At 43.2% G+C, this 450694-nt stretch overlaps 2 protein-coding genes across 2 annotated transcripts; one reads left to right on the top strand and one right to left on the bottom strand.

Annotated features, from left to right (window-relative positions):
• Window positions 1-274: 274 nt before the first annotated feature.
• Tmem178b (transmembrane protein 178B) lies at window positions 275-371851 on the bottom strand. Its single transcript, XM_042677240.1, has 4 exons — window positions 371470-371851; window positions 241040-241153; window positions 27577-27714; window positions 275-525 (listed from the first exon to the last, which is right to left on the bottom strand). The coding sequence occupies exons 1-4, from the start codon at window positions 371849-371851 to the stop codon at window positions 275-277; spliced, it is 885 nt and encodes a 294-aa protein (XP_042533174.1).
• Window positions 371852-399357: 27506 nt separating this feature from the next.
• Mrps33 (mitochondrial ribosomal protein S33) lies at window positions 399358-412623 on the top strand. Its single transcript, XM_042677168.1, has 3 exons — window positions 399358-399450; window positions 404298-404538; window positions 412215-412623. The coding sequence occupies exons 2-3, from the start codon at window positions 404324-404326 to the stop codon at window positions 412318-412320; spliced, it is 321 nt and encodes a 106-aa protein (XP_042533102.1). The 5' UTR covers window positions 399358-399450; window positions 404298-404323; the 3' UTR covers window positions 412321-412623.
• The last annotated feature ends 38071 nt before the right edge of the window (window positions 412624-450694 follow it).

The raw sequence follows: 450694 nt of genomic DNA, 5'->3' as shown, positions 1-450694 counted from the left end.
GAAACCATGAAGCCAAAGAGTCAAGGATTGATGGAAGAGCCACAAGATGGGGGTACATTCCCCATCTTGGCGATGAGGCGACACAAAGTCCAGCGAGATGCGGGCGCCTGAGCCAACTTGACGCTACCTTGGCACTGGCATCATCTTGATTGAGTTTCATTGTATATATGTATATTATATATATATTTATATATGTGTGTGTGTGTGTGTGTGTGTGTGTGTGTGTGCGTGTGTATGTGTGTGGTTTGTTTGTTTTTTGTGATTTTTTTTTTTTTTAGCACACGGTCCCGTTCTCGGGTCTGGATTTAGGGCAGTTGGTCCTCGGGACAGGTTGGACAGAGGGGGCCAAGGTACAGAAGAATCCCGAGATCAGCGTGAGGCCCAGGCCCCCCCATGCACAGAACATGGACCATCCATAGCCATGACTGATGTCATCTGGGAGTCCATACAGGTAGCGAGGGTAGCGGGACAGCTCAAAGTTGATCCCGGCCACACAGGTACACAGTGAAATAATGCAGAAGGTTCCTGGAGAAGAGGGAGAAAAGACGGGATGGGGAAATGGAGAGGGGAAGGGGTAGAGGAATGGGAGAGAGAGAGAGAGAGAGAAAGAAGTTAGGATTACACTTTCAATTTCTTGGCCCAAAGAAATGAGGGGATCCGAACAAGAGCAGGCCATTACCAAGGCGATCATTTAGAAATACTCATGGTGTCAGGAGGAGTATTAAAGAATCACCCATTCCTTACTCTCCAATAATTGCCCACTCTTGGACAAATACCAGAAATCTCTTCCTGGGAAAAAACACTCTAAATACGTATCATATTAGTGTTTTATGTAGAACAGAGGGGCACAGAACATTCAGTTGATTTTTCAAAAAGCAATTACAACCTGTTGTCTTTCTTGGGAAATAGTGAAAGCATCCCATTGGGTATTTCTTATTTTGGGGGGGGGGTCTAGTCATGGGGCCTGAACTCTGGGCCTGGGCACTGTCCCTCAACTCTTCAGCTCAAGGCTAGTGCTCTACCACTTGAGCCACAGTGCTACTTCCGGCTTTTTTCTTTTTGCGTATGTAGTGCTGAGGAATCGAACCCAGGGCCTCTGGGTTCTTCTTTAATGATAAAAATATTCTCCCCCCGCCGGGCGCTGGTGGCTCACGCCTGTAATCCTAACTACTCAGGAGGCTGAGATCTGAGGATCGCGGTTCAAAGCCAGCCCGGGCAGGAGAGACCGTGAGACTCTTATCTCCAATAAACCACCAGAAAACCGGAAGTGGCGCTGTAGCTCAAGTGGTAGAGCGCTCACCTTGAGCTGAAGAGCTGAGGGACAGCACCCAGGCCCAGAGTTCAAGCCCCACGACCGACAAAAAAAAAAAAAAAAAAAAAAATTCTCCCCCCCCAACTACATACATAAAATATTTTATAACATTAGGCCTTTCTTCAATCAATCCACAAACAACTCTACCCACTAGAAAAACAAATGCCCTCCTAGTTTAGTGTCTTTACTTTCCAACTCCTAGAAAATCGTTTCCCAATTTCAATAGGATGATATTTCCCCAAAGGTTCTCCAAGGAGTACTAATTCTCTGAGGCACACTGTTACCAGGTAGGGGATAAAGTCAAAAACATTTGGAATCCTGCACATGCCTTTTTTCCTTTGTAATCCATGTATGTGTATGTGAATGTGTCAAATCGACTTCTGTAATAAGCTTATTTGATCAAGGGACCTCCCATTAAAAAATATTACTCATATTAGCCTCCAGTGAAAAGATCATTTGAAGAGGCAGAAGGGGATAAAATGATTTAGAGTTATAATCCTATTTTTAACCAGTGCAAATATTTGATCTACCTTGAATGAATTGAAGAGCCTTGTCAGCATTTTCTCTCCTTTTCCTCAGATGACCACTGGTACTGTGCACAGTGGACTAGGCTGGATTAATGAAAGGGCAAAGAGTGGCATATTTGCTAAGGGAAAGGAGTATAATTAGTATGACGTGCACTTTTCCATTTATTATAAAAATTCTTGCTTCATGACAGCAAAGTTTCTTTAAGATAGAGTCTTATGTCTAGCAGAAGTCTCCAACAAGGGAAATGCGTGGAGTAATGAGAGTCAAGAGTTTGTGATCATTAAAAGTCATAGTTACTATATTCCTACTAAAGTGGTATGTGCTGGGTTCTATGCTAAGTACTTAACATACATGGACTGTTTCATTCTTAGGACAGCTCTGTGAGGCATATTGCATTATTATCTTCATTTTTCTCCATGAAGGTATTGGACCCAGAGAGGTTAAGATCACACATCCAGGAACTAGAAAAGCCAGGCTGCAGTCTTTGGCAGTTGTATCCACAATGCTACGTAAGACTCGCATTAGGCTGGTGGTCCCTTCATGAGCCCCTCAACCTCCCATTGTGCTTTTCTATGTCAGTCATTCTGGGTTAGGTTGTTCATAGTGGTGGAAGATTTGTGGAAGCAGATGACTGGGACCCGTTCCAGTTCCAATTTGTGGTTCACAGGTCTTGGGGCTTCACACATTGTTGGTGATGTTGATGCAGCTGGCCGGGAACCACCCTCAGAAACTGCTGGATGTGCACAAAAGTTTTATCGAAGAAAGAGGAAATTTAATCGGCCAAAGTCCAGATCACAGGAAAAACTACTAATAAATACTGACATGAAAAGTACTCAACTTTACTCATAATCCAAGAACAGAAAATTAAGGCATGGTTGACAAAGCATAATCTGACCAATTAGCAAACTTTTAATTTGCTTTATTCGTCTTGCCATTAAAAAAATGATTATCTCTTTAAAGAATTCCTCTGTCAATATCCCCATAGGTAGAAAACCTTTTATGGCTTTCTCATTTAAGACAGTGTGTGTGTGTGTGTGTGTGTGTGTGTGTGTGTGTGTGTGTGTGTGTGTGTGTGTGAGAACCTGGAGTTTAAAACCAGGGTGACACACTTGCTAGGCGGGCCCACTATTGCTTGAGCCATGCCTCCAGTCCTTTTTGCTCTGATTTTTTTTTTTTGAGATAGGGTAGACCACAATCCTCCTATTTATGCTTCTTTCAGTAGCTAGCATGCCAGGCATGAGCCACTATGCTCAACAATTGGTTGAGATTGGGGTCTCATGAACTTTTTTTGCCTAAGAAAGAAGCAGGTCTCCGTTGACAATAGGATATTGTAAGCAATAAGCAGAAGGGAGTCCCACTAGAGAGTGCCCTATTGTCTTAGAGCTCCATGCCCGAGATAAGATGACATCTACAGACCCATTATTGCATTTACCAGTTGTGAGACACTTCCTTGCGGCCAGAAGCAAGCTTCCATCACTTACAGAACTTCCAACATCCGTTGGAACACGAACCACTGTAACAGATCATTGGTGTCCTGCCTTCTCTTCTCGCTCCATATTAGCTACTGAGATTTAAAAAAAATTATCCAGATTATGATTCTAGTCTGTTTAAAACCCTCTGATAGCTTCCAATAATAGCATCCAAACTTCTACATCCTCTTGGCCTTCCCTGAGAATATTCTGCTTATTGAACTAAATTTCTTAACATTGACTCCCATGGTTCCTATGCTCTAGCCACACTAGAGACTAGAATGTTTTACAAACTAGCACACGTTGCAGAGCCTTTGCCCTTGCTGTTCCCTTGACTAGAATAGCCTTGTCATTCCTCTCAGATCCCAAATCCAATGCTGTCCTTGGAGGGACCCTCCCTGGCTTTTTCTGAAATAGCACCTGCCCCAGTAGTTTTTCAATCAAGAAGATGTCATAACAAACGCCATTGGGAAAGGAGGACGGAAGGGAGAGAGTCCCAGCTGTCTCTCTTCTCTTTGAGCAGAATTGACTTGATTTGATCTATTTCCAGGGGAAATTTCATTGGATTCTTACAACGTCAACATCTTTGAAAAACACTTGCCTTGCCCCTTTGCAGAGAAAAATTAAGGTCTGTCATTGCAGAAACTACCCTTTGGGCCACAAAGTCCAGGGTGTCTGTTCTAGTAGGGAACAGTCCATGCCTTTGGCAGAAGACTGAGACAACTCATCCATGCTGGTCCTGCAAGGGGCTTCAGACTCCTCAGCCCAGTCCTCCAGGCAGACAGCCACAGCCAGTCGGTCGCAGCTGGATGGAATGAGAAATAAAAACTAATTTCCCTCCCTGTGTCAGGACTCTTGCTGGCTCAGGCTCAGATATCTTAAGTCCAGTTAGAAGCAGATAAGGAACCACCTAAGTAGCTGCAGGCTGAGAACTTTCACTAAGAAGACCTGTTGGCATACAAGCAGTGGTACTTTGTAGCAGACTCTTCAATACCTGGTGTCGCTGTTGTAAACACCTGTTGGCAGAAAGCCATGGCTCATGGGTACAATGAGCTATATGTTAAGTGTTGCCTTCTCATAGGTCAAATGCAGCGTCTGCCTCCTTTGATGACCATCTAACCTGCAGCTTTTTCACGACTCACCGAGTGATGTCACCTAGCACCCTGAGCTGGGCACTCTTGTCCCTGGGTCGTCTGGTTGGAAGAGGGGAGGGATTCTCTAGAGGTCCAGGATCGTTGTTCCCCTCCAGCTCCCTCTAGAGTGTGAGAGGAAACTCTCCATGCCCAGACTCCCAACTCCTGTTCCAACTCCAAAGACAGCTTCCTCCACCTCCTTCACTCTGCTGCCATCTCTAATTAATGTTCCTCCGGATGCCAAATACTAGAATGGAGTTTCTCACTAGTGTTAGTTTCTTGGCTGTTGGACAGCCTCCTCCTGCTTAGATATCTCCTTGGTTTCCAAGTCACCCTGAAATCAGGCTTCATGACATCTCCTTGGCTGTTTCCTCTTCTCAGCTGCCATTTGTCATTTCAGACTAGCAGGTCTCTGGCTGTCCTAACATGCTGTGTCAGGTCACACACTCTCTGGTAATGGCCCAAGTATCACCAGCACATGATTGATACATGAGAGCAATTCCTTCTTTTCAAACCCCAGTCCAGGCATAAGGCATGTCCAAATGTTCCCCACTACCCCACGCTACAATTTGCATGCGCTGTCCAAAAGTTCACATGCTGAAACCATAATCCCAAGATTCCTATGGGAGTGTATTTGAAGGTGGTCCATGGGAGGGTAATTAGGTAATTAGTAGATGAGGTCCTGAGGATGAGGTGCCCACGCTGGCATTAGTGGTTTTGTAAGATGAGGAAGAGAAGTCTGAGCCAGACCCTTTCTCTAACTATCTGAGCAAGTACCACTGCTCTTACGACATCTCAACCTCCAGAGCCATGAGGCAAATAAACGCCTATACTTTCTAAGTTACCCAGCCTTGGGTGCTGCCGCATGTCTGTATCCACTCCGAGGTGTATTATTATGAATTTCTGTTATTCTGCAAACATCATAAAATTGTACGATACTCCTCCAGAGACAGTAATCTTCCACCTAAGTAATGATTTTTCTGGCTTCATTATATATACGGCCTGCCATTGACCAAAAAAAAAGTCATTATGAAAAAACATGACTATATTTTTATAGCAATAGAAAATGGACTAAGATACTCCACTGGCCAAAAACAATTCTTTAACTTCCTGACTTCTTTTGCTTCTTCTAAGCCTCACTTCCATGGTGGGGAGCTCAACCATCCTGATAGGCTGGGATTGGGGGCGGGTAAGTATCTAGAATTGGGACTTTCAGTCCTAGCCTGGGGAAGTCCTGGTTTCCCCCAGGCGGGCTGTGCATTGTGGGACCCACCTTACACTGGGCATGCTTGCTAGACAGGACAGCAGGGAGTGCGTGGAGGGGGCTCTGTTGTGAGCAGGAGAAATGATCATACTTTAGCTAGTGGAAACACAGGAACTTGGGTCCACGAAATAGTTTACTGATGTTAAAAAATACCAGCCTAGGATAGCATTGTTTGGGGGAAGCTTTTGTCATCTTGAAATGTCACCAGGGAGCACTTCATCAATATCCCAAGAAGACCTCAACCTCGTACCACCTTAAAGGTTAATATCCAGGAAACTTCTATTTTCTTTTCCTTTTCTTCTTCCTCCCTCCCTCCTTCCTTCCCTCCCTCTCTCTCTTCCTTCCTTCCTTCCTTTCCTCCTTCCTTTATATGCATGTCAGTACTAGGGCTTGAACTCAAGGCCTCTTACTCTTGTTAAGTTTTATTTTTTTTGTTCAAGGCAGGTACTCTACCACTTAAGCCATAGCTCTACTTCTGGCTTTTTGCTGGTTAACTGCAGATAAGAGTCTCTTGGATTTTTCTGCCCTGATTGGCTTCACATTGAGATCCTCAGGTCTCACCTCCTGCGACCTGAAGATCTCAGAGCTAGAACTGCAGGCATGAGCCACAGCACCCAGTGACTAGGACATTTTTAAGCTGATATTCAGAGTTATAATATTAACGTCTTGCTCAACCTACTTCTAAGTACTAATTGCAGGTGCCTAAGACAGACAAGATGGTACCTCCTGTGTGGTTGTTGCCAGATTAGCCTACACAACCCGGGGAGGGTAGAACATGTGTTTCCACACCCCTTAGGGATCCTCAGAGAAGCGATGGCAGTAATGCCAAGCAATGGACCCCGTGGAGAAATAGCATCCAAATGTAGGCCTCAGGCTAGGTGACAGAATGCTCTTACTAATTCAAGAAGCCATCTCCTAGGAAACCAAGGCCCTTGCGAGGGTTCTCGCGAGGAACCAGAGCAGTTACATATTATGTGCACAACCATTTCCCCAAATATCTATTCTTTATGTGACCAAGATGCGCCCACAACTTTTCACTGGTGTATAATTTCTCCAGCTTTCTAGAGCTAGAAATCCATCTGCGTGACATTTTCTGCTCTCAGGAATGAGACATGACGTCTATGTGGTCCCAACCTTGGGCCTGTTCCCTTGTCACCACGTGAAGACAGGGTCTCTTTTCTAACCGGTGGCCCCACACGTGGTTGCCGAGATGGACGTGCAGAAATGTCCACGTCGACAAGCACGCCAAGGATGTCTGAGAAGCAGCTAAGTTCTCGCTCAGCTTCTCCCCCCTTCAGACCTGAGCCAGCCATTCAAACCAGAAAGCAGCAAATCAGCACACAGAAAAGGAATCCCTTCTTCTTCCACAGTGCTGCATTCATCTTGGAAGCTGATGCACACTAAATCCTTTCTTTGCTTAGATTAAATGCCCCAGCAGCATTCAGCTCTTGAGAGCACTTTATAGTTATGTTCAGGCCTGCATGGAATATAAATTACTGTTGATTATACACCATTGCATCATCAGCTGTCAACAGGCAGGTCACGGGGCTTTATATCAAAGGTGCCGTCGGGACCTCACTGAGAGGAGGCAGGGGATGGTGGGGATGCTGGGGAAGAGAATGCACTCCAAGCACTGGGGGCTGGGAGGAGGGTAGAATCACCCAGCATTCTGCAAACTATGCAAATGCTCTAGGCTGAGACTCTGCCAGGAGCAGAACACAGAGGCCCCACATCCAAAGGCAGGAGAAATTTTGTGCTTTCCAGACAACATCTTTACCCCACAACGCTGTTCTATACCCCAGCAAGTTTATGCCACAGTCATGCAACAGCCTCAAATGAAGACGCTGAAAGGACTGGTCTGTACAGGTTGGCATTGATTCTAAAAAGAACACAGCTATCAGTCTATCAATGTAAGTATTTTGGTTATGATATTATACTACTGTTTTTTCCAAATGCTACCTTTGTGGCAAGTGGTAAAAGTATTTTAGGGATATGCTTGTATTATTTCTTTAGACTATCTGTAAATATAATATAATTTAAACCTAAAAAGAGAGAATACAGTTGGCCTTTTGCATCTGTGAGTTACACACACACACACACACACACACACACACACACACACACAGAGATTTAACCAAGCCTGAATCAAAATCTTTTTGTTGTATGAGCCTGTCTGAGCCAGAGTTGAGTCCAGCAGTGCCCTGTCCAGGTCTGAAGTGGTCAGTCTACTTAGACACCAAATTTGGCTTCAAGATCAGCTTCTATATGGATGCTATTATGCAAAGACTAAAACTAAAACACTTCCATGTTAACTTGATTCTTTAAAAGAATATACTCTGTCCTCTGCTCCCTTCTAAAAGAACTGATCAATTTTCATCAATAAAAATATTTTTACTTAAAGAAAGAGATCTGGTCTGTACTGAACATGTTCATAGTTCCCCCCTGTGAGCATTTACTAAAGAATATAGCACAACATTTATTTATATAACATTTAGGTTGTATCAAATACTACAAATAATAGAGATGATTTAAAGTAGGTGAAATGATGTGCATTTTATACAAGAGACCTGAACACTGGCAGATTTCGGTACACATGAATCACCAATCCAATCCCCTTAGATACCAAGTTAGAACGACGTATCCAGGTTCCTGTCCTAAAATCTGTAGTCTTAAACCTGTGCCCCTGAGAAATTCAGATGTTGAATCTCTGTCCTTAGGACTTTCAACTGTGACTGTATTTGGAGAGCAGGGCCTTTGAAGAAGTACTTAAGTGAACATAAGACCATTAGGGTAGACCCCTAAAACCCAACCTGACTAGTGTCCTTGTAAGAGGAGATTAGGACATCACAAGAGACTCCAAGAGTCTGCACACACAAGGACAGCCAGGTGATGAAGTATGGGAGGGAGGCCATCTGTGAGTGAAGGAAAGTGGCTTTTGAGAAAACCACACTACTGGCACCTTAATCTAGAACATACAGGCTCCACAACAATTAGAAACTCAATTTTACCCAGTCTGTGGTTATTTTGTTACAGTAGTTTTGGAAAACTAATACAACAGGTGAGGGCATAATAATTTGCTTAACAATGTTACTTGACAACACATAATAAAATATCTCTTTCCAGACTTGACCTGGCACCTAGAAAACGCAACTAAGCATAACCCAGTAGCTTGTTCTTTCTATCTATCTATCTGTCTGTCTGTCTGTCTGTCTGTCTGTCTGTCTGTCTGTCTGTCTGTCTGTCTGTCTGTGTCTGTCTGTCTTTTTTTGTGCCAGTCCTGGGGCTTGAACTCTGGCCCAGCGTGCTATTCCTGAGCTTTTGTGTCCATGGCTTGTACTCTACCACTTGAGTTACAGCTCCACTTTTGACTTTGTTTTTTGGTGTTTAATTGGAGATAAATCTCATGGACTTGCCTGCCTGGGCTGGCTTCCAAGTGTTATCTTCAGCTTTCAGCCTCCTGAGTAGCTAGGATTATAAGTCTGAGCCACTGGCACCTGACTGCTATATTTATTTAATATGGCTAGCTATGTTTAGATGCCTCTCTTACAAGCTTCTAGGTGGTGGTGTTTCCTTTTGTATTAACAAGAGCAATGAGTCGTTACATCTATATCATTTGAAGAAATAAGATTTCTAGGTTATGGGGCTGTTAGGTGAAATATGGCCTTTAAATCAAGAAGGAAATGAAGCAGGTAGTAGGCCTAGTCTCTGCCATTCTCCTGTTCTTATAAATTGTAATGCAGTGGCTGAAGTGTTTGTGAACCTGTGGTTGTGTGTGTGTGCGTGCGCGCACGCGCATGGGTGTGTACATATGCACACTCCCACACCCTGCCTGTATGCCCTCACTTTATGTTTCAATGGGTGCCTTGGATTTCAGGAAGCCTTTTTAGTTTCACAGAAATTCGGCATCTGAATAGTACCCTCCCTCCAGGATTATTTTGAAGAGCGATAATGATACATATGAAAAGGCTGCAAGAAGTTAAAATTGATTTCTATATGTAAAGGTATAATATTAGAAATGGAAAGCTTTAAGTGAGGTTGAAGACAAATTGTTCTTTAAAGACAAGAAGAAAATGTGGCTGCAGTTTCCGCACCCAGCAGCCAGTCCATTCTCCCTGGCCTCATCCCAGGGCAAATGCCACCGAGGGAACGGAGGCTCTAGAACAAGTACTCCCTTGGAATCCTTCCTTCTTTGGACTTGATTGGAGCCAAAACTGTGCAACTTGGAGGGAATCTCAGAATCCACTTGAGAGACAGATCCTTCTTGGAAATGAACCTGTGTTGGAGCTCTGAGAGCCTCCAATGGTGTCCCATGGTACCACGTGGTTTGTGAAGCCATTTACCATGGCTGGGGCTCCACCAGGAAGGGTCCTAAGAGGTAGCTGGGGAATCACTACACAATGTGAGTTGAAGGGCTGTTCAAAGAATCGCATTGTCTTACTTTTGATTTATTCTAATTTTTGACTTTCTTACTTTTCCCACATATCAAAAGTAACTGGGGAAAAAGTGTCAATTTAAGGATGTATATAAGGCTTGGTCATATGCTAACATTGTCCTTATTCCATGCTCCTACCCCTTCCAACCAAGACAGCTACCACTAACAGTCATACTGTTTCTCGTGTGTGTGTGTGTGTGTGTGTGTGTGTGTTTGTGTTTAATAGGGGTTTTCTCCTACAAAATCATACTAGCTGTTCTGCACCATGCTTTGATCACAAATTTGGCTTTTGAAAACAACGCTGTCCATATATAAAATCCTAATAATAAAGCATATGGCATGAGTCTATGTGCCAAACTTACTATACCTACATTGAGTATCTATATTACTCCAGCTTTTCAGGATTATAAAGAATTGAGCAATGGACAGCAAAGTTAGGGGCTTTTAGAAGTGTGTCTGCAAAAGAGCTCACTATGGTTCCTGGATAGTTACCCTGCACTTATTTATTCAATGACTGTGAAAGGTGCATGTTCATTATTTTAACCAACAAAGGATACTCTCCTTTTTCTTTTTTTGAGTATAACATCATTACTAGTCATTCTCAAGTATTAATAATTAATTCAAGAATAGCCACTAAAGTCAAGCCTCAATTTCTGTGTCTTCTGTGTCTCTTGGAGATGTGATAACACACACAGAATTGAAATTATAGCTTGATATAGGTATAATAGTATATAGATATATGTACAAGCATATACATTTATAGATGCCGCAAATAATCATAAAATTCAAAAACCAATCTCAGGTTAAATACTTTGCTGATCGTCTCACAGCATTTGACAGCAAAGATTTGATTTTGCTGTAACTGATTTTGCCTGAAATTATTTGAGTGCAGAAACATCTGAGAGGTATCCATTCTACTTTCTTCCAGATTCATTACTAAAAAAGAAAGAAAGGAAAGGAAAGGAAGAAAGGAAGAATGAAGAAAGAGAGAGAAAGAAAGAATGAATGAGAGAGAGAGTGAGAGAGAGAGAGAGAGAGCACAGAAAGAAATCTCCAGGGGAAGCAGCCATTGGAAACACTGGCCCACTTCTGTCTGCCCACCTGACTCTAGACACTTCATGCTGTGTAGAGGAAGAAGATCTGCTGGGAACTTTTCCCACAGAGTGGGGAGGAGAGTTTTGGAAAGGATGCAAATTAAGAGTGTAGCACCACATGTTTTTCACTGTGAATTTTTGCAGCTTCTTATCCATCTGGGCCTTGGTTCAGAGCTGAGAGTCAGTGGGATCCAACTGGCTTCTTAACTAAACTGAGAGTGGCATCTACAGCTGTGCAGAAAGGAACATTCTCAAACTGTGATTAGTGAGCTTCCAAGAGTAAAGCCACTCTGAGCATGCCATCTTCCTGCCCCAGGTTCTTTTCTCTTCTTGCTTGACGACAGAGACAGTCGAAGAACCTCAAGGGCAGAGGGCAATCTTGTCTCAGTCTCTTGCTGGGGAGCGATGCTGGAAACAATACAGTCTCCTGCAGAACTTTCCTGGCACTGCTTCTTCCTAGGTACCACTCAAGGTTTTGGCCAAGTCACATGACCTCCCCTCACCCCCCAGGGCTAGCATGAAGCTCCCTCTGTACAAACAGATCTGTCATTACATGTGCATCCTGTCTTGGTGATTATAAGCCCCAGAGGTCCACTGTCAGCCTACACCAGCTTCCTGGATGGAAGGACAGCTATAACATGGAGGGATTTGGTTTAGTGGAGAGCAGAGGAGAGGGAAAAACCACTTCCTCTCTCAGGGGCATGGTCCCTTTGACCATAAAACACAAGAGTAGCACCAGATCTCTCAGTTCCTTCCTTTCCATCTAAGTGACTTGGAAACTCCAGGTACTCGGGTCCAAAAGTACTGTCTCTGATTCACACAAGGACTGGATTCCACTAACTTTGTCTAACAGGAACGATCCGGGGGAAAGGCACCGCCTCCTATGCCCTTTGACATGCACAGAAGGAGAAGTGGATGAGATCACTGGATACCATCACTCTACACCAATGTGCACATGAGGCTCCGCTCCAAATTGCCTTGATTTTAAACGTGGAGGGATGGGGGGCCCAGCTGTTTAAGTGTCTGGCAGAAATTGGCTCCTAAAAGCAATCTTCCTGGCTTCTGCCCTATCTGATCTAAGCCAATGCCATGTTAATTAGAAGAGGAAGAAGCTGGGGTGGTAGCCAGGAGAGCAGGCCAGCTTGCAGCCTGGTTTGGTTTATGTTTCCATCTGCTTGGCCTTGGCCTTTCTTTGGGAAGAAAATCTATACTCCAGTGATTTCAATGAGGTGACTCCTCATTGCTGGGTCGCTGAGCACATATATAGCTCTGATATAGACAAAACTTTCCTATGTACTTTTTTATGACAGGCAGGGCTCTAAGTGCTTTGCAAATAGCTCTTCTGATTCTCCACACAACTGTACAGAGGTTTAGAGGAGGCCTTGAGGCACAGAGAGATTCAGTTAACTGCCCGGAGTCACACAGATGAAAGAATTAGGACTCAAACACATAGTTCAGCTCTTTGTTATGCTGTCTCGTGTGATAGATATTTCACGGGCAGTGTACTGCCTCTCCAGTTAGACTGAAGCCCATGTCAGAAGGGAAGAACTCTTTTTCCCCCCAAATAAGACCCTACATGCAGTGATGTGTAAGGAAGATTTATTGGCTAGCTGGTGAGATAGGAAAAGAGGCCCTAACATTATCAGGCGCCCTTTAGACTCGTGACCTATTAATAACATCTCACTGGCAACTTCTTCACTGAACCCGGGACTCTTAACACAACTGTCCCTAACTTCACTCACTGGGGGAGGAGTGACTCCTCTGCAGGGACCTGAAGTTCCCACAAGGAGTAGCATGCAGAAGTCAAAGAAAGGGAATCAAGGGCAGGATAACACATCTTTCTGAGTGAGAATCTTTGTTGCTTCCCAATAGGCTAGACACTAAATCCAGTAGGCAGAATTGACAGGTAGGCAGAAGAAAACCTAGAAGAGCTGGAGGTCACTCCCTCAAAGGTAAACCCTTGTCACAGGGTCTCCCCCTTTCAGCCACCCAACTCCTAGATTTGCTACCAGCCATTCTAGATCCACCTTCCCTTTGGGGATCTGAGGAATGATACATGGTCACTCTTCTGCCCCACCCACTTCTGAATTCACACTCTAATAAGAAAAGCTCCAGAAGAGCGGCAGTCTGGGAGCCAAATGGGCGTGGCATCTGTGGTTCATTCCTGGGAGGGTCTATGTGGCATCTGTAGTTTATTTCTGGTGGGGCTGGTGTGGCATCTGTGGATCTTCTCAGGCTTCTATTTTCGGAGGATTTGCGTGAGAGAACATTGGGGGCTGTGGAGGACTACTCTCACTTGGAGCTATCACCTCATACTAGAGGGCCAGAAAAGGAAAATTAGCCTCCTGAAGCCGGCCTGGGTCTTAGGCCTGGACTCCAGGCTGCTGACCACACTGAGGAGTGAGCAGGAGGAGAAGGCCTGTGTGGTGCCAGACCCCACCAACTCAGTTTCTCCCAAGCGCAGCAGTCAGAAAAGGAAGTCACTTCTCCCTTGGGAAGGAGGGCCTTAGAAGTAGCTAGTTCGTACCCTTTAAGGAGACAGAAAGAAAAGGAGGGCCTTAATTTGAGCACAGAGATGAGAGCTCAGCTGACTCCAGTCTGAGCCACTCTAGCCCAGGAGCCAAAAAGAGGCTGTGACCCAGAGGCTTCTGGGAACTGTGATTAGCTGACCATGTTAAGAGCACTGAACCACAGAGTGCATTTCAATAAATTAACTTATATTTTTAAGCCAAATGTAGCTGGGAGAAATGCCTAGGTTTTGTTAGCACAGCCATGGGAGGACACGGCTATTGGCATTGTTTCCTGCCCAGAATCCACATGGGGGGTCAAATATCCTCCTAGATTTACAGCTTAACTTCATATAAAGCTGATTAAGCATTTTTTGGGATAAAAGGGAATTTTTGCTTCCTTCACCACAGAGTTTAGTTACACCAATATAGATATGTATGTGTGTGTGTATATATATATATATACACACATACATATCTATATATACAAAAATGGAAATGTATTAATGACACATGAAACCTTAAACTAGACTGAACAAATAAAGACTTGGCATATTGCTTCTGAAAGTTGTCAGCTCCAGGACCAGGAACAGTTTCACTTAATAGACGGACATTAAAAGTCCTTTGTGAGACAGTGATAAGAACAGGAAGAAGTTCCTCAGATTTTTCTCCTTCAGCCTCTATCTTTTGGACTCCTGTGAGGCTGTCTCTGACTCTTTTAAGGTCTTCTTAAGGTCCTCCTAGCATTGCTACAGCCCTAGACACCTGCCACTCTCCTGATCTGAGCGCCTCTCTGCCTGTACCCTTGCCTGGATGGCCCTTAAGGACAGGGACCATATATGTTTTCAGCTATGTGTCCTCAGGACTAGCAGCACAATGCTTAGCACAGAGTAGGTGCCCAATGAATACTTACTGGGTTGAATTTACATGGCAAATTAGATAATTAAGAAATAAAATAGAGTTGTGCCCAAATATCCAGAAGAGTGTTAGAAGAAGTCACTGAGTTTCATTTTTTTTCACTTTAGCACAAAGAACCCACAATCAGGCCAAAGCTACCAGAAATCATATCAGAGTATAAAACAAAGATGACAAAAATCACAACTGGAGTAGCCAAAAAGAAGAGGACACCTTGCTACCACAGAGGTTTGGACAACAAAGGAAAGAAAGGAAATGACAAGGGATATTCTCTCCGAGATGCGCACTATGAGCTGATTGCCATGAAAATGGTACAAAGGTTGAGTTCAGAGGAAGCATCTGGATTTAGTGAAGATGGGTCAAAAATGTTTCTGGGAGATGCTGACTGTAAGTTGAGTCTTGAGGAAAGCTCGGGTGAAACGCAGAAAAAGGTAATAAGGAGCAGGTAGTAAGGAGATGGCTGTGGAGGTCTGGGATGTGTGCTGAAGCACACAACACCGGATTGTAGCTGACGTGGAACTGCAGGCAGAGAATGTTAGAATTTTACTCTATAAACATCAGGAAGCCACAGAATTTTTTTTCATCAAGTAATGACATGGTAATTAGTATATTTGAGAAAAGCAGTATGTTCTCAAGGATGAATTTAGGGAAAAGTAGGGAAATGAACATTTATGAAATTCTTGTTCCTGGCTAAATGCTTTTGCTACATATTATCTCATTTCAGCCGCACACAACCCTACAGGGCAGACATCACTATCTCAATTTTACAGATGAGAAAATGCAGGCTCAGATCTTGGCAACCAACTGGCAGGACAGAGATTTCCACCAAAGGCTAAATGGCTCCCAAGATACCACGGTAGTAATCAGGGTCCAGATGGAGCTCAAGGAATGGAAGCAAATGAATGGGCCACTAGGAACATTACAAAGGAAACATTGACAGATGTTGACAACGGATGCAAAGGTGGTGGTGAAGATGAGGAGGTGAAAGCAACTCAAAGGACAGGCCTGTCTTCAACAAAAGAAGCGTGAGTTTCCTTAAGGGCAGGGACATGATAGGAGCTGGCATTAACTGGGTGCCTTTAAAGGGTCTGACATGTAGCATGTGTTTGATGAGGGCAAAGCCTATGTGGTAATATGTGTAGACAAGACCAGCTGAAGGCATGTTTGAAATTCCAGAGATAAGAGATGTCCAGGAAGCAATTAAAAACACGAGGCCACAACTACTCAAAGATTTAAAAAAAAAAAAAAGCATTAGAAATAAATAAAAATAGAAATAGAACGCTGGAGCTCAGAACAGACTATTCTATTCACATGTTCTCACTGAGATAACTGTCACTCTGAGGTGGGCTATTATTGATAAGGGAGCATGTTTATAGAACAAAAGAAAAAAAGAAGCAAAAGCTCAAATTTAAAGGTACAGCGAAGAACAAAGAAAACAGAAAACACAGAGAAATGCAGCGGAGGCAGGGTGGGGGAGGGGGGAGGAGGAGGAACCTAACTGTATTGTCAGGAGACAAGAGTTTCAAGGAAGACAGCTATAGGTAAACTCTAGGAAGGTCAAGAAGGAAAGGCTCATGGGAAGATGACCGGTAGAGCAGTCAGAAGTAAGCACATCTTCAAAGAAAGTAGTTTTACTGACACGGTGAGAACACAAAACAGCCTCCAAGAGGTGAAGTGAGTTGCTAGTTGAACTACAAAAGTAATAAGTAAGGATTATCCATGAGCCCGAGCTTTGCCTTTTGTCTTCCAACATATGAAAAGATAAGGCTCTCAGCCAAAGAGACTCATTTTTTCTACTTCTCTAAGACATCTCCCATGAGCAGAATTAGCTTCCATCTTTCTGCCACCCCCTAAAACAACACCCTTTGTTTTCCATGATGAGGTGGTCTGTATGGGGTCATTGCTACTACTCTATCGTGTCAGCTGTTTGGATGTCAAGAAGCTAATGGACTAGCTGGGGATTAGTGCTGCATGCAAATGAGAAACATAGATATCAACATGAAGTAGATCTGAGTTTGAATTGAATACTAAGAAACTAACTGTGCTTTGGGGCAGAACATTTGAACTCTGTTATCAAGTAGCAGGAACTGCAAAGAAGGGAAACTCATTGACCAACTAAGCACTTCCATAAAAGTGTATGAAGGTCCCACTATGACTAACTTAGTTTCCTACCTACAAAGGGAGTGTGGCACTACTGATCTTGTCTGGCTGATTTTGCCTATATCCCACCACCTGACCTTAACCTCTTTATCTCATCCAGACCTCCATCATTCCTCCGCCCCCCCCCCCCCCCGCCCCCATTTCTACCTCAGGAGAAAGGAAATCCCTCTTCACTGAAACCCATTCTAATCTCTTTGGTGTTTCCTGAGAGAAGCTTTCCACTGTAATGAGAAGGGTCTCTGTTTACTTCAGAAACCCAGCACTTTTCTTTGATTTATGACTTCTTTCAGGGGCCAGAGTTGGCCCAAGAAGTTCTCTTTCTCTAAGACTTGCACATCTCTGTAAGAACTTCCCAGCAGAGCCATGGGAGGGAGGCTTTTAAAGTTGCTTAAGAAATTGCCAGAGTTTCCATGGTAACCAGTCCCTGTGGAGTCGCCATCATATTCTGGGACTTTCTGTTTCCACTGAAGGGTGGTAAAGCAACCTGTTCTTTTTCAACAAACACCCAGCAGTGGATGTCTTTCAGCTACCCTTTCCTCCTTCCCTGCCTGCCATTCTCCATCCACCCTTGGCTATGGAGGGTCCATTGTGGGAAAATAAGGAACCCCAATTCGACGCAGGCCCAGGAAACACAGAGGCTTGCTAGTGCTGAGAGAGGGAACTCAAGATAGCTAGGAGCCCAATCTATAACATCTTTACTCAGTCATTCAGACTGTGTTGGTATAGGCTGGCTGGTCAGGAGAACACCAGCCAGGAAGAAATCCTCTGTCCCATACAATAGAGAACCAAACTCATGCCTACACCTCACCAACTACAGGAACATGACTTTGCTATTTCACATTGAGGACCATCTGGACCAAGACAATTGTTTGATTATTCACTTTGGGAACTTCCCAAAGATTCATCCATTGAGCCAGCAAAAATATCCACTGATAGTGTCCATCCTACAGTCCTTTGAATCCTTCACCTTTACATCCTCACCTAGCTGTTACTATCCACCCTGACCATACCCGGTCATCCTTATCCAACTCTGACATCATTATTCTCACATAGCCTTAACCAAGTACTCATTCTGAAATGATGGCCTTAAACCAGACTTCCAATTCTCCATACATTCTAGTCTTACCTCTTTGCCTGCTGACATCCGAGCAAACATTTTCAAGGTGGTACTTTCCCTGTCACACAGGCAATAAATTGTGTCTTTCTCATCTTGAGGATTTGTGTTCATGACATCTGGGGATCAGGTTTGACCATAAAGAAAGGGGCTAACAAGTTGTTTTTTTTTTGTTTTTTTTTTTTACAATTATTGATTCATCAGGACAATAGAGTTAAGTTAGGTAGAAGGGGAACTTCAAGCAGAACAGAGAACTGATCTCATTTCTCAAGGTCTTCTGGAGGCCCTGGAGTGAAAGACTGCAGGGTTCTGAGGTCGGGCTGTTTGAGTGCATCGAGCAATGCTGGAAGCTGCACTGGTTTTCAGAACCTACAGCCTACGCAACTGCCTCCTTCTACAATGTTCTCCCAGTGTGATCTTCAAGTTCTTAATTGAACAGGAGACACTGGATTTTCAGTTTATACTGGCTCATCAAATTATGTAGCTGATCTTGGAAGAGTACAAAGCACTGGAAAACCATCTGGGGTATATCATAGCACCCTAAACCTGACCTGACTATCCTATGCATGGATTCTATGTCCTATACCAGTGGCCCCAGAAATGGTAGCCTGTAGAGGCTCCAAGAGTGCCACCCTCCAGAAGGTAACTAGGGACATTGAAAAAGTGACACAATACTGAATGTCACCCAGTGGACAGCCCCATGTATTTTGGAATACACGAAGGGGAGTGACAACACTTCAGTCAAACCTCTGACCACAGTCACCAAGATCTTTATGATCTAGACACCACTTTGGAATCACCTCCATCTCATTCTGACCCTATCACAAGCTCTTGCTTGACTTCTCCAGACCAAAGAGATTCATTGTCATCCTAAGTCCTTGCACATCCCTTCCTCCTCCTCCTCCTCCTCCTCCTCCTCCTCCTCCTCCTCCTCCTCCTCCTCCTCCTCTTCCTCCTCCTCCTCCTCCTTCTCCTTCTTCTTTTTCTCTGAGACTTTATCCTATGACCCACCATATCCCAAGTAAATAGTGAATCATCATTGAATGAATGAGGCACTGACTGAATGAGGAAATAGGGCAGTGATTAGCCAGAGACACATTTATTTTTGTGAGGATTTCTTAGGCCTCTGGCAGGCCTACAGGGAGCCTGCATCGAGTGAGTCTGCTCAGACTCACAGTGGAGTGTTACTGAAGGCAGATATTTTTTTAAAAGCTATAAATGATATAATAATATCTAAAATATACAAAGACCAATGCTAGACATTGTTGTACATTATTCACATGACTTAACCCTGTCATTCTCACAGCTGTGCTTCAGCCGAATACCATCATTAGCCCTTTTTAATGGATAAGTAAATTGGAGAAAAGCATGAGAGGCAGATAAAGAACTTTCCAATGTCATGTGGCTACTCCAAGGCCCCCTGATCCTGGATTAGATCTCTACAGTAGAAGCATAAATTCCTTTTTTTTTAACTGGGCGATTCTTCCTGAATAAACACCCTCACCCCCAGTTAGGCAGCAGGAACGGGAACGGGAGGATGCTTATGGGCTCACTTTCTACTCAGGCACCAACCACCCTCCTTTCGATCTCCTTCCTGGGTCTGTTCTTTCTCAGTATTTTATCTGGGAAGTCAAGGACAAATATCTTCCTGCCCAGGTGAATATGTGGCACTGTGGCTTTGTGGACAGGTCAGAGGCCATGCGGACCTGGCCTTCACTGACTAGATTTGAGTTTGCAGGGCCAAGGCTGATCACTGCTTGCTTCTGAAGACTACATCTCTCCCAGGGGTGATCCCATTGGTGATGAGGGTGTAACCCCTTTATGGCATTTCCAAGTGAAGATAAAGCCCCATTGCGTGAATTGCCCTGGTCTTGGCTCGATGTTAGTCAACTTGGATTTTATTTCCTACTGCTCTCAATGATGGTACCAAGGCTTGAACTCGGCCTCACAGTCTCATTCAGCTTTTTTCCCTCTGCTTTTTTGCTCACCGCTGGTAATCTATTGCATGAGCCACACCTCTACTTCTGCTGATTAATTGGGAATAAGAGTCACATAGGTTTCTCTGCCTAGGCAGACTCTACACCTTGATTCTCAGATCTCTGCCTCAGTAGCTAAGATTGTAGGTGTCTAGCTCCAAATGACTTTTACCATCATGAGTTACCTGCCCAGGATTTGTTTTGAATATAATTAGCAAATGCTAATAAATGTTCAAATATTCAGCTTTCAAGGGACAAGGCATGATTCAGTGTATAAAGTACTTTGTATATCTCTGTTTAAGATTTTGCAAGACTGCAGGATAAAAAGTTTAGGGAAGAATTGTGATGCTCTAGTAAAGTCTTACATTGATCTATAAAAACAGATAAGCAGGATAGATGGCCTGTATGTCAGAGTCACCCTTGACTGGATGTAATAGATTATGGAAGCTTCTCTGAGCATGAGAAAAGGCTTTATTTGAGGTATACATATTTCTGATAAGCTTTGTATCTCAGCAAGTCATTGGTTTATTAAATTTAGTCTCCCTTCCCCAAATTAGCTAATTTACACGGTTCTCTGTGCTGATGTCTCCCTCTCTGACTCATGAGTCATGAAATCAGGACCTGAAGGTATGCAATGAGAGGCTGAGTAGAAACTTGGTCATGTTTTTAAGTAGGGTGCCAAAAAATGGGGGAGGGAGGGGATATGCTAAGTCTAAGGTTGAAAAGACAACGGTTTCAGAGAAGATGGAGAAAGTGAGCCATAAAGAGGTGTAAAAGAAGAGGCTGGAGGACGAGTGATAAGTAGAACTGGCACATGCGTGTGAACAGCAGTGGGGAGAGGCGAGGAAGAGCAGGTGAGGATGAAACCATCATTCTATAAACATTCTTAACTCAAGGCAAGACACCCACGGCCTGGGACTTCACCCGTTTAGGCTTACAGGTTTTCAAAGTGTCTGGATCTTCATCAAGGTCTCTCTCTCTCTCTGACAAAAGAAGGATATTAATGGCAAGTGTCTTGAGGTTCTTTTTTTTTTTTGTCAGTCGTGGGGCTTGAACTCTGGGCCTGCGTGCTGTCCCTCAGCTCTTTAGCTAAAGGTGAGTGCTCGACCTCTTGAGCCACAGCACCACTTCTGGTCTTCTGGTGGTTAATTGGAGATAAAAGTCTCGGGCTGGCTTTGAACTGTGATATTGAGGCTCATTTTAAAGCTAGCTGGCTTTGGACTGTGATCTTGAGGTTCATTTTAAAGCTAGCTACAGATGCCAGGCATTTGGCATCATTGATTTGTCTGTCATGGCGACTGCTCAAACCTAACAGCCTGAGCTTCCTTAGGGTTTCATTTTTATTTCTCCTGACTGGCTGAGAAAGTAGAGAAGGTCACACTGATCACAGGTGGTAGGAAAAGAACCTTTAGGCTTCCCTCTTCCCATGACAATGTATTCCCTCAAATCTGGCCAGCATCTCTTCTATAGGTCTCTTAGTGCCTTTGGGAGGGAGGGAATGGAAGAGGAAATATGGTGGTAGAGATTACCAAGGGCACAGACAGGAGTTGTGAGAATGCTAGATCTGCTGAGAAGCACAGAACTGGAGCCAGGACAGTGTGAGAGGTGTGTGGTTAAGGAGAGGCCCTGAGTTCAGTCTTCAGCTCTTCAAGGAGGAAGAGGAGAAAGAAGAGGAAGAGGAGGAGGAGGAAGAGGAGGAGGAGAGGGGTAACAAGGTGGGGCACAAGGATCTTCAACACAAGATGTTGAGAGCAGAAACAGCAAAGTGGGCTGTAACAATCCAGGCTGGGTTCATGGGCCAGGCCCTGGCTTCCATTCTTCCAGCTACTAACAACTAGGTGGTCAAGGACAGCCACGTGATACAACTACTCTTATCTAAAACACCAGAAGGTCTAACTGGACGGTGTCTAAAATCCTTTCCATTTCTAAAATTCTATGAGTCCAGTAAAATCAGAAGCTCCTCTACAAACTCTACGTACAAGTCATACTTCCAAAGAAATGAGACATTTTATATCAGAAGCAGACAAACCCTAGGTCTATTCAAATAAAGGTAGAAGGTGGAAACAGAATCTAGCACACTAGGGCAGGCAAGGTTCTGAAGCTGTCAGAGTTTACATCTTGGTGTGTGGGGAGGGACAATGAACAAATACAGGGTGTGAAAAATACTTCAGACACCTCTAGTCTCCAGAGCTTGGTTTCTAATACCATTCTCCAACATCAATATTGATGATAAAAGAAACAAAGATCCTCAAGTCTCCTACTGGAATAGGAAATATAGAAGACAAGTTAGAGCACACAAACAAGAAGCAATGAAAGAGAAAAATCCACATTCATGGGGATATGTCAAAGGAGGGTAAGAGCTAATTGAAATCAAAAGCTGGAACAGCAACAAAATAAAAAGTAGCATTGGATTATAACCCAAAGTGTAAAATAAATGCTCATGAGCCTACACTGATACAAATAAGCAAATGACTGACTAGTTTAATAAGTAGCGACAAATCTCCCGGGAGGAAGAATTCTAAATAATTTATATGCATATGTCACTCCCAAAGGAATTTTCTCCATGCCAGTGCTCTATCTTAGCTCTCCACTCCTCATACAAGGCCATAGATAGGGACCTTCTTCTAAAGAATATGGTATGGGGAGGGGGATGGTTTAAAGATTCACAACAAACTCTACAGGTACTAAGGACAACATCCATCATTATAAATGATATTGAAATGATGTGATAAAAATGGCGCTCTCTCTGTGGCCTTTCCCCCCAAAGTCATAACCTAGACTAATCATGAGAAGACTATCAGACAAATCTCAATAGAGAGGCATCCTACAATATGCTTCCACCAGCTCTTTATAACTGCCAAAGTCATGGAAAACAAGGAAGGTCTGAGAAACTACTACAGCCAAGAGGAGTCTAAGATGACATGAGAATTAAAGGCAATGTGGCATCCTGGATGGGATCCAGGAACAGAAAAATACTTCAAGTAACACGAAAGGCATCTGAAGTCACTGTGGACTTCAGGTAATCATAAAGTACCAGTATTAATTAATTATAACAAATGTGCCACTTTAAAGTAAACATGTTAATAAAGAGTAGAGTGCTCAATGGAGGGCTCAATGTGTGTGTGTGTGTGTGTGTGTGTGTGTGTGTGTGTGTGTGTGTGTGTGTGTGTGTAATGGATCTTTGAGGGAAAGTGCTATAAGCCAAGGTGTCAACTGGCTCCAGAACCCTGAAGTCACACTTTGGGTGTTCTGGGATAGACAGGCAGTCAGTGTGAGCCAAGTGACGTGGATACAAGGCTGTGTCCAGAGGACATGAGTTAGGCAAGATCAGCTAGACTACAGATGGGTTCTAAAGAAGAATGAGGAGTTAGGGTTGTAAGTTCATCTAGAAATCACTGGACCATTAATAGTAGATAATTAGTAGTAAGGGAGTGGTATCTGACTGGCAGTTAAAAATTAGGTTAGCTGTGCTGTTAGCCCAAGTGGAGATGGGTCAGTCAGGTAGGAGGATCCAGTATTAGTCTTGAGAAGAGATGGTGGAGTCTTAAGAACCAGCTGATGTAGGGAGAATGGATGGCTTCCAGTGAGGGTGAGGGAATTGTGGGAGGAGTCTTGGAAGGGTGGGACATGGACTGGGTGTTCTACTTCATTTTGTAGACGTCTCCTAACAAGGTGTTCTCTGGGAGGGAGACACAGGTGACCACAGTAGTCCATGCTCCCTTGCCAGGCAATCTGTCCCTGTGTCATCCTGTTCCTGAGCCTCTGAACAGCACGGATGATTCATCAGGGCAACTGCTGGCATCCAAAGGCTGTTGTACCAGGCTGAGCTAGAATCTCCCTGGAGCCACTGCCAAAAGGGAAGCCGACTCCCACCCGCCTTCCCTCCCCTCCTGGCCAGACAACATTGCCCTGCTTAATTAATTGCCTCCTTTGGGTTGGGCATCAATTAAACAATTGGTTGTGTTATTTCACAGCACAGGGTGCAAGATGCCCTCTCTTTAACTCAGAAATAGTTACGTCTGGAACACAGAAGTACCCAGTGCAGGCTGAGTCACAAAGAGGAAGAATTGAGGCAGCAAAGGGGAAGACTCCGTGCACAAAGAGGGTGTGAATAGAGCCTCTGTGTGTTTATTTTGTCCCTGGACAGCTTCGCCTAAAGTCACCTCCAATTCCATCTTTGGAATCATGACACCAAATGTATCTTTCTCATTCTTGTTGTCCTGTTCTTTTCCTACCTGCTCACCACCTCCATGCTAGTCAGCCCAAGATGCTCTTGGTCCCCCTTGGTTAGCTTTTACTTGCAGCTGAACCAAACTCTGGCTAGGTGTTGGTGTTCAGTAACAAATCTAGAGGAAAGCTAAGCTACGTGAAGTTTTTTGTCCCACTCTTGTAAAAAAATATCTACATGGTTTGAGTGAGAGATGGTTTAACTATATCCAACAGGTGGCTGTCACGCCAACTTCTTCAACAGGGTCACCATCAGAGATTCACCCCTAGAGATCAGGTGCTGGCGAGGTTCTGAGAAGCATCGACACTGACATGTCTCTTCGACACAGGGTTCTACAGGTCAAGGTGTATTGACACAGAACAGACTCTTGCTGCACAAGGCTTAGAGAAGGAGTCATAAAAGATCAAGGTTAAAAAACAAAAGCATGCAAGGCCTTGGACAATGAGTCACGTCTAGTTTGGTGCCCAGCCTCTCAGTAGAGCTTTCGCAGCTGAGCAGAGCCTGGAAGTATGCAGCCTCTAAACCTGGTTTGTTCTCCATAATAGTGCCCACTTCCTAACTAAATCAAGCTCCTGGATCAGCACATGGGGGCTGCCCTGGGCTTCTGGGATCCCAGGGCTAGGTCTCAGCTCACTGCAAAGGATGCTAGTTTGAGGAGGGTAGAGTCTCTCCCATTCCCCAGATTTTACTTTACCTTCCAGAAAAGGCCACCATTCAAAGGCTCAGCAGCTAGTGGCTTTGGTCATTAGTCCTTTCTGTTGGTCCATGGCCTATTAGTACCCAAAAGTATGAGGCTACCATTTCCCACCCAGGCTTTCAGGAGGATATCACTTTACCTAGGAACACAGATGGCAAAGCTCCAGGATGGCAGAGAAGCCTGCATGACCTGTGGATGAGATGGATTCGCTCCAGTCTCGGGTGGCACCCGTTAACAAGAAATAGCTCTTGGCATAGCAGCTTCCTCAAAGCCTGTCATCACACCAATACTTTATCAGAAAACGTGGTTATGTGGTTTAGAAAATATAACGCATGTCCAAGAGAAGAAAATCTATCTGGGCCTTTCATAATCAGGGCTGAGGCCCTCCCTGTAATATCTGAGGCCTGTGAGCACTGAATTCTTTTACTGTGTAACGCTTGGAGAAACAGTCATAAAAGGCCAAGATTAAATCATGAGAAGTCTTGGACAATGAGTTTGTCTCTCCTATCATAAGATATTAGAGCTAGGAAGAGCTCTAAGGCTCCTCTGTCCCACTGGCTCTTGAGGCTGCAGGTGAAGAGCACCTCAGAAGCTCTGCTTGGTATGCGTGGGGCCTAGCATCTGTGTCTGTAGAAGTTCCTCGGGGATCTCCCATATGCAGTTGGGTGGGGCCAACCACAACATGAACAAGAGGACAAGGCTCCTAACTCTGCCACCCTGTAAGGAGTGGCCTCCGTTTTTAATCCAATCCAGATGTTGCCCAGAGCCCCCAGGCTTCTGGTTGGTATCTCAGCAATGGAAGAGTTCCAGGCCCCCTTCTTGTCCTCACTGTCTGCCTCAGTCGACCCCTTTGGGAGGGTCTCAGGTGAGGGGGAGGGACAGGATCCAGTGAGAGTCATAGCTATTGGCCTCACCACTATCTCTCCATCCTGGCCAGCTTATTGTCTGGCCTACAATGTGTGACCTGATCAGAAAACAAAACAAAACAAAAAAACAAAAACAACCAATCACCTTCTTGTTGTTTGTTTACAAGCTGACTGAAGCAGTCAAGAAGGAAGTTCTTGAAGAGTTGAAAGGTCTCAGGCTTGGCACCTGGCAGGAGCTGAATCTGTGTGTGTGTCTGAGGAGAGGAGACAGTAGAGAATGTGCCTAGGACCTGAAACACCGGGAAAGAGGTGGAGATGAAAGCCAGCCAGCCCCTAGGGCTCACTGGATTCCTGCTCTGCCTGAGGCCTGTTTGCTCAGCTTTTCTCAGATTCCTGGGAGACCTCTCTAGAGCCGCAGGAAAGCCCTGTTTTAGTGGAGCGTGCTTTGTGTATTGAAAAGAGCCTCAGTGCTAGGCCTCACTACAAACAGAACTGCCTCACTTTTAACTTCTTACATTCCGGGGTCCGTGTAAAAGTTGGATTGAGAAAAGGCAACAAAAGGGACTCCACGGTAAAATACAGTGTGGGAAGCATGAGCTGGCTTGATTCCTTATTTCACTGAAGAGGAGAGAGACCTAGAGAAAGTAAGGGAGGCTCTTTTGTGAGCCTTTCCCTGTAGCAGACCTGGAGGGTACCCAACCCATGATCACAGAGTCCCCATGTTCCTATCTCTCCCCGTCTCTGCCACAACCACAGATGAGGGAGCAGCTCTGCCACATCCTCATTCTAATGGCAGAGAGTTGAGGCCCACATGGCAGCTCCTTGGAAGGCCTTGCTGGTCTAGGGCACAGAAGAGAGTGATTCAAGGAAAAGGTAAGCATCCAGGTCCCGTTGTATGATGCTCTCTGGGCCCTAGAGATCTTTCTGTGCAGTGAGAGAGACAAGTTCTCCTTTCCCTCCAACTAACCTGTAGGGGACGAGCCTTGGTGTCCCCATTCCTCTGCTCAGAAACTGGTTGACTACACAGGGGACCCGAGTTGGATGGTTGCATGGTACCTGAAGCGAATCAACATTTTTGTCTTCCTGTGGACTCACTGTCCCTTATATCCACAAATATTTCTGATTCCCTCTGTCCAGTCCCATACCTTTTCTACCAAGCCCCATATAATTCACCCTTCTGCCTCCTCTGAGCAGTCTAAAACTTCAGCTCTGGACTGAGACTCCAGCCTGGAAACAAAAAGGTGCACTCTAGCTCTGAAAGGAAGGAGGAGGCACAGGCAGATGGTAGATGAACTTCTACTTCATGTGATACCACATTATCATATAGCTGTAGTTCTCCTTCTATACAATCCTTGTTAGAAGACACTGGATTGGCTCAGTCTCAAGGGAGACTGACAGGGGAGGGTTGAGCCTTGCCCCTCACCATTGCTTTATTTTAAACAGCAGGGAAGGAGGTCATGTAGGAGGGAGGTTAGGGCCCAAGGGTGAACATGGGCCTTTGGAGAGGAAGTACCTCCTCCTTTCCTCCCACACCAAAGCAAAGGGCCCAGGTGTATTACGGGCCTCAGTACATTCTGGGCTCATGCATACTCTAGATTTCCATTTGTCGTAACCCAAATCTCCAAAGCCACAGTGACAGGGCAGTCAGATCCCAGGTCCCCTAGAGAGTGAAGACCATGTCTGATTTTTCTTTGGCATCATTAACAGCTGGTGTACTGGCATGTGGGAACTGGGAGACCTTTGGATGAGCCAATGAACGAGTGAATGAGGAAAGCCCCAGTCAAGTCATGGTTCATCTGTCATACCCTCTTGCCATTCTCCCACAACTCCAGGAACCAGGATCTTTCCCATCCCCATCCCCTCCTAGGCCAGCAGCCTTACCTCCCATGAGGAAGAGAAGCCCTGCCACATACTGCATAAGGCCTCGGTCCCAGCAGCAGCCGAGCACTCCGATGATCCAGCCGAAGAGGATGATGGCCACCGCCATGCCCATGAAGCCAGCTGTCATTCTGCGCAGGTCTGTGGGGAAAGCAAGTGGGCAGCCGTCAATATCAGAAGCTGGGACGCAGAGCAGGGGCGCCCTTGCCCAGCAGTAGGACAGAGAGGTTAGACGCTGCTGGAACAAGACAACAACCTTCCCTTTTCAAACAGGCTCCTACAACAGAACTTCCTTTGTGGAGGAAAGCGTCCTCCTCTCCTCTCTCTTCCCTGTCTCCTTCTAAAGCAAAGAAGAGCTCATCATGCTAAACCCACCATTGCTTGCATACATCATTCATGCCGGAAACTGCTGCTCTTCTCATGCATCTATTTCATCCTTCAGAGATGGAGTTGCTTTTCTCCCTGTCTACAAAAAAGGAGCCACTTGCTAAAATGCAAGCAGCTCATAAGTTGTAGCACAAGGATCTGAACCCAGATAAATGTGGCTAACGGCAGTATTAGTCAGCCTCTCAGAGAGACAAGAACCCTGGAGGTGCATTGTTGGAGCTGAAAAGGATCTCAGTTGTGTGTGGCTGCTCCATCCAGCTCATGGGGTTTTGTGCTCCATTCCCTCTGCTCCATGCTGGCTCTCAAAGCTTCAGCTTGCCTGTATGTGGGGCTAGAATGCCAGCCATACTCCTTGCCCTCATCTCAGCCCCTTTCTTGTGCTTGACTCCAGTCCTCCACCCTTAGGTCAAGCCCTGTGTTCAGAGTCAGCACCTTTTTTTGTTCCACTCCTTGTGACCCATCAGAAAAAGCCAGGAATGGCTTAGGGAGGAAAAGAATGCCTGGAGGCACTGTATTTTTAGCAGAAAGGAGAGGGCCGGTCTCCCTCCCTCCCTCCCTCCCTCCCTCCCTCCCTCCCTTCCTTCCCCCCTAACACACACACTCTCTCTCTCCCTCCTCTCTCTCTTCTCATCTCTCTTTCTCTCTCATGTCTCAGCAGGCTTCTTAGTGCCTTCCTTAGCTTAGGCTTTTTCCCTAGCCCTGCCCTACTGTGTCTAGAGGTGGCTAGCGCTGTTACCACACAGACACAGACACACACACACACACAAAGACACACAGATACACACACACAGACACAGACACACACACACACACACACACCCCTCAACATACCATTTTTGCAGACATAAACTTTGGTCTCTCCACTCTTTTTTTTCCCCCATGAACTGATCATCCTAATGAGCATCTTTCCCCAGCCCCTGTCAGGCAAGCCATACCTTCCACCTGCCCTGTCTCCACCTGCAGCTGCCTCTTGCTCTCCCCGACATGTGGGCCTACCCACCAGCTCCAGCCTGCCAGCAGGCCTCCAAATGGAAGCAAAGCCATTTGTCCAGCTCCGACTCCCCTGGGGCATTGCAGAGCAGCCTGAAGGACCCGGAGACATTCATCTCTCAAAGAGAGAGGAGGAATCAAGCGTGAGCGTGTGCCTGCCTAGAAACACTTGTTGCCCCAACAATATCATCTCACCCCAGAGACAAATGCCTCAGGGCCTTGGTGGAGAACATTTTGCTGTCTTCAGATCTCACAAGGGGGCATCTCCTCCATTCTTCTCTCATATTCTAGCCAGGGCTAGCATGCAGAACAAATCAAAGAACCGTGGCTCTGTTTGGCTTGATATTCTTCTGGAGGAGGGATCTGATCTCCTTGTCCTGACATGGCAAATCAGACACTGACAACCCTAGCTGGGGAATGGGAAAGGGCATAGGAGGAAAACCATGGGTGATCCTTCCTCTCTAAAGAGGCAGGAGCTGTAGAAGAAGGCAGTCAGAGCCCTAGCCCCCGGAGGCAGAGATCCTTCAGTTGTGCCCAGTTCTTGGCCTTCCCCTGCCAACCTGGCACCCTGCCCTTGCCAGGTAAAAGTAACACTCGCATCGTCACTTCTGAGAGCTGCCAAGGATGCCTCATTATCACGCAGCACTGTACGGATTGCTCATGTTGCTAAATGAGTCAGATGAAGCTTTGGTGAAAGTGTGGTTCGATTACAATATGAACACGTGAGCCAAACTTTCTGCACAGCCAGCCACTGGCAGCCTGAAATAAGGGAAGGAAGAAGAACATTCCCACCTGTCATACTTCTTATTAAACTACCCAGGACTGTCCTGTCTCTTCCGTCTCCCCAGATGCCCTCAGTGTTGTGTTGTCTGACTTGAGTCCCATCCTTCTTCACCACAGAGACTCGGCCAAGAAGGCCTGAGCTGCCTCCTGAGGGGCGGGGGAGGGGGGGCGGGGGAGGGAAGGTCCCCATTGGACACGTAGGCCATCGGAATTGATTCCTGGAAATGGGATACTGCCTAATCGATGCTTCTTTACACTCCACTCTTTTCAAGGACAAGGAAAGATGAGAAGGGGGGAGAGGCCAGATGGCTGTCATCGCAAAGAAGGTTTGGACCTCCTCTCCCCCCTGAAACTTCCCTTCAGGAGGTTTAACCCCTTAAGAGGAAGTCTAAAAGTTTGGCATGTCCACCTTTCCCTTTTTGGTGCAGGATGGTTCCAAGGACTTAGGGATCTTGTTCCCTCTATCCTCACTGGAGACAAATGAGCCCACAGACCCTTCTCTGCTGCAGATCTGAGTCTCAGTTGGCCTTGCAAAGGAGAAATGCAAAATCAGAAAAGGGAGAAAGTGGTAGATACTGGAGGATTACTAAAGTGTTTTACCTCAAAGAAAATGGCGGTCATGGAAAGAGAGAGCAGACAGCAAAATGAAGAGAATAATGCTCTTCCAAAACTTCTGGGCAGACACCAGTCATTTGGCTCCCAGGTCAGGATGAAGCTGTTACCAGCTCTCTCCCTGGGATTCAAATCATTTCCCTGTCAGCTCTTGGGCTTTGTTAGCAGAAGTGGAAGGTGGTATTAAGTGGCTGGTGTGGAAACCAGGATGAAAAGCAAAAGTCTTTCCTGCCTCTGTGCTGTCACTGGCCCAGGAGGATTTTCATGCCACACTGTGAGTGTGTTTCTGCCTAAGCTGTGCATGAACGGATGCTTGTTCTGTTCTCGGAGAGTCACTCAAGTTATCCGCACAATAACTCAGGCAAACTGAAACAACTCATAAGAGAGGTAAGACAAGATACATTCCTCTTTTGCAGAGGAGAAAGCAAGATCCAGAGATGTTAAATCATTTATCGACAGTCTCCAATCCAATGAACTGCAAGAAGAGTTAATACCTATACTAGTGAGTTATCCGAGGAAATGAAGAATGGAATTGAAGGCCTACTGTGTTGTAATGATTGACTGAACTAATGGTATCTAGCATTTCTTCCTCCAAAATCAAGCCAGAACTACACTTAAAAGATTTTTTTTGAAGACAGATGTCCACAGCTTTGGAAAAGCAGGACAGATGATGTCCACAAGCAGACTTGGGGAGGTAGAATTGATACACTGATTGTGTAACGACCTGGGTATCAGAGCTAAATTTACAGCCAGCATCAGGAGGCTGAAAGCCAGCCCAAAGATTTCCCCAAAGGCCTGTGGGCAGGCACCTCTCAGTCTCCCCAGATCATTAAGCAGAGTGGAAGGAGAGCAAACTTGGTGGAAGTTATTTTGGGAAGGAAGTGAACTCCCCAATTCCCCCCAATCTTCACCGTTACTCCATATCACTGAGGAGCTCTCTTCTCACCCCAAAGGCATAAAACGGAGCTCTCGGGAATGGTAGTCTCCAGTCAGGTAAGAATGGGCCAACACCTGTGCAGCTCGGAGTGTTGTGCTAAAGTTCCCAACTGCCCTCTGATAAGGATGTGAAATCTCACCACTGTGACGCGGACCTCTTCTACTCTCACCAGCTTTTCATCCTTCACTCTGAAGGCTGACTGTATTTTCTTGCCCTTTGAGCAGCACCTTAATGAGCCCCCCAAGTTAGCTTGGGGTTCCCTCACAGATTCAGTGCTCTCAGGAAGCTCTTTCATACCCCCACTTTTAAACAGAAGCCAGCAACCAAGTATCTTCAGATATCTGAGCAAAGTCTACAACTGTAGGGACCACAAGGTGGGGAGACTGGACCAGAGAAAAGCAAAACCTAATTTAAAATTATTAACATCTCCAGACAGACAAGAGCCAAAAGTTATTGACTCCATGAAATAAAAATAAAACTCCATTAAAAACAACCAGCTGGAGAACAAAAACAAGATCTCAAAATAAAATAACAAAATCAACATCTATGAAATTTATATTATAAATTCAATTCTAATTACTGTATGAATGGCCTGTGGTGCTTGCTCCAAAAAAAAAAAAATTTAAAAGACTGGAGGAAGCTTACAAAATGTACACAGTAGTAGAACAGAAAATGACGACACGAAGGAGAGAGAAAAGAAGGCTCAAAAGATGATGCCGGATTGACCCAAACGATCACAAACAAGGCCACACTAAAGCAACCAGCACAACTATGTTTATCGCAGCATTATTCACCATACCTAAGATATGGAACCAACCCAGATGCCCCTCAGTAGATGAATGGATTAAGGAAATGTGATACACACACACACACACACACACACACACACACACACACACACACACACACACACACACCCCACACAATGGAATTCTATGCCTCCATCAGAAAGAATATCACTGCCCCATTTGTTAGGAAATGGAAAGACTTGGAAAAAATTATATTAAGTGAAGTAAGCCAGGCCCAAAGAAACATAGGTTTCCCTTATCTTCAATAACTAGTGTATGTGTAAGACAAGCAGAAAAGGTCAAAGCTATGGATATATGACCATATAAGATGATGTTAAGTGAAATGTATCCCAAGATAGGGACACAAGAGGTTTTATTTTTGTTGCTGTTGTTTTTAATGTACTTATGATGTACTGTGTGATTTCCTTTGTTTCTTTCATATGTTCTTCCCCCATGGTATAACCCCTGTTTTCACTGTATTTGATTCCAGTGCCCTGCATCTTGTATATACATTTTTCTAATTTGGGGAGGGGAAGGGAAATAACAAAATGCTGAAATGAGGATACAGGTTGACCCATTGTAACAATGAGAGGTACAAGACACTATGTTGCAAATGAACTTTACAACTTGAGGGGGGGGGAAGGGAGGAATTGGGGAGGTGTGGAGAGAGGGGATGATAGGGAGGGAGTAACAATGCTCAATAGGAAATGTACGCATTACCTTACTCATGTAACTGTAACCTCTCTGTATAGTATCTTTACAATAAAATATATATATTAAAAAAAGATGATGCTGGGTCACACATTCACACATCAAACTTGGTCCCCAAGGGTCTGAAGAATGTGACCACATTGTATCATTTGAACTTGTTGGCATTCTCTTGTATTATTTCTATTAAGTTTTCTGATACTTTGTGTTTGCATTTGTTTTCGTTCCACCTATCCTCTAGCAGTGGAGAAGTGACACGCAGATACCAGGATTCTTACCTTCCTTAACTTATGGCGTCCAGTCCATCTTCCCTCTTCAGGAGTAAGAAAAAGATTGCTGGCTAATTTTTAGATTCCTCACTATGCACACAGCTATGGTTCATACTCAGGACTTTACATCGCCTATATTTCCTTCACTATTTCTTTCTGACATTTTTTTAAGAAAATAAAAAGAGGAGAAACCCTAACTCACCTAACTCTGTGGCCTTGGAAAAATATTACATAAATATTAAAAATATTACATTGGCCTAAAAATACTCCTTTTGGAAAGAACCTTGAATAATAAATTTGACTCTGCAGGCAAAGCCCAGGATGAAATATCTTCCCCCAAACTGGGTTGCATTTTAATCTATTATCTATATTCCATGACATTAACATTTAACATTCTAATTTTTCAAACGAGAAAGATGCATCTTAAGACTCTTTTGAAGTTGGTTCAGTGTGGTAGACAAGAGTGGACAGAGCAAGGCTGCTAATGTGGAAGGCAGAGGAGGAAAGGTAAGAGGATCCATTAAATAGAGACAGGAAAAGTAGTTCTCCCCCATGGAAAAAAATGCTGCTATTAAAGCGTATATTCCTATTACCATGTAAATGCAAAGATATTGCTTGCAACTCTACATAGGAAACTAGGATATCTGCATTTAAATAAACACTACTCAGAGAAGGAAATTTTATATTGGGTGCTGAATGTCTTTCTATTTGCTCTTTAAAGACCTTACACAAAAAAGGATGTTGATTGGAGTTTTTTTTCCTCCTCAGAAATATGAAGAAGGCAAGCAGGTGCTAGACCTGGCCTCCAGATACAGTCTGAATCTAGAAAGCACATTGTAATAATAGAGCTAGGAGTAAGAATTTAGAGTGCGGACCACCAAGACCATGATCCGGGGCTGGACACATGGCCAGTGCAGGCAAACCCCATTTGCTGGATGCTCTTGCTTCTACTTGACAGGGCACATAGCCTTGGATACAAGGGAAGTAGAGGGCAGGCAGCTGTTGGAAATCACAAGTGATTCAAGGGCACAGGCATCAAAGGGCAGAGCAAAGTGGTGAGGATAAAGTTTAAGTGTTTTCATCCCTAAAGAGTCCATAATGAGACACAAGATTGACTCATGGCAGAGTGATTCAAAGGATAGGGGATAATCAGGGACAGTCTCTGCACAGTCATTATCTTTGAAGGAAGTGGGGTTTTGCCCCTGGTAGATAGAGATATAACAGATAGGCATGGATGGCCAGGTTCTGGGAATCAGCTTCCATTCGCATTTTGGCTCTTCCACCCTCTGGATTTCAGTTTCCACATCTGTGAGTAGAAGCTACAACAATATTTACTCCAAACTCATTAAGAGGATTAAATAAGTTAATGTGAGTAGCCCATGCTAGAGGTCTAGACGTGTAAATAAAAATGCCTGTCATCTCAATTAAAACAATTCTCCCTTTATGCTCCCCTGCCCTACAAACATCCCACATTTTTGCCATGCCATGCATGGGCACAGAAAGACCTGAATAGCATGTTACAGTGTGTCCTTCATTAGAGACCGGTACCCAGGGGGAACAGGCTTCTGGAAGCTGTATTTTTTTGCATTTCAAGTACCTGGAGATGCCAAGGTGAAGGCTTTATTTTTTATTTATGATGATAGAGATGTACCCACTCTGTGTGTTATTGCTACCTGTCCTCCAGGGACCCAAACAGCTGGGGGCTACAGTGGCTAATGGTGGGGGGAAAAGGGGTGTCCTTGTGGCAAATGGAGGCTTGCTGAGCCCCAGACTCTGGCAGTGAACATTACACGGATCTCCAGGCCAGAGACATGGGGCAGGACTGTACCTCTGTTGGAAGGACTTCCATGATTTAATTAAGAAAAACAAACAGCCAAGTGCCTAGCAGGAGATCTAGCCCATGGGCATTCTTGACTGGCTAGGTTGGGTCAACATTACATTGTAGTTGTTTTTAAGGAATTAGTGTCATCTGAGAATAAATTGTTCTTAGGTGGATATAAAAGGATATTGAAGGGATAGATCCCCAAAGGGACCTTCAGAATTGCCCTCTGCCTCCCCCTGCCTCCCCTTTTATTCCAAGCCCCCTTCAGTCTCCAGTGATACAAACTGCAGTATCTTCCTTCTCTCCTGTGCTCGCTGACATCATGGCTCTCTGAGTTCTTGCTCTACCAAGATTCTCTAAAGATTTCCCCCAAAGGGAAAGTCTCTGGGTGGATTTCATGGCGCTTTAACAGACCCTTGCATCCAACTCCTGGAGCTCCCTCCACACTTGGCTAATCTCTCTCAAATTACCTGTTTACCTCTCCCCCCCCTCTCTCCCCCCCCCCTCCCTCCAATGAATCTGCGCTGCTTCAAAGTTGCATTTGTGTCTGGTTTATTCTGACTTCCAATCCCTAGCTCTTTGCCTGGCATGAGCAGGTGCTCAACAAATATTTGCTAAATGAGATCACCATCCAACCCTATAGCAATTACCAAAGCCCTGTGCCTGTGGAATAGGTAGGGAGAAAAGAGCTCTCCCTCACCATCCGGCCTGCTTCCGTGACTCAAATGGCACCGCGATTTGAAGCCAACATTTTTCTCTTCTCCAATAAGAAGCTAGCATTAACTATTGCTTCACAGTTAATACAGTTCCTATTGCATGCAAAGGAAACATCAGCATGCATTCCGATTGCAGAGGACAGCGCCATGAAGCTAATGAGCACATGCAATGCCCCACAGATTATGAATGCCATCGACCTTTCTGCACCAAGTTGGGAAGAGACCATGGAATGAGGCAGTTGCTGTAGAAACAAGAAGTGGTTTCTGGGTCAGAAGACAGACTTGAAGCAACCTCCTCCTCAGTCCTACCTCCGGATTAGAGACCTGCCATAAATAGGGATATTATGTGATGCTGCCATATACAAATCACATCCATTGTCAAAACAATGGAAGGCAAATTACAAGATTTGTACTCTCCCGATAAAAGCTGGGTCAGTAGCTAGAACAAGTGCAGGAAGAGAAGGAGAGGGAAAAAAAAGAAAAACAGAACCAAGCGGCAGTCTTCTAAACCCAAAATAAATAAAATCAAAACAAAACAACAATTATCCCAAGAATGCTCCCCCCCCCCCACACACACACCTTCACAGCTATACCAGAATGGAATGACGGGAAGGAAAGTGCAGTTCAGCCACCTACACACACCTGGGCGGGACCCATGCAATATGCTGCTCCACCTGAGGGAAGCTCCCATTACCATTCCCTGTCGCTCACGGCTGCCCAGAGGCAAAGGACAGAAATCTGGGGTTGCTTGAAAGAATGTGAACCCAGAGAGTCATTATAAAGCAATCAGAAGATGGGGGCTTTGAAGTACACAGGCGCCTCACGAGGTACTGGGTCATCCACAGAATGCTGTAGGTATCTAGGAACTGGTTGATGGCAAAGAATGTGACAGAGCCAATAAACAGGTATTAACCTTAACTGTCCATCCACCACGTGCAGGCGTAGGATGGATATTCTGCCTAGGATGTGGCATTTCTTCCTCTGAATGCTTCTATAAAAACATATGCTATTTTGTTTTTTTTCACTGGGGACGTTAAGGGAAGGAGATTTTATTTGATTTTATTTTTACTATGAAGGTGAGGGACAGAGGGGTTACTGTTCCATAGGTCAAGTAATGAGTACGTTAAAAAAACAAAACAGTGTCATCTCTTCTCCTGTTTTCCCCCAGTGTTTCCCCTCCCCAGCCCCTCTCCCTCACAAGCTGTACGGTTCATTTTCAACATAGTGCCTACTGAGCAACACCGCTGCTTTAGCTCACTCTTCATGTCACTATTTCTGTGTTTCCCCTTTCCCTCCCCCACAGATGAACTCACATACAAGACAAAAAGTACAGCAATCAAAAACAGCAACAAAGGGGGGAAAAACAAAAAGTAAAATAACAGAAAAGCCTTTTGTTTCCATTTCTTGGAGTTTGTTTGGATAAACATCATTTTATATGATCATATGTACATCGCTCGTGAGCTTGGTGATCCCTTCCCAAGAATATGGAGGAGGGGATTTTCGTTTACCAAGTTACATAGCCAACAGTGTCACTCTGCTCATGACCTTTATATTCCTTGGTGCTTTTCAGAGTTCACACCATTTCAAACCCACCAGTTCACACCATTTGATAGCTGAATACTATTCTGTCATCAAAATTATCCTGTTGAGGAATGTTGATGATATAAGAAGTCCATGGCAGAATATGAAATGAAGAGCAACAAACAAGCCTTAATATTCTCTCTGACCCATATACGACAGGCATGCAACGTGTACCCGCGGCTAGGCATCCATGTGGGAGAAGTGACGGAGCAGACCAAATGTTAACTGGGAGCTTTTCTGGGTTGTGATGTATTTTGGGTTTGGTTTGTTCTTTTGTACACTGACAATGTGTTACTTTAAGAATCAAGTTTTTTGAGTTCTTGGGGAAATGTGAGCTTTTTATACATTGTTTTTTTTAAACAATTCTAAGTACAAACAATGAGACAACCTGCCCTAATGGGAACAAAGACAGAAACATAGTGGTCTCCGGCCTTCAGATTCCTTCCCAGAAGTACGGCTTTGAAAAAGATCAATCTTCCTTATCTGCAATTTTATTTGCCATAGTTTTGAGGGGAAGTTAGGAGGTTTTCCTAGCTAGGTAGTTAGGAATAGATGGCAGCTGAGACCCCCGCTCCCGCAGGCATGGTGGGCAGGAGGAGGATGTAGTAATACACATGTGCCCTTTGCAGCCTTGGCCAACTGTGTATTTCCCCAGCCTCCACCCTATCAGGAGCCCCTTATGTAACCATGGGCAGAGGTGGGGGAATCTGTGCTCTGAAGTAGTAGAACCAATCAGAAGACTCCTTGCAGCACATGTCCACCCCTCAGCCAATCAAGAGACTCTCCGAAGCACATGTTCACTCCTGAACCAATCAGATCTGGAGCACACCTTTAGGGAGGCATATAAGTGTGAAACAACCTGAATTCTGAATTTCAGATGACAAGAGCAGAATTTAAGTCCTGGTTTTGCACATATTGGTTGGAATTTATTGGACAGTTCTGAGACCTCAAAGCTGAGGATGATAAATGGCAAACCCCCTCTGCTTTTGCAATCTACCGCTGTGCTGTCAAGTACGGAAGCCCCTGGCTGTGTGTCGGTGTTAAGCTCTTGAAATGATTACTACACACTCAAATTGAGACTTTCTATACATGTAAAATTTTCACCAGATCTGAAACTCTGAAGGATTGTCTTTGAAATGTCTCTTAACAATTATTTATATCGATTATCATTGACACAATTTTACTTGCTTCTTTTTATGCCTCTCTAATGTGACTAACAGAACATTTTAACTTACATATGTGGTTTACATTATGCTTCTGTGGGATTTCACTTTTCTAAAGAGAGGTGCACGATCTTGTGCAGACTTTACTCCTAAGTGCCCAAGCTAGTTCTGAAACTTGTAGTGCACCCTGGACTTCAGTTTACCTGGGGCAAAAGACTAAGAGGTTAGGGAAGGGGGCTAGGTTTCACAGAAGAGAGTCATCAGGAAGCTGTATTTCCCTTTTCTCTTGGTTTGGGCTTCCCTACTCCTGTCTACCTCGAGGTCAAGCTGAGGGGAAATCCCCTGAGAGAACCACTTGGGGAAGTTCACTAGGGCACTCTTGAGTTTAGAGGACATGATATGGCACCTTTCTGGGGCCTGAAAAGAAAAACGGAACTAGAAGCTGGTAGGAACTTCCTAAGATGGAGCTGTGTATCTGGAGCTGGGGAAATATACTTTACTCTTGAAAGTTAGCATGCCTCCATCATAGAGCTTTGCCCACTATAGTGAGATGGAGGTCTCCATAAGGGGTAGCACCAAAAATGGGGTGGTGGAACAAGGTCACTTGAGGAGTGGAACAAGGTCACCTTGACAGTGCCTCGTCCATATCAGGTGATTTGTGGCACTGTCACTTCCTACAAAACTTTCCCAAAGGAATTATAACATTTCCCTACAAGAAACAGAGCCAAGATTTGGGCCCTGCAATGTGGAATGCAGCCATACAGAGATCAAGGATGGCAGGCACATTAGAATCTTTTTACCTGTTCTCCTTTTCCCAAACCTAATCCTGGGGGAACCAGAAGTTGGTGGACAATTAGGGAACAAATGAAATACTCAGAATAAAGAAAGTGAAAAAAAAAATCTCTTTTCTTACTACAGGATTTCACAAACGAGTCCAGGCCAAACTGGAGAAGAGAGAAGATTTAATGTAGATACAAAACTGAAGTTCTAATATTAAATCAGACTCAAATTTTGTTTGCTACAAATGACAGCTTATTAATCCATAATAAGTTACTAAAAATCTAGAGTATCTTCCATACATATCATCTAGGAATGATATCTAGGGATATCAGACTGAATGGTAGTAAGGCAAAACAAAGCCATATAGTATTTTTCATAAATTAGCTACAGATAACCATATACAAGTCATACTTGAAACAAGAATGGTAGACAATGGTAATAATAAAGTTAGCATTTTTTTATGTGCTAAGCACTTTCAATACATTATCCCATTTGATTTTAAACCCCCACCTTCAAATAAACTTTCTATCACTTACCTTTTATGGATGAGATAATAAGGAACCTGACCTGAGTCCACAGCTTGGAAGCAGTAGAATAAGGCAGGGCATTCTGGTTTGACTCTAAGGCTCTTGCTTTTAATCACTGAGCCATAGATCAACTAAGATCTGTGAAAACGCTTTGTAAACTGTAAAGTGTTGCTACAAATGCCAATAATGTTCACAACAAGGCTACGAGAGGGAGGAACCAGAACAGTGGACCCAGTGGCTATTATCAGTATCATCCAATGTATACTTAGCAGCCCCAGGGTGTACTGCTCTTTACAAACAACACATGAAATACAACAATAGTAACTTCTTTGTTTTATCTTTAAAAACAAAAACCTTCAAGTTCTGTTTTTCTATTTAGAAATACGATAGTGAAAGGGCCTAAAAGAATGCATGCCCACCTCCATCCACATGTAAGCAAAAATGTTTTCCAAAGCAAGAGTGGTCAGTGTGACAGGAAAAAGGACATTTTTATATGTTTTTTATTGTATAGATACTGTACAGAGGGGTTACAGTTACATGAGTAGGGCAATGAGTACATTGTTACCTCCTCGAAAAAGGACATTTTTAAAATAGAAAGAACAGTGGAAACTTGAGGGGGGTTCCCCAGAGAACTGGGGTGCTTCCACCCCCTAAGGATGCCACACAATTCCATGTGTCTGCTTTGTGAACTGGTAATCACAATACCTGGAGATCTGGGGGTAGACCAATTGGTTCTGTTCCAGTAGTTGTAATTTTCAACACCAGTTGTATAGTAGATAGCTTGACTTTCTCTCAAGAGAAAGAGCACAATGTGAAAAATAAAGAACATGTCATTAAAACACTAACATCATGGAGCCATTTTCTAAGAATGCTGAAGAATCATACATCAAGTTGATAATAGGGTCTAGACCTCCCACAAAGCTAAGGATAATCAGGCAAGATATAGATCAGCCTTCTTGTAGTCTCTCAAACACCACACTTCCATTTCCCCTTTCTGTTTCCTTTTGGCAGTAGCCAGTTCTTCTCCTTTTCTATTCCTTTCTTTGTGGCTTTACTTACTGAGTTATTTTTGAAGGCTCTCTGACTTACTTTTGTAGGCTAACTACTTGCTTCATTAGCAGATAGTGCATTCAATAAAGACATTGCCCCAAAAGAAACTTCTGTAGAAAAAAACTCACAAAGTTTATATCATGCCCCCTGCTTAGAAAAGTATTCCATCAATAGAATTTCCTTCTTTGGGGGCATCCAATTCATTTGTTTATTCAGTGCATGATTATCAAAGCAGCTATTACGTGTGAGAGATATAGCAGTAGGCAAAATGGAGACCCTGGCTCATGAAACGCACCTTCCAGGGAGAGAGGACAACCACACACATAGGTGCATGCACAGATATGTCTGTGTGTCAGGTGGGGATAAATGCAGTGGAGAGAAATAAAGTAGGTCAGTGGATATGTAATGAGATGGCAGTGGGGATGTTGCTAGTTTACATAGATAGCTCAGAAAGCTGTGTTAACTGACAACTGAGCAGACACATCAGAAAGGGAGGGAATCGGCACAGAGATAAATGGAGGAAAGCATTCCAGGCAGAGGGAAGAGTAAGCACAGAGGCACTGATTGCAAGATCCTACTTATCCTATTGGAAGAATGGTAGGCGCCCACATGTCCTGTGTCTTCCTGTACCAGGCTTTCACTTACTAATTATTATGTATGCTGACTTAAAGCCACACAATTGATCTTACTTGTGTGTTAAAAACAGATAAATACTTTCCATAAGCAGCTAGGTACACTTTCAGGGAATTTGAATGGATACATGTACCCATTTCCTACCATGATGACTAGGAAGAAAAGACGGAAACTTGTTCCATGTAACTGCCTCTGATGAGAAATACACTTGGTCAACATTCCCAGGAACTTCATATGCCATACTCGGAGTTAAGAGTTTATCCAGCGGCAAATGGGATTGCATAAAATTGCAGAGCTTCTGCATGGCATAGGACAGAGCTAGCAAGATCAACAGAAAGCCCACGGATTGGACTTTGGAAAGTAGTATGGAGGTTCCTCAAAAAACTCCACATAGAGCTCCCCTATGACCCAGCAGTCCCACTTTTGGGCATTTACCCAAATGTTTACAAGCCTTTTTTTTTTTTGGGTTCCAGTCGTGGGGCCTGAACTCTGGGCCTGGGCGCTGTCCCTCAGCTCTGCAGCTCAAGGCTAACGCTCTACCACTTGAGCCACAGCGCCACTTCTGGCTTTTTTCTTTATGTGGTGCTGAGGAATCGAACCCAGGGCCTCAGGCATGCAAGGCAAGCGCTCTGCCACTGAGCCACCTTCCCAGCCCCTACCCAAATGTTTACAAACAAGACCACACTAAGGCTACCAGCACAACTGTGTTTATTGCAGCATTATTTACCATAGCTAAGATCTGGAACCAACCCAGATGCCCCTCAGTAGATGAATGGATCAAGAAAATGTGGTATATATATACAATGGAATTCTATGCCTCCGTCAGAAAGAATGACATTGCCCCATTTGTTAGGAAATGGAAAGACTTGGAAAAAATTATATTAAGTGAAGTAAGCCAAGCCCAAAGAAACATAGGTCCCATGATTTCCCTTATTTGCAATATCTAGTATATGTATGAGTCAAGCAGAAAAGGTCAGATAAGGTGATGTTAGGGAAATGAACCTTAAGATATGTATTTTAAATGTTTTTTTTTCTTTCATGCATTTGTTTCTAACGCAATTATAAGATTATTTCTTCGTTGCTTTGTATGTCCCTCCCCCACAGTATAACCCCTGCTTTCACTGTATTTGATGTCGATATAATTTGTGGAAGGGAAGGGGAAAAACAAGTCATTTAAATAAGGATACAGGTAGACCTGTTGCAACAATGAGAAGTACAAGTTGTCATGTCAAAAACGAACTTTACAACTTGGGGGGGGGGATTGGGGGGGAAGGAGAATGGGAAGGGATGGGAAGGATAAACAAAGGAGGAGGCTACAATGCTTGATAAGAAATGTACTCACTATCTTGCCCATGTAATTGTAACCCCTCTGTACAGTATTTTCACAATAAAAAAAAATAAAAATTAAAAAAGAAAGCCCACGGATTGGGAGAAGATCTTCACTAGCCATACAACGGACAAGGGTCTCATATCTAAAACATACCTGGAACTCAAAAAATTAAATCCCCCAACAACAAATCCTCAAAGAAACAACTGCCCAATAAATAAGTGGGCTAAAGACTTAAAGAGAAACTTCTCTGAAGAGGAAAGAAGGATGGCCAATAGACACATGAAGAAATGCTGAACCTCTCTAGCCATAAAAGAAATGCAAATCAAAACAACATTGAGATACCACCTCATCCCAGTTAGAATGGCTAGAATCAAGAACTCTAATAACAACAGATGCTGGAGGGCATGTGGACAGAAGGGAACCCTACTGCATTGTTGGTGGGAGTGTAAACTTGTTCAACCATTTTGGAAAGTAGTATGGAGGTTCCTCACAAGACTCCACATAGAGCTCCCTTATGACCCAGCAATCCCACTTTTGGGCACTTACTCAAATGATCACAAACAAGACCATACTAGAGCTATCAGCACAGCTATGTTTATTGCAGCATTATTTACTATAGCTAAGATCTGGAACCAACCCAGACGCCCCTCAGTAGATGAATGGATCAAGAAAATGTGGTATATATACACAATGGAATTCTATGCCTCCATCAGAAAGAAGGACATTGCTCCATTTGTTAGGAAATGGAAAGACTTGGAAAAAATTATATTAAGTGAAGTAGGCCAGGCCCAAAGAAACATAGGTCCCATGGTTTCCCTTATTTGCAATAACTAGTATATGTCTGAGTCAAGCAGAAATGGTCAGATAAATTGATGTTAGGCGAAATGAACTCCAAGATAAAGACTCAAATGTTTTTTTCTTTCTTGTGATTGTTTCTAACATATTTATAAGATGATTTCTTTGTTGCTTTGTTTGTCCCTCCCCCATGGTGTAACTCCTGTTTTCACTGTATCTGATATTGGTATAATTTGTGGAGGGGAAGGGAAAAAACAAATTGTTTAAAGAGGGATACAGGTGGACCCATTGCAACAATGAGATGTACAGGATGTTAGGTCGAGGGGTGGGGAAGATGGGAAGGGATGGGAAGGGGAAACAAAGGAGGAGGCAACAATGCTTGGTAAGAAATGTACTCATTACCTTGCCCATGTAATTATAACCCCTCTGTATGGCATTTTCACAATTTAAAAAAAAGTGTTTATCCAGCGGGGCCTTGGTAAGCCAGGGAAGGTTTCTAATCAAGGAAGAACTGTTTGTGATGGTGCTGTATGGGCCTAGGATGTGGGGATGGATTAGTATCTGAGATTCTAATTTGATGAGCGTGTAGCTCAAGTGCCGGCTTTCCCAGAGATGCTACATAAAAGTGAGAAGAAAGAAAGATTAATGATAGAATTTGGAAAACAAAATTTAAGAGATGAGAAGGAAGAGAAGAATGAGAATGGACAGCTAAAAAGGGAAGGGCAACAGCCAGTGTGAGGGGCATTGTGGGAGCAAAAAAGGGAAGGTTTCACTGATGGCTAAGTGGCTGAAATCAAGTAAGATTTAACTCCAACAAGGATTTTCTCTACACACATTTTGTGCCAGGTGTCATGTTAGCCATAGGGAACCCTGTTTCTATTTTGGTATGGTATCTGGACACATGCAGCTTACTAGATTTACAATACAGGTCTCACATGCTCATGGCAAGGGTTCTTTAAGTGGAAGTCAACTTCAATGGATTACTAAGAATGAATGGCAGGTAAGGAAGTGAAAGTTGCTCCTAAATACTATGATTTCAAGTAAATATGGCTGGAAAGAAAAGGAGGAGAATGGACAGAGAGGAAGGACATGAAGGAAGGATGGACTATTTTTTCAAATAGGCTTGAGCTTATTTCTATGCAGGAAGAAAAAAAGTTAGCAGAGAGAGTGAAGCTGATGATACCAAGGCTTACATTTTCACAAGCTCCAAATCTTATCCAGATCAACAGAGAGGACCACATATATCTCATGGAAGCCCTCTCCAGTTCTTCCATCTGATAAAGTAAGTAGCGGAGCTTGGTTAGTGATGAAGGAAACTGAGTCCAGGGTCAGACCATGTGGGTTCCAGCTCCAGAGGTGCCTCTTTCTAGCCATAAGATCTTAACATCCCTGTGACTCAGTTTCTTTGTACATGTCATAGGATATGGTGAGAATGGCTTGTGTAGCTGGCACAGAGCCAGTGGCTGTGTACATGGTCATAAAATAAGACTTAGAGCCCGAGACAGGATATACAATTATAACCACACATGCCATGCACACCCTGTGGAAAGAACTGGTTGTGAGAGGAACAAGAAGGGACAAAGCTTGGTAAATGGGAGGGAGGGAGGAGGAGGAAGAAAGATGGTGAATACATTTACAGATGAGAGATGCTACTCTTCTGTCTAAGAGACTCGGGCTCAGGGTCCCCCTCCCTTCCACAGCCTTTGTTACAGACTCAGAATCACCTGTTCTGGAGGAAGGTCTGATTATGGAGCATCATGGTAGGCTGGATCTTCACTGAAGGTGTTGAGGAGGGAGAGACCCCAGCACTTCCCATGAGAAGGTTGCTGGTTAGAGTTCTCTTGTCCTGCCCTCCTACCATTCTTTCCTATCTTCTTGGGAACCAAGGCTGCATTTTCTTTCTCATTCTCGCACAGCATCTAACATAACGCAGAAGCTCTACTTCTCCATGGAAAGGAAGCATATGCCTCCTCCATTCAGTAGGAACATGAATGAGTAGGAACATGCAGTCTCCTAGCTGATCCATTCACAAGGGAGAAAGGAGCCGACATCTCTTTGCTACTTACGATGTGCCAGGCACTGTTGACAGTGCACAGTACACAGATCACTTGGAGGTAGGCGAGGAGAAAGCCTTTTCTATTTGTTTTGTTGGAAAGTGATGCCTAATGGCTTCGCTTTTATGTTTTCAAATGTTTGCCGTTTTCTACGGCTTGCTTTCTGTACTTGAAGTGTCTCACATGACTGGAAACATTTTTCATGCTTCACATGTAGTAGTCAGTCACTTTTGAATTTTGCTGGTGTTTTTTTTTTTTCCCCGTTGGGTCTTTTGTTAATAAACACTTGTTATGTGTTTCCTGTCTGGCTCTACAAGAGACAAACATGCCTATCCCTTTGGCATAGTGTGTGCTAGCCTTTCCCTCGGCCCTCTGTGTTGTGTTTGTTCTGTGGTAGTTTATGGAAGCCCTTTCTAGCAGGATGCTCACTAATGAGGCCAAGGTCATTGGCAGATGTGTGAAAACCCAGAACAAAATGGGAAACATTTCATCCAAATACTTTTTTTTTTCATTTCTTCCAAAAGAATTAATTTTTGATTCATCAAATCAGAAAACCCCAACTGGATCATTGATACATGTAAAACATGATAGACAAAATATTTAAGGTAAGATGTTTCTATACTGATATCTGTCTTTTCTACCCCCAGATGATTTCTAAAGGAACAAAAAAGGCAAGTTATTCATCTGAATGTAACTCACCAAGTCTTCACACTGCCTGCGCCTTCACATGTGGAAGCACAGAACCATTAGTGAGTTCAAATTCCATTTCCTTCTCTTGAAGGTACTATCCTTGTTAGCGGAGAAGAAGAAAGTGGAAGGGGCTCTTTAGACGCTGGACTGGAATGAACTCATTGGGTTATCTAGATATTCCCAAGGAATTTAAAACTGGGAGCTCATTGCCCTGCCAGCTAGGAAGGCTCGGAGCCAGACTACAGGTTTAGAAACTGGAAGGAAATTGCAATTTGACTGCTTCTGGCAGTGGGATTTCATGACCTACCAAAGAATCTATCTTCCTTATTAGAGTTTAAGAGCCAAAAGTATCAAGTACATGTCTGTAAGCCTAGATATTCAGGAGATAGAGACAGGAGGATCATGGTTGGACACAAATGGTAGTGAAAACTATTTCAAAAAAAAGCCAAGGCTGAGATAAGACACACCTATAATCCCAGATATGTGGGAGGCAGAGGTAGGAAGAATGGGGTCCAAGTTCAGCCCTGGAGAAAGGTAAGCTTGAGAGCATATCTGAAAAACAGAACTAAATGCAAAAGGTAAGCCAAGCAGTAGTGGCTCATACCTGTAATCCTAGCTATACAGGAGGCTGAGATTTGAGAGTCAAGCCTCAAAGCCAGCACAAGCAGGAAATCCTTGGGACTTTTTTTTTTTTTTTTGCTTTGTTGCTGTTGTTTTTAATGTAATATGTGATTTTTTTTGTATGTTCTTCCCCCATGGTATAACTCCTGTTGTCAACTATATTTGATTCCAGTGCCCTGCATCTTGTATATACATTTCTAATTTGGGGAGGGAAAAGTAAATAACAAAATGATGAGGGACTCATCTCCAATTAAACACTAAAACACCAGAAGTAAAGCTATGGCCCAGGTGGTAGAGTGCTAGCTCTGAGCACAAAAGTTATGGACAGCACTTAGGGCCTGAGTTCAAGCCTCAGGACTGGCACACACACACACACACACACACACACACACACACACACACACACACACACACACACACACACACAAGCTGCATGTACTCATAAACAGACATGTTAAGTTAAAATCCCTTTGCTCAACTACTTACAGATAATAAAGAATAAATAAAATTTTAAAAGGAGATGCTATTCCTAGCTATATGAATTTAGGGTTTATGGATAAGTAGGTATAGATAGAGTACATGATAAAAAAGATAGAATGAGAGAAAAGCTAGATACTAGCTTTCTATATACAAATCTCCATCTTTCTATATAGTAAATTCATTTGAGAAATAAATGTCTTTTGTAGATATTCTCTGGAGAGGAACTAATGTTCAAATGTCATAGGTTGACCAGCTATTTCCTTTGATGTGAGAAGCAATTTCAGGCAATAGAATCCCTATTGCAAAAGCTGAAAACAACCCAAACTATTTCAACAATTAAGACACTGTTAAATCAATGATGGCACACTCACATTATGGGCTATTATGTGGCCATAAAGCTGATGTTTTTGGAAAAATTAAATGACGTTGAAAAAAACATGCAAAATTGGGCATTATATCTACTCCTGGATATATAATTATAATGATTATAAACACAAACAGTCACAATAAACAAAGAAAAAGACCAAAAGAAAATATACCAAAAAAAAGTTAATAGTGAGAGGAGAGGATTGTGGGTAATTTCTATATAGCTTTTTTCCTTTATCTGTGATTTCCAAAGTCCCTACAATAATAAGTTATGTGTTGCTCTATCAAAGAGATTACTCAAAAAGTTATCTAAAAGCCAATATAGAATCATTTAAACCTCCTCGGGCTTCGATAAGGAATACGGTGATAGAGTGAGTTCAGTAGCTCTTTTCAGCCTTGTCTAAGCAGAAGTTGTTTCTTCTTGGAGGCTTTTGGTTTCCACAAAGCAAGTTACTTCCTCAGTAGTGGGCAAATGTGGTCATAATATTTAATGTACATATGTGAACATGGAACTAGGTAAGCTGAGGTGCTAGGCTGGGTTGGGAGAGAGGGGAGAATGACGGAAGGGGTGACACTGACCAAGACGCGTTGTACTCACAAATTGATTGCTATATGGAAATCCATTTGCACAATTATGGAAGCAGAATTTTTAAAAGTAAACAAAATAAACAAGATTTTTTACAAATAAAATAAAAAGACCACAATGCTTTGGTGTTACAGGCAGTCTCTCTCTTTCAAGGATTGGAAAATACAAGGGAAGCTGAAAGATGAGAGGACATTTCTATAGAAGAGTAGAAAGAACAAATACACGGGGCCAGAACAACACAGCCTCTCTAAACTCCTGTCAGAGAGAGGATGGAACCAGCATAAAATGGCTGTGAATACAGTACACTGACTTTTTCAAGACAGATTCTTGGCTGGTACCTTCCGTAACATGAAATATCAGAACGACACTGCCACAAAGCAATCAGGGGTGCTTCTTGGGACAATATGAATCTGAGCGTTCTTCCAAATAGCTAAAGAAGAACCAGATTTCACCAACTATAGTGATACTTGCTGTATGTACACGTGCGTGCCGTGCATGTGCCCCAGTTCTGGGGCTGCAGCTCAGAGCCTGGGCACTGTCCATGAGCTTCTTTGCTCCAACCTAGCACTCTACCACTTGAGACACAGTTTTACCTTCCAATTTTTGCATGCTTCATTGGAGATAAGAGTCTCACAGACTTTCCTGGCCAGACTGGCGTTGAAGCACTGGAACAGTGATCTTCAGATCTCAACCTACTGAGTAGCTAGTGTAATCAGATGTGAGCCCCAGTGCCTGGCTTTAGTAATGCTTTTAAATTATAGCCTGACACCGAGAAGGGTCTTAATGTAGATCTCTGGGTTGGAGCAAGGGCTTTTGTCTGTCATGTGACATCTCTAGACTTCAAGTGTCTCTACCTGTAAAGTGGCCTTCATTATGGTATCTCACTCAGAATGTGAGGGTTTGAGAATACTATTTTTTTTCAAAATTTTTATTGTGATTAAGTGGTTACATAATTTCCCAAATTTCACAGTACTGTGGGATAGTGATGCTCAGTTAAAGTCACAAACACATTCTAACTTTCCTGGAGCAAATTGTCTATCACGGTCTATAACATTTGTGAGTTCTATGAGCTTTGCAATAGAGTTATTTCTTCCACAATGGGTGATATGTACATTTCTTTTGTTTTATATAGCATCAGCTATTCCCTCTTTCCCACTTGTTCCCTCCCTCCCATCGCTGCCATTGAGTTGCTTAGTTCATTTTGGTCAATGTCCAGTGTAGTTGATGGGTCCCACAGCTGTATGTTTTTCCCTGATTCCCTCTAGTTCTGTGTCATCTTCCAGGTTCCCCTCTGGTGTACACATATATACCATACATATGATCAGCACAATGGGGTTATTTAGTAGTGATTCAACCAGATGAGTGGCAGTCCTTTGTTTCTTAAGTCCTGTTAGTTTTGTCGTATCACCTAACATTTTGGATTTAACATCCACTTATCAGAGAGACCATGTACTGTTTGTCTTTTTGCTCTTGGTTTACCTCGCTCAACATGATTTCTTCTAGCTCCATCCATTTCCCTGCAAATGCCATTATTTTGTCATTTCTAATGGCTGCATAATATTCCATTGTGTATAGATACCACAATTTTTGGATCCATTCATCTGTGGTGGGGCATCTAGGTTGTTTCCATATCCTAGCTATTGCGAACAGTGTTGCAATAAACATGGAGGTGCACGTGTCCTTGTATATTAGTTCCTGTTGTTCAGGGTAGATGCCTAGAAGTGGTATGACTGGGTCGTAAGGGAGGTCAATCTTTAGCTTTCTGAGGACCCTCCAGACTGCTTTCCAAAGTGGTTGTATAAGTGTACATTCCCACCAGCAGTAGGGTTCCTTTCTCCGCATCCCCTCCAGCATTTGTCGTTGGCTGATTTGTGGATGTGGGACATTCTGACTGGGGTAAGGTGGTATCTCAGGGTTGTCTTTATTTGCATTTCCTTCACAACCAGGGATGGTGAACATTTCCTCATGTGTTTCTTTGCCATTTTTATCTCTTCATCTGAGAAGTCTCTCTTTAGTTCCTTTGCCCATTTAGTAATTGGTTTGTTAGGTTTGGAAGGGATTGGTTTCTTGAGTTCCCTGTATATACTGGACATTAACCCCTTGTCTGATATATTGCTGGTAAATATTTTTTCCCAATTAGTTGGTTGTCTTTCTAGCTTGGTTGCTATAGCTTTAGCTATAGTCCCATTTGTCGAGTCTCTCCAATTCATTGCGACCCTGGGACTCTGTTCAGGAAGTTCCTTCCTGTGTTGAGAATACTATTGCCTGATGTTGTCCCCCCAAAGTCTCTATGCCTCATGTGGAGGCTTGGCCCTCAGTGTGGAAGTGTTTGGGGTGGGGAGCTTCTAAGAGGTGGGCCTGGTGGAAGATGTTTAGGTGGTTGCTTTCCAGCAGGATTAAAGCTGTTCTCACAGAGTAGATTAGCTCTGGCAAGAATGGGATGTGGTAAGGCAAGCTGGGCTGCCTTGGATCTTTCTCTTTTGTTTCCTCCAAGCTATGTGATCTGTTTGGCTTCAGCCATTAGTGTGCTGCTCATCACAGGGACCTTGCCCCAGCCAAACAGATGTTGGCGCCATGCTCCTGAATCTACACAACTGTGAGCGAAATGACCTTCTTAGTTTAAAGAAAAAGTATCGTGCCTCTGGCACTTTGATATAGCAACACAACTAAAGGAAGGCAGAGGAATCCCCGTGGGAAAGGAGCCTCACTTCCTCTGCGGACCACGGAACATGCCACATTGCAGGCAGAGCCAGAGTGTTTTCAAACTTCCATCAGAATCTACCCAAATGCTCTTTAGCAAATGGCTCAGATCAAATAGAACCCGGAGTGATGCAGGGCTGACAAACGTGCTTTTAGCTTTGTTGTTGTTGTGAGTAAACAGCAGGAATTGCGCTTGGGTGGTCCACCAATTCTCTTGGCCTCACACGTCACAGTCCAAAATATAAAAGATGATCATACCACTACTGGATTTGCCTCAGTTCCAGAGCACACGGAGCGGCTGCGGGAGGATGGGTATTTCAGCGAGTCGTACACAGAATGCAGAAGTGTGGTCCCTTTCACTTCTCCATTCTCATCATAACACGTGACATTGCCTGGCTTCCTAACAATGAGAACATTCATTCAAGCTCAGACCATATGCCGAACAGAGATGAGTCTGAGGCTTCACACTTAGTTCACTTAACCATTCTAACAACTAAGCTTTGGAACAATTTGGAGAAACATCCTCATTGGAGGGTGACTCAAGTTGATTCAATCCCATGGTATTGGGGATAGAGGTCTGTGATGAATGCTAGAAGGAGCAGGTCAGACGAGCCCAGGCTGAACCCCAGCTCCAGCCTTGGGAACCCTGGCACCTGGGGACATGCATCACTGAGAACATAGCTTCCTCCATAGATCATCCCCTGACACCTTTGCATTTCAAGTCCATCACTAAAGTCCACCTAGACCTGTCTCCTCCCTAACACAGAACTTGTCCACCAAACCCACAAGAATCAAGAGATGCACGAGTCCTCAAGATCAGCAGCTTGTTACAATTTGTAAGAAATAAAAGAAAAAAGAAGTCGACCTTTTAAAAATTCAAATCAATGAGTATATCAGAAGCAACTGCTTGATTCATCGCAGGATACTGCTTTCCAAACAGCACCATTAGTGTGCCGAACGAAGCGGGCTAGTCATCTGAGCTATGCTTTTAAATGTAATGTACCAAGCATGACGAGTTTAAGAATAGCCCAGGTTACACATGAACTATCTTAACCTACTCGGGCTAAGCAAACGATTTTTTTTTAATTTAATTTTATTTGTGAACATACTGTACAGAGGGGTTACAATTACATGGGCAGGATAATGCGTACATTTCTTACCAAGCATTGCAGCCTCCTCCTTTGGTTTACCCTTCACATCCCTTCCCAGCCTCCCCCCTCCCCCCAATAAGCAAACGATTTTAAGTCAATAAGAAAGGACTTTCAAAACGTAATTTCAATGGTTTTGTACTTCCCCTAATTTTTCACTTTGTGCTTTAATTTTTTTTTCATGATGGCTTCTCTCCTTCCCTGTAAACTGGACTTATAGGTAATATCCAACTAACCATTTTAACCATTCTAAACTGTGGAAGTCAGTGGCATTAGGTCTATTCACTGCTTCCATCCTTCTCTAGAACTTAGAACCTTCTGACTATAGCTGTCACGATTACATGCTCACTCTCCCTACCCCAGCCCTGACCATCACCTCCTTTCCGTGTCTATGAATTTCTCCTCTCAGGTTCCTCACATGCCATCACGCAGTATGGGTCAAGCTTACTGGTCTTATTTTCAAGGTTCTTGTACGTTGCAGCATGCGTGAGAATTTCATGTCTCTTTTATTAAATTGTGGCAAAATATACATACAGAATTTATCATCTTAGTCTTTTTGTGTACTGTTGTTCCTTCTGTGTGTGTGTATGTCTCTCTTGGTGTGTGTGTGTGTGTGTGTGTGTGTGTGTGTGTGTGTGTGTGTGTGTGTGTGTGTGTGTATGTGTGTGTGTGTTAGTTACTGAGGCCTGAACTCAGGCCCTTGAATTCTAGTTCAGCTGGCACTTAAACTATACCTCCAGTTACAGGTTATTGTTTTGTTGGTGTGATCAATTGGAAATAGGAGTCTCACAGACTTGTCTAACCAGCTGGCTCTGAGCTGTGATCCTCAGATCTCAGCCTCCTGGGTAGTTAGAGTGAACAGGTATGATCCACCAGCGCTTTTTCATGTTTGAGTTTACTTTAATGTCTGCACTGATTCACTTTTAAGGTAACAGTCTTGGCAATGACAACCACAAACTGCACAGCATCAATGTCGCTACCCCAGAAAAGGCTAGGAGGTGGGGCTAGGGTGACTTTACAAGTCACTTCACTTACCTTTCTGACTGCTATTGTTAGGTCTCTTAGTGATGAGGTACCAGGCTGGGGTTAGGGGGCGATGGTTAAGACGAAGAAAAAGAGTCAACCAGGTGTTATGGGTCCTACCTGCAATCCTAGCTATTCAGCAGAGGCTGATTTGTGAGGATCATAGTTCAAAGCTAGCCAAGCTAGCCCGGGTGAAAGTCAGTGAGACACTTAGCTCTAATTAACCACCAAAAAGCTGGAAGTGGAACTGTGGCTCAAGTGGTAGAGCACCAGCCTTGAGTGAAAAAGCTAAGGGATGGCACCTACACACACACACACACACACACACACACACACACACACACACACACACACACAGAACAAACACCCAAGGATGCATTATCAAGGGAAGTAGCAAAAGTGGTAACAAAAGACAGAGCCTGCCGCCTGACTTGAGAGTGCATTTGGAGTAGCGTTTTTTCATCTGAATGGTCCGGGGATGCAGAAGGTCCCCACTGCACCATCCCAGCTACCCCAGCCAAGTCCACAAGGCAAAGCACTCAGAATAGAAATGCATGTCCCTGATCACATAGGGAAGAAGCCAGGAAACCTTCCAGAAAGTGATGGGATGTCAGAGGCAGGAAGGAGCTGGGTAAGGAGGCGCTAGGGGCGATGGGCAGGCACGTGGCTCATGTCCTTGTAGCTGCTGAGCCCAGGATGGGGCAAGGACAAAGGGACAGTGGGCGGCACACTTGTCCCCAGGGGTTCAGAAGACAGGACAGGCCACAGCGCAAACCCCAAGTGAGAACCAGTGAGTCTGGAAGGAGTGGAGAGCTGGAATCCTACATTGTGTTAATTAACAGAACTGTGATTTGCCAATGAATGCCCAGCAGGGATGATCATCTCCTTGATAGAGGGACCAGCTTTCCTGATGGAATCTTAAGTGCATGAGCCATGAAATTACTTCTATGCAAAAAAAGAAAGAGATAAAGACAGTCAAAGAGGACAAGCACTTGTATTTGTATACAGGAGGGCTCTCCGCTCTCTTGCTGTTCACTTTCTCCAAGAAAACAGGCTAATTACAGAGACCCGAGATGAAACGGAAATAGTCAACCGTATCATCTCTCCTGGGAAAGCAGAGGGTGGAACCCTTAAAATATCCTTGGCGGCATTTTCCTTACACACTCCCTTATAAGCCTCGCAACAAGCCACTACCATCCTCATTTCACGGATGAGGAAACAGCAGCACAGAAAGGCAAAGTAATTTTCCCAAGGTCACACAGCAAAGTGCAATCAGCACAAACAGTCTGTCTTCTGTCTGGAGGCACTCCGGCACTGTCTTAATGAATTGTTGTTGTTGTTTTTAATGGCCTAAAATGAGGTTAGCAAAGGTCCTAAGTAAAAAGCAACTGTTTTCCCCTCGTCCTGGCTACTCACCTGGGGTGCCGTGGGCATTTGTTTCGTAGGCCCCAGTCCTCTTTGTGGCTTCCGATCATCTGCACCTCCAGGCATCTTTCTCCAAAGCACATCTGATGTTGTCATTCCACGCTTTCTGGTCCTTCAGTGGCGCCTTTGGAGTGAACCCCGGCTCCTTGGAGGTGTTTTGGGATGTGATTGCTTTCCGGTGCTCTGATTTCCTCTCTTGCTGCTCCCTGCCTCCCTCACCCATAGTTACATCTCACCAATCGCATCCATCCATGGGGAATTCCCAAGTCTTCCGGCCTTACAGCGTTTTTGTTTTGTTTTGTGTGTGGTGGCTGCTCTTTTCACATAAACCCAGCTCTTGTAGCTGGGATCCAGTGGCTCACACTTAGCTACTCAGGAGGCTGAGATCTGAGGAGCACAGTTCCAAGAACCAGCCTGGACAGAAAAGTGTGAGACTCATCTCCAATTATGCAGCAAAAAGCTGAATGTGTAAGTGTGGCTCAAATGGTAGAGTACCAGCCTGGAGCAAAAATACGTAGGCAGGAATGGAAGGTCCTGAGTTCAAGCCCTGGTATCGGCACAAACCTCTAACAATAATGGAAACAAAACAGCTCTACTTTCTGCTTGACCACACAGGATCCACTTTCTCTGCAAGGCCCATTTGCACCCAATTGGATGTCTATTGTCTGCTTCGCACATTGCTATGGTTTGATCGCATTCCCAAAATTCTTGTGTTAGAAGCTTATTTCCCATTACAACAGTATGAAGGCATTAAGAGGGGATTGGGTTGTCAGTGCTCGGACCTCAGGAATGGATTCCTGTGGTTACTGCAAAAGTGGGTTCATTCTCAAGAGTGGGTTTGCTCTTCAAGTGTGTTCAGACCTCTCTTGGCCTCTCTAACCTATGTGATGTCATGTGTCATGCTATAAAACAGCAAAAGGCCTCAATTTTGGACTTCCCAGCCTCCAAAATTGTGAGCCAGAGAGCTTCCGTTCACTGTAAATTGCCATACTGTAGTGATCTCTTTACTCAGCCCCTTAGATTCATCCATCTAACAATCTGTCCATCCATCCATCCATCCATCCGTCTATCTCTCCCCCCATCTGCTCCCTCCCTCCATCGAGGGCAGGAACTACAAACACCCCATATTAGATTAGATCTTCTGTATGCATCTAGTGGCTCTAAGTGTACATTCAGGCATCAGCATGACTACCCTGGGAAATTGTTCGGAATTCAACCTCAAGATCTACCCAGGCCCTGATGAATGAGAACTTTTAGGGGAAGGTTAAGGGCAAGAGGCCTGATCATGACTCCCTGGGCTCTCTGTGTATGCATGTCTTTGGTCCTCTGTTTCTCTTCTGAAGAAGAAAATCTGCTGCATCTGTTAGATTGGTAATGCTCCCCAAAGTCACATGTACTGAAGGCTTGGTTCCCATCTTGACTGTATTAGAAAGTAGTAACACCTTTAAGAGGCAAGGCTTAATGAGAAGTATTCATGTTATTAGGGACAGGTTAAAGGAGACTGTGGGTATTTTATCTACCATTTTCACTACATGTCTAATAGGTAAGCAATTTTGCTCTACCACACACTCCCACAATGGTGTACCCCACAGGCTTAAAAGCAAAGGACCAACCAATCATAGGCCAAACCCTTTAAAATGAAGAGCCAAAAATACACGCTTTTTTCTTCCTAAGTTAATAGTCTCAAATATGCATAACAGTAACAGAACACTGACTAACACATCTGCTCTCTCAGAGGCTTGACCTGCATATCAAATACACAGAGCCACGTGAACATCAGTGTTCACTGACAAAATGAGACATGCTATGCTAAGGACACTCAAGCATTTCAGCTCTAAATTGCGCTGGTTCTGAGAAACCCAGATAAACTCAATTTTAACAAACACCGTCAAACTCTTTCCCTCACAGATTGAGAGTAGACTCGTGACGCAGGTGCAGGGATGAGGTTGGGTTCTAAACAATTCTTTTTTTTTTTTTCTGTCAGTTGTGGAGCTTGAACTCTGGGCCTGGGCACTGTCCCTCAGCTCTTCAGCTCAAGGTGAGCTCTCTGCCTGCCACTTGGGCCACAGAGCCACTTCTGGCTTTCTGATAGTTAATTGGAGATAAGAGTCTCATGGACTCTCCTGCCCAGGCTGGCTTTGAACTGAATCCTCAGATCTCAGCCTCCTGAGTAGCTAGGATTACATTACAGAGATGACATGGCAGTAAATTATCTGCAAGAAATAATCTTAACCAATGTAATCTCATATGTGATACTTATATATACTTTTGTTGTACAGACTATAAGGAACTTTTCCTTCCTTCTTTCCTTCCTTCCTTCCTTTCTTTCCTTCTTTCTTTCTTCCTTTTGGTTCAGACATCAAGTCAATCAACTTTTAAAACTTTAAACGTATCATACCCAAAAGTTTATCTGTGAGTGTTAAACAGCAAAAATGTCTAAGAACTAACTCAGAGCAGGGGTCAGCAGCTCTTGTCTGAAGAAGTTCCAAATAGGGCCTGAGAGTGAATATTTCAGGTCTTACTTACTTACTCTGTTATTCAACTCTGCTGCCATAGCAAAAAATCACAATAGGTCATTTGTAAAGTAATATATGTGCCTGTATTTGGCCTACATATAACTGGTGTTCAGTGGTCTCTAGTTTAGAGTATCAAGAAACTAGATATAATAGAACCCTGACCTTGTTTTCTGTAGTCTCATTCAAAATTCATTATAAAGAAATTGGCTATAAAAAATGGCTATCAAGGCTGGGGATGTAGCTAAGTGGTACAAGCCCTGAGTTTAATCCTTAGCACTGAAAAAAATGCTATCAACTCTACCTATTATAGATATGTATATTATATAATTCATATGAAACACATAATATACTCATATTATATCCCAATAGAAATAGATATAGATATATCCTGAGGTACATAAATTATAATTCAGCAATTCACATACCTACATATTATAGTTGATATAACATATATAGAGAGAGGTATATAAATTATAATACAACTCCCCTTCAGCTTCAGAATTTGAGCAATATAGTATTCACTATAGGACTTCTCTCCTAACAAATGTCAATTGAAGGTCTAGCACCAGAGAATAAAGTTAGTCCCATGTCTGCCTGTTCAAAACTGCTCAGCCTAGTTAGAATATAGTGTGTTTTATTAAGTGAAAATGTAAGCATAATATATATATATATATATATATACACATAATAATCTCTGTCTTTCTGGGAGTCAAACTTATGGGAATATGGTCCTTTTGACCCAATATAAATGTACAGGAAAATCATAAGAGTATCACTAGCCTGATAAATAATCTGAACAAACTTAGACACTGCTCTCCACCCAAGTAATGTGGGTTGAATTAGTAGTTGTTTTGTTCAGAGTCTTTAGGCTTCCTCAGTGACAGATGGAGTTCCCATTTTTACACCCAACTCCAGAACAATCTGGAAGAGAGACTTAAGAGGCTTGGTCAAGTGTAGTGTCCGGAAAGAACACAGGGAAGAAAGTAGTAAGTGGAAAGAAGTAGGAACTCGATGATTCCACTGGGTTGTAGCTGCGTGGAGCTCAAGGTGGTGAAGAGACCAGCATGTAGGTGAAGGGAGCCAGGGATAGGGAGGAGAGACAGACAACCCATTGCTAGGCTGCCAGGCAAATCAGCTTTCAGAGGTACTACTCAGGGTGCCTGACACTCTGGTAATGTAGCATTTAACATACACTGTGCAGTGAACAGATGTGAGCTGGAAAATGACAGGGTGGAGAGAGGTGGGTGGCAATTTTATCTGCCATTTGAACCTGAACAGCCCAGTTTTAGGAAAACAGATTTTAAAAAAATAAAACAACAACAATAAATAATGTAGCACACTTCCTCCATACCCGGTGGCAATGGGCTTCCATTTTAATGAGGATTGAATGCAACATGGATTTTGACGCCCTTACACATCCATTAAAATAAAAATCTATCTGTAGAGCCTGTCACGGGGCTTCCCAACACCAGGCAGCCTCATCTTCCTTCCAAAGGGACCCGGGGTTTCTATGGCAGAGCAGCCATCCTCGTGGCACAGGCCTCCTCCAGTAGGCTAGACCCTCTCCCCTCTGAACCGTGGGGGTGGAGCCCTTTCCTGTAGGAGAGGGGCAGGTGGATAGGCTGATGAGACAATTGTTTCTCAGGAGACTGGGCTGAGTTTAGTGGGGAGATTAATGTACTCACTTATGTTGATGTGTTTCAGTCATTGGAATCTCATGGGCTGGGAGACAGATGGGAACTATGTTGTTCTCATTCTGAAGACAGGAAAACAGCCTCGTGGTCAAAGTCTGGTAGAGTCAAGGCCAACATCGAGCTGACAATTTTGTCTCTGGACTTCAAGAAAAGGCTTCTATGTTGGTGTTTCTTCCATCATGTGGCCTAGTCTTTGGCATGGACTTGCGTGGCCATCTATTACTATTGGGGTGAACGGGTGCTTAACACACCCATTGGCTCAACCAGAATCTGTTGTTCAGAGGAGCTTCAACGCACATGTCCAGGCTCCCCTGACTTGATTAAGACTTGATGCTCATAGATCTGGCTGAGGCTCAAGTGTCCCAGTGAACACTTTGGAAAAGGCCCAAAGCAGAAATACTTACACATACCTGTCATAAGGGAGGGTGAAGAAGGGAACTTCACCAACCTTGAGCTTGACCTGAGAATGCTAGATGACAGTCACAGGCCGTATAATCTGCAAGCCTGGCTCCTGTCCTGGCCACATACAAGACCGTCATACAACCTCAGAGCAGGTAGGAACCCCGTCTCAGCTCCCAATACGTAACCTGAATATGTGGGCTGAACTATGTGCCTCAAAGAGGGATGTCCAAATCCTAACCCTTGCTATCTGTGAATGCGATTTTATTTGGAAATAGGATCTGTGCTGATACAATGGAGCGCAGACCCAACTAAGTGGGGGTGTCAAAAGAAAACCACCTGCGCCCGGTGCCAGTGGCTCATGCTTGTAATCCTAGCTACCCAGGAGGCTGAGATCTGAGGAGCCTGGTTCAAAGCCAGCCCAGGCAGAAAAGTGCATGCAATTCTTATCCCCAACTAATCACCAGAAACCCAGAAATAGAGCTGTGGCTCAACGTGGTAGAGCAACTAGCCTTGAGTGGGAAAAAAAAAGACCATCTGTATTTATGAACAGCCCTGAAATCCAATAACCTGTCCACTTAGGAAAAAGGAAAAGAAAATGTGAGACCCAGAGGTCCAGTGAAGAAGATCATGTCAAGAGTGAGACGGAGGGCTGGGAAGGTGGCTCAGTGGTAGAGCTCTTGCCTTGCATGCGTAAGGCCCTGGGTTCGATTCCTCAGCACCACATAAGCAAAAAAGAAAAAAACCGGAAGTGGTGCTATGGCTCAAGTAGTAGAGCACTACTTGAGCTGAAGAGCTGAGGGACAGTGCCCAGGCCCAGAGTTCAGGCCCCACGATCGGACCAAAAAAAAAAAAAAAAAAAAAAGAGTGAGACGGAGACTGGTATGGTAGAGCTACAAGCCCATAAGTGCTGAAGCCATCAGATGCTGGACATGGCAGGAAAAAGCCACCCAGAGAGCCTTTGAAGAGAACGTGACATGGCTGATACTAACTTGAGCTTCTGTTCCCTAGAATCATGGGGGGAAAAATTTCAGCTGCTTAAAGCCACCCAAGTTGTGGTAAATTTTTACAGCCATCCTAAGAAACGAAAACAATGGGATAAAGACCTTCTCTTGATAGGCTTCTTGGGAGACCATTAGCTTGAATGGAGTATTACAAATGAACATCCCTCATAAATGGAAAGGGACAGAGTAATGAAAGGATCCATTTTCTTGGAGATAGTGTGCTCTTTCTGAAGAAACTCCTATCTATGGTAGCTGTTCATGGCTGGTCCCTTCCTCAGGGGTTAGGGGGTATCACCACCAAGAACTGAAGCAATGGTCAAGCTAATAGTGATTGAAGGTGGACTTCACTCCAGGTGTGAAGCTAAGTGTTGGATGTAAAGTACATCTTCTCCAGCAGCACTTTCTCCAAAAGACAGATTTCATTAGTATTCCCATTCTATAAATAAGAGAAGGGAAAAAAATGACTCCCTTGCCCAAGATCAAGGTTAGCAAGTGATGGAGGGAAGATCCCAACCAGGAGAGCCTGAGCTCTTCCCATCATGGGGTGGTGGATTCTTACCAGGCACTCTCGCTAAAAAGCTGAGCCCCCAAGACTAGGGCAGCGGGAAGATCTGATACTGAATTCTACTGTGAGCCTTGGTTCTAGAAAAGCCACACCCGTCGTGATCAGCCCCCATGTGGCCCTTTGCAGAAAAGAAACTTCAGTGAAAATAAAATCAAGAATTGTATAGTACACCCCAGCTCTCTTGCCTTTCACACCAAATCCTTGCTCTTTGGTTTACAGATCAGATGGTTCCATGTAAACCACAGTCCGGCCCATTTCTGGGAGCCTTTCTGGGAGATCACGGGCAGAATACTGCATCCTGCTGTCTTGCTTTGGCCTTAACAGCCACACACCTCAATTTCTGGGGTCTCTGTAACCCCAAAGTCAATCTTTTGAATGCCACAAATTTAGGGCAAACGAATGACAGCATCTCCATGTCTGGTTTGGAGCTAACTTGCTTATGATGACAGGAAACAGCTCTGGAAAGGGAAGTGAACTCCTTCCTCCTTCTAGGGGCTAAATGAAAAACAAAGGAAAAGTAAGCTTCCCCAGTTCTTGGGTTGACTCCTGCTTCTAAGCCAGAGTCTTCTGCAGATTTGCAGATGTTGTCAGCACACGAGCCTTGGAGAGCTTCCCTGCCACGGCTCACCTTGGCGGGGCTAAGTGACTGTAATAACAGGCTGATTGGAGCTCAGATAATTACAGGTCCAACTCGCCAAGGTTGTGACATTTGTCTCCTGAAGTCTGTCAGTCTAGCTCCCTCTACCTCTGTCCACCTGTCTGTAAGCAACTGTTCAGGCACAGAACCCCCACCCCATACCCCTTCATCTCTCCTCCTCTCACTCATTTTTGCCTTTTCAGCATGCACTGATTGGTTTGATTGAAGGGGGCTGGCAGCGTGACACTCAGAGGCCCACCCCTTACATCCCACAGAGGACAACATTCAATCACTGCCCAAAAGCAGGTCCCAAGAGGATCAGCAAGGGAGGAAAGGATCACAGAAGAACTCCGATTCCCTTCTCTGCAGAACTTGCAAAGAAGGGAGCCTCCACCTCTGCAGGCAGACAGGCAGACACCCACACCTCAGACAAGGGGAGAACGAGGTTACCTAAACCCACAGGCATTAAGGAGCTTCCTCAAGAAGCCTTCGTTCTTCTACGCCACAATGGAATTTTCTCCTCCAGAACTTGAATGATATCTATTGTCTGTGTATCCCTCCTTGTAACTCTTCCTTGGAGTGCCAGTTCAGCACTGAGGACAGCTCCTGAAGGGGAGGGCTGTGCCTGACTCTTCCTTGTGGATCCAGGTTCAGTGAGCCCCGTGGGTTGAGATGCTCAGTAAATGTTTGCTGTTGTTACCAATGAGGGAGAAATCTCTCAGAACTTCTTTATAAGAGTTGGAAAATAACATCGTACAAGAGTTGGAAACAAAGCATGGGTACTATTATAGGTCTTTTTTTTTTTTTTAAACTATTTTACCATTGTGGTAAGTGTTGGCCTAAGGGGCCGAAGCCTAGCTTGAATGGTAGAGTATCAGCTGTGAGCAAAAAAGATAAGCAAGAGCCGGAGGCCCTGAGTTCAAGTTCTGGTACTAGTACACACACACACACACACACACACACACACACACACACGCACACACACACGCACACACACAGAGTCAGATTTTTTTTTTTGGGTCCGGTCATGGGGCCTGAACTCTGGGCCTGGGCACTGTCCCTCAGCTCTTCAGCTCAAGGCTAGCGCTCTACCACTTGAGCCACAGCACTTCCGGCTTTTTTCTTTTTGCTTATGTGGTGCTGAGGAATCGAACCCAGGGCCTCATGCATGCAACACAAGCGCTCTACCATTGAGCCACTTTCCCAGCCCCCAGAGTCAGATTTTAAAACAAAATGAATGCCAGGAGCCAGGTGCTGGTGGCTTATGCCTATAATCCTAACTACTCAGGAAGCTGAGATCTGAGGATCGAGGTTTGAAGCCAGCTTGGGCAAGAAAAGTCCATAAGAATTTAGTCTCTAATTAAACCACCAGAAAACCAGACGTGGCTCAAGTGGTAGAGTGTGAGCCTTGAGCAATAAAGCTCAGAGAGAGCACCCTGGCCCTGAGATCACACCCAGGATCCGCACAAAACCAAAAACAAAACCAAGTGACTACCAGGAATCTGAAATACATTTTGTTTGAGAAGGTAGGGCTCGGGAGGGGGGCAGACAAGTGGAGAGAAGAATAGTAGGCAAATACAGTCCTAATACTTACATATGTGAAGAGGAGTAGGCTTGGGATAGATGGGGAGAGAATGATGGAAGGAGTGACATTAATCAAGATACATTGTACTCATAAATTGACATGTTGTATTGCAACCCCTTTGTACCACCACTTAAAGATAATAGCAATAGAAAGAAGTGTTTGCTTCCAAGACTTACCTGATTCTTGTAGGACCTGTGTCTTGGTTTGATTTGCTGTTTATTATTGAGTAGGATATTTACAATTTATCGGGATAGATGTTAACTTTTAGGACTCTCATAGCAAAGTAAATGACGCTGCCTAATTGCCAAGCAAATGAATACAATCCTATAGAGACCCAGCAATTTCTATCTCATGGAAAAGAACTCAGTGCTTATGGCCCTGTGGTACAGGGCATCTTACCTAGCTCTCTTTTCTTCTATGTTAAATGCCTGTCCCTATGGAATATATAAAATCCATGTGCTAATGGTCTCTCCATCTATTTTACCATCTTATTAATTAGTGAGTTGAATAAAGTTAAGAACATCTATTTTTCTTATGAGAATCATGCTTTGAACTGTTAAATTAGAGGACAACTCTCAGTCTATTGCGACTCTAGGAACTCGTTTACCCCATTTGAGACTTAGATCCTAATGGCTCATATAGTCTCTATATATTCTCTATGTATTAGTTCCAATATATAGAAAAGTTCCATAGTCTATTGGAGTAGGAGCTTCCTTGGGCCTTTAGATTAGGCTTCAAAGAGTAAAAGAAGAAAAAGTAGAATATCCAGGGAGCTGGTACAGCTGAGCTGAGGGCAGAGAGGACAGCCAGAGGCCGACAGGACACGTTACGTTCTTGCATCCTCTGCTTGTGATAGGCCCTTCCTTTGATTCCCTATGCTTAGAATGTGTTCCTGCTCGCCACTCACTCCTCCAGCCCAGCTCAAAGGCTACTTTCTCCTGTCGCCCTCCTTGGCCACCTTCTCCCCCAGGAAGAGTAGGCTGGCTTCCTCCTGTAGAGGCTATTGCATTGTAAGAAAACTTAAACATCATTTCTCAAAATTACACGAAAGACTTGACTGGAAAGGTGGGGCTGCCGGCTGCCTTAAACAAGAATACGGGTAGCAGATACTATTCTGGAAATAGGTGTGTGGATCCCAGCGCCCCCCTCCCCTCATAGACACACACACACACACACACACACACACACACACACACACACACACACACACACAGAAGAGAGAAGGTTCTAAGAAAGATGTAACCTTTTTGGAGGAGAACAAGATTGAACCAAGCTAAGGGAACAAGCTTATCCCAAGATGTAGGAAGCAACAAGAGGTTTGTCTGCAAGAATAAGCTGGGCACAAGAACCTCTTAAAGGTTAGAGAAGGGTGACATAAAGAGAGGACTGATAGAGGAGGCAGAAACAGCTCTGCATTTCTAAACTTCACTCTTAGTTTATTTGGCTAGATCATTGTCCTTGTTGTCTAGCTATTAGATGTAGGAAAATAAAAAAAGCAACCTTGGTCTGATGCATTAGAACTCTTCACATATTGTTGACCTGCTAGTAGAATTCTTGTTCGGGAGTGAATAGTGATCCACAGTACCTATAAAGTCACATTACAATAGTCTGCATCTATGCTAATTGCTTCCACTTGGCCCTGGACTCCCTTAAGGTCACATACCAGCTTAGCTTCATGGTTGTATTCCTGGTACCCAACAGAGAATGTCAGAGATGGATAGTTTATAAGAGGTCCTATATATATTGTTGCCCACAAAGATTTGTTTTCAAGTAGAGAATACTAGCACTGAAATAATAGAACACAAACAATGGCAAAAAAAATCACAGAATGCTGGGGTATTGTATTTTTAGATGTAATAAGGGGAAAAAAGGAGCAATGAAAATCCCAAGGACCAAAGTTATAGGTAATATTCAAAGGAAAGGAAAGCCAGGAACCGGTGGCTCATGCCTATAATCCCAGTTACTTAGAAGACTGAGATCTGAGGATCTCAGTTCAAAGCTAGCTTGGGCAAAAAAAAAAAAAAAAAAGAAAAAGAAAAAGAAAGAAAAGAAAAAAAAACCAAACAAAAAAACTGTGACACGCTTATCTTCAATTAACCAGCAAAAAGCCAAAGGTGGAGCTGTAGCTCAAGTATAGAGTGCCAGACTTGAGATAACTTAAGTGAGAGCACTAGGTACTGAGTTCAAGCTCAGTATCATCAGATACACACACACACACACACACACACACACAGAGTAAAACATGCCCCAGGGGTCCACAGAAGGAAGAAAACAATCCACAAAAGCATAGCTATGCCCCAATGACTTTGCAGTCTGACTCTCCCTTTAATGTAGTTCAAAGGCAAACGAATCAACATGGATTTAAAATAGCCTAAGAAATAGTGGATATATACCTAAACAAGAAGATCAAACTAGTCACTGGGCAGAAACGTCTAGCAAACTTGGTGTACCTTTTAGAGCATTTGTGAGTATAGAAGACATTTCATAACAATAAACAACAATGAACTGGCACAACTCTTCACCTGAGCTGGAATGTTCGGGGAACGGCCCAGGGCTGGGTCAGACTCAGACGGCTGAATCCTTGTTGTGATTCTGCTCTAGTTACCAGCTAGAATATTCAATGTGTTCCTCACTACCTCTCCCGACGGGCTTGTGATGGCCATTGAATGCAGTGATGCCCAATCAGGGACAGACTGAGGTCCGGGGATCCTGCCAGATGGCTGCTACCAGAATGTAAGAGGATGGAGAAGAGCCTGTGATGACTTTGGTACAGAGGCAAGGTTAGAGCAGGGATGCATGGTAGACACTCAAAGGCAGGAGACGGGAGAGAGGGTGAGAAGTCAGACGGAGCAGATAAATCTGGTTGGGATTTGCATGGATGAGAAAGCTTTCCAAAATTAAAAAGAACAGCAAAGGCGGCAAGCAGGTGCACACTGGGTGCTGTCCGCGTATTCCGGGCGCACTGATTGCGGCTGGATGTGTTCTAATTCGAGAGGAAGGTGTGCCTTCCTCCTGATGAGGATGCCCTTTGCTTCACCCCTCCTCTGGAAAGGAGCCTCAGCAGTGACAAGTCGTGGCCTCGCTGTCCTGCCTCTGTCACCCCCTACCACAGAGATCTCAGGGAAAATGGCTCACCTTCCTGGGTCTCACATTCCTCCTTGTTAAGCTGAGAAGGTTGGGCAGCAGCCATCTGCTTTCCCAGCCAGGCCTGGAAGCTCCTACAGCTTCGAACACAGCTCATAGGAGTCTCTATAGCACCACCTGTGGTTACCAGAAAACCGGGGGTGGGGAGGAGTTCTCTATCAAACCATTCCAGCATACCTTATTTTCTGCTCCCTGCCAAGAAGCCTAATTTGCCTCCTATGTGATCTTACTGATGGTCCGGAGAAAGGACCACACTGGGATCTGAGGCTCTAAGCACCAGGGACAAAAGAAACCTCCTGGGGTGGGGAACAGACAGGGAGAGAAACAGAGACAAGAGGACAGATAGACATGGGGGCAGGCTGCTCACCACTGGCCTGTTGCAAGGCAGAGTTAGCGTCCCAGCTGCCAGTGAGCTAGAAAACCAGGATGGCTTCCTCCACAATGTATCTGGATGGCACGGGTTTCTCAGAAGTGTTTCCTTTCCCATGTGAGCATCCTTAGCCCTAGCAGAACCCTTACTGAGGCTCAACATGTCAGAAGATCGTTCTGGACTCGATGTGGCATCCCCTCCCCACCCTGCCTCCCCCACCTCCAATCTCCCAACCCTGGAAATGACCCTGACTTTGATCCTCACATAGCCAGTTGGGGCCCCTAGCCATTTCCCCTACCAGAGGCAACTATTATGGCTCCCAGGCCTCCACAGTTGGTGAAGCCATGCCCAGGGGCTAGGAAGAGACAGCATGGGTCAGGGACTCACTTCTACCACCACCCCCCCAGTGGGAGGGGAGAGAGGCACTCCAGCATCGCTCATTAGAAACTGAATATAACTTCCCCTAGAACCACTTGTAATGTTCATTAAACTCAATTTCACTCAGTAGAGACAAATGCTAAGTCTTTAGGTGGGAAAATCAGAGGCAAACACTAAATGACTCCATCCTAGTCATGTAGGCAGCTAATGACAGGGCTGAAAGGAGAGTCTCTGAAACCAGAACTCCCCGCTTGGTTACAGATGGATTAAATAGGCTGTTCATTACTGGCTGGGGGCCTCCCTACTATTTATAGCATGGCTCCTATCAGAACATGTGGTCTGAGTTCCAGATCGCCTTATTACAGGGAAGATTTGGCACATGGTTCATTCTAGTTGGAGACCAACAGGTTGTTGCTGGTTGTTTTGTTTTGTTTTTGGTTGGTTATGGGGCTTGAACTCAGGGCCTGGACACTGTCTCTGAGCTGTTTTGCTCTCAGCTAGTGATCTATCACTTTGAGCCACAGCTCCACTTCCAGTTTTTAGGTAGTTCATTGGAGATAAGAGCCTCAAAGACTTTCCTGCCTGGGCCAGCTTTGAACCACAATCCTCAGATCTCAGACTCCTGAGTAGCTAGGATTACAGGCATGAGCCACCGCTATAGGTCTATAGGTCTGTCTGTCTGAGGATTTCCTGGAAGGGGAAATGGTGTAATACTTGGAGCCATGCATCGACCAGGGGATAGTCACCAAGACTCTGATGTTAAAGGAACCATGTTGATGTTAAAGGAGAGGAACCATTTCTATTCCCCATGGCTACGACTAGTTACATTCATTTTTCTCCCTGTACCATTCTAGGGAGGGGAAAAAAAGCAAATATAAGAATTAATCACTTAATTTTAGGAGAGAAAATTCTTTACTCTCATTACTTCAAGCCTCAGTTCAAGTTCATCTTCTGCCTGATCTTCAACCTCTAATGGAAGAAGGTGGCATCAGGGTGCTCACGGGGGGGTGGTGTGGTAACCATGGTAACACTCTTTGGATGTTTCTTTCCTCTACTCAGCATGACCGTGGGACAGAGAAGTAAGTTCAGCTTGCTGGCATTTCATCGTCCTAGCTCTCACTCCCTCTCTCTCTCTCCTGAATGACAAGCACCATCACTGTCTTCAGAGACTTGCTGTCCCCTCCTGAAGTGAAAGGAGATTGCAACAACACCTAATTGCCACGGCGACTGTTCCATCACCAATTCATCTTCACTGTATCAGTGACCTTCTTTATGATCTGTCTCTTGGTATCACATAGACTTCTAATAGACTGCTAAGTGGTCATTGTGTCGACTCTATCTTAAAAAATATTTTGTCCTCTGAACCTTCTCCCATTTTTCTCTTTCCACTGGAGTGGCCTCTTGCCTGCCTGCACAGTGTCTATTAGAAGAGGAGGGGGAGGGCTGTGTGCGGGTGAGAGTTGGCTAAACCTTTTCTTGTTCTGGTTTTTGGTCACTTCATCTTTCTGAGACTCTGCTTTCTTTCTGCTGCACCAGAGGCCTGAACTAGTTGAGACTGAAGGTCCAGGCCTTGAAGGCTCTGCAGGCAGCAGGAACTAAGACTCCTAGAGAGGAGAGTGGCTGAGGAATAAGGGATGTATTTGGGAAAAGGGCTAGGTAGAAGTGGGTGTCAGCAACAGCAAAGTAGTAGGGTCTTTGTTTTTTAGGTTTTTTTCTTTCCAGTCACGGGACTTGAATACAGGCCCCGGACACTGTCTCTCAGTTCTTCTGCTTTAGTCTAGTGCTCTACCACTTTGAGTCACAGATCCACTTCTGGTTTTCTGGTGGCTAACTGGAGATAAAAAAAAAAAATCCTACAGCCCTTCCTACCTGGGAGGGCTTCAAACCATGATCCTCAGACCTCAGCCCCCTGAGAAGCTAGGATTACAGGTGTGAGCTATCAAAGCCCACTGGATCTTTACTTATTTTTATTTTTATTTTACTTTTTGGCTTTGGAAATCGATTCTTTCTCCTCCTCTGTAGGGGTGTGAACAACAGGAAGGGGAGGTGCCCAAGAAGACTAGAACAACTTATGATAAAGGGTGAGGCAGTGTGGCTCCTTTCCTGGGATAAGGGCATGCCCCTGCTCCACCAGAGTCCCTGCTTTGCTCTTCAGCCCTCGCTCTCCAGGAGGTACAAAGTCCCCCCCCCCACACCTCTACCCCCAGTAAGCCTCTTATGCCCTCCTGTCTCAGGGCATGGCTAGCCACACAGCCAGGAGAATCCCTGTATCTCTACCATGATCAGAATAGTGAAGATAATTCTATTACCAGTAATAGTATGTTGTAACTATTTCATCTCCACTGTTAATTAGTGCCGCCCCCTCCCCTTTCCTCCTGTATATGAAGCAATGCTGTGTAATCATGGCATTTTTTTTTGAGAGTGGTGCTGTTTATTCCATGTGGTATTTCAGTGGTTTGTGTGGGAGAAAGGATTAATTATAGCTCTTTGGTTCCAACCCATGCCCAACCCCCAGTCCCTTCTCTCTCCCGTTCTGCTCTCTGTGCAGAAACAAGCAGAGTAAAGATGCTGCGTTGATTTGTGCAGGTCAGGAGATCCTGGAGGAGTGGGTGCCAAGCTTGTGTGGACCAAGGTCTGGCACCACCATGACCCAGCAGAGAGACCTTAAGGAGACTGAATACCACAGAGGCTTTTATGTCCTAAGAAAGGAATCACAAGGCAGGCCTGTTCTTGCAAAGAGCTAGTTCGGAGGCCCAAACCCATAGTGATCGGGGAAGCTACAATGCTGTAGACCAAGAGCTCAGAATAAAAGGCCAAAGGCACCATGGGTAGGGTGTACATATTTAAAACAGGGAACAACAACTTTAAAATGGGGCAGACCCTAGAAGAAATTCAGAGAAGGAACGCAAAGGAGAGAATTTAGGGTGAGATGGGGCTGAGGAGAAAAATCTGCAGGTATATAAAAAGAACTGCTTATGTCATTCCTTTCCTCTATATCTTAGTAGATTCTGAAAATATGCAAACTAACCAAGGCATCAATGCAAAATGAAAATACCATTGATGTACAGCAACACTGATATAGGTGGGAAATAATACAGCCATCGGGGATTGTACCTGTGGGTTGGAGGCCGCATATAGTTTATTGTTCTACTCATAAGCCATGATTTGGCTCGTGTTATCATCCACAAGGGAGGGCTAGAAATTTTATGATACAATTTATAAGCCCCTAAACAATCCTTGAGATTTAGATAGTATTACCTCAATGCTATTCATTAGGAAATGGCGGCTCAGAAAAATATGGATTTCTTGACTACAGTCACACAGCTAATCAAGTGGCAGCACTGGGCTTCAAGCCCATATTGACTCCTGAGTCAAATATGACCTGCCCTACAGCATTGGAACTAAACTCTTCCAGACCCAAGTCTACATTTGGAACATCATGTCATATTTCTGTGCTCAATGTGGAAACTAGCAAAGAAACATACCTAGGCCAATGAGCCAGCTGTGGCCCGGCCCTTCCCCCAGTTGCTGGTCTTCACAGAGGTCCATGAAAGGGTGTTAACTGCAAGACTTAGGAGGAAAACCTTGGCCTCAATTGTAAGGGATCATTCTTAAAGCAGTTCAATTCCCCCCAAACTAACTATGAGTCCAGAGGAGACCAAACAACAGAGGCTGCCAATGATTTACTGAGACAAAAACCGTTTACCTTCAGTCTGTCCAGACATTTGAAAGGAAACAGATCAGACATTCACACAATAGAGGATCCAATGTTTTGAAAAGCTTCTTTCAAGTTTGAAGAAGAAAATGAAAAATTCAGGGTTAATAAATTCTTCCTACATTGTGGTGAAAGTCCCGTCATTGTATGAAGTCCCCAAAATGGGATGTTTTAAAGCAGAAATCAGATCCATCCTGAACACAGATCCCTGAGAGAAACTGGGTGTGTGGCCCCATGATGGTACAAGCCACTGAGAGGAGTGAACTTGAGATTTTTTTTTTCAAGAAAAGTATCTTTTCGGGAGAGAGCAGACATTTTTGTCTCAGGGACCTTGCTCTTTGAGGAGACTGCAGCCGGTATGTTCATTAAGAGGAGCATTTCCCTGAAGAGCATTGAGAGGCTCTGACCCTACAAGACTCAGGGGATGGAATTCTTTGCCTTCTCCTGACCTTTATCGCTCTACCACAATCCTTCAAGAACCTTTAGCCTCCATCTTTTCATGAAAGTCTTCTGGCTCCTTCTTTGTCCTCTGGTCTCACCCTTCACCAAGCATCTGTTGTTATCTTGTGCAGGCTTAGTTGAGAGCATTGCTTCTATAATTATTGTGCTTTTATTAGTTCTCTTTCTCATGTTTTTGAGTGCTTTTTATTTCCTTTGACTTCTCCATGCTGAGCACATAGTTGTCACTTGGTAAATACGCAGCTGATTCAGTCACAGATTAAGGAAGGAAGCTAACGAACGAGTTGCCCTAAGGGAGAACACCCCATTCAAGCACCCCTGGAATGGCGTCTTTCCTGGGAACTTGCTTGCTTTACGAGCAGGGCAGAAGCACCAGACTGGAGAAAATGAGTTATCATACACATTGTGAACTCCCATCATCTAAGGTACCACGAAGGAAAGCGCAGGCTAAAATTACTGCAACTGAACCATTCTTTATCTTAGATAACAAGACTTGAAGTTGGTGGTGACAGAGAATTCCTGGTTGCTTGGTAATGACTCACTATTCATCTTTCAGACATGGTGAAGGTTTGGCAGAAGCAATGGGCTGTGTGAAAGTCCTGTTAGGATCTGGACCTGCTTTGCCTTGGAAGAATTCACCCTCTGCTCTCGTTCTTAAATCCATTCTCAATAGTTAGATGCTGTCTCTAAGATAAAGGTTGGCAAAACATTATAGTTCCCATTGCCAAAATTCGGGTTAGGTCTTATTTCTCCCTGCTCAGAACTCCTAGTGATTCCCTTTTATCTGCTGAACACAATCAAAATCTGGATATGTGTCAGGCTGGGTTATGAGATTCTCTCTCTCTCTCTCTTTTTTTTTTTTGCTGGTCATGGGGCTTGAACTCAAGGCCTGAGCACTGAGCTTCTTTGGTTCAAAGCTAGAGCTCTACCAACTTGAGCCACAGTATCACTTCCAGCTTTTTCTGTTTATGTGATACTGAGGAATTGATCATGCATGCTAGGCAAGCACTCTACCACTAAGCCACATTTCCAACTTCACATTATGAGATTCTTGACTGGAGAAATAAATCACTAATGACATTGGGAGGGGGCAGTACTGCAGGCCTTTGAATAAAGGGTACTAGGAAATTACTGTTAGTTGGATGTTATCATGGCAATAGGCACATGCAGACACATTGTGTATTTAAGATGGATGATGATGATGTTTGTAACTTACATTTCATTCATTCACAGAAAAAGCCAAAAAATCTTTTTATAGAGAAAAAAGATAAGCTAAATGTGGCACGTCATTAACATTTCTTAGGTTCGGATACAGTTGATCCCTGCTCCCTCTGAGATGAGGATGGGTAAATTCCCTTCAAGTAACTAAGTAGGAGAATCTTGTGTATGCTATGGGGTTGAGGGCTGAAGATGATTGGAAATTATGACTTTTGTTTCTCAATATCAAACTATATGCACATGGCATTCATAGGGCTGTACAGTTTGGCTCAAAACAAATAATTTTGGATGTGAATAATGAGTACAGTGGTGTTTTTGCACTTCTCTTTTAATTTTGTAAATATCTAAAAGTTTCCGTTAAAAAAAAGTAGGGTAGTGTCTCAGGAAGTTAATCCTAGAATTACATTCTGAAGGATATATGTCTCAAAGAAGTGAAAGCAATGGCTCCAACAGGTATTTACATTCTGATGCGACAGCAGCATTATTCACAATAAACAAAAGATGAAAGCAGCTTATGTGTCTATTGGTGGACAAGTAGATAAACAAATTGGTGTGTATGCATGTGTAATACGAGATATTACTATATTATTGCAATATGCTATATGATATAATAACATGTTGTATAAAATATATAATAGAATATTATTTATTTTGTTATCCTTAAGTAGTTGTACAAAGGACTTGTACACTTAACAAAGCAGCTTATGAGTACAGCTCACCTTGATCAAGGTAGAATATTATTTAGACTTGCAACGCAGAAAGCTTTGAGGTATGCTATAATCTTGCAAATACTCTTTTAAATGTAATAAGCCAATCACAAAAGGGCAGATTCTATATTTATATGTAGTAGCTAGGATAGTCAAAATGACAGGCATAAAGTAGCATGATGGTTACCATGGTCTGGGGAAGGAGCATAGGAAATCAGTTTTTGGTGAGATCAATTTTTCTGTTTGGCAAGATGAACAAGTTCAAGCGATGGAGGCAGAGACAGCCACACAGAGGCAGGAATGTCTTTAATGTCACACCTAAAAATGGTCAAAATGGTCACTTGTATGTAATTAAAGAGTTGAAAAAAGAAACTAAGCATATAAACAAAAGGCCTTGGCCTGATCTTCAGGACCATCTTGGCTTTCCTGAGGCTCCTGCCTAAGCTCTTACCGCGTACACATCCTTTTTCTTACTGGCCTGCCTCCTAAATCTCTCCCCTCCCCCCCTCTCCTATTTTCTACTTATAAAATATCATTCTGTTTTCCAGTCAAACTTCAATATCATTATTCTCCCAACCAGATTCTTTTTTCTCTCTTGCCTCCTCCATATTGTCCATAGTCTCTGCAAATGCTTACTTGCTGTTCAAAACAAAACTAGTGTTCAGACTGAGCACGCTGTGTACAGAGATCATCTGAGATTCCCTTCAGACACAGAGTAGCATAAATTATCTTTTGAGGAAATGTGAACATTGGAAAGGTTATGGGTCACATGGGATTGAGAGCTAAAGGTCAGAACCAGAAAATTACATTCCTCCCTTCAACCCTAAACTACACACACACACACACACACACACACACACACACACACTGCATCATTAAGACCCCACTAGGATATCAGCCAGGCCTATTAGGCTAGAGATGAGGTCAACTATCTCTGGAGAGGGAGAAGATCTCACAGTAAGAAAAAAAAGAATCACTTGGTTCTATGTAGGAGTGGACCCCCCCTAAAACCACAGTACTGGTGTTTTTCTGTGTGTGAAGAAGACATAGTTCAAGAAAACATAAACCACCAGAAAATTTGTCACAAGACAGAGGTATGAATCAAGCAGTAGAGTATCTGCATAGCCAGCGTGAGACCCTGAGTTCAAACCTCACTATTGCTTTGTCTCACCCCCCCCCCAAAAGCCTTGTCAGTTAGGGACCGAAGCCATCAAAATATGTACCTAATGCTCACAGCCCACAGTGCATGTGAAAAAGAGCATGCCCCAAACTAAAAAGAGAGCCCAGGAAGGGCTCAAAGAGCCCAAAGAAAGGCTAGTTGGGCACAGAGGGAGAAATGATGATTTACTGTTTAACATAATTTTGCCTTGCTTTCTCTCTTTTACTCCTTTAAAGCCTAAATGATCCTTCTTCTCTCTCTCTCTCAACTACCCTCCCTTCCTCTTTCCCTTTTTCTCTGGATTTCAGTGTTTGATGGCCCCTTAGTAGTAATTGCTTGGGCTAGAACAAGACGTTCCCAGCATGCACTGGTCTACCTTCCATCACATACTGCTCACTTCCGAAAGCAGCTGTTAGTGTTCAAAGAAAGAAGATAGTCTCTCTTTAGCGCCCAGGCAGATCTGTCAGGTGCTCATGCCCTCTTCTGAAAGACTGAGGCCAATGGAAGTATTCTCCCCTCCCCAAAGCCAGAGCCTCTGAATAATTCCCTGTTCATCTCTAAAGCTTTTCCTTGTAAAGCATCTCTGCCTAGATTCATTTAAACATCTCCCAACGATTAATGCTTTTGACACTGATCAAGGACAATTTTGAAAGTAGAGAGGATTGTCACTCCATTGATGACTTTGACAGCATGGTGCTGCCTAGTGACAGCTGGTATAATTGGTGCGCTAGTGTGTTATTATTGGCTAATCAGAGATTTTAAGATCAGAGGAACATCAGGGCCTCCCACACCCATCAATCTTCCCATGTTCTAAGTGGTAAATACATCACAGCTATCACTGCTGGGTTTTTTACTATACTATATTAAGTTGTGTTCAGATGTACTCCTATTTTTTTCCATTAAGCTATATTAATGGAAGTCTGGTCCTGGATATAACCCAGCTCCCAAACAATTTACTAGTAAGACCACTCTTAAGGTCTAGAAGGCACTCTCAGAAGAGCGAATATGCCTCATTCTTGGTGGCAAGCAGGTAATACAGAAACGGATCATCTTATCATTTGAAGTCACATGTTACCCCCACATAATTGACAGAGGAGAGCCCAGAGTAGTAGCACATTTTTCTTTTACTATGAATCGAATGTGAACACGGTGGTGTCAGGATAAATTGAGAAACTTGCCGGTAGGTTCCTGCTGGCTAGAGTCTAGGCTAATGAGTTTCTTCTTCCTTCCAGTTTAAGGTAACACAGTTAGACTCCCCGCTCCTAGGCCCTGTTGACCCCAACGGTAGTGATACTATGTGAACACTGCTGAACCTTGGAACTTCTGAAATCTTATGCTGCCAAGAACAAGGGATAAGTTAGCCTTTGGGCTGGCCTAGAACACACAAGTTTACAAAAGGGCTGTTATGTAACATCTGCAATTCTTTATGAAATCTCAGAAAGCTCAAGGTGTCCAATTTGAGTATCTGTTAATTCATGTAGATCACAGGAAAGAAAGATAAGTCTTCCTGACCAGTCCTGAAATCAGCCACAAATGGGTTGTAACATTTCCAGCATGGGGAAACAGCAGCAATGAGGTTGGGGCACAGAATGATGAATGCTCACCACCCATCAAATAGCTGGCAGGAAACATTAATGCCCGCTTGAAGTGGCTGTCCTTCTAGTCCCTTTCTAAGAAACTCTTCTACCACTTTGAGGATGCCATAGTGTGAGGCCAATGGAAGTGTCTTCTTTTTTTAAGTTTTTTATTTTCTTGTGAAGATGCCGTGCAGAAGGATTACGGCTGCAGGAGTAAGGTCATGAGTACATCTCTAACTGTTGCCCCTCCTTTGCGGTTCTCCCACGATCCCTTCCCTCTCCCACCTGCCTCCCTCCTCCCGTAGAAGTGTCTTCTGACTAGCAGGAGAGCGCACAGCGAGGGGAGTAAAGTAACCTCAGGTAGAAGAAACAATTCATTCCCCTCCATGTTGTTTAAGAGATCAGGCTGAATCAATTGAAATGAGAAAAGTAGATCAATTTCCAGTGAGTTCATGGCAGAAACATGGACATACTGAGTGATGATATTTTTATAGCAGAAAGTTTATGTTTATATAAAATATATAAATAAAATTTATCTCAGGCAAACATCTCAAGTGGAAGCCTGGCCATTCTAGATAAGTCCTCATGGAGTTCGCAGTCTGACCTGGCTTGTTCTGGGTCTAGAGGAACCTTCAAGTTACCCAATAGCACACTTGAGCCAGACCAAGTATACCTGGTGAAGACTGCAACTTCCCGGAAGCTGCCCCATTTGGTCATTTAGTACACCTCAGTGGACACAGTCCTCTACCCGAGTCGGCTGGTGGATAGATAGCTACAAGAGAGCGTTGCTTGGTGGCAGGAGCAAGCTGCCCTGCGGTAGGGGAAGACGGCAGGTTGTGACAGCAGACGAGCAGGAGATGAGAGAGCGGGCTTCCTGCAGAAAGCAGGCCTGGCCAGCGAGGACCAAGGGGGGAGGGGGGGAGGGAGAACCCGCGTGCGTTTTGGGTTATGCGACAGAAGAACAGAGCAAGAGTGGGTGGCTGGGAGGACCAGAAACAGAACCGTTGTGGGTGCAGCATGTGGTGACAGAAGGCAAGTGTGGGGCCTCGGAGCCGCAGCAGGCGGTGGGTGGCGGGCAGAGGGGGCCACACACTGGGCGACAGAAATGGGGGCTCGCAGACACTGAAGGTGGAGTGGCTTCCCTTTATTAAGAGGAGCCTGCTAAATCTAGCTTCTCGGCATGAGACCCTCCTCAAAGTCCTTCACTGTGGGAGACAAGGTGGGCTTTGGTGGTTGCGGGGGGGGGGGGGGGGGGGGGGGCAATCCGTCTGCCCTGACATACCTTGTAGAGGGGACATAGTGACATTCTGGAATTTACCTCTGACCTATTTTGATGAAATAACAGTAAAAGTGGGATCCCCGTGAACTTGGAAGCAAGAGGAGACTTTCTTCCCGATTCCAAACTCTCAAAATCTTCATTTCCTCAGTGATAAAAAATAACAACACACGCCTCTCTTATGGGTTGCTGTGAACATGAGCTCAGAGTGCACATAGTAGGTGTTCTTTATTGCAATAGAATTATTATCTACATTTCTGTCCATTGTAACATTCCAGGGTTTATGAATTCTGCCAAACTTCATAGTTTTATCTTTCTCCAAAGCAAGATGCCCTGGCATGGCATGTCAAATCCATGGGTGCCAAGCCTGCCCAGGTCATCACTAGAGTGGTGTCATGTTACACAAATTGAGCCCTAAAGAGCAACACACCCTCCCAGAAGAACTGATAGATTCCTACTCAGGCTAAGACCTTCACTTCTTTCCACTGGGATTTTGGAATTGGGGAAGATATGAACAATGGAGACGAGCACTTGAACACGAGTCCAGGAGAGGACACCTGTATCCCAGTGCCTCAGGGACAGTCCTGGTTCCTGCCCTGCACTTACCTGAAGGAGGGCTTCAGCATCCTCTTGTTTGCATGATTAGCCTGAGCTGACTTTCCCCCATGCAAACAAAGGACAGGCCAATGATGACAGGTGCAGACGCATAATCACATTCTTTGGAAAGAAGCTCCACAGCTTGGGTGAAGGTGTCTGAGTATTCAGGAATTTCCCACTGAATGGTTAAAACCCAAGAATTCAAAACTTCATGTAGTGAGGTCAAGGAGAGGGAGCTCCACAGAGAACCAAAGCAGCACTTCATCTGATCCCAGGCAGGGCAGAGCGCAAAGTACTAGAATGCCGCCGATAAGCACATAAGATTTTTAATCGAGTCATTACCCAGGAGGGAAGGAACTGAAGGAGGAAATGGGGAGCACTAATTAAATCCATGACATTCCAGAGCCCCAGAGACTAAGGGCAACTTCTGCTCCTCAAAAATCTCTATATGCTTATGGGACTCAAGGTTTCTGGTCTTCTAACTCTGATGAGTGGATACTGAGAGTTGATGAAAGGTAGAAGGATGCTAGAGGCTCACAGAAAATCTACTTGTCAGATAATGTAATGAGTTCAAAGGAAATTGCGGGGGGGAATCCTTTTTGTCATACAACTAAACTCAGGTAGGGTCAAATGAGAAGTTGGAATCATTTTTAAAAATAGGATGGTATTCCATTTTTGCCCATTTTTTTAAAAAATCAAAGCTCTTTTTTTAAAAAGGAAAATTATTTTTGAAACAGAGTATCACTATGTAGGCTGGAACTCATCATCTTTTGGCATCTGCCTCCTGAGTTCTGGGATTACAGGGATGCATGCCGAGTTGTTCTTCTTACAGCAAGAGAGTGAAGCTGATTCTCTAATAATAGCTGAGCTAGAGAGCCCAGGCTAGGGCTGATTAAGACCAACCTCTGGCCAAGGATAACAGGAAAAGTTCTAAGAGTGTACATAGTATCTATGGCTTACAACCTGGCTGAGAATAAGGAAGAGGGGAAAGACATGGTTGACCTGGTAACAGAAAAGACTATTCAAAACCGTCTGCTTACAGTTACTTGAGCACTAATGGTATATCTTGGGGGCCTAGAAGTTTTAGAGGTTTTTTTTCATTACTTGTTTAAGGTATGAATTACTTGTAGAGTATAAGTTTATATATAGGGCTGGGAAGGTGTCTCAGTGGTAGAGTGCTTGCCTTGTATGCATGAGGCCCTGAGTTCGATTCCTCAGCACTATATAAACAGAAAAAAAGCCAGAAGTGGAGCTGCAGCTCAAGTGGTAGAGTGCTAGCCTTGAGCTGAAGAGCTGAGGGACAGCGCCCAGGTCCAGAGTTCAGGCCCCACGACCCACCCCCCCAAAAAAAGATTATATATAATGTCTTATAAATTTTTAAAGAAGGTGTATATATTTATAAAAAGTTCAAATGGCTGAGTTTTGTGAAGGCTCTCTGCAAATCTTGATTGTGCTTAAAGAAACAAAGTCAGTCCACTACTAGAATCCATTTTTATAGCTGGACCATAATGATGTATGTACAGCATCTCCAACTTTAAGGGCTAGTGATATAATATTTTATTTCAGTAATGGACACATTGGATATGCTAAAGCTCTGATATAATTAAAAATCCTGAAACAAAATAGTCATACATTTTATCTGAAAAGTATGAAAAGTAAGAGAAAGATAGTCTTTTGGTGGAAAAGAATTAGAATATCTTTGTAATACACACATACACACACACATATACTTAGGATGGTTACTTGGAACAAAAGATATATCTTGGACTTAATTTTAAATTCAGGGACTCATACCAAACTTGAAAAGAAATTTTAGGTTATCTGGGAACACAGAAATGTGGAAAATAGCAATACAAGGAATTAGCATGCTCCAGAAGATAAAGAAGAGAAATGATGTGTGGTGGATTTTCATGCTACATCAATTATGAAAATACGAAAGCAGAACTTGCAGAACTGGAATCTCTGAAAACATTTCATAACGTCAGAGACCTAAAGGGGTGGGGTGTGGCCAAGGGGGAGACGTAGACAAATGAAGAGAAGTCAGAGAGAATGCAGTCAGGAATTAGCAAGAGTGAGAATGGTGAAGGGGCTGGCATTGATCAAGGCGTATTAATAAACTGCTTTGTTAAGTGGCAACCCCTGTTATAAAAAAGATTATAAAGATAAATTAAAAAATATAGAGTAATCCTAGCTGCTTAGGAGGCTGAGATCTAAGGACCATGGTTTCAAATCTGTGAGACTCTTCCCTCCAATAAAAAGTACTCAGTAGAAGCCAGAAGTGGCACTGTGGTTCAAGTGGTAGAGCACTAGCCTTGAGTGCAAAGAAGTTCAGGAACAGTACCCAGGCCCTGAGTTCAAGCCCCAGGACTGGGTGTGGGAGGGTGGGAGACAGAGAGAGATGGGCATCTGTGCTGGCCAACAGTCTCTTCCGCATGTTAAAAGAGAAGTCATTCTAGAGCAATGATTCAATGCCAGTGTGAACTCAAGGAAGAGAGGGCACTGGCAGCCACTAAGGAAATAAAGGTTGGACTGAGGCCTCCTGTCTTGACACTAGTGTCTGGACAGCTCAGGGTTTGTTGATGGGAGGGGCAGGAGGGCGGGCCAATGATGGGGAAGATTCCTCCTGTAGGTTCACAGGGGTAGACAATGCTGTGACGTTGACAAGACCCTCCAACAACACAAAGGAACTCAGCACTCTGCTGAGACCAAGTCTTAAGCAGTGAGCACCAGGAGCTTTCTTTTGAAATTGAATCACTTATCTAGTGAGAAAGGCTAGGCCTCCTCTGGAAGGCCCCACTCAGTGGATTAGTTGTTTTCCTCTTCGTTGTTACATGTGTTTCACTACTCATAAAGTGACTCTTTTTCAAAATACTCTTTTCTTTAATGGCCGATGAAAGAAAACCAATGGTTAAGGGTGGGAATAGATGCAAAGATTTAGAAAGTGGCATTTTATATGCAGTAAAAAGAATGTTGCACCTGGCAGCAGACATGTGAAATGAGCAAGCTCATGTCCTTAGACTAGGGAAATTAAGAATTATATGCAGGAGTGTTCCAGCAAATGTAAAAACTGGAATTTAGGGGAGGGCCTTAATAATACAGCGATAGTCCCACATTGATGAATTATTGAAGTTCTTGGGACCTGTGCTTTAGGAACCACACCAGATTCTCAGACCCATTAGGGCAGACTTTGCCTGGTACTTTATAGAATTCCTATGTCTAGAAGGAAGCCTGGTATATAGGAGGTTGAAGACAGCCCACTGCCAAGAAGCATTGTGTAATAGGAAGCCTCTAGACAATTGTATGTAGAGGATTGACATGATTTCAGTCTTAAAAGGCCTATCTGCCCTATGGAGAGAAGAAGGCAGGAGGGGCATGGGCAGAGAAAGTAGACAGGTCTTACTTTGAAGAACATTCCTACAATTTGTCATGTCATGTGAGAGAACAAAGTGGTCCAAATTTGTGGTTATCAATTGGCTTAGGATTAATTGGAGATTGGAGCCAAGGAGACAAATTGAGGAGAGAGGTCCAGCATAATTTTGACAACAGGATTGCCATTTATTGAGAATGAGGAGAAAGGATTTGGTTCATTTAGGACATGTGAAGTTTGAGGAAATAGCAGACCTGGTGGAAATGGCTTAGACACCCAGGAAATTTAATAGAGTGTCTGCATCTGGAAGTCAAGCAGGTGTGAAGAGCTAGATATTTAAGTCTAGGCCAGAAAACAAAATAAACAAAAGCCCAAATGTCTGAAGGTAAAAGCATTCAGTTCTCTTTAGTTAAAGGAGTTAAAATGTATTTTACTTGCTGACAAAAAAGGGGAATCTGAATTGTTATTGTCCTGACATGGAACCCCCTTCCTTTGACCCTAATTACACAAAACCTCAAAGACATATTTAAGAGGTTTTTACTGTTATTTTTTAATGTAGAAAATGCTGGCTACTTTGTTCACTTAAATATAGTCATCTGTCCTAATCAGATAAGGTTGAAGGATATCTGAAAAAGAAGGAAAACAAACTTTTAAGCAGGAATTGCTCAAACAAACATTCGAAGTTCGGCAAAGAAAAGGGAAGGAAATAAAAAATGGAAGTTGCTTTTTCTGAGGAAGAAAAATTCCATGCAACACTTCGCTCTGACTAACCAGGTGTGGTGTGGGGAAATCAAATTGAAATTACTTCTTCTTCACTACTACTACAAGGAAAGAGCCTACATCTTTATTTAAAACAGTAGGCTGGAACTGTCACTAACTTGGCCTGAAAATCTAGAAGAACTTATATTCGATGACAATTCCTTTATACAATTACCTAATTAATAATAAAAACAACAACAACAATAATAATAAGTGAACAAGGCCATAAAGAAAGTCAGGAGAAGCCATTGCTAACTTAACTACAAGATTCAAATAGGGAAGGGAGGGCCCCATCACCAGCTACAGATAAAAGTTCTCAGTCACACTGATGGTCTATGACCCCTGACCTCTGGAAATGACTTGTCCTGGCTTCTGTCCTCTCTGGAATATTGTAGGAGAGTGAGCAAGCACACCAAAGAAGTACACTGTGTGCCACCATAAGATGTAGGTTGTGTTGTGTTTCTGGGGAGGGAGTGGGAAAGGACAGGGGAGGAGCAGCGGTCTCTAGTACCTAACACTCAGAAGCCACAATAGTAGCCACTGTAATCCACACTTGCATGTTTGCTTTCTTCTAGATAGATGTTGGAATCTGAAATTTCCTGATAGAGTGGAAGGTATACATTTCTTTTCAGCAATGATACCTTGTCTCTAAAATGCAAGGAGAGTAATACAATGAGACAATCTCACTTACCACACCATGATCAGCTGAACAGGCTCTAACAGAGCTGAGAAGGATGATGGCCTGTGTGAATGACTGTCTTACAGACCATGATGATGATTAATACATTCAATTAATATTTGACCCAGTTACACACAACAGTGGCAGTGAGAAACAGAACAAACAGATGGATTTCACTGTTTGAAAGGTGAAGACTACCCTTTATCACATCCTTTACTTTTCTTTTTTTCAGTTTAACCAAAACTCTGGGACTGAATATGGCACAAAATAATTTCAAAAGTACCTAATACATTCTAGCTGAGTAAGATTGTTAAAATATGTATTCTAGTTAGAAGGAGGGGGGAAGCTAATAATGTAAAAAAAAAAAATGGTACAAATCTCATCCAAATTAGGCAGAACAAAGCAGGAGTTTGAAATATTATTCAAAAGTACAGAAAAGTTCCTATAATTGATCATGAGCAAGATGGAATCTTCTACTCAATTTTCTTTGGAAAGTCTTTGCCAAAAGGGTGGAATATGATTCCAAGATTTAGTTGTTCTGAATGTCTGTTACCAATCGACAACATTTCAATATTTCACATATTTCAATTCTTGCACGTAGTCAAGTATTGACAGTATTCAATTTCTTGCTGCCCACTCTCCACTAATCGCTGCAGAACAATAGTCATTTCTAAGCTACTGAAGTGCTCAGAACAAATGTCTGGAGATTTTAATCGAGTATTGGCCAAAATACACAGTTGGCCCTAAACATTTTGCTACTGAAATATGCATTCTTCACATTCAACTAAATTTGTCTCTTCCTTCCTCCTGGTTCACTGTCTCCAGTCCCAGGGAAAGCTGCAAGGAAATCAGAATCACTTTCACAACGGACGACTGTTGCTCTTATAAAGGAAACTTAGGGTATTTTTTTTTTAATATGGAAAGGGGACTCTCCAGGTTGGACAGCGGGATGAAGAAGCAGATACTAAGGGAGCTAGGTGTTCTGTTTGTTCTACTCACTCATACCAACTCCACCAATGCCATGAAGACATATGTTACAAAGACACACAGTGCATTGATACATCATCAGTGATCCTTTGTGTGGTTACCAGATTAGAGTGAGAATAATCTCTTCCTTATGTTGATGATTTAGCTAGGTTTTTCTCTTGAGATCAAAAATGTAGTGGGTGTAATTTTGGTAAAGACTATCTTTTCCCTCTATAGCTACATATCTAGGGATTTTTCATGACAGTAATACATGCCTGAATTGACATTAGAGTTGGTGAACACCTCTATAATTCTTTCTATTATTGTTAGGTGGCTTTCTTTTATAAATACATTCCCTAATCAACTGAGGCTATTTAGTTGTCCTTAAATACAGTTTCTTCCAGAAAAGACAAAAGAATCACTGGCTGAGAGATTTTTGAGTAAATGTTAAAGGAAATAAATGCTGAGGGTATTACTACTATAAAATACAGACTTGTTGGGGCTCACAAAGATTAAATTTGGTGCCCACAGGACTGTACAGCTCCAGGGTCACCTTGCCTTAGTCCCTGAGCTGGTCCTGTCTGAAATCTTCCAGGCTTAAGGCCAAAAGAGCTCCTCTCTGTGCTGCTCTTCCAGGACCTGCCCCCTCCATCTCTATTCTATGGCTATGAATCTGGCCTCTTCCCTAAGAAAGGGCTTTTTCTTTAAACGAGCCTCCCTAAGTTCTAATTAATACAGATGAGCACTGAATTCTTAAAGAATCATAACATGACCATTTCTAAATACACCACTAGAACATGTTCCCCTCTAAGTATACGGTAATAACCACAGTCTCCAGTAATCAGAAATGTTTAGAGTAACACAGGGGCTCATTTCCTGTGGCTTTCTTAACAAAAATGGGTAGAGGAACCCCTGGAGTCAAATTAGTTCCCCTGGAGCCCATCATCTACTATAATAAGAAATAGGATGTAACCCTGTGTAGTTCTAACACACACGTTCGTCCTGTCTGCTAAAATCAGCATCATGAAAGGTTTTTTTTTTTTTTACTATATTTTTAACTCCTTGTCTTTTTCGGTTAAAAAGACAAGGTCTCACTTTGACAACCTCTATGCAGGTGCAGTCAAGATGGATGTAATGGAAGAATTTACCTTTTGCAATTCATGTGGCATGTCAGAATGACCCTGAAATGATGGGGCCAGGATTTGAAGGCTGCAAGTAGTTTCAAAGATGGGCCCCACTGAAATTTTCCCATTGTGTCTGAACCTATCAAAAGCATAAAATTAGAGGCATGATTTACTCCTGTTCATTATTAAAATCACAGGGACCCTCCCCCATGGTATAGCCCTTGCTTTCACTGTATTTGATGTTGGTATGATTTGTGGAGGGGAAGAGAAAAAACCCTTTGCAACAATGGACCCATTGCAACAATGAGATGTACAAGTCGTTACATGGAAAATGAACTTTACAACTTTGGTGGGGAGGGGGGGAGGATTGGGGGGGCGGGGGAAGGATGGGAAGGGATGGGAAGGGGAAACAAAGGAGGAGGCTACAATGCTTGATAAGAAATGTACTCATTATCTTGCCCATGTAATTGTAACTCCTCTGTACAGTATTTTCACAATAAAAATAAAATCAAATAAAATCACAGGGAGATGGAACAATATTGAAGTGATTTTAAAGAACAAAGAGGCTGGATGCTGGTGGCTCACGCCTGTAATCCTAGCTACTCAGGAGACTGAGATCTGAGGAGCATGGTTTGAAGTCAGCCCAGGCAGGAAAGTCCATGGCATGACTCCTCTTGCCAATTAACCACTAGAAACTGGAAGTGGAGATGTGACTTAGTGTAAGTACATCACCCACTTTGAGTTTAAAAAAAAAAAAAGCTCAGGGACAGTGCCTAGGGCCCAAGTTACTAGCACAAAATTTTTTTTTAAATGAACAAATGAGCCGGGCACCAGTGGCTCACTCTTGTAATCCTAGCTACTCCTGAGGCTGAGATCTGAGGATCACAGTTCAAAAGCCTAGGCAGGAAAGTCTATGAGACTCATTTCCAACGAACCACCAGAAAACCAGAAGTGACGCTGTGGCTCAAGTGGTAGAGCACTCACCTTGAGCTGAAGAGCTGAGGGACAGCGCCCAGGCTCAGAGTTCAAGCCCCACGACCAACAAAAATGAAAGCAAATAATCATGCTCAACATCTAGTACATAAAGTAAGAGACCAATCTGTCCATCATGTCAGAAAGATCTTAAAGGGAAAGTATCTGTCAGTATCCAATGGCACATTAAATTATGAACAAAGAAACAGCATGGAAATTTGAAGACAGACTCTCAAATCCAAGCCATGAGATCTGGGGACTCAGATCTTAAGACAAATACAAAGTGCATACTGAATAGGATTTGGGCCCTGGGATTCTGCACCTGTAGCTGGTGCACCGCCACTGTGAGGAATCTATGGAAAGTGTCTACTAATGAGCTAATCTATCAGATAGAATGTTTACAGATTTAGTTCAAATATCAGAGATTAATCTGGAGTCCCAGTGAGAAATTTGCCTACAAAAAGTAAACACCGGCGTAAAATAGAGTGACAAGCTGTCTGGTAAAGAAAGTTCCGTGGGTGCCTAAGTAATTGTCACACAGGGTGGTACGTGTGGACAACTTGGGAAGACACAATTGCATAAGCGGGAGGGGCTCTGACACTTCCCACATTAAGGGTTTCTTTCTGTGTATGTGTGTTCGTACCATGACTTCAACTCAGAGCTCAGTCTCATTGGGCTTGCTGGCTGGCAGGCTCTCTACCACTTGAGCCATGCTTCCACATTAAGGCTTTCTAATCTACGCCACTGAGCTCTCCCTCCATATCCTCCTCATGGCCCACTCTCTTCCATTCGTTCTCACTCGCTTCCCTGTGCTTCTCTCCAGTGAATGCTTATGGAAAGAAGAGGTAAGAAAGTGGTTTGGAACCATAGCTATGGACTGCCAGTCTGGGTGGGTGAGCCTACCCATCATGTTTTTAGAGTACTTAGCCTTTGAGGTTCCTAGCACCCAGAAGTACCAAGAAATCATCTGACAGATGCCACACATCTACCCTAAAAACCACAGGCTACAGATGGAATCCCATGCTAATGCAGATTTTAAATTAAGAACCCATATTGCACAGTACCTTAACACCAAGGGATTATGAAGGAGGTACGGATCCTGCACATTTATAATCTTGGGCTTCACACCAAAAATACCGGAAAGGATTTATGCACACTTTGGTGACTGAGCTCAGGGCTTTCCTTCTCAGCTATAAAACAGCTCTGGACTTTCTCTCCATAGCTATTTTTTAGGCACAAAATGGGAGGAGAGAGTCCTTTAAATATCACAGCCATTGTATTATTGTATTATTTGGTCACAGAAAAAAGAATGGAATCCTGTCCTTTGCAACAAAAATGGATGGAATGGGAGATCATTATGTTCAGGCCCAGGCCCAGAAAGATAAGCACCACACATTCTCATTCATTTGTGGAAGCTAAATAAACTCATCTCATAGAAGTCAAGAGCAGTGGTTATCAGAGACCAGGCAGGAGAGTCAGTGGAGAAAGGGGTGGATGGGGAGAGGCTAGTTAATGAGTACAAAAGCTCTAATAAATAGGGAAGATCTGTTCTATAAGTTCTATAGTACAATATGATGATGATAGCTAAACAATAATTTGTTACTTATTTCAAAACAGCTGGAAGAAAGGGTTCTGAATGTTTCCAATACAAAGAAATGATCAACATTTCAGGGAATAGGTGAGCTAATTATCCTGAATTGATAACTACGTATTGCATCTGTGCATCAAAAGGCTACATTGTACCCCATAAGTATGTACAGTTATTATGCCTCTATTAAACTTTTTCTTAAAAATTATACTTGTTTCTATTAAAGCCCATCCCACAGAGATGGGTTTAATGTCGAACTAAGTATTTGTCCACATAAGCAAGTTAGTTGAAGTAGCTCTTTTCAGAAGAACTACCCACGTTTTATGGCACCTCGGAGGACAGCCCTGGAGGTGGTGATGCAACTGTATGCATGGACTGAGGTCATGGATGCAATCTGTCCTTCCCTGCCTTATTCTCTTATTCCTGGCAAGTGTTGTTCCCAGGTGGTCTCTCGCATGCAAATCTAAGAATCTCGGTCTATTTCCCAGGGAAACCTGGCCAATAGCAAGCACCCCCTACCAACCATGGCTCCATAGTCACAAGGATTTGTGATGGTTTATTTGGGCCTGAGGAGCATAGACATGGCTTCATCTACAACCTTATTTTTGCCATCTGCTCTGGGCAATGCCTGTTCTCAGAGCCTGGAAGACCGCAGGAACCCCAGAGCTTACATACATTTACAAAGCACTCCCAATAGGCTGGAAGCTGCCAGAAGCAGTTCACGTGCCGAATCTCATTTAATCATTGAAGTCCTGAGGGAAAGGCACAATTAATTCTATTTCTTAAGAAGAATAACCAAGTCTCAGAGATAGCAACTAAGTTGCCCAAGGTCACACAGCTACTTGATGGCTGAGCTAGGAGTAGACTCTTGGCATTCTTGACTTTAAAACCAATGTTCTGCACTACCGCACCATTTCCTTCCGCTTTTGCCAGTGCCTCTTTAATAGTCCCTTGGTTTTATAACCCCTTCGCCCCATTTCTCATCGCTGCAGTCCTGGATCGCTCACTTGTCTAGACATCATTTAATCATTTGAACACCAAGTCTGGCGCTCACACCGTATCAAATCACAAAGTTCTCACCTTTCCTTAGTCATATCACACACAGAGCTACACAGAAACACAACTTCAGAGCAGTCCTCGGAGATTTCATTCATAATTTTAAAATAGTTTAAACCTACATGCTACATGCTAACATTTCTAGCACCTTTGCAAGGGTCACTTGCACAGCTCCTCCAGAGAGAAAAGGAGGTTTTGCAAATAGGCCTCTGTGAACTCATAATGTTCCTTTTTTTTTTTTTGCCAGTCCTGGGGCTTGAACTCAGGGCCTGGGCACTGTCCCTGAGCTTCTTTTGCTCAAGGATAACAACGCTCTACCACTTGAGCCACAGTGCCACCACTTCCAGCTTTTTCTGTGTATGTGGTACTGAGGAATCAAACCCAGGGCTTCATGCATGCTAAGCAAGCACTCTACCACTAAGCCATACCCCCAGCCCCATAAAGTACCTTTTTAAATTTGTTTTATTTTTATTGTTATTGTTACTGTAGAGTTGATATACAGAGGGATTATAGTTACATGAATCAGGTAATGAGTAATGTGTATAATTCTTTTTGAACTATGTCTCCCCGTCCGTCACTTTCTCCTGGATTTTCTCTCCTGTGCCCACCCACAAGATACCAGTTCATTTTCCACATAGTGTCTTGTGAGTATCACTGCTGTATTTGTTTGCCCTTGTTCCACCTTTCTGGGCCCTCCCTAACCCTCCCAAATTAATGTAACTACTGCAGGGATGGAAAAAGTGCCCTTCTGAAAAAACAACAGTTGAGCCAAAACTGCAGGAGCTAAGGGAGGGACCCAGGGACTCTGCAGGGAAAGAATGTTTCTGGGATGGTTCTCTACGTAGCAAGAGCATGCCTGGCCTCCATAAGGCCCAAGTGCAAAGCCAGTGTGTTTAGAGCGAGTGAAAGGAGAGCAGCAGATGCTGAGAAATGGAGCCAGGGCTCACGGATGAAGGGAATGATCCACGCAGTCCAGTGAGCTAGCTCCCCATAAGGAGGGTGGAGGACTGACTTCTGGATTGGCAACACAGGAGCAGATTTTGTGAGAAAGGAAGAGGGAGAGATGAATACCAAACTAAGGTGACTTTAAGAGGAAAAGTTAGAAGGAAAAACAACCCAGTTGTTGTATAGTTTTGCTGCAAAATGGAGAAAAGATGTGGGGGTTAGCTAACGGAACTAGGCTCAAGAGGAGATTGTGTTGGTTGGTTAGTTAGTTGGTTTTTGCTGTTCCTGGGGTTTGAACTCAGGGCCTGGACACTGTCCCTGAACTTTTGTCTCAAGACTAGCCTTCAACCAACTTTGACCCACAATTCCACTGTCGCTTTTTTTGTGATTAATTGGAGATAAGAATCTTTTCTGCCTGGTCTGGCTTTGAACTGAGATCCTTATATCTCAGCCTCCTGAGTAGCTAGCATTACAGGTATGAGCCACTAGCTCCTAGCTTCAAAAAAAAGACTTTTTTTTTTAAGATTAGAAAAAAGATAAGATACTTGGATGCTCATGAAACTAATCCAATGGAAAGAAATAGAAAATGAAGACCAAAAAAGTAGAGAACTGGTATGCTAAATATATGAACAAGTCAGAGGAGGTAGGACTAGAAAGGTGGGAAAAGTTGGAATAGAAGGCAAGCTATATAGACGGGGCAGGGCAAACAGAGGTAGCCTGGGCCCAAGGGCAACTGGTATTCTGTCCTCTGGCCCCATAGTAAGTCTAGCTTTAATGGGGAGATGTATATTAGGAGCTGTGGACTTCAGACCTTTACTATTTTGATATCTTGCATGGGGGTCTTGGTGAAGAGACCAGACACATTGTTAAGATGAAGATATCCAGTTTGTTTAGGCTTAGCAGCATTTGTCTCTTTTCTATGATCCTATTTCTTCCATATCCACACTGTTGCTTCTATTCTTTCTAACTTAATTCTACTTACAGATCTACCAACATGGAGAAAAAAGAAGCACTGGTCACATGAGCTACGGAGCTTTCCCTCTGATTCTTTATCTGTCAGTGTGGGAGCCCAGGGCCAGAGCAGCTCTGTGTCTCTACATTAGTCCTCTGAACCTAGTGTCCATGCATCTTCTCAGGAAGGACAGATCCACGCTCAGAATGCTGACAACACCATCACTTTTGAGTCCCACAACTGAGCACTGAATCAAAAGATCAAGTAACAGATGTCCTTGATAAGGTGGAGACGACAGATCATCCTTGGTGTCAGTGCTAGCAGAGAGAAGCTTTTTTCCCCCCCACATGTACAGACAATTTGCTCACTTTGAAGGGAATAGTCCAGCAAAACATACCCTACTGGATATTGTCAGATGCCAGAGAGTCCGAAGCCAAACTGCCTTGCCGTTGGTGTCTCGATCTCACTCTGCTCCAAGGCCTACATGAATCCCTTTTCTCCCCAGAAAACCCTCTCCCCAAGTCCAGCCTCTGCTAGATTCTCCTTGTTCTGGGTTCTAATGCAGCGCCCTGCCACAGTCTACATGGGGACACCCAGCACACGTCATTTTGCACGCTCACCTGTGGATGTGGCAGCCTCCTTGGCTGCACTGAACAAGTGCTGATGGCAGATGCTATTCCCTGCACATTTTGCTCATGTTTCCTGAACTCAGCCATGCTCCAGAATTGGTTTTAGCCATGTCCACTTGTCCAGGCCCTTCCAGCTGCCAAAATGCAGGGTCAGACACACGCCCTTCCCTCTCTGGCATTACTTCCAACACTGCTTGGCAAAGAGAAACCTGAATCCTCCCTCTCTTCTTAGATCTCTTGACCATCACTCTTTTGTTAAAATATTTTGTATTGTAAAGATACTGTACAGAGGGGTTACAGTTACATGAGCAAGGAAATGAGTCCATTTCCTATGGAGCATTGTTACCTCCTCCTCTGTTTTTCCCTTACCATTCCTTCCCTTCCCCCCTAACTCCTCCCTCCCCCAAAGTTGTAAAGCTCGTTTTCAACGTAGTGTCTTATGCATCTCGTTGTTACAATGGGTCAACCTGTATTCTTTTTTTTTTTGGTCAGTCTTAGGGCTTGAACTCTGAGCCTGGGCACTGTCCCTGCACTCTTCAGCTCAAGGCGAGCGCTCTACCGATTGAGCCACTGCGCCACTTCTGGTTTTCTAGTGGTTTTTATTGGAGATAAGAGTCTCATGGTCTTTCCTGCCTAGGCTGGCTTTGAACTGTGATCCTCAGATCTCAGCCTCCTGAGTAGCTAGGATAATAGGCATGAGCCACCAGCGCCTGGCTTATCAACCTGTATTCTTGTTTCAGCATTTTGTTATTTCCCTTCCCCTCCCCAAATTAGAAAAATAGAAGGTCAAAAGCTATGTACATATGACCATATAAAACGATGCTAAGCGAAATAAACCCCAAGATAGGAACATGGAGGTTTTTTCTTTGTCGCTGTTGTTGTACTATGTGATTTTTGTTTGTTTGTTTGTTTCTTTGGTATGTTCTTCCCCCATGGTATAACCCCTGTTGGCCATCATTCCTGATATACTAAGATTGGGTCTCCTCTGGTAATGAATCTCTCCATAACTCTCCTTTCCTCTCTGCCATTGCTTGAGTTCCAGCTCCCTCCATGTCTGTCTGTCTGTCTATCTGTCTTTCTCCAAGCTATATGACCTTGTTAGCATTTTCCACTATTAGCCCTTTTAACCCATAGGAGATTTTCCACTTGCCAGGCATGCTTTCATTTTATGGTTTATTTAAAACTCGTTGTGAAGATGAAGTAGGAAGTAATCCTGGCTCCAGGGGACAGATGGAATGACCCACTGGGATTGTGCCATGTCTGTCCTCAAGAGGAAAGTGGCAGAATGTATTTGTCTGAAGTGAATTTCTGTCAACCTGGGCTCACAGCCAGTGTGCAGAGAGCAAGCTTTCTCCATTAGTAACGTGCAGTGGAAGTGCTTCCCTGCTCAGCATTCTTGCTCAGGGAAACAGCAAAATACCTTCCTTTGAATTTTCCACTTTACTCAGACATACAAACAAGGAAGTAAATAGGAGGCCAGCCATTTAAACAGCTGGAGGAGTCCAGAACCCTGTTCATTCCTGCTGCTTTGAGAGTAAGGCAGAGCTGGTGAAATCAACAGAATTTGGCCTCCTCTATAGTGAGACTTGTTTTCTCTCTTCCTTATGACATACACACTCACATACACATGCAAAGAGAGAAAGAGAAACAGAGCTAGAGACACACAGACAGACAGACACAGAGAGATGGTAAGGGCACAAAAAAAATTAGCAGAAATTCTTTGAGAGTATCAAACTGAGTCTCTCCTAACAAACACTGAATACCTTCCCTTTATAGAGAAGGGGTGTGTCCACTGGGGAAAGAAACAGTAGAGGAAAGCAAGTTACATCAGAAGGAATATTTATCTCTTTCTTCAGCTAAAAGCCTCTACAGTGACAAGTCTGTTGGGGAGAACAAGCAGAAGCCCAGACTTTCTTGGTGGAGCCAGTCCATCAGCAAGAGGGCTTTCAGCCCACAAGTCAGTCTTTCCTGCCACAGCTAACACTCGCTGATGGCCCTTTGCTTGAGAATGTTTTTTGTTCAGACTCGGATGCATGGATCTAAGTAGGAGTAGCATGGTCCTTTACTAGAAAATTAGGAAGAGGAAAGCACTGGACAAGAGATCTGGGAATATGGTCATACCACTGGATACCCTGGAATAAACATCCCTATCCACTTCTGCAACCTGGCAATTCACATCCAGAGTCTCAAACCCATCCGTGCTGGACCTCTAGGATTACTTTGACAACCAAGGCAAGGACCAACAGTGACACAATAATGTATCCATTTGTCTCTGTGGCCTGCTACAACAGGGACAAATAAAAGCAAAAGAAATGCACACAGAGAGGAATGGGAAGCTGAAGAGGCATCTGTGGTACCTCTTCTATCCATAAATATCATCTTACTGAAGTACTTTTAACAGTGCAAAATGGTTTCAATACGATGTTACTTAAAAAAAAACAAAAAAAAAAAAAAACAGGACTACAAGTGTATAAGCAGAATCTTTTCAGGAAAAATCCAGTGAGATGAACACTTAAAGATAAATGCTCTTTAAGCATTTTGCTGCATGTGTATCTCAGAAGAGTTCAACACATGTAAATATAGTATGAGACCAATTCTGAAGAGTAGGTACATAGTGTTTCACACAATTATTTCCTCTTCATGTTTTTTTCTAACAGTTCCTTGCTTTTTCAGAATAAACCTGTCCTCTGTCTGCCCTTCTCTTGGGTCTTGGCCTTGCAGCTCCTGTCCCTTATTGCTAGAATGCTTCAGCCCTGCAGATCTTCATGTGTCCCAAGGTATCTTCCTCTGTATCTGTGGTTCCACTGCCAGAAATCCTGTCCTCTTCTGCTTTCCCTTGACTGAATTCTTTCTTTGTACATTTTTTATTGTAAAAATGTTGTACAGAGGGGTTACAGTTACATGAGCAAGGTAATGAGGACATTTCCTATTGAGCATTGTTGCCTCCTCCTTTGTTCCACCCCTACCATCCCTTCCCTTCTATCTCTCAGCTCTTTTTCTTTCTGAAACTCAGCTCAATATCACTACCTCTCAGAATCCTTCAGGGATCTCCTGCTTCATGAGAGGAGGTCAGGTATCATCACAGCCTGTAATTACAGGTTGATTTGGTAATTATCTATCTATTGACCACTAAGATCTTCTGGTTTTAAGATAATGCTTTACCTATCGTGATGCTCCCAGCACTCAATATAATGCCAGGTCATTAGTGAGATCTCAAAAAGCAACTGAGAGAGGTTCTTCCCATTCTGTTGTCAGATGGTCAGCTTGTAAAACGTCAGGCAGTGTCTTTCCCCTTTCCCTTTCCCAGTGCAGAGAGGTAGTGCTGTGTCATCTGGGTGACAGGGAAGGCAGCCTTCCCTCTGTCCTCTGCTGCCATGTGGAATACAGACTCAGAATCTTAGCAGTACAAATCAACCAACAAGCAATAAAGCCACATAAATAAGCAACTGTCCATAAAGGAGCATTTCTGCCACTCAAACCCTTTGGATTCAATTTAGTATAGGCAATCTCCTTTAGGGGGCAAGGAGATTGAATAGTTTTAAGGTCCATAAAACAGATTATAAACTGCCACAGAAGAGTGGCAGAGTATATTGTGGGCTGGATGGCCTGCCTGTGAGGGCCTTAGTATAAAAATAAAGCAGAAGTAATCCCAAGATTTCAACCAAATCCTTATTAAGAAAAAGATGTGAGTAGGAGAAGGGGAAGGACACTTGTGCTCTTTCAAGAGAGCAGAAGTGCAAAGGAAGAAGGAAAATGTGGGAGGAATATGCAAAAGCAAGAGAGAGTTAAAGAAGGAAGCAATGGAAACACAAACAAAATGGTGGCATACAGAGACCAAAGGGAAAATCAAGGGGTAATGGGAGCATGGACAGACAGGAAGGGACTGAGCTAGCAAGAAACCTGAGCCCTCCTCCCTTTCCTCAAACAAGTACTCTCTGAGTGAAGTGTTTAAACCTTTAGAAATAAATCCTTCTGGGTAATAGGTATGGATTTGAAAGTGAGATACCTTGAGACTAATTTGCCATAGTCCTTGTGGGCTATTTATTCTCTTTGGGAGGGAAAACAGTACAGTGGTGTTCTGCTCAGGCCAGAACTCATGAATATGCTTTCAGTGCAGGAAGCAATGGGGGGCATTAGGGGCGGTGGGATCAGCAGAAGTAAAAACAGGAAGAATATCCAAGGATTCCATCAGCAGGCTCCTGGGCCTCCAGGGATCCAGCCAACAGGTTATTAATAATACATACTACAAGCTTTTATTTTTATGATAGCTCCAGAGGAAGACACACACTCAACAATCATCATCTCTGACCTTATCACATCCCCTCCAGGGTGAGAACAAACCACCGCACGGCTATAAAGAACTCTGTGCTGTTTAGAAGGGTTCCCCAGCATTAGTGTATTTGATCAGCCAAACAGCTGGGTGATATGGACAAAAGACAGATGTGACATTCTCATAGTTAAATGCCTTGCCTGAGGTTACTGCTACGGGTTGAACAGTGGCCCTTAAGAAGATGAGCTGATGTTCTGATCCCTGCAACCCACAAATGTAATCTGACTTGGAAATAAGGTCTTTGCTGACCTAAATGAAATGTGGGATAAGGCAAGAGCAAACTGGTGGAAGGTGGGCCTTTACTCCAATATGACTAGTGCCTTGCAAGAGGAGAAGAGACACAGAGACAGGCACACTCAGAAGCCTGTTCTGTAAAGAGGGGGCAGAGATTGGAACTATGTAGCTCAAGCCAAGGAACGTGGTAGATTGTCCAGAAACCATGTAAAGCCAGAAGAAAGAGCCTGGCTCTGCCAATACGTTGCTGGTGGACTTCTTGCCTCCACAACTCCGAGCTAATCAATCTGTTACTTTAAGCCGAACACTTTGTGGGACTTCGTTCAGCAGCTGTGGGAAACTAACAGAGTCACATGGGCAGGAGCTGTAGGGTGAGACTTAAGTTTTGGTTCCCTCTCTTCATACCCAGAGATGTCCTAATGGCTCTGATAGTGGGCCTCACCTTGTCACTCAGCTGTCCGTCTGCCCACTTGCCCTGCTGGAGCAAAGTCTTTTCTCCGAGGCCCCCAGTCACCTCTCTGCTTACCAAAGTCCCTTCGTGTAGGGCTGGAGTCCCCCACACCCCAGCACCAAGCGTTGCCACTCTGACCCCTGCAACCTTCATTACTTTCCATGTCTCTGCACGACGGCTCCAATAGTGAGTGAGGAAAAGCTCTAATATCTCAACAAAACTTTGTTACAGAAACTTAGAGCTGATATTAATTTAGCATTGTGTTAAGATATATGTATAATATTGTATATAAATACATATATGAGAATTGTATTTTTTTCCTCTCTAATCCTTAGGCTCCTTAGAATATCCTTACAAAGTGCACTGGAGATCATCCCATCTCCATTTAATACATAGGGAAACTGAGGCTCAAATGAGTTTAAAAAAATATGCTTCAGTTTGTCTAGGAACAAAGGAGTAGCACGTGAATCAAAAGGCTTTACCCAAAAGTCCATGATGACGTTTGGGGGCATACAGCAAGATCATTAGGTCAGCAGCATATAGTGTGTGTGTCGGGGGAGGGGTGTTCTCTGAACTTCACTGGCGGTGTGACAGATGAAGACATTTTGCCCTTGAACTTTTTCACTTGAGTCTCCCACTCACCTTGTGTGGGCCAACTTGAACCCAGAATGCCTCTAAGAAGGACTGAAGATGGCAATCTGGTTCAAAGAGAGTTTTTGAAGTTGCATTTTACCTAATATTTTATACAAGACTGAGCAATAGGTGTCCTGATGAGAGACGGGACAGAGATTCTGAATCTATAGGCGCCCCACACCATTCTTGCTACTGTGACTGGGACTCAGATCTGTTCTGTAGTTCATAACTTAAAGACTTACTGAAGTTCTGTAGTTCAAACTAATGACTTACTGCAGCAAAAAGTCAAGAGACAATGCCTTTAAACCTTGATTTTCAGCTTTTATGGGAAAACTGGATCTGGTAACATTAAGCCAATTCTTTCACAGCATCATAGCTGAAGCTGAGCACTGACACAAGTTACCCCTGGCCCCCACCCCTTCCTATCATACCACACAGGAGCTGTGAGCTGCGTGACAGTGGCTTGATATCCTTCCCACAGGGTTGCTTTTCTTATATCGGACTCATTTCACTCTTTTGAGTTACCTGCCTGGCCTGTAATCTTTGTTTCTGAGATAAGGTCTTGTTACCTAGCTACTTCCAGGCTGTTTGGGAGCTGGCTATGTATTCCAAATTGACCTAAAACTTGAGATCTTCATGATTCTTCCTCCTCAATGATAGGATAACAGGCATGAATCACCATACCTGACTAGAGTAAATGTTTTCATATGTGATCAGTGGCCCAACATTTTATATGTTCCTAATGCTTAGGAACAAATATTTATAAGAAGTGTTTACTTTGAAAGCCCAGAAACATAGCACAAACAGAGGTATTTTTTTTTCTCACTGTATTAAGATGGAACCGATTATGAAGTTACTTTAGGGCAAGAGAAGAGGATTAAACCAGATATGGTTTTGCATACTTATAATCTCAGTAGACAGAAGACAGAGGTAGGGAGTAGAAGTTCAATAGGACCCTATCTCAATAAACCAAAAAGAAGAAGTAAGAGATGGAGAAGGAAGGAGAGGAGGAGGAAGAAAAACAGGAGGGAGAGGAAGAGGGAGTGTTCATCTTGTGAAGTAGGATTTGAAGGAGTTGCTTTTAAGACGAATCAGTCATATTTACTGCATTCAGAAAACATGTAAATCGGGGAGGCTGGGAAGGGAGGTGAAGGGTAAACAAAGGAGGAGGCTGCAATGCTTGGTAAGAAATGTACGCATTATCCTGCCCATGTAATTGTAACCCCTCTGTACAGTATGTTCTCAAATAAAATAAAATAAAATTAAAAAAAAAAGAAAACATGTAAATCCTTGACTTCCAGAAGAAAGACTACTATAACTAGACCCAAAGTTGGTGTGTGTGTGTGTGTGTGTGTGTGTGTGTGTGTGTGTATTCATGGATGAAAACTATATAAGCCGTTATCAGGAGAGAGGTTAGCTAATTCATAGTCTTGTACATAGCCTTGGGGTGACCACCCATCATATTTTCTCCCTATTTTAGGCTTAACTAAGTTCAAAACAGTACCTTGTTTCAAATGATCCGCTATGAGGGACCTCACTTCCACAGAAGCCTTCCACTACTTCTCATGAAAGAGACATATGGGAAGGGCTAATTCTTAGAGACACCGAACGCTTGTTATGAGAAAGCACTCAGACTCATACCACAGAAACATGACCCTTTAGCGCCAGAGGAGTGAGTGCAAGTCCTGGTTTATCACTTTCCTGATCTTCACTTTCCTCCACTTGAAAATTCAAATATTCCTGCCAGGCACTGGTGGTTCATGCCTATACACCTCACTACTCAGGAAGCTGAGATCTAAGGATGTGGTTCAAACCCAGACCAGGTAGAAAACTCCATGAACTCTTATCTTCAATTTACCAATAAAAAGCCTGGAAGTAGGAGTATAGATCAAGTAGTAGAGTGCTAAGCCTTGGCAAAAATGCCAAGGGAAAGTGCAAGGCTCTGAAAGCTCAAAGTCCAGTACTGATGCCCAGTATTCACATACACACACACAGAGGAAAGAAAAAGGAAGGAAGGAAGGAAGGAGGAGGGAGGGAGGGAGGGAAGGAGAGGAGGAGGGATGGAGGGAGGGAGAGAGAGAAGGAAGGAGGGAGGGAGGGAGGGAAGGAGAGAGGGAGGGAGGGAGGAAGGAAGGAAGGAAGGAGGAGGGAGGGAGGGAAGGTAGGGAGGGAAGGAGAGAAGGAGGAGGGATGGAGGGAGGGAGAGAGGGAAGGAGGGAGAGAGGGAGGGAGGGAAGGAAGGAAGGAAGGAAGGAAGGAAGGAAGGAAGGAAGGAAGGAAGGAAGGAAGGAAGAAGGGAGGGAGGGGGAGGGAAGGAGGGAGGGAGGTAGGGAGGGAGGGAGGGAAGGAAGGGAGAGAGGGAGGGAGAAAGGAAGGAAAGAAGGAAGGAAGGAAGGAAAAAATCCAAATATTCCCTTATTAACACCAAAGGATGATTTGGAAGATGCTGTCTTACATAGATGCCAGGTGAACTCTTATGGTAAATGACCAGCTAGAAGATACAGTCAATAGACCTTAGGAAGAAAGCGATGTGTAATGCATTTTGCTCAAAGTAATTCGCCTCTTGATATAAGATCCTAAAGGACTTCCTAATTGTTTACCAACCCAGCCAAGACAACTCCCCAAGGTTTCATGCCAGCCCTGTTCATGAGTCACAATATTCTGACTCACATTAAGAGTCTCTCACTCTTATTTTTTTTTTCAATGCATTAATGAGCTACTCTGTCTTAGGCCTTTGGGACCTAAATGATGATTTTGTCCCTCTAAATTTTCTGCTCTGCCAATTCTCCAAAGGCCACTGGCATGGAAGTACTTGGCCTGTTTTGTTCCCGTAAGATAGATTTCTGCTTGCATTCCCAGTATTGGCCATACCTGCTCAAACAATTTCCTTCTGTGTCTGCTATGCTTCTGTCCATATCTGATTTCATCAGGGTCTTTCCAGATGGTTAGGAAGATAGACACTGGTGTGGATGGAACCAATTGCCCTCTGAGCCTCTGTCTGGGTGGTTTCCCTGTCACCTCTTCTATATCTTGCAAACACTGAGTGCATCTCTGCCCAGCCCCACTGAGTGAGCCCTTCCCACCCCCACTCCCATCCCCAGAACCAATAGCCCATGACCAGAAGTCTTGATGCTTTCTTTAATTTAACACTTCGATCATAAAATTATCTAGGCCTCCTTGTTCCACAAAGCTCTTTTTCTTTTAGTGGACAAATTAACAGTCTGGCTAATTAACAGGTCCTTTAAAAAAATGTACACGTGTTGAGCTTTCACACTTAGGAGAGAATTGAAGAGGAAAGCTGCAGTTTTATAGGCACTATGGGAATAGCATTTTAGTCTGAAGCATGAGAACCGATCAGGCTGTAGGCAACATGTCTGTACACTTCAAAAAAAAAGGAAAAAAGTCTCCTTTGTCAAGACTACAGTGCCATATACTTATTTTCTTGCAGGAAAATTTTGTGACTTTTGTCTCAGCCAATGGTCCTGGTAAAGGCCCAGTGGCCAGTAGAAAGCAAAGGTCCCTAGAACTGCCTCAGTGCTGGGCAGAGATGACCTGTCATGTCTTAATCTGTGGGACCTACTGAAAAGCATGAAATGTGATCACCAGATAGTGAGGTCCCTCCCGTGAATCAGTGCACTAATTAGCAGTGGCATTTGTCAGACTGGCTCTTGCAGCAAAGGGGCTGGAAAGCCGAATTAATTTAGCCATGCACTAAAGATGCTTGGCTTGTAAAAATAATCAACCTTCTCACCTTCTCTCTTCTAAGAAGATAAATTTCTGTTTGTGGTCTGTACTAGAGTTATACATGGGTTCGCAAATTCTCAGGCCTACAGGTGCTGGTAGGCAGCTAATTTTAATGACTAAATGAGCCCAGTGTCAGAAACACAGCCCACTCTATCTACTCTTCCCTTTTCCCACACTTGGAGGAGACAGTTTCTGTTATGAGAAAAACAACAGTACAAAAGTGATGATAAACCCACAGCGAGCCTTGCTGTTGTGGAGACAATACAGACCGGGTAAAGGGTCAAACTACAGAGCGTACTTCAAGCCAAACCAGGACAAGAGTCGAACCAAGTGCTGTGCAGAAATGCAGGTCATCTGGCCAAAATGGCTGACTTTCTAAGACAGACCACAAATATGGAGACTCATATCAAATCTCCAGATTTTTCAATGTTGGTAATGAATTTTCAAAATGCATAAAGGATTTGCATTGAAGAGCACATGTCTTACCACATGAGATGTGTAGAATTATCTTACAAGCTCTGTTCGTGCTAGCCCTTCTCCTCCAACAGCACCATAGATATATAGAGGAATTGAACATTTTCACATTTCAATTGGTTTCTTTTGGATTGGTTTTCTAGGGCTTCCTCCAAGGTACAGCCACTCTAGTTGGGTTGTTCACTCACTTCTTACTTTCTCTCTGCAAATCTAGAAGGGATGGAGAAGATAAATAGCCCTATGGAGCACCCAGGCATAGGAATATAAAGATCAGGGAAGTCACTGGGCCTCAGTATCAGATGGTAGCTGGTCAGTCTCAGACCAAGGACAGAATTCAAGACCTCACATCAGCTTGACTCCCTTGTAATGTTTCTTTCTTCTGGAAGAGAGCCCACAAGAGGCACCATGCCTTCTTCAGCTTAATACCTTTTGACCTTTTCATCTCCTCTTCTCTCTGCCTACTCCTTGATCATTTCTCTTCTCTGAGTCCTTCTCTGGCTGAATTGCCCAGGGTGACTGATGTTCTTTCCACTGGCTGTACTAAAAGGATCACTAAGGCACCTTCCATGTTTTTCTTCTACCAAAGACAATTCAATGATATTTTGGTCCCCAAAGGTCCTCTGAAATGTTTCTTACTTAACATAACATCTAAAGACCAGAGCCTAGGACTTGATTCTTAACTAAATAGAAAAAAAAAAAACAGTCAAAACATTGTATTTTAAGCCCATGTCATTTAAGAATGTGTTTGGATGCAAGTATTAGAAATCTGACTCCATGAGAAGTTGTTTATTTATCTCACACAGCACTAAGTCTGCAAGGGGACATTAAAGAGTTGTAGGGACTCAAGAATGTCAGGAGGATCTGTCCTCACTCTGTGTTTCTCTAGATCATCTCATCTTGCTTCTAAGTCAGCTGGCACAGCTCCAGACAACATACCTATATACTAACAAGCTGAGCAGGAAGAGATGAATAGAAGAAAAAAAAAAGGATTTCCACTCATGACAATCTAGCCTTTTATTTAGAATCAAAATTCTCTCCAGAAGCTTCCAGAAAATAACTCCTTTCCTCTTACTGGCTGTAATAGTCCCAAGGATGGTTGAGTTTTGTGGGAGGCTGGAAAGGGAATTGCTGTGGCTAGCTCATATCAATAATAACATACTCTGATATTGTCAAAAGAGATGACCTTCTCTACCTTCACATTCCTATCCTTACCTGGGCAGAATCACAGCCTGGAAAATGGCTGATGGAACCTAGATATGAGCCACAGCAAGTTGAGATTTATTAGTAATCCTTGGAAGAATAGGTTGCCATCATGAATGTTTACAATCATGTAAACATAGGGTCGGCTAACAATCGAGTTAGGGAGAAGAGGTCTATTAGGAGAGACTGGAGTATTGGTGTGGATAGAGTGAATCTGAGAGGCTGAATGAGCGCCTGGCAGCTACTATATGGCAATGACAAAGAGAAATTCAACACAAAACTTTAATAATAGCATCAGGGACATTAATTATGCAAAGCTCAGTATAAGGAGAGCACCAAGTTAGTATGCTATACCCTGGGGCAGAGCTGATAAGCACTTTTTCACAGAGGCCAAGTTTGCTAGGCAGAGGGGGAAGATCATCAAGATAGTCCATTACCAAGAAATACTGGAAAGCCATTGATTTTTAGATACTTGTGCAAAACTCCTGGGTTTTGTAGAAAAGGGTCATTCCACTCAAATATTTTCTGTTAGAGAATAGGCAAAGAGTGATTGTAGAATATAGAGAAGAAGTTGACAGCTGAATCACAAGATTTAAGACTCCAACTGGGTATGGTGGCTCAGGTCTGTAATCTCAGTACTCAGGAGGCTGAGGCAAAAGAATCATGAGTTGGAGGCCATCCTGGAATGCATAGGAAGTTCCAGGACAGTCTTAACTACATAGAAAAAAAACTTGTCTCAAAAAAACTAAGAAATAAATAAAAGATTCCAAGCTCTGGGACAGAAACTTTGAGAATCAGATCAGTAACGGAAAGGGAATCTGTCAGCACCTTGGACAGCTCTACCATGGCCGGAATGCTTATTTCCTGGGCTCTAAAACACTTTATGTTGAATGCCCACCTGTTTAGGCTTACCTGGCTCCTCCTGGTTCTTCCTGTCCATCACAGACCTACCTCCTATCATTCAAGAATTAAGAGGCCTTGACATTGTTACTATAGCTTCCTCCCCTCTTTAAGAAAAAGCAGTGATCTTCCTCTGTCCTGAATCTCTCGCCATTCATGTCAGCTGAATGACGGATAAAGGGGTTGTTGGATGTCCTTAGGGGCCTCCAAGTTGCTCCAAGGCTCCAGAGCAGGGAGGGAAGCCTGTTTGGCTATGGTGCTAGTTTTTTCTCTTTAGATTTTTCATCATTTTAACTCCTTTTATTTCCTGACTTAGTCACCAGGTCTGAATGGCAGCCAAAGCCCTGACAATATTAGCAAGAACATTTGATTTCTTTCAATAAAGTTGGAGACAGTCCTGAAAAATGATCAGTATTCACCCTAGATCTCTCTCTCTCTCTCTCTCTCTCTCTCTCTTCCCAAAGAACAGTCCTTCATCCCTTCCATGTCTTTTATCACAGCCGCAAGCAGCCTGCTTGAGCAAACAGTTTACTTCACTCTAGCTGCCTTTGGTGATATTTTTTTTTTTCATTAACATGAATAATTTTGTTTCTTCCACAGAAAACAAAGAAGAAATTTTTTTTAAAAAACTCAAAAGAGGAAATTTTTAATCTTAAACAGAGAGCAGCTAGAATCTCTTAAACCCATAAAGGTATTCAAAATCAGTTCACAGAAAATGCGGAGAAAGCAGAAGACCCAGAGTCCTAAAGAGATAAAAGACAGGGAAACCAAAGCAATGTCTCAGGAGGAGGTGATGCGAGCGGTGATGGCTGAGGAATAAAGGATGTAGAAATGGAACTGAATGGGCAATGCAAATAAGAACCACAGAACACACCACAAAGGAATGGAAAGAGTGGACAGAGAGTTAGGCGCTACAGTTAGTTGCTAAAGCTTTAAAAGGTTTGACCTTAGAAGTTAATGATGGAGAGATATAAGGAAAAAGGTAAGAAAAGGGCAAGGGTAGTAATGAATTTTTTCAATGAAATTTTTTATCTCATAAGCGGACACATGCTTGTGCACCTACATGCTCAATGAACTTCTCGTTTTCCTGGAGTTACAGGTTGCCTTCATTACTTTGTCAAGACTGAGTTGCATGTTCTAAAGTTGTGGTATGAAAGAGAACCCATTGGGCACAGAAGAACCACCATAACACCAGAAATATTTCTACAGAATGCAATGTATTTCCCTGATACCATAAATTCTTTAGCATTTTTGAGGCTAACATATTCTCAGGAAAAGTATGAATATTTTTAGGATTATATTAAAAGCAAAGCAAGCTATTTGCTAGCACTCAGATTCTGTAAGGTGCTGCTGTCCCCAGGAGAGCACAGAACCATGGGAGATGACCACCTAGGTATGCAAGGAGTTATGGAGAAGAGTTCACAGACTCCCCCAGTGCTGCTACAGGGATGTGGCCTGGTTCCTAGCTTTGCTTAGCAAATTATTTGATGCTCACATTTCTTTCTCTCATTTTATCCTCTATGAGGTAGAACTGGTAAGTTTATTCTTATTTGGCTAATGAGGAAACTGAGACTACCAGAGGTAAAGAGACTTCCTCAAGGTCAAATGGCTATTAAGGGGCAAAGCAGCATATTCTGGCATCGAATCCAATGATCATTATGTGATACTTTTCTGCCTGCCCATCAGTGTAGCAAAAGTGAACATGTATCTCCCTCTTCTTTCTGGTTCAATTTCATCCATTCAATTAATATTTATTAAGTGCTAGTCGCTTGAGAAAGGATGAAAAGACAGGGTTACTCTCTTAAATGAGGTTCCAGAAATTGCACAAATCAGAAAGGAGACAATGGTAATAGAGAATCACCTACTGGGAAAGAAGCAATGGAGCTCACACTTGAAATAGAAATGGAAGTCTGAAGTCATCTGAGACAGCAAGAATAACTGTCTCAGGTTCATCAATGGCATCTAAATATTGTAGGCATCTTTTTGAGAATAACCTGCCCTCAACGAAAGTTACAGTCTTTAGGCGGACAAGTGGGAGATGGATTATTCTTGCCACAGAGAACCAGTGTGTATAAGGCAAAATATCTGAGCAGTACTGGCAGCTTCAAGTAACTATCAATAGTTGTTTTCTTCAAAATAAAATGTGAGATGAGCCTGGAGAGATGGTGAGGTGAGAAAATGCCAACTCAATGAGGCTGTGCATCGCCTGAGGGATTTCTTTTTTTACTGTGCATCTGTAGGTTCAGGGGTTCTATGGAGAAATGCTCTCAGAGGAATGACATGATCAGGGTCTGTGTGTTAGATATTCTGGCAACATCATAGACTTAGCCAATAGCTTGACAAAGAAGGAGGGGCTGAGATGAGGGACCCATGAGAAGGTTGCATTGTAGCCATGGCAACGGATGAAGAGGACTAAATACTGAGTGGGTGGTGGAAGGGATGCATTCAAGGAGACATTTAGAAACCAAATCCATCGGGTTTTGTGATTGAAGGTAGAAATGAGGGAGAGAAAGCTACCCAAAGCAACACTAAAGGATCTGAAAAGAGGGAATACCTCCAAAAACAGAGGTTGCATGGTGTTTACTTTTGGTCTCTCTTTTCTCAAGCCAGACAGACTTGGACTACTTCTTCATTTCATCTACAAGAGTCCATCCAAAGTGGGACGTATCACCTGGTGTTTCTTACCCCTGTGCACACTTGCTTTGAGAATCTCAAGTAGGAGGTGTTCAAAACAAAAAATTGGGGGAAATTTTCCAAGTTTTCAAAATCCGATGGAAGAAGGAAATAGACACACAGATGGAAGTACAAAGGGGAAGGGATGCCAGTCTTTGTGCAGATTCCTTATAAACATGGCCACATACATTCGACTTTCTCCTTGTAGTTACATTCCCTCATGGAGGACTTTGAAGCGTTTCCTAACTAGGGACAGTCTTATTTCCCTACCACTTTGGTCTGGGCTCACCTTGTGACTTGCTTTGAACAATGAAATTCGGCAATACTGACCTTGTACTTGTACAATTGTGCTGTATACAATGCATCCTGCCCAACAAGCTGTATCAGCATGTCCGGGTTGGCCTGGCTGAGACCAAATCGTGCCAGCCAGCCAGCCTAGAGCCCACTTCTTCTGACTCAGTTGTAAGAGTGAGCTCCTGGGAATTAAAAGCTTCCCAGCTGAGCTCAACTCGCAATGTCAGCTCAGAAACTTAGGTGGCTAAATAAATGTTGCTTTAATGCACTAAAGTTTGGAGTTGTTAAAAAAACTAAAGATAAGGATATTTATATTGTTCAACTATGTGTTAGTTGTTGGAAGGGGATATGCCATGAGAATCCACCCCTGCATCCAGTCAGTCTAATCATGTATGCATACATGTGGCCCTATAGGTGTTTTCATATAGGTTTATATTTTAGGTCTAATTTCCACAAATGAGAGAAAACATAAGCCCTTTGTCTCTCTGAGTCTCTTGTCTGAGGTGGGTGTGGTTTAAGGGGAAGGGGTGGATAAATGGAGAGCGGGACCATGAGCTAGTATGATGTAATACTCAAAGTGCATACGTGAAAATAGAACTAGGACATGACGGAATGGGTGGGGTTGGAATTGATGGAGGGAACAATGGAAGGGCTGACACTTACCAAGATGCATTGTATTCATAAACTGACATGTTGAGTTGAATCCCCTTTGTACAACCAAAAACTAATATAAATAAATAAATGTCACAGGGGAGAGAAAAACTAAAAATAAATTATGTTTGTAAAAGGAACATGTAAGCCACTCTTCCTTGGCACTTTTCTTTATTGGTGCTAGGGATTGAACCCAAGCTTCACAGATGCAGAGTAAGAAAACCCTGTACCCCTAAGCTACACACAGCCCACCCTCCCTACTTTGAATGAAACTGGTGCTGCTGACAGGAAGTATTGATTTTCACACAGACAACACCATTTCCTGCTGTATACACATGTATCTGTCATTCAAATAGTGAGAACACCTGCTCCAAAGGATGTCAGAAGGTGAGCAAGTCATATGTGGCCTAGGGACCTGGGACTGGCTCCACCCCTGCTGGAGAGGAGGAGCATGGGGAAGGACAAGATCTCCACAGGCTTTATGTGTCCCAGAACTGCCTGCTACTAAGCAAATGCTATTTCAAGCCCTGGGACTCAAGTAGTCTAAACCTCCAAGGAAAAGTGTGTGTGTGTGTGTGTGTGTGTGTGTGTGTGTGTGTGTGTGTGTGTGTGTGTGAGAGAGAGAGAGAGAGAGAGAGAGAGAGAGAGAGAGAGAAATAGAAATAGAAATAGAAAAAATTCATTTAAAAGTGTATGTGGATGTTTTATAAATTGCTCTGTTTGCTGGGATATTTTAGAATTTAAAATTAAATTTTTAACCTGGTTAAAGAAAGTTTTTTTTTTCTTGCTGTAATAACATTACTTTCCTCTTCACTTTTCTGACTGTCTCCAGGGGATCCTATGTTAATATTGCTTTTTCTGCTCACTACTATATAAGGAGATACAAGGTCAGCAGCACCATATTTAATAGATTCTTGTTTGGCAGCACTTCATTTCATTCAACAAATCTTATTAAGCATCTTCTATGAAGCAGGTATCGTTTCGGACAACAAGGATGTAGCAATGATCAGAACACTGACCCTTCTCACAGAGCGTACATTCCAGTGGTGGAGAATAAAATGTAAATAACAATGGTGAGAAAGATGCATACTATAAAATAAAACAGATCCTTGTCAGGGATTAGCAGGACATTGAGAGGGCTCTTCTGCACAGGAAGATCAAAGAAGGAAATCTAGGACTGTGCCTGGATGAGGGAGCTCTATGGGTAGAGTGCTATAGTGCGATCACTGGTTTTCTTGGCTATGTATCTTTCCCCACTGTGACATCTTGGAGATAGGGACCACGTCTTCTTCTCTGCACCTGCAGACCCAGCATTTAGAGGAGACTCTCATTGTTAGTGGATGAACAGAGGCATAGACAAATGGAGCTCGATAGATGAGTAGATGGACAAATGGGATGGATAGATAGATGGACGGACAGATGGATGGATGGATGGACGGATGGATGGAATGGATGGATGAGGGGTAGGTGGGAAGGTGATGGATGTTTGTGTGTGGAGATGAGTGAACAGATGGATGTGTGTGTGTGTGTGTGTGTGTGTGTGTGTGTGTGTGTGTGTATACAGATGGATGGATGGAGATGGTTGGGTGTAGATAGATAAAGATGGATGGATGGATCCTCTTCACAGCTTAGCATCTAGTAAGAATCAGTCAACATTGTAGGAGATGCCATAATAGTGACGATATTCAAAATCATATTCTGCTCTACCCCCAAATCCTTTTTTTCTGATAAATCTCTCCTTTATTCCAAAGTAATTATCTGCCATATCAGATTGTTGACCAACCTGTTTTTTTTTTATTCATTGTTTATCTGTCTCTGTCACCAGAATGGAAGCTTCTGGAGGACAGTGGCTTCAGATGTTTTTCTAGTTGTGGTAACCCAAGCACACAGGAAGTCCAGAAGCTGATGCGAAGGAGCCACGTGTCTGTAAGGGACTCTGCCCACCTTAGTTTTCCTAAAGCCTAGATTGTGTCTAGATTGCTTTGCTGACTGTATTCTGTCTGCTTTGGGGATGAGCCATCCGTCATCTGTTCCCTGCAAAGGTTGGAGGTTACTCTCTTGAGTAACTGACATTTAAAAGCACATTGTATTTTGGGCAATCTAAAAATTCAAGCCAGCTTGATACAGAGAGAACACAGAAGCCAGAAATAGAATACTTCAAAAATAGAGAGCAATTCTGGTTTGTAAATAAACATTAAGTTGCTTCTATATTACTTAATAACAATGTTAATTAATCCCTCAATAAAGCACCGAAAAAATCTGGTAGAACATATATTGACATTGTTCTTTGCCAGTGTTTTTTTTGCTGTGTGTCAGTCACTGTGGGTACATTTCCTGTACTGTCAGTCATCCATACCCACCACCAGTACCTGTCACGAACTCTGTCTCTCTCTCAACAGCTTCCTGATAGGCAGTGCTGCTCACTAATGCTCCGGTTTCTTTGTAACCTAGTTAAGGTTTCATTAGCTTAACTAGGGTAGGGATATTCTTTTTCAGACAAATATCAGCCTTCTACCCAGGGTAATACACATTAGCTTAAATGGCTCTTTTTCTTTACAGGTCCATTGGAAGCTCATATTCTGATTTCTCTGTAACCTAGTTAAGGTTTCATTAACTTAACTAGGCTGGTGATATTCTTGTCAGTTGAAATTCTCTTTCTGCCTGAAATTATCCACTCTCTTCTGGAAATGGCTACATTTTCTTCAGTCTAAATTAGATTAACTCATTTCAGACTATTCTCCTCCTCCACTGCAATTTGCCAAGATGGCCCAGAGATGGTCTCTTTCTTCCAGAATCCGGCCTTTCTTTCACCACTTGTTCCCAGTCAGCATGCCATGCCTCCGCTCCCCACAGACCTCATGCACACTGCCCATCTGAACTGCGGGTCAAACCCCACAGAGCACAGAATTTCTTCAGCCAGTAGTTTAGCCATAAAAAAAATCATACAATTTAGGCTTAATTGCAGAAGAGACTTTGATTCATTGATTTTGTAATCTTATTTTTTAGAAGAGCAAAATCAATTTTTTTAAATGAAAACAACCCACAATGGCCCAAACCAAGTTGTTGTTGTTGTTTAAGATAAAACAAAAACAAAACAACAAAAAATAAAATGACCCCGCCAATAAAAATCTCAAAAGGAAGCAACGCATATTTAACTATGTTGCCAAATATGATTAGATTTATTTAAATCCTGTTCTTCCCCATCTCATAACTATTATTTTTAAAGGCTCTGTAGTCATAGATGCAGACCTCTGGAAATTAAGTTTTGAAAGGTTTTATGACAGAAGTTATTTGTGCAATCATCTTTCTTAAATAACCAGTGAGACACAGCAAGATTACCTCAGTGGTTTGTCCAGGGGGTGCATTCGTTACATACATTTTCCACTTGAGTGAATTTCACAATTGGCAGGAACAGGGAGGAAAAAATAGGGCAGACAGGAAGGAGTGTGAAAGGGAGGCAGGAAGGGGAGGGAGAGAGAAGGCAGAGGGCAGAAGGAAGGGTAGTGAGTAACAGAAAGAAGAGCAGGGTTTGGGCCAGTGCTTGTACAGAGACTTAATTCCTTATGGGGCAGAGGGAAGGAGCTCAAAGGAAGCCATGAACCTGCTGGCCCAGGAAGTATTCCCAGTTACCATGGATCTCTCCACTAAGAGCATCTTGCTACACCAGTGTGTGGTACCGGGGCTTAAAGACCAACTTCTGCACACTGTGGTGGCTATGGTCCAAATAGGGTTTGTCCCCTCTCCTCTGAAACTAATATTGACATTTAATCCTCATCATCAGACACTTGGGGAAAGGACCTTTAAAAGAAGATTATAGCTCTGTTCCACAGAACACGTTATTCATGTGACTAAAGGGTTAATGGTTATCTGGAGAGTGGATCTGGTACAAAAGCCAGCTTGGCTAGGTCTCTCTCTCTCTCCTCTCTCTATCTCTCTCTCTCCTTAGCCCTTGCCAAGCAATGCCCTGAGCTGCTTCATCATTCTGCCAACAAGAAAACCATCACCAGATGCAGCTCCTCAACCTTGGACCAGAAGCATGAGCCAAAATAAACCTCTTGTCTTTATAACTTACCCAGTCTGTGGTTCTACTCACGAATGCAACAGAAAATAGACCAAGACATTGGCTTCTAAACATAAGCCACATATTTCATCTGATGTTCAGCTGGCTGAACAGTGGCCTTCCTTCACTGCAGGAGAACCAGGCCTGCAAGGGGTCCTTAGAAACTGACACCAGCAGCGCAGACTCAAGAGATTTTCATCTTCCACCCTAACTTATGAATCTACCCACAATAGCATGACTATTCTCCTCACCATATTTAAATGTCACAAAACCTAGCTAGAACCTTGTCTTCCTGACAGGACTCTGGTTCCTTATGGGGCAAGAAATATCTTGTCTTTCATTATGGATACTCACTTTGCAATCGAATGTACTTTTTAATGTTAAAGGGGTTATTTCTCTTAGCGTGTATATATTTTTACACACTATTATTATCTATGTGCCTTGTAGCTTGCTTGCTTGCTTTTCCTTTCTTCTATGTGGAATAGAAGCATAAGGGACTCCATTAAAGATAATAATGAATCGTGTGTATGTGTGTGTGTGTGTGTGTGTGTGTGTGTGTACACACATCTCTATACCCTAGATCTAACATGGCTAAAGTAAGAAAAGGGAAGAAATATAGACAATGTTTTCTACTCATAATGGGCTAATATGCCATGCATAAAACTGGTCATGAGTTAAGTACTAAAGGTGGATAATGTCTTAAAAGGGATTTTTTTTTTCAGGTAACATTTTACATAAATACTAAAGTTGATAATAACTTCCAAGACTTGTGGGAAATGGTCTCAAATTGTATCTAGGTCTTTTTATTCTAAGACTTGATTATTTAAAAACATGTTTCCCTTTTCTATATTTCTCTGTTTTGGTAAAGAGTTCCTATGCTCAGTATAGTAATTAAGTAAATACAGATAGGTAAGATCTGACCACATAAAACACAGTGAGTTTTCCACCTTCCACCACCTAGTGACTTCATGCCCAAAGGGCAGGTCTCAATTAATTATCAACTGTCTTAAAGTTTAAAGGTTAAAAATGTCAGTCTAGGCCAGGCGCTGGTGGATCATGCCTACTGTAATCCTGAGTAGCTAGTAAGCCCAGGCAAAAACGTCCATCAGACTCTTGAGACCCAAAAAAGAAGGAAGGAAGGAAAGAAGGAAGGAGGGAAGGAAAAACAATGTTAGTCTAAGGTTATAAGTCATGGTTAATATAAAATAATCAAGAAGGATCTTTTAAATGAACATTTGTAAGTTGAGTTAGTAATTAAGCTCTTTATCTTTTTTCATTATGACATAAATATCAATGTACTGGTCTTCTTCTGAATTTTCTATGAAATATCAACTATCTGAACCAAACTTGTTACTTAATGAGGATAATGACCTAATACTTGAATAGAAGAAAAAGGATAGCATGACCCTCACCAATATATCACAACTTATCTGGTGATAACAGTACCATTGCTGTGACAATGTCATCTTTACTGTGGCATGGTCAGAGAAGAGAACCAGCCCTACAATGAGGACAGAAAATAAAACCAGGGTAGAAAGAGACATTTTACTTTTCTAGATTGTCTAAAAATCTAGTCTCCCAAGATGGGCAGTTGTGTATATAAAGACTTGATCATGGACTCAACTCTCTCATTAATTTTACTTGTAAACTTGGGATATTTAGATACATAATTTTAGAGATTTAGATACATAATCTATTACTGATTTAGGTAGTGCAGATAATAAATATGTACCAATTTGTCCAGGGTTGGACAAATTGACTGTCTCTGACCTATAGATGTAAATAAAAGGGAAAGGATCCTAAACAAACCAGTAATGTAAATGAGAGCACATGGGTGCATTTGTAACTTCTTACTAACTTTAGGACACAATTTCTTTCCCAGCATTCTTTCATGTCACATTTGTATGTTACCACTAGCTGTAAGGTGTTTGTAAAAGCAGAACTCATTTCTTCCCTATTTTTTTTTTTTTGTTAGCCATTAGTTCAAGTTCATTACTCAACTAATGGGTCATCACCAGAGATGTGACAGGGCCTTGTTTATCTCTTTAACTTTATGACAAGAGACCACTGAGGCCTGGAAAGTTGGCTGACTTGTCTCCAGTACACATCTAGCTGGTGACAGAACTATAGCTAATAGCTGGGTCTTCTGACTCCCATTCTTGACTCTCTTCAATGACTTTCAAATAAATCTTTGAATCTCTAAGGTCCTGAGTTGCAAGTATAGGGCCTTCTGTGTCTATCTTTATTGTTCTATATCTTAAATCTTTCTTACTAAGGATCTTTTCAGTAAAAGATAATCATTAATGAAATCCAGGGCTCTGCAAGGTCATAAAAATCACATTTTAAAAACATTCCAAAGTGAAAAAATGACTAAATATATATTGTGGAAAGTTACCACAACTCTTTATTGTAGAGGGGAATTTGATTGAAGCTGTATATTTTCAATGTCATTTGATGATACAGTAACTAAAGGACTATAGATCTGGAGATTGAATTTTCAGTCAAAGACTGAGACCAACACTTCCAGCTCAGCATCCCGATGTATAAAGTGGGACACAGACAACCACACAACATCAAAGGTTGAATTAGATGATCCATGTTTATGACTGCCGAGACTGATACTGTCTTTCTTAGACAATGTCACCTTTCTATTGATGCCCGAGAAGGGAAGTTTAGGGGCCAATGTTCTCTATTTTCAGACTTAACACAATTCAATATGCCCTTCCCTCTATAGTATAGACAGTGTGATTTTACTCCCAAGAAGTTTGAGAATCACAGGCTACATCAGAAGACCAGGGACTGAAACAGCCAGCCACACAACTGTCTCTAAAAGAACAAGCCACAGGAAGCCCAGGGGCCTCAAAAAGTGTTCCCACCCCAGCTGTGGCCTGTGACAGGCCTGATTCTAGGCTGCGCAGCTGTGAGGAGGTCAGCCTCCTGGACACTAGTCTGGCCTTATGCTTCAAGGTTGCAAAGGAGGTCAACCATAGGCCATGGAATTGAAGAGTGCCAACTCACAAACCTGTCTGGGGATGTGGGAAAGGCCATTTAGCTTCAGGAAAACTCCAAGGCAGAATGCCAGGATCCGTCTGGGGGCACAGATGTATCTTGTTGCCTTTGCCCGCTTCAGCATAAGACAAAATTACCATGCATGGCTTTGGATAGGCAAGGCTAGGGCTCGTGGTACAGGGATGAAGGCAGGTCTACAAGGTCTACTTATATGAATGAAGTGGGGGGCAACAGTTCTTCAAGTGCGGTCCCTGGACTGGCAGCACAGAGCCTCACCCAGGAGCTTGTTAAAAGTATACATTCTTGGGCCTCAGCCCAGATCTACCGAGTCAGAAAACCTGGAAAAGGGCTCCAGCATCTGGGCTTCAACAGCTCCTCCAAGGCTGTCCCACTGAGATGAGATTGGCAAACCAGTGGTCTAAGGTATGTTTAGACAGAGCAGCTAGACACGTGCAATGGAAAGCAAAATAATGACAGGAAGTTGGCATTCCGTCAGAATAGAGATCATGAGAACTCCACAGCGTGAAGTACCAGCCAGCGGTGGGTAGAGAAGTCGATCAAGCTGAGAGAAACTGAAGACTGATGCGCCGTAAGATAGGTCAGAGAATCTCACACCTCACTGATCGCAGAAACTCAAATTGGAAAAAAACAAAACCAAAAACAGAAACAACAAAAAACACAAAAAACCAGGAGTGATTGAGTCACGGGGATGTGAGAAGAGTTTGGTTAAAGTGGATACTGAGCTTGCTTCTTCACTGTGTCTAAGGAAGGACATTATGCTTCAACTTGCCCCCAAAAAGATTCCTTGTTAATCAAGGGGCCAAACTTCCTTTAACCTCAATTAGTGTAAAGCATCAACTGAGAGCTCTGACCTTCTGGAAGGTCATCCAAACGACCCCAGCTACAAGAAGGAATTAAAGATAAAATAAGCATTTGTAGCCAGGCACCAGTGGCTCACCCTTGTAATCCTTAGCTGCTCAGGAGGGCTTATTCCATAGGCCTATCCCAAGATAGTGTCCACTTAGAGGATCTAAGAAATTGCTCCATATATATAATTGTGTATGTGTGAGCTCACTCTCATTCTGGGGCTTGAACTCAAGGCCTCTGCAGTCTCATTCAGCTTTCTTGCAAACAGCCGCTGTTCTGTCACTTGAGCTATGTCTGCAACAGAGCATTTTGCTGGTTCAATCTCACAGATTTTTCTGTCTAAGATGGCTTTGAACTTTGATTATCAAGGCCTCAGCCTCCTGAGTGGTTAGAATTATGGGTGTGAGTCCTTGGTGCCCAGTTGATTTTTTTTTTTAAGTTATGCGTTGGTGGGGGTGGGAGGTGAGGGGTGGTACTGGGACTTGAACTTGGGGCTCTGCACTCTAACTTGGCTTTTTTTGTTCAAGGCTAGTGCTCTGCAACTTGAGTTATATCAGCTGTTTGGTGGTTAATTGGAAATAAGAGTCTTAAGGATTTCTCTGCCCAGGCTGGCCTCAAACAGTGATCCTCATATCTCAGCTTCCTAAGTAGCTAGGATTACAGGTTTGAGTCACCAGTCCCTGCCCCAACTGTGCATTTTTTATGTACTATAATATGTAACTTTTTTGTTTATTAATTTTTATTGTGAAAATACCATACAGAGGGCTTAAATTACATGAACAAGGTAACGAGTACATTTCTTATCAAGCATTGTTGCCTCCTCCTTTGTTTCCCCTTACCATCCCTGCCCTCCCATTCTCTCCCTGCAAAGTTGTAAAGTTTGTTTTCAACATAGCATTTTGCACATTTCATTGTTGCAATGGGTCCAACCTGTATCCCTATTTAAACAATTGTTTTTTTCCCTTCCCCTCCCCAAATTATACCAACATCAAATACAGTGAAAACAGGGATTATACCGTGGGGGAGGGACATACAAAGCAACAAAAAAAAAATCACCTTATAAATATGTCAGAAGCAATAGCAAGAAAGAAAAACCATTTGAGTCCTTATCTTGGGGTTCATTTCACCTAATATCAACTATCTGACCTTTTCTGCTTGTCTCAGACATATACTAGTTATTGCAAATAAGGGAAACCATGGGACCTATGTTTCTTTGGGCCTGGCTTACTTCACTTAATATAATTTTTTCCAAGTCTTTCCATTTCCTAACAAATGGGGCAATGTCATTCTTTCTGATGGAGGCATAGAATTCCATTGTGTATATACCAGTGGTTGTGGGCCTGAACTCTGGGCTGGGCGCTGTCCCTCAGCTCTTCAGCTCAAGGCTAGTCTCTACCACTTGAGCCACAATGTCACTTCTGTTTTCTTCTGCTTATGTGGTGCTGAGGAATCAAACCCAGGGCCTCATGCATGAGAGGCAAGAATTCTACCACTGAACCACCTTCCAGGCCTCAACTGTGCATTTTTAATACAGGATTTCACCTTTCCTGGTTTGGATGGTTACATTTGAGAAATATGTTAGTGATTCACAAAACAGAAAGATTACACAAAACAGGAGGAGGGCCGGGTGCCAGTGGCTCAGCCCTGTAACCCTAGCTACTCAGGAGGCTGAGATGAGATCTCAGGATCACGGTTCAAAGCCAACCGGGGCAGGAAAGTCCATGTGACTCTTATCTCCAATTAGCCACCAGAAAACCAGAAGTGACGCTGTGGCTCAAGCAGTAGAATGCTTGCCTTGAGCTGAAGAGCATAGGGTCAGCACCCATGCCCAGAGTTCAAGCCCCACAACCGACAAATAAAAATAAAAATAAAACCAGAGGTTAAAAACAATGATACCAAAATAACTATATTCTTCATTTTACTTCACTCTTGTTTAAGTTATACATTTGATGTAACTTGTCATTTTCTACCAGAAGACACTTGAGGAGGCCAGGACCAATTTCTCAAGTGGAAAAAAAAAATCACTGGAATTGGAAAAACAGGAAATGTCTAAGGTCAAGGTCTAACGGGGCTGAGGAAGAGCTGTAGAAGCTTCCTGGACTTTTCAAGCCAAGCTCCTTGCCATCATTTTCTTTTTTGAGTTATAAAGGAATGCATGTGAAATTCTTACACGCAGTCCTGTTTCCAAGTGAAGTGCTAGAAATGATGGGTCATGTAAAAGCAGAAACCCCAGGGGTCACCCTGGCTACCTCAAGCAGCCCTTCCTTGTCCCTGAGAGATTGAAGCCATCCAATCAGAAGACAGGCGTTTGCTGGTGAATGAGAGAGTTCTGTAGTGAGCACACTTCCCCTCAGAGAGAAATAGAGATGGCTATGCTACCTTCAGATTAGAGCGTAGATTCTTCATTTTTTTTAAGAAGAAAGGTGCTGGGCACAAATGGCTCATGCATGTAATCCTAGCTATTTGTGAGGTGGACATCAGGAGGACTGAGGTTCAAAGCCAGCCTAGGCAAAGAGTTTGTAAGACATCATAACTCAGCCAACAACAGGGTGTAGTGGTACACTCCAGGTATTCCAGCTACACAGGATACTGAGGCTGGGAAAAATCAAATATCCTGGCCACTCTGAGCCCAAAATAGGAAAACCCCAATCTTAATAGAAACAAAACCCCAATCTTAATAGAAAACATGGGCATGATAGCATATACCTACCACCCCAGCTACAGCAGGAATGAGTTGTCCAGGCTGTTCCAGCCAACAAAGTGAGACCTGACCCCAAAATAATGAGAGCTAAAACAGTTGGAAGCGTGGTTTAGGTGGTAGAGCCTGTGCCCAGCAAGTGTAAAGCCCTGAGTTCAAACCCCAATATCCCCACACACAAGAAAATGAGCAGTGATTAAAATTCAGAGAAAATTCTTGGGTTAGTCAGATAAAACAGGTAACAGAAGGCAAAAACCTTGTCTTTTCTCTTCTTACAATCCCCGTCCCCACACTTTACAGGCTTAGAACTACTGAGTTTACCAAGTTGCAATGGTACAGTGAAGAGAAAAGAAAGAGAAACTCATTTTGTTTTGTTTTGTTTTTGTTTCATCCTTGGATGTCATCTTATTCCTTCATTTTTGTGGCCTTTTGTCTCTGCCAGTTTCCATGGCAACAACAACCAGCAAGCAGTTTGCCTCCAACTCTCCAGCATGTGCACAGAGAACTCCAAATGGGGTCAAAAACAGTATTGGATTGAGGAAGAATGTAGAAAATTTCTTTCTTTTCATCTGTGTATATGCATGGGTGTGTTGTGATGGGTCATGTATGTTCCTGTGCATTGATCCCACTTAATAGTTTGTCTGCAAGTGATACACAGATATAGATAGGAGATAGATACTTAGAGCACCCTCTAAGTATATACTATATCTATATACTACATATACATATATATGTATATTTCTATATGGAGACAGAGAGATGTAGGTAGACAGGTATATAGATAGATAAATGATAGATAGATAGATAGATAGATAGATAGATAGATAGATAGATAGATAGATAGATAGATAGATCAATCATGTCTTTGTTTCTGATCTTGGAGAAGGAAGTTGTGATTTTCATACTTAGTGACATAGTTTATTATAATATTGAAAAATTTAGGATCAGCAAATGATCTCACAGAAATAAAAACACGGTATTCCATCTGTATTTGGGAAGGAGGGAGACTATTTTCTGAGAGTGTTATAGGTGCTCGGAATATTTATAAAACCTATCAGTGACCCACCAAACTATGAAACACAATTTCATGTTGAGACATGATATTTGTTTTTACTTTTCAACAAGTGAAAACATGCCACCTGAGTGTTCTTTCTGTTGCAGTTCTCTCCGTTTGCTTTGTGCTTGCCTTCCACATTTTATTCTCCTAAAAGAAGACTGTGTTGGAACAGGTAGTGGTGTGGCTACAATTGGCTTCATCTGAGAAGCACACACCATCTGTTGACATGGATGTTTTGGCTAAGACTAAAATAAGCATGATTTTATTCCTGTACAAGACATTAATCCTTAGTTAAGTACAATGTTGCCAATGTTATACAAACCAAAGTATAATTCTAGGTGGGATTTCTAGACCCTATTAAAGGGAAATAAGTATCTAGAAGAAATTTTCTATTGCTGCTTTAAAATAAAATGTCATAAATCTAGCAGCTAAATAGACCACTTTGAGTTTCACTAGGCTGGGCTCCCCACCGAGTCTGTAGAGGAAAATCTGAGTATGCCTTGCTTCATCTTCATCTTGGATTCCCCACTTCCTCTTCAAATCCAACAGTATAGCATCTTCAACTCTCCCTTAAACACATCTGTGATTTTATCTGCAGTTCCATAAGGTAATGTGTCCATGGGCTATGGACATGCTATGGGTGGGAGCCATTATTTTGCCTACCACAGGGCCTCTTTGATCAAATCATGTCTAACAATAATCATCTTTTAACTTGATATTGATCTTACTCTAAGACTTTAACAAAATGACCTTTCCCAACTCACCCTAAATCCTATTGTACAGTCAAATGTCCTGCTATTTGGCTTCAAGCCAAGGTAAAGGCAATTGTTTGATAGTGTGCCCGTGAGCGCATCTTCCCAAGAACAGTCTGTGGCCGTGGCAGATCCTGCATCCTCTTCTCCTTGTACCAATGCTTGCTGGCCCCCATCCCAGACAGGTGCTTCCCCATCCGGTTCTGCACCTATAGCATGCAGGGCCAGCTTCCACCAGGTAGGTGACAAAACCTTGAAATGAAATGAGGAGTTGCTTTAACATTCAAGCTTTCTTTCATGAAGCATGAGTATCTCACTTTTGTATCTGATTATGCTCTGTGCCTTCAATTATGTGAACTCCACATTTTAAAATATCTATTGGTTGGGTTGGGAAGGTGGCTCAGTGGTAAAATATCTATTGGTTTATTTATTGTTGGTTCTAGTTGTGTTTTTTATAACTGAAGGTCTTTTACTCGCTAAGTAGGCACTTTTCCATTTGAGCTGCACCCTCATATAGCTTAGGATTACAGCCCTCCTACTTAGCACCTACTACATAGACGAGATGTTAAGTATAGTACCCAGTTTGCTGGTTGAGATGAGATCTTGCTAACCCCACCCCTGGCTAGTCTCCAACCATGATCCTCCTGATTTCTGCCTCCCAAGTTGCTGGGAATACAGACATGAGCCACTGTGCACCCAGCTCAATGTTGTTTGCTAGTTTCAGTCTTTTGGGGTCAGTTGTATGAAGTGTAGACTCCTGACTTTTGAAACCTCTACTTACTCAAGTCACTTCTACTGCTGTTTCATAAATTCTACCACCTTCTTCTTGGATGCTGTGCACTGATGTGCTGACCTGCCCTACTGATTCCCACCAGGCTACTACCTTACCCATCCTGGCCTGTGAGCTGTCCACTGCTTAAACAAACCAACACTGGCTTCAGACCCCTACGGCCAACGAGAAATGGCAGCTGGAAGGCCATTGTGATAGGCATCACTAATCAGGGTATGAAGACATTGCCCTGCTCAGGGGTTCACAATGCACACATACTACATGTTAAAGCCAAAATCACATTTGAACACATGTGCACATGTGCACATGCACACGCACGCGCACGCGCGCACACACACACACACACACACACAAACACAAATCTTCTCTCCCAACACCTGCCACAGACGTCCCCATATGGTTGTTGAAATAACTATTTACATTTTAATTGGTAGCTCCAGCCTCTGGGTCAGAGGTAACTCCCCACAGCACAATTATTTGTGATGGCTAAGAAATGCACCCAGAGCAAACATCCTTCAAAGGCCCTGTTTCCTAAAATATAAATCAATGTGACTTTATGCACAGATGTCACCTCTGCCACTCCAGCCTGCAGTGGCTCAGACAGCTGTGAGAGGTGAATGATGCAGTCAGCCCTCATCATCCACTGGACACCCCATCTCCTACCCAGCTGCATGGGCCTGTTGCTGGCCAGAGGGAGAATTCAGCTTCTGCTCTCCTCCGTACTATGTCAAACATCATGAACTCACTCACCAATCCAAGCGGTCCAGATCTGACAGGCAATGTGGCACTGATACCTGAAATCACTGAGCCAAGAGTTTTCTTTTGCCTTCATTCTAAACAAGGGAAAATATATCACTCCTGCCTCCCTTCCACCACTGTCAAGTAGAAGACAGGTGCGCTAGAGTTCTAGGTGTTTCCACTACTAACCACCTTAGTGAGATGTTTCCGGCCAGAATAAGTGTGTTCTCCAACTTCAACACCTAAAGTTGCTTGTAAGTGGTTGGTTTTCAAGGAAGAAAACAAAGTTAAGAGTGAATACAAGGAGAGGAGGAGAAGAAAGAAGGGTTATATAATTAACTAATCAACAGCATTTCTCCACTGATTATAATAACATTTAAACAAAGTGCACTTATTATTGATGGTTTTAATTGAATTATGGCCAAAATTTCACTGTCCTTCCCTATCTTACACCTGCACTGCTCTAATTAATTTCTGTCATAGAAGTTCAAAAATAACATTATTTTAAAAAAAACAGTATCTTCTGGTACCTGCTGGATCTCTCCTAAATATTTTCTTCTTCTTTTTTATTGTGAAAATACTATACAGAGGGGTTACAATTACATGGGCAAGATAATGAGTACATTTCTTATCAAGCATTGTAGCCTCCTCCTTTGTTTCCCCTTCCCATCCCTTCCCATCCTCCCCCGCCACCTCCTCACCCAATCCTCCTCCCCACCCCCCACCCAAGCTGTAAAGTTCGTTTTCGACATAACAACTTGTACATCTAATTGTTGCAATGGGTCCACTTGTATCCCTATTTAAACAATTTGTTTTTTCCCTTCCCCTCCACAAATTACACCAACATCAAATACAGTGAAAGCAGAAGATATACTGTGGGGGAGGGACATACAAAGCAACAAAGAAATCATCTTATAAATGTGTTAGAAACAATCACATGAAAGAAAAAAAAACATTTGAATACATATCTGAAGGTTCATTTCCCTAACATCACCTTATCTGACCTTTTCTGCTTGACTCAGACATATACTAGTTATTGCAAATAAGGGAAACCATGGGACTTATGTTTCTTTGGGCCTGGCTTACTTCACTTAATATAATTTTTTCCAAGTCTTTCCATTTCCTAACAAATGGGGCAATGTCATTCTTTCTGATGGAGGCATAGAATTCCATTGTGTGTATATACCACATTTTCTTGATCCATTCGTCTACTGAGGGGCATCTGGGTTGGTTCCATATCTTAGCTATGGTAAATAAGGCTGCAATAAACATAGTCGTGCTGGTAGCTTTAGTGTGGTCTTGTTTGTGAACATTTGGGTAAATGCTCAAAAGTTGGATTGCTGGGTCATAGGGGAACTCTATGTCTCTCCTAAATATTTTCTACCTTTGTTGTTTTCAATGTTTTTGCTTAAAAGTCTCCGTGACCTCCTCACTGTCAAAATGATGAAGTATGTCCTGACTTAAATAGAAACGCTTGGTACACAGGCATCTGGTTAGAAAAGCACACACACAAAGAACCTGAAAGCTATGGCCAAATGGATATGGAAGACGATCCTTTGCCATTGTCTAGCTCTGTAATCATGCACAGACAAGTGAGTATTTGAGACTTGCATTTGTCATCTATGAAACAAAGCTATTTATATCAAAAATTGAAGCTGGGCACCAGTGGCTCACACCTGTAATCCTAGCTACTCAGGAGATCTGAGGATCACAGTTCAAAGCCAGCCCCGGCAGAAAAGTATGTGGGAATCTTATCTCCAATAAATCACTCAGAAATCCAGAAGTGGCGCTGTGGCTCAAATGTTTAGAGCGTTAGCCTTGAGCTGAAGAGCTGAGGGACAGCATGCAGGCCCAGAGTTCAAGCCCCACGACCGACCAAAAAAAAAAAATAATAAAGCTGATAACATTTGAAGATTTCATAGTGGTTTTTGTGAGAATTAAGTGAGTAAATACATGTAAAACATTTGTAACAGTGCTTGGCAAATAAGTCCAACCAGAATTTCTTGTTATTGTTTATACGATGGCGATGGTGGGAGCAGGTAGTGATGGTGGTGGCAAAAATGATGGTTTTTGGTGATGACAGTGGTGATGGTGGTGCTAATGATGGTTGTAGTGGGGGGTGGATAGCAGTAGTGGTAATAACTGATGGTAATATTGATGTTGTGGTGACCTCCATGGTGGTAGTGTTGATGATGATGGTGGTGGTAACAATGGTAATAACAGATGGTGGAGATGCTGGTGGTAGGGATGATGTCACAAGTAATGATAGAGTCATAGAATAAGTAGTTCAAGTTCACCGGGCAAGCGAATCAGTAGTAAAACTGTTCATGGGTTATAATACACATGATTCTTGAAATACTCAGTCCCATGATGATCAAACAACTTACTTGAGCCAGTCCTTGTGTTAGGGATTTGACAACATCAGCTCTAGAAATCACAGCCACCCAGATAGAGAGGCATTACCTGACTCATTTTACAAATGGGGAGACAGGCCTGAACTGGGAAAGGAGGAAGCGCCACGGCACAGTGGCCCAGCATTCCGTCCGTCAGCAGACATTCTCTTCCCTGCCAGTCTCACTCCTAAGCTCAGCATGGCCCATGGTCTGGTTCTGCAGGCAGGCAGAGAGTCACACTCCCAGCTTGCAACAGATGAGAAAAATGTAGGCAGACCAGCTGGATCTGGGGGAAAGACTGGAATGCAAATTGTGTGAGGATGGGGATCAGGAGATGGGGAGCTGAGAACAGCCCCTGAGGTGGGTAAGAACCAATAAAGATGAGGAAGAGCCACCAATGAAGTCCCTCTGCTCACCCCTGAGGACCAGGGCGGAGCCAGCCAGATTCTTCCAGTGGACTCTGCTCAGTAACAGCACCTCTCTGAGTCTGCTTATGGCAAGTGATGATTACTCTTTTTCAGTTGAAAAGACTGTCAAACATTTTAAATTACAATTGTCAGTGGTGAGATGGTGTTTCATCATGTGAAATGATCTAAAGCTGCAAAGCATAAAGCTTTCTTTAAACAGCCAGGAATGGCTCCCTGCAGAGAACTAAACCTCAAGCACAGAGCTGGCTCTCTTCTCCCAGAGATAGTAGGAGGAAAATTAGCAAGTTCCCCTGGTTTTTGGAGGGGGGAGAAGGGGAATACCATGGCTTTGGAAAAGCTAGGACACATGCCCACCACAGTGGCAGCCTTCTATAACATTCTCCAAGCTGCTCACCTGAATCACCAAGCGTTCCTAACAGAAACGTCCATTAGTCTACTACAAATGTATCAGGAACGCCGACCCGGTCCTGTCCTGTGGTGCTTATGGGGAAAGAGGTGAGGCCATGAGATGTTGAAAGAGAAGCAAAAATAGCAATCCCAAGCCGCATGCTGTATTACCACCGAGTTCACCGGCTCCCCTCCCCAGGCACAACTTACTAATGAGCAGCAACGTTGTCTATTTGTGGGCTCTTTTCTTTTGTTCTTCCATAACCACGGAAGGTACAAATGAGCCACAGGTCTGTAATGGACCAAGCAGTTGGAAAAGAGTGAGGGGAAGGCAGGGATCTGCTTCAGTCCCTGCCAGATCCTGAGTCATGCTGAGACCACTGGAGTCCAGACTAAAGAGGAGGGGCCTAGGGGAGCAGAGGCACCAGGCACATGGGGCCAGAGACCAGATAGAGAGAAGAAAGATCAGCTGGGGGTGTCATTTATGGGGCCCCAGGGGTGCTTCTGGACCATCTGTCCCTTTGCTTGGGGATGTTCCTTCTGTCCCAAAGCCCAGCGGCCAAGAGTTTCCAAATGACAGGAGGCACACGGATGCCAGGTCCCAAGCACAACCCCCGCCCTCAAATTGAAGGCCTCAGCAGACAGGTGCACAGGGTTGGTTGCCTGAAGGTTTCTAGCACTGAGAATCATCTTAGAATAACTGAACACAAAGGAAGGCAGAGTCTCTTGTTCATTCAACAAATATTTACAGAACATGTGCACGGTGCCAGGAAGTGTTCAGAGAACCAGGAATACTGCAATAAACAAGACTGAGAGGAAGAAAGGGCATGAACAGAAAAGCTCAGCCAGCAGCAGGTGCAAGAACTGCAGGCATTCAGGTAGCCCCTTAGCTGTCACCAGAGGCTCTGCTGGAAGATGCCTCACCAGTACACCAGAACTAAAATCAAGTGTGATCCAGGAACCCCATGCTCGGCCATTCATCCACAAGATTACAAGTCAGGACATAGTGAAGACACTTGCACACCCATGCTCATTGCTGCACTACCCAAAGTGACACTACTGGCAAGTTATGGAAACAGCCCACATGCCTTCAGTGGATGAACAAGAAAATATAAGCTCTCTCTCTCTCTCTCTCTCTCTCTCTCTCTCTCTCTCTATATATATATATATATATATATATATATATATATATAATTTTACTCATCCATCCAGAAGAATGATATTATGTCCATTTGCAAGGAAATAGCTAGGGAAAAAATCATATCAAGAGAAGCCAGGCTCAAAGAGACAAAGCATGGGTGTTTTCTCTCTTGTATGTAGAAGTTATGTCTAACTTACATTTGTGTGTGTGTGTGTGTGTGTGTGTGTGTGTGTGTGTGTGTGTAAACATGCCCAGGGTCATATACGTATATTCTATACACAAACATATTCACTAAAGTATGGTATATGCAGGGGAGGATTGCAATGGTGTAACTCCTTTGAACAACTAACTTACACCTTAACAAAGTGAATGTCAGGAAGTTGGAACGTGTGTTGGGTGGTGGGCGGGGGCTGGGGTCAAAGGAAGTAGCTTAGAGGAATGGAGAGAAGAAGGGTAGGCAAATGCAGTCATGTATTTCTCATATTCGTGTGATAATGGAACTAGTTAAATGAAGGAGATGGGGAGGGTTAGGAGAGATGAGGGAGGGTGAAAGGGGTGACACTGATCAAGATGCGGTGTACCCATAAACTGACACGAGGAACCGAACCTCTTTCGTACAACGCCTAAAGAATAATAATAAAATTAATAAAATAATCATGTGTCACCTGACCTCACTTCCCATTTCCATTCTCAAGACCCAACTGACTACACCATTTATAGAGAATCATGGAGGGCCAAGCCCCAGCACAGGTAGGGGATGGGAGCTGGTGGAGGCAGATGCTGACCTCAGTGCCCAGGTCAGGAGCTCTTGGGGCTGAGGCCAAGCTGAGGGTCAGGGTAGCACCATCCCTTTCACCCACCCTTAATGGAAGAGACACGTCTAGCTGGGCCTGACTTGGTTCCCTTGACCTCAATTTCCCTTCCCTTATGTAAGACTCCATCCAGGCTGCCCTTCCCTGCCTCCCTTCCCCCACCCCCAGCCAAGTATCTTGTTGATGCACTTGGATTGGAATCAGGGAGGATACACGGACCAAGCAGCACTGTCATTGTCTGCTATTGATTGGGTGGCCCTGAAGGAAACTGCAGGCACCTCACAGGCAAAGACGAAGGAGAGACAGAAGATGCTGCAGATGGTTTTGTTTCCCGCCCCTCTTAGGACCTGCCCTGGCCTGAGAACCATTTTCCAAATCTTTACCAGCTGCCTGGCAGCCTGCCACAGATCAATAAGTCTTCTTCAGAGCTCCAACTTGCAAAAATATTTACTGTACATAATTTAATAGAAGCCTCTCCTGGATAAGGAGCTGACACTTTTAATTACCTGCATCAAGTGCTCTCCTCCTACAGGACACGAATGCCAACTGCATGCATTTCTCAGGCTTTTCACAACTGATTTGTAAAGATGAGGAAGAAGAGGAAGAGGAGGAGGAAGAGGAGGGTTAGTGAGCTACAGATCTCTAAGTGCAGACCAATCAGGTAAGGAGAGCAAGAGATCCAACTTGTGACCCTTTTCTAATGAAGACTTCCAAACACTGGCCTTTCCCCCCACCATTCTCTTCTTCTACCCAGTCCAAGATCTTCACACAACAAGATCCACATTTCTCCCTCTCTTATTCCCAAGGAATTTGGGTGCGTGTCTTCTTTGGGACTGTGGCTAAGGTCACAGCCCCCTGGCCTTCATCTTCTTCAGGTCCTTAAGGCCACATGACTGAACCTAGAGACTCAAAAGGAACAGTGAGAGGGACCTCATTTGCTGAGAGTCAGATGTCTCAATAGTCTCCATTTCTAAGCTGCAAAATACGCAGCCTATATGGGGGTGCATTGACATCCAATTTCCATCTAAGATGACTGAAGCCCCAAGATGTCATATGACCTATGGATTGCTGAGCCAGGTCTCGAGCACACCACAGCCCGGCTGCATCCAGGCCCAGCCAGAGGAAGCCCCACATACTGGCAGAGAATCACCAGGAATTCCTTCCTACATTGTAGCCAAGGTTGTGTCCATGGAGATGGAATAAATGCTGGACAGTTGCCAAGGCTCTTCGGGCCACCTCCCTAGAGCTTGGCTCCTCCTCCTCCTTCAACCCTCCTCGTTTTATTTTTCCGGGGGAGCTACTAAGAAGACACCCCCTAACATAATGACAGAGTCTGAGCCCAGCCCTCATTCAATTTGGCCTATTCTGCTAGTGTGAAGCCTCTTTCCCAGCAGTCAGGTCATTCGCTAATGCAAGCATTTCTCTCAAATGCTCATTAACTTCCTTTGGCATCTTAGACAAAAGCAATCCCCTGGCAATCGCGTTCTGAATAGCACCTAAAACTTTGTGGGTGTACAATAAATATTCAGCTCCTAACAATTCCCACACATGCTAATGATTGTGTGGGAGCATTTGGTTTCCCAGGCAGAAAAGCCAAATAAGAGATTGCTGAAACCAGAAAGGGAATTAGAAACCCAAAGTAGTTGTGCTTGGCTGTGACAAAGAGCTGGGGGCTGGGGAAGCGGAGAGGGTGGAAAATGAAAACCTCGACACCTACATGAATCATGTGTAATCGCAGACTGGCAAGGCCCGTCAGCTGACATGTGATTGAGCCATAGGAATGTTTGTGTCTAATGCTGTTTTCAATACCATGCAATTTCACTGAGATGCTATTGGAACAGGGGAAAAGACTGTTAATTCTGGGCCACTGATAGGGATAGCCACTCCCTGATAGGGAAGAGGAGCTTAGATGTTTCCTACAGGTGGGAGACTCAAATGGGAGCAATTCTTCAGCTAAGTGCTCTTTTATGTGGGCAGAAAGAGAGTTTGCCATCTAGGAAAGCTGTAGCATCCAGCAAGTAAGGACCTGGGTGGCAAAGCACCAAAAGCCATCCAGGCTCAAAATGCTGCAACAAGCATTTGGGCTGATGAGTATGGGATTTTTGTTTGCAACCTACCCTCCAAGATGGAGGAAACACTAAGGAAACTGGATACATTGGCATGCTGCAGGGGAGATGGGCAATGGCTAAGTTCTTGTGCAGAAAGACAGAGCTGCAAGCAGAAAACAAACACATCTGCATTTCACGTCTATATCCTGGAGACAAAAATCAATTGTCGCCCTCCTGTGCACACACACTGTGATTTTCTATCATTTGAAAATAATGTTTCGAAAGAAATACTTGAGAGCCTTCGTGGACAGTCGTGTGGCAGTTGCACGTGTCTCTACACTGACAGCACCTCTGTAAACAAAGGGGGCTGGAGAGATCACAACTGAAGGGAGGAAGGAGAGGACAAAGGAACACGAAAGGATGGGTCACAAAGACACAGCTCCCATGGACCTGACTGGTCTGAATCTGGAACCCTATCCGAGATCTTTCTTTTCTTTTCTCTTCTATTTCTTTCCTTCCTTCCTTCCTTTCTTTCCTTCCTTCCTTCCTTTATTTCTTCCTTTCTTTCTTTCTTGTCGATTGTGGGGCTTGAACTCTGGGCCTGGGCGCTGTCCCTCAGCTCTTCAGCTCAAGGCTAGCACTCTACCACTTGAGCAACAGCACCATTTCTGGTTTTCTGGTGGTTAACTGCTGGTAAAAGTCTCACAGATTTTGCCTCCCAGGCTGGCTTTGAACCATGATCCTCAGATCTCAGCCTCCTGAGTAGCTAGGATGACAGGCATGAGCCACCAGTGCCTGGCTTCTTTTCTTCTTTTTCTTCCTTCTTCCCTTCCTTCCTTTCTTCCTTTTTTCTTGTTTAAGTATCTTCAATTGGTTGTACAAAAGGGTTTCAACTCAAGCTCTCCATCGGTAAATACATCTTGATCAATGTCACCCCTTGCATTGTTCTGCCCCATTTCTCCCACACCCCCCATTTCAATTTAACTAGTTTCATTGTCACGTATGTATTCAATGTTACAACTGCACCCCCATCCTTCCTCTCTCAATTCCTCTCTTTCCTCCTGTCCCCCAACACATGTTCCAGCTTCCTAGTATTCATCTTGTTAAGCCATAAGTTCATTGGAATGTGTTTTTTTTTTCATTTTGTTTATGAGTATATTCTAATTTAAAAATAATGTATCATCTGGGTACTTAGAATAGGAGCTTAAAATATTTATAAGATGCAATAACTAATTAGCACTTCAATTATGTATTAATGAACAAAACTGTACATGGAGACTTAGAAGTGGGTTCTGGACCCTGGGCACCAATGTAAAGCTATCCAGAACTATGAGTTAGGCTGACTTAGAATGATAAGATGTGACGGCCAGGGCTGCAGAGAAGGAGGGGACCTCGCCTGGAAGTTATCCTCTGCTCACTGGAAGGTCTCAGATAAATGACCTGAGAACATAGGGAAAGCCAGTGTGAAGGACACAGGTTTCTGAATTAGAAACCAAATGGGTTACACCAGTAAGCACATATAAGTAAGTACATCTATGGGGGGGTTACAAGCCAGGAGACCAAGAAAAACCCCAAGGCTGGTCACTGGTCCAGAAGTGGCAGTAACTAAAAAGAAAAACTCACCTTTTTCTGAGGCTGAACACTTGTATTATCCCTAACTGCTCCTTCTCCACAGCAACAACGCTGAACCTGCTCATCAAACACCAGCCGCTTCCTGGACCCACCTTCTACTTCCAACCACCCCTTCCTATTTCCCTCCCTTCTTTTGCAGTGGAATTCTTCCAAAACACTAGCTGTAGTCATTGGGCTCCCGTTTCTCATCTCCCAGTACAAGTCAAGTGCTGCTTCCTCTACTTCCCCAAACCAGTTGTGATGACGCTCACCATTGCATTTCGAGCTGCTAAACCCAATGGGGACTCATCCATCTGCTTTAAAAGAAAAATTTGCCCTATCAGCAGCATTTGTCACAGTCCATCATTTCTTCACCTGGAAATGCTTTACTCGTCTGCTTCCCAACCCCACACGGTGACATTTCCCTTCTAATTTACAGAGCACAGCTTTTTCCATCTGTGTTATTTTCTTCCTTCTTTCCTCGTTGGCATGTCCCAGGACTCAAACCAACACTCATCTTTTCCATTTCCATTTCCTCCCTTGGTGATATTGTCTAGTCTATGGCTTTAAAGGGCCATGTGGATGTCAGAGCCTTCCAAATTTATGTCTTTCGTCTGTACCTCCCATTGAACTCAACATGGAATCCTTTCGCCTACTAGATATCTCTGCCGGAATGTCTAATCAACATCCAACCCTTTCCCTATCAATGCAGCCTTTATGTTCTCACCTCAGAGAGAATAGGCCCAAAGCCTTGGAATCAGCTCCGGCTCTTTCATACCTTACATCTTGTCTGTGAGCAAATCCTACTGGCTAGACCTTCAAAATAGACAGAATTCAACTCCCTCCCACAGCCTCCATCCACTGTCATCCTGATCAAGCCTGCCATCCCTTTTTCTAGATGAGTATGATGGCTTCTCTCTGCTAATGCCCTCTTCAGACCCCAGTATGTACTCGACACAGGAGCCAGAGAGATACATTTAAACATAGCTGTCAGTCTTCTCAAAATTTTCCTGCGACCTCCCCCTGAAGTTTCCCTCAAAGCTTTCCATTTCCTTTCAGCTATCTTCAACTCCCTGTTCCTGGGTCAAGAACACCCCAACACCCCCCTCCGTCCCCACACTCCCCATGTTATTCTCCACCCAGCAGTCCGTGCAATCTTTCTGAGACATCTGATCAGCTCTCGGAAGAATCTTTGTGCCCTCAGAATGAAGTCTAAATACCTCAAGGTTCCCACAGGTTTCTTGAAGAGCTCATCCCATCTTCCTGAGCTGTTTAGCGATAGCCCCAGGGCATCTCTTGGGCTTGGGCTCAGGTGAGCTCCAGCTAGCACTGACTGTATGTGTACATTGTTTTAGTTAAGCTGTCACTAGAATACTTTCTGATGAATTGCTTCTTTGGGTGAGTTTGATCTCCCCAAACAGATTGTTTTTAGCTAGAATGATGCCTTCTCTTTTCAGTCCCTTTATAAGATTTGTGATTATATAAATATTCCCAGGTTGTGGAGAGGAACAGAATGTGTGTCTTGTCTAAAAGGATGCTGGGTAAATATTCCTGGACTATATTGACAGTGGCTATTGTAAAATGCGGTATAGAATCGTTGCCGTGCTAGGCCTTTGATACAACTGTTTGTTTGTTGTTGTTGTTGTTGCAGGTTCTCTAGGCAAAAACTCCAAAAACAAATGATTTTACCTGAACATATTCCAATGATATACAAGTTTTATCTCCTGGAATAAGAAAAAAATAGCTCTATTGACTTGATAAGCATCAGGACAAAAGGATAATGAGTTAATGTGGTCATTAGACAGCTGTCCACTAGCTTGCTGTAGAAGCTGTTGTGCAGTCATGGGAGAAAACTGATAATGAGGAGAAAAACCAAGATGGCCAGGACATCCTGGTCTCTCAAGGGAGAGTGCCTGAGATTCTGTCCACACACTGCTTCTCTTCTCTTCTCTCCCCACTTCCCCCAGGCCCCTCATTAGATTGGTTCAGAGAGTAATAGATATTGTCCCCCTTGGGGAAGATTGGAATATCCACTATGAGTGCTTCAAGTACTCTGCCTCATCATTCCAAAGCTCACTGGTTTGACAATAAATCTGAAGGCACCATAGATTTGGGAGGGAAATATTAACTTATAAAGACCAATCAGGTAAAAAAAAAAAACCCACCACATATTAAAATGATCTGTGAGTCATAAGGTTTGATTCTAACCACTAATACTCCAGAGTCACCTTGAGCTAAGCCCAGAAGCTCTCTGAGCCTGACCTGTGCACAGGACTTGGCAGGATAGCCGATCTCACACTAGCTGGCCTTTGAAGACCTTTGCAGGCCACCAGACTGAGGATTTGTCATAGGAAAGGAAAAGGAAAGGCATGCTTGACCTGGATCATTTAACTTGGGGATGGTAAATGACAGTGGCCAGGCACTTGGGCCCATGTCAAAGAAGATTCATGACAACTGCTTCAACCTCTCTTCCTGACCAGAATACAAACTTCTGCCCGGCGCTACAGCAGGACCAGCACAAGGGGAAAACATAGCAGTTTATACACCACTGTGAGGACTTAAAAAAAGCGTACGTATACTTCTCCTTCGTTGCTTCTTTTGATCAAAGAACTTGAGCTAGCCAGTCATGTTCTCAGAGTGTCTTCTCTCTTAGGCCAGAGCTCTTCTATATTTTCTTACAGACTAGGAAAAAACTACCTCAGCCTCTGGCTTCCCTGAGAGAGAACAAAAAGAAGTGACGTGTTTCTGTTTCTATTAGAGATACTGTGTCTTCCGGCCCCTTCTATGATCTTCCCATCAAAGAAAGGCACGAGACATGTGATACCATTTGAGTGAAGTTTGGAAAGAATTTCTTTCCTTTTCACCACTCAAGTCATGGTACCTGTACCTCCAGAAGGAAAAAAGAAATGAGCAGAAAGGAAAATATATACTGTGCATTTTCTGTCAGGAGTGACCTCCCACTTTCCCTCTTGAGGATCTTATACATTGTAACTATGAGGTACAATGAAGATGTGAAGTTGTCTTTTTGCTTTTTTATCTGACCATCCTTGAAGGATTCAATCTTCCACTTTCCAAGCTGGCTGAAGACAGACTCAGGGTCTCTACTTCAGAATGTATAAGGAAACCTGGAAAGGATATCTCTCCAAATTTGCTACTAACCTTCAGTTACAATTTGTGTGGAATTAGGCACAGTATACATTATGGGTACTAGTTTAGAAAATATTTCAGGGCTGGGAAGTTGGCTCAGTGGTAGAGCGCTTGCCTTGCATGCCTGAGGCCCTGGATTCGATTCCTCAGCACCACATAAACGAAAAAGAAAAAACTCGGAAGTGGCGCTGTGGCTCAAGTGGTAGAGCACTAGCCTTGAGCTAAAGAGCTGAGGGACAGCGCCCAGGCCCAGAGTTCAGCCCCCACGTCCAGACCCCCCCCCCCCCAAAAAAAGGAAGAAAATATTTCAATTGGACAACTTTAATAGAATACTTTCTATAAAAATACAACTGGGCCAGACTCCAGTGGCCGATGTGTATAATCTTGGCTATTCAGGAGGCTAAGATCTAAAAGATCTTGGTTTGAAACTAGCCCAGGGAGACAAATCCAAGAGACTCTTATCTCCAATGAACTGGCAAAAAAAAAAAGAGCTGGATCTGGTGTGATGGCTTAAGTGTGATAGAGTGCCAGCCATGAGAGAAAAAAACAGGAGGAGGTCTTGGGTTCTAGCACTAGTACCAGCATACACAGAAAAGTATACCTGTGTAGTTTAATAGGCTCCCATTTGGGCCCAATTATTAGATGTCAAAGCTTCATAAAAGCCTCATGATATAAATAATGGAAGTTAAGTTATCTCATTATTTTGATTATTATGCTATTATTTTACAGATCACCTCTTATATTTCCAATGAAAGTTTCATACCACCTATATTTCATTTTGGCTACAAATGCATTAAAGACACTAATAAATTGTCCAGATATCCAGTAGTGATAAAACAAAATTTAAGATTCTTCCTGAAAAGACTTGGAAAAAATTATATTAAGTGAAGTAAGCCAGGCCCAAAGAAACATAGGTCCCATGGTTTCCCTTATTTGCAATAACTAGTATATGCCTGAGTCAAGCAGAAAAGGTCAGATAAGTTGATGTTAGGGAAATGAACCCTAAGATATGTATTCAAATGTTTTTTTTTCTTTCATGTGATTGTTTCTAACACATTTATAAGATTATTTCTTTGTTGCTTTGTATGTCCCTCCCCGACGGTATAACCCCTGCTTTCACTGTATTTGATGTTGGTATAATTTGTGGAGGGGAAGGGAAAAAACAAATCGTTTAAATAGGGATATAGGTGGACCCATTGCAACAATGAGATGTACAAGTCGTTATGTTGAAAATGAACTTTACAACTTGGGTGGGGGATGGGGAGGAGGATTGGGTGAGGGGGCGGGGGAGGAGGGGAGGATGGGAAGGGATGGGAAGGGGAAACAAAGGAGGAGGCTACAATGCTTGATAAGAAATGTACTCATTATCTTGTCCATGTAATTGTAACCCCTCTGTACAGTATTTTCACAACTAAAAAAAAAAAAGAATTTAAACCAGTACAAAAAGTCAGGACACATTGACAGTCTCAGGCACTCAGGATGGACAATGAGTTTACAGAAGAAAAAAAAAGATTATTCCTGAAAGACACTGATATTCTTACAATGTCCTTCTAGTATGTGGCATTCAGTTAGATATTGGAGGGGACATATGGTATTAGATTATTACTAACCTCTGAAACTTCGAATTAAGTGTGACACACAATAATGACAATGTGCCTTATGAAGGTTAAAATGTGCGTGTGACTATCACTATCCCACAATACTGTGAAATTTGTGAAATTTATATAATCACTTCATCTCAATAAAAAATTACTAAAAAATTATAACATGTTGCCTAAAACTGGAACACAGGATAAAGCCACATATATGCATCTTGGCAAAGAGTAAGTTTTAATTCAACCTTGGAATATTCACAGAATAACTGAAAAAGGCCACATTCAAAAACAGGGCTCATGGAGCTTATGGTGTTGTTTAGGGTGAGTGTTATTTGAACATGAAATCCATCAGGAAATGAGAGCTCTGTGCGCTCCCACAAGAACAGTAAATATCCCCGGGAACATATGTCTTCCAAAGGTAGGACACACAGGCTGGCTGTCTCTGTTGCCGACATTGTTCTCTATTAGATCTATGGGATGTCTCCTGAAAGCCCTTGACATAAGTAGGAGAAACTCAGATTTCACCCTCTACAATCCTGAGAGCAAGTGGTAGAGTAAGTATGCCTGAGGTGGATGGAGCTCCTATCCACAGAGTTTTGCACACCCACCCTCAGCTTTCAGCAAATAAAAAGATTGTATTGAATTTTTTGGTCAATTGTGGGGCTTGTACTCTAGGCTTTAGCACTGTCCCGAAGCTCTTCAGCTCAAGGCTAGAGCTCTACCGCTTGAGCCACAGCGCCACTTCCAGTGTTCTGGTATTTTATTGGAGATAAGACTTTCCTGCCTGCCCTGACTCTGAACGGTGATCCTCAGATCTCAGCCTCCTGAGTAGCTAAGATTACGGGCATGAGCCACTGGCACCTGGTTTGTATTGAAATTTTAAAGCAAATATATGTTTTCTTCACTCCCTCTCTCTCCTTTCAGAACGGCCTCATAACACCAAGAATGAACTCAAAGGTAAATGGTGGACTTTGAGAGATAAATGTGCCAATGTAGGTTCATCTCTTTTAGCAAACGGAGGAGACTGGGCATGTGTTGGCACAGGAAGGGGGTATAAGGATCCCCTTCCTTCTGCTCAGTTTCACTGCAAACCATTTACTGCTCTAAAATACAAAGTTTATTAATTTTTGAAAGAAAGAAATTGACAACTTCCCACATTAGTCAGTATCTTCTTCTGAAAATTCTGACTCTCCCATGACATTTCTCAGATGAAAACTTCATAAAATCTGTACTTCATTAAAAAAGAAGAAGAAGGCTCAGTCTACTAGATTTAGGAATAGAGAAGACATATTTAAAAGAAAGGTATTCCAGTCAAACAGAGTCTAGAAAGAAGCCAGAGGCAGGTATCTATGTTGAAAGGACACAGAACATGGAAGCAGGAGAACAAATGAAAAGGATCTATGATATGATCTAAAGTGGCAATCACCACTACAGTAGTCGCTGGCCACAGGTGGGCTTTTTATATTCACTTGTGAATTAATTAAAATGCTAGCACCTCCATCCGACTAACTACACTTCAGGAATTCAGGGCATACATATGTCTAGTGGCTACCACATTGGGCAGCACAGATACAGAACATTTCTACTGAACAGAACTATTCCAGAATAGGAATTCAAAAAACTTTGCTTATAAAGGGCTCTGCCCACAGGCATGAAGCAATGCCATTATCCCCAGTAGGTTCTCCTAATAGGAGGACAAGTTCAGTCAATGTTTTAGGTTTTGAAGACTAGACCTGGTCAATGACTGCTTTTGTCATATCTAATTAGTCTCTGTTATTCTGGTGTGGAAATGGCCATTAATGATATATGGATATGGATCTGACTGTGTCCCAGATCTTCACAGAAGCAGATGGCAGTCTACAGGCCAACTTTGCCAAGCCCTGGTCAAGAGGCACTATTCCTAATCCAGGGACACTCAATTCACAGAGGCCTGAATTAGGGCAAGACATCCACCCAGAGACACCTACCTATAAGTAACATAAGTAATAATCAAAGACTGAAATAAGAGAGCTGAGGAAGTAGCTTAGTGGTAGAGTGCTTGCCCAGCACATGTGAATTCCTGGGTTCGATTCCTCAGTATCACATAAACTGAAAAAGCTGGAAGTTGAGCTGTCGCTTAAGTGGTAGAGTGCTAGCCTTGAACAAAAGAAGCTCAGGGACAGTGCCCAGGACCTGAGTTCAAGCCACAAGACTGGCAAAATTAAGAAAAAGACTGGATGAGAAACATGTCCAGCTGGGTACTGGTGGTCCACACCTGTAATCCAAGCTACTTAGAAGTCTGATTCAGAGAATCATGGTTCAAGTCCAGCCCAGTCAAAAAAGCCTATAAGAATCATTCCAAAATAACTGACCAAAAGCTAGGCTGAGGGCATGGCTCAAATAGTAGAGCACCAGCCTAGCAAGCAAGCTGATCAAGTGTGAAGGCCTAACTTCAAACCCCAGAAGCAGCAAAAAGAAACAAAATGTCTAGCAATTTCGCTATATTATCATCACTGATAAAATACAAATTCATTTTCAAATCATTACTGCTTTCCAAGGAGCATTTGTCATCGTGTATTGTTCTCAAGAAATGAACCATGAATTTTGTCTCCTTTATTATGCTTGTCTAATACAAATAATGAATGTTTGGTTTAGAAAAATGAAAAAGCAAGATAAAAATAAAAGAAAGGAAAAGGCAAACTACCTGAGTTTATACTCAGGAGATTTTTAACCAATGTTGTAATACGTAAATATAAATACATAGCTCCTTTGTTTACAGCCATACTCCTAGTACTTAGGACAGTATTGAATGTATCATAGACACAATAAGTACATATCAAATATTACACAAACAGGAGTATTCATGGATGAACTTCAAGAACTTCTGAAGACATTAGTAATGCTGGGTGCAGGTAAGCATTTCTGCAGTATTTCTGCTGATTTCTTCAGAGTATCAAAGATGTCTCAAGACATTTTTTTAAAAAAGTGAAGAAGTCCTTAGCCATCCCCAGGGCTGAATCTATAAGGCTTTTATGTTTCTGTACATCTACAACCCAGTTCCCTAGAGAGACAGACATTATTTTCCCAGGCAGTCTTCCATGACTAACCAAAGTCATCTATCTGTATCCAAACCATTCCAGGTGGAAAAGCTGTCTGGTTTGATGCTAATTCACTTGGGGGGTGGAGGTGGGGAATGGAGGAAGAAAGGAGTTTCTGATCTGCTTTTCTCCAAGTCTGAGGATAGTGATTCAGTATAATATGTATATATGTGAGTGTGTGTATATACGTATATACGTATGTGTGTACACACACACAGACATCCTTATGGGCTTCTCAAGAAGTCCAGATTGGTTTCACCTTCTTTTGGCCCTGTCAGTTCAGCAAGTTTGAGCATGATGCTAATGAAGTCCAGTCAGAAGCCCAATCTCTACAAGTCCCAACTGACACAGAAGGGTCACTGTTAGCAAGCAATAAAACAAAGGCCACTGTCCCACAGAAGATGGTAAACGAGCCAAGCCTGATCCACAGTACTGGCACATCCCCTGTTACATAGGCACCACCCAGATTATAGACAAAAGCATAGCATGGACATTTGTTCTTGTCTCAATGAAGAGTTAACACAGAAAGGGCTGGGAGTGTTTCTTCCTTAAGATGCTTTTATATTCTGGAGGGAAAATGACTTTGAGATTTATACAACCCATTTAGAGTTCTCTTAGGCATTTTACCTGCATCTGTTCCATAAGAATGCAAGTTTAGCTTTCTTTTCTCAGCCTTCATCATATAGCACACTCAAATCACAGTGTCATTAATTGCTAAGTGTAAAGGGCTTTCTGATGCCTAATGAAATCTTTAGGAAAGGCTCCTCAGAAGCAGTTCTATTTATAGATTCTACATTTTCCTGGCCTCCTTCTCTCAGTTCTGGGATAATGGCAAGAAGGCAGGGATTTTTTTTCTTCTTCTTTTGAGAAAATGACCATCTGCCCCTTGTACTTATTCTCCACCTGGCATCCTAATCCCAATTTTGACATCCTAATCATCTCCAAGAGCAACTACTATGCTGTCACAAAATGACGATTATGACTTCAATGGGTGAATGTAGCAACAAAAGGACCTGTTTTTATGCAAATGGACATTATTAAAAAGAATCGACAGAGATGGCCAACCAAAAATGTAATCTACAGTAAACAGATTTTTTGGCCAAAGCATGGCAGTTCTCTCGCTCTCTCTCTCTCTCTCTCTCTCTCTCTCTCTCACACACACACACACACGTATATATACAAGCAAGCAATTACAGAAAGAGCTGTTAGACTATTTAAAACTGTGATGAGGAAATCCCCTAAATCAAAGAGTTTCATTTCTCAAAACTGAGAGCCAACCTGTGCCTTAAATGAAACACAGCTGTAAAGAGAAATTGTTTTTGAAGTAATACAACATCTCTAATGTCATTAAGCCTGAAACTCAGCTTCTATAGCCTCTTTAGCTATGGTTTGAACATGGCTTGTTCCCGCCAAATTGATGCATAATTCCCACTGTGAGGGATGAAGGGAGTGAACCACTGTGGTGGTCTGGGGTGAGACCTTTGAAAAGTGATTACAAGTAGATCAGGTGATCAGGGATGAAGCTCCATGATTGAATATTAACATCTTTATGAGAGACAGAAGACACAAAACACATGCACACAAATGCATGCGTCCTTCTCTGTTGCTTACCCTGTAATGCCCAGAGCCATTTTGGGATTCTCCCAGCAAGATGATCATCTCAAGATGATCATCCTTTGTCCAGAACCATGGACAAAACAAAAGTTTTATCTATTGTAACCTACCAACTCCACTGTAGTGTGCTCTTACACCAGAAAACCCTTGAATCCTCCCATTGTCTCTTCTCCATTCTACATCCAATCTGCCAGCAAATCTCATTGGGTCCAAGTACATCCGAAGTCCTACCACTTTGTACCATCTCCCCTGCCATCACCCTTCACCCAAGCCATGACAATCTGCTACCTAGAATATCTAAATTATCTCCTGTCTTTGCCTCTGAATTTTCCATGTGATATAATTTGCCATGTGATATGGTTTGGATGTTAGGTATCCCCACAGGTCTAGTCTGGGAAGTTCTGGAATCTTTAGGAGATGGGACCTAGCTTAAGGAAGTAGAGCATTTGGAGTAGGTAGATCCTTGGGAGCTGTGTCATCCCTGGCCCATTCCTATCATGCATACTGCTTCCTAGCAGCCATGATGTGAAGTGCTCCCCTCCCCAGCCTGATGGATCAACACCTATATAACCATGAGCCAAAATAAATCTTTCCTCCCATAAGTTGGTTTTCTGTCAAGCATTTTGTTGCAGCAATGAGAAAAGTAATTAATATATCCTGCGTTCAGGCCTGATCTCATTAGAATATAACTCATATCATATTACTTCTGTGATCAAAACCTTCGTTGTTTCAAAGAATCAAGGGCCAGATGATCTACCCTACTTCTCTTAAATCATCAGCCCCAAATCTCTCCCTCACACACTCAACTCCAAGTTGCTGACCTCTAGGCATTGTCTTAAACATGCAACATCTCCATGTCTCGGTCTTGTGCAACTGCTGGTCCTTCTACCTGAAATTCTTACCTTCTGACATTTCTTTGTAGGTTTCCTCGTGTCTGTATCTAAAAATAGTCTCTTGTTGAGAACTTTCCAGACAGTCCCTCTCAAAATTCCAATTTCCACCCCACCTTAAATCTTTATTTTTATTTCCATGCTTTCTTTCCTATTTAGCACTTATTACTACCCAGCAGAATTTATCTATTACTTGTTTACCTTGTGCACTCTCTATGTCATGAGCTGCTTGGACTGAAAATTTTCATCTCTTGTTTATGAATAAATCATGATTATACCACTTAGCCAAGTCAGTGTATAGTACTCAATAAATGCTTATTAAATATCTGAATGCTGAGGGTAAGAAATGTCATCCCAATTGTTAATCACAAGTAAATAGCAAAAATAATTGGAAAAAATTAGAAACTTCTTAAAAGTCCATGTACCTGAAATTGGCTAGATAATTAATGATACACCCACTAAAAAAAAAGTGCTATGCAGCCCTTAAAATAATGATGTCAAATTTACTCAGTACTATGAAAAAATGATCACATACTGATGCAAATTAGAAGGCTGAAAAACAGCAAGACTATTAGCTCCGTGCAAAATGTTATATATTCAATATAGATGCATGCATTTCATATGTTCATTATAAAACTCTATTGCTTGTGTGTATTTGTGTAGATAGAGGATACCGAGACGGATGAGAAAGAGAGAGGAGAAAGACAGACAAATTGATCCATCTTGGTAGAAGAATCTAAAATGGTTCCTTCTCCATTGGATTTTCTACCATGGACAGCTTTTAAACAGAATTTCATAAAGAGCTTTCTCTTTAACAGTAACCAAGGGTTAGCTACCTGCAGAGAGCCTGACTAAACTTAACACCCCATAAAAAGCAGCATTCAAACCATTTCAGCCCAACCTTCCAGAAGCTATTTGACAGCTAGCTGCTCAGAATTCCAAAGGAAGATTTGCCTCCCTTCCCTTAACAACCAAGTGTCCTTTGTAAGGAAATGGAAAAATTCAGATAAGAATTTTAAAAATCAGGAGCAGAGAGAGCAAACTAAGAGCCATCAGTCTCGCTTGCTAATTAAAATTTCCTAACCAGAAAGTACAGTGGGATGGATGGGGAGTGGTACGTAGATGATAGAGAGGGAGAGAGACAATCTCAGAGTCAACAGCCTTCCTCAGTTACCCACTCTTACTCTACCCTCAACCTCTCCACTTTTCAAATTTAGATATCATGCATGCTAAGCAAGCACTGTAGCACTGAGCTGCACCCCAGCCCTTAACCTCTTGCTCTTATCTAGCCCCTGTTGCAGGCAAGATGACGAGACTGTCCTTGGCAAATACTCCATGCATATTGTCACCTCAAAGCCTTGAAGGTCCTATCATAGATTCACTAGAATCTCCTTCCAGACTGCCATGTTCTGCTCCCTCACAGCATCTTTATTACTGCATTCCTTGGCATTGTCCTTTGTCACTATCATTGTCACTGATAAAAGTAAAAATAATGGGCACCACTGACTAAGCTCCAATGAAATGGGATGAACAGACAGGCTGTCCCTACACCCTGGATCATTGCAGATCTGTAGTTACTCTTAAAGGCTCTAAGTTGATTTCTACCTCCCCCTTTCCTAGCACAAAACAGAACATTTCATCCTAATGAGGAGCTCCAAAGAAGACATGTTGCCATCAAAGAGAGTGGGCCCAGGCTGCTTTTCATTGGGGGGAAATGGCATCTGCTCTGTCTGAATCCAAACCTATTAGATCCCAAGAAGGGAACAAAGATTGAGTCCCAGAATGTGTTTTACCTTGCAGTAACTTGGCAGATACTTTTCTTCTTAATGCTTTATAAGTAGATCTGATAATGTCAGGACATTGATGCTTTTGTAAAATCTGATTTTAAAAGAGTTCCCATTGGCAGCCAGAGTCAAGAACCCTTGGTCTGGTCTCAAGGCCTTTTTTTGCCACAGGCAAGTAGGAGCTGTTCTGTTCTTCCTTTCATACTGTAGTTCAGGTCTGGTAGTATTGCCAGAAGAGGATCACAAGCAATGGGACCAATGCTGAGCCTTTAAAGCCACCTCCAGGACTTATGGCAGGGAGGGGAGCAAAGACAAGAACAGAAATCTAGCTACAGGATGAGTGTGCGTGTGCTCCCTTGGCACGGTCCCTTGGATGCTGTGACCAGCACTGCCAGCACAATATGAGGCATGCAGGCCACACAACAATGGCACTGGTCACAGAGCTCAGGGAGGCTCCACTGCGCCTTCATGCCCAGCAGGGGCAGACTGCTCATTCCCATCTTGGGAGCACCAGTCATATTTTACAGGCTGTCAAATCACCAAGAATGGCTGATGCCAGACTAGTTACCAATTGAGCTTCCCTGTAGCCTGGAGATCAGCAGGACTAGCATATTTGGTCTGGTCCACCTGCAGATGCTGAGTCCCATGCAAGCGCTGGCAGACTCTAAATATGGTCTGAATGCCCACAAACTCCTTGATAGAAAGGAGTTTTATTTGAGAGGACTACATTTTCTTAAGAAAATGTACACAGGTCACAGTTCCATCCATGACCTTGAAGGAGATATAGTTGCAACCATGTGCTCCCAGAGTAGACCTAGGTGAGCCTGGATGGGAAGCAAATTGGAAACCATCTTCATTTCTGAAAGGCTCCTCCACAGGAAGGGCCAGCCCTTTTCCAGACAACTCATAAACTAGGGGCCTTTAGCTTGAAGGTTGAGAACCAGAGTTGGCTGGAAAACCAAGGACCGAGTTTCAGATGACTTAATTATCTATGTGACCTAGAGCAAGTGATTGAACTTTTCTACGTCTCTGTTTCCTTTTCTGTGAAATGGGGTAGGGTGGGATGGAGGATTGTAGGAATGAGGATTGTATTGGGTTGCGGAAATCTGAGGGATCAAAGTAGGATGGCCCAGCCACTAGTGTCTATAGAAAGGCAGAGCTTTGAGATTCTGCCCTGTTCCTCCTCTTTCTAGTCATGTATGCTGTGTAAACTTTGCCAGCTCCACTATACATGGCAGATACAAGTCTATTGATCAGCAAAATGGACAATGTGTGATGAATACTATATGCCAAGTTGGAAAATACATCTAATCCTCACATCAACTCTCTCAGAATTATTAGCGCTTTTACAAAGGAGCAAACACCTAGGCACTGTGAGATTAGAAATGTGCCCAACATTATACTACAAGAAAGCAGAAATGCAGAAGTTCCAGCACAAGAGGCTCTTCAGCTCAAGTCCATTGTACTTCACTTTATGGTAAGAAGACAAATTCTCCCACCATAGCCAGAAACTCAATTCTGCAATCCCATCCTTCAGAAATTGGCCTGTAGGTTAGACATTTTTCATCGTAAAATATACCCACGTCTCTGCAGTGCTTACACAAATAAGTGTGTGAAATGAGGGTGCCAAAAGTCTAATCAAACAGTTGCACCACTTGTAACTATCTAGCTCTTCAGCCTTCGAAAGGCTAGAGGAACCACTGAGCTCAAGTTCAGAGCAGCAAGCATCCAGAAGCTCCCATAGTGAGGCTTTCCAGTCTATCTTCCTAGATAAAATCTAATGTGAACCACTGCTCTTTGGAACATACCCTCAAAAGCTAATTTTTTTCCACAGAGTGATTCTCCTTGTTCTAAATCCAGTGGCTTGCTAGGCTCATCAAATCTCCCAATTTTATGCTACTCCTAAATCTTCTGCTTTCCAATTTGATTTTCTAGAGATGAACTAGAATTGCATTTTACAGAGTTTGACAATTCTTACCAAGCAACACAGTTACTTTTTTTTTTTTTTGCAATTGCTTAAAACTTGGTAAAATTATTCATTTTGGCAGAAATAACTCCTATTTAAGCTTGGAGCCAAGGTAAGCATTTCTGGCCCATATGGTTAAAACAAAGATATCTTTAGCCAAATTAGGACAGCATAGGAAATACACATTCATTTAGCCCTTTTCCAAAAGTTAGTTTCTAGCAGCTTACCAAATATTGGACAGTATTATTCTTAGCATATATGGTAGAATTGTTGTAGCTCTCTATAAGGTAACATACAAACTAGATAAGCTACAAACTAGATAGATTAGGAAAGTTCTAGATGTCTAGTCAAGTATCTAGTTGGAAGGGAAGGTATGGAACTAGTTGTCAAATAACTGGGCAATATGGCATAGGTTTGAAAAAATTAAAATATTTTCATGCCACATACATCTCCAATTCTCATTGAGTGATAGGTAAGATCTGCCTTAAGTGTGAGTAAGAATTTTCCAAATTAAATAAATCCTGTATTCAAATAAATGAAGACAAAAGAAAAAGGTGAATGGGGGCTGGAAGGTGGCTCAGTGGTAGAGTGCTTGCCTCACACGCATGAGGCTCTGGTTTCAATTCCTCAGCACCACATAATCAGAAAAGCTGGAAGTGGTGCTGTTGTTCAAGTGGTAGAGTGCTAATCTTGTGCTGAAGAGCTCAGGGACAGAGCCCAAGCCCCATAACAAAGAAAGAAAGAAAGAGAGAGAGAGAGGAAGGAAGGAAGAAAAAAGGGAGGGAGGGAGGAAGAGAAGGGAAGGGAAGGGAAGGGAAGGAGAACATGAATGGGTCCGTGCATTTGGGATTTTCCTGCCTCTGAATGAATTCAAGTCAACTTGGATATTTGCACACCCAAGCTTTTTTTTTTTTAGTATTCAAATACCAATCATTGTTTGTTTTTTTCAAACCAATTCTCACCTTCAAAGTGAGCTGAAAGAAAAGATAGTTATCTGTCATATTTTATGTAAATAGAAACTCAAAATGTAAGTATACCTGTGTGTCACTTACACAGGGACTGTTATGCTGCACATTTAATGAATTGTTGTTGGCTAGAGGAACAGACAAGCAGGCTGGCAGATGAACAGACAGTCCTATATCCTAGCCTGGACTGGAATTACACCATAGTCAAAAACCTCAACATCTGAAAAAAGAAGGCTTCTCAGTAGGAGATGGTTTAGTTATATTTAAAGTAACTTATAATTCTCTACCAAATACCCAACTTATTTCTCAGAATTAAAATCTAATAAATCAATTTTAAAATAAACATTAGGTATAAGTGTTTGAGGCATTTTACATCTTGTCGGTGTTAATAAGAGTCACATTCTGCAGCTTTGACTAACTCTATTCAGTCCCCTCTGGTTTCTATTTTTAGTTGCTCAATATTAAGCGTGTGCAATCTGGTATTTTATTGTTAATTCAGCATTGTTAGAAGACCCAAACAAACTCTGTAAAATGTTCTTTTCTAACTTACTCTGAACCATATCTTGGGGATGAAACCACTCCCCAAACTGGAGTATGGCTCTGGAGTTTCCAATCAGTTGTGTGCCTAATGTCTGATTACAGCACATTTTCCCTTAACACGCTAAGGCTTTTTATCTTGGCATTGATCATTTCTGGGCAGACATGCTGGGAATCTCGGCTCCAAGACTAAAAGGTTATCTTGGCATTCAATGTGCTACCAACAGCTCCCCGGCACCAGGAGGGTTTTTCTCCCCATTTCCAGTGCCCTTGCCACCAGGTTTAAGTTGTTCACACTAATTACAGACTTAGCCTTAGTTTGTGCCTCTTGACTCCTCGCCAGCTAGGAGAGGTCTCCCATTTTACCATTCTCACTAATGCACCTGTGGCCGGGTGGCCAAAACAAAAGAGGTAAGATTATCTCCACGTAGGACCTTTCTCTGCTCCAGCATGAAAGTTGGTCATCTCTTTTTCACACTCATGAGAAGGTATCTCCAGCTTTCTTTTTAAGAATAAAGAAAATTTTCTCCCTCTGATAGCTGTAGTAATAGCTGTGTGACTAGGCAGTGCTTTCTAATATAACAAGACTTCTCAATGCTGCCTATGAAACAAGTGGATGGAAATGTCTGCCACGTGCCTCGGCCTCAATCTGCTTTAACAGGGGCTCCTCAAACCCTATTTGTGTAAGAGCTCCTTTCTTCTACCAGGCAACACAAGGCAGCACGGTTTACAAAAAAGATGGAAGACAAACTCACAATCACATTGCTTGTATCTCTTTAATTTAAAGGGAAAGAATGGACATTTTTAGATTGGAAAATTTGAAGGATCTTCTAATACACCTTTATACACCTCTAATCACCTACAATGAACAGCAGAAGCAGTGCCAAAGCCAGAGGATGAATGACAACAAATACCTGACCTGACCATAGGCCCTCCCCTAGTCCCAACATTGTCTCTCATGTACGAGTGTCGCCTAGAACTGGCAGAGACGGGAACATCACTTCCAACAAGAAGATGACATCAAATTGAGGATATCAGTCAGTACTATAAACACTTCATTTAAATAACTTTTCAGAGACAAAGGAAATGATCATCTGCAAGGAGTTAGAGGAAGTAAGTCTGATGAACAGAGATAAGTTAGGCAAAAAGAGTTGATGAATCAATTGACAAGTATTCACTCAGTGTTGTTCAAAAGTCAACTCCATGAACTCCATGAACTCCATGAAGCTGGACCAGGAGTGCCTAGGACCCAACACTTAGAAAAGTGTTCAATACATTCTTGCAAATGGTAGAGAGATGTGTGTGTGTTACACACAGTCAGAAGCAGACCTCCAGACTCTCCCAGAATGTGAATGACTTCCACAAGCCTATTGCTCTGATCCTCTCATGATCACCCCCAACTCTCTAATTTAGAATTATCTTGTCCACAAGCTGGATACTTTCCAAGTATCACCCTAGGAGGTAGATGCAAAACTATCAGTCCTCAAAATATATTAATTCATAGAATGGCTGCTTTAACAGCCAGTGTTTGTAGGTTTGGTGAATATCAAATTTTCCCTTCTGAAAAACGTGGCAAACCATTAAATCAAATTTCTGAAATTGTCAAGTTGACAAACAATGCCCAGCCTTGCTGGTCATCCAATCTCTCTTTGCTAGTCTATAATGTGAAAGCAGATTCTAGTTGAACCTGCATTAGGTTTAGTGGCTGCTTCATTTGATGTTACTGTGTCTTTGCTTCTCTGAAGTTCAAACGTGTAACAAGAAGCAAGACTCACAGGTTCATCAGGGAACAACTGACAACATGTCTTTAAAAACAAGGATCATATTAGTATGTCTCAGCTGTCAATCACCCATAATCAAGCTCACAAACAAACAGAACACTTTTTGATGAGCAAAATTTTATTTTTACACACTGATGGCAAGTTAGGAGGGTTAAATAGGTTAATAAATAATTTTGTACAGAAAAAAAACATTATTTTAAAAATAGAGTGCCTTGATTAACATAGAGTAGTTGTCCAAGGTAACCTTAAATCTCAGCATGCACTTCAGTGCCAATGAACTCCCACATGGCAAGTTCTATAACAGATAACGAGGGGCACAAGGAGGAAATGGACAGCTCATGTCTTCCAGAAATTTCTGATGTGTCAGGGTAGTAAAATATACAAATGAAAAGAAGGGAACTATGGATCCAAAGGTAAAATTAAAGTCTCAATTTTAAAAAATGAAACAAATACCAATGACAAAGAAGTATGTACCATACAGCTTATGATGTGGATGGGGATCCCTAAAGCGCAAATTATTTATGAAAAGCTTCGTGGGAAAAGTAGATCCTAATCCAGTCCCTCGAGAAGAGAATGATATTTCAACATGGGAAAAAGGAAGTCTACTGGAGTCTGTGGAAGAGGCAGAAATGCCCCGGGCATGTTCAAGCATGCCTGACATTCACTGACTGGAGGAGTAGATTCACATTGGCCTAAACTGGGAATTCTTTATTTTATTTTATTTTTTCATGCTGGTCCTGGAGCTTGAACTTAAGACTTGGATGCTATCTCTGAGCTTTTTTATTTTGTTTTTTTTACTTGTAGGCCATGGGGCTTGAACTCTGGAGCTGGGCACTGTCCCTTCACTCTTCAGCTCAAGGCTAGCACTCTACCACTTGAGCCATAGCACTACTTCTGGTTTTCTGGTGGTTCATTGGAGATAAGAGTCTCATGGACTTTCCTGCCCAGGCTGGCTTTGAATTGCGATCCTCAGATCTCAGCCTCTTGAGTAGCTAGGATTACGCTGTCCTTGAGCTTTTGTACTCAAAGCTACTGCTCTACCATTTGTAGCCACAGCTACACTTTTTGGTAGTTCACTGGAGATAAAGAGTTTTGCACAAGACTTTCCTGCCTGGATTGTTTTCCAACCACAGACCTCAGATCGCAGCCTCCTGAGTAGCTAGGATGACAAGTGTTTGCCACCCACAACAGACTGGACTGGGAATTCTTCAATGATAACACTGTAGGCTGTTGACATGGGGAAAGCATTTGTACAGAGAATATGATGAAGGAAAGATGGGTTTGCAAAAGATTGATCAGGCAAAGATACACAGAATCAGAAACTGGCAACAAGATTAGCGTGCGAGCAACTCTAATCGTCTGGACTGAGACAGGTAAAGAACCTGAGAATAGATTGCTGAGACATTAGGAGAAAAACAAAAACCACCTTCTGTCTTGGGCCACAGATGAGATATATGTTCCAAAACAGAACCAAGTAGCAAAAGACAGCCTTACATTTTAAGTTGAGGCACATTAGGAAGAAGTCATGGGTGCAGTTTGGGAATGATCTGATCAGTCTTGAACACAGCTGTCTCACTGAGATAACAATGTGACACCTGATAGATAGAGCCATCAGGCAGCCGGTCCATAGTCTTCTGGAACTTCATGACACAAGAGCACAGACTGGGAATATCTGAAGAAAACCCATAGCTGTTTATTAGGGTGATTAAGATCTCAGAGAAAGGACAGCCAGCACATCTAGGAAACAAGGAGAGACCAAAGAGCCATGCGTGGAGACAGAGAAAGAGCTGTCACTGAACTGGAACAAAAAGCAAGACCAGACAGTGATAGGATGAATGCAGGGATGGCACCAAACAAGGCTGAGCAGATATGGTTAACAAAGATGCCCAAGGAAAGCGACACAGGTCCTGAGCTATTTGGTTAGTCAGAAGGTGTCATCATAGAAGAGCAGAGAGACTGGGAAATACATCATCTATGGGTCTCTGGAAAGGTGGGAAAAGGGAAATGGGAGCACAGTGGAAGGAGCAGCAAATATGAACAACCACGTCACTGTCCACTTAGCCAACACGGCAGTGAATGCAAAAGAGTGGTATGAGTGTTCAATAGCCTGGCCAGTTAGTTAGAGATCCCATCTGTGCCCTATGGAAGGGAACACTTTCCAATCCCCAACAGCGTATAAACTTCCTGTAAGCAATCAGCCTGCCCCTACCCTTTCTTAGGAAGCCAGCTTCGGATCTTTCAGGGACATTTCCCCTGGCACTAACAAAATGGATGGTGAAAGTTGCCATTCTGAGAGCTGTGCCATATGGCTGCCCCTCCCCTCCCTGAAATGCTGGTTTCAGCTGGCAGGGGTCAAATGGTTCCAAGGAAGGGAGAGATGAGAAAAGGGAATCTCCTGAGTTTCCAGGCAGAGAAGCCAGGGCTGTCGCAGCTAAATAAAAGCGAGGTCAGGTGGTGGCAAAGCTTGGTGGAGGCGGAGGCTAGAATGACTGCACCACAGGCGGCCAAAAGTTTCTGTTTGGTTTGTTTTCACCTCATTGCTTGCAAGATCTCCCTGGCATCATTTAGGGGAAGCTCTATCTAGTTCCTGTCTGTTCCCTATCAAGAACTAGATTTAAATCAGTGGTTTCTGCACTTACAATGACTTTATCTCAACAGGGGATTCCTAAGCCAAGTATGCCTCTACACGTTTCTGAAATGAAACCCAAAGATACATCAATAAATGCAGAACATGCAAAGGGCAACGTCTTCCAAAGCATAAAAATATGTCCATAATGGCTGTTTGTCCACTGGAAATCACAGTTACCCTGTGATTTTCAGTGTCAACTTGCAGAATGAATTTGGCAATGTCGGCCTTCACTATGGAGGCCAGCACAGATAAAGTAACAAAGCATCGAGGCAAGGTCATGTACATTTGGAGCTCAAATCTCCTTTTGGGCAGAGAACTTCCTCTAGTAGTTGGGTGCAAATTAGTGCTCTGGGAGTCCACAGATCCATAAAGTTTCCTCGAAAGAAAATGCTTGCCATTTATGTTCACAAATTAGCGGGAGGCATAAGGGTATTAGCAGGAAACATTTAGATTAGAAGGCTGGAGAAGCTACCTCGTAGGCAGGATTCTACTCGATGAAATAAAAGGAGGCATAATTATTTGGGATGAGGAGAAGGCAGATGAGCTTAGCAGCTGCTGGAAATGGCAAGGTGAGGACTGGAAAGAGGAAATCACAGCAAAGTCTTTTATTATACGTCTCAGCAAGGAAAACATTCTTCCTACTCAGTGGGTGCTAGAATGAAAGATGATGCTGTTCACTTTTTTTCTGATGGTTTTAAAAAATAACTCCAATATCTGCAAATGGATAAAGAGCTTCTCCTGTAACAACTAGCCCAACCTAGTTAAAATTAACTTGGAGTTCTAAAGAGAACTAGCCTCATTCTAACCAACCGGTTGTTTCTTCCATTAATTAAAAAACAAGCAAATAAGGAAGTACCAATGTCTGCCCAATTGAGATGGATGGCTGAGAAGTTTCTCTTTAAAAGGCACCCACCTGCTTTAGAAATGCACTTGGCACCCTCCATGGACCTCCAGGAGAGGATCTGAATTCTACTGCTATGTTGTTACCCTAACGAGCTGCAGGTGCAGATCACATTCTTCCGAATGCGAATCATAGAAGCAAATTTAGAAACTGTTTTTGAAGATGTAAACTTTGGAGGTTGAAGTGCAAGCTGAAGCCCAGCAAGGTTATTTCAGCATTCTTCTCCAGGAGGAATCCTTAGAAACGTCTCCCAAATAAACTCTCTGGGCCAGTAAACTATCCAGGGCTTTACTTCCTTGCTCAAAGAACCCCATCTCCTATTGTAGCATCCTGGGGAGCCTATTCCAGCACTTCCTCATCCTCTAGCCATAGAACATCTTCATGTTTATTCAGTTTCTAACTGAGATCTGAATCCATTTATTTCCTCGAACCTTACAATGTCTCAAAGTGGAGCGCATATGTATATTGTTAGCAAATCCACTCGGAAGATAAGGAACTCTGAGAAAGGGAAAAGCTGGACTTAGTGGGACAAGAGGAGATGAATGTGAGAGGAAAGGTGCCATCATTAAGGAGTTGGATATGTTCCTGTCAATTCCAGAAGCTGGGTCCAGATTGAAGACACACACCAGGGCGGAGGTCCTCAGTATATAGAGGGTTACTGCGAGTGTAGAAATAAATAAACTCACCCAGGGAGTTTGTAGTGTAGAGAAGCAGAGGACACAAGACCCCACCTGGAGGCGAGGATGGCAGAAGAGCCAAGAATAAACCTCTCTCCCCCCCCCTCCCTTCCCCTCCTTCCACCCTCCCCTCCTTCCCTCCTGTGATCTTCAATTTTATTTCATCTATGCAAACTGTACAACCCTTGGGGACTCACCACTTGACCCAGAAAGTCTAGGTGTCCTGACTTTTTCTTCTACTGTCCCACTTTGAACAGATGATATATGAAAACACACTGCTAGCTGAACAAAACCAAACCACAAATATCATCCTGAGAAAATGTTTTTCAAGGCACAAAAACTTCTGGAAATTATTAAGAATCAACAGATTCGACTGCATAGTCTAAAGTAGGAAACAAAACTAAACCAAATGTAAAATAAAAACTTCATGATATAAGAGCAGAGACAAATATATTAAAGCAAATATTACAATGCTAACATCCTGAATTTATATGTTTAAAACTTTAAGAACTCAATTAAGAAACCAACAACAAAACAACTGAGAAATGGACAGTATTCAAAGTATTCAGATACAGAAAATAATAAAACATGAAAAATGAATCAATCTTTCCAGTAATCAAATAACTTAAAATCTATATATTTTGCTATTAAATTGAAAAGATTATTAAAGATAACACTCAGTTATACTAAGAAGTTAGAGTCACAGATATTTGCAAATACTTCTGGCATGGAATAACCCAAGAATTCAACTTCTTTGAATCAATCCCAAAGAAATAATCCGATAAGATCTGTGAGCAAAGAAAGTATGTGTAGTATTACTTATAATAGTGCAAATATATACCTAACTTAGATGTACTATAGTAGAATGGTTAAAAAATTACAGATTCATGAATTATATGCTCAGTATTTTCACATAAATGCAGGGAGAGGATACATATATCTTTAATCTCTGAAGAACATTGTAAATCAAAAAGAAATCTGCTAGAAATAACAGGATGTGGACAGGAAATACATAGATGAATAACAAATAATCAGTAACTTAGTTTACAGTTAATCATCAAGTAATGAAAGAAGATAAAATTAATGCCTAGCCCTAATCTATCATACTGGAAAACATGCAAGCATGCATAATATAATCATATTAACCATGTTTACCTATGAGTAGATGTAATAAAAGATTAGATGAACATTAGGGAACGTATTACCAATAATCACTTCAGAGTTCTGGGATTATTAAGTTACCTTTTTTTTTATTTTTTTATTTCCTTTCATTTTCTTTATTTTCTTATGCATGCTTTCCAAACTTCTATACTGAACACGGACTACCCTTGAAATGAGAGAGATGTACATGTCTATACTCCCAGCTACCAAGAGGAGGAATGAGGCCAAAGGCCTGACGTTGGTTATATATAGATATATAGATAGATAGATCGATAGATAGATAGATATATAAAATATATTATGTATTATCTTGTATTCCTGCTCTCCTGGCCTGAATCTGTATCTTCAGGCTGTGTGATTGACACAGCCACAAGAGCATACCCATCATCTCCTCCCACTAGTCACAGGGCAGCCCACCACCAAGACCCCTCCCACACACTTCTTTCAAAGGGCATAGATAATTGATGAATACGGATGAGCAAGTGAAAGAAGAATTTTGTCTCTGTCTCAGTTTGGCGTCTTCATGCTTCCTGATCTAATTGGGTTTACCCAGGCTTTCGACTAAATGGACTTAGCTACATGAATGACATTGACCACAAGGCAAAAAATTCTGGAATATGAATTCAACCCTATTCACTCCAGTTCAAGCATATCCAGCACCTACTGCCCATAAATGACTTGCTACATGTGACAAGGGGCTATGGATCAAGGAAAGCTAGCCCATATCCCTGAGATTTTTCAAGAAACTAGACAAAATAACACGACGACACACAGCTGGATTATAATCCTCACTGAGGATTGAAGATTACAAGGAGAAAGTATCAAAACCCGAAGCCTGGTGTCTCACATTTGTAATCCTAGCTGCTTTAGGAGGCTGAGATTTGAGGTTTGAAGTCTGAAGCCAGCGTGGGCAGGAAAGTTTGTAAACTCTTACCACCAACTGACCAGAAAAAAAAGGAGGAGGAGGAGCAGCAGCAGGAGCAGCTATGGCTGAAGTGGTAGAATGAAGGTAGAATGAAAGCCTTGAATGAAAAAGCTACGGAACAGCATCTAGACCCCAGGAAGAGGAAAAGGAGGAGGAAGAACCAGCGGCAATAGCAGCAGCCGCAGCAGCAGCAGCACAACCTAAAAGAACCCATTTAACAGCAGAACCTCAAAAGAAAACAGCAGAAGGAAAAGGCAACTATTAAAATTCCCATACAGGGTAAGATCTGGGTCTGGAGAGGCACAGAGGAAGAATTGTCTGGGACAGGAGCAAGAGTAGAAAAAAGAGAAGTTTAAGATATGACCTGTGATACACGTGTAGAAGAGGAAGTGGGAAGTGATACACTTGTAGAAGAGAGCCCAGTCACTGGGTGGGTATGAGGGTTAAGTAAGTTCATGTAGACAAAGCCCTTACAGCAATGCTCAGCCGAAGGGCATGTCCTGTGATCATAGCCACCACCTCTACTGCTGCTGCTTTCCTACCACAGTGCTGTGACCATCGTGGCCACCATTGCTCCTGCTGGTTTGGTGTAGTACAATGATGGCAGGACATGAGGATGGAAAGGTGATTAAGGACCATACTTTGAAAAGCCCCAAAATGTCCCACATCATAAAATATTACACTAAGATGTTGGTGCCACCCTTAGGGAACTGCCCAAAGGGGAGGTAGCTCTAAAGCTGTGGGGACTGGTGATACTGACAATCACCAAGATGGCCCTGGTCATGGTGCTGGCCATGGTGGCAGAAGCCAGTTGTGGGTGGAGTCTTGGAGAAGAGTGGACAACAGAAGAGGAGTCAGCTCAGAATAGGGCCTTGCTTTGAGAATATCCACACTGGTGCACAGAAGGAGAGTGAACCACAGAACCAGTGGAATGAGATCCCTGCCTTTGTCTCCCAAGAGTCTAGAACTGGCCCCGCAGAGCAGAATCCTGCCATCCTGTGTGACTATGCTTACTCATTCCTGCAACATGCACTCTCTGTTCTTCACCGCCGCCATCTTTAATTATTAACAGGTTATAGAGTATATAAAAGCCCTTAGGTAGGAAAATAAAGAGAAAAAAAAACATAGCATTGAAAAAAAACAATATACTACATGTTTTGGCTTAAAGGCAGTTACCTTTGACCCTAGATATTTAGCTCTTTAAATAAACCACAATCCTTGAATAGCTATGCACTGCTAAAAGATATGGAAACTCACATCCAAAAATCTGATTCAAATCTTGTTTTATGGTTTCCTGGCTATATGATCAGAGTGAGGTCACCAAATCTCTCATATCTCTCATCTGTAAAATGGAAACAATGCCCACATCCACAAGCTTATTCATAAAGATACAATGGAAGAATACAAGCGTGAGTTTAGCCCAGCACCTAACAGAAAATAGATAGTAGCTTTGTCTACTGTTAATATCAAAGGACACCTTGACAACAAAGATCCTGTGCTCCTTTACCATTTGTTTTAGAAATATCACATTTTTTTTTCACTTCTAGACCTTCAATGTCTTTGCTCCCCGAAGCAAAAGACAGGAGACATTGATCCTAAAGCTTTCTCTCCAACCAAAGGCTGGGGACACATCTTGTATGGCCAGGAGCAGCCTGTGATGACTGAGATGTTTATGGCAGGGCCCTGATGTGTTCGGAGCTCATGCGACGGCGGTAACCACTCCTGGGAGATCCTGCCTGGGATAGCGGAACACTGGCTGATGATCAGACCGAGCTGTCCCATCGGACATCTCACCAGGAAGCCTGCACAGGTTCTGAATCTCCTCTTAATTGAAGGATAATTGTTTGATCCTTACCCATCACAACTACTCGTGGAAGACATTGCAAACATGGTATTTGGCCTTGTATCTTCCGGGGGCTACAAGAATCCTGCTAACATAGACGATTTTTTCAGCTAGACACTTTTCCAATCCTACAGGAAAGCTACAAGGTCACATGACTGAAGAGAAGGTGATGTAGTGATCAGCGAAGACAAGCTAATATCCTCCCAACGAAAGAACAGTCTGGCTCCTGGCAGGAAGGAATGGCACTGAATAAAGATGCAATACCTCGAGGAAGAACCTACTTGCAAATTGGTTAGCCATTTAAATGACCAAATTACCCAAGACATAATTAGGACAGCATCTCTCCCCCCAGATTGCCTATATCTGAATTAATGGACCCTTCTCCATAAGCCAAGCTAACTCTAAATAGCAATCTCTTTCCCTCAGACCACTTAAATCATTAATCCTCTTTCCAAGCTGGCATGTGTGTGTGTGTGTGTGTGTGTGTGTCTCTTGTGCCCAGAGGTCAAGTCTCTATCAGGCTGCCTTTTGCTCTCTGGCATGCAGTAATGGTAGGCATCTGTCAGGACACAGAGTCTTTCCTGGTTCTTACATTCACTGCATTCCCAGGGACGTAGTTACCATTAATCACAAGAGCACTGGGCTGGAATAGGACTCAGCTTTGTTGGTACCTTGCAGCCTGTCAAGGTTTGGTTTTTGTTTTTGTTTGTTTTCCTATTGTGGTAAAATACAATGACATAAAATTTGCCATTTGGAACCATTTTAAGTGTACATAATGGTGGCATTAAAAATGTTCACATTAGGGGCTGGGAAGGTGGCTCAGTGGTAGAATGCTTGCCTTGAATGCATGAGGCCCTGGGTTCGATTCCTCAGCACCATATAAGCAAAAAGAAAAAAAAGCCGGAAGTGACGCTGTGACTCAAGTGGTAGAGTGCTAGCTTTGAGCTGAAGAGCTGAGGGACAGCGCCCAGGCCCAGAGTTCAAGCCCCATGACTGGACCCCCCCCCCGCCAAAAAAAAAAAAAATGTTCACATTATTACACAACCATCATCATCGACAGCACTTCTTCCTACACGGAAACTCTGTACCAATTAGACAAAAACCCTCCATCCTTCCCTTGCCACCTCCCTAATCCCTGGCAACCCCGCTTCTACTTGCTGTCTCTATGAACTTATCTACCCTAGGAAGCTCACGTGAATGGAATCACAGTGGTCCTTGCATGATTGGTTTCTTTCATTTGCCATGTGATTTCAGAGTCCATCCATGATAAAGCATGGATCAGAATCCCGTTTAAGGCTGAATAATGTCCCACTGTATGGATAGATGTATCGTATTTTATCAAGCCATTTCATAGAATTGCTGCCTTTTTAAATGAATGACTAGCAGTGATGAAACGATTTTCATTGTGATGAGGTATGGATAGCATTTAACCACTCGCTGGGGCCAGTTCAGTGTTGTTAAAGTGCATTCCTATTGCTGTGTCTCCATTACCCTCCCCGACCATCTCCAGAACCTTTGCACTGAAGCATGACACTCAACACGAACTTCCCCTCTCCTTCCTCCCTGGAGTCTACAGGGAGCCTGCAAGGACTGCACCCAACCCTAGCTTCTCCACTGGAAAAGTGGACTCAGCACTTTGGGCTGCATGTGGCAAGGGCTGATGAGGGCTTGTTGACTTCTCTTTCTGCATTGATGCTTCCAAGAAGTCTTGATGGCGGCTTCTTTGGCGGAATGTCTGGGAACACATGCAAGTCCCACACACGACAGGAAAGGGGGGCAATTCTTCCCATGTGAAAAGGAGTGGAGTGGCTCCTAACCTTTACACACACCTACAAAACACTGCTCTTGAGCTAATGAAACACGCTCCGCTGGAGGTTGGGAAATGAGACACAATGGGGACAATCTAAATATTAAGTTCCTATTTGTTGAGGGGTTTTTGGTGGTTGTCTTTTTATAACAACCTTACAGAACCATACCTTAAAAAAAGAAAAGAAAAAAGGAGGAGGAGAATGTGTTTTGATTACTCATTCGTGATCTCCTATGAGAAAAAAATATTTACAAATATCACCTACCCAGTGAATTTTTTTAAAAAAAATACAAAATTACCATCATCTTAAAGAGAAATAAAATAAGACTCTATTCAAAGTAAGAATCTCACTTTTGGCACCAGAGTCAAATGTAACTTTATATATTGTGTGTGTTTATTAGACCTTAACAAAGAAGAGACATTTCATGTAATTAGTCACTGGAGGAAACCCACACAACCCCATAAATGTAACAGTAGCATATTGACAGTGGTATAAAAGGGACCACTAATTAAATCCCAATTTCCTCTAAATACTGCCAGAATCTTTCAGGTATGGGCTCGCTTCCTGGGTTATGGAGCATTGTATCTAATGTGCTGAGATTTCGAGCTGGTACCATAGTAGAGTGAAGACAAGCATTCTGTGAGCAGGGCTGAGTGATTCCTCTCCTATTGGAACACACCCTGAACATGGAAAATGGAAGTCAAGGAAAAATGAAGGATGGGGATTAGTTAGGAGAGTAGGTAAGGTTGGATGAAGAGAGAGAGAGGAAGGGAAGGAAGGGAAGGAAGGAAGGAAGGAAAGAAGAGGTGTAAGACAAAGAATTGAGGGTTAGAAAGAAAATACAATATGAAGAAGGATGCATTCAGATGGACAGAGTGAAGTCTGATAAGGTTTGGAAGCACTGGGGCATGGAGGAGAGCGGGAAAGGCTGGAGCAGAACGCTAGCCCCATTTTGAGTTAAACGTGGGTGGGAAAGAAGGAACATGACTGGTGTGTGTTTCTAGGACCCCAGAGCACCCTTGTCCTACTGACATTGGTAGTGCGACATTGCCTGGGCTCCTGAGAGTCCATCATTATTAATGTATTCCATTGTCAAAGTGGATGTCAGGAGCAGGGCTGACAGGTTGAATAGCCTTGACTCCCCTATTAACAGCTGCATCACTTCACCTCTCAGCCTCTGTGCAGAATGGTCAGGGGACCTGCCACATGGGGTGCTTTGAGGACAAGATGCAACATGAAGCCCAGGTTCATGGCCCCAGCCACAGCAAAGGCTCCATCATGTTACTGACATTATGATAAGATCTGTGACCATGACTTCTCTTAACTTCAACCCCAGTGACACACTGCAGTGTCCAAGTAAATGGGGAAAAGGCAGTTAGACCTAAGAGCCATCATAGCAAGCTTCCCCCTTCCGGACCATGTTCTAAGCATGCATGTCCTCAAGGTAACAGGGACTCCTTGACTCATTCTATGTCTTTCTTTCCTGCCTGGAGAGATCCTGCCGCATGAAAAGGCCATGGTACTGAGAGGAAGAAGATGCACAAGGGAGAAAAGACAAGAATGGGAGACAGCACAAAGAAAATACAATCAAACACACTAAAAGGCTGGTAGATCATGCTAAAGCCACATACAATGGTGCCAGTGGGAAAACCTAAGTGAATTCTCTGTCTTTTCTTGGAACCTTGAGTGAATAAAAAAATAACCTCAGAAAAGTATATTTCCTTGATTGTTTGGCGGGACAGAGGTTTGAACTCAGGCCTTGTGCTCATTCTGCTTCCTTGCTCTTCAGATTGTGCTCTTCCACTTGAACCAAACCTCCAGTCCAACATTTTGCTGGTTAATTGGAGATAAAATCTCCTAGCTTTTCCTGCCCAGGCTGGCTTCAAACTGTGATCCTTCAGCCCCCTGAGCAGCTAGGATTATAAGAAATGTTTTTCAAAGATGTCTGCCAGAAGCTGAGGTCCCTAAGAGTCTATTAAAATGAATCTGTATGCCATCAGAAAGCTGCTGTCTTTCTTTACCCTACTCTGGTCCCTTGATTCCCAAAAGTAGGGACTATCTTGTCATCTGTCTCTCCAGCTTAGCATTGTGCCCAGCCACCACAGACTCATAAGAAATGTTGAATCAATACATAAAAGAATTCCTCCTCTATCCCAAGTCCCTCACCCCTACATACTAGTCAAAAATGTCCCTTTACCTTCAGCTGTAGCACAAACAGTGGGGGTTTGTTGCATTTGATTTTGTTCTGCGTCTTTGCAAACCTTGGCTAGAGGAGATGTGTGTGCTGCTGTCAGCTACAGAAACCAAGCCAGGAAAGGTTAACGGGAATGCAAAGCAGGCACCATTAGCATCAAGAGGTTAATGGTAACAGGGCTGCCGCTGGACCATCTTCAGATTTCTGGAAATGTGGGACAAAGGTTAGCCTCTTTTCTGAGCTTGTATTCCCTCTTTGCTCTTCCGCCTGGCCTCCAGTTTGGCAGCCAAAATACCCACTCTAATTTCATTCCCTGCTCTTGGCCATGTGCTTTGTTTATTATTGCCTCTCTTGACACAAGATAAAGTGAAGGAGCACAGGAATTGGCCCCCTGCAGAAACCAAAGACAAGGCCAAGTCTGTTTGCTAAGAAAACACTCCCTGCTCACCCACCACAGCTCCACAGGTAGCTGCCTCTCGGCCTCTTCTTAGTGTACTTCGATAATAACACTTGCATATCCAGGACCTGTCAGTCTCTGAGTTAACATCTCTGGGGAGATGAGAATGATCCTAACAGGCCAAGAAACAGTTAACTCCAGGAGAAGCAAAGTAAAGCAAATAATAGAGGGCAGGTGCTAGGTTAGAGCTCCTTGCCCTCTTTCCTGGTGTCTGTCCTGGGGGAGTCTGCCCTCCTCACCCTCGTACATTCCCAAGCCAATACCAACTTGAATGTCCCTAACTATGCTGGGGGGAACTGAGGTTCACCCCACAAAGGCACATGCTCTCCTTCAAAGCCCCCATTCTCCTTCAGACACTGTATTTAAACTTCTGGAATCTGGATGCCTTCTCTATGCACATGCAATACCTTCCACAGAAGAGCACAGCAAGGAAGCAGGTGTGGACAGCCATCACCTCTAAAGCAGCTTCCCAAGTGGTCAGCTCTCCAGACCACCAGACTCCACCATAGAGAAGGAATTGGAAGAGTGGGGCTTTCTACAGGAGATTTGTCACAATTGTCTGAATGATAGAACTGAGGGTTAAGTGAATAGCCTTCAGGATGAAATTTCTCCCATTCTTTTCTCTTCGTTCACTCAACAGAGGCTGATCTCAGTGGGAAAGGAATGCCACTTCTGTATGCCCAGGAGCTAAGCTGGTTTCTACTGGCTTAGCCAAGGAGCTCAGAGAACATCTGGGTCTTTGGGTCATAACAGCCTGACTCAACTCAGTGTCCCAACTTACCAAGATTTAATTAGAAGACTTTGTTTAGTTGACCTTTTTTTTTTTTTTTTTTTTTTTTTTTTTAGCTATAACAACTGAGCCATTGGGAATGCTGGTCATGAGCTTGACTTTGTCTCTTTGAGCTGTCTCTTTGTTTCTTTCTGTTAAAAAAATCCTTCCACACTACGACTCAGTCCATCAGACCTGTGAGCACCAGAGGTTGTCAAAGAGAGAGAGACGGAGATGGCTTTCTGTTGCTTCTTGCTTTGGATCTGACATCGTGGATCTCAAAATGAAAGGCACAATACCGTCAGAGGGCCATGCTATGCTGTCTTTTTTAGATCCAAGTCATTGACAACAGCAGGAGTGGGAGTACAACTGAGGGACCTAAAACCACTCCTTTTACTATACTGATCATCGTTGCAACTATTATTTGTAAACCAGTTTCCTCATTGCTCCCAGCTACATCCATTGCCTTTATCATTACAGCAGCCTGGAGAGTGGCAAGACCTTTCCCCACAGTATAGCAAGAGAAGCAAACTCACCCAGTGTCTCTCAACTACCAAGTGGCTGATGCACACCAAGGTTTCACTCCAAGACCTTCTGATCCAAATCCTTGATGACTCTCACTGACCACAGACCTCACGACATGGAAATGTCAAACGGAAGACGTATCAAATACAAAGGTCATGGAAGAAACATTACAATGTCACATCTTTTAGGGTTTCCTAAATCCAAAAAGCCCAATAGAGGAAGGCTCTGTCATCCATTCTATTCACGAGGACTTCCCATTGGCTTTCTTGCATGCCAGACCAGGTGCTACATAGAGGCACATACAGATATGTACCTGGACAAGCGAGGCAGATAAAACCCACCTGCTATGAACAAATAAGACTCCCTCTTTTGCTCTCCCAAGAATAAATCAGAGTGAAGCAAAGAGAACCTTGGTTGTCAAATGTACAAAACCACACCAAGCAATTCCTGACAAATGTTCTGCTAGAGACTGAGTCCAGTAAAGCCAGCGTATCTGTGTCTCCTACGGTCTCCACGGCCTGCATCACACTCTTGGCCACTGTCTCACTCCATCCTCATCTTCAGGGCACTGCAAGTGGATGTCATTGTTCTGCCTAAGCTCCTTGGTACTTCTACTGCCTTCCAAGGCTATTTTCTGACCATCAAAGTAAAACAAAACAATCATCACAGTCAACAAGGCACAGTCAGAGGTCTTAACAGCAAAGAAAATTGTTGTAAATGAAAGGGTTGCTAGAGACCAGACTCCCAGTGGATGTAGCCCGCCCCGCTCCCTCTGGGAGCAGGAGCAGGAGGTGAAAACAGTAAAGGAAGATGCTTTAGGTCTGGCCATACCTGTAAAAGGCTAAGCCCTCTTGGACTCAAATCGGGCCTGTTCAGTTTGAGATCACAAAAGACATTCAAGTTCGTCTCCTTCCCTAAGCTCCAGGAGAATCTGTCTTACCTAGTAAGAGTGAACTGGGCCCCTCCCCACATGCCTTGGCTCTAACACGAGACCAATTGCGGAGACTGAGGTTGACCTGCAAGTCTTGTAATATTTTTATTTGTCTAGATCCTTTTCGCATCACCTTGATACTAGCTGTGTCACTAGCTCCACCCTCCCCCAGAGTTGTGGCCAATAAATAAAGCCGACCTGGATGCAAACCTAGGGGCCAGCAGGGTAAAGATGAAATAATAGAGAAGATAGGGAGGATGTGGCTTCCCTGGTGGTGTGAGCACACAGACACACATCGGTGACTTTAAGGACACAGTCTGACTATCCACTAGGCAAGGCCAAGGGTGGGGGCTGCCGCACTCCTCCTTCTGCCCCGCTGGACGTACGGCACTTGGAAGAATGATTCTTTACAGTTTGGCTTATTCGGCAAGATAAAGGAATCCTAGATAAGATGAAAATGAAAAGATATTACTGAGAAATTAGAATAAAACCCAAGGTAAGAGGGGCTCCTGTGGAAGAACATGACACAGTAGGTCAAGACAAGGAGAAGAAATCCAGACACAGCAGCCCTGCATAAATATTCCGGATCATTCGATAAGAACAGCTCTCTGTGCACCACAGCACATCTAGGTGAACTCTTGCACAGGTGGAAAGAAACTCATTAGAGCCCCCAAGGGGGCTCAGGCACAGCATGGTGTTTTGGCTGATCCCTTCAAAGAGACACCGAGTAACTGTTTGTAACCTGACAAGGCAAGCAGAGAGTGGTGGGATTCTGGAAAGTGTATCCAATTTTAGAAATGAAAAGAACAAACAGGGCTTTGATAGTGGAGAAAAATATTGCTCCCCATGACAGAGACAAACTGGGGTCCAGGATCCCAGGGGAACACATTTAGGTTGAAGACCACAGGAAGCCACCAGCCAGTCAAACCAAACTACTGGCTGCCCTACCACGGATTGAGCAAAACTGGCTTGTGTTTTCATTGCAACAAGCGAGAAATTTCAGCCCCTCCAAACAGGAAGATGGGCCAAGAAGGCTTTACTGTCCCTACATCTCCCACTAGCTGAAAGAGAAACTCTTTGATGGTCATTACAATTCTGAGCACAAGGGTTGGTAACCACTGTTTCTGTAGCTGGGAGAATCATGAAGGAGCAAATAAAGTGTTCTTGCTTCTTTTATTACCGCCCCTTGGGGCAGGAATCGTGAGCCCTACATGTCAATTTTCTTCCTCATTCTGGACAGTGCGTGGTTTATTTCTCTCCACAGAGAAAGGAAGTCAGCAGGATTACTCAACAAAGAGAATTTTCAAAGGAAACTTGCAGCCATTGTGTGTGGTTCATCCCAGATTTCCTTCCACGAAAGGGGGCACGCATCTTTGTTTAACCTACTTAAGAATAACAGAGAAGAGGCGCCCATCCGTTAATTCCAGTTGCTTCTCACTAGAAAGAAAAAAGTCTGCCTCATGGTGATGTCAGAGGACCTGAGGACCATAAAAAGATTTCCCAGAGGGTCTCCTGAAATTCGAGAGAGACATCCAGAGTCTCTTTGGCTGAGGTAATCGAGTACAGAACACTCCTCCAGCTGTAAGAGATAAATAACATTTTCCCAATATAGATGGCAAAACGTTCTCCAAGCCCAGCCAGAGCTGTGATATCAAGAATCTGCTATCTCCTGGAGGCCCAATGCTATTACACTGAGAACATAATATAGGTCCCTTGCCCTGTCCTGCTGACAACTGTATCTCTCAAAAGGTAGAGAAAGCAATTAGGGAAGCTGCTATTCTTGACACAATTCTGACATCAAGGAAGAGGCAGTTGACAATGTCTAAGTGGCAGGAATTTTCTGAGTAAGTGACCATTTTATCTAAGAATAAAAGTGTAATCGCTTGGGAAGGGACGCTGCATACAGGTGGGCATGGCCATTCAGAGCCATTGGCTGTGGCTATGGCTCCTGCCTTCCACAGGCTGCCTGTCCTCCCCAGATGATAAATAAATAACTTCCAAAGGGTACAGAAAGGCAGAAGGGGCAAATATTAGTGAATACAAGGAGGAAGAACATTTTCTAGATGGGAGGAGATAAGAGAGAGGCACGCTACAGAAATTTGACTTGAGCTGACTTGTGGGAGATGGTGAGTGTGTGTGTGTGTGTGTGTGTGTGTGTGTGTGTGTGTGTGTGTGTGTGAAGGAAAAATGCACAATACTTCAAAAATTGAGAAGTCAATGTCCGTACAGGTTGGCCCAGTGGAGAACTCCTATAAGGATGCAGGAAGCATGAAGACAGCAGTTGACCATTGTCTAAAGTGTTCAATGAGCCCCATCTGTCCTATCAGAATCAGCTACTGAATCTATAGCTATTCTCAGTTACATGTGGATAAGCATGTGGCAAAAGCTAAGACAAACAGCTTATGCTTTCTCCTGGGAATTTAGAGTCTGGATCCTCCACTGGGCAGCTCCTCCAAAGGCATGGAAACTCAGGAACTCTAAGGAGACCAAGCTGCTCCCAAAAGCAGAAAGGAGCAGAAGGCGATCGACAGCAGACAAGGAGGAAAAGAGAACAGAGGTGAGCTCTCTAGACAGAAGTGATCAAATCAGTCCCTGCCTTGATCTATCCTGGTTCTGATCCTTTGGGATCAGAGCCCTGAGGCTTGGTGCATTCTCTTGTCACAAGAGCCAGGCTCCCTGGGTTCTGAGCTCAGCACAGGCACTGAGCTAAACACAGCTATCTCAACAGATCCAAGGCAGATACTGTGCACTCCACATAACCTGCTACATAAGCTCCTCAGGTGATTCAGGGTCACAAGTGGAAACCAGATCTTGGGCTTCAGAGCTGTGCCATTAACCCCATTGCTACTTTCTCCCATGCCTTGCAAATGACAGGTATTTTCCAACCAAAACTATGAGCAAAGACTTTGAGCTTAGTCTTTTATGTAACAGAAGTAATGTAATAGAAAATGTGCAAACAAGGCGTCAGTGTGTTCAAGAAAAGGATTATACATGGGAAGAAGGATCCTGGGGACCAAGTAGTTGGGAGAAGAATTTGCAGAGCTATCCACAGATGTATTGCTGAACTGGAAAAGAAGTATAAACAAAACTGGGAGGACAGCCAAAGCTGTGAGCACAGAGGGACAAGAACCGCCAGTGTGCTGAGGGAGGCTAGAAAGGTTGAATGATCAGCTAGGTCAGGAGCTGAAGAAGTAAAGGCACAGGAGCAGGCTACAAGGAGGAACGAGCCAATGCCAGACAGCACGTGGTAATAAAGGTCACTTTCATCCAATGCCTGAGACAGGCAAAGGGCAGCAATGTGGAAAAACAAGACCAGAACTCACGGCTTCAAAGACATCAGGAAGCCCAAAGTCAACCTGCAAAGAACCCACGGGGAAACCGGATGAGAACAAATGACAGAATGGCAGGACTGTCAAAGAATGCACATGTGAACCTGAAAGAACGAAGTATGACAATTCCAGCAGGGAATACACCTGTGCATGCAGAAGAAGACTTATTTTTTACCTTTTTCTTTCCTTTCATTTTAAAATCTCTTTCTTTTTCTTTCTGGATAGGAAAACCTCTGCTTATCTATGTAGGCAGCTTACCTAGGGAGCTGACAAGTATAACTAAAGCTACAGGAAGAATAAGTATGTGCTGGACATCAGTGGCTCATGTCTGTAATCCTAGCTACTCAGAAGGCTGAGATATGAGGATTGGTGTTCTAAGCTAGCCTGGGCAGGAAAAATCTATAAGGTTCTTATGTGCAATTAGCCAGCCCAAATCCAGAAATGGCTCAATTGGTAGAGTACTAGCCTTGAGCAAAAAAGCTCAGCGACCTTAGTACTAGGTCCTGAGCTCAAGTCCCAGGACCAACACCAAATAAATAAATAAAAGAATAAGCATAAGCAGGGAGTCAAGTACAAAAGAAGCCTGTACAAAACATAATTGGTGAGAAAAAAAGAGTCCAATCCCACCCCTACCTAGTTTTCCAGGTAAACCATTCATACAAGAAAGAGGTTGGAAGGGCAATTTTCATTGAAACAAGTCTAGAGAAGGAACAGAGTACAAGTGGCTAACAGAGGCCCCATGACCAGCCAGACAGCTGTCCCAGGAGCCACAGCACTGGGGTATCAGGGACAGTCATAGAGGAGGTGCACCAAGCACTTAGCTGAGCCCTGCAGCAGAGGCCTGGAGTGTTATCAGCAGGACCAAGGGCTCACAAAGTGGGAAACAACATTTCAACAAACCTCTGAGCTACGTTTGAAAGAGAAATAAGCAAGGAAAGATAAACTCACTGCTCAGGGGAGATAATTTAATGCTCACAGATGGCAATAAGAAGGCAAAATTCCTCCTTTGTTTGCCTTTTCTTAGGAAAATGATCTTGAGAGGCAGCAAGGTAAAGTAAACATCATCAAGAAGTAAGCGAAGCGCAAGAGAGTGGAAAGATAATAAGAACAGTTGGCTTTCTGAAATGAAACAACTACTCAAGTCTTGAGGTAGCACAGCCTCAGAACCGGAGGAGTGGCCCAGATGTGCACATCTGAGGACATTTCCAGAGATGCCGGTGGTCTGAAGAGGAGATACTGATGTCCCAATGGGGTGAAAGAAGGAGGAAAGCACACCCTCCAATTCTCCAACCCAGAGGATCCCCACCCAGCACATATCAGTCATTCATCTGAATGCTCATGAGTATCTAGAAAAGAATATGTTCATAAAAGTGACAGGGAGTCCAATTGTGTTTCATAACCCCACTTCTGTATTTCAAACACAAGAGGAAGAAGTAGAGTGTTATTTGTTCATCTATGTTCTGCCTTATTCCAAAAAGAATTGAAGGCTTGGTTAAAAGGACACCCAAAACTCAGCCAAACACTGCAAGTTACACATATGTGAAAAAAACAAAACAAAGGGTAGGAGACATATTGAAAAATGGAGCAATAAAGAGATAAATATTCAAATGCACAGCATAGTGTTCTACTTATTAGATTCCATTTGTTTGCTAAAGACAGATCACTAATTTGGTTCTAAGTGCTCAATCAGACAACAATAACTGATTGATTATTTCACACCATCTATAAAATTTAAAATAAGAGATAGAAAGAAAAAAAAGTGGGATCTAAAGGGGAAAGGACAGAAACAAAATTGCACAATTATTTCTGCGACTAGACCCAAAAGAATATTCTCCAGAGGCCCCTGAGAAAAAGTACCGTGTGTATTAGTCACCAACAAACACTTCAAGGACTCCTATAGAGTCTAATGTAACATAACCTCCAAGAATCTCTCTAACTCCATGTCAATGATTATTTGTAATTCAAATTTGAGTAAATTTCATTAAAAATCCCAGGACTGTCAAAGTATGCTCAGCCTCTAGTTTCAGCCTGATTATTTTATGTAATGCAGAACAAGTCCAGGACAAATCAAGTGTTTATACTATAAACTATAGAAACTCCAGAGGACTCTCTAGCTCCTTCACTTGAGTGGCACCTCAAGGTCACACATCCTTGATGCTGGTCAGTCTGGGACACTATTTGAGGAAGACTTGGGGTCCTCTCATCCACAGGGACCAGAGATATGCAGTGGGCAACCTCATGGGTTGGCCAGTGACTTATGGATTCTGGGAAGCTGGTATCATCATTTTCCAGCAATACTAAAACCAGACTACCTCTTCTACAGCGATGATGCTCTTCAAACGAGTCTTAAAAAGGTACTGGTCCAGCCAGGCACTGGTGGCTCATGCCTGTAATCCTGTAATCCTAGCTACTTAGGAGACTGAGATCGGACGATTGCAGTTGGGAGCCAGTTTGGTCAGCAAAGTCCATGAGACTGCTGTCTCCAATTAACCTCCAGTGGAGCTATGGCTCAAAGTGGTAGAGCTCTATTCTTGAACAAAAAGCTCAGGGACAGGGTACAGGCTCTGAGTTCAAGCTCCAGGACCAACAACAACAAAGAAGTTATTGGTCCAGCAATGAGGTCCATAAGAGTTCCAGTTATTGAGATGAAGGTATAATGTGCTTTAAAAAATTACAGTAGGAAAAAAAATGAGGTCCTGGCTCTACTTTTTTGTTTATGTCTACTCCTTTGTTGCTTTACTCTATTTTCAATAATAGTAATTTGTCCAAGCCATGTAATCTTTTTATGCCATCCTCCAAAAACAAAGGGGGGAAGAATTATCTTTAGATGACCATTAAATATCTTTTCTGTACTAATATTCAATAATCCAATATTACTAATAATTCAATAATAATTCAATAATATTCAAAATGTGTTTCCATATATCCCATAATTCTGAAACACAATATATTATTGGTTAATTTTAAGTGTTTTTATATAAACCATCTGATACAGAAATTGAACTTTCATGTAAGTTATTGGGCAGATACTGATCATGCTGGAGTGATTCTAAATGCATTGTGGTTAGGTGGGTTGGATCTCTTTTTTTTTTTTTTTTTGGTCACTCATGGAGCTTGACCTCAGGGCCTGGACACTGTCCCTGGTCTTTTTCACTCAAGGCTAGCAGTGTACCACTTTGTGCCACAGCACCACTTGCAGTTTTCTGGTGTTTATTGGAGATAGGAGTCTCATGGACTTTCCTGCCTGGGCTGGCTTTGAACCATGATCCTCAGATCTTAGCCTCAGCTAGGATCACAGGTGTGAGCCACTGGTACTCAGCCATGGGTTGGATCTTAGGACAGAAAAAAAGAATGCTAATGGGAAAATGTGATTCTCAAATGCAGCCTATGGATTCTTAAAAGTGCGGGGGAGGAGGTGGCATATGAACTGTTCCATCTGTCAGACTCTGAACTTCCCTGTCATAATCAGTCCCCTAAAAACAAGCTCCACAGTCTTTTCCTCTGATGTGATCCATCCATACTGACTGACCTTCGACTCTGCTCTCTGAACCATTCTCAACCCCCTTGGCTTCTACCTGAGTCTCTGCTTACTTGTGTCACCCTTTAATCATGGGGTCCCAATCACGTTCGATATCCTTGACATCATACCAGCCAGCCTCAGGCTTCATAACCAACTTTCTGCCTAAGTCATCTTTATACTCGACTTGCACTGAGTCAAAATGAGTGAGTGCTTGCTCCATGATAAGCCTATACCTTGCTTATGTCATCCTACAGTAAGATACTTCGCAACCGCACAATCCTTAGGCATTCTAGGATAAATGCCACTTTGATGCTTGGTTCTGTGTGAAAATAATGAGATCAGAAAGGTCTTCAGAAGGGCAGCTAAAGATCATCGCGAGATGGGAAGGGCTTCTTCCCAAAGATGAATGAAAGAAAGTAGGAGTCTGGAGGACAAATAACAATGTTGGGAGGAGACAATCGCGATGTTTCCAAAGAGTCCTAGAAAACAGTAACTTTGGAGACCAACTTCTAGAATACCCAATTTAGTATACCCAGTCTCTCTTGAGTTCTGGACAAATTTGAGGCAGTAGGGAAGAAATGACTAATAAAAACAAAACTGAAAAGTGATAAGAGGTAGTAATACTGAAAAATGTAAAAACAACTTTTGTCCCTATAGAGGGGCTAAATGCTGGGCTTCAAGCTCTTGCCTGGCATGCTACCACTTGACTACATCTCCACGTGTAGCTTTTGGCAGGTTAACTGGAGATAAAGAGACTCTTGGATTTGCCTGCCTGGGCTTTGAACCAAGATGCTAAGATCTCAGCCTCTTGACTAGCTAGGATTTATAAGCATAAGTAAGCCATTTGGCACCCAGTTAAAGATGTAATATGTTTTTGACAGGGTCTCACTATATAACCCAGGTTGGCCTTAAACTCAAGATCCTCCTTTCTCAACCTCCAGAGGGCTGGAACTAAAAGTCTGTGTGCTACCATGCCTGGCTTACAACTGTACATTGAAGGAGGTTTTGGATAAAGCCATGGTTAACTCTGTGTCAGAATGTTAAGAGAGAACTACCCATCTCCAGCTCCGGCATGCTGAGCTCCACCAACCGTAGGTTCTTAGTCCTTCTGATTTCCTTAAGCCTTTGTCTTATCCATTTGTGTGAGGATCCTCATGCTCAGTAAAGATCAGCAGCAGCCATGTTGCAGCCATGATGTCAGAATTTGGATGATGTCAAATCCAGCTCAATTCTTTTGCTGAGACATTATTCTGTCTTCAAGACATCGACAACCACCTTTTTTTTTTTTCAATAATCAGATGGTCCTCAGACATTTCACACAAGCCTTTCCACACTTAGGAAGAAATCTAACCCTCCTTAATTTCTAAGGCCAAGATCATTTGTATTCCAGAGTACATGTTTGGAGAAAGAATAGAAACATAGCAAACAGACAGCTGCCATGAGTGGGCATTTCTGCTTTGAACCCCAGTGTGAAAACCTGGGATAAAATTATCTTCATTGCTTCTGGTCATTCTCATGCTGAGTTACAATGCTGGGGAACTCCTAGGGTCAGGGACAAAAACAGCGACAAGAGGAAGAACTGGTTGTATTTTACAGCTCGGAACATGTGTGAGGTGTTTTGGACATTTGCTGACAAGTGAAAGGTCAATGCACTTAAGAAAGCCCTGAGGCTGGGCACCAGTGGCTCAAAGCCGTAATTCTAGCTGCTCAGGAGGCTGATATCTGAGAATTGCAGTTCAAAGCCAGCCTGGGCAGGAATGTCTGTGAGACTCTTATCTCCAATTAACTACTGAAAATCTGACAGCTGTACTGTGGATCAAGTGGTAGAGTACTAGCTAGTAATACTAGTACTAGCTCTGGGACAGGTCCTGAGTTCAAGCCCCAGGACTCACACAAGCAAGCAAACAAGCAAGGAGCTGAACCCAAGGCTGGCTCTTCTGACATGGCCAGGCCTGTCTATGCCCAGGGTCATAGCATCCTTTGAACCAGTTTCAGGCCTACATAGCCTGCAGGATCCTCCATGTCAAAATGGGGTTAACAGGCTCCTCCCTCACAAATTGTAGGTACGATTGCTCATGAACTATATCTAGCAAAATGTCTGACACCATCATCTAAGCATTCAGTAAGCTATGCCTAGTATTAAGAGTTCTTCATTCTTGCTTTTCCCCCTTTCTCATCTCCAGGCAACTGGGGAGGAAGAATGAGCCAGGAGAAGATGGTCAGAGTATCTGTTCTATGCCAGTCCTGCATTTTCAAATGTTCAGTTACTTAATAGTCTGTGCCTTGATTACAGTCCTATATGGGGCTGAATTTACATTCACAAGTATGTTTGAATTTCACTAGCTTTCCTCTCCAGGGACTCATGCTAAGTCAATACCTCTTATCCGATAAGGCTTAAATTGGTGTTGTAAACTACCATTTGGACTCAGTAACAAAATTGCTAATGGAGTGATAATTAACGAATATCCTAATTATTCCCCGCCATTCCAGATTTATCAGCCATTGTGACTTCAGAGTTGTCTTTCACCTTCAGGAATATGGCATGAGAATAATGAGCCAAGGGGATAAATAAGGAGAACCCCACAGATTATTGGCAGATGTATTAATTCTACAATTTCCTCTTCACAGCTGAGTGATGGTAGCTCAGCTCCTTCCTTTCCATCCTCTCATCCAACAAGCATGCAGATGTTTCTCCTGTGTCTATTGGATGGTAAATTGTTCATGTTAAGGTCAAGGTTATAGAGGCTTTATAGTTAATTGGCAAACACAAGAATACTTTCAGGCCTTCCAACCATTTCCTTCTTTAAATTGGCTCCTCCCTCCTTCTGTTTCTCTGGCCACTCTACCTGAGGCCCACCATGTCTCTTGTTTTCCTGTTCCTTCTGAACATCCCTTCTTTCCATCAGTTCTTCATTCTCAGTACCCCAGCCTTGTTCAAACTGCCCAGGCCATTGTCATTGTCATCAAACTGGTTTTCTGGTCAACTCCCAACATCCCACCAGTAAAGACTCATTTGAAGAAGAAAATCCACTGGTGGCTGTAATGCTTGCTACTAGAAGGTTGAAATCTAAGGATTTGGGATCAAAGCTAGCCCAAGCAGGAAGGTCCATGAGACTCTTATTTCCAACCAGCCAGCAAAAAGACAAAAATAGAGGTGCGGCTCAAGTGGTAGAGCACAACCACTTTTTTTTTTTTTTTTGTCCTTGGGCAAAAAAGCTCAAGGACAGTGCCCAGGCCCAGAGTACTAGCGTGTGTGTGTGTGTGTGTGTGTAAATCCAATCACTTGGCTCCCTTTTTTTTGTTGTTACTTTCAAAATAACAGCCAGACAATTCCATGTACACCTAAGTCCACTCGATTTGCAGCACCCCAGAATTTCCCATGGCTTTTCCAAGTGTTCCCTCATTCCACTTGCCTCTCTACGACACCATTCCCTTCCCTTTGTCCACATGCAATTCCCTTTGCCAGAAGTGCCTGCCACTGGGAAAATGGCATTAATTAGAGGCTCAGCTTTGGGGAGGCAGCAGGGGACTCAGCAGACGCCAGGGTGCATTTGCTCTTCCAGCTTTGCACAGAGAACTCGAGAGACCACAGCTTAACTGGACTTCGTGCAGCAAGCGTCACTCCTGTAGTCCTGGACCCAATGCAGGCGGACGACACCATCCTAGCTGCTCAATACTCAACCAGAGACTTTAAAATGACTCTGGAAGAAAGACAGTATTCCTTCTCCAAGATATTTTGACAGAAACCCCCGTGTCTGCTCACGTGAGCTGTGCTTTGCAAGGCTTTCAAGAGGAAAAAGAACGCTTGGGTCTGAGGGGTGGAGCAGAAGAAGCCTGTTCCTGAGGCGCTATTTAAATTCCACTCCATGATTTTCTTTTTAATTCATTTTTATTCCAGGTGCAGCCCTGAGCTATTTTAAACCTGAGACTTAAAATAAAGTAATACTAATAGCTGGAGTTATCACAGACTCCCGAAGTAACAGGACGCCTCGAATCCCCTCCTTTAAAAAGCCCTTCTCTGCGTTTTGACAATTCCCAGTATCTCTTCCCCAGAAGGATGGAACAGGAACAAAACGGACTCCATCATCAAAGGATTGTGCTTCGCTCTGCAAAAGCATTCACCCCTAGATGCCCTGAAATAGTTCACTTTGTACGTGTACCGTTCCTCTTCAAAAACGTGCAGAGTCTGAAGGAAAGACCAGAACACTGGACTGAACAGAAGAAAAAAAAAAAGAAAAAGAAAAAAACCCGCCAGGCGAGACATGCTTCCTGCCCTAGCAGCAGGCTGAGCACCTGTGCTGTCACCTGGGGCCCAGGCCCCGCCCCCAAGCGCCCCCTCCTCCTGGGAACCCCTACGGGGAGAAAAAAGTTCATTTAAATGCATGCTTTTGGAAAAGTGATTGCAGGCTCCAAATGCTGCCCCAGGAAATGGCGTTTCCTGAGCTGTACCCAGAGACACAGCCCTGCCCTGACCTGCTAATGTCAGCAAGAGTAGGCTGGTTGTTTCCAACTCATTAATGGAAGGGGAAAAAAAAGAAAACATGCTTTAATTACTGGTGTGAACCAGCAGGGAGCCCACTGGACAGATGCAGCCCAGACAGGGATCTTCCCAGAAACAAGGAAAGCTGGCAGTGATCTTCAGTCACATCAGCCTTCCTTGTTCTTGGAACAGCATTCCCACTATGGGACTTCCTAACTCCTGGCGCCCCACCTAAATACACAGCACAACAAGGGGAGGGCAGCCGCAGGTCTCCTCCACCGACCCTGGGTTGATTGTCCCTAGCCCCAGACAGCCCTAACTGAAAGACCAATCTAATTAAGGTGATTGTTTAAGGTGATAGGCAAGGTCCCAGCCCCTTCCTCCTTGGCCCACCCATGCCTTGGGAAGTGATGGAGTTTGTTCAAGTTGAGTTTCTACCTTGAACACCTAATGAGTCCTAGATGACCCGATTTCAAACGCAGCGCATTTGAGTATGATGACTTCCAAGATCCCAGAAGAGAAGTAGAGAAGAAAACCATAGAGATAGACAGTAGGAATCTTCTAATGGCTACAGAGAGGGCCATCCAAGAAGAGGTGCCAGGTTGTTGGTTCACAGCTGACTTCGCCAGGGGCATACGAGGTATTTTCAGGAAGTTGGTTGCTGCAGTCAGACTCCAGGCTCAGGCTTAGGCCTGGGGCAGCTTCTCCTTCAGGCTACCAGACACTGATGTGGTGGCTGGAGTCCTGAGAAGGAGGCAGGGGTAGCCATCTTTTCCTTCCTATGAATTTCCTCAGCATGTGCTTCTCCTACCAACCCACTTGGCTCTTATTTACAATCTGTGACAGCCTTGGAGCCAGAAAGATAATTGCACAGTGTTTCCCACGTTTTTTAATCTCACAGGCCTGCAAAATGTATTCCTCTGACAAGTAACATCGTTTTAAAAACCTAATTCATTAGCATCATCATGCTCTCAAAGAACATTCTCATACCAAATACAACTAAGAACCCCCTGAAAGATGCAAACTCAGGAGCTCTCCCGCTTATTCCATTTTATTTTTTCATTCTGGTTTGGATTCGGGGCAATTTTCTCACAGATCAGTCCCAGCCTATCAAGGACAACTGTAGTCATGACTGTGGACATTCTCTGGCCTGAGGACAATGAGTGTCTGTGCCACTTTAAGTGACAGCAGCAGCATCTTACCTTGGAAAGAGTTTTGGGGGTTACAAAGACTGAGATGGGGAGGAATGAGGAAAAGAGGTACCACTGATCATGATGCTTTGTACTCATAAACTAACATGTCGAATTGAAACCCCCTTTATAAACCTACTTAAAGACAACAAAAAAAATTTTTTTTTTTAAATAGGCTAACACATGCCAAAGTCTTCCCCTGGCTCAGTTTTAGCTTTCTCCTTATTTATCCTTATTCTTTCTATTTATTTCCATTACTATTTTGGCAGTATTAAGAATTGAACTTAATGTCTCACTTGCTTGGCAAAGGCTCTGCCACTTGAGCTATACACTCTCAGCCCTTTTTTTTTTATTTAGTTATTTTTCAGATAAGGTCTAGGGGAGTCAGGTGCAGGTGGCTCATGCCTATAATCCTAGCTACTCAGGAGGCTGAGATCTGAGGATCATGGGTTGATGCCAGCTGGGGCAGAAAAGTCCCTGCCTAAGTCTTATCTCCAATTTACCACTCAAAAACCGGAAGTGGCACTGTGGCTCAAGTGGTAGAGCGCTAGCCTTGAGCACAAAGAGGCTCAAGACAGAGTCCAGGCCCTGAGTTCAACCCCACAACTGATAAATAATAATAATAATAATAATAATAAGTTCTTGGAGGTTTTCAGATCCTTTTATCTATGTCTCCTGAGTAGCTCGGCTCACAGATATGCACCATCACACCCAATCTGAAATTCCTTTATATTAGACCCTGTTAGTGTGCTTGAGATATGGGTTCACGTGACCATCTGTGGTTAACATGCAACCGTCCATGAACACATCCATTATAAAAGGAGATGTCTCTAGGCCATCACAAATAATTGTTTCCAGAAACAATTCTGTTTCCACACACTATCTGATGGCCTTGAGGAACATTCTGTCAGTGATTGAGTGATAATAAACTCTATACAACAAATAACTACGCATATAGGAAGTGCTTTCCCTGGACTCTATAGAGTTACAGTTTTCCGCTAGATCTTACAATGGAGCTAAAGAAACCATAGTCTTCAATCTTGAAGGGACCTTGACTGAAGCTGCTCCCATTATGGACAAAAGGCTTCCAAGTCCAGATGCTCCTCTAATAAAGAGCTTGTGTCCTGACAATGCACTCTACCCTGAAAATATTCCAAGTGGAAAATGTATGTAACACATTTCATATGGCCAACACCACAAGCTTAGCCTAGGCCTACCTCAACCATGCTCAGAACACTTACATTAACCTACAGTTGAGAAAAAAACATCCCCAATAAAGCCTATTCTATAATAGTGTTGAATATCTCATGTCATTTATTGAATATGGTGCTGAAAGTAGAAAACAGAATGGGTTCCCTTCTGTGGGATCACAAACAAGACCACACTAAAGCTACCAGCACGACTATGTTTATTGCAGCCTTATTTACCATAGCTAAGATATGGAACCAACCCAGATGAATGGATCAAGAAAATGTGGTAAATATATATATACACAATGGAATTCTATGCCTCCATTAGAAAGAATGACATTGCCCCATTTGTTAGGAAATGGAAAGACTTGGAAAATATTATACTAAGTGAAGTAAGCCAGGCCCAAAGAAACATAGGTCCCATGGTTTCCCTTATTTGCAATAACTAGTATATGTCTGAGTCAAGCAGAAAAGGTCAGATAAGTTGATGTTAAGGGAATGAACCCCAAGATAAGCAAAATGTTTTTTGGGTTTTTTTCCTTTCATGCGATTGTTTCTACCATATTTATAAGATGATTTCTTTGTTGCTCTGTATGTCCCTCCCCCACCCATGCTTTCACTGTTTTTGATGTTGTTATAATTTGTGGAGGGGAAGGGGAAAAACAAATCGTTTAACTAGGGATACAGGTGGACCCATTACAACAATGAGATGTACAAGTCGTTATGTCAAAAAATGAACTTTACAACTTTGGTGGGGGGTGGGGGGAGGATCGGGTAAGGAAGGGGAGTATGGAATGGATGGGAAGGGGAAACAAAGAGGAGGCAACAATGCTTGATAAGAAATGTACTCGTTATCTTGCCCATGTAATTGTAACCCCTCTGTACGGTATTCTCACAATAAAAAAAAATAAAAAATAAAAAAACTAAGTAAATATCAACATTCTAAAAAAAAAAAAGGAAACAGAATGGGTTCATGGATACTTTCCAGGAGCTGGGAGGTGCTGGGGATTGAACTCAGAGCCTGGCACTGTCTCTTAGCTTTTTCATTCAAAGTTGGTATTCTATCATTTAAGCCATACCTCCATTATTTTAGGGGGGAAGGGGGTGGTGTTTAATTGGAATTAATCTCATAAACTTTTCTGTCCAAATTGGTTTTGTTCAGGTCTCGGTCTCTCTGGAGTAGCTTGGATTATAGATGTGAGCCACTGGTATCTGGATGAATATACTTTTAACTCATCATAAAGTCAAGAAACCTGTGTTGAACCATTGACAGTTAGGACCTATCTGTACTATTCAATTATATCGTTCATGAGCGCCCCCTGTGGATGCTGGAGGTGATACATTCCATCCTTCCTCTGCAGAATTCAAAAAGATTCTCCTTGGGTGCTGTTCCACCGCTGAAGTGGGACATCACCCTTCACCTGAGCTCCTGCCGACCATCACGGTGAGCCACCGTGACCCAGATGCTGCAGTGTATCTGTTAGTAAAACTTCAGCTGTAGGTACCTTCTCTGATCTCTTCCCTTTGAAGGGACATTGCATTTGGACAGAGGTTTCTCAGAATGCTTTGCAGTTCCTGGGACAATACTATGCGTAGGAAATGTGGGCAGACCTGTTTGCATGCCTATAATTGGAACTAATGAGGGGATGAAAACAAGTGCACACACTCTCTCTCTTTCTCCCTGCAGTTATAATTACAGCTCAATTTGCGGAAATAGTATGTGTTTAGATGGTTTATAATCACTGCTCTATTATTTGTAGAATTCTCTGCTTGGGTTTGGCTTTTCAATTATGTCTTAGGTCAGCCCTTATCTGTGACTTCATGTATCTTCAGACATCCCTCAGTTTCTCTCACTTGTTTATTTTATCTCCTGAACCTGAGTGTTTAAACAGGTTGTGTCAGTAGAATTACAGATTTTGTATATTTGGGGTATGAATTATAATGGTTAGATGAATGCTGTAACGGTGATCATAATGATCACATCCATCACCACCCGTACTGTACATCAGCTCCCTAGAACATACTCATCCTAAAATGGATGTCTGTGCTCTCTGATCAACATCTCTCACTTCTCCCAAACCAGCCCCTGGCAAACATCATTCTGCTGTTAACATGAGCATGCCTTTTTCAGATTCTGCGGGTGAAATGATACATACGTTCATCAGCTTTCCGTTACTGTGACAAAATACCTGAGTTATAAAGAAGCAAGTTTTACTTTGGCTTGTCATTTTAAGAGATTTCAGCCCACGGTCCCTTGGACACGGCAGCACAGTACAGACAGCAAGAATATGTGGCAGAGGAGGCCTGATCAATTTTGAGGTCCAGGAAGCAAAGTAAAAAACAGCAAGAGCGCAGGGTTCAGCGGCTTCCTCGGTAGCACACTCCCCCCCATTCCCCCATTAGGCCCCTCCTCTAAAGGTTCCACCAACAGTGCCACAGGCTGGTGACCATACCTGGACCTTTGAGAGACACTTGTGAACCATAGTAATAAAGTATTTTCCTGTCTGTGTCTGGCTTACTTGAGTTTTCATAATGCCTTCCACATTCATCTGTGTTGTCACAAATAGAGGCATTTTCTTCTTTTTATGGCTGAATAATATTCCCTGTTTTCTTTCCTCATTCATTCACTGGTAGAAACTGTTTGTTTACACATATCAACTATTGTGAATAATGCCACAATGAACATGTGCAGCTATCTCTTTGAGACATTGATTTCATTTTCTCTGGGCATATACCCAACAGTCACATATATACCCATATACCAGTAGCTGGATCATATATGCCTATTTTTTAGTCTTTAAGGAACCTTCATACTGTCTTCCATCATGGCTGAAATATAAGCTGCTGTTATCTAAATATATATTTTTAATTTAATTTTATTGTCAAGGCAATGTACAGAGGGTTTGCAGTTACATACGTGAATGAGTACATTTCTTGTCAAACACTGCTATCCCCTCCCTCATTTTTCTCCCAGTTTCCCTCCTCCCAACTCTCCCCAGTTGTAAAGTTCATTTCCAACGTGGTGTCTTGTAAATATGGCTGCTGCATTGGTTTTCCCTTTGTTCTTTGCCTCATCATTTTATTATTCCCCTTCCACCAAATCAGATAAATGTATATACAAAACGCAGGGTGCCAAAATCAAATACGGCAACAACAAGGGATAAACCAAAGGGGGGAAAATGAAAGAAAAAAGAAATAACTTCACACAGAACATTAAAAACAACCACAACAAAGAAAGGCCTCATTTCCATATCTTGAGTTCATTTCAATTAGCATCATCTTATATCGTCTTATGTACATGGCTATTGAGCTATTGTGGTTCTTTGCTAGGACTACTATATACTAATATACTATATACTATATACTATCACAGATACATATACTAAGTATCACAGATGAGGGAAGCCATGGACCCAAAGAAACCATGGAGGAGGGAAACCCAAAGCCAAAAAAAAAAAAAAAGTGCTCAGTGCCCAGTTCAAATCCTACTCTCTTCTATGGATTTCTTAAGCAAAAATGGGTTCCTCTAAGATGCCTTAAGAGCTTACATAGCTCAAGAAACTTATCATTTACTGCCAAGTCAGAGTTCAGTAACTAGTGTCTCTCCCCAGCCAGGTGGCACACTGTCAGGGTGCAGGTCTGATGCATTGGCAGTTCTGCAGTGGTTAGTATAGTCTATACACGGCTGACGCGCAAAGGATCCTGGTCAATGAAGCTTGAATACATGACTTTAAATCCAGGCTATTAGACACAAAGGGAGGAAAACATCTCACTGAAATGTGAGGCCATTTGAGGCCATGAAGACAAGGCAGAATGGGCGTTCTGCCTAATGGGAGAGTCAGTTTAAACCCTAATGCTTATAAGCTAGCTCTATAATCTTGGGCAAACTAATTGTTTGAGACTCCCTGGCCTCTATTTTCTCACTGTGAAAGTAAGATATTTAGCTTGCCACCAGGGGCTCATGCCTGTAATCCTAGCTACTCAGGAGGCTGAGAGCTGAGGATCTTGGCTCGAGGCCAAGCTGGGCAGAAAAGTCCCCATGAGACTCTTGTCTGCAATTAACCACTCAAAAACTGGAAGTAGCTCTGTGGCTGGAGTGGTAGAACACTAGCCTTGAGCACAAGGAGGCTCAGGGACAGTACCCAGGCCCTGACTTTAAGCCCTATGATAGACAAAAAAATAAAATAAATTAAGATATTAGAGGAATCTAACTGCAGGATTGTTATAAAATTAAAGGAGCTAATACAAGTGGGCAGGGGGTGAGGGAAGAATGGGGGAAAGTCTCTCAGTAAACACTATCGTTTTAGTTGCTGTCTCCTGCTGGGTGAGCAGAGGCAAGCATTGGGTTGAGCTCAGTGCTGGGGCCAAGGTCAATGACAGAGGGCCATGTTCTACAACAGGGACTTCTGCCAGCAAGAGGAAATGGGTCATAGAGCTTTACAGCGCCTGTCATGAAAACAAATCTAAGACATTGATATAGGAAAAGAGGTCAGGGTCAGCACCAGCAGACTCCTCCTAAGCACTGGAGCCCACCTCACGAAAATGGAGTCGATTCATCCTCACTCAGTACCCAAACCACTGGACCCTTGAGCCCAAATGTTTAAAGTGCAGTGTCTATGAAACTAGGAAAATTCAGGGGAAGGGTAGGGTTGGGAAAGATAGGGGAGAAAGATGAAGGTGATAGTAATCAAGATGCATTGTATAAAAATTATGTTAAGTGAAGTAAGCCAGGCCCCAAGAAACATAGGTCCCATAGTTTCCCTTATTTGCAATATCTAGTGTATGTCTGAGTCAAGCAGAAATGGTCAGATAAGGTGATGTTAGGGAAATGAACCCTAAGATATGTATTCAAATGTTTTTTTTCTTTCATGCAATTGTTTCTAACACATCTATAAGATGATTTCTTTGTTGCTTTGTATGTCCCTCCCCCACGGTATAACCCCTGCTTTCACCGTATTTGATGTCGGTATAATTTGTGAAGGGGAAGGGAAAAAAACAAATCGTTTAAATAGGGATACAGGTGGACCCATTGCAACAATGAGATGTACAAGTCGTTATGTTGAAAATGAACTTTACAACTTTGGTGCGGGGGGGAGGGGGGAAGATTGGGGGGGGAAGATGGGAAGGGATAGGAAGGGGAAACAAAGGAGGAGGCTACAATGCTTGATAAGAAATGTACTCATTATCTTGCCCATGTAATTGTAACCCCTCTGTACAGTATTTTCACAATAAATACATATATATTTTTTTTTAAAGACTCATTGTACCCACCAACTGGCCTGTGGAATGGTAACCCCTCTGGACAGCTACTTTAATGATAATAAAAAAGTATAACTCAATATAAAATAAAGAGCAATGTCAGAAGGAAACTATCCCAGGGAACCACTTGGACATAATACACGCCGATGCCTTCCCCTCTCTTATCCCACTTAGGAATCGAAACAGGACTGAGAGAAACCACTGGAAAGTGGAGGGGATTGAGGGCGGGGAGATTTTGAAGCAGAGCTCCTGCCACTAACTCTGGTCTCTTGACTAATATATAGGACTATGGGGTCAGCGATCGTGGGGTCCACACAAGCACCTCATCTCTCCTAGAAACCATTGCAGGAGACTGGAGGCAGCAGGTAACTGAGGAAGCACCCACTAACCTTTCACAAGGGAGGTTTCTAGGGCCTATTATAAAGGCTTAGAGCAGTTGGGAGTAAGGAAGCCAGGGCTGGGCTAGGATCCACCATGCTGACGGAGGGACCCAGGAAGCTCATGGGGGTGGAGAACTGGGGAAGGGGGCTGGTCCATAACCTCATTCCTCCACACCTGGCCTGTGCAAGGTGGCTGAGCCTCCTTTCTGAGACTAGAGATACAGCGTCACAGTTACAAGGAGATGGCAGCGCTAAGAAGCAAAGGCCCACCAGAACTATAGCTTTGGTTTCTAAAAGGGTCGTGACTAAAATTCCTCTTTCTTTGAGCCATTTTGGCTAAGCTTTAACTTGAATCATAAAGTATTTTTGAAAAAGTCTCTATTTTAATTAGAAGTGGTGTCTCAAACATGATTGGCAACAACTGCAACAACAATAAAAAACCTTGAAAGTAATGAAACAATTCTTAATACATTTGGTCCACAGGAATGAAGTTAATATATCTATTGCTGAACTGCACGAATCTCATGGAGAATACTGGGACTTAAACTCAGAGCCTGGGCACTGTGCTTGAACTATTTTGTCCAAGACTAGTACTTTACCATTTGAGCTACTTCTGGCTTTTTGGTGATTGATCCATGATAGGCGTTTTACACAATCTCCTGCCTGAGCTGGCTTGGGACCACAATCCTCAGAATTCAACTTCCTGAGTAGCTAGAATTACAGGTATGAGCCACCTGCACCTGCCAAAGCTGAATGAGTCTTTGGGAACCAAGGAAAGCCCACTTCAAAAAAAAATCCTTGCATATCAGTTTCTTGTTGTTTTGGGCATCCTCTTCCTAGACCTATACACTGATTGCCTGATCCTCCAGGGTTAAAACAGAAATACATTGATCTGTAGAAAGTCATCAGAGCATCAGGGCTGGCTGGGTGCTGACCAGAGCTGCAGACTGTCCCTACAACCGCAAAGGCAAAATCAGGGGCTTCCCCCAAAGGTCTACTCTGCTGCAGCTTCTATAGCCAATGGTGCTTATAGAACTTCACACCCCACTGCTCTATAATCAAGATATAAAGCCATTGGCAAGGGAAGGGAACAGAGTCTGGAGCCTCTCTGCTGTGAACACATAACCAGCCACTGTGTTCCCTGTTGTTGACAAGTGAGAAACAAGGACCACTGTAATTCTGCAGCTCTATCTAATCAGAGGCAGGGGGGAGGACGGTGCCAGAAATGGGACACCGTCTGCCTCCACTTCCTGATTGGAGCAATACTGGTTTTGAGGGTGAATTTGGAGAGTACTTACTGAACACCTAGAAAGGGTGGGTGCCAGCTAGGTCTAAGGGGAAAAGGTTATCAGCCTGGCATCTTCTTTCCCTCCAATTGAGGATAAGAGATAGCGAATCAGGCCAGTAAAGCCCGTAAGAGGCTCTTAGTCAAGGATAACACCATGAATTAAATATAAGGATATTCCAAATGCTGGAGTAGAAAAGCTGGCGAGGGCCAGAGACAAGCGTGGTAGTGCCAGCACAGAAGGGCTGCCCTGGGCTCTGCATCCGCTCCAGCCTGATGCTACATGTCAGTTACATTAACAGAAGGCACTCGCTTCCAGGCATGCCATGGAGGCCACTGGTTCAAAGCCAGGGCCAGCCTACCATGGAGGGTGACAGGAGCTGACAAGGTGGTAAGTGAGGGTCACCTTAAGTGGATTCTCCATCAGAGAGGCTTCCACACCCACCAGTGGCTGGTCCTTGGTTTGAGATACATTTCATCTTCTCTTTTCAGTACTCCTTTAAAAAGCCATGCCCATCCTCTTGGAATCACTCAATCCCTACTAGGTTCATGTGAATAAATTTAAAAAACAATTGTGTGTGTGTGTGTGTGTGTGTGTGTGTGTGTGTGTGTGTGTGTGTGTGCCCGTGCACATGCACATGCACGCATGCCAGTACTAAAGCTTGAACTCAGGGCCTAGGGCTCTTACTCTGCATTTTCTGCTCATAGCTGGTATTCTACCACTTGAGCCAGCCCTCCACTTCGGGCTTTTAGCAGTTAAACTGGAGATCAGCGTTTCGTGGATTTGTCTGCTGAACCTTGATTCTCAAATCTCAGCTCCTGAGTAACTAGAATTATAGGTATGAACCACCACTGCCTGGCTTAATAATTGGATAGCTTAATAATCACAACAATTTAATAAGCATTGAAATTAGAGATAAATAGAGGGACCAGAACCCAGACAAATAGGCCAATAAAAGTTAGCACATTTCCCGTCTAGAATGCTCTGCCCTGGGACAATGTGCTTTCAGCTTCAGATCAAATACCATGGGAGGAATGTTTTGTTCACAGCCTCCTCCTCTCGACTCAGGCAACGAGAAGGGAGAGATGGCATGTCTGTGGTCCTGCTGCTGTCACGCTGCCCAAGGACAAAGCCCCTGGAAGTGTGGCTTGGTTTCAGCAGCGAGAGAGGCCAGCAGCGACGGGGATTAGTAGACAGCATTCAGGAAGAGGAGCCTAGGCAAGCCACATCTGACAAAAGCCAACCGCAGTAACTTGCCCCTAACTCAGATCTGGGTGTCCTTTTCAACCCACTTATAGGCAAATAATCCCACTATAACTGACAACTTCTGCATTTTCAATTGAACAAAAACACACTATTTCTGAAAATGGACATCTAAACAATAAACACCTATTAGGGTCTTCACCCTATAGAATTTTCTTAACCTTGGGTCCCCCGGAGAGCAATGGCTGGTGCAGGAACCTTGTGCAAGCCTGCCTCAGTATCCTCAGCATCTCAGAGGCATCCATTGGCCCTCAGGGAGATTTGCAGAGTCTTCCTTAAGCCAAAGACCAGCAGGAAGTGCCCTTCGGGTGTTCCCCTAAGATACAAGCAGGAAGAGCTGAACTCACCAAGAATACGCTGTTTGTAGGTTGAAGGTTTCCACCAATAAATAGCTCCAACTGTACATTTGCTGAGAACACAATACTGCCAGAAGGATGAGCTATTAACAGAGAATCCATGAACAGCAGACACAATGCTCCTCTCTCTTTAGTCAATGTTCTGGGGTTACTTAGGGAGGAGGGGAGTTGGAGTCCACACTCAGATGCACCCCTGCCAGTGAGGAAAGCTATTTGCTCACCACAGCCCAGGCAGCCTCCCAAGGATGCTGGGAAGATCAATGGATCAATGTAATGATCCTCCCCACAGAGGGAAGCCTAAACGCGTTCTATCAGCGAGAAGGCTGCTCAGCACGAGAGCGCTCTTTGGGTTTCAAGTTTCAGTGCTTTTCTTCAGGAAAGGAGGAAAGTCTTTGGGAAACATTACTTCATCTGGCTTCTGAACACTTCTTGCTTTGCTGTCTGGAGAGGGACCAGGGCATGGAACAGAAGAGACACCTCAGAGGGATCACTGGTCACTCCAGGACAAATTCCCAGGGAACCCAAATCTCCAGCAGGTGCCACACATGGGATTGGTTCATGGATGTCGGCTTTAGTCCAACCAGCTGGGAGAAACCAGAGCTTGGGGGACAAGAAAACCTTTCCAAATAAATGAAACGCTACTGTCAGGAAGGAAGAACTATTGGCCATCATAGCCAGTTTTTAAAGTCAAGGGGTCAGGACCACACCATTACAAACCTCACCCACCGCCACCTGGGCAGTGCTAGAGAGAACACCAGATTTGGAGTCACTGGTTTTGGTCCTCTGTATTGGGTAGCCTTCAGCAAGTCATTTAACATCTGTGAATTTTAAGCTCCCATTTATTAACATAAAATGAACAGAGGAGCCCGGCGCTTGTGGCTCACCCCTGTAATCCTAGTTACCCAGGAGGCTGAGACTTGGGAATTTTGGTTTGAAGCCAGCCCAGACAGAAAAGTCCATAAGACTCTTATCTCCAAGTAACCAATAAAAAATAAAAAGATGAAGTAGAGCACTTAGCCTTGAGCAAAAAGAGCTCAGGGACAGCACCTAGGCTTTGAGTTCAAACTCCAGAACTGGCACACACACAAAAATAGTGAAGTTTAAAGGGGCTGGGAAGGTGGCTCAATGGTAGAGTGCTTGCCTCACATGCATGAGGCCCTGGGTTTGATTCCTCAACACTACATAAGCAGAAAAAGCCAGAAGTGGCGCTGTGGCTTAAGTGGTAGATTGCTAGCCTTGAGCTGAAGAGCTGAGGGACAGCACCCAGGCCCAGAGTTCAGGCCCCACCACTGACAAAATAAATAAATAACTCTAACTCTCAAAGAGGTAATAGGTATGAAAGGAACAATAAAGGGCCACAAAAAAAATGTCTAAATGTCCACTATCATCTTGCAAGGAGCTGGAAGTCTCTGGAAAACATACACAGTGGTAGAAAAATTGATTTTGCTTCTTCAGTCTCCATTCAATCCCATACCAGAAGAGGTGTGGCCACCTCAGAGCCAATTGAATCTGCTCACTCATTTACTCAATCGGGATTCATTAAACATGCACAGTGCCTTGTGCTGTGCTAGATACTGGAGCTAGAACAATTCACAAGACCCCTTTCGTGCCCTCAGGGAGCATAGGTCCAGAAAATTCCAACACTGCCTATTCCCACCTCATTTTTATATTATCACACTGCAAACCTTAGCCTTTCTCTCAAGCATAAATATAAACCTTCTCCTCCCTGGTGTAGAAGAGCCAGTCTCAGCGCGTAGTCCTACCTCACGAGGAGCTAGCAATCTGCCTGAGGTCAAGTCTGCACCAAAGCAAGAATCCAAAGGTTCAATTTCACCACCATATGCAACATGGAGACTTGCAATAAGGTAAGTATAGACATTGAAGTGTGAAAGACCTGGGTTTGAATTTTGGCTTTGTCTCCTGCAATCTAATTGTTGACTAACTATCAGCCTCAATTTTCCAACATAACAGAACTCAACTAGTAACACCTTCTCATTCATATATTTAAACATGATGGTGTTGATAAATAATTTAAGTGCTCCGCACTTGAAAGACCTCTATCAATGGTAGCCATTATTATTTAAAATTCTACTAGTCATTATCATTGGTATAATCAAAACACATAGCCCATTCCAAGGCTCCTGGAGATCTCCACCTCTTGTATGGTGTAAAGAGAAAACAAACATTATTTCTAACCTCACTCAGCTTGCCATTTTGGAAAAACTAGTTCTCATTCCTGAAAGTGTATACTTAATACTTGTTCTACGCTGCTCTTGAGGGACAAAATGAAAGAGCACAACACAGTTCTGAAATACTAAAATAGTGTTTCATTTGCTAACAAATGCATCGAGTTCCATGTCCTTCCCTCTACTCTACTCGTAGTCTTTCCGGATACTTCCTCACAGCACCTCCTTGCCCACTTCAGGATTTTTCTCCCTCCCCTCAGCGCCCTCATTTGTGGTTCTCTTACCTCCATCTCTCTTCTAACCAACTGTCTCAGACATACCCCGCCTTAGCTGAACATGTCAGCAGCTGGCATAGGAAGTCTCAAAGACGCAGGCAGTCAGAAAGAAGCTATGTAGTAAAGAATTAACCTTGCTCAAAAAAGACTGTGGTCTCTGCCCTGGCTTTCCAGGTCAACTAGAAGGACCTCTAGGCCACTAGAAGGAAATATCCATAGGAGTAGGGGCTTTTTGTTTATCTTCAGTTCCTACAGCATGGTAGTGTGCCTTTGACCTTTGCCAGATCAGCTCAACCTCTGAAGGGGTCCCCAGGGTGGAGCGATATCCCTCCAAGAAATGCTAGGATGCTCTGGTTGGTAATATTGTACACATATTTTCATACACTGGTTCCAAGACAGTATGGCTTTTCATGACTCCCAGGAAGGGAAAGAATTGGGTGCCCTACAAATGGATTCTGGCCCGTGCACTTCTTCCCTTGGCTGATTTTATTTCTATATTTTAGGAAACTGGAACCATGAGCTTTCAATCATTCTGTGAGCCCTTCAAGTAAGCTTGATCTTAGGACTGTAAATGTGTAATTGGCGCTAGAAGTGAAGACGGGTCTACAGGCTGTCCATCTGACATTGTAGAAGCCATTGGGGAAATCCCTGCAGTCAGCCGGGTTCCAATATGGACTAAGGAAGCCGCTAAGAAAGAGAACAGTCACATCCTTGGCCCATGTCATCATTATAATGTCAATCTCAAAGCTTAAAGTTGCTACTCTATAGCCACAATAAGTCCTTGTGGGGTCCTGATGACTGAAAGACTCAATTAAGGTACACAGATGGACCTCTCCCAACCGATCCTCTCTGTCCTCTGACTTCCAGTACAACCTGGCCTCTGAGTCACATGCTATTTCTAAATCTGGCAGGGTGAATGGGTGGTAGATTGAAAAGGGTTCCATATGGGAGACTCGTCCTTGGAAAGAGCCACCTATGTATCCATGAATCCCATCTACTGGGAAAATGTTACAGCCACCACGCCACAGAGCCTGGCCTTCAACCAAAGAGGACATTTTCCAGACAAAGGGAAGCCAGAGGGAAGGAAAAGGGTCATCTACAATAACATCCAGACCTCTCGGGACTCATGCTCCTGTAAGGACAGCTTTCCCCAGAAGGCTGGCTCCCTTCTCCTACGAAACAAAGCTCCTCTTCAACAGGGTACCACTATCTGCAGAAGTCCCTCGTCCAGATAAGTGGAAAGCAAGGAGATACATACTTAAGTCAAGACTCCTGGGGAAAATACAGGAAGAAGAAATGTCAGCATTTGAGCACCAATGGAAATGGGGGAAAAAAATCTCAAAAATAGCAAGAGAGAAAGAAACATACATTTGGGTAATAATGGGACTGAAGTGAGGCTGGCTGAATGTGCTATATTGGATCTGAACTAGCCACAATTATCTTCCTTTGTTAACCCTGAATTCCAGCCAACTGCCCCCCAAGAACGTGATGTATAAATTGAGGAAAAATCCTGGACCCCATATGTTCAAAATGAAAAGGTTTGAGGGCTGCATCAGTCACTTAAGGCTAATATTTGGATTTCCTTTAAATTGCATTGTCGTCAATGGCTGTTCAGGCTGAGTTGCTTAGACAGTAAATTCTGGTTCTAGCTGCCATTTCACATTATGCTAATGTATGTGAGAAGCTGTCTCCTTGGATACTGTAGCAAATTGCTAGCTGAATCACAGAAATGCTGTCAACTTTTTTTTCAAGTTTTCCATTTTTGCTTTACCATTGTGTATAGTCAAGAGAAACCAGAAAAGCAGGCAAGGATATACATAAATATATTTTTTTTCTTTTTTCCCCTCAATCTGCCATTGGATTGGGGAAGGAGGAGGAGGAGGAGGAGGAGGAGGAGGAGGAGGAGGAGGAGGTAGCTTTCTTCACTGTTTCTAAAGCAATCCACATGCATGCCTTCTTTTTATTTTAAGGTATGTCTTTACCCAAAAAGCTGTCCCTTTCAACCCTACTGCACTGTTGGTGGGAGTGTAAACTTGTTCAACCACTCTAGAAAGCAGTATGGAGGTTCCTCAAAACACTCCACATAGAGCTCCCCTATGACCCAGCAATCCCACTTTTGGGCATTTACCTGAATGATCACAAACAAGACCATACTAAAGCTACCAACAACAACTATGTTTGTCACAGCATTATTCACCATAGCTAAGATATGGAACCAATCCAGATGCCCCTCAGTAGATGAACGGATCAAGAATGTAGTGTGTGTGTGTGTGTGTGTGTGTGTGTGTGTGTGTGATATACACACACACACACACACACACAATGGAATTCTGTGCTTCCATCAGAAAGAATGACACAACCCCATTTGTTAGGAATTTAAAAGACTTGGAAAAAAATTATATTAAGTGAAGTAAGCCACACCCAAAGAAATATAGGTCCCATGGTTTCCCTCATTTTAATAATTAGTATATGTCTAGGATAATTTTATCAGATGAGCAGAAAAGCTCAAAAGCTACGTACATATGACCATATAAGATGATGTTAAGTGAAATGAAGCCCAAGATAGGAACACAACATTTTTTTTCTTGCTTGCAATTGTTTTTAACATCTTTAAAATGTATTATGTGAACTTTTTTGCTTCTTTTATATGTGCTTCTTCCACGGTATAACCCCTGTTTTCACTGTATTTATTGGTGCCCTGCATCTTGTATATACATTTTTCTAATTAGGGAAGGGGAAGGGAAATAACAAAAGGCTGAAATAAGGATACAGGTTGACCCATTGTAACAATGAGATGTATAAGACACTATGTTGTAAACCAACTTAACAACCTGGTGGGGAGGGAAGAGTTGGGGAGGTGGGGAGGGAAGGAGGAGGTAACAACACTTGATAGGAAATGTACTCATTACCTTACTCATGTAACTGCAACCCCTCTGTACACTATTTTTACAATAAAAACATCAAAAAAGAGAAAAAAGAGATCTTTCTTTGTGATTGTAGTTTTTAATGTACTATGTGATTTTTTTTTGTTCTTCTCCCAATGGCATATCCCCTGTTGTCACTGTACTTGATTGTGGTACCCTGAATCTTGTTTATACATTTGTCTAACTTGAGAAGGGGAAGGCGAATAACAAAACGCTGAAACAAGGACACAGGATGACCCATTGCAACAATGATACCCACAAGACACTATCTTGGAAATGAACGTTACAACTTCGGGGGGAGGAGAAGAATGAGGGAGGTGGGGAAGGGAAAGGACAGTGGGAAAACAACAAGGAAGGGAGTAACAATGCTCAACAAGAAATGTACTCATCAGGCAGAAAAGGTCAGATAAGGTGATGTTAGGGAAATGAACCCTAAGATATGTACTCAAATGGTTTTTTTTCTTTCATGCCATGTGTTTCCTAACACATTTATAAGATGATTTCTTTGTTGCTTTGTATGTCCCTCCCCCACAGTCTAACCCCTGCTTTTTACTGTATTTGATGTAGGTATAATTTGTGGAGGGGAAGGGAAAAAACAAATCGTTTAAATAGGGATACGGGTGGACCCATTGCAACAATGAGATGTACAAGTTGTTATGTCGAAAACGAACTTTACAACTTTGGTGCTGGGGGAGGAGCGGGTAGGATTGGGGGGGGCGGGGGGAGGAAGGGAAGGGATGGGAAGGGGAAACAAAGGAGGAGGCTACAATGCTTCATAAGAAATGTGCGCATTATCTTGCCCATGTAATTGTAACCCCTCTGTACAGTATTTTCACAATAAAAAAAAGAAATGTACTCACCAACTTACACATGTAACTGTAACCCTGCTGTACAGAAACTTTACAATAAAATAGTATTTTTAAAAAAAATCTGACCCTTTATAGGAATCAGCTATAAGTGCCAGCAGAGGGAGAAAGAGAGCAAGAAACCCTAATTTTTCTACAGACTCCACTTAAAACATGAGCCTGAACTAGCAGACATTTGCTGAACCCAAAGAGAATTTGGTAAATCAGATGCATTCACTGGGTAAGGTTGCTTTTTCTAAAGATGGCTCAGGACTTCTGGAGTGGTGCCAACTTGGCTTGCAAGCTGGTTAACATTTGGGCATTGTTATCCACTCATCAGACTACCTCTGAGCTGCATGACTTCTATCTACAATTACTTTTGTCTGTAAGTGGAAGAAAGACTTGGATGGCCTGTGAGCTCTCTGACATCCTCAGTCCCCAGGGCTTTGCTCTGGCCTTAGGTGACTACGGGGCTCAGAGGATAGTAACATCTTATTAGAGAATCAAAGGCTAGAGCTGAGAGCCTTGCCAGGTACTTTCCACGTTTAAGAGTTGAGATTCTGGGACTGGGAAAGTGGCTCAGTGGTAGAGCGCTTGCCTTGCATGCCTGAGGCCCTTGGTTCGATTCCCCAGCACCCCATAAGCAAAAAGAAAAAAGCTGGAAGTGGCGCTGTGGCTCAAGTGGTAGAGTGCTAGCCTTGAGCTGAAGAGCTGAGGGACAGCGCCCAGGCCCAGAGTTCAGGCCCCACGACTGGACTCAAAAAAAAAAAAAAAAAGAAGAAGAAAAAAAAAAAAAAAGAGTTGAGATTCTGTGAGATTTCAGGTGCACAATGGGTCGTTTCCCTTATGGCCCATGATGATAGAGACTAGTGCAGGTATGGATTGGAGACTGAGCTCCCTCTCACTCTCTCTTTTGACTCATCACTCCCTTGACTAGCACTGAGCTCACTTTACCATTACCTGACCTTTATTCTAGTTTATGATGAGACTGGAGCACCTGGCAGAGCCTGGGCAGAAGCTCAGCCTGTGGGAGTCATGAAGAGAATCAAAACTCTCACTCACAGACTTCGTGGCCTGACATATTAAACTACGATGAACAATCCCTGCACTGGGGATTATTTTGTACATCTACAATTCAGTTCCCTAGTCTACTTGTTTCCAAACATACCAAGTTCTATTCATGTCCCAATGGCCACTTTTCCTACAAAAATCCTAACTTCTATCCATTTCACCCTGGCCCACGCCATGAGTTCTAGCAGACCTAAGTTTGTTAGGATAATCAGGCTGAAGAAAGAAGCAGAGCTGTGGCTTAACAGAAGACAGAACACCCTCCCTTTACCTCATGAGCACTAAAATTGAATCTGTAGAAAACTTTGAATTTGATCCTAGAACCACAAAATAGAATTCAAACAAAAAATGTTGTGCCACAACCAAATGATTATGCAGAAATTAGGCCATACTTCATCAGTTCTTGCTACAAAAAAATCTCTTCATTAAATGTCAATTTCTTTTTAATTATACACAAGTGGTTTTTTCTTGCTTGCTATTGTTTCTAACGTATTTATAAGGTGGGTTTTTTTGTTGCTTTGTACATCCCTCCCCCATGGTATAACCCCTGTTTTCACTGTATTTGATGTTGGTATAATTTGGGGTAGGAAAAGAAAAAAACTAATTGTTTAAATAGGGATACAGGTGGACCCATTCCAACAATGAGATGTACAAGATGTCAAAAAACGAACTTTACAACTTGTGGGGACAGGGAGCGTAGTAGTGGAGATGGGAAGGCAGGGATGGTAGGGAAAAACAAAGGAGGAGACAACAATGCTTGATAAGAAATGTACTCATTACCTTACTCATGTAATTGTAACCCCTATATATGGTATTTTCACAATAAAAAACTTATTTAAAATATAACTGCCATTGATCAAGATGCATTGTACTCATTGTTGAACTGAAACACTTCTGTGCGAGTATTTAAAAATAATTTTTAATGTAAAGAATGTAACTCAATTGAGAATTTGTAATCCTTTTCAATAATTAATGCTTAACAAGGGTTAGCATTTATATGATTACAAAATGGTCTTGATTTTTAGCTTAATAAATCCTAATGTTTTCTTACTATAAAGTATAAGTGATCATTTTTCATTAACTTTGCTGTTGTCGTTGTTGTTATTTTGTATCAGGCCTAGAGTTTGAATTCAAGGCCTGAGAGTTGTCCCTGAGCTGCTTTTACTCAAGATAGCACTCTACCATTTGAAGCACAGCTCCTCTTTTGCTCAAGATAGCACTCTGCCATTTGAAGCACAGCTCCACTTCCAGCTTTTTTGATAGCTTATTGGAGATAAGAGTCTAATAGACATTCCTACCCAAATTGGCTTTGAATTGTGATCCTCAGATCTCAGCCTCCATTAGTAGCTAGGATTACAGGTGTGAGCCACCAGTGACTTTTATTAACTATTTAAACCTAATCTTTATAGCATTTTTATAATGTTTCAATGGACATTTTCTTTTGAGAATGAAGTTATACCTGTATAGTTATCCCAAATTGGTACCATTAGGCTTAAAATTTATCTGAAGTCTTTTTTTATAATTACACATATATTACATTAAATATTATACATGTACATTACATATCATACATACATTATGGAACATATACCAAAGTAAAATAATAATAATTTCTTCCTATTTAAGTAATTTGCTTGATTTTTTTTTCTGTCATGGGGTTTGAACTCAGGGCATGGGCACTTTTGCTCAAGACTAGCACTCTACCACTTTAAATCACAGCACCACTTCCAGAGTCTGTTTTTAATACGTTTATGATTGTCTTAAAGAAAGTATTTTTGTGAATTGTGTGTTCTTCTCAAGCACAACTGTGTTTTAGAGAAATTGAAAATATAATTAGTATAATTTGAGAATCATCACTTTTAAATGATTATTACCTACTTAACTCTTTGCTCCAAATATTACAGCAAAATAGACGTTTCTGGAAGATATACCATACTTAATCTGCCATGCTCCAGATAGAACCCAGGTTTCCTGTACTGCCTAAATGGGAAGATTTTGTTTTCTATTTCCTAAGAATGGAGAATGAATGTGGCATATAAAAGGAGAAAGGAGGGTAAAAAATAAAAGTTCTCATATTTATGCAATGACCAAAGATGCTGCAATTTGAAATACATTTATTCTAGAACTTCAGGGAACAGACAGGAATTAGCTTGGGAATTTACCAGTCCTACATCTAATTCCAAAGATATAGTAGTTCTATTGAAGTGAGAAAATAGGTGCAAATTACCAGCTTTGCTAACAGACGTGGCTGACTTTATTGAAAGTTGAGTGTTAAACACACACACACACACACACACACACAGATTCACTAAAGCAAACAATCCCCTGGGTGTTGTCATAAACATTGGTTAATCCTGGTGGCAAATAAAATGTCAAACAGATTGGGAGAATATCCTCACTAGCTATACAACAGACAAGGGTCTCATATCAAAAATATACCTAGAGCTCAAAAAATTAAACCCCTCCCCAATAACAAATTCCCAAAGAAACAACCTCCCCATTAATAAATGGACTAAAGAATTTAAAAGAGACTTCTCTGGAGAGGAAATAAGAATGGCCAATAGACACATGAAGAAATGTTCAACATCTCTGGCCATAAAAGAAATGTAAATCAAAACCACATTGAGATTCCATCTCACCTCGTTAAGAATGGCCATTATCGATGTACATCACTGAAATACAGAAAACAGTCCAAAAATTTATATGGAACAACAAAAGACCTAGAATAACCAAAACAATTCTAGGGGATAAAAAGACAATATGGGAGGGCTATCCATGCCGAACTTCAAACTCTACTACAGAGCTATAATAACAAAGACAGCATGGTACTGGCACAAAAACAGACCCGAAGACCAATGGAACAGAATAGAAGATCCAGATATAAATCCACAGGCCTACAGCCAGCTGATATTCGACAAAGGAGCCAAAGACATACAATGGAAGAAACACAGCCTCTTCAACCGCTGGTGCTGGGAAAACTGGGCAGCCACATGCAGAAAACTAAAAGTGGACCCCAGCCTATCACCATGCACCAACATCAACTCAAAATGGATTAAAGACCTTAACATTAAACCTGAATCTCTGAAACTACTGCAGGACAGAGTAGGAGAGACACTTGAACTAATAGGCACAGGAAGGAACTTCCTGAACAGAGTCCCAGGGTCACAACAAGTTGGAGAGAGACTCGACAAATGGGACTACCTTAAAATAAAAAGCTTCTGCACAGCTAAATCTATCGCAACTAAGCTAGAAAGACAACCAACTAATTGGGAAAAAATATTTACCAGCAATATATCAGACAAGGGGTTAACATCCTGTATATACAGGGAACTCAAGAAACTAATCCCTCCCAAACCTAACAAACCAATTACTAAATGGGCAAGGGAACTAAAGAGGGACTTCTCAAATGAAGAAATAAAAATGGCAAAGAAACACATGAGGAAATGTTCATCATCCCTGGTGGTGAAGGAAATGCAAATAAAGACAACCCTGAGATACCACCTTACCCCAGTCAGAATGTCCCACATCCACAAATCAGCCAACGACAAATGCTGGAGGGGATGTGGAGAAAGAGGAACCCTATTACACTGCTGGTGGGAATGTACACTTATACAACCACTTTGGAAAGCAGTCTGGAGGGTCCTTAGAAAGCTAAAGATTGACCTCCCTTATGACCCAGTCATACCACTTCTAGGCATCTACCCTGAACAACAGGAACCAATATACAAGGACACGTGCACCTCCATGTTTATTGCAGCACTGTTCACAATAGCTAGGATATGGAAACAACATAGATGCCCCACCACAGATGAATGGATCCAAAAATTGTGGTATCTATACACAATGGAATATTATGCAGCCATTAGAAATGACAAAATAATGGCATTTGCAGGGAAATGGATGGAGCTAGAAGGAATCATGTTGAGCGAGGTAAGCCAAGAACGAAGAGACAAACGGTACATGGTCTCCCTGATAAGTGGATGCTAAATCCAAAAGGTTAGGTGATACGACAAAACTAACAGGACTTAAGAAACAAAGAACTCCCGCTCATCTGGTTGAACCACTACTAAATATCCCCATGCTGCTGATCACAAATATGGTATATAACATGTGAACACTGTTATATATTACAGACTGTGGTAGACAATTTGCTCCAGGGAAGTTAGAATGAACTTGTGACTTTGAAATTATGTAATCATTTAATCACAATCAAAAAAAAAAAAAAGAACCTCGGGGAAGGGAGGGAGGGAGGGGATGGTAGGAGGAAAACAATGGAGGGGGTAACAATGTTCAAGAGGAAGTGTACTCAGTACCTCACTCATGTAACTGTAACCCTCTGTATAGTAGCTTTACAATAAAAAAAAAAAAGAAAGAAAATCATGAAAAAAAAAAAAAGAATGGCCATTATCAAGAAAAAATAATAATAACAGATGCTGGTGAGGATTTGGCCAAAAAGGAATACTACTACACTGTTGGTGGGAATGTAAGCTGGTTCAACCACTCTGGAAAGAAGTATGGAGGTTCCCCAAAAGACTAAACATAGAACTCCCCTATGATCCAGCAATCCCACTCCTGGGCATTTATCCAAATGATCACAAGCAAGGCCACACTAAAGCTACTAGCACAACTATGTTCATTGCAGCATTATTTACCAGAGCTAAGATATGGAACCAACCCAGATGCCCCTCAATCGATGAATGGATCAAGAAAATGTGATATATATATATATATATATATATATATATATATATATATATATATATATATATATATATATAAAATGGAGTTTTATGCCTGAATCAGAAAGGATGACATCACCTCTTTCATAAAGAAATGGAAAAACTTGGTAAAAATCATATTAAATGAAGCAAGCCAGACCCAAAGAAACATAGGCTCCATGTTTTCCCTCATTTGTAATAATTAATATATGTCTAGGATAGTCCTGGCAGAGAATCATAATAGCTCAATAGCTATGCACATATAACTATATAAAATGATGCTAACTGAAATAAACTCCAAGATATGGAGACAACAGGTCGTTTTTTGGGGGGGGTTGTTGACCTTGTTGTCATCAATGTACTGTATCTAGTTCTTTCTTCTTATTTTATTTCACTTTTCTTTTCCTATTGTTTATCTCTGGCAATCACTGTCTTTGATTCTAGTACCCTGTGTCTTGTATATACACTTATCTGATTTGGGGAAGGGAAGGGGAATAATGAAATGCTGAAACAAGAACAAAGAATGACCCATTAAAACAATGATATCCACAAGACACTATGTCGGAAATGAACTTTACAACTCCAGGGTGAGGGAAGGAGTGGGAAGGAAGGGATAGTGGGAGAAAAATGAAGGAGTGGGTAACAATGTTTGACAAGAAATGTATTCATTACCTTACTCATGTAACTGTAACCCCTCTGTACAGCATCCTTACAATAAAATAATAAATACAAAAATTATCCTAAGGTTAACCAGGAACACTTGCACAGACCTATAATTCCAGCTAGTTGGAATAAAAAGGCAATAAGATCTTACATTGGAAGATAACTTGAGCAAAGTTTATAAGACTCTATTGCAAAACCAAAGTAAAAATAAAAGTGCTAGGGGTATAAGCTCAAGTGAGAGAGTGCTTCTCTGGCAAACATAGAGCCTGGCCTTAGTCCCCAGTACTAGAAAAGAAAAAGGAGAAAGGGAAGGAAGAGAAGGAGGTGGAAGAGGAAGCAAGAGAAAAAATAAGAAAATGTGAAGACTGGCATAATAGAAATTATATGGTTGAAAAATCAAAACCAAACGTAAATGAAGAAATCCTCACACAAGTGGGATACCATCAAGCATACATGTAATGAAGTCCCAGAAGACAAAGAGTGAAAGAAATGGAATAAACATCTGAATAACTGAGGGACAACAGCTTCCTAAAATTAATGAAAATCATTAAACACCACATTCAAGAAGTTCAGTGAATTCTAAGCAGGATAACCACAGAATGTCCATACTTACACCAATTATAGTCTAAGCCTTGAATGTCAGAGATAAAGAGAAAATCATGAAATCAGCAAGAGAAAAATGACCCATCATAAACAAGGGAACAAATAAGCTCATTAACAGCTGACTTCTTATCTGAAACAATGGGGGCCAGAAGGCAGTGGGAAGATATAGTCAGAATGCTAACAGTGCTGGGAATGTGGCTTAGTGGTAGAGTGCTTGCCTAGCATGCATGAAGCCCTGGGTTTGATATCTCAGTATCACATAAACACAAAAAGCCAGAAGTGGCACTGTGCCTCAAGTGGTAGAGCACTAGCCTAGTGCTATTTTATTTATGCCAGTCCTGGGGCTTGAACTCAGGGCCTGGGCTAGTGCCCTGAGTTCAAGCCCCAGGACTGGCATAAATAAAATAATACACACACACATACATATAATGCAGAATGCTAAAAGTAAGGGACATATTAGAGAAGAATTCTATATTTATCCAAACTAACTTTCAATAACGAGGGCAAAAGAAAGGCATTCCCAAATAATTGAAGACTGCAAGATTCCATTGTATGGGCCTGCTTTCCAAGAAATAAGATAAATACTTCATGTATTTATCCTTTGCAAGTATGAAAACAGAAAAATGAAATTGTTTTAAAGAGTGGGAAAGGGATAGGGGACAATGACAGAGTGGAGAGGTTGATAGGGATATATTGCTTGCACATACAGAAACACAAAAATGAAACACTCTTTGGACAACTAATAAAGAAGTCCCCTAGGCTGAAAAAAAAACCTATTGAATATAACATGAATCCACATGAGGATAAAAAGAACACAGAAAGGTAAATACATATGTAAATAGAAATGTTCTCTCAGATTTTTCTCTTTTCTTCATTTCTTAGATTTAAAGGCCTAAGACTTATTAAATAATAACAGAAGACCCGATAGTTTATGAAATAGAAAGATGAAATATGTATGATCATAAGAGATGGAGGGAAAAGAAATGGTGTCAGAATAGTATCTACACTTTACCACAATTAAATTAATTTTAACATTATGACAAGTGCAAAATCCTAACATACTCTTTAGAAAAAACGCTAATAAAAATCACACAGTAAAATAAGTTAAAAAAAAAAAAAGAATTTTAAAAAAAGCCATAAAGGAGGAACAAAAAAATAAAAATGACAGGACATATATAGAAAAAATATCAAAATGACAAAACAAATCCAACTATATCGATGTTTCATAAAATGTGAATGGATAAAACATTCCAATAAAATGGTAGAGATGGCCAAGTTAAATTTAAAGGAAAAAGATACAACTAAATGCTGTCTATAAAAGACAATTTTTTTAGACTCAAAGACACAATGAGTTTGAAATTGAAAGTTTGCGGTCTTGGGTACCAGAGGTTCATGCTTAAAATCCTAGATACTCAAAGGCCAAGATCTAAGGATTAAGGTTCAAAGCCAGCCTGGGAAATAAAGTCCCTGAGACTATTACCTCCAACTGACTACCAAAAAGATGGAAGTAGAAATACGATTCAAATGGTATAACACCAGACTTAAGTGAAAAAGCTAATGAGCAGTACTCAGGCCCTGAGTTCAAGTCTCAGTATTGGCACAAAATAAAGTATGGGAAAGATGTAACCACCAGCAGGCTGCCCACACCTTGCACAGAATAAGAAATCCTAGAAGCCAGTATTCTTTATGCCTAGCCCCCTTCCTTACTCCTCCTTGTCTTCTGGACACACTGTTCCTATAGCACACATATCTGGAGCTGAGAGACTGACAAGGGGAAACTGAGGAAAGGCAGTTGTTATCAGAATAGGAACAACTAGAAAGCATTCTTGATTTAGAAGCTGGATTTGAAGGCTTCAACCATCATTCAACTGTTAAACTAAACTGTTGAACCCCAACATATTCCAAAAGACATTCCACACCTGCTGTAACTTGAACTTAACTTCAGAAACAGAACCTATAGATTTTTGGTTACCATCTTAGAATGACAGTAAGAGCTGTTGGGAGCATAGTAGGACTGCGTCTGAAGGTGGAGGCAGAGAAACAAGAAAGTGTGAGACAATTCCTCAGTCTCTGGGGAAACATAGGAGGCTGGTTTCCGTAGGCCTAGATTTTTGTTTTATGCGGCCTTTTGCTTGATTTGGAACAGCCACGTAGAAATATCTTGAAATATCTTTTCTTTTTTAAATATCTTCTTAGCTTACCTTCTGCATCTGGTATTTCTCTTACATACATCCCTGGACGTTCCTTCTTAGTCTCCTGTTTTGGATTATTCACACTTCTGGTATTCTGACTCCATGAATTGCTTCTCTGTGTCACCCGTTCCTCAGCGATCACTACCACTTCATGCTGATACACCCCTGAACCCCAAACTCACACACATTCATTATGGATGTAGAAAAGGACTCCTCTAGTAATGCGCCTCTCCAAAACAAACACCCCTTACCCCAATTCCACATCCAATGCTGCCAGCCACACCTTGAAAGTATTCCCTAAATCCATCTTCTCTATTTGGCATCTCCACTGGTACCTGGTTCAAACTACTTTCCACTCTAAGTATTCTCTTCCAGTAGGTGCCCTTCCTTCTGTGCCCCTCCCTTCAGAAAATTCTCCTCCAAGTGCCCGAAGCAATACCTTCAGGGACAGTTCTTAGGAGGTCACCTCACCAGGGAATCACCCCAGTGCTTTCCCTTCATAGTTGGAAAATAGCCAGAGGATTTTCAGCCACGCCAGTCTTCCTGGAGTTCCTGCATATTCCAAGTACCTCCTGCTCTAGGCCCTGCACTTACTTGCTCTTAGCTCTACCTTGAAAGCTCTCCCCCAAATACCCAATTGGGTTTCCCCCACAGGTTCTTCCTCACCTGATCTGTGTAGCTTTTCCCAATCTGTTTGAAATAAACTAAGCTTGGTTTATCTTTCTAGAACTCTATGATTCCTTTAATTTAACTATAAAGGTGTTTGTGGTCTTTTATTACCAGTGGAATTTATTTGAGCTAAGAATGTCTATTCAGTTCACAGCAAAATCCCCAGCAATATATTATTTTTTGTAAATCTACATCGTGATTTGTCAGCGACTGTTAAAATTAGGTCACCTTCGCTCAGAGTCTGGAACATAAAGACAATGCGTACAGAAGATCACTACGTGACTCAAACATTACTCTTTCTGATTTTGACTTGCAGTCAACAAGATTGAGAAAAACCAAAAGGTGTTGAGTTACCATTCCTGGGGAACCTTGAGGTAGCAGCAATGGGCAGCGGTGGCCACAGCCCTCTCAGTGACTGAGCTACCCAGGATCCTGCCAGCCTCACTGACATCACCTGCCTCTGAGAGACCCTCCTACATATTCCACACACAGACACCAATCAAACAAGCAAGGAACAGATTATATCCCACTTAAGAAACAAAGCAGATTTAAATGAAAGCCCTTCCTTTCCACTGAGAATGCTGAGTCCGATTAGGTCCACTTTTGAAATCTTTTTGAAAGTCAAAAATTCACAACAACAACAACATTGGAAGAGGTAAAATAAGCGAGGGAATGGACACAAAGGCATAATTTCTTCTACCAGCAAGGAGTTCTTATCACTTCTCAGCAACTTTTATCACGAGTGTACTTACAGATCTTGACTGGTTTCTCTTCAGGTCCTTGAGTTCAGAAATGCACATGGTTGCCTTGCAGCTTTTGAGGGAAGAAAGTTTGGGTCTGTTAGAAGATGTATCTTGGGTTCTAGACCCTCAGAGGCTGGGCATACAGAAGAGGGCAAAGACACCCAGCATGGTGGAGTCCAGGCCTACTCATGGTGGGAAGCCTCTACCATCCTATGATTCCTTGCATCCTTGCTATCAGTTGGACTGGGAATTTGACCTTGTGGTCAAGGGGCTTGCTCTGTGTGCCCTCTAGTGAAAGACCTCCGATGTGTTCCTTGTTTTCATACTTCTAATGGCTTCAGATTTATAGCTTTAAAAAGCTCTCTTGTTGTCTCAAAGCTATTTAGCAAAAGACACTAACAAGAAGTAGCATTTCAGATTTTTAAACCTGACGCAGAGATTCTACAGAAATTCCTTTCCCCTAAAAGGGAAAAAATATCAAGAGATAAGACAACTATAAAGCGAAATAAGATTTTATCGATATGACTTCCCTTGGGTCCAGGAACAGTAAAAGAAGCTCCTGCGCACATGAGTCACAGGATCCTGCTGAGGTCCTAGCAGTGTGGGGGGGAGGGGGTGGAAGGGGGTAAGCCACTGATCCACTGAGTCACAGGATCCTGCTGAGGTCCTAGCAGTGTGGGGGGAAGGGGGTGGGGAGGAGGGTAAGCCACTGATCCACTGAGTCACAGGATCCTGCTGAGGTCCTAGCAGTGTGGGGGGAAGGGGGTGGGGAGGAGGGTAAGCCACTGATCCACTGAGTCACAGGATCCTGCTGAGGTCCTAGCAGTGTGGGGGGGAGGGGGTGGAAGGGGGTAAGCCACTGATCCACTGAGTCACAGGATCCTGCTGAGGTCCTAGCAGTGTGGGGGGAAGGGGGTGGGGAGGAGGGTAAGCCACTGATCCACTGAGTCACAGGATCCTGCTGAGGTCCTAGCAGTGTGGGGGGGAGGGGGTGGAAGGGGGTAAGCCACTGATCCACTGAGTCACAGGATCCTGCTGAGGTCCTAGCAGTGTGGGGGGAGGGGGGTGGGGAGGGGGTAAGCCACTGATCCACTGAGTCACAGGATCCTGCTGAGGTCCTAGCAGTAGGGGGGGAGGGGGGAAGTGGGGGTAAGCCACTGATCCACTGAAGACAACATGTAGCTTTTTATGGGAGATTTTTATATATACACCAGTCCTGGGCCTTAAACTCAGGGCCTGAGTGCGGTCTAAATGAGGTTTTTCGTTTTGCTTTGTTTTGTTTTTTATGCTGAAGGCTAGCACTTCTACCACCTGAGCCACAGCTCACTTCCAGAATTTTGGTGGTTAGTTGAAAAGACAAATCTCATGGACTTTCTTGCCTGAGATAGCTTTGAACTGTGGTTCTTAGATCTCAGCTTCCTGAATAACTAGAATTATACAAGTGAGCTACCACTGCCCGACAGGAACATGTAATTTTACAGCAAAGCTATCAGCAAATGAAGAAATGATGGTGTGTTAACCTTAGACAGTGGGCTGTGCCACACTGAAACCGTTATATTAAAGTAGATCTGTGATAATAAAGTATACCTGTCTTTGTCCTCTTCTTCTGTGGGCCCAGCCTCTGACATTGAACCCAAGATACAGCTTCTATTTTTCTTCATAAATGGAGTTATGGAGCTATGACTGCCCTTATTTGACAATAATTCTGGCTTAATGTGTGAATAATTTTCACTTAGGCAGTAATCTTACAAGCTAAAATAGTTACTTAGGAATTCTCCATCAGGCACCTAGTAGGTCTTGGTAATAAATGGTAACTGTAATGTTTTCAGGACAGAATTTCAGCAACCATGAGAATGTCCTGGTCCTTCTTACCTTCTCATGCTCCTCAGCCTGTCTGGCAGTATCTTGCTTAGGCTCTGTCTGACCCATTCCCAGATGCACAGAGTGTATCTTTTCCTGCACATCTGTCCATAGGCACTGCCCAGGCCCTTCTACCCACTATTTTTAAATGCACCTTTTCCTGATTTTTGGTTGTTTACTTGTTTGTTTGTTTATTTTTCTCTGGGGTGGGGGTTTCTGGCAGAGATTGCATCCTCATTAGTTTGTGAAGGGCCTACCAGTTAGACTTCTGGAGATAAAGGCTTCTCTTACCCAACACAGTGTCCTCTGGTCCCCCAACGCACCTGCGGAAGGTGCTTCAGGAAGATGTGTTAGGCTACCGAGTCTTAGGTAAACCGGAGCCAGGCTGTGCCTTCAGAGGAAATCAAGGCTGTCTGAAAAATAAAGGGACCGACCACAAGCCTTCCTTTCCTCTAGCCTGGCATTCTGAGAATGCCCTCCTATCTGTTGCAAGGTGGGGAGAAAGCAGATTATGCTTTGTGATTTCGTGACTCCTGAAAGATGATGATGATACTGGATGCTTTTATTTGATCCTGTCTGATGCATTAAGGACTAAAGTAATGAGAAAGGAAAGACCACATCCATGTAAAGGAAAGACCACATCCATGTGTCCTGGAGAGGGGACCAGGGGAGAGCCCCGCCCGGCCAGGTGCTCAGCAGGAGCCTCTGGCTGAGAGAAGCTGATTGTGCTGAATGTCCCGGTGCCTTGGATTAAAGGAAGGCTGGCACGGGCTCCTGCTCTGCCCCAGGTATGCCAGACGCTCCACCTTTGTTCTTTCCCCAGAGCTTCAAAACTAAGTGGTTCTCCCACTCTAGGAGTAGGTTCTCCTACTCTAGGCTTTCTCTCCTTTAGCCATTCCCTTCTGGTCTTGGCCCTGTGACACACAAGAAGGCAGATAGTAGTGGAAATAGCTCTTGTTCTGCAGTGACATTGCTTCACTTTCAACCCTTCCTCTGTTCCTCACCAGCTGTGTGACTTTGAACAAGTTACATAACTTCTCTGTGCTTGAATTTTCTCATCAATAGGGTAGGATGCTAGTAGTAGTTTCTCTTCATGGGGTTTGTACGATAAGACAATAAGTGTGTGACTGTTATAAAAGTCAACTTGAGAGGGGGTTGGGAGAGCTGTGGGGGAGAATGGTGAAAAGCTGACCTTGATCAAGAGGCCTTTTTCTCATGAGCTGACATGTTCAAATGCTAGCCCAACTACTTAAAGAGAACAAAAATCTAATTTTAAAAGCGAAAGTGACTTAGGTTATATGCCCAGGAGACCTTGAAGCTCAGTTTCTACATTTGTACTATTTAGCTGTGTTAAACTAGGTAGTTGATAACAGGCTTCTTGAGAGGTGTTTGAGGGGATGATAGTAGTGAAGAAACTCAATATAAAATGTCAGGCATACAGAAATTGCTTAACCGCAGCAGCCATCATTACTACTGCTGCTTTAGTGCTGTTGTGGCGGTGGTGGCTGCTGCTGCTATGAACAATACTAATTGCAAGGACTTGGGCCAGGAAAGTCTTCCATGGGGGAGTTTTGATCATTTAAAACAAATCCCACAAGCACTGGTTCTCGCGATGGCTTGACTATGGTGTGTGCGCATGTGAACTTGTGTTGCACTTCCGTCCCCAGGGGTCCGAGTTGTGAGCTGGGGCCCAGGAGAGGTGCTTGGTCCAGGGGGTGGAGCTTCATGACCAAAAGCCTTTCCTCCAGCAGCAAGTTCTTGCTGTGCTTAGACCAGTTACTGTCGGATTGGGCTGTTCCAACGTGAGACCGTCCCTCCAGCCCACCCCTCATGGTTCGGCTCTGCTGCACCTGTCACTTTCTTCTGCTGTCTGCTATAACTTGTGCAGCTTGAGACCCTTGCCAGAAGTCGAGAAATGGCCAGCATTATGGTCTTTCTTGGATTTCCTAAACTCCAGAACCATGTTCCCATATAGCCTCTTTTTGTTTTCTTTATAAATTACCTAGTCTTCTGTATTCTGTTTTAACAGGAAAAAAAAAAAAAACTAAGACAATTCTGTAAGCTTAAAATGGGATTCCTTAAGGTTAGGCATACTTGTGTTGAATTAATCATCACCTACACTACAGTTGCTTCTGAATTAGCATAATGATATTAGATAGAGGTTAAGTCTCAGATTTAATATAGCCACATGCAATTTCTTTTTTTTTTTTAAATTCCAACTTTTCTGAAATGTATCTCCGGGGAAAGGATGAAATTGTATCTACCTCTGAAGGAAATGAACTTTTCTCATTTGGAGAAGAGAAAAGACTCCAAGTGGAAGCCACACAGCCCCACTCACGCCGGCCAGGACATCACGACGGGCTTCCCTCTTTGCTGCCCATGTGATCTCCCACAGAACAGAAGGCAGTGCTGGCATCCACCTGGGAACCCATGGCTCACCCACATAACCCCGGCTGAGATTGGAAGGCCTGCACTTGGAGTTCAGCCTGGGCACCAAGTGCGTGAATAGCTGGGTGTGGTGGCATGTGCCTGTCACCCCGCTATGTGGGCACTGGGGGAGGAGTGGTAAGATCAGCAGGATCTTTCCTATTGCGGAGGCAGAAAAGCCCATGGAAGAAGCTGGGCATGGTGGGGAACACTTGTCTTTCCAGCTACAGCAAGAACCCTAAAATAGGCAGATCCAGACACCAGCCTGGGCAGGAAGTGAAGCCTATGCCATTAATAACTAGTATAAACCTAGCAAGTGTGAGGACCTGGGTTCAAACCCCCCCAGTATCACAAGAACCACAGGAAGTAGAGGAGGAGGAAGAGGAGGAGAAGGAGGGGGAGGGGGGAGAGGGGAGGGGGAGGGGAGGGGGAGGCTGAAAGGGAAGAGGGAAGAACAAGAAGAAGAGGAGGAGGAAGAAGAAAAGAAGGCAGTGGAGGAGGAGGTGGAGGAGCAAAGGTAGGAAGGAAGGAAGGAAGGAAGGAAGGTAGGAAGGAAGGAAGGAAGGAAGGAAGGAAGGAAGGAAGGAAGGAAGGGAGGGAGGGAGGGAGGGAGGGAGGGAGGGAGGGAGGGAGGAAGGGAGGAAGGGAGGGAGGGAGGGAGGGAGGGAGGGAGGGAGGGAGGGAGGAAGGGAGGAAGGGAGGAAGGGAGGGAGGGAGGGAGGGAGGGAGGAAGGGAGGGAGGGAGGGAGGGAGGGAGGGAGGGAGGGAGGGAGGAGAAAGCCCCTCCTCAGGTGGCAGAGGAGGAAGAAGGTTTGGATCAGCACTGGAGGAAGCTGGATATAAACGCCGTGAGCAGGACAGGTGCTGTCAGGCTTGTTTCAGGGCCTCCCATGGGTCTGGGGTTGACAACAGGTGGTGTGGCAATGTAATGTGTCCTCCAAAGCTCATGGGTCGGAAACTTAATCCCCAATGCAAACATGTGGGGATTAGGTCATAAGGACTCTGACCTCACCAATGGATTAATGTTCTTCAGGAAATGGGCTCCCTGTGACAAGAATGTGTGTGATGAGTGAGTTCTGCCTCTGTGTGCTTACTCGTTCTCTTTCTCTCTATCCCTCTCCTCTCCCCTCCCCTCCCGTCTCTTGCCCTTCCAAACCTTCCATCACAGGGCATTGCAACATACAACCACACCTGACTACATGCACAGCCACCAGTGTCTTGATGTTGCACTTCCAGCCCCCACACTGATGAGCAACCAATTTTTTTTTTTTATAAAGGACCAAGTCTATTAAAGAGAAACTTCTCTGAAGAGGAAATAAGAATGGTCAATCGACACATGAAGAAATGCTCAACTTCTCTAGCCATAAAAGAAATGCAAATCAAAACAACATTGAGATTCCACCTCACCCAGTTAGAATGGCTATGATCAAGAAATCTAATAATAACGGATGCTGGAGGGGATGTTGGCCAAAAGGGAATCTTACTGCATTGCTGGTGGGAGTGTAAACTTGTTCAACCACTTTGGAAAGCAGTATGGAGGTTCCTCAAAAGACTCCACATAGAGCTCCCCTATGACCCAGCAATCCCACTTTTGGGCATTTACCTGAATGATCACAAACAAGACCATACTAAAGCTACCAGCACAACTATGTTTATGGCAGCATTATTTACTATAGCTAAGATATGGAACCAACCCAGATGCCCCTCAGTAGATGAATGGATCAAGAAAATGTCACACACACACACACACACACACACACACACACACAATGGAATTCTATGCCTCCATCAGAAAGAATATCACTGCCCCATTTTTAGGAAGTGGAATGACTTTGAAAAAATTATATTAAGTGAAATAAGCCAGGCCCAAAGAAATATAGGTCCCATGATTTCCCTTATTTGCAATAACTAGTCTAAGTCTAGGACAAGCAGAAAAGGCCAAAAGCTATGTACACATGACCATATAAGATGATGCTAAGTGAAATGAACTCCAGGATGGGGACACAGCTGTTTTTTTCTTTTTGCTATTTTTTTAACATCTTTATAATGTACTATGTGATTTTTTTTTGTTTCTTTGGTATGTTATAACCAAATCGTTATACCCATGGTGTAACCTCTGTTTTCACTGTATTTGATGTTGGTACCTTGCATCTTGTATATGCATTTTTCTAATTTGGGGAGGGGAAGGGAAATAACAAAATGCTGAAATGAGGATACAGGTTGACCCATTGTAACAATGAGATATATAAGACACTATGCTGTAAACCAAGTTTACAACTTGGGGGAGAAGGAGGAGTTTGGGAGTGGGGAGGGAAGGGATGGTAGGGGATAAACAAAGGAGGTGGTAACAATGTTTGATAGGAAATGTACTCATTACCTTTCTCATGTTATTGTAACCCCTCTATTTTTTACAACACTATTTTTTACAACACTATTTTTACAATTTAAAAAATAGAGGAAAAAAAGGACCAAGTCTGTGGCACTCTGTTACAGTAACACAAAATAAGACAGGATTACGTAACCATTGTATACCAAAAAGGAAAAAGATGGATATATTCCTAAGAGAGAACTAGACAACTGTTTTCCATTACTGTTTTATGGGGGGACTCAGACAGAATCCCCAACTTCATGGTGCCCACATTCTATCTGGGGAGATGATACATAAGAAGTACACAGATAGTACATATATATTTCAGAGAGCAATGAGCTCTATAAAGAAACTGTGTTTAGGACCGAAGAAAAGAGGTGAGCAGGACACTCCACGAGGCCCAGACTCTCCTGGAGCAGAACACTTCCCTAAGCCTGACCTTTGTGACATTCTGACCCCTGACGTCCGTTGGGTCATCTGATCTCAACCTTCATTTCTCTACAGTCCAATTCTCCACCTACCTCATACTTCCAGACCCCCTCCTCTGTGCCACAGTTATACAATTATCCATTTATATCCATCTCCTCCAATTTTAACCCTATGTCATCTACTCCGTGAGCCACCTCCTCCAGGAAGCCATCTCTGGTTCCTATATCACTTAACAATATTTAAATTCCTCTTAATTACTAGCTTTCAGGTTGGGTCAGGAAATGCCTTGTAGATTTAGTCAAATTTGTCTTTAAATCCTTTTATTTGAGTTACTCTCATTGGTTTTCATAGGTCCTAGCTCCAGGAGGATGGATAACACTGCAGATACTCTTCTCTACACTTGAAAACACTTCACATTGTGTCGGGCCTAGCACATAGTAACTGGACTCATGAACAAAAGATTGGTCACTTGCATTGCTGGAAATGGATCATTACCTTGTAAGGGTGTTTCAATTCCATTTTATTCAGGAAGTAATACATAGTTGAGAGAATGATTTCATTTCAGCAGAAAGAAGCATAGCCCTGTTGGGATGAGCTATCAACAAAAGTGAACAACATTTCTGCCATTCTACTGTAGACATGCAGGGCTTGAAAGAAAGACCCTGACTCTTATCCAGATGCATTCCCTCAGACACATAGCTGGATGACATCTCAGTTGTGCTGGGTCTGTGCTAAACAAGCTTTTCTCCTGAATCTACAGCAGATTTCAGATGTTGCAGGTTTAATCAGAGTTAAAAAATTAAGGACTCAAATGTTTTTTTCTTTCTTGTTATTGTATCTAACATATTTATAAGATATTTCTTTGTTGCTTTGTATGTCCCTCCTCCACGGCTTAACCCCTGTTCTCATTGTATTTGACGTTGGTATAATTTGTGGAGGGGAAGGGAAAAAACAAATTGTTTAAATAGGGATACAGGTGGACCCACTGCACCAATGAGATGTACAAGATCTTATGTCGAAAATGAACTTTACAACTTTGGTGCAGGGGGGGGAGGGGACGGCGGGGCAGGGGAGAAGGAGGGGCAAGTGGGGGGGGGGAATGGGAAGGGATGGGAAGGGAAAACAAAGGAGGAGGCAACAATGCTTGATAAGAAATGCACTCATTATCTTGCCCATGTAATTGTAACCCCTCTGTACAGTATTTTCACAATAAAAAAAATTAATAGCCTCTATTATTCTTCAAACTTCATAGCTCCCATCCCTACTCCAAGGCTCTTTTGTGGCCCAATGATGGCTCTCCAGAGAGGCCCAGATCACAGCTTTTATATAACAGAAGTCAGATTTACATTTGATTTCATGTAGAACATCTCTATCATAGGCCATAATGAAATGTACTAGACAATTCACACAATCAAAAAGAATAGGGACTTGGGAAAGTCCTGAAAGCAAATCTACTTGTAGTGTGCTAGTTTTTGTCTCTATTTCAGTTGAAAAATCAAAGTTTCTGTCATGGGAGCTGGCTCACATGTACAGCGTGGCTGTGCTTGAGTTTGCAGACAAGTGGAAACATATGAGCATTATTTGCAGAAACCAGAGTGTGCAGAAGAGTGTCCTCCAAAGGGCAGAGAAATGGTACTGAGACCTCGGTGATTTCTCTCCTGCGGTAAACTCAATTGGCTCTCAGAGTCTTTTGTGTGTGTTTCTACTTTGTAGATATTCTCAAAAGAAGACTCATCCTCGGTAGCAAAAGTTAAGCGTGGAGCCCCAGAGCTAAATTCCCTGCAAGTGCAAAACCAAGAGACCTCTATCCACCAATGTCCTCCTCTCTTCTAACCGAAACCTAGGCTCTTCTTGGGCCTCTCCAGGCTTCTTCTTTTCCTCTCTTAACCACCAATCCACGCTTCTTATTTTCCTTCTTACCCTCCAGTGTCTCCAGCCTCTTCTAGCAGGAACCTGGGCCTCTCCATGGTTCTGATCTTCCTTTAGTGGGAGTGGCACCAGGGAGCCTTCCCAAGGGAATGTTCTTTCCTCCTGCCTCTCCAGCCAATCCCCTTGTTCCCTTTCCCCATTTCTTCCCTGGAAGTACAACCTGCCTACACGTCCCACCATTCAGACCCACACTTTTTCATTTAGGACACTAATGCTTTTTTTAAATTTTTATTATATTGTAAAGATGTTGTACGGAGGGGTTACAGTGACAGGAGTAAGGCCATGAGTACATTACTTGTGGATCATTGTTACCCCTTCCCTTGTTGTTTTCCCACGGTTCCTTCCCTCCCCCACCTCCCACACTCCTCCCCACCCCATCCTCACTCCCACCCACCCCCGAAGTTGTAAAGTCCATTTCCAATATACTGCCCTGTGGGCCTCATTGTTGCAATGGGTCCTTGAGGAAATGAATTCTTATGACTTCATGATCATCTCTCTTCCTGACTGTCCTGTCTGTATTCCTCATTCAATTTTTCAGCCACTGGAGGACCACAGATAACTACTTGGATACACCACCATCACAGTCTCTACATTCCCCAAACTCACATCATTATCCCTTTTCCTCCTGCTTCTTGTAAGAACATCCAGGCTCAAACACTGAGTCACGCAGACATTCACTCATCCATAACTTACTCACATGATTTTTTTTATTTCCTGCATCTTTTCAAACCAAGTTTGAGTCTATATTATATCGACTCAAAATGGGACCTTCTCTCCTCTTTCTTTACTGTGATCATGACTATCTTTCAAGTTCCATTTTAGGTCTAACTCATCTCTCCCTTTCTTAACTGTCAACGGCATTTTTATCTACCATATCATCATTTGAGAAACAGCTTAATAAAGCACCACCTTATTTGTGGAAACGTACTAGATCTGAAAGTTATGTTCTATACACTGGCCTATATGCTTCTGAATTTTAGGGATTGCAGGGAATTTTTAGAACCCTACTGTTCTAGAATATAATGAATGAGCTAATCTGTTACAAACTGCTTGTCTAGGGACCTGGTAGAAAAAGATAACCAAAGCATATAAGCTTAGAGAAAACAATAAACCCTTAGAGAATGGGATAAGATTGAACCACATTTCAAAAGGCTCTCCCAAAATACCCATAGCCTCAACTTTGCCCTTCTACTAATTTTAGTAGAAGGTTAAGCGCACTGGATCATGATTGTCCCATGATTGTTTAAAATAGAAATACATGTGGGTATTTAATGGCAGGTGCATATGTGGGTCTTGGAAGATCAAGCCAAAAGAACTAAAGACTTCAACTCTTTGTTTAGTAAAAATGGAATCTGGAAGCATCTCCTTGACATGGCAGTCATTATGTAATGTCAGTGCTTGGCTCAAGCTCACTTCAGCTCTGTAACTGGTACCTGCCTGGCAATACACATGGCCAGAGACCCACACACAACAGGATTCAGTCATGAGGAAGAACACCCAGGGAGGAGAAGGAAGACTTGCCCGGTCACACTTCTCCTGCCCCAGCCACGCCTTCATATGTATCATGCTAACTGCCTCACCCAGCCCCACTGCCTCCTCCCTCAGCTTCATAAACAGCTCCCCTCCTGGGCTGAGATGTCCATCATGACTTGCTATGCAACCACCAGCCCACAGAGCAGAGGAAGTGGTGACTTTTATTCTCCCCTCCCAAGGACAAAAAGACTGAGAGGTCCCTGTCTCCTTTGAAATCTCCAAACAGAAGTTAATTGTTGGGTTCAGAGGACAAAACAAGTGACCATCCCAGCAGCCCTCAGCAATACCCCAGAGTCCCTGGCTGACCTCCATAGACTCAGGGGCAGCAAATGTTTTCTTCTTCATCAGCCAGCACAGGAAACCAATCCGTGTCACATGCATTTGCTTGTTTACCCTTGTTCAAATTTTATTTTAGACTGAGTGAAAAGTCTACACAGCCCCTTTCCTAATGATGGAGAAATTAAAGTTCCTTAGCATAAAAACAACAAATCTTTTCTGTAACGATTACAAAATACAGCCTTTGTTGCTAATTCATGAAGAAAGCCAGATGTGAAAAGAAAAGGGAAAAGAAGTAAAAGGACAGGAGAGTAAAGTGAAAAGCGATGTCAGAAAGGCAAGCAAGAGACTGGGCTCTGTGGCTCATCCCTCTAATCCAGGCCACACAGGAGGCTGAGATTGGGAAGATGATGGATGATTCAAGGCCAGTCTTGCGGGGGGGCGGGGGGGGGGGTTGATAAAACCTCATAACCTCATTTCAACTAACAAAATTGAGTGCAGCAGTGCACGCTTGTCATCCCATCGCTGTGAGGGAAAGAGGGAGGGAAGGAGGGAGGGAGGGAGGGAGGGAGGGAGGGAGAGAGGGAAGGAAGGAAGGAAGGAAGGAAGGAAGGGAGGGAGGGAGGGAGGGAGGGAGGGAGGGAGGGAGGGAGGGAGGAAGGAAGGAAGGAAGGAAGGAAGGAAGGAAGGAAGGAAGGAAGGAAGGAAGGAAGGAAGGAAGGGAAGGAGGGAGGGAGGGAGGGAGGGGGGCATCTCAACTGGTAACATGCCTGCCTGGCAAGTCTCAGGCAGGCAACATAATCAAGTGTAATAAAAGAAAAACAACAGTTACAATCTCAGATAAAAGGAAGTCTGTTTGTCTGTCACTTTCTCTGTTTTTGTCTCTATCTCTGTTTCCCTGTCTCTCTCCCTCCCTCTCCTTTCCTTCGCCCTCTCCCTCCTTCCCTCCCTCCCTCCCCCTTCTCTCTCTCTCTCTCTCTCTCTCTCTCTCACACACACACACACACACACACACACCTTGAAAACATCCAAATAAAGAAAGGTTTATGACAACTTATACAGGATTCTAAATTCACACACAATGAGACCCAAAGAGGATACTCTTAGGCGAGAAGCACAAAGGCGCAATGCCTAAGCGCCTCTTCATGTTTATATTATATTCATATTTATATTGTACGTTCTGAAACTCCAAGATATGGAAACCAAGGGTTCTAAGTCAGCAGTGATACTCCTAGACACTAGTTGAAAATGAACCATACAAGGTCGTGGGGGGAGGGGATCAAGAGGCAAAGAAAATGCAGAGGTGACACTGTTCCAAAAACAAATGTGCTCAATACCTGACTTACGTAACTGTAGCCCTCTGTACAGCACCTTTACAATAAATGTAATAAATATAAAATAAAGTTCAAAGTTAATTTAAAAAATTTTGAGATCTGTTTTTCGTTTTTGATGATTCTGTCTTCTTTACCTTATGTATCGTGCATTCACATGTACATCTTTGGAAGGGGTGGGGGAGGGCTGAGAGCTGGAGGGGAAAAGGGTGGAAAAGTACAGCAGTGCAACTCACTGGACACTGGGAAAGTGAACTGCACAACTCGTGGGTGGAGACGGGAGGGAGGGACTGAGAGAGAATAAGGGAACAGAAGACACTGTATGAAATGAAATGTACTCATTACCTGACTCATGTAGTTGTAATCCCTCTGTACATCACCTCTATAATAACAATAAAGTAAATTAATTTAAAAAAGAAATGCTGAGGGCAGAGCCCTATAAACGCCAGTCTGTTTATGCTGTGTTCTCTTCAATTCAACAGCACTTTAAAATATTCTAAAGAAGCCCAGGTGGCTATTGAGTAGTTGAATCATGTCTACTGTGATTGAGAGAGTCAATCTTTAAATTTTAATTAAACTTACATTTAAATTTGAAACTGAAAGCAGGCTAGAGTCTATTTCCACTAAGCATGACTTTATTTTGGCAGTACTACTTTTTAATCTACTTCAAAGTCAAACCAAGTCTAAAAGAGATAAAGCAGTTTTATTGATGTAGATGTGAATATTAAATGAAACTGGTTTCTTTTTTGATAGCCAATATAGTTATTGGAAATAAAACTTAAGTATGTTTAAAACATCTTGGCTATGAGAATCCACAATTCAACTGTAAATTTCATGAATTAAACACAGATCAACTATTTCTGATAAAAATTTAACAACCAAATCCAGATGCATTTTAAGTATAAAATACCAGATTTTGAAGACTCAGTACCAAATTACTATTTCTTAATAATGATTTGCATTGATTAGCTGTTGAACCAATAATATTTTGAATATACTGGGTTAAATAAAATACATAATTGAATTGAATATCATGTTTCTTTTTCACTTTTTTAATGTGACTATAGAAAAATATTAAACTAGTTCTGTGGCTCATGTGTTTCTGGCTGGAAACAAAGCAAATCTATTTGCTTTGACAGAGGTATCATGGTACACACCTGTAAATTTAGCTAGTCAGGAGGCAGAGAGCAGACAGATTTAAGCCTGAGACCTATCTGAAAGGGAAAAAAATAAATCACAGAACTCTATTTTAAAAATAACCTAAACGCAAAAAGGACTGGAGGTGTGGCTTAAATGGTAGAGCATCTACCCCGCAAGTATAAGGCGCTGAATTCAAACATCAGTATTGCCCATAAAAGCCGAGTAGAAAACTCCTATTATTAGATGCCTCCAAATCTTGCTGGAGACTCCTCAGGTACTGAAGAGCTAGATAAATTATAATTCAATCGACACCGACATGAGCCAGAAAAAAGCTCAAACCTTCTTTGGATCAAAAGGGGATGGCACATACAGGAGGGAGAATGATGGAGCAGTGGCATGGATCAAGATGCCCTGCCTGTCATCCCAGCTACTCAGGAGGCTGAGGTCTGAGGATCATAGTTCAAAGCCAGCCCTGGCAGGAAAGTCTGTGAGACTCTTGTTTCCAATAAACCACTCAGAAAACCGGAAGTGGTGCTGTGGCTCAAGTGGTAGAGTTCTAGCTTTGAGCTGAAGAGCTGAGGGACAGCGCCCGGGCCCAGGGTTCAAGCCCCATGACCGACAAACAAACAAACAAACAAAAAAAGATGCCCCGCACACACAAACTGGCATGGCAAATGAAACTTCTTTGCACAACTGCTTAAAGGTAATTAAAAGAATAATGATAACTATGCTTTATAAAAGGGGGATTCTCAAGGATGTGACACTGTTGTAGGTTCATGGGGTGGGCTTCAGTGGCCTTCAGCACTAGGCAAAACTTCTGCAGGCCTACCCTGACCAGCCCCCACTTTCCAGAGAACGGACCAAAGCCTACAAATACCTAATAACTTGGGGTGGGGGGATTAAAATGCAATTCAACTTGTGACAAACCTCCTATAGGTTCTCGGTTGTGATGCCTGCAACAGAGAAAGGAGGAAGTCCTGATACCCAGGTGCTAACTACCCACGCAGCTGATTAGCTCCCCTTCCTAGAGACTTTGTTGTGTTGCTAATAAGTCTAAGGATGCAAGCCTTGGCTATTCCCTCCCAAGGGGGCCAATTAGTGTCATTCTTTTCCTTGACTACAGACTACACCCCTAAGGCACTCCCACAGACACCCACTGCAAGGGGTCTGTGTAAGAGGATCACAGACTGACACAGTGACCTGGTCAGGTGAGGCTCAAGGCCTGTCTGTGTGTGGAAAGCGGGGGAGGAGGAGGGGAGCAGGTCCCCCCCCCCCCCCCCCCCCCCCGCTATAGCCTGCTGCATTTCACCCATCGCTCAGGGGAGTGACTGCTCTCCCAAAGATGCTCTTCTGGGCTCCTGATCTTCACTACGGAGTCCATTTGTTCTAAGTATGGAGAACCTTTGGATGCAGGGGGTACATAATCAAGATGCATATGGGTTTTTTTTTATAACAGGATAAATTGGACCAAGTGAACCCAGAAAATTGTCCCCCAGGGGTCCCCAATAGCCTCTTTTCTCAAGCCCTTGGGGTACCTGTTCTCACTCAGCCTAACACTGACCACCACTGAGCTGCCACCTTTGCAGTGAGGACTTAGATCTATTGCCTGGGCATCAGTTAAGACTTAACTCATGTCGGCACCTGTCCCATCCCCTGAGCTCCAAGCTTGGGGACAGTAACATGATCTGCTAATTCACATCCCCAGCATGAGCCTCTCCGAATCGCCCAGGCCCCAGCTCTGCTCTAGTTGTACCCTGTTTACTTCCTCCTGTCCTTAATTTTAAAATAAAGTATTGTTTTGCACTGATGTATCATGCAGGCTTATAGAAAGAAATACAAAAACAATCTCAAAAAGAAAGAAAGTGGGGCTGGGAAGGTGGCTCAGTGGTAGAGTGCTTGCCTTGCATGCATGAGGCCCTGGGTTCAATTCCTCAGCATCACATAAGCAGAAAAAGCTGGAAGTGGCACTGTGGCTCAAGTGGTAGAGCGTTAGCTTTGAGCTGAATAGCTGAGGGACAGCACCCAGGCCCAGAGTTCAGGGCCCACAACTGACAAAAAAAAAAAAAAAGAAAGAAAAAAGAGGGCTGGGAAGGTGGCTTAGTGGTAGAGTGCTGGCCTCCTATGCATGAGTCCCTGGGTTCGATTCCTCAGCACCACATAAACAGAAAAAGCTGGAAGTGGCGCTGTGCCTCAAGTGGTAGAGCACTAGCCTTGAGCAAAAGCAGCTCAGGGACAGTACCTAGGCCCTGAGTTCAAGCCCCAGGACCGGCACCAAAAAAATGAAAAAAGAAAGCCACTCATAATCACACCACCCAGTGATAATCAAGATAACATGTTGGTTAATTTTCATGCAGCTATCTTCCATGCATATGTATGTATACGTACATACATATGCATATATCTATATATACATAAAAGTGTGTATATATCACATTTCAGTTACAAGGACAATCTATGTCTTTATGATTGTGCATTCTTCCTTTTTCAATTAATATTCAATAAGTAGGCACTCCTTCATGCCTAAGAACTCAGCAAAAGCCTACCATTTAATGGCTACAGCATAACTCAACTCTATAACTGAACCCTAATTTGTTTAAGTATTACCCTCATTTTTCATCATTAAGATCATTACCAATTTTTATTGTTGAATAATTTGAATATCAAACTTTGTGTGTATTTCAGATTGTTTCCTTAGTATTCAAGCCTTTAAGTGAAATTATTTGCTCAATGGCTAGGGACAGTCTTGGACTTAATAAATATGATCAAACTGATTCAAGTCTTATTTAAATTTAACCTATTACCAATATACCAAAATGAGTGGATGTTCTCTAATTTTGCTAAGGAAAAAAGATACCTACTAATTTGTGTATTAGATTACTTGGCAAAATGGAATGCTTTTCCTGTCTGTTGGAAATGTCAATTCCTCTCTCTTTTCTGGGACTGGGGCTTGAACTCAGCTTTTTTTGCTCAAGGCCAGCGCCATGCCACCTGAGCATAGCTCCATTGCTAGCTTTCTGGTGATTAATTGGAAATAAGAATCTCACAGACTTTCCTGCCTGGGCTGGCTTTGAATTGCAATCCTCAGATTTCAGCCTCCTGAGTAGCTAGGACTACAAACATGAGCTTTAATTTCTCTTTGCAATCTGTGTGTGCTATTTAGCAATCAATTCGTTGGGCTTTATATCTATGTGCTTTCTCTTCTGCCATATTCAGAAAGTTTATATTTTTGTCTATCTTATTCATTTGACTTTTTAAAAATATTAACCTCCACAGTTTTTTTCTACTACGGTTTCCTACTGGTCTCTAACTCTCAAGTCCTTTTTCTTTATTCTTTTTTTCCCCCTTATAGTACTGGGAATTGAACCCAGGACCTCAAGCCATTACTTGAAATATAGCCCCCTCCAGCCCTTTTGATTTTATTTTGTTTTTTGTTCTAGAGATTGTGTCTCACTATCTTTGCCAGAGCTAGCCTTGAACTCAAGATTTTTCTACCTCTGTTTCCTGAGAAGCTGGGCTAACAGTCCTGTGCCACCATGCCATGAGAAGACATTTCTGATCAGCTTCTTTCTGAGTCTTTGTTGATTCTGAATTATTTTACCCCAGCTCCTTACCCATGACACAGCTGGTTCAGCTCGTGTAAGTAAGAGATGATGGGAACCACAGGCAATTGGCTGGTCTCTGGTCATCTTCTTCCATCACTGGGCCAATGGATAACAACCTGGTGCCCCTCAATCCCCAAGAATTTTATCTGGGCCATTCTCCAGGTTTCTGGGAATGCCTGCTACCTCCCCTCTCTTTCCCTTCCTCTCCCTCTTCTCTTCACTTGATCTCTGTGACATCTTTAATTTGAAAGTGGCTTAGTCAGTGATACAAGGTAGCCATCCTACTCCCCCTCCCACTTAATCTCAACCCTTCCTGAGACTGAGACCCCCTTCACCCTGTATCTCTCAATACACACAAGGAACTCTGGGCAGGGCTATTTTCTGAGTTCCATCTCAAGGTGGATTCCAGGATCACAATAGTAGGTCTGATCTGGTTCTCTTGCCTGTATCCCATATTGGTGATCGAGAAACCTAAGACCTAGAAACGAAAGAGTGTAAAAGAAGAAACTACATTCTTGTTTGCATGCATTGGGAAGTTCTCTAATAAGAACAGTGGACAAGCTTAAGGAATATTACACAGGAACATCTGGAAAGGCTGAGCTGGGTCCACCAAGAATGATCCAAAACCAGCAGAAAAGAGTTCTGAGCCTGGAGAGGACTCTATGCTAATCTCAGGGGAAAGGACCATGCCCATCTGCTCACTGTATCCCAGGGCCTGAAAACTGTCTAAACGTTTCTCAGAGCTCAGTCAATAATCGGTAAGGAATGGCTAAGAGCATACGACCTTCTAAAACAGGATAACTAAAATAAACAGAGAGAATTAACTGTTTTGGAATTAACAACAGGCAGCTTTGGGAGTTTTGTTGTTTTTGTAACTTTTTATACCCTTAGCCAGTGGATGCCTCCACAAAAATCCTTTTGTACTTTCTCTTCAAGTTCCTTCACATTCTCAGAGCCTCGTCGCTAAAATGATAAAGTTAGATTAGATTATCCCAAATGTCACTTCTAGCCATAAAATTCCTTGATTAAATTAGCAGCTTAAAGATGAATGCTTTTATTAATGGTTATAAAGGTTGTTCTGTCTACATATGGGTTTAGAGTACATGCCGTAATTTACATCTGACTGTACTTTCCTAGAAAATGAAGTTCAAAAGGCAACCACCTTTTCCTTGCCTACTGTGTCCAATGCAACACAACTTGGGAATCAAGCCTCCACCAAGCATTTTACACCAACCGTGACATTCTTACTGACGTAATCCCTTATTGCATACTGCAATAAATCAAAAGGCCTTTCTTCAATGATTCTGGAATCTGTAGCAGTTATTACCAGCTTTGTGAAAGTCAATGACTAAGATGTGCAGATGGAAGCCCGTTTGCTGGAAAAGCCACTCTTCATGTTAACCTTCTAGAACATTCCAAGTCATATTGAGTAATTAATATTAAAAATAAAACTCAATCATCGGAGCTTTTCCTTACCCAGCCTCAGAGTTGGGTGGCATGTGTTCAGAGTGCCAACTCATTTGAATATTTGCCTAATTAGGAAGGTAAATCTGCTGCTCCCGCTGCCAGCAATCACGTTGTATGTTTAAAGGCCAAATATGAATGCCTTCTGCGGCCCCCATTGAGTTAGATTCCTCACCTTCCACGGCAGCACAGACAATGTAGAACTGACCAAATTGTTTCCCCTCTTGGTCCTTCTTCGCTGTCCCCCAGAAGGCAGATGGTAAAGACTATTCTGAGGGCGTGGGGTATTGGAAACACCAGGGGAAAGGGAATTTGGTTAACGAAGTGTTAGGAAATGCGATGGCCACATTTTGGAGCCAGGTTCTGGATCAGAGGATGTGATGAGCTCTGATCCTGCTGGAAAATATCGCCTCACTGCCTTGGGGAAACAAAATCCTGTGGTGCCTAACTTGTATGATGCTCTGGACTTTTCTCCCATGGTAAAGCCTCCTGCCTCCTCTCTTGTGGCTACAGGGGACACCCCTCAGATCCTCTCCCCCTGACTCTCTACTCCTCCCTCCCCTGCACTCAGACAGCCCTCCAGCCCATCTCCATGCTTTTGCTCAAGCTGTAGCCTACGTGTTTGCTTTCTATAGAGGCCTAGGGATTGAGCGCCATTCTTTAAGACTCCCACAATTTGAATCATGCTCCCATCAAACCGTCCCCAGAGCATCCTCCCCTCAGTCAAGTGATCTCTGCTTCTCCCCATCTTTTATGGCCTTACCCCACAGCATCCTTTATTGAAGTACTTTATAAACAAATGTACACACTTTCAATTTGAAACAGCACAGGACAGAGTTAGAATTTATTCAGATTGCATACCCACCAATGCCCATCACAGTCTTGAAGCATAACCATAGAGAAGCAAGAAACAGACTGGAGAAAGAGAAAAGCTGCCTTCTCTTGCTCTCATCTGGACCAAACAACCTTAAGAAATATCACAGAGGATCATGGCTTCAAGAAGAAGTCGGGGGAAGATCAATATCTCATGCCCTGGGTCAGCAGTTATCCAACTTTAACTCACACACAGGTACTTGAACTTGTTAAAATGTGAATTAACTAGGTTTGCCCCAGATTTTGATTCTGTAGGTGCTCACAGATCAAGAATCTAGTTGTTTGTTCATTTGTTTGTTGCAAGCCAACATAAGTGGATTCCAAGCTGGTAGCCCTGGGACCTATAGAATATTTTTTATGAGAGAAGCAAGTGCACAATGAAGTCAAAAAGGTCGAGCTAGAAGTTAACAGTTTTGTACAAGGACAAGGTACCTCTTGGTAGGGGTGCCCAAAGCTCTTTCACATTGTGATGATTAGCAAAAGATTCAAATCAAATTCTCAGTGCTGCCCAACCATCTTGTCCCTAAAAGGGCTTGTGTTCCAGCCCCAAGATTCCTTCTTCCCTGACAGACTACACAGCTAAGTAGGATAAGGAAGGTAGAAGAGACCCACTCCAACCCTTAACATCTGCCTGTGCTAAGAAACACAGAAACCCTCAAGAAGGACCAGCCTGAAGTAGAGGAAGAATTATGGTAGCCTAGAACTTGGACAAAGGTTTCCAGGATAATATTTTTTTTTTTGGGTCTGGTCGTGGGGCCTGAACTCTGGGCCTGGGCACTGTCCCTCAGCCCTTCAGCTCAAGACTAGCATCCTATCACTTGAGTCACAGCACCACTTTCAGTTTTTTTTTTCTTTTTGCTTATGTGGCACTGAGGAATCGAACCCAGGGCCTTAGGCATGCAAGGCAAGCGCTCTACCACTGAGCCACCTTCCCAGCCCTTCAGGGTAATATTTTTTTTAAAAAATGGAGAAAATTTATCCTCCAAAAAAGATTTGCCCAGGTGACAGAAATATAAAATCTGCCTTCATTGAGTCCTTGGGTCATGCCCTGGTGCTCTGAGCTAATCTACACTTAACTCCACGCTCACAGTCTTCTAATGTGTTTATTCATTGTCTCCCTGCCTATTGTGTGCCAGCTATGTCCCTTGGCTTAGGACAGACACGAGCAGCAGCGATCAAAATGTAAACAGAAAGTGTGCTGAGAGTAATATCCACAAGAGAGGACCCCACAAACACCCTGGGAGAGGGGAGGATGAAAGATTGAGACCCAATCGTTCAGATTCCTTCACGATGACCCAATACAACTCAATCCACTGTCCCTCCATCTGTTCCAAGTCACAGAAGAATTTTTCCAGCTCAGGGAACTGACATCATCTATTCCCCTGGGGCTCTCAGGGCAGGCAGCTCACATCTGTGCTCAGATGGTCTCTTCCAAGCTTCCTCAGCCCAGCCGCGATGACTTCATTACTAGTCCCCAGCTCCCTGGGTCTGGAGCCTAACTGGCCGATCCCCAGGGGCCCTGTAGTCAGGACGGGGCCCCTGATGGTGGGGAATGGGCCTGCTGGATGTTCATGGCAGAATTACTGGAGGTCTGTGGATACACTACACAGCTAAGGAAAGCCTTCTGGCAGAGCAAAGAAGAATTTAAGCGATACATGGAGGAAGTAAGGGAGTTGAGCCCCTTGGTATATATGAATTAATTCATAGTTTCACTTCAGCTTTAACTAAGAGTTAAACTGTGTGGAAAAAGCAATGCTGCTAAAGCATTGCTAAAGCAGCAGATAGCCAGCCAGAGGAGTGAGGCCATGACACTGTAATGGCTGCACAGGGTAGCCATAGCTTCTCCCACTCCTGAAGCAGCCCACCCAACCTCTGGGGAGCAGGCCTGGCTTGCTGCGGATGCCACAGAGGAGAGGAGATACCCTGTCAAACAGAAAAGGCAAGTAGAGAAATGGCTAGTACTGGGTGTAGAATTATTTTACTAAGCAAGTGTTTGTTTTTCACCAGGCACCTGCAATTTTTCTTAAGGTTACATTCCGAATAACTGCAATCATTGATTACATGAATGGATTACCTCTGGAGAAGGAAGCTAATTATATTTTTGCACAAATTGCAAAATGTAGATTAATTTCTAACTTCTTTGGCAGCCCTGTCGTTCTTTCTTTGCACCCACCGATGGCATTCTGAGCCCCGAGACCCAATCATGGCCAAGAAAGGAAAACCTCAAAGAGCCTTTATTCATTCATTCAACAAAGAGGAGGCAAATTCCTTGCCTTCAGTAGGCACCAGCTCTGTGCTAGATGCAAACAAGACAAAATGTGATTCCTTCGGGAATGTTAAGCAACTTCAAAAGTCACAATAATTCAAAGCATTTCTGAAGCCATTTAACTCACTGTTTTCTGAACACCAGTTAGGGCCTAGTACCGCTAATTCAAGTATGGGAAAGAAAGAATGGGAAAAGGAGTAAATAAAAGAACTATAAGAAGGAGCTTCTAGCCAGGAGGCTCATCTACTAAAGCTTGGCTGAGGTACCCAGAGATGGCAAAAGTAAGTAGACAAGAAATGAAGAGGACAAAGGACAGGAGGTTCTCAGAAGTCTCAAGAGGAGAAATGCAAAGGATGATGACACTTCTTTAATCCACCCTTTCTCATGACCAAAGAAACCAAAACTACAGCTGAGTAACTATTCTTCATCCCTCAAATTAGCATCTATTGAAAAAAAACATTGAAAAAGAGTTTTTGATGTAGGTAAAACTGAATACGACTAAAAATTGGCTCCGCTTCTCTAGAAATTTGGCATTATCTATCATGAATCTTAAAAAATGTTTATATCTTTTGAGCCAATAGTTTCTATACTTGGCCTTTATCCTAAACAAATTATCAGAAATTTGATCAAAGATTTATTCCCAAGGATTATCACTATAACATTATTATAGTTGTTCAAAACTAGCGAATGTAAACATTTAGCTTTAGAGGAAAGGTTAAGTAAATCATGTACATCCATATGGTAGAACATCATGAAACCATTAAAATTATGTTTATGAATAGTTTCATTGACAGAGGGAAAATGTTGATTCTATGATAATAAAGAAAACTTAGGATACAAAATTACATATGAAATATTATATATAAATTATTTATACTACAGAAGAAAATGAAAAGGATACATTCCACAACTGTAATTTATTTACTGGGGGGTAACAAGTTAGGTGACTTTTTCCTATTTGTTTGGTTGGTTTTGTTAATTATCTTTAAATAATTGTGCAAAAGGGTATCAATTCAACACATCCATTTATGTGTACAATGCATCTTGATTAGAGTCACCCCTTCCATTATGTTACTCTGCTTCCCATCTATCCCAACCCCTCCCATCCACTCAAGTTTTCTAATTCCAGTTTCACATGTGTACATTGAGTATTAGGGCTGGATTCAGCCATGATTCCTCTCTCCATTCATCCAGCCCCCTCCCCTTAGCCTCCACGCCACCCCCCCCCCATGCCATCTTCCTGGGATTTATTTTACTAAACTGTTAATTAAGCAAAGTAGCTATACCACAGAAGTCCATCTGTGTGTATGCATACCATACTTCAGTCAGGTTGATCAGTTTTTCTATCATAATTATGTTTAATCTTGGTAATCAGGAGAAATAAGCTGATAGAAAAGAAGAGATACTAATGTAAGAGGAAGGGCAATGTTAAAACCAGAGGTGTTCCTCTGCTCCACAGACCTGACTTGAGGTCTAGAGTTACACAGAAAGACTGAAAGCAGAGAGTCGAAGGATTTCAATGATGGTCAAATGCGTGCTGCTCAGAGTTGGCCTTGAAGACGCTATCTATCCCAAATTTCCTCCCTTCTTTTCATAATTAATGGAATTTGCTCTTAGGATTTGATCTCCCTGCCAACTCTCAAGGTAACACAGCCTGAGTCTATGGAATTTTCAATTTTATTTGGCGATAGGAAATGGACTCATTACCTTGCTCATGTAACTGTAACCACCTCCGTACAGTATCTTTACAATAAAAAATATTTATTAAAAAAAAGAATTTATATGGACCAGTCAAAATAAACAAATAAATAAATTTTACTTGGCTCTACCATTTTTTGACTCCCAAGTTAAATTGTACCTGGCCTTAGAAACCTTATGCACTGGCCCAAGGAGAGGGAAATACTTCAAATGAACTATAGTATTTTTCAAAAAGGGTTTTCACAAAATCCCTAATAATACGATAAAATTTGATCTCCCCAAAACAAACAATCAGTACTGCCTGTAATCAATTGACCCTTTAGATTCTTTCTCTAGAGATTCTATCCTGCTCGAGAAGATGAATTAGATTGTCTTAGAAAGCTTCTAAAATGGGGACCCCATCTGTTTGGCACTTACCTTTCACTCAGAAACCATAAATACTTAATGATGAGGCCAACAATGATAATGATGACTGTGTTGATCAGAAGTAAGCATGGAGACTGCATTCCATTTCCAGGCTTGCCCCAGGGAGTAGAGGGGAACTACACACACAGAGGAGACCTTTACCGCTCCCTCACTCCTTTCATTCACCCATTGGTCACTCCTAGCCAATAGAAACTCAGGTTCTCAGAAGGGGCTGAGGTTACTAAGGGACAAGAGATGATGATGGAGATTCTGACAGCTGATATGGAGGATGCCTGCCATTTCCTCACCAGTACCCTTTTGCCCATGCAATTTTAATAAGCTCAACCTCAAGAAGGGAAACAGGAGCCTGGGCCCACACTGAATTATTCACAGCTCCAACCCAGGAAGGCAGAGGAATTCCTCTTCTGAAAGTAAAGGATAGCTAGCTGCTCATTGATTTTTTTCCCCCTCCTCATCACCCTTAAAGATGAGAATTCAGTTGTAAAGCACAAGAGAAGAAAAATCTCACTATCATTCTAAATCCAAGGTCATGAATAATTAGTGAATTAATGAATTGTGTTCGATTGGCTTTTTCACAAGAATAATTAGGATATTTGCACTTGACTGGAAAAGCAAAAAAAAATTTTTAAAAAGGTTGGTCACGGAATATCTACATCTATTTAAGTACAGCACATATTTGAAAACTAATTTTATGCACTAATGGCAAAAAATAGACTTGATTATTAACAAAATTAAAATGATGGTTATCTTAAGAATTATAGGCCAAAAAAGCTCATGTAGTTATCAGATGTCAGTCTTAGTCTTTTCTGTCAGTATGACAGAATGGGTGACACTGGATAATTTATAAAGAAAAGAGGTTGGGTTAGCCTATGATTCCAGCCAATTCGTGGCAAAAGAAAAAGAGAAAGCAGGGATATGCAGAGGAGAAAAAAGTGAGAGGAAGCCTCCGTTTTTGATAAGCCATTTTTGTTTGTTTGTTTGTTGACAGTACTGGGGTTTGAACTCAAGGCCTTAGGCTTGCTAGGCAACTACCTTACTTCTTGAACCATGCCTCCATCCCTCCTTGTTTTAAGTTATCTTTCAGACAGGGTCTCATGTTTTTGGCCTAGGCCAGCCTAGGACTTCAATCGTAACTGTCTCCCACAAAGCTAGGATGATAGATATGTACTACCAACTGGCTGATTCGTTCATATGGTGGTCTCACTCACTTTTGGCCCAGGCTAGCCTTGAGCTGCAACTCTCATTTTCTACCTCCCAAGTGGCTAGGATTATAGATGAGCACTCTTGGCCCTTGACTTTATTGTTTTTGTTATTGTTGGGGGAATTGTTTGTTTTTTAAGAGGAAGTCTTACAATGTTGCTCAGGCTGGCCTGAAATTCAGCCTCTTGGGTTGGAGAAATGTGCCACTATGCCCAGCTTTTGGTAGCTAATCAAGTTTAATAAGAAAAGCATTAGTCACTCTTAACAATTGTCTCTTAGGGGCCCTACCTCCCTAAACCATCATCCGATTTAAACATGAGGTTTAGAAGGGGGAAAAAACCATAACCAAGTATATACATTCGATTATCTTTTGAATGTAATTATAAATTTTTACCTCCAGGTATGAAAAGAGAAGAGTAAGCTCAACAATGTGTTCCTACACATTAAGGAAAGCCAGTTTTCCAGGAGTTTTCCCCTATTCCGTGCCCATAGTTACTATTGACAAGTTAAGAATAGATGCCGCAGAAGCTTGCTCAGACCTTGTCCATGCTCATCAGAATCTCGGTTCTCCACCCTCACCAAAAAAAACACTCACATAATAAACTCTCCCTCCTGTCCCCAACGCTACCCATGCCACAGACCATCTTAAACACAGGAATAGAGAAACAGCCTGGAGAGGCCATACCATTCCAGTTCTCAGAGGATGACCTCACCTCCTTACTCTACAGAGTCTTGCATATCCATGGCTGAGAATATAATAAGCCCTATTATCTTGTGCCCAGAAGACCAGAGAAAGCTCCTCACACTGCTCAAGCTCCACCCCTTTCACCCATCCCAACTTAGCTGACAGATGGATTTCCTAAATCATGGAGTGGTTGCTCTTCTATGACTCATTCAACCTCTGTCAGTATTCATTGCCTCATCCGTCAAACAGATACCACATGGACCTCACAGTACAATTGGGCTTGCATGGACTAATGCACATCCAGGATGTAGCAGCGTGGGTACACTCCCTGCATGGTAATATTAGACAAACATGCACGCTCCATGAGGGAAGAATGGTGCCTCTTCCACCCAATGCCTGGAATGCTAGGAAATCAATACATTCTACTTGAGTAAAGGGCTGAACGGCTTCAGTCAAATGCCAGTGCCATCCTTGCCAGCCTGTGATCCTGTTTTCTCCTCTGCAAGTTGTCAATCGCGTTTTGTTGGCCCACATCCTGTTGCACCAACCCCCAACATCTGGAATTTACATCACTGCTTTGTGTTCTCTTGGAGAACTTGCAGCTCATGAGTCTCTCTGACTCTTATCTCCAGTGCTACACACACACACAGAGGCCCTTGTAAACCCCAGATAACCATGTAACAGCTTGATGCTCTAGCAGTGAGGCCATGGAATGGGGTAATGCCTGGAGTAGAGACACTGACGTCAGTCAAATATGTCAACTCCATACTCATGTTTAGCAGCCACTCAGCTTCAGAAGTTGATCTGATTTGGTGCCAGTGCCCAAGCTGAGGGCCTCAGGAAATGTTACCCTGATGGACACCAGGTGCTGGTGGCTCACACCTATAAATCCTAGCTATTCGGGAGACTGAGATCATGGTTTGAAGCCAGTTGGGAGAGTCCCTGAGATTCTAATCTCCAGTGTTCTCCACCAAAAAAAAAAAAACCGGAAGTAGAGCTGTGGCTCAAAGAAGTAGAGCACTAGGCTTGAGTAAAAAGAACTCAGGGACAGTGGCCAGGCCCTGAGTTCAAGCCCCATAACTGACAAAACAACAACAACAACAAAGAACCCTGACAATCCTTCATAAGATTCTGGATTTTATCTGTCTATATAGGACCCATGAAGGGACATTTAGTAGTGTTGTACCAGCAGCTAGCTAGGTACTGAGACTAGGAAATGGGAAGGCAGCTTTCCTCACGGAAGCCTAGAGTGTCGACTTTGGGGAATCCAGCCTAGGAATGGCAGATGTGAGCAGGGGAGGGATAGCAAGTTCACTGAGAGGCAAAATTGCCTAGAAAGTAGAAAGATGCAAAGTCTCCTCCAGCTTTCTATTCTAAAACCTCATTTGTGAGTCACTTAGTTAGAATTCCAAACCCATTTTCAGAGAAGTCCTGTCTGTTATAAATGATGATTGGGGTTTCAGGCTAGTCCACAAAAGCCTATTTAACTCATAATGTTGATGAAATACTATACATTTGCAATGAAAAGCAATAGAAACAAAATCCTGTTGTGATACCAGTAATTAAATGAAAAAAAGAAAAACCAAGAAATGGAAAATAAATGGCTTTCTTTCATTTCTTTTGAGCATTACAACGCTTGGATGGAGGAGGTGGCAGCCTGGTCTCTCCTTTCTCATTTGCATCAGGTAACAGACTGGAAGGGAGCAGCGTGGTGGGGGAGGGGTAGAGAAGGGATGAGGAGATGCTTGTCCCAGAAGAAGAAACTCAAGGAGAAGAAAGAAGGTCTAAGCAGCATCCTGAAGCAAGGAAGAGGATGTGGTCACAGCAGGCTGGGCTCTGACTCTCCTGAGTCTTAGTTGCCCACTGGCCACCCCAGTGGATTGTCTGGGGCGCCATTCCACATGGTGGATGCCACAGTGCACAGCCCAGATTAGACCAGCAGAAAAGCAGGTAAAGCCCCCAGTTAGCTCTGGGATTAGGGCTACCGGGAGCCTCAGGGGCAGAATGACAAGCAAGGATCTGGAGGTCCCAAGAATCCCTTGAAAATGACCAGCTAGCCAGGTAATCTACAATGTACAGTGTTGTAAGTGTTAAGGTCTACACATTCAGAATTGAGAGTTTATCATTGAGAAGCAGATTCTACTGTAAGAAACAGGAGGAGGCCAGGCATGGCGGCTCACATTTGTAATCCTAGCTAGTCAGGAGGGGGAGATCAGGAAGATTATGGTTTAAGGCCAACTCAGACCAATTGTTCATGAGACCCCATTTCCACAAACAAGGCCAGCTATGAGGGAGGTATAATTAGGAGAATTATGATTCAGACCAGCTTAGATAAAAATAAACAAATAAAAATTAAGCCCGGTGCTGGTGGCTCACGCCTGTAATCCTCCAGGAGGAGGCTGAGATCTAAGGATCACAGTTCAAAGCCAGCCCAGGCAGGAAAGGCCATGAGACACTTATCTCTAATTAACCATCAGAAAACTGGAAGTGGTACTGTGGCTCAAGTGGTGGAGTGCTTGCGTTGAGCTGAAGAGCTGAGGGACAGTGCCCCGGCCCAGAGTTCAAGTCCCATGACCGATTAATTAATTAATTAATAATAAAATTAATAATAATAACTAAAACAAAAAAGGAACTGGCAGTGAGTCTCACACAGTAGAAAACCTGCCTAACAAGTATGAGGCCCTGAGTTCAAACCCCACTGCTGCCAAGAAAGAGAGGAAAAAAAAGATGCTTGCTGCGTCTGGTATGGTAGCCACTGGCCATATGTGACTCTTCAGATTTAAATTAATTCAAATCATATAAACTTGGAAAGTCAGTTTCTTGGTCAGATTTCAAGTATTCAATAACCACATGTGGCCAGTGGCTACTATGTTTGGCAGTGTAGATTAATAGAAAAATCTCTAGCCGGGTGCTGGTGGCTCACACCTGTAATCCTAGCTACTCAAGAGGCTGAGATCTGAGGATCATGGTTCAAAGCCAGCCCAGGCAGGAGAGGCCGTGAGACTCTTATCTCCAATAAAAACCACTAGAAAACCAAAGTGGCACTGTGGTTCACATGGTAGAGCCCTCACCTTGAGCTGAAGAGTGTAGGGACAGCGCTCAAGCCCAGAGTTCAAGCCCCAAAATGGACAGAAAAAAGGAAAAGAAGAAAATCTCCATCATCACAGTAAGTTCTGTTGGGCTATGCTAATTGGATTGTATTCTATTCCAACCTTCCATGAAGAGCTCCTCAGGTAGATACACATGGAGAATGAAGGACAGTCAGCTCCACGAAGACTCCAATGCCCTCCTCTCCCATGAACTCTAGGCTGAATTCTATCAGAACAGCTTCCAGAAAGCCAGAATGAGCCAGAACCATACAAGCTTCTTGACCTCTGACCTCTTACGTTTATGAGCTACGACTTCCAAGCTCAACTCTGAGTAAAACATCAAAGGAAAATAATAAAGAGGGAAATTGCAAAGAGCATCAGACCCAAAGCCAAAGTAAAGAAGAGGGCCATCTCTTAGCCTCAGCTGTAGAGGACCCTAATAAGTGTTTCAACCCTTTTGCTCCACTTGCCAACCCAACCACTAAGGCCAGCATTAATGTGTCCATAAACTAGTTAACTCTTGCAGCCTTTCTCCATTTTTTTTTTTTTTGCCAGTCCTGAGGCTTGAACTCAGGGCCTGGGCACTGTCTCTGAGCTTCTTTTACTCAAGGCTAGCACTCTACCACTTGAGCCACAGCACCACTTCCGGCTTTTTCTGTTCATGTGGTACTGAGGAATCGAACCCAGGCCTTCATGCATGCTAGGCAAGCACTCTACCAGTAAGCCACATTCCCAGCTTCTTGCAGCCCTTTCTTCTCTACCAGAACAGAGAAGTCAAGGTCCATCCTAGAGTCCAGCACTGCCGGTCACTGGCCAAGGTATGATGAGCTATGGCACCGCCGATGCCCTCAGCGGGTCAGGCCCCAGGCGCACTCATAGCTTTCACTTTGGTGCTGGGTCTGGCCTCTTCCCCATCGTGGATCTGTACATCAGATTCCCCCAGCTCCCCAGAAGCAGCACTTCCCTATGACCATGGCCACAGAACAATCCCAATAAGACTCCTGCCCACCCTGCCTCCCCAAGGGGCTCAGGCCAAGCCCAACAGCATCTTCCCTCTCCACCAGCCATCTGCAAGGCAATCCACCTCCCTGCCATTTTTGGCCCATCTTAGCAACACAATGTGTAGAGAACACAATGACCACAGCCAGCCCCAGCCCAAAGGCCCACCTTGGTGCGAGGTGAAGACAGGCAGCAGCCTGTCCCCTAGTGGAGTCATCTGGCCTCCACTGCCTCCCCATCCACCCCTTGGCAGCTGCTTTCCTCTACCTTCTAGGTCCCTCCTTTCCTTCAAATTGAACGAGGCTATTGGGGGCCACCACGTTCCTGGCAGGCGGGGTGGGCTACAACAGTTAGAGAAAATCTTTTGGTACTCCCCTTAGCGATTTCAATACAAATGCACTCACACTGCATCTGTCTCCGAAACGAAATGCTATTTTTTAGACACCGAGCACCTAAATCTTCTTTTTAGAGACTCATGTCATTGTCTCCTCCATATTCTTGTTGGATGCAACTAATTAGAGGGCTGATCTACTGCTGCTACCCCACTGAGGATCTTCAAGGCTGATGACTTCCTGCTTGGGAACTCCTTTCACACTATGCCAGACTGTCACCAGCAAATAACACCCTCCGCCCCTTCCTACTCCCACATCCTAAACACCTGGTGCAATCTCCCAACACACCTGTGCAGACAGCACACCCATAACACACCCTCCAGCCCACACAGCCATGCACAAGCCAAGATCACCCACACACTCTGCAGAGTGGAGCAGAAAACACCCTAAGTTAGTGATATGTCATTTCAGGGAGAGTGCCCCCACCCCAAATCCCACGGAGACCAGTGCCAGCTATAGCTCCCTGGATTCCAATATGAATAGCGTCAAATGTTGGTTGGCACCAGACTTTGCAGAGTCACCAAGATATTTTGAGTAACTCACTTTATTTGATTGAAACCTGATTAGAAGTCTCAAGGTAGGTATTCCCACCTCCGTTTTTCAGATGAGTGGACTGGGTTCAGAACACTTCAACAGTTTCCCAAGGTCACATGCCTACAAAGCAAGAGTTAGAACTGAATCCAATGACCTCTGTATTGTGTGCAACTGGAGGTCTGTCTCTTTCTTCATTTTATGTTATTATTTTGTATAGTACTGGAGCTTGAACACAGGCTCTCATGCTTGCCAGGCAGGTATGCTACCACTTGAGCCATACTCTAAGCCCTTATTGCTTTAAGTCTTTTTCCAGTGGGTTCTCTTGCTTTTGCCCAGGGCCAGCCTGGGACTGCCATCCTCCTACCTCTGTTTTCCATGTGGCTAGGATTACAGATATGAACCATGTTTCTGTATTTTTGAGATTTTTAGAGCTTTCAGGTTCTTTCCCCCAAGTGGACCTCAAATCATAATCCTTCAATCTCTGCCTCCCAAGAAACTGAGATCATAGATATGTACCAACATGCTTGGCTTTGAAGCCTCTTTCTGAGGAAACAGAAGATAGAGATTTGAGACTAGATATCTAAAATACATAATACAAGATATTTAAAATACATAATGCAAGATATTTAAAATACATGATACAAGAAAGGAATCACCTAGCTTTTCTACACTATTTAAAACAACCAACAACAAGACATATGGATGCAAATTCTCCCAAAGCCAGATCCAAATAGAAACCATCAACAAATGGCACACAAATAGAAGAGGAAGGTGTGGGAGGATGTACTCGCTGCAATATTGCATGTCCTGGTTCTCAGCCAAAGCCCACCCACTCTCTCCTGCCCTGAACTACCTCTGGTCACCACATCCCACATCAATGCCCTCCAGCCCAAGAGTTCTCAAATCTTAACAGATTAAGAACCCCACAGGTTCCTGGGCCTCACCCCCCACCACACACACACCTAGAGATTCTGATTCAGTACATCTGGGCAGGGGTCTGTGAATCTGTACCCTAACAAGTTTCCAAATCATACAGGCTGCTGGGCCATGGACCACATTTGGACAGTGCAGTCTTGACTCTGGTAAGACATTTACCATACACTGTAGACCTTGGCTACTCTTTTGGTTACACCATTCCAGTTCCTCCCGGCACTTCCCCTGCTACACTGCCGACAGTCTTGTGTGCATTCAGAATCCTCCTGCAAAACCCAGGACCCATCCTGGTTATAGTTTGGAACTCGGGTTCAGACTTGTTCTTGGCACAGCACTCCAGTTCTCATCCCTACGCTTCTCTGTTAAACACGGTTCTTTATTTATTATGCTATATCCTTAATACTTCAGATTTCTTCTTGAATGACCTTTGTCCAAAACTTCTTCATGAGGACTGAATTATAGTATTAAATCCTAAAGTAACACCCACCATTCTCAAGCCTATTGACCTTTATGCCAGGTGTCTGCCTGCCCAGACATCTATAGCATCTCACACAGATTCCCTCTTGCTGAGCTGTCCTGAAATGAACACTCAGCTCCTGGTCTTGTTCCTCTTCCTTCCTATGACTGCAGCTTTTTGGTTGTTTGAACTGCTGGAAAGAAGAAATGCCTGCCATCCTGAGCTTCCTCTTCAGCACTTAGGGCTTGGACAGCTCCTTTCAAGAGCCAAGATGGTAGACCCAACACAATTGTTTTTTTTTCCCTTGCTGGGGGCCGGGGACATGGGCCATGCCTCTGTGAAATAGTAGTTTTGGATTATATTTTGCTTCTATTTCTCCCTCTAATGAATCCTTGCTGATTTAAGTATGGAAGTTGGGACCCATGATGTGTACAAGTTGGCAGCATTAGCCTGTACTCTCTGGGTAGTCAATAAGCATTAAGCAACAAGCAGTTTGATCCCTTGCCTGGTTGTCACCTAAATATATCATCCAATTTGGAAAGTACCTCTTACTATCCCCTCCAGCGCCTAGCAAGGGGGTTGGTTCTCACAGAACGGGCACGCCATGAACACTGAATGACTAAATGAACAAAGGGATGAAAGAAGTCACTGGGGTTGTGCCTAGTTCTCCTTGGTGGGATCCAGATCAGTATGCTCAGCCAGAAGAAAACAACATCCAATCTGCAGAAGCTGAGAGAATGCCTCTAGGCCAGACTTCCTACAAATTCCCAGCACAAAATTGGACCTGCACGTTCAGATGAATTGTGGATGGAAGACTGCAATTGCAGCAGCATAGAAGTTCTCAGGATTTTTTTTTTAGTCCATGGATTGTTTTTAACACAAAAAGATTGTACTGAACTCTCCATCCTCTACTCCAGACCTTCTCGTCTCCCTGCCCCTGTGGCCATCCCCAAAATAAGTTCTCTCTTTTGTCTACTCCATTTCTATCATTGACCTCTCCACCCCCCCCCCCCCCCCGGGCCAGGCCAATGATCTAAATAGGTGAAATCAACAGCTGTGAGTGTGTGTATGAGTTCATAAAATCTCCATACTCTGCCTCTTACTCATTCCTTTGGGTGGGCCTCCTGGAAAATTAACAATGCTGTTCAGAGCAATTAATGTCACAAAACATTAACACATTAGCTCAAAAAGTCCATCAATGGGCTGGATGGATGGTTCAAGCAGTTGAGCACCTGTCCAGCAAGGATGAGTTCAAACAGTGTTACCATCCCCAAAAAAGTCATCAAAGCTGGGAATAGTGGTTCACGCTTGAATTTCCAGCACTTAGGAGGCTAAGTCAGGAAGATTGCGAGTTTGAGGCCAACCTGAACTTCATTGAGCAAGACCTTGTCTCAAAAAATAAACAATCCAGGAAATGAAAACATGGGTTATCTATGTTGTTGTTGGTAGTGGTGGTGGTGGTATTTATATATGGTTGGGACTGGGGGGGCATTTTTGTTCATTTAGGTTTTTTCTTTCTATTTTCTGCTTCTTAGCAGGAATAAAAGGAGAGTGAACAAATGCAATCATGCTATTCGATATACATTTTGTGGCAAATGAACTATGGGTAGGGACAAGAGGGAGAAACGGGGGAAGTGAAGGAAGGGGTGATATTGTTGAAAAGAGAAATATATGCATTGCCCGAATTGTGAACTGGTAACCCCTCTGTACAATACCTAATGATAACAATAAAATTATATTCTTTAAAGTAAATAACACTGATGAAATTAGGAGGCCTGTTCCCTAGTAGAAGACTAAATGCATGAACAAGAGGTACATTTTGGCAGGCAGATAAAAAGCTGTGTATGAAAGGAAATGGCCCTGCATAAGTTACTACTTCAAGGGCAGGTCTAGATACAATGTTGTGTTAAAGGGTTTGTGTTCTCTGCCTGCCTTGCTGCAGTAATAGCACATGAGATGTGGGAGGACAGTCAGGCTATCTGTGATTAGGCTGAAGTCTCTAGGTATCCCAAAAGATCTACAATGTTCCCTGCAGGAACTGGGGCGAAAAGCCATGCAATGCTGTGCAAATGGCAGAATTTCAGTTACTGGGCAACCAGTGGGCTGAGTTTCAATGCTACCAAGCTTTCCTAGTCTACAAATGGTTTCTTTGCAACTGATGACCCCATGGTTGCCAGTGTTGCTAGCAAGAAGCATCTCACAACAGATTGCACACATTAAGAGTCTCACACTGGCTAGGCTCCCATGCAGGAGCAAGAGAAGGAAAATGGCTGACGCTGCAGGGAAGCTAAGTGTCTAATGTCTGGAATGTTTACCTCATTAGCCTGTTTTACATAACCTCAGCCACACAAGAGAAAATAGAAGAGAGGAGGGGAGAGGGGAGGAGAGGGGAGGGGAGTGAAGGGAGGGGAGAGAGGGGAGGGGAGAGAGGAGTGGGGAGAGAGGGGAAGGGAGGGGAGAACAGAGGGGAGGGGAGGGAGAGGAGAAGGGAGGGATAGGAGAAGGGAGGGAGAGGAGAAGGGAGGGGAGAGCAGAGAGGAGGGGAGGGGCATAGAGGAGGGGAAGGGCATAGGGGAGGGGAGGGAGGAGAGGGGAGGGGAGGGAGGGAAGAGATGAGGACTGAAGTTCGTCTCAGATTCTGAGTCCTCATGTTCATGTCCCTCTGAGGCAAAGATGGGCTCTCTTGGCACCTCCTTCCTCCGGGACCTGGTTAACTACTTATAGTTTTATCCCAAGCCATTTGGTCTACAACATTCATTTTACTATAACCAGGGATGGCTTGGAAAGGGGAGACCAGGAAGTCAAGCTGCTCTGAGCTGAGTCGAAATGGAAAGCGGTGCAGGCTGCAGACAGAAAGCTGGCTTGCTAGGATCTGTTGGGACAGTCTATCGGGGAGGAAAGGGCAGAGGCCTTGGGACAGAACCGATGTAAGTCTGAGGCCAAAAGACCTATGCCAGGGGCTGGGAAGGTGGCTCAGTGGTAGAGTGCTTGCCTTGAATGCATGAGGCCCTGGGTTCGATTCCTCAGCACCACATAAGCAAAAAGAAAAAAGCCAGAAGTGGCGCTGTGCCTCAAGTGGTAGAGCACTAGCCTTGAGCTGAAGAGCTGAGGAACAGTGCCCAGGCCCAGAGTTCAGGCCCCACAACCGGACCCAAAAAAAACAAAACAAAACAAGCAAGACCCATGCCAAGGGGGAGGGACGATGTGCCACTGGAGGCCCCAGAAGTGGCGGGACCTGGGGGCAGCTGGAGGGGTCCAGACAGCACTGATGTTCAGGGGAGGGCCATCTCATTCTGGAAAGGCAAAAGGTGGGGGAAAAGGTAGGAGAGTTCAAATAAAGGGGGAGCCAGGCAGGGCTTGGCCGTGTGGAATGAGGAGTTCCGCACCACTGACCCACATTAGCGTGGCCAGACTCACTGGGCCTGGCAGGGGCTAGAAGCCCAAGAGCCATGACGAGCTTCAGAGAGCTGAGCTGCCATCCAGGATCTGCAGTGACAACCAGCTCTGCGCCTGCGACTTCCGGTCCCCTTAGTGGTGGATCTACTCCAAGAACGTTGCTTGTGTACCAAGTCTGGATCGCCATCTCTATCTCCCCTCTTCTCCTCTCCTCCTCCCTCCCTTCCTCCTTGAGCCAGGCTGGATCTCCTCTGCCTTCCCTTCACTCCGTATGAAGCAGGATGGATGTGGGTCACAAGTACTCTCACCTCCCTTGTAATATGGCCACTGCAGGGGGGCTGTGGTGGAAAACCCCCTTCATGCTGGAGGAGAGTGAAGAAGCCCTCCATGCTGGAGGCCCCGCCTGCTCTGCCGGGTACAGTGCCGCGTGGTTGGTGCACTGTGTGGCAGTATTGGGTGTGGATGAGGAGGGAGGGCCAGGGAAGCGGGGAGAGAAAAGCATCTCTTGGCCATTTCGTCAGCTGGAAATGCACCATGCACGCACACACACACACACACACACACACACACACACACACAAACCAACAACAACTCTCACTTCCCTGGCTCACAGCCTCTTGAAAGATACCAAAGATCTGATTGCAGGAAGTGGAGTCTCAGCTCCTTGATTCTCACTGCCGGAAGCAATCAGCTATAAGCTGAAACCTCCATCTTCCCCCACACCAAGCAGAATGAGATGTGAGTTCATACACACACACACACACACACACACAGAGTAACTTGGAGTCCTGGGGTGCTTAGTCACAGCTGCTCACTCAGCCCCACCAAGGAGATTAGGGACAAGAAAAGGCCAACCCCACACCTTCCAGCAGGTGTCTGTCTGGCCTCCCCAGACAGGCTTTCTCCTGGTGGCCCTGCCAATGCACCCCGATCCCTCGCCCCCACCCCAGTCTGCCAGACTGTGCAGCCAGGGCAGAACAGAGGATGCTATGGCGGCGGGAACCAAGGCAGAGCCAGTGGGATGCAAGGCCTCTGCGGCTCTTAGGGGCTGCTTGAGGACACAAGAACCTCCAAACCCGTGATTGTAGAGATGGGTTCCAGGGAGGAGGAAGTAGCACCACTGAAATGTCAGCACAGGGCGGACAGGGACCAGCCACTGGCAACCAGACTGTCATATTCAAAACATCCAACCGGACAACCCAGCTAAACGGTATCGCTTGTTACGTCTGATGCCGAGGCCGCCTCTCTCCTCCTCACTGGCCAATGACTCTGTCCTTTTTTGCTTCAGCCCTGGAAATGGAAGGAAGATTTGGGTGAAGAAAAGAAGGCACCCAGAGCCTGCCGAAGCACCGACCTCACCCCTGCCACCACCCTGCATTGCTGGGACTGGTTGGGGGAGCGGGGGGGGGGGGGGGGCAAGAATGAGGACACAGGTAGCAGCTAGGAGAGGATTTATTTCTACCTTTTCTGGGCTGGTGAGAGAACCAGGCACCCACAGAACGTTGCCTGCAATCCCCATCCAAGCACCGGCAAAATGTCACCAGCAATCTCCATCCAAGCTAGGGTTGGAACTTTGCCACAACTCCACCACATAACACAACATTTGAACCTCAGACCCATCCTTTGCTCCATCTCACACACACACACACACACACACACACACACACACGCGCGCGCACACAGAGGCTGGATCATCCATTTTTCCTCCCTATGGAGTAAACTCTGACACTTAGACCTGGAAGCCTAGTAGACTACAAGTATTTATTCTCTCGCCTGCTGTTCAGCTGATCGTGAGTCCAGCAATTAAGCTTCCCATTGGTGAGCTTGACTTTTCAAAACACATAACACAACTCAAATGATGCCCTTTCCCATTTGACAGCTTTTTTCTACCAGGGAGGATATCAGGCCACAGGAAAATTCCTGATGAAAAGTATATAGACAAATTTCAAATATCTGCAACACGTTGTTTCACAAAAAAATAAAAATAAAACCTACGCACAGGGGCTCATGTTTACAACCCCAGCTACTGGAAGGCAGGGACCGGGAACATCAAGGCCACCTTGAAACAAAATGTTAGCAAGGTCCCCATCTCAACCAACAAGGCTGTGGTGTTACATGTCTGTAATCCAGGCTAATCCAGGCAAAACATGCAAAACTCTAACCAAAAAATAACTGAAATAAAAAGGGCTGGGGGGATGGCTCGAGTGATAAAGCATTTCCCTAGTAACCACAGACCCCTGAGTTCAGAACCCCCCAAAAAAGTTCACAAAAGAAAGCAAAATGTTCTTTCCTTGGGTCAAATTAGCTGAGAAAACTTATAGAATGTAAAATATTATGATCACATTCTTAAATGGCAACCAATCTAGTACCAAGTGAATTTTCTCAATCCCAATCAGAATATTAAAGCATACAATACTCTCAAAATAATAAAAATCAAGTGAGGTAATGATAGCTCATGCCTATAATCCTAGCTACTTAGGAAGCTGAGATCTGAGGATTGTGGTTCAAAGCCAGCCCAAGCTGAGAAATTTGTGAGACTCTTCTTTGCAATTAACCAGCAAAAAGCTAGAAGTAGAGCTATCGCTCAAGAGGTGGAGCACCAGCCTTGACCTAAAAAGCCGAGCAAGAGCCAAGTAAGACCCAGTACCAGCACCAAGAAATAAAAAAAAAAAAAAAAAGACAGAAGAAAAGAGATGAGACAAGCATAAGATCTGTTTTCTTGGGTTTTCCAGTGCTGAGGATTAAACTCAGGGCCTGGTACATGTTGGTTAGACAAGAATACCACTGACTACATCCCCTAGTCCAAAATGTCAGCTGTCTTTTTTATTTCACTTTTAACATGTGATCACAGGAGTTTGCTCATCTCTAACTGCTTCTACTGTATTTCCAAGGTGACTTCTATGCCCATTTCCCACTAAACATCACCAGGGCCTGACCAATGAAAACCAACACAAAAACAATCCACACTTCTCCATCAAGACAGCATTCCCAGTTACACTAATACCAAATTCACTGGTGACAATTGCTCACCTGCCCTCCAGCAAAAAATAGCTGCCATCCAACCTCAGACCTGGCAAATGTTCTCTGCCCGCTTCATAGCCCATTAGGCAACTCTGTGAAAGAAGCAGATGAATCGTTCCCCCCAAAGGAAAGCATCAGCTTTGCCCAATACCTCGTGTGGAACAGGCGTTGCCAATGCTTTTATCTGTTAAAAATAGATCTGTTAACACCTCAGTTCACAGCAGAAGCAACACACCAGCTGTGTCAGAACCCACCAGCACTACGGTTAGACAATGGGAGACACACGGGCCTCAAAGAGGACCCACAAACCTCTCTGTCTCTGCTGAGGCCATGGGTTATGTTCCAATGGCCCATCAATGGGTGGCAGCTTCCCATTCTAGACATTTACAGTGCACTCAGCCATTAAGACTCTGAGCAAGTTCCCCTCCATGTGTCTCTTGTGCAATGTACACCGAAACATTTCTCCTTCTTGCTGAAATTCAAACTATTTGAGTTACAAGAGGCGATTGTATATTGTAATTATCGTACTGCCTTGTAACTATTTGTGTTGTGAATGTCTCCCTCCAACCCTGCCCTTCCCCACCTCTAGAACTGAGCTCCTTAAAAGAGCTTCCTGTAACCTTGAGTCCACTACTTGGTAACCAGAGCCAGATTGAGTTCGTTTAAACTGAATGAAACTGAAATGGCAATGTCTTTTTCCTCTTAGATCCTGAATCCTACTATGCACCTCGTAATATGTTAGATTTAATTCATCAGGATTTACAACTTGTGTATATGTGTGTATGTGTCTGTGTCTCTGTGTTTGTGGGTGTATACCAATGCCAGGGCTCGAACTCAGGGCCTCACACTCTTTCTTGGTTTCTTCACTAAAAGCAAGCACTCTACCACTTGAGTCATACCTCCACCTCTGGCTCTTTTGGTGGTTAACCAGCAATGAGTCTCTGACATTTTTGCTCAGGCTGGCTTCAAACCATGATCCTCAGATCTCAGTCACCAGAGTTGCTAGGATTACAGGCATGAGCTACAACACCAGACCATTTACCTTAAATATTCCTTTAGTTTCCGACTTATGGACTTTATTATACCAATAGATAGTGGGAAATAAGCAACTATTGTCAGAGATTTTAATATTTGGGTCCTTACATGTCTACCACCTACTCAAAAGAAACAAATTTTCCTGAGAATAGGGTCTCTAAGGCAAATGTCAGGCTGAAATTAAATAAGTATATCGTACATGGGAGCATATGGAGGTGCTGTTGGACTTGAGCTCTCTTTCCCCATGCACTGCTGAGTCTCTGGTAATGACTAAAGCTAAAAGGGGCCCCAGTCTCAGTAGGGCTGGTCCATCACCAGTATGTGCTCTCTCATTTCAAGAATACTGGACACCTACAATTTTTGCCTGAAACAAATGAATGATGCTTCTGTTTGCTTCATTGTCTCTCCCATCTCCCCACTTCAAGCTGTGGTTGGTTAATTCAAGTCAAACCAATAAATATGACTATACCTGGCAGGCCCCATGCACACAAAGAAAAGGAAGAAGATTCAGCCAAAAAAACAAATTCCAAGTTAATCAGCAAAGAGATCTTTAACATTAGGAAACAATAAAGGAATGCTTACTTGCACATAAATGTAAATTGAGTCTTACCCCTTGGATGTTAAGAGAAGAAAATGATGCGGCAGGACTATGTGACAAATACAAGCACATGGCACTCACGGGACAAATGGGTCACCGTGAAGAACTGGGCCAGCAAGAAGAAGAGCCCTCCTGCCACAGATAGACAGCAGATGCCCACGGGGCACCTGCATGAGAATAGTCAACCATCTCTGTTTGCTCATTAAGTCACCTGTGACTGTCATGTAAGTCCCTGAGGATCCCTGGCCAAGAATTTCCCTAGCCAATGATCACAGACATTTTCATCTTTGCTGCACAAGCACATGTGAGCCAGGGTTCCAAGTCCTGTCCCTCAAAGGTACATAGAAATATGGAAGTTGAGGCCAGGTACTACCCCTTAGTGATATCCCCTGGGGCAAACCTCCAAAGTAATGCAGCTGGTCTCACCTTTTACAAATGATGGCCCAGAGGATTCGTACATTGCCACCATAATACACCAAGCAACGTGGAGGGGTGCTCAAGTGACACCCAGGTAGATGAAATCTTAGATCTCGATCAGGATAGTAAATTAAGACCCTTGTCTTAACTGCTAGTAGTTTTCTTTTATTGTTGTTGATATTGTTTTGATTTTTTTTTCAGAAGCCAAAATACTCCAAATCTGTCATGTAATCAAAGCACCTGAGATACTTCTGACCTATACCTACTGGCACTTCAGGGACCCCCCTCCTCCCCACAATGCCCTAAGACTCCACGGATCTCAGAAGACGCACAAGGTGCCAGCCCTCCAGGTGACAGACCAGCAGAGTCACAGCCACAGAGACGCAGGTGTACTTACGCAGGGCATGCCACTCGTCCTGACGGATGGTCTTGGTGATATTGAACGTGAGGTTCCTGGGGATGGTTGCTGAGGAGTAGTGGTACTTGATGTATGTACATCGCTCAAGTTCTCCTGGAAAAGAGAGACCAGAAGCCAACTATTAATGAGGTAGTGACCATATCGGAAGCAGTTCAGTGATCCATTTCTCTGTCCTGGAAATAAAGACTTGTTTCATAGTGGGTCTGATGATGTCTACTGTGTATACAAGGCAAGAAAAAGGCAACAGAGGAAAACCACCATCAGATGGTAGATTGATTTAGATGGAAAAAATACATCTGTAGGATCATGCAATAGTGGGAGGAACCAATGTTTAGACTACTGGAAATAAGCTTAAAAGAAAATGGTAGCCATCTCTGTTTAATCTTTTTAAGAAAGTCAACTTTCAACTCAAAAGTGAAAGTTTGGCAATATATATCTATCTATATATATATAGATAGATAGATAGATAGATACACACACACACACACACGTATATATGTGTGTGCGTGTGTGTGTGTGTGTGTGTGTGCGCGTGCGCGCGCACGCGCATTCCATGGCTTCCAGGGGCCAGAGAGCAGGCCCCTTAAGGAGGTAATTTGGGCTTGGTAAACATAGTCTTCTGGAATAGAACGAGCAAGAGGAAGTAGGGGTTCTTCCCTTGTCTCTCTCCATCCTCCCCAATCTCTGACCAAATCAATCTGGGTCTTTTTAAACCAATCTCTTCTCTTCTTTCCAAGACAAAACTATAGACCAGTACCAAACTCAACACCTGGTCATAAGAACTTCACAATAAGTTACTTTACTCAAAGCATGCTCTTAGGGCAGAAATTCTTAAAGTGTGATCCCAGAACCAGTGTCATTAGAATCCCTCCTTAGGGATTTGCTAGAAATGCAGCATTTCAGGCCCACTCTCAAGTGTACTGATTCAGAAACTCCAAGCCCGATCCTGGGTGAATCTTAAGCCTTCCAAGTGATTCTGTTGCATGCTTACGTTTGAGAACTGCTGCTTGAGAGAACCTAACATATTGCCAGTGTATTAATTCAAGGATCCATCAAGTTTGCAAATTCCAAAAGGAAGGCCAGATTCCCTTTGGTCTCCTGCAGCCATTTCTATTGACACTTACTTATCTAAGGGGTATTAAAACTCAATGGCAGCGCATTGTGAAGAATCAGGAAAGGAATGATTTTTAAAGGTTAGAGGTTTTGAAATTTGGTTTTGCACCTGAATGGATTTTGATGGTAATCCATTTTGCACCCCACTGATTTTCAATTTATAACCGGTGGCACCTGATTGAATTGTTTGACCCCCCGGCCCACTGTCAGCAGGGAAGCTGGCAATTGGTGGAGTGCAATAATTTAGACAGTGCCTTGTGAAACTGATGCCTTATTGTAAATCATATCTGGACAACTTCCCAGTTGCCAGTGCCAGTTATCGCTGGGCATTTTTCTAATGGGACGGATTCTATCCAAATAGACAAAAGTTCTAGCAAGTGATATATACTCCTTTCTTGGCTGCTTCAGTTTTTCATGCTCCTATGCCCTCTGCACCCTCAACCCTCAAGCTTTCTGAGATCCCTCACATGACCCCAGCATTTCCCCCACTCCTTTCCCACCCAAAGCACGCCACCTCCTTAAACCTTCATGCCCAACCTCCCCTGATTTCTTAACCATCTGAAGACAGTATCTGCCAGATAGTCTACTTCCTCACTTCAAATCCTCACACCTCCTCTCGTTTCTACTCTCACTTTAGAGTTTCCGTTAAAAATATTGTTTCCTCTCTCGTCTACAGCATCATCCTCAATGTCTCCTCTTTCCTTATAAGGGCTCCTCCTTCCTAACATCAGCTGGTCACTTCTCCTGCAGAAATGTCCTGGGAGTCTAGTCTCTCTCCTCGGGCCCCATTTCCTCTACATTGTTCTAGTATAGTCTCACACAGCCTAACAATGTTTCCGTCAATGCCAGACCACACATGCGATGGTGGTCTCGGTCTCTTAAGATTAGTATAGCTGGGTGCCGGCAGCTCACGCCTGTAATCCTACCTACTCAGGAGGCTGAGATCTGAGGATCATGGTTCAAAGCCAGCCCGGGCAGGAAAGTTCATGAGACTCTTATTTCCAATAAACCACTAGAAAACCAGAAGTGGCGCTGTGGCTCAAGTGGTAGAGTGCTCGCCTTGAGCTGAAGAGAGCAGGGACTGCGTCCAAGCCCAGAGTTCAGGCCCCATGACCGACAAAAAAAAAAAAAGATTGGTATGTCACCTTCCAGGCTCAGTGGCTCACCTCTATAATCCTAGATACTTGGAAAGCAGAAATCTGGAGGATCATGGTTTGAGACCCATGCAAAAATATTCCCAGACTCCTATCTCAACCGATAGCTGGGCATGGTGGTACACAACTCTCATATCAGCTATGCAGGAGGCAAAAACGGGAGGGCTGCAATCCAGGCCCGCCCAGGAATAAATGTGAGACGCAACCCAAAAACTAACTAAAGCATACAGGGCTGGAGATGTGGCTCAAGTGGTAGAGCACCTGCTTAACAAGTGCAAGGCCTTCAGTTCAAATCCCAATACTATCCCAAAAGATATTTTTCTTCAAAGATGGCATCCCTTGGTGATGTAGCCATCTTTGTTTGTATAAGTCCACTCTATGATGTTCACACAATGACAAAAATCACCTCACGACAGAACACATCCTGATGATGGGTGACACATGACTACAATGACCAATCTCCACCAACAACCACCGTTATTGGGAAGAGCACGCTAGGTGGGAGAGAACTGCAAGTGATCTGTAGCCAAGTGGTTTCCAACTTCATGCAGGTCATAGTGCACACGGAGAAATGCTTCACAAGATACCCTGACATAAACAGGCCGTTGCTGCCCAGGCCCCTAAGAGCTGCAGAAACCAGCATTTCTAACACACCTAGAACCTATTCTGGGTTCTTTTCCCACCAGTGAGAAACTCCACTACAAATGTCTCATGTAATCCACTAACCATGAATTTCACCATGACATGACCAATGACATCTATGTTACCACTACCACATCATCTCTATTTTACAAGGAGAATGTGGGCTCAGACCAAACCAACAAGACAAGTGACGTGTCCAAGGAAGTGCCCTGCCAGGATTAGAACCCAGGGTTGTCTTCCCAGAGCCAACCTCTCCTAAGCCAACGTCCCAGTCAGAGCACACTCCACAAAGGCAATGCAGCTGTGTCATTTGCTCCAGAAGACACACTCAGAGGCCTCTGATGGCCTCTTTCCTGGCACAGGGGAAACTCCACAGGCCTCAGGGACAAAGTCCCAGCCCCCTCTCCAGCTCCCTTTGGCACACCTGAGGCTCCCGTGGGAAAATACTGACTACAAGGCTTCCCTTCACTAGGGCCCCTGTTCTCCTCTCTGCCTGCCTCCCCAGTGACATTGGTCCTAAGAAGGGCTCCCAGCAAAGCCTTCCTGGTCACCCAGGTAACTGTGCATGCCAGCAGCAGGCTCACCTGTGCAGCTACGCCCCCCCCCCCCAACCCTTCCATACAGTGTGCACAGCATTGGCTGTGATTTATGTGTTTACCAGGCTCACTTCTCCATGAGATTATGAGTTTCTCAAGGGCAGGGATGTTGTCTTATTCATTCTTTTTTATCTGCCCAGCCTCCAGAGCAAGGCAAGCACCAATACTGTGTGCTTTCAGGAGAGGGATGAATAATATCAGGCAACACTTGTAAGACCACAGCGAGCAAAGAATCCCATGCAAGGAGTTCAAATAATGGACACAAATTAGAATATTGCAGAACTCTATGAGATTGTAGCCTACACCTCTTCCCTGTTTGGACAACATAAGGAGAGTCTTAACAATCCCAGCCAGCTGGGGCACTGATCATGTCTCTCAGTACTTGGCATATGTAATCCAATGAACAACTAGGTCAATGACTTGGTGGAGGAGGAGGAATACTATAGAAAGGAAAGAGGAGAGAGAAAAGGAAGAGAATAGAAGGTTGGAACAAGGATATTGCTGACAACGACTTGGACAGGTACAGTTAGGCAGTCTTGGCCCCACACAAGGGCAGCCCCTAGAATCCTTGGGTGCTGAGATCCAGCAGCTACTCTGCTTGGCAAGCCTTACACACCAGCGGGATCTGGGGAGATTACCCTGGCTGTGTTTATCTAAGTTTCACAAAAGTACCATATGAACTGGCAGCAGCTGCACAGGCAATACTAACAAAAATCAAAACACTCCTCGGACCCAACCTTGGAGCACAAAACCCAATGCTACTGCTGGTGGGCAGATTGGTGCCTGTCACAGAAAAGCTCCTGATTGCTTAGCTGAGGTCAGGATCTCTCAGCCTTCAGTATTAACCCAACACACTGCTGCCAGTCCCAGGCAAGCGGAAGCCAGTTCCCTTAGTCTCTCCCACCATAGCCTACCCAGCCAATGCGGGAGGAGGCCACTTGACAGACAGCAAGAGCAAGTAAGCAAAGCATAGGATGCACAGGTGGCGGCCAAAGAGCCTGGGAGAGCAGGCAGAGCTGCCCTGCTGGAGGGCCCTCATTGTTTGCTTTGCCTCCGAGATGTAAGCATCCTGCTTTCGACAGCAATTAAATCTGAAAGATTCAAACATTGCCTAAGAAGGAAGGCAAAATATTTATCCATGTGTCTACAGGTCCTGTCAGTGTTCTGGGCTTTCATAAATACAGGCACCATCTGGGCACCCAGTACGGGTGCCCAGAACGTGGGCTTCCCAGTGCAAACAGGTTTCCTGCAGGAAGTGCTGCAGAGGGGCTACCTGGAAGGCAACGGGGAAGCCTAGGACCTTCCCAAGAAAGGAAGTCAAGTCCAGCTTCACAATGCCTGTACCCCAGCCAGTGCCTCTGCTCTCCACTGCCCCAGGGAACTATCACAGGAGGACACCTGGCTGTGGAGCTCAAGGCATGGACCCTACCTATGGCCTCAATCAAGCTCTGCCTTCTGGACCAAACACTCTCCTAGCTAACCTGCATGGCAGGGCCCAGAAAGATGTAGAAAGGACACCCAAACAGGGGACTAAGCAATAGCAAACAAACACATAAAACTGAGTTTCAAATGGTTAAAGGATTTAAACCAACATTTCTCCAAAGAAGGTATTTAAATGATCAGGGAAGTGAAAGTAACCCCCATAATGAGGTATCATCCTCCAACCTGTTAAGATGGCTACCATCAAAAAAGTAAATTTGAAAGGAAATGATAAAGTGCTGACAAGGAGATGGAGAAACTGAAACTCTCGTGCACTCTCAGTGGAAAAACAAATTGGTCCCACCACTATGGAAAACAGCATGGAGTGCCTTGAAACATTAAAGGCAAACCTACCATGTGATTCAGAAATGCTACTTCTAGAGATGTATGTCCAAAAGAAATGGCATCTCAAATCCAGAAATGCCACCTCTAAAGATAAAACCAAAAGAAACGAAGTCAGTATCTCAAAGACACATCTGCATTTTCACATTCACTCCAACATCATCTATAATGGCCAGTGTTTATCAGTGGATGAATGGATATGGAAAATGTTGTATATCCATACACGGAACTACTGTTCTGCCTTCTAAAATCAGATGCTGCCATCTATGACAACATGAGGATCCAAACATTGCATGATTGCACTTACATAAGGGATCTAAAATAATCCAGCACGCTGGGGCAGGGGAAAGGGAAGCGAGCTCAGAGCAGGTACAGAAGCTGGGAAGTGGCTGAGAGGGCCAGCCAGAGCTCGATCCTCTTCCTCTTTGTTCTCTTTCCCCACATCTCCCTAGTCCTCCCTCTTGCAAATGCATCCATCCATCCTCCTGTTAGCCAATACCAGCACTTTCTTCCTCCCTCACCCTCTGCCTGTCACATCCCACAATGGCAAAGGAGGCCCAAGAAACCAAGAATTGGGAGAGACTGCTCCATTCCTTGTTCTCCACTGCAAGTCCTTTAAGACACAAGATAGAGTAATTGAGGGGTTAAGATTGGAGTACATTGTAAACATGCATGGAAATATAACTATGAAATCTCCCTTTGTACAACTAACATAGGGTAATAAAAATAGAAAGAAGCTGGGCTCCCATGACTCACACCTATAACCCTAGTTGCTCAGGAGGCTGAGATTAGAGGATTGCAGTTTGAAGCCAGCCTGGACAAAAAAGTCCATGAGACTCTCATCTCCAATTAACCACCAAAAAGCCAAACTGGAGCTATGGCTCAAGTAGTAGTGCTCTATCCTTGGGCAAAAAAGCTCTGGAATGGTGCCCAGGCCCTGAGCTCAAGCTCCAAGACCAGCACCAAAAAAAAAAAAAAAAAAAAAAAGGAAGACCCAAGGCATGAGTGTGGAAACTCACATCCAGTTGTAAATGTGGTCCCTGCACATAAAGTATTTGAAATGTGACATGTCCATCAATATCTGCCCTGGGACTATTCTAAAAGCATAAAGACACTGAAAGTCATACATAATACTAGTGAAATGTTTACATGGTCCTACAGATGTAGACCTATGTCTATGGGTGCATGAATTTCTCATAGGCAGTGACCCTGGGAGACTCTGAAGCACAGTTAACTTGGAGATATAGAGATGAAGTAGAGGAGGGACCAAAATGTAGCATCAGTTACCAGCGGTGGGATGCAGAAGTAGAGGAACCAAGACATAACCATTAGCTATCGGTGGTGAGCAGTGCAAGCACTTAAAGGGCATCTTCCCCTTGAGGGCAGCATACATTGAGGGGAGCTTCTTGGGGAGACTGACTTTAGACGTAGCACTGGAACACACCTCCTCCCCATCTAAACCCATCCCACCTGACCAGTAGACACTGTCAAACTTCTCGTCCAGATTTATTGCTTGGGTGGGATTCAGTTGCCTTAGATGCTGATTTTTTTAAGCTCTTTTACACACTTATGAAGGACACAGGACTTATGAAGGCATAAGTCCTTATGCCTTCATAAGTCCTGTGTCACTGACTTCTATGTGTGAATGAGACCCTAAATCCTCTTCCTCCAGGCCAGAGGGACCCTTAGCTACAGAAGACCCCCAGAGAAAAGAGATGCTGAGAAGAGCATGAAGAATCTGAGGTGGCTCTGGAGCGTACAGACAAACCTATCACCTCCCAACGCCACCTGGCCACAACCCAAAGGGACCAAAAGAATGAGCTAGAACTGGAGCTGGTGCCCTCATACCCTCAGTCACCTGCAAATCGAGCTGTCTCAAGGCTGAAGTGGACGGGGCTCCTGCACAAGCTGGCAACACCCAACAAGTACCCTCCCTTTCTAGAGAGCCCAAACTAAGAGCAATGGAATCACAGAGAGGACAGCAGTGCACATGGCACATGGGTTTGAGAATCCCACGGGAGGTGATAAGTAAAAGGAACTGGGAGTTAGCATTACACCTGTAGCTGAGGTGACTTCTCTCTCTTGTCAGCTCCCCTGTGATTTTTATTCCTATGTCCTGCTGACCGGGAAAGGACCTGGGTGCCATTGCCAGGACTCTAGGTTTGCTGTGTTCTGACGATCTTCTGATTCTTTCCTGGCCCCTTCCAGCCAGTGTCAGGTGCCGTTGTGAGGTGACACACTTGCCCCTGCACCCCAGAGTCACCTCAGAGCCTTCATGCTCTTCTCAGCATCTCTTTTTTGGCCGTGTTTTCTCAAAGTTCCATTATTATTATTACTATTATTATTATATACTTTTATCTTTAAGTAGTTTGCAAAGGTTTCAATTTAATATGTCCATTTATGAGTATGATGCAGCTTGATCAATGGCATCCCTGTTACCACAGGGAATCTATTTCATGCCTAGCACATGTCTGACATTCACATGTTCTGAGATGTCAGCCCAAGGCATGATGGTACAGATAAAAGAGCAAAGAGGGAGTTTAGAAAAGGAACGCCTTCCCTGAAGCCACTCTGCAAGCCAACTGTGAGAAAGGTCAGGATGCAAACAGTGGCCTCTCCACCCAGGTCTTTTAGACACCACAGCCAAAATGATTCCCTGCTTGGTGGAAGATTCCTTGGAAATGCAAGGAAAATGCTACAGCATTGTACAGAAGAAACTAGATGCACCTATGATAAGAGAAGAAAGAGGAAGGGGGGGGGGAAGGGACAAATGGAAAGAGGAACGGAGGGAAGGGACAAGGGCCTGCTTTGTATGTTACTCCTTCCCAGACCACGTGGGCTCTCCAACTGCTATGCCAAGCCCTGACCAGCTACAAGGTCAGCCAGCGCCTCCCCTCATCCCCAGGTTCACCCAGTAGATTGATGATTCTGAGTCATATTTCTAGCCAATGCCCTGGCTGGACCTCTGCACTTAGTAAAGAGTAAACAGAAAGTAGAGAGAGCACTTATGGAAAAAATACATAAAAAGAACACTAACACTAACACCACCACCAACAACAAAAGATGAAACCAGTTTTAGAGTTTTAAGACCTGGACTTACTTTATCTCCTTTTTAAAGAGCATTTTCTAAACAACAACAACAAAAAAGTAAGTTACAACTTAGCAGAGAGCCAAAGAAAGGAGATATATTTTCTTTCAGCAGAACGAAGCCATTTTCAGGTGTAGGGGCATTCCGTAGAACTCTTTAGACACCTATAAGGGAGATGGGGTGAAGGAACACAGGTGATTAAAGGGTTAAAGGTTTGAGATCAGCGATGATGAAAGGGACAGGAAGTAAACTCCCCGTCCCCCAAGATGGGAGGAGGTATGCCAGGCTGCACTGCTGGCAAGATGCTCTCCTTATTTAAAAGGCATCTCTGCAACAGCTCATCACAAGAAATCTCCCCACCAACTCCCTCAAGTCTTCTCTTCGCGCCTTCTGCTCCTCCCAGATGTTCTGAGATGAAAGATTTGCAAGGCCTACACCTAGCTGCTGCAGGCCCAGCAAGAAAAGAATGTTTTTCTCGTCTTTATACTGAGGAAAAGTGTTAGCTTGTTTTTATTTTTAATGCCTTCAGATGTATCCCATTTTGTATGCTTTGGTTTTGGTGCTTGTGGTATCAGCGTGGCCTTTTAATGTTGTTTTGTATGCATCGCACAGACTGAAGCCTAAATATTTAATTCCTTTCCACCCTATGTTACATTAGTGTTGGTTATGAATAGTGGCCGGGCCTGTCTCATTACACATACAGAATTTCATTTTCAGTAAGTCTCATTGCTCCCATCCACCCTACCACCACATTTCTGACCCTTTGCTCCACCCCAAAGCGCCTTCTGCTAGCTACTATTGTAGCTCAGCTATTTGTATATCAATCATGTATTTCTAGCTATAGTAAAAGCATCAAGATAGAGGAGCTTATGGTATCCATCTTTGTATTTACTGGCCACAAATGGTATTTTAAGAATTTTAATAACAGCTGCTGTTTAATTCCTGCTTTCTATAGTGGGTGGCACACCATTTAATCCTGAAAGTTAGGTACTCTCACGTTCTTCATTTCACAGACGTGGACATAAAACAGTGTAGAGAGATTATCCTATCCAGAAACACAGGTGGAAAAGGTGGGATTTGAATCCACATTAAGGCAGTCACATAGGATGGCATATGGGAAAAGAAATGGGGAGGGGGGAGAGAATCAAGCTCTTCTGAAAGAAATGTCGCCTTTCATATGAAGCAAAACTCCCATTTGCAGATAATTTCCCCATGGACAGTTTCTGCTGTCCTTCTCAGAGTAAGACAAAACATTTGCTTCCATAGCTACCTGATGGGCTGGAGAGAAGCAAGCTTTATAGTTAACACCCAAGCGCAGAAGCAGAACAAGGCTAAATGCACGTTTGGTGTGGCCTAAAGCATGGCCACATGGCCATCTCCACTCCCAGGACAACAGGGGCTTTGGGGTGAGTTACTCAGCCTCTCAGGGCCTCCCTTCCTCCCCCCACCCCATTCCTTCATCTGTAAAATGCAGATAATAATGGCACTCAGCTCATAAGACTGATGAGGACTAAATGAGGTAACCCATGTAAAACCTGCTCTGCAGTGAGCATTCAATAAATGCTCACATTTATTAGTTATGCCTCTGGAGACATGCATCCTGTGCCCATCTAATAGGCTATAAATATTTAAAGGCAATTCTCATGCTCCTCTCCACCCCCGAAATCCCCTTTCCTTCTAGCTTCCACGTTCTCCCAACCACACAGTCCACAAAGACCGGTACTACTCCAGTCGTTCTCAAGATCAAGTCCAAGGCCAGCAATTTGCTAGTTGTCCTCAAGGTCAAGTCCATGGCGGGAATCCCTCCCAATGCCGTATGCAGGGCTGTATGTAGCCCTGGCCACAGCTGTTTCCAAGCATGATGGGACCTGTGCTGATCCACAGGACCATGGGCTCCCAGTCTGCATGGCATTAGGGGCATAGCTTAATTTCCTCCTCATTCCATGGACAGCCAAGTCACAGGACTGGTCACACAGAGGGGACCATGCCCAAGCGACTCCTTCATTGGAATTGGCAGCTGAGTCAATTCACCCTACCATGTATTCAGCTTCATCGGCAGGCCATCACCGGTCTCAACCAAGCCATCACAAAAATCCTCCGGCACTGTGATGCTGAAGGAGAACACTATGCAGGAGCACACGCACACAAACACACACACACACACACACACACACACACACACACACACACACACACACAAAATCCCCTTGTGATCTGAAATAGAACCATTAGAAGAGAGCTCTTGGAGCTCAATCGTTCAGCCTGCCTTGAGTCTGCCTCTGAGCCAGCTTCCCCAGGCTGGTGTCCCCCACATCATTCACCATGATGGATGGGTATCCAAAAAGGGAAATGAGTGGCCAGCCAGGGCTTGTTTTCCTCTCAGTATCACCACTTCTATGACAAGTGCTCCTACTATCTGCCCTCTGCACAGTTTTGAGGAGCTCCCTCCCTTCTCCATCTACCTATCTGTGTCCAAGGAATCTCCCTATAGTCCTCTCTGTCATAAAAGAAAAACTCTGAGCATATGTCACCCATCTCTAACCTAGAAACTCGTATTCTACACCTCCTTTGGTTACCCAGGCTTGCTGAGAAAACAGAAATGAGGAAACCAGCTCTCGTGCCTTTCCTCTGCTCTACCTGGAGGATCCCTACTCCAACTAAGAAATGGACCTGAGCACCCCAAGCCCCATGCCTGAAATCTGTGGTACACAGGAGGCAGAGATCTGAAGATCGTGGTTTGAAACCAGCCTAGGCAGAAATGTCTGTGAGACTCTTACCTCCAATCAACCAGCAAAGGGCTAGAAATGAAGCGATGGCTCAAGTGGTACAGCACCAGCTTTGAGCAGAAAAGACAAAGGGTCCAGGCCCTGAATTCAAGCCCCAAGATCAGCAAGAGAAATCATAAAGGAAGAAATGAAATGAAACTTCTCTCTGGGTGAGCATTCCCCACCCCTCTCATGACAACCAATTGTACCACAGAGCACCATTCCCAGCCTAGCAGCTTCTCTCTTTAGTGCTTCATCAAGAGACTCTTATTTTCATTGACTAAAGATGGCAGCATCTAACATTCTGTGACCTTCTGTGTTAAAGGTCCCCTCATCTTTAGTGGGAGCTATAACCTTTTAAATCCTAACTTTATCATTCCCAGTTACTATACCGCTTTTCCCCCTTCTCCGCGCCTTTTCATATGTTTTAAATAAGACATTTTTTAATGTCATTGCATAGTGGTTTTTCTCACAAAAGGAAATAAAGAAGGAGCTGTCACTATGACTGCACCACATCCCTGCTGGCTTCTGACTGCCTGGTCCCGTTTCGCTCATGTATTTTCCAGCTTGAAACAGAATTTCACGAGAAAGAATGAGAAGGTGAGGTATGGCTTTAAATTACCATTTGGGGGATAGTAAATAACCAGTTCCCTTATTCCCATCACCTCCCTAATAACCTTCCAGAAAGTTCAGAGCTGCAAGCTGTCATGGCGCTGACAGGCCCCCTCCCACCCTCTCCCCATTCAGCACACCAACACCCAGCGCAGGAGCCTGCCGGTCCTCCAGGTACAGTTTCTGCTGGCGGAAGGCTCATCCATCTCCAGGCTCTGACAGACAAACGAGGCGAGGAGGAGACCAGATCTGTTTTGGGTTGGTTTTTTTTTCTTTTTCATGGAAAACAATGAGCTCATGCTTTCTCCCCAGGGACCAGGAAGTGGAGATGGATCTGGAGATGGGAAGGCCGTGATAGAGGCAGGCAGGAGTGATGAAAGATGGGCCTTCAACAGGAGGGAGCTCAGCCTGGCACTTTCTTTAATGTCACTTTTGATAAGAATCCCCAGCTCTGGGCCAGAGGGAAACATCCATTTTCTTTAAATTAAGGATTTAGCATGAGAGAGATGTCCTCTAGAGAAGGGGCGGCGAGAAGATAAACAGAGCTAGAAATTCGTCATTCCTGTTTCTTCAGACCAGAGTGAAATGATGGTTCATGAGTCACCAGATGCCAGGACAGAGGTGGCTCCACTGTTCTCTGAAGATGCTCCCTCTCGGGGAGGGGTCAAGACTCTACCGTGAATGCTTGGATTAGCTTTATCCATAGTGGATCTGCCTTCCTCCAGGGAAGGCCCATAGGCAGAACCAGATAAGAGTTTGTGCAGGGTTGGGAGGATGGCTCAGTGGTAGAGCACTTGCCTTGCATGCAGCATGAGGCCCTGGGTTCGATTCCTCAGCACCACATAAACAGAAAAAGCTGGAAGTAGTGCTGTGGCTCAAGTGGTAGAGCACTAGCCTTGAGCTGAAGAGCTGAGGGACAGCACCCAGAAGAGCTGAGAACCCAGGCCCAGAGTTCAGGCCCCACGACTGACCAAAAAAAAAAGAGTTGTGCAGACAGCTGGCTAGGTGTTGTTGGTTTTTTTTTTGTTGTTTTTTAAGTACCTGAATGAATGTTTGGTTTCAGCTTGAGAGAAAGAATTCCAGATTATTGCTTTTTTTTTGCACTTTTCATTGGACAAAGTAATCATGGGATGCTGATTTTCCTTATTTATAGTTAATTCAGGGAGAAAGAAAACATGCACATGAGTGCACATGTGCATGTTTATGTGTTGGGGAAAGCTGGGCTGAATTTGAGACGCCAAACCCAGGTGACTGATTATTTTACTCCTCCATCTATTATGGGCCTCAGTCAAAAAGTGAATGGAAACTAAAGATCACAGAAAGAAAGCCAAATGATCAAACAGTTATGTTTACTTTTTCGTTTTCATCACTACTTGCAAAGTTAACCATTTTGTGGTTTAAGTTAAATGGTTACATGAGAAACACTCATTAAGATGTGAACTTACAGGGCTGGAAAGGTGGCTCGGTGGTAGAGCGCTTGCCTTGCATGCATGAGGCCCAGGGTTCGATTCCTCAGCACCACATAAGCAGAAAAAGCCGAAAGTAGTGCTGTGGCTCAAGTGGTAGAGCACTAGCCTTAGAGCTGAAGAGCTGAGGGACAATGCCCAGGCCCAGAGTTCAGGCCCCACGACCAACAACAACAAAAAAAAGACGTGAACTTATCCTGATTCACAAGTTACATTGGAAAACAGAAATGATCATTATAATGTTGAGAAATTTACTCTTCCCCAGCCATGTCCAGGAGTATGGTGCAAGGGTTGGAGCGTGATCCTGAGGCCAGCTTGCTTAGGGCCAAATCCTTGCCTTGAGACATTCTAGGCTGTGACCTTGGCCGAGTGAACGAAGACCTCTATTCCTAAACGTATTTACTTTAAAGGAAAGGAGTGTTGTTTACCCGCTTTCATGTGATGTAAAATTTAGTGAATTAATATAGATAACTCACTTTTTGTCCAGCACATGGTAAGCATTCTGTAATTATTATTGCTTATTACGCTACAGTGGCATGGCAGACACAGACCTACCATGTACATCAGACACCAGGAATGTCCTTCAAAACATGCAGCAAGCACATATGTGGCCCATTCTAACCAAACAGATGGATATACTAGGAGACAGGCTCCTATCCATCAGCCTGTCTTCTCCTTGACTCAGATGCTCAGTTCTTACCCATGTTTTCTACATCTTTCTCTAGTCCCAGTGCCATCTCAGAAGTACTTTTTCCATACCCCAACCTTGCTTACATTCTACCACCATCCACTCATGGCTTCAGATCAAGCCTTCTCCCCCACCTTTATGATTTTCAACCTCTCAAAGCTGTCTCCATCATCCATGAGCAAGACCCTTCCAGACACAAGAGCAGAATCATGGCTCCAGTTGCACAATATTGAATACTGTTTGACACTCACCAAAGTAAGGGGCTCAGCAGTGACTTGAAACAATGATACTTGTTAGTTGAACACGGGTTCCCCAAACCTCCAACGCCAGCTCTAACTTGATAAAACACCAATTCAGGCCAAGTTGGAAAATTCTATTTCCTAACTTTCTAGCATCCCACCTTCCAACGAAAACAACAAAAGTCTAACAAACTCAAGTAATGCCAAGGTATGATTAAAAAAAAAAAGGAGAGGGGAAACAAACTTTCAGATACTATAGCTGGTAGTATAATTATTATAAACACTGGAAAAAATCAGGTAGAAACATAGATATGCCCTTATGGCCCCAAATTACACATTCTAAACAAACTACTATATGTGTTCACATGGAAGTGGTATGCACAAGAATGTCCAAGATAGCATTCTTGGAAAAAAACAAAAAATAAAATACCCATTGATAAGAAAATAGAAAAATAAAACATTGTTATAGTCATACAGTAGATATTATACAATGGTTAAAATAAATGAACTAGAACTTACATATTAATATAGAGAGATAGATCTCAATATGCAAAAAAAAAAAACCAGAACTGAAGGTTAATAGTTTCTGTGTGTATACATTTGAAAAGGACAAAAACCAGCTCCATTATGAGCTCAAGGAGACATCACTATGTGATAAGCAAAAAACATGGGGGGATGCCCACAAAATTTGCCCCCAGAGAGAAAGTGGGAGCAACTAGAAGGCTTCCATTTCCTCTGCATATTCTCAAGTGACACTAAGAAACATTGGCTTTTGCTAATTCTACCTAGCAAATAAAACAGTAACTATTGCACTATTCTTGGTACTTTTCGGCATTTTACATTTCTCCCACAAAATGTGGCCCTCCAATAAGATAGAAGAAAAGTATTTCGCAAGAAGAAAAAAACAACAACATGCCTTTGATGAAATCAAAGCTTCATTCTTCAAGGTGAGGAAGAAAACATGATTGGGCCCCTGAATAGTGACCACTTTCACTAGTCTCCACCTTTCTCCAGTGTTCCCAGGGGCTCCTCCCCTCCTCCCCTCACCTGGCACATTATGCATTCAGTGCCTATTGAGGTGCAGGCCCTGAGGAAAATGGAGGGAGACAGGAAAGCTAAGGAAACCCAGGACAGAGTGAGGGCTTCATAGTGCCCACAGAGGTGGAAGGAGAAGGTGACTGGTGCTGCGGAGATCAGGAAAGGCTGATGCAACTTCAGCTAAGCAAAACAGAGGTAGGGGGAAATGGTACCCCAGGGCCTGCAAGAAATCTGCCCTTAACAAACACAGGGCTATTCTTGGGCTGGGAAGATGGCTCAGTGGTAGGGCGCTTGCCTTGCATGCATGAGACCCTGGGTTCGATTCCTCAGCACCACATAACAGAAAAAAAAAAGTCAAAAGTGGCGCTGTGGCTCAAACACAGGGCTATTCTTGAGGCTAAATCTTGACAGGATCCCAGAGAAAGCAGAAGGCAAGGGTAAAAGCACTGAGGCAGGGCCAGGGTGATGGTTGGATGCAGCTGAAGGTATAGGCAAGAAGAAGGCCTATAAGGAGCTTCCTGGGACTCTTGAACTTGACCTGCTCTTGGCAGGGCCAGGCCCATCTTCCATCTCCTATACACTGGACTGGCAGAGAGGTAAGAGGTTGCCAGGCAGACAGACTAAGAAAAGGAATAACTTATCCTACATGGAGTAACTACTCCCACTGTCCCTCCAAACAAGGTTCTTCAGCCCCCCCAGGCTGCTTAGCTTCTGCACCAGGGCCTCACTGGACTTAGCAGCCAGCACACCGAAGCAGATAGATAAGACAGACAGACAGCTGTCTCTTATCTCGCTCTGCAAAGCCTCGGGAGCCACTTCAGTCACTGCTACAAACAGAACTGGCACAGCAGGGCCTGGCGAGGGAGCTTCCTCCAGGGGACTAAGGCTCCAGGAAGCAGAGCCAAAAGCAAGAATGTGTCCACAGAGAGGCAAGGCTGGGCTGCAGAGTGAGCTGGAAGGAGTTGGAGAGCAGAGACCGTGGCATGGAGGGGTGATGAGATGGCGGTGGGCCTGGGCAACCAACACCAGAGAACGTTCTAGTATCTTACCATTTTCCCTGCTTACAAAGAACAGAATAGTTGAACATTTCTTTGGAAAAAAAAAAATATATATATTTCGAATAGTAAGATGTCACCCCTGAAGAGTTAGTACGCCAAAATGAGTATCACGGCAATGCTAATGGAACCGAGAAGCAGGTATGAATCCATTAAAGCAAGAGAAAGCTTATCTCCGGAGGTAGACCAATGTATAAACCTGGAAATAAAGACTCCTAAATAGAGAGCTCCTGTCTTTTCTATCTCCCATCCAATTTGCTATAACTCAGAGACAGCTCCCAGGATATCTGTATGCTTCCTCTTGCTACATGAGCCTCCTGTCCCCAAGTGGTTATCATCTAGATTTCCCTACCCAGGCCTCAACACCCCTTTTCCAACCTCCCTGCCTCTCAGCTGACCACATCCTGTTTGCCTGGAGCCCTGATTCTCCTCTCACTACCAGAGTTCTAACCTTCCCTGCTGCCTAAGACATGATGTATGGTAGAGCAAGAACTAGACCAGAATCTCCAGAACCCAGCTCAGCCAAAAGCACAAGAAATGTACTTTCTAGTAATAGTGCCATCGCAACTCAGTAGGGAAAAAGACGGTTTGATTTTCCAATAGATGGTATTCAGAAAACAGGGTAACCCTCTGGAGGGAAAAAAAGTAAAATTTGAAAACACATTTTGCAAGTCAAACCAGAACAATTTCCAAAAGGGTCAAATATTTAGTTGAAAAACAAGCCAAGCCATGTACCTATTGCACTATTCTTTGTACTTTTCTGTATTTTACATTTCTCCCACAAAATGTGGCCCTCCAATAAGATAGAAGGCAAGTATTTCTCAAGAAGAACAAAAAACATAAAGAGAAAATCTTTATGATTCAAAGTCCATAAAAGAAAATATTGATAAATTTGGCTACATGGGAATAGAAAACTCCACATAGTAAAACCCACCATAAGCTAAATCAAAAGACAAAATAAGGGAAATGTTTGCAACTTGTATCACCAACAAGAAAAACATTCCCTAAACATAAAAAGTACCTACAAATCAATACAGAAAACAGGAACCAATCCAAAATGAACAAAAGAAATAAAGGGTTAGCTCATGTAAATATAAATGTCTCATATATACAGGAGGAGAAGTTCAAAAAACACTCAATATAGGAAATTACAAATTAAATCTGCACTGGGATGTCACTTGCAATTATCATTTTGACCAAAGACCAGAAGTTTGATAGCATACTGAATGATTGGAATAGGGGAGGAAAAAAAGGAAAAAGAACCACACTATCTTGGGTTGCTGTTGGAGTATAAATTTTGTAAATTTGTTCAACCTCTCTAGAGAGCAATTCATCAACATCTCTCAAAATTACAAAGGCTCAACTTGACCCAGAAATTTCACTTCTCATAATTTATCTAAGACATGCAATCTCACAGGTGTGAATGACATACATACAAGGTTATTCATTGCCATTTTGCCTAAAAAAGTAACCTAAATTTCTATCAATAGGAGATTGATTAGGTTATGGAATATCCACCCAATGAAGGCAATATAACCAATTTTTAAAAGATGAAACTCTTTACAAATGGAATAGAAAACCTTACACATAAATCAAGTGACCACAATCAAGGTGGCAAAATCATGTAACATTTATTACAGTCATGGAGTAAAAGAGCAAACAATGGTGGATATGGTAGAAACAGATGTAAATTTCTGCACGTTCAGAAAACATCTCTGCCTGGAAACTGGTAATATTATTTGTTAATGGTTAGAGAATTGAGAGGAGAGAAAACTCAAGAAACAATTCTCATAAAGCCTTGTATACTTATAAAATAGTACATGTATTGTCTATATTTTTAAAAGGTTAATTATAATAGGAATACAAGACAAATTAAAGATTATTTTTCAAAAGACTGGATCTGCCCTGGTGCAGGTGATGGAAGATTCTGCACCCTGCCTTCCCAGCTTCTTGCCAGCAGGGCCTCAGTGTCTCAGTGGCTCTTGGTAGAGTGCTTTCTATCTTTAAAGAACTCAGAATCCCCGTCCCCATAGCCCAAGCCCCTACTCATAGAAACCCAAGAGCCAGGCTTTAGAAAGGCTACCCATATTCAAGTGCAGGCAGAGGTGAAGCCAGCATACCACACTAACTGCATTGACCCAGAACTGTGTTCTGCATTCCAGTCCTGGTCAATGGACCTCTGCCTCCTTCTCCCATGACCATGGTGAGTGATGGTCACAGAAGCCTCCACTTCATCCAAGCAGAAGATTCCATCTTCCCAGAGGCCACCAAGGATGGGCAGATTTCTGACTCAGGATGAACCTTCGATGATATGGCTGCTGGCTGCCACTCTAGAGCCCGGATCTAGCAGTAAACAGGCTGCCCAAGGTTCTCCTGTTTTCCCTGTCTGCTGTGCACTTACCAGGATGGCCCTGCAGGCCAAGGTGGGGAAGCCCATGTATTTGGTCGGCTCCACTCCTCCTGCTACCGACCACCCCTTGAGCTCACGCCCCATGAGCTGCTGCTTGGCAGAGTTCTACCTTCGCCCATTGGAGCTTTGCTCTGGGAAGGATCATTCAAGTTCTACCCTCTGGCAACGTGCTAGTACATGGTAGTGAGGGATTCTCTATCATTTGATGTGCATTCCAGTTACATTAAAACAGCCTCAGAAAACTCTTATGTCCTCAGCAAGCTCAGGTCCCACAGCTGCCAGGAAGATGAAACACAGCTTCTGTGTAGACCTTCAGAGCTATGCTGGCTTCACAGACTCTGCTATTTCCAAAAGACACAGTATTCTTTGTCAACTAAATTCACATCAGGTCCTGTGGCCCCGGACCTTCCACAGGCAGCAGACCTACTACAGGCAGCTCCATACTACCCACAAGAAACTGGCTGTCGGTAGGTTTCCTGGGTTTGGGCAAATACGTGACCTTGATTTTCTCCAGGCTTATCTTCAATCCACAGTGCATTCCAGACTTTGCAAAGCAGCCTGTAATTTCTGTGCATCCTCTTGTGTGAGTATTTCAAGGTCACAATCACCAGCACTGAGCAATCAGCTCTCAAATGACTGTCTTAATGGATGTTGTTTGCAGCTTATCCCAACCAGAATGTAAGCTTATTTCTGTTTTATCTCCTCGTAACACCTAGGGAAGAACAATGCTCTGCATACGGATGTATGATGTAGGGGACGAAGTCTCTGGATTAGAAGTCAGGAGGCCTAGGCCTTAGTCTCCCACCTATTTACCATCAAGCCTCTCAACTGCTCTCTGACTTAGTTTCCTCATATGCAGATAGAGAGCAATAATATTTGATTATTGTGAAGATCTAGTGAGTGGGGGAATAGGAAGATGTAGATTTGGCCATGACATGTAGACTTAAAGCTGGATTCATCTACTGGAAAGTTATTTCTCTAAGCATCATCTCAGAGAAGCTTCTTTAGGAGATACCAGCTCAGTATCAGCCACAAAGTCTTGCAGTTCTCTGCTGAGGTCAAGTCACTCCTGAAGTTGCTGCAGGGGCTAGAGCCCTGATGGGAAGGAAGGGCAATCTGCATGGCTCGCAGTCCCTGACGAAGCTATTCAATGATGGGAAAAACAAAGAGAAGCAACTTCACAACAGGTCTAGCTCCTAGAGACCAGGTGGAACACAGCTGAGCCACTCCTGACCTAAGTCTCAATACAGCACGATGAACTTAGCAAATCAAACCCTCCCACCGACATTACCAACATGCCGTAAGATTAAGCAGGTACCAAGGAAACCAGTCAAAGTAAGGAAGATACAAGTACAGGTTATAAGGGAGACAGGCAGGGAGGGTTGCAGGGTGAGCGGATGAGGAGGAAGGCAAGACCCAACCTGCCACACTCCTTCCATCCCCAGTTCACAGTCCTGACAGATCCACCCTTTCTGTAACCCTGGGAACTTGATGGATTTTTTAGACGTTTCCTGATTCCAAGTCAACCAAGCCTCAAAAGGCTCCATAGCCTGAAAATGCTTGTGTCCAGTTTCTAAAATTGAGCTCCCTCTCTGGCAGACTACAGCTACTTCACCAACCTCTCAGTTCTTGGCATCTACCACAGACCCTAACTCTGGTTTCTTACCCATGACCTTGACTATGACTAGAACATCGGCCATGAGGATGAGCTCTCTGCCAGCACTCACATTCCCCTACCCAAACTCTACTGTCCTCTTGCTATATATTGAATTCCAGTGGATGGGGGAAGAAGACCAGCTGTTAAGAAACTAAAAGATTTCAAAGCCAGGCACCCGTGGCTCATGCCTGTAATCCTAGCTACTCAGGAGGCTGAGATTCAAAGCCAGTCCGGGCAGGAAAAGCTGTGAACCTCTTATCTCCAATAAACCACCAGAAAACTGGAAGTAGCACTGTGGCTCAAGTGGTAGAGCGCTAACCTTGAGCTGAAGAGCTGAGGGATAGTGCTCAGGCCCAGAGTTCAAGCCTCATTACTGACAAAAAAAAAAAAAAAAAAAATTTTTCAAGAAACTAATATGTGAAAGGGAAAAAAATTCTCTGGAGAAGTGGACCAAAGACTAAAGTCAATGTTAATATCATAATTATCATCTTTGGAGCCCTGGCCTATGCAGACATCTGCATGAGGTACTAACTATTGGCTCCCTGATGCAAAGAAGGCAGCATCTGAGCCGCTAAGCCAGGACTGCCTGGGGCTCAAACATGTCTGGACACGTCCGGAGGTCAGTAGGGCAGCGAGAGTTCGCATCTGCAGCTGTGCTGATTGGGATTCAGAATATCTTTGTTCTGATTCCAGGATTACCTGTCTTTGTCTCCTCTCTGGGCTCCAGAAAGTTGTGAGAGAGCCCTAGGGAAGAGAGGTTAAATAAAATAAACTAACAAGCCAACTGCCAAAAGTGCCTGGGAGATGATGTCACATTTCCTAAATGACCATGAAAATAACTTACACTGAAAGCACCCACCTTTCCCCCTGACAGCTGTATTTTAGACCTGTCCGTGCTGCCGACCCTCCTGAATCTTCTCTCATCCCCTTCCCCCTGAACATACTTTGCAGGTTTGGGAGAAGAGGGTGAACACAGAGGCTATTGAGACCTTGGAGCTCTCTCACCACCCCCCCACCTTTCCATCTGCCCCACCTGACTTCACTTTTTCTGCCTAATATTTTAAGGGAGGGGAAGGTGAACAATTTCCCCTTCCTCCAGGCTGAGGGAGACTTGGTTGCCCTTCCCAGGCCTTCCACTCGCCCCCCCCCCCCACCCCCACTCCCCGCCCCAAACCTGGTACACTGTTGAGTTCATCCTTTCTGTAAGGTCCGCTCCTGGATGGCAAGCAGACTCCACCCTCCTCGCAGCAAAGTCTCCACCCAGTACCTGCGTTACCTAGGCAACTGAGACACCTGGAAGAGGTCACATCTGAATTTGATGTGGCCACACCTTTCCCCGCCCATACCCTACATAAGGCCTAGCCCAGGCCCAGACTCTCTCTTTCTCTCTCTGTTCATTTTCCAGCTCTTGCTCTTGCTCTTGCTCTTCTTTTCTAGCTCTCTCTGCTCTCTCTCTGCTCTAGCTCTTTCCTCTCTCTTTCCCAGCCACGTGGAATGCCAACCTTGCCTGGTCCCAGCAGGTCTACTGAATAAACCTACCCCTTACCTGAATACCACGTGAGTGCTACTGTTCTCATCCCTCTCTCTGCTCTTTTCTAGCTCTTTCCTCTCTTTCCCAGCTCTCTCTCATTCCCAGGCCTTTCTCAGCCACGTGGAGTGCCAACCTTGCCTGGTCCCAGCAGGTCTACTGAATAAACCTACCCCTTACCTGAATACCACGTGCGTGCTGGTGCAGTTTTTACTCGGTTATCTCTTTTTAAAAACCTAACATAAATGGTTCCCGGCAGTTCTTACTCGGCCACCTCTTTTTAAAAAACCTAACATAAATGGTGCCGTGACTCGGATAAAGGCTTATAGTCAGGAAAGCTGGGATTTCTCTGTTTTTTTCCTCTTTTTTCTTTTTTTTGTTCTTCCCTTTTTGCTCTGAGGAATACCCGCAGTTCTGACGGCCTTTTGCGAACCAGTCTGTCTGCGGCAGAATCAACGCATCGATACCATTGTTGCCTTCACATCCACGTCCACACCACTTCTCTACTCTGGTGAGTGAAACTACTCTACGGCTCTCTGTCACTCAGTCTCTGTCCAGACGTGGCGCCACGCCAGAGAGCTCCTACGGCCTTTAGCTGAAAGGCCGGTCACCTATGCAGCCGAGGACGCTTGGCCTTGGGGGCTTGGCCATTTCTCTCTAGAGGGCTCTGGGGGAAGTCGGGACGCCGCTTCTGCCTGGTCAGCTCTCCTTCACTCACCAGACTGAGTCTCCTACTCATTTAATGGGGTGCTATGAATCACGCCTGAGCCGTGAAACCCCTTTGAAATGTCTCCTGCACTCCCTGGAAAGCCAGAGAGCCTCATTTTTATGCCATTCTCAGAAGTACAGTTTTTGCTACTGCAATGGTAAATGATCAGAAGTCTGTTTACTTTCGGGCTCTCTTTGCTCTCTCTCTGCCATTCATGTCCAACTTTCCCTATCTCTCCCTTTCTCTTTTCTACATTTTGGCTTGTGCCCTGAAGAGTGCGACGCAGGCTGGGTCCCAGGGACCCCCCTCTAGGTTCCCTCTCAAAGGCTAGCCAATGTAGGCTTGATCTATTTGTTCAGGCTTTCTTTGCATTTTTTCAGAAATTCGCCATCTTGAATTCGCCATCTTGGCCACATGGTAGGTTAAGGGTTTGGCTCCATCTGACCCTTAACCTTCCACTAAGTTTACTACTCCATCTATTCTAAGGTGCCTTGCTAACAAGTTGCTCTTTTCACAGGCCCTGGTAACGGAGGCCCAACCATCTGATATGCTTTGTTAGCAAAGATGTCTAAATGTTGTCGAAATTTTAGGTTTTGAGTTTTGCCTTTTTTGTTTTGTGTTGTATATTCTACTACTGACTACATGGTTCTAAAATACTGGGCATATCTATGCTAAAATTCTCATCACATCTAATGAGTTTTGTTATTTCAGAATATTTGTTGGTCAATTCTTGATAAGAACCAGGTAAGCTCTACTTATTCTACTTGATCTCCTTGTTGCTTTAATTGGAAATAATAAAGGGCTTTTGTGGCAAAGATTTCGGTTCAAAGCCAGTCCAGGCTGAAAAATCCCTAAGACTCCATCTCCCAACTAACCTGCAAAGAGCCAGGCTGGAAGCATGGCTCAAGACTCTTATCTCTAACCAGCCAAATACTGGAAGTGCTATTGTAACTCAATATGGTAGAGCACTAGCCTTGAGCAGAAGTGCTCAGGGACAGTGCCCAGGCCTTGAGTTCAAACCTCCTTGAATATTAGTGGTACTGTAACTCAAAGTGGTTCAGTGCTAGCCTTGAGCGGAAGTGCTCAGGGACAGTGCCCAGGCCTTGAGTTCAAATCTTGAATACCAACTGGGACAAGCCATCCCAGCAACGAGCACCTAGACTCAGCCAGTCTGGGGAACAAGGGAACATGGAGAGGAGTAAGAGGAGATGTCACATCAGCTACTTTGTGCCTGCCCTTTCAAAATTAACCAGAGCCGGGAGGTCAGTGGAAGTAAGAAGCCTACCCAGCTAATGTCTATACCTGTGTAGCTATTAACTGAACAGGAATTTGTATTCTTGCCTTTGTCACCTGACTTCTCTACCTAGTAGCCAGATGTCAGAAGTAGCTAGGGACATTTCTAACAACATTTTCAGCCCAAGTCCTTCCTCTTGCCATTTATTTGCTCTCTAGTATTTTTTTCCAGCCCCTCAATGCTCATGAGACTTCTCCAGACTTCACCTAAGGACTCACGCCACCAAGGGACAGCTGCTGCTCACTGCCTTCTCAGGGAGGGGACCAAACTCCAGCCTTTTACCCCTATTGTCGACGCCCCTTGTCAGCAGGAAGTAGCCAGAGAGAATCCTCGCCCTATTTCATGATTATTAAAAGGCTGGAATGTAAGGTCCGCTCCTGGATGGCAAGCAGACTCCACCCTCCTCGCAGCAAAGTCTCCACCCAGTACCTGCGTTACCTAGGCAACTGAGACACCTGGAAGAGGTCACATCTGAATTTGATGTGGCCACACCTTTCCCCGCCCATACCCTACATAAGGCCTAGCCCAGGCCCAGACTCTCTCTTTCTCTCTCTGTTCGTTTCTAGCTCTCTTGCTCTTGCTCTTCTAGCTCTCTTGCTCTTGCTCTTCTAGCTCTCTTGCTCTTCTTTTCTAGCTCTCTTGCTCTTGCTCTTCTTTTCTAGCTCTCTCTGCTCTCTCTCTGCTCTAGCTCTTTCCTCTCTCTTTCCCAGCCACGTGGAGTGCCAACCTTGCCTGGTCCCAGCAGGTCTACTGAATAAACCTACCCCTTACCTGAATACCACGTGCGTGCTGGTGCAGTTTTTACTCGGTTATCTCTTTTTAAAAACCTAACACTTTCTACTCTTTTTCTTGTCTTGCAAATGATGCTTCTCTAGTGAATTGAGCACTAGGAACCAAGAACCTGGAGCCTGAAGGCCAGAATGCAACAGCAAGTCTGGAAACAAGCTTAAGTCTGGAACAGCTAGCAGAGTAGCAGCTCTCCTGCATCAGATGAGGTTACACCAGGACAACCTCCAAGTGGACCAAAGAGGCCACAGGGCAGAGAGAACAGGGTTCTCTGAAGAGAAGACATCAGAACCTTCAAGACAAGAGTATCTGGAAATTATTCCTGAGACACTCATAGGCACCCCATGCAAGGAACTCTAAAGTCACTAAGAAAGGAAGGCAATGGAAGTAAGGACAGCCAAAACCATGCTTAAGCCTGACCCAAGTGCAGGTCTGACATTCAGGCTGGCCAGGTGGTGTTTGATCAGCAAGCCCTGACCACCGTGCTGATTCACAGTGGAGGGTATGGCAGGCACTTGGAAACTGCTTTTGCTAAAAAGCAACGACTCCTTCCCTGAAAGCAGCATTAGAAGCTTGGCCTCCCTGCCTCCATTTCACCTGTCTTTGCTGTGAGTGATTCTCTCCTGAAGCCATCTTGGAGCCATCTTGTATTCCGGGAAGGACTGAACTGATGGATAAACAAGACAGGAATCTAAGCTACCGCCTAGGCAATGGTGACTTCCTTTTCGTGACCAGGCCTGGCCTGACTGAGCCACAGAACCACACCTCTTGACCATCAGTGGCTAATAATTATATATGACTCTCACTCCCAGCCCCTCTATTTGAATCTGAAGCTCATGTCTGTACCCCCAAAATGCTGAAGTACTCACTTTACCTCTTCCCTTGGTAGATGATGCTGCATAGTAAAACTTTCTCTGCCCTTCACCATTCATCATCTCTTTATTTAGTATATTAGAGTGAGTGGACAGATCTAACATGTTAAAACAGCTAGAGTTGAGCCTCAGGCCTAGAACTCTGGAGAAATGACCTCCATACTCTCACCATACAATCTAGTTCCCCTGGTTTACTCAAACTTTATAAGCAATTGTGGGGGTTGAGAAGGTAGCTCAGTGGTAGAGTGCTTGTCTTGCATACATGAGGCCCTGGTTTGATTCCTCAGCACCACATAAGCAGAAAAAGCCAGGAGTAGTGCTCAAGTGGTAGAGCGCTATCCTTGAGCTGAAGAGCTGAGGGACAGCACCCAGGTCCAGAGTTCATTCAGGCCCCACAACTGACAAAATAAAAAAAAATAAAAAAACAATTGTGTTGTGGTTCTCCTGGGTAATGGCTATGAGTCTGTAATTCTGCAGCAGACCCCATGAGAGACAGGAAACCTCCGAGATATGCACAGAACCAATCATGCTTTCTTTGGAAAAGCCCTCCAGGGAAAGGAAGGGTTTCCAGGAAGCCCAGCTAGGAGCCTGCTGGCTGGAACTGACTTCAGAAAGGTCAAGTTTCATGGCTGAAGGTGGCGTGGCTGTGCCATGGCCAAATCTGGCTGTTCTACACACCAAGAGGGTCAGTGTGGGGAGAGGTTGACTCAGACATAGTCATCAACCTAGGACCCCGTGTAGGATCTGCCACTTCCAGAAAATACTATTGTTGATCCAATATCCTAACCCTGTATATGTTGATCCAGTAAGTACCAGGCACGTGATGAGATGCTGAAGGGAGAAAAATTTACAAAACATAGTCTCAGCCTGTTCAGTTTATGGTGTATAGTCACGCACCATATAACATAAGGTCAAGGAAAGACTGACTGCATCTCTGATGGTTAGACCCAGGAGGGAGATCACAACCAAGTACACTCTGATATTCACATGGCAATCACCTATCTACCAGTGCCTCTCTGAGAACATGTCCTCCCCGCAAGCAATGTGGGACTGCCATTCATTTTGCAGGAAATAGAAAGAAGGCAGAAAAGAAAGAGGAAGAAGAAAACCAAATCTAAGGAAATCTTGCTTTAATAAATATGAAGGATTATTTGATGACTCACACATCAATGCTTGGGAAATAAATCTGTGCTTCCAAATTGTTTGACATCAGAAAATGATACTTAGCTTCTAATATGCGCAACTATTTTTTTCCTAGATAACACAAGAAAAAATCCTATTTCTGGGCCTCTCTGAAGGATGAAGAGGTCTGACTTAACAGAGCACTAATTTTTGCCATTTATCAAGTTAATTGCTCGTGCATTTTCAGCAATTAAGGGCAAAGCAAAGGACCTGGAATTTGAGAGCGAACACTCTGTTGAGAGGGTGAGCTAGGGAAGAACCAAAGGGTAAGAGCTACGCCCGCCCACCCTCTGTCTACTTCACACCAGGGCCCTGCAAGATTTCTGCCTGACAAGCAGTCATCAAGGACACAGGTTGTATGTCGGGCTCCCTGCCTAGCTATTATGACTTATAGTCAACATTGTATTTATCATCAGTAGTTTTAGCCAGTTAGGATCCTACTCAGCTTTATTGATTCAAGCACATGCAATTTTATGGTAAATAGCTCAAAGACAAAATTCTGACCTTTGCCAGGCACCAGTGTTTCATACCTGTAATCCTAGCTACACAGGAGGCTGATATCTGAGGATCATGGTTCAAAGCCAGCCCAGGCAGACAATTTTAAGAGACTCTTATCTGTAATTAACCAGCAAAAAGCCAGACGTGGAGGTGTACCTCAAGTGATAGAGCACACACCTGAGCAAAAAGCCAAACAAAAATGTAAGGCCCTGCATCCAAAACCTTAGTACCAGTGTATGCACACATGTGCACACGTGCGCGCACGAACACACACGCGCACACACACACACACACACACACACACACACACACACACACAAACACAAGTTAAGCCTTTGATCCTTGATATCCAGACCTACTGTTTCACTAACTTATTCCAATGCCTTACTGGATACCATTTCAGCATGTTGACAATTCAACGTCAATATCCACATCACTTTTCTGTTTCCCTCACTGACCTTTTTGAGCCAAATGATCTCTTCTTTTACTTGTATGATTACCAATGGGCCATGCCCTAGAACTGAACCTGAACCCAGTAAGAAGAATTGGACTAGTTTCTTGACTGCACATGGCATGTCCTCAGTGGAACAGGTATTTCAAAAGTGGTATCCTAAAGGCACTACCCAGAAAGCAGGCCTGAGTCTCTCCAAGTGTCCCAATACTTGCCTGGATCTAGAAAACTCCTACCTCCTAACTCTTTCTCTATGTTAGATCTTGTAGGTCAGGCTTCAAGTCATGAAGACTTTTAGAAGCTAATAGGGAAGGATGTACAACTGGGAAGAAGCAGACTCGTTGTCTAGAAAGACTACCCGACTCAAGATCTAGCTTGAATGAGAGGATGACCACAGTCATTGCCTTCTGTAAGGTCAACTAGATAGGTATAGTCAAGAGAGCTGAGCTGGAGGGTGGTCTCCAGCACAGGACTCTCTACAGTGTGATGAGCCTCCTCATTGGGCCACTGGTAGCACCACAGTTCTACAGAAGGGACTAGTAGATTATGCACAAAATCAGTGCCTCGGGTAGAAGACTTCCAAGAGTTACTGGGAAACAAGAATGCAGTTTAGCAAGAGACTTAAGCCCCATGATAGAAGAGGAATGCATATGGCTGCTGTTTTGAGGGTTCCAGATACTCGCTGAGCCCTGTGGCTCACACTTGTAATCCTAGCTACTTATGAGGCTGATAGTGGGAGGATTGAAGTTCAAGGTCAGCTGGAACAAAAAGTTCATGAGACCCAGGTACCAGTGGCTATAAGCCTAGCTGCTCAGGAAGCTAAGATCTGAGGATCACAGCTCAAAGTCAGCCGGGGCAGGAAAGTCTGTGAGACTTATCTCCAATTAACCATCAGAAAACTGGAAGTGGTGCTGTGGCTCAAGTGGTAGTGCTCTAGCCTTGAGCAAACAAAGCTCGGGAATAGCACCCAGGCCCTGAGTTCAAGCCCCATGACTAACCAAAAAAAAAAAAAAAAGTTCATGAGACTCCACGTCAACCAATAAAAACCTAGGTATGGGGGGAGGGGATGGGAGGGTGGAGGGAGATTGAGAGGGCAGGGGAAGCTGGGAAGAGATATGAAGGGTAAACAAAGGAGGAGGCTGCAATGCTTGATAAGAAATGTACTCATGGGGCTGGGAGGGTGGCTCAGTGGTAGAGCGCTTGCCTTGCATGCTCAAGGCCCTGGGTTTGATTCCTCAGCACCACATAAGCAAAAAGAAAAAAGCCGGAAGTGGAGCTGTGGCTCAAGTAGTAGAGCGCTAGCCTTGAGCTGAAGAGCTGAGGGACAGCACCCAGGCCCAGAGTTCAGGCCCCACGACCGGACCCAAAAAAAAAAAGAAATGTGCTCATTATCTTGCCCATGTAATTGTAACCCCTCTGTACAGTATGTTCACAAAAAATTAAAATTAAAATTAAAAAAAAAAACCTAGGTATAACTGCTGTGTAACAGGATGTTAAACAGGATGTTACACAGCTACATAGGAAGCATTTATAAGAGGATTACAGTCCAGACCTGAGTAGGCAAAAAGTGACATCCTGATCAACAAATAACAAACGTAGAATGGGCTTAAATGGGAGGTGTGACTTAAAATGGTAGATCACCTGCCTAGCAAGCATGAGGCCCTGGATTCAAGTTCCAGTAATACTCCCTCCCACAAAAAAAGAATAATTACAGATTGGAAGTGATAAAAGTACATTCTTTTGCAAAGAAAAGCAATGCTAACCAGGATTAGCCTTCTAGAACTAGAGCACAGGATAGAACTTCCTACCACACTCATCTCAAACATGTCTGGGAAGCCAGTCTCCACTGAGCCCTTCCTCAGCCAGCAAGTCTGCATCCACCTCTCCCTAGCCACAGTCTACATTGGCCATCTATACTATATAGTCCCACCATCGGTACTCAAGTTTCAACAAACATGTATGAAGAATTTACTGAGCTTCAACTCAGAAATAAATTCACACTGCTACAGCCATTTGACTCTCAAGAAAGGGCCCAAACACATACATTGGAAAAGTAAAAAAACAAAAAACAGTGCTGGGAAAACTAGCTGTCTATATGCACAAGACTGAGACTAGATCCTTACCTCTAGCTCTGCACACACACACACACACACACACACACACACACACACACACACACACACACACACACACACAGCATCTCCAAATGAATCAAAGACATCAATGTAAGACCTGCAACTTTGAAATTGCTAGACGAAAGCACAGGAAACACTTCAAGATCTAGCACAGGTGATGGCTTTCTTAGTAGGACACCAATAGCCTAAGAAATACTACCAAGAATTGACAAATGGGATTGCATGGAGCTCAAAAGGTTCATTTCATAGCAAAAGAAAGAATCAATAATGGTCATGGGTGGTGGCCACACCTGTGAACCCCAGCTATTTGTGAGGCAGAGACAAAAGAATAACAGTTCAAGGTCAACCTGGAAAAAAGACCCTATCCGACAATCAAACTAAAAGCAAAAGGAGTAGGGGCTATGGCTCAACTGGTAGAGTGCTTACCTAAGAAGCCCAAGGCCCGAGTTCAATCCCTAGTATAGGAAGAAAAGAAAGGAGGAAAGTAGAAGAAAAGAGAAGAAGCCAGAGAAGAGAGGAACAATCATCAGAGAGAATTTTTAAATTTAGGATTTAAAATGACCTTTGAAAGAGACAGCATACAGGATAGGAGAAACATTTTACCAACTATTCATCCAACAAAAGATTAATAATCAGAATATATAAAGCACTCAAAAAATTAAACATTAAAAGAGCAAATAACCCAATCTATAACTGGGCAAATGAACCAAATAAGCATTTTTTGAGAGGAAATACAAAAGCTGATAAATACATGAAAAAATGTTTGCCATCTTTTAGCCGCCAATGAAATATAAATCAAAACTACACTGAGATTCCATCTTATTCCAGTCAGAATGACCATCATTACAAAGACAAAACCCAAATGTTGGAGAGCATGTCATGTAGAATACAAGGTATCCATCAACAGATAACCATGTAAAGAAAATATGGTACACATACCGCGCGCCTGTGTGTGTGTGTGTGTGTGTGTGTGTGTGTGTGTGTGTGTGTGTGTGTGTGTGTGTGTGTGTGTGTGTACACCACATTTTCAAATGGAACCCACCATAGCAATTTGGACATCCCAAGGTAAAATAACTGCCAAAATATGGCCACATCTCGTACAAGCTGTTTGGCTCAGGAAATCTATAAGTAGAATATTAACTTTGTTTCTATAAAGGGCTAAAGGAAGGAAGACATGGTGGGACCATGGTGGAAACAGAGTAGAGGGTCATGCTGGAATGAAAGGCATGCTTTTGGGTCTATGTGGGTTTTTTTTTTACTCTATTTAGATCCATACTTTATAAAACTCCACCTATTCCACCCTTCCACCATTTTGGCATATTGGTGTAAGTCCAATAGATAAAGAGCTTACCTCTCTATATACTGTTCCAAAGACTTTACTCCATGGAGATTTAAAGACCATGTGCTGTTTACACTTAGTTCATTTAATCAGGTTGTCTTCCTCTTAAAAATGGGCCAAGAAGAGAGAGGTGACAGAGGTGGGTGGGAGCAAGGAGCACTGGAGCGTGAGAGCGTGGGAGGAGAGGACCGTGGGGGTTCGGGCAAACCAGAGTGGCAAAGAGAGAGAGAATAAAGTCAATAAAAGGGGTACATCAGACTCCATCTCCTTTGTAACTTGACCAAGGGTCAGCTGGCCCGGCCACTCCTGTGGTCATGTGGGCGGAGGACATTGGTTCAGGCCAGCCTTCCCTGTCACTGGCTTAAGAAAGTCACTCCCTTCCACCTCACCCCTTCCCACTCGCTCTGTTCCCAACCACTTAAATCCCACTCCCTGCAGCCCTTTTTCTTTCACAGGGCATTTTGAATTCTAAATATTGTCAAATAGAACCTGAACTGCACCTGTTCCTCTATACCTAATCTTCTGCTGTCAGCAAGTTCAGAGGGAAAAAAAATAATAGAAGGATTAGCTGTGAGTGGCACTGTGTATTATGGCGGCTGTGCGTGGCAGCCAGGCCGAAGGACTGGCCAGCTGCCTGGTATTATGCAACCATTTCAAATGATGGTTCCTACAACAAAGCTGCTCCTCACCTCTGTTCCTCAGAAGGAAAAGAAAAAAATTTAATGTAATTCCCCCCCCCAAAAAAAAATGCTTTCTCCATTTTTTCCATTTGGCAAATTCTGTCACCTATAACCTAACACTGTCAACCCTTGAACCGGAATTAACCTTTACAATTTTTCTGATATAAACATAACCCTTTGTCCAAGAAGCTAAATTCTTAACTTAGTGAGAGCTCAGCTGGGTCTAGACAGTGTCTCAATCCTCAGCACTGCAATCTAGAGTCTTATTGTCTAGACTAATGGTTTCCAACTTAACCAGGAGTGCACATATATATATATATATATATATATATATATATAATAGATCCTATCAGCACAGTTAAACCTCAATTATCTGAAGGTAACTTACAAATCCTCTTCATCTAAGCAAAAGCAACCAAAAACACAAGAGAAATCAGCCTTCAGAGCAAAGTTCTTGTGGACTTCCAGAAAAAGTACACATTCTTCTTTCTCATGGAAGCCCCTCTACCAGCATTTACACTAAACTCTAGCCAAACATTACTATGCAATTTTGGAGCTCATAGGGAATTACCAACAGGAAATTACAAACAAAATTGTATACTACTCAAAGCTGGCAAGATGACAGCTTCCAGGAAGTTGTCAGTTACATGAATGAACTCCATATAAAAAGACCTAACACCTTAAGCAGGAGAGCAACCTGGGATGATAGAGTTCAAGGCCATGCAGCTCAGTCCCCATTCAGGACACTTGTACTACAGTAAAACACAACATCTGACTTTACCATGAGGATAATGGGTCACCAACAACAACTTAAAGAATGCCTGGAATGAGCTATTTAAGAGGAAGAAGACTTACACTCCTTGTACTAGCAAGTCCTCTAACCCTGGAGCCACCCTTTTTCCTTTAGTTATCTTTTTTTGATAGAGTCACACTTTTTGTCCATGACTGACCTCCAGTTGCTATCCTACTATGTATGCCTTTCAGGTATCTTGGTGTATACTACCATACCAACCTTATTTGTTAAGATATGAGTCCTGTTAACTTTTTTGTCTAGGATGGCCTTGAACTGCAGTTTTCCTGATCTTCACCTCCTGAGTAGCTGGGATTATAGATACAAACCACAAACTTTATGTAGGTATTTTACCACAAAGGTTAAGTAATCTGGAAATTTAATACATCAATACATCAGTAATTCTGGAGGAAATGACTAAACATTGTTACACTGAAGTAGATAGCACTTAAAACTAGGTACGGGCAGCTCATGCCTATAATCCTAGCTGCTGGGAAGGCTGAGACCTGAAAATCAAGGTTCAGAACAGCCAAACAGACAAATCCACCAAACTCTTATCTCCAAATTTGAAAAAAAAAAAAGTCACAAGTAGTGGTGTGCCTTCAAATGGTAAAGTTAGAGTTTAAAAAAGAAGAAAGGAAGGAAGGAAGGAAGGAAGGAAGGAAGGAAGGAAGGAAGGAAGGAAAGAGGCAGGGAGGGAGGGAGGGAAGGAGGGAGGGAGGGATGGAGGGAGAGAGGGAAGAAAAGGGAGGGAGGGGAATGGAAAGGAAGGGAAGGAAGAGAAGAAAGAAAGAGAAGAAAAGAAAAAGCAAAGAGATGTAAGGCTCTGAGTCCAAGCTCCATTACTGATAGACACAAAAAAGTGAATCATGCTTAACTGTTTTTGGCTCTATGTTTTACCAGGTGCACGATTTTTCTCCTATAGAGAATGTATCTCCACTAGCATTTGCTCAGAACCTCTTCTGTCCATTCAGCATGATGAAAATGCTTTGGGGTAGGGAACTCAGTGCCAAACACCCTGCCAGGCCGTAGCCAGGAGTCTGTTTGCCCTTGCATCATGTAGATAGGATGATCACTATTATTGTCAACTTGATTGGAATGAGAGATGCCTAGGCGATCAGTAGTGTGTGTGTGTGTGTGTGTGTGTGTGTGTGTGTAGACATTTCCCAAGCTAACTGTTCTATAAGATAGCAACTAAGGGAGGATGGTCCACATGGAACAAAATGGGGGGGAGGAGGAAGCCAAAAGCACAGGCTCTCTCTACCTCTGCTTCTCAGCCACCATCAAGTGAGCGGCCTTCACACTGCCACATCCTCATACTCTGTGTTGCTTTAGCCCAAGATGGCAGAGCCAGCCACCCCCACAGCAAAATTTCTGAAACCAGAAGCCAAAGCAAACCTTTCTTCCTTTGTTTTCTCAGGTATTGCACAGCAGTGAAAAGTGACGTCTCAGTGGAACTGAGGCAAATGAAAGGAGTCAGGATTAGGTCTAAGAGCCCAGAGAATAGCTGATGCGTGACACAAATGCTACCACTGTGGGAATTCCACCGCTGTGGGATTGAGCCAATCAATCCAGCAAAGTGTATGACTTTAGAATCTTCCCTCACCACCATTTCAGGCAACCATTATGATTGATTGACATTGACATTCAGAAGGAAATGATCCCAGGCCTAAGTCATTATTAAGTGGTCTCAAATTAGATTTATGGGTTGTCAGAACTGCAAGTTTTTCATAGCAGACAAGTTATTTCTTTGGCATCCATGTCCTCAATCATGAACACAGACAAATCTTTAAGAACTGACTCAAATACCCCTCTTCAATGAAGCCTTCAACAAACATCTTATAGGAGAGGATTGGAAACAGGGTGAGCAGGAAGCAAGTGATAGATTCCTTTTGTTCCACAACCCATTGCACATTCATTCAACTCAATCATGAAACAATCATTGAATACCTGACTTATGTCAAGCATGGTACTAGGTACTAAAGAGAGATTACACCTAACAGTGGTTCTTGCCTTCAAGGAGCCGTGTAAGTCCACCCTTACAGTGTCATCTGTCTGTCTGCCTGTGACACTGGACATTGAATTCATGGTCACCAATTTATGTAGAAGAGCTCACTATCACTTTACTTCTGGTTTAATTTTCTTAAGGGAAATGGCTGTGTTGTACATATATGTCTGGATTCTCAGAGTCAAGTGAAATGTGTCTTTTGAAAACTTAGATGGTCCCCTACTCCAAGATTCCAAAGGTCTTCTTGAGACCTCAATGATCATATTAATTGTATAAGCACACACACACACACACACACACACACACACACACACACACACGTGCAGATATCTCCTATAACAGCACCACAAGGAATAAATTAACTAGGATTTAATGAGGAGAACAAAAGGATTAATTGAGAATGACTGGTTTTGCTTGGGGATGGAACTAACACATAATTACATCCAGCAAACTAAGCAATACTGCGCCTTACTGCACCATCAACATCTCATCCCCATTAATTCCCTCCACCCCCAGATGATGTGACATGTCAAAGGCCACCTGCATGCGCATGTCCCTGATCTCCTGCCAGGTATCGTCCCCAGCTGCTCCTCTGTGGCATCCTACATGGCCAGTTGGTAACTGAGCTCCTCAACAGTGACTTCTAAAGAGACTCTTGGACCAACCTTGTTCTTCTGCTAAGTACTGAGGGTGCAGAGCCCTGAAATTCACTCTTGTTTCTGTTCCAGGGGTCCCTGCTCAGCCTTGTGTCCATCTGGTATTGATGGTGGAGATGGCAGCCTTTTAATTAACAGTCTGAAACATAACTTCCAGCTTAAATTCAAACTGAACAAAAACCCTGACACTCCCCATCATGGCTGGAGACATGGAGTCTGGTGCATTCTACGTGACATTATCAATATCCTGTCTAGTGACAGCAAATCACTCTTCACAGTGCTGAACACTGCGACTGGCCCCTAGGGGCCCTCCAAACTCATTTAGGAATGAACAGATGAATGAAATCACAAGAGAAACTACTTTAGACTCACTGTCCTGTTCACTGACATCTTGCTTCCGGTGACTTACAACTTTGAGGAAAGCCTATGTCTCACACTGAACAGCCTAATTACATGGGAGGCTGAGATCAAGAAGATCACAGTCCCAGGCCAATCTGGATAGAAAAGTTCATGAGACCCCTTTTCAACCTGTAGCAGAGCACACTAGTATATGCCTGTCATCCAAAGCTATATGGGAGGCTAAGATTGGGAGGATCATAGTTCTAGACCAGCCTGAGCAGCAAGACTCCATCACATACCTGTGTGATACCAACAACGACAGGAAGCCCACAGTAAGCAGATGGTGGTTCTGGAACATACCCAGGTAGGAAGCAAAACCCTATCCTAAAAATATCCAGGGAAAAAACAGGACTGGAGGCATGTCTCAACTGTATCATGCCAGCCTAGCAAGCATGAGGCCCTGAGCTCAAACTCAGTACAGCCAGAGAGAGGTGAGAGAAAGGGAGGCAGAGAGAAATCCTTAGAGAAGATTTTTAATCTCTCTAAGCCTCAGTTTCTCCGCACATAAAAAAAAAAAAACAGTATGTTAATATATGGCATGGATTGGGGCTTGCCACAAAATAAGCACAGGGGTTAGCAGGAAGGAGGTCGCAGAATGAATGAAATACTCGGTGCAACAACACCCAATGCACATACGTGACTTTAAAAAAGCAAGTGGGAAATGTGACGTGTGTCTGGGGGGAGAGAACAGATGGATGAAAGAAGAATAGTGGTAAGGGTGAGTCTGATCAAGAAGCACCAGACACTTAGATGGACAAGGACAACCCTTTAAAGTTCAGAAAAATATAAAAATAAAATGTTTGCATCAAAGATCTAAGTGTAAATTCAGGATTAAAAAGTAGGCATTATGCTTCAAGCATGGATTTTAGGTGTGTGTGCTCACATGTATGTGTAGACATGTACGCATGTGTATGGGTATCCTGGATCTATAATAACCACTGGTCCAATCTCCAGTTGTCCATCAACCACTCAGAGAGTGAACTAGGAAAACCTATGATGCTGTATCCTTTGGGGCGTAGCATGTTTGGGACCCAGCACAGAACCCATGATTATGTGGCTAATAAAGGATCTATAGTTGGATCCCAAGAACTGGTCTGGGATTAGCTCTGTCTTCGACATTTCCAGACCTTTCCCTGTTCACCACTGCCTGCTCCCCTAGCCATTCTCCACCATTGCAGAGTCCCTGTCAGCTGGCAATAGTCCTTCTGGGGAGGTCATTCAGAGCAGATAAAGTGAGACTTGAGAGGCAATCAATTACACCATCCGAGACTACTCGCTTTTGTGTCATTTACAGAGCAAATCCATAAGTCCTATTGTTATCCTCCTAACAAATCAGAAACAAGTGATAATCCCCATCTCCAGATGACCTATGAGATGCACACTCAGGCTAAGTCACTTATCCTTGATCTCATTCCTGGTCACCTGACCACTGAGAAAGAATTGAGAAGAACTATAATGAAAGAAACAAGGCTCAATCAGCCATGTGTCTGTTACTGCCAGGAGCTGAGAATTACTCGTTACAGATGGACCCGATCCATGGACAATTCAGGCCATGAGAAGTAAAGCACACTCTGTCAGTGACAATAAATCAATACAACCATTTCATGAAAATGCTCAGTCTTTGACCTCGTAATCCCAAATGAGGGACTATACTATCATGAAATAATGTAAAAGAATTTTTAAGTTTTACATGGAAAAAAAAGCATTTACTGCATCTGGATAACAGCAAACATTTGTGGAAAGTTAAGTTTCTAATAGTAAAGGAAGAATCAAAGAACATGGAACACATATTTGATTGTATCAGAGTAGCAAAAGGAAAAGACGCCTGTAAATTATTGAAGAAAATGGTAATTAATGTGAAATTTTATATTCATGTGGACACAAAGAAGAAGAGAAATGGATTACTGAAAATAGCTGAATTGGCAAGAAAGGGATTGTGGGTGGATTTCTTTCTTTCTTTAATTCCAACTTGTGCAAATATTGCTAAATATGATTGGCATAGCAAAAGGAAAACCTACTGCATTGTTGGTGGGAGTGTAACCTTGTTCAACCACTCTAGAAAGCAGTATGGGGGTTCCTCAAAAGACTCCACATAGAGCTCCCTTATGACCCAGCAAGCCCACTTTGGGCATTTACCCAAATGATCACAAACAAGGCCATACTAAAGCTACCAGCACAACTATATTTATCACAGTACTATTCACCATAGCTAAGTTATGGAACCAACCCAGATGCCCTGCAGTAGATGAACAGATCAAGAAAATGTGTATATATATATAAAATGAAATTCTATGCTTCCATCAGAAAGAATGACACTGCCCCATTTGTTAGGAAATGGAAGGACTTGAAAAAAAAATATATTAAGTGAAGTTAAGTCAGGCCCAAAGAAACATAGGTCCCATGGTTTCCCTTATCTGCAATCTGTATATGTCTAGGACAAGCACAGAAGGTCAAAAGCTATGTACATATGACCATATAAGATGAGATGCTTAACCCCTCTATACAGTATTTTCACAATAAAAAAAAATGAAAAAAAAAGATAAGATGCTAAGCGAAATGTACCCCAAGATAGGGACACAAGAGGTTTTATCTTCGTTGCCATTGTTTTTAATGTCCTTATAATGTACTATGTGATTTTTTTATTTCTTTTGTTTGTTCCTCCCCCATGGTATAATGTTTTCACTGTATTTGATTCTAGTGCTCTGCATCTTGTATATACATTTTTCTAATTTAGGGAGGGGAAGAGAAATAACAAAATGCTGAAATAAGGATACAGGTTGACCCATTGTAACAATGAGTTGTACAATACACTATGTTGAAAACGAACTCCATAGCTTTGAGGGGCAGGGAGGGAGGAATTGGAGAGGTAGGGAGGAAAGGGATGGTAGGGGAAAAACAAAGGAAGGGGTAACAATGCTCGATAAGAAATGTACTCATTACTTTACTCATGTAACTGGAGTCTTTTGTACAGTATCTTTACAATAAATATATTAAAAATATTATTGGCATAGTATGCAGAAGTTTTAAAAACTACAAAGGCGAGATTGAGCTAGGGTCTCTAAGATTTCTAATAGCTCCATCAATCTCTGTGAGCCTTTTGAAGGCCAAGACAAGTATCCTTTTCATCATGATTTCCCCCATGTCCAGGAAGGACCTCAATCAATAGTAAGGTACAAAAACAAACATGGGAATCTGCTGAGATTGGAGTCCCTGAATTACCACAGGAGCCAGATGTCTAGATATTAACTAGGTGGATAAAAGGTTTAAGAAAATATCCCAGAGGAGCTGTTTTGTAAAGAAGAATCAGAGAACAGCCGGAGGTAAAGAGTATGTGACACAAAATCCTCACAGTTTTGTCTCGAGGATGTGAATCCATATATGACCCCTAAGAGCAGGTACACAAGCACAGAGAAGCTTTCAATCCCATTTCAATGGTCTGAAGATCTTCTGCAAGGCAAAGCTCATCTTTGGAAGGAGTGGGCATAGAGCTTACATTTTTAAAAAGATGCTCAATCACCAGGTACCAGTGGCTCATGCCTACTCAGAAGACTGAGAGCTGAGGATTGTAGTTCAAAGCCAGTCAGGCAGGAAAGTTCATGAGACTCTTATCTCCAACCCACTACCAAAAGGACAGAAATGGAGCTGGGTCTCAAAGTGGTAAAACACTAGCCTGTGCCTGAGCCCAAGCTCCAGTACTGGCGCGCACACACACACACACACACACACACACACACACACACACACACACACACACACCAAAGCGAGGTACAGCCAAGTTACACTGAAATCTCGGTCGAAGACTTAGGTGACCCAGTTAGGAAGATATTCCATATCCACCATCGTGAACTAATCTCTCAGCATCTCTAGGACTCAGATTCCTTGGCTCTACTCTATTTCAAGACATTCCACAGGGATCTCATGAAAACTAGAATGTTAAGAAAACATATTTGAAAAGGACACATCAGGGGCTGGGAAGGTGGCTTGGTGGTAGAGTGCTTGCCTTGCATGCATGAGGTCCTGGGTTCAATTCCTCAGCACCATATAAGCAGAAAAGGCTGGAAGTGGCGCTGTGGCTCAAGTGGTAGAGCGCTAGCCTTGAGCTGAAGAGCTGAGGGGCAGTGCCCAGGCCCAGAGTTCAGGCCCCATGACCAACCAAAGGAGAAAAAAAAAGAAAAGAAAAGGACACATCAAAAAGTGTCATTGGAGCAGGCACCGGTGGCTCACACCTGTCATCCTAGCTACGCAGGAGACCAAAATCTGAGGAGTGTGGTTCAATCTGCCAGCCTGGGCTGGGAAGTCTATGAGATGCTTATCTCCAATAAACTACTCAGAAAAAGCTGAAGTGGCCCTGTGGCTTAAGTGGTAGAATGCTAGCTTTGAGCACAGGAACAGCATCCAGGCCCTGAGTTCAAGCCCTAGGACCAGCCCCTCCCCCCCAAAAAAAAAGTATCACAGAAAGGGGTTTGGCCACAGTAAGTTCTCAGAGCAAATCATATCAGAATTGTACAGAAATGGACCAATAAAAAGTGAGTTCAAAGCAGTAGGATACAGCCATTTCCTCAAGGTAAGGAGCTCACAGATTTGCCAACAAATTGTCCTGTGGAGGAGCCACCCACGGTGCTCCCAGACGTCCAGGGCTTCCTTCTTCTCCAGAGCCTTCAAGAGGGAGCAGCCTCAGAATCAGGAATACAGCTAGACTGCACTCATTAATTATGCATCTGGGGACAGCACGGGCATGAGCATTTTGCAAAATGTTTTCCGTTTAAGGGGTTGGAAGGAAGCCCGTTCTGAGAGAGCATGTCAGACACCTTCTGTGATCAAAGAGATGAAAAAGAGCAAGAGATGTTGGGGAAACAGATCGAGGCCCCTTGTACGTGTGGTGATGTAATTAAAGGCATGAGTCTGTTTCAGAGTTGTCATTCCTAATAGAACCTGACCAGAGAGAGAAGCCACAAACTGGCAGGAGCATAATTCACGCTGCATGCCCACACGGGTCGCGCCTCCTTGGTTGGGCAGGCTCCCCGCCTCAGGGTGTGAGGTGGTGGACAGAAATCCCTGCACCAGAGCTACCTGAAGTCCTCGAGGTGATCTCTTAAAACCCTCACCGAGGGCGAGATGCAAAGTTCATGGGCAGCTCTGGACAAAAGTATCAAGAAACTGAGTCTGTGCACCCTCTGTACAGGGCAAGGTGCCCAGACTAGCTTTTGTTGAAAAGAACCTTAGATGATATAGGTCACAACTCTCATTTACAGATAAGAGAATGGAGCCCAGCGAGGTTAAGTGATTAGCTCTCAACCTTGTGGCACACTCCTGGCTATGACCTCTCACACCATCATTCTCCAAACATACTATTATGGGACAGGTATGGATGTGGCAGAGTTAACATCAGAGTGGAGGAAACTGTCTCTTCCAAAGCCAAGCCCAGAGACCAGGAAGGAGAGCAAGAGCTTGCTGAGTAGCACCTGTTTGTACCAAACTTCAGAAGTTGAGGCTGTGGCCAGACCTGAACATGCTGACTCTAGCTATAACTGCATCCCAGCCAGAGGAGCAGGAGTCACTCTTGATCTTTTCTCTGGGTGTTCACCTTTCTAACCCCATGCAAAAAAACAAAGTGATCCAGCCTTTGGCTCCTGGAGCAACCCTGAAGGAGCATGTGTCACATGACAGGTGAGGCCAGGCAAGTTCTAGACATTTCCTACACAAATGTTCTTTCTCAGCTCCTCCTGATAGCAAATGATCTAACATGGCAAGATCATTGCAAAACCTTCTGATCCACCCCATCTCTCAAAGTGGTTCCCAAAGAAGCTACCTTCCCTTTATTCAGTGCTCTAAAGAAATCAAACACTTTCAGATGGACATACCATCAGAGATGTTATACTGGGGAAAATATAGTCACATCACAGTCCTGTCCACTCTAGGTCTTAGTAACCCAGGTCCTGAGTACAGTGGTTGTAGCAGACACCACTGACTGCCTTAGAATACCCAGTCTGTTTTTTTCTTCCTTAGTAACAGCACCTCAGATTTACATTAGGCTAAATATGTTTCTTAGCCAAACTCATACTGTGGCCACATAACAATGCTAAGGGCTAACAATCATGGCGACTTACTATGTATTGAGCACAATACCCAAACTCATAATAATCCCATCAGAGACACAATTATTATTCCCTCTTTAAAGAGCCAACTAAAACACAGACAAGTAAAGCAATTGTTTGTACAGTGAATGTGTGTGGGAGTGGGACTTGAATGCCAGCAGCCCAATCTGAGTCAAAGCTCTTCACCATTCATTATACTACAGAAATACCAACTATAAATGCAGAAGGCCTATGGAACTTCCAGGATAATGGAAGTTCCTTAAAAAGGAAGGGGAAGGGCTGGGAAGGTGGCTCAGTGGTAGAGTGCTTGCCTTGCATGTCTGAGGCCCTGGGTTCGATTCCTCAGCACCACATAAGCAAAAATAAAAAAGCCGGAAGTGGCGCTGTTGTTCAAGTGGTAGAGCGCTAGCTTTGAGCTGAAGAGCTGAGGGACAGCTCCCAGGCCCAGAGTTCAGGTCCCATGACCGGACCAAAAAAAAAAAAGGAAGGGGAATACAGGAGATGAAGCCTATTTCTCTTTTCCTGGAATGTGACTCCAACTTAGACATTGAACTCCAACCAAGAGAGATGGCAAACTGAGTCACTTGACAGTGAAGAAACCCAAAAGATGCCACTTTAACCCAGTGATAAAAAACCAGCAATAAGCCACGATACTATATAACCCAACATGATGACATTTGATAGGAAACTTTTATGGAGTTCTTAGCTCAAACACATAATTTGGTTTCATCATAAGATAATATCACTTAAACCAAAGTGAGGCGCTTTCTATGTCTCACAGGTGAGAAATACTAAGAAAACATGATAACTAAATTCAATATGTATTCTAAGATTGGACCCCAGGACCAACAAGGCTCACAAGCATAAAAACCAGTAAAATCTTAAGAAAAACCATATTTAATTAATAGTATTATATCCATGTTAATTTTTTGGGGGGGTCCGGTCGTGGGGCCTGAACTCTGGGCCTGGGCGCTGTCCCTCAGCTCTTCAGTTCAAGGCTAGTGTTCTACCACTTGAGCCACAGCGCCACTTCTGGCTTTTTTCTTTTTGCTTATGTGGTGTTGAGGAATCGAACCCAGGGCCTCAAGCATGCAAGGCAAGGGCTCTACCACTGAGCCACCTTCCCAGCCCCCCATGTTAATCTTTTTTGCTCAATGTATCATACATAGTTATAAAGATGGTTATATAAAAGCTAAGAAGCGTTGAATGGAGGATATATGGAACCTGTACTATCTTTGCAACTTTTTTCTAAAAATCTAAAAGTATTTCCAAGGAAATACATTTTGCTTTCCTCCATTCCTTCCTAATGCTGGCTTATTAAATTATGGTGATTGCTGGAGCTCAAGCAACCATTTTGTCCATTAGTCTACCCTAAGGTCACCTTGAAAATTAAAGCTACATATTGAGAATGGCAGAACAGAAAGATGGAAGTCTGTTATCTCTAATGTTCATTGCTTCTTATCATCCCTGGACTCTTAGAAATACTCCTTTTTTTTTTTCTTATGGCAAAAAGAAATTACACCATTTTATATGTCCCTTATATGGACAGCCATGTATAATACAGCCAAAATGAATCCTTATTATGTCAGTAAAAAAAAAAAAAAAAGTTTCTGGGGCTGGGAAAATGGCTCAGTGGTAGAGCGCTTGCCTTGCATGCCTGAGGCCCTGGGTTTGATTCCTCAGCACCACATAAGCAAAAATAAAAAAGCCGGAAGTGGTGCTGTGGCTCAAGTGGTAGAGCACTAGCCTTGAGCTGAAGAGCTGAGGGACAGCACCCAGACCCAGAGTTCAGGCCTCACGACCGGATCCAAAAACAAAAACAAAAACAAAAAAAAGTTTCTATCACTGATACAAAATAATTGGAATCTAAACCTTGAAATTGATGTTAGAGTCCGCCAACTCTAGCCCATCACTACTGAAGCAAACTAATTATGAATACGGGAGTCTTGTCCAGTTCAACTTCCTCTTCTACATCTCACCATTCAACACAAATTCCAAATACCAGAAATAGAGCACTAATACCATCATTCACACACACACACACACACACACACACACACACACACACACACACACACACGGGTGAAATGCTGCAGGACAGGTTCACTTTCATTGTCTCACGGAGTTGCCTTCCTCACTCAAATGACAGGGCTCTTACATTCTTCATTTCTGAATCCATTACTGTACTTGGCAACACATCTGCAAATTATATTATCATTCCGTGTATTTCATATTTTGAGTTTCATGAACAGGGACTCAAGTGTTAAAATAATGCTTGGTTATATTTACTTGGTTTTACTGAAGAGAAGATATGCAGTGACAAATGTGTATGATCATATCTGTCAAAGAGGCCTTAGAGAAGACATTTCCACATGTGTAGTCACTAGCAACCTAAAACTCCTGAGCTAGCTGGGCACTGGTGGCTCACACCTATACTGTAATCCTAGCTACTCAAGAGGCTGAGAACTGAGGCTCATGGTTCAAAGCCAGCCCAGGCAAGAAAGTCTATGGGACTCTTAACTAGCCTGAGCAAAAATAATTCAGGGGCAGCACCCAGGATATCTGGGTTCCGAGCTAGCTGGGCACCAGTGATTCCCAAATTACTCAGGATCTGAGGATCCTGGTTCGAAACCAGCCTGGCAAACAAATCTAAGAGACTCTTAATTCCAATGAACCAGCAAAAAGTCAGAAATGAAGGTATTGTTTGAATGACAGAATATGAGCTTTGAGACAAAAAGCTAAGCAAAAGCAAGAAGCCCTAAGTTCAAATATCAGTACCAGAACATAAAAAAATAAAAATTACAGCAATCCTACGAAAGTCACACCACTGTCTACGTCGCACATTGCTCAGTCTATAGGACTAAGAGAGTTCGATGGGAACTGATTTCCTTTACACTTTCTTCTACTATAATAATGCATGATTGCCAATGCAAAACTCACTTTTCCCTGCATAAAAATGATCATTTAAATTATTCAGGCTAATAAACAGAGAATACTAATCTGCAGTAGATTGCATACATGCTCCCAATTCTTCACCCTACCCTTTGCTGTGTACACAGTCATATGTTGCTGAATGGCAGAGGCACAATCTAGAATGTCTTGTAGGATAGATTGTCTTTCTGTGAACATGCTACAGCACACTCACACAACCCTAGGTGATGTATGTCATCCATCCATCCATCATACTGCTGCTTGAACTCAAGGCCTTTCACTCTTGCTTAGCTTCTTTGACCCCTTATCACTTGAGCCACATGTCTACTTCCGGCTTTTTGCGGGTTGATTGGAGATAGACTTTTCTGATTGGAGATAGACTTTTCTGCTGGGGCTGGCTTCGAATCTTGATCCTCAGCTCTCAGTCTCCTGAGCTAGGATTACAGGCATGAGTTACCTGCACCAGGCTCCAACTTGGCCTCTTGATATAATTGAGCAAATGGCAAACACAAGAAGGATGAAGGAAGAAGCTATTGGTGTCTTAGAGCCCACTGTTTCACAGCTGGCAGGAGTACGCTGTAAAATAATGATAAAAGGTGTAGTAGGGGAACACATAAGCCAGCAACAATCACGTGTTCAGTATTAGGTATTACCTAGGGCCCAGGAGCTCTCCCTTCTAAACTCGGACAGTGCTGTAGGTTTGCTTGCCCCAGCATCACCACCCCATGTGAGTAGAGTAGCACATTGTGCTAAAACTTCATACTGACTTACAGCCTCACGAGGCGGAAGGAATATTTCAGCCCATCGTAATTTTATCCTAGACGCTCATTACATGGTGCACGACGTCCATGTCCCTCTCACCACTGAGGCAGAGTGGTCGATGCTGGAGTCGGGGTTGAGCCAGGTGAGTGGATTGAGTCAATATTCTACATTATAATCCTAGTTTGAAACCAGCCCCAGACAGGAAAGTCCATGAGACTCTTATCTCCAATTAACCAGGGAGAAATGTAGGTGGCTCAAGTGGTAAAGCACTAGTGTTGAGCGAAAAGGACAGCACCCTGGCCCCGAGTTCAAGCCCCAGGACCAACATACACACACACACACACACACACACACACACACACACACACACACACACCACAAAAGGAAGAAAAGGAATAGCCTGGCCTTCCAGGAGGTTTATATATCTCCCCACCTGCTCAGGCCATGTCCATCACTGCTATGAAAATACACGCTAAGGACACACGAACAACTGTCTCAGCTAAGGTACTCCAGGCAAGCCTCTATCTACCCACAGCATGAATGAGCCCCGCCAATCAACAGAGCCCACAACTGGGACCAGGACAGGCCCACAGCACTGCCAAATAATCTGGAGAAATGACGCTATTGTAAGCCACTGAGGTCTTGTGGTTGGTTGTGATGCAGCCAAAGCTAGCTGATACACACTGTCTTAAAACGTTATGTGAAAGTTAGATTTCAATTATAAACATAAATGAAAACATACACAAGATCACATGCCTATGTACACAAAAACATTAACTAAAGTAAGGTATATACACAGGTGAGGCTTCCAGTGGTGTCATTTCCTCAAGCAGCTAACTTACAGTTTAACGAAATAAATACCAAGAAGCTGGAACATGTAATGTCAGGAGGGGTAGGGGTAAGGCCAGGGTAGGGAGGAGAGAAGAATGGGGAGAGGAAAGGTGGACAGAGGCCATCATGATATTCCACATGCTTATGTGGAAATGGAACCAAGTAAATCGAGAGGATGAGTGGGGATGTAAGAATTGGCAGAGAAGGATGAAAGGGGTGACAGTGACCGAGATGCACTGTACTCACAACTGACAGGTGCAACTGAAGACTGTACAACTACTTAAAGATAATAACAACAGCAACAACAATAACAATAAGGTTGTCTGGGGGGAAAAATACTGCAACTTTGAAGGAAATCTATTTGGGGGCAGGAACTGACTGGATATATTTGCTATAAGATTCTCAGCAGGAAATAGATCTGGTTTACTAGTAAGATGATGGAGTCAGGGGCCTGCTGGAGCTCCCCTCACAGCCAGCTCCTGGTCCCTAAAAGGAAAAGGAAGTCTGCCTTCCACTCTTGCTTCATCTGTATCCTCCACTGCTAGCAGAGCACAGGCAAATGCTAGTTATCAACACAATACCGCCTTCTAAAACCATTCATCCCAATCCCCATTATGTGCAGCCGCTAAATTCAACCAAATGCGTGTTGTTTTGATTAATGGGATGAAATGCTAGTATTGGTACTATGAGAATATGGTTCGTTTCTAACTATGCATTTCTTTAAAAAAAAAAGAAATTAGATGTCAACATGCTACAACAGATTGAATATTCCTTTATCTCTATAGGCAGTGGTAGTAAAAAAGAAAAGAAAAAAGAAAATGTATTTTAAAAACTTTTTTATTAACTTTAAGTAGTTGTACAAAGGAGGTGTCACTTAACAAACCAGTTTACGGATACAATGCATTTTGATCATTATCAACCTCTTCAATAGTCTCACCGCCCCCTTTTGACCCACCCCTGCCTTACATATTTAGCTTTGTTTTTCAAATATTCTACAATCTGTATTAAACATGGATTATTCTATACAAATGCTGTTCAAGTGCCAGCCCCGGGCATGGGCAGCCGCCAACCTAGCAAAGCCCAGGGCATAGCACATGCCAACCGTGGAGCAGACAAGGTGCCAGGAGGCTCTGCAGAGTCTAAAGGACGGTCAGGCCCCGGAGCCCAGGGACAGCTGAAGGATGTTAAACACGAGTAGAACAAGGTGAGAGGCAAGCGGCTGGAGAGAAAGAACAGGACAACACACAGTGCACAGAGGCTGCAGGGCGCAAGGCAACACACATCAGCCTCCAAGGGAGATGGCTTTCTGCCCCTGCTCTGGGCTTTTCTGTAGTCGCTATGGGGACAGGGAGATCCTAGGGGAGCTGGCCAAGTCGGCAGGTGGGCAAAGGTGGCTCCTGGCACCTGACAGGCAGGACAGCTGGAAAATTAGCTCCTGGCAAGGAACGATGATGGACTGCTGATCCTGAGACAGAGTCCTGCCTTTCTGCTTGCAAATGTACACAAATACACACATGCACGTATACACCTTTGCACACGGGCACACACACACTCATCCTCTCACATGCAAGCACACACCATATATCCATGCACGTACCACACACACTCTCTCACACAACACATTCTGGCAAGCGAATTTCCACATGCACTCTGATAGACATACACTCACATTCACCCCCATCATCCTCTCTTACACAAACACGCCACATACACCTCACATTGTCAAGCACAACACTCACACACAGGTGCACACATCTTTTTTTTTTGTAAGTATACCCTCACACACAAGACCTATGTGTGCCAGAGCCTGTCTAACAGCCTCAGAAGTGTCTCTTACCCTCCTCCTCGTCTCCCCCAAACACACACACACACACACACACACACACACACCACCTCCACACTGCCTTCTACCTCTTCCCCTCGGAGGACCTCTGGATTGAACTAGGGCTACTGCTACCAGTCTTCAATCCCAGCCCAGGCCATCCTGCTCACGGTTATCAAGTCATCTCCATAAAGCACAGCCTCTTCTCCTGAGAAGCCATGGACTCCAGGGTGACAAAATATGGGTCACACCATAAATACATTCCAGGCCCCTCTTTTGGGGGGTCCAATTGACTGGCCCCACCAGATCACCCCAAGTGCCCCCACAGCCTGCTCCCCCCACTAACATCCACTTTTCTGGCTTTGTTCCTGGATCACCATGCAGGCCTCCTCCCACCTGTCAGAGTCCTCCACCTTTCCCACCTCAACTTCAGCAGAGCCTTTGTAAAGAGTGCTTCCTCACCGGCGCCTGTGGGTAATGGAATCCCCCCCACCCCCGCCTCTTCCTTCTCCTTTCCTCATCCCACTCACCAGATCTTACTACCTACAGCTTCATCTTAAAATGGAAGCTTTTGAAATAGATCCTGTGTCTCACATCTGCCTGCCTCTCTGTTCCTTCCCTAATGCCTGAAGCACAAAAGAAACAAAAAAAAAAGTGAAAAATAATTGAATCCCTATAAGGCTCAATTAATTTTTTTAGTCCCATATCCGGCCAGTTTCCATCACTGAGCCCAGCAGATTAGACCGGTGGTCAAGGCTGGGTCAAGTGAACTCAGACCTACCATGAGGAAAACAACTCAGAGCATATGTTCTCTTTATGGTCAACTGAAAGCAAGTGCCAGAGAATACCCTCGACCAGCAGTCAACTGAGCTGCTGTCACACTGCAAGCATTATCCCTACCCAGAGGCTAGCTGCAGACTAGGGACACAGACAGCAGTGCCGTTTAGCCAAGAGACTGACAGGACTACAGGAGACTTATCCAGACATGGGTAGAAGGTGGAGACAGCTAGAACACAGACCCAACCTTCGAAAGTACCAGCTGCTTTTATTTCAAGGTCTGATCTATTTGGAGTTGATTCTGGTGCAGGCAGGGTGATATACATGAATCTAGCTTTAGTTTTCTACAAGTGTTTAACCAATTTTGTCAACACCATTTACTGAAAAGGCTGTTTTCCTTCCATTCTATTTCTTTAGCTCCCTTATCAAAGATTAGGTGGCTATAGGTCTGTGGGCTCAATAGAACTGGATCTTCAGTTCTATTCCATTGGTCCTCAGGTCTGTTCTTGTGCTAGTACCAAGCTGTTTTCATTACTATGGCTTTGTAGTAGAGTTTGAAATTTGGAATTGATATTCCTCCAGCGCTGTTCTTTCTACTAAGGATTGTTTTTGCTATCAGAGTCTTTTATTGTTCCATATGAATTTTTGGATTGCTTCTTCTATTTCATTGAAGAATGAGATTGGGATATTGATAGGTATCGCATTGAATTTGTAGGTAGTCTTTGGCAGTATTGCCATTTTCACAATGTTAATCCTCCCAATCCAGGAGCATGGGAGTTTTTCCACTTGCTCTGCCTCCGGCAGAAAGAATGACATCGCCCCATTTGTTAGGAAATGGAAAGACTTGGAAAAAATTATATTAAGTGAAGTAAGCCAGGCCCAAAGAAGCATAGGTCCCATGGTTTCCCTTGTTTGCAATGACTAGTATACATCTAGTACAAGCAGAGAAGGTCAAAGGCTATGTACATTTGACCACATGAGATAATGTTAAGCAAAATGTACCCCAAGACAGGGACACAAGTGGTTTTTTTCTTTCTTGCTAGTGTTATTAATGTACTTACAATGCACTATGTGATTCTTTTGTTTCTTTTCAATGTTCTTCCCCCTTTTCTCACTGGATTTGATGCCGATGTTCTGCACCTTGTATATACATTTTTGTAATTTGCGGAAGGGAAGGGATATTGGGAACGCTTAATGAGGATACAGGCTGACCCATGTGATGACGAGATGTACAGGACACTATGTTGAAAACAAACTTTATAGTGGGGGGGGCGGGAGGAGTTGGGGAGGTGGGGAGGGAAGTGATGGCAGGGGGAAAACAAAGGAGGAGATAACAATGCTCATTACAAAATGTACTCACTACCTTGATCATGTAACTGTAACCCCTCTGTACAACATTTTTACAACAAATATAAATATATATATATATATTCATTTAAAAAAGAAAGAAAGCACCAGCTATGCAGATGATCAAGCCAACAAGCGAGCAAATGTAAATCAGCTTGGGAGTCCTGAAGAAGAAGAGAAGGGAAAGCCAGGCTGTGGTGGCTCACGCCTGCCATCCCGGCTACTCCAGGGGCTGAGATCTGAGGGTGAGGTTCAAAGCCAGCCTAGGCAGGAAAGTCCATTAGATTCTTATCTCCAATTAACCACCAAAAATCCAGAAGTGGACTATGGCTCAAGTGGTAGAGTGCTAGCCTTGAGCATAAAAGCTCAGGGACGGCACCCAGGGCCTGTTATTCAAGCCCTAGTACTGACACAAAAGAGAAAGACAAAGAGAGAAAAGGATGAGGAGAAGCTGATTAGGAAGCTGTAGGAATTTTTTTAATTGTGGTAAAATATATGTCACATAACATTTCCGACCTTCACTTTAAGTTCATGATTCAGTAGTGTTAAGTCTGTTCACATTGCACTGTAACCAATCTCCAGGGCTCTTTCCATCTTGCAGAATTGAAACTTGGCATCCAGTACACAATGCCCCAAGCCTCCATCCTCCTCGGCAACCCCCATGCTAACTACCCTCTGCCTCTGTGAACTTGTCACTCCAAGTGGAACAAATATTTCACCCCATGAGAAGTACCCTACAGTCGGGCACTGGTGGCTCACGCCTATAATCCTAGCTACTCAGGAGGCTGAGATCTGAGGATCGCAGTTCAAAGCCAGCCCGGGCAGGAAAGTCCATGAGACTCTTATATCCAATAAACCACTAGAAAACCAGAAGTGGCGCTGTAGCTCAAGTGGTAGAGCGCTCGCCTTGAGCTGAAGAGCTGAAGGATAGCGCCCAAGCCCAGAGTTCAAGCCCCATGACCAACAACAACAACAAAAGAATCCTACAGCACTGTCACCTCATGATCAGTTCATTTTACTTGGCATAGTATCTCTAAGATTGATCTATGTTGTATCAGGTCAGAATTCCCTTCTTTTTTTAAGGAAGGAAATATTCCACTGTGTGGAGAAATCTTACCTCTTGTGGATCCATTCATCCATCAGTGAGCACTTGGGTTGCTTCTACCTATGGCTGTTGGTGGCCATCGTGGACATGAGTGCACAGACATTGCTCTCTCTGGGCCCCTGCTCCCCATTCTCCAGAGCAGATACCCAGAGGTGGCAATATTGGGTTTACTTTTTTTAAGGAACTGCCATGTTATTCTGCTATATTTGTGTTTTATTCGTGGCTAAACTGGAGGTCAACTAAGGCTTTGGAGTAGGAGAGAGGCACAATTTTACTCAAATTTTTAGAACATTGCTCTGGTTTTGACAGCACAAAGAATGGGTTATGGGGAAGAAGAGCTGCAGGGAGGCTGAGCAGCAGGGGAAGGTCACTGTGGGAGCCCTGAAAAGAGATGATAAGATGGGAAGCAGAACAGATGGGAGGGGCCGGCTGGAGAGAAGAGAGGGAATGCAGGAAACAAGATGGTAGGGAAAGGGAGGGAGGCAGGGGAAGGGACAAGGAAGAGGGAAGTAAAGAGCATTCTTAGGTCCAAAGTCCAAGTCCCTGAGAGGACAGCAGTATCATTCAGATATGCATTAGAACCAGAGATGTAAATGACATTAATAGTTATATGTAATCCTAGCTACTCAAGAGGCTGAGATCTGAGGATTGCGGTTCAAAGCCAGCCTGAGCAGGAACATCTGTGAGACTCTTATCTCCAATTAACCACCAGAAAACCAGAAGTAGCACTGTGGCTCAAGTGGTAGAGCACTAGCTTTGACCTGAAGAGCTCAGGGACAGCACCCAGGCCCAGAGTTCAAGATCTACAACCAACAGAAAGGAAGAGGGAAAGAGGGAGAGAGGGAGAGGGGTGGGGGAGGGAAAGGAAGGAAGGAAGGAAGGAAGGAAGGAAGGAAGGAAGGAAGGAAGGAAGGAAGGAAGGAAGGAAGGAAGGAGAAAGGTCAGCCAAGCACTGGTGTCTCATGCCTATAATCCTAGCTACTCAGGAGGATCTGAGGACTACAGTTCAAAGCCAGACTTACCAATTAACTACCAAAAATCCCAGAAGTGGAACTGTGGTTAAAGTAGTAGAGTGCTAGCCTTAAGCACAAAATCTCAGGGATGGTGTCCAGGCCCTGAGGTCAAGCTCCCACACTGACACCCCCCCCCAAAAAAAAAAGTTACAAAAGGTACCAATCCCTGCCAAGCTCTTTCCTCCTTTCTTTCCCCACCGCCAAAGCTTTTCATAACCCTAAACCTCAATTGTACCTTCACCTTTCAGACCTCCCTGACTCCTTTTCAAAAGGTCACCCTCAGAAACAACCCCTGTGAAACAGGAATGTAATCACTACCCCAGAAAGGACTGGCAGGGATGCCCACTCCACTCCAGTTTCCCGGGCCTGTGGGGCTTGGTTCCTTGGGTATGCCGGCTGGTAGGAAGTCAGACCACATGCAACTCCAAACAGACATCCAAGAGCTGGCCCATCGGTGGCCCAGAAGTTTATCAGTAATAGCCCCGCTCAGAAGGGTCACCTGAGACCACCTCAATACCTGAGACCATGTCAACACCTGAGACCAGAGGCCAGCAGTCACTTTGTCCACAGCCTCTTATCTCAAAGGCTCCCCCGTGAATCTGGTTCCTCCTGCAGTGTTCTTGTCCTTGTCAAATCTCACAGATAAAGGACAGCTTAGAGGTGTCTGAGATTCCCATTCAAAAAGCATTCCGCAAACACTAAGCTTACCGTGCCCTGGCAGGATGCCGGGGAAGGGGCATACACGGGTGGATCACACATGGATCTTGCCCGTGAGAAACATCCAGGGCCAACCACTGGTGATACGAGAATACATAAGGTGAAATACCACATGGTAAAGAGACAGGTACTGTCGTGGGCTGATGTCTTTTCTTAAAAGGAAGTAAAACTCATGCTGGGCTTCAAGGAAAAACACAATTTGGACAAGGAAGAGGGGACACGAAGGACTGGGGAAGGATGGGGAGGGAAGGGGAGAGGGGGAGGACAGAGGAAGAGAGTGCAAGGGAGGGAAGAAGAGGTACTAATCCAGAGAAAGTGCTTCCTAAAGGTACAGAGGGGGGATAGGGACAAGACAAAGAAACTGGGAGGGAGATAAGGAAGGGGTAACACTGTCCACAAAGAAATGTACTCATGACCTGATTTAGGTAACTGTAACCCCTTTGTATATCACCTTTATAATAACAATTGTTTTAAAAAGGAACAGGGAAGGGAAGAAGAGTCCATGAGAAAGGCATCAGGAGGCAGTGGGGAGGGGCAGACAGGCATAAGAGTTATGGGTCAGGGCTGGGCAAAAAGGAGGAATAAATGTCTTGTCAGAATCTACAAGGTACCAAGCATTGTGTTTGACACTCCACAACTGTGAATTTACTCAATGCCCACTCACTCACAGGAGCGAGATTGAATTTGTGTGTGTGTGTGCCTGTACTAGAAATTGAACTCAGGACCTGACACTGGGATATTGTTGTTCAAGGCTGGCACTTTAAGACTTGAGCCACATCTCCACTTCTGGTATTTTGCTGGTTAATTGGAGATAAGCGGCTCTCAGACTGTCTGTCCAATTTGGCTTCCAACTGTGATCCTCAGCTCTCAGCCTCCTGAGTAACTAGGGTAACAGGCATGGGCCACAGGTACCCAGTGACATTAAAATTCTTATCACTCGTTCACAGCTGTGCCACTGAAGCTTTGTTACAATTAAAAAGTTTTTCAAGTAAGATTGCCCAGGGTCGAGCCTGGCCTCTAGCCACCAAGAGCAATTAGGAAGCAGAATTTGCTGTAAGGGACCGCAGACCTCCCCCAACCTGTATTGCTACAGCTATCAGACTGCTGGGGGCTTTGAGTTTTTCTTGTCTACTTTGTGGTTGATTAGTAGAGAAGAGAAGGAAGAGAAGGTCTGATCTTTGCTTTGTTTCTTGCCTTGAAGCTGTCCTATAACATGACAAGGAAGAAGTGCATGACCCTCTCAGGTAGATTGCACTACTGTTCTCAATTCTGCACATGACTTTGTCATTTGTTTCACGAGAAGTGAGGCACACAGTTCTGTCTAGGGCCGGTCTAGCTTAGCCAAGTGAGTTGCCATGCCCAGTGAGAAACCTGCAGTAATGACAGCTTCGCCTCAGCCTAGACTTCTGGAATCAGAAGGCTCATTCCCTGGACACAGAAAGTCAATAGAGTTCCTAGAGTCCTACGGAGAGATCTGAGCCCCAGTGGCGGCTGGGAGCCGAGAGAAACTTAGGTCTACGGCATTTGGAAATAACTGGGTTGCCTCTTATCTACTCCACTTCCCTTGTCTTCCACCTGAGACCCAAACTGAAGAGATGGTGTAGAGGAACTGAATAATCAGTTGGAAATTGAACCTATTGCTTTTTTTTTTTTGGCAGGCTACAAGAAAATAGAGAAAATCTGAGATGCCAACCAAGTAAGTAATTAAGCAGGAGAGATGCAGTCAAAAGCATGAAAGCAAGATTGAATCTGGATAATCCCTCCATAATTTAGAGTTGATCTGTCTAAAAGAGTTCCTGTTGATTTCCCAGGTGGACCTTTCGTCTCATGCTGGAGTCCTGGAGAGCCTCGGTGCTGAATCTATCAACCCCACCATCTTTCAAACTGCCCGTCTTTTGTACCTGAGAAATGTGGTCTGGTTTATTTTCCTCCCTTTTGGAATTTGTGTTTTAGTATTAGGTTTCATGTTACTCAAAAATAACGGTTATTTTCCTAAATGGTGTTGCATATTCTTCCCAACTTCACTCACATGATGAGCCAGCATGAACACTGCTTTAGTGATACAGTCCTATAAATACTGCTGTCACTCAACGTTCATTCCTTCTATATGTCGTGTTAGGGCTAGAAAAGAATTCAGAGATCCTCATTTCTAACCTTGTCATCCTACAAATAAGAAACTGAGGCCTAAGGAAGGTAAATGATCTTCCCAAGGCACACAGCTAATTAGTAGCAATGCATGGAAAAGATGAGCAGGATTATTCTAGAAACAGGCTCAACTAGAAAAACACTAACAATGAGTCATTCCGTATCTGTTAAGATGCTCAGCACCAGACTCATGTTCTGACATTGGGAGGAAACAAGCCCAGGGCTCCTGAGCTAGCAGAGCTCTTCCTTCAGACATGGAGGCCAACACCCATGAAAGGTGCTGTCAGTATCATTCTGAAGCCAGACATATGCTCCTTCCTGAGGACCAAGACCTCAATGTTGTGAGTCAGTTGTCAATTTTCTGGCACTGGATCAAAGCCAGCCATGGTGGGAATACTTCCCCCACAGAAATTGGTAAGTGCTACAATATAAAGGGGGTGTTATTATTATTTCTGAGAAAGGCTTACAAGTGTATCACAGACTTGCTGTCCTTCCACCAAAAGGCCTGATCTCAAATTAAGACTGTCCTGTAGACAAGAATATTCAAGGAGACAAAAATATACCCAGAATTATCAAGAATAAGATCTCCTACCAAAATTCCATGAGCTTTGGCCCTGTATGATAAATACCTATGACTCACATCTACTTGATGTAAACTCTCAAAATTACTTGTCTATATAAGCTTTCTGCCTAAAGTTCCCGGAGCTGCATACATTACTCTGTTTTTCAACTCTGGATCACCAAACATTCAATTCTTGGAGTTCTCCACAGATTGGTCAAGGGGAAGCAATAACCAGGAACTAACTCCTTTTATCCTTTTTCTAACTAGAGCTAGAAACATAAGCAGCTATTTCTCAGGTGTTTAGGGGTTCAGCTAGTGAATGGAGAGATAGAACTACAGCTATCCAATGGGCATTGTGGTCCAGGGCCTGTCACATTTGCATAGAGAAAGACTCCAGTGTTCCCTGGGAAACACATGGGTGTAGGGAAACGCCACCATGGCCCAGGAGTTGAGAACTCTAATAACATATAGAAGAATCAGCTTGGGAGGTGGCCATAGTCTGGATCTCAACTGTTCCTCACAGGTCAAGTGTTCAAGGCTTGGCACTGTTGGGAGGTGGTGGAAACCAAGAATTGAGGTTTAGTGAGCCGTCCTCAGGTGACTGGGGATATTCATGCCCTTGAAGGGGATGGTGGAGCCCTAGCTCCTTCCTCTTCTGGTCATAAAGTGAAAGGTTTTACTCCCCGTGTGCTTCAGCCATCATGTACTGCCTTGTCACCAGCGCAAAAGCAATAAGCGTGTCTGATCATGGACTGGAACCTCTGAAATGGCAATCCCAAATGAAACCCTGCAGAACTTGGATATCTCAAGTATTTATTATAGCAATGGAGAGCAGATCAACTCCAGGAACTACATGACCTTCTGAAGGACCAGAAATGAAGACATCAACAAATCACTGTGGCAACTGCAGAGCAGAGCCTTGTGTATGTCCCAGATGAGGCCCGTGCTTACGTTCAAGGACCAGCTTCAAGAAGGAGGAACACCTCTCTCTGCTCTCTCTGCTCTCTCTGCTCTTTTCTAGCTCTTTCTCAGCTCTTTCCTTCTCTTCTCTTTCCCAGCTCTCTCTCTTTCCCACCTCTTCCAGCTCTCTTTCCCAGGCCTTTCCCCACCACATGGAGGACCAAGATGGCCTGGTGCCAGGCGGAACGATGAATAAACCTATCTCCTTACCTGAATACCACGTGTGTGGTGCTGTTCTTAACTTGGCTGCCTCTTTAAAAACCTAACATAAATGGTGCCGTGACTCGGATAAAGGGCTTAAAGTCAGGATAGCTGGGATTCCTCTTTTTTTTTTTCCTCTTTTTTCTTTTTTTGTTTGTTTTTCCCCTTTTGCTCTGAGGAATACCCACAGTTCTGATGGCCTTTTGCGAACCCATCTGTCTGCTGCGGACACAGCGCATCGATACCATTGCTGCCTTCACATCCTCGTCCACACCACTTCTCTACTCTGGTGAGTGAAACTACTCTCTACGGTTCTCTGTTGCTCAGTCTCTGTCCAGACGTGGCGCCATGCCAGAGAGCTCCTATGTCCTTTAGCTGAAAGGCTGGTCACCTCTGAAGCTGAGGACGCTTGGTTTGGGGGGCTTGGCCACTTCTCTCTAGAAGGCTCTGGGGGAAGTCGGGACGCCGCATCTGCCTGGTCAGCTCTCCTTCACTCACCAGACTGACTCTCATACTCATTTAATGGGCTGCTGCGAATCACGCCTGAGCCATGAAACCCCTTTGAAATGCCTCCTGCGCTCCCTGGAAAGCCAGAGAGCCTAATTGTATGCCATTCTCAGATATAGACAGTTTTTGCCACTGCAGTGGTAAATAGTCACAAGTCTGTTTAATTTCAGGCTCTCTTTGCTCTCTCTCTGCCACTAGTGTCCAACTTTCCCTATCTCTCCCTGTCTCTTTTCTACATTTTGGCTTGTGTCCTGAAGAGTGCGACGCTGGCTGGGTCCAAGGGACCCCCTCTAGGTTCCCTCTCAAAGGCTAGCCAATGTAGGCTTGATCTATTTGTTCAGGGTTTCTTTGCATTTTTTCAGAAATTCGCCATCTTGGCCACATGGTGGGCTAAGGGTTTGGTCCCATCTGACCCTTAACCTTCCACCAAGCTTACAACTCCATCCATCTGTTCTAAGGTGCCTTGCTAACAAGTTGCTCTTTTCACAGGCCCTGGTAAACTGAGGCCCAACCATCTGATGTGCTCTGTTAGCAAAGATGTCTAACTAAACGTTGTCAAAATTCTAGGTTTTGAGTTTTGCCTTTTTTGTTTTGTGTTGTGTATTCTACTACTGACTATGTGGTTCTAAAATACTGGGAATATCTGTGCTAAAATTCTCATCACATCTAATGAGTTTTGTCATTGCAGAATATTTGTTGGTCAATTCTTGATAAGAACCAGGTAAGCTCTACTTATTCTACTTGATCTCCTTGTTGCTTTAATTGGAAATAATAAAGGGCTTTTGTGGCAAACATTTCAGTTCAAAGCCAACCCTAGCTGAAAAATCACTAAGACTCCATCTCCCAACTAACCTGCAAAGAGCTAGGCTGGAAGCATGGCTCAAGACTCTTATCTCTAACCAGCCAAACACTGGAAGTGCTATTGTAACTCAACCTGGTAGAGCACTAGCCTTGAGCAGAAGTGCTCAGGGACAATGCCCAGGCTTTGAGTTCAAACCTCCTTGAATACCAACTGGGACAAGCCATCCCAGCAATGAGCACCTAGACTCAGCCAGTCTGGGGAACAAGGGAACATGGAGAGGAGTAAGAGGAGATGATGTCACATCAGCTACTTTGTGCCTGCTCTTTCAAAATTAACCAGAGCCGGGAGGTCAGTGGAAGTAAGAAGCCTACCCAGCTAATGTCTATACCTGTGTAGCTATTAACTGAACAGGAATTTATATTGTTGCCTTTGTCACCTGACTTCTCTACGTAGTCGCCAGATGTCAGAAGTAGCTAGGGACATTTCTATCAACATTTTCAGCCCCAAGTCCTTCCTCTTGCCATTTATTTGCTCTCTAGTATTTTTTTTCCAGCCCCTCAATGCTCATGAGACTTCTCCAGACTTCATCTAAGAACTCATGCCACCAAGGGACAGCTGCTGTTGTCTGGGAGGGGACCTTCTCTGGGAGGGGACCAAATTCCAGCCTTTTAACCCTACTGTCGATGCCCCTTGTCAGCAGGAAGTAGCCAGAGAGAATCCTCCCCCTATTTCATGATTATTGAAAGGCTGGAATGTAAGGTCCGCTCCTCGATGGCTAAAAGACTCCAACCTCCTCGCAGCAAAGTCTCCAACCAGTACCTGCATTACCTAGGCAACTGGCACACCTGGAAGAGGTCACATTTGCATCCGCTGAGGTCACATCTGAATTTGATGTGGCCACACCTTTCTCCGCCCATACCCTAGAAAGGCCTAGCCCAGGCCCAGACGCTCTCTCTGCTCTTTTCTAGCTTTTTCTCAGCTCTTTCTTTCTCTTCTCTTTCACAGCTCTCTTCTCTTTCCTAGCTTGCTCTTTCCCACCTCTTTCCCAGATGCTCTCTTTTCTAGCTCTTTTCTCTCTCTTTCCCAGCTCTCCCAGCTCTCTTTCCCAGGCCTTTCCCCACCGCATGGAGGACCAAGATGGCCTGGTGCCAGCTGGAACGATGAATAAACCTACCCCTTACCTACCACATAGACACCTATGTAGGATGAGCCAGCCTGTGCCCAATGCTCTGGAATTTTACAGTTCTCATCTCTTGGTGATAAGTCTTCCTTAAAATGCTGGCACTGACTAGAGAATTCTCCTGTCCTTTCCTGCCACCGCATCTCCACAGCTGACCTAGTCAAGAAAGAACGTCTCACAGATAAACAGTACTTACAGATAAACTTCAGACAGATGAAAAGACAAATAAAAGAGAAAAATATACCTTCTTTCGGCCTTGCTTTTGTGTCCCCAGTGCCTAGAAAATGTCAAGTATAAAGTAGCACTCAACACATATTTGTCCAGTAAGTGGCTTAAAATGAGTAAAAGAGCCAGGGGGTACCTCACTACTTAGTAGGCTGAGGACCACAGTTCAAAGCCAGCCCAGGCAGAAATATCTGAGAGATTCTTATCTCTAATTAACCAGCAAGAAGCAAGAATCAGAGGTATGGCTCAAGTGGTAGAAGGCAAAAATGCCAACCAAGCATGAGGTGCTAAGTTCAAACTCTTGTATTATCTCTCTCTCTCTCTCTCTCTCTCACACACACACACACACACACACACAAAGCCAGGCATCAGTGGCTAGCTGAACACAGTGGTTCACGCCTACAACCCTAACTACTCAGGAGACTGAGATCTAAGGATCATGGTTCAAAGCCAGTCCAGGAAGGAAATCCATGGGATTCTTATCTCCAGTTAACCACCAGAAAACGAAGTGGAGCTGTGGCTCAAAGTGGGAGAGTGTTAGCCATGAGTGAAAGAGCTCAGGGACAGTGGCCAAGGCCCTGTGTTCAAGCCCCATGGCGGAGGAGGAGGAGGAGGAGGAGGAGGAGGAGGGAGGAGGAGGAGGGAGGAGGAGGAGGAGGAGGAGGAGGAGGGAGGAGAAGAGAGAGGAGGAGGAAGAAGAAGAGGAGGAGGAAGACAAAAACTCATTTTTGTAGAATAAAGATATCTATATCGGGCTGGGAGGTTGGCTCAGTGGTAGAGCGCTTGCCTTGCATGCATAAGGCCCTGGGTTCAATTCCTCAGCACCACATAAGCAAAAAGAAAAAAAGCCAGAAGTGGCGCTGTGGCTCAAGTGATAGAGCACTAGCCTTCAGCTGAAGAGCTGAGGGAAAGCGCCCAGGCCCAGAGTTCAGGCCCCACGACCGGACCCCCCCCCAAAAAAAAAAGAAAAGAAAAGAATGCAAAAAAAAAAAAAAGATACCTATATCACCCTGCATAGTACCAAAAACAAGAACTAGAAAATTTGATTACTGTGACATTTAAATTTTCTATATATAAAAATATATGTTGTAGCCGGGCGCTGGTGACTCATGTCTAGCTACTCAGGAGGCTGAGATCTGAGGATCACGGTTCAAAGCCAGCCTGGGCAGGAAAGTCCATGAGACTCTTATCTCCAATAAACCACCAGAAAACCGGAAGTGGTGCTGTGGCTCAAGTGGTAGAGCACTAGCCTTGAGCTGAAGAGCGCAAGGACAGCGCCCAGGCCCAGAGTTCAAGCCCCACAACCAACAAAATATATATGTATATACATACATATATATATATATTATATATATATATATATATATATATGTTGTATCTCCAACATATATGCCAAGCAATCAAATAGTTCAAGTCACATCTTAATATACAAAGAGCTCATCCAAATTAATAAAGAAAAAGAATAAACCTTCTCGTAAAAATAAAAGCAGTTCACAAAAGCAAAATGACCAATGAGCATGAAACATCTGCTGTCATTAGGAACTAACGAAAGGCACTTCTCACATGGGAACACTGAGAAAAGTTTAAGGATAATGAATTACGCAGTGTTAGCAGTTGTAAAGAAGTGGGGAGTTCATACTTCGCTAGTGGGAAAGCAAATGAGTGCAAGTCTCCGCAAAGTGTTTTTGCAATCACACCACAAGCCTTTTGCCGCACGTGCCTCTGATGCAGAAACAGCACTTCTAAGAATTGATCCTCAGGCAGTCTTCTGAGTTACACACAAAGATGCGTGAACAAAGTTGCGAGCCATGGCAATATTTATAACCACAAAATTTATAAGCAAGCTAACGTTCCAATTACAGAGAGAGCTTTTTTTTAAGTAAATTATAGATTCTTATATCGTGGCATACGCTGCAGCCATTAAAAATTAAGGTGTTGAAAAAAATCTAACATTGGAAAATATATTCCAAGTATAATGGAAAAGGCAGTCTATAAATCAATACTTAAAGTAACTGGTTTTTTTCAAACCTACATATATATATATATATATATATATATATATATATATATATATATGGAAAAATATTAATAGTGCTTCTCTGTAGACAGACTACAGATGATTTTATTTTTTTCACCTATAAATGTTTCCTTAGTTGATGTTTTTTATGCTTTGTAATTTTTCTGCTAAAAGCATGTTTCTCTCTTTTTCCGTTGGAGGCCACATTCAAGTCATGGTTTCATTCTTGGCTCTATGATTTGCCAGCCATGTGACTTAGGATCAGTTAGTTATCTTCTCTCTAGGTGGACCCAGCAGAATTTTTTTTTAAAAAAATCACTGTGTTGTACACACAATTCCTGGCATATAATGAAAATCTGGTTAAAAAAAAAAAGTTTGCCTACTACTATTAGAGGAAAACAATAGTAACTTACTTAAAAAGAGAAAAGACCATTATTCGAGCTATATGGGGCTCTAGCAGAATAAACCTTTCTGTCCAGTTGGAAGGCCAGCCTTATCCCAGGGGAGAAAAAGTCCCTCTGGTTGAAGACCTGTTCCAGCTCTCAGCGTACAACACACTTAGAGCCATGACATGCAAGGCTACTTCAGGAAACTTCAGTGAAACAAAAACACTTCAACCTCCTGGAAACAACAGTGAGGTCCAAAGCTGGTTTGCTCATGTGGAAACGACACGCGGTCACACACAGCCGTGGAGGCCCAGGACTCTCAGAAATCCATTGTTTGGAATGGAGCACCAGGAAGCAGAAAGAGGCAACCACTGTCTTTGAAGTGATCTGAGTCAGCCTGACTTGTCAGAACCCTGCAGCCTGCTATCCCAGAGCCAGTGCTCAACACAGCCAAGGCTCCAAGCTACTACAGGAAGCAGCACACGGTGGAGTCTGAAATCTCAGCCACCAGAAGAATATCTCTGTGCTCAACCCTGCCAGACCTTAGTCATCCCGAGCCCTGTGAGTGTGCAGCCTTGTGTGCCTATATCCCATCCTTTTACAGATCCTTGTCCTACTGCTTAGAAGCTTCTAGAGCTTCTCTCTAGAAGCTCTCTCCTTGACCTAACTCTCAGGACAGTGGCTAACACAGATCTCTAATTCAGTACAGTCTTGGTCTTTCAGTACAGGCTGACTCGCTGCCCTATTACTATCTTCCTGTAAGAGTCCCCGTTCTATCATGCAAGCCCTCTTTCTAACTCAGCCCTCAGACCCCACTGTAGCAAGCTGCTAAAACACCACATAGTAAGGCCATGCTGTGGAACACACAGGATACAACTATGGTGGCCAGGAGGCCACTATTCTAACCAAAACCCTCCTTGGAGCAGACACCCAGCACCCATACAGCTGTGTCATGAACCTGGTATATAAGACAATGTCCTCAAGGGGAAGTTCATATACAACTTGTATAGGAGGACAGGAAGGAAAAACCAGGAGAGAACAAGAGAAGGGGTGACATTTGTCCAAAAAGAAATGTACTCGTTACCTGAGTTACGTATCTGTAACTCTTCTGGATAGCGCCTTTATGATAACAATAAACCTTTATGATAACAGTAAAAGAGAGAGAGAGAAAGGAAGAAAGGGAAGGAAGGAAAGAAGGAAGGAAGGAAGGAAAGAAAGGGAAGGAGGGAGGGAAGAAGGGAGAGGGAGGAAGGAAGGGAAGGTAGAAGGGAAAGAAGGAAGGAAGGAAAGAAGGAAGAAAGGAAGGGAAGGAAGGAAGAGAGGAAGGAAAGGGAGGATGGGAGGGAAGAGGGAAAGAGGAAGGGAGGAAGAGGAGGGAGGGAGAGGAGGAAGTTCACCCTTTTGAGGGCTTTTTGGTGGGGAGCAGAGGGCCACTCAAGATTGCACAGATTTCAGTGGTGATGGTATGGATTTCCATGGCCCTTTCCTCCCTATTGAGATTCTAATCCTCCTCCTTAGGTAACAAGATTATAGGCTACATCTCCACCGTGCTAAGCACACTCAGCAGCAGTCCTCCTCAAGATACCTTGCAGCCCAATATAGGACCCTTCATGGCCAGAAGATCCACCAAGCTCAACTATAATCTTGACCTTCAACCTGCCTTCAAGTCAAGTGAAGAACTAATGATCAATTGACACCCTGGTAGAAAGAGTATAAACCTGAGAGACATGGCTGGCATAATCCTGACCCAACCATCTACCTTTTCAAGATCCAGTTTCCTTATCTGCAGGGTAAAGAATAAACTCCACCACACTGGCTAACTAACAGGAGAAATAGAGTGTGAGCGAGCCGGTGAGGTCAGTCAATGATAGCCATTTATTATCACTCACATTCTCTATTTCCATGGCCCATCCTAGTACGCTATGATGTAAACATAGAGTGTTCATTGTCCTCTGCTCTGTGTCCCTCACCTGCCACCCTGCCAGGTATACTGTAGGGCACAGACACTTAAATATTTGTTGAAGGAATGCCTTAGTGCGTGCCATTTGGCCTCTGAAATGTGCTTTCTGTATTTTATCATTTCTTGAATGATGTATTATTCCATGACCTTTCGAATTTCCATTTCATCATGCATCTAAGTTTTAAATCTGGTTTATTCCTATGACCCTGAACAGCATACAACCTTTTCTTCCATCTTATCCTACCTATATGGCAACAAACTCCACACTAACTGGGTCCTGTTGTATAACCAACCATCTAGAAACTTCCCCTCCCTGGGTAATTTCACTTATTCTCATTATTTCAATGCCATCTATATGCTAATGACCTTCAAATTTTATTTCTGGCTCAGCCTCTGACTCATATATTCAACTTTTGATTTTCCTTCCCAAACTTGCTCCATCTATAGTCTTTCCAATCTCGGAAAGGAAACTCACCCGCCATGCAGTTGCTGAAACCACAAATCTAGTTTGTCCTCAGTTGCTCTCTCGCTTTCCTTCCCCTCTCACCTCCCATCCATCATCAAGTCCTGTCAGCTCTATCTCTGTGCCGCCTCTTCACATCTCTACTACTCTATCTATTTCCTAAGCTGGTTGTCCATAATAAACCACCTCAGACTGTGTGCCTTCGCTTCTGCTCTGGGTCTCTGTGGCAGACACAGTTAAGTCCCCCCTCAGATGTTTATGTCCTAAGCCTTGACCTCAGGAAACGTATTTCCTTACGTGGTTGAGGATCCATGCTGGGCTGGTAATCTTAGTTTATGTGGGTGGAACTAATCTAATCAAGGACCCTTTATAAAGATGTATATATAGATATAGATATATAGATATATAGATTCTCTTTATAAAGAGAATCTGAAGTGCCAGAGTCAGGGAAGGACTATATGATGATAAAAGCTAGTACCACAGAGATGTGGCCATGATCCAAGCCATGTGGGCAGCCTATAGAAAAGACAAAAAGCATGTTCTTCCCTGGAGCATCCAGAAGAGATGCAATTCTGCTGACATCCATAAGACCTTCGATCTTTAGCACCGCAAGAAAAAGTTGTGTTGCTTGAAGTCACTAGGATTATAGAAACTAACACTGATCTTCCACTTATCTATGTTCTCTATGGGCAACTTCATCTTTACACGTAACTTTAATGACCATCTACAAATGGGTGTTTCTCCTTAATTTGGACCTTCATATTCAAAAGCCTATTTTACACCCCAAAGTCAACACAACCTCATCTCAATCCCTCTCCTACGGCACCCCAACCTGTTCCTCCTCCATATTCTCAGTCTCAGCCAACAGCAGCCTGGTGTACCATCTCCCGAGCGTGGCTCCTAAGGACTCACTTGTGTCCAATTGATCTGCAAGTCCTGCTACTCTTACCTCATCAACCTATCCTCTCTCCTCCATTGCTTCCACCACAATCTTCAAGGCAATGACTTGATGAGTATATGGCCTCCTGTCCTCCACCCGTGAGCCTCTCAAGTCCATCTCCATGCTGCATTTTTCCCTCTGAAATGCAAATATCTCATCACATTCCTCTGCTCAGAAATTCCTCTGAGATAAAAGTCAAGTTGCTAAACACAGCTTACAAGGTTTTCCTCAGTCTGCCTCCTACCCCAACACCCCAACCTACACTTGCCACTACCCTAAATGCACCCCTCTACTGGAAGATGAAGGAAGGCAGAAAGAAAGGCTATTTCCCCTACCAGATCTCTAAAACCTGTCCCCTCTCTAAAACCCCAGTTTGATGGAATGTCTAGTCAAGGGGAATGGAGTAACTCTACATCGGACCCCTGCACATACAGAAATCAGCTCTGATACATTCTCGTTTGTTCTCAAGACGAATCCAACAAAAGCAAAACTCACACTTCAAAACGCAAATTCATGTAATCTTCATTTCTTTATAGATATTCCCACCCACAGACTTGCAAAAACAGAAGATACAGACGGATGCTCATCCAACTGCAAATGCCTGCCGAGAACTTCCTTCAAGACCTCTCATGTAGACACAGCCTCAAGTCACAAACATCCAACCCAGGGGAAGTAGACAGCTTCCATGGCCTAGGGAAGCAGAGAACACGAACACAGCGGTAGAAATGTTGAAGGTAAAAAGAAAGAACATGCATGACCATGCCAGAGTCAACTGGGGTAGATTCATAACCAACAGTCCTCGGGTCCCAGTGAAACCAAACGCCATATTGCTAAGCAAGGATACAAAGATCCTTAATAGTGGGGGCACCATAGCACCTAAGGGGGGGGGCTACTTTGGGTCATTCCTTTAGTCTCCATTACAATCTTGTAAGATAGATCCTATGATTATCCTCACGCTGAATGCCATGACACATGGTATAACAAGATAGAGAAAATATAAGAACAGGTTCCAATGCCTGGCAGAATTGTAAGTAGGCTGTCAAATTACAGCGTGTTTTTACTAAAGTCATAAAAACAAGGACTTAGTCAGGTACTGGTATCTCACACCTGTAATCGCAGAAAAGTCTATAAGACTCTTATCTCCAATTAACCAGCCGAAAGCCAGAAATGGAGCTGTTGTTCTAAGTGATAGAGTGCTAACCTTGAGTGCAAAAGCTCAGGGACAGAGTGCCCAGGCCCTGAGTTTAAGTCCCACAACTGACAAAAACATAAATAAACAAACAAACAAACAAACCTGCCTACCAGTATCAGCAGCTCACAAACCACTCGTATGCATACACTAAAGCTGGAGATTGAGTGCCTGCATTTCTTCAAGAGGGAGCATGGAATATAGGTGGTACTAATGGGCTGAACCCTGGCCTTAAAGTCATATGGACCTAGATCCACATCCTGCCTCTGCCACATGCCAGCTATGGAAACACTAGAAAGCTAATGGAAACATTAGAAAGCTGCCAAAATTTCTCATCTGTAAGTGAGGATATCAACCCAACCTGATGAGGTAAGAACCTTATTAGAATTAGATGGGACACTAAACTACTCAGTACAGTGCTCAGCATGCAAAAAGCTTTCGACAAATAAGTAATCCTTCTCTCTTACTCCCTCAGTAAATAGTTGTTCCTCAACCACCACCACCTCTCCCCAAATCTAATGCTTTTCTAGAAGCATGAGAAGAGTGATTTCATGGCTTTGGACATGCACATTGTTTGGCCAACAAAGTATTTTAAAAGGCAAGCAGGTGTAGCAGCTACAGCTATTACAGTCTCCACCCAGCCTGAATGCCTGATGGCATCTGAGATCTCAACTCCTACATGAGAATCAAAATAGCCAAAACCCATCTGCTTCCCATGTACAGAACCACACTTCCCCCAAGGAGAGCCCCTGGTTATACTGCTCACTCACAACTGAGAACCACTAAACTAAAGAGTAGAAAGCCAGATTTCACGTGATGGCAAGTGTCTATAATACCAGACACCCAGGAGGCAGAAATAGGAGGATCACTGCCCAAGACTGCCTGAGGAAAGCTTGAGATCCTATCTAAAAAACAAACTAAAAAGAAAAGGGAACAGGCCAGGTGCTGGTGGCTCACGTCTGCAATCCTAGCTACTAAGCTACTCAGATCTGAGGATCATGGTTTGAAGCCAGCCCAAGCTGAAAAGTTCCTGCGAGACTTTTATCTCCAATTAATCACCAGAAAACAGAAAGTGGCTCTGTGGCTCAAAGTGGTGGAGCACTAGCCTTGAGCAAAAGAGCTCAGGGACAGCACCCAGGCTCTGAGTTCAAGCCCCACGACCAAATGAAAGGGGGGCGGGGGGAGGGGACAGGAGGTGTGGCTTAACTGATTAGAAAAAAGCATGCGGCCTTGAATTTCAGCCCCAGAATGAGAGAAAGAGAGAGAGAGAGAGAGAGAGAGAGAGAGAGGACACCATGTTGTTTTCCAACAAGAATGGCTCAGAGGTGAATAAGCTGACCTGCAATCTGCCAACTTTGGATGCTTCTACCTGAAAAAAAAAAGAAGAAAAGACCATTTTTCTTGTTCTGGAAAGAAATAGCCCTTCTTAGGCATAGAGTGGCAGGAACACTGTCCTGGGCAGCCATTGGGTCATCCTGGTAGAGGATGCAGAAGCCCGGAGAGCTACGCACAGCAGGGACAGGAAGGGTTAACAAAACTCTACCAGGTCTGACTCTTCAGGAAAGAGGTAGATCTGAGGCAGCACAGAACCATCATTGGGGCCCAGGACTGTCCCTAAACTGAGTGTCACAGTGGGCCACAGCCTCCTTGGACAGCCCTCTTGGGAGCTGGGCTAGGAACTCTGGCTGAAGGCACAGGAAGCCCAGCCAAGAAGTGGCCCAGGGTCCCCGCCGGGGACACAGGTATTTCTGCAGCACAGGAACAAAGCTTTGAGTCACAGGCCTGCAGTGCGACTTGCTGACTGACTCAGAGCGCAAGCCAACGTGACCTCTCAACTCATTATGTCATTATGCCAGCGCTAAAGGCCAAGAAGCAAATAAAGACCCCAACATCCAGGCCACATTTCCCTTGGACCTAAAGTTAAGCTCATGTGGCCAGCCTCTCCACCCGAGCCTTGCTCAGGGATGGAAAGCTCCTATGAGGTCCCAACCCAAAGGAAACATAAGCCTTGAGTCTGCATTACAGAACCTGGTCCTGGCGGCATGCCCTTTGCCCAGGCTCTGTCCTGAAACTCCATTGCTGGTGAACAAGCCCTGGGCTCCAGTCTTCTCTCAGCCCAGCTTGACCTACTCTGCACCTGTGCTCAAGCAAAGGCCGAGCCCTCAGGCTCTCAGCTGAATGCGGTGCCATGCACTGGGTGGATGGCAGAGCTTCTAACCCAAGTGCTCAGACTTCCTGCCACAGTGTGTGTCTCATTCTGCACCACGGGGACAGGGTGTCCTCTTGGGATGTCACTTGACCTCCAGAGGCTGGAGATCCTTCCTGTTTTGGTCCTGGAACCCAGAAAGCCTGCAGCCCACCTAGCCTGCGGTGCTGTAGCATGGCCCATCATTAGCTTTGGTACAAGAGGTTGCCTTCAACAGAAAGACAGTAAAGCCTCCATGTGTACTTCTTCCCCCTTGTGTTCCCTCCCCCTATGGCATTAAAAACAAAATCCTGTATCTTTAGCATAGTTCCCAGCATAGAAAAATGAAGTCTACTATTTCATTTCTACTATCTCATACACAACAATCCATAGTTAGTTAGACTTTAAACTTCATCAATACTTTTTCTGGTCAGAAAACTTAATTACCAAGTTGCCTAGAGAATTCGAGTGTAAACATCAACACAATTAACAAATGTTAAATGCTATAAGGGATTCTCAATTGTGTGTGTATGTGTGTGTGTGTGTGTGTGTGTGTGCCACGCAGTTTTTGGTAGTCCTGGGGTTTGAACTCAGAGCTTTGTGCTTGCTAAGCAGGTGCTCTACAATTTGAGCCTCACTTCCAGCCCACTTTTTTTTTTTTAAGATAGGGTCTTACATTTTTGCTGAGGACCAGTCTTAGACCCTGGTCCTCCCCTATGCCTCCTTCATAGCTGGTATTACATATATGAACCACCATGGTCAGCTTGGCTGTGAAGGGGTCTCACTAACTTTTTACCTGGGCTGGCCTCAAACTACAAACCTCCAGATCTCCTTTTCCCAAACAGATGGATTACAGGAGTGCACCACTGTGCCTAAATTTAAAAGGTATTTTAAGTATTTTCTTTTTTGGTGGTACTGGGGTTTGAACTCAGGGACTTATACTAATTAGGCAGGCATTGCTGCTCTTGAGCTATACCTCCAGGCCCTCAATTACATATATTCTGCCTTTGACCAACCTAACCTTTGTTTAGTACTGTGAACATAGAAATTCCTAAAGTTGAAACCACTAATCATATATTAAATTTAGACTTTAATTGAACAAACACTGAAAGCTCTCTCACCAAAGTCCTGTTTCTAGGTGAGTGTGATACCCTATGCCAATAATCCCAGCTAATCGGGAGGGAAAGGAGGTAAATCATAAGTTCAAGGCCTGCCAGTAGAACATTAGCAAGATCTTGGGGCTGGGAATGTGGCTTAGCGGTAGAGTGCTTGCCTCACATGCATGAAGCCCTGGGATCAATTCCTCAGAATCACACAAACAGAAAAAGCCAGAAGTGGCACTATGGTTCAAGTGGTAGAGTGCTAACCTTAAATAAAAAGAAACTCAGAGACAGTGCCCAGGTCCTGAGTTCAAGTCCCAGACTGGCAAAAAAAAAGAAAAGAAAAATAGCAAGATCTTATCTCAAAAACAAAATTAAAAGGGGAAGGCACATTTCAAGCTGAAGAGCATTTGCCTAGCAAACTTGAGACTCTGGGTTCAATCCTAAATACTGGGGGGAAAAATTCCTATATTCAGCCAGGCGCTGGTGGCTCACGCCTGTAATCCTAGCTACTCAGGAGGCTGAGATCTGAGGATCACGGTTCAAAGCCAGCCTGGGAAGGAGAGACCGTGAGACTCCTATCGCCATAAGCCACCAGAAAACCTGAAGTGGCGCTGTAGCTCAAGTGGTAGAGCGCGCGCCTTGAGCTGAAGAGCTGAGGGACAGCGCCCAGGCCCAGAGTTCAAGCCCCAGGACCAACAAAAAAAAAAAAAATTCCTATATTCATTCTTTTTTTCAATAGGTGTTCAATGTCAACTATGTGTGAGGCACCCTGAGGGAAACAAAGCAAACACAACAGTTACAGAAACATACAAGAAAGCAAACAAAAATAGCATATTGTATAGTTTATGCCAAGAATGGAAGAATAAGTATAATAAAAAAAATAAATGAAAGCTGGGCACTGGTAGCTCAGGCCTATAATCAGGAGGCTGAGATCTGAGGACAGCACTTCAAAGCCAACCTAAGGAGGAAAGTCAGTGACTCTCTTAATTCCAATAAACTACTCCACGCCTCCCCCCCAAAAAAAGCTGGAAGTGGTACCCTGGCTCAAAATGGTAGAGCACTAGCCTTGAGCAAAAGAGCTCAGGTACAGCACCAAGGCCCTGAGTTAAAGCCCCATGACATACATACGTACATTCATACATACATACATACAAAAGTGAGGAATACCCTAGTGGCTGCAAGCACACATATGCAGAGACTGGTTTCTAGGACTATCCTCCATGGAAGGATCTAGGGCTCCCTGGGTAAACAGTGATTCTGAGACCAGAGCAAGAAATGCACAAGGATCCTGGGGCATGATTAATGCCTGAAAGCAAATGGCATTTAAAAAATACATGTAAAAGATGGATGGGGCAAGGTCAAAGGATATCAGGAAGCAATGGAAGAGCTACCAATGGTGCAGGCAGGCCGAGAGGAAGCATGGAGTAAAATAAGGCTGAGGGCAGGTGCAGGAGCCAGACCATTCTCAGCCCCATACTATAGTGTAATGAGTCGCAACGGAAGGATCATCATACAGTCATCTTAGTTAGCAGTTTGTTATCGTCACTTAAAGAGCAGTTGGTTATAGTCACTCATCGTAAGCTAGAGTTCTCATAAACACCTGTGCGCAAAGGCAGATGTTATGTAATAAATAAAGGTAAAATGAAAGGGGAAAATCAAACTCTTCACACAGCCATTGAAATAAAGCTGACCGTGATAGGGTAAAAGGAAAAATGAGAAGAATTAAACAACAACTAAGGGGGGAAAAAAACCTTCCAAATGTGCCATGATGATTCCAAACATAATTTAAGGTGTACAACAGCTAAAACTTTCCTATGCTGCCGGGGAGAGTAGGAAATAGTTTTTGAGAACCGTAGCTCAGCAGAAGAGAACCAGCCTAGCACGCAGGAGGCCAGGGGTTCTAACCACAACATTATAAGAATAAAAATGCCCGTGTCTCATATAATTCAATATACATCGACCTCATAACCTCACTCCTAGCCATTTACATAAGAGAAGTGAAAGTCTAAGCCTACAGAAAGGCTTGGACAAAAATATTCATAACAACTGAACAAACCTGGCGAGCTGTCCTCCAGGCCCTCCTTGAAATGGGAACCATATAGAGCCGTATGATTGACACACGTGAAACTAGTATTCAATCTCAATCGACCTTTATCAGAAAACTTGAAATGACCGAAAAGTCCCTCAATAAGATTTGTTTCCCTAATCCAATTGTGACATATAGGATAAGATAATCACTCAGAAATAAAATATATAAACACAAGGTAAGTCTCAATGATTATGTTACAAAAAAAAAAAACAGTTATAATAACACTACATACTGTATGCTTACATTCATATGTAGTCCAAGAATAAGGAAAAACAATCTACACGGAGAGAAATCATACCTGTAGTCATTTGAGGTTGGGAAAAAGTAGAGACTTGGGGAGAGAACACATGGTGATAGAAATATTGTGAATTTTATTTGGGATGATAGTTATTCCCAACTGTCAACACACATCAAACAGAACACTTCAGATCTGGGTGTATGTTAATGATGACCTGTTATTTTAATTTAAGCTGTTTAGTATCAAATTAATAATAGAGAAGAAACAAAATACAACAAATAATTAAGGAAGCTGATCTCTTAGAAATTAAAAGCTTAAGAAATCTTCCTTCCTTCCTTTCTTCTTTCCTTCCTTCCTTCCTTCCTTCCTTCCATTCTGTCTTTCTTCTCATGCCAGTAGTAAGGCTTAAACTTCAGGCCTGGGCCAAAATTTTCTTGATAGAGACCCAGAAACACAACAAATCAAAGAAAGGTTGGACAAATGGGATTGCATGAAATTGCAAAGCTTCTGCATGGCAAAGGACATAGCTAGCAAGATCAATAGAAAGCCCACAGATTGGGAGAAGATCTTCACTAACCATACAACAGACAAGGGTCTCATGTCTAAAATATACCTGGAACTCAAAAAATTAAATCCCCCAACAACAAATCTTCAAAGAAACAACTGCCCAATAAATAAGTGGGCTAAAGATTTAAAGAGAAACTTCTCTGAAGAGGAAAGAAGGATGGCCAATAGACACATGAAGAAATGCTCAACCTCTCTAGCCATAAAAGAAATGCAAATCAAAACAACATTGAGATACCACCTCACCCCAGTTAGAATGGCTATGATCAAGAACTCTAATAACAACAGATGCTGGAGGGGATGTGGACAGAAGGGAACCTTACTACATTGTTGGTAGGAGTGTAAACTTGTTCAACCACTTTGGAAAGTAGTATAGAGGTTCCTCAAGACTCCACATAGAGCTCCCCTATGACCCAGCAGTCCCACTTTTGGGCATTTACCCAAATGTTCACAAACAAGACCACACTAAAGCTACCAGCACGACTATGTTTATTGCAGCCTTATTTACCATAGCTAAGATATGGAACCAACCCAGATGCCCCTCAGTAGATGAATGGATCAAGAAAATGTGGTATATATACACAATGGAATTCTATGCCTCCATCAGAAAGAAGGACATTGCCCCATTTGTTAGGAAATGGAAAGACTTGGAAAAAATCATATGAAGTGAAGTAAGCCAGGCCCAAAGAAACATAGGTCCCATGGTTTCCCTTATTTGCAATATCCAGTATATGTCTGAGTCAAGCAGAAAAGGTCAGATAAGTTGATGTTAGTTAAGATATGTATTCAAACGATTTTTTTCTTTCATGCGATTGTTTTAACACATTTATAAGATTATTTCTTTGTAGCTTTGTATGTCCCTCCCCCATGGTATAACCCCTGCTTTCACTGTATTTGATGTTGTTATAATTTGTGGAGGGGAAGGGAAAAGACAAATCGTTTAAATAGGGATACAGGTGGACCCATTGCAACAATGAGACGTACAAGTCATTATGTCAAAAACAAAATTTACAACTTTGGTGGGGGAGGGAGGAGGGTTGGGTGAGGGGAGTTGGGGGGAGGAAGGGATGGGAAGGGGAAACAAAGGAGGAGGCTACAATGCTTGATAAAAAATGTATTCATTATCTTGCTCATGTAATTGTAACCCCTCTGTACAGTATTTTCACAATAAAAAAATAATAATAATAAAAAGTTTGACATTTGGAAAAAAGAAGCAAACAAACAAACTTCAGGCCTGGGTACAGCCCCTTGGCTTTGTCCCTTGGGATGTGCTCTACAACTTGAGTCAAAGTTCTACTTACGGATTTTTTGCTGGTTAACTGGAGATGACTCTCATGGACTTTTCTGCACCAGCTGGCTTCAAACCGTGATCCTCAGAACTCAGCTTCCTGAGTAGCTAGGATTACAGGCGTGAGCCACCAGTACCCAGCTGAGTATAAAGATTCCGGATGGCTACCTTGGCATTCTACATGAGTAACACCAGGTTGGGAAATCTAGACCAAGAGAATTCCATAGCAAAATACTTGCTCACTTTCTTTTAGAAATAACTCTTTTGTAAGTAAGAATATTTGTAAGCACATATTCTTAAATAATTTACTCACCAGCAAATTATAAGTAACTACACTTATTGAGCATCTATCAGGACAAGACACACTCTGGATGCTGGTAATTCAGTCCCAGTATAAATTAGTCCTGTTCTAGGGGGGGATGCTGTGGTAACGAGAGAGAGAGAGAGAGAGAGAGACTCCACAATTTAAAATTAGATCATTTCAGCTGCTGTATGATCATGTACTCAATTTGTACTTAAAGGTCATCTTGCTTTTAAGTTTTTCTCTAATTAAAAAAAATAAGTTGGAAGGCAGAATGGTATACTAATAAAGAACAGCGCCCCAGCTATGGCTATAGAACATTTATTTAATTGCTTGCCATAATTCCTGACATACAGTAAGCTTTCAATAAGTCTCAGTTATTATCATGATTATTTCTCTCTGCTCCCTCCCTTCTTATAAGAAAAACATGAAGTTTAAGAATAGATGTGCAATTAAAGATATGAGCAAAAACATTCATAATAGTTTCGTTCACAATAGTCCAAACTGGAAACTACCCAAAGAGTAGATCATAAAAATAAATGGTAATATGTTCATATAATGGAATGTCTCACTGCAATAAAAACAATAAACTGCTACTTCACAGCAATCAACAACCCAGATGAGTCTCACAGACATAATGTTAAATGAAAAAAAGCCAGACTTAAGAGAGCCACACACTGTGTCCTGGTATTTCCATGAAGTTCAAGAACAGGCAAAACTGACCTAGGAGAGTGGATGTCAGAAGAGTAGTTCAATTTGGCAGAAGTAGCAGACAGGAAGGAAAACTTTCTTGCATGTCGAAAATGTGCTTCATCTTGATCAGAGTGGTGGGAACATGAATGTCCACCTGTGTAGAAACTAGCTGAGCCATTCATCACAGATCTGAGCTTCCTACCATGTATGGCTTATACCTCAGTTTAAAAATCTGAAAAACCTGGATACTGGTGGCTCACGTCTGTAATCCTAGCTACTCAGGAGGCTGAGATCTGAGGATCACAGTTTGAAGCCAGCAGGGGCATTAAAGTCCATGAGACTCTTATCTCCAATTAACCACCAGAAACCCGGAAATGGCACTATGACTTAAGCGATATATCACTAGCCTTCAGCAAAAGAGCTCAGAGACAGCACCCGGATCTCTGAGTTCAAGACCCAGGACTGAAAAAAAAATCTGAAAGAACATACATACAGCTAAGCCTACTAAAGAAGACCATTCAAGAATATCTCAGATATTTTTCAGCCACTGGTGATTGCAATGAATAGAAATGCTGGACCTATACTGTCATCAGTAGCTCATTCCTTCACTAAGCATCTGAGCATCTCCCACGTGCCAGGACTTCACCAAGTGCCCAGGACACATGAGTGAACCTGACAGTAGATCTCTGGCCCTCAGAGCATCTCTGCAATGGGCAGTTAGCCCTGTATCTCACCCCACACACACACCTAGAGCAACTGAGGGCAGCTTCTCTAAAGGTGGCTGTGGTGACTTCCACCAGCAAGACCTAGACAATTCTAATTCAATAAAAGACTCAAACACGGCCATCCTTGCCTCCTGAGGAGCAACGCAGTTCCTATGCCTCAGATCCTGGTGTTTAATTGTAATTGACTTTTCTAGGTCATTGGAGTTGAAAGCCACATCCTTCTGGAAGGCTTCTTGTTTGTGACAATAGCACAGCAAAAGAGAATGTGGTCCAGGCTCCACCCTGCCAAGGAACATCCAACAAGGTGAGTCTTTGTCCTCCTGTCAGGGGCAGTAGCATGGAAATCCTGAAACGACATCTGGTCCTTCATCTCTCACCACCTTACCCAGGCTTGCAATGCAGCCTTGCAGATGGGTCCAGACGCTGCTAATAATGTAGGAAATGAGACAAACTCATTGCTTCTGCCTCTAGCCTAAAGTGGTTATTTGTTTATCATATTTTGTGCCAATCATTTGTATTTGATTTATTACAATAAATCTGCTTGTCATACCGTACTTTGTATCAAGAACCCCATGTTACAGTGAAAGTAGCCCAAATTTCCCTACTCGCTGGAGAGAAGTGTATTTACAATGTTGAGTCAAAGAAATGGGAACAAGTAAGGTAACCATCCAGGGCTATTTGGCCATGTCAAAAAAGTCTGTAGACCAAACAAGGTGGATAATTTCTGAGCTGAAAAAAGAAATCATCTCTAGAAAGAACAAGCAGCCAGGTGTCAGGGGCTCATGCCTGGAATCCCTGCTACTCAGGAACCTGGGATCTGAGTATCTCAGTTCAAATCCAGCCAAGGAGGAAAAGTCTATGAGACTCTTATCTCCAATTTACCAGCAAAAAAGAAAAAAAAAAAGACAGAAATGGCCCTTTGGCTCAAGTGGCAGAACACCAATCTGAGTGAAAAAAGCCTGGTTTTGAGTTCAAGCCCACATAGTGACCCAAAAGGGGGTGGGGTAATAAGTAAGCAAGAGAAAAGGGACTCAGGAAAGCCAGCAAAACCATTGCTGCTGCAGGGCCACTCCTCTCCAAATAGAGCCAGGGCTATTCCTGTTGCCTCCAGCTAGGAGGCCCAACAGGACTAGTATTCAACATCTCATTATGAGCAATAAGAAGGGTAATCAGTCGCCCCATCTGTCTGAAGACTACCTGAGCAGTAAACACCTGCTTCAAGTACAATTGTGCATGCTTCCGCTGGAAAAGGGTCCCCATTTGAACAATAAGTTCCATGTCAGCCTGTCTTGTAAGGGAAGCAACAGCTGGTGAACTGGACTAGACATGACATTTTTGAGAAAGAGGCCAGATATGCCTTTATCATGAGATTCACTTTGGGCCAGTCAGGGAAGTACAGACCCAGGACCAGCAGACCCTGAGAAGGAATAAAATGTAAAAGGAATTGGACCTCAAATATAAAGCTCTTACTCTCCTCCTCATAGAGAAGGAAAAGTAAAGATCTCTGAAGACACAAAGACAACTTCTTGGGCAGCTGGTTGAGCTTGGCTACAGAGAAGAAAGGAAGATAGAGAACCATTGCTGTGATTGCCAATGGACTGACCAATGGCCACTCACCATCTCTCATTTGCATGGCTTCCTGGAGCTCATACTAAGCGTCCATAAAGCTTGGCCACACACAGGTTTCAAAGAACATATAATGGCCAAGCATCTGTGTCTCATGCCTGTAATCCTAGATACAAAGGAGGCTGAGATCTAGGGATCGCAGTCAAAGCCAACCTAGGCAGGAAAGTCCATGAGACTTTATCTCCAATAAACCACCAGAAAGCCAGAAGTGGTGCTGTGGTTCAAGTGGTAGAGCGCTAGTCTTGAACTGAAGAGCTCAGGGACAGTGCCCAGGTCCAGCATTCAAGCCCCATGACTGACAAAAAAAAAAAAAGAGCATAGAATGGCACAAACCTGCCCTGCCCTAAAACTTCCACATTCTCCACTTTGTGGGCAAGAAAAATATTGGTTAGTCCCTCCCACGCCCACAGGCTAGAAGAACACCAGAGGGGAGAGAGGACCGTCTTACTAGGCCTCAGCCATCAGCAAAGATAGATGCATTCAATCTCAAAATTCCCCCCAGAATCTTTCTAGATAAAAATTTTCCCCTGGGTGATTTTTCACACCAAACACCAATCCAATTTAGGGTGTTCAATATCTATCAACTACCTGTGACTGTAAACAAGTTAAAGCAGCATAAAGTTGAATTTAAAAATAAACTCTTGTGTAATCATCTTCCAGGACCCGTTACTCCCCTGCTGCTATTACTATGGCAGCGTTTTCCCAATGGTTTTCCATTTACTCCCAGCACAAGGTGCAGGCAGAGGAAAGGGGACTCGGGAGATCCTACAGATTCCAGCAGCATCCCATCTAAGAAAGGATTCCAAAACTGAAGAAGGAAAGAAGAAAGAAAGAAAGAAAGAAAGAAAGAAAGAAAGAAAGAAAGAAAGAAAGAAAGAAAGAAAGAAAGAAAGAAAGAAAGAAAGAAAGAAAGAAAGAAAGAAAGAAGGAAAGAAAGAAAGAAAGAAAGAAAGAAGGAAAGAAAGAAAGAAAGAAAGAAGGAAAGAAGGAAAGAAAGAAAGAAAGAAGGAAAGAAGGAAAGAAAGAAGGAAGGAAAGAAAGAAAGAAAGAAAGAAAGAAAGAAAGAAAGAAAGAAAGAAAGAAAGAAAGAAAGAAAGAAAGAAAGAAAGAAAAAAAAGAAAGAAAGAAGGAAGGAAAGAAGGAAAGAAAGAAAGAAAGAAAGAAAGAAAGAAAGAAAGAAAGAAAGAAAGAAAGAAAGAAGAAAGAAAGGAAGGAAGGAAGGAAGGAAGGAAGAAAAAGGAAGGAAGGAAGGAAGGAAGGAAGGAAGGAAGGAAGGAAGGAAGGAAGGAAGAAAAAGGAAGGAAGGAAGGAAGGAAGGAAGGAAGGAAGGAAGGAAGGAAGGAAGGAAGGAAGGAAGGAAGGAAGGAAGGAAGGAAGGGAGATCGCTGATGTAAGGCACCAAGACCTTATTAGCCCCAAACACGAGGCCTTTCACAAAGCAGTCCCTGTTATCTTCTCTACCCCAACTCTCATCATCACCCCCAAACCCAAGATATCCCACTCCCTATTCATCAGTGTATCCATAACACTTTGGCCCGTGCTAACATGACATTAACACCCACCAGTCCTTTCTACCCACCTGAAAATCGTGTCCTACCAGAAATCCTTCCTCCCTAACCTCTTTCTTCTCCACTCCAATTTTTGATACCCACTTCCATTCTCAGAACTCCTGTGTGCTCATGATCTGTTCACTTATCCAGTCATTTCTTGAGAGATACACATAGAGATCTTGCTTCCTTCCTACTCCTAACTATCCAGAGCTCTTTAGGGTAAGAACCACTCCTCCTCTAGTGTGATGCTCCACTCCTTAACATCTTTCAATCATGTCTACTAACTGACAAAGCAAGGTCACCTGAGGGTCGAGGAGAAGTTCCAGAGCTGGGCTTTAATAGGTAACTATGACTTTGTTTTTGGCTCATTCCTATTAATTTCCTGAGCTTCTAGTGCCAAGAGACATTCTAGCAAGCTGACTTCACTCACCTAGAGAGTTGCTAATGTCAACTGTAATTAAGGAAGCAATTTCATTTTCCAGTGAGTTGCAGCTGACAAGTGGCATCAGACTTCACTTTCTTCCAAGTAGCTAGGAATCTGAATTGTTTCTCTTGTTTATTTGTTTGTTTGTTTATTGTTTGCCAAGTTGTACAACAGCTTTAATCTTCTGGAAGCCACATCTCTGCTTAAACAAAAACAGAGTAAAATGGATTTTTTCCTTGAGAGTTTTTTTTTTTTTTTCCGGTGTCTTCACACCTCTTCAGCTTGACCCCTGAGAATGTCAACTTTGAAAACTTGGTTTGAGGTAGGAGAGAGATTGTCTTCTAAATCAAACACAGACATTCCCTCAGAAGTATTTCTTAAATTTCTTGGACAAGAAACAACTAATTAACATCCCAATAGGAGGTCTCAGGTAGTTCTTTTATCCTTGGCTAACTTCCCACAAACCCAAGTACAAAAAGAACAGGAAAAAAGGGGGGAGGGGTAGAAGGCCTCCATGATTTTAGAAGCGTCCTTCTTCTTATATTTTTTCCATTCTTGACTCTGCATAGAGAAACAAAAGGGTTTGAAATCATTGGGAAGAAGAAAGTGATGAGTAATGAAAAAGAGAAGAGCTTTGTAATGTTCTTTGAAAGGTTTTTATTTCACACAGTATTCCTCCTCCCCTTAGGAAAAATAAAATACAATGCTCATGCCCTTAGCTTGCTTACGTTGCAATTTCAAATATCCACAATACTTACAATACCATGTGTTAGGCATCCAACTCAACACATACTTATTACTCTTCTGGCAGAGGTGCTAGGGAAAGGAAATAAAATGTGACCGACTTTTGCTTTCAGCACCATGGACAGATCTAAAGACCTCTCCAAGACAAAACAGGCCTGTCCTTGGAGAGTTTATAGTCTAGGGGACAGTGGTAGTCAATACTACAAAGGGGGAGAAGGGGAGGGCACCACACCTCATTGAGTGATGCCCTTGATCAGACAGACCAATCTGCTCATTTTTTTGAAACTTTTTGAAAGAAGAAACGAATCTGCAATCTCAGCATACACATCTGCCTCTAGACAATACAGCAGCAATGTTTACACACACACACACACACACACACACATGAGTTACACAGCAAAAGAGGCTTAAAGCCACCAAGGTCAAGGTTTCTGGCCTCAGTTGACTGCATAATGGACAAAGATCTGAGGCAGGTGCACTGCCTGACAGCTGTCTGGCACAAGCACTTCTTCCTGTAGATTCCTGGAGTGTAGAGCTGATTGGCAAAGAGGAGAGGGGGAGGAGCCACCCCCATTTCCACTGCCTCCTCCATCCACTACTGAAGGATACAGAGTAGACAGGCCTTGGGGGATCCTGAAGGAAAATCGTCAGTAATCACACAAGCCCTTGCACCAAGCATAAGTAGGGAAGATGGGAGCCTCCTGACCACCTGAATACCCAGCCTATCAAATGTCAGTGCTAGCTGGGCATGGGGTGGTTCAGCCTGTTCAGAAGGCTGAGATCTGAGGATCACATTCCTGAAGCCAGCCTGGGCAGGAAAGCCCATGAGACTCTGATCTCCAATTAACCAGCAAAAAAAAGAAGGGGAGCTGTGGCTCAAGAGATAGAGCCTCAGCCTTAAGCAAAAAAAGCAATAAAGCAAGGAAGAAAGGAAGGAAGGAAGTACTGGCACATAGAGAGACAGAGACAGAGACAGAGAGAGACAGAGAGAGAGAGACAGAGAGACAGAGAGAAGTCAGTGCTGTCTTCTTTACCTCCTCTGATTCCAAAAATCTCTTTCCTAACTTGGGCTTGAGTTCTATTTATATTTCTGACTGTCCCTGATAGATCATCAGGAGACAGAGAAGAGATGGATTGGGGCAGGTAGGACAAATAGTATACTCAGAGGAATCGTAAAACCAAGGGGCAATAATAAAAATAATTATAGGAGAAAGAAGGGCAACATCAGAATATTGGACATAAACAGTCTGCAACTGGACTAGAATCTTGAAAGCTGACCTAAACTAGATTGTCCATTTTCCTTGACCAACTGCCTTGATCCACTGCAAATGGGCAAGAAATACCTTATTTGGCTATGAAAGCAAACAAGCCATAATAGTTATCATTATTGCGCAAACAAACAAGCTATTATAGTGATCTTCATTCAGAGCCTTGCTTTCCAGAGAAAAGTGCTAGAGATAGAAGAATCATCATGGATAAGATGAAAAGGAAAAGGCCTTGATCCATAATTTTTCTCCCTTCCATCAGGATCTCTTACACTAGTGTCATCATATTTAGTTACAGTCCTCAGTCTCCACGCCATTCATCCACACAGCGCTGGACCTTGTGTTTCCTGTTCAAGATGCTAGCGATGTTTCTCTGCCAAGCCCAGCCAACCTGCCTTGGCCAAGATGGAGTTCCTTTCGTATAATCAATGTCCTTTATTTGATAATTGTGTGTTTTTAGAGTCCTCTGGAGCCAAGAAGCATTAAAGTCTTGTATATCACCACACACTTTTTTAAAAAATGATGTTAGGATGATGAATCACTCGTAAATCTATTATCAATAATGATTTCCTAATCTACAATGTGTCTGCACACCCTGCATTACACATAACCAGTCTGGATTTCAGCTGTTTTTCTTTCTTGATCTTCTGTTATAAAATTCCTCATTGGAGTTGGGCACTGGTGGCTCATGCCTTTAATCCTAGCTACTCAGGAGGCTGAGATCTGAGGATCATGGTTCAAAGCCAGTCAAGGCAGGAAAGTCTGTGAGAATCCAATTAACCAGCAGAAAATCGGAAGTGGCACTGTGGCTCAAGTGGTAGAGTGCTAGTAGCCTGGAGCTGAAGAGCTCAGGGACAGCTCCCAGGCCCAGAGTTCAAGCCCCATGACCAACAACAACAACAAAATAATTCCTAATTGGGACTGAGGAATATAGTATTTGCCTAGGGCCTGTAAGTCCCTAGGTTCAATCCCCAGCAACACATAAAAAAGTTTAACTACATTTACATGTTCCTCATCAAGGCTTATTTTTCCTATTTTTCCCATCGAGCTTTCTTCCTCTTGCTTCCATTTCATTTTGCTTTGCCTTTTCCCTGTTCTGTCACTCTTTTCTTATCCAGAAAAAAAAAAATCTTAGCTCTGAGTATGTTATGTGACAGCTTTTCAGGAAACTTTTCAGAATTTTCTATTGACTTATAAAAATAATGAATTTCTAGTTGGACAGAGTAACTCAAGCTGAACAGTTGTTTTCTCTTCTCGACATGAAGGCCACTAAGGGAAAGAAAGAAATTAAGGAAGAACAAAATGTCCAGTAACTCCACAATGAATAGAAAAAAGGAGACATCAATCCATGAGTTTTCAGAGGAGATAAAGCAAAGGGAGGGAGGGCACCTGATGGAGAAGGTAAAAGCAGACAAGCAGCAGCAAGGAGAGATGTGCTTCCCCCGGGACCCAGGAAAGGAAGACTAGGGCTGGATGGTGCTATGTTCATAGGACAGAAAAACCTAGTCTCATCCCAAGGAGCTGTCTGTGCGACATCACATCTGTCATTACCTAGGAAACAACTGATTCATGCTTTCAAAATTAACATATTCCATGCTTTCCCCTTATTTGCAATAACTCGTATATGTCTGAGACAAGCAGAAACAGTCAGGTAAGTTGATGTTAGGCGAAATGAACCCCAAGATAAGGATTCAAATGGTTTTTCTTTCTTACGATTGTTTCTAACATATTTATAAGATGATTTCTTTGTTGCTTTGTATGTCCCTCCCCCACGGTATAACCCCTGATTTCACTGTATTTGACGTTGGTATAATTTGTAGAGGGGAAGGAAAAAAACAAATTGTTTAAATAGGGATACAGGAAGACCCATTGCAACAATGAGATGTACAAGTCATTATGTCCAAAAAGGAACTTTACAACTTTGGTGGAGGGAGGAGGTAGGGGAGGATGGGAAAGGATGGGAAGGGGAAACAAAGGAGGAGGCAACAATGCTTGATAAAAAATGTACTCATGGGCTGGGAAGGTGGCTCAGTGGTAGAGCGCTTGCCTTGCATGCATGAGGTCCTGAGTTTGATTCCTCAGCAACACATAAGCAAAAAGAAAAATGCCGGAAGTGGCGCTGTGGCTCAAGTAGTAGAGAACTAGCCTTGAGCTGAAGAGCTGAGGGACAGCGCCCAGGCCCAGAGTTCAGGCCCCATGATTGGACCCCCCCCCCTCAAAAAAAAAGAAAAAGAAAAAAAAAATGTACTCATTACCTTGCCCATGTAATTGTAACCTCTCTGTATGGTAGTTTCACAATAAAAAAAATTAACACAATTTCAATTTAGAATTTTTTTCCAATTAAACTATCTGCCAAGATTGCAAGAATAGTAACATTTTCATGCATTCAAGAAAAAACGATTCACATCTTTTTAAAGAGACTACTATAGGATGTGCTACAGAAAACAGAGGACATAAACTAAAAAAAAAGAAAAAGAAGAAGCAAAAAAAGGCATGTCTCCTATTCCAGGGGATAGGAGGAGGTAGGAAGAGATCTACTAAGGAGTAATCAGTGAATGCATACACAAACAGTAAGAAAAACCAGCTCAAGCAGAAAGAAAGACAACTCTACAACGAACTTGTAGATTATCTGACAGATTGGAGTGTTGGACCTGGGCACTGGTGGCTCATATCTTTAATCGTAGCTACTCAAGAGGCTGAGATCTGAGGATTACATTTCAAAGCCAGTCCCTCAATAATGTCTGAGCAACTCATCTCCAACTAAAGCTGGAAGTAGAGCTGTGGCTCAAATGATAAAGCTAAGGGACCTGGGTTCAAGCCCTAGGACTGGCACACACACACACACACACACACACAAAAAAAAAAAAACACAGAACAGTGTTGCACATATTTGTCAGCTCTACTAGACTTCTTGGAGATATTTAGCAATAGCTACATAAAATGTTACACAAACTTTTAAGAAGCTATCCCTAAGAAAACAAAATACTGTACAAGAAGTTAACATTATCATAGTTCACCATTTAGATCAGAGATAAATGTTATTTATACAGATATAATAATATAGATACTGACAAGGGATTTAACGTGAAACTATGAACTAGTTATACTGAGAAACTATGCAGGAGGTTGATGAAGAGTAGAGTGAGAGGGCTAAATTACAATCAGCTCTGTCTGAAAGTTAATCTGTAATAGCTAAAGCTGTCAAAGAAATCACAACACGAAAATATTATTTTTAAATATGTGATATATCAGAAAACATCTTGCAAATATCCAAAGTGACTGTTGATTAAAAGCTGCCTTTGGAGATGAGATGCTTTTTTCTCTAGGACACTGTTAGTTATATTTCACTAGCACCATTTTACTTTGATTAAAAAGTATTAATAAAAATAAAACTAAATTAAAAAAACATGTGTCCCATTAATACAGACTGTGAATTAACATTTCGTAAAACCTGCAATTATCTCGTGAGTAGCATAATTGTATTTTTTGTTGCATTATTTTATTAAAAGCATTTTATTGAACGTAAACATTTAAAATATTTCACCATTAAAGAAAATCATAGATGGGAGTGCTTTGTAAATGGATATATTTGTTCTTTTAATCTTCACACAGCAGCCTAATAAGTGGCATATTACCATTCTCTCCCTTCTTCACATGAAGAAATAAAGGTTTAACTTGCCTAAATTCTCAAAACTATACACCCTACCACACACTATATACCCTCACTCCCTACCCCCTCCACCCATAGCCTCTGTCCTCTACAACTCAAGGACCTAGTAGAAGCAGCTTGTGTTTCCCCATATCCCTTAGTGATGGCAGAGCCACAGCCTGTCCCTGTCCCCCAGGAGGCGAGGAGAGACCTCAGGGCCTTTGCACAGGAAGCAAAGATGTCACCCAAGGCTCCTTACATTCCAGGTGCCTCATTGGCCTCTTTTCTTCATAACAGCTCCTTTCTCCAGCCCTTCCTCCATCTCCCCCTGCCTTTATTTCCAAGTAAACCAAACCCAGAAGAGACAGATTCCTCTTTGAAGACATTTAGCAAATAGATCTTCAAAATGCATCAAAATATGTTCACAACACTATTTGCCAAGTGCCACCCTAAGAAGTAGGTGTTGCACGGAGCAGAGAATTTGACAGTCTCTGTCTGTGAAGTTAGCAATTGACATCAGACTGAGAGGGAATACATTTTATAAAAGCACACTAAATCACTATAGTCTAAATGGGCTGGAAGTTCACATTGGTGTGGGCAGGCCCATCTTGTGCCTGATGGCCTGTGCCCTGTAACGGCTCCCTGTTGCCACCAGAGCTCCCTGGGACCACGCAGGACAGACTGGAAGTGTCAGGGACTACTGCCTCCCCCCCTAAGGGGGTGTTGACAAATGACTGAAGGAAATCAGTGGATAGAAAGATAAACAGGCTAGCGCTGGCAGTCTGCTGGCGCGATGGGTTTTCCGTACATTCTCTAGAATGTCCAGGCAGGAAGGGATGGAACACTAGTTGTCCATGGCAAAAAAAAAACCTGCTTAACTTCCCTCTCAGGCCCCTTCCTCGGCCTCTTGGGGCCTTTCTAAGAAAAATAGAGAGGACGAACACATAATTAGCACATCTGATTTTGTTTTAAGGAAGATAAATATTGTTAGAAAAGGAAGAGTTTCTGAAGTAGCAAAGACAAAGCCTTCTGAATTTTGTTTATCGTGTTTTCTTCACGCCAATTTTCTTTTCACCCTTTCTTCTTGGCTAACGTCTAACCACAAAGTCTAAAGAAGCAAATTAACACAGTCTGAACTACTCAGGGCTCCTGATCCTTTCTATGTTTTTTATTCTAGTATGGTGTCTTTGGTGGAGTCTTGCTTGTTGTCAGCCGTGCCTTCCTTACCACTAAGCTAGCAGGCCCAGAGCCTGCTGTGATGAAGGGGATGTCTGCTTCACCCTCAGACACTCTCACTCAGAGACCAAGGCACACAATTTAAACTTGTCTATCAGGCGCTAGTGGCTCACTCCTGTTACCCCAGCTACTCAGGAGGCTGAAATCTGAACGCCATGATTCAAGGCCAGTCCAGGAAGACAAACCGATGCAACTCTTATCTCCACTTAATCAGCAAAAATCTACAAATGGAGGTGTAGTTCAAGTGGTAGAGTACCAACTTTGAGTGAAAAAGCCAAGCAAGAGTGCAGGATCTAAAGTTCAAGCCCTACACACACACACACACACACACACACACACACACACAGACACACAGACACATATATTTATACATACATAAATATTAAAAGCTGGGTTGTATATATACATGTATATATATCGTCCAATGTCACAACAGGAAATGGGAAAGCCAAGATTAAACCTAGATCACATGACCCTAGACTAGGCTCTTACTGGCTTCCATGCTAAGAAGGAAAGCAAAGGTCAGGCTTACAAAGTCCAGTCAATGCCAAAGGCCTCAGAAAGTCTAGAAGCTAGCATCAGAAGAGAGGCACTGGGGAGCTGGGAAGGTGGCTCAGTGGTAGAGTGCTTGCTTCACATGCATGAGGCCCTGGGTTCGATTCCTCAGCACCACATAAGCAGAAAAGGCCAGAAGTGGCACTGTGGCTCAAGTGGTAGAGCGCTAGCCTTGAGATGAAGAGCTGAGGGACAGCACCCAGACCCAGAGTTCAGCCCCACGGCCAACCAAGAGAGAGAGAGAGAGAGAGGGGTGCTGGGTGAGTGGGGCTGGGGTGGGCAAAGGACGGGGCCACAGATGAAGCATTTGCTGCTCTGATCCAGTATTGTCATTGAACTTTGCAATGTCGCTCCCTTTCATCAGTCTCTTGCAATACAATAATTTCACAGAATAGTACAAGAGAAAGTAAATTACATAATAGCATTGATACGTCACGCAGGGCGCCAGAGAGAGGTTTCTTGATCCAGAAAAGCGATCTCTTGAGTCTGCAGTTCATTGGAATTTAATAGGCAAAATAGTTGGCTTCGGCTTCCCAGCTGAAGTAAATATTTGGATTCCAGCAGCTCCGGCCTCTGTTTGATGAGGGTCAGTGGGCTCTCCCCAGGCTTCTTTCCTTCCTTCCTCCCACCTCCATCCCTGAGCTTCCAAATACAGCTTCCTACCTCTGCCCAACTACATCAGCATCTCCTTTTGCTCTGCTCTGCTCTGTTCTTGGCTGTTTGGCCCAAACACTTTCATTGTCTCTGTTCTGGAAATGAGAACACAAGCAGCTTTAATAGTAAATAATGGCATTCAGCTGTGGCCAGCTGCTCAGAGAACAGTGTTTCCGTGACTCAAATAGAGTGAGTAAAGGGAGTTGTCTCAGAGTACAAAACACCCTGAACTCAGAGTCAAAGCTTAAGCCACCAGAACCAATAGCAAATTCATTTGAGTAAAAATCAACATCCATCATATTAAATTAATGTGGCTAATTTGAATTTTATTCCGCTTTGTCATTCTATTGGTTTGAATGTGGGGATTCCCAATTGGCTCTATAGGTAGATAGGAGTGTCAAATGCTGGTAACATTGTAATTTTTCCAAAAACTTCAAGCCAATTCTAGGCTGGGTATGGGTGGCTCACACCCTACTCAAGAGGCTGAGATTTGAGGATCACAGTTTGAAGCCAGCCTGGGCAGGAAAGCCTGTATGACATTTATCTCCAATTAACCAGCAAAAGCCTGGAAGTGGAGCCGTGGCTCATGCATCAGCCTTAAATGAAGAAGCTAAGCAAGAGTATAAGGCCCTGAGGTCAAGCCTCAAAACTGATACACACAAAAAATCAAGATCAAGACAACTCTGGGGTCCTTATGAACCTTTTCCCTTTCATCGTGAACCTCAAACCTGAATGCCCTTAGGAAGGGCAGCAAACCCTGCTCCTAGCAGGGGCTCCCTGAGGCTGCTGGGCTTGCCTGCTCCCTCATTTCATCCCTGTGCTAGCAATTGCTTATCTTTTTCTCCTCCTTCCCCAACCAACCCTCCCCAGGTTTTCAGATTCTCACCAATCAGTTCTTATTTCTCATCTAATGAAGGGAAGATCCTTAATCCTATTGCATTCAAGAACGCCATGCCATCTGATGATAACTCCACATGCACCCGCCACTCTGCCCCTCTTCTCCTGCACCTCACCCAGCTTTTCTGCTCCCTGTGCTGTTCCTCACCCCCTGCCCTCTCAAACTCCACAGATCTTCAGCATGCTTCTCTGGATCCACCTCACCCCCCACACGACACACACTGCCCTTCTTCTGCCAATCTCCCACAAACCCATTCTATGAATCAACCATTTTAAATGGCCTGGACCTACAACATACTCTTAAGTAACTCCAATGTCCCATGCACTGAGAAATCAGAGTACATTCTGGGGTGGGGGTAGGGGAGATAATCTCACTGCTTTACTTCCTGACTTAGCTTCAATTCTCTTCTAAACACAGTCTGGGAAAACCCAGACTGGATCCTAGGAACCAGAAAAATACAGAGCTAGAGTCAAAGAAGGCAAGGAAGCCAATGCAAAGATTCCTTAATGAGCTGGCCGCCATGCAGCTCAGGTCCCACTGGGATGTTTGAAGGAAAGGAACAGAATGTGTCCGTCAATCATCCACGCTAGGACAGAAGGAGGGAGCACTTCCCCATCAGCTCCTAGCCCTCGTGAGTCAAGAGTTGGCCTGTGGAGTGCAGACCTCTTTAACCTCTGTGAGGCACATGCATGAAGTCCTATGGGTGTCCCCAGGATGTTTCCTGGGCCAGAAAAGGCTGGAAGGGTGCCAGGTGCTGGTGGCTCACGCTTATAATCCTAGCTACTCAGGAGGCTGAGATCTGAGGATTGTGATTCAAAGCCACCCCACGCAAGAAAGGCCATGAGACTCTTATCTCCAATAAACCTCCAGAAAACCGCAAGTGGCGCTGTGGCTCAATTGGTAGAGAGCTAGCCTTAAGCTGAAAAGCTCAGGGACAGCTCCCAGACCCAGCATTCAAGCCCCACAACCAACCAAAAAAAAAAAAAGGCTGAAGGATGGTACCACTGATGGGAGATGTTATCTAGCTATGCCTGTGCCAGATTGGCCATCCAGTGATGGCTGGGCTAAAAGGTGGGCAGGCAGGATGCAAAGTGGGACACAGAAGTGCCTGGCTCCACGCTGCTTAGAAGAGGAACGCTGGACTTTCTAGTGGAATTCATGTCAGGCTTTTTCCTCAAGGCCTTCACACAATTGTCAGTAATCTGCTTCAGACCTGGAGATCGCCAGGCTTCCTCTTTATATCCATTTTAAACCATCTCTGATTCCCCTATGAAGAGGCCCTTCATTGTGAAAATAGCAAGATAATATGATCATGGCGTTAGATATTTTTACATACCAGCGCCATGCACCAATAATATTCTCTTTTTTTTTTTCTTTTTTTTCTTTTTGGGTCAATCAACTAATAATATTCTCTAACAATCTTCTCCCCGCTGCCTAAGGTCTCCCAATTATCATACTCAGAAACCTGAGATTAGGCAGCTCATGGTAAATTAAATGGTAGCCACATAAAATGGTCTTTTTCAATTCAATTCTACAAACGTTTGCTGTATCTCTGTGATGAGGAGCGCATGGCTGTAGTTGTGGGGGAGAGGTAGCATTGAGTGTGGTATCACCTGATGATAGCCCAGATCACCACCCAGAAACCCCAGGAAGACAGATACACAAAAATTCAGAAGAAGAAGCCAGGCACCAGTGGCCCATGCTGGTAATCCTGGCTGCTCAGGAGGCTGAGATCTGAGGATTCAAGTTTTTCAACCTGGGCAGAAAAGTCTATGAGACTCTTCTCTCCAATTAACCTGCAAAAAAAGGGAGGGAAGTGGCTCAGGTGGTAGAGTGCACACACACACACACACACACACACACACACACACACACACACACACAGAAGGAAAGAACGCTATAGGGACCAGGGAGGACCCAGTGCTGAGATGGGCTCAGAGGTCCTGGAAGGTCCTTCAAGGAAGAGAACCGGAAGAGGAAGAAGAAAGCGTCCCAGCAGTTGTGTTTCCTGGGGCAGTAGCTGAGCTTGAGCTCTCCCTGCCTTTGCTAGCTTCATGGTTTGCAAGTCCAAAGCTTTTAAGCCGTGTCCTGTTCAGTGCCAGGATGTCAGGAGCAGATGGACGAGTGAAGGGACAGATGGACAGATCCTTGAGATCCCTACCCACTTTACTCTGGCAGCAGAGTTAGAACAAGATGATCTCCACTGGGACTAGTATTTGGGAAGTTAAAAACAAACAAACAAAGCATCCACCTGGGTGCTGGAGAAGGCCCTGCTACCCATCATTGCCATAAATACAGGGCCTCAAAGCCTGGTTTTCTCCCTCCTCCTCCAGCCACTCTCCAATACTTCCAACTCTTCCTGCTGTCTGGGAGGTGGTGGACAGCTGGAAGTGAAGCTACCAAGTATTTGGAGAATTGAACAATATCCCACAGCCTCCATCTGGCTAAAATACAAAGGAAGTTCTGTGAAACAATAAATTTCATGTCCTTTTTTCTCTTCTTCTCCACCTGAGGGGCTTGAACGGGAAGATAAATGAAATACACTTCCTGGCCACTCACCCAGCAAAAGCCATTTATCACCCTGGCCAAAAAGGTGAGTGGCTATTTGCAGAACAGGACATCTGGCTTTGAGACTATCCAAGTAGTTCTCTCCTTTGATAGATGAGAGAAAAATCTGCCAGGTGCTATTGCCAGTACCCCCTGGATTGCTAGAGCAGGGGAAACTAAAGAAGGTGAAGAAATGCTCTCGCCAAAGGTGTAGGGATGGGAAGGCAAAGAAGACAAATTCCTGCCCTTTGGCCTGTGACTTTTAATAAGGAGCTAGATTCTAACCCAAGCATAAGATAGTGAAGTAGTAATATCAACTGCTTCAAGGTGAATCAATTTTCACAAAACACAAAATATGCTTATGTTCGTTCATTCTTCCTGATAAGGCACATATGTATGTGTATATGCAAAAACTAAAGATCAAACACAAGTAAGTATCAGGATAAACAATTGTTGACTTGGTAAATTATGCATCCTTAATACTTCTAATCTGCAGAATAATGTTTCTGGCTTTGTCATGAAACACCAAGATTGTTAACTTCAACTGCTTCTATATATCAGTACATAAACTTTATCCTATTGAGGGGTATAATGAGAATGGAAATGCTGATACATACACGAATACCCATTTCTGGTTAGAGAAAAGTAAATATAAGCACAATTCATAATGGCACTAACTTATCCTACCATTCCTCTTTGAAGGATTATTGTAGTATGCTAGCACCACTGTATGTAAGAACATGTTCTGACCGTGGGTGTGTTGGCGCGCACGCATGCGCATGCACATGTGCATACACCAGTCCTAGGGCTTGAACTCAGGGCCTGGGCACTGTCCCTGAGTTCTTCTGCTCCAGGCTAGAGCTCTACCACCTGAGCCACAGCTCCATTTTCAGCTTTTTTGGAGATAACAGTCATAAAAACTTTCCTGCCTGGTCTGGCTTCAAGCCTCGATCTCAGATCTCACTCATGAGCCACCAGCACTAGGCCTCTATTTGTTAGGGGTTTTTTTTGTTTTTGGTTTTAGTTTTGGGTTTTGGGGGGTTTTTTTTGTCGGCCATGGAGCTTGAACTCTGGGCCTGGGAGCTATCCCTCAGTTCTTCAGTTCAAGGTGAGCGCTCTACCACTTGAGCCACAGCGCCACTTCCGATTTTCCAGTGCTTTATTGGAGATAAGAGTCTCACAGACTTTCCTGCCCGGGCTGGCTTTGAACCGTGATCCTCAGATCTCAGCCTCCTGAATAGCTAGGATTATAGGCGTGAGCCACCGGCACCCAGCTCAATTTGTTTTATCGTGCAGATTTTTACCTCAAATTAAACTGGAAAAAGCTGACAGTGAAAGTGTGGTCAAGTGGTAGAGTATCAGCTTTGAGAAGAAAAAGCCAAGCAAGAGCACAAGGTCCTGAGTTCAAGCCCAAGTACCACCACACAAAAAAAAGTTACCTCTACATTAAGTATGACTTCTTGAGGAAAAGCATACAATTCAAATCAACATTTGTTTGTTCTTATCAAGTTTTGATGCAATGACGTATTTCAAATTGTACTGCTGAATTTCTACTACTTATCCAAAAAAGTGGTTCTTCTCCATCATTACTTGATATCAGTATTTTTGTTTTCTTCCACTAAAACGCACAGCAATGTGGTGGACACTCATCAAACTACAGAAAGGCTAAAGAAGCAACAACTACCACACAGAAATAGTTATTATTTTAAATAAAATTGTTATCTTGGAGGCATGGCTCAAGTGGTCGAGCACCAGCTGAGCACGTGCAAGGCCCTGAGTTCAGAACCTTGTATTAGCAAAATAAATAAATAAATAGATAAAAATTTTAAAGAAAGAAGCTCCTAAAATCTAATAATTTTTTCCTACTATATACTTTATTCCCCTCCCATATCTTAGCTTTTTAAATAATACATGGTTTCATCTTTTGTATTATTTTTTTCATTTTGAAATTTATTTCTTAATACCTTTAGATAGTAATGCAAAGGGATTTCAACATGTCAATTTATGAGTACAATGCATCTTGATCCGTGTCTCCCTCCCATATGGGTTTGATCTTTTCATCACCAGTTTAAAACCAATCTGCTTTTCACTTAAGGGTCATCAAAACCATAGCAGCCACGTAGACCATGTCTACACCATGTTCCTCTCCAATTTCATTCCAATTCGGCAGGCTCTGCTCACAGAGGAAACAACCACATTAGCTAATGCACAACCTACTGAGGCACGTGTAAGAAAGACAAGGAGCATAGACAGTTGCAAACTGAGAGTTCAAGGAACAGTAAGAATTCCAAGGCACTGAAGCACCAATAACAGCACCTGTGTAATCACAATTTTAGGTGCCAAACTCTGTCTGCCCACCACCCCCTGAGCGTCTAGCTCATGATCCAGCCCTATTTGTTTGTTTGTTTGTTTGTTTGTTGCACTGGCTGCTTCTTCACTCTTCCTTCTCTTTCCCTGGAAGTTATATTTCCCAATGCTTCATCTCCTCAAAGTCTATTTGAAATTTCAAGCCAGTAAGTACTCCAGCCTCGTGTCTTGTTCCATTTTCCTTTAAGCGCTCACCAGCTTCAAGCTGGTTGTTATCTCTTCATTGGAATACAGGTGTGAAGTTTGTTTATTTTTTACGCATGCAGCTGGGACACTGTGAACACCCAATGAACATGCACTGAGCAACTACATCAGATGAATGGCGGTGACATCATCATTAAAAGCCATAGTATATTCAAGAGTGAAAATGGTGATGATGAGAAAGACCACTGTGTGCCTGTTAAGAAGTCAGCTAGTACCAGCATGCTTGCACAGATGTGTTATCAGACTATGTCATTCAGAAAGTAGCCTGAGGCAGAGAGGAGGGTTACAAACACCTGGTATCTCTGAGAGAGGTTTAAGGGCTTCTGAAACTCTCTTATAATCTCTCAAGCTCCAAAGAGTAAGTGAACAAGAACTTGCTTTCCCAGGGAAAATGATGAGTGCAAATATCCCAACAAACCTGACATTTCTTTCAAGAATGTTTTGGCAGATGGATGGAGACAAGGAATAGTAGATGAATATGTAGTCATAATATTCAAGGCCCATATATGAAAATGGAAATAGGTTAACTTAAAGGGATGGTTGGGATGAGGAGAAATGGGGAGTGGACAGAAGGAGTCACACCAATCAAGATGCACGACATGTTGATTAAAACCCCTTTCTACAAGTACCCACAAATAATCAAAAATAAATTATTGGCAAGAGGTGCTCAAAAAGAAATGTACGGCTGGGAAGGTGGCTCAGTGGTAGAGTGCTTGCTTCACATGCAGGAGGCCCTGGGTTTGATTCTTCAGCACCACATAAGCAGAAAAAGCCGGAAGTGGCGCTGTGGCTCAAGTGATAGAGCTCTAGCCTTGAGCTGAAGAGCTGAGGGACAGCGCCCAGGCCCAGAGTTCAGGCCCCATGACTAGCCATAAAAAAGAAAAAAGAAATGTACTCATTACCTGACTTGTGTAACTGTGACCCCTCTGTACAGCACCTTTGCAATGAAAATAAATAAATAAGAAATTATAATAAATTATTTTTAATCCTCAAGAAGCAAAGCCAAAAGCCAAGCAAGTCACAAACATGAGACCATAACTAAAAAATAAACTAAAAGCAAAACAACTAGAGGAAACGCTCAGGTAGTAGGCCCAGAGTTAAAAGTAACGTGAAACTATTTAACAGTTTAACTCATGATTTCCCAGAATTACAGTAAAATACACGAGCCATAAGGAGTCCTATATGAACCCTACTTTAAAACTCGCTGAACACTTTAGAATTAACAAACAAGAACCATGCAAAATGCAGAAAGCAAGCTGAAGCATAAATACAAACTTGCATGTCCACAATTGTGTCTTGTTGCTAACCCCAACTAACCTTCCTTAAAGGCTTTATTAAAAGACTCCTTGAATTAAGCGAACCCTATTTAAGTTTGCGGCTGTGCTTTCCAAGTCTTCTAGTGACCAAACACTTTATGCTAGAGCTATTTAGGGCAGCTACGTGTTACAATTTATGTTTTCCTTTAATGTCCTTTGCAGCCTTAACTTGGAAGAAGTCATTATAACTGATGAGAGAAATTAGGGAGACGAGTAATTTTAATGAAAATCATATTTTAATACATTTTTTATTGTAAAAATACTGTACAGAGGGGTTACAGTTACATGAGTAAGGTAATGAGTCCATTTTTTATCAAGCATTGTTGCCTCCTCCTTTGTTTTTCCCCTACCATCCCTTCCTTCACCCCGCCCCTGAAGTTGTAAAGTTTGTTTTCAACATAGTGTCTTGTGCATCTCATTGTTACAATGGATCAACCTGTATCCCTATTTCAACATTTTGTCTTTTCCTTTCCCCTCCCTAAATCAGAAAAAAAAATGTATATTCAAGATGCAGGGCACCAGAATCAAATACAGTGAAAACAAGGATTGTGCATTTCCATTTATAACTGAATAAACCCCTCAAAAAAAGAGGAAATAAATAAAAAGTTCTACCTTTCAGCTAAAAATCTTGTAGTGAAGGGAGATTGGACTCAAACACAGCTCACCAGCTAATCATCCTTTTCTCTCTCTCCCTCTCCCCGCCCCCCCTCTCTCTCCCCTACTCTTGGGCTTCTTTTCTCTCCTCCCTTCTTTCATTTTGTCATGAAGGGCCACACTGGGGTTGGAAGTGATGATCTGCTAGGGTGGATTTAGTCAGACCTCTTCAGTATAACTTTTCTTATGGTCCATGAAGAATTCAGAGACTCAGCCTATATTATGGGCTGCCCTTTGTGCCCCTAAAACTCACTTGCCGATAGCCTAACCCTTGGTACCTGAGAAGGCAATTACACTTGACAACAGTGTCTTCCCAGACCTTATTAAATTAAAAAGAAGTCACTAACAGGGGACCTGATCCCACAGACTGGTGTCCTTCAAGTAAAAAGGAAAGCTTGCCGGTGCTGGTGGCTCACGCCTGTAATCTGAGCTACTCAAGAGGCTGAGATCTGAGGATTGCAGTTCAAAGCCAGCCCGGGCAGGAAAGTCTGAGAAACTCTTATCTCCAATAAACCACCAGAAAACAGGAAGTGGTGTTGTAGCTCAAGTGGTAGAGTGCTGTCTTGAGCTGAAGAGCTGAGGGACAGCGCCCAGACCCAGAGTTCAAGCCCCATGACCGACCAAAAAAAAAAGAAGACCTCAACTAGGTAAACTGAGGAGAAAGGTGGAGATGGGATGGAGGAGAACAATGAAAGCAGTGACATGGATCAAGATTCACTGTACTCACAAACTCCTGTGTTCAATTAAAACCCTTTGTACAACTACTTAAGGACAATAAAAATAAAAGGAGAAGGAGAAGGAGGAGGAGGAAAGAAGAAGAGGAGGAGGAATGAAGGAAGATGAAGGAGGAGGAAGGGGAGGAGAAGGGGAAGGAAGAGGAGAAGGAAGAGGAGGGAGAGGAAGTGGAGAAGGAGGAAGGGAGAAGGAGGAGGAGGAGGAAGGGGTGGAGGAGGAGGAGGAGGAGGAGGCAGTGGCAGCAGTCAGGACATGGGTACAGAAGACAAGATCAAATGAAAACACAGGGAACAGCCATGTTTCACCAGAAGGAAGCTTCGCAGGCAGGCTTTATAGGAGGCCTCCATCAGCAAGGCCCGAGTCTGGAAAGAGGATTCTTTGCCCACGGAGCAGGAGCAAGCAGAGCCCACACCCCTGAGGTTCGGGTCAAGCAAAGGCTTTGCCACCTGCCCAACAAGATCTCAGAAGGCCCAAGAAAATAAAAGAGTTCTAAAAATGCCTGAATTTGTTCTTTCTTGGTAGCTGTGGCAGAGTAGGTGGGGGGAAAGAAAATCATTTCTGTTTTGCTAAATAATTCCCAGTTGTCTCAAGTGAAGAGAGACTTCTCTCATCAGTGCTTATGCAGAGGAATTGAGTCCTGAAAGGATCCTGAATCCAATCAACTCTGTTTTCTTTGCAGAGTTAAGGGCTTACCGGGGAAAATTCCATAATCCCAGACTAATACAGTCTTAGCAAAATCTGCCAATATATCTTCAAAGAAAATGCATCAGTAATGTTGTTATTAAATAGATGAGAAAAACATATTACATGGTACAAATTCAAACAATGCACATCATTGTTGCACAAATTCAAGCCTCTTTCGGGTCAAAATTTCATTTCCCAAAGCTAAATGGAAACTAAAGAAGAAGTCCTCATTCCAAACTCAGTGTCCTAAGTTAATCTACTTTTACTAAGCTCCTACTATGTGCCAGACAAAGTAATAGAAATGGGGATAAAGAGACAAACTGAGATACAATCAAAGAACTCATGACAGAGTTTTACACACAGACATGCAGCTCAATAGGAGGCGGTGTAATAATTACATGGTCCAATCAAGGCAACCTGAAAGAAGAGATAGAAACAAAACCTTATGCGTGTAATTCTGAAAACATTTGAATTGTAACTTCTAGTCAGAGACTTCAACCCATAATGTTTTATAATCTCAGTCAGACAATCGGTGTCCATGGTCAACTGCTCCTCTCTTTCCTGTCCCCATAATCTACACCACAACTGTGATGCAGCAGGTCTATGCTGGTTGCTAGCTTTCAAAGATCATAGGAGAGATGAGCTGGTGTGGAAATGATAGATAACTGAAAATTATGATAAAGAAAATCTACAGCCGGGCACGGGGGGTCACACCTGTAATCCTAGCTGCTTAGGAGGCTGAGATCTGAGAATCATGGTTTGAAGCCAGCCTGAGCAAGAAAATGATCATCCTATCTCCACTAAAGGCTACCAAAAAGCCAGAAGTAAAGCTGTAGCTCAAATGGTAGCCTTGAACACAAAGATTCAGGGATAGCACCCAAGCCAGAGTTTAAGCCCCAGGACCAGCAAAAAGAAAAGAAAGAGAGAGAGAGAGAGAGAGGAAGGAAGGAAGGAAGGAAGGAAAGAAAGAGGGGGGAGAGAGGGAGGAAGGGAGGGAGGAAGGAAAAGGAAGGAAGGAAGGAAATCCTCAAATGACACGAAGTACTATTCTGTACTATTCTGGACATCTTTGGGCGCTTGAGTTTAACTGTCCCTAGGAGCGTAGGGCTTAGGTTGCAACAAGGGTAGTGGCAGCTGGGATGGAAAGACTTCCAGAGCTGGCCTTGCCCACCAAAGCCACCGAGCTGGACAATGGATTAAATCCCGTAGATCGGCGTCACCCTGCATACCACAAAGAAGCTTGCCATGTCAAAGGAACTGTGATAAATGAAAATACTCCTAAAGCCTGAAAAACATGGCAAATAAGAAAAAAAAATTTGAAGAGGGTTATAATTATCCTAGCCACAAAGCTGCCGGAGGCTCGATTAAAATACACTGTACCACGCTGGCTCCCCAAAGTGTGAATATGGCTTAAAAAATAGGGACAGCTACTTCTAAACAGAGACAGTTGGTGTGTGGGCAAAGCCTCATAAGCATCTCCTATGCCAGGAAACTTGCATATGCTTAGAAACTAGCACGTTTCGGTTGGCCTTATCGCAGCAGAGTAGGAGAGCTCACAAAATGAAATCTGTAGCAGGCAGCACCATGCCAAACATAACAGTCCCACCTCCAAGCAATGTGCTGAACACCAGCCCCTGTCAATGGAATGGAATGTGCCCTGCACTACTACTCCAGGGAATTCCTGCTGCCAACACGTGCAAGGTAGATGCAAAGAGAGCTCCGACGACGTGACCAGGGCCTCTACACTGAGAGTCCAGGAGTAAAACACAAAACAAACTGTTCTCGGCAACCGGATCTCCATCGTGACAAATGACTCCGAAAAACAGTACTTTATCTAGCTGACTACGATAAATTTTCCAATGCAATGAATGCTTTGTTTGGCTGAACCATCTAATAGTCATTCACGCTCTCTAATGAAACTACTAATTACTAAAATCTCTGCATTGCAATAAAAAAGGGATTGCTAACCTCTTTACCGGGCTTTCCTTCTGCCATCAAGTAGCAATTACTCTTCCTAGGCCGACCCTCTTTTCCACTGATTCTTACCTCGAACATCCCAATCAAAGCTAATTTAAAAAAAAAAAAAAATCCATGCAAAGACAGAAGCAAGCACATACCTGCCACCCACAGACACACAGACTAAGCCAAACACTATCTGGGAACTCAAAGAAGCAAAGTAGGGGGTAATAGGCCAGGTGCCAGTGGCTCACACCTGTAATCCCAGCTACTCAGGAGGCTGAGATCTGAGGATCGAAGTTGAAAACCAGCCCAGGCAAGCAAGTCCATGAGACTCTTATCTCTAATTAACCACTAGAAAACTGTTGGCTTGCTGTGGCTCAAAGTGTTAGAGCACTAGCCTTGAGAGCAAAAGCTCAGGGACAGCGCCCAGCCTCTGAGTTCAATTCCCATGACTGACAGAAAAAAATAGGGGAAATGACAAAAAAGACCCCAGAGCACCCCCAAATTCATACTGTTCCTTCATACTGGCTAATTTAGCAAATGGTAAGTTTCATCTCACTACATAAAGGGAATATAATTTTTTTTCATAGTAAGGTCATTAAAACTAAATCCTCTCAGGGCAAAAATATTGGCTAACTTAGTATAGCATTGGTTGTATGTTACAGACTACATATGTTTTTTGTTTTTTTTTTTATTTTGGTCAGTTGTGGGGCCTGAACTCTAGGCCTAGGCACTGTCCTTCAGCTCTTCAGCTCAAGGCTAGCACTCTACCACTTGAGCCACAGCACCACTTGAGGCTTTTTCTGCTTATGTGGTGCTGAGGAATCAAACCCAAGGCCTCCTGCGAGCAAGGCAAGCATTCTACCACTGAGCCACCTTCCCATATGCTTTTATGAATATGTAGCTGGCTGCTATCCATCAGTTTCTCCAATTTTATTTTGTTGCTGTCACCAAATAAAATTAAGATGCGCTAAAAGAAGCTAAGACATGTTTGTATCTGGTTGTTATCATCCTAGAAGCTTCCAAGTCATCAGAACCATCTTAGAGAAGGAAGAAGTACTCCAAGCGACAAGCATCTTCAACCGTACCTGAGAAAACAGGAATTAATTCCTTCTTCCATCTCAACTAAAGTTCCTTAAGCAGCAATGAAGTCTGCCACTGATGAAATCAGCATTTACCACCTGAACTCAGGCAAGAAAATCTAGAAAGAGGTAGAAATCAATTATTCTGGATGTTAAAAGGTTAAAGGGAAATGGTAGAAAGAGTGCCTGAAACATTTTATTGTTGTTAATTAATTAATCAAGAGTTACACAACAGGCGACAGATTCAGAGTGTCTTTTGCCAAATCCAAATTAGGTTCAAAAAAGCCAAAATATTTTCCCCGGATTTCTAGGTGATAGACTTAGAATTTGGTGGCTTATCTAATGATCCAGAGGCTGTATCTCAAAGGATTATTTTAATCATTTATAAAAAATATCTCAATGAAGCCTTTGGAAATTAATGTTTTTTTCTTCTCTTTGAAGATTCATAGAATAAAGTAAGAGCTCTGAGGAGATGTAAGTCAAAATATTTCTACCTATAAAACAGTTATATGTACATGAAAGCATCTGTTTAAATAAACACCAAAAGTATAGGTTTCATTGAATGCGCTTCAAAGACTTACTACCTTAAATTTGAGTTCCATATAATGATTCCATTGCTTAACACACATTAGGAATTCTTCCTTTGGAATATGTTTACGAACTAAACAAAATCTGCTTATGGTCATACACTATACATGTGTGTGTGTGTGTGTATGCATGTGTGCAATACAGTCAAACCTCATTTGTATCTACAAAAGAGCTTCTTAGTTAAGAGTTAAGAGTTGCCAGAGCTGGTGGCTCACATTGTAATCCTAGCTACTCAGGAGGCTAAGATCTGAGGATTGCAGTTCAAAACCAGCCTGGGAACTGGGAATGTGGCTTAGTAGTAGAGTGCTTGCCTAGCATGCATGAAGCCCTGAGTTCAATTCCTCAGTACCACATAAACAGAAAAAGCTGGAAGTAGTGCTGTAGCTCAAGGGGTAAAGCACCAGCCTTGAACACAGAGAGGCTCAGGGACAGAGCCCAAGCCCTGAGTTCAAACCCCAGGACTGGCCAAACAAACAAACAAACAAACAAAAAAACCAGCCTGCACAAGAAAGTCCATGGGACTCTTAACTTCAATTAATCCAAAAAACAGAAGTGGCACTGTGACTCAAAGTGGTAGAGCACTAGCCTTGGGCAAAGAGAGGCAGAGTTCAAGCCCTACAACCGACCAAAATTAAAATAAAATAAAGTATATAAGAGTGACTTCTGTTTGTCTGAACATGCTTTCTTTTTATTTCTATTATTTTGGGTGTATGTGCTGGTTCTAGGGCTTGAACTCAGGGACTCTTACTCTAGTTATTTTCTTCCATAAACTCAAATGCATGGTCTCACAGCCAAGAGCATGCATTCGAGTTTATGGAAGAATATAACTATTTTAGAATTTCCATTCCTTTATATTAATTAGAATTTCCTACCAGATCGAATCAAGAATATTCAGAAAGCTGACCGCTTGTGTTTACACACACACACACACACACACACACACACACACACACACACACACACACTCCAGCCTGCTGTTTATTCTGAGTTAGTTATGGAACAGGATAGCATCTCTCATATTTCCCAGGGAGAAGGAATGTTTATCACTGTTTGTGCTTATACAGGATGCAAAGAAGGAACTTGAAGAAAGAAATACCATGAAAGAAAAAGTTCTAGAAAAAAATAAAAACCAAAAACTTTTATCCAGACTTATTAGAACTTATTTAGAACATCTAGCCCTACATAATTAACACTAAAATTTGGATCTGCAATGTCTCCCAAAGGCCCAAGTATTGAAAACCTGGTCCCCGGGTTATGGTCCTAATGGAGTTTAGGCCCAGAGAAAGGAAGTTGAAGCCACTGTGGGTGTACCCTCAGAGGGAAAGTTCAGACCCTGACTCTTTCCTACTTCTCTGTTGGCTACCCAGCCATCCTAGGGTGAGAAGCAGCCTCCTTCCCAGGCTCAAAATCAATATGTCAACTAGCCAAGGACTGAAACCTCCAAAACCATGAACCTTCCTTGTAAGTTGATTGTCTCAGGTATTCAACTAGTGTGAGAAACTGAACTGCACACTGAATCAGAAGCTCTAAAAAAAAAATTTAACAAAAACGTCAAAGCCTGATTATCTGCATATTATTAAGCTGGCCAGGTGATTAGGACTGCAGTCTGAACTAAAAGATGCCACTTTTATTTTATAAACAAAAGGCTCCAAAGCAGGGGAGGTGGAGATCTGGAAGGAAGAGTCAGTACTTTTTGATTCAGCCTGGCACAGTGGTCTTTCAATTACATGTCACCAAACCTGTAATTAAAGACAATGCCACATGAATTCAGTTGATTCATTCAACACTGTGATGTGCTATAGATCTGCAACAGCGCAGTTCCACCTCTGGTCCCAATCAAGAGATTAGAACATTACTGGGGCTAGAGCTTCGCTCTAATCTGCATCACCCTCTGAGAACCCTCAGCTCGTGGTTTTTTAACAACTATTTACCAGCTATATTTAAGTTTATTCAGCAAGTTGACAATTCAATTCAGGATTAATTAAACCCTTAATCAGAGCTAGACATGTAGGAAGTGGCAAAAAAAAGTACCTATTTATAATAATATTAGAACTATGTGGCTACAAAATACCCATCCTACCTAATAGCTTAAATGTCACTTTAGAAATGTATTCCTTTACCTTAAATCTCAGTTACTATTGCTGTGTCAAGTGCTTCTGGGAAAGAACAGGCATTGAGCCTTATTGGTCATTTACATCTTGAGATGAAGGGTTAAAATTGGAAGGAAGGCAAATGACTCTTAAGAGATTATTGAGCTCAGGGCTTCCCACTCGTGCTAAGCTTTTTCCTCCCTCCATCACTTGAGCACCTCTCCACTTCTGGCTTTTTGCTAGTTAACTAGAGACAGAAGTCTCTTGGATTTGACTGCCCGAGTTGGCTGTACACCAAGATCCTCAGATCTCAGCCTCCTAAGTATCTAGTATTACAACAATGAGCTAACAGCACCTGGTGATCTTAAGGCATCAATGGAAAAAAAGATTCTTTTAGAGGAAGCTGAGATGTCCAAAGGAAACATGGTAGATCCATTGTACGATGCATTCACATTGGCTTTAGTGAAGTTAAATGAGTTTTATTTGCATTTTTTAATATTTTTGTCGGTCTCTTTAATTTCTTCTTTTGTAAACTATCATTCAACCATTTGTTCATTCTTTTTTTTTTCAAACCATTTTTTTTTATTGTGAAAATACTGTACAGAGGGGTTACAATTACCTGGGCAAGATAATGAGTACATTTCTTATCAAACATTGTAGCCTCCTCCTTTGTTTCCCCTTCTCATCCCTTCCCAACCTCCCCCTTCCCCCTCATCCAATCCTTCCCCCCGTCCCCTGCCCCACCACCCAATCCTCCCCACCCCCCCATTTGTTCATTCTTTTAAATCAGATTATTGGTTTTCATTAAGTTTTAAAATCCCCTTTATATTCTATATCTTAAGCCTTTATTATTATTAAGATATATTCTATATCTTAAGTGAATCTTTATCAAGTGAATACTTTCTCCCCTTCTGTAGAGGATGTCTTCACTCTGCTTATAGTTTACTTTACTGTAGTTTTTTAGTCAGACATAATCCCATTTATCTGTTTTTGCTTTTGTTTCCTGTTCTTTTGGGGTTATATACCAAAAAATATCAACATCAATAGCTTAAAGTGTCTCTCTTTGTTTTCCTTTGATAATTTTATTATTTCAGCTCTTGCATTTAGGTCCTTGAGATCAAAGACCTAATTCTTGTATAGGGTGAAAAACAAGTCAAATTTCAATCATTTAGATATCTAGTTTTCCCATCAGCATTTATTAAAGAAACTTTCCTTTCTACACGAAACATTTTTGACAACTTTTTTCAAGAATCAGTTGGCTACAAATAAGGAGCCTTATTTCTGAGATTTCTATACTGTCCCATTTATCCATGTGTTTTTTATTTTTAACAATACCGTAGTGCTTGGTTACCATAGCTCTTTAGTATGTCTTAGAATCAAGAACTGTGATGTCTCATCTGTGTTCTTTTTTGTTCAAGATTTCTTTGGCTTAATCAGGTCTTTTGTGCTTTTGAATTTAAAAAATAATAAGCTATATAGGAATAAATTAAGACAAGGGAGAAAATACCTCTATAGTTAAAAAAAAATACAAAACACTCATTAAAGAAATTGAAGACAAACAAATGGAATTAGAAGAATTATTAGTAAAATATCATACTAACCAAAGCAATTCACAGCTTTCAATGAGTTTTTTTTTTTTTTGGTCCAGTCTTGGGCCTGAACTCTGGGCCTGGGTGCTGTCCCTCAGCTCTTCAGCTCAAGGCTAGCACTCTACCACTTAAGCCACAGTGCCACTTCTGGCTTTTTTTTCTGCTTATGTGGTGCTAAGGAATCGAACCCAGGCCTCATGCATGCAAGGCAAGCGCTCTACAACTGAGTCACCTTCCCAGCCCTTTCAATGAGTTTTGTTATGCCATCTTCATATACAAATGCAATATATTCTAACATTGTTGGCCCTAAAATTGTAAATCCTTTCATAGAACAATTCTGTATTCAATCTGATTAAGAGTCATCAGGGTTAGAATATTCTTCCTTTAATTGGGGGCGGGGGGGATTTTTCAATAACAAATTCCAAGTCTCTAACTCAAATTTCAAGAGAGAGAGAGAATAAAAGATAGAATATGAAAAAGAGATAGGCTGGGTACTGGTGGCTCACGCCTGTAATCCTAGCTACCCAGGACGCTGAGATCTGAGGATCATGGTTCAAAGCTAGCCCAGGCAGCAAAGTCCCCATGAGACCCTTATCTCCAATTAGCCACCAGAAAACTGGAAGTGGAGCTGTGGCTCAAAGTGGTAGAGTACTAGCCTTGAGCAAAAGAGATCAGAGACAGCACAAAGGCCCTAAGTTCAAGCCTCATGACTGAGACTGACAAAAACAAAAAAAGAGAGACAACTTGTAACTGGGAGAAGGTTATAGGTATTCACACTGTAGGCAAGAAGACTTGCAACATGGGGCTCTTCTGGTAACATGATGAATCAGAACAGAAAATATGAATAGAAAACTTTTGCAAGCTAAGGAAAGAGAAATGCATGGTCGTTTAAGAAGAACAATACCCATGTGATGTTATGTTCTATAAAATGAACTACTGTGCACTCTAAGGATGGGGAGGTCCAGAGGAGAGAGTTATAAATTTAATACTTGACAAAAATGCCAATACCATGAGGATTATGGACAACACCGATGAGACACTACTGACTGAAAAGAGGGGTTAAGGTGGGTTGGTCTTGATATGGAAATGATCACAATTAGGTTAACCATCCTTTACAGCCTTTAAATATTTAGAGGGAAAAACATTAAAGTGCTATTTTGTTTCTTCAAATCTAGTTACAAATGCATACACAAATGAATATACAACAATGGAAGAGGCCATAGTCTTGAGCTGGTTCCATTTTCATTAAGCAACAACAGTTACATGGTTTTGACACTGAGATACTCCAGATGAACAACTGGAACCATCACACCTCCTCCAACACCATACACCTTGGGAAGGTGGCTCCAGGTTGGATAGGTTTTAAAGTAAAGTATTGATGCATATGATTGAGAAAATAAGCAGCTCCTAAAACAATAATAGATGATGGAAGACAGAGAGGGATGCAGCTTATTGAATAAGCTTATAGATGATGAGAGTTATGAAAGAAAACCACAATATCGTAACAGAGAGGGGAAGGGATATAACAAAATGCTGAAATAAGTACACAGGTTGACCCATTATAACAATGAGATGTACAAGACACTATGTTGAAAACGAATTTTACAGTTTCGGGGCGGGGGGGAGGGGGGAGGGAGGAATTGAGGAGGTGGGGAGGGAAGGGATGGTAGGGAAAAAACAAAGGAGGAGATAACAATGCTCGATAGAGAAATGTACTCATTACTCATGTAACAGTATTTTTACAATAAAAAATATATATTAAAAAAATCATATGGTAAAATGTTTTCCAAGAGCTTCAAAAAATAAAATTGATCATGATATCCACCCTGGATGTCACTTTAATGGAAATTTAGGATCTCCTTGCTTACAGATAGAACCAAACATATGCTTAGACACAAACCAGAAGCATAAAGAAAAAAAAAAGTTAGGCACAATTAGAGGTAGCAGTGGATGGTATTTCTCACATGGTTTCTAAATTAGAGCTTAACTTCCTCTTCCCCCCACTACTTCTGAGTAGGAGGCAAAGGTGAAATTATATTCTACCTGCTCTACTAACTTGAACTGATTACTCCATCTTTAGCACTTTTATAGTTTTTCTTAGAATTTTGAGCTCTTACAATCCTTGGGGAAGAAATAAAAGAGACTAATGACAGCTACACCTTTCTCCAAAAACTCTCACAGTGAATGCCTAGCAATGTAACTCATAATTTCTGCACAATAGCCAGACTCTCGTTTTTCCAAGAAAGAAAGGCTTTGTGCTTTTAATTCATACAATAATTTTGTAAGAAAATATTTGTTGCTGAGAGAATACTAGAAATTCTTGGGGTTTTTCTGGGGAAACTTACAGCATAACAGATAAAGAAGAGTACTTCTGCACTACTGTAGATCTTCAGTCATTTCCTCAGAGGCTCTGAAATGCAGATACAGTGCAGCATTTTTAGATGACAAGGCAAGAATGTGCCTATTCAGCCTGAAAATAATACAGCTTTATCTAAAAAAAAAAAAAAAAAAATGAAGACCCAAATGTCATCAGTGCCAAAGCACCCTAAAATTCTAATTAAAACAATGCTATTAAATGAAAACTGCAGAAACCACTGGTTAAGCCATGGCAGCAGCCAGTATGAGAAGTCTGAAGAGAAACTGTCCTCTCTTTGTAAAAAGTGAAAGCTTTGGGCTGGGAAGGCGGCTCAGTGGTAGAGCGCTTGCCTTGCATGCCTGAGGCCCTGGGTTCGATTCCTCAGCACCACATAAGCAAAAAGAAAAAAGCCGGAAGTGGCACTGTGGCTGAAGTGGTAGAGCGCTAGCCTTGAACTGAAGAGCTGAGCGACAGCGCCCAGGCCCAGAGTTCAAGCCCCACGACCGGACCCCCCCCCCAAAAAAAAGTGAAAGCTTTTTTAACTTCTCAGAGCATCATGCTCTAAACCATAGTACACTACCTGAGAGCAGAACATCTTAACGTATCCGAACAATCACCAGCCACTGGTGCTTAGAACAGCCAGGCTACTCCAAGCAGAATCACTTTTTATGAAGAAGAAAGCAATGCCACTCTGCAGAAGTAAAATGCAGTTAGCTTCACACCCCAAACCTCCTTTCTTTGGAGGATTCCCATTAAGAACTCAATAATAATTGTAAGGTGCCAAAATGTTTCAGAAAATCTACAAGGCTTAAAGTTATTTGCTCAAATTATTCCCCAAACTTTGGGAGTATGAGCAAATGGCTGGGAACAAGCATCAAGAAGGATTATCTCTATTGAACTACTTAAAGATATTTTTTAGTGGTCTCAGATTTTTTTTGGTGTTTTGTTTTGTGACAGTCCTAGGGCTGGGACTCAGGGTCTGGGTGCTATCCTTTAGCTTTTTTTGCTCAAAGCTTGTGTTCTACCACTTCAGCCACACCTCCATTTCTTGCTTTTTGGTAATTAATCAGAGATAAGAGTCTCATGGATCCCCCCCCCCCCCCGCCTCCCCCCTCCCCCCCCCCCCGCCTCCCCCCTCCCCCCCACCTCCCCCTTTCCCCCCCCCCCCCCCGCCTCCCCCTCCCCCCCGGCTGGCTTTGAGGCACGTTCCTCAGCTCTCAGCCTCCTGAGTAGCTAGGACTACAGGCGTGAGCCACCACGCCTGGCTCCTCTCTATCTCCTCTCTACCGTAGTTAAGGGCAACTCTGATGTGCCAAAAACTCCTGTTGATCATTCTTTCCCTCATCTGCCCTGCATCTGGTCCACCAGCCAGCCCTGATAGCTTTCCACTCAAAATATATCCAGAATCCAATATCATCTCTCCTCACTCTAATTCTAGCCACCAGGTAGGCAGTCTGGTCTCCTTGCCTGTAAACATGCCCTACTGTCATCTATTTCCAACAACAAACCAAGTTATTCTTTTGAGCCACAAATCTAATTACATCACTCTTCTTTCAAACCTTCCTATGGCGTCCCATCTCACTCCTTCTGTGACCTTTGTACTTTATGTAAGGTGGTTCTTCTGTGGCATCAAATGTGGCTGCAAGCCCCCTCATTTGCTCCACCCCACTGATTCAGCCATTTTTGGGGGGGTTCCCAGTAATCTAGTCATTTTGTCACACCGGGACCATTTTCCTCTACCTAAGCCTTTTCCCCTAGGTATTCTCCAGAGCTAGTTCCTTACCTCCTCCAGGTCTTAAAAGTCATCTTCTAGGTGAACAATAAGAAGGGTAGCATTGATCCTGTCTAAAGAATGACGAATTTTATTTATTTCACTTTTTTGTGCCAATATTGAGGCTTAAACTCAGCGCCTGGGTGCTCTCCTTTAGCTTGGCACTATACCACTTGAGCCACAGCACCACATCTGAGTTTTTGCCTAGCTAATTAGAGATCAGAATCTCATGGACTGTCTTGTGTAGGCTGGCTTCAAACTTCAGTCCTCAGACCTCAGCCTCCTAAGTAGCAAGGATTATAGGTGTGAGCCACTGACCTACAGCCTTTATCTCTCTTCTTATTAATGGTTTTCTCTTCCTGGAATAAAAATTCCATGCAAACAAAGGGGTTTTTTATGATTTAGTGCCCAACTGTACCCTAAGTCCCTAGTGCAAATCCAGGTATAAAAAGAATTCACGAAATACCTATAGAAAAAAGTGAGTTTATAATCTGTGTCATATATTTATGCATAATGAAGGACAAGCACAGAGTAAAATTTGCTGTAATAGGATGTATAAGTGTGGTTCCACTGGTAGAGCGCCAACATTGCGCAAATAAAACAAGCACAAGACTCTGAGTTCAAGCCTTAGTACTGGCAAAAATAAAATGATTATTCTACTGGAAAAAGCCATAACCCTTTCTTATGCCAAGTAGATGTCAGACCAAAAGTACACTCAGCACAGTAAATTCAGCATGTCCCCAGCCTTCAAGTCAAGGAGCTTGGTGTCATCTTCTGTAAGTGCCTACCCCTTCCTAAATCACTTCATTGTCAGTCTCTTAACCTTTCTCATTTCCTCTCTGATGCTAAATCCAAGCCAATCAATCAAAGTCTTTTTTTAAAAAATCAGTAATCAGATTATGAGAATTTTTTAAACAATTAATAGGACAACAAGAATATTATTTGCAGTAACTAGTATATAGCTAGGATAATCTTACCAGACAAGCAGAAAAGGTCAAAAGCTATGTACATATGTACATATGACCATATAAGATGATTCTAAATGCAATGAACCCCAAGATATGGACACAAAAGTTTTTTCTTTGTTACTGTTGCTTTTAATGTACTATGTGATTTTTCTTGTTTCTTTTGTATGTTCTTCCCCTATGTATAACCCCTGTTTTCACTGTATTTGATTTCAGTGCCCTGCATCTTGTATATACATTTTTCTAATTTGGGGAGGGAGGAGAGAAATAACAAAATGTTGAAACAAGGATACAGGTTGACCCATTGTAACAATGAGAGGTACCAGATACCATATTGAAAATGAACTTTACAACTTCAGTAGAGGAGGAAGGAGCTGGGGAGGTCGAGAGGGAAGGGATAGTAGGGGAAAAACAAAGGAGAGGGTAACAATGCTTGATAGGAAATGTACTCATTACCTTATTCATGTAACTATAACCCCTCTGTACAGTATCTTTACAATAAAGAATATTTTAAAAAAAGAACTGTGAGAAAGTAATGTTTGAAGTCAAATGAACTGATTCTCTATCTGGAAATTATTTTATTAGGGCAAACTGAATTTGATTTTATTTCCATCCTAACAGTGGACATAAGACCTCCTGGAATGTATGTTTAACATGTTCAACAAATACGGAGGTCAACAAGGCTCTATTCTAGGACTCATCACCTTAAGGGAATATATGCCTTTCTTCTAAATAGCAAGGACCTCAGTGCAGGGATAACATTCTTGTTATTCCTAAATGCACTTCACTACCTGGAGACCATCTGTCTTCTGTGAAGAAGCCATTATGGTCTTCAATGCATCTCTCTTTTTAGCAGTTTATTGATCTACAAGTGCCCAGTCAGCCACCACACCACTACAAGTGTGTAATAAAAGCTGATACAGGCATGCTGTGGGCACAGGAGCATACACATCCTCCTCTGAAATATTAACAACTCTGCTGACCCAGAGAGATGAAATGCCACCTTCAGTTTGAAATAAGCCTCTGGGTTCCTACTGATTTTTAAAATAAACAGTCAGAGTGTTTTCCAGGGTTAAGGTTACCTGTCATCTTACAATTCTCACATTACTGTATAACTCATTAGTAAGTCTTATCATTCTTTTTGTTGTTGTTGTTACTGTTGGTCACGGGTCTTGAACTCGGGGCCTGCGCATTCTCCCTGAGCTTTTTTGCTCAAGACTAGAGCTCTACCACTTTGAGACACAACTCCACTTCCAGTTTACTGGTAATTAATTGGAGGTAAGAGTCTCACACACTTTCCTGCCTGGGTTGGCTTCAAACTGCAATCTTCAGATCTCAGCCTCTTAAGTAGCTAGGACTACGGACATGAGCCACCAGCACCTGGTCTTATCATTTTTTTTAGAATCAAAGCTAGCCCTTCAAGATGCAAGTTTAATTAGAATGCCTATCCAGTGATTACTATCAAGCATACAATCTTAAATTTAACCTGTGGCATTTTACACCACTGGGGAAGAAAGTGCCAGAAGACATTTTCCAATTCAACTTGCCATAGACCTAACTGATATCAATCCAGAAATTATAATAGTTACAGAAAAATGTTTCTCTGATATGAATCATTTATTCAACCTCATCTAGGGAGCCAAGCAATACAGTGGTATCTGTATTTATCTGCTGAATTCAAAAGAATTACTCTATTTAATCCAAATTAGATGGCAATGGGCTGTGCCTTAGCTGATCTTATAGCAAAGGGAGATAACCCATCTTGGAAAAAAAAAATCACTGATTTTTCCAGAGAGAATCTGCTGCTCTGTGAGACTTTGGAGAGTGAAAAACTTTCCCCCACTGTTGAACTAGAACCTGGTAGTCCTCACGAACAAAGATGTATGAGCTGCTCAAGACATCTTCCCATCTCTCAGTCTCACTGAAGGAGACGAATGTTCTCTGTGAGTAATGCTCTTCACAAACCCCAATGGGCCATGGTGAGGATTATTGACCTTATTCTGACTAGGAAACCATGGAAAGCCACTGAAAGGTTTTTAAGCAGGGTGATAACATGATTAGAGTTACATCTGAGAAAATTTTTCTCTGAATAGAAAGCACTGACTAGAAGTGATATTAGAAAACAAGGAAGCTAAACAGAGCGTTCAGAAGAGTGGAGAAGATCAGGACCAAGGACAGCAGTAGTGCCCTGACAGCAGGCAGAAGGGGAGACTGGTGCTGTTTGCCCAGCAGCTCTGACACATTCCTTTTGAAAGTCATGAAATGTAAAGTCTGAACCAGGTAGGAGCAATTATAGGAGGCATAGTTTGCTTTCTGCTCATTATCTCACCAAAATCACTATCAGAGGTATGACAGTGGAATATGAAATGTCCTTTACAGGCTCACATGTGAAACACTGGCACAATTTGGAGAGGTTCTGGTACCTTTCCAAGGTGAGGGCCTCGCAGGAGAAAGCAGGGCAGCAGTAGGTTCTGCCTGGCCCCCAGGCCTTCATCTCTCTTTCTGCTGTCCGTCTCGAGATGAAGCTCTTTTGTCACATCACATGGTGGGAATGCTCTCTCACCATATACTCAGAATCAATGCAGCCAGCAAAAGTAATTAACACAGCCAGGCACTGTAGCTTACCTCTGTAATCCTAGCTACTCAGGAGGCTGAGATCTGAGGATCGTGGTTCAAGGCCAGTCTGAGCAGAAAAGTCTGTGAGACTCTTGTCTTCAATCAATCACCAAAAGCCAAAAGTAAAGCTTTGGCTCAAGTGGTAGGGCTCTAGCCTTGAGCATAAAAGCTCAAGGACAGTGCACAGGCTCTGAGCTCAAGCCTCAGGACCAGTACACACAAAAAAGTAACTAATACAAGAGGAGCCAGGAGGAGGTTGTCCTAAATGAAGAGGTAAGAGGGACATTTCACAGAGGCAACCTGAAAATGCTCTTGATGATAAATATTGAGAAGTTTGGAAACGGATCCTGGAAAAGTGATCAGATATGCTAGCAGAAGACACACAGGTAAGTGTGGAAATTCTTATATCCAGAAATGAGGGTAGCCTTTCTTTATCCAGTGATGCTATAGATAGGTGAACCATCCTAGATCAGCAAGAAGAGCAGACAAAGTGGACAAGATCAAAATAAGGAGCTCTCTCCCAGATCCCAGTGGCTCACACCTGTAATTCTAGCTACTTCAAGAGGCTAAAAGGTTGCAGTTTGATACCAGCCCAAGTAGAAAAGTCCATACAATTCTTATCTCCAATTAACCACCAAAAAGCTAAAAGTGAAACTGTGGCTCAAGTAGTAGAGTGTTAGCCTTGAGCAAAGAAAAGTTCAGGGAGAGTGTCCAGGCCCTGATTTCAAGCCCCAGAACCAGCGTCGGAAAAATATAAAGAAAAAAACAAAGAGGAGCTCTAATCCTGGAAAATAAGAATAGTCCAGACTTTTCAATTCCCCTCTTATAAATCAAGTGCTTTATGGAGCTAGCAAGCTTAATCAAAAAAAAAAAAAAACTTGAAGTTTATCATATGCATTGCAAAACAGTTCACAACAAGGCTCTGTTAATAATGAGTACCCCTAGTCCAGTGAAGTTAGGAATCTTTTTTTAAATAGTATTTCCAGATCTACTGTATTCACTGAGCTAAACCATTCATTCAACAAGTATTTATTAAATACCTTTTGTAGCACATGATTTACATCTTTACATTCTGAAAAAACACTTTGGACCAAAATATAATAACAACCCAATTCAAAAAGGAGGGAAACATATGAGTAAGCAAATATAACAAAATAGCACTGTTGGCAGGAAGTAAGGATGTTTGGTATATATCAAAGCCTGAAGAAGAGGAGAAGGTCATTCAACCCGGTAGGAGAAGACGACAGACCATCAACCAAGACTGTGAGGACTTCACTTCACTCCCAGAAGGTTGGTAAGCATTTACAAGGCAAATTGGAGGGTACAATGGGACCATGTTACTTCACTTTCTCCTGTCTGGAAAACATTCTGTTGTGGTAAAAGCATGGGAAAGAATAAGAGTTTGACTTGGGGAGGAAGGTGGGTCAGTTACCAGGCAAAGTGCCATGCTAAGGATTATGGACCCCCTATGTCCTTTGCCCCTGTATCTACCTTGGCCATGACCATGACGGCTTTCTCAAGGGTCATGAAAGGCATTTTTTCTATGTGCAGAGATGTTGTGTCTTGTGTCTCTTTTTTTTTGTTGGATCCACTCTTTGTTCTTGGTTCCACTTGAACAGTATGGTAATGTCTTATGTTCTGTTGTTTTATAACAAGTTTGGGCTATCTCTTTGGGGAGAGTGGGGAGGGTGGGGTGAGGGGGAAGATGTTTAACAAGAGTGGCTTTGGTTTCCATGTTGGTATGTAATAATAAACAACATTGTCTAACAGTAAAAAAAAAAAAAAAAAAAGGATTATGGACCTTTTTCGGGCTAGTCTACCAGTGAGGAGCCACTGAGGAGTTGCAAACAAAGAGATGGCATCATCAGAACTGCATTTTTTTTAAAAAAGCACTCTAAATAGAAGGCATTGACAACCAATGAGATTAGAGAACAGAGAAGGCAAACATAGACACAGCAAGAGTTCAGATCACCAGCCCACAAAGGACAGCGTCAATATTAGCACCAGAGAATGAACAGGAAAGTTACTGGTAGTTAAAGAAATGTGTTCACTACTTGAGTGAGCAGGAAAGAAGGGAAGAGAGTCTTCATAATGAACCTTGAGTTTCTAGTTTGGGGCAAGGAGAGGGGTAAAGATGTCAGTCCCATGATGAGGGGATGAGGGATGAGGCTAGGTGCAAAAAGATGCAATAGTTTTGTATGAATGATCACAATGGCGATATCTAGTCAACACGGTGTCGGGATGGGAAATCTGAGCTAGAGAGATTCAGCACAACTGGTGAACATGAAAGAAGATGGCTTTTAACATGGATGAGGGAGAAGATGAAGAAGGGAAAAAGAAAAGTATTATTCCAGAGAATTGATACACAGGCCAAGAAAAGAAGTGTCATCAAAGGAGAGGGCACAGAATACAGCTGGAAGCAGGAGAGAAGAATGCCTGAAGGAAGAGCCAGGAAAAGCAAAGTTTTCAAAAAGGAAAAGCTATCGCAGATGGAGATGTGTTAAGTGGACATATGCACAAAAGGCAGCCATAAGAAAGAGAAGACAGCCGGAGGAGAGAAGCTACCGCTAACAGGCATGGGGGTCCAAGCAAGAACCACATTCAGCTTTACTGGTATTGGCAGCACATGGAGGGAAGATGGGAGCATGGGGGGAAAAGGGAGTCAGCTGAAGACACAGAGGTCAGCCCTTGCTAACGTGGAAGGTCAGTCACCCAAGGAAGCGCCGTGCACTCAACCCCTGACAAGCATGATGGATCTAGCAGCTCATCCTGGGACCTCTTACGATGGTCCAGTGTTGCCTCTCAACAGCGCTTCTAGCCCTGTCATTACTGAAATACAAGCAAGGAAATTATTCTGCTTCAACACTCATGAAATCCCACAGGACTTTCATGATCCCTTGGTAAGGTCAGGCCCAGCTTTGGCTTTTTATAGCACTGTCAGGTGAAAATGGAGCCCCTGCTAAAATCCTGATGGGATTTTTTTTTTCTGTTCCAGCTACAATGTGTATAAATGCACTGAGTGAGAACAAGTCTTCGTAATATAGGGATTCTTGGTTGAAGCCACCCTATTTTAAGAATACATAACACAGCCAGGTGCCAGTGGCTCACACCTGTAATCCTAACTACTTAGGAGGCTCTCATCTAACCATCATAGTTCAAAGCCAGCCTGGGCAGAAAAGTCCTGGCGAGACTTTTATCTCTAATTATGCACTAAAAACTGGAAGGGCACTATGGCTCAAAGTGGTAGAACTCTAGACTTGAGCAAAAGAGTCCAAGGACAGTACCCTGGCCTTGAGTTCAAGCCTCACAACCAACAAAAGAAGAAATATAAGAAGGAGGAGGAGGAGGGGGAGGAGGAAGGAGAGGAGGGGGAGGAGGAGGAAGAGATAATACATTGTCCAAAATGAAATGTGCTCATTACCTGACTTATACATCACCTTTATGATAACAAGTAAAAAAAATTGTTTTTAATTTAAAAAGAGCCAGACACTGGTAGCTCAGGCCTGTAATCCTAGATATTCAAGAGGCTAAGATCTGAGGATCCTGCTTCAAAGCCAGCCCAAGCAGGAAAGTCCATGAGACTCTTATCTCCAATTAACCACCAGAAAACCGGAAGTGGTGCTGTGGTTTAAAGTGGTACAGCACTCACCTTGAGCTGAAGAGCTCAGGGACAGCACCCAGGTCCAGAGTTCAAGCTCCACAACCGAGAAAAAAGTAAATATATAGGTACACGTATGGTATTCATCAATAATAACACTATCTAAACTTTTATTGACATTCTCTACACTGTTTCAAAAGTGACATTAAAAACTGCTAAAGAAGGAATGTATAGGGGCTGGGAAGGTGGCTCAGTGGTAGAGCACTTGCCTTGCATGCACGAGGCTCCGGGTTTGATTCCTCAGCACCACATAAGAAAAAAGAAAAAAGCCGGAAGTGGCGCTGTGGCTCATGTGGTAGAGCTCTAGCCTTGAGCTGAAGAGCTGAGGGACAGTGCCCAGGCCCAGAGTTCGGGCCCCACGACCAGACCCAAAAAAAAAAAAAAGAAGAAGAAGGAACGTATAATTCTGATTCTTCTAAAATCAATTCTTAACCTCTTTTTTATTAGTTTACCCTGAAGTTTTTCCCTTGGGGATAAAATGCCCTCTGGCAATGCGATCATGCTTGCTTGGTTCTCACACTCCGTAGCTAGTTGAATGTCCTTTTGGTGCCCTGACTAGAGAAGGCTTACGGTCTGGGCAACTTAACTGAAGGTATAGCTTTAGCTTAACTTTCTATTTCTTTTTCTTTTTCTTTCTTTCTTTTTTGTCCTGCCATACCCAACCCTGGGTGAGGGATCTTTTAATTAAGTAGTTGCATAAAGGATTTCTCATATAACAAAGCAGTTTATGAATGCGTTTTGCTCAGTATCGCCCCTTCCAACATTCTCCATGCCTCCGACTCACCTCCTCCCTCACGCTTTTCAATTTTGTACAATACACATTCAAGTGTTGATTGTAATCTCCCCCTCTTCACCTCTGCGCTCCTCTACCCCTCCCCCCCCCAGCCCCACCCCACCCTTTTCAAATCCCTGCTTCCTGGTGTTCATGTTGTTGAACTGTATTTTCTTTTATTTTGTTGACTTTGCCTTTTTAAGGAATTACACTATTTTGAGTTCTCCCTTGAATTTATCATATTTCAATTATTACTACTCTTGCATACTACCCAATGTATTTACTTATAAGCTAAATCTGGCTTCCATATACAAGGTAAAACATGCATTAGATTAACTGTCCATCCTTCAGTGCTCTTGATTTTTATTCCTCACAAGCAATGGGAAATTTAACAAAAGGAGAGTGACTTGTGTGTGTCTCTCTATTTCAGCAATTAATCACAACTAAATCCCTGATTTCCTCTTCTTATACCACATAATAAGGAAACTCAATTATTTCTAAGCCCTTCTTCATCAGTTACTTTCAGTGAAAACTGCTAATTATTGGTCATCTCATTCTCCTCTTTTCTAAATACCTCTTATCGCTACTGATTTGTTAAAAAAAAAAAAAAAAAAAAAAAAAAGGCAGTCCCAGGCTGCCTCAAAGATGAAGTTTTCCAAGAATTTCCCTTGAAGAAGCTGCATTATGACATTGCATGGAAGACTTGTCAACAGGATGTTAGGATTTCTTTATTTCATTTTCGTTATTTTGGAAGTACTAGGGTTTGAACTCAGAGCCTCAAACTTGCTAAGCAGGTGCTTTATCTCTTTTTTGCACTGGTTATTTTTTGAAATAAGGACTCACTTCCTGCCCAGATATATACCTGGACTGCAGTCCTCTTATTTTTGGGTTCTCATTGTAGCTAAGATGACAGGCCTAGACCACCACATCCTGCTTCTTCCATTAAGATGGTCTTGCATAAACTTTTCTGTCCAGGATGGCCTGAAACCTCCCAACCTCACAGTCTCCCATGTAGCTAGGATTACAGGCATGGAACCATGGGCTTCTGATTAAGATGTTAACTTTTGTGTCAGAATGATAATGATCTTCCATGCAACTTGAGACATGAGCATTGCGATGACGTGTTTATTTGAGAACTTCTTTTTTTTAATCTTATTGTTATTATTATAAAAGTGATGCACAGAGAGGTTACAGTTACATAAGTCAGGTAAAGTTTTTTTTAAGAAACAAAATATTACAGATTCTTATAAAGGCTACTAACACCCTTCCCAATCCTCTTTCTTCCCTTTTCTTGAAGAAAGTAAACACCATCTTTCATTGTGTTCTTTGTTTTTTGTTTTTTTGGGGGGTCCGGTCATGGGGCCTGAACTCTGGGCCTGGGGACTGTCCCTCAGCCCTTCAGCTCAAGGCTAGCGCTCTACCACTTGAACCACAGCGCCACTTCTGCCTTTTTTCTTTTTGTTTATGTGGTGCTGAGGAATCGAACCCAGGGCCTCAGGCATGCAAGGCAAGTGCTCTACCACTTCATTTTGTACTATGTAGTACCATGCACATTTTTATACAAACAATGCAAAAATGTTTCCATAAATAACATCTCATGTTGTTTGACTTGCTTTTAACTTCATATAATCATCATCTTACTCTACATTTCTTTCTTCACATTATTTTACTCAAACTTACATTTCTGCATTTGGAAATCTATGGCTATAGCTATACTGCAACAGGTTCCATTGTATTAATATAACTCATTACCCATTTTCTTTTCCTTTTTCTGTGCTAATACTGGCACTTGAACTGAAGACCTCACACTCTTTGCTTGGCTTTTTTGCAATCAGGGCTGGTACTCTACCAACTGACCCACACCTCCACTTCTGGCTTTCTGTTGGCTAATTGGAGATTAAAAAAAAAAAAAGTCTCATGGACTTACCTGACTAAACTGGCTTTGAACCTTGAATCTTGACCCTCAGATCTTAGCCTCCTGAGTAACAATGTTTCTAGGTATGAGCCACCATGGCCCAGCTTATTACCCAATTTTCTAAGGGGAACTTAAATGCTTTTTACTTTACTATTACAAACTGTGGTGCTACAGCCCTCCTTGGATGAGTTTTGCGTACACATTAGCCCTCAGGCCGCCTGTGTGCCTGGCTATGAGGTATGCACGTCTTCAACCTCATGGCCCAGTGTCTGTTATGCCAGTTGACCTGCAACAGTCCACAAGCACAAACCTTCAATACAATCAAATCAACTGTACCCCATCCAGGTCTGTGAAATACTCCACCACCTTGGAAAGCAGGGGGCTCAGAGTGTGAAATGGAATCACTGTATGGACATAAAGAGGAATTTAGGACAAAACTCAATGAGAGATGCTCTCGAATATATGAAGTGTCCAACAGAGTACAGTCCTGAATATGAAACAGCAGGGTATTTTTTAAGAGCAGGAAATGATATAAATGTAGGAAGATGACCTAATATAATGTAAATTGCCTTTTCTTGGCAAAATACATTGACGCCAAAAAAATCAATTGAAATAATTCAGATGCTGCAGTCTCCCATAAAGCAGCAAATCTGTCAAACTTTTTGGAATGCCAACAGCAGCTTGTACTACTCAGACTAAACCTCATGCAAACAATGGCTAGTGACTTCTAGAAGGGTGCATCTCTGTGCAGGCAAATTGATGAAAGAAAAACATTGTTCAGACTCAAAGCATGTGCTTGCCATCTAGCTTATAAACCTATGTACTATGGGTTTTGGACATTATGAACAGAATGTCTCTGATGGGATTTTATAAAAATCTGGTAGTGATGGCTCCCTCATAGGAGATGGTCAGAAAGTCTGGAATACAAAGGAGAGAGTGGAAGACAGACAAATACTACCTGGTTAGAATTAGCTAATACTGGGGCTGGGAAGGTGGCTTAGTGGTAGAGTGCTTGCCTCGCATGAGGTTGATTCCTCAGCACCACATAAGCAGAAAAAGCCAGAAGTGGCGCTGTGGCTCTAGTGGTAGAGTGCTAGCCTTGAGCTGAAGAGCTGAGGGACAACGCCTAGGCCCAGAGTTCAGGCCTCACGACCAACAACAACAACAACAAAAGCTAATCAGTTAATACTTTTTCAATGAGCCTAAGATTTCACTCTACCAATCCACAGATACTTCTCTAAAACTATTTTAGCCAAGCACTGGTAGCTCACACCTATAATCCTAATTGGGAGATTGAGATTGCAGTTCGTGGCTTGAAACCATTCAAGGCAGGAAAGTTTATAAGATCCTTATCTCCAATTAACTACCAAAAAGCCAGAAGTGGAGGAGTGGCTCAAGGGGTAGAGTGCTAGTCTTGAGCACAATAAACTAAAGGACAGCAACTAGGCTCTTAGTTCAAGCCTCAGTACCAACACACACACACACACACACACACACACACACATATAGTGATTGGTACTACCACAATAGGATATGTAAGATATATATTAGGATATATATTATATTGGGATAATAACAAATTAGATATCCTATCTATGCTATCCTTATATGTATCCTAATATATGTATATCCTAATATATATAGATATCCATATGTCTGAATATCTATATATGGATATATTTATATATCTATAGCTATATATGGACAGCCCATCTGTCTTTGCTGAAAAGCCTGCTCTGTCTGCTGTGTGCTCTGAAGCAATACCCAGTCACCTGGGCTACCACATAGCTGTCTCACAGACCCAAGCACGGAATGTGTATTTGTTAGCCTTCTGCCACATTGTCTTCTACTTTTGCTCCTTGAAAACATGAACCATGAAGGGATGGGAAGGGGAAACAAAGGAGGAGGCTACAATGCTTGATAAGAAATGTACTCATTATCTTGCCCATGTAATTGTAACCCCTCTGCACAGTATTTTCACAATAAAAAAAACTATAAAAATAAATAAAAGAAAAAAAAAGAAAACATGAACCATGGATTTCACTCATATCCTGAACCTCACATAATACTCCTGACATAGCTGCTGTTCAACAGACATTTTAGAGTTGGTACAATGAAATGTACATCATTCAGTGATTTTTAAATGACCCCATGAATTTATTCATTCCTCCTATAAAGCGTGCGCGTGCGCGTGTGCGTGTGCGTGTGCGTGTGTGTGTGTACTTTAAAAGTTTGGTTTAGGGCTAGGGAAATCACTCAGCAGTAGTGAACTCACCAAGTGTATGTGAGGCCCTGGGATTGATTTTCAGTCTTACCTCCCCCCCTTAAAAAAAAAAAAAGTTTTGTTTAGGAAATTTTTAAAAATCTAATGCTAAAAAAATGTTTAAACATAAGCCTATGAAGGTAGTGATTTTGTCTGTTTTATTAACTTCTGTGTCTCAAACATATTTGGCCTGATGCCTGACACATAGCAGGTACTTTAAAATGTGCTGAACAAACAAATACTCATGCCTATAATGTTCTTCATACTGAATGGAATCCAGTACTTTTCTCCCTTATTTCATAAAATTCTTTTATTATTTATTTAAACTGGGGGAATATGATCGTACAGTTTAGACCATGAATCCCCCAAAGACCCTTGTGTTGAAGGCTTGGCCCCCACCCAGGGCACTATCAGGAGGTGGTGGAAGCTTTAGGAAATGGAATCTTCTAGAAGGACAATAAGTCATTGAGGGCATGCTCTTGAAGTAGCTATTGGGTCGCAACCTTTCCTGTTTCCCTTGACAGTTTTCTGACTGCTATGAAGTGAGCTAGAAGGAAGTTGGGTCATTGGGAACATGCTCTCGAAGACATGAGATCTCTGACCCTCTTTTCTCTTTTCTTATAGGTGAGTAATTTTCTCTGCCATGCCTTCCCATAATGCACTGCCTCACCATAACCCAAAGGCAACAGGGCCAAACAACCACACACTGAAATTGGAGGCCTAAGCAAACCTTCCCTCTTTTAATTGTATTACCTCAGATCTTTTGTTCCAGTAATAGAAAATAGACTAACATAGGGGGAAATATACATAACAAAACTAACCATTTTAACTATTTTTTAAAGTGTAGAGTTCCATGGCATGAAGTACATCCGCACCACTTTTCTCTATTAGATTGTGTTTTGGGCGGGTTTTTGTTTTTGTTTTTGTTTTTGTTGCTGGTCATGTGGCCTGAACTCGGGGCCTGGGCACTGTCCCTCAGCTCTTCAGCTCAAGGCTACCAGCACTCTACCAGTTGAGCCACAGCACCACTTCCAGCTTTTTCTGCTTATGTGGTGCTGAGGAATCAAACCCAGGGCCTCATGCATGCAAGGCAAGCACTCTACCACTGAGCCACCTTCCCAGCCCCTAGATTGTAAATTTTTTAACCCCAATCTGCTAAGTAATATGTTAAGTCATTAGAAAGAGAATAGCTTCATTTTATTCCATGAGTAAATCATGGTAAGAAGTTAAATGCTTGGTGTTCTGCCACTTTCTATTACAAATTAGTACTGGAAGGAATCTCTTTAGCAATAGCTGTTTCTATCTCTCCATCTTGTTCTCTTGCTCTCTTCCTTTCCCCCATTTTTCCATTCCCCTCTTTATACACTTCTTAATCGTGTGCCTTTCATCTACTTTCTGTCACTTCAATTAAGCTTTCTCATCATGTGCTGGAGTGTGAAAGGGCTTAGAGTTTACAGAATCCAAACCATCATTTTACATAGGAGAAAACAAAGTCCTCTTTAAGAATACAAGAAATACATAATGAGGCTATTAGAATAATTTTCTTTTCTGTTCCTCTACTGAGTCACACATTTCCTCTCCTGAGTTTTGTTTGGAGCAATAAGTTACAAAAGTGTCTGTGACTAAAGTGCACAACTAGAAGCAGATATGTGGGGTGATATGTGATATGTAGATATATGAGTGTGAGTGTGTGTGTGTGTGTGTGTGTGTGTGTGTGTGTGTGTGTGTGTGTGTGTGTATGTAGGGTCAAACTAACCCAGACTGTATTTAGCATTTTGCCTAAAGGCTTAAGATTACCATAGAGCAGAGAAGGGGACAATATTGTTAATTAGCAATCCAGAGTGGGATATATAGAATTGATCCTCTAATTGATCCTTACTGACCCATCACTGAAAGAACAAACAAGCTCGCCTTCTAGATCCGAAATAAGGTTCTTGACTTTGTTGAGTCAATAAAAAGCGCTCGCCGGGTGAGGGCCAACCCCAGTTGATTTGTGATGCACTTGATGTTGATGTGGGCTCTTGAGCAAGATTCTCATACACTCACACCCAACAGTCAACTTGGGAAAGTAAGCTAGAGTACAAGCTCCCAAGGACCACTGTAATTCTTTGTCCTGTCCCCCTTATCTCTTTCCCAAATACCTGGCAGAGAGCTCAGGACACGGCAGGATGCAGGTGTCTCTCTCTTCTAGCCATGTGTTCTCCCCCATTGACAAAACACCCTCCCTAATCTTCAGCTCTCCCTACTTCCTTGTGTTTGGGAAGAGCTGAAAGGAAGCAGCATGACTATCATGTTTACTGATTGAACATGAGACTTGTTACATGACCAGGAGTGTTGGCATGGGTTGTATATGAATGTGTGTGTATCTTAGGTTAAAGATTTTTAGTCAGTGGGCAAAATATTTTTCAGGACCTACTGTGTACAAAGACCTAAATCTGATTTACAAACTGAATAATTCCTGCCCTCCAGGAACATGAGTCACCACATTTGACCCCTGTTTTTCCCAGATCACTCGCAGCTTCTAAAACTAATAGAACGATTTCATTGTTCGCTTACTTTTTCTTCTTTGTGCTTCCTAAGTGCAAAGACACTTCATGATATTAGCTTATGCTGTATTATATATTGCAATTCCATTATTAGATACTATTTTATTCTATCAATATTTATTTGTTGTATTTCTCCCACTCTGCCCAGACTTAGCTTTTTCCTTTTTGTCAACAATGCACCCGATGCTCAGCCAATGTCCTCTCAAAAGTGCTAGATGCTGTGAGGTGCAATGGCTCATACCTGTCATCCTCACTGCTCAGGAGGCTGAGATCTGAATATTGTCGTTCAAAGCCAGCCTAAGCAGTAGAGCTCATGAGATTCTTATTTCCAATTTGCTACCAAACAAATTCAAATGGTAGAATATTCACCTTGAGCAAAATAGCTTAGGGACAGGTACCCAAGCCCTAAATTCAAGTCCCAGGATTGAGGAGGTGGAGGGAGAGAAACTACTAGGGAATACGTCTATAAAAACTCCAGTCTCACCGGGCGCTGGTGGCTCACGCCTGTAATCCTAGCTACTCAGGAGGCTGAGATCTGAGGATCGTGGTTCAAAGCCAGCCCGGGCAGGAGAGACCGTGAGACTCCTATCTCCAATAAAACCACCAGAAAACCGGAAGTGGCGCTGTAGCTCAAGTGGTAGAGCGCTCGCCTTGAGCTAAGAGCTGAGGGACAGCACCCAGGCCCAGAGTTCAAGCCCCACGACCGACAAAAAAAACAAAAAACAAAAAACTCCAGTCTCTGCCACATTAAGCAAAATAGATATCAAAACTTATATGGCAAACATTTAGCAGCTTCTGTCAGTAGGTCTCAGAACAAGGCTACTTTAGTTTAGAACAAAGACTCTGAAAGCATTATTTGTTGTTGTTGTTGTTAATTTAGGGAATTAACAAAGCAGTCTCTTGATTCCGTGGAGCCAGTGGAGGTTCCCAAACTTGAAGCCAGAATTTGAATCATGACACCTTCATTTGGTTATGGTGAGATTTTACAAACTTTAGGTTGGTCTTTGTGTGCCTTGGTTCCCTCTACTATAAAATGAGAATATTAAACACACACCACACACACACACACACACACACACACACACACACGCCACCTCTGCAGGGTACCGGTGGCTTACTCCTGTAATCCTGGTCACTCAGGTGACTGAGACCTAAGGATCATGGTTCAAAGTCAGCCAGGAAAGTTTGTGAGACTCTTATCTCCAATTAATCACCAGAAAACTGGAAGTGGCTCTGTGGTTCAAAGTAGTAGTGCGCTAGTCTTGAGTTGTAGAACTCAAGGCCAGCCCCAGGCTCAAAGTTTAAGCCCCATGACCAAGAAGAAAAAAAAGAGAAAAAGAAAAAAGAATGTCTATTTCTGAAGGTTATTATGAACAATAAATTAGTGAATAGACATAAAACTTTAAGAAGTCCCAAGTTTCAGGTTTGGCCATTACTATTATTATTAATCTCCTTCCCATTCTGTCAATTTTGTGAATTGTTTTAATGAAGTCAGAGAAAGGGAAAGCAGTGAGAATTAATGATGTAAAATTAATAAAATACAGAGTTAGAACAAGCATAAACTAAAATCTTCTGCCCCAAACATTCAAGAAGCAAAAGGTAGCCGGGCACAGGTGGCTCACGCCTGTAATCCTAGCTACTCAGGAGGCTGAGATCTGAGGATCGCGGTTCAAAGCCAGCCCGGGCACGTAAGACCGTGAGACTCCTATCTCCAATAAACCACCAGAAAACCGGAAGTGGCGCTGTAGCTCAAGTGGTAGAGCGCTCGCCTTGAGCTGAAGAGCTGAGGGACAGCACTCAGGCCCAGAGTTCAAGCCCCACGACCAACAAAAAAAAAAAAAAAAGAAGCAAAAGGTGTCCTAAAGTGTGAGATAAAGTTCTTAAATGTAAGCCCAAATTACCATGCAATTATCCTCATTTGAAACAAAGCATGAGCTTATTTTTTAGCAGCTGTAGACTCTATGTAGCACTGCCCAAAAGAATTTTCTTTGATGGTGGGAATGTTCACGGTAATCTGCACAATTAAAACTGACAGCTACCAACCACATGTAGCGATTAAATATTTGTAATGTGGCCAGTACAACTCAGTAAATATTTTTTAATTTTACTACTGTGTACTTTAAATTTAAACAGCCACATATAGCTAGCGGGTACCCTACTGGGCAGGCTAGTTGTAGATGCTGGCCCCTTTGCCTGACATGGCCTTCCTCCAAACCCCCCTCCAAATCTCATCAAAGCCTTGTTCAGATTTCATTTCCTCTGGACAACTTTCCCAGCTCTCTTATCTCCCTCACAGCAGATATCCCACTCACAGCCGATACACTGCTGCTACCACCGTCCCCCCCCACCCCCGCCGCACCTTGTTTCTTTCAGTACATTTTAAGGGGTGCTGTCATTACCCTGCTGTTACATTTTAGTCTCTGTGACACTAAGAGTCTCTAAGAATTTTGAGCCAGGTGCTGATGACTCACTCCTGTTGTCCTAGCTACTCAGGAGGCTGACATCGGAAGATCATGGTTCAAAGCCATCCTAGGCAGAAAAGTCCCCATGAGATTCTTACCTTCGATGAACTCAAAAACTGGAAGTGAAGCTGTGGCTCAAAGTAGTAGATCACTAGCCTTGAGCAAAAAGAGCTCAGACACAGGGCACAGGCCCTGAGTTCACAACTGACGAAAGAAAGACAGAAAGAAAGACAGAAAGACAGAAAGAAAGACAGAAAGAAAGAAAGAAAGAAAGAAAGAAAGAAAGAAAGAAAGAAAGAAAGAAAGGAAGGAAGGAAGGAAGGAAGGAAGGAAGGAAGGAAGGAAGGAAGGAAGGAAAGTTGAGGTCCTTGTCTTATTCATCCTTTCATTCTAGTTATGTCTGCCAAGCTGTCACATAATATTTGTGCAATAGATATTTGCTGAATAGATTATTAAATTATAACTATGCACAATGTTCTAAAAAATTTTTCAGAGTCCTGACAACCACTTCATAATTATTGTTTGGGTCAAAGTCCATTATAAATTTCTAAATAAGAAGTTCTTAGAGTATAAGTTGAAAGTCTATTTATTTCAGAACCTAACAACATAATGTGTCAGTACAAACCAAAGAACATAAATGGGCGTGGCAACAAAACCCTACCTACAGCTTCTTCCTCTTGAGGGCCTAGATGTCTCTTGGATTTCAAAGCTGTTCTTACCAGAGATCTGTTTCCAGGTCTTACAGTAATTTTTCAGGGAGACAGGGATGAGATTTAGAAGCTGAGAGTTCCTGATTTAAGACTCCTTATGGGAATTGGGAGCAATTCATCTATCCTTGGTTCCTATCTATCCCCTATCCTATCTATCTATCCGATCCAAAGAGACCCCAATCCTACCTCCAAGAAGAAAATAAATGTAATCTTACTGAACATGAAAAATAATGGGTGTTGGCATATGTTATCCAAAAAGAACTGGGTGATTCCCCCATTCCTGAGTAATGCTTTTATTCAGCAAATCTTTCTTTGTTGCATTACCAGCATTTGCCGCCATGTTAACCAGTCCTAATTGCCAATCTAGCTGGGGATTTGTAGGATTTTTGTTTGTTTTTGTTAATCATGGGGCTTGAACTCTGGGCATTGTCTTTAAGCTCTTCAGCTCAAGGCAACTACTCTACCATTTGAGCCACAGCACCAACTTCCAGTTTTCTGGTTGTTCATTGGAGATAAGAGTCTCACAGACTTTCCTTCCCCTGGCTGGGTCTGAATCGCCATCCTCATTTCTCAGCCTCCTCAGTAGCTAGGATTACAGGCATGAGCCACCAGCACCGGGCCTTTGGCTGAATTTTTTAATCACAATTTTTGAAATAATCTTTTATTGGAATTCTCTAAAATTAGGTATTAATTTCTATCATTAGAAAGTGCTCTTGGGACTAGGAATTGTGGCTTAATGATAGAGCACTTGCTTCACATGCATAAGGCCCTGGGTTTGATTCCTTGGTATCACATAAACAAAAGGTAACATTAATTTTAAAAAAATAAGTCTTTCTTACTGGATTCATTATCTTAAAGTTAATTTTTATGAAATATTCTCTATTTTACAAGTGTTTGTCTTTCCTACCCTCCAGGAACTTCAAGTTTGTTCATGAAAACAAATGCACAGTGCTCCATTTGTGGATACAACCACAGCAGCAATTCACTGAGAAACAAAGATTTCAGGAAGAATGTGAATCCAAGGGCCTTATCTTCAGATCAGATACAGATTTGACTCTTCTTATTAATTTGGTGGTTTTATTTATTTATTTTTGCTGGTCCTGGGGCTTGAGCTCAGGGCCTAGGCACTGTCCCTGAGCTTCTTTTTGCTCAAGGATAGCACTCTTAACACTTGAGCCACAATACCACTACAGGCTTTTTTGAGTTTATTGGAGATAAGAGTCTCAAGGACTTTCCTGCCTTTGCTGGCTTCAAACATCAGTCCTCAGATCTCAGCCTCTTGAGTAGCTAGAATTACAGATATGAGCCACCTGCACTGGGCTTGTTGTATTTTTAAATATGTAAGTAGAAGACTCTAATGTAACAAACATTGATTTAACAAATGACTGAGATCTTTGGGACTATAGGATCATTTACCTAAATCTCTTATCTTAGCATAATATTGATAAATTACTAAGCAATCTGTTTCTCTGGTTTTTCTTTCCCCTTGTCCAAAACACTTCTTCCAGAATTTTAATATTTTTACTTTATTTATAATTTTAATATCAATTAAATATTAATATTAATTTATTTATAATATATTAAATTTATTTATTTTTATATTTAATTTTAATTTTTCTACTTTAAAAAATTACAAAAAAGACAAAGGTCTAAGATGTCATTTGAGACCTCTCATGAATAACGTAAGATAAATATCTTCTATCTCATTCTAGAAGATGTCTTAAATCTAAATACAGGTATCAATTTCCTTTTAGCTTCCTTATAAAACTTTCCCCCTAGGAAGAACATTGATTAAGTGGAGAAATTATGTAATATATGTTGTTGGATTTGCCTGTGAATTCTAATGATATAAGATCAACTTCTTTCCAAAATGTGTTTATTGCTATTAAGAAAAGAAAGCTCTGGTGATGTGTGTGTGTGTGTGTGTGTGTGTGTGTGTGTGTGTGTGTGTGTGTGTGTGTTCTGAGGTTAAAAATGAAGATAGTGACCTTAAGCCTCTCAAGATTTGTAAGGCTGGCATGCCATCTATCTCAATAATTCCTAACAAGAATGTCAAATGGACAGAAACAGCCATAGTAAGCGGGTGCTTTGCAGCTGACAGTGATTGCTGTATTTGGGGTGATGGGGAACAGCATTTCCATTAGTTCAAGTGAAATACAATGCCCTGCCAACTCTAGGTATCAGTGTATTCAATCCCCCTGCTGTGCCTGTCCATTTTCTGTTGCTGCAATTAAAAATCAGTCGATATCAAGTCAAAATGTTGTACATTCTTCCCCTATCCCTTTCCTCTTCACTGTGTTTCCAGCTTCACCGGAAGAACATGTCACTATGGTAACCAATCTCTCTGGTGCCCAGACCAAGTCAACCTTTCTAGTCCAATTGCCAAGCAGAGTATCACAGAATCAGAGACCTGGAAGGAGCCACCAGAAGCCATGAATTCCATGCCCCCTTTCTCCAAGTGAGGTCAACCAGTACCAGACACAAGATACTTGTCTCATTCTACAAGGTTCAAAGAAGGAAATTCAAGAGTGCCCTTCAGAAAATCCTGCTCGTATTTCCAGTCATGTTGACATGAATTCTCCTCCACATTTCAGCTAACTCCCTACCATTTCGATTTTAAAGAAAGCAGAACATGACAGAAAAAGAAACCACTTTATAAATCTGAAAACTGGGATAAAGTCAGCCATTGTCAAAACGATTCTACTTCCTCTTGTTTTCCAAGCCCAACACTTGTTCTTCTGGAATCCTCTCACATCCTGTATACCTTTACAAAGTTGTGGCATTCCAGACAACAGCCTTGTCACGAGAAGAGGTCACACACAGAACCAAATCGGTTGAAATCTCCTAGTCATGCTAAACAATCCCCACTACAAACACCAAGATGTATTCTCCCTCCGGCCATCCCCCACCTCAGAAATGTGAACTGGCTTTCCAGAGCCTACCTACTGACTTGGCTTTCTCAAATTCACCGATTTTTTTTTTTCTGATCCATTTTAACACCTGCATGAATCCAAGCACATCGGTCCTTACAAGTATTATTTTAAACCAGCAAACTTCACAGCTTTAAATAAGAGACATGAAGAATTGTCTTATGTCTTGGCCTCAGAGTACTTTGCAAATGATGGCACTGCATGTTCACCACCCTGGAATGACTATGTGATAGTTGGAGAGAGTAAAACATGGAGATAATAGAAGCAACACATAACAAGCTACACATCTTCCCAGACAGGCCTCCATGGAAGAGAACATACGCTCTTCAGAGAAGCATTACAGCTAACTATATTTCAGTAGGCTGATGGAACAGGATAGCCTCCAACATAGAAATCATACAGGATTTACAAACTGTACCCAGGAGGCAGAATTTTTTTCTTAATGTAGGTAGTCGTATTAAAGTAACCAATTTTACCACTATCCAAGTGCAGCCTGTTTCCTGGGGTAGTCTACTTGGGGCCTTTTTTAAAATATATAAATCTTCAGAAAATGGCATTCCTTTCGCTCTGAAGTGCCCGCTTTGGCGCTACTTTTCTGGCGTCTATGAGACCCTGATACTCGCTGCACACGATCGCTGTCGCCCACGACTTTTTCAAAAGGAGAAATAAAGGACTGGAAGATCGTGCTCCGGACCAACAGGCTTTACGCCGCGGCCGAGGCTGGGGAATCTCACCGACTGCCGTGGACGCGCGCCGGCCCCGCGCCGGGCCTGGGACCGCGCTTCCCAGAGCAAGGCCTCGGCGTGAGACCTTCCCTGCTATCTCCCCCTCGATTCGGATCAGTTCCATGTGGCGAGCAAAGATCACCATTCCGAATCTGTTCTCCCCCCCTTGACACCACCACGCCTCCCGGGGCTTCCTCTAGAAGCCCCACGTGATGGGGTCCCTTCTTTTTCTCTGAGGCCGGAGTAGCCCCGTATCCTAGGGGCCACGAGAAGCCAGGTGAGGCGGCCCAGATAAGACACAAGACCGCAGCGGAGCAGAGCCGGAGCCCCTGCCCCGGTGCCGCAAACCAGCCCACGGACAGGCAAGTCTGGTCCTCTCCGAGCCTCCGCCCGGCCTGTGGATGCCTGCATCCCCTCCCCCTCCGCCCCCGCCCCCAATGAGGAGATGGGGGGTGGCAGGTGGCCGCGGGGCCTACCTCGAGGCGCCACGCCGCGCCCCTGGGCGCTTACCTTTCCGGATGAGGGCTGCGATCTCGGGGTCGAAGCCTTGCCGGTGACACTTCCTCCAGAGGCCCATGTTGGTGGAGTTGTACTGCCGGCTGCACTCGTCCGCGGGGCTCATGGCGAAGAGCTGCCGGCGATTCCGGGCGCGGAGGAGTTTGCCCTCCCAGCGGTCCAGGCGCGAGCGGCTGGCCCGGAGAGGCAAGTTGTTATTGTTGTTGTAAATGAAGCCCGGGTCCACGCGGCGAGTGTTGAAGGCCTTGCACCTGTCCCTGTGCTTCCTGGCGTCCGTCTCGTACCAGTGGTCGGAGCAGATGGCCACAGCCAGCATGCCGAGGGCGCAGAGCGCTAGCGAGAGGCCCGTGTAGAGCAGTAACCTTCCGGCAGCCATGCCTCCGCTGGGCGGCTACACCATGGGCATGATCCGCCGCGCCTCGCCTTCCCTCCCTGCGCCCGCCCGAGCTGCGGGAGAGGACCGCGGGAGGAGGGGACGGGAGGAGGGGGGGCCCGCGTGGTGAAGCCCCCCCCACCGACCGGTGCGCAGCCCCGGGAGTGCGCGGATCCGGGGCGGGAAGCCTAAAAAGTTCTGCTGGGGAGCGGCTCCCGCGGGCTCCTGGGCATCCTCCAAGGCTGGCGCAGCCTCCCGGCGGCCGCCGCCCCCCCGCCCCGCCCCGCAGGAAGGGACGGCGAGGCCCCGCGCGCCGCTGCCCTGGGCGCCCGCGACTGCTCCGCTGCCTCTGGGACTGGCTGGGGGGTCCTTTGTGCGGCGTGGAGATCAGACCCGAGCTTTCTGGGAACGGGGTGAGGGGGGGTGGAGGGGCGTCCGGAGGTGGCTGGTCCTCAGGATGGAGCTGAAACCCACCCGCAGCCGGCGGCCCCGGGGAACCCTCCCGACGCCGGGACCGGCTGCCCTGAGTCGCGCCCGGAACTCCCTTCTCCGGGATTCACCCGGGGATGCTCGCCCAGAAATGTTCTCCTCTCCGGATCGAGTGTTATTTTTAAAACCCAAAATTACAAATCTCCGTGGTCTGATCACCTGCAGGCTCGTGGCCGGTTCGGGTCCCGACGGCGGCTCCTAGAGGCGAGCTTCCCGCGGACGCGCGGCGGCGGCGGCCCGCCTCGGCCTGCGAGCTGCCGGACGGCCCGTCTCCGGTCTCGCCATGCACGCGGCCCCGAAAGGCGGACGGCGGCGCCGACGGCCGGGCAGCGCTCCTCGGACTCGTCCGGGCCGGTGATCTGCCGAGGCTGGGCTGGGCGCGAGCGGCGGGCGGCTGCGCAGAGGAGGGCGCACCGGGGTCGGGCGCGCGGGCGCGGGCAGCTCGGTGCACGGCGCCTTCAACACCACGGACAGGTCGCGCCGCGGCCGCGTGCAGCCCGCCCTGCAGCCGGCCCTCCGGGCGGCGTCATGCTGCTCGTTCTCTCCCGTGGCCCTTCTTCTTCTTCTCCTTTTTCCTCTCGGGGCCACCGGGCGGCTGCTTCCAGATCTGCCACCGCCTCACCTCATCGGGCTCCCCGCACCCCAGGAATGGTGCTGCCCAGGTGCGGCGGGCACCGGGAGAAAGAAAGAAAATGAAAAACAACCACCACCCAGGTCTGGGCTCCGCCACACAGGCCGCCCCGCGCTCGCGCCAGCCGAGGCCGGGCACCCGGGCACGGGGTCTGCTCCTTCCGCTGGGGTCAGCCGCTCTCAGACTGCACCATTTTTACGGCAGCCCACCCGGGCGTTCGGGCGCCCGCCTGCCGGCTTCCCTCCGCGGCGCAGCGTGGGGACAATCTGGTCGTGGCCTCGGCTCGCGCTGTCCGGAGGATCGGGGTTCAGGGGGGGGTGGGGGGGTCTGAGGTGAATGGGGCGAGGTGGGGAGGGGCGGGAGGGAGGCTGGGTGCACGGGCTTTCTCTCTCCCCACCCCTGGCTTCCTCCTTTAGCCGCGGCTCCGAGGCCCGGCGGGCCCGGCTGGGACCGGGGAGGAACGAGATGGTCCCAGGCTGTACCCCAGAGGTTCCAAAAATCGCATCGCCCGGGTGTGGGCGCCCGGAGGAAGCCGCTGCGGCGCTCGCTCGCTCGCTCGCTCGGCTCGGCGGCCGCCGGGGCGCTGCAGCCTTGGCTAAAACCCACAGCCGAGCGCACGGAGCGCGCAGCCAAAAGCTAGTGATGTCATCCGTGCAACGTGAGCCCCATCCCTTATTTTTCTGGCCTTCTTAAAGTTAGACTGCACCATTTCCCAGGCACAAAGTAGCTCCGCTTGATTCCGTAGCCAGGCAAGTCAATGGTGCCTTACAGGTAAGCCCTGCGCTCGACCACATGCCTGTCTATGCTCATAGGCATCCATGGGGCATGGAACATGTTTACATGTGTATTGTTACCCATGGGGGGGGCGGGGAGTGCTTACATCTGTTTCTGTTGAGCCAGGACGGATCCCCTTGAATTTTATTTTTAAAAGGACTCATTGCAGAGACGGCTTTGACAGCGGATGAGAAAACTCTGGTGGCGTCCATCACTAGTGTCTGGGGTGTCTGGGGTGTCTGGGGTTGTATTAGATCTTTGTTTCCCGCCCCCCTCCCTACCCCCAGAAGGTCTCAGGCACCGAGCAGGGAGCAGCTCTGGGGTTCCCTATCAACCCCAGTCTGGGCACCAGCCACACACAACCCCACCTCCACCCACCTGCCCTCTCTCCAGCAGGAAAAGAAGAAACCTTGATGCCTGCAAGGCCAGAAGAAGAGATTGCCACGGGGTAGGGTTAAGCAAATAACTCTCCAAGCAAAGGGCTCTGGTGGGTGGAGGAGGGGGAGCCTGTGTTCAAGGCAACCTTGGGGTAGGGTGTGCAATCCGAGGGCTGATGGTAGCAGCATGGGCTCTGGACAGGGTCGGCGGGACCCCAGGCCTTGAGCCGCTCCCCCCTCCACACACACACACACACACTCACACACACACACCCGCCCCCCTCGTGGATCCTGCTTCACCCCCAACCCTTGACCCCCCCCTCACGTGAGACCCGGCGGGGCTGCACACGCTGGGCGCCTCCCTTCACCCCCACATTCCACCGCACTCTAATGCTCATCCATCTTTTTACCCTCACCCCAAAGTCGAGGAACCCCCACCCACACTGCCACCCACTGCCCTGGGGAAATGAGAATGCCAGGCACCCGGCGAGACACAAATGGGCACGGGAGTCGAAATGAGTGCGCTCCACCATATTCTTTGTGTCTTCTCTCCCTCTTCCTCCCTCTCACTGGCTCTGTCTGCCTTCTGTCTGTCTGTCTGTCTGTCTGTCTCTGTCTCTCTGTCTCTCTCTCTCTCTCACACACACACACACACACACACACACGCATTTTGAATATCTACAACAAGGCCTTTCAGTGCCATCTAGTGGGGGAGGGGCGTGCCTCTCTTTTCGCCCCTGGATTCCGCAATGGGATTTTACTGAAGGGACAGCGAAACGGAGGATGGATGCCCAAACAGTCCTTGAGGGTCTGGCTGGTCTTCCCCCGCCGCAGGAACGTGCCCTGGGCCAGGTCCTCGCCCTTGGGCTCTTTAAGATGGCACAGTGTCTTCCCATTTCTCTTTCTACCCTTTCTTACTGATTCTCCCCCAATAGCCCCTGTGAACATAAGGAAACAAATGGGCACCAACTCTTTCAACCCACTTAACACAGGTTAAATTTCTAAAGCTATTTTCTTTCCTAAAGCCCTGGGAATCTGCGTATGACACAGGGAGGAAGCTGAAAGGAGAAGTAACACCTAAAAGGTCACCCATAAAAAAGTCAGGGCACAACCAGCCACTAGAGCCTCGGTCTCTTCGTTCCCAACTCTCCTCTCCCTCTTTAGAACCAGATCCTGAGACCTTTTTGGCAACCCAGCAGTGCCCATTTTGCAATAAGTGTACAGCTCAGTTTGTGATTAACCTTGCCTCCTGCTTCCATTCTTCTTGCATTGCTCGTCTTTTAACCTGGTTCAGTGATGGCCTGCCTAGCAAGTGTGAGGCCCTGAGTTCAAATCCCAGTACACTTAAGGAAAAATAAATAAATTGATTTGCAGTTTATGAAATTCAAAATTCTATGTGCATACACACTTCTTTTGATGCAGCAGTAGCATTCTACAAGCTGTTTCTCAGGTAAACCAACAAAAATATGGTTGCAAGGGGCTGGGAAGGTAGCTCAGCGGTAGAGTGCATGCCTTGCAAGCATGAGGCCCTGGGTTCGATTCCTCAGCACCACATAAACAGAAAAAGCCGGAAGTGGTGCTGTGGCTCCAGTGATAGAGGGCTAGCCTTGAGCTGAAGAGCTGAGGGACAGCACCCAGGCCCAGAGTTCAGGCCTCATGACCGGCAAAAATACATATATATATATATGGTTGCAACTTCTCTCAGCTTCTGAGAATCCAGACTACTCAAGCAAAGAGTTTCCTTCCCCATTGTACCCCAGTCCTCAGCTACCATATTTATTCTACCCCACCCTCCAACTTCACCCTTGACATTGTCAGTTGGAAGCAAAGGAAAAGTGGATGTTGCCTCTTTGCCATCTCGCTACCAATATGGCATCATTTGCCCAGAGAAAAAGACTTACTTCTTAAATAGCCTTCATCCTTTTTCTCCATAGTTCACTTCACAGACTGACATGGGGTGTAACCCAAAAGTAACTTTGGGCTCCCCAACTCTGAGCAATGCTGTTATTTCTGCCTCAACAGGCATTCTCTATGCTAAACACCTGCTTTCTACATCTCAGCTTATTAGAAAGTCATCATGGTATTGTTGAGCATCCTTCCTTCTTTTCTTCCTCTTGAGAGTCGTTATAACACAAGACTTGCCTTTAGCTTCTTCCTCTACCACACCACTATATTAATCGAAAATTCTACGGCTCTCCATTCAAAATTCTGCTGTAGCTCCATCTTGTCTGGGAGGTAAAATTCCAACCCACTAACCCTAACCACACCCTGCCTAAGGCTGCAGCCTGTGTTCTCCAGGGACTCCCACCCTCTAAATATGTTCTAAAAAGTCGCTCATAGGCCTTGTTCCTCGTTACCCATAAATATTTAATGGCTCTGCTTTTTAAAGTTCTTACAATAACAGGTGGCTCGTATCAATAGGTCAAATAAATATCACTTGATCATCTCACTGGATGCTGAAAAGGCAACTAATTAGGCCCAACGAACTTGCCTGATATTTCAAAGCTCTTTCAAAAGCAGGAACTGTTTTAAGTGAATAAGATCATCTCCTACATAAAGAAAAATGTCACCTCAGAGGGGGAAAAAAACCAACAGCTCAACAGACAAATTGGCAAGGTTTATAATAGAGATAACTTACAGAAAGAAGGAATTCAAATGGAAATTACCATATTAAAAAACTCAACCTCATTAGTAATCTGGAGAATACAGATTTTTTTTTCAATGCTGATTTCACCTATGAGATGGGGTAAAAAATGTACATGCCTGTTAGTGTCAACTGTTGGCTGGAATGTGGAGAAACAGGCCATTTTACAGCTATAGTAGGAACATGGATTAATGTAGCCAATCTAAGGCACCATTTGGAGTCACTGCTGGGAGAAAAAAGATGTTTCATATAACCCAGATGTGTTTTGGGGTATCTAGCTTGTAAAAACACTTTGTAGGCAGGTACCACCTATAATCCCAGCTACTCAGAAAACTGAGATCTGAGGATCACAGTTTGAAGCCAGCCCAAGCAGAAAAGTCTGTGAACTCTTATCTCAATTAACCACCAAAAAGCTGAAAGTACAGCTGTAGCTCAAGTGGTAGAGCACTATCTTTGAGCAAAAGAAGCATAGGGACGGTGCCCAGGCCTTGAGTTCAAGCTCCAGGATACACACACACACATACACACACACACACACACACACACACACACACACACAACTTTTTCAAAGGCAAAGAGTATTTTTCTCATGGTTCTTGCACTGGTTTCCTACCACAACCCCATACCTCAAAACATCAGAAGTGTACTGTCTCAGAGAAGTCAAGTCCAAACTCAAGGTGTAAGCTGGACCACGCCCCCTTTGGCATCCTCTAAGGTAAAGTGTTTTCTTGCCTGGTCTATCTTCTAGGATTTTCTGGCAATCCCTGACCTACAAATTCTTTGTTGTAGTCTCTGCCTCTGCTGTCACATAACTGTCTTTTCTCATATGCTTTCACATCATCTTTCCTGTGTGCAACTTTGTCTCTACATTGCCTCTTTCTCAGAAAGATGCCAGTTCTATGGGATCGAGGCCTATGATGCTCCAGAATGACATCATCTTAACTAATGACCTCAGTTATATAGGCACACTGCTTCTAAGTAAGGTCACATTCTGAATTGCTAAGGGGTGAGGAGATACTACTCACCCCCTAACTCTAGAAACAAAAGGGTGCATAAAGAAACATGCATGAATCTATTTGTGCAAAATGAAAGGATATGAGAGAATTAAGAAGCCAAGCAGGAACCAGGAAGTTGGCCCCAGCACACAAAGGACCAGGGAAGCATAGAAATGGAGGCCGACATGCTGAATATCCAAACCTCTACAAGTTATAATAGATTCTATCCTTCTACCTTACAAACATCTTTGGAAGTAGAGCTGTGGCTCAAAGTGGTAGAATGCTAGCCTTGAGCACTGGTAGCTCATGCCTGTAATCCTAGCTACTCTGAGGATCCTGGTTCAAAGCCAGCCCATGCAACTCGTATCTCCAATTAACCACCAGGAAAGTGGCTCAAGTGATAGAGCACTTAACCTTGATCAAAAGAACTCAGGGACAGCACCCAAGGCCAGAGTTCAAGCCCACGACTGGCCAAAAACAAAACAAAAAACATTCTTATGATGAAAAATGTGAAATATGTAGTTACATTTTATATGAATAAAAGTTGGTAATGTATCAACCAAATTAATTATTGGTGTTTATGTGTTGATGAGCCAGCAAAGTTCACCACTCCTAATGTTATAAATTGCCATAAGACATTTTTCTTGACTTTTATTTCAGAAAATCATTAATTCTATTGTCACAATCAAGAAGGGCCAGGACACGAGGGGGCAACTGGGGGAGAAGTGAAGAAAGGGGAGACATTGCCCAAAAGGAAATATACTCATTACCTGGCTTATAAAAGGGTAACCCGGGGCTGGGAAGGTGGCTCAGTGGTAGAGCGCTTGCTTTGCATGCTCAAGGCCCTGGGTTCGATTCCTCAGCACCACATAAGCAAAAAAGAAAAAGCCAGAAGTGGTGCTGTGGCTCAAGTGGTAGAGCGCTAGCCTTGAGCTGAAGAGCTGAGGGACAGCGCCCAGGCCCAGAGTTCAGGCCCCACGACCGGACCCAAAAAAAAAAGGGTAACCCACCTGGACATCACCTTAATAATAACTTTTTTTTTTCATTTTTGAAAAGTGTCTGGTGAAGGCCCACTCAACTGCCTTACAATATGGTAGAAGCATCACATATAAGAAGGAGAAATCACAGGGAAACAGGAAGTCAAAGCAAGGAGGAGGAGCCAGTCTTGCCTTTTTTTTTTTTTGGTCAGTTGTGGGGCTTGAACTCTGGGCTTGGGCCCTGTCCCTGCACTCTTCAGCTCAAAGCGAGCACTCTACCATTTGAGCCTCAGCGCCACTTCTGGTATTTGAGTAGTTTTTATTGGAGATAAGAGTGTCATGGACTTTCCTGCCTGGGCTGGGTTCGAACTGCCATCCTCAGATCTCAGCCTCCTGAGTAGCTAGGATTATAGGCGTGAGCCACCAGCGCCGGGCCAGTCTTGCCTTCTTTATAATAATTCAGTTTTACAAGATTAACTAACTCCTTGAGATCTGCATGAATCCCCTCTTTGGGCCTGTCCCTGGTAAGCTAATTACCTTCCACCTGTCCCCACACTAGGACTGTGTGTCAGAACAGTATCTTGGTAGGAAAGTTTCCAGCAGAGGAAACTTTCAAACCATATCAAGATCCTAACATCTTGCAGAGCAGGGAACAAATAGGAAGAGCAACATAATCTACCTGTTACCTATCTATGGTCTACGATTCAACAACACACTGCTAGCTATACAAAATAGACAAAACTCTTTCCTTGGCTTTCACATTTTACTAAGAATTCTAAGCACGCTTTTATATATTAAGACAAATAAGGTTCTTACCAGAGTGAATATTAGTAGAAAGCATAAAAAAGCTTTGTTTGAAAGGAAAAAAATTTAAATACAAATGTTCATCCAATCGCTATTTTATAAATATTACTTCTCAAATAACTAGGATTGCGTTAGCACACAGCTAAGCTCAGCGGCCACATGCCTTTCATCCTTGCTTTTCAGAGCGAAGACAGTGGGAAAGGTGGAAAATATTTATCGACTTCTGTCACTTATGACCAAGCTCCTACTGTGCTGCAGCTTTCATATCTACTTAATTTCCATTAGTACTTTTGTTTTCCTTAGTGGTATTTGGGTTTTGAACTCAGTACTTGGCTTGGCAGCTGATCTGCTGCTTAAGCCATAAGCTCAAGACCTTTTTGCTTTAGTTATTTTTCCAGTAGGAAAAAAAAAATGACTTTTATTGGTTGAGATAGAGTGGCTTAAATTTTTTGCCCAGGCTAGCCTCAAATGATGATCACCCTAATTTCTGCCTCCCAACTAGGTAAAATTATAGACATGAACCCTACACCTGGCTCCATTAATACTTTAAAGAACAACCACTTTAAAATTGTATAGAGCACTGACTGAAATACCAAAGACGATTTCATTCAATCATCTAACAACTCTATGAAGTAGAAGCTATTACTGTCATTTTGCAGATAAAGTAAAGCTTCAAAATATAAGTGACTTGCTCAAGGTCAGGGGCAGGTGATAAATAGCAAAACTGGGCTTCAACTTAGGCTGTTTGGCTCTAAAACTCTTGTGTCTAATCAACACTCTCCTGACTCCCTGACCCTGGGAGGTTGTATGGTAACACTCTTATTATTAATAAATCACATGAATATTTATGCCCACTCTCATCAGAGGACAATGACCACACACATTATTATATCTCACTTTGCAGACAAGGAAATGAAGCCACAGAGACTCAAAGACACTAGAAAAGAGTCCACACTCTATCAGTGTAGTCACTGGAGAAGCTAACCACAGGCAAATTTACAAAGCAAATGGGTTTTCCTCCTGGGTTTTCAAACTCTCTTTCAAATCCTTTTCTCTCGTCCTGGTTAACTCCAAGTCCCCTCGGTGCTATTGGGAAATAATATATGCTCTCCAAATTATTATGACTTGATTAAGAACTCAAGATGGTTTATATAGAAATATGAATGTGATATTCTCAGAATGCTAATGCAGTCAGTGAAAAGTTCCCAGATAAGACACTTCAGTGAGATAAGTCAAATAGTGTTCTCACCAGGGTGAAGATTACTAGGAAGCAGAAAGGGCAATGGGACCAGGGAGGGGGGAAGTGGTAACATTGTACAAAGCTGGAAGTGGAGCTATGGCTCAAGTGGAAAGCACTAGCCTTGCGCAACAAAGCTCAGGGACAGTGCTCAGACCCTGAGTTCAAGCCCAAGACTGGCACAAAAAAAAAAGCTGGGCACTGGTATCTCCCACCTGTAATCCTGGCTGTTCAGGAGGCTGAGATCTGAGGATCAAGGTTCAAAGCCAGTGTAGGCAGGAAAGTGCATGAGACTCTTATGTCCAATTAACAACCAGGAAACCAGAAGTGGTGTTGTGGCTCAAAGTGGTAGAGTGCTAGACTTGAGCAATAAAGCACAAGGACAATGCCCAGGCTAAGTTCAAGCCCCATGACAAAAAAGAAAAGGATGCTTTGTACTTATAAGCTGATATATGGAATTGTAACCTTTTTTTTAACAAGTACTAAATAATTAGAAGAAGAGAACGAAAATAATTTTTTGTGAAGGTCTTGAGTCTTGAACTCAGGTCCTGGGTGCTATCTCTGGGCTTTTTTTTTTCTCTCAAGGCTAGTGCTCTACCACTTGAGCCACCACTCCACTTCTGACTTTTTTAGTTGTTGACGGGAGATAAGAGTCTCATAAACTGCCCAGGCTGGCTTTGAAACATGATCCTCAGATCTCTGCCTCTTGAGTAGCTAGGATTATACATGTAAGAAAAAAAAAGAATTTTTAACCTTCCCACATTACCCAGGGACAAGAATTCTCTGTCACCCCAGGCAGAAGTGCTGACAAACCTTACAGTTTGAGAGAACTTTGGGAATCAGAAATGAAGAGATATGAAAAACATATAACTCAGACGTCTGATCTAATAATGTTCATAAATGCTGAAAATAGAGATAATGGAATTTCTGTTGGCCAAATACATAGATAATTAGGGTTCACATAACTCTTAGGAATTAAGGAAGAAGGGAAGAAAGGAAGGAAGGAAGGAAGGAAGGAAGGAAGGAAGGAAGGAAGGAAGGAAGGAAGGAAGGAAGGAAGGAAGGGAGGAAGGGAGGAAGGGAGGGAGGGAGGGAGGGAGGGAGGGAGGGAGGGAAGAAGGAAGACGGGTAGGCAGTCAGGCAGGCTGGTTCAACATAAAATTGAAAGAAATCAATAATGGCAAACACAGCCCACATAACTCACACATGGTGCTGAGTAATTCTCATAGCTACTTTGCAAGGTAGCTATGGTCAACCCATTTTATTGATGAGGAAAATAACTAAAACAATGTCTAAATGTGTTTAATAGGAGAGTTAGGATTCACACCTAGTTCTAACAAAGACCATGTCTCCAATCTGAAAGAGCACAACTCTCTAAGGATTACCAAATCTACCCTGATAGGGATTTTTTAAAAAAAAAGGAAAAAAGATAGAGTTGGGCATCAATGGTTCATGCCTGTAATCCTAGCTACTCAGGAGGTCGAAATATGAAAAAATAGTTCTAAGCCAACCCATGCAGGAGAGTTTGTGAGACTCTTATCTCCAAATAACTACCAAAACAACAACAGCAGTGGAGCTGTGCTGGGCACCAGTGGCTCAGGCCTGTCATCCTAGCTCCTCAGGAGGCTGAGATCTGAGGATCCCAGCTCAAAGCCAGCCCAGGCAAGAAAGTCCATGAGACTCTTATCTCCAATAAATCACCAGAAAATCAGATGTAACATCTTTGTCCAAGTTCTTTCCCTCTGATATTGCCCAATGCTTTTGTCCTGTTAGAATCTTAACTTCTAAGATCTGAGTGTGGCTTTGGAGTTAAAATTAAAAATTAAAAAAATAAAAACCACACACACACACAAACACACAAAAAGGTCCCATCTTGAGCTGGGAAGGTGGCTCAGTGGTAGAGTGTTTGCCTTGCTTGCATGAGGCCCAGAGTTCGATTCCTCAGCACCACATAAGCAGAAAAGGACAGAAGTGACACTGTGGCTCAAGTGGTAGAGCGCTAGCTTTGAGCTGAAGAGCTGAGGGACAGCGCCCAGGCCCAGAGTTCAAGCCCTACAAAAAAAAAAAAAAAAGGTCCCATCTTCCCATACTTCCATATTCTTAAGTCCTCAGGCCAAAGCACCAGTGACAATGTCATTCTCATTAGCACAACATCACAAGGTCCCTGAGCAGACAAGGGATATTCAGTTTTCTTTTTTCCAAATACTGTCTAAGGACCCAGAGGGTGTAGTTTATGGTGGAATACTTGCCTGGCATGAATCCCGAGGCCCTGTGTACAGTCCCAGCACCACAGTAATAACAATAATCATTAATCATTATAATCATGATCAGAATCACAATACAGCTTTCATATAGACTCTGTGTGTGTCTGTGTGTCTGTGTGTCTGTGTGTGTGTGTGTGTGTGTGTGTGTGTGTGTGTGTGTGTGTGTGTGTATGGGAGGATTAACTGGGGCTTGAACTCAAGGCCTTATATTCTCTCTTACGCTTTTCCTTTCAGGGCTGGCACTCTACCACTTGAGATACAGCTCTAGTTCTGGCTTTTGTGCTGACTAATTGGAGATAAAAGTCTCACAGATGGGGCTGGGAAGGTGGCTCAGTGGCAGAGCGCTTGCCTTGCATGCATGAGGCCCTGGGCTCGAGTCCTCAGCACCACATAAGCAAAAAGAAAAAAGCCGGAAGTGGCGCTGTGGCTCAAGTGGTAGAGCACTAGCCTTGGGCTGAAGAGCTGAGGGACAGCGCCCAGGCCCAGAGTTCAGGCCCCACGACCGGACCCAAAAAACAAACAAACAAAAAAAAAAAGAGTCTCACAGATTTGTCTGCCTGGGCTGATTCTGAACCAAGATCTTCAGATCTCAGCCTCTCAAGTAGCTAGGATTATTGGTGTAGTTCATTGGTACCTGGTTATAGACTTTAACAAGATCTGCCCTGAACAAACAAACCAAGCCTGGTCATTCATGTTTATACTCCCAGCTATAAATAGGTAGAAGGGAAGTATATATAGAAGAATCACAGTCCAGGGGGCTGGGAATGGGTAGTGGTAGAGTGCTTGCCTAGCATGCATGAAGCCCTGGGCTCAATTCCTCAGTACTACAGAAACAGAAAAAACACCAAAGTGGTGCTGTGGCTCAAGTGGTAGAGTGCTAGCATTGAGCAAAAGAAGTTCAGGGACAGTGCCTATACCCTGAGTTCAAGCCCCAGGACAGGCAAAAGAAAAAAAGAAAAGAAAGAATCACAGTCCATGCTGGCCGAGGGAAAAGACTTCATATGAAAAATAACTAAAGTTGCTACAAAGTGGATCAAGTGGTAGAGCACATACCTAAACAAGTATAAGGCCCTGGAGCCCAAACCCGGCACCACCAAAATCCAGCAAAGTCAAACCATAGGGAGTAGAAAGGTAATAAAAATAAATGAAAATAATCAAATAGAAAGGAATCATATGGAAGAGAACACAATATAAGCCTCAAGCCGGTTCTCTGAAAATTGATAATGCATATTGTGTCAACATATACCAGAAGTTTAGTAATATCAACAATTTTCTAGAAAATATGACATGAGCATAAAGAAAAATCAAATGAGTTGTTTCCAGAACATGGAATGAAGATTAGAATTAGAAAAAAATAGTAGTAATACATGAATCTATAATTTAATAATTAGTTAATGAAGCTATAATGTAATTTTTCTCCAAAAAGAAATGTAAACATAGATCATTTCAAAGGAACCAGTGCCTTCTACTAAATAGCTGTGGAAGAAAGTATACGGACCTCAAGACTCTTCTAGCAAAAAGAAAAAGGAGAACAAGCCTAGCATCGTTTTAAGAGTTTGCATAACTTTGACAACCAAACCAGATGGAATACATTTTGAGAATACTTCTCAAAATTCTAGACTGAGCAGCTTCATCAACAGAGATACAAAATTCCAAACAAGTTATTTACAACTGTGTTAAAAAGAAAATCTAGCCAGGTGCCTATGATTCACATCTATAATCCTTGCTACTCAAGAGGTGAGATCTGAAGATTGTGGTTCAAAGCTAGCCCAGGCAGGGAAGTTTGTGAGAATCTTATCTCCAAGTAACCAGCAAAAAAGTCAGAAGTGGAGTTATGACTCAAGTGGTAGAGCACTAGACTTGAGTAAATGAAGCTAAGGGACAGCACCCAAATTCTGAGTTCAAACCCCAGGACAATGCATGCAACTTAGCATATTAACAGATAAACTTTAAAAAAACATCATATGGTCTGCCAGCTATCACAGTGCACACCTGTAATTTCAGCCTATACAGGAGACAGAGACAGGAGGATTACAAGGATGGAGCCAACCTGAGCAAAAAGGTAACAAGACTCATTCTCAAAACCAAAATAAAAACAAAAGGCTTGGGGCAGCAGCTCAAGTGGTAGAGCTCTTGCATATCATGTGTAAGGCCCTGGGTTTAATCCCCAGTACCACATGCTGCTGCCAATTGATGCATAAAACTATTTCATAGATAGAAGCCTAGACTAATGTTGACAATAGTGATACTTTGAGCCGGGCGCTGGTGGCTCACGCCTGTAATCTTAGCTACTCAGGAGGCTGAGATCTGAGGATCGCGGTTCAAAGCCAGCCTGGGCAGGAAAGACCGTGAGACTCCTATCTCCAATAAACCACCAGAAAACTGGAAGTGGCGCTGTAGCTCAAGTGGTAGAGCGCTTGCCTTGAGCTGAAGAGCTGAGGGACAGCACTCAGGCCCAGACCGACAAAAAAAAAAAAAAAAAATAGTGATACTTTGTTGTTAATGATGGAGAGTTTCTAGAAGCCCTGTGAGCAGGAAGAAGGCAGGATTTTCTGAGAAGGTTTGAGGTAATCAGTCATATTGATTGAGAAAAAAAAGGAGAGAGGAAAATCCTGAAGGAGCAGGAGTTTGGGGAGAATCTGTGGTATTCTGACCTCATGGTGCTTCATTAAGATGTGGATAACAACACAGAAATAAGAAAAATCCTACCGATGAAACTAGAAAAGAATACTTTTCAGCCAGGCTGACTCCAAGCATCTTCTTACTTATACATTCCTTCAACCAAGCTGTAAATTCTGATTAAATTTTTACTCTGGATCAGGCACTACACTAGCCTTAAGATACATAATTTCAAACAAGATGCTCACAAATCTCCATCCCCCAGGAGTCTAAAATACTGGGTAAAAACAAGTAAATAATTTTAAGAAAAGGAAAGAAGGCTATTTTGTGTGTGTGTGTGTGTGTACCTGCCAGTACTAGGGCTTGATTTCAAGGCCTCCTGTCTGCTTGGCTTTCTTGCTCATTGGTGGTGCTCTACCACTTGAGCCATGCCTCCAGGCCAGCATATGGCTGATTCCTTGGAAGTGGAGTCTCTAAGTCTTTTCTACACAAGGTTGGCACTGAATTATGATCTTGCAAGTCTTAGCCTCCTGAGAAGCTAGGATTACAGATGTGAGCCACTGTTGCAAAGCAAGAATGCTATTTCAATACAGCCATCATTCAAGGAGCATTTTGTAACTGTCATTGCTCTAAACTCTTTATGTGTATATTTTCCTTTCTGTTTGTTACAATTTCTTTGAGGTAGTTCTGATTGTGGTTGTTGTTATTGCCATTTCGCAGGCAAGAAAACTGAGTCATAAGGAAGTCACTTTGACTAGGGTAACGCAATTGGGAAATGGCAGAGCCAGGATTCTAGCCAAGATACTACTCTTGTTCAGTCTTTAACCAGAAGCTTTTCCTCCATGTTGCACTGGTGCCCTGCTAGCATGTGAACATAGTTCTTTCCCTCCAAATGCTCATGTTGAAATTTGGTCCTCAGTGTAACAAGTGTTGAGAAATGGTGGCTCTTTTTAAGTGGGACTAGCTCATGAAGAGAGATTCATGTAAATCTCACTGGAGACTGAATATGAGAGCAAGTTGTTACAAAGTATAGTGTGTCTTGTGCTTTCCCCTTTCCATATATGCCTATCTTTCTGCATTTTCCTTGGTATGACTCAGCACCAAGCACCTTCCAGATGCCCTGCCTACTTAGGGACTTACAGCTTCCAGAACTGTGAGCTCCATAAATCTCTTTTCCGTACAAAGCACCAAGTCTCAGGTATGCCATCACAGAAAGAGGAAACAGGAAAACGGACTGAGACACACTACATATACATACCTTGACACCCGTGTGTGTGTGTGTGTGTGCACACACACACACACATACATACTACCAAACACTGTTGTAGATCATCAGAAAAAAAAATCACTACAGGAAAATAGTACTTTATTTTAGAACAAAGAGAAATTATTAGAGGAAAAAAAGAAAAAGATAGCCAGGTGCTGGTCGCTCACGCCTGTAATCCTAGCTCCTCAGGAGGCTGAGATCTGAGGATCACAGTTCAAAGCTAGCCCCAGGCAAGAAAGTTTGTAAGACTCTTAATCTCCAACTAACCACCAAAAACTAGAAGTGGCACTGTGGCTCAAAGTATAGAGCACTAGCCTTGAGCAAAAGAGATCAGGGACAGCATCCAGGCCCTGAGTTCAAGCCCCACAACTGACAAAGAAAAAAAAAAAAAAGCAAGCATGCTCCAGGTACAGATGTAGCCTGAAATTAAAAGTAGCTCAGGAAAACTCTAATGAGGATCTTCAGGAAAGGGGTAGAGTAATATGAGGCTGTAGGCTCAGAGGCCAGTTTGTGATAAGACTTGAAGACCCAGACCAAAGAGTATGGGAAGTCCCGGGGGAAATCCTTCAGAAAGATAATCATTGTACAATGAGGAGAATAGGCAAGGAGATATGAGAATCCCACTGAGGCAAGACACTAGTGAGAAGACCACTGTGACTGTGCGCAAAAACTAAAGGGAAGGAGGCGTGAGAAGATTGAGGTGGAGGAAGATGGAGCGATAAGAACTCCGGATGGCCCAGATTTCTAGGTCAAGCTTTTAGAATATTAGTGGGATTGTTTATTGGGATGATTAACTTGAAAGAAGGAGTGGGATTGGTGGAAAAGGGAGGAAGAGATAATGAGATAAGAGATGAACACACTTCCTAGTAATTTAGGATACCCACAGGAGGTGTTATATTATCCTGAGCTAAGTAAATCTGATCCTATGGAATATTAGATTCATTGCTGGTGGAATATAAATCATTTTGGAAGCCTGGCCCTATAAGCCAGCAATACCATTTCCAGACACCTCACCTAAGGTGGTTCATACATACATATACTAAAGATATTCTGCAAAAAGATATTCGTTGGATCATTGTTCCATTTCCCCCCAAAAAAAGATGGAGACAACTGTCACCTTCGTGTAAATATGGTTCAATAACGATAATTTATTCATATAGTGGAATGCTCTACATAAATTAAAATGGATGAGTTATTTCTGTATATATTAACATGATGAATCTCAAACACACAATTTCAAGTAATTGAAGCAAGCTGCAAAAGATACATACAGAATAATACCATCTATGTAATTTTAAACAAGAAATAGTTGTTTGTATACTATTTACAGATATATACACATGTCCTAAAAGTAAAAATTAACACATGGGAATGATATGCACCATCTTGAGAAATCATTAGCTCTGGGAAAGGTGGGGAAGGGGGAGGGCTAGAGGTTTAGCTACATCTCCACCATTTTTTTTACAGTGCAAAATCTAAATGTTAAAAAGGAAGAAGTAAAGGAGGCATTCATTCAACAAGCTATAAAAAGAACCCATCTTGTTTAAAAATTCTAGTTTATAGAGGTATAATTTACATACCATAAAATTCAGCTTTTTAGATACACAGTTTGATGATTTGGGGCAGATTTATGCAGTTATGCAACCACTAACAACTGAAGACCATCTTATTACTCAGAAAATTTCCCTCGGGACCCTCAGAAGTCAATACATGCCCATTGGCCACCATGGGTCATCCCTATAGTTTCCTCCTCCCTACAGAAGGCCTTTTCCAGAGTGTAGATAGCCCTTTCTATCTGATTTCTTCCACATAATACTTTTTAGATTCAATCATGTATTTGTGTATATCTATAAGGTATCCCTTTTATTACTTGCATATACCATTACTTAGATTTTATATTTTTATTATTTATTACTTACATTTTATTTTATATTTACATTTTATATTACTTATTTTTATACTTATTACTTATATATAATATATATACCATTGTATATGACATCACAATTTACTTATCTAGTTACCACTTGATGGACATCTGAGATGTTTTATACTTAGTGCTACTTACAAATAGTGTCAAGTAAAGCTACTGGGATTAGAGGTGTGGCTTGGTTAATAGAGTGATAGCCAATGAACAAATGTGGAAGGTACCAAGTTTGAGTCCCAGTCTCAGACCTATAAATAAGTACATAAATAAATAAAGTAAAACTACTATAACTATTTGAGCAAATTTCTCTGTAAACTCAGACTTTAAAGTAACTAAAATACCCATGTTTCACGAGGTAAAGGTAAACCCTCCAACTTGAATAGCAATGCAGAAATTATCAGCAAACAATCAATTGTAAATTTTAGAAATGAAAAGGGTAATACTTGCAAAAGTCACTGGATAAACTCCTTAGCAAAATGGAGGTAATAACAAATGAAAGAGTTTATGCCTGGGCACCGGTGGCTCTCGCCTGTAATCCTAGCTACTCAGGAGGCTGAGATCTGAGGATCGCTGTTCAAAGCCAGCCCGGGCAGGAAAGTTCACGAGACTCCTATCTCCAATAAACCGCTAGAAAACCGGAAGTGGTGCTGTGGCTCAAGCGGTGGAGCGCTCGCCTTGAGCTGAAGAGTGCAGGGACAGCGCCCAGGCCCAGAGTTCAAGCCCCATAACCGACAAAAAAAAAAAAAAAAAAAAGTTTATGGACTTCAAAGTGGATTAATAAACATTTTTCAATCGGAAGAACAGAGAAGGGAAGAAATCAACACAATTTTATCAAATGATCAGCATAGTCCTTTCTTTGAAACTCTAGAAGGACAGGAGAAGTAGTGATATAAAAAAGACTACCTCAGCCGGGCGCTGGTGGCTCACGCCTGTAATCCTAGCTACTCAGGAGGCTGAGATCTGAGGATCGCGGTTCAAAGCCAGCCCGGGCAGGAGAGACCGTGAGACTCCTATCTCCAATAAACCACCAGAAAACCGGAAGTGGCGCTGTAGCTCAAGTGGTAGAGCGCTCGCCTTGAGCTGAAGAGCTGAGGGACAGCGCCCAGGCCCAGAGTTCAAGCCCCATGACCGACCAAAAAAAAAAAAAGATTACCTCAGCCAGGAGCTAGTGGCTCACGCCCGTAATCCTAACTACTCAGGAGAATGAGATCTGAGGATCGTGGTTCAAAGCCAGCCTGGAAAGGAAAGGCCTCTTACCTCCAATTAACCACCAGAAAACTAGAAGTGGAGCTGTGCCTTAAAATGGTAGAGCACTAGCTTTGAGCAAAAGAGTTCTGAGACAGCACTCAGGTCCTAAGTTCAAGCCTCATGACCAACAAAAAAGAAAAAGAAAAAACTTAAGCTGGGTGCCAAGTGGCTCACACCTGTAATCCTAGTTACTCTGAGGGTAACCAGGCTGAGATCTGAGGATCACAGTTCAAAGCCAGCCCAGGCAGAGACTCTTTTCTCCAATTAACCAACAAAAACCAACCAAAAAAAGTAGGTGTAGCTGAAGTGGTAGAGCCCTACCCTGGACCACAAAAACTTAGGGACAGTGCCCAAGACTTGAGTTCAAGCCTCGGGACTGGTACCAAAAACAACAACAACAAAAAAAAAAACTTATAAAGAATAGCCAAAACAGCCCAAATTTGATGAAAGACATATGGCTCCAGATTAAAGAAATTAACAGAATCACAACTACAATAAAACTACAGCCAGATATACCAGAATCAAACTCTTGAACATCAGCATTCCCAATGACAATATTGGGTGACATGACAATATCACCCAATTCTTGAATTATACACCCAGTAAACAGAAATCCATCACAAAAACTATTTGCAGTGATCTAGCAACTAAAAACTAATTCCCCTAACTTTCTTAAAAATGAAAGAATTGTTTTCAACCTGGCCTTTAAAGGAATTATTATATAGTCATTATAGTCATTTTCTTCACAATGTCTGGGAAAGAGACCAAAAATGCAATACTGAGATCTGCCAACTCTATATTTGCTTTGTTTCCATCTAGAAGCATTTGTTTACCTGAAATAACTCTTGAAGGGGATAGCTAAATTAGGAAAATAGAAATATTGCTGTTAGTATAAAATATTGTTATATACTCTCTCTGTAGCACACATATAGTACACATACACACTTGAGCACATAGCACACAAATACACATATGCTTTCATATACACATGCATATTAGACCTTGGAGGTGCAGATATGGATTATTCTTTTTTATTTGTTTGTTTGTTTGTTTATTTTGTAGGTGGTGGTTATGGGACTTAAATTCTGAGCCTGGTGCTGTCCCTCAGCTCTTCAGCTCAAGGCTAGGGCTCTACCACTTGAGCCACAGTGTCACTTCCAGCTTTTTCTGCTTATGTGGTGCTGAGGAATCGAACCCAGGGCTTCATGCATGCTTTGTGGCATCCTACCACTGAGCCACCTACCCAGCCCTAGTTCAAGTAAAGCCAAGTGCTAGTGGGCTAGGAGAGATGATGCACACCTGTAATTCCAGCACTCTGGGGGCTGAGGCTGGAAGACAGGGAGTTTAAGGACATTCAGGGATACCTAGCAAGTTCTAGGTTGGAAATGAGCTCCACGGAGACACTCAAAACAAAACAAAAAAAAAAGAATAAAACAAATTCTGGAAATGCTTTAATCATTTTCTTGAAAAATGATTACATTATTCCTACACATTTAATAAAATATAAATGTGTATATTATAAAATTTTAATTAGCCTGGGGCTAGAGGCCATGGCTCAAGTAGAACACCTGCCTAGCAAGTGTGACTCCCTGAGTTTAAAGCCAAGAACCACCAAAAAAAACAAGAAAAGAAAAAGAAAAATCAGCCCAGCAACTAAAGCATAATTTGATATTTGCTAATGAGAGGCAAAAGCTGATCAGCATATAAAAGATGAAATAAAGTCAGGATCGAAGTAATTTATGTTTGATGATCCTGGAGTACGAACTCAGGACCTTGCTCTTGGCAGGCAGGTGCTCTACCACTTGAGCCATGCCCTAAGCTAGTCCTTTTTGCTTCACTTATTTTTTTGACTAAGGTCTTGTGCACATGCCCAGGAAGTCTGAACCAAAATTCTCCTATTTCACTGACAGCATTGCTGGAATAACGGACATGCATCACCACACCCAGCTTTTTATGAGTTGAGCTAGGATTTCTCATGAAAGATAAGCTATGTCCTTCAGTACTAACAAACAGAAGTGCATGGCTTAAAAACAAGGAAGGCTCATTTCCACTTTAAACTGACTGGCAGACCAGGATCTACCTATTAAAACCTCTTAGGAGCACTGACTGACAGAGCAGTATCATTGTCAGTGAGAGAATTGAATATTCATAAGGATAATTAACTGTGCTGGCCAGAAGGTGACTCTTGACTCTGGTCATAACTCATTGTCAGAGGAAGAGAAACAAGGCCTTACCCAACCCCCAGATTATGAGATATAATCCAACCAAAGAAGAGGGAAATGGGAATTATTTGACTGGATCAATGATTATCACCAAGCATGTTAACCTTTTGAATAACACATATCAAATTTAAAATAAAATTATGTCTGACTCTGTGCAGCTTATTCCAGTGGAATGTGAAAAGTAGAAAGGTCCCTGAACACAATCACATTATGTTTGTAATAATTCCTGTCTCTAGACTCCACTAGCTGTTCAAGCCTGCTTTTCTTTTCAGCTAATTATTCCTTTTGTGGATAAATATTGGGAAAAGCTCAAAGGAATTATGTATTAAGTATGTAAAATAGAATTAAGGGGTAAGCTGGGTATCAGTGGCTCACGGGCTACTCAGGAGGCTGAGACCCAAGAATCAAGGTTCAAAATCGACTGAGGCAAAAGAAAAGTCTGAGAGACTTCATCTCCAAAGTAACTAACAAAAAGCCAGGCTGGAAGGCATGGCTCAAATAGAATACCAGCTATGAGTAAAAAAGTAGATTGAGGGCTGGGAAGGTGGCTCAGTGGTAGAGCGCTTGCCTTGCATGCCTGAGGCCCTGGGTTCGATTCCTCAGCACCACATAAGCAAAAAGAAAAAACCCGGAAGTGGAGCTGTGGCTCAAGTGGTAGAGCGCTAGCCTTGAGCTGAAGAGCTGAAGGACAGCACCCAGGCCCAGAGTTCAGGCACCACGACCGGACCAAAAAAAAAAGTAGATTGAGCATGAGGCCCTGAGTTCAAGCCCAAGTACCAAAAAAAAAAAAAATATATATATATATATATATATATTGAGGGTTGAATATTTCTTTTGCATGCTGATTTTGCTTTGTTCTCAGCAGGTACTCTGTTAACTGCAATGCACTTCTTAGGGAATTTAAAAGATACCATCATTCACATTCACACAGTACATCTGATTTCTGAAAAATCTCAACAAATATCTAGTTACTAATACTTCTAACAACTATACTCACTCTGGGCTGGGAAGGTGGCTCAGTGGTAGAGCGCTTGCCTTCCATGCATGATGCCCTGGGTTCGATTCCTCAGCACCACATAAGCAAAAAGAAAAAAGCCGGAAGTGGCGCTGTGGCTCAAGTGGTAGAGCGCTAGCCTTGAGCTGAAGAGCTGAGGGACAGCGGCCAGGCCCAGAGTTCAGGCCCCACAACTGGACCAAAAAAACCCAAAAAACAAAAAAACTATACTCACCCTTAACTGGAATACATATACATGTGTGACACCAAGAGATAGGAAAGTTAAAGAGCATTAATGGTACCCTAAATGATCATTGCAAGAAGTTTTCTCAAAGACATTTGAGTTATCCTTCTATGGTTGTCCTGGGGGGCTTTGCATCCTGGGTAAGAGATAGGCCTTTCTTTTGTAAAATCAAAGAACTATTTTAAGTCCAGAAGTAGAAAAGAACCATATGATGCCAAGAGTGCTTATGGAAATAGGAGATCTATGAATTGATTCCCTTAAAGCAATAGATAGCCACATTACCCCTTGGCCTATGCCACACAATACGAATTTGAAATCCACATGAGCTCTGGTTCTTGCTCTGCCTTCTAGTAAGGAATATCAGCCTCAGAGTATGATGAATAATAAAATCACCTATAGCACAGGCTTTCCCTGCTACCACAACCTAGAGGGAGAAGCATACTTTACATTATGGCCCAAGACACACACACGCATATTGTTTCATGCCACGAAACACCATGCAGTTCATTTTCATACGTCCCATTCTAATGTCATTTAATGCTGGTCTTGGCCAACTAAACTGTTTACATAGTCAACTTTGTCAGTCAGCTCTCCATTATTTTAACAATGAACTTATAAAGAGGAAACTATAAGTCAACTTTAAAAAAGAGGGAAGCTTTGTTTTGGCTCAGAGTCTGGGAAGTTTCAGTCAATGACCAATTCCCTGCCTTGTACTAGGCCTGTAGCAAGGTAGCACACCACAGTGACAGGTTATACAGAGCAAGTGTCCAATTCACCTTATGGCTGGGCTGAAAACCAAAGCAATTTACCCCTGTGAGGGGCACATCACCAATGGCCTAAGACCTCTCATTAGGCCCCACCTCTTAAATGTTCCACCAACTTTCAATACCACCAAGCTGGTGACTAAGTTCTAAGCACATGGATTTTGCAGATTATTCAATGATCTCATAGAGCATCAACTCATGTTTCCCACCCAATGTGAAAATAGGCCACAGAAAATAAAAATAAAGAAAATCATCTCAAACTATAAAGCAGTCTCTGAGTATAAGCAGTGGTATTTGTCTGTTAGTTTGGTGCTTGCTTTTGTTTTTGGTGGTCCTGGGTTTTGAATTCATGGCTTCATGCTTGCTACACGGACATTCTACCACTTGAGCCATACTTGAAATCCATTTTGCTATAGTTCTTTTGTTTTTATTGAGAGGGTCTCTCATTTTTGTGTGGAGTCGGCCTCAGACTATGATATTTCTATCTGTGCTTCCTGATCTATCTACCAGTTCATCCTACGGAGCTGGGATTGTAGGTATATGCCACCACAGTCAGTCATGGGAAGAATTCTTAAAAGATCATTGTTAGTGCTAGGCACCAGTAATTAATGGCTGTAATTCCAGCAACTCACGAGGCTGAGATCTAGAGAACTACAGTTCAAAGCCAGCCTGGGCAGAAAAGTCTGTGAGACTTTGTCTTCAAAATCACCAGTAAAAATGGCAGGGCTGGAGGCATGGCTCAAATGGTAGAGTACCAGCTGAGCAAGCAAGCCAAGCAAGCTCAAGACTGAATTCAAAGCTCAGTACTACCAAAAAAAAAAAAGAATGGTTGTTGGAAGGACTAGGCATCACACCTGTAATTCCAGCACTTGGAAAGTGACTCCAAAGGGTCAAAAGCTCAAGCCTGGCTACCCTGGAATTGCAAGGAGAGATTTGTCTCCAAATAACAACAACAAAACATTGGTTTGGAGGTACAGGTGAATAAAGTCAATGTCCGCAAAGGGTTAACTCATTTTGTTACTTTTGTTTTTCTACTACTATTATTCCAATTTTCCTTTTGGTGGATAAGTCTCTGCTAGAATAGTTTCATGGGTTTTCTGCTTCTGCCTCTATCATTGGCTTAAAAAAATGTTCCTCGAAGATAGAAGATCCTAATTCCTGAAGCCCTCAAACATTACTCTATACTGGACAAGAGCCTCTGATTGTGTGGCGAAGTTAAGGGCCTCAAGATGTAGAAACTATCTTAGATTAGCCAGATGAGTCTTAGATATAATCACATGTGTCCTTGTAAGAGGGAAGCGATGGGAAATCAAACATATGGAGTTGGTGGCAATTAGGGAGCAGAGTGATATCTGAAGATGCTAGCCTTGAACAGAATTGATGTGGCCACAAGCCAACGAATGCCAGCAGCCTCTAAATGCTGTAAGAGTCAAAGAACTGATTCTCCCCAGAGTCTGTACAGGAAACAGAACCTCATCAATGTTTGATTTGGGTTCAGTGATACTGAATTTGAACTTAGACTTCCAGAAATGTGAGGGAAAATTCTGTGATAATTTAATGATTTAATGATATCCATAATACAAACTGCCTAAACACTCACCTGTTACTCTATATACCCTGTATACTTTGTGCTATGGTCTGGACATGGTTTGAGTGTGTTAGCCCAATGAGCTCCCTTTCCATAGCTTAGCACACTCCTTCCCCTTTCCACAGCTTATCATGCTCCTTTCCTAGGCAACACTAGCCCATATAGTAAAGGCAGTAAATAATCAGCCTCCTGGGCTGGGAAGGTGGCTCAGTGGTAAAGCACTTGCCTTGCATGCCTGAGGCCCTGGGTCCGATTCCTCAGTACCACATAAGCAAAAAGAAAAAAGCTGGAAGTGGTGCTGTGGCTCAAGTGGTAGAGCGCTATCCTTGAGCTGAAGAGCTGAGGGACAGCGCCCAGGCCCAGAGTTCAGGCCCCACAACCGGACCCCCAATAATCAGCCTCCTCCACCTTGGAATGACTGCCTTGGGGCAGCTACCATCATATAAGGCAACAAGAGCCCCTTAGAGTGACCTTCAGGTCTGGACAGCTGCAGGACCCCTTATCTACTACTTGGGCAGCAGCCATAAATCCTAATCTACCATGATCAAGCCCCTGGTCCTCACATCTGCTCCAGGGGCTTCACCTCCTAGACCCTTCTAGCCCCTCCTAACCTCAGTAGGTTATATATAGATCACCTCAGACAAAAGCCAGCACTTCTCACTTCTCCTTTGTGAGACGGGGTCTTGCCAGTCCCTTTACCAGCAATAAACCTTTTCTTTGTACCTGCATGTCTGCGTGGTTTTCTGGCAAAGTCTAAAATACTCTAACAGAGTGTGTCCCCCAAAGTTTTCTATGGTGAAATTTAATTTTCATTGTGGATAATAAAAGGAATAGAAACTTGTCTGACTGTGTCTAAAGGTGGAGGCTTTGAGAAAGATGATAGGTAAAGAGGCTAGGAGGCTGGAGTCCACATGATTGGAGTGATTTTATAGTAAGAGACCAGAAACATACAGACACATGCACATGGGTATGTCAACACTCACACCCCACACACAAACACACACATTTGCCATTGGATGTCTTCACTATCTTGGGACTTGGCCAGCAAGAAGTACATCACCAGATGTGAGTCCTCACCTTTGGAAGAGAACCATGAGTAAAAAATAAAACTCTTTTCTTCTCTAAAATCACTTTACTGATTTATTTATTGCAGGACAGGGGTTTGAACTCAGGGCCTCATGCTTGCTAGTCAGCTGTCCTACCTGTTTCCTTTATAAGTCTTTTCTTTCCTTTATAGTTTACTAAATCTGTGGTATTGTTATTAACAATTTGAAAAAAAGACTAATATTCCTCACTGCATTTCAGAAAAGATTTATGGTAGTTTATGTAGATTCAGAAAATATACTGGTAATACATATAATAAGTGAATGGATAAATATAAATAATGGATAAAGAAAACGGAGCCAAAGATAAAGAAAAGAAATGAAAAGGGCGCCAACAAGGGAATGCAAATAGAGCAGGCACTCCATACACACACACACACACACACACACACACACACACACACACACACACACACACAGAAAACACCAACTCCATAGAAACATAAAAGACAAAGTGCAACTTTACCCAGGAGTTCTGCTACCCAGAACATTTTTTGGACTGTAATTATGAATAAGATTCTCATTACACTCAAGGAAAATGTAACTAGAATCACTCGACTCAAGTTTATATGACTGTTAGCTCTACCATGGGTAAAGCTTAGAACTTAACTTGACAAAGCAGGATGGACAAAGGGAAAATGAGGTACAGTCAGCTTACAGTAAATATAGGAGATTCCTTCGTGTACTTCCTTTAAAATTAAGGGACCAAAGTCATTTAGGGGAAAATGAAACAGGATAACTTAAGGAAACAGAGGCCTGGTGAAGGCTACTCAGGAATATGGTATTTAGAAACACAGAAGTGCCCATTTTTGCTTCAAAGAGAGACAACCAGGATACATTCCTTCCTGAAAAAATTGCTTCTCCAAACTTAAGCCACCTCCTGTTCCAAATGCAGATAGCAGGGCACCTCCTTATCTCAGGATCTGTTTAATGGCAGGACCCTTTTTTGTTTCTTCTTTTTTTCTTTTTTTTGTCGGTTGTGGGGCTTAAACTCTGGGCCTGGGTGCCGTCCCTCAGCTCTTCAGCTCAAGGCTAGCACTCTGCCACTTAAGCCACAGCACCACTTCCAGTTTTCTGGTTAATTGGAGATAAGAGTCCCACAGACTTTCCTGCCTAGGCTTGCTATGAACCGTGCTCCTCAGATCTCAGCTTCCTGAGTAGCTAGGATTACAGGAGTGAGCTACCCGGCTTACAAAGTTTTCTTACCTGGAAACTCAGAACACCAAGTGTGATCAGAGCAAAGACGAAACACGTATCTTTGCATAACTTTGAAGCCAGACCCCCTTGCTTTGCCATATAAATACCCCAACAGCCAACGAGTTGTGTGTCTGTGTGTGTTTCTTTGTATCTATCTCCCTAAGAGAGCACACACATTCTGTTAGTGTGCCCCTGCCCTTCTGTCTATCTGCATGCATGTCAGGTTACCTGCTTACTTACTTACTCAATAAAGCTCTGCCACGCTCTTACCATCTTGATTTGTCCAGAAATTATTCTGCGATCCGAAGCCAAGGACCCTAGGTGAAGAGTTCCTACATTTAAAGGGAAACTTCACTAAACCTCACTTTTGTCCGGTGACAATAACTACAAATTCTCTAAGAGGGAGAATGGTTGTTAACCGTCTCCCTACTGAGATCCCTAGATTCCAAGGTACCTGGAAGAGTATTTACCTAAGCCTTGAATTTAGGTGCTGGCTTCACCATCAAATTATCAAGTATCCATTAAGCGTTGTATACAAGGCCTGCAAAATGTGGATGGCTTGAAAACAAAGCATACAGTATTTCTACGGGGGTGGGGGGGCAGGCAGGTTCTAGATAACCACTAGACGAGACGGGTAAGCGTCCCATCCCAGTTCCCGGAAGAACCTTCCTGGCCACTGGGGTGGGGGTCGGCAGCCCCCACTGGCAGGGACAAGCCAGGCCCCCCAGTGCGTCTGCCCGGACCGGGGCGGTGGGCCGGAGCTTCAAGGATGACAGATGGGTGGAAGAGAAAGGGAACGGGCCCCGGAATAGGTCAGAAGGACTTCTTCGGCCCCTGTGGAAAGAAAAAAAAACCAACAACAAAAGTCGGCGACCCCTGCGGGACCCGGTAGGAAAGCCCACGCTGCCTCGGCCCCAGCCAGCACAACACTCGACACTCGGTCCCCACGCCCACTTTCCCTCAAAGCCACGCCTCCAAGGCACCGCACTGCGCAGGCGTCGAAGTAGGCCCCCCCCCCTCACCCCCCGCCTCCTCTCCCCCCACCCAATTTTCCTCGAAGCCCCGCCCTAAGAGAGGAAGCTAGTCATTCCGGGTCGTTACCAGGGCTGCACTCTAGCCGCCACACTTCCGTTTCTCTAACTGCTCTTTGCATTGGTGGCCGGGAGCTTGGAGCGGGGGAGGGGGCGGGTCTTCCGGAACGGGAGGCGCGTGCGCAGGAGAGGCAGGTCAGGAGCAGGTAAGGTGGCTGGAGACTTTTCGGGGCGTTACGGGGAGCCGGCGGCCGAGGCGCTAGAGCTCCTGCGGGGTCCCCAGGACTGTAGAGTTGCCGGGAATGAGGAGACTCCATTTCGCTAGTGATCACCTCGGACGGATCATTCTGTGTGTGCAGGACTCGGGGCAGGCAGGCGCGTCACGCGCGTGTCCGCCGCCGGAAGCTCGGCGCGGGCCCGGGGCGCGGCGCGGCCCCGGGCTTCCACCTCTCCCTTCCCTCAGGGCGTGCGCGCTGTCCCTGAGCGTCTTTGCTCGAGACTCTACCACTTGATCCCCAGCTCCACTTCCGGCTGTGTGTGTGTGTGTGATTAATTGGAGTCTCACGCACTTTACTGCCCCAACCTTTTCTTGGGCCCCGACCCTCCGATCTCAGCCTCTTTCCTGAGTAGTTAGGATTACAGGAGTGAGCCGTCAGCGCCCAGCTAGAAGGACGGTTTTCAGTGACTGTTTTGCACACCTTAAAATAGCGTTTAAGTGAATCAAAATGTTTCTGTCATGTAAATTATCTTTAACACCATTATTAGGACATCAGGTTTGTTTTTTAAGATAAAGTTGAGTTTATGAGGAAGCACAACCAGTACTAAGGTTTTTCTTTTACTTTTTGAAATCAGTAAAAAGTGGCAATTGGTTAGTCTTAGAACCTATACTCAAGGACATTAGAATTTTTTGGCCTGTTTTTAAAACAAAAATCCGTATCCGACTCCTGTCATGAGCAGAAATGAGTAGCTGGGCACTGATGGCTCATCCCTGTAATCCTAGCTACCCTGGACGCTGGGATCTGAGAGTCGAACTAGCCCAGTCAGGAAAGTCTGAGAGACTTACCTCCAATTAACCACACGGAAACAGCAAGTGGCCCTGGGCTCAAAGTGGTAGAGTACTAGCCTTGAGCAAAATTGCTCAAGGACATTACCTGTGGGCCTGAGTTCAATCCCAGTATCTAAAAAAAAAAAAAAAAGTATACTGAAAACCAGTGGTGTTGGTAATTATAAGGACTCTCAGTTTCCCTGTTCAGCAAATAAGTGGCTCTTTTCTTCTAATAAAGGATTCCATTTGAAAAGGCTTATTCCCATTGTCTTTAATAAAAACTTGGGGACTTGGGTTTTTTGTTGTTGTTGGTTGTAAGGCCTGAACTCTGGGCCTGGGTGCTGTCCCTCAGCTCTTCAGCTCAAGGCTAGTGCTCTACCACTTGAGCCACAGTGCCACTTCTGGCTTTTTCTTTTTTCTTTTTTTTTTTTTTTTTTGGGGGGGGGTCCGGTCGTGGGGCCTGAACTCTGGGCCTGGGTGCTGTCCCTCAGCTCTTCAGCTCAAGGCTAGCACTCTACCACTTGAGCCACGGTGTCACTTCCAGCTTTTTTCTTTTTGCTTATGTGGTGCTGAGGAATCGAACCCAGGGCCTTGAGCATACAAGGCAAGCGCTCTACCACTGAGCCACCTTCCCAGCTCACTTCTGGCTTTTTCTGCTTATTTGGTGCTGAGGAATCGAACCCAGGGCCTCATGCATGCAAGGCAAGCACTCTACCACTGAGCCACCTTCCCAGCCTGGGACCTGGATTTTGTGATACATGTATCTATAGATCCCCCTTCCACCCCTCTCTCTCTTTGTCCCTCTCTCCCTCCTAGGTTGGCTTTGGTCTGGTGATCCTGCCTCAGCTTTCCTGGTGCTGAGACTACAGCCATGTATAAACATGTCCAGCTTCTTTGAATGAACTCTAATGTGACTTTCTGGTTACTCTCTCTAGTAATCTGCTACATTACAAAGTGAGCATGGAGATAACAGCATCCTGTGATAGTTACGGTCTTAGCTCCTTCTTCCTACCTGTCAGGTTCTTAGGTGCTGGTCCCTTTGCTATTTTTTTTGTGGCTATAAGGCTTTGTAGGAGAAAAGTATAATTGTAATGTGCATCATCCCGCCCCATGCACACCCTCTTTCAGGCATAATTAATGACAACAATGAATTAACAAATGTGTTTGAGTGGAATATATGAACAGAGATTTAAGAATTTTCTTTTATGGTATCATTTACTGAATACCTTTGTCTTGTTCATTTCTCACATAGCCCATGCAAGCTTGTTTTCAGAAAAAGGATACTTAGAAAGGATAGATAACTGTTCAAAACAGCACAGGTAGTAAATGGCAGAGGCAGTATTCAAAGCTAGGTCTCAAGACTTCCTGTAGCCTATGTTTTTTTAAAAATGGTTCGGGGCTGGGAAGTTGGCTCAGTGATAGAGTGCTTGCCTCGCAAGCATGAGGCCCTGGTTTCAATTCCTTAGTACCACATAAGCTGAAAAAAGCTGGAGTGGTGCTGTGGCTCAAGTGGTAGAGCGCCTTGAGCTAAAGAGTTGAGGGACAGTGCCCAGGCCCAGAGTCCAGCCCTCACGACCGACCAAAAAAATGGTTTGGAATTCAAGACAAATTTTCCTGTAAAATGAGAATATTTCCAGAAAGGCTTAGAAGTATCTGTGGAGAAAGATTTTTTTTTTTTTTTTTTTTTTTGGATCTGGTCGTGAGGCCTGAACTCTGGGCCTGGTCGCTGTCCCTCAGCTCTTCAGCTCTAGGCTAGCACTCTGCCACTTGAGCCACAGTGCCACTTCCGGCTTTTTTCTTTTTGCTTATTTGGTGCTGAGGAATCAAACCCAGAGCCTCATGCATGCAAGGCAAGCATTCTACCACTCAGCCACTTTCCCAGCCCTTGGAGAAAGATTTCTAATCTATATATGTGATCATAGCTTTATAGTGATTAATTGGATATAAGAGTTTCATGAACTTTCCTGCCTGGACTGGCTTTGAACTGCAATCCTCTGATCTCAGCTTATAGAGCAGCTAGGATTACAGGTGTGAGCCAGCAGTGCTCAGAATAACTAGTTTTTAATGCAATAATGGAATAGGAAGCACTGTCCTAGAGAGAACTGATTAAAGTCACAAAATGCTCATTTGTGATGTTGTTTTAAATAAAATTTCATCAGTGGTAAAAAAAATATGTTAAAAAAGTATCTGTGGAAATACTGTGCAATTGCACTAAAAAATCTAGATTTTTTTTTTTTTTTGGTCCAGTTGTGGGGCCTGAACTCTGGGCCTAGGCGCTGTCCCTCAGCTCTTCAGCTCAAGGCTAGCGCTCTACCACTTGAGCCACAGCGCCACTTCCAGCTTTTTTCTTTCTGCTTATGTGGTGCTGAGGAATCGAACCCAGGGCCTTGAGCATGCAAGGCAAGCGCTCTACCACTGAGCTACCTTCCCAGCCCCTGCACTAAAAATCTATTCTGATGCCATATGGTAATTAATTAAAACAAGGCAAAGTTAATGAAACAATTTTTTTGTTAATTTTTAACCTGGTATTTGGAAAATGGTATTTTAAGGTAGAAGAAAGAGTTAGCATGCAATGAAACTTTGTAGCTTCTGAGGTGACTTTTAGACATTTCCAACTCTCCAAACTTTATAGTTACTGTTAACTTTCGTTACTGTTTTCTATTTAAACATTATAGTTAGTGACCTTTTTTCTCAATGATAAAAATAAAACCCTAGTCCTAACAGCACCAGTGTTAATCCACTTGAATCCACACAGTGGAGCAAGGGTCAGGGGATTGCATGGTGGAAAAGGCAATGCAAAAAACAAGGCTTGTATGTGATCTCCATATAGGGGCTACAGAGACTTGAATCTGACAGTTCGCCCCTTGCTGGCCTGTAGGTGGCAATGCTGGCCCAATATTGATTGGTTGGTGTTGAAATGGTAAATGGTTTATGGTTTGATATTCTGCAGTTGGTTGAATTCAGGTCAGCTGCTCTTGTAATGAATCTTGAAATGGACAGTAAACCTCCTTAAACACTGAGTTCATTCTCTTGAGCACTGTTTTGAAATTTTATCAAGCGAATATAGAGCCCTTGGCCCAACACCGGATCGGCAACTTAGCCGATATGTGGAAGTCTTTTGATGTATTAATCTGGTCTAAATACTATTTAAAGGTATGTATAAATATTTTAAGAAGTTATTCTGGCAGCTTTTCCTAGGTGGTGTGTGTGTGTGTGTGTGTGTGTGTGTGTGTGTGTGTGTGTGTGTGTGTGTGTGTGTGTGTGTGTGTGTGTGTGTGTGTGTATTCAAGATTGGTTTATCCACAGATGCCAGTGGCATCAGCTAGCAACTTAGTTTTTATTAAGGTCTTGATTCAGAATAACAGGAAACTTCTTAAGCTGTTGATCTTTATTTAAGCTGTTGCATGTTATTTCTATAAAACTACTGTCTGTTTTTCCCATGTGGCTCTCAGTCTCTAGGCAGAATTCAATCCAGTAACCTAGAGGCCAAATGACCTCATAACTCATTAGTAGTTCTCAGAACCATCTGGTGCCCCGGAGGGGAACAGTGTTTAAAGGACTGATGATAAAGACAGCAGCATAATTTTTTCTTTGCCATGATTATACCTTTCGATGGCAGGTAGTCAGCATATTTATTTACAGATTGCTTAGGTGGTTGTTTTTGAAAGGTGTAATGACAATGCTGAGGTAGAAGAACTTGTTTCCCTGTCCTCTTCATCAGCCTGCAAATAAGTGAACTAACTACCAGTAAATAACTTACTGCATTACAAAGTAGGTCACTGTAAAAGGGGCACCACAGCAAGGAAACAATAGTGTGTGAAGGTAAACATGGAGCTTGCAAAGGAAATAGCTCTCAGAATTGTGGCTGTTTCTCTTCCAAAGCACGTCCTGCTAATAGTACACACTGATTCATGTGTGACTTATATTTTCTTAAAAAAAAATGCTCATTAGATAATCTTAGAATTTCTCACCCTCACATGTTTATCTCTCTTCTTACTTGCTGTATAGGGAATTTGCTCCTCAATGCTCAAGAAATGTCTTCACTCTCAGAATATGCATTGCGCATGACTCGTCTGAGTGCCCGGCTCTTTGGTGAAGTTGCCAGGCCTACGGATTCCAAATCCATGAAAGTGGTGAAACTGTTCAGTGAACAGCCCCTGGCCAAGAGGAAGGAGACTTACGACTGGTATCCAAGTCACAACACATATTTTGCGCTCATGGGCACACTCCGTTTTCTTGGCCTTTACAGGTGATGACACCCCCCCCCAAAAAAAGAGTGAACTGGAGGATATTTTTTTCCCCAGCCCTGGGCCTTGAACTCAGGGTCTGGGCACTGTCCCTTTGCCTCTCTACTCAAGGCTAGTGCTCTACTACGTGAGCCACAGCGCCACTTCTGGCTTTTTCTGAATAGTTTTATTAGTGACAAGATTCTCATGGACTTTTCTGCCCCGCTGGCTTTGAATGGCAGTCATCAGATCTCAGGCTCCTGAGTAGCTAGGATTACAGGCATGTGCCACCTGAGCCCAGCTTAGAGGGTATTTTTATACCTTTATATTAAGAGTTTTGTGGATCTTATTAGAGACCCAGGTCATTCAAAAGGTATAATTTGTGGGGGAAAAGACTTCTTTCAGAATATCCATAATGAGCACACTGGGGGAAAAACAACAACAAAAGCACTAGACACATGCTTGTTGGAATATTTTAGACATATTATAGTTATGTATAAAACATTAGTAATGTTGAGTTATTACTGAGCTTTGGGGCAATGTTTAATAATTGATTAACCTAAGAGCACTAGAGGAAGACTACCAAGAGCAAAATGGATGCAAATGCTGTGGAAGAAAACACCGGGAACACCAGGGTTGCCAGGGGTTCTTGGTGTCAGCTGAACAGAGTCCCTGCCTACACCTGATCTGCCTCCTAGCCGGTGTGTGGGAGCCTCCTTTCTCTGCTGATGGCAGTGTTGTTAGCATTGTTATTTCTTCCCACTCATTTCTGGCATTTTTGTATCTTTTCAATATATGAATTTGGTTTAAATTAGCTATAATTCCCAGTAAGAGTAATGTATAAATCACATAGGCTCTTAACACCATGCTTATGTGTTTGGGTAGACCTAGGACTATATGCCTATCTAGAAAGAAAAAAAGATCAAATACCTGTGTGATGATTTTTCTTTAAAAAATAAAAATAAAAAATAAAAGTTGCTGGGGGCTGGTGGCTCACACTTGTAATCCTAGCTACTCAGGAAGCTGAGATCTGAGAATCGTGATTCAAAACCAGCTGGGGCAGGAAAGTCCATGAGACTCCTATCTCCAATTAACCACCAGAAAACTGGAAGTGGTGCTGGCTCAGAGTGGTAGAATGCTAGCCTTGAGCAGAAAAGTTCAGGGACAGGACCTAGGCCCTGAATTTAAGCCCCACATCTGATACACACAGAATATTCTTAGTTAAAATATTATTAGAAATTATACTCCATGACCTATTTGGAATGTCTGGAATTGCTTGGGTCTTATGTCTCTTACCATTAATCTGGGCTCAGAAAATAAAAACTGATTGAGTATAACCCATAACTAATCATACTCAATTATTGAACATATCTGTTTCCTGCCATTCCATTTGAAGAATGATTATGGAGACCAGGGGGAAAATAGTGAACAGTTATCCCTGGAAAAGCAAAATTATTTTCATGAGCATTCAAAAGCAACCACCTTAATTAAGCTAGACAGACCCTTCAGTAAAGAAAACTCCATTCAAAGACCTGCAAAGAGGAAGCACAGTTTCTCAAAATAATTGATCCTCTTACTTAAACAGGTTCTAGGTTTTTAGCGTCAATGGAAACAAATGTCCCTGCCTTGTGGGGCTGTTTGTTTGTTTGTTTTTTGTCCAAAGGTTGAAAGAAATAGGGGAAGGAAGAAAGAAAGGTGAACAAATCATAGTAAGTGAATTATGTGCTGTAAGGGAGAAGGCAGAGCTGGCTGAGCTGGATCCAGTGTGCTGACAGAACCTGTGGTGGGTGGAGAGGGTTGTTACCACATGAAATGGGACTGGACAGTCAGGGCCAGCCCCAGTGAAGGAATGAGATTTAGGCAGGGCTTAATTTAAGGTAGTGGAATGAGCCACAAGACAACTAGGTAGGGAAGAGACAAGAGAAGGCCTTTGGGCAGGAGTGTGCCTGGAATCACCCAAAAGAAGTGTAGGGTTGGGACCCTGAGAAGACCAGAGGCAGGTGGTGAGAGTCTGAATACTATCATAAGTAATAGGGTTTTCATTCTAGAGAAAAGAGATCTGCCGAGAGCGTCTCACACCTGTAATCCTACCCACTCAGAATTCTGAGAGCTGAAGATCCAGGTTCAAAGGCCACCCAGGCAGAAAAATGAAACTCATCTCCAGTTAACAACCAGAAAACCAAAAGTAGCTCTGTGGCTCAAAGTGGTAGAGCACTAGCTTTGACCAAAAGAGCTCAGAAACAGCACCCATTCCCTGGGTTCAAGCCCCATGACCGTCAAAAAAAGAAAGAAAGGAAATAGGAGATCTGGCTTATTTTACTTAAATGATTATCTTCATTTCATTTCAATCTAGTTTCTGCAAGTGACAACATTTCATTCACTTTGATGGCTGAGTAATATTCCCTGTGTGTGTATACATACATATATGTGTGTATACATTTGTGTGTGTGTCATATTGTCTATTCATTGGTTAAAAGGCACCTAAGTTGATTCCATAGCTTGGCTATTATAGTGCTATAATCAACATGGGAGTACAGATATTTCCATTGTGTGCTGACATATTCCTTTGTAGATATGCCTAGGAATGGTATAGGAGGATCATATTCTTAGTTCTACATTTAGTCTTTTGAGGAACCTCTGTACTGATTTCCACAATTGCTGCACTAAATGTATACGCCCACCAGTATAAATGTCTAAGGGTTTCCTCACCTCCACGTCCTTGCCAGCATTGTTTACTTGTTGTAGATCAATTCTTTGTGCATTTTGGTCATTTATATACCTTTTGAGACATACATTTGATTTTATTTCATATGCCCATTCATTAATTGTTCTTCTGGTATTTAATTTTTGAGTTCTGTATATATTTTGTATATTTTGTTGAATGAGTATAGTTTTTCTCCCATTTTGTAGGCTGTCTCTTAATGCTACAGATTGTTTTGTTGTGTAGAACCTTCTTAATTGGATGCAATCCCATCTGTCAGTTCTTCCTTAGCTATGTTTATTTCCTACCTATGTCTAGCTTTAAGAGCTTTTCATATATTTTGCTATAGTTTCAAAATTCAGGTCTTAAACTAGAGTCTTTGATGCATTGTGAATTGTTTTTTGAAGAATGATGTACAGGGCTCTACTTTCAAACTTCTATATGTACATATTCAGTTTTCCCAATACCATTTGTTTCTCCAATATATGTCTACCAGGTGTCAAAACCATAGCTATGTGTGTCTATTTCTGGATCTAATCTTCTATTCCATTGGTCAGTTTATCTGTTTCTGTGCCAGTACTATGCTGTTTTTGTAATTGTGGTTCTGTAGTATCATTTGTAGTAAAGATAACCTCCAGCATTGCGCTTCTGCTCAGGATTGCTTTGGCCATCCAGGTTTTTTATCCTTCCATGTGAATTTTCAGATTTTTCTCTTTTTGTGAAGAATATCATTGAGATTGGGGAGATTGCACTGAATTGTAAATAGCTTTCAGTAATGCAGCCATTTTTACAAGTATTGAATCTGTCAAGCTGTGCACATGGAAGATTTTCCCACCTTATGTTTTAGTTTATTCTTAGGTTGGTTGTTTGTGGGGGGTATTGGTTTGTGTTTTGTGGTTGATTTGGTTTAGTTTGGTTTAGTTTGTTTTTTGCTGGTCCTAGGGGTTGAGTTCTGGGCCTAGGCACTGTCTCTGAGATTCTTCTGCTCAAGGCGAACACTCTACCATTTGAGCCACAGCACTGCTGGCTTTTTTTTTTTAAGTAGTTTATTAGAGATAAGAGTCTCACAGACTTTTCCTACCCGGCCTGACTTCGAACTGTGATCCTCAGATCTCAGCCTCCTGAGTAGTTAAGATTAGAAGCATGAAGCCACCAGTGCCCAGCTGTTGTGGAGTTTTTCTTTTGGGGGGTTGTTTATTTTTAATATTGAAATAGGAATGTTTTCTGCTTTCTTTCTCATCCCATTTGTTGTTGGTATATAGAAAAGCCTCTGATTTTTGTAGTTGAATTTATATCTTGCTACTTTTCTGAAAGTTGTTTATCAGATCTAATAGCCTTTTGGTGGTCTTTTAAGTATAGTATTATATCATCTGCAAAAACGGATGATTTGACTTCTTTCTTTCCAATTTATATTTTATATACTTGTCTCGTTGCTCTGACCAGGAATTCAACTGCTGTATTGCATAAGAGTGGACAAACCAGACATCCTTGTCTCATTCCTGACTTAAAAGCCAGTACTTGCAGTTCTTCATCCATTTAGTGCTATGTTGACCCTAGGTTTGTCATATGTAGCTTTTATTATGTTGAAGTAGTTTCCTTTTACTCTACTCCTTCTTTCTTCAAGGCTTTTATCAGGAAACGATGTTGAATTTTATCCAAGATTTTTTCAACATCTATTGAGATAATCATGTAATTTTCTTGTCCTTCCTTCTGTTTATGTGCTTTATTACATTTATTTTGTGTATTGAGCCATCCTTGTGTGCCTGGAATGAAGCCAACTTGACTATGGTGTATGATCTTTTTAAAGTACTCTAAGGTACAAGAATTTCATGAAGAATTTTTGTATCTATATTCATCAAGGAAGTTGGCCCATAATTTTCTTTTTTGTTGTTGTGTCCTTAGCCAGAGTTCATACCAAATATTTAAATGTAGTAAAAATCTATTGTAAATATCAGCTACCTCCTTCAAGGTAATTGAGTGGGAAATTAGAGTATTTATAGTGTAACCTTGTCTTTTAAAAATGTTAAAAATGGGGATGGGAAGGTGGCTCAATAGTAGAGTGCTTGCCTTGCATGCATGAGGCCCCGGATTTGATTCCTCAGCACCATATAAGCAGAAAAAGTGGAAGTGATGCTGTGGCTCAAGTGGTAGAGTGCTACACTTGAGCTGAAGAGCTGAAGGACAGCGCCCAGGCCCATAGTTAAGGCCCTACAACTGACAAAAAAAAAAAAAAAAAGTAAGGTCTGGCACCAAGACAAGATTATGTCTGTAATCCTTGCTACCCAGGAGGCTGAGATCTAAGAATTGCCATTTGAAGCTAGCCAAGGCAGGAAAGTCTGTGAGACTCTTTATCTCCCATTAATCACAGAAAAAGCTGGAAGTGGCACTCTGTCTCAAGTGGTAGAGTGCTAGCCTAGAGCAAAAGGAGCTCAGGGAGAGTGCTCAGGCCCAAAACTCAAGCTCAAGGACCAGGGGAAAAAAATTAAAAGTATATGTAATAAAGTTTTAAAAAAAAGTAATAAAAAAAGGAAGATGGGGAAATGGAAAGGAAGAGGTGTGATATGATGGGAAAAGTATGTTTTGAAGGTTCCAGAATAATTCAGAGAACACAAAAGAACATGTACAGAGAAAGACAGAAAAGATAAAGACACAACAAGAGTATTTCTTCCTTGGAAAGAGTGGCTTCTTCCCCAGACTTTTTTAAAGTCTGAACAGGTTGGGCCGGAGAGGCCTGTCTGGGGATTTAGCTCCATGGCAGAGTGCCAGCCCAATAACTTTGCAAGACTCTGAGCCAGGACCCTAGGCAGCATGCAGACAGAAAATGCTGTTTGCAGCTTGCTGTTTGCAAGGGCTGGCCTCCTGTGCGGGACTCCTAAGCTGCTGGTGGCTCCTGGCTTGCTCACCACAGCCCCTACTCCACTCAGGGCAACTTCTGCCTCTCTGAACTTGAAAGTCATCCGACCTCAGTATTACCAACTTGCTCCCCATGCAATTTGCTCCCCGCCCTGACTCTGGCTTTAACTTAAGGTTCTCACGTTGCTTAGGGTAATACCAACTATCACTTGGCTTCCCACTCACGTAGAATGCACCCCAAGCTAGTGGCATTTTGGATCTGATTTTTGATTCATGGAGTTCCTGCCTCAGTGTAGTTGGTGCTGCTTCCCACCTTGCTCCCAGTTGCCCACAGACAGTAATTCCTGGTAGTGGTTGGCCTCTGAGCTGGACCTTCAAAACTCACAGTTTTTCTGGCAATTTGGCTTCTTGTTGCTTCTCATTCATCATCTTGCTTCCCTCCTGACATAATTTAAGTATTGTCCTGATGATCTGTTGAGAAATATTTGGCATTCATAACTAATCCAGAAGTCTGTTGTATATACTATCCATTATATTTACAGAATGAAACATCAAATTCTGTAAAACCAATCATGAGAGTGTGTATGTGTGCACGTGCTTGCATGCTCACGCTGCTGCTGCTGCTGCTGCTGCTGCTGCTGCTGCTGCTGCTGCTGCTGCTGCTGCTGCTGCTGCTGCTGGTCCTAGGGCTTGAAGTCAGGGCTGGCTGTGAGCTTTTTTGCTTAAGGCTAACATTCTACCACTTCAGTCCCAGTTCTACTGTTTTGGTCGATTTTTGGAGCTAAGAGCCTCATGAAATTTACTTCCTGGGCTGGCTTTGAACCACCATCAGATCTCAGCCTTAGAGTAGTTAGGATTACAGATGGGAGCCACTGGCAAAACCCATCTATTTTATTTATTTTGGGGGGGAGGGATCCGGTTATGGGGCCTGAACTCTGGGTCTGGAAGCTGTCCCTCAGCTCTTCAGCTCAAGGCTAGTGCTCTACCACTTGAGCCACAGCGCCACTTCCAGCTTTTTTCTTTTTGCTTATGTGGTGCTGAGGAATCAAACCCAGGGCCTCAGGCATGCAAGGCAAGCGCTCTACCACTGAGCCACCTTCCCAGCCCAATCTATTTTATAACAGCCTCGGCAATTATATATTTGGCCCAGCTAGCTGGGCGCCAGTGGCTCACACCTATAATCCTAGTTACTCAGGAGGCTGAGATCTGAGGATTGTGTTTCAAAGCCAGCTGAGGCAGGAAAGGCCATGAAATACTTATCTCCAATAAACCACCAGAAAACGGGAAGTGGTGCTGTGGCTCAAGCGGTAGAGTGCTCGCCTTGAGCTGAAGAGCTGAGGGACAGTGCCCAGGCCCAGAGTTCAAGCCCCACGATGGACCAAAAACAAAAATTGGACCCAGCAAACCCTTTTCTTTCATCTAATTTATGCGCTAGCATGCTCTCGATTTACATATGAGGAAACCTAAGGTTCAAAAAGAGATCACTTATCCAGAGCCACAGAGACAGTAAAGGTTGAGCTATGATTTAAATAGCTATGTGCTTGGTCTTAAGATGGAACATTAACAGCATAGGCGGTCTTCAACTTCTATACCATCCACAAACATAAATAGTGCTGGTGACCTTGTCTTAGCTATTTGTCTTTTGATCTGGCTTTCTTCTACTGGATTCTTTCCAGAAGCTTTTTTCATATGAGCCATCCAATGCCATCAAGGCCACTTCCTCCAGCCCTCTGCCCATTGTTAGTAGAAGTTCATTCTTGGGGCACTCAGGGTCTCCATGCAACTGAAGATTTACACACTTGAAGTGCCTCTCATTGTTTAGGCTTAAGGTTGGGAGATATGGGGGTAGTTGGTGTGTATTGTAGTTACATAGGTTTACCTAAGTTGGCCTGGGAGGTTAACGGCCATTTGTGGCATTGCTTCTGTCAAGGGAAACTTAACATGAAGGAATTTTGGAACCCAACCCCTCCATATGTTGACGACCTCTGCACTTTTTGCCCCCCCAAGTGAGTATGCACTCTGGAGTCAGGGATCAATAACCCAAACAACCTAAAAGAACAGTGCTGGATTAGTGTGCTTTCAAGTCTGATAAAAAACAAAACAAAAAAACGAAACTGGTCAATTAATGTTTCTTTCTTTGTTTAGAGATGAGCATCAGGATTTTAAGGATGAGCAAAGGCGTCTCAAGAAACTCCGTGGAAAGGGGAAACCAAGGAAAGGAGAAGGAAAAAGAGCATCAAAAAAGAAATAGTGTTGTCCCATCAAGAAAGGAAATTTCTTCTTACTGACTCAGGGGGAGGTATATCAGCATCTTTCCACATACTGGAGGAATGTCATCTTTAATGAAAGTTGTTTGGAGAGACACAATCATCTCATGTTGAAGCCCAATCCAGTTATTAACACATTCTAATTCTGCAAAATTAGTTTTCCCTTAGTTTTGTAATCTGGCCTTACCGAATTCCACAATGGAGCAAGTTTATTGTCTAATGATACATTTAGCATGGAGGTGGGATGCTGAGGGGCTAGGGGAACCTCATTAAATGAGTATTTTGAATTTTCTCGTTCTTCCTTTCTTCCTCAGCCCTAACCTTTCATCTTTCTGGGTATTCAGACACTGTCTCTACCACCAAGCTTACAAACTTTATTGCCATCTCCACCTACTTCTTTGAGGCTCATCTAAGTGGGATCAAAGGCTTTCTTGGGAAAGAGAGTATTCAATGCCTACTGTATACATGGTTCTGGAGCCCTAGGAATACAGCAGTTAAAAGAAAGTCTCTGCATCATGGAACTTCCAGTCTTGGAGACAGACAAATTACATAAAATGGCATTAGAGGGCTGATAATGTGGCTCAGTGATCGAGTGTTGCCTAGCATGCATGAAGCCCTGAGTTTTATTCCTCAGTGCCACATAAACAGAAAAAGTCAGAAGTGGTGCTGTGGTTCAAGTGCTAGAGTGCTAGCCTTGAGCAAAAGAAGCTCAAGGACAGTGCTTAGGCCCTGATTTCAGGCCCCAGGACTGGCAAAAAAAAAAAAAAAGGCCAGGCACCAGTGGGTCACACCTGTAATCCTAGCTACTGAGGAAGCTGAGATCTGAGGATCAAGGTTCAAAGCCAGCCTGGGCAGGAAAGTCTATGAAACCTTTATCTCCAATAAACCACCGTAGAGCGCTAGCCTTGAGCTGAAGAGCTGAAGGACAGTGCCCAGGCCCAGAGTTCAAGCTCCACAACCAACACTCATACACAAAATAAATGTATTAGATGCTACTGGAGGAAGAGACAGACTTTTTTTTTTTTTTTTTTGGTCAGTCGTGGGACTTGAACTCTGGGTTTGGGCGCTGTCCCTGCTCTCTTCAGCTCAAGGCGAGTGCTCTACCGTTTGAGTCACAGCACCACTTGTAGTGGTTTATTGGAGATAAGAGTCTCAGGACTTTCCTGCCTGGGCTGGCTTTGAACCTTGATCCTCAGATCTCAGCCTCCTGAGTAGCTAGGATTACAGGTGTGAGCCACCAGTGCCCAGCTAAATATCTGCAGGGTTATATATTTATTTATTTATTAGAGCCAGACTTCGGTCAGAGGATGGATGGAAGGATGGATGCATGGGTGGTCAGTCAGAAGCAATCCTCCTAAATGAGGAAGTTTTAAAAAGGCCTCCTCATTCTTCTCATCCTCACCCTAGAGATGACTCACTTTCAGTCTATTGAAAGTATATTCCTGTGCTAATAAACTTTCTCTCACTTTCATTAAATAAAAGATATGCTTTTCCTGGAGAAAAAGACACTGAGCCATGGGGGGACAAATAACATTTTGGGAGAAGTCTTTGAAGGATAGAGAACACCATTTGCAAAGCCCTTAGGTAAGAATTTTTGTTTCAAAATGTTTGAACCGACTGGTTCATAGTTAGCCACAAGGATACAGGCCAGACTGAAGGGCTTTGCAGGGTCTGTTAAAAAAAAAAAAAAAAAAAAAAGCTGGGACTTGCTGGACACTGATGGCTCCCACCTGTACTCCTAGCTATTCAGGAGGCTGAGAGCTAAGGATCTCGTTCAAAGTTCTGGGAAGAAAGACTTATCTCCAGTTAATCACCAAAAAGCTGGCAGTAGAGCTATGGCAGATGTGAGCCACTGGCTCAGTCCAGCATTTACTTAAGAGAGGGAGGAAAAGGAAAAAGTCACAGGAACACACCAGGTCTATACAGCTGCCTCACAGGAGGATTTGCATTTTCCAATCCCTCAAGACAGGAGAGGCCAGCATTTGCATTTGTTCCTGGGCTCTCCCTGCTGGCCTCTCTCACTTCTGTTACCTGCCTGGCTCTCTGGTAGACTTCCAAGTGTTTTGATTTGTGTCAGGATTTCACTGAAGCAGCTAAATCCAAGCAACAGCCCAGGACCTGGGGGCCCTCAGAGAGTTGCTATCTGCCTGATTTGCTTGATATGAAAGGAACAAGGTCCCCAAAGATGCTGTTCTGAAGCCCTGAGTGCCACCTAGGCAGTCATGTTCCAGGACCCACAGATAACTACAGGTGCACACTGATAAAAGAGGGGGAAATATTTTGAAGAAGACACTAGCAGGTTCTTCTATAAGCAGTAAAATGTCCATTTTCTTTGTCTCTTAAAATTTTGTGACAAAATAGGTTAAAAAAAAAAAAAGCAAGATCTGGTGTGTTGTGCACAAAGGCGCTAGACACGTGTGTGAGGCCTGGGGGCAGAAGTGAGAAGGGACAAGGCCTGACTCTCCGGAGAGAGGGGATGGTTGGTTTCTAGCAAATGTAAGAAGGAACTGCTGGCTGTCTTGCATAAGCTCTAATTGAGAATGTCATCTAGATTCTGGTCAGCAACCATAGAACCCAACAAAATAGCCACACTCGTGGGGCAGCTGGTCTGACAAGCGGTGCACCCCAAAGAAGAAAACAAGGGGTTGGGTTACTGTGGTTCTGCAGCCCAACTTGAGAAGTTAGGGCAGAGCTCAGGTTGAGTGAGACTCTGGCAGGGTGACCTCAGGTCAACCAGCCTTCTGCTGCTGCCAAGATACAGGCTCTTGATGCTGTCTGGTGCAGCCTTTCATAAACAGCTACATTCTGGGTGGTGAGTGAAGTAGGGCTGAAAATAAAGGCACAAACAAACGAGATACATCTATCCTAGGGATTCCTAAATCCCTAGAGGCTACCTAAAACCATTGATAGCAGCAGACTCTATACCTGCTATGCTCTTTCCTTTCCAGACAGGCCTGTGATAAACCAGGCACAATGAGAGATGGACAATATATAAAATGGAAAATTATAACAAGTTATTTTGATTTGTTTATATCTGGAATTTTCCCTGAATATTTTTGGAGCTTAACTGCAGGTAACTAAAATGAGAGAGAGTGCAGATAGGGATCAGGGAAGCTACAAATGCCATTTCAAAAATACTATTATGAGAAAATAAAAACTTGTCTATTCTGCCGGGCGCTGGTGGCTCACGCCTGTAATCCTAGCTACTCAGGAGGCTGAGATATGAGGATCGAGGTTCAAAGCCAGCCCCGGCAGGAGAGACTGTGAGACTCCTATCTCCAATAAACCACCAAAAAACCGGAAGTGGCGCTGTAGCTCAAGTGGTAGAGCGCTCGCCTTGAGCTGAAGAGCTGAGGGACAACGCCCAGGCCCAGAGTTCAAGCCCCATGACCGACAACAAAAAAAAAAAACTTGTCTATTCTGTTTTTCACTCTCTCATTTTTTTTCCACTCTTTAAACTTAGCTCTTGGTGATAGACCAGTGGGAATAAAAAAAATAATGTTCTTTCCTGGTGTCACAGATATATACTGATTTTTTTTTTTTTTTGTCGACAATGGGGCCTGAACTCTGGGCCTGGGTGCTGTCCCTCAGCTCTTCAGCTCAAGGCTAGCACTCTACCACTTGAGCCACTGCGCCACTTCTGGCTTTTTCTGCTTATGTGGTGCTAAGGAATCGAACCCAGGGCCTCATGCATGCGAGGCAAGCGCTCTACCACTGAGCCACCTTCCCAGCCCCTATACTGATTTTTGTTTTCAAAGTTCCTTGTCCATCCGTGAGCATTCCTGAAGGTCATCTGCTCCAAAGAGAGGTTCCACCCCCTTCCATCAGCAAGGTCACAAAGGGCTTCTCTGAGTTTGCAGGCCACCATGCTTGCAGTCGAGGAAGCTGCATTCTGGGCATGCTCTTCCAGGTGCTGAGGTGGCACTCTAAAACATGGACACCTGTTTGGGGAATTCTAGTGAACCACAATTGAAAGTGAGAAACCCCGGGTCCAAGAAGTATCCTCTGTGAGCCCCAGGCTGGGCCTGTGATATCTTGAGTGGACTGTGTGGTGGTCACTTGAGCTCCTCTGGCCTCTAATTGGATCATTTCCGGCAGCAAGCACATAAATCTGTCTGGCTTTATTCTTGGCCAGTCCTTCGTGTTGACAACTGTTTATCACTCAAATGTGAGCTCATCTCCACAGTGTTCATGTGGGCATGTTTGGGGATCCAGAGGTAATGAGACTCTCCTAATCTCTGGTGCTAACTTCTAGCCAGTTGGTCTGCTTATGATTGTCTGTGAAAAGTTGGAACCTACATATGGGAACTACTAATGTCGTCTTAGAGAAGATAATCACTTGGTCTTTTTTCTTCCATCATTAGTCTTACAAAGCCTCCCCATGGCATTCCACAGCCAGCATAAACAGCAGGAAGATGAAAGTGAAGGGAAGCTTAGCGATCTCACCTGGAGATCACAGACTGTCTCTAGCCTAACAAGCAAGCAAGCACTCTACCATTCTCCCACCTCAGGTGCTACTTGCCATATCATCAAACCTTCACTGGCGCCCACTCCCTGGGGAAGGCAGAGCCACCAGCCCATGCACACAAAACGGGAATAAGAGGAAATCATGACAGATCAGCCATTCGACTGTCTACCCCAAATTCCATTTATTCTCAAAAGTTCTGCCAAGAGCAAGTACACTTCTATGGCTAAAAAGTTGAATTTAGAAGGAACACTGTCAGGGGTTTCGAAGCTGGCTCAGTGGTAGAGCGCTTGCCTTGCATGCATGAGGCCCTGGGTTCCATTCCTCAACACCACATAAGCAGAAAAAGCCTGAAGTGAGGCTATGGCTCAAGTGGTAGAGCACTAGCCTTGAGCTGAAGAACTGAGAGACAGCGCCCGGGCCCAGAGTTCAGGCCCCATGACCAACAAAAAAAAAAGAAAGAACACTGTCATTAATTCAAACCAGAACATAAAAGTACTGCAGCTATTTTCTTACTGAAAAATAAATGCCTAAGTAGGCATCACCGAAATGGTGGTATGGATTATGTTTTCCTAAGTGATAACTGTTGTTATCCTAATTATTATTATCCAATACGTTTAATCCAAAAATTATTGTTTAAGAAGATGTTCCAATCAATTTTTAAAATCTGGGATGATACCATGTGTCTTGCTTCCCTTCTCCCGGCCACCAGAGTCCCTCAGACAGAGGGTTTCACCACTGCCTGGGGACTTCATCCCCTGGAACTGGCCAGGCCAGTCTAAGCCTTCCCCTTCCCCTTCCTGTAGGTCCAGCCCCATGTCATCTGAGCAGGTCACCTCCAGGATGAGTCACTCTGGATTTATACCCTGGCTGGTTCAGGGACAATGCAGAATCTATTCCTGAAATGTCACCGTCTCTAAAAGAGAGCTTCTTAATGTTCTTTTATGAATTACCTTAGAGCAAAAAGCAAAGTCCATCTTGCTTTTAGGTTGCACCAACTAGCAGGCTGAACTGAAATAGTAGTTGCAGTCCGTAGAGCCCCTAAAAAATGCTCAGTAAAATGTGGAGCAGAGGCCTACTCCAGGCCTCAGAAATCTACACGGTGACAAGATCCCCACAGTTTGTATATAGTGAAAATACAAGGCCTACTGTCCGAGGATCTATAATAATCTCCAGCCCACAGTGGTACCAGGGATCCAGAAACAGCCCTTTCTGGATTTACTCAGACAAGTCATTACTCCCTCTACCTTCCATTATGTCTCATCAACAAGGCCAACTCCTCCTCATCCTTCCATGCCCAGCCCAAAGATCATACCTGCATTGAAACATGCCTGATTCCTGAAGTCAAAACTAATTGCTCCCTCCTTTCTGCTCCTATATCCAGGCTTGTATGGTGCTGGTTTCATACTATGTGCCCATGAAAGTGTGAATAACTCATACCCTGTGTCCCTGGCTCCTAGAAAAAGACTTGAAACCGAAGACTATGAGAACCATTACATGTTTCTTTCCACTGTTTGGTCATACAACAATTAATAATGCCATTTTCACATGTTCACGTTTTTAAAAAGACTCATTTTTGTATGTTTTAATTGACATGAAATGTACATGATGTTTCAATACAGGCATACATTCATTATATAATTCTCAAATGAGGGACTGGAAAGGTGTCTCAGTGGTAGAGCGCTTGCCTTGCAAGCTTGAGGCCCTGGGTTCCATTCCTTAGCACCACATAAGCAAAAAGAAAAAAGCCGGAAGTGGCACTGTAGCTCAAGTGGTAGAGCGCTAGCCTTGAGCTGAAGAGCTGAGGGGCAGCACCTAGGCCCAGAGTTCAGGCCCCACAACCGGACCCCCAAAAAAAAAACACCATAAAAAACAAATTCTCAAATGAGAGTAAGCCTATCTACTTTTTATTCATGTTTTTGAGATGATGTGCCGAGCTGGTGACAAACTCCTAGACACGGGAGTACACCTCGCCTCAGCCTCTTGGATGCCCACCTCTGCACCTGGCTTCCATTAAGTATATCTGTCTTCTCAAATATTTATTGTTTCTAAGTGGTAAAAACACTCAAAATCCTCTATTCTAGATTTGTTTAGAAATATATAGTTCAGGGCTGGGAAGGTGGCTCAGTGGTAGAGTGCTTGCCTTGCATGCATGAGGCCCTGGGTTCGATTCCTCAGCACCACATAAGCAAAAAAGAAAAAAAGCCGGAAGTGGCGCTGTGGCTCAAGTGGTAGAACGCTAGCCTTACGCTGAAGAGCTGAGGGACAGCGCCCAGGCCCAGAGTTCAGGCCCCATGACCGGACCCCCAAAAAAAAAAAAGAAATATATAGTCCATTACTGTTATCTACAGCCACTTTCCTTATATTTTTAGCTGGCAATGATTCAACTTCCTCTGGCCTAGAGAGGTTTTGTCTTTTGGGGTTTTTTGTTGTTGTCAGTTATGAGGCTTGAACTCAGGAGCTAGGCACTGTCCCTGAGCTTTTCTGCTCAAGGCTAGCACTCTACCACTTTGAGCCACAAGTCCACTTCCAGTTTTCTGGAGGTTAACTGAAAATAAGAGTCTCACAGACTGGCTTCAAACCATGATCCTCATATCTCAGCTTCCTGAGTAGCTAGGATTACAGACATGAGCCACCAGTGCCTTGCTAGAGAGAATTGTTCAGTCCACATTTCACTGGGGTAACTATTTCTACCCCTTTCCTTGCACACCACCCCTCTCCTGAAGCATAATGTATCTGCTGCAGAAGAAATGCCTTCTTACAGTGATATTACAAAATTATGATTTCATTGATTTACATAAGGCTAAGTAACACCAATATTTTCTTGCCTCTATATAACCTGTATTACTAAGTTTGTCTATGAATAAGAAAATTGTAAAGAGGAGCAAGTAAAGTGGAATAGAAATAGTAATCCAAGAGTCACAATAATTAGTAGCTAGATTCTTAAAATAAACACACCAGCAAACATGCAGGTAATTAAGGGCGGTTAGCAGAGTTGGCATAACCCCTCAGGTTAACAATGAACTTGAGAGACTGGAGTCATGTGCCAGCTTGCAGGGGAAAACAGAGCCAGAGATGACGTCTGTACCGCGGTAGCAGTCACTGCTCTGTTCTGGTCAGCATTGCACAGATGTAAGCAGCTAATGAGCCATAGGAATTGTTCAAGTGGTCCACAGATTGGGCCTAGCCATTGGTAATACATGGCCTGGTAGTGGTCATTAAGAGAAGCTATCTGAGTTTGAAGGGGCTCTTGCACTGAAACTTATGAACATGTACACAAGATAAATATGACCATCCTTGGACTCAGGAATTCCATTTGTGTACCATAGAAATATACACACACATGCTAATCAGCTTTTTAAAATATAATTTTATGGTTACTATTAATGTAATGTACTGAGGAGCAACTGTTTCATAAGTCAGATAACAAGTACATTTCTTTTGGGGGGGCAGACTTATCTCTTCCTTTATTTTCCCCTATCAATTAGCTTCTTTTTAATAGAAAAACAATCTATAAAGCTGGGCACCAGTGGCTCACCTATAATCCTAGCTACTCAGGAGGCTGAGATCTGAGGATCACAGTTCAAAGCCAGCCCAGGCAGAAAAGTATATGAGACTCTTATCTCCAGTTAACCACCAGAAAACAGGAAGTGTGCTATGGTTTAAGTGTGCTATGGTTCAGCCTTGAGCTGAAGAGCTCAGGGACAGCACCCAGGCCCAGAGTTCAAGCCCCCACAACCGACAAAAACAAAAACAAAATTTTTAATATACTTTTCCTGTAATTAGGCCACCTGCCACCAGGTGGCAGTGATACCTCAGTAACTGATGATTTATGATTTTATTTAGTAAGGGTGTGTGTGTGTGTGTGTGTGGTGTGTGTGTGTGTGTGTATGTGTGTGTGTGTGTGTGTGTGTGTGTGTGTGTGCCATTCTTGGAGCTTGAACTCAGAGCCTGGGCACTATCCCTGAGCTTCTTTTTGCTCAAGGATAGTGTTCTACCACTTGAGCCACAGCGCCACTTCTGGCCTTTTCTGATTAGTTTTATTAGAGATAAGAGTCTTATGGACTTTCCTGCCCAGGCTTGCTTCAAACTGTGATTCTGATTTCACCTCCTGAGTAACTAGGATTGCATGCATAAGCCACAGGCACCTGGCTATTTAGAGGGTGACCTCAGGCTGGGCACCAGTGGCTTGCACATGTAATCCTAGCTACTCAGGAGGTTGAGATCTGAGACTTGAGGTTCAAAGTCGGCCTGAACAGGAAAGTCTGTGAATATCATCTCCAAATTAACCACCAAAAAGATGGAAGTGGAGCTATGGCTCAAATAGTAGAGCACTAGCTTTGACCACAAAAGTTGAGGGGCAGCATCCAGACCCTGAGTTCAAGCCCCAAAACTAGAAGGGTGGAGGGGGAGACAGTGATCTAGGGCCAGTGTTGCCCAGTGGTAGAGCACCTCCCTAGCACGGTGAGGCCTTGAGTTTAATTATCGATACCACACATACAAAAAGTAACATGTAGGCTGGGAAGGTGGCTCAGTGGTAGAGCGCTTGCCTTGCATGCCAGAGGCCCTGGATTCGATTCCTCAGCACCACATAAGCAAAAAGAAAAAAACCGGAAATGGCACTGTGGCTCAAGTGGTAGAGCACTAGCCTTGAGCTGAAGAGCTCAGGGACAGTGCCCAGGCCCAGAGTTCAGGCCCCACAACTGGATCCCCCCTCCCCCGCAAAAAAGTAACATGTATATTTATTCTTTGAAAAGTATTCATTTATAATTTAAATCGTTTCACTTAATTGAATATAGTAGATAATGCTTTGCATGCCAAAAAATGAAAAGAAAAGGCAAACAAATGAAAATAAAAACATAAAGGTCAAAAAAAAAAAAAGAGAAACAAATTTACTGAAGTCAGAGATAGCCTAGTCATATGCTTATCTTTCTAGATTTCCTGATCAGCTAGGAATTTCTAGGCTGATTCCTTTTGGCTCTGTTGAAAATATCATTGCACGTAATAACATAAGAAAAGCTATGCTTGTTAGGTTTCTCCTAATTGCAGGATTTTCTTTTTTTAAATCAAAGTTTTAAAGCCAGAAAGTGGTTAGAGATTTAGCCAAAGCCCCATATATGATATGTGAGAAACTTAGCATGTCAAGAGATGGGTGTTTTGCCCACAAACCCTTGAAGATGCAGAACTAGACCCAAATTATGTAGGACTCTTGACAAACGTGTTCAAACAGGCACATGTGTTGACTTGTGAAATTTGTGGTCAGTTCCTAAGCCCAGGCTCACGCAGCCAGTTCTTAACAAACCAAGTGGTTCCTCTTAGTCAGGATGCCTACAGTTCAAATAGGTTAAAGAATAAAGCCAAGGTGGGAGTTGCTAAGCCACTCTTAGGCTTTTTTTCCAAGGGAAGATCATGATGAGGGTCTATGTGATCCTTTTAACTAAAAAAGTAAATGTGCTTGCTGAATGTATAACCACTGCAAATATTTAAACCACCCCCAGCGGTAAAAATAAAAGTAAGCAGGTCTGTTGTGTCGATTTCACCACGAGGTAGCTCACCTTCTGTGCCTGAGATGCTGCTTCGGATTTTCACTTAGGGAGCTACTTCTGATTATTGGGGGGCAGATGGCTGCCTCCAGTTCTTGCCACCCCTCACCTACCAGGTAGGGGGAGATTACGCTAGAGAGCAAAGCCAGGGCCTGGTCTGCAAGCCCTCAGTGACCGAGCTACATCTCCCAGCCCTCCTCCACTTCTTTAACCCTTCAATTTCTGTTGGTGCCTTTTGAAAATGAGCAACTGCGATCCACAGCATTCTGCACACAGCCATCTCTTGTCATCATTCCATGGATTCGTTCCTTAGAATTTCATTTAGAAGCTCAGAATAAAAGAAGAGAATGGAAGATATCAGAATGGAAATTCATGTCTTCAGTCTACAGGGTTCTCCCGTAACCTCCTCCCTGGCCCCCCCAACTCTGCAATCAGCTGCTCACCCTGTTACAAATACTTCCTTTAAATCAAATTGGAATTTGCGGTCCAACTGGTTCCTAACAGGAGAAGACTTTAACCTCTTAATGAATCATTACCTTTGTCTTCCTCTGATTGCTATGTCCGCAGACCGTGTGTGTTTATGGTGCACTTAATATGTAAATATATATATATATATATATGATGACAAAAATACAAACATATATACAGAAAGCCTTATTAAATCTGTGTTCTCAAGATAATTTTCTAAAGTTAAAAATGATTTTTAAAGGTGTCTGACGGTATGGCTCGGTGGTATGGCTTAGCTTACATAAGGCCCTGTGTTCCATCCCAACCCCACAAAAAACAGTAGCAATATGAGAAAACAAGCTTGTGATACCAGCACTCAGGATGAGAAAGAGGATCATGAGTTCAAGGCTAGCCTGCCTAAAACAGGAAAAGGAGAAGAGGGGAGGAAGCAAGGAAGGAAAAAGGCAAGGAGGATCATGAGTTCAAGGCTAGCCTGCCTAAAACAGGAAAAGGAGAAGAGGGGAAGAAGCAAGGAAGGAAAAAGGCCAGAGAGGAAAGAGGGGCAAAGAGGAGGAGCTGAGAATGTAGCTCAGAGGTAGAGCACTTGCCTAGCATGATTGGATCCCCAGGAAAGAAAAACAGGGAAAGAGAGGAAAAGGACAGGAGGGAGAGAGCAGAAAAGAGAAAGAGAGAGCAAAAGATTGAAAAATTGAACTGCATTAAATATTTCTATTTCTACATGCCAAAAAGATACATGTAGGTTTGAAATATAAGCAATGATTTGCTAGGAAACAGTAAATATTAAACAAATATTATGAAGTAGAGATTTAGTGAGGACTGGAAAGGTGGCTCAGTGGTAGAGCGCTTGCCTTGCATGCATGAGGCCCAGGGTTCAATTCCTCAGCACCACGCAAGCAGGAAAAGCTGGAAGTGGCGCTGTGGCTCAAGTGGTAGAGCGTTAGCCTTGAGCTGAAGAGCTGAGGGACAGCGCCCAGGCTCAGAGTTCAAGCCCCACAACCAGCCAAAAAAAAAAAATTGAGTTCACACAAATGAGTCAAATAAAAAATAACTTTCTGCCGGGCGCTGGTGGCTCACACTTGTAATCCTCGTTACTCAGGAGGATCTGAGGATCCTGAGATCTGAGGATTGTGGTTCAAAGCCAGCCTGGGCAAGAAAATCCATGAGACTCTTATCTCCAATAAATCACCAGAAAACCAGAAGTGGCACTGTGGCTCAAGTGGTAGAGTGCTAGTCTTGAGCTGAAGAGCTAAGGGACAGTGCCCAGGCCCAGAGTTCAGCCCCCACAACCGACAAACAACTTTCTTATGTCTATAATGGACAAAGGATATAAACAGACAATGGAGTTTTCATTTGGGTGATAGATATTTGATAAAATAACCAACGTTGATAATAATAAAATAACAATTAAAATTGCATATATATGATCCTTTGCTTGCCTACGTATTTGGCAAAGATGTATTAAAATATAAATTCCCACCTTACATAGGATGGTAGACATGTCCTTTTACATGCTGCTGTCTGTGGGAATAAAATAAAATGGTTTTGAATAGCAACTCTGCAATGTTTTGTTTTGTTATTTTCCAGTCCTGGGGTTTGAACTCAGGGTTTCTTTTGCCCCTGATCTTCTTTTACTCAAGGCCAGCACTCTACCACTTGAGCCACAATGACATTTCCGGCCTTTTCTGTTCATGTGGTACTGAGGAATCAAACCCAGGGTTTCATGCATGCTAGGCCCCTCTGCTAGAGGCTTTATTTTCTAATTCTGGTTTATTTTCTAATTCTGTTGCTCCAGTGACCCAAAAACGCACAAATATTTTCACACTAAGATAACAACCAGTGTAGCATTTTTTTAATCTCAGACTGGTACTCAAACTTGGTATCTGCACCACATTTCCAACTACTAGCTTTTTTTTTTTTTATGTAAGAAAAAAATTAGACATCAACTTAGCATGCAATAACTGAAGCCCATTTAGGCAAATAAAACATTTTGTCAGCCATTTAAAATGGTACCTACAAATAATTTTTATTGCCTATCATAATATTATGTGCATAAAGCATGGAAAAAAGATTAGAAGGGGAAGGGGATATAATTGTCAAAGGCTTGTAGTGGTCCTAACAGGGAAGAAAAATTTCAATTTGTTTTGTTTCTGTTTCTTTATACGTCACAAACAGAAAGTTTATTACTTTTCTAATTAGAAAAGAAATGGAAGGAGGAGAAAAGCCAAAGCCAAGATAAGGAGGAACAAAACTGCTGTTTCCCCTATCTTCCTGGGGGCTGATTTCTCTAGCCATTCTGCAGGCAGGCACCTAAACCTCATGTTTACACAGAGGAGAGAAGCCCGATTACTGCAATACTAATGTGGTAAATTGAGAAATGCCCTAGTTCCTGCCCATGACTTTATAGGGTGCCGAGTTCTCTGCAGTAACATGCATAATAATCTTTTTAGCAATCCCTGCAATTAGGGGGTTGCCAAACTGGAATTGTTACTTTATTTGAGACAGGTACACACACACACATATGCACGCAAACAAAATAGTAGAAATACAGAACCAACTACCCCCTTGAAGCAAAACAGGATAATTAGCTCTTCTGTAGATGGGAAGATATTCAAAAACTAAACATACAGATTTGCTACTTTGTTTTCTTTCTGAAAATACAGTTCACCTATGTCCATGGTGTCAAAAGTCACACAGATGCTCCTGTGTCTTGACAGTGTTATAGTTCTGTAGACCTGGGACAAAGTAAATTAGTGGCTACTAGGTTGGCGAGAGTCTCTGGAGTTGAATAAGTAGCGCGGGAAGTTCTCAAGCTGCACTGTGAGAACCAGTTTTGTCAAGTAGAACTTAATTACAAATGTACAATTAACAAAACATTTATGGAGAATGCTAACTCTCTTCCCACTGCTGGGTTTCTGTTAAGCCAAGTTGCTTCAACTGAATTGTTTCTATCAAGCGTGTGTGTGTGTGTGTGTGTGTGTGTGTGTGTGTGTGTGTGTGTGTGTGTGTAAAACAGAGAGAAAGCTGCAGTTACCACTATTTCTGCTCAACACCTACAATGTGCCTCCCTGCCTTCAATGTAGGGCCTTATTTTTTTCCTCTGTTTGGTAAGAATTCAAGCACACCTAGTACCAGCCCAACTTGTGTTTTAAATACAAGAAAATCCCCATTTCCAAAGTTATACAGCCAATCAGTGGTGGTGGCATTAAGAGAAATTGGTGATATTTCATTGTTGTGTTGCTTCTCCATGGCTACTGAAAAGTAGCTACATAAAGACACAATACTTAGACTGTGTCATTGAGTGTAAAGACATTTAACAGACAATTACATAGGTGGGAAAAATTGCCATGTGTGAAATGAATGGGTTTCATTGTTCTAGGATGACCAACCATCTTGGGTCTGACTTCCAGATGGTTCCATACCAAGGATCACTGTCCAAGCAAATGAAGTCTCACTTACCCATGCAAGGGCTGAAAAGTAAAGGAACAGTGACCAGGTAAAGACAAACATCAAAAGCAATTAAATGATGGCAGGAGCAGGGCTGGGGGTCGGGGGATGAAGGGGAGGACAGCAGGGGAAGAGAAGAATAAGGTTGGAATTGGCTGTAAAGAATTGAGCAGGAAGGTGTCAAACATTGTTTTAGTCTAAAGTATATTTGGATATAGGGTTTTAGGTCTTTAGGAGAATTGCAAGAGCAATTTAATGAGCATCAGTTGGCTTTTACACACACACACACACACACACACACACACATATACCAGGCCATCTCTGCCTTAGTGTAAACACACCCTTTGGCCTCTTTCCTTGCAAACATGTAAGTTCTTTTCTACTGCTGAGACTTGAGTACACTTTTCTTGTCCTTCAACACTTAATCCAAGCCATTACTCCTCCAGCACACTTTCTCTGAGCTCCCCATTCAGACTAGAGCTCTGCTCGTACCCTGATTCAATGACTTATTTCTCCCTCTGTGTTCCCACATAACTTGGATGTGTCCTATCAAAGTAGGACTGCATGACAATTGTCCATTACTTGCTTAGTCTTCCCTAAAAATACTCTAAGTTGTTGGAGAGGCGGGAACTTTATCTTTCTCCTGGAAGGAACACTGGGCCTGACACAGATGAAGGAGTAAATGAATCCATTCATTCCACACATGACCACTGAACACCAACCCTGTACTAGGCTCTGGAGACACAGGAAGGCCAGGATAGGGATGGTCCCTGTGCTTGTAAACCATGGAGAGTATTCGGGGACCTTCATGCTCCAGAGCGTCCTTGAAGAAATTGCATTTAACAACATGGATGAATGTCAACTTGCTAAGACAAACACAGTATCTGATAAATTCCCATGCTGCAACATTGTCTGCTTTAATTTACAATAGACCTAATGAGAAACACTATGATTTGGATTTTCTTAGATAAGCTAAATTGTATAAGGAGTGCTAATAGTAATGACACAAGCAAGTCAGCCTGAGGCTGGCTAATGATTTTTCAGAGCAATACTCCAAAAGACTGGAATTATATTTATACACCATAATAAAGGCAATCACATTGTTAAGCCTCATTTAATTGGACTCTTTTTGCATTCGTGATTTGCTTACTTAGAAAAATGGCTGACCTGTACTTTGACATTTCATTTGCAGAATTAAAGTTCCAGAGAAAATCAGTATTAACAATGTATTCTTGTGTGTGTGTTTGTGTGTGTGTGTGTGTGAGAGAGAGAGGGGGGGGGAGAGAGAGAGAATACCAGTCTTAGAGTTTAAACTCAGGGCCTGGGTGATGTACCTGAGCTTCTTTTGCTCAAGGCTAGCACTCTACCACCTGAAGCACATCTTCACTTCTGAACTTTTAGTTTGTGGAGATGGAAGAGTTTTATGGACTTTCCTGCCTGAGGTGACTTCGAACCACAGATCTCAGTCTCCTGAGCTAGCTAGGATTACAGGCATGATTCACTGGTGCCCAGCTCAACAATATACTTTTTTTTGTTCGTGGTGGTGGTCATGGGGCTTGAACTCTAGACTTGAATGCTATCCCTCAGCTCTTCAGCTCAAGGCAAGCGCTCTACCACTTGAGCCACAGCACCACTTCCAGTTTTCTGGTGGTTTATTGGAGATAAGAGTTTAATGGCTTTTCTTGTCCAGACTGGCTTTGAGCCTGGATCCTCAGATCTCAGCCCCCTGAGTAGCTAGGATTACAGGCATTGAGTTATCTGCAAGAGCAACAATGTGCTCTTGAATAGGTCATCAAAGCTTACCTATTCTTGTGGAGTTGGTGGGGATTAAATTCAGGGCCTTGCACATACTTGGCATAGGCTCTACTAATGAGCTACATGCCTGGCCTCATGTCTTTTATTTATGTTATTTCATTGATAGTGAGACTGTATTATCATCTTTGGATTTTTTTTTTTTTTTTTTTTGCCAGTCTTGGGGCTTGAACTCAGGGCCTGGGCACTGTCCCTGAGCTTCTATTTGCTCAAGTCTAGCACTCTACTGCTTGAGCCACAGCACCACTTCCAGCTTTTTCTGTTTATGTGATACTGAGGGATCAAACCCAGGGCTTCATGCATGCTAGGCAAGCACTCTACCACTATGCCACATTCCCAGCCCTTCATCTTTGCAATTTTTATTGTGAGTTTTAGTCATTGTCAATAGGGGTTTGAAAGGGAGGCGTAAGCCAGGCGTGGTGGCTCACGCCTGTAATCCTAGCCTAGGGAGGCTGAGATCTGAGGATTGTGTTTCAAAGCCAGCTGAGGCAGGAAAGGCCATGAGATACTTATCTCCAATAAACCACCCAGAACTGGCACTGTGGCTCAAGTGGTAGAACACTCGCCTTTTGCTGAAGAGCGCAAGGACAGCGCCCAAGCCCAGAGTTCAAGCCCCATGGAAAAAAAAAAAAAGTATCTTCCCAAATTAAACCAAGGAGAAAAGTTTAAAAGGCTCTATAATTTTAAAGTTCTAGGCTTCCTAGTCTGCTCATACTTTATTGTAAAACCTCATAAACCCATCCAGGGAGGGCCAAGATGGCTTGTGAACCTCAGGTTCATCAGAAACAATATTTCTGTTAGAGATTAATTCAATCATGAAATAAAAACAACAATCATTCATACACACACACACACACACACACACACACACACACACACACACACATACACATATGTACAGTGCTTGTCCTGGGGCTTGAACTCAGGGCCTGGGTGCTGTCCCTGAGATTTTTTTGCTCAAGGACAGCACTCTGCCATTTGAAGCACAACTCTACTTCCTGATTTTTGGTGGTTAATCAGAGATAGTCTCTTGAACTTTCCCACTCAGGCTGGCTTTGAACCATGATCCTCAGATCTCAGCCTCCTGAGTAGCTAGAATTACAGACATGAGCCACCAGTGCCTGGCTGTTTATTTATATTTTTGCTGTTGTGTACATTCTTAATTTTTTGCATTTAAGCTAGACTTTTTTCAAATACTGTGTTGATTTCAGAGCCCATTTCAATTCTGCACCTGAGTGCCTTATTCCTAACCCTAATTTCCTGTTTAGCTTCCCTTTGTCCTTCTCGCCTTCAACATCAGAAAACTGAGAAACCTTGGTTATGCTGGGCACAGTGTCTCACCTATAATTCTAGCTATGTGGGAGGTAGGGATTGAGGGATCACAGTCTGAGCGCAGACTAGGGAAAAGTGTTCATGAGGCTCCATCTCAACCAATGGCTGGGCTTGGTGGTGTGTGTGGGTCTGTCATTCCAGCTACACTGGGAAGCACATACTTGTGTAACACCCTATCTTAAAAATAACCAACAGTGGGCTGGGAATGTGGCTTAGTGGTAGAGTGCTTGCCTAGCATGCATGAAAACCTGAGTTTGATTCTTCAATACCACATAAACAGAAAAAGCTGGAGGTGGCACTGTGGCTCAAGTGGTAGAGCTCTAACCTTTAGCAAAAGAAGCTTAGGGACAGTGTCCAGGCCCCGAGTTCAAGCCCCAGGACTGCCAAATTAAAAAGAAAAACCAACACAAAAAGAGCATGCAGACTGGCTTAGGTGGTAGAGCACCTGCCTAGCAAACATGAGGCCCTGAGTTCAAATGCAAGTACTGCCAGAGAGAGAGAGAGAGAGAGAGAGAGAGAGAGAGAGAGAGAACACCCTTGGTTAGGAGGGGCCAGAGCATAGGAAGAGAGATGAAGGCTTTCTTCTACCTATAGACAGTTGTTGGAGGAAAGAAGAGTGGGAAGCTAAATGAAGACACATTCTCTGAGTTCATCCCACACAACTGATCAGCATATGGTTTATGTGAAGTTATATGGCATACAAACACCTGACAGCTGAGATTTTAATTATGAACAGACAAATGCCCACATGTAATGTAAGAAAAGAACTTGGAATTCAAAGTCAAAGACCCAGGCCCTATTTCTGGCTCCCATAAGTTGGGATCTACCCTGTTAGTCTCAATACTTCATCAATAAGTTCAGTGAATATTACTGAACACTCACAATCTTTTCATGGAGACATAGGCAAACAGCTCCAGGGTATATATGTATGTATGTATGCATGTATATGTGTGTGTATATGTGTGTGTATATATATATATATATATGCATATATGCATGCCCTGGGGTTGGGATGTGCACAGGTGCCATAGCAGCAGAGCACAGAGGAGAGGATGATCCATGAGGAAGCTGAAAAAGGTGGGGGCTGAGCTATAAACTGAGGAGAAAGAACAGAGACAGGCAGACTATGCCAAGTTGCAGAAGAATGTCTCAGCCAGAGGGAACTGCATATGTAAAATCAAGGTGGACAGTGGAAGTGAAAGGGAGGGGAAATGGGGAGATGTTGCTCAAGGGATACCAAGTTTCAATTATGCACATGAATACCTGATGGAGACTGGATGCACAACAGTGTATTCTACACTTGAAATTTGTGAGGGATTTTTTTTGTACTGGCGTTTAAACCCAGGGACTTACTCTTGTTAGCCAAGTGTCCTAGCACTTGGCTAACACATGCCTTCAGCCCTTTTGGATTTAGTTTGTCTTTCAGGTATGGGTCCTGGGCTTTTTGCCCTTAGCCCCTCTGACCAACATCCTACTTCTGCCTCTCACTTAGCTGGGATTATAGGCAAGTGTTACCACACTCCAGCCCAAGAAGGTAGATCTTTCATCACACACACACAAAGAAAATATAAATCATGTAAGCTAATAGATATTTTAATTAGCTTGAGTGTGGCAGTTATTTCACAATGTTTATGTGCAACAAAACATTAGGTTGTAGCTATTCAGGAGGCTGAGGCGGGAGGATCATTTAAGACCAGGAGTTCCAGTCCAACTTTGGCTAGATGAGTAAGAACTCAGCTCAAAAAAAGAAAAGGAAAGAAAAGAAAAAAAAAAGAAAGAATAAAAAGGCTAGGCATGGTGGTTAAAGCCTGTAATCCTAACTACTTGAGAGGTAGAGATAAAGGATTGTGGTTCAAGGCCAGAGTAGCATAGAAGTTTGTGAGACTTTGTCTTAACCAAGAGCTAGCACAGTGGTGTGTGTCTGTCATTATAAGCTATATGGAAAGTACACAGCAGGTTACAGTGTCCAGTGCCTGACTTCTACCAACAAAGGGAAATAAGAGAGTCAGTTTAGGCTAGCCCAGGCAGAAATCTAGACTCTATCTTGAAAATAACCAATGTGAAGTGGGGCTGTTAGAATGGCCCAAGTGATAGAGTGTCTGCTTACCAAGAACAAGGCCCTGGGTTCAAATTCCAGTACCATTCTTTGTTGTTGTTGGTGGTGGTGGTGATGGTGGTTTTGGGGCTTGAACTCAGGGGTTTGGTGCTCTTCAGCTCAAGGTAAGTGCTCTACCACTTGAGCCACAGTGCCACTTCCGGTTTTCTGGTGGTTAATTGGAGATAAGTGTGTCACAGACTTTTCTGTCCGAGCTGGCTTCAAACTGTGATGCTGAGATCTCATCCTCCAGTGTCCAACTTAGTACCATTTTTTTTTATTGGTCAGCTTAGTGCCATTTTTATTCATCTGCTGCCACAGTAAAGGTGTGGAAAATCTACCCTACCTTCACAGATTCAATGAGACGCTATTAACCGAAAAGTGCCATGAAGTGACCAATGGTCACCCTTCCTGCCTTGTCCTTGCTGTTGGCCCATCTCTGCTCTCCATGGCCAGTGTCACCAAGGCTCACCAGGGCATGCCATTCACATTGTGGCTTTTGTGAATGGCGGCCCCTAGAATTAGGCAGCTAAAGGGAACAGCCCTGCCAAGAGTTTATTTCAGGGACAATCAATAAGCCTTAAAAGCTTCCTGTGTCTCGAAGAACAGTGAAACACACAGGCTTGTATCTTTTAGGAACATAACCGCAGAGTTCTGTTTGACATAAAAGACAAAAGGGCTAGGGAATGGACCTTAGATTCTTGGGGTGCAGGCCGCTCTGGCATGGAGGAAGTAAAGTAGCCAGAAGGGAGACAATGCTCTCTACAAGGGAGAAGCAATCATTCACACAAGGCACTTCGATGTGCCTTTCTCTAGTGAGCATACTTTACCCTGTGCAAAACCTGCCTATGCTGACAGGGATGTGGCTAGAGTAGTAGTGTGCTTGTCTAGCAAGTCCAAGTTTCTGAGTTCAAATCCCAATACCTCCAAAAATCAAAACAACTTGTCTATACTGAAGTCTCAGTCAGTGTCTCACAACATCCGTAAAGCTGGTTGCCTCCCCAGTGGGTACGGCTTCCAGAAAGCTTGGCGCTGTCCTTGCCAGAGCTTCTTTTACACCAAATGCAACTGCCTAGCCAGGCACTGGTAGTTCACGCCTGTAATTCTAGTTACTCAGGAGGCTGAGATCTAAGGATCATGATTTGAAGCCAGCCCAGGCAGGAAAGTTCCTAAGACTCTTATCTCCAATAAACAGCACCGAATTCCCAAGCATAAGCCCCAGGACTGGCCAAAAAATAAATAAATTATATATATATATATATATATATATCTCCAATTCTAGTAAGTAGCATCATGAATCTTGCCTAGATGAAAACATTTACTTTCTCTGAGCCAATCACATTGTGTTAGTCTGTGTTCTGTGCTACAACAGAATGTCTGAGGCTGGGTGATTTGTAAAGAATTGAGATGCACAGTTTTAGAGGCCAGGAAGTCTAAGTAAGAGCAAGATGCTGGCATCTACTCTACTTCCTATGAGGACCTCATGTTGTGTCAGCGACTGACAGAAAGCAGAAGGGCAACTGTACATGTGCAGGAGAGGAAATATGATTTGTAACAAACAGCCCTCAAGGTAATAATCCAGTCTTTCAGGAGTAAGAAGTCATTCACACCCAAGAGACAGCATTAATTTGTTCAGAACATCATGTCTTCGAGTCCTCAGTGCCTCTTCGCACTGCTGTACTGAAAACCAAGCCTCAGCGATCATTTTAGTGAGGACAGCACACAGTAAATCCACACAATGATGTATGATGCAAAAATATTAAAATGACTGCTAGCAAAATAAGCTCTCTTCCCTTAGCTTAGTCCACTCCTTCCCTTCTCCACAGCTTAGCATGCCCCCTTCCTAGGCAACACTAGGCCCATGTAGTAAAGGCAGTAAACAATCAACTTCCACTCCCCTTTACCTTGGGATGGCACTTCTCTGGGGCAGCTACGCCATAGAAGGCAACAAGAGCCCCTTAGAGTGACCTTCAGGTCTGGGCAGCCGCAGGGCCCCTTATCTACTGTTTGGACGGCAGCCATAAATCCTAGTCCGCCATGATGAAGCCCCTGGCCCACATGTCCACACCCTGGTCTCTGCCTCCTAGCCCTGCTAGCCCCTCCTAAGCCTCCTAGGTTATACAGGTCGCCTCAGACAATAGCCGGCGCTTCCTCTCACTTCTCCCTTGTGAGAAGGGGTCTTGTGGGCCCTTTCCCAGCAATACACCTTTCTTTGTTCTCTGTACCTGGATGTCTGGGTGGTTGTCTGGCAAAGTCTAATCTTTCAATGACAATTATTAAAATTATGTGAACTGAAATTTCTTGTAATTTAGAGCAAAAAAATCTTTAAATACACAAAATGTTAGATAGGCCATGTTTAGAATTAGAAAAAAAATGTGAAAAGAAGTGGAAAAGTAGTGTCACATTATTCTCTCAGCTGCTTTATGGGTATTGGGTTTCTTTTCTTTCTTTTTTTTAAGTGTCCCTTTATTTGTTGACTGCCATTACAAAAACTGATTTCATTAGCAACAAAAGTGTTTTCCTTGATGTCAGAAGCAGTTACTTGGGTTACTTTTTTTGAGATGATGAAAATGTCCTAACATCAGATCGCTGTAATGATTACACAGCTCTGTGAGCACACTGAAATCACTGAGATACACATTTGAAATGCATTAGTTTAATGGTGAGTGTGTTATATTCTCATAAAGCTTTTTGTTTTGTTTTGTTTTTATTTTGTGCTAATACTAGGGCTTGAACTCAGGGTCTTGCTCTTGTTTGGCTCTTTTATTCAAGGCTGTTATTCAACCTCTTCAGCTACACCTCTACTTCTGTTTTGCTGGTTAATTAAAGATAAGAATCTATTGGATTTGTCTTTCTAGGAGCTTCAATCCTCAGATTTCAGCTTCCAGAGTACCTAAGATTACAGGGGTGAGCCACCCACACCTACCAAAGCTAGCTTTGCACATACAAACAATTTTTGTCAGTGCAATAGAATCGTGGGCATTTATCTACCTGCCCACTCCTACAACATTATCTACCTAAAAAGACATAAGGAAGCGCTGGACCTCTGGTGAGAAGGGATGAGTGGAACATGGAAAGATTCTGCGGCCACACGGACAGGAATAACAATTGAATACGAAGCAAGGCACCTCCCTTTTCTCCAGATTTTCCATCTGCCTTATGGACAGACTTAAGAACTAAATTAAAACTTAAAAATAACTAAATATGCTGGGCACCAGTGGCTCACACCTATAATTCTAGTTACTCATGAGGCTGAGATCTGAGGATTGCAGTTGGTAGCCAGCCAGACAGGAAAGTCCAGGAGACACTTACCTCCGTTAACCACCAAAAAGACATATGGTTCAAGTGGCAGGGTACTAGCCTTCAGCAAAAAAAGCTCAGGGATAGCGCCTAGGCCCTAAGGACAAGCAAGGACTGGCAAACACACACACACACACACAAAACCTAAACAGAAGATACTGTATGGTTAGAGTATGAAAACATATATTGTTTTTGGTGGAAAGACAGAATTACTGGAAAATGTAAACATTATTAATAATACATATTAAGTATGTGCATTAATCAGTGTGATATTGGATCATAGATATGTACACAGACAGAATAGAGATGAGAGCCCAGTCCTCACGTAAGAGGCAAGAAAGTTCTTCAACAGGGCCGAGACTATTCAGTGGGGGAAAAAGACAATCTCTTCCACAAATGATGTCTGGTGCATATCCACATGCAAAATAATGAATTTGTATTCTTACCTTATATTACCTATGAAAATTAAACTCATAAAGGTTCAAAGAACCTTTCAAAGAACCTAAGAGTTTCCACGATAAAACTACTAGAAGAAATACAGAAAAAGAGCTTCTTTTTTTTTTTTTAACCAGGAACAATATTGCTTATGCATAAAACACAGTCAACAAAAGTAAAAAGTAGGCAATTAGACCACATCAAGATTAAAATTTCTGGGGCTGGGAATGTGGCTTAGTGGTAGAGTGCTTGCCTAGCATATATGAAGCCCTAGGTTCTATTCCTCAGTAGCACATAAACAGAAAAAGCTGGAAATGGTGCTGTGGCTCATGATAGAGTACTAGCCTTGAGCACAGAGAGGCTCAGGGTCAGTGCCCAGGCCCTGAGTTCAAGCTCCAGGACTGGAAAAAAAAACCCTAAAATTTCTACTGAGTGTGATAATATCCATGTGTAATCCTAGCATTCAGGAGGCTGAGACAAAAAGATCTTTTGTTGAAGGCCAGCCTGAAGTATATAGAGGGTTCTAGGTCAGATTAGGTTACATAGCCAAGACTGTCTCAAAAAAAATAAGAGGAAAAAAAAGATTTAAAAGATTTCAATGCTTCAGGCTGAAGGCATGGCTTCAGTGAGAAAGCATAAGCCCCTTAAGTCAACCCCTTTCCATAAAAATAAAAAATAAAACATAGAAGCAAAAATTTCAGGGCTGGGAAGGTGGCTCAGTGGTAGAGTGCTTGTCTCGCATGCATGAGGCCCTGGGTTCAATTCTCAACACCACATAAACAGAAAAAGCCAGAAGTGGTGCTGTGGCTCAAGTGGTAGATCGCTAGCCTTGAGCTGAAGAGCTGAGGGACAGTGCCCAGGCCCAGAGTTCAAGCCCCACAACCCACCAAAAAAAAAAAAAATCAAGTAGGGTCTACTGTTTTGTCCAGCCAGCCTGGGTCATACCTCCTGCATATCTGGAGTGACAGGTATGCACTACCATGCTCAGCTGTGTTTTTTGTTGTTGTTGTTGATAATACTAGGGTTTGAAATGAGGACTTTGCCCTTGATAGGGGGATGCTTTAGCGCTAAACCATACCCCCAGAACTTTTTTCATTAGTTGCTTTTTGCTGGTGGTGGTGGTGGTCATGGGGCTTGAACTCCTTGAGCTTTTTGCTCAAAGCTAGCACTCTACCACTTTGAACCACATGCCAGTTCCAGTTTTCTGGTGATTAATTGGAGATAAGAGACTCAGTTTTGAACTGTGATCCTCAGATCTCAGCCTCCAGAGTAGGCAGGATTACAGGCATGAGCCACTGGCAAGCAGCTCATTAGTTGATTTTGAAATAGGGTCTTGCCTGGATATTGATCTGCCTATTTCAGCCTTCCCATTTTCTCAGGGATGACAGACCTGGGCTACAGTGCCCAGCTATTGATTGAGAAGGGTTCTCAGGTATACAATCAAGTTGGTCTTGAAACTTTGATCCTCCTTACTTCAATCTCCAAGTAGCTAAGATTACAGGAGTGAGCCCAGCGCTCAGCTTATACCCACTGTTTTGCTGTTGTTGTTTGAGATAGGAGTCTTGCTAACCTTTTCCCTCAGAGTTGGCTTTGAATATGTTTTCCTGATCTCTGCCTCTTAAGTAGTTGAGATTACAGACATGAACAAATACATCCAGTCTCAAAAATTCTTTTAAAAGAAACCTTGAATTGTTTCTTTGCTTCTTTCAGATATAACATTTCTACCCTATCTTTTCTAGGACCTGAGAGCCATCTCTTTGAAATATAACCTCCAGGAAAATGAGTCATCCAAAGGGGAGGAAAAAGAGCTATTTAGAAACAAACTAGCACATGAAAAACAGTTTTAAGTCCTTTCCATAGATATTAGTAGAAAAACCTTGGATTATCTCTGCGTGGTAACCATAACTGCCAGGAACAGAATTTGAATCTTCCATTTTTGCATTGTTGTGCGTGTCCACAGCTAAAGGCTAGAATAAAAGCATTGCCCCTTTGCTCCCAGCTGTCTGCATGTTTATGTTTGTCTCCATGTCTGTGTGTACATGGGGCTTTTTTTTTTTTTTTTTTGTAGGTCGTGGGGCCTGAACTCTGGGCCTGGGTGCTGTACCTCAGCTCTTCAGCTCAAGGCTAGTGCTCTACCACTGAGCCACAGCACCACTTCCAGCTTTTTTCTTTTTGCTTATCTGGTACTGAGGAATCAAACCCAAGGTCTCATGCATGCAAGGCAAGTGCTGTACCACTGAGCCACCTTCCAAGCCAACATGAGGCATTTTTTTTTTTTTTTTTTTTTTGTCGGTCGTGGGGCTTGAACTCTGGGCCTGGGCGTTGTCCCTAAGCTCTTCAGCTCAAGGCGAGCGCTTTACCACTTGAGCTACAGCGCCACTTCTGGTTTTCTGGTCGTTTATTGGAGATAGGAGTCTCACGGTCTCTCCTTCCCGGGCTGGCTTTGAACCGAGATCCTCAGATCTCAGCCTCCTGAGTAGCTAGGATTACACGCGTGAGCCACCAGCGCCCGGCACATGAGGCATTTTTTATGCTTCCAGATATTACTAAAGTTAATTTGTTAAATATATTAGAGACATATACTTTTTCTACTAGATTTACTAATAAAATGAACTCACATCTCTGTTACAAAACTTGTCAGAAAGATAATTTAAGATGATGGCTCTTTGTGTAATAACTCACAAAACTTTAAAGAGTAATCCAAGGGTAACTGTTGAAAAATAAACAGATTATCCAGGCATGGTGATAAATGTATGTAATGAGAGGTAAGGCAAGATGGTTGCAAATCCCAGGAAGCTTGGGCTACAAGACAAAGCTTACCGATTAACTTTAAATAACAGAGGTTTTAGTAATTTATACTCTAAAAGTTAGGTTATGTTTAAATGATATTGAGTATATAGATTATTTCCAAGTAGGAGAAAAATATGAATTGTTTTTGTCTTTGACGCTCCAAAATATGCCACTCTAGCATAATGACTATTTTTAGTTACATGGGCTTGAAAAGTAGTAGATGCAACAAATGCCCCTCTAACTGTCCACTCTTCTTCAAAGCAGGAGTAAGGTTTTCAGGTGTTAGACATTTTCCTTACCAGAAGAGAAGTAACATTCTTATCATATAGTATTCCAAGTTGAGGCTAAGGAAAATCTGGATAAGCAAACCTTGTTAAACCTTGATGGTCCTGGCTATTTTCTACTCCACTAGCAACCAACAGCTATTAAAGGGGATTTCAATGTGACATTTCCACGCTTGTTTACAATGTAATCCAATCATTTTTCCCACCTCTATCACTCTCCTAATACATATTTAAGAATACGAGCCTGAGCTGGTGGCTCATGCCTGTAATCCTAGCTACTCAGGAGGCTGAGAGCTGAGGATCGCGGTTCAAAGTCCTTGATACTCTTATCTCCAATAAACTACTTGAAAACCAGAAGTGGCGCTGTGGCTCAAGTGGTACAGCGCTGGCCTTGAGCTGAAGAGCGCAGGGACAGCGCCCAGGCCCAGAGTTCATGCCCCACAACTGACCAAAAAAAAAAAAAAAAGACTACACATCATAAAAATGGACTGCTTGCCTGTATGAAAACAGAGCAAAATGAAACAATGAAATTATTCTAAGGGGAGGAAGTAAGGGATGAGGTTGATTGGAATACATTGTATACATGTATTGAAATGTCACAATGAAACAATATCTCTGTGCAAATATACATTAGTTGTTAATAATTAGTTATTAATAAAATAAAACTAAATTGACTCAAGAAGACATTCCCTATCAATGGTCACCAAGCACAGAAGGTTTTGTAGAAGAACTTCACCTAATCACCAGGAAACTTTTACATTATACAAACATTTCCAGAAAATGTTTAAAACTGGAGTTAGAGAATTAAATATCATGATACTAGATCTAGACTATCACTCAATAAGCCTGTGTTCAATAATAGCTACACTAAAGTTTTCTTCTTGCTTGCTGTTTTTGGTACAGTCTCACTAGGAAGCTCTGGCTGGCCTCAACTCAAAATTCTCCTGCCTCATCCTCCAGATGCTGGAAAGGAATGCCCAGACTCTGCGTTCAGTCCCAGGATTGTCAAAACAAAAGCAAAAACAAAAGAACTGTGCATGGGAATAAATAAGTATGAAATTCAGGATAATGATTATTCAGGAAAAGAGAAAGTAATGGCTTAGGGATTCTAAACTGTGTATATTTTTAAAAATGTAACTCTGAAACACGTGGTGATGGTTGATGCATTTTGGTTGCAGATGCCCTTGTAGCTTATTATTATCTGTTTTCCCCTGTGTTGGTGATCTTTCACGAAAGAAAAAGACAAAACATTCAAGGCAAATAGAACAGGAGCAAGGAATCTTCAAGAACAAAAGTAAATACAGGGAGACTGTCAGATAGTAAAAAACAAAATGTCCATCACAGGCAACAAACGCCACTGCTTCAAATGCTCTAAGTGCTACAAAACACTGTGTGCTTTCTGCAGCATTAATCTAGGCTTTTTTTCTGTGATTTGCTAGATGAGAGAAGAATAAAGTCCTTTTGATGCGAAGTTTTATTTCAGCAACAGAGTACTTGAGACATGAACATGCCTAGAGGGAAGTTTTTACATGTAATCTTTTATTCCACAAATAATAAGTAGCGTTTACCATGTATTTACTACGAAGTAAGACTTTATAGTTATGAATAGCATGTAGATAGCTCTCCACTTTTCCAATCCATGTTGGATGGTGACATTCTCCCTGCTTTATAAATGAGGAAACCAAACCTTAAACTTAAAAAAAAAGAAAAAGAAAAAGAAAAAGAAAAATAAATAAATAAATAAATAAAATGAGGAAACCAAGCCTAGTGGCAGGCTGGCAAATGGTAAAGTTCTGATGCAAATGAAGTAATTTGCCTCTCGAGGCCTCATTCTTACCTTCCTTTCAATGTGCTAGGCACATTCCAAAAAGCTGGAAGTGAATTACCAACCTTGAGTGAAAAAGCCCAGGTCCTGAGTTCACACACGTACACACATAGTTTATTAGTATTAGCCTTTCCAGAAAATGTTTTTGCATTGTATTCATAAACTGACAAGTTGAATTGAAACTTCTTTGTATAACTACTTAAAGATTAAAATAGTGAGACTCTATATCTCCACCAATAATGTGGACATGGAGGTGCATGTCTGTCATCCCAGCTAAATTGGAGGCATTAGTTCAGTCTGACTCAGGCAAAACCATTATGCTAGACTTGAGTGAAAAGCTAAAGGACAGTACTCAAGCCTTGAGCTTAAATCCTAGTACCTGCATACACACAAAAAAAGTTTATTAATATTATTAGTCTTTCCAAAGAACATAATTTTCATGTTATTAAAAGAGAACATTGATCAAGATGAACTCAACTCATAAGCTGATCAGTTGAATTGAAACCTCTTTGTACAACTATCTGAAGATTAAATAAATAATAAAAACATCACATATTAAAATAAAATAGAAATGAGAGCAACTGAAGCTGTAAGACCTCACATAACTCTCAATTGTCGCTGATGATGAAGAGGGACATTGTATTTCCCCACTAGAAACTTCTGCTTTAAAAAAATCTTTATGTAGCTGGGTGCCAGTGGCTCATGCCTATAATCCTAGCTACTCAGGAGGCTGAGATCTGAGGATCACAGTTGGAAGCCAGCCAGAGTTGGAGTCTGTGAGATTCTCATCTTCAATAAACTACTCAGACAAAGCCAGAAGTGGTGCTGTGGCTCAAGTGGTAGAGTGCCAGCCTTGAGCAGAGAGAGGCTCAGGGACAGAGTCCAGGCCCTGATTTCAAGGTCCCGGCCCAGCAAAATAAATGAAAAACTAAAATAAAATAAATCTGCATAATAAACTGGGCACTGTGGCTCACTCCTGTAATCCTAGCTATTCAGAGGGCTGAGATCTGAGGATTATGATTTGAAGCCAGCTAGAGCAGGAAAGTATATGAGAGTTTTACCTCCAATTAACTACCAAAAGGGGGGGAGGGGAAGAGCAGAAAGTGGTATTGTGGCCCAAGTAGTAGAGTGCTAAGGGTCAGTGCCTAGACCCTGAGTTCAAGCCACCAGAATGAGCAGGCGCATATGCATACACACACACACACATAAATTCCATACAGGAGGCAAAGCTGATAATTATGTGGCAGACAGATAATGGGGAGAAAAGTGAAAAATAAATATGCATTAAGTTCCATTTAGCCCATATTGTTATTTGTGAACTAAAAATAAAACTTTGAGGAAATGCTCATGCCTTAAGCAACTAGGCCTGTTCATTTAAGCACTGCACCTAATAGAGAACACTCTTCATTATTTGGGGAAAAGTTCTGCTTTAGTGGTTGGTTCTTATTTTGTTCAAAGGATTCCTAAAATGAAAATCCTTATCATTACCATATAAGGACTAAGAATAGCAAAATAGGAAGACTTAGCAGATGTTAGCACTGAAAAGTCATTGATATGACCTCAATATGTAATCTAGATGATTTTTCTAGAATCATCTAGAAGAATACACAAAGATATCAATGGAATAGAATAAGGATGGGGAGAGCAATTTCAGTTTTACATATGAAAAGTAAAGTAGAATCATTGTGGAAAGGTTGAATTATTTAATAAATTATGCTGGCTTAAGTATTTAAAAGAGTATTAGGTAAGAATTAGGAAGTGATTAATGGTATTCTGGCTTTCAAGTACTTGAATTGTAATAAAAGGAGATTTTGATGCGCTAGTGTAATTATTAATAACAAATAAATGTGCATTTTAAGAACTTAAAAAAGAAACAGATTTATATTTTCTGCCAGATATAAAAAATTAATAGGTGAATTTTTTTAGAAACTTAAAAAAAACTAATCAAACACATGTATTGAGTAGAAAAATCTCTTTAGCCTATAGAGGTTCTCAGAAAGCCAGAAGTTATACAAGACAAAGTAGAAACATTTGATTTTTATGATTCTTTTAAGCTTTTATATGAATACCTTTAGAGGAGACATAATCAAAATCAATCAAAGATAGTATATTCAAAAATATTTATAATAGGAGAGAAAAAAGTCAATAACAATAATAATGAACCCTTATAAATTAAAACAAAATAGAAGAAAAGACTAGTAGAGAAGTGGGCAAAAGATATGAACAGACAAGTCACAGAAGAGAAAATCTTGTGTCCAATAGATATTTCAAGATACACTAAACTTGTTAGCAATTAGGGAAATATAAAAAAGTAATGATGAGGTGCTATTTTAAATCTATTTGTCAAGTAAAAGGAATGTTCATACCTATTACTGTCAAGAATATGGGGAGAAGATTTTTTTTTTTTGGGTCCGGTTGTGGGGCCTGAACTCTGAGCTTGGATGCTGTCCCTTAGCTCTTCAGCTCAAGGCTAGCGCTCTACCACTTGAGTCACAGCGCCACTTCCAGGTTTTTTCTTTTGCTTATGTGGTGCTGAGGAATCGAACCCAGGGCCTCAGGCATGCAAGGCAAGTGCTCTACCACTGAGCCACCTTCCCAGCCCCAATTTTTTTTTTTTTTTCTGTCAGTCGTGGGGCTTAAACTTTGGGCTTGGGCGCTGTTCCTGCGTTCTTCAGCTCAAGGCAAGCGCTCTACCTCTGGAGCCACAGCACCATTTCTGGTTTTCTAGTGGTTAATTGGAGATAAGAGTCTCACGGACTTTTCTGCCCGGGCTGGCTTTGAACCACGATCCTCAGATCTCAGCCTCCTGAGTAGCTAGGATTATAGGTGTGAGCTACCAGCACCCCACAGAAGATTCTTATATGGTTGGTGGAAAGAGGAAGTACTAGAGAATTAAAAAATAATCTGGAAATATTCATTTGAATTACATTTACTTGTATCTTTTTCCAAGCATGGATAAATATATTTTATATTCCTTATGAGAAAAAAGCATTCAGGTAAAATTGCACGTAGCACTTTTTTCTTTAGCTTTGTTCACAGTTGATTTGGGGGGTTACTTGGTAAGATGTCTTGTTTAGCTGGGATGACACACAGGCACACTTTCCTATGTTGTTTTTGTTAGCTAAGATGACATCTTGCATACCTTCATCATTCTGCTGGCCTCAAACAGTGATCTTCCTAATCTCGACCTTCGGAGTAGCTAGAATTACAGGCATTAGCCACCATGCCTGGCTCATTTCTTTTTCTGTGATTTTCTTGACCAGAAGCAATGCTGTCTGGACTAAATGCTGGTGGATATAGCATATTGTAAACCCAAAAATGGCAGTGTTGGCAGAATCACTGTATACAGAGAAAGCAAATTATATCCAGAATTAAGTATCAGTTTAAGTAAGAACAGAATACTGCTCTTTCTTACCATCATTAGTTGAACACTCTTGGAAGTTGTAAGAACTAAGCATCGGTCAATACTGCTTGTAGACTGGGCATCATATAGCCAGGTTGAGCTGCTACTGCAACTTTGTTCATGGTCTGTACACTGGCATCCAGACTGGATCATGCTACCCACTTGGTTAATAGAATTCTCAGGCTGGGGCTGGGAAGGTAGCTCAGTGGTAGAGTGCTTGCCTTGTCTTTCACATACCTCTTCTTTAAATTTCCTTATCATTACATTTTAAAATTGTATTCTTTCCAAGTCCACATAGCTACAAAATAATATATAATCACACATCTGTCCATTTCTCCCCAAGCAAAATTAACCACTAAGTGCACTGTTCAAAGTCCTGCCAGCTGGGAGTATTTGCTTTCATCTAGTCCTTCATACATGCTCTAGAAAGTGGCTGCAGTGTGTAACTGTCCACGTTTGGGCTAGTGTCTACATACCATACATTTTTTATTTTATTTGTATATGTTCATTTATGGACATATCTTTATTCATATAGAAATGTTATTGTACATTTTGATATAGGAACATACGAGAAGACTCAAGATGTGCAGCTGTCAAGCTGCAGACACAGGAAAGCCAAGGGCATGGTTTTCGTCCAAACACTGGCAAGTTTTAAGAACCAAGGAAAGCCAATGTTTCAGTTTGAGAGAAGAGTCAAGAATAAAAAGGGCTGAGAATGTGGCTTAGTGGTAGAGTGCTTGCCTAGCATGCATGAAGCTCTAGATTCGATTCCTCAGTACCACATAAACAAAAACAGTGGTTCAAGTGGTAGCCTTGGGCAAAAGAAGCTCAGGGACAGTGCATAGGCCCTGAGTTCAAGCCCCAGGACTGGAAAACAAAAAACAAAAAAAAAAGACTGATATCCTAGCTTATTGAGGTCAAGCAAGTGGAAATACTTCTCAGCTTATGGGAAGACCAAACTTATTTGTTTTGTTCAGATCTGTAGCACATTGGACAAGGCTTAGACACATTAGTTTTTTGTGTTGTTGGGTTTTTTTACCAGTCAGCCCTGGGCCTTGAACTCAGGGTTTGGGCACTGTCCCTGCGTTTCTTTTGCTCAAGGCCTGCTTGGCCACATTAGTGAAGGCAATTTACTCTGAGAGTTCCAATTCAGATAATATCCCCACCCAGAAACATCTTCACAGTCACACTAAAATAATGTTTGATTAGCTGTCTGGACAACCCTGTGGCCCAGTCAAGTTGACTCAAAATTATCCATCATGTTCTTCACCAAACCGAATGCTTTCTAGTAAGTGTTAATATTTGATATGAAGATCTATGCATGTTATTCCAGACACAGTGACTCACCTCTGTAATCCCAGCCACTTGAGAGGTGAAGGTTGGAAGAATCAAGATTTAGAGACCAGTCCATACAAAAGGTTAGTGAGACTATATGTCCACCAATAAACTGGACATGAAGGTGCATGTCTGTCATCCCAGCTAAGTGGGAAGCATAAATAGGAAGATATTAGTCCAGTTTGGCTCTGGTAAAACCATGAGACCTGTTCAACAACTAAAGCAAAAAAGGCTAGGGAGAAGTGGGCACTGGTGGCTCATGCCTGTAATCCTGGCTATTCGTTCAGGAGGCAGAAATCTGAGGATTTTGGTTCAAAGCCTGCCAGGCAGGAAACTCTATGAGACTTTTTTTTTTTTTTTGCCAGTCCTAGGGCTTGAACTCAGGGCCCGAGTACTGTCCCTGAGCTTCTTTTGCTCAAAGCTAACACTCTACCACTTGAGACACAGTGCCACTTCTGGCTTTTTCTGTTTATGTGGTACTGAGGAATCAAACTCAGGGCTTTATGCATGCTATAGGCAAGCATCCCCAGCCCTCTGTGAAACACTTCTAATTAACCACCAGAAAACCAGAAGTGGTGCTATGGCTCAAAGTGATAGAGCATTAGGCTTGAGTGTGAAAGCTCAGAGACAGCACCCAGGACCTGAGTTCAAGCCTCATGAACAACAACAATAAAGGACTGGGGGAAAAGAAGACCTACATGTTTTGTATTTACAAACATGTATTTTGCATTTGTAAATACAAAACATGCTTCATCAAATTTCCCTAGAAATCATTGTCTTTGGTCAGTCCATTATGTCTTGGACCCTGGTGGGTGACCACAATCCAAGAATATGCATGTATTTTCATCTGTTGCCACTTCTTCCACACAAAGTGGATGACCATTTGTATAACTCACAGCTTATCCATTGGAAAGGCTTTTCCTGCCCACTGTTATTCAAGGCCATCCTTAAGGGTGGATATAATGCAGTCACATTCATATGCATTTTGCACCCAGGTACTATGCTGACAATCTTGAAAACCAAGTTTAGGTATTCTCCTCATCCTTCAAACTGATTTATAGAACCTCTTCTCACAGTAAAGCCATAAATTTGATCTAATGGAAGGTCAACCATTCAACTCTCACAGATGACATAGAGGTCTAAGACTATTTGTCTCTGGATTTGTTGATTTGTGCCTTCTGTGCTCCATCAAGTTTGATCTGCAATGTAACATCTCAAACTTTGAATAAATTGTTCCTAGGTCTATCTGTCTTTAGGAACTGGCAGGTCTGACAAAGTCCTATGAGGCATTTCAGGACCTGTGGTTAAAAGTTTCGCCTCTCAGGGACCAGATCATGCCAGGAAATGTTTTTCAGAAATGTGTAATTCTCTTCTTCAGATGTCATAAACCTTACTCTAGAAGAAGCTGTACTGTAGTTTTCCCACTGGAAGTTGCTGTAAATTCCATGCAAAACAGATTTAAATTAAGTGTGTCTTCTTTCATATCTTCCTTAAGGTGTAGGAATCAGTAGGAATGGAAAACCATCTGTGCCAGTCTCTAGTGGCTCATGTCTGTAATCCTAGCTACTCAGGAGGATGAGATCTGGGGATCAATCACAGTTTGAAGCCAGCTAAGGCAGGAAAGTCTGTGAGACTCTTATCTCCAATCAAAACACAAAGTGGAGCTGTGGCTTAAAAGTGGTAGAACACTAGCCTTGAGCTCAAAAGCTCAGGGACAGTACCCTGGCCCTGAGTTCAAGCCTCATGGCTGACAAAAGAAAAAAGAAAAAAAGAAAGCCATCTGAATGATATTATATTATTCTGGAAAAAAAAACAACATTGTTTTGCTGGTACTAGGGCTTAAACTCAGGGCCTAGCCTTTTAGCTCACAGATGTCACTCTACTACTTCCAGTTTTTTATTCTGGTTATCTGTAGATAATACTTTTATGTATTTTGTCTGCCTGGGCTGGTTCCAAACCTCGATTCTCAAATTATCCGCTTCCTTAGTACCTGTGATTATAGGTATGGCCACTCGTGCCCAGCAAACATCACTTTATTTAACAGTAGTTTGTAGTCCTTAAGTCACCCATAAGATGTGGCAAACTCTTATAAGCTCATGTTTTGGGGAAGCATGTTCCTCCATTTCTCCAAATACATTTGAATCTGGATAACTGGTTGGATTCTAGCTGACTCCTGTTATACAAGTGGTAAAATTAAAAATGATAATCTAAGAAACAACAACAACAAAGCAATCAGGATTCAAAGATGTTATCAGATCAGAGGAATAAAATGTGAGTATACTAACTCAAAATATTAGTGGCTTGAGTCTCTACCAGTACGATAGACTGAACCTCAGCAGCTCATAAAAAACACCCTGTAATTATTTCTGGGAGTCTGTTAAAGAGGTGCTTCCCAAGACCAGACAGGCACATTGCTCAATTCCTGGGGGCAGGACTCACACTGTGTTCTAGGTGACACTCCCAGAGCACATCTGAGAGTCACAATGGTCAACCTGGAATGGTATAACTCTGAGGCTCTGCTATGTGGACATTTCAAAATCAGATCCTATTTGGGATCCACTATGTTCTTTCTTTTCTACATCAGTTAGTCCTGGTGACTGCTCACTGCTTCTGACATCCTCTGATCTAACTCTGAGGATACCTTCCCCACCTTCCCCTCATGTCAAGGGTGCTGGCTCTTTGTATTCTATTGTTTGCACACTGATACAAAAGCCAGGGGGAGTCCCTATATCCATGACACTTTGTTTCCCAGGTTCTCAATACTGCCTTTACCAAAACCTCTCTCTAAAATACCCTGTCTTATCTCTTCTCCACTTCCTCCTCTTCTGCCATCATCTATCAATAAACACTGTCCCACCATCAACTGACAGTCTGCTTTATCCGCAAAATAGGCAAGAGTTTTAGAATTTTCTATCTGAATACCTAATGTACCATCAGCTCCATGTGGCATCTGCAACCTCCATGCAAAGATAGCAAAGAAACATATATCTAAATCAGAACACAAGATCTGTGGTTATTTTAATAGTAATTCTTTTTAAGGAAAAAAGACACTAGGTATTTGCCTATATTTAGACCTATCTAAAAACAAAGCTTGGTAATTTTCAATTTTTAAAAATCCTTTGTTGAGGTAGGAGGCATGGCTCAGAGGTAGAGCACCTGACAAGGAAGCACAGGCCAGGACCACCAAAAACAAAACAAAAAACCAAGAAAATCTTTACCACACCTATTTCATATTTCCAAAACAGTTTCCCTAGACCCAATTCTTCCATGGTGAGTAATTAAGTTAATCACATCCAAAGTTGTACAATTAAAGCCAGGTGTCTGTGGCTCACATCTGTAATCCTAGCTACTCAGAAAGCTGAGATGTAAGGGTTACAGTTCAAAGCCAGCCTGGACAGGAAAGGCTGTGACACTCATCTCTAATTAACCACCAGAAAAAAAAGATATACAGTTATTTGGATGCTGAAAACATCACAATGAAGTTAAGTTTTCATGGACAGAGGAAAAAAGACTGTTTTCTACCTCTTATAACTTTGTTTCCAACATCCAGCAATATCAAATTAGGAAACAAGTGTCTTAAGCAAAAATATGATGGCTTTAACCTAGCTGGTCTAGTTCCACATTATCATGAATTTTTTTTGTCAGTTCTGGGACTTGAACTCTGGCTGGGCCTGGGCTCTGTCCCTGAGCTTCTTTTGCTCAACGCTAGTGTTCTACTGCTTGAGCCACAGAGCCACTTTCAATTTTATCTGAGTAGTTTATTGGAGTCTCACAGACTTTCCTGCCTAGGCTGGCTACAGGTGTGAGCCACCTATGCCCGGCTTATCATGAAAATTCTGAAGCTGATCATGGCTCACACTTTATAACAGACATGTACACTCAATGAATGGGATAGATAGATATCTTCAGAGTTAATAAACATAAGCCAGTTCAAGCCAAGCATGGTAGCAGGTAGCACATATTTGTAATCTCATATACTCAGAGGCAGAGAAAGGACTATGGTCTAAATTTGACCAGGTAAAATACAAGTCCCTAAATAAAACAACAACAACAAAACCCACAACTAAACAGTAAAAAAATAAAAAACAAACAAAAAAAGCTGTGAGCATGGCTCAAGTGGTACTACCAAGTACCAGGCCGTGAGTTCAATCCTTAGTACTACCCAGGGGTGGGGAAGATTGATAGTGAAGAAGATAGGCAGGGGTGAGGAGGATAGCTGTTCTTAACCTTACATTTTTTTTTTTCAGTACTGGGGTTTGAACTCCGGGCCTGGTGCTTGCTACACAGTTCTCTACCACTAAGTCATTTCTGCAGCTTCACATTGAATACTTCAAAACTTAGCCAAGTCAACTCCAAAAGCAAAAGGGTTTTATATTTCTTTATTATCTGTATTTTCCTTTCATTGTGTTTATTTTTAGATGGAGACACCTCCAAGCATTCTTTTTTTTTTTTTGGTCAGTCGTGGAACTTGAACTCTGGGCCTGGGCACTTGTCCCTGAGCTCTTCAGCTCAAGGCTAGCACTCTACCACTTAAGCTACAATGCCACTTTCACTTTTCTGGTGATTTATTGGAGATAACAGTCTCATGGACTTTCCTGCCTGGGCTGGCTTTGAACTGCAATCCTCAGATCTCAGCCTCCTGAGTAGCTAGGATTACAGGAGTGAGCCACCAGTGCCAGGCAACCTCTAAGCATTCTTCTGCTTAGAGATGGGAGTCTCAACTTTTATGTGTGGGTGTGTGTACTCTTTTTTTTTATGGAGGTCTTGGGGCTTGAACTCTGAGCCTGGGAGTTGTCTCTGAGCTTTTGTGCTCAAGGCTATCACTCTACTACTTGACCCACAGATCTACTTCCAGCTTTTTAAGGTTAATTGTAGATAGTCTCTTGGACTTTCCTGCCCAGACTGGCTTCAAATCATTATCCTCAGATCTCAGCCTCCTGAGTAGCTAGGATTATAGGCATGAGGTACAGGCACCTGTCTTGATTTATATGTATGAAATATATTATTATTATTTTATTTTTATTTTTGCTGATCCTAGAGCTTGAACTCAGGGCCTAGGCACTGTCCCCGAACCTCTTTGTGCTCAAAGTGTCCTACCACTTGAGCCAGAGCACCACTTCCAGCTTTTACTGAGTAGTTTATTGGAGATAAGAGTTTCACTGACTTTCCTGCCACACTGGTTTCAAACTGTGATCCTCAGGTCTCAGCCTCCTGAGTAACTAGGATTACAGGTGTGAGTCACTAGCGCCCAACTGATGTATCTTTAAACTTCCAAAGGTAGTTGTTAGCGCTGTTGTTTGCATTTGTATCATATATATATATACACATCTCCGTATATTCCATATAAGCCAGGAGCAATAAAGTTTGACTTCTAATAGTTGCTGCCATTACAGCTGTTCCTGCTGCTAACGTTTCAGTGACAATTTTAGCCACATCTTCTCTTTAACATTTCAAAACTCATTGGCCCTAATCTCATTTGGAACAATCCACTGCACTTACAATATGCTTGAAATGTAGTAGACAACATGAAAGGTAAAATGATAGAATATTCAGTCTTCTGACTTGAGTAATAGTGTTTCTGACTCTTGGGTTTCCTACCCTCTGACTTTCCTTCAGAGTGAGTAATTGTCATGTATAAAATAAGGCAGAATATGTTTATATTCATGTAAGGGAAGTTCTTATGTGAAAAGCGGCACCTACAAAAGCACATGAAATTCTGAACAGCTTTAGGAAGATGGAATCTTTCTCCATAATTATATGAATAACTAGAATATTTGCATTCAAAGATCACTGTTACTTTAATATATAAAAATACAAATACATATTT

The sequence above is a fragment of the Dipodomys spectabilis genome, unplaced genomic scaffold (assembly GCF_019054845.1).
Source record: "Dipodomys spectabilis isolate Male_0828 unplaced genomic scaffold, ASM1905484v1 ptg000034l, whole genome shotgun sequence".
Lineage (NCBI taxonomy): Eukaryota > Metazoa > Chordata > Mammalia > Rodentia > Heteromyidae > Dipodomys > Dipodomys spectabilis.
Note: the sequence above shows the minus strand (reverse complement) of the source record. Positions and strands in the feature narration are given on the sequence as shown.

What these genes read in the sequence shown, in the direction of transcription:
- Tmem178b (XM_042677240.1), bottom strand. Translation starts at nt 371,851, where the DNA reads ATGGCTGCCGGAAGGTTACTGCTCTACACGGGCCTCTCGCTAGCGCTC. An exon ending in CGCAGCCCTCATCCGGAAAG is followed by an intron (nt 241,154 to 371,469) that starts GTAAGCGCCCAG and finishes TCTCTTTTCCAG; the next exon opens with GAGAACTTGAGCGATGTACA. An exon ending in GGACGAGTGGCATGCCCTGC is followed by an intron (nt 27,715 to 241,039) that starts GTAAGTACACCT and finishes CTTTCCCCACAG; the next exon opens with ACCTGCGCAGAATGACAGCT.
- Mrps33 (XM_042677168.1), top strand. Translation starts at nt 404,324, where the DNA reads ATGTCTTCACTCTCAGAATATGCATTGCGCATGACTCGTCTGAGTGCC. An exon ending in CGTTTTCTTGGCCTTTACAG is followed by an intron (nt 404,539 to 412,214) that starts GTGATGACACCC and finishes TTCTTTGTTTAG; the next exon opens with AGATGAGCATCAGGATTTTA.